Below are 576,716 nucleotides of genomic sequence, written 5' to 3' on the forward strand. Positions count from 1 at the left end.
GGAAGAAAAAGGCAGCTGAGAGGAGGACTGAGCCCATGATACCCGATCCTCACTTTACTGATCAGGCCTCACACCCGCCCTCAGGGACAGAATGAAGACAAGAATGCAAATGTCAGACTTACAAGAGGAGACATTATCCACAGGAAAATTCAGATAAAAGAAATTTTAAATGGAATTAATTTAAAAATGAATATTTAACTCTCAAAGCTATTTCAGCAGAATTTGAAAGCTTAACCTCCTTTGTTTGCTTGATGAGGAGTCACTGGCTTCAACCACCAAAGCCTCTCTGTCTTGTCCACGAAGTTTGTTTTCATCAGTTCGTTTTTAAAGGTCATCAGAGGAATCGGAGAAATAGTCCTGTGAAAGACATTTCTTCTCCTGAAGGAAAGTTTTCGGGACATCCGACAGAGGCCGCCACTCCAGGCCGCGAGAGGACTTCTACAGGACAGCAAGAGGCTTTTCACAAGAGACTTGCTTCCTTCTGTCTTCACTCCACCCCAAGGGAAACATCGCAGGCTGTACAGTGTCCTTGGTCTAAGGGTATTGAAAACGTGCCAGCTGATGACGGGTGGCATAACTGGCATTATGGACGATGCGAGCTTTGCATGCACTGGACTCGGCTACCTGCCTTCTAAACACTGTGAGCTTTGCATGCACTGGACTCGGGTACCTGCCTTCTAAACACTGGAGAGGAGGGAAGATCAGAGCAAATGTTCATTGCTTGCAAGAAATCATTTGCTGCTGATTTCTGAGTATTTTCCCTTCTGGTGCTCGCTACCCTGTTCCTGTTTCACATCCACGTGGCTGGTGAACTCAGGTCGGAAGTGAGGGTCTCTGGGTAGCCTTATCACCGCAGATGTCCAAACGCTGGACCAACAGCAGGCTGAGGACGAAGGTGAGTCTGCCATGACAGGTTTACATCTCAGTGTATACAAGACATGCATGTTGGTGCATTAGTCACTTGGGGAGGGGAGCTCGGGTAGAGTAAAGCTGGGAGAGAATCCACCCTGAGGTAGCACGGCAATGGAGGAGCTGCAGCAGAAGAGCAAGAAAGTAGAGAAAAGCAGAGACAAAAAAAAAAAAAAAGAGTGCGGGGTGAGGGTGCACAGTCGGCTGGGCTGCAGGTATGAGCAGGAGGGTGCATCCCCATCTACATCCTTGGGTGAGCGAGGATGTGGGTGCAGAGGGCGGGCCGTTAGTGCCACTGTTGTTCTGTCTTCTCGTGCGCATGTCACGATTGCCTTGCCACCCCTCCCCCTGCCTCCCGTCACACCCGGCCTGTTGTTTCACAACCAGAAATCACCATTCTGCGTCGGGTGCTTCTGGGGGGGCGGAGCTTTTTGCATTTTTCTCTGGATTTTTGCCGTCCGGGTACTTGGCATTCCAGGGGAGGCATTGGGTGGATTATCCTGACTACAGGTGATTTCAATGTCACGGAGCTAGGAGCACCCGACTTGCAGCCACTGCTCCGCGGCTTGTACCCGGACTGTCGGCATTTGTTGTCTGCTGGCGTTTCTCTCGGGGCTAACAGCTTCAAGGGGTGTCCTCCTCCTGCAGCAGCTGGACGCCCCATGACACATGTGAGTCGGGCTCAAGACTGTCAGGGACTTGCTGGGAAAGTCGACCTTTAACTCCCCGGGGGGCAAAACGGAAGTGACGCATGGCGTGGGTCGCCAGAGGATGGCCACATGGAGCGTTGCAAACGGTCAGTAGCTCAGGCCTTGCTGTAGCTGTGTAGCTGTGTGACCGTGTAGGTGTGTAGGTGTGTATCTGTGTGACCGTGCAGCTGTGTAACCGTGTAGCTGTGTGACCGTGCAGCTGTGTAACCGTGTAGCTGTGTATCTGTGTGACCGTGCAGCTGTGTAGTTGTGTATCTGTGTGACCGTGCAGCTGTGTATCTGTGTGACCGTACAGCTGTGTAGCTGTGTATCTGTGTGACCGTGCAGCTGTGTATCTGTGTGACCGTACAGCTGTGTAGCTGTGTATCTGTGTGACCGTGCAGCTGTGTAACCGTGCAGCTGTGTAGTTGTGTATCTGTGTGACCGTACAGCTGTGTAACCGTGTAGCTGTGGGACCGTGCAGCTGTGTATCTGTGTGACCATACAGCTGTGTAGTTGTGTATCTGTGTGACCGTGCAGCTGTGTACCTGTGACCATGCAGCTGTGTATCTGTGACCGTGCAGCTGTGTACATGCCGCGTGTGGTCTGCACTAGGCCGCAGTGCAAAGTTCACCTTTTCTGAACTGCGGTGTTTACAGGTGAGAAAGACGAGTGCAGCAGGGTTACACGTGCACTTGATGAGTTTTGTGTTGAGCCATTCACATCCGATAAACATGTCCTCTTCCTGTCAGTCTCTGTGTTGAGCTAGCTCACTCAATTCCTCAGGCACTTACAAGCAAATTTGAATAAACCCATCAGGCACTTCAACATGTACGGGTGGATGCTACCTACAGTCGTGTGCATGCTCTTTCCAGTTGAACATGTGGGCCAATAGTTGATTACAAGGCTCTCTCTGTTGCTCAGGTTTTTACAGTAATTTATTATTTGTAAGAGGATGTGCAATAGTTGATTACAAGGCTCTCTCTCTCTCACTCAGGTTTTTACAGTAATTTATTATTTGTAAGAGGATGTGCAATAGTTGATTACAAGGCTCTCTCTCTCTCACTCAGGTTTTTACAGTAATTTATTATTTGTAAGAGGATGTGCAATAGTTGATTACAAGGCTCTCTCTCTCTCACTCAGGTTTTTACAGTAATTTATTATTAGTAAGAGGATGTGCAATAGTTGATTACAAGGCTCTCTCTCTGTTGCTCAGGCTTTTACAGTAATTTATTATTTGTAAGAGGATGTGCAATAGTTGATCACAAGGCTCTCTCTCTCACTCAGGTTATTACAGTAATTTATTATTTGTAAGAGGATGTGCAATAGTTGATCACAAGGCTCTCCCTCTCTCACTCAGGCACCTACAGTAAATTATTATTATACTTATTTGTAAGAGGGTGTTAACTACACACGCCATAGCTGTTGTTATGTGTGGCAACATATCCACGATCGTTGTATACAAGCGGCCACTTGTAGATGTCAGCAGAAGACAGACAGAGTGAGGATGTGGCTCCCAGTTGACAGAAGATTGCAGGTGACAATGACAGTTGATTGCAGTTAACCTCAACTAGTGTAAAGAGTTCTAAGGACATGCAATGTGGTTTTGAAATAAAAGCAAATAACAGCACCCACCACCAGCACGACAGGATAGCGGTACTTGTTCAGTCCTCGTGTTGTGTGAGTTGTGTGGAGATATAAAATATTTAATATTTAAATAATTATTTGTCTCCTGTTTACACGGCTCTTCTCTCTTCCATCTCCACCCGCCTCTTACAGTCGGCAGATCCTCTTTTTCTTTTTCAGGCCCCACAGTTTGGAATCATTTTCCCCTTTCTCATCGAAATGTGTCCACGTTCAAATCCCGCCTGATCCTGTCGTTGAGAAACATGTTGATAATCAGAATATTAATGAATATTAACAATTGTCAGCCTCCATCACTCATCGCTGGTGTCGTCTGTTTGCCGACACTTGAGTTGCTTGGACACCCTGTTGCTAGGCTTTTGTGTACAGCGCATGACACGCACGCCCACACGGGGAATGCGCTGCACGAATGTAATAAAAGTAATAACAACAATAATACTTTGCCGTCAGAGGTCACGGCTCCCTGGGGTCACCGCCACTTGCTCATGCGCATGCGTGAATAGTTGGAGGTTGTCTTCCGGTTTCATCATCGTCTGCAGCTCGTGTGGCGGCCGGTCTGTGACTTGACATTCTATTGATTTCCTGCAGCCCCAGCCTCCACCGGCGAAGATCACTTTCTTGTTGAGCTCCTCAGCCTGGTTATTTCCAACTCTTGCCTCAGTGCTCGTCCTCGACCTCGCAGTAGGTTGACACGGGGTCAAGTTGTCGTCTGCTGGTGTCGGCGGCTTGCAGTGGAAGCGACTTGCACCGCGAACTCTAGACGTCCGCGACTTGGACGATGCTACTCGAGTAAGGACTCGCTGATACCCACAGACATCAGCTTTTCTAGTTAGATTCAATTTCTTCTCGCGTATGCTTGATGTCGCCATGCATTGATCGTGTGAGCGCCATTATCATCAGCAATGACATCATAATATTATCGGCTTCGTCCTCGTTAGCTAGCTAACATCGGGATTGTCATCGTTAATGGTGGAAACGAATGGGGTGGTGGGGGAATAGCAGATTACAGAACCTTCCTGGCCATTTCAGTCCATCTGTTTGAGCTAACAGCGAACAAAGCAGCGGAAAGCCCAGTGCCGCATGGGATCACGGCGCGTGCCATCGTCGGTGCCAGAGCCGCAGGCGAGTACAGGCGCAGCGGACAGCAGTCGCAGTCGCAGTCGCAATGCTATAAAAACTGCAGCAATCACCACAGGAGCAGTCACCACAGGAGCAGTCACCACAGCATATTTACAACAGACCTGTAGGGGAATGTTCAGTTCAGATGGATGGTTAAGGACACTTTCAAGCGGTGGAAGTCATAGCCATGCACAACATCAGCTGAGACAGGAACCTGGATGTTAATTAGGTGTCTGATCCCATTTAGATAAAAATGTGTGGGATTAGTGCTGCATGTACCATGCTTTTAAGAAGGTGGTATTTCATCAGCGCACAGTTTTCAGATACATGTGGTACAAAGCATCATATGAGAATGTATAATCAGTTGAATATTTTTAAATTGTTACTATCTTCACTAAGTCAGCACATGGCTTTTCATTGTTGCAGGTGTCTGTCAAGCGTTTTGGGAAAGACTACATCAGTTTGGGCCATGTGTATTATTAAATTTTCACACAAGACATATTTTCTGCTTTGGAGCATGTCAGATATTCTTCGCCAGCTTTTGCCGGACTGTATAGCTGTCGGCCTGATAGTCTGAACTTTTATATAACTACAGCATTGGTATCAAGCAGTGCTGGTATAAAGCCAGAAGTTTTATGATTTTACCATTCCTGGCAATGACTGATCTACTGTAAGCAGTAACGCAAAGTGAATTACAGTTCATAGCATGGCAGTGTCTGATCTACTGTAAGCAGTGACACAAAGTGAATACAGTGCATATCCATAGCAAGACGCAGGTGCCGACTTTGAACTTTATCTTCCAGAACAACAACAGCAAGTTGTAGTCATCTAAACAGGTGACATTGAAAGGTAAGAAACTGCCTTCCTTACTTTAGAATTTATTTTCTAATTTTATTTCATTTGGGTGAGATTGATAATTTATTATTTGAAATCTGACACTGAAAGATAACACCTTGTTTCTTACAGTGTTCAGAAAATCTCATTCTCAGTCCATTTGTGTCTTATTTGATTACCCACTGGTCTACATTGCATGCTTCTGTGTCTTCTTGTGTATTGTTTTGGTAACACCATATGCTGGAATTATTATGCCAGACATAAATGAACAGGCAGTATTGATAATGATATTATTATATACAACATCTAGGTAACTGGATTCTTGTTAGGAAATAAAAGGGGAAATAAATTTGCTGAAACTATATGAAAAGTGAGAATTTTAGTTCCGTCCTTATTTATTTTTATATAAATCTGATTTCCCTTAAGAAGTTTTGTGGAATCATAAAGTTGTTATGAAGTTGTTATAAATTGTGAGAATGGTAGAGTTGTCGGAAGTTATCAGCATCGATTTCTGTGTTGTTCTTATCTTCTGTTGAAGGGAAGAAGAATTTAAGTTTTCAAGCTTTGGGCATAAGTTATATGTCAAACTATAGATAAAGAAATCTACAGGAGAAACTATATTTTAATTTAATAAACTAATAAACCATTAGGTGAGAAACCTAGAGTGGACTGTGAACTGGTCTGTACTGGAGTGAACTGTGAACTGATCTGTATGGGAAGCATTTAATTAAGATTAAAATGTTAAAGGAATATTAAATAGTATTCTATATATTATCAAAAATACAGAGATGCTTCAGGTTTGGTTTTCTATTTTTTGGCTTGTTGGTTTTAAAGGTTGGGGTATATACTTTATGTGCATCAACATACCATATGATACATGTTTTCAGCACTCACTTGTCACATTTTGAAGACTTTATTATTTGTGGAAACAGCCATCAGTTCTAATCAGACCAGGGTTACAATGATGCAGATATTTCATATTGTCCCATCGTCGGTAGCCTTTCCTACTCTGACTGCCCACCCACCAAATCGCATCAAGTTTTGACCAGGTTGTGTGTCCAGACAAGAACGTTCATTACTGCCTATCATGACACAGTCATTAGTAGCAAGTAGTCTTTCTTAGTGCTGCTACAAGTCAGTCTGGATGTGTAGCTCATACTGACTTCATTTCCATCATTAACTATTATTTTTCTTGCATCTCAAAGTTAGGAAAATAATATTCACTATCCGTCACCTTAAAGTGAAAATACAAGTAAGTTCTAACCAATTTCCATCTCTCTCTCTGCTGCAACTCAGTGCTCAAAATGTACTGTGTAGTACTACTTTTATCTTTCTTTTGTAAAACCACATGCTTAGTAAATGCTTAGAAAGCCAGGCTGTTTCACAGATGGTTTTGACTTGATGTATTGTGAGACCTTAAATCAGGTGAGTGTTTGCCTAGTGTTGTAAGATAAACCCCAATTTTTATCTGTGGTGTTGTTTTTGGCTTAAAGTGCTGTAAGGCAGGCCAGGAAAAGCGCATGGTGGTGCTAGCTGATGATATTGATGCATGTCAGCTCCAGAGCAAGATGTGATGCGAACTCAGTCAACCTGACAGTACGTTATAAAACAAGGATCCCTCAGAGGATTAATCACACCCACTGGGCATTGTCAAGACCTTGAGAGTGACTCCAGCACACCACTTCCTATCTTTTCAGCAGTTAGACTTACATTCTAGTAGAGACTGTGAACACACAACTTTCTTCCTAGTCAGTATCTTTGCCTTCCTGTAATGGATGCTCTGGTAAGATCAGTCTTGAGCATAAAAACTGCACCTGGAAGTAGATAAGACTCCAGTGTGCTTGACTGCTAGGTCTTTGCTAGGGGTCCCAGCTAGACCACTGCATTGCTAAGACTTAAAAAGGTCCTAGCTACACCACTGCACTGTGACACTGTCAGAGCAGCCCCAGGGTACATTGACAGTCCCAGGCCCTGTACTTACATCCTGCTGCATGTGTTTTTTTAGTTTTGTTTTAGAATGTACATCATTATAGCTGATAGGGGTAGAAGGACAACTGCAGATTTCATCAGTGAGTTTTTTCTTGGCAAGACTAAGACTATATGACAACTGAATTTGCGGTGTTTTCCGATTTTTAATGTCTTCCTTATCATGGCATCAGCATTCATTTTATGAATGGAAAAAAAATGAATTACATCTTAGCTTGAGCCCCATTGAAACCTCCATTTATAACCGCTGAAATGTGTGTTGTGGCAGTGAGCTGGGAATAGGGGATCATCATTGGCCAGACTGCTTCAGGATACTTGTCAAGCAGAGTGAGAGCAAGGGACTAGGCCTGTAAAAACACTGGCATTTAGTGGTCCTCCTTGTCAAGCAAATAGCTGTGGCTAGAGGACTGGCATTCCTAACTCAGAGGCACACGGCTTGATACCTTGATGCAGTGAGATTCTCTTTCCCTTCCCTCCCCTCTCCTGCCCCCACGTGTCCGGTGGATCCAGTTGTTGGGAATGGGTACCTGACTCGATAGAGGATTAGGGAAGGTAAGGCAGGGAGGTAGAGAAGATGGACATCTCCCTCCCTCACAAAAATCGCTGCCCCACTGCCCCCTGGAAAGAAAGTGTGGTCTCTGAGCTTGATCTCTCCCCTCCAACAACCTCAGAAAAGGTTAGGAGAGAACTTTTACCTTACCCTGGAGTCATTGATTTTCTGGTCCCTTTGCGCTATTTGAGTCATGGAGGGGATGTTCCTTGCCAACTTTATTCGTTATTCCATCCCAAATTTACGAAGATGATGGGAGGATATGCAGGATAGTGCTGAGAGTTAGACTTCCAAATTGTCCTGGCATAGCAAAATAGCCAGATGGTAATGAGGCTACTCGTGGGAAATGCCTTTTGACCAGACAAGCTTTTTTATTCAATCGGTTAAGTATAAATCTCAAAAGTTGCATGTATCTTATTTTTGTTGTGCACTATATTCAGTTTTAAGATTCGGTTTTATGCCCAAGGACTGCTCTGGGTTTTATCGGGAAAAAGCAATTCTGTCACTTTTGTCTTTTGTTTTTTGTTGTTTTTTGGGTGATGGTGATAGTGGGTGGGTGGGTGTAATATCTATCTGAGATAGCAGTCATACGTGAAGGTCCTTTTTGCTACAGAAAATCTAGTCGTTTGGAGAATTCATTTTACCTGCAGTTTCACGAGGAAGTCCTAGGCTACTTTCTCAAATGCTCTTTCAATCCGCTCCCCCAGCAGTCCCCACCCTCCCTGCGCCCGCTTGACTACTGTTGGACGCAGGCTGCTCCCTATCGTTGGCGCTGACCTCACTGGAGGGGCATCCAAGGTCCATTGGCTGATTGGGACATTCAATGGTGACAGCTTATAAAACATTTCAGTGATGCAGGTTCACATGCACAAAACATAATTCATGGACATCAGATGCCAGGCTGACAAGTGCACTGACTGTTGCTGCTCGTCAGTAAAAGCTCCAGCGTCTACTCGCAGATCTCAACAACAATTTTACCTGAGGATGTGCAAGTCCCAGGTGATGGCTGGGAGGCACTGCACACGTCACACACACCGTCAGCACACGTCACACACACCGTCAGCACACCGTCACACGCACCGTCAGCACACCGTCACACACACCGTCACACACACCGTCAGCACACCATCACACACACCGTCACACACACAGCACACCGTCACACGCACCGTCAGCACACCATCACACACCGTCACCGTCACACACACCGTCAGCACACCGTCACACACACCGTCACACACACCGTCAGCACACCGTCACACGCACCGTCAGCACACCGTCACACACACCGTCAGCACACCGTCACACACACACGTCAGCACACCGTCACACGCACCGTCAGCACACACACCATCAGCACACCGTCACACACACCGTCAGCACACCGTCACACACACCGTCACACGCACCATCAGCACACCGTCACACACACCGTCAGCACACCGTCACACACACCGTCAGCACACCGTCACACACACCGTCAGCACACCGTCATACACACCGTCAGCACACCGTCACACACACCGTCAGCACACCGTCACACACACCGTCAGCACACCGTCACACACACCGTCAGCACACCGTCACACACACCGTCAGCACACGTCACACGCACCGTCATACGCACCGTCAGCACACCGTCACACACACCGTCACACATACCGTCAGCACACCGTCACACACACCGTCACACACACCATCAGCACACCAGTGGGCGGCTGGGACGAGGACAATCGATAACATTGATGGCTCTGCCCTCTCCTGGGTGTGAACACTCCAACCACCCGCGCTCCTGGGGCAGAGGCAAGACATCTCAACCCTGACCCTCCCGATAGCAGTTTGGGCAAAACTGATGTCCTCCCGCTCGCCGTCACCAAGCTTACTTCCCTCCTGCCTGCTCCAGAGACGAGGTGGAAGGACAACAACATTCAGTGGACTGTTGTCAGCACTGCTTATTTCACGTGCACTGACCCCACACTGACCCTTGCAGACAGACCATGTCCCCTCCGCCTCGTGACGTGCACATGTCGAGTGTTAGGAACGTAAAAAGTGATTGATGTACAGTGTTGATAACGAGTTCATGATTATTATACAAATAGAGGGTGTGTGGGGGAGGAGGAAACCTTTCCTATAGGTCAGAAAGAGGCTGGCAGTGTGCCAGACTGTTGAAGTCGTCGTCGGTCACAGCTGTGGTGGCACTTGACCGCCTAGTGGCGTAGTTGGTCTTGTATTTTGCCGTGGGTCACACCCTCACACTACCTACTCCCCAGTGCTTGGGAGGAGCTTTTGTTATTATTGTTGTTGTTGTTTTTGTTGGTTAGGCAGGATATGCTTTGTGTATATACACAGCCAGTCGCAAAGGATCCTGTGAGAACCTGTCCCACGGCCATGTAGACAGTAGAACTGTTGGGGTGGAGGACGAGAGAGTCGCTTGTGCATATTGTTCACGCCAATGGCCGTGTGAAGTCCGCTGCCGTGTGTCTGTAGAACACGCACACACACACGTGTGGTGGAGTCTTATTGCACAAAGCCACGTGTGTGCTACCTGCACGCCACCTGTATACTCGCGTGACGTGGCTTGTTGTCGCGGTTGTTGTCGTGTGCTGACCTGCTGCAATGTACCTTGCTATTGTCGGGCAGAACTGGTGGCTATGTCGTGACGTCAGGGGCTACTATGCCTTCCAGTCCAACAGTCTCGAGTCTAGAGAGTGGGGTGGGGAGACAGCTCCCCTAGCAGGACCCCAGCATGTACAGCTTGTTTACCTACAGCCGAGGGCCGCTACTCTCCCTGCTGCACACTCTCGTACACCCCGGGTGCAGCAAGATGCAGCGGAGGATGCAAGTACATATGTGTTGCACATCGTGGCTGTGGGTGAACTGGTGGAGGTAGGGGGTAGGGGTAGGGTGGGTGGCGCAGCGGCTGAGAGTATTTGGTGGTGCCAGCGTGTCGTTCTCGTGCCGGTGTTGACTTGTGGCGCTGACGGCCGGCATTGGATCCCACCCCACCCCACCGCGGTGGCCAGTTGTAAGGCGCTGCCAGACTGGGTGAGACGTCACGTGCAGTGGTCCGTTAGGTGACGTCAGAACCTGCCTAGTGCTTTGTGCATGCTGTTAGTGTGCGTGTGCCATGTGTGCGTGTTGTGAGTGTTGTGTGCAAGTTTTCACACACTGGGACAAGAAGCTACCCTTCCTCGACCTCATAGCCGCCGCCTCCTCCTCTGACACGAGTCCTCACTGACGTCACCCAGTCTTCGTGTGCGGACAGAAAGCCTCGTGAAGCTGTGCGTCTCACCACAACAAACTCTTTTTTCTCTCTTTTTTGATTGTGGACCGAATGTTCCGTCAAAGCCTGGACACACGCTAGGCTTGCACGCTTGTGGTCTTCCTGACACACCTACCCTGACACACCTACCCTGACACACCTACCCTGACACACCCACCCTGGTGTTCTCCACAAGGTGCACCCTTTGTCGCCTGTCGACCTTTGACGGAGGGAAGCGGGTTAGCAGACGGCACGCACGCTTGTATTTCGGGTGCAGCTGACATCGCAACATAAACTGGGATGGTTAGCTGACCAGTGCTGCTGACGGATCCCTCGCCACCCCAGTGACATCAGCAGGAGTGAGTGGAGGGACAGTGGGTGGCTGGTTGTCTTCATTTCTGTAGCCTCATAGACAGCTCAAGTGACTGTGGCGCGGGTCGTGTGGCCAAGTAGGCGCCCAGTGACTCCAGCAGCTGTGCAGTTTCCCTGTGGGTCTAAATGTAGCTGTTCTTCTCTTGTGTTCTTGTACATTGTTCTAAACATTTATTATTATTTATTTATATAACGTCGAAAGCCTAATACCGTTGGCAGACTGCACGTGTAGAGTGGTCCAGTGGGCAAGACACGTGTCTTAGGTTGCACAGAGCGAGCATGGCGAGATCGTGTGTATGTTGAGCCTTTTGTGTGATGTTTATGTACTGGTGTGTATGTACGTGTGTGGTGTAGCCTGTGATGTTTATGTACTGGTGTGTATGTACGTGTGTGGTGTAGCCTGTGATGTTTATGTACTGGTGTGTATGTACGTGTGTGGTGTAGCCTGTGATGTTTATGTACTGGTGTGTATGTACGTGTGTGGTGTAGCCTGTGGTGTGTATGTACGTGTGTGGTGTAGCCTGTGATGTGTATGTACGTGTGTGGTGTAGCCTGTGATGTGTATGTACGTGTGTGGTGTAGCCTGTGGTGTGTATGTACGTGTGTGCTGTAGCCTGTGGTGTGTATGTACGTGTGTGGTGTAGCCTGTGATGTGTATGTACGTGTGTGGTGTAGCCTGTGATGTGTATGTACGTGTGTGGTGTAGCCTGTGGTGTGTATGTACGTGTGTGCTGTAGCCTGTGCCCCCAAGTCCGCTCCCCCTTTCACAGGAACCTGTTGGTTTTTATCGAGGACTTTGATCTCGTCTTTAGACGACGGCACGGGGTGGGGCGGGTGGTGTGGGGAGGGCACCCTGCACATCCTGTAACTGTCACAGTGCGTGTGTGAGGGGGGAGGTGGAGGCGGCGAGGTGTCACCTACAGTAGCAGCAGGACTCGGTGCACGCCTGGTTATCTCCCCACCCCCACCCCCCACTGTCGTCACACCTCCCACGTCGCCAAACGCTGGCCTCGCTGCTCTTATCTCCCCTGACCTCTCGTCACACGTGCCACTCGCCGTGCACTGGCCTGGCTTATCTGCCCCTGTAGGACCTCTCGTCACGCCTCCCGCCTTGTGGTGTGCGTGTGTCGCCCCATGTGCACCGCGGCCACCACAACCGCCAGCGATGACGCGCTGGTGTGACGGCCGTAGACCACATACCGGGCTCCGAGACTGACGTCAACGTGCTCCGGCTACTCAACAAGCTCGCCGATCTGCGGCGTCCACTGTGATGGATGCGCTTGACACACACACACCCAGCAACAGTAACCATGGCACAGTATGGGTCTGTAGTCTCTGACACTCAGTGCCACCTGCACTCGGGAACTGAGCAACTCCTCCCACACACACACACTCCTACTTTCCTTCCCGACGTCTAACTGTCACAACAAGATGGTTCCATGTGCTTGGATGCAGTGATACTCGGCATGCAAGTCTGAGAGACTGATTGGCACAGCAGAAGCCTGTCTTGGTGCCCACGGCATGACCGTGAAGTACAGTCGGTCTGGACATGCCTCACGTGTTTACCCAGGAGGAGAACTCGGGGTTAGAGGGGTGGGGCTGGAGGACGTCCACAACAGGTGGATGGGTGTTTGACGTATTTTGGGAACACCTTACAGATGCCCCTCCACCATCTTGTTTGTCGGTGGAGCGCTAACATGCCGAGCACACGAGAGAAAAAATAGCAAAGGCTCATTTAAAGCCAGAAGCACGGTCTTCATTTACGTCACGGTTAGGGCTGATACAGGTGTGAAGCAGGCAACTGGTGAAGGATATCTTTGAAACATTATGGTAAGGATCAAGTTACCCACTGCAGCACTATATCAGTTGACAGGCTGATTAACGCAACAAAACAGTGGGTGTAAAAGAGGAAGACAGCACGGCTGTTAATCTGTAGCCACAAGCCACACCGCTGCCCTCCGTCACAGCAAGGGCCAGACGCAACGGGCAGGGCCCCCCACCCACCTCCCCAACCGCTTGCCGGTCCCTGCAAACCTGTGCACTCGCCAAAGGTGCGCTTGGTCAGGGAGAGCGGGGCGTCCTCTGTGCCCTTGAGACCTGCCGTGGCCGTTGTTACCTGACGTCGTCACTGACTCACACAGACGACCTGACACCACGACGCCGCCGCTCACACGCCAAACACCAACAAGGCTGGGATTCGGGGAGACAGACTGCTTGCCCGTCAATAAGTCTTCAGCATGAATAGGTATTCCCTGATTGGTGAGTCGCCCGACTTTTCTGCTTGTCGACAGCTCTGTCATATCGTCTGTGTTCTTGAAACCTGTCCTGACAACCCTCCCTCAACACTCGCACACATGCACCAGGTACACAGAAGGTCCACCCTCATTGCATCATCTGTCAACTTGCCTGCTTCTCGCTGACTGCATCCACCATCACATTACAGGGATCGTGGCTGGCAGTTGATCTGGTAGAAGTTGACAGAGGCAGAACACTAGCAAGATGACCAGTGATGTGTCTTTCTTGTTGAGGTGTGGGTTTATTATTGATATTTGTTGCAACTACCCATGATGGCCTCCATGCTACATGTACATCGAGTCTTGTCAGCCCACCTATCTCCATTCCTACTACCGCCCACTTTTGATCTTGGCAAACATCTGCATACTTATCAAAGGAACCTAACGAATAAATGATGTTTCAACAAAACGCAAATCTTGAAAGCAAAGAGAGAGGGAACACTTGATAGCGATGTTAACAGCAAGCACATATTCTGCCAGTAGCATGAGTTACATAGAAGTGAAGTTACATTTTTAAATGCCTACCAGGTAAACAGTCGTCTGTTTGCCATCAAATTCAGTAACAAAAACACACAAGTACCCTTCTGTGTGAAAAGAAGAGTATGTTAGCGTGCACTGTGTGCAGGCCCATTAGCTCCCAAGGCATGGGGTATGTGCAGGGCCCTCGATGCCACAATTTTAATCAAAAGCATGGGGCAGATTCCTCGTCTGCCTGCCCCTAGGCACATCCCTGTTTACCCATATGTTGGAGAAACCTTTATTTGAGTTGCACATATAAATGTTGTGTCAGTGTTAAGAAATGATAATAGGGACTCTGCATTTATCTGTAGTAGAAGAACACATTTCCAGATTTGTCCAGCTCATTTTTCAGGAGCAAATCTTTGTCCTAATTCTAGTGATTATTTCCTGTACTGGCATAGAGTGTGTTGCAGACTGCATGACAGGGTCACTTATTGCAAGAATAGGAGTAGAGTGAACATATTCTTTCAGATTTCTTCCAAAACCTCAAAGCATCTGTTATAACCGGAAATGACATTTCTGCGACTGTACTTTGTCTTTGTGGTGTTTAGTAATGTTCTGTAGTTAATTTTTTTATTTATCTTATAAATAAAGCAGTGTGTGTGTGTGTTGTCTGTGGTTGGATGTGTATACAGAACCAGAAAGTCCAGTCCTGACCCCCAGGATGGCTCCCCATCAGCTGCCAAATGGCTACTCTGCACCACTAGCCATGGACAGTGCCTCTGGCAGTCCTGTGGTGGTTGAAGAGTCAAAGACAGTGCAGATGAAGAAGCGGCTGGGATTGATGGGTGGAACTGCGTTAATTGTGGGCACCATGATCGGTAAGGTCATTTTCTGTTTCTTTGCTTATTAAAATACTTGTTAAATAAACATCTTTATCATGCCTAATAGCTGGTCTTATTTAAAAAAAAACCAAAGAAATTCATTTTAGTGCAGCCTCCAACATTGTGCACTTAAGACATTCTTGCTTAACCTCTAGTTTAAAAATCTGTCCATGCAAATTGAAGCTTCATAAAGATCTTAGAAAAATCTTTTCCACCTACTAGGGGTTACCTGGTTTGCATACTAGGAGTTACACCTTGTCCACATGCTAGGTGTTACACTGTGCTAGTTCTTCTGATTCTGTCTTCTCTAACAGATTTTACAGGTAGAAGAAGCAGACTGTAGGTGATCTCCTGATCATGCCATTTTCTCTCTGTAAACAAAGTGAGATGCTGATATTCCTTTGGAGGACATCCAAACTGAATATCACATCCTACAGAGATATAGATATAGTTGCTTTGTTTCCTTGAATGTGGTGATGGCTGTTACTATTGGCAGCAATGACTTACTTGCTGTCACTGTTGTAGCATATGTCCTAAAGGGTTGGTGCTTACTCTGTGTAGGGTCAGGCATCTTCGTGTCTCCAAAGGGAGTGCTGGCAGGATGTGGATCCATTGGACTCAGTCTGGTCATTTGGGTTAGCTGCGGAGTCATCTCCTTGTTTGGTAAGGGAGACAACTTCATCTGTCATCAACAGATAAAGTTCTCTCCTCATCATTGTGAATAGCTTTTTTAACCATGAGCATTCTCTCATTTACTTATATGCATAAATGCATTATTTTATATGTGTGATGTATTTGTGTGCGTGCATGTTTGTTTGTGTGTGTGTGTGTGTGCATATGCGCGAGTGTGTGTGTGCATATGCGCGAGTGTGTGTGTATTTTAATGAGTACATATAGGGATCTTGGTGGGACAAAAACTGTTTGTGGTTGGTGTGTGATCAAGCTGATTGTAGTGAGATGTAGACATGTTTGTACATGGCATCATATCCTTTAGCAAGAGTCCGAGTGAGCAACAGGCTGTCCAACTGAAAACTGTTTTATTTCACTTTGCAGAAATGACTGTGCAGGACATGATGTCACAATATTTGCATGAAGCCTTTACTTCTTTTTCTTCACCTACCTGTAATCAGCCTGCTCTTGAACCTTCTCAGTTAATTTAGTCTAAATATTGTGAATACTTTGGTCAAATGAAGCTGCTCACTGAAGTCGTCAAAGATTTTCCTCTTTTGAGGAGATGAACCTGGACTAAGAATGACACAGAACAATTCATAAGTGAATAAGATTGCATTCTTGCTGCAGTACATGTCAGGAGCTGGCTGGTTATTTGGCTTTGTGCATGTACCTAATATTTATAATGTTGTTATGTTGGGATGGGACTCCCTAGGGGTCCTGTCCATTTAATCCACATGTTTTGCCTCTTTCTGTGCTATTCAGGTGGTACCACCTGTCTTGTGGGGTGTGTGCTCATTCCACCTGTTTCATGAAAGGCCTCCACCTGGCGCATCGTTGTTGTCTCTTGCTGCTGCCACACGCTGGTGATGTGACAGTATGTCAGTGTGACACTGGCAGGGGCCTGGTGACGGTCTGTGGCTCGTCCAACCTCAGACCTAAGCCCTGGCCTCATGCAAGGTGCACCAATGTAAGTACACGCCCAGTGCTGGCCCATCTCTCCTTCAGGTTTATCTCCCAGCAGGCTCACCCTAGTCCTCACCTGCTCACCCATCCACTCACCTGTTTGATGGCTGGGAAGGGGGGGCAGGGGTGTGTGTATGTAGTAATAAGACAGAGAGTGCCCCCCCCCTCTGAGTTGAGAGCAGTCTGAGACACCAGGCACACTTCTGTGCTCAGTCACTTGGCTTTGATGACTTCAAAAGTGAGTTTAGAGTAACTCTGGGTCTCTGTGTTAGTGGTGACAGGTGTGTGTAACCCTGGTGAACACAGGCTGGAGGGAGGGGGGAGATTTTCCATATTGTGTCTTTTGTGGATGTCTCTCATGTTAGTGATTTTTCTCCATTTCAAAACTTACAACTTATTTTGCAAGACAGTATGTACATCACCACAGTATGCTACATTTTTAGCATTTAGCTGATAGCAGCAGTTTCACAACTTGAACTGTCATGGGGTGATTAAACAAAGTCAGCTTTAATCACTTGCAATCAAAAGTATGTAAGTGAAGGGGCAGGCCAGCAAGACAGTTTTTGTGGAAAGGAATCAAGAACTTGTGCCCAGAGCTCTCAGAATCTGTGGGTGCTAAACATGGCTATATACCTTGCGCTAGCGAGATGCCTCATTCAAGCCATGGGCAGGAAAGATTTTTGTGCATTATCTTGCTGGGAATAGTCCTGTATAGTGCTGAACACAGCTTTATTCACTATGCAGAGTGGACGTACACTTTCTCCTGTACTTGTGCAGAGATTAAAGCAGCTGCAAGATAATATGATTGCAATTTACAGCAAGTTAAGAGGGTTGGCATTCAGATGGCGGCATCATGTTACAATGCAAGTGAAATTTTTAGCCTTTGTTTTCTTGACATTACCTGTGTTCACCAGGTGTTTATGGGTTGTTTTCCACAATGTGAGATGTTGGTAGTTAAGCTTCTCTCCACACTTGCCCTGCCATGGTAACAAGAGGGCTCTTCCATTTACAGCATGTTTTTCTGCTTGTTAGTAAGCAGGCACAGGGCATGGTAGGTGTGAATATTTTTAATGCAGGGCCTAATTAATGGTCATCAGATGGGGATAACAGAAGCAAAGCAACTTGTCTTGACACTGCATTCGCATGATGGATATCATCTGATTTCATTCATTCCAGTGGAATAAGTATTTCACAGCCAGACAGTACACTGCTATTGTACTCAGTGCTATGTGTAGTCCTATACTAGTATAATACTACCACTGATGTGTCATTTCAAAGCATTAACTTGTATGTACATCAGCTTTCATAATACCGTTTAGATAATAAGCTTGTATGTAGAAACTGGTGCAGCTTATAAATCACTCTGCGGAAGTGAATTAACACCCATACTTTTTTTTTAAGGGATTGAGTTTAGTTCCTTATCAGATTCTTATTTTCAAAATCTGACTGAAAAATCTCATTTCACTTGGGCAATACCCACCTTCAAATGTTATTTTCATCTTATGTTACTGATAAGCCCATTGGCATTGTCATCTAGACACAAAATATTACAAATAGACTTTATACACCTGCTGTCTAGCATTGAGAGAAGTATTTTGTATTTACAGCTTAGAAATCTCAGCATGATTATATGACATTCGGTACATGCTGCTCTTCCAGTGTTTGCATCTTGTCAGTAAATGGTCATTGCTTGCTTACATTTTTGGGAATTGCAATCTTGTAATGAATTCACCTCACTTTTTGAGAAAAATATTCACATTATTTGCTCTTCAAGAGCAGAAAAGCAAATAGAGATTGCATGAAGGGGTGTGGTAGAATGGCGGTATGTATGGTTAAAGCCAGGGGCAGTGTGGAGAGAATCTTCCTAGCATCCACAGGTTCTGTGATGAGTCCTTCACCATTCTCTGCAACACTTGTCATATTGACTGATGGTTTCTCCACCCTACTTCATGATTGACAAGAAAGTAGGATCAGGATTTCACTTGCTGAGGTTAAAATGATCAGTTTAGTAAGATCAGCATGTTCTTTGACTTTAGATCCCCTGACAAGTTCCTTTGCATGAAAACAATGGCAAATATTGGACTAGAAGTTTGTGTATGTAGACAGAACAATATGGCAAATTTTGGACTAGAACTTTATTCATGCAGACATCAAACATCTCAGAATATCTAAGGCTGTTCAGGTGGTACTGATAACTTTTTTCTGTAGAGTTATAAATGTGGAGAATTTGAAAAGTAAAAAAGAATGTGAAGAAGTCTTAATATGCTAGTGCTGTGGTAATGTGTGCTGTGAAATTAAGAACCTTAGGCTCACCAGGATTGTTGATCCTTGTCAGTGCAAGGTTTTTACCTGATAAAGTTTTAGAAGACAATTCTGTGTATGCACAATGCTGTGAATGTGCAGATTTCATGTTGGCATCATATGTGTTGTGTGATATACTTTTTGTGCAGCTATTGATACAGTTGTTTTCAGCAGACTAACAGTCATGTTTTGCTTTCTCTACAGATCCCCGATTATTGTGTGTTTTATTCATGCCATATTGCTGCTGACTTTGCAGTTGTTCATACATTGCTCGGTAGTTTACCTAAATTTAGTGTAGTTTGTTGAAATATTCAGGTTAGAAAACATTTTTATTAATTAGAGTTGGCCAAGTACTTCTTGATCTCATGTCCAAAAACTGGTCATGAGATGAACTAGTACCTATGAAACATCAAGGATGCAGAAATAGTAAGGCATGTGTTCAGGATTTTCTGGAACCAGAATTTGGTCTCGCCTTCGTGTGAATTCAGCACAGCATATTAGGGCTTACAAGTATGTAGTCTAGTTTATATCACTCCCACACACAGAATAACTAACATTTTTTCACTATGAGGAGAATTTAAAGTGTAGTAAGCTAAATGTGTGTGCCTGAACAAAGTGCATTATTTAAAAATGGTTGAGGCTAGGGTTGAAGCTTACATTGTTCATATGACATTTGTGTCAGTCAGGGAAAAATCTCTAGAAGCGTTTTTTGAGGCATTGTCTATACAATCTTATAAAAAATAATAAATGAAAAAAGTCTTTCTTAAAAAAAACAGGGCTAAAAGAGGAGTGAAAACCTGGACACATCCTACTAAATAGTAAATAGTTAGTAAACAGTTTATTCAGCTGCAAACATTCGTGAAGCAAGTTTAAAGACAAATGTATATTGCTTCCACAGGAGCCCTGACATACGCAGAGCTAGGTACGCTCATCACTAAGTCTGGAGCTGAGTACGTGTATCTCCTGGAAGCAGGCCAAGTGCTACCAAACCAGTTTGCACCAATCCCTGCATTTCTATTTGCCTGGGTCTCAATCTTCATCCTCAAGCCTGCCCTGTTTGGTGTCATTGCTCTCAGCTTTGGCATCTATGCTGTGGAGCCTTTCTTTGGTGATTGTGAGGTGCCGGACGTGCTCGTGAAGCTGGTTGCAATCTTGTGCATATGTAAGTGCCTTCTGGGTCTTTAAGCTGTGTATATGTCAGTACCTTCTGGCTTGCTGGGGGGTTGTGTCTGTGTTTGTTATATGTTTTGGTCGATGTATGTGTGCTATATTTAGTTTTTAGTGTGTTTGTATATTTGTGTTTTATGTTTTTTTTATTTCTGTACAGCCCATTGAACCTACTTTATAATGGGGAAAGTGTACTGTACAAATCTACTTATTATTATTTTTCTTCTCTTTATTATTATACTGGATGATTTCAGACACCCTTGGGTAGTTGCACTTTTTTCTAAAACTCAAAACTGTTCTAAAGAAGCAAATGTAGAAATTTTTGTTAATCACTCTTGTGTCATTGAGATGCTCATACAAAAAAATGTGCTAATGAGTTAAGCAGTTTTATCTTATTTAAAACAATTTTAGTTTTAAAATGTTCTAAAATGGTGTTGTGCACCATGTTGCTATAAAACTATGTGAATACATTGAAGGCCTAGAAGTATTTAAAATTAGAAATATGCAACTGGTCCTGAAAAAGTGGAAAAAATCAAGGGCTAGCAGTGAGACTAGTTGATTAGCTTCTTAGCTGGCCTTTGATTTTAGCAGTTACTGTTTTATTCTGGCCACAAGTTAATAAGTTTTGTGGGCAGGTATTAAGCTCTTATCATATGTGATAATTGGGGGTCATGGATTCAGATCTTGTCTCAGGCACACTGTTATTTTTTTGCTCAGCATAAAAACACCATTGCCCACCCAGTAGCCAGTCTGTGCACTTTGTCACCTGTTAACAGTGAAAATGGTGGTTGCAGGTATTGTGTCCTTTGTCAACTGCTACAGTGTGAAGCTGGCCAACAAGGTGCAGATTGTCTTCACAGTGGCTAAGCTTCTGGCCATCGGCGTGATTGTGGTGGGTGGCTTTATCATGCTGGCACAAGGTATGTCAATCGTGTGTGCTGAGTTTATCTTCAAAACCTGGTAACATGAGTGCTGCAATGAGTCCATGCAGTGTCTCTGGTGGGAAGTCATGCTGAATATACACTGTGTGTTACAAAATGCTTTGTGCTCAGAAAAATACAGTATGCAGTTTCTAAACTGACTTGTGTAAAGTGTTCAGTGATTCTTGATGTTGACTACTCCAGGTAACAATGAATACCTCATGGAGGGCTTTCAAGATACAACACATGACTTGTCGAGCATTGCCCTTGCCTTCTATGATGGTCTGTGGGCATATGATGGCTGGTCAGTTTTCTTTGTCTACATTATATGGACGACTGTGTGTCAGACTATATATACAACTGTATCTCAAATTGAGTGTAAGGCTGTGTGATTGTGTATAAGACTGTGTCAGACTGATTAAGACTGTCAGACTATCTGTGTATGTGTCAGATAATGTATAAGATTGCACGTCAGACTATGACTGTGTGTCATACTAAGTATAAGATTTTGTGTCGGATTATGTATAAAACTGTGTGTCAGACTATATAAGATTGTGTGTGTCAGACTATGTATAAAACTGTATCAAATTATTATAAGATAGTGTCAGATTATGTATAAGACTTGTCAGGCTATGTATAAGATTGTGTGTGTGTTAGATTGTGTATAAAACTGTCTCAGACTATGCAATCGTGTGTCAGATTATGTATGACTTGTCAGACTATGCATAAGACTGTGCATGTCAGATTGTTATAAGATTGTCAGACTGTGTAAGATTGTGTATGTCAGATTATGTATGAGACTATGTCAGACTGCGTCCGACTACATATAAGATTTGTGTGTGTGCCAGATTATGTATAAGACTGTATGCCCAACTACTTATAAGATTTTTATGCCTGTCAGATTATTATAAGATGGTGTGTCAGATTATTGTGTGTCAGACTATGTATAAGACTGTCAGATTATGTATAAGACTATCATACTGTTTAAGACTGTCAGATTATTATAAAACTGTATCAGATTGTGTAGACAATTTGTGTCGGATCATATGTGACTGTCTGTCAGGCTGTATATAAGTAAGATTGTGTGTGTCAGATTATTTATAGACTTGTCACAATATAAGATTATGTATAAGACTTTGTCAGACTATGTTTAAGACTATGCCTGTCTGTGTCAGAAAGAAAGGGTGCATATATGTATGTTATAGTTGGTTTATTGAAGTAATATTTTAAATGCAAATAAATTATTGAAGCTAAAACCTTTCTTGTTGAAGGAACAACTTGAACTATGCAACAGAGGAGCTGCAGAATCCTTTTGTGTGAGTATCTGATAATTTTATTTGAGTATCTGACAATCTCATATGAGTATTTGATAATCTTGTATGAGTATATGATAATCTTGAATATCTAACAATCTCATATATGTGATAATCTTGTGTAAACATCTGATAATCTTACAGTCATAGAGTTCTGAAGATATGTGATCCAGGGAGACTTTTTATTGTCTTATTAACAAATTTTATTTTAGAAGAATGCTCTAACAAGATGTCACAATGAGAAGGAAAGAGCATGGCTTGTTTAGCTTGAATGTTTAACCTGCCACATGTACTTGGAGTTGTTTTTAAGGGTTGAGAGCTTCTTTCAGAAACTTACCCCGGGCCATCATGATTGGTATACCCCTGGTGACTGTATGCTATCTGCTGACTAACATCTCGTACCTGACTGTCATGTCCAAAGAAACCCTGCTGCAGTCTCCCGCTGTGGCAGCTGTGAGTTGCTGTTATCCCTCAGATGATTGCATCATCCATCATGAAGATGAAGCCAATACACCGCTCTCCTTTAACATACCTAGCAGTTCAATGACACTCCACACTTTTGATATTGGACTTTCCATCATGTAGTCTGAGCCTCAGAGATGTTTCTTGTTGTAGTGAAAAACACTTTCTTGCATAAATAAATGTCCATATTTTTTATTTTAAAAATATTGAGTTCAGTTATGTTGACTGTCAATTATTATTTAAATTGTATATTCCTGTGAGCAGGGAAGTGTTTGGAGGTAGTTTAATGTTTTGAAGGTAAGTTGAATGTTGAATGGCAAAAAAACCAAACTCTGCTTACCTTGTCCCTCACTTGCATTCAGACTTGGGGTTCTCGAGTTCTTGGCCCTGCTTCCCTGATTATCCCCCTGGCTGTGGCCCTCTCTACTTTTGGAGCAGCAAATGGTTCCTGCTTTACAGGCTGCAGGTACTTGTTTTCATACAATCATGATGAGGCTTGTGAGAGTTGAATAACTAGATAGTGCTTTAAAGTTCCACTCTTACATTCGGAACAGTGGTATTCTTTAAATGAGTAAACGCATTCATCACATGGATTTTAATGAATTCTTGATTATTGTTGATCAGGAGATGCTTTAATTTGTGTTGTGTGTGTACATGTGCGCAGACTTGCTTATGTAGCTGCTCGTGAACATCACTTACCTGAGGTTCTGTCCTATGTTCAAATCAACAACTTCACTCCTCTGCCCAGTGTCATATTTTCTGTAAGTTATCAGTCTTTTCTGCTTTTTTTCAGGTATCATAAGTTTTCAAACATTCTGTTTTATTCTGATTTATCATCAGTTAAAAAGTGTTCCACAGAAAACATAATGATTATTATGCAATTTTGTTTACTACATAAAATGTTATTGTAATTGTTATGGAAATGTTACTAAAGGGTGATTCATAAAGTACAGTTTTAGAAAGTGCGATAAATCAGCCAAAATGAAAGCAAAATTCAAAATTCTTATTTAATTTCATTCAACATATACAGTGATTTAATAATGAAAAAAGATATCGAGCATATGTCCATCTCCACTTTCTCTGCAGGCAGTCATTCGATCATTGAAATTAACGATAACTCTTTTGCATCCCTGTCAACTTTGCTGATCACCCATTGAATTTCCTACACAGTTCGGCGATCATTTGAGGTTTGTACTCATAAACTTGTGACTTCACATATCCCTATACAAGGAAGTCACAAGGTGTGAGGTCACATGATCTCGGAGGCCATTCCTGGTTGCCTCCATAAAGCGACATCAGTCTCTGCATAGCACTCCCTGTTATTGTTATGAGTTTTTGAAATAAAAATGCATTGCTCGATATTGAATGACTCTTTGTCTACAAAATGGAAAACTGACAAATGTTCTTCTAATCAAAGTGAAAATAGATCATTTAAATAATAGGAACAGTACTAACAGTCTTCAAGTTAAAAAATCCCACAAAATCAAAACACTTTTGACTATATGATGATGATGATGTAGTTTTATAGCGCGCTAGTATCCGCATCACAAAGATGCGCTCAATGCGCGGTGATCCCAGCATATGAAACATATATGAAACACCCTTTATAATCATTTTCAAATCCTGTATGCTGCAGGCAATGTTCTTGCATGCTGCTTGCTGACCTTGTGTTCTTTCCTGCAGACAACTGCAACTATCCACATGATCACTATTTTCTTGGGAGTATCCTCATTATCACTGATTCTTTGTTCTTTCATGCAGACAATAGTGACTATCCTCATGATTATTCCTGGCAACATCTTCAGTCTCATTGACTTCTTTAGTTTCACTGCCTGGCTGTTCTATGGTGCGACTATGGCCTGTGTTCTCATCCTGCGTCACACACGTCCACATGAACCTCGCCCATACAGGGTAAGTCCCAGGGATCGTGCAGTCATCTTGTCATTGCGCTTGGAAAACATGCAAAAAAACCAGCAGATGATGCTTTATCACAAAAAGAGTTTTATTCCTGAAATCGCTTACAATGCATCAAAGTAAATTATTTATTTTTTAGGTCTGTCAGGAAAAAAATAAGAAAAGAAAATTCCATTTACAGTGTGACCAATAAGTCTACTGGCAATTAAAAGAATCTGCATTAACATACTGCCATGCTAGAATTTGATGATTACATCAAAAACAAGGTAAGTCTGATAAACATTGCTAAGATATTGAGTAGCCTTACTTCTTGTCATGGTGAGGAATGATGGGACCAGCAAATGCCACAATGTAGTTTAATAGAACTCAGTAAATATGTCAGATGCTGTTCAGTTAGGTGCTTACAAAAAAGAACAGCACAGGAGAGATCTACAGATTTTTACCTGGTGCTTGGATTAAAACTGTTCAGTAATCAGGATAGTACATTACTTGAGTGGTGGTTGCCAGATTCTTTGATCACTTTCTTTGTTTTGATGGACAGGTACCAACAGCTATCCCAGTTGTGATGTTGATCATCTCTGTGTACTTGGTGGTTGCCCCAATTGCTCACAATCCTCGCATTGAGTTTCTGTATGCAACACTTTTTGTTCTCAGTGGCATGATCTTCTACATCCCATTCATTGCCTGCAAAGTTCGCCTCACCTTCCTTAGTAAGTATCTGGAGTCATGTGTAGGTGCAGTAGATGATGGTAACCATCACTCAGCAGGTATGTTAACTCAAGTTAAACCAGTCAAGTACACTTGTTAATCTCTCAACATCATGTTGAGTGTGTGCTGGTAATCCACTGGTGACAGCAATACAATGTTGGTCATGTTTTGTGTTTTCAGATCCACTGGTGACAGCAATACAATGTGCGCTGCAGGTTGCCCCTAGCGCCTACCTCCCACCTGAATAAAATGGTTCCCATCTCTCATGGTGGGTTGCACATTACAGTGATCGCAGGTACTGTGAAGAGAGAGAGAGAGAAGTTCTGCAGTCAAGAGCAGCAGATGTTATTACCTTGTCTGTCATCTGCTTATATCATCTTCATCATTTTTATCTTTTGTAGAAGAGAAAGTTAGGGTTATGTCATCCTGCATTGCAAGTGCTGCAGAAGTGATGCTGGCTGAAGAGCTAGTGGCATGTTTTGGTTCTGCCAGAAAGACTTGTGACGGGCTTTGGTGGAGGATCAGGGGCTTTATGCGGAGTACTAAGCTGTTCCATTCAAGTATAGGAATGGTCTAAGTTTTTAGAATATCGTCTTGGTACTTTATACTGTTTTACATCAGCCTGTTTAAACCCAATAAAAAATAATGATATAGCTTGTAGTCATATGCCAGGATCTGTCCAGCCAGATGATGAATACACCTTTCTTTTATTAGGTATTTGAATATTGTACTTAGCAAAGACATTCTTGCTATTAGAATCTCCTACAGACAGGGCCTTTTTGATCTATCCTTCACACACAAGATTTTATTCTACAGAGAAACCTCTTTCAGACAGCTATTTTTAAACCTTGGGAGTGTAAATACCATTATCATCAAACCTTGTTGAGAAATGTGTTCATGCCAGCTGATTACAAGCAGGTGCTAATGCATATGTAGCACCCACTAATGCAGCACAAGAGAAAAATCATATTGACATCCATTCCTGCAATTTATCTCTTTCCATGCAAGTTGGCCAAAGAATAATATGATTTCAGCTTTATCGTATTGCTGTTTGCACATGAAAGGTTGCATCTGCATGTTGTTATGTGAGAGGTAACTGCTGATAGGTTAGGGTTGCCATGACACCTATGAAACTGATCATTGCCTCAGTTTCATACAAGTGGTCAAAATTCACAACTCCTATTGGCAGCAGAGATTCTCTTATTTTTCACAAGGTATTTGCAATATTTGATACATCATACCCTTTCCTGTTTGTTTACATGCACACGCACACACGAGGAATACATGCACAGATTATTTTATCGAGAACAGTCAGGGTCTTGCCTTACAAAGACCTGTTTCAATAAGGCTAGACAGGGTTTGCTGTATGTGGCAGCAAATCACAGTATTAACTAAGCAAGCATGCATTTAGGTGGCTTGGATGTGTGTCTGCATTTGCACATCTGGGCTTTAATAAAAGCTGCGAGAGGAGAATGTGTGTGAAAAAGAAAGAGATGATGAAAGAGAATTAAAATTAATTTATTTGTTAGTAAATTGCGTGACCTAAATAAATTTTTTTATTATTGTCACAGAAATTTGTTGCTACAATTTAAACTATCAGGTGATTATAGGGTTATGCAGGTGTTGTAAATGTATAACAATAGGTTTTCATAAATGTTGTGGATATTTTTGGATATGGTAACAGTATTTTTGAAAATAGCAACATTTTTTTGTAAATCTATTGTACAGTTGTCTGCTCACTACGTACATTATTCTGAATGGATTTTGTACATAAAATGTCCCATATGTACAGTTGGTAACAAATGAGTGCCATCTGTTTCATTCTTGTACACAGTAACTGTATAATGACTGGGTGACAAAAACAAAAGGAATAGCTTTCATGAGAATAAAGCTGAGTCTTTGTTGTTATTCATAAGGATGTTTGCAAAACACAGAATCTCATCATGTGGCCAGGCTGTCCTTCAGAGACTGGTTACCTGGGTATTATCTGCAGGAAGGAGCAAACTAAAACAACACCCCAGTGTCACATGATTACTATGAGTCAAGGTCACAGATGTTACAGAAAAAACGTTCATAACTTGCTGGGTACTGTCCCTGTCATTGGCCTTCATGTCATCTTGTTTTCCCACAGAAATTTCTCAACAGTTTGTATATATAGACATATGAAGTTACCTGTTATTATTCGATGTAAAATAACAGGCATTAAAATATTGTTAATGTAATTTTTGCTACTGGCTGTTGAACTCCTGCAGATTACACCCAGCTGTGATAACGTGCAGGTACCGGTGCTTAATAATGCAGAAGTGGTGTTAGGGAGAGCTTGAGGCTAGCTTGTTGAACAGCTTTGTACTTACTGTTTAAGTAATTATTTATATAGCATGTGTGTGTTGAGAGCAATATATATTTCTGTCAACTACATTTTCTGAAGTTACCTACCAGATGGTTGTGTGGAAATTTGGGAGGAAAAAGTCTTGATATATTTTCTTGGAGGATTGCATTGATCTTACGTGCAGTTTTCAAGCACAGACATGCAAAATATAGGATCTAGTCTTTGTCTGATGCTTGTTAAGATTCATTTTGTTTTGAGAATTGCAGCATTTCTGCCATCTAATCCTTTCTAACAGTAAACTATGCAGAGTTTGGAAAAGGTTTGGGGAAACCAGTTATGTGCCACTGTGCTTTCACCGCTAATGTTTGATTTTGTAAAGTGTTTAGCAGTCCACAACTTTGTATAAGTCAGTCATTTTTGTGATATTTTCCATTGAGAGTGTGGCATATTCTGTTGCTTCTTTTCAGTTACTGACATTGACAGAAGCTGGCAGAAATGCAGTGTAACTATTTTTATTCAAAAGCCATTTGAGGGTTTAAAACAGCCGCTAGACCCAAACAGCCTTAGATTTAGACACTAGTGCTGTAGCACAGAGTTTATTTTCTTATGTATAGCTGGTAGGAATACACACATGCAGTTAAAAAAGGGAGGAAAAATTACAATGTTTGTATATATATATACACATGATGAACAGCAGGTAGAGAGAAGTGAGTACATTAAAAGAGATGTCTGTTACAATCATTTGGGTTGACTGCAGATAATTATGTGTGTAGATGTTATGGTTCTGGAGGCAACAGTCTTGGAAGTAAATCTATTTCCACTTGATAGCAAATAAAGCTGTACATGGAGAAAAAAGAAAAAGCAGTCCTATTACTAATAGATTTCTGCAACCTGAAATATTTGCACTGACTCTACTATTCTTTGGTTATCAGCTGCTTAAGAATGTGAAACTAAATCGATTTTATTTGTGCTTATTTATTTTGTGGCTTATATGTGGAGGGTGCATTAATGGTTTTGATGTGTGCTTATTTACACTTACAAGTATGGAAATGTGTGCCAATGAGTTTGATGAGAAGGAATTTCTCACTGTGTGGTTTTGTTTTCTTCTTGTTCTTGTATTATTGATCGTAGCATGGAGACATGCAAAATATTGACAATAAGAAAACAGTACTATTATAGTATCAGCTGATGTGGATTAAAGCTGTTTCCTGTGTTTGAAAGTTGAGGCTACTGAATGCATTGACAAAGACGTAATATGGACAAATCCACGCAGTTCAGCTGTAACTACGATGTTCACATCTGTGGGTGCAAACTGCATAGCAAGAGTTTGAAGTGTAGTGTTTTATGATTAGGATTGCTGGTAGTACAAGGCTTTCTGTTTGTGGCTGTGCATGTTTCCACCCCTGCTGTGAAGTGCTGTGGCCTGTTCTGTCTTTACCCCAAGATGTAACGTCTCATTGCTCATGTTCAACTCCAAACCACTGTATATAATAGATCAACATGGTCTAGTGGAAGCTAAGTGTTAATATTCACTTGTTTTATGGTAATAGGATATGGACAGTGTTGTTTTCTTTAGAAATGCACCATTATTTATGAAACTTTATATTTCTTTTCACATTATTTTGAAACCTTTTTTTGGAAATTGCAAGACTCAACATGCATTCCAAATAAAAGAATTTTTATTTTTGTCTGAATAGCAAGTGTACTTTTCATTGGAACCCTTTATTGACAGCCTAGTTCTTAATGAAAACTGCACAGCAGTAATTAGTAAAATGTTTCATCTTGCTATCACTGTCACTAATGTGTTGTATACGCCCCACCACCGCCACCCAACAGCCTGCTTCACCTCTTCCCTATGATGTCCATAAAACTGGCCAAACCTGTACCCAAGTGTAGGTGCTCATCTGCTTCATTGCTTGTATTTAGCCACTACAACAGCAACACCACTCTCACAGATTCTATGCTCAAGTATGTATTGAAAAGCTTTCACCAGGAACTGTTTCACAGCCCACTAAACATTTAAGGGAACTTGGCCAGCAATGAAGGAAGAGTTGCATCTTTAGATTGCTGTCTTCACTCTTTCCATCCTATGGTTCCTTTCAGATGTAAAGATCATTACAAATGATGTATCCCAAATACAGCAGCTTTTAGATGCATGATTGCAAAGCCTGTCATTGAATAAACTATAAAAATGGTGAATTGTCTCTTTGTTATCTTTCTTTTTGCATTTTTGAAAAAAATTACACTTGTTGAGGAACAAAGCAAAAATAAATACTTCAATGTAGACAGATCCTAATAGGACGTCTGCTTTAGGAAAGGGATGGGTTCCTTAGAGGTGGTCTGGTTGCATTGTAGTAAATACTCCAGTCCTTTGTGATTAGTCACTCTAGTGAGGACAAGAATATTCTCATCGTTGGTATATGCACTTCTTTTTCTCAACTATGTTGACCATATTTGGCAAATGGCAACTCTGTATAGAACTAAGGTGACCAGACGTCCCTCATTTGGCGGGACAGTCCCGCTTTTGACCTCGTGTCCCGCCTGAATATCGGGCGGGACGCCCAATGTCCCGCTTTCTGGCTTTCTGGCAAGTCCATCAAATGTCCCGGTTGTCTTTAAAAATCACTTTTTTCGGCGTTCTTTGACGGTGACGACACCATCATCGGCACGTGTCCGCTTTCGCCCCCGAAACGTCTGGTCACCTTAATAGAACCCAACTCTGTCCAGATTTGGTCAATAATAATTTGGGTGTGCATATCTTTTTCTTCAAGTTTCTTTTTCGATGTAGCATTTAAATAGTACGATTACTAGCATTAATCTGAGAGAAAGTGCACGGCGCAAATACGATGCCATGGTGTTGCAGTGTTTTCTGCAATCTCTTTCCTATGGATCTGCCTCAGCCACTCTCGTCGCTGATTGGAAATAAAATTTCTCTCTTCCTCGTTTGGTACAACTGGGATATGAACAATTAAGTCTTACACTTCTGTCTCGGTTGCTGCGATGACCGCAGCCAACAATACACAATGTTTGTAGGTTTCAAACGTGTAGCAAGATGACTCGTTGAAGCGAGGTGTGCTCATGCGTAGAAAATATGGATCTTCTAGTGTTGCTGAATGGATTAGCAGACATTTTCGTGGTATTTTTCTAAATCAAAACCAATAATAAAGCGTGAGTTTTATGTGTTTAGCTTTTTCATGTTATTTTTATTTAAATTTGACGTGTAGTTACTGTTTAGCAGACGATCAAACACCCACTCGCGCAGGGATATCAAACAAAAATAGTCCACTATCCACATCACTTGCAAGCTATAATAATTTGAACCTAAAAGTTTCATTTGTTTCTCAACTGTTAAATTTAACTTTGTAGTATTTTATTTCTTGTAAGGTTCGGTACATTCTCTTCGCATGCCTCGCTTCAACGAGTCATCTTGCTCAACGAGTCATCTTGCCTAATACATGTAGTCGCATGCAAAAGATTTACACGTACCGCAAGACAATATCTCCGGAAATTACCGTCGGTGTAATGGTAATAAGTGAAATTCACCAAAATAGTTTTAAACACATGTGCATACAATACCGGCGTCAAGAGTTGGTTTCGAGCACAAATATTTAATACACGTCCATAGTTTCGAGACCAAAGCTGACTGCAAGGGAGAGAACTGCTATACCCGTGGTCATGAGTAGTCGCTGCTAGAAACTCTTCTGCGCTGGAAATTAATAGAAAGCCACTCTCTACAATGGCCGACAAGTTCGAGGCTCTCGAACAGCAGTTGGAGTTGTTTATAGAAAACACACGACAGATTGGTATTGTTGTGAGCGATTTTCAGCCTCAGGGACAGAATGTACTTAATCAAAAATTGTAAGTGATATAGTATTTAAAAGAATCTAAGACTTGTAGCTGTTTGTTTGCTTTTTTTAATTTTTATAGAAACATTGGTCAACGCTTTTGCGTGCACGTTCGGTGGTAAATCATTCTACCCCCGTTATTTGCTACGTCATAAACGTGAATATCATTTTAGAGCGAAGTATTCTTTTAACTTAATGAATTACTAACTTACTGCAAGTTATTTGTATAAGCAGCGTTATTATTAACTTATTAATAAATTCAGCATATTTATTAATGAAAGTTATTTTCATATGTTGGATTTAAAGTGTTGTTTTTTTTTTTTGCTAAGCTAGGATAACAAAATTTTAAGCATTTGGTAGCTTATTGTGTAATGTCACCACTTTTTTGTGCAGCATTTAGAAACTAAATTTGTTATTAAAGATCAACACTGCCTTATTTCTTCGATCTCAGAAATACCATGGTGGTGGAGATGCAGGAACTGGATAAGCTTCGCACTCAGCTTCAGGATGTTCATGTCCCACTAGAGGTTTTTGAGTACGTTATGTTGGCTTAATCACTAGATACACTTGTACAGCTGTACCCAAAAGAAACTTGCAACTGGGGATTGCAACTGCAATTATTTCACAGTAAGATTTTGCAATAAATTTTGTACAGTAAGAAATGCAACTTTGTTTACAATAATCATTGTATGCCTGCAGAAAAAAATTGTCATTTACACATGTTAACGTTGAGGGGATCTAATGTTACAGTTACATTGACCAAGGTCGGAATCCAAACCTGTACACAAGAGACTGTCTTGAAAAAGCATTGGCTAAGAATGAGCTTGTCAAGGGCAAGGTGGATAACCTAAAGGTAAGAGTGTATTTCTGCAAGGATGTTAACCCTCTTAGTATGGCAAAGAAGTAAACTTATGTACTTAACAATGGCAAATAAGATCTGTATTGTGTGCGTGTGTGGTTTTTTTTATTTTTTATCTGATGACTTTCTCATGTTGGACTTGTGACTGTGTATATTTTAGATGGCCTGCCATTGTGCATACAGGCTGACTTCAGACCATGTAGAACAGGGGTGGGCAATTAATTTTCCCAAGGGGCCGGATGAGAAACTGGAATGGTTCTAGAGGGCCGGACTAATATAGTTAACTCAGTTTTACCCAATACTGTATATATAGTATATTTACTGGTGGGCGGCCAGCGGGCGGGCCGGTCAGAGACAGGAGGCGGGCCGGATCCGGCCCGCGGGCCGGCGTTTGCCCAGGTCTGATGTAGAAGCACAGCTGAGCAGATCTTTCACTGTCGCATCCTTGTACAAAACCATCTTCAGCACCAGCAGAACCTTTACTATAATTTCACCGACTTTAAAGAGGCATTTGATAGAGTCTGGTACGTGGGGCATGTGATGCAAAAATTCAATACTGGAGAAGGCCTCATTCAAGTCATTGAAGCACTGTATGATAGCTCAACAAGTACAGTACTGCTGAATAACCAAATAGGAGCTTACTTTTGCACGACAGTAGATGTATGTCAAGGATATCCCCTGTATGTTAGTTAATATCTTCTTAGAGAACATCCTGCTGGAAGCTTTCCAAACCATCATACTTCCATCTCAGTTGGTGAAAGACCAATCTGCAAACTATGCTTTGCAGACGATGGAGATCTGTTAGCAGGCACTAACAAAGAACTACAAGACCTCACCAACAGACTGACAGCTCAAATGCATATGAAATGGAGACCAGCACTGGAAAGATCCAAGTTATGATCAATGGCAGCGGCAAAGCAGAGATCTCTTTGAACGGGGTACAGCTCCAAGAGGTCAGCAGCTTAAAATACTTGTGAGCACCCTCTCCGAGGACGGCAGTTCCACGCCAGATATCCACATCAGAATTGTGACAGCAACAGTGGCAATGACTAGGCTGAACAGGATCTGACATCCATAAGGTTCACTACCAACTACAAGTTGTACAAATCCCTGGTAGTGCCAATCCTGCTCTATGGATGTGACGTGGACTCTGCTCGCTGAAATGGAAAGGAGAATCCAGGCATTAGAGTACAAGTGCCTGAGGAGGTTGCCCCAGATCTTGTACAGAGAACATAGAACCAATGACTTTGTAGGAAACAAGATGGCCACACTCGCATGACACCAGGAACCTGTACTTTCAACAGTCAAGCGACGTAAGCTGGTCTTCTTTGGCCATGTGACCTGGCACAACACCTTGTCGAAAACTGTCCTTCAAGGCACCTTGGAGGGTAGATGATGGTGCGGTGGTCAGAGAAAGAACTGGCTTATGGACATCAAAGACTGGACTGGTCGTCTCATACAGGACCTGCAGACCATCGCCCACAATAGACAAGCCCTGTCAGCTGCTGCATCTATCCATAACATCATTTCAGACCAAACACACCCTCTCCATCCCAAATTTTAGCTGTTGTCCTCGGGCAGGCGCTACAAAGTGCCACAGGCATAAAAAGCTACCTACCAGAGGTCCTTTGTGCCAGCAGCCATCACCATCTTAAATAAGAGGCACAAGGACTTGTAGGGTTGTCATACCACCTGGCATCCTCCTTAGGAGGTTTCACATGTGAGAGGTGTTGGTGTGCATGTGTGTTGAACGTCTTGTATAGGTATGTCTGGCAATTATGTTGAGTTATGCTCATATTATGATTGCATATGTGGTTGTGCTTGTGAGCAAAAGAAAAATTTCTGTCTTGGACTTCCTCAGACAGACAGTGAAGTTTGATTTGATCCATTTGCTCCCCCTGGCTGGTGCCAGTGAAGGGACAACTGAATGACCTGTTTCATTGATTTTGTTGTTTTTACTCTCGTTTACTACAGATATTTCCAGTGGAAAGCAGCAGCATGGTTATAAATTAAATTGGAGAGAGGTGTAATTCATAAAAATGTTCAATTATAGAAATGTAAAGCATTTTTAAAGGTTTTTTTTTATATTGCCTTCAAATCCTAGTTGTCTGTGCTTTGCTTGTTATTCACCATCTTTTGTTGTACTTGGCCTGTCCCCCATCCAACATTCTCTTCCTCCCCCCCCCCCTTTTTTTTTAAATCTCAGCTTCCCATTACCAAGGGCTGTGGGCTGTGCCATAGTTGCTGGCTCAGCATAAAATACCAATTTCTCCTCCCATTACCAGTGTTGACTTTTTTTTTTTTTTTTTGTGGCAAAATATCATTACTGTGCAATTTACGTCATGTGTGTGCCCTTTTTTTTCAGAAATTCAAGGCTTTGCTGATGGTAGAACTGAACAAAGTGTTCCCCAATGAGATGAACATGTACCGAGCACTAAAAGGCAATGACAGATCTACGTAGCACAGCCCGTACAGTTGGATCAAGTCCTGTAACAGCATTCTGATCGGTTGTGTGAGATAAAGCCTCTAGTCAAAAACGACATTAAGGGCAGAGTTAAGCAACCACAGAGGAAGGAAGTGACAGTTGTTCAAGGCAAGGAGTGAAAAGTGTTATTAAAAAAACTTGTTCCAGTTTCCTTGTCTTAGCACAGCCAGCTGGTGCAGCAAAAGCACTGCACGCCATGGTTTGCTAATTGTCTTCCACTGCAATAGTTTATGCCAGTGTAAGCATTTCTGGAACTAGCCACTTTGAAACAAATCAATGCTGTAAAATCATTCTTTGGATTTTTTTCACATTTTATTTTAATTTATACATGTTCCATTTGTAATTGTTCCAATCTTGATGCTCACAAGTTAGTTGTAGATGAAGAGGCAAATCTAAGCTTGTGATGTTGTAGAGTGCAAGAAAGTTTAGGCCAATCATGTTTCACAGCAGAAGATTGCTTTACTTCTGTGTCCATCCTGCAGGTGTTTTTCTTTCTCCCCATTCACTTCTGATGGTTTAATAGTGCAGCAACTACACCCTTGTCACCAAGACGTTTATTCAGAATTTTATTATGCATTCAGATCTCCTCTCCAAGTGCTAAGTGTTTGAGTCTAAGTTTTAGTTGCAGGCTGCAGTGACCAGTGGTGCACTCTCTGTTTAGCTCTAATCTGTTTTTTCTGATAATTTTTTCCAGACTTCTTTTCTTTTTGATAACAAAACTGTGCAAACAAAAAAACAATGATAACTCTTACAAATGTTAAGCTCTGAGCAGCTTGAAAAGAATCTTTTCTTGATGGTTATTTTGTGCCATCTTATGAGCTGGAAACATTGAGCTGTACACGTGATAAGGTACAGTATTAACTTTCTTCATCATAACAAGGAACTGGCAGTTCATAGAGCCTAACAGTGCCATTCTGCTAACAAAAAAGAAAAGTTTGATAAACATTCTACTTCTAATGTGCCATGATCATGTAGCAGAAACCTCTACATGTATCCAACAGCATGTACATGTTTTGTTTTATTGTTTTTCTTTAACATTGGTTCTTCAGACATTTAGATGGGTCATTAAAAAGTTCGGGAAGCTTGATGTTATTCAAGTATAACTATTGCATTACAGTGATAACTTAAGTTCTAATAAAAACAAATGTGAAAAGATGCTCATATGTTGTTAGGTTCTGCATATAATGGACACATACTCCCATTATTACCAAACAATCCACAGAGCAAGAAGGGGTTTATGCTAATTGCTTTGAATGTACAGAATAGCCCTGCGTGTTGGAAATAGTGTGGAGCATATCACTCTCATAAGAAACATGCACTTTTACAGGCGTGTTTCATGCTTATTGTGTAACTATACAGTCATGCACCATACAATATTGTTTAATAACAGACCACTTATATGATTTTTTTTTGGGGGGGGGGGGCCTCATAAGATTAAAGAATCATGCACTGTACAACATTTCAGGCAACAAGAATGTATATTCTATGACTGAATTCCCTGCGCTCGGAGATCCAATTTCTTCTAGTCTAAATGTTTCATTGTTCTTTAAGATATTTTTATCACCCAATACTTCTTCACCAAATGTTATGCCAATGCATTTTTGGGATCCATGTCATGTTAAGTGTAACATACTTTTGGTGTAAGAGAACAACTTAAAATTTCAAATGGAAAGTTCCTTACTTTCTCCTTGTAATTTAAAAAATCAGAAAACATACGATGGTTTGCTGTCAAAACACATCAAACTTCACGGCGTATAGTGTCATACAATTCATTTGAAAGTTGATAACGAATATTTTTCCATGTGAAATGAGTTGGTGGTAAAGTCTCTCCATTTAGAAAATCAAACTCTTTGCTGAGTTCATTGGCTAGACTGGACCTGACCAACCCAACACCCCCTGCCTTCTCTGGAGCTGGGTGGTAGACTCGGCCAGTCTCGGGTAGCATGCACACTTTCTCTGGCTCGAACTTCACTGTCAGTTTATCTCCAGCCCAAGCATATGAAAACCTGTCAGTTTCAGCAGCATCAGCAGCATAGATGATGTGTGTAAAAACAATTGGTCTATCCTCACAACGCACATAATTTCTCTCGCGTCCACATAATGATATATAAGGGAAATCAGTCCTATACCGCTCTGTGTCATTCTTTTTAAGATGTTGAAAGAAGAAAACAAGAAATTCTTTTTCTGCAAAAGATGTAAACATATAGATGACAAGAGCTAAAGCAATCAATGTGACTGGAATTAAAACACAATAACTTACAGAGCATTGTTCCCTAAAAGCTCACAGTGCTTTACAAAAAATAACACACTAAATGTAACAAGATTTTGTAATGCAAAAAAACGGCATAAGTTTTTGCATAATATAAACAACCCAGCACAAATTAACTGTCAAAAGTATAAAAGAACACGAGTCTTCATCTGCTGCTATAAATGATGATGCACATCGCAGCTGAAAGGGTGGAATTCTAGACATGACAATGAAGGCAAATATACACCCACCAAAGACCAAAAGTTAATCCTAAGGATAGCAGCTTTTCTCAAGAAAAACAGCCATTTAGAAGATTGGTGGACATAATACATGATTAACACATGATTCAATGTAAAATTATAAAGGTCAATGCAGATAACACCATCCACCATAGTGGATACCTAGGGTTAAAATGTTGATCTAACACAGGGATGCACAACCTACGGCCCACGGGCCATATCCGGCCCGTGACGCGGTGCCATCCGGCCCACGAAACTTCTGCCCACAGTGCAGGAAATCGGCATGTTAGTAATAAAAGAAGACCTTAAAAAAACGAAAAAAAAGGAAGAAGTATTTATCCCCACGTAGTGGCGTTTCTCAATCTTTTTTTCGATGGACGAACATTTCGATTCAGTGCTCCGACTTGGTGTCTCTACGATGAGGCCGGACATTCAGAAGTTGGTTTCGGGAAAACAACTTCAAATCCCACTAATTACTACATAATTAATGGTAAGTACAACTTGTTTCTAATAAAAAATGGTATCTGCTCTATTTTTTTGCGGCAAAGTGGCCCGCGACACGGCTGTCCTAAATGGATATGGCCCGCGACACGGCTGTCCGAAATGGATATGGCCCGCAGGCCGAAAAAGGTTGTGCATCACTGATCTAACAGAACACTTGGTATTAATGTGACTAGCTGCTGGACACCCGCGCTCCTGAAAAACCTTTTGTCCACAGTGCAGCTAGCAGGCTGCTTAAATTTAGAAAGTCGGTAAGCTAGTAAAATGGTTCCAGGAAAATTCCATGACTGTGCATGCATTATATTCCTTGTATTGTCACTCTTCCCAATTCTACTGATGGCCCAGTTAGAAGACTGAGGAGAGACTACTGCATTCAATGTAATATGGATGTGTATGATGAAGTGCTGTGTTTTGAAATATTTTTGACAATTTATACTGACTAGTCAATTCACTAGATAAAGTTTTATCTTCCCCTGAAACTTTTATTCTTCTTCAGTTTTGCGCAAGTGCTCTACCCTCACACACCCACGCGACTTTTTTTTTTTTTAAATGTGATTGAAACATAAGCTAACAACAAATGTAGAAACTTGTCACTAAAGAGTATTTGACAAGTATACCTTTAAAGCATGATGTGAAGTTTTTCATCTTAGCATCATCTAGGAAAAGCTGCAAAATAAAACCATCCAAACATTCCTCCTACGTATATTTTCATTAAAAAGAAAAATTCAGATTTCCAAAATATGATTAAAGGACTGCAGAATTTTTAATTTGAAATGATAAATATTCAGGAAAAAACTCGGCAAATGTTAGCTTCGTATTTTTTTATGGTCGATAAGCTCAATGCCTGAACAGTCTTAAATAATGCTTACATAATATATGTGGTCAAAGTAATTTAAGTTTGATCCGTGTTTTCCCAACTCTACGGGCTTACTTGTCCTTGGTGATCGATATAGTAAAAGTATTCCCGTATTTTTGGTTCTGGCGACTGTCCTTGAACGTAGTGCAATAATCGCTTTAGCGCTACAAAGCATTTCTTCCCCGAGTATAGGTTTACTTTCTGACTGAGCGCGGAGGACATGACTTCTATGATCTCTGTAAGTCTGCGGACATGACAATTTGTGTACACAGGAAGTCACACCCTGAACATGCGCACAAAGGAACTTCCGATGGCTGTTTAATAGCGAAAACGGGATTGGTCACAATTTTGTAGCAAAGCCAATCACAGACGATGACACTGTGGTTAGTTACTCCATAATTGCCAGTGCCTTGACTCACGCAAGCTAGAAGTTAGCCAAAGAAGGGGTGTTCGCAAGAAATAAAAATAAAAAGTGTTTTCATAATGATATTCTGTGTAATGCGAGATTTTGTTGCTGTAATGTGAAAAACATCAAAACAAGATCGTCGTGTGTGTATTTACAAAAATGGCAAACCCAAAGCGCGCATGGAAACTTCGTAAGTTTTGTGTGACGAGGCCAGTTTCTTGTCTCTTCTCTGGTCCTGGAAGTGAATTAACCAGTCCTTCGCCAAAGTTAGCTAGGCCTCATACTGTGTTATATTGTCAGTCCTCGTATGCCTGATACTATCGTTCACATTTGATAATTGTGCAAACTGCTGATGACGAATCATAAATGTTTCAGACTAATGTGTACAACTTTTAAGCCTTAAATATAAGTTCTACGGGTTCCATCACGTACTGCTTGAATCTGTTGGTTATACTTAAAAGGTGTGCGTTATGTATTTGCTGTTGGGGTGTAAGGTGTTGTACTATCAGTTTATCACTTCTATAAAGAAGAATTTTGAATTGATACTTAACCTTACAAATGTTTATCATAATGTGAAGCTGTAGTTATTTGAATCAATGTTAGCTAAATATAATGTAAATAAACCTCTATAGTATTTTATAACATCTTAAGTATAAAAGCACTAAAAAAAAATAATGAGTGAGAAAAGCTGTAACATACATCTTATCATACTAAATATATGTTTAAGCAACAAATTAACCTCTACTCCTAGAAAGTGTTTTTGAACTTAAGGAGGTCATTTATTTCAACTTTGAAAAAAAATCCTAAGTAATGTGAAGTCTATTACACTTTATTTATGAGTTGTTTGTTATTTGTTATGTTTGTTGTAAAATATATGTCAGTTGTGCAAATATTCATTGAGTTAAAGGATTAGATGTAATCCATAGTAAATTCTTTTACAAGATTGAAAGGGCATATATTCATTTCTTAGTTAAAGGATTAGATACAATCCATAGCTAATTCTCCTACAAGATCTAAAGCAATTATCAAACATAATCTCTAGCCACAGATGTGGAAAAGGTGTCATTGTTCAGGCAAAGTATTTTGCTGTTATGACTATTTTATGTATTTATTATGATTTTATTTAATGAGGACATTTATTCAGGTATCAAAATATTAGAAATAGCTTGGGAAGAGGATCTAAATGCACAGTTGTTCGACTCAAAAGAATTTTTACTGTTTGGAATAATTTTTGTTGTCGATAGACTAGGAATAAGAGTGATATGAAACTGAATATTAATTTTTTTTTACTTTCAACAGAAGAATTTACGGCTCATGGTGCTGATGTCAAGTGTGTAGGATTGGGCCATAAGTCTGGGCGTGTCATGGTGACTGGTGGGGATGATCGCAAAGTCAACTTGTGGTCGGTGGGCAAACCACACTGTATAATGGTCAGTATAGCTGCAGATCATGCCCACTTGTGATTATGATTTCTAGTTTTATTCTGTAAATGCTGAAATCTTTGATAAAAAAATAAAAAAAATGTATGTTATCTGGAAGTTGTACATTACCAAAGGTACCAGAATATTGTTCGAATTGTGTTTGTTGGTCACAGAGTCTGACAGGCCACACAACCAGCATTGAGGCAGTTCGCTTTGGCCACGCTGAAGAGATGGTAATTGCTGGGTCCCTTTCAGGAGCACTGAAGGTGTGGGATTTGGAGCAGGCCAAAAGTAAGTTGACAGTGTAATGTGCAATGTCTGCATGAACCACAATCTGCTTGACAAGGTCACACTTAAAGCTGTACATGATTGGTGGGAAAGTAGGCTGATAGTGCTTTATATAAAATCGCAGAAGTACACACAATCAATAGACAGCAAATGTATCTAACAGATTCATTCACCTCATTCAAATGATAACACTCTTTTTCTTTGTTTTACACACACTCTCTCTCCCGTGTGCGGACGTTTTGCCGACGGACGTTTCGCCGCCGGACGTTTCGGAGCCGGACGTTTTGTCGACTGGACGTTTCGCCGCCGGACGTTTCGGAGTCGGACGTTTTGCCGACCGGCGTTTCGCCGCCGGACGTTTCGTCGCATTATGTCAGAGAGAGAGAGAGCTTACTTACTTCTCAAAGAATGAAAGTAACTACTAGATTACACAATAATTCTTTATTTCAAACAAATTTGACACACAGACTTCACAGACAGTTCACTTTGATTGTCACAGATTATGCGCAACAGCTTTGAGAAAAAACATTGATACAATGGCGAGAGAAATGTGTGAGCTAACGGTTCACATGAGGAGGGATAGTGAGAGAGAGTTCACTGATACATTGATACAATGGCGAGAGAAATGTGTGAGCGAAGGGGTGTCCCACACTTGACTTCGGCTAAAGGTCCCGCGTGAAATGCCGAAATGAAGTGCCCCGCGCCGAAACGTCCGGCGGCGAAACGCCGGTCGGCAAATGGTCCGACTCCGAAACGTCCGGTGGCGAAACGTCCGGTCGGCAAAACGTCCGGTTCCGAAACGTCCGGCGGCAAAACGTCCGTCGGCGAAAAGTCCGTGTACCCTCTCTCCCACACACACACACTCTCTCACACACATATTCTCTCATACATTGTACAGGTTGACGATTTAACTATTAGTCAACATTTTTTATTACATTTAGTTATTTTTTAAGAGGTATGAAAATCAAAATTAATGGATGAAAATTATTGCCTTGCAGATTTTACATGATTAAATAGACTAAGGTTCTGATTGTATGATTTTTTTAATTCGTAAGACAGAAGATGATACAACTTTATCACTATTCAAGCTCTTCAGACTAGTTTATGCTACCCTGGATCTTGTGATTAACCAGTAGGGAGGGATTGCTATGGATCTAAATGTTTTTGCATTATAATTTATATTTGCACTCAAGAATTTTTTGTAGGAATCTCAAGTTAGTGTACTGTTTGTTTGTCAGTTTTGCGCACACTAACTGGCCATAAAGCTGGTATCAAGAGCCTTGATTTTCATCCCTATGGTGACTATGCAGCATCTGGCTCCATGGACTGTAATGTCAAGGTCTGACTTGCCATATTTTATTTTCCCTCTGTAAGATTTCTTGGTTAATAAATAACGACAATTTTTCCTTAAAAGGAGTTGAAAAGTTGTGTGGTAGATGTGACACCTTGGATATAGTTGTGAATGTACATGGAGAGTTTGTCACTCATCAGTGACATATCTCAACACCTATGCTAGCACATGAGCACCTATAAATCTTACCTCTACCCTTGCTAAAGTTGTATTAGTGTGTTGTTTGGGAATAAAGTGGATGTACCCACACACACACAACCTACTAACTACTTTGGTAAGAAAAGAAAGACAGTAGACTGCTGTAGCTATTCTCCCTTTGTTTTAGTAACATGATTTGCTGTTTAGTCTTAATAACAGGCTTTGCTGTTCAATTTTAGTAACATGCTTTGGTGTTTTGTTTCAGCTGTGGGATATACGAAGAAAAGGTTGTATTTACACATATAAGGTAAGTGCATGCGTACTTAGGGAAATTGTTGCACAGATGTTAAATCTTCTAAAAGTGGAGTCATGCAGTCTGTCCTTCACTCAGTTCTGCTTAGCTAGGTGTTGTTTGTCAAGTATGTATTTCATAAGCTGAGTCATGCAGTGAGTCTTGTCCTTTATGTATTCCATAGGTAGAGTCATGCAGTCAGTCTTGTCCTTTAGTGTATATATTCTGTAAGTTGAATCATGCAGTCATTCTTTGAGAGTGTGTTCTCATCTTTACATTTTGAGACAGTAACATGCTACTTACTACATGCTAAATTTGGTGATTTTGAGATGGTACCATGTTCTTTACCTGTGTGTGTGTAGCAATGTCTGCTTGAAGTAACAGGTGTCTGTTTGATGTTGCAGTCCGTGTAATGTGTGTGGGGTGTGGGGTAGGCAGTCCTTGTAATATGTCTTGGGTATGAGGTGGATAGAGCTTCATGTGCCATGGTACACAAAGATTTTGACAGTATTGCATTTTTCCAATCTCTTGCTTCATAGAGGTCAGCTTATAGGGCTAGGGGAAAAGGAAGAACAGCATTTTACTTGATTATAAAGATCGTGTTTCTTCTTCTGCTCGGTGACAAATAACATTTGTTTACAAGGCTGGCTGCCTTGCCCTGATATAGCCTTAGTTGCTGGCTCTGCATTAAGCACTAATTCCTCTCCTCCAGTGACAAATGAAAATTTAAGTCTGTGAAATGTCATGTTTTAAGCATTCAGTATTATGTTGTATGGTGCAGTCAGACTGTGGTTGTACTGTTTGTGGTATTGACCTTGTAATCTATAGATAGATCAGTAGTTTACGACAGCGCTGTAATTTGGGCCTTTTTTGGTCTCTTTGAAGTAGTTTTCAGAGTTTAGCCTTCATGGTTCAAGCCATAATTTTTATAACTTAATACCGGCTGGCACATTTTTAATACTTTAAAAGTCATCTGCTCTGTACTCTGCTGGGATTTCTGTGGTGGAATGTTATTGCAGTTCAAATATTTTTTGGGTAATTTTATTTCTCTTGGTTCTGCATTGCTATAAGACTATCTTACAAAATGTATTTGTAAACACAACCTATCAGCCTTTAAAAACATTAAATGCTATTTAACTTGCGTGCAGAGTCATACAGGCTGTGTCAACTGTTTGCGATTTAGTCCTGATGGCCGCTGGATCGCATCGGCAGGCGAGGATGATGTCGTTAAGGTAAGAAATGTGATTTAGTAAAAGCTAGAGACCTCAGTGTGGTTGCCGATGTTGTTGTGCTTTAGTTGATGCTAATTGGTGATCTTTCCTTTAATAGAGTTGATTCTGAACATATCCTCCTGACATTGTGCTATGTTTGGCTTCTGTCCTTAGCTATGGGACCTGACAGCTGGCAAGCTGTTGACAGACCTAAAATTGCACAAGGGACCTGTCAATGTGGTTGAGTTCCATCCTCATGAGCTTTTGTTGGCATCTGGCAGCAGTGACAGGTATTCCTGTTGTCTCTCTAGACCAGACCTGGGCAAAGGCCGGCCCGCCTCCTGTCTCTGACCGGCCCGCCCGCTAGCCCGCCCACCAATATATATACTATATATACAGTATTGGGTAAAACTGAGTTAACTATATTAGTCCGGCCCTCTAAAATCATCCCAGTTTCTCATGTGGCCCCTTGGGAAAATTAATTGCCCACCCCTGCTCTAGACTATTGTTTGACAGCTGCTTTAGTTGTGAAGAATTTGTGCATCTCTCATCTGTCAACATCCATCACCTTGCTTCACAAGCAAATGTGTACTATGCAAAGTAAAACTAAAACTGTATGAATACTGCAAAAAATGCATTGGTTTCTACGAAGAACAGGGTCACAGTCCCTGTATATCAACAGAAAGATGAACACTTTCATTATCGGCTTTTTTTATCGTGTCATGGTGACTGATGGATATTTTCTAAGCATCTGACAATGTGCTGTCTATATAATAATTCAGATTTATTGAACAGTTTATTTAACAGATCTTGCCACCGTTAGGATTTTTGTGGATAATATAAACTGGGTAATGTGTTTAAAGCTCTCTTTAGAATGTTTAATTCAATTTCACACAAAACTGCGGGTTCACATCAAATGACCAGTCCACACCTTAGTTTCTTGACTGTACCCTTAATTTTATCAGTTATAACATCACTTATTTGAGGACAGAGTTGTGGATTTGATAGTGATAATGCTTCCACTAGCATCATTGGGTCGGGTGTTAAAATGTGAGGAAACAAGAATACCAGGGCAGCCTCTTTGCTCTACCATTGACCTGACATGGGAAAAAATATTACATATAGATAAAAAATATGCTGAGACAAGCTGTTAACATGGTGTGGTCGTCCAAAATTTGATGATGGGTGCTGTACTGCTGCCCTAGCAGTCAGGTCATCCTATGCTATGGGTGCTGTACTGCTGCCCTAGCAGTCAGATCATCCTGTGCTATGGGTGCTGTACTGCTGCCCTAGCAGTCAGGTCATCCTGTGTGATTGGGACGGTATTGCTGCCCTAACAATCAGGCCACTTTGTGTGGTGGGAGGAGATTGTACACAGCAGACTTAGAGTGAGACGCAGCTTTACCATATATTCCCACCTTTTATAAGGCGAACACCCAACAGTTTGTCCCTAATGTCAGGGTCACTTAACTGTTTTACATATTTACTGCCAGCAGTTTTTTTTTTACAGCAGGCTCATTGCTTTCTTTATTAGATCCATCTCACTGGCAGCTATTTTTTATTTTTAAAGATTGTAGTACTTAACCATCAAATTTAAGTTTAGAGCTTTACCAACAGATGAATTTGATTTTTTTATATTCTGGCTTGACGTTGGCCTTTTTGATCTTAAAACCCTTCTTAACATATTGCTTACCCTTTTATATTATTCTTTTTCCTGTTGTTGATTTACATTATTAGTGGTGATGTTATTGTATCACCTGGGGGTCTTTGTTTTTTTGCTCATTCAACAGGGTGTAACCTTTTCTCGCAGTGATATAGCTTTAGTTGCTGGCATGGTGTATGCCTAAAAACCTCAGCCCTATCAGACCACCTTTAAGAAATGTCTTGAGAAATAACAGTATTTGTCAACCCACTGTAGTTCTCGTGTATTCAGTAAGCTAACTTTATAAAGTGACGACTCGCTTTTATTGTCAGTCCTGTTTATGATTGACTTCTGATTTTAAAAAAATATTTTAAACCTGAGTGCAGAACCATCAAGTTTTGGGATTTGGAAACATTCCAACTTGTTAGCAGCACAGAAGGAGATTCCACAGGAATTAGGTAAGTATAGATTCTGTGTCAAAAGGTTGTCATGGTTTTGGGGCAAGTGAAGTGGAAAACAAAGCTTTCTGTGTGGACTAAATGTTGATGTCTGTTGAGGTCTTGCCTGAAGTGTTTCAGATTTTGTGAAAGATTCAGATTTTTTTTTTTTGGTCACTGACTCACTTGTCATTACTTCATGCATCGTGGTTTAATGTTGTGACAACATAGTTTCAAATTATTCCCTTTTGTTTGTTGCTAAGAACTGTCACTGTACAAGTGACAACGAAATGTCAGGAAAAACAGTACAAACGATGGTTCGACAGTTTAATAAAAATATCTTTGGCGGTACAAGCAGCAGCAGTTCTTCTTGGTGCTACACAATCTAAGAAGTAGACTGTTAAAAGATCTTATGGAAGTTCAGATCAGACTCCAGCAAGACTGACTAAAGAATATTAAGTTGTTTTTTCCATGGTATCATAACTTACTGCACAGTACAGTAATGGCTGCAAATGTTATTCAGCTTTTCTGAGGTAACTTGCATGAGGTCTTCATTATATCTTACTTTCTTCCTTACTGCATGGGAACTTTTCTTGATGGCGTTTGATTGCGGGCACCATGTAAGGGAAAGGAGAAGGGGGTCAGTAAGTGTGGTTTAGATAGCAAATGACATTTATACAGATGTTACGCTGTGTGTGTGTTAGATTTTCTCATTGCTACTTTTGCAGGTCCATCGCTTTCCATCCAGACGGCATGTGCCTGTACAGTGGAAGCCATGACATGTTGAAAGTCTATGGCTGGGAGCCAGTGCATTGCTTTGATGCAGTTTCCATAGGATGGAGCGATGTTTGTGATATGAGCATCTCTAATACACAGATGGTCAGTGGTTGTCATTCTTCTGTCGTAGAAAGGTTATGAGGAAACTTCTGTTGGTATGACATGTCTGTAGTAGATAGCTATAAGGGAAACATCTATTGGTGCTACATTGCTGTAGTAGATTGGTGTTGGGGAAGTTTCTGTTGGTATCACTCTTCCGCTTACAATTGCTAGGTCTGCAGTGGCTGTGCTGTCCTAATCATATGATAACCTGTCTTTGGAAGTTTACAATATTTTTATAGATTAGTTGAGCTGTGAAGTATGAATAATTGTATTAGGCTATACAGTGGAACCTCGGTTAGCGAACGCCTCGGATAGCGAATATTTCGGTTAACGAACAAAAATTTCGTAAAAAATTTGTCTCGGATAGCGAACAAAATTTCGGATAACGAACAGCCACGTGAACCACACGTGACCGACCAGCATGTCATCATTCACGCTCGAGACACAGTTACGATCAGTCGTTCCTTATCTGTGTGCATCCTTCTTATTTAGTGATTGTTGTGCTTTATTTTAATAAGATAATCCTCAATCATGGCTCCAAAGAAGATTAAGAGCAATAGTAGTGAGGTAATGACAAGGAAGCGGCCAACAAATGAATTGAAAAAGGAAATGATTTCAAAGTATGAAGGTGGCATGCGTCTGTCAGATATGTGATGTCGTATTACCGAAGAGTTTTACAAAAAAGACAGAAGCAACAGACACTGGACAGGTTTTGTCCTTTAACCTCAAAGCTACAGAAAAGGGAAGTCTCCACCGATTTTATAATGTCACGTGTGCTCATGGAGGGGGAATCCAAGCAGTAATTCCACCCCTTCCTCCCCACACCTGCTTCCAACCACGCCGTCAAAAAGGAAAGTTTTCTGATGTGTAAATGCTTTCGTTAATGTTTTTATGTTTATTTAACTCCATTCATATTGCATTATAACTGTTCTCATTAAAACAAATACCTATATAGCCTGTAACTTTTAAATATTAGCGAGTCAACAGGGGCTGGGAACCAATTAAATCTATTTCCTTTATTTCTTATGGAAAAAATTGTTTCGGATAACGAACATTTCGGATAACGAACAGCTTTCCAGAACGGATTAAGTTCGTTAACCGAGGTTCCACTGTATATTTGACTGAGTAATCATTGGCATTGTAGTTTACTCAAATGTGACCCAAAAATGATGTGTTGCAGATTGGAGCATCTTTCTACAAAACGAATGTGTCTTCATTTGTGGTAAACCTGGAGGTAATTCCTTGAGTTTTAAATGTACATATACCTGAGCAACTTGGTCATGTGTCAGCATGCAAGCATGGGAGAGCAGATGAATGTGTTTGTACACTTGTGTGTGTGTGGGGGGGTGTGTGTTTGTGCACGTGAATGAGATAGAATGTGTGTGTTTGGGGTGGGGGGAAGGGTGTGTTTATGCACGAGTGTGTGTGTGTGCATAAAAAGAAATGTAACCTTAGTACACTTGCAGAGTGTCCGGCCTCTTGGTGGCAGTCAGGCAACAAACAGTAATCGACGGGAATCATCCGGCTTGTCCAAGTAAGCATTACTTCTTGAAAATAAACTTATATTGTACCAAGCAGATATGTGCATTTGATGCCAACATCTCACATATGTACTCATTGCTTTTGTACTTAGATGATGAAGATGAATATTCTTACTTTCACATTCTGGGATCTATTTTGAAAGGTGCCATGCAGGCTGGGAACAGGATATTGGCCTTTTACTTGTTCATGACTTCTGTGAATGGTCTAACAGTTGAACCAGTGTGTTTTTTAAAGAACAAAGATTAATTTCATTTACAATAAAAATGCTCTTGTTTGTGCTAACAGCAGCCGCAAAATATTTGTGACAGAACGTCCACCAACACAGTCAACAAAACAGGCCAGGTAAACATTGTCAGTCTTTGTAAACTTAGTCTGATGATGGTCATGACTGGGTGCTTTTGCTAGATCATCCTAAACTCTATATCATTGTATGTTCATGTCAGCCCAAGTATTTTGCTACTTCGTGTTTTTGTATTGTGATTTGTTCTAGGCAACCCAAATATCTGAGTTATTTCTCTTGTTCATGTTCCCATACTGTGATGTTCTAGTGAATGTCATTTGCTGTTTCATGTTCCTACAGTGTGATATGTTCTAATCCGTGCAAGTACCTAACCCATTTCACTTGTTCATGGTTCTGTATGCCACATATATGCTTGCTAGTGTCCATGAGAGTGATGTCTCCTTGCCTAACAGAAGTGGAGCAGCTCTGTGGGGTTTTTTTTGTTGTTGTTTTGTTGTTGTTTTTTTTTGGTTTTTTTTTTTTTGTTCTTTTTTTTTACGATCTGTTCTGGTTTCATAGTCATCAATTTGGGGATCTACATATTCTGCATACTAGATTGTCTGTGGCTTTCTTTTTTGTTTTCCTTTTTGAATGAACAGATGAGATCAATGTTTTTGTTGACTAACGGTCTCCATATCCTACCACTTCCTTCACAGTCCATTTGTAGCATTCACTTCAACAATTGTTATGTATCCAAAAAGTGGTTTGTAAACACTTGCTTCAGTGATGCGATTCTCCAGTCTTGCTTTAACTTCTTTGCTGAAAGAATTGAACATTAAACATTAGATTTCAATCTGAAGTCTGTTATCATTGACTGGAGGGAATCTCCCTTTTGCTAACTGGTTGAAAATGACACTTGTACATCTTATTCTTCACGCTAATCTTCACCTAGCTTGATGTCCTTACTGCATTCTTCCTAAGAAACTGGCCATTGCCTCATTGTGTGTTGTTGTTTTGTGTTTCTTTATTGGACTGTGACTTGATATTCCTGTGTTCATCTTCTTGACAGGAAAGTGCATTATAGAAGTGCACTCTTATTGTAAAGGACTTTGAGTCCAGCTGATGCTGGAGAAATGTGCTTCTTCTTCTTATTATTGTTATAATCATCATCTATATTTTTCCAGTGAGCCCAAGCAGTCTGATGAACCTGCAGAAAAGACAGAGGAAGGTGAAGATGCATCAGCAGCAGATATCCAAAACCCTGCTGAGTACCGAGAGCTGTTCCAGGGAAACATACGGCAAGGTAAACATTTCATCTGGGTATAGTGTTCTCCACTGCTAACACCTTATCTGGGCATAGTGTTCTTCATTCAGAACATCTTAGGCAGAGTTCATGGTAATGCATCAGGGACCATGATTATGAGGGTAAGTCGGGAGATGAAGGTCAAATGTCTACATTATTCTAAAGCTATGTTTGCACCCTGTGAAGAAGTCTACCCATTTGCATCTTTGCCACAACTACATCTTCAGGGATAAAACAATATCTATGGGAGTTTGACACCACTCTGTAACTAAGAGGACAAGGTGCTTGCCATTATGTTCCCTCGTGTTTGCCTGGGCAACAACTTGTCCGGGCTTCATAATTACAGCCTCTGCTGAAGTTGCTGTGTGTGTGCAGTGCTTGTGTTGCATGTTTAAGCTCTCTTCTACCAACCCAGCCACCATTGATTGGGTAGAAGTAAGTGATTGTGTGTGTGTGTGTGGGTGTGTTTTATTATTTGGGGAATTGAGAGTAAGGGTAAACCATGCCTTCTGTAAAGCAGCACACAAGTCATCCTACCTCAGACACTTTATGTCATTTGTTGGATATTTTTTCCTTTTCATTCCTTTTATTTATTTGAGCAGCTTTTGTGAGTTAGAACCTCCTGATGTGCCAACCTTTGCTCACTAAGCTGGTGGTAGTCAATAACAGTTTTAGATGTCATTGAGATGGGACATCCAATGTGTGCAGGTACTTAGACCATCATGTTGTCCCAGTAGGAAATTGCAGCAATCTGGCTGCAGGATTCATTGACCACGTATGCAATAGTCAGCTGTCATGCACATAAACCTTTATTAAACCTGAATAATATTGAATAATATTGTAATAGAAATTGTATGCATCTTTATGAGAGGAAAATTGCAGTGAACTTGTTGGTTACAGCAGCCATTGAAAGAGAAATGAGACTAGGATACATCATTGCATAGTCTGTCTATGTTTAATCATTAAGAATATGTAAAAATACTAACAATAGTTTGGCAAACATAATAACTTTAACATTGTAAACATAGTAACATTGAAACATTCTATATCAAAGCTACTCTCTGTGGAACCAGACTTTAGAAATAGACATAAACCATGTTTAAGTGGATGTGGAGCAAAGAATGCTAGGTTGTAGTGAAATTTGAATGTTGATATGTTGTCTGGGTTAATGGCTGTGTCAGGCTGAGTTGAGCTATTTTGAGCATGTTGATTTGGCTGCTGAAGGCCTGCAGGATGTTTTGGTGTACAGCTTTGCTAACTGCATGACCTGTTGCAGCTCATGTAAACCCACCCAGAGTGGAGCCATTCCGGCCTCCAGCAGATGACTGTAAGTTAACCTCTTGGCTCCTTTTCTTCCTTAAATTATCTTATGCCTCTCTATGTTCTCTGTGCCCTTTTTTACCCTTTGTTTTTTTTTTTATTGAATTGTTTTCTTTGGCTTTCATCACATTGTCATTCATCCACTTGAATGTGGAACGCCTGATGCTGGCCCAATCAAGATGCATGTTGAGTTTTATTTTGTGGGTGTGTGCATGCAGGTAGACATAAACATGGGCATATGCGTCTACTGCACCCACTGTCTGCTTAGGCCACTGTGTGGTCTTAAAGGTGTAGGCAGAACAAGACAGTGATCAGCAGTTGTCATTTCTTGACAGGCAGGTGAACCACCCATGGCCTTCAGGAGATGCATGTGTTTTGTTTTCATTTTTTGCATGCACCCATTAAGGCATATGAAAAGTTGTATTGTATGGCAGCTTGTTCTGTTACATTGCAGGGTGTAGGTTTCTTCCAAGTAAGAGGAATGTATGGCTTCAGCAGCTGGAATAAAGTGAACATTTGTATTATTCACCTGCTTGTAGGGGCAGGAAGAAGTTCTTTGGTTGCATATGTCATCCTGTCAGTGATCTACATGCATATCCTTGACAGGCAGTAGACATCATCCTGGAACAAGATTGCCAGCTCCCTTGAATAGCCATGCTTCTGTTATGTTTTTGTTTTTTTTTAATCATTCTTATTCTTTGTGTTTAAACATTGGCTTCTACCTTTCTGTCAGCATCTCTACAAGCTACATTTATGAGCATGGATGGTTGGAAATAGTCTAAGGAGGGGGTGGGGGATAAAGTCTAGGTAGTAAGTTGACCCTCAGTAGGATCAAGTTTTTTAGAATCTTATTTGTATTTCTTTCAAATGTCATAATAAATATAATTTCAACATCAGATGGGAAATGGAACTCTCTTATACAGTTTACATGACTAACAGTGTCTGTGTTCACCATTGCTTTTTAGCAGCAGCAGATGCGGAGCCTGTCAGACAGCGATCAGCTGACAAAAATGAGCGAGGTGCTCAGAATATCAAGCCCTCCCGGCCAGTGGAAAGGTCACCGCCCCCACAGAAACGATCCCCCCGCCAGGCCAATGACATCAGTGCTGAAGATTTCATGCCTGTGAGTAAAGTCCATCAACAATATTTTCATGTAATATCAAATATGCTCTCTTTCCAGCAATTGTTGGCTGGTAGAATACAGTCTTGGCCTTACTACTGCAGCTTTTCTGTTTCTTTCAATTCACAGTAGTCAGATTGTTAAAATGATGCCAGAGCTTGTGTTGCCTGCCTCTGGCAGTTGGGTAAGGGAATTCACCTGTTAAAGTTTTTAGTTCACCATCTATTTTCTCTCACCAAGCGTACCACTGTACTATTTTTAATTTTTTTTTGACATTCTCTTTCCAGCAAAGTGTGTAGATGATTGTCGGAAATCTAAATAAGACTTTATTTCCAGAAACAGCCAGAGCAAGTCACAGGCACCCTGTCAGAGAATGAAGTGCTTGACTTCATCGCCAACGGTCATAATGCCATGATGACAGTCATGTCTAACCGCAGCAGAAATCTGCAGATTGTGCGAGCCATGTGGACGTCTGGTAATCTCAAGGTTGGTGTGACAAGCAGGCAATGTTCTTGCTGGTTGGTGTGACAAAGTAATGAGCAGGTGATAATGTACTTGCCAGTTCAGTGCAAAGTTGGTTGGCAAACAGGTAGTAGACTTTGCCTAGGCTAGAACATTCATGCAATGTCAAACCATAAATGTCAGCATCATACAGTGCATGGTGGAAGACCAAAAAAGCAGTGCTTACCGTGATGCTTGATCATGGGATATATTTTTCGGTGTAGTTCCCTGGAAGATTTTTACTTTAGAGAATCGAACTTGAAGGCATCTGTCAACAATCATGCACACCCATTTGCACTACCTTCATGGTGATGTTTTTTCTATGGCTAGCGATAATTTCAGGGATGTTGCCGACATAGTATTGTGTACATGTGTGACAGGGAGGTTGGAGGGGACTCAGGTGGGAGCCATGGTATATATGTTTTACCTTATGTTTGTGCAGACAGCCATTGACTCAGCCATCAGCATGAATGATCCTGCTGTTCTGGTGGATGTAGTGAACATTCTTAACTTGAAAACGTGAGGCAGAGAAAGTATTGTCACTATTAGCTGTTGATTTGTCAGAGAAAATGCAGCAACTTATGGGGTGGGCGTGGGTGGGTGTCAAGTTTGTCAATCTCAAGTTCTCACATATGGATCTTTTAGTTTGTGAGTCTAAAGTTTTCATGTGCTGGTCTTTTGTTAAAAAGCTTTGATTGATGTTTAATGCAGCACCAGAAGTTATACCATTAAATGCATTTCTAAAAATTGTGTGTGCATGTGTAATTCACTACAGATAAGAATAGAACATGTAGAATGAGACAGTGACTGCAGTTTGTTGTTGTTGCTAGATCTCTTTGGAACCTGGACCTGTGTACTATTCTGCTGCCCAAACTGAAAGAGCTGATGTCTAGCAAGTATGAGTGGTGAGTAGTCAACAGTCAGGCTTCTTCCATCCTAACTTTCATTTTTGAATCTAAAATTGTCATTCATGTTTTGTTTTGTTTTTTGTTTGGTAGCTATGTGGTGACAGCTGGTCAGGCAATTAAGCTGGTCATACGGAACATGGGGCAGACCATCAAGACCAACCTGACAGCACCACCTGGCATAGGAGTGGACATTTCCAGAGAAGAAAGGTATGAGCCGGTTTAGTAAGGGTAGTGCACGCACACTCACACACATGCACTACTTGAGGTTTGTTTTGCAGTATTTACTACATTTTTAGAGGTACACATACACGTATCTGCTACAATATTTTATCAAAATGACTGCTAGTGGATTGTGGAATCTTGCTCTGTTGCAGAAATAAAAAGTGTTCTCGATGTCACACAGCTCTGATGGACATTCGCAGCATGATTGAGAAACGCCGTGATGCTGCTGGCAAACTGGCCAGCCTGTACAAAGAGATCTTACTGCTGATGAGCACACTGGACTGAACACCCTGCTTCCTTGTCTCTCTCTCTGGATTTCCTGTCCCACAAGCCCTGACCGAACACTGCACATTGGCATCTGTGTGTGTGAGCAAGGCAAAGCTGCAGAACTGGAAGAAGATAGTGTATTAGTAAATGTTCTGGTTGTTACTTCTGGAAAGCCATTGGACTGACCATGGCTATGTCCAGTGTGATCGTGTTTAGTGTCATATGACAAGTAGCATGTAATCTTTATGGTGAGAAGCACCAAGCAAACATATGGTTTTATCTCACTGTAATACGTCCACTTTGTTTCGCAGATGCCTGGCACAGAATTGAACTTTGAAAAGGATAGTCACCATCTTTTCATTTTACTCCAAAGACTATTTTCTTAAGGAAGATGATGGGCTTGACATAGTGAAACTTGTGCCACGTTACACAGTCTGTGGTATGTTCAGCTGAGGTAGGATAGAAAATTCAATTTTGCAGCATATTTCCCATCGTTTGTGTTCTAAATGATGCGTTGCTCCTTGCTGTGTGCGTGAACAAAGAGGTGACAAATAGCCAGGCAGTGTGAGTGTTAATATTTATGGAGGCTGATAGCTCTCAGATGCATGACCTTTCATTCCACAGTGTCAAGTGTGTCGTGTCATTCAATGTCAGGATGTAGGTCAGCATTTCTGTGATAGACTGAAGCTGCTGCAGGCACTGTCATGTGTCTTACCCTTGCTGAAACAACACATGTTTCAGGTGCGTTGCATAGGCATGCACACAAACACAAACTCCCATTTGTTCAGCAGCTGGTGCTCTGAACAGTAGAGTGCTGAGAAACATTTGCTGTGCATTGTGAGTTATTTTGGCCATATCTGGTGTATGCCACTTCAGAATGCTGTGCAGATGGACCAAGTCAAAACTGCAAACAGCTTTTTGTTGGTATATTATGCACTGTGGCAGCCAGCCCACTGGGAACAATTTTTCAGCACCATGTCACTAAGAGATATGTTTTCAGTTTAATGACAATTGTACAAAGGTACTAGTGTTGAAGTGTTGGGCTGTCATTCATTGTGATCTCCAAGTATATGTGTTTACCTGTTTACCTGTTTCACTGTGTGTCCTGTGTGGTTGCATGAAAACAAGATATGAAAACTACAAGAAATAATGTTGCTCTTTCTGCAGACATGCGCTCTTCAGTCCATAGGCTTGATATGGTGTGTTGAAATGTGGAGTTTGGGCCTAGCATGAGTAACTTAGAGTTTGTGCTGAATAGGGCAATGTTCCATGCTTCAAACACTGAGCACCTTCACTGCAAAGCTACAAAAACTGTCGCCACAAGCATAAGACTCTGCACAAAGAAACAACTGTCAGAAAATGTCATTATCTTTGGTGAACAAATGGGCATGCTGGACATTGCAAATATAATGAAATCAATGTTCACATTAATTCTAAAGACCAGCATTAAAACCAATTTTTATTTTCTTATTTTCACATCTCTTAAATAAATTTTCAACAGAAGTTTCTCAAATGAAAAAATTGCTTCGTCTCCTAGTTGTTTGCCTTATTTGGACTGCATCATTAACGTTGGCGTGCTCTTCAGCTACAGGAATTCTCACAGCCTGGCTTAGCCATTCAGAGGACAGACATCAGAGGTCTGTTGAGAGTGCGGGTGAGAGATTATGTGGGAGACACGCAAACTTCATTGTGCATTTCTTGGTGAATGTGTAGTAGAACCCGTAAGATCCTGTGGGACATGGAGCAGTCCCTTGTACAGCATGGTGTCCTTATTGTTTGGCACAGGGACATTTAGAGTTTTCCTGCACAAAAGTGTCAGCCACTGAATGGCTCAACCCACGCTGGTAAAAATTTCTCCCTTCTGTTTGACATAGGTACATTTCTGACCATGGTGACGTCTGATGGTTGTTGAATTGAGGAATACAGTCTAGTTTTCAAAGATAAAGGCTAACTTTTGTACATTTTTTTGTTCATGCTTGAAATAGGTCCTAGTCTTGCAGAAACTGTTAGATGTAGAGAAGATGAAAACTGAATCCTTTTGAGTGTGGTGTTCATTATTTATTATATATCATCAGTTATCATAAATTGTTGAAGAAAATTGTGAATGGGACAGGCATCTAACAATTGATTACTCCGCTGATGTTCATTTGTTGAGAGTACTTTGGGGTGGGGCCGATTAGAAGGTCATTAGTTAATAGAATGGATCTGACAGTCAGCATGTGGAGAGTATGGTGGTCGGAATGAAACTTGGGGAAAGTTTTCTGGTGTCTCTTAATTTTGTGTCTGGTGCCATCAACACCATGTGTACCGCTCTACTTTGATCATGTTTAGAACTCAAAGCTTTTGTGACAACTTGCTGCTAGGTAACATCTTGGGCTGGAATTCATGTCTGGTGACCACTTGTTGCCAGATAACATCTGGGACTGGAATTGAAGCTTTTCATATCACAACCACACTGGTCAAGCTCATCTCTACTGTCCTGACGGTGAAGTGCTGTGTGGTCCTCGCACCCATTGTGAGGTGTCTGTGTAAATGTACTACAGGCTACAGATCACTTCCAGCCTTGACCTTCACATTCTGAATGGTTGTGTGGAACTGAAGGCCAGTGTTCAATATCACTTCTGTGTATAGATATCCTTTGCCATTCCAGAAGATTTTACAGCAAACCACATCTTCCTTAAAGCAATAAGGTGCTTTTCATGAATATTGTCTTTATTCCTGTGTCAGTCTGGTGCTTCATTTGCTTTATTTATCTGCCTTCATGTCCGCGTGTCTGAAAACTTTGGCTTTATCTGTGTCGATCTCAGGTAAAGCAGAGGATGGTATTGCTGCCAGGGCTAGGAAGTTTTTCTTATTGTCCTTTGATGGCAGTTACCTCACTACAGTAGCGTCTCTGATGACAGTTACATTACTACAGTAGCGTCTCTGATGACAGTTACATTACTACAGTAGTGTCTGTGATGGCAGTTACCTCACTACAGTAGCATCTCTGATGACAGTTACATTACTACAGTAGCGTCTCTGATGACAGTTACATTACTACAGTAGTGTCTGTGATGGCAGTTACATTACTACAGTAGCGACTGTGATGACAGTTACATTACTACAGTAGCGTCTGTGATGGCAGTTACATTACTACAGTAGCGACTGTGATGACAGTTACAGGACTGCAGTAGCATCTCTGATGACAGTGTCATTACTACAGTAGCGTCTCTGATGACAGTTACATTACTACAGTAGTGACTGTGATGACAGTTACATTACTACAGTAGTGACTGTGATGACAGTTACATTACTACAGTAGTGACTGTGATGACAGTTACATTACTACAGTAGTGTCTCTGATGACAGTTACATTACTACAGTAGTGACTGTGATGACAGTTACATTACTACAGTAGTGACTGTGATGACAGTTACATTACTACAGTAGTGTCTGTGATGGCAGTTACATTACTACAGTAGCGACTCTAATGACAGTTACAGGACTGCAGTAGCATCTCTGATGACAGTGTCATTACTACAGTAGCATCTGTGATGACAGTGTCTGGAATTTTTTTTTTTTAGGCCCTTCGCCCCTCCTAGGGTTAGGGTTAGCAAGGATTTGTTTTTTACGGGGTGGGGGTGCTGGCCCCACGCCCAACCCTCCTCCTTTTTCAGCCGGGCTTGGGACCGTCCTTGGCGGAGGGCAGCCAGCCCTGTAAACAGATGCCACGTGCAGAGAAAGAACAGTATGCCCGAGACGAGAAATGAACTCAGGGCAGCCAACCTTCACTGTATTGGTGACAGGCGCTAACCGTTGCGCCACCGGACCGCTAGTGTCTGGAATGACTTGCTCCAATCACTTAGTACAATGACCATCTGCGAAGCTTTTAGTGAGGGATAGAAGGCAGAGGTCGTTGAAGAAAACCTCCTGGGGTTAGTTGTCTCGCCCTTTACCACCAAACATCTTACCCTCCATTTGTTTGTGTTGTTTGCAAACTGTGCTACTGCCTTTGTTTACTATGCTACTGCCTTTGTTTACGGCGTTACTGTCATTGTTTCTTCTGCTGCTCTTTTGTGCAAGCGCATTGAGCCCACTGCCTAGCAGGGAAACGTACTGTTTAAGTGTTTATTTGAAAACGAAGAAGCATGACCCTCGGGGTGAGACGGAAGGTTGTGATCCTGTAAACATGTGACTGTCACGACTTGGCAGGCTGACGTCACAGCACGAGAACTACTCCTTGGTAAAGTGATTGTTGTTATGGTTGTAGGTAAACAGGAATGTTGTGCTTGTGCCGATGCCCGCAAAGACGTGTTCACGGAAATGCGCGTTGACAAAACGAGAAAACAAAAAGTCTTTCGCTTGATGGACTTTTCTCTTTGTTGCTGCCTCAGGGCTCCGCCAGTAAGTTGCAGGCCCTCATAAATATAATGGTTGTTCTCGGTTGTCGCTAGTCGAGGGTCTGGGGACATCTGGTGAAACATTTTGTTTAATTTACCTGAATTTGTCCTTTGCTTGTTTGACTAGGTGACAAAGCTCGAGCTGCAAAGTGTGTTGTAGTACAGCGGAGGCATTCAACGCACAGGGTAGCGCTGTCATCGTCGTTCTCCGACTACTCAAGTTAGCTTCCTTATAAGTTTTTGTTTTTGCTCTCTTCCGTCATTCTTGGGAAACTTGACCTTTTTTTAGGCTCAACATCTTGGACACCTTGCACCTTGCCCAGCATCTAAGCTACAAATAAGTCAAAGGCGACTTAGACCATCACTTAGACGGACGTGTGGAGTTTTGTCACCGACAGTCTCTGGCTTCATCTGTGAATGACTGCTATGAAAATAAAGGTGTGACGATCGCTCAGCCTGGTGTCGCTGTTCCTTGTTGAGACCTTGTGTGTGCCACTCTTGTCAGTACGTGTCACTGCTCCTTTGTTTGTCGTTGTTGATATGTGTTAAACATGAAATATTGCGTACGTATCCTGACAGAAGTCCTCCAAACAACTACCTGCCGACTTGCAATGTGTGTGGCCAGTACACACGACCTAGCAGGCTAGCACCATGCCCTGGCAGGTCCAGATCGTGACGTCATGTTTGTACACAGAAGGCTTATTAACATAAGATATGCTGCAGCTCTCCCATGCTGAGTACAAACGTGACGTCTATGTAGTCAGCCGTTCTATGTTGTATCCTGGTGTTTGTACACGTCAATCTGCAGTTTGAGGAATAGCATCTTGTACTGTACTAATCATTCCACACCACTAGGCCTTGAATGGTGTTGCACAAATCGCAGGCAGCATACGGGACAACTGTCCAGAAAAGTCGAGTACAGCACACAAAACCAAAAAAGTGGGTTTCTTCACTTCAGGTCAAGCTGCTGTAGCACAATAACAAACGCTAACCCTTTTGGTGTGAATCATGGGTTCGTTTTTCATGGCAGTCATTGTTTTTAAATGAAATATTGGGGAGTTGTTGTTGTGGATATCATGTGTGTGTTATTTGTCGCCCGTAAGATGGGGAATGTGTACCTCTACTACATAAGTGAGGACTGGGGGTAGAGCTGGAGACTTACTGCCTAGAGAAAATAATGGTGTACGTCAGGCAACAGTCCTGAAAGTAACGGGTGTAACAAGACAACAGTCACAGATAACAAAGAAAATAAAATCACCCTGACAATGATTTTAGTTCTAAAGCAAGTACTTCCCTTGCAGAAAGGCCAGACTACACAGACCAGCGTGTGCTTATGACAGGTGTTCTCAGCCTTCTTGAGGCATGGCCATCCTTTAATCTCCTTCATTTCCACTTGACAGCAATGTTATTACATCACAACGTAGACCGTTTACAAAAATATATCTACAAAAGTCTCTCATTCACGACATCAGTTTCAATGTATCGCTTGTATACAATCACACGCAGTATTTTGACTAGAAGTGACCTGGTCAGGGCGTATTGCACATTGCAGCCATCATCCTTGTGCTGTAGTCAATGTTGTACATGCTGCCTTAGCTTGCACTCACCTCCCGCACACAGCACGTCAGCTTGCACTGCACGCTCCACTGTACGTCTCGCTAAACACTTGTCCAAGCTAACCCTCGACTGGACCGCCCATAAACAACAAATGCAAACACCAATAAACATGTCATGACTTAACAAACAACAAACACACTGATCACAATGATCAAACGTGGGTCAGGACGCTTTGCCATTCAAGTTCAGAACACTTTCTCCATCCCCTGTGCGCGCTCCTAATGCTTCCCCCTCCCACCAGTGCCCCTCCCATCCCAAGCTAGAAGTGATCCCAGGCCCCCCACAGTTTGTTCGCTTCGCAAAAGTCCTGACTCCATGTTGAAACCTCGAGAGGCCGGCAGGCGACAAGCTTGAGTTCCTCGTGCGCCCTCTCTCTCGTCTTGCCATGCGCGCCCTTGGAGCCTAACATCCCGGGTGGCAGCGCCGTGTACGCGCTGGACTCTGGCAGGAACAAGAAGCTTGCAGGTTGTCCTGGAGACGGTGATGACGCGGCTTATGTACATCAATATAAGTAAACGGGGCGCGGTGCCTTTGTGAGGTCAAGGTCAGTCGGCGTGTGAACGTCCTTCACCAGGGCTGGGGTGCGGACTTCGCTGAGAGGAGCCCTGCAACAGAGAGCAACACATGTTGCTGTTACTTGTACTGAGAGGAACATGCAACAGAGAGCAACACATGTAGCTGTTACTTGTACTGGGAGGAGCCCTGCAACAGAGAGCAACACATGTAGCTGTTACTTGTACTGAGAGGAACCTGCAACAGAGAGCAACACATGTTGCTGTTACTTGTACTGAGAGGAACCTGCAACAGAGAGCAACACATGTTGCTGTTACTTGTACTGGGAGGAACCTTGTCACTGTGACAAATGTCAAGACGAAACAGTTGATGAAAGCCACAATTGATTCACAGGGTCCGGTCTGTAGTCAGTCTGCCCACCCTAAGCCATTTCAGCTGCTCGTTCACTTTTATCTCTGCTCATGAAGTTATTGGCATCAGTGTGGAGAAGGAGTGGGGACACATAAAAAAGATGGTCTTCACTCGACAACGATCCACGGAGGGAGACGTGCTCTCCAATACCTGTGTTCAGCTCATTACAAGGTCTCGTGTACTCTGACACTTTGATCACCTCTATCTCCAGGCCATTTCTTCTCTCAGTTCTAGCGTCTTGTAATGAAGTAAGCCCACCCGATCACATTCACTGCCAGGGGTCTTGAAGCCCCACTGTTGCTGACCCTGATTGTTTCCCGGACTGAGGATTTAAAGCTTGATGGGCAAAGAGAAAAATACTACTAACAGCCGAGGTGCACGATAATGACCCACAGAAAGTGCAGGAGGATCATCTACAGAGAGTGAAACATTCTCATTGAGAAAGGACGGGAGGAGTTAGCGAAACCTTTGATCCACCCGACTTATTAATGCGGGTAGATCTAAGTTGTGTATGAGATAGGTGCCGACAGGTCCTTCTGTCTTGTTTCCCAGGCAGGCGTGCAGTTGTTATTAGGTGGTGCCGACCCTCGGCAAGAGAGACAGCGCGCGACGTTCACCTTTCCTTGTTATCGACTTTCCTTCCACCCTTTGCACCCGCTGACATCGCTGTCCGACTCGGTGGGCGACAGCACACACGCACACCACCACTGGCTTTGATGCCGCACTCGTTCTCTCACCTACTCGGGCCACCTGGGATGCAATCGTTGTTGATGGCCGAGCGTCAGCTACTAATCTCGCCAAACTACATTAGCCACGCTTGGCTGCTCCCGCCCCTCGTTATGCTCCACGCATCACCCCCTCCCCTACCTCGCCCTGCAAGAGTCGTTACACCAGGAGGGCGGGTGCGACGTGTCCACCCCAGTCAGTGATGTCTGCAAGCTGATCATGTGACCACCACCTCACGACTTCCGGTCTGCAGTTGTGAACACGAGTCAGGCGCTTGTATATATGTATATACGCCAGCCCTAGGTGTGAAAACACAGACACAGACACATACACAGACACATACATACACAGACACATGCACAGACACATACACAGACACATACATACACAGACACATGCACAGACACATGCACATACACAGACACAGACACAGACACATACACAGACACATACATACACAGACACAGACACATACACAGACACATACATACACAGACACATACACAGACACATGCACAGACACATACATACACAGACACAGACACATACACATACACAGACACATACATACACAGACACATACACAGACACATGCACAGACACATACATACACAGACACAGACACAGACACATACACAGACACATACATACACAGACACATACACAGACACATGCACAGACACATACATACACAGACACATACATACACAGACACAGACACATACACAGACACATACACAGACACATACACATGCACAGACACATACACATACACAGACACAGACACATGCACAGACACAGACACATACATAATCTCACTCACTCACCGGGGACCTCAAGCACGGCCTGTCCCCAGTCTTCAATGCGATAAGAGATACAATAGATACTACAGTATAGATACTACAGTGTAGGTACTACAGTACAGGTACTACAGTATAGATACTACAGTGTAGGTACTACAGTACAGGTACTACAGTATAGATACTACAGTGTAGGTACTACAGTACAGGTACTACAGTATAGATACTACAGTGTAGGTACTACAGTACAGGTACTACAGTATAGATACTACAGTGTAGGTACTACAGTACAGGTACTACAGTATAGATACTACAGTGTAGGTACTACAGTACAGGTACTACAGTATAGATACTACAGTGTAGGTACTACAGTACAGGTACTACAGTATAGATACTACAGTGTAGGTACTACACTACAGGTACTACAGTGTAGATACTACAGTACAGGTACTACAGTGTAGGTACTACAGTGTAGATACTACACTACAGGTAATCTCTACTGTCCGCTATGAGGGTGAGTACAGCTAAGACAGAATGTAGTGAAAAGAGCTCAGTGTCAGCTGGAGCAGGACTGACATCTGTTGTATAGATACTACATATCGTAGTGTATAGGTACTACAGTACAGGTACTACAGTGTAGGTACTACAGTACAGGTACTACAGTGTAGGTACTACAGTACAGGTACTACAGTGTAGGTACTACACTACAGGTAATCTCTACTGTCCGCTATGAGGGTGAGTACAGCTAAGACAGAATGTAGTGAAAAGAGCTCAGTGTCAGCTGGAGCAGGACTGACATCTGTTGTATAGATACTACATATCGTAGTGTATAGGTACTACAGTACAGGTACTACAGTATAGATACTACAGTGTAGGTACTACAGTACAGGTACTACAGTATAGATACTACAGTGTAGGTACTACACTACAGGTACTACAGTGTAGATACTACAGTACAGGTACTACAGTGTAGGTACTACAGTGTAGATACTACACTACAGGTAATCTCTACTGTCCGCTATGAGGGTGAGTACAGCTAAGACAGAATGTAGTGAAAAGAGCTCAGTGTCAGCTGGAGCAGGACTGACATCTGTTGTATAGATACTACATATCGTAGTGTATAGGTACTACAGTACAGGTACTACAGTATAGATACTACAGTGTAGGTACTACACTACAGGTACTACAGTGTAGATACTACAGTACAGGTACTACAGTGTAGGTACTACAGTGTAGATACTACACTACAGGTAATCTCTACTGTCCGCTATGAGGGTGAGTACAGCTAAGACAGAATGTAGTGAAAAGAGCTCAGTGTCAGCTGGAGCAGGACTGACATCTGTTGTATAGATACTACATATCGTAGTGTATAGGTACTACAGTACAGGTACTACAGTATGTAGATACTAAAGTATAGATTCTACAGTACAGGTACTACAGTGTAGGTAATCTCTACTGTCCGCTATGAGGGTGAGTACAGCTAAGACAGAATGTAGTGAAAGGAGCTCAGTGTCAGCTGGAGAAGGACTGACATCTGTTGTATAGATACTACATATCGTAGTGTATAGGTACTACAGTACAGGTACTACAGTGTAGGTACTACAGTACAGGTACTACAGTGTAGATACTACACTACAGGTAATCTCTACTGTCCGCTATGAGGGTGAGTACAGCTAAGACAGAATGTAGTGAAAGGAGCTCAGTGTCAGCTGGAGCAGGACTGACATCTGTTTTCAAAGTGGCGCTAATGGTGGGGTGACCTCATTGCCACTTCTCGGATCTTGCCCCCCCCCCCAATCCCCAAAGATGGCCGCGTATCCCAGAAGTATGTGAGAGGGTGGGGGGCTGACATGACCCCTTCCCCCAACAAGAAACAAAAAGCAGGCGTGGTCTGGAAGACACTGCGGCACTGTGGCGGTTCCAGGCGGCTGCGCCAGTCTGCACCAGACGCAAGGTCGGGTAGGCGGGTGGTGAGGGACCCGAGTTGACAGGCAGTGGAGGACGCGAGCCTGGGTGGGCGGGCAGTGTGGGAGGCAAAGTGTGGTGTACACTGAGTAGACATCTGGACGTAGCTGTCCTACTCACCATCCCACACACACACCCACGCACACAAGGAACAACCGTCGGACGTCTGCTACACGCGAGGTTTTCCTGCTGTCACCCACTGTCACATCTTGTCACTCACTCTGGGTGTCACGTCACTCAGGTGACAGGAGTTTCTGTTGACTAGGATGCTGCTAGGTCGCATTTTGAGACTCGTTGTAAATACTATTATTTCACTTAACTTGCTTTATTTTTACTTTGTGGAGGAAGGACAGGTCTGTTGTTTGCTTCTTACAGAGAAACAGATGGTGACATCCTCATCCACATCCACAGTCAGAAGACAAAGGTCGTGACACGCAGATACACACCATGATACGTTGATACCCTTTCTCTTATCTTATAATTTATAAATAAAATGTATACCAACAGAATTCCTGCGCTAGTTATCCTATGTAGCTATAGAGACAAATATACAAACTCCTGTCTTAATGCGTCAGACCTCTTCTCTAGGCGGCGCACCTGACAGACGACATCAGACACGGGAGGGTGGGACACGTGACAGAGGTGCCTGCACGGCGTAAAACACAAGCAAAACAAACCTGACACACGGCACGAGGTGCGGGAAGGTCGGGTGAGATCAGGAAGGATGTGACGACGGAAAGGAAGTTTGATCGTTGCACCACCCGCCCTGCCGGTGACTGATGGTGCGTCAGGTGCTGGTGGACACCGCCATTACGTACTCGCTTGCCGCATGGCGAGACCAGCTCCGCCCACACGTTGCCCACGGACACGCAGCTGGCCCGCCCTCCACCGTCGTCAGTCGTACCTCGTCACGCACTCTACTCTTGGCGCATGTCCGGAACCAAAGCACTCCTGCCGCAGTCTCCGTGCCGTCTGAGAGCATCTGATGTCAAGGTTACTCTGTGAACGTTCCTCCTCCTCCTCCTCCTCACCCCCAACAGCTGCATGCGTTGTCAGTCTTGTCACTGCTCCACACACACAAGAAGAAAACACTTCTCTCTCGTTTCCATGGTGACAATGCCCTGGAAGGGTCAAAACAAGCTGACGCTTTTGGTGGCTGGCTATAAAGATAAATAAGTGTGGTGATGTAGACAAGTCACCAGACAACAAATGTCTTCTCTCTCTCCACTCACACAGGAGCAGCGTGTCCAGTGTTTATCAGTCAGGTCCATGACAGCATGGCCACAGCCAGAGAGGGCGTGGTGGCAGCTAAGGTCACGTCGTCACGAGACGCTACGTGATCCGCGCGGCGCCGTGCCGCCACTGACACGTGAAACGTTGTGGAAATGAAGGCTTGAGAGACACGTGTGCTTCCTGCCTTACAACTCCACGTGTCATGGTGGGGCCGAGCCCGGCAGTCAGGGCCACGTGTACAGACTAATTGTACAGGCGCTACATTTCCTCCGCGTCGTGTTGAGGCCAGGCCAGGGAGTCAGAGTCACGTGTGGAGACTAGTGTTACAGGTGTTACAAGTCAGGGTGGGAGGAGGAGGGGGCAATAGTAGCGGGACGGCGCTCTCGTGTAGGCACCCAATACACGGCTGGAGGGTCACGTGATGCTGGGTGGGAGGAGTGTGGCAGCTGTGGGTGGGTGTTGTCTGCCTGTCCACACTCACCTAGTGCTACAGCTAGGGCATAAGTGGTCACTCCGGGGGGCAACATAGTGACTAGCAGCCACTAAGCCCCAGGCGACCAACCGTGTCGGCCCGTTGCCAATGGTCGCTGACCGACCTTCACATTACTTCACCCCAACAACGCGAGGACCGACAGCCTTCTCCAACTGATCGTGGAACTCCTCCACTTTGTCGTCCCCGTGGATAGAGTGGACGCCTACACTTGGATGAGGGCGACATTGTGGGGGTGGGGGCTGGACAAGGGAGATTAGGCTGGTAGTAGTATTGTCACCTAGATGAGCTCGACGTCACACACACACACGTGACCGGCTCGCTCAGTTTCCCCCTGCCGACACATGGCGCTCGCCCCTTGCCTGTGTGCTGGGGCCCAGTGAAAGCGTTTAGGCAAATGAACTGTGTTCTCTCGCTCACTTTCAAGCAACTGCCCGCCATTCAGGGTTGCGCCGAGAGCCTCCAGGAGCCGCGCGCAGGGTCTGTGAGGATGATGTCAGGCCTGACAAGCACGAAGGCCACCAAAAGCCACGGGACGCCCGACGCAGGACACACGCCAACCTCACCACCCACACGCTGACGACACCACCGCCGCTACAACAGCTACCGGCCACGTGCGTAGTGGGGGTGGGGCTTGTACGGCGACACAGGGCCACGCACACCGGCATCACTTAGTCACGCGCGCACGCACACAGGCACGCGCACGCACGCAGGTAATGTACGGCACTAGACACATGATTAGTAAGGACAGAAGTAAACCAGTGTAATGGTGAGAACCTAGCAAGGCTTAATAAGGATAGTAAGGTGCAACAAGCACAGCCCTCAGCAACAAGCCTGACAAGGGCTGTAATGAACCAAGATGGCGGGCACGAAGGCTGGCAAGGGCTGGCACAGACCTGTTGTAGCACGGGGCCATGGTCAGCGTGTGTCGCCACCAAACAAGCGCTGGGTGCAGATGAATACGCAGCTGTAGGCTGTAGGCTGTAGGCTGGTCATGACACTCGCTGCCTGCACGGGCCGCTCAGTGATAACACAGACAGCACACTGTACACGACAAGCTGTCGTTGGCCACTTGGTGGCGCTGCTAAACACACGCGTGGCGTCACCAGTGTGTGTGTCAGTTGACGTCACACCACAAGGCGATAGTCGCATGGATGCGCACGCAACAGGAAGACAGGTAGCGGCAGGCAAGTCAAGGGTGTCAGGTGTTTGTGTTTCTAAACACACTCCAGGTGTTCAGGGTTCAGGGTTAAAGGTTGAGACAGGACAGACAACTGAGAATATGCCTACGTCACTTTACAGGCCGTTAAATCTGTCTGTCCGCCAGTCGTGACGTCAGACCAAACGTCTCACTCGTTGCCTGTTTGAAAAGCTAAACTGTTACGTTCTTCACGTCTCTTGTCAAAGGGACAAAGCCTTCCGATTCCAAAGCAGGAAAAAGCCCACAACCTTTAAAACCTACATGCAGGTGAATTTCTTTGATGAATAAGGTAAAAATAATTCATGGATTGACCAAGAAAGAAAAAAACCAACCAACCAAACAAACGAAAAACCGCAAATAAAAGCGTCCTTGAAAAGAGTGTAGACAATAGGCATCTGTGTCACGCAGCCCTCATTCTGCTCCAAACATCGTGAGTTAACAGGGACCTGCCTAAGGTTCGGCAAGACACAGGGAGTCGGGGGTGACGTAAGGTCTCCCAGACACGTGGACGTGGTAGGTATGGAGGGAGGACAACAGGACCTGCTGATCTGCAGTCAGCGGCCGCTGCAGGCCTTGCTTGACGCGCTGTCCGTAGCACCTTGTCGTCGCCGGCACGTGCCACCCGTGTACAGGCCACGTCCCGGGTGTCAGGGTCAACGAACCGCGAAATGAAGCAATGAATCAGTCGTTCACCTGCCCTTTGTTCTGCTGGGTGTACGAACACACACACACACGTACGCAAACAGTGGCGCTAAGATGATGATGGGGGTGGAGGGGGAGGGATGCTTTACGCCGAGTCAGCAACTACGACTACAACACGCTACGACTACATCACGCAACATCACGCCCTGTAAAGAGATGCCACGTGCAGAACAGTGTGCCGGAGACGAGATCTGAACCCAGGACAGCCAACCCTCACTGTAGTGGTGACAGGCGCCACCGGACCGCCCTCTGCGATGAGAGAGACAGAGAAGAGGGTGAGCTGTATGTGTGACAGTGAGACAAAGAAAGATAAACAAGATTCTCCACGTCCTCAACAACTCGATTCTGTCCTTAGAAACAAAATAAGTCAGTCCGCTTTGATTTCACTCACTCACATGTTTCTCGGCTGACACTTGTCTTCCAGCAACTGTCCTCTGTCATTTGGAGACACAGTCTGATCATTTGTGTTCTCTCTCACCAGTGTCATCACTGCTGTCTGCTGTCATGTGGCCCACAGTGTCATCACTGCTGTCTGCTGTCATGTGGCCCACAGTGTGATCACTGCTGTCATGTGGGCCCACAGTGTGATCACTGCTGTCATGTGGCCCACAGTGTCATCACTGCTGTCATGTGGGCCCACAGTGTGATCACTGCTGTCTGCTGCCATGTGGGCCCACAGTGTGATCACTGCTGTCTGCTGTCATGTAGGCCCACAGTGTGATCACTGCTGTCTGCTGCCATGTGGGCCCACAGTGTGATCACTGCTGTCTGCTGCCATGTGGGCCCATAGTGTCATCACTGCTGTCTCCTGGAGTGTCATTTAGTCGTGGTGTATTATGTAGCAGCCACTCGCTGACTCACTGCTGCTTGCAGTCTCTCCGGGTTCAAGCACAGCTCCAGTCCCAAAGGAAAACGGATGGCCGAGCGGCTAAGCGTTTGCGTGCGAACTGAGGCGCGCTGGTTCGATACCTGAATCGCGCAGCAAAACTTAATTTTACCGGTCGACCCAGCTGTCGGGAATTGGTACCTGACTCCATAGACTCTATGGCATAGAGAGTTGCGGAAGGTAAGGCAGCAAGGTGGGAGGATGGTTGGTTGTGTTTTACACCGTGCCACCAACTAAGACTATATCACGGCGAGAAACGAGGGAGAAGCTGACCCCGACAAAAGTGAGGTCTCTAACACCTCACTAACAGTACAGGTCTCTAACACCTCACTAACAGTACAGGTCTCTAACACCTCACTAACAGTACAGGTCTCTAACACCTCACTAACAGTACAGGTCTCTAACACCTCACTAACAGTACAGGTCTCTAACACCTCACTAACAGTACAGGTCTCTAACACCTCACTCCCGAACGACCGTAAAAGATTAGGGGACGACCTTACAAACTCCAGTTCCGTCGACAGAACACCTAACCCTGAAGTACTCTTAGTTTTGTTACACCTGACCCCCAAGAACCACCATCAGGCTTCGCTGGACTGTTTAGAGAAGCTTCTCACTCCATCGCGTCGCTACAAAGACGACAGCCAGTGAAGTCTGCTTGCCCACGTGGCCCCGGAGGAGCTTAGGTTTGAGGGCGGGGTGGGGCGAGGCGACTGCTCAGGCAAATCCGGGTCCCGTCGCGTGGAACACGAGGAGCCGACATTGCTCGCCGGCGGAGCGCGAGGCCATCCTGCTGAGGGCAACAGTGGCATGCGCACCGCCTCACCTCCGCTGTCTGTCATGTCATTTCAGGCTTCGTCTCGCGCCACTAGTCACGTGCCTCTACGTCACCATTACGGCTTCTTAATGCGTCAGCTGTACCAACGACCGCGTCACGACTGTACTAACGACCACGTGATACCCACGTCATACACTAATTCACAGCCAAAAGCACATCAACAGAGTGTCAACAGCCACGTGCGACTGTTTGAACGAGAAAAAGGCGAAAGTCACAAGCAAAGAACACGTGACACTGAGCCAATGATAACGTCTAACGACTGAGCCAAAGAACATGCCACAAACGTATCGACGATTACGTCACGCCGGTCCCGACTACATCGTCACAAATGTACCAAAGCACGCGTCACCGCTGTACGAAGGATCGCTACAGCCTCGATGTGGCTGCAAGTAGCTGTTTCTCTCTGCCCAGCCCCTCTCCCTCCTACCCCCAGTCTGCCACTGTAGGGCGCATCTCTGGCGGCGAGAGGAGGCCAGTTCCATTCCGCTGACAATTGGCACTTGCTGCAGTCAACTCGGTCTGCGCACTCGGGAGTCTTACCTCCCCCACAGTTTGCTTCCTGACGACTGGCTGCTTCCCCAGAGCATTAACGTCAAGCAACAGGCAGGGGGGGAGCCATTGTTGTCGACCTCTCGACGGGCAGACCACTCGGGTAATCGTCCGGAGGACAAAAGGGACGCAATCAAGCTTCTGCGCAAGTTAATGGTCCTTCATATTTTTCCCTTTTCGCTTCCTCCTTGGGGGTAGGACAACAAAGCAGACGTGACCTGAATGGAAAACTGTTACCAACTTCAGCGCAGTTCCAAAACAGAAAGATGTTTTTAACATTTCCTGGGCTGCCGCCATATTGGCATCAAAAAAGGGGGAATAAATCTTGTGACTAATTAAGTCCATAATCACACAAGTTCATAACCTCCCACCCTGCAGACCCCTTCTTTCCTCTTTAGCGCAGAACAACTCGCACCCGCCAGTCTCCAGTCTCCCTCTCTCCCCCTTGTGAGTGTCTTGCTGTCCAACTTCCAGCTCTCGCTCCGCCTAGCGGTCCGGTGGCGCAACGGTTAGCGCTGTTAGCGCCTGTCACCAATACAGTGAAGGTTGGCCGCCCTGAGTTCATTTCTCGTCTCGGGCACGCTGATCTTTCTCTGCACGTGGCATCTGTTTACAGGGCTGGCTGCTTGCCGTAATATAGCCTTAGCTGCTGACACGGCGTAAAACACCAATTCCCTCCCTCGCTCCGCCGCACGGACCCTCGTGATCACGTGGGCTGACCCGTGACCGTTCATGTGTTTTACAAGCTTCTCTACACGGGATTTCTGGTTTCCAGTGGCAGTGAAGGTGCTGAAGATAAAGACCGCTGAGGCGGGCTGGCCGGTCCGGAGGAGTAGGTGAGCTACACTGCCCTGACCCTGACGTGTGACCACAGAAGCAGCGCCTCCTGTCGCCGGGGGTGTGCGTGCGTTGGGGGGAACACATCATCCAAAGACAGCCACACGTTGGTGCCAGATGAACAGTCCTGGCAGCGATGAGTGCGACTCGTCGACTGCTGATGGATTGGAAAGCAAGGTGGTGTAAAACCACTGAGAATGTTGTGGGCCCGCTGTGGAGGCTGCCAAACCTCGTAGTCGCTGCTGGCCGCTATCCGGGGTAGGCGAGGTCCAGGTGCCACCTTACTTTCCCCACCGAGCCGGGCGAGGACTGCGCGCGCCGCCTTGTATTTCGTTGTTCTGTGCTTCACGTGGTCAGCCTGAAATCCTAACCCCACTACTTCCAACTAACCAAACCCTAACCCAACGTTGACTCAAGAGGGAACACTTCTCTGTCTAACGAGCAAAGCAAAACACTAATAAATAAACAAACATATGCAAACATGCAAACAAACAAAACATAATTTAGACGATCTATAACAAAATAACCGACTCCAGTCGAAGAGAAAACCACTGCTGGTGCCTTTTGTCACGGCGCTACAGTCGCTCAACGGATGAAAACATCAGGTAACGTGCGGCACCCGACTGTAAAGGAAGGTGGTAGGTAGTGGGGCAGGGCCAGAGCGGGTGGATGCTACCTCTCTGACCGCCGATTACAAATGGCGAGTGTGATGCTGGTGTCTGCGTGTCTTCATGAATTGACAGACTCTAGGCTGACACTGCCTCTGTCATCGGCTTCATAGCATGTCACGACAGACAGATCATCGCACTCTTGTCACGACATGTCACATTATAGAAATGGTGACAAGTTTATTATGTCGTCCCAGCAGGACAAGCAAGGTCACACGTCATGTTACTGAGGTCACGCAGGTCACGCGCTTGGTTGCTGAAGTCACGGTGGGTCGTCACGCTGTTTCACTTAGCTTTGGTCGTGACAAGTTACCAAGGCCAGCTCCTGTCACATTCCTGTATGATGGTGTCAGCCTGTAGACGTCAATACAGTTTGTCAGGACGGTTAGTCAGGTGTCAGCCTGTAGATGTCAATACAGTTTGTCAGGACGGTTAGTCAGGTGTCAGCCTGTAGATGTTTGTCAATAGTCAGTTTGTCAGGACGGTTAGTCAGGTGTCAGCCTGTAGATGTCAATACAGTTTGTCAGGACGGTTAGTCAGGTGTCAGCCTGTAGATGTCAATACAGTTTGTCAGGATGGTTAGTCAGGTGTCAGCCTCTAGATGTCAATACAGTTTGTCAGGACGGTTAGTCAGGTCAGGTCAGTGTCAATACAGTTTGTCAGGACGGTTAGTCAGGTGTCAGCCTGTAGATGTCAATACAGTTTGTCAGGATGGTTAGTCAGGTGTCAGCCTGTAGATGTCAATACAGTTTGTCAGGATGGTTAGTCAGGTGTCAGCCTGTAGATGTCAATACAGTTTGTCAGGACGGTTAGTCAGGTGTCAGCCTGTAGATGTCAATACAGTTTGTCAGGACGGTTAGTCAGGTGTCAGCCTGTAGATGTCAATACAGTTTGTCAGGACGGTTAGTCAGGTGTCAGCCTGTAGATGTCAATACAGTTTGTCAGGACGGTTAGTCAGGTGTCAGCCTGTAGATGTCAATACAGTTTGTCAGGATGGTTAGTCAGGTGTCAGCCTGTAGATGTCAATACAGTTTGTCAGGACGGTTAGTCAGGTGTCAGCCTGTAGATGTCAATACAGTTTGTGTCAGATGGTTAGTCAGGTGTCAGCCTGTAGATGTCAATACAGTTTGTCAGGATGGTTAGTCAGGTGTCAGCCTGTAGATGTCAATACAGTTTGTCAGGACGGTTAGTCAGGTGTCAGCCTGTAGACGTCAATACAGTTTGTCAGGACGGTTAGTCAGGTGTCAGGCCGTAGACCCGCTGCAGTGGTATTAATAACGTTTAATGTGTGACAGCGCACAAACTAAAAGGTGCTGGCGTCCTACCCATGTGCAGAGCAGATTTGCATGGCGATGTGTAAGGCAGTGCCTCTCCATGTGTTTACAAAGCACCACGTAAGTCGGCTAGCCATGTTGTCATCAGTGTTCCAAGTGTCCCGACGTTGTATACACCACGCTGTCACGTTGTCACGTTGTCTCGTGGTCACGTTGTCACGTTGTCTTCTCTACCAGATGACCGTTATTCTGGTGACTAAGTGGCGGTCCTGTGGCACAACGGTTAGCGCTTGTCAGTGCGCTTGTCAGTACAGTGAAGACTGGCTGTCCTGGGTTCGGATCGTGTCTCAGGCTGTTTACAGCGCCGAGTGCTTTGCCGTGAAATAGTCTCAGCTGCTCGCTCAACTGGCTTCCATTCATGGTATCTAACTTGCACGTGACCTCCAACAGCAGTATTCGCTGTAGAGAGAAAACCTAAGCTGTCCAGATCTTACACCACTAGAACATTGTTTCGTAAGTGCACCTTCAAGAAGTTTGGAAAAGACACCCACATGCAATCTGTTGTTAATAATCTAGCACCATGGAACTAAATACTGTGTCATTGCCTTAACTATCATTTGAAGCCGGAGCTTGGAGCATTGGAAACCATCCTAGTGACATGGCGAAACATCACAGCTGTCCATCTCTTTTTCTCACTCACTCGGTGTGTGTGCGTGTATGCGTGTTTTCCATTTTCGTCTGTGAAAGAAACAGAAACACTGTCCTACCTGAAGCAACAGGCATTAAATGTCCGTCACCACGACATGCAATAGATTATATGTACCTAATGCCCATTACCTCTATGAGTTATATACTACATTACATAATGACCACTGCCACTACAGGTAACATACTACATGTACCTGGTGTCCATTTATTCTATGAGTTATATACTACATTACATAATGACCACTGCCACTACAGGTAACATACTACATGTACCTGGTGTCCATTTATTCTATGAGTTATATACTACATTACATAATGACCACTGCCACTACAGGTAACATACTACATGTACCTGGTGTCCATTTATTCTATGAGTTATATACTACATTACATAATGACCACTGCCACTACAGGTAACATACTACATGTACCTGGTGTCCATTTATTCTATGAGTTATATACTACATTACATAATGACCACTGCCACTACAGGTAACATACTACATGTACCTGGTGTCCATTTATTCTATGAGTTATATACTACATTACATAATGACCACTGCCACTACAGGTAACATACTACATGTACCTGTGTCCATTTATTCTATGAGTTATATACTACATTACATAATGACCACTGCCACTACAGGTAACATACTACATGTACCTGGTGTCCATTTATTCTATGAGTTATATACTACATTACATAATGACCACTGCCACTACAGGTAACATACTACATGTACCTGGTGTCCATTTATTCTATGAGTTATATACTACATTACATAATGACACTGCCACTACAGGTAACATACTACATGTACCTGGTGTCCATTTATTCTATGAGTTATATACTACATTACATAATGACCACTGCCACTACAGGTAACATACTACATGTACCTGGTGTCCATTTATTCTATGAGTTATATACTACATTACATAATGACCACTGCCACTACAGGTAACATACTACATGTACCTGGTGTCCATTTATTCTATGAGTTATATACTACATTACATAATGACCACTGCCACTACAGGTTACATACTACATGCACCTCGTGCCCATTACCACTATAGCCAATGTACCTCATGACCACTACTACTATACGTAATACACTATATGTACCTGATGACCACTACCACTATAAGTAATATACTATATGTACCTCATGACCCCTACTACTATATGTAATACACTGTATGTATTGATCAAAAAGCACCGGTTACATCTCGGTACCTGCTGGAAGAAGTTGGCTTAACACCTACACGACCTGCTGGAGACCCTGCCTTCTATAGATATCCTCTAATTTCGAGCATCACTTGAATTTTCCGGCTACCTGCTGACATCACGATATCTGGCTGCTGACAACAACGGGTACAATTCTCTCTTTAAAGCGTTTTCTTCTCAAAGGTTGTTCTTCCTCTGTGGTTCTCTGTGATTCGATGTTATTTCTGTTTGATGAATGCTGTGCTGTCGTTAACAAGGACAAATAAACTTTAAAAGACAGCATTTCCTAATTGTGCCTTGGAGCTGAGGGTCAAAGCATTGCAGGGAGCCTGATGTTAAAATAAAGTGGAGGTCTGGTTCATGGTGCGGAATGAGACATGACAGATGAGAAACATGGACGGCGATGAGCTGCCTGGGAAGACAGGTATAAGTGGCATCATTCATTGCTACACTACTGCAAGAGCAGGCAGGAAAGCGAGTGGAAAAGAGGCTTACTTCATGACAGACAGGTGAGGCCGGGTGACGGGTGTGCCGAAAGAGCCCGCCATGAGAGGAGGACAAAATGGCTCATCACCTGGCGAGGAGGCGGGTGCCACGCCCATGTCTGCACTGCGCAATGCGTGAACCAGCCTCTGTGAACACACAGATACACAGACACTGGCTTTCACACAAGCCTCTGTGAACACATACATATACACAGATACACTCTGTGAACACAGAATAACGGACATTGGGCTCATACAAATCTCTAGAAACTCACGGACACTGAGTGGCACACAAGCCTCTACGCACAGACACACGGACAATGGTGTTACACAAGCATCTGTGAACACACAAGAGACTAGCAGTCACACAGGTCTCTGAGAACATACCCCTTCCCTCCTCCCCCCACTACACACGCGAGGGCGATGCTCTCGTCTGGTGACGTCACGCAAGCGACCACACAAACACGTGACGTGACGTGACGTGACGCCGGCTAGAGGACCTGTGGGACCAGCAAGGTAGGGCACTGGATGTAGCAAATGAAGTGTGTCAGACATGAGCAGGCATCAAAGGTACGTGACCAGATGTCAGGCTTGGTGCTGCGGTCTGTCGTACAAAAAAAAAAAAAAAAAAATCAGTTCGATAAACAAGAAGCCTGCTATGGGAAGCAGATTCAACTCAGCGTATTTTCTACATTTTCAGCAGCAGTTGAGAGCTGTGGATCTCGTAGTTCCCCTGATAAAGTTCCACCAAGGCTTAAGATCCTTCAGATGGAACACGGTCACTGGTAACTTGCAATCTTTCTCTGAGCTGCGTGTCAAGGGAGCGAGAGACCTCATCGTCGTTGTATTGGGCCAAATAAAACCCTGGAACCCTGACTTTTCCTTGTCCCTGGACAGTGAGAATAAACAATAACGGCAGTGTCTGGTCCCTATGGTCCAGCCGCCTGGAGAAGTCATCCAATGCATCCACTCTTCCACTAAGTTGAATGAAACTAGTCGTCAAAAAATTACGGAAGCAAAAATGTCACGTGATTATTTAATTTGGACATAATCAGGTCGGATAACCGTCACCAATAGTCCCTCCCCCTTTCCCCAGCAAACCCCTTCGTTACTCGGAGAAGGGTGCAACAAATCCTTCCACTAAACTTCAGCGAATTTTGTTGTTGTTGTTGTTGTTGTTGTTGTTGTTGTTGTTGTTGTTGTTGTTGTTGTTGTAGACGACTGCCTGTTTGATCCGACCAATCGAAGCAAGTGACGCCTGTATCAGCATCATAACTGTACAAGTAGATTAGGCTAATGACCGCCGGTATCACTGATTTCTGAGTTAGCAGTGCAACAATGTGTCACGATGTTGACATGGTAACAGGTTTGACACAGTTTACTCGGCTGTACTAGTCGCTGTATGAATGTGAGGTGACCTTTGCACACTGGTGCTACAGGTAAACCGATTTCTTTTAATAATAATAATAATGTGAACTTATAGCGCGCAGCATCACGACAAAGACAGATCGCACTCTATACACACAGACCAATAATGATAAATAAAAGGTAACAGCCAGTGGACAATGAGGTACAGTAGACACACTGAACAACATCAAGATGAGGTACAAGAGTATAAGGTACAGCAACGATGAAGGTATGAAGGGATGTAGACACTATAAACAGTGTCAGATGGAGTCGTCACATGACGGTTAGCATGACAGACAGTGTTGCCAGGGAGTTAAGATAGTAATTCAGGGATAGTACTTAGTGAACAGACATGTGTTCACAGAGCGTGTGAATGTAGCTGTGTAGTCCGAGTGGTGAATGTGATGAGGAAGAGAGTTCCACTGCTTACAGCACAGAGGGAGGACGTCCGTTGTCATGTGACTGTCTGTGGGAGGGAGGACAGAATGCGGGAGTCTGATGAGAAGCAAAATTTGTGGCAGGAGTGTGGACAGACAAGATTTCAGTAAAGTAGTGGGGTGGGGTGGGAGGAGCCTTCAACGAATCCATAGCATACAGCTGAGAGCTTGTAGTCTATTGTCACTGTAACAGGTAACTAATGAAGAGAGTGAAGAAGTGGTGGGACATGTTCACATTTGCGAGTCCCGAAAACAAGAGGAACAGCTGAGTTGTGCACTCTGAAGCTTATCAATGAGGTACTGTGAACAGCCAGCAAGAAGAGAGTTGCAGTAGATGAGAATTTTGATGGTTGAGATGGACGGAGTATAATGAATGCAGCTGATCTTCCCTAGCTCATAGTATGCCGAACGACAGATGTGAGAAGCATGCTTATCAAGAGACATGTCAGCAGACATTATGTAACCTAAGTTTAACAGGTGTGAACTTTAGTGTACACATGGTCGTGCAGTGCAAAACCACAAGAGACGTTCAGATGTAGGGCCTCTTTAAACCACATAAATGCACACCTTTAATTTTCTTTCATCTTCCTTAATGTACATAGGAAGCTTGTCCAAAGAGTCATCTAGACAGCTGTCGCATCTACAGCAGGTGGCATGGGGAAGAAGGGTGACGCTGCCTGACGTGACGTGACGTGACGTGATAGCTGCAGTGCCATGTGTAGAGCTGGGGTAGATGTGCGACAGGTGTAGTCTGGGTACTTACCTCGCGTGTTCTACCGCTAATTGTATTAGGCTATCAGTTATACGACTCCAAGTTTCAATGCTAGCTTTCACAAATACCTTTCCACCATGTAATTTGCAGATTGTGGAACGATCGCCTCTCGTCGTTGGATGACACGACTGTCCACTTACACAGAACAGGAGGCGCTGAGAGGGAGAGAGCTGTGCTACAGGGAATGTACCCAGCTTACCACACAGATACAGAAATACCACAGTTAGCAAACAGGTAAGGCTACAGGACAATGTCAACGTTGTATAGATGTTAGACTTCTATATAATGTCTAGTGTCCACACGGACAGTCTTTGCGCTACTTACACGGCCATGAACAGACTGTCCGAGCATGGACATGTTACAACTTAGTTACACCACCATCACGGTTGCTCGGCTTTATCTTTCTCTCAAAGATACAGTGGCACCAAGCTCTGCTTCCTGGTGAAATGAAATCCTTTGTTGACGCTGCATTGACACCGCTAGTCTTATCAGTCACAGCTGGTGCGAGGTGCGAGTGGTGGCAGCCATTGCCGCCACGACTGCAAGAGATGGCGAGGCCAGCAACGCACACAGACGGCAGGCAGCCACGACACCACAAGGCAACATGGGGAAAACATTTTTTGGTGGAATTTGCATGTAAACTTCGTATGTTAAACAAGACTTTGAATGTGGCGCTGGCCGACAGGAACTCAGCAGAGGGCAATGTCACGCTGAAGCGTCCACTGGTTACGCAGACGACACTTTTCGGACATCATCCACACACACACACAAACATTCTGAGTTACATGCAGTAACAAGTCACCCAGCAAACGGACTGTAGCCAAGTAGTAGAAAATGCTGCAAAGGTTTCAGTGAGTTTAGAAGAGAAAAGTGGGCTCACAGCGCAGGTCCCAGGAGAATGTCAGGAGCGAGGTGAGGCAGACGACCGGCAGGGGAAGTCACTCTCAGCCCCGCCTATCGATTGCAGGCGACACGAGCAACAAGCGGCTGCAGGCACGAGGACGACAAGTGTGGAGACAGGCCAGCACACCACCCAGTGCAGCAGTGCAGCACACCCACACAAGCCAACAACAACTTGATGCTGCTGTGCACCCCGTCATCTCTCTCTCACACCATGCCTGGGTCTCCAGGCTCGCTGCCACTCCGACCCGTGGCTCAGGTCGGTATTGTTTCCCTACTACAGTCCTCACAGTCCCCATGGATCTCTTTTACACACAAAAATGCAGAGCTCCTAAAATATATTGATAAATAAAAAGACAACACAAAAGCACCACCCAACCCATTGTTTCCCTTAAAGCGACAGTTGAAGTTTTCATGCAAAAGAAGACATGCAGTGAAAGACCACAAAGAAGAGGATCATGCAAAACAAAACACCATTTGAATAGTGCTTTTTCACTTTAATAATGACAGACTGGAGCACTTGAAATACAAGCAGAACAGAAGACCAGAAGTCAAGCCATAGTTTGCAACAATATCACAACTGAACGCAAAATAAAACTGCTATAATAAAATGTAAAATTTGAACATTAAAACTTTGAGAATAATTCAATTTCACATCTTAACGTGATTAGAAAACTGAAATCGCTTGATTGAGCAGCATGTGAATGCATCCAAGTGATTGACTAGAATTATAGCTGGCTGTGCCATGCAGTATTTTTATACTGTATACATTTCTTAACTGGTAATCATTCAGTTCACAAGATTTTGCTGTGTTGATCTTCTATGCTCTTGTTTAACATTCAAAATGATATTTAATAATTCAAAGTAGATTCAACTCATAAAGATAGATGGTGAGAAAATGAGAAATAAGGATTTGAATTCAGACCAAGAAAAGCATGCATTTTGCAACTGTCTCCACACAGGATCCAGTACAATGCTATGAAGCATATCTCATTTCCCAAAGGCAGCCTATAATACAGACATGACAACAGAGATCAAGACTTTAAAATGCAAAAACAAAAACAATTTTTTCAACAAGATATTTTAAGAATCTGTACAGGCATTTGTTGGAAACAAGAAAGCATTATAAGGCATTCACTCCCAATTATAAGGGATGTTAGGTGCCTTGAGAAAGATGAAACAAGCAAAGCCAATATTTGCATTCATCATGTTTAAGTGGTGGAAAAAGGTGTAGACATGTACTTTGAACATGCAGTTTGACATGATGCATTAAATATGCTCACACCTGTGAATGTGTGCATGTGCTGAGGTTTGCATTTTGCACCTTTCTCAGTTTCCAGTTCTACTCTCATCTTCCCAGTTGTTGCCAGTAGTCCTATTAATCATTGATAGATCTGTATGCTTTTCACACTCTCTACATTTTCTTACAAAAAGAAGTGATTGCAAAAATAGGCATAACTAGTATGAGGTGACTCACCAGCTTATGGACACTGGGGGTTGAAGTTTGTGCTTCATGTTTGCAGCTTTACTACTTGCAAGCCTTCATTAAAGAGGCACTTTCAGTAAGATGAGCTTCACATATGGTAGCACACATCACATTTTGGGAAAAAAAGTTTTTCCAACAACAGAAAGATTTTGTGAACTATGTTAATGTGTGGTGGATCAGGGAGGTGGTTGAGTGAGCGGGTGTGAGGGGGGTTCTGCAATTCTTAACAAAGCCTGCACTACCTCTGCCTCTGACTCGGCTTGGCGCTCCTGTTCTTGTCGGTACTGTCGCTGTCGCTCCTCAAACTCTCTCAGCCGTCTGTTGTATTCTTCAATCTGTTCTCGTAGCAAGGCATCTTCAGCCTGTGGAAAGAACAGACGCCCACGTGAGTTCTACTTCAATTCAATATTATTCATTTTGAAGCATGCAATATGCCAGTTGTTTTTCATGCTGCAAGCATAAATCATGGTGTCAGGTTTAATCTGGGAAACTTTTTGTTCACTAGGAAGAGGCGATTGTTTGGAGGAGGATGGCCAGGTCCAGGTGCAGCAAGTGCAGGCCAGCGCGGGGCATGCGGGGCACGCGGCCTATTACTGTGGCAAGTGGCGCTAGAGAACGTAACAAAAGCTTCGGGCCATTTCTCAGAAGTCTGGGAGAACCCCTTCCAACATCTTGGAAGAAAAGGGCTTCCATCACCTGTTGTGTTGTATGTAATTAAACAAATGAGAAGGCTGTTGATGATTAGACGGCCTGCGATTACAAGAGGGCGTAGGGTAGGGCAGCTGAGAGACCAGAGGAGACCCACACTACTACAAAGGCCATGCAGGCCTCGTGCAAGAAGAAAGGAAGCAGAATTAGAAAAAAATATCATCAGCTGCCTAGCTAAGAAAGCTAACAAAGCAGCTTTTAATTGGTTTGGCCATTGTAATGAACCCACGGTGCCCATAGCCCAGATGCATATGTCTCCTATGGCAGCAGTTGTTGGAAGTAGGGGGAGATTACAGGACCTGCCTAATAAAGGTGGCAGAAAGAGTAGACAGCTGAGCAACAGCTAGGTTCCCACTTGCCTATTGATTTTTTCTTTGTCTTTTTGTTCCCATTGTCTGCTAAAAGTTTAATTTTCTTGTTTTGCCAGCCTCCAGTTATGAATTTTATGAGCTGTGTTTGCCTGGCAGGCCATCTGACAGGGCCTGTTGGTAAACATGTGCTGCACACCCACTGGGGTGGGGGAAGGTGGGCAGCCCCCCAATCTCTCCCAAGACTTTTTCTCCTGCCTTCTCACTCCTTTGTTCCCATTGTCTTAGACACTTTCTTGCCAAGGAAGTGGCAGATGGAAGGAACAAGAGAGGCAGGCTAGTGGGACCCTCCAGAAAAATGGAAGAGAAAATGGGGAAGCTGCAGCTCTTAGACTAGTGTGAGGGTCGAGATGGAGCCATGCAAGCACCCTGACAACTTGAGGATAAAGATGAGAGGGTTTTTACCAACCCTTCCCCCAAACACAAAAAGCCTAGACATGACCAGACTGAGTGCTACGTGGGTACAGCTCCTCACCCAGAGAACCCTGCCTGCAGAGAAGCAGAGGCCAGGCTTACAGCGTTTATCTCCCTTGTTCTGGCTGCAGTACACTGGGCTAAGACGGGTAGGCCGCCAGGTTAGAGGAGGTCTGAGCAGGGAGCCTTTCTCTCATCCCCCTGCACCTTCTGCTTCATCCCCCACACCCGTTCACACCATAGTCTGTGGTCTGGAAGATTGTTTCTGAATAAATTAGCCATTGCTTGTGTTTCTGGCAGGCTCTTTCATGATCTGGCAAGATGATGATAAAGGAAGAAGCTTCTGGGATGTGCTGGGGAGGGACTTGTCACCAGAGTGCCCCCAGATGTTGTGGCCTATCATTCACTGGGCAGTGCTCACAACTTCTTTCCTCTCATCCCTCCCTGTCTTGGCTTCATCTGCCACCTTCTTAGGCCAGACACCTCACAAAGGAGAAGAAAGACTTAAAGAGTGATGACTAATATGATTAAGTGACTAAGAAAAGCTACTTGCTCACCATTCCCTCCACCCACTCCCTTCTGAAAGAGAGAGAACATCCCCACAGATTGGCTCTCTCTCTCTCACTTCCAAATTGATGATAATCATGATTGATCACAAAATTAACAATACAATAGGACAAAGAAGAGGAAAACAGCCAAAAAGCATTAAGATGCAAGGGGAGGCAAGTTTATTTACTGAGGCCAAGTTTAACCACATCTGTGGTGGCAATAACATTTTTGTGGAAAATTGTGAATCATGCAGCCATATGCCCTGTGGTTTCACACATTTCAACAACTTGCCGCAGCATCACATTGTGGGTTTCTCTGGAAGGGGGGTTGGGGGTTTTTGAGGGGAAGGGCAAGAAAAGGGGATGCTGTCTGATCTGCCTCATGCATAACTTAGTAACTGTACTCAAGTGAAGTATGTTTCATTATCAGTATTTAGCCACAGTCTACCACTACATTAGTATTCATGTGCTTTTAGAGCATGTCAAGAAACCTGACGACAAAGTGAGAGAGGGTAGGGTGTGATTTGTGAGTGCCATATTGACGCTCTTGTCTGTGGAGTTCTGTTTGCATCATAAATAAGCCAGTGATAAAATTCTATTGCCTGGCACAGAGAACAGCTGCCACAGACAAAATGCACATTATTTGTGCTTGCCTAATTGCAAATCAATATTAACAACAGAGTAAGTGGACAGAATTCCTCAGCAATTCCACCTGTCACCACCCACTTGCTACTTTGCCAAACATCTTCAAACATGGCTTTCATAAGAAAGTAAAAGGATTCTTACAAGATTGTGTATAGTTTGTCAGACTTGCTTATCCTTGAAGGAATTTGTGTCATACAGAAGTGTCTATCTGCTAAAATTGGTCCACAAACAAATTCCATTTATCGTCAGTTATCCCTGTGAAAGTCTGCTATGTTATTAGTGTGTGTGTAGAGAGAACAAGCAACATGAATGGTTTTTAATGACTGGTATTGCAGCAAACATCTTTATTTTCTTAACATATTTTTGGCAGGTTGGGGGGGGGGGGGTCTACTCAAGCCAATACGGTTTTTGGGAAATGTGGAAAGACTGAGAAACTTGAATTTTAAACTGCTGTCTCTATGTTATCTCTTTGATGTCCGAATTCACCTTCCTGTATTTCCTTTGTTGCCTCTCTTGATGTTTGTGTGCAGAAGTGCCTGACAGGTAAGGTCTGCATCAAGCAATTTGGCAAGCTCATTCTCTGCATGATGTGGTTGGTCACACACTATTACTCCTGAATGTATCGTCTGATATGTTAACGCTCTTCCTAAGAAGTCCTCACCTCACACCGTCAGCGTCAATATTTGTGTTGATTGATCATGTTAATGGCACTAATAACTGATAACAGTTTGAAAACAAAGATATTTCTGCCAAACTGTGGGTTAGTTTTCATCATTGGCAGGGAGAAGAAGAAAGGAGGAATGTGGGTAACTGCTGCTCTGCTGTTTGAACATTCTGAATACTGTTGTCCTTTTTTTCACTTGTCTTTAATGAGCTGTTTATAGACTCCAGTAGGATCACAATAGTTTCTAGTTTCATTTATATGATTGCCATTTTTGCAAACACATAGCTGTGTTTAACCTGGGTTACATAGGCTGTAACTGGGTAATTAAGTGCTGTAAGGTTTTCCTGCAGATGTCATTTTCATTGCCAGTCAAATGCTGCACCTATTGTTATCATTGCCAGTTGGATGCTGCAAGTAGAAACTCCGTTTGTTTTCATGCGTCCTGGTTTGCTTGCACTTTCACAGATGACTGCTTGTGGTGCTAGGAGCTTGCTGCCTTTTCATTTTGTAGTCCTATATGAAAATTGTGTCACCAAAGCAACTCATTTCGAAAAATGATTTGAACATTACTAAATGAACTTGCAGGGCAGTGGGTGATTCTGACTGCTATTGCATTAATGTGCAATGAGTAAAGGCTATGTGATGACTATTGTCACGCACAAGGCAGACTGCATTAATCCTCAAAATTTTTTTTTTTTATCATTTCAGGAGATTTGCATCAGTTGGTGTATGTGATGAAAGATCCCAGTTGGGGATTCTTATTTTATACTTTTCCCTTTCTTTGGCATCTCTGGTAGAGCCGTGACTTTGGACCCTTTGTCCTTGTCCTGGAAAGAAAAACTCTTGCAAACTGCTAAGATAAAAATAAGGCCTTGAACTATTGATCACTATAACAGCCAAAACAGCTATAAAAGTTGTGATATTGTTCTGAGACATCATTAACAAGATTCCTTGTCAAGTATTATTTAGTAGGTTTTAGAAAAGCTAAAACAACTTAGGAGATATATAAGGATGTCTTTTTAAGGTTAACTGAAAATTAACGAGATGAGACTGGTTGGTGAACAAAGTTACCATCTGAAATATCATCTGAAATATCAGCCTTTCAGGTGGAGAACTGGAGATTATGAAAGTCTTGATTAAAAAAAATGTTGACATGATGTGCCTCCAGGTGTTCTCTTCTTTTGGGTGGACACTGTTGAGAAGCAATGTATTGTTGGTTCATCTTGGCAAGGCCAGCAAGATTTCAAAATTTAGTTTGGAGGTCAGCACTTGACAGTGACAGCAGACAGAAGGTGTAGGGTTAGCTGGATCTCAAGTATTGAGAATGAGGGCACATGACAACACATTATCAAAGCCATCCACCTGGCGCACACTACAAGTATTTACAGAATGCTGCTTATCTGCTGGCCAAAACTTTCTCAAACCAATAATGGATATTGGACAGCCTTAGCAAGCACATATTCTAAAATAGGAAATAGTTCGGTAAAGCTTATTGGGATTTTTTTTTTTTTTGCTTGAGTTTGCAATTGGCAAGATATATTCTTGACTGTACCATGAAACACTTAAACGTAGTGAAAATGCATACCTCTGCTCTCTCATCATCAAACTCAAGACATCCAATGCCATCTAAGCGAACGAGGTCTATCCATCCCCTCCAAACCACACAAACACCGTTCAGAATAAACTGGGATTTCAAGTGGACCTGCAACAGATAAAATTTGGTGTTTAACTAAAATTTGCCAATAAAGTTTAGGTTCTGTACAATGACCAAAATGACACTTGATTCAAATCAAGTATCTGGACGAATAATATGGCCACAACTGAACACATCTTGATATGGAAGCAACATCATTCAGACTTAAGACGGTTTTTAAGTGAAGTGCTTGAGTTTGGGCATTTTGCTTCTGTGGTATGCATGATACATTCATTTATTCTTGGACTATTTCAGCTGGGCAATCTACCCTGTCATGCTAGGCAGAATGTCTTAGGTACAGGTTAAGGTCCCAGAGTCTGCTCTTGTGACAGACAATTCAAGTTGCTCACCCAGTGTAAGACATGATGATAAATCAGTAAAGCTTTCTCTGGTTTAGGGAATGATGATAAATCAGGTGCTGCTCACTAGTGGACAGCATTTCAAAATACCTTTCAGAAGTCTGGCCACTGATCTAAAGCACACATAGTAGTCTAACTGGTGTGTATTCTGCTGCTGTCTTACTTTAAACCAGTGGTAAACATAACCATAAACATTCCATTTCCATTACCTTTTAGAGTGACACAAAATTTTATTCAGACAATACACTTTTCTAGTGAGAAAAAAATACATGCATATAGCGCTATAGCAAAGTATTTGTGCATTCATTCAGGCATCAAGTAACATCCTGTTTGTTGTTTGTACTGGATGTGTGCTTACTTTGCACATGAACGTGGCAAGATTAGGATAATAGAACTGTGAAGATGTAGCATCAAACAAGACACTTGTCTATTTTATTTCACCTTCCCAAACCTGCTCCACATTTATCAGCTTACTCTCAAGAGAACTGTGTCAGTCACAGTGTTCTGTCAAGCCTTTCATGGACGAGTTCATCAAGCCAGCAGTCACCTGCCTTTGTATCTATTCTCTTCTTTTCTGGTTCTTGCAGATGCACTTGCACTTGCTAAGGTGACCAGTAAGCCAAAGACTAAACTGCCATGCACCTATAACCCTCAGACAGGCTGGGTCTCTCTACAGGGGAAATGCCTACAGCTGCGACAGGAGGCAGAGGAACGCCCAGGTGGTTCCCAGGGCAAGCTGGGAAAGGAAGAGAGCTTGATGACATTGATGACTAGCAGCTCCGGTGCTCTTCTTATTGTTAGCCGGTTTCTGAATACCTACAGGAAGAATGTCAGGTGACCGGCAAGGACGTAAAGCACTACTGCCATAGAGACTGAATATCATGTTGGTCCCTGCTACAGCTCGAGCGCTATCACTGGTGAATGAAACAGCCCTCACAGCAAAGAAGTGATCTCAGATACATCATACATCACACCACGGACATGTGTAGGTGGACTGCTGTCTGTCTGCCGAGACCAACACTTAGCCTCTTGCGAAGTTCTCCGCTGTTAGTCTCGGCGAGCCGTAACAAAGAACGTGACTAAACCGGAAGCTTTCTTGTATCATGCCTCGTTTTAGCAGTTAGCTGGAAAAATATCGTCTGCCAGCTGTCCAGGGATATTAGTTTGTGATCACACTTATCTGTTCTGTTTCTCGCTCTCTCTCACGCACATAGAATGTTGAAAGAACTGTGGTGGACATATAACTGCGCCTTTTTCATGGAGCTACATTGAAACTGATGCACAGATAGTAAAGGCAGCGAGATTAGTGCAGTGCACCTGTGGTACAGGAAGTCGCGCAGGCCCACTTCCTCTGCAAGGCATCCACAGAGTGCCATTCCCTGCTGCTGTGAGGGTAGCCTGGCAGAGAGCTGAGATGGCGGTGACCACTGTACGCCTGGTGTCACCTGCCCAGACTCCGGCAGTCTGACTGCGTCCACTGCGAGTCTTAATTACTTCTTTCGCCCTCCCCCCTTCCTCCCAAGGCAACATGGCGTCACCACCAGCAGGCGGGCAGGTTGTTTCCGCAGTCTTGTCTTCCTGTTGGCTGCCGGGTGCCTCCCTCACCCACTTTTGAGGCCAAGTAGCGGGTCGGGAAGGGTCGCGACCTAATTTCAGGCGAAAGCGTAAGTAAGGTTACAGGAGTGTTTCCTCCCTTTCTACTGATGGCAGGTCAGGGCTGCCGTAGGGAGGGGGACACCTTCTTGGCTGCAAGCGTTTGGTCGGAGACACGGGGAAAGCCCTCGCTAACGTCCTTGTCTCTTGTTGCGCCCTTACAGCTCCGTGTCCAGCTTCTGGCGGTGACGTGTTGGCCCCATAGCTCGTCCCCTTTGCCGGGACGGATGTCAAACGACACGCGCCGCCAAGTGGTCCTCCTCCCAGGTGGGGACGTCAAGGTCAGTAGCCGGAAGGGTCGGCACGTGACTAGCGGTGCCAATCACTGTCCTCACTTACTGTTAACCCTCCTGCCCATACACCAAGGGGAGACTCGAAGAGTTGGGAAAAGCTGGCTACGCGAAGTAACCATGAAGTAACCAGGTGAGTGGACAGCAAAGGAGGTGGCTCCAGTAGCGTGCGGCATGGCAGTCACACCGCGGACTTCCGCTGACCACTGGCCCCCTGGTCTCCTTGTGTCACTTACGAAACAAACAGTACCTCACGGGTGAAACGCTGGAGCTGCAAACATGCTACAATCACCTCGGTTCCCACGGTACTTCAGTACCCAAGTGCTCCCAAGATGCTGAATACCTCAGTCCAATCCCTAAAGTGCTTCAGTATTGCAGATCTCACACAGCAAAAGAATGTGGCTGACTGTCTTGTGTCTCATGGTAACATAAGCGTCCTGTCTTCCTGTCATACAATATGGTTAAAGCTACTACTACTTCTTGGCTGCTGCAGCTTCCTTTCCTTTGGTGTAGTAACTAACCGTGGTTTGTGTGATGCTTCACAGGGCGGCGGACTGGTTCAGCTGCTTCATTCGGCTGATGCAAGCAGTACTCCTCCATAGGATGACCTAGTTAATGAGACAGAAATCGTTGACCGACCTTTGTAACTGCATGTTGAGAGCTTTGTCCAGACTGACCCACATCTGTGGTGCTGGTAGACACACGACTGACCCACATGTGTGCTGCTGGTAGACACACGACTGACCCACATAACTCTGTGGCCCTCAGTCCATACAAAGAAGCTCGGGCAGCAAGTGTCTGGCCTACAAAAACTCGTCTCTCAATGAATGCTGACATCTCAGGCTTCCTTCCCCTTTCTTGTGACCTGGCCCCATAACCTCGTGGGTAAAGTGCACGAGCCTAGACACGAACAGTGGCGTCGTCAAGCTCCTCCATCCCTCCACCAACCCTTGACCGATGTCACCGATGTCTGTCGCCGACTCTTCCCAAGGGGACTGTGACCTCCAGTTATTGACTGGGGCAGCGGGTAACCCCCAGCTGCCTTCTGGGGCACGTTGGTGATGCTCCCACGGTCTGCAACACGCTCCTCTTCAACAGCCTGACCTCTTGGACGGGTCGTCAGACATCGTCACAGCCCGCGAGCTGCTCAGTGGGGACACGATAGGCGGCCATAGCCTGCGACCTGCTGTGCTGTCAACATTGAGCGGACACTGTCTCGGTGCTGACCGTTGACAGCAGAGCTGGATGTAGGGCTGTGCGTGTGTCTGTAGGGACCACAGGGTCCGGTGTGAGGTGGCCTGAGGCCAGCAACTAAACTATCAGCTGCGTCATCGTGAGCTGCTGTACTGTGTCGTGTTTTCATCCCACAGATGTTGTAGTCACACACGTAGGCTGTTCACAGACAGGTGACATTCTACACTAGCCCCTTAGTCTCTAAATGGTCACCAGTGCCCTCTCCTCGTGTCACAGTCACGTCACGTGACTTGTTGCAGTTGTTCATGTTGGTCGCAGCAACAGCTCTTTGCTGTGGGTGTAAGAAAGCTCCAGACCTCCAGCTGTCAACTGACACTCAGTGTCTATATCTGTAGTCTGTGTCTGTTGTCTAGGCTGAGTGCATCATCAGCGTGTGTCTGTGACACACCAGGAGCGCGGGAGGTGAGAGGAGAAGGGTGGAGTGACCTCGCCTGCTAGCATACAGATGTCACCAATGACCAGCAGTCTCCGGAAGGGCGGGGGGAATAGTGTTTTACGCCGTGCCAGCAACAGGCTATATCACGGCAAGCAGCCAGCCCTGTAAACAGATGTCAAGTGCAGAGAAAGAACAGCGTGCCCGAGACGGGAAATGAACTCAGGGCAGCCAACCTTCACTGTATTGGTGACAGGCGCTAACCGTTGCGCTACCGGACCGCTCGTCTCCGGAGGGAGCCGAAGGGCTGTCGGTCAGATGCTTGACAGCAGTCTTGGTCTGTCCTTAGTTACTGCCTCTCCAGTCTTTGTCTCTGCTCTGGGGGAGGGGGTTGTTTGGTCGAGAAGAGGGGATGGTGACATGCGTAGCAAAAAATGTGGTGTACCGAGAGTGTGTCGGCGGGTACGGACAGCTGTCGGTCGTGAGGTCAGCATCACACCCAGGCCTCACTGGACTCGCATGCACACTCCAAGTAGAAACTTCGTGTCTGGTCAAAGGCGTTCTCTCCCTCTCATTCTCTCCTCTCCCCCTCCCCACCCAGGGACCCCCGACCTCAACATCAACCCTGTCAGATAAAGGAGAGTTGTAATGGCTCAGACGAGGATATACACACATTGTTGTTGTTACAAAGTCCGTCATGGTCAAACATTATTTAGTTCATAGACACACACACTACACTACACACTACACACCAGTCTCCTGTACACACACACACTGTTGATGTTACAAAGTCCTGATGGTCAAACATTATTTAGTTCATAGACACACACACACACTACACACACACTACACACCAGTCTCCTGTACACACACACACACTGTTGATGTTACAAAGTCCTGATGGTCAAACATTATTTAGTTCATAGACACACACACACACTACACACACACTACACACCAGTCTCCTGTACACACACACACACACTGTTGATGTTACAAAGTCCTGATGGTCAAACATTATTTAGTTCACACTACACTACAACACGCCATCTCTGAAAACAATTACGTGTAAATACTGAACCTTACTATTCACGTGAACACAGAAGGTTACAATCACACCAATACAGCAAATCACTAGTGACGTGAACACAGGAGGTTACAATCACACCAATACAGCAAATCACTAGTGACGTGAACACAGGAGGTTACAATCACACCAATACAGCAAATCACTAGTGACGTGAACACAGGTTACAATCACACCAATACAGCAAATCACTAGTGACGTGAACACAGGAGGTTACAATCACACCAATACAGCAAATCACTAGTGACGTGAACACAGACACTTGCTATTCACGTCACTACCAAAAGTCACTATTCATCTCAAAGACAGTTTTTATTGTTTGCGAGTTGTTTCCGGGTGTTTGCTTGTAATAAGTGTGCGTGAATGTGGCTACAAATATTACAATAATGATATATTTAGGCTTAGCTACCTTTTGTGAAATGAGACTTGAAGTAACGTGACCATATCTGTTGAGCTTGACTTGGCAGCTTCACTACAGTAAACACTCTCCTCCCACAGCCAACGCTACCACAGCCATCGTTTAGCCCTCGGTGTGTACGACAAAAACATAAGTTAATTGTTGAAGATGCATCCACCTCTCGTGACACAGATATCAAGCTATGGTTAGGCCAAGCAGTCAACTACAGGACCTTTGTCAGACTAGCCGTGCAACTAGCCACCAAACCTCTCGCTGCCTGTCAGACTAGCCGTACAACTAGCCACCAGACCTCTCGCTGCCTGTCAGACTAGCCGTATAACCAGTGCCTGACGACTATCTGTATCACTGTCCCCTGACGAGTAGGGAGGCAAATACTAGTGGCTCATCCCTTTGCGGCTCCTGTACATTTCACGAAAGCAGTGTGTGTGTAGGGGTGGGTCGGGTGGGGTGGTTACAGAGTGGATCTGGGCAGTGGCAGTTGGGGCGGTGGAGGCGGCAATGAGAGACAAGAGCCTGTTAGGACACCAGCGCTACTTCATGCCTAGCAAGTCTGCGGACTTGTGGCCAGCGTTTTCTGGACCGTCTGTGCTGCCGTCCTCCAGTTCCTGTCTGGCCTCTTGTCGTCAACACGTGTCTGCGGGATGCTTTGCCTTCCTGCTCTTGTTTTTGCAGGCGGTCTTATTCCCCCACCCCACCCCATAGGTTGTCCTCTTAGCTCTCCACCACCCCTCCACTCCCATCCCCTACAGTTGCCGTCGCCGCTGACGTCTTTTGTGTCGGGCTGTGTGGCTGGATGGCGGGCCTGCCTGGTGATGGGTCACTGAGGAGGCTGCGCAAGGTGCGAGGCCACTGTGGCGTAACTGTAGAGAAGTTTAAACACTCTCTTCATCCCCAAGATCCAGACGATAAGTAAGCTTTCGATTGCCATGTTTGAACAAGTCTTTTCCACCTTTGCAGGCTTATGCGATTTGGCTATTACACGCAAGGCTGAATAAATAATGTGGAATAATGCAGGAATTGTGCCCTGCTCTTGCCTTCTTTCCGTCCCTGGCCCTAGGGGTTTCCCGGACTCTTTTTGCATCTTTATCTCAACATCAGCCCAAGCAGCCGCCCTGGTCTCGCAGCACCAGCAGCATCAGGTCGCAGAAAGGCGAAATCCTTGCTGACTGCGTTGGGCAAGAGACTAGTGCCAGCGACTGGTCCGCCATTGTGAGCGTGGTGAGTGGTAGTCAGTACGGTCCTGGTGTCAGGTGGGTACTAATCCTCCGGACAGCACTCCCACGGTCCCACCCCTCACCCCACACTGCAAGTCTTGCCTACCTGCCCGCGTACACCGCTCAACTTCTCATAAGCGAGACGATCTCTTGGTTACCATGGCGACGGGTCGATGTTATAGTCGGGGTCAGAAGGGGTTTGCGCGCTGTTGTCTGCTGACCACAGCCAGGTTATCTGTGGGTGTCGTCGTCAATGTATGGACAGAGAGAGAGAGAGCTGGGGCCATCCGGTGGGTAAGTCATGGCTTGTCACCTGTGAGGAGTTTCCCACTCTCAGACACAATTATTGGTGGGAGGGGCAGGGAGGGACTTATTGACCGGCGACAGCGAGAAGTGCACGTCAAACATCATCTACATCCCTCGTGCTGCACAGCTGTGAACTATGAGCTCCGTGATACGTATCGGTATTAATGATAGTGGATAACACATAGCACTGATAACGGTAATAACAATTCTGTTGCCATGGGTTTGAGCTCACGCATGCAGTCAGGAGAGTCCAGCCTGTCTCCCGTGATGTGACCTCTGACCTACACTCCTCTACCTTTTCCCATCCCTTTGGCAAATTGTCTTGTGATGATTCGGATTTGTGTGAGGTTTGTACCGCTGGTTGGATGCACTTTACTTTGCTGCGAAATCTACTCACACACATCGGATACTCTTTCCGACCTGCGCGGCTTTGAGGTCGTCAAGATGGCGGTGGCTAGAGTTGCTGCTGCTGCTCGCTGTCCGTCCCCACAGCGGTCACGTGTCGCGCTGCCGTTGGTGACCTGACGCAACCTCTGTGCTGTGCAGGGCGGACACGCTTCCTAACGACGAGTAAAGGTGCAGCCGTCCATCCCGCACTCTAACGTGGGGTGGGGGTGAAAGGTCAGCCTGACCTGTGGCCAGTAGCCCCGCCCACTAACGGGTCTTTGTGACGACGCTCACCTGTGGCACGCGGGAGAGCGCTAGGAATGCTGGGATATTTATTTTCTGCGGAAATAACGTGCTGTTGACGACGTGTGCACCGTGCAGCACACCTGTTACACCTCCTCCTCTACACCTCCCCGCATCTCTCCGTTTCTCTGCACCAGGCAGGGCCGCCGAGAGCCAGCCCGGGCCCCGGGACAGACGACCTCTCCGGGCCCCTTGTACTTGAAATCGTAAATTATTTTCCCAGTATATAATGTAAAGGAGAAGAAGAAAAAAAAAATCCACTGACCAAGGCCGGGCCCCCTTGACAGCCGCGGGCCCGGGTACACCAGACCCCCCTGTCCCCCCCCCCCTCTCGTCAGGCCTGGCACCAGGCAAGACAATAAAATAAGAGAAGGAAGCTTAGGGGGGAGGGGATGATCGTACTCACGAGCAGGGCCGCCGAGCGCCTTCACGGGCCTCCGGGCCCCTTGTAATTGTGACGGTAAATTATTGTCCCACAATATAATAATATGATTACAGTTGCATGGTCATACATTAGGACACGTGCACTAGCATATGCGTGACTGCATCACAACACAGACGTGTTTGCACGTGAGTGTTGGTAAGTGAGGAAAAGCGACATCACAGGAGCAGACGTGCAGCACCCTGCTCATAGGAAAATGCCCACAGTCAGGAATGCTACGTCAGCCTCTCTTTACAACAACAGGGGAATGCACTGACCCTTCACAGCGCCACCTCTCGTCAGTCGTACCTCGGCTACATGAGTAAAGTTTACCGCTTGTAAGCAGCACTCGCACCAGGCCACGTGCAGAGAGACAGACAAGAGAAAGCAGCAGCAGCGTGGTCTAGACGGGATGCGAACAGCCCACCCTGACTTTCACTGGCGAGTGTTGCGCGCCCGACCTCAGGCTACAGTGAGTGACGCGTAGCTGCCAGCTCGTGACGTGTTGCCAGGTGTGGTGGGGCGCGTGCTGCCTGTCACACATGCAATAATCCGCGGAGACACTACAGGATAGGAAACAAATCCCTATTTTGTTGTCCGCACAGTTGTTTGCTTTTGTTTTGCTTTTCTTCCTGATTAGGAGGTCAGCAATCTTCCTCTAACATCACACCGTACATGGAGGTTAGCGCCAGGCTGTGACGCTACTGTCAGGTGTAGAAAGTCAGGTGAGCCAGGCTGTGACACTACTGTCATGTGAGCCAGGCTACGGCACTACTGTCAGGTGTAGAAGGTCAGGTGAGCCAGGCTACGGCACTACTGTCAGGTGTAGAAGGTCAGGTGAGCCAGGCTGTGACACTACTGTCAGGTGAGCCAGGCTGTGACACTACTGTCAGGTGAGCCAGGCTGTGACACTACTGTCAGGTGAGCCAGGCTGTGACACTACTGTCAGGTGAGCCAGGCTGTGACACTACGGTCAGGTGAGCCAGGCTGTGACACTACGGTCAGGTGAGCCAGGCTGTGACGTCACAGTTGTGTAACGCTTGCACCTCGGTGCACCACGTGTCAGTCTGCACGTGCAGCACACAACATGCACAACGTAGGTGTGTCGTGCAGCCAAGTGCAGTGCTGCTGACACCGGTGTTTAAAGGGATGTCGGATTGTGATGTAGGGGTCAGGACCCTCACTGCCACCAGCGCGGGCAATGGAGTGGCTGTAATACCGCGAATATCAGAGACAGAGATGTGGTCAGTCCACACAGTCCTCCATGTCCCTCCCCAGTCCCAGCAGCTTCACATGTTCCGCGCATGCCCAGTGCTGATGTCGGACACGAGACCTGACGCGCTCAATTTTTATGTAATTATTTGGAAAAAAGAGATTGACCTGACAGCTCCGAGCATAACGGGCGGTGAATCCTGCAAAATGAGACAGAAACAAGGAGTGCAGAGCGCTTTCTACTTTAAAAAACTTGCAGTTTATTTATTTTGTGTCAAATTCAGCTCGTCGTGTGCACTAACATGAACAACTGACAAGAAGAGGCGACCTGACACATCGCAGCCAACGGCCAGGAAAGGAGAAGACACGGTCCACAGAAGGCGCTAAGTCACCTGCTCCTCCAATGTAACGGCTGTGTAACCTATCGGAGGAGGAGGGAGATGGAGTACGTGTGAGTGGGGGGAGGGGGATCGTCCCCTTACTGACTGGTGACGACTGCTAAAAAGGGGAGGAGATGAAGAAGCAGCGCCACTGAAGGAAGAGAGGGGTGGGGAAGTGGAGGGGAGTTGGGGGGAGGAGCGCGCGCCCCCTTGTCAACAGTTACTCCGGAACATAAAGGGAGGAAGACTAAGGAGCGGCCGCCAGCCTCCTGACAAGATGCCGCTGTTTGCTGCTGACGTCTGCTGCTCACAGGCGGCTTGTGGAGGGCAGGGCGAGTGCGACTAGCAGTTGTACACACTAATGATGATACAGGCCGCCAGCCGCGCTAATCCTTGCGGCACAGCACGACAGCAGTACAGTAGTACGGCACGACAGCATGACAGCAGTACAGCATGATAACAGTACAGTAGTACGGCAGGACAGCAGTACAGTATGATAACAGTACAGTAGTACGGCACGACAGCAGCACTGCACGACAGCACAGCACGACAGCAGTACAGTAGTACGGCATGACAGCAGTACAACATGATAACAGTACAGTAGTACGGCACGACAGCAGCACTGCACGACAGCACAGCACGACAGCAGTACAGCATGATAACAGTACAGTAGTACGGCACGACAGCAGTACAGTAGTACAGCATGACAGCAGTACAACATGATAACAGTACAGTAGTACGGCATGACAGCAGCACTGCACGACAGCAGTACAGTAGTACGGCATGACAGCAGTACAACATGATAACAGTACAGTAGTACGGCATGACAGCAGCACTGCACGACAGCACAGCACGACAGCAGTACAGTAGTACGGCATGACAGCAGTACAGCATGATAACAGTACAGCAGTACAGCATGATAACAGTACAGTAGTACGGCACGACAGCAGCACAGTATGATGACAGCACAGCACGACAGCAGCACAGTATGATGACAGCACAGCACGACAGAAGCACAGCATGATAACGCACGCACGCACACACACTGAGAGAAGATGAGGGAAGTATCGTTCACGCGCATGTCAAGCCTGCCCGCTGCTGTCCAGTGATGTTCGCCATTTGTGTGAGGAGGGAGTGCAGCAACATGACTGTTCATGTGTTTGTATATGGCACTTAACGTAGGTCTAGAGCTGTGTAGCTACAAACACAAGTGAAAGCTTATGTAGTGTATGCTAACACAAAATAATAATAGAAAGTCTGCGCATGCGTTACACGTCACCCCTGCGCATGCGCACTGTGTGAAGCACGATCTCATCTCCGCAGATTTCGGATGGCTACAGCAGCAGACAAGCGCCTCAAGCAAAGGCTGGGGTGGTGAAGGGGTGGCTGGTAAGCCCGTTATCTCTCGTACCCACTAGCCACCACCCCCCAACCCCACAAGGCTACAAATGCAGCGAGACAGAGACAGACACACACAAACATGAAGACGCACCTTGCCCGGCTCTCTGTCGAAGTTGACGAACTCCCGGGTAGATACCCGATCTTCTGCACGGTCAGACCAGGCGTTGGCGGCGAACTGCAGCTGGAGGTTGGTGCCAGTCGCCACGAAGGCCTGTGGACAGAAGACACGTGACATGAACGACAGACTGTGGACACACGTGTCACATGAACCACGGACTGTGGACACACGTGTGACATGAACGACGGACTGTGGACACAAGACACGTGACATGAACAACGGACTGTGGACACACGTGTGACATGAACGACGGACTGTGGACACACGTGTGACATGAACAACGGACTGTGGACACACGTGTGACATGAACAACGGACTGTGGACACTAGACACGTGTGACTGACCGCTGTACGCGTGCTGCTGCTGACTACAGTAACAAGCACAGAGCTACATTACAGGATGTAACAGTCTGTGATAACAATAGTCACTACACTCACTCACACCTTCTCTCTCTCCCACCAGTGGCGTAGGACCTGGGGGGGGTATAGGGCTGTCCCCCCCTCACAAAAGATTGCGAGGAGATTGTGGACAAAGTAGGGAAAGGGGAGAGGGAGCGAGAGACAAACGTGTGTATGTAGGAGGTGACAGGATAAACAAACATGGTTTCCCCGTGTAGCGCGCGACGTCAGGGACAAGCAGCTACTGGACAACTTGAAGACAACAACAACACAAACACAAACACAAACACAAACATTCACTACAGACGACAGGTGGGTGGGGGGAGGGGCACTGACAGGCAAGCCTTGCCAGTAAGTCATGTGACTGTAAATGTTGGTGGTGTTGTCACCATTACATCATTCTCTGTGCTTGTGACAGCAGTCAGCCATGGTAATGAGTCTTACTTCCTGCTAGGTGTCGCTCTGTCGCCGGACACTGACGGCAGCGTGCATGGGGATGCTCCGACCCTGTGTGTGAGTACAGCGTCGTGACCTACATTGCAGCCTTCATACAGCACCGTGACCTACATTCGCACAGCGCCGTGACCTACATTGCAGCCTTCACGCAGCACCGTGACTAAGGTGACCAGACGTCCCGCTTTTGACCTCGTGTCCCGCCTGCTAATCGGGCAGGACGCCCAATGTCCGCTTTCTGGCTTTCTGGCAAGTCCATCAAATGTCCTGGTTGTCTTTAAAAATCACTTTTTTCGGCGTTTTTAGACGGTGACGACACCATCATCGGCACGTGTCCCGCTTTGGCCCCCGAAACGTCTGGTCACCTTAACCGTGACCTACATTGCAGACTACTTCACACACACACAAACAGCACCGTGAGTAAGATTGTTAGTGAGTTAGTGCAGTGGTTCTTAACCTGGGTTCTATCGAACCCTAGGGGCGGAGCCTCCACCACGGAGGTCAAGACACACCCGCAATTCGTGATGACACTAAAGAAGGGTTCGGTGACTGTGCAGATGAAACTTGTGGGTTCGGCACCTCAAACAAGGTTAAGAACCACTGGTCTAGATGCTGCCATTCTGTAGTCACGCCCTCTGTCCCTGTCTGACTGAAGCTGTAGACTAGTGTAGACATTCACACACTCCAACACAAGCAGACATTCACACACATGGACAATTCACACACACAGAGACACACGCACTGACAGAAACACATTCACACTCACACAAAGTACGAGGGAGGAAGACAGCGACTGACAGATGCCGAGATGAGCGGCGGGGAGAATGTTTCCCTGAATAAGTTGGTTTGTCAGGAAAGGCAACTGAGGTCACGGTGTGACCCCGGAAGTGAGAGAGTGCACGTATATGAAAGTGATCAGCGAGATGGGATGAGAGTGTGGGAGTAGAGGGGGTAGGATGTCCTCGCTCTTACTGTCACCTGCTACGTCGGCTGCTGCCTGCTCCTCATTCCATCAGCAGTCGTGTGAACATCCCCTCCCTTCACACTTCATTGTTCTCTCTCTCTGTCTGCCCGTGTAGCAAGATAGAACTTTGAGCAAGATAGAACGTTGAAGCGAGGCATGCGAAGAGAATGTACCGAACCTTACAAGAAATAAAATACTACAAAGTTACATTTAACAGTTGATAAACAAATGAAACTTTTAGATTCAAATTATTATAGCTTGCAAGTGATGTGGATAGCGGACTATTTTTGTTTGATATCACTGCGCGAGTGGGTGTTTGATCGTCTGCTAAACAGTAACTACACGTCAAATTTAAATAAAAATAACATGAAAAAGCTAAACACATAAAACTCACGATTTATTATTGGTTTTGATTTAGAAAAATACCACGAAAATGTCTGCTAATCCATTCAACAACACTAGTAGATCCATAGTTTCTACGCATGAGCACACCTGCCTCAACGTCGAATCTTGCTACACGTTCTATCTTGCACCCTGACCCAGCACTACGTCACTGCGAGTTGCCATTCCCATTGGCCATCAGTTACCCACCTACTGCTCTACCTCCCTCAATGAGTCGTTGTTCCTTTCCCTCTTCCTTCCTTTTTATTCCGGGTCTTCATTTCATTACTTCGTCTCCTTTTCTCTGTCACTCAATGTCAGATGTGTTGGACTGATGTGTTTGTCTGAAGTGTTGGAGTACGTTTGTGTTTGTCTATGTGTCTGATGTGTTGGAGTACGTATGTGTTTGTCTGAAGTGCTGGAGTACGTATGTGTTTGTCTATGTGTCTGATGTGTTGGACTGATGTGTTTGTCTGAAGTGTTGGAGTACGTATGTGTTTGTCTATGTGTCTGATGTGTTTGTCTGAAGTGTTGGAGTACGTATGTGTTTGTCTATGTGTCTGATGTGTTTGTCTGATGTGTTGGAGTACGTATGTGTTTGTCTGAAGTGCTGGAGTACGTATGTGTTTGTCTATGTGTCTGATGTGTTGGAGTACGTATGTGTTTGTCTATGTGTCTGATGTTTTGGACTGATGTGTTTGTCTGAAGTGTTGGAGTACGTATGTGTTTGTCTATGTGTCTGATGTGTTTGTCTGATGTGTTGGAGTACGTATGTGTTTGTCTATGTGTCTGATGTGTTTGTCTGATGTCTTGGAGTACGTATGTGTTTGTCTGTCACAGGTAACACACCCGTAGTAGACCGTCCTGACGACGACAGGTATCACAAAAGTAAGATCACAATCTCACCCGACAACAGGTAGCACACAGGTGACGCACTGTAACGTGTAGTCTGACGACAGGCGCCACACAGATGGCAACCCACAGTATCCTGACACTCCGACAGGTAAGACACAGGTGACAGACCGTGAGACCTCGTCTGACGACACACGGGTACTACACAGGTCACATACCTGAGCACCTCGCCTACAGACAGGTTCAATAACAGGCCGTAGTGGTTACCTAGCAATCTGGCATCATGTTCTCTACCCATGTTCTTCCTTGTTATTCTACCCGAACTCAGCAGATGGGATAGCCAAGGACAGCAGCCTAAAACCCGGTGTTCACGCACCCGCGACATGTCCACCCGAACTGTTTTACCAGCCGTTATTATATAGTTGTTACGCTTTCCATAACTTCACACACACATCGTAGATGCAGCGGAGTTCCACAGCGGCTAAATATAGCGGAGTTCCACAGCGGCTAAATATAGCGGAGTTCCACAGCGGCTAAATATAGCGGAGTTCCACAGCGGCTAAATATAGCGGAGTTCCACAGCGGCTAAATATAGCGGAGTTCCACAGCGGCTAAATATAGCGGAGTTCCACAGCGGCTAAATATAGCGGAGTTCCACAGCGGCTAAATATAGCGGAGTTCCACAGCGGCTAAATATAGCGGAGTTCCACAGCGGCTACATATAGCGGAGTTCTACAGCGGCTAAATATAGCAGAGTTCCACAGCGGCTAAATATAGCGGAGTTCCACAGCGGGCACCAAGACCCTGTCCCCTGTCCGTGGATGTGAACCACACGCGATCAGAAGGTCCCGACACTCCAGGTGACACACAAATATCTGTTGCCTGCTTTCCTAGAAACCAATGTTTTCTAAAAACCACAAACAAAACCGACCTTGACACCTCAAACCACCCGAGACATCAGCCTGACGACTCCCACAGTAAAGCTGGGACAGCAATGTTACAACGGTCAATTGATGGTCTGGCATTGCGTCCTAATTAACATCCTTTACACCTGTTTCAATGAACACACACTTAGCACCTCTTGAGAGGAGTGTAGAGCTTGGTGACAGTTGTTGGGACAGCCACGTCACACCTGACGACTACACCTGTGTGCGCCACCCGGCCGCAACTTTTGTCTTCTCACCAACTGGGCAAAGTCTGACCCCCCCCCCTCCCAAGTCGTGTATTTGGTCTTGGTTGTTGTGACCAGACCCTAGCCCTCACCCCAGCCCTCACCCTAGCCCTCACCCCAGCCCTCACCCAGCCCTCACCCCAGCCCTAACATCCACTAATAACAAAACCCTCTATTTATCTTTCTCGACATAACGAGCAAAAATAATTCCTATTGAAGTCGAGATCAAAATACCAAAACAAGAAAGGAAGCAGACCACACTTTGTTGTTTTTTAAATAGTGACTAAGATGGAAATCGAACCGATGACAAGGTGTCTCGTTCGTGCCACGATGCTCCCGTGACGTCATGGTGACAGTGTAAGTGTATCATTGTGACGTGATCCTCCAGCCGCCAGGACAGTGGTCACCACAACAGCCTGGGGTCACGACCTCTGTGTGGCCCTGCTTTGTCTGCACTTTGCACTTGACCTTTTTTGAAGGGAGGGGGTAGGGGGAGAGGTATCGAAGTCGGTCGTTTCAAACATTAACAAAGTACCCGACTTCGCTTTATTCATCCACCCGGAAAAAGAGAAATTTGTTTGGTGCTCCTGCTGAATGGTGCTGAGCAGTGAGCATGGTGTGCAGTCGGCCTCGTCACAAGTCATTAATATCGCAGTTATTGTGAGTATCATTACTCTCCTTCACTGAACAGTTTTATATTTCCTTGTATTTATTGTGTAAGTGTTCTCTGTGTCCGTGTGTTCAAGCTTGTCTGGGTGACGTGTTGATTGTGTACAGTTACAATTTCTCGTGGAGTCAATAAATCAACAAAATGTCAAATTATAATTTGTTTGCTAAAGTTCTTGCTCTGGGTGGCACCGGGTGCACGGGACACGGCTGGCTCTGTGGAGAGCGGCTGGTGACTGTCACGTGACTGGTGTCGTCGTGTGCACCACACCTACATGTACAATGATACAATGTCGGCATTCGCTACACGTCTCGCCCCTGGTCAGCTCTCGTCTCGCGACATTTTCCGCCGCTGTCGCCATCTGGCGGGCGTGTGGGCTCTGCTGAGTGAAGCCCCCTTGCGCCAGGCGGGAAAGAAGCCCCACATGGGGGGGGGGGAGCATGACACGAAGTCGTCTAACGACTGGCGGACACCACGACATCTGTCACCTCACCTCGCACTCTGCTGGCTGCATGTGACGTCACAGCGGACTTTGGGAGCGTCACATCTGTGTGCCCCGGTGCACACTGGGCTACTACAGCCCGCACACGTGACTGCATCACAGCCAACAAGTCCCGAGTGTCACGTCCACTTGCTGCAGCGCCATTACCGTTACACACTTCCTCTGTCACGCACGGTCAAGCGTGTCGCGCTCCCTCACAGTCACTGCAGCTTCACTGACGCACTGCATGCCGTGTGAGGTCACCCGATGTATGACATCACCACACGTGACACACTTGTCGCTTGCTGACCGCTAGACTCCCGGGGTTGGAGGAGGGCCCCTCGTGGTACAACTCGCTCCGGTCCTCAGTAAGCCCCTCGCTTTGACACTTGCGGCCTCTTACCGAGGGCGTCACGCCACGCACACCTAAGGCACGTAACAGACATGCGCACAGACGGAGACTGAGGGAGACAATCCGATCTTGCTCCTGATGTCTGAAACAGAGAGGCCAAGCTTTTGCGACGATCCACGTGACGGCCACTTCAGGGCGGCCCTGCAGTCACGAGACTGAGGTCAAGTCACGACACTGCTGACGTCATGGTGTGCATTTTAGTACTGAAGGTCAAGGTATGTAAACGGGTACCTGACTTCACGGTGGGGGATGGGTACAGCAGCGAGAGGGAGAGGAGGGCACACCCTCCCCCCGCACCTTCACAAAGAAAAGCTGTCCTTGAGAAACGTCGGGGTTTCGAACCCCTCAGTGCACAGCCACCGACAGACGGAAGCGACCTCTACCTGTATGAACCGTGGGTGGAGCAGCCGTGGGAAGTGAGGGCTGGGGGAGGAGGAAGCGAGATACATTCCTACACTTGCAAAGGTGGCGCTGCGACAGGACAAACCACTTGGTAGCAACAGCTGTTCTCCCCTCCCTCGCCACCTACACACGTCACCCACACACGTCACCCACACACCCCGCTACTGCTCACTTAACGCCCCCCCCCCTCCTCCTTCCCGTAACACCTTCCCCGGGCCAGCGCGGTGCATTGTACGCGGCTTATTTCTGGCACTGAGGTCATCGTGCGTCACGCGCGCTCTAGCGCCCCATTGGCTGTCAGTGCTAATGACTGGGCACTGGGGGTCAGGGGTCTGCTGGTAAGCACTGCACGTCACTGGCGATACACTGACTAGTGGGTACTGTGTGCAATACAGTGTGCAATACAGTGTGCAATACTGTGTGCTACACAGAGAGAGAGAAGCAGCTGCTTACATGTGTGAGAATAGTGTGTAGAGATATTGGAGCTGTATATATATCTGTTGGAATGTGTAGAGAGATTGGAGCTGTATGTATATATATCTGTCAGAGTAGTGTGTAGAGACAGTGGACTATATATATATATGTCAGAGTAGTGTGTAGAGACAGTGGAGCTGTATATAATCTGTTGGAATGTGTCGAGATATTGGAGGCGTATAGAGGCCCCGCCTACATCTACTCCGCACTATCGTATACCTCCCACTCCTTTGCCCCTTGACCCAGTAAAGCTGTGACTTGAAAAAGAGGGAAGGGATCTGGGGAAAACCCAAGGTGACCAAGAAAAAAAATTCTAATTACAAATCATTTAGAGCAGGGATGCACAACCTACGGCCCGCGGGCCATATCCGGCCCGCGACGCGGTGCCATCCGGCCCGCGAAACTTCGGCCCCCAGTGCAGGAAATCGGCATGTTAGTAATAAAAGAAGACCTAAAAAAACGAAAAAAAAGGAAGAAAAAGTATTTATCCCCACGTAGGGGCGTCTCTCAATCTTTTTTTCGATGGACGAACATTTCGATTCAGTGCTCCGACTTGGTGTCTCTACGATGAGGCCGGATATTCAGAAGTTGGTTTCGGGAAAACAACTTCAAATATCCCACTAATTACTACATAATTAATGGTAAGTACAACTTGTTTCTAATAAAACATGTTATCTGCTCTATTTTTTTTCTTTTTTGTATTTTTGCGGCGAAGTGGCCCGCGACAAGGCTGTCCGAAATGGATATGGCCCGCAGGCCGAAAAAGGTTGGGCATCACTGTGTTAGAGCACACACTTCATTGTTCCCCCCACACACTGTTCCCCACCCCCCGCTACACACTGCCCCCCCCCACAGTGCCCCCCACACTATCTGTCAGTGTGAATGTCCCCACTGCTGCACCACTGAGTTCAGACGACAATGGTGAAGACGTTGTAGATGTCTAGTGTAGTAGACTGAGTGCTCACAATGCTGGTGGCCATGTGTCATACAGTACAGCTGTACTCGGGGTAGTTAGCCACACACAGCAGTACAGCTGTACTCGGGGTACTTAGCCACACACAGCAGTACAGTACAGCTGTACTCGGGTTTGTACCCACACTTTCCCTCTACACCCACACCTCCACGCGCTCATTCTCGCCTTCTTTCCTTCCTTCTTGATTTTTTCACGCCTTGTCTTCTACCTGCAACTATTTGACGTTATTTCTCTTCTTCCGCGTCTCTCTTACTGCGCGCACACACACACACGTACACACACTCACACACACGTACACACTCACACACACGTACACATACACACACTCACACACACACGTACACACACTCACACACATGTACACACTCACACACACGTGCACACTCACACATACACACACACACTCACACACACATGTACACTCACACACACGTACACACACTCACACTCACGTACACTCACACACACACACACATACACACTCACACACACGTACACACACTCACACACACGTACACACACACTCACACACACGTACACTCACACATACACACTCACACACACATGTACACACACTCACACACACGTACACTCACACACAACACACTCACACACACGTACACACACTCACACACACGTGCACACTCACACATACACACACACACTCACACACACGTACATACTCACACACACACACACACTCACACATACACACTCACACACACATGTACACTCACACACAGTACACACACACACACACACACACACACACACACACGTACACACACTCACACACACGTACATACTCACACACACACACACACTCACACACACACGTACACTCACACATACGTACACACACTCACACACACACGTACATAGATACACACACACGTACATACTCACACACATACACACACACGCTCTCTCGCCCTCACGACACAGGCTGTTGAGTGTTAGCGTGCAGAAAGAGAATTGAAGAAAGAAGAAAACAAAGAAGACTGACGGAGACAGTATAAAGGGAGGCAATAAGACAGCAGACATTCTTGTGGCCCGTCTTGGAGAGAAGACCAATAATCAATTGGGAGCACAGACAGACAGACAGGTAGACAGACAAGCAGGTAGACAGATGGGCAGGTAGACAGGCAGGTAGACAGACAGGCAGGTAGACAGGCGGGCAGGTAGACACACGGGTAGACAGACGGGCAGACAGGTAGACAGACGGGCAGACAGACAGACGGGCAGGTAGACAGACGGGCAGACAGACAGGCAGGTAGACAGGAAGACAGACAAACAGACAGGCAGACACAAGAAGTAGGCAGTGGGGATGGGATGAAATAAAAGGTGGCTGCTGAGGATGTGAGCGGAGACGAGAATCGTCGCCTGAAACAAAAAGGAAGAAAAGCGAAGAAGAAGACAGGCCTGGGTGTGGAGGCGGACAAACTGCAACAGGACGGACAACATCGCTCACCACAACAACAACAGTCACAAGCAGGGAGCACAACATCTATAATCAATCATTGCCTCAGACAAACACAGCAGAAATGTGATAGAAAGACAGCGTGTAGGAGTGAACAAAATAATAGCATGAGCGGCACCCATGCAAGTCTGCCAACCGTCAAAGGACGAAGAACACGACAGCCGCGTAAAGGACAGACAGAGAAAAGTGATGGGTGATGGGTAATGAGTGAAGGGGTGATGAGTGATGAGTGAAGGGGTGATGAGTGAAGGGTGATGAGTGAACGGGTGATGGATGATGAGTGAAGGGGTGATGAGGGATGAGTGAAGGGGTGATGGGTAATGAGTGAAGGGGTGATGGGTAATGAGTGAAGGGGTGATGGGTAATGAGTGAAGGGGTGATGAGTGAAGGGGTGATGAGTAATGAGTGAATGGGTGATGAGTGATGGGTGATGAGTGACCGGTGAAACAAACAGCGCATCCCAACAAGGGGCTGGACAGCTGTCAACAAAGGGCACGTGACACAAACAGTTCCCAGGACCTGGCTGAACATGAAGATGTCAGTGTAGCCCCCACACAGTGTAGCCCCCTCCTGGTCACTCACACCCCGCCATCTCTCTTTCTTTTTCATTCTCTTCCTTTCTTATACTTTTTCATCCACACACTTTCATTCTCTGGTTTTTCTGTTATTTTCTCTCTTACTGTCATTCTCTCACTTTATTTATCGCTCTCTCTCTCTCTCGTGACACGGGTGTTCACGTGGACTGTGTGACAGGTCCAGCTTGCACCCGTACTTGGGAAATGTCACTGTGTGGATGAGAACCTGCCACGTGACAAGGGGAGATCCCCAGGGTGAGGCTCTGATCGTCCATGAGTTTCTTGGTTGGCTGGGTGCTCGGGGGCGTGTGTCTGTGTGTGTGTGTGTGGTGGGGGGGCTTTGAGGTGAGAGGTGATTTGTCTGTGTACTGTAAGTAATGCAAGCTGCTGCCCTCTACACGCCAGTCGTCATCCAACCTGTCAGACACTTCAGTCGCAAACCTCCAGCAGCACTCCGCCAGCAGCCATGACTGCAGTGTCAGGTCGCCTCCCCCGTCTCTCCCCCTCCCTCCCAGCACAGACTTATTATTTGTCAACACACACACACGCACACACACGCTCACACATACACACAGAAGAAAAAGACTTTAAAAACCAAGAAAGCTTACGCGCCCCCTACAAACTTATTACAGAGGAAGGGGACAGAACTCAGCACTGATGACAGTCACGACTACAGTAATGACCACAGCACTGATGATAGTCACGACTACAGCACTGATGACAGTCACGACTACAGTACTGATGACAGTAATGATGACAGTCACGACTACAGTAATGACCACAGCACTGATGACAGTCACGACTACAGTACTGATGACAGTCACGACTACAGTAATGACCACAGCACTGATGATAGTCACGACTACAGTAATGACCACAGCACTGATGACAGTCACGACTACAGTAATGACCACAGCACTGATGATAGTCACGACTACAGCACTGATGACAGTCACGACTACAGTACTGATGACAGTAATGATGACAGTCACGACTACAGTAATGACCACAGCACTGATGACAGTCACGACTACAGTACTGATGACAGTCACGACTACAGTAATGACCACAGCACTGATGACAGTCACGACTACAGTAATGACCACAGCACTGATGACAGTCACGACTACAGTACTGATGACAGTCACGACTACAGTAATGACCACAGTAATGATGACAGTCACGACTACAGTAATGACCACAGTACTGATGACAGTCACGACTACACTTCTAACGACGCGCTATACTCTCCCAGTGTATGACGGTGTGTATAACTCAAGACTGCTGTTTGTTTATTTTTACAGAGATGATAATCGCAGTGAGTATGACGAGTTCCTCAGGCGCGTGACTGGGTTCCCCAGGAGTTGAGTACAGTGTAGGTGGTGTTCACAGACGACACTGTAGTCACGTCTGTCAGTTGCTGCTGTAGGTGGTGTTCAGTTGTAGTTGTAGTCGGTGCACAGCAGTAGTTGCGGTAGACTTTGTACAGAGTACGGATCTTTTGTTTATTGTTTACATTGTTTGTTGCTGGCTGGCCGTCAGCCTGCTCTGTGGTCCGCCTCATTGATTACAACGTTGTTCGTTGTTCACACGATGGCCAGACAGCGGGCGTTCAGTGTTCAGTGTTCAGTTGTCAGTGTTCAGTTGTCAGTGTTCAGTTGTCAGTGCTCAGTGCTCAGTTGTCAGTCGTGACAGTCCAGCGTTTCCCATGTCACTCGCTGTGCCACTTTGTGACTTCCGCCCACCGGCCCTCACGTGAGCGGGAGTGGGGCGCACAGTGGCGCTCGTCACCAAACACTTCCTGTAGTTCTTTCCTGCATTATCTGTCTTCTTCCTCGTCTTGTCCTCGCCACAGTTTCTCTTCTGCATTCTCTACCGCATCTACTTCCCTACCTTGCCGACATACTTCCTGCTCTCTCACCCGCCGATACCCCCGTGGTATCTGTTACACGCGGACACACTGCAGGCTGTGTCACATGTCTCTGTGCTGTCTGACATTCTGACATCAGCCTACTGTCACTCTTACATGGCATGTGTTCTACTTACACGTCACGTGTTCTACCACACGTCATGTCTTCTACTTGTACGTCACGTGTTCTACTTACACGTCACGTGTTCTACCACACGTCATGTGTTCTACCACACGTCACGTGTTCTACTTACACTTCATGTGTTCTACCCACACGTCACGTGTTCTACCCACACGTCATGTGTTCTACCCACATTGTGCCCACACGATGGTGCTGCAGGGTCTGACTTCACAGTGTGTCTGTACCCTGAAGGTTTTCGTTTGTTACTGTCGACGTGTACGGGGGGGGGGGTTTGGTAGGAGAGGTGGTAGGAGAGGTGTTTCTACATTCTGTCTGCTAATCATCCTCCCTGTTGGTGTTCCAGCCTGGTGCACATCATGGCAGTCCAGTGTCTGTGTACCTTGCTGTCCTCCACAGTGCAGCCTGCTGACAGTGCCCACAACAGTGCAGCCTGCTGACAGTGCCCACAACAGTGCAGTCTGCTGACAGTGCCCACAACAGTGCAGCCTGCTGACAGTGCCCACAACAGTGCAGCCTGCTGACAGTGCCCACAACAGTGCAGCCTGCTGACAGTGCCCACAACAGTGCAGTCTGCTGACAGTGCCCACAACAGTGCAGCCTGCTGACAGTGCCCACAACAGTGCAGCCTGCTGACAGTGCCCACAACAGTGCAGTCTGCTGACAGTGCCCACAACAGTGCAGCCTGCTGGCAGTGCCCACAACAGTGCAGCCTGCTGGCAGTGCCCACAACAGTGCAGCCTGCTGACAGTGCCCACAACAGTACAGCCTGCTGACAGTGCCCACAACAGTGCAGCCTGCTGGCAGTGCCCACAACAGTGCAGTCTGCTGACAGTGCCCACAACAGTGCAGCCTGCTGACAGTGCCCACAACAGTGCAGCCTGCTGGCAGTGCCCACAACAGTGCAGACTGCACCTGCACCTGTGAGCTCGACTGTGCGCGCTGCTAGTTTCTACATCCTCCCCCATCTGCTTCTTGATGGTCTGCCAGAGCTGGAGCTGACCTCTGTAGTCTATATGTAGTCTGTATTTCTCTACATCAGCCTGCGCTGGCCTCCAGCATCTCCCAGTTCGCTCCCCTTGTAATTCTGTCCCCTTTGTGGTAAACTTGAGATGACAGCTACTTTCCTTACATTTTTACCATCGGATTTTTCTTTCGTCTTTTTTTTTTCTAATGTTTGTGTCTGCGTGTGTGTGTCTGTGTGTGTAGGAGTGTGTGTGTGTGCATGCGCGCACTACTTTCTGCTGTCGGTGAGCGCATGTCGCCTGCAGCATCAGCAGCAAGTGATGCAAGATGACGATGGCGCACACCTGGCGCACTCTAGCATCCTCCTCGTGCCCGACATCTTGTCTCCCTTGATCTTCCTCCCACCACCCGCGCGCTTTGTGACCCCCGCCGCCCGCCTCTCTGCTGCTCTCAATATATTTCATTTCAGTGATTAGCGCGGCTTTGACACCCGAGGTTTTACCTGAGTAATGAGCGCGTTTTTACCTGATAAGCGGCGAGTCTTTCTTCTTCTTACCTCGGGTGTACGTCAGCTCACAGTATCGCGTGTCTCTCACGAGACTTCGCTCTCAGCACATTAACAAAATAATCATTACCTGTCGTCCACCTTGCAATATCCGGGCTGACAACACTCAGTACTGGCTTGTGTACCCGGTCTGAGTACTTGTCTAATTCTGTGCTAATTACCATCTTGACTACTTGTCATATTGAGTACTAATTACCGGTCTGACTAGTTGTCATATTGTGTGCTAATTATCAGCCTGTACACTTGTCACATTGAGTGCTAATTACCAGCCTGAACACTTGTCACATCCAGTACTAATTACCAGTCTATACACTTGTCACATCCAGTACTAATTATCAGCATGTACACTTGTCACATTGAGTGCTAATTATCTGTCTGTACACTTGTCACATCCGGTACTAATTACCAGTCTGTACACTTGTCACATTGAGTGCTAATTACCAGCCTGAACACTTGTCACATCAGTACTAATTACCAGTCTGTACACTTGTCACATCCAGTACTAATTATCAGCATGTACACTTGTCACATCCAGTACTAATTATCAGTCTGTACACTTGTCACATCTGGTACTAATTACCGGTTTGTACACTTGTCACATCCAGTGCTAATTACCAGTCTATACACTTGTCACATCCAGTACTAATTATCAGCATGTACACTTGTCACATCAGTACTAATTACCAGTCTGTACACTTGTCACATCCAGTACTAATTATCAGCATGTACACTTGTCACATCAGTACTAATTACCAGTCTATACACTTGTCACATCCAGTACTAATTATCAGCATGTACACTTGTCACATCCAGTACTAATTATCAGTCTGTACACTTGTCACATCTGGTACTAATTACCGGTTTGTACACTTGTCACATCCAGTACTAATTATCAGTCTGTACACTTGTCACATCTGGTACTAATTACCGGTTTGTACACTTGTCACATCCAGTGCTAATTACCAGTCTATACATTTGTCACATCCAGTACTAATTATCAGCATGTACACTTGTCACATCAGTACTAATTACCAGTCTGTACACTTGTCACATCCAGTACTAATTATCAGCATGTACACTTGTCACATCAGTACTAATTACCAGTCTATACACTTGTCACATCCAGTACTAATTATCAGCATGTACACTTGTCACATCCAGTACTAATTATCAGTCTGTACACTTGTCACATCTGGTACTAATTACCGGTTTGTACACTTGTCACATCCAGTGCTAATTACCGGCCTGTACACTTGTCATATCGTGCGAGTATCACCAATGTTTATGTCAGTAGGCACCTCTACAGACACCACCACTAGACATTTACCCTACCCCCATGCACTACCCTCCAAGCCCTGTGCTCTCCCTTGTGTTCTACCTTTGTAATCATTGATCATCAGTTTGTTTGCAAAATACTCGTCGGTAGAGCGGTCTTTGTGTTACACGCTCACCTGGTCCATGAGTCCAAACCTCTGTGAGTAAAATCACACCATTACCTTCTAACCCACAACTCAGATTTCCTGGTCCAACATACTGCCACGTGGTCCAACATAATCTGATAACCTGGGCCCACGTGGTCCAACATAATCTGATAACCTGGGCCCACGTGGTCCAACATAATCTGATAACCTGGGCCCACGTGGTCCAGTGTAATGACAGGAGCTGACCCCAGACTGCCCAACATGCATCACATGACCTGTGCCCACATGTACAGCTGTAGCATCTCAGAGATGAGGTTTTGTGGGTGAGGTCAGCGGGTACACACGGTGTGTGGACCTGTGGACTGTTTGGACTGACAAACAAGTGAACACCTGTCAGGCTGCCAGACTCCACAGTGGCAAGGTGTGACATGGCAATGAGCAGAAGGTTGTTCACCTCAACAGCGCCGCGCCTCCATGTCACAGACAGAGACAGAGAGCATGTCATTGACTGGCACTGCCAGTAGCTGCCAAGTGTTGTCACACTTTCTTCCTGTGCTTCTCTAAAGCAGCAGTGAAATGTGATTCTAAGCTGACAAACACTGTGACTAGCCTCTCATCCCACAACATGTTTGTGATGGCGGACGTTTCTAAGCCCCCAGACCCCTGGGGGGACATTGCAAGTGCACCACAGGCACCAAGCGACACCTGGTGCACAATACCATTGTCTTCCAAATAAATTTGACTTTTGTTGTCTGCATCGTTAAGAGATTAACGTGTTGACAAACAGATGATGACTGGCCATGAGTTACCTCCTACACGTCACATGTAAACATCATGTCATCTACACGTCACATGTATCTCACACACACACAGTCCGACACGTCAGCAAAAGCAACATCACGGCTGCTGTTGACTGCCGGGATAGATGATGATGATGATGATGATGAGTGCAATGTAAGTCTTGACCGTCTCTAGACGATTGGCCCACGAGGCCTAGAAATGTGCACTAGGGCTTGTCGACCGATTCCAGACCATCTCGGGAGCAGCCAGGGGCTAGTCACACCTGAGCGAGCGCCATCAGCGGCTTGCGCAACCTGTCCCCCGTCACGACCCGCTTGCTGTGGGCGGCAGTGAGCGTGACCGTCACACCTACTGGCTACACAGTGGTCAAGCCAGCAGCCGACCTTTGCCCCTCAGTGGCTGTGGCTACAGTCTGGCTGCTAGCTGTTCACTGCAATGTTCACTTGTCGGTTCCTGGTGACGTGCCGTGCCAGCATCAGTGACGTGAGCACATCACAGGTGTGTCATCAGTGACGTGAGCACATCGCAGGTGTGTCATCAGTGACGTGAGCACATAACAGGTGTGTCAGATAACGTCACCGGCATGGCGAGGGGGGCCTAGCAAAGTGACAGAGACGGGAGAGGGGGGCGTTGATCTGGTTCCTGCCACAAGACCGTTACATTGCGCTCATTGTGTCCGACGTTGCACACCCGGGGTGCTCACGTGCAGCTTACGTGTTTGTATATGTAGGGTGGGGGCTGAGGTATGCGTTACCCTACCCTACACTACCCTACCCTGTGGGCTTGTCAGCTTCTCGCCACTCTGACAGGATTGCCGAGCACAGGGACTACTTGCCTGGTGCCTGACAGTATTGTCGGCTGACACAGTCCCTCACTGTCGGCGTGTTTTGTACAGCACGGGAGGAAACAGGATTGTAAAGTATTCAACAAATTATTGCAAGACGCATACCAGAGAGAAATACTCTACTGTACTACCCTTCATTGGTGCAGACAACCCTGTTTGCCGTCAAGCACAGACAGCTGCCTCGGTCAAGCCGACAAAACAATTCACAATCTCGGTTTATACAACAAAATGAAGGCTAATTACGGTTTATACAACAAAATGGCTGACGAAGCCGTCATCACACAAAACTTTCCAAACGAAGCAGACAAGTTGGCAAACGGTGGTCGGCCAGCAGGCCTGCGTGTGTGTGTGTGTGAGTGTGTGAGTGTGTGAGTGAAGATGTGATGAATATTGCCGTCGGAATGCTGGGAGGAGGGCGTGGGTGATGGGATGGAGGGAGGGGCTGGCCCCGGTGATCAAGCAGTCTTGCAGCACGGACGTTACTGCGCCATTTTGGGGGGAGAGAGACAGCAGGAGAGGTAGGAACACGTTGTGGCGGGTACATGGGGTGGCTACAGGTACAGCAAAAGAAAATCAGCGTACTCACCAGGTCTGCGTGACCCTCCCGACACTCTGTCTGGAATCGTAATTGTCTCTCATCCAGGGGTCGGTCTCGGAACCCCGTGTACCTCACCTGCAAGCAGAGACACAAAAGGTCCCCGCTGAGCTGACGAAGCTTGGGTAGGGTGGGTGGTGCTACCTAGCTTAGCCACAACATCACCTCCGCACATGACAACAGCTCGGGGAGGCAGACAATCTACACACCAGGCCCCGACACACGACACACTACACGGTAGATGCTCTGTACACACGCGTGACACGTCATCCAGCATGGCTCTGACATGGGCGAGATGTGTCAGCCTGTTCCGCTGGCCGGATGTGCTTCCTGTAGACAGCAGGCAGCTGGTCTGGAACTGAGGGAGTGGCGAAGGAAGTGTCCCAGCGACGGCATGTGTGCAAATGATGAACAAACCGCTTTGCCAGCGCGTGAGGCTTACTCCAGGGTTTGTTAGTGTCCACTCGCAGCTTCCTCCTCAACATGGGTGCAGTGATGTTCACAGAGAGTTGTGCCGCCTCCACTCTCAGCTCCACTACCCCCTCCCACTGCTAATCCACACTCCCCCCCCCCCCCTACAAAAGTTGGGTGGGAAACGAACTTACCTCGCATTCTCGACTGAGTTTTCTAAAAATTTCGTCGTTTTCAAACTTCGCCCTTTGGTTGGACACGACTCTTGGCATTGTCAATCTTGTCTTTGGCCTTCAGTTCACAACACAACGTGCGTGTTTCGACTGCTCGCATGCTTCCGTGAACAACTTCATTCATTCGAACTACACAACAATCAACGTGACTGGACGGAGCAACTCCCGGCTCTTCTCATTGGCTGGCCGTCACCAGCTTCGTGAATCTTCCGAGGGCGCAGCGCAAACGATTTCTTCCATATAAGGAGATTTGCGTGAATCGATCGCGCGACGTCATAGCTTCGTGTTTACGAAGTCGGCCGGCGCTGAGGTCGCTGTCGTAGCGGGTGTGTTGCTCCCTCCCCCGTGTGGAGACGATTCCGGCGATGCTGCTGAATTATTCATGATGACGAGCGGCGGCGAGTGGCCCAGTTTCCACACCACTCAGGGGAGGGTAGGGGAGGGTGAGGGCGGGTGGCGGCGGCGCGCGCTGTGCGTGCGTACTACGACTACTACGACGTTTACACGCGGCGCGGCGGCAGCCAGCAGACGACAGGCGCTCGCAGCCAGTCCACGAGACCACGTGGGGCGTGTCTACAAGTCACGTGACCTCAGCAGACGATCGAACCGTTACTTCTTTCTCCTTCCTTCCCTCGCGGAAAGTCGACCGATGGCCACGTCAAAGTAGCGGCATCGTGTTGGGGGGCTGAGGTGGGGGAGCATGTACTCGCCATGTACTGGGAATGGAGGAAGGTTATCGCTGGTAAGAAAGAGAGAGACGAGCAGCAGGGTTCACCTCTCACCGGTTCACTCGTTCACTGTCTCCGTCTGTCCATCATTCCCCTCCTTTAGTTGTTTTGGTAGCCACAGGTCTCAGGTCCTTCGCCAAAAGTGACTATGAGGTGATGCTGGATGTTTTCAATCAACGCTTTTGACTTGTTAATTTCGCTATTGAATGATTTGGTGTTCATTTCCTGGTCAACGGTCGCCGTGTACAGCCAGTGAACACCGAGAGAGAAACATTGTGACGTGGAGAAAGTCTTCCTGTCTGCAACCTGACCTATGGCAGAGCGTTGATGGCGCAAGAAGGAAGGAAGGGAACAGAAGAAGACAGCAGTTTTTATGTTCTGCTCTATTATTTGTTGTTGTTTTGTTGCTTTATGTGTCCCCGCCCCCAGTCTCTAGCTTCAGTCATTTGTTGGTCAACATCTCGCGCCACATGTTCCTGCAATCAGTCAACAAGTGAACGAGCACAACAACACAAGTAGGCTCATCGAATTGTCTTTCCTGTCTCCTGGGATTTCTCTTCTTATTTCTCTTTCCGTCTTTTCTTTCTTGGTAGCGTAGGCATGGTATCGATCAGTAGACGGCCATTAGCAAGAACAAACAAACAAAAGCCGAGCGGACACGAGGGTCGCTGATGTCAGTACTCCAGGCCACGCCCCCATGGTGAGCAATCCACTTGCTGAGTGGAGGACACGTCAGGCCACGCCTCGGGTCTTGGGTGTCAGCTCAGGCCACGCCCCTCCACTTTGAGCGACGCACAGTGGACAGTCCTCCTCCCGTCTCCTTCGTCCTATTGGAGGATGGCAAGGGTGGAGGCTGAGTGCCAGTCACGAGGTGGGGATGTCGGAGGGTAGAACAGGTAGCGAGCTGTCTTATGTGACATGTGTCTTGTGTGACAGTCTCTTGTGTGACAGTCTCTTGTGTGACAGTGATGATGAGGCGAACTCTGTAATGACACAGTGGTGGCTCGTGTCGTCACTTGCTGTTAGGATTATGATGACTGACCTGTGACCTGTAGCTGTTCCCGTGTTGTGGTGTGTGATGACAACAGTAAATAACAGATGTGTACAGCGCGCGCTCACACGTCACGACCTCTCATCACAAGGAGACACGGACAGCATCGGATGGACGGAAGGATAAACAACAGTACTGACGACTAGTGGAAGACAAGTGTAGAAAACATAAAGAGGAACTAAAAAGACTGAGAGTATCATGAGTTAACAAAAGGAAGAGGAGCGAGGAATTAGCAATAAACTGTAATGGGGGGTGGGAGGTGTGACAAAGGACGAGCATTATGGGATAGGTCGTTAGCAGTCACGTTGACGCAAGCAGGGCCGCCGAGAGCCAGCCCGGGCCCCGGGACAGACGACCTCTCCGGGCCTTGTACTTGTAATCGTAAATTATTTTCCCAGTATATAATGTAAAAAAAAATCCACTGACCAAGGCCGGGCCCCCTTGACAGCCGCGGGCCCGGGTACACCAGACCCCCTGTCCCCCCCTCTCGTCAGGCCTGGACGCAAGAGGTGCGTGTTCAGTGCACGTGTAAAGCATTTATACAATACATCACCCGCATGCACTGCATTGTGACAGTTTAGAAGTCCGTTGAAGATGTCCACAGACGGCAGCCCGCCCTCTGGCCTTGCTTGCCGCTCTAAAGACGTACCCCCACCCCTCTGTCTTCTCTTCCAGATGCGAGGATGTGGGCCGGCCACTGGCCACGAAAGCTCCTGCTCGAAGATTCCTGCTCTAGGTGTTCAGTCGAAAGCCTTTCCGCATATATATCTGACCATCGGACTAATCCTAAGATTCGTCAAAAATCTAATGTTGATCTTACACAAATCCATACAACGGGAAACGAGTACGCGCTACAAGCGTCGCGACCCGGCAATCACGAACGTTAACCTAACAAAGTACACATCTTGCAATTAAACATCGGACTATGGCTTTGAACATAAAAGGATTCTCTCACTTGCACCTCCACCGCCACCCAAAGGCCCTTACAGACTAGAATGGTGTGGAACCCGACAGAATGCATCTCTACTCACCCAAAACGGCTTGTGGCAGATCGGTCGACACAAAATGGAAAACTCTGACTGTCATGGCCACGGTCCAGCACCGTCTGTTACTTGATGACGACTACCCATGACGTCAAAAAAAGAAAAAGTAAAATGACGCATCAAGGAAGCTGTGCGCGCGCGCGCAAGACGTAAGACAAAGAGGGGACAAAAGCGTGAAGACAACACCTAACGATGGGCGAGATCAGTATGGGAGGCATACAAGGATGACAGCACGATCGCTGACACGCGACAGCGGGTATGGACAGAGGTCCATGTCTACAGGAACCTACGGCGTAGGTAGTCGGCCTCACCGTTGTCCGTCTCCATGTATTTCACGTAGGGAGGGCAGGCCTGAGGGACACGTGACCACCTCGTTAGTCTCTGATTAGAATGTTGGGCTTGGGCCACGTCAGCGTGCTGTCTGTCCCGTCTTTGTAGCACAAATCTCGCCCCTAGAGGAACTGACTACATTTGTGACTGCCAACAATGACAGCCAGTCACGTGACATGCAGCATGCGCTGTGTCAGCCTCACTCAGCTCCCTACTAGTGGACATTACTGCATGTCAGGGGCCACCACATCCCTGTAGTCGCTCAGCCCTGGCATCTGTTGGTAGGTAGAACTGTCTAGAAGGGTCGGGTAGGTACTCAGCTCCCTACTTGTCGACACTACTGCATGTCAGGGGCCACCACATCCCTGCAGTAGCGGGGGACAGCGCCACCGTCTCCTTTATCCTCCTTGGGGAGTGGACTTAACGAGATGTAGCGCACGCCCAGAATGAGTGGGTGTGTTACATGTTACATATTACACCATGTTACACCCTGTTACACCATCTACACACGCCGCCTTCATCCACCCTTGGACACACTAAAAAGTCCACGCCCGCCATACTGTGGACACACTTTCACAAGTCGTGCTCGCCAACTGTGTTGTCATCCGTTTATCCGCTTGTCACCCGTTTATCAGCTTGTCACCCGTTTATCCGCTTGTCACCCGTTTATCTCAAAGATCTTGTCGCTGACCAGACATCTGTGCTCTATTGGCAAGTAGTTGCACCCGGCGTCAGGGTAGATGACAACCTCTACCATTCACCTGCACGGCGGCCACGTTTCCACCCCCCCGTGTCTCGGCCTGGCATCACTTTTGTTGTTGTGCTTTGAGATGTTCCCTTCTGTGGACAGTTACGTCACTACTTCCTTCACTGTTTCTCCCCGCACACTGTCGTCATCAGCGGGGGAACACTGGCCATCCCCATCCAGTGGTGAGTGTCGTGGCGGAGCCGCTGGTGGTGTTGGTGATTGTGTCACCAAGTCGTCTGGGTGCCTACAGAAATCACAGTCGCTAGTGTCTGCGGTGAAGTAGCCATTGCGTTCAAAGCTTCCTTCGCACGATCGTGAAGACGTCCGGACAACTGGACGGCCCAGCTATCACGTGACACACCACACGACCTGCCGGACCTTCCAACAGCGCGAGATGCCGCTGTGCGTCCTTCTCTCTCTCTCTGTCCACTTCCGTCCTTTGTGTCTTGTTTACCAGACTGTACCTTGTAAACAAGACTGAACCCTGTCAACAGTGTGTTTGACCAGCAGTCACCGAGGACTCCTCATGACACGTTTCCGCTGACCCCACGGCGCCATATTGTACTGGGGTCTTTGTCTGGGGTCATCAACACCCTGCCACAGTTCACTGTCAACATGCGCTACAACAGCACCAGGTGGCGCCAGGTAGCTACCCTAACCACGTGACAGTGTCGTCATCACTTCCGCTATTCAGCGCGAACACCGCCAACTACTGACGGTGAAGATGCAAGCAGTTGTCGCTCTTGTCAGTGAGCAGTAGTCGCACGTGCAACCTGTCGCGTGCGTGTGTGTGGAGTGTGGTCAGCAGCCTACTGACCACGTGAGTCAGCACTTTGAGTGGCTTACTGTGACAAGGGTACGGCATGTGTACGGCGGAGCCTAACCTCTTTCATTCCCTGTTTACCTTTGCTTGATAATCCGGGTACTGACGTGTAGGATGCACACGTGGCTGACGCTACCCGACACCGGCCCACAGTGCTGACGGCCTGCGATACCCGCTTGTGTCTGTAGCGGATGAGTCGTCGTCACCATCTGTCGCGAACTCCTGGGGAAGAGCCCGTGTAGATGGTAGAGGTTGTGATTCCGTCCTTCGGTCTATCACACTCTCGATACCTCTTCCAAATCACGTCGACATTTACCGCGTGCTCTCACACTAAATTGCTATCAATTAACACTTTTAATTAGCTCGAGCCCCCAGCACGCATACCCCAATGAACAACTCAAGGCAATTTAGTGTATAAAAGAAAGTTATTAATCATCGAGAGGATTATACAAATTACATCAAATGATACAGTTTCAAATATATACTGTCGTTATCTAGGTTGTCCCGTTATCCTAATCCCTAGTCTAGGTAACATGAGCCACGATTCACTAATCTTAATCAACTACACACTGCACACACCACTCGCCACTTATCTTTACACACAAGTCTCTAGTCACTTGAGGGGCCCCTCCGATGTTGGCGTCCGAGAATCCGTTGATGATGCTCCGTCGATCGTAGCTGACTCCCTCGCAAGCGCTGAGACTCTGGCACCACCGCGTGCCACCACGTGTCTGTCTCACGTCCCTAGGCCGGACTGCTGTCTCAAGCTTAACAGCGCCTACAGGACCAACACTTATCTACCAGCCTCCCTCTACTGTTTGCGGACTAACAGATGCTGGAGATGAAGCGTCGTACACTCTGCGACAGAGCGGGTCTTCCACACCTCTGAGTCGGTTGTGCTGCAGTTGTCACGATTCCCAGACAAACTCACAGCAGAGAATCTGAACAGCCTTGAACAGATTTCGGCTACAACCTTCCTCCTCGAGTGCTGGTGCGAAAGACCACGAGTCTTGACCGATCACCCTACTAAATCCTCATCTGCGAGGATCATCCTCTCTCGCGATTGGTCAACATACTTCAGTCTTACCTTCAACCATTCCGCTACCTAGCTACAACCAATCATACATAGCCAACACATGATAGACAGGTGGTCACTTTGGCTTATTCCAGCCCCAAACTACACCCCCTCTTTACCCCCTCCCACACTAGCGACGCGATCTGTGACTACGGCGCCGTCCAGTCTGGCTTCCTATTCACTACCTGTGTCCAGCGAGTGACACTACAGGTACCACTATTGTCCTGCTTCAGGTGTACCGCGGACTTCTATAATTAACGGGCATAGGCTGACAATGCTCTCCCTTCCTCTGAGAGATCCCCTGTACCGACACTACCATCCCGCATTCCAATCTGACCGTGGTCTATGTCCGTCATGATGTAAGCGGTCCGCGGTCACGGCCTACTTATTCCAGGGGAGAATGGTGAGACTTCCTGGCCCTTTGTCCACCCGACGGTCCAGTGCCTCCAAAGGCCGGCTATTCGTCTCGACATACCCCACCGCAACACACCCCACAATTACCCGTTCGACCTTCTGACAGTCTGCTTACCAGCGCGTCCACCTGTTTCGTGGAGGGGACAGAAGTGAGACACCAACACTATAGCCCTATACTAGTTATCACATGACACCATCATCTGCATGCTGCCACTGGCAGACGACGGGTGCTCCAGTGCCGACACCCGGTTTAACAGGGGCTAGCAGCAACTCTTGTCAGCGTCCTCCCTAGCGCGTGCATTACCTCCCCTGTTACTGTCGCTTCTGCCGACACCAGTGTCCTTGTCTCCACCCCACCATCGTATTCACACCCCCACTTCCATCCCATCCTTTACACCTTCATCAGCGCTGGCTGTCTGAGGAGAGATGGGTTGGAGTATGGGTGAGTGACGTGTGCTTCGTCGTTTGTACCCTGACGTACCCGGTCACGTGAGTGTCCATTGACCCCAACAAGTGTTTACAACCGTTAGTACACAAGCGTCCATCCTGCTATTCAGTCCTTGTACCCGCTTCCTGCACCTTGTCTTGGCAAACACCTCCCCGCTCCACTTGTGCAAGGGAGACCAGCGCTGATGCAACGTTGGCAAGCCAAGATAACTGACCAGAGCACCCACGTACACACAGCAACTGGCACTGGGGGGCCATGCAGCTCGGGGGCCTCCATTCAATCGGCAGGGGTCATGTCAGGGGTCATTTAGATGTTTACAAACATAAGCCGCTGACCACACAGACACAGAAGGATGGACTTCAAAAGTACTCCCCCCTCTTGTTCGTCTTGTACTCCTCCCTCTGGTTGTACTGTCTGTCCCGTCATGTCCCCCCTTCTTGTTGTACTGTCTACAGTACTGCCATTATGTACTCCCCCTCTCGTGCTGTCTGTCCCGTCATGTCCCCCCTTCTCGTTGTACTGTCTACAGTACTGCCATCATGTACTCCCCCCTCTCGTGCTGTCTGTCCCGTCATGTCCCCCCTTCTCGTTGTACTGTCTACAGTACTGCCATTATGTACTCCCCCCTCTCGTGCTGTCTGTCCCGTCATGTCCCCCCTTCTTGTTGTACTGTCTACAGTACTGCCATTATGTACTCCCCCTCTCGTGCTGTCTGTCCCGTCATGTCCCCCCTTCTCGTTGTACTGTCTACAGTACTGCCATCATGTACTCCCCCTCTCGTGCTGTCTGTCCCGTCATGTCCTTCTCGTTGTACTGTCTACAGTACTGCCATCATGTACTCCCCCCTCTCGTGCTGTCTGTCCCGTCATGTCCCCCTTCTCGTTGTACTGTCTACAGTACTGCCATCATGTACTCCCCCTCTCGTGCTGTCTGTCGTCATGTACCCCTCTGGTTATACTGTCCGTCCCGTCTTGCTTTACCGTAATGAACATGCCCCCCTCTCACTGCACTTTAATGAATACCCCCCTCTCACTGCACTTTAATGAACGTGCCCCCCCCTCTCACTGCACTTTAATGAACGTGTCCCCTCTCACTGCACTTTAATGAACGTGTCCCCTCTCACTGCACTTTAATGAAGTACCCCCCTCTCACTGCACTTTAATGAACATGCCCCCTCTCACTGCACTTTAATGAAGTACCCCCCTCTCACTGCACTTTAATGAACGTGCCCCCCCTCTCACTGCACTTTAATGAACGTGTCCCCTCTCACTGCACTTTAATGAAGTACCCCCCTCTCACTGCACTTTAATGAACATGCCCCCCTCTCACTGCACTGCATGAGTAGGGTTCACTCCACGACCGGAGTGGCTGGCGGTGTTTTCAGTGACGGTAGACGCAGACGATGTAAGCCGTAAACACCAGCCTCCCACACCCAGCCGTTAATTCATTATCCGCTAGCGAGGTACGCCATTCGCACCTGCCATCAACGAGCGCCGTTAACAAGTGTAGCACGTCACGCTGAGTGTATCACGTGACGCTGAGTGTAGCGCGTCACGCGAGCTGTGGACTACGTCACGTTGGTACACCATGCACACCACTGCCAGCCCTACACTGCTATCGGCGCTCATTGCTGGCAGGTGCGAGTCGAGACGGCTAATTAATTAGCGGGTGTGTGGAGGCGGGTGGTGACATGAGTTGTGTGTCGCCTGCCTCTACTGCGTCTACTGCTGTGTGAACACAACTCACGCACACTGTTCACACTGGACTGTACAGGGAATTCTCCTACCTAGCTTCATTCAACTCCCACACCCACCTGCGGCTGCCTTGACCCAGTGTTGTGGCGGGCCGGACGTACACCCCGGGTGTACAGGGAGACGACTGCACCACGTGGTAGGGATGCCTCAAGCCCGCTGCTCACAGGAATGTGCGAGGACCACACAGAAATGAGGAGAAGACAAAGAAATGGGAGGGGCAGGGGCAGGGACAGGGAGGACAGAGTGGCTAGCATGCGGGAAGCTTGTTGTCTTGTTTAGACCCGTGTCAGCACGCGGCACCTCGCGGCTGTCCTGCTGCGGTGGGGCGCGAGCCGTGACGTCACGCCATCTCTGGCCAGGCGAGGTGCAGGCTCCTGTCATCAACCTGCACGTGCATCGCGTGATGACGCGCCCTGACGACCTGTGACCCTCCCCTTCAGCTCGCTGCTGCAGGTCCCTTCGGCGATTTCCCCTCCTGTCGCGTACGATGCACGTTCACCTCGGCGCGGAGACAGCAAACCGCCAGGTTTGCACGGCTGTCCGTCCATTCCCTCACTCACTCACGCTTACACCATCTATCTCTCACACACACACACCCTCACTCTCACTCACACACTCACTCTCACGCTGACACCATCACTCACGCACACCCTCACTCTCACTCATTCACCCACTGTCACTCACACTCACTCACTGACTCGCTCACTCAGTCCAGTGAGGTGTGGCAGGACTTTGTGATGTCACTCGCAGTCAACATTAAGAGCAGCGCAGCTCGTCTGACCTCTGTGAAGGGTCAACGCAATTTCCATCTAAATAAATTGTATTTATTCTAAAAATAGAGAATCGCAACTAACCTACAGTATCGTCACGTACCCAGCACGTCACTGAGTGGCTAATGTGACTGGTACTTGTTGTGAGTGTACTGTTGTACTGTATCGTGAGTGTACATCATTGTATCGTATTGTGACTGTACACTATTGTACTGTATCGTTAGAGTACATCATTGTACTGTATCGTGACTGTACACTATTGTACTGTATCGTGACTGTACACTATTGTACTGTATCGTTAGTGTACATCATTGTATCGTATTGTGACTGTACACTATTGTACTGTATCGTGACTGTACACTATTGTACTGTATCGTTAGTGTACATCATTGTACTGTATATTTAGAGTACATCATTGTACTGTATCGTGACTGTACACTATTGCACTGTATCGTGACTGTCCACTATTGTACTGTATCGTTAGAGTACATCATTGTACTGTATCGTGACTGTACACTATTGTACTGTATCGTGACTGTACACTATTGCACTGTATCGTGACTGTCCACTATTGTACTGTATCGTGATTGTACACTATTGTACTGTATCGTTAGTGTACATCATTGTATCGTATTGTGACTGTACACTATTGTACTGTATCGTTAGAGTACATCATTGTACTGTATCGTGACTGTACACTATTGTACTGTATCGTGACTGTACACTATTGCACTGTATCGTGACTGTCCACTATTGTACTGTATCGTGACTGTACACTATTGTACTGTATCGTTAGTGTACATCATTGTACTGTATATTTAGAGTACATCATTGTACTGTATCGTGACTGTACACTATTGTACTGTATCGTTAGAGTACATTATTGTACTGTATCGTGTTTACATCACTGTACTGTATACTGAGTGTACATGACGATGTCCTGTGACGTCACACACCTTGTGAGAGAAGTCCTTGTGTCGATGGCAGGATGCTGAACTTCCCTAAGGCCTAGCGAGGGGGTTGGATGGGAAGAAGGGGGGTGGGGTGAGTCAGGGTAGAGCTCGGCCTGTGCCATGGCGTCCTTGCAACATACCCGAGATCTCTGAGTATCTATACCCCACCCACCCCCCAACACCCAGTTGCTCGGGTGGCTGGGAGGGACCAGGTGCTGGAGGGGTCGGCGCGTGCTCATGCTGCCGTACCCCTCCCCGGTGCTCATCCCCCTTTTTGCTTGCCAGCAAGGATGTGGGGTGGCATGTCGGGTAGGAAGGTGGGGTGGGGGTTGTACAGGGTGGGGGTGGTGATGGTGAGGGCTTTAATCCGTGCAGTGCGTCTTGTCCTAATCCCTCCCTTGCCGCACGCGCTAGGTGGCGCCCTGACGCGCTCCGTATGAGGGCCTCCGTGTCGCTGTCGGCCTGCACGTGCTGCCAGGTCCCATAACTCGCACCCTCCGCGGGGTCCTCCTGCTGGCGGCCCGCATCGGTCCCTCCCTGTCCTCCTTTTAAGTCTTCAAACACAAGGAGGGTAAACTGCATTAGTTGAGGAGACCTAATGTAAGTGCTGCTCGTCTTTGTCTCGGCCTCACTGACTGCTGATGGGGCTCCACGCGTCACGTGTCCACATCGCGTCACGGTGGCCGCTGACAGCCGGCGTCAACTGCTCTTTGATCTCCACCAGGGCAGGCGTCAACTGCCCTTTGATCTCCGTGATGGCAGGCGTCAACTGCCCTTTGATCTCCGGGTGGAGAGTGAGCGCCGCAAACACGCTGAACTCGCTATGCAGCGGACAGACGTACAGTCACACTGACAGACGTACAGTCACACTGACACAGACATACAGTCACACTGACACAGACATGACAGACGTACAGTCACACTGACACAGACGTACAGTCACACTGACAGACATACAGTCACACTGGCACAGTCGCTATGCAGAGGACAGACGTACAGTCACATTGGTGGCATCTCCACGGAGCATCGGGCAGTGTCCCGGGTACATTATGGAGTAATATCGTGAAAGGGTGGAGTCGGGTGGAAAGCGCCAGTCGTGCGAGTAGCCGGTTGTTGCCCGTGTCCCTCACAACATCAGTCACTGGCACTGACGTGAGTGTCAGTCTGTCAGTCTGTCAGTCTGTCAGTGTCAGTCCTCACACATGACATCCACGAAACTACTAACCCTGAATTCTTGTTGCTGTTGCCGTAGTCGATGTTTGTGATGTGGTGCAGGGTGGCCGAGACAGGACAGCAAGCACCCCTAGTGTCACCTGGTGGGGGTGGGGGACAGCACGAGTGTAGGGGTAAGGGGGTTAGAGTGTGTAGGGGGACAGCACGAGGTGTAGGGTGGTAAGGGGGTTAGGGTGTGTAGGGGGGACAGCACGAGGTGTAGGGTGGTAAGGGGGGTTAGAGTGGGGGGGGGGCTGACGTAGGCCTGCATGAGGGTAATGAGACTAATCTGGTATCGCTGACAGCACGTGACCAAAGCACGCGCCCTGTGCTTGACTCAGGCCACGGCTCATGCGCGGACGTGCGCTGCAGGCGGACAAGTGCCGGTCCTCTAATGTCCGGCACGGGCCAGCATCACAGCGCCGCCTGTAGGCAGTAAATCTGACCGTGGCAACGAGAGTGAGTGCTGTCCACTGCTCTCCACTTTTTGTCAGACCCACTCTCGCGGAGGGAAATGTTTATCTTGGGGGACGTGGTCCTGCCTGGCCAGCACAGGGCCGGCTTAGGGCGCCCGTGTCCACCTCACACCCTCTCAGATGCTGTGTAGCCCCTCGCAGATGTCCACCCAGCGGCTAAAACTGGGGTGGGGGAGACAGCGGGTGTTGTTGTCGTAGCAGTGCCAGCTGCGGGGTGAAATGTCTTCTTGCTTTCTTCTTCCACCCCCCTCTCCTCTTCTTCACAGCATCAGCACTCATATCTAGCCCCCACCTTCGCATGGCCTTTTGCTTTCTGTCTCGCGTGAGTAAGGTCAGCACGAGCACAGGCCCTTACAGACCTACCCGACGTGTCCAAGTTATAAATAGATTTTGGCGGGTACAGATAATACAAACATATTCTCTAAATTTCAGCGTATAAAACACACTGGTTTATTTATTATTTCAATTTCAAAGATGGCAATCTGCACCTGTACTAAACAACTCTTGCAAAATCTCGCTCCCGCGCGCGAATAACGTGTGACGTCACAACCGGTGGCGTCCATGCTGTGTCTCGGTAAACATGTGATGGTCAGAAGGCGAAGAGGTTCATCAGGTTCATCAGACGATCGACATTTATCGTGCTGTAGTTGTGAAGACCAATGCGAAACGCTGCTCTCTAGCCTTGGAAGTATTAAACCTTCCACGTTGTACAAAACCTATTTTCTACTGTCAGTCTAGGTATATTTAGACCACCAACGGTCCAAAGGCAAAGACGGCAAGAACATAACAAGTGATGCAGGACAAAGAGACCGCTGGATGAAACACTTGGAAGAGATCCTGAACCGACCTCGTCCACCATCTTTACCTGACATACCACCAGCAACTAAACAACTCCACATCAACATCAGCCCTCCCACTAAGACAGAAATCATCAAAGCTATCAAAAGCATGAAAAGTGGCAAAGCAGCAGGTCCGGATGGCATACCCCAGAAGCACTAAAGGCAGACCCAGAAACAACAGCAGCAATTTTACATCCCCTCCTACACAAGATCTGGGAACAAGAGTTAGTGCCAACAGACTGAAAACTAGGCCACCTGGTCAAGTTCTTCAAAGAAAGGAGACCTCTCCTAGTGCAACAACTGGCAGGGGTTCATGCTGCTGTCCATTCCCAGCAAAGTCCTGACAAGGGTAATTCAAGAGAGACTAGACAAGAAGGCACTAGACAAGAGACTGAGACCAGAACAAGCATGATTTCACCAGGATAGGTCATGCACTGACCACATTGCCACCCTCCGTATCATCATTGAGCAGTCTATTGAGTGACAGTCCTCGCTCTATTTAACTTTTGTGGACTTCGAGAAGGCATTTAACAGTGTAGACAGGGATGTCATCTGGAGGTTGATGATCTACTATGACATTCCACCTAAGGTCATAAACATTATCCAGGGGTTGTACGAAGACTCGTCCTGCCAAGTTATCCACAAAGGCAAACTCAGTAAACCTTTTGTAATTAAGACCGGCGTAAGACAGGGTTAAATATTTTCACCAACAATCTTCCTGATGGTCATAGACTGGATTATGGGCAAGACAACAACATCGGTATCCAGTGGACCTTCAGCAAACAGCTAGAGGACTTTGCAGATGACGTTAGTCTCATATCTCATCGGCAGCAACATGCACAAAGCAAGCTGAGTAAGCTAACAGAGGAAGCAGAGAAGACTGGATTCATGGTCAACAGACAGAAGACGGAAGAAGAATATCCTGGAAACAGATCGCTTTGTGCATCTGGGTTTACATAATGGCAGCAACGACAGTGGAGCGGACGATGACACCAACAAGGCCAGACAAGCTTTCAACAGCCTTTGTCCCGTCTGCAACTCGCGAGCGTTTTCATTCATTCCGACACTATGTCTCGCCACAACCTGTGTATCATCTCCACATAACCCCTAGGGGCCTAATCCATGACCCTCCCAACCCCCAAACACAGACACACACACACACTCACACATCATCACCTTGTGCCATGTGAAGTGCTGGCCTAAACTAACGGCTAATTAATCACTCGCTCTCTCACATTCCACACCTTGCTCTCCCATCCCACTCACAAGCACACGCACGCGCAGGCACACACACACACACATAGTTTGCTCTGTCTTTCTCTGCCAGAAGGTGTGTCCACCCTAGGGCTGTAGTATGACGTGAGTACATCGTTGTCGTGGGGCCACGTGCGGGAGTCAAGGTCAAGGGTTATAATGTCCAGCGCTGCGGTGCACAGGGGCCTTCAGTCCTCGTCTTAATATGACCTTATCTCGTGTGTGGTCTTAATTCCTGCTGCATGAGGGTGTCTACCCCCTGCCTACCCACCTGTATACCCACCTGTATACCCACCTGCCTACCCACCTGCTTACCCACGTGCCTACCCACCTGACTACTTGAGAAATAGGTTAGGTTTCCACAAAACTGTCAGCGATATAAATAAATTGTTCCAGGGATCGCCCGAAGCTTTCCTTGGCAAGAATTTATTCAACCAATGAAAACTGCGCTACATCGTTGTTGCCATGCCAACCACCTTGTCTTGAAACCATGAAATTTACGCTAGCGCGATGACTGAACGAAAAAGGAGAGATGAGGCAAATGTGTTGGTGCTCATCAAATCATATTTTTCAAACGCATTTGATCGACCCCTGAACATCTTGTCTCTTCTCAGGGCAAATCAGTAAACACCAGGGGCAAAAGTTCTTTCCCCAGGGCAAGATGGAGAAGTGAAGGTAAGACGACCTATGCAACCCAGCCAGGTGTCCAGACCCCCAGATGTTGTCTTCCTCCCCAACCCCCCCCCCCCCCCCGATCCATGAGCTTGAAGCGGCGATGAGGGCTGGGAGGGTACAGACACAGGGTGTGCACGCTGACAGCTTGGCAAACAAGTCGCTGGTCCTTCACTTCCCCACGTTGCCAGGGGAAACAACTTCCGCTTGCTGACCACGACCCTAGAAGACGTGGGGGGCGTCTTGACATGCAATGTGCACGCATCGTGAGCGTCCCTAGCAACAGGCGCCGACACAGAGCCCCAGGGGAGGGACCTGCGGCTGCCATACCCGCGGTTACAAGCTGACCTTTGTCACGTGCTCATGTACTGTAGGTCAGCACGTTCTCTGAGCATACGTCGACATCATCGTTGTCGCCAAGAGCAATGGCGTCGTCGGCCCGCCAGCAGGCAACCCACAGATCCCTACAAGGCCATCTGGAAGATCAACATAGAAGGTCAGGGTGTCACACTATCAGCGTGTCATAGTTCACGGTCACCTGACAGTCAAACACTAACCAGCCGGCAAGTCTATCCACGCGCCATGCACACGGCCCCATCTGTGACAACTGAGGGCACCTTGTGATGACAACATCAAGCGGAGACGTTCGCGCGCATCCTTATTCCCTCCCTCCCACTGTCCTCCCTACCCGCCCTCAATCCCCAGATCCATTTCCTGCACCCGTATCGTCGTGTGATGCTGCGCACGGCCCGCAAAACTGACTTCCCGCCATAACGGCACTAAAGCTCTTGCTGCTGACAGTCGGCGACCATTAGTCGAGGGCCAACATCTTCCTTCTTATTTCAGTGCCACGGTCTTACCTGCCATCATTCGCTCGTCCACGCTGGCGGCAGTGGAAGGCTCCGGAAGGGAAGAAGGAAGTGTGTGAGCCTGAGCCTGAGCCTGGGAGGGAAAGACGGTAATTGTACCTGCTTGTCCTGACGGTGCCACGCCCACGGTAATGCCCCATCAAAGGCCGCCATTCCCTTCCAAGCCTTCAGGGCCGCCTGTAGGGCCGCCAGCGCAGGTCTGCGAGACGGTGGTGCTAATGGCCCATCTTTCCTCCCTCCCTCTCGTCTTCTTCTTTCTCCTTCCACACTTCCATCTTCTCGCTTGTTTCTTGGCGTGAAAACTCGGCTGTCGTGAGACTTAGGGCGCCTGCATGGTGCCCGGATGGAGATGTGACTACAGGAGGGGGAGGCGGCGCGGGCAGGAGCGGGTGAGCGCGTGACGCGCACTAATTATCGCTGAAGGTAATTGAAGACGTCAGCCGAGCGCCGCCGTGTGGGGATCGAAGGTGAAGCCAGCTACCTGCACGTGACTAATGGCGCCAGCGCCGCGGCGGGCAGCGTGAAAAAATACAAAAATGTACACGTAAATACAGATCATAAAAATGTCGCAGGAGGAGATGACACATTAGGGAGGCTGCAGACAGGACGCCTGATATTCCAGAGCCATTTGACTTCTGCCAGAGCAAATTAAGAGCTCATTACACAGAGCATGCGCAAGTAGCTCCCTCTGTCGGTGAGCTCAGAGCATCCACACCGGAAGTACAGAGGTACAAAGCAGTCTGAAGCTAGTCTCTGCGGGGAAACACGTAACATATACACTGTAAGATGCTGGACATGACACTGTAAGATGTTCACATGACACTGTAAGTGTCAATACACTGTAAGATACTGGACATGACACTGTAAGTGTCAATACACTGTAAGATGCTGGACATGACACTGTAAGTGTCTATACACTGTAAGATGTTGGAGCTGACACTGTAAGTGTCAATACACTGTAAGATGTTGGACATGACACTGTAAGTGTCTATACACTGTAAGATGTTGGAGCTGACACTGTAAGTGTCTATACACTGTAAGATGTTGGACATGACACTGTAAGTGTCTATACACTGTAAGATGTTGGAGCTGACACTGTAAGTGTCAATACACTGTAAGATGTTGGACATGACACTGTAAGATGTTGACATGACACTGTAAGTGTCAATACACTGTAAGATGTTGGAGCTGACACTGTAAGTGTCAATACACTGTAAGATGTTGGACATGACACTGTAAGTGTCTATACACTGTAAGATGTTGGAGCTGACACTGTAAGTGTCTATACACTGTAAGATGTTGGACATGACACTGTAAGTGTCTATACAGTGTAAGATGTTGGAGCTGACACTGTAAGTGTCTATACACTGTAAGATGTTGGACATGACACTGTAAGTGTCTATACACTGTAAGATGTTGGACATGACACTGTAAGTGTCTATACAGTGTAAGATGTTGGAGCTGACACTGTAAGTGTCTATACACTGTAAGATGTTGGACATGACACTGTAAGTGTCTATACACTGTAAGATGTTGGAGCTGACACTGTGTCTATACACTGTAAGTGTCAATACACTGTAAGAGTACTTAGTGTCGACATGTTTATCACACCATGCCATGTCGGTCACAAACAACCTAGGGTGGATACAGGTACTGGAGCAGAGTGACTGTTGCGACACCAGGCCTGCATCACCAGCATCTGGCAGCTTCTACATGAGAAAGTGTCTTTGATGTTGTGGTGACCGTCCACCGACAGCTGTCGTGACTAAGTGTCGGCTAACACCTGTTACAAACATACTCACACAATCTGAGCACAACATGTCGACAATATTGAAAACTGTTGGTATGGTGGGGCTGGCAGCTCGGGGCCGTACCTCATATCGCCGACAGATTAATGAGTCAGGGTGAGCCTGACCTTTAACCCGCCTCCTCTCGTCCTGAGGCTCAGCTAACAGTCGGCAGACGTCATGCGATGGCCGCTGACTTTTATGACCTCCTCAGCATCCTACTGCCTCCTCCTCCCTCTCCTCCTCCCTCTCCCCACCCGTCTCGGGCAAGTGACTCGACTTACATCTGTCGTGCAGGCTGGCGGCGACTAGAATGCATGGGAGGCACGATGGCGGGGACTTGATTGTCTGCAGCACACGGCGCACCAAGCGAGGAAACAAACGAGGTGGAGCTGTCGTGGCAGACCGTTGTAAACAACAGGCGGGCGAGGGGAAGGTCTGTGTTACGACCCCATAATGTCGCACAGCTAAACACGTAAACACGTGGACCGTGACGTGGGTGTTTACCCAGGGTGGAGAGGAGGAGGACGAGGGCTGCTCCGTGCATGCCAAGTGTTCTGTCGGGAAACGGGAGGAGCGAGAGATGTCGTGTGCGTCCTCGGGATGCTGCCAAAGGTTGTGTAACACCAACAAAAACCGTTTTGTACAAGTCTTTGTCAGGACCACACTTTTCTAAAACGCAAGGAAAAAATAGTTCTGAAAACAGTTCCGAAACATCCCCCCCTTAACCTCCAGATTCTCCGTCTGCCATGTGATGTGGACGAAGTTTGTGATGGACAACTGCGCCATCTCGTGTCTCGGCCTGCAACATCAGCGAGCAGCCTGGCGATGACAAGGCCAATGTTGTCCTCTGACACACGAGTGCTTGATGAGCTTGCACTGGAAGTGAAGGAATGATTATGTGTTCACGAGTTGCTGTCTACATGGCCACTGACTTGACCGACATTATTTTATTTTATTGCAAGACTTGGGCGCTCGGGTGTCCTGCAGCTCTGCACGGTGAGCAAGCATTTCACTCAAACACTTTCACTTTGACACCACTCGGGTAGCCATTGCATTACAGGAAAACGTTCTCTCAATAGAACCTGTGGTCAAACAAACAAAAATCTCGGAGTTTGCCAAACAGGTTTGTCAGAGGGCAAAGTGGATAAACGAAACAATTTGAACTTTTGGCCTCAGGACACACCAGCAGTTCTTTTATCTCACCTTCACCTTGTTTATAGCCTCGAGACAGCAACCTGCAGCAACGACAACTGAACTGTTCTTTCCACGCCTCATGTCATGTCCACACCTTAGACTAACTCCGTGTCATGTCCATGTCCACACCTTAGACTAACTCCGTGTCATGTCATATCCACACCTTAGACTAACTCCGTGTCATGTCATATCCACACCTTAGACTAACTCCATGTCATGTCCTGTCCACACCTTAGACTAACTCCGTGTCATGTCATGTCCACACCTTAGACTAACTCCGTGTCATGTCATATCACACCTTAGACTAACTCGTGTCATGTCATGTCATGTCCCACACCTTAGACTAACTCCGTGTCATGCCCACACCTTAGACTAACTCCGTGTCATGTCCACACCTTAGACTAACTCCGTGTCATGTCACACCTTACACTAACTCCGTGTCATGCCCACACCTTAGACTAACTCCGTGTCCATGTCATGTCACACCTTAGACTAACTCCGTGTCATGTCAATGTCATGTCCACACCTTAGACTAACTCCATGTCATGTCATTACACACACCTTAGACTAACTCCGTGTCATGTCATGTCATGTCCACACCTTAGACACCCGTGACTAACTCCGTGTCCAACTCCCATGTTGTCATGTCCATGTCACCTTAGACTAACTCCGTGTCCATGTCATGTCATGTCCACCCACCTTAGACTAACTCCGTGTCATGTCCACACTTAGACTAACTCCGTGTCATGTCCACACCTTAGACTAACTCGTGTCATGTCCACACCTTAGACTAACTCCGTGTCATGTCATGTCCACACCTTAGACTAACTCGTGTCATGTCATGTCACACCTTAGACTAACTCCGTGTCATGTCCATGTCATCTTAGACTAACTCCCGTGTCATGTCATGTCCACACCTTAGACTAACTCCGTGTCATGTCGACTAACTCCGTGTTCAGTGTCATGTCCACACCTTAGACTAACTCCGTGTCATGTCATGTCCACACCTTAGACTAACTCCGTGTCATGTCCACACCTTAGACTAACTCCGTGTCATGTCCACACCTTAGACTAACTCCGTGTCATGTCCATCACCCTTAGACTAACTCCGGTCATGTCATGTCATGTCCACACCTTAGACTAACTCCGTGTCATGTCATGTCCACACCTTAGACTAACTCCGTGTCATGTCCACACCTTAGACTAACTCCGTGTCATGTCCATGTCACACTAGACTAACTCCGTGTCATGTCCCACACCTTAGACTAACTCCGTGTCATGTCATGTCATGTCACACCTTAGACTAACTCCGTGTCATGTCCACACCTTAGACTAACTCCGTGTCATGTCATGTCCACACCTTAGACTAACTCCGTGTCATGTCATGTCCACACCTTAGACTAACTCCGTGTCATGTCATGTCATGTCCACACCTTAGACTAACTCCGTGTCATGTCATGTCCACACCTTAGACTAACTCCGTGTCATGTCATGTCCACACCTTAGACTAACTCCGTGTCATGTCCACACCTTAGACTAACTCTCGTGTCATGTCATGTCATGTCCACACCTTAGACTAACTCCGTGTCATGTCCACACCTTAGACTAACTCCGTGTCATGTCCCACACTTAGACTAACTCCGTCATGTCATGTCCACACCTTAGACTAACTCCGTGTCATGTCCACACCTTAGACTAACTCCGTGTCATGTCCACACCTTAGACTAACTCCGTGTCATGTCATGTCCACACCTTAGACTAACTCCGTGTCATGTCCACACCTTAGACTAACTCCGTGTCATGTCACACTTAGACTAACTCCGTGTCGTGTCATGTCCACACCTTAGACTAACTCCCATGTCATGTCACACCTTAGACTAACTCCGTGTCATGTCCACCACCTTACCTTAGACTAACTCCGTGTCATGTCATGTCATGTCCACACCTTAGACTATCCATGTCATGTCCACACCTTAGATAACTCCGTGTCATGTCCACACCTTAGACTAACTCATGTCATGTCACCACACCTTAGACTAACTCCATGTCATGTCCACACCTTAGACTAACTCCGTGTCATGTCCACACCTTAGACTAACTCCGTGTCATGTCCACACCTTAGACTAACTCCGTGTCATGTCCACACCTTAGACTAACTCCGTGTCATGTCATGTCATGTCCACACCTTAGACTAACTCCGTGTCATGTCATGTCCACACCTTAGACTAACTCCGTGTCATGTCATGTCCACACCTTAGACTAACTCCGTGTCATGTCACACACCTTAGACTAACTCCATGTCATGTCATGTCCACACCTTAGACTATCCATGTCATGTACACCTAGACTACTCCGTGTCATGTCCACACCTTGACTAACTCCGTGTCATGTCCACACCTTAGACTAACTCGTGTCATGTCCAACACTTAGACTAACTCCGTGTATGTCCCTTTAACATGTTTCACCTTAGACTCTCCGTGTCATGTCATGTCCACACCTTAGACTAACTCCGTGTCATGTCTTAGACTAACTCCATGTCATGTCATGTCCACACCTTAGACTAACTCCGTGTCATGTCATGTCATGTCACACTTAGACTAACTCGTGTCATGTCATCACTTAGACTAACTCCATGTCATGTCATGGTCCACACCTTAGACTAACTCCGTGTCATGTCCACACCTTAGACTAACTCCGTGTCATGTCCACACCTTAGACTAACTCCATGTCATGTCACACCTTAGACTAACTCCGTGTCATGTCACACTTAGACTAACTCCGTGTCATGTCCATTAGACTAACTCCGTGTCATGTCCACACCTTAGACTAACTCCGTGTCATGTCCACCTTAGACTAACTCCGTGTCATGTCATGTCCACACCTTAGACTAACTCCGTGTCATGTCATGTCCACCACACCTTAGACTAACTCCGTGTCATGTCATTCACACCTTAGACTAACTCCGTGTCATGTCCATGTCACCTTAGACTAACTCCGTGTCATGTCATGTCATGTCACACCTTAGACTAACTCCATGTCATGTCCACACCTTAGACTAACTCATGTCATGTCCACACTTAGACTAATCCGTGTCATGTCCACACCTTAGACTAACTCCGTGTCATGTCCACACCTTAGACTAACTCCGTGTCATGTCCACACCTTAGACTAACTCCGTTCATGTCATGTTCCACACCTTAGACTAACTCCGTGTCCATGTCATGTCCACACCTTAGACTAACTCCGTGTCATGTGTCACACACCTTAGACTAACTCCGTCATGTCCACACCTTAGACTAACTCCGTGTCATGTCATGTCATGTCCACACTTAGACTAACTCCATGTCATGTCCACACCTTAGACTAACTCCATGTCATGTCACACCTTAGACTAACTCGTCCGTGTCATGTCCACACCTTAGACTAACTCCGTGTCATGTCATGTCACCTTAGATGACTAACTCCGTGTCATGTCATGTCACACCTTAGACTAACTCCATGTCATGTCATGTCCACACCTTAGACTAACTCCGTGTCATGTCATGTCCACACCTTAGACTAACTCCGTGTCATGTCATGTCATGTCCACCTTAGACTAACTCCATGTCATGTCATGTCACACCTTAGACTAACTCCGTGTCATGTCATGTCACACCTTAGACTAACTCCGTGTCATGTCATGTCACACCTTAGACTAACTCCATGTCATGTCATGTCCACACCTTAGACTAACTCCGTGTCATGTCATTAAATGTCCACACCTTAGACTAACTCCGTGTCATTGTCATGTCCACACCTTAGACTGTCATGTCATGTCCCACACCTTAGACTAACTCCGTGTCATGTCATGTCACACACTTAGACTAACTCCGTGTCAGTCATGTCCACACCTTAGACTAACTCCATGTCATGTCATGTCCACACCTTAGACTAACTCCATGTCATGTCATGTCCACACCTTAGACTAACTCCGTGTCATGTCATGTCCACACCTTAGACTAACTCCGTGTCATGTCATGTCCACACCTTAGACTAACTCCATGTCATGTCATGTCCACACCTTAGACTAACTCCGTGTCATGTCATGTCCACACCTTAGACTAACTCCATGTCATGTCCACGCCTGAGACAGACGGACATCGCTTGAATGTTTGCGTGTGAAGGGAGGAGAAGGGTGGCAATGGAGTGAACCGTGCAGACTGTGGGAGGTCGTTTGACGTGGTTGTTGCCGTTGTCGTCAGCAGTCGGTCTCGTGACGCTAAGGTCACGACTGTAGTACACAGGTGTAGTGTGGTCAGAAGGGGTTCACTTGTAGACTGAGTTGACAATGTTTATAGAAGTTTTCTGTAGCTGACAACTGTGAGGACGACAATGGCAGCCAACATCTACGCTGTAGACAGAGTAGGTCATGATGCCATGCTACAGGTCCGACACTGGGTTAGGCCGACATAAATACTTTTGACAAGAACCCCAATGATAACTTAATGTCCCACTCGTCACACCATCCTCCCTGTCTCCTATTGTGGTAGGACAGACAATCAAGAATAAAATTTCTGTGCTGACTGTAGCCAGCTGCAGCGCATCACTGACATGTCCACCTACAACAACAGCAAAGGCACACAAAATGATTTCATGGAGAAGTTTTCTCGTGCTTTCTGAATAATATACACTATCTACACCTCAACAAAAATGGCTTGCATCGTCATCATCATTATTATCGTCGTCACTGCTGCTGCTGCTGCTGCTGTGCTGCTGTAGGCGGTTGTTGGTGGAGTCAGTCATTATTTAATTGTGACTCGCACCATCACCGGTACCTTCATTTACTTACAGAGAGATGTATGGATACTTGTACATGTAGTCTGTACGTCCTGTGGTGCAATGTCCGTGACCGCTGAGGTGTAAAGTCGGTCAGGATGTAACCACGTCGATGATGTAACCGATGTAACGACGATTCTGTCGACGACGTCTCGTAGCAGACGATGTCAAGGGAGGCAAAAGCAGCTGGCGATCCTGTACAGACATTTTCCATAAAATCTAAGTAGCAGTGACTGACACCTATTTTTGAAGACGTTGATAGCGTGACCTGTAGACGGGTAAGCAGGTGACAGCGTGTAACAGGTGTGTAAATAAATAAACACACGTGTCAATGTCCGATCCCACTTTTGACACAGCCGCTCACTGCGCATGCGCACCAAAACACAACAAAAATGGCGGCGACATTGGACTGTGTATGTCCGCTGGTCACCACACCGCGCACCATGTAAAGTCTGCGTCCGGCTTCAGCTACACTAACCTGTATGGTATACACACCAACATCACAGCCATGCTCGATCTGGAAGTCGTGCCTGAAAGGTCGCTGGGAAACGAGCAATGGGAGTTCGTCTTGGGTAAGTTGTGACCCACTTGTGGCGGAGTTCTATTTGTGCGCATCACGTCATGCGATCAGCTGTGAGCAGGTCTGGACACACAGCAGTCCCTCGCACTGCGGCCAGCTGCCTTCCCTTAATAGCAAACTACTATGAAAACCTGGTGAAAACTTGCTGGTGACGTCGCGAAATCGGTTCGTTGTCACAGCTAAAATGTGAGATCGATAATGCTACTGTGTCGACAGACTGTCAAGACGAGCGATACATGACCTGACGTAGATGGAAGAATGTTTACCTTTGTAAGCCAGGATGCATAAAAGAAAAAGTATATATAGAGTTAAAAGTTACAAACAGGACACAAACTTTCAATATGAATGCAAGACCCTATATGGCAAATTGTAGGATATCAGCAGATCTGTAATTCCTATACTATTTTGTTAACAACAAACACACATTTGTAGTGTAAAAGGGTAATTATTTAAAAGTAGATAATGCAGATGCTGTCATCATAACAACCAGACACCAATATTAGTTTAGTAGTTTATTCCTTGTTGCTCCCTTGAGGAGCATAGGGCCGCAACAACACATCTCCAGTGGACCCAGTTTTGGGCAGCCACCCTTCAGTTGGGCCCATGTGGTTCCGACGTCCTTTGACTCATTTTCTGCTGTTCTTTTCCAAGTCTGCTTTCGTCTCCCAACTCTTCTCTCTCCCTGAGGGTTCCAGTCGTGCCTGCCTGGCCATGGTTTGCGCAGGGTATGTCCTATCCAGCCCCATTTCCTCTTTTTGATGTCTTGGCTAATGGCATTTTGACACTAATATAATGTTTATGAATACTACAATATCACAACAATCCAAGACGAATTTGAGCTCTTCTCTATAAGTGAAAATTTGAAGTATTCGCAACAGTAATGTCTTCTTAGTGAAAATCTGCAGAGTTAATATCCAGAAAAGATTGGTAAGAAAGAAGGGTGTGGAGGGAAAAATAAGAGCATGCATAATTTTATTGCCCTCTATCACAACAACTAGATACAGTCTCAACTTGTTATTTTGCCATCCATTTTCTTGCCACACTACCTATAGCCTCACTTTAATAACAGATTAGAGTTACCCCCACTTTATGAACAGATTTTCCCTAAAGCCTATCTAGTTAAAGATTATATACTATATTTATGTCACCACGTTTGTCTCTCACTCACCATTTAGACTGATAGTGGTGAGATATTGTTTAACATGTATCTGAGAGAAGGCTTTGATTTACTGAAATTTTAAGGGCAATCAATAAACACCTATCAATCACAGTATGGCATTTGTAAGGAGAAAGTTTTATTTGAAGCTTAATAATCATTCAGACTTTCATTTCAAGAGCTACTCATTCGCAAATACTAGTTGATTCAACTTTATTTTGCTCTTTTGTAATGATCTGCTGAGGAAATGTTCAAATCTGACTTGTATTTTTGTCTACTTTTCTCCAAGGATATGACCTTATTCTGCTTACATTCATACTTACACCAATAATGTGTGAATAGTGTTTATTCAGATGCTTTTGTCCTAAGACATGGTGTCCTGCAGGGATCTGTATTGGGTCTAATACTTTTTGTTATGTACCTCCCCTCTGATGTTATGTGTGAGTTATACTGATGATACATGAATTCATCAGTCAGCTCCAATTACTGAACTCTCTGGACTACTGACATGGACAGAAAAATGCATCGTCATCATCATCATTGTCATCATAAAGTCCTATCTGCAGAATTGCTTACCTTGAACTTCATAGGATCAGTACCGTTTGCATCTCCCCACTGATGCAACTAAAACTGTAATCTGTGCCTTTATGCTATCAAGGATGGACTTTTGTAATTCTCTTTTAGGTGTAATTCACAAGTATCTTCTTGACAGACTTCAAAGGATCCAGAATAACGCTACTTACCTCATGTGCAGACCATCTCGATATGAACATATATCACCTATCATGCGCTCTCTTCACTGGTTGTCAGCTGTCGACCATATTGCCTACAAACTTTCCACTTTGACTTACTCTTCTGTTTCTGGCACTAGCCCTCGGTACATGTCTGAACTCACTCCCATCTATACACCCACGTGACTTCTTCACTCATCTTTTTGCTTACGCGAGTCCCACTAAGACAGAGATGTATGGACAGAGGTTTTTCTCCTACCAAGCCCTGTCAACTTAGAACGGATTACCAATCAGCCTTCGACACTCATTCTTTTACTACTAAGTCCAAACTTAAGATGCATCTTTTCCTAACAACAACCTCACGTGACCCTGTCCTGACCATGAGTGTGTGTAATGTGTGTCTGTAATGTGCTTTGTGTATGAGTGAGTGTATGTTGTAGAAATTTGCAAGAATATGGTGCATGGTTATTGATTATTTAGTCTATGTATGATTTATGTAAAGCGCTCTGAATACATTTTTGGAAAGGTGCTATATAAATCCTCATTATTATTACTTATATTCAGGAGGAGTCCTGATAATCCACTGTGAAAGAAATACATTTTGCACAAGGTGATGTACGAACCTAGGATCTTATGAACCTCACCGGCAAAATGTTTTACAGAACTTCCCTTGTCAGAGATGAGTGTAAAAGATGTCATTTTGAAGCAAGAGCAGATGGCTGGTGTTATGAAGACAAAAGCCATTTGGATGTTTCCAACACCGCATGTTGTAAGACACCTGTCATCTCTGGTCTGGTTGTAGGAGTATCAGACTGCAATATCAGTTTGAGAATTGAGCACAAGCTACAACAAACCTACATCAATGCAGGTTTGGTTTTCAGTGACATATCAAGCTGAGCTGGCAGGAAATGAGATGTTTCACAAATGGCAATATGTTGTTTGGTGAATTTATAGCATTGTTCACTGTTCCCACATTGCTGCTATAATTATTTGGGAGCAATATCCTCCACCTAAAACACAGCCAGTCACATCTTGTACAGAAAATGTACTCTGTAACTTATTGACTATTTGTAAAAGGCAATCCACCAGTTCAAACTACACAGGAAGCAGTAAAAGAAAGCTCCTGTCATATAGGCTAGAGTATGGACTGGAAAGCATATTCAGGCATAACACATTGCTATGGAGAACATGAGGGACAGTAGCAGAAGAGACTGTGACTGCTGCATATGAGATATACCAGTTATGAGAGAAACTGCAGAACAGTCCATAAAATTACAGGCGAATTGGTAGGTTTGTGTAGTAAAGCAGTGCATGATACTGCAAGGTGTTTAGTAGGTTGGTGTGGTGAAAGAGTCCGTGATACTACAGGGTGTTTAGTATGTTTTTGTGATACTACTGGGTGTTAGTATATTTGTGTGATACTACAGGGTGTTAGTATATTTGTGTGATACTACAGGGTGTTAGTATATTTGTGTGATACTACAAGGTGTTAGTATATTTGTGTGATACTACAAGGTGTTAGTATGTTTGTGTGATACTACAAGGTGTTAGTATATTTGTGTGATACTACAGGGTGTTAGTATATTTGTGTGATACTACAGGGTGTTAGAATATTTGTGTGATACTACAGGGTGTTAGTATATTTGTGTGGTGAAAGAGTCCGTGAGACGACAGGGTGTTAGTATGTTTGCGTGGTGAAAGACTTCATGATACTACAAGGTGTTAGTATATTTGTGTGGTGAAAAAGTCCTTGAGACGATAGGGTGTTAGTATATTTGTGTGGGGAAAGCACATTAATAACATGTATTTCACATTAAAAAAAACAAGCTTAAAAAACCTGGGTGACTTATTATAGCCAAAGCAAAAAAGTTATTTTATTTTAGGATGGAAATAGATATGTGATTGATGCATTATTTAGCATTATTTTGATACCCCCACCTCACTAACAGTATACTTTACAATCTGATAATTTGCCAGTGTGAGAGCCCCAAAGAGTACAGCATATTTTTAAAAAATGCTTAAATCAGTTATGGTTAGAAGTGCATGAACAAGTGTGAGCTGATACATGGTAAAATGCTCTTATGCACACCCACGCACACAGGCACACACATATCCAGGGGAGATTGGAACATTTCAAACATAAGTATTTTTGGAATTGATCAGGCAAGGTTTTTCGTCCTTTGCTTGCCAGGAATGCCCTTTTACCAGGCAGTGAACATTCTGCGTCGGCAAGACCGCATTATCAAAGGTGTGCAGGTGTGGTACAGTGACCAGGTAAGCGTTACCATGAAGAGGTGAAGGTTCTTTGTGCATGTTCATAGTGATGCGTGTGTTTATACGAGCCTTCAATCCACAGTTTGGCCAGAAGCCAGGCTGTAGAAATCTCCGTTATACTATCTTCGTGCATCCTTTTTTATTTTTGGCCAAGTTGGGTGTATGTTAAACATCAGCATCCCATGGCTGTTGTTTGACAGCAAGGAGGTCTGGATGTGACAATATCTTTTAAAAAAAGTTGCTTTAAGAACATGGTGACTCCCTGGCTCACTCTGATCAGCTTGTGAATACCTCTTGGGGCTGTAGTCATAAAGTGAGGGCAAGTCTTTGCTCCCAGGCAGATAAGGATAATCAGCAGCAAGTGTTTTGTCAAGACCTCATGACTGCTGCTTTATGGTGCTTTACCCCAGGGAGTCTTTGCCACGGCTTTATCAGTAGTAGGATGGCCACAGGGGTAAAGCAACATCCCCAGGGTCTGGACACCATGACATAATTATGGAGACCAGACACTAGTCCTTGTTTTCCCCATTTTGACCCAGGGCAATGCTCCATAACCTTAAACTCTGTGAGTGCCATTCTTATTCTTGCTGTGGCCCAGTGTCTGCAGTACCTTGTCCTATCACTCTGGACAGTGATCACCATTGAAGCTTTCAAAACTGTCTGTATCAGAATTTAAAGGTGGTCTCACCTGCTGTTCTTACTAAACCAGACATTCAGCATGGAGCACAGGAATAACATCAGTGGTTAGTGATGGCATGCAGCCAGCGAGGTATTTATTTATTGTGTAACATCCACATGGTGCACAGATGCATTGACTAAACTGAGAAAATGCCAGTAAGAGGTGGTGTGATCCAGGTGCAGCAGCACTATCAATCTGTTTAGCCTGTAATAAAGCAGGTGTCATTGATGATGATGTTCACTCTCCATACGCTTGTGAGTCATAAAAATCTATTCATAAAAATATAGTTTTCTGCAAATATCTGACACAAGAGCGTAGAAGAGGTTTTGACACTAAACAATAAGGATCATTTTATCTCTTTAGCAAGATATGTAATTGAAACAAGTAAAATTAGGGTAAAATCACAGACTGTACACGATTGTGCATTCATTTAGGGTTGAAGAGAATGTACCTGCAGTTACAGTATAAATGCACGATGATTATACATTATTGTTTGCTCCTGAAGGTCATAGATGGAGCAGGTTAGTGGATTTCCTAGGTTTGTTCGTTTTTATATGTTGTTGTTTTTCATTGTTCTTTTCTTTGTTACCATTACGCCTGAATCTCCTCCATATCATTGAGGTGTCAGTGTCTCCCCAGTTGCATCATGAAAACCCATACAGCAAGGTGCCATATTGGACTGTGCCATTGATTTCAGTGTGCAGGAGGAAGATAAGGTGTAGAAATATGTTTACATTAGAAGGAGGAGCTTAGCATTGATGTTTCCTCCAGACTGCTATCATCCAAAGACCGATCTAAGACAGCTGGATGGACCCTTCACCTTCCTACCCCCGCTGTCATGCTGACGCCATCTTGCCGCTCCTAATTACCTCCAAACCAGCAGAAACATGAAGCGACCGACCCTTTCTTTTCAGGGTTTGAAATGCAAAAAGTCGAGTATGACAAGAAAACAAAGAGAAGGCTGCATTGACAGCGCAGAACACACTGACAGGACAGCCCCATGTTAAGTGCCGACAATACCACGTGACCAGTACCTACATGGGGACTAGTGGGCGTGAAGTAGAGTCAGCCTGTGTCTGTCCCTGGTTTCGGGCTTGAATTGTGAGATAGGGAGGAAAACAAGGCAAGTTGTGGTGTTGTGGTGGAGGGACAAGCCGTGACATATCGATCATGTCCCCTGTGAGCTGAGGAGGACTGTCCTACCCTCACCTTACAACGCTGCCCTCGCCGCCAGATGTCGCAGTGGTTGTACATTGGAACGTTGATGATAGCGTCTTAAAGCATTGCCATCCGCCTACAGGTGTGAAGTGTAGGCAAGATTGATGGCTAAGTGTAAGCATGCTGCAGCACAGCAGGTGGAAATGAATTCCTTGTCTAAATGCGTGACATCTAGTGTCGGGAGAGAGGGTGCCATTGTGTTTAGTCCATTGCCAGCATGCACAGCACTCGTACGTTACATAGATCGAACCTCGTCACGTGAAGATGTGAAGCTAAAATGTCTCTCGTTTCTTTGCCAGGCGCCTCTTCAGATGGACCAGGTGCTGAACCTGTCGCAGGACGGAATTCGCCTCATCTTCGATCCCGTGTCACAGCGCCTCAAGGTGAGCCTTCGCTTCTGCACGTGAGGTCACGCAGGTCACTGACTGTGGCAGTGTCACACACGTCACACCTTCCATGACTGTAACGCTACTTGTAGGTGACGTGGACATGGTGCAGGCTACGATGTCGTCTGTCTTGATATAATTGGGGAAATATTTTTCCTTGTTTATAAATTGTGTGTGTATTATTCATGGCTTCTGCTAAGGCTAAATTCTTTGGGGTCCCAGGGACTCCTACTTCAGATTTCTAAGGGGTCCCTGGCTAACTCTAAGGGTCCCTTTACAATGTGAAAAAAAACCCCCAACAAATCAACTACTTTGTTCAACTGCCTTTCAGGCACACAAAGCACTGTAATGTCTAGTCAGAAACGGCGAGATTTCTGTGCCGTGAAGTCTGTGCAAGCATCTGTGATGAGCTTATGCTCACTGTACTTGGGGTGCTCACTTTCTTTCCGTTTGTGAGACGATGATTTTAACCAGACTGTCAACGACATCTTGGAAATAGGTTAAAAGGGAAAAAACTCAGCGCAAGGGAAGTGACTCTCACCTTGTAGCAGACGACAACAGTAGACTGGGCTACGATGTCAGACACTACACTAACCCTATTTTGTATCTGTTCTTTGCCCAAATTTGAAGGGGTCCCAGCCATTGAAGAAAATTGAAGGGGTCCTCCGAACTTTTAATGCGTACTGTACGTAATGTTTTGCGTAAGCAGAAGCCCTGAATTATGATTATTGTTGCTGTTATTACTAACGTCATAGGTCTGTGTCAGCCATCTTGTGATGAGCCTGGGTTGCCAGTCGTGTATGTGTGTGGTTCTCATGGTGTGAACATTGTGGGCCCACAAATAGTATAGGACACTGTATACAGTATTTTTAGTTGTCTCTAATGATGTACATAATTATGACCGCCATGAATATCTAATCAGTTGACGTAGTATGGAGCTGCCTACAGTTGCCACGTCCACAAATCTTTTTGCCCCGAGTGTGTTCCATGTCGGCATCATCACAGTCTCTACCCTCTTCCTGTCTGCCATCACGGTGTCTACCCTCTTCCTGTCTGCCATCACGGTGTCTACCCTCTTCCTGTCTGCCATCACGGTGTCTACCCTCTTCCTGTCTGCCATCACGGTGTCTACCCTCTTCCTGTCTGCCATCACGGTGTCTACCCTCTTCCTGTCCCGATCATGACGGTTCCCACCCGCTAACTGTTGTTGTGATTACGTGATAGTAAGTGTGTAGGTCAGAGTGGTAGCAGTGTGTGTGTGGGTGTGTGTGGGTGGCGTATGTGCTGTGGCGACTGTGTATATGTCGGTAACTCCTTGTTGCTCATGAATTAGAAAGTTTGCTGGACAGAAAAGGGCAAGCGATGGCTAGAAGGTGCTGTCCACTTGCTGATGACGGGCCCTTTGTGTCGGGCGTCCCCCCACTGTCCGTGTTGATTGCTGCACAGCTTCACGCCTGCTGCAGTAAAGCAGCTGCTGGCTTCACGCTTGGTTGGCGACGAGAGAGCTGAATGGCCGTGGTCCTCTCGCCCTCCCTGTCGCCATTAAGCTGTGAGTGGCCCAAATCAGGCGCCCCACACCCGGTCAAGTCAGGCCGGGCCCCGGGGCCACACCCTTATCAACTGCAGCCACTCTTTCCATCTCGACCCCCCGCCGATATCGGCGAGTAGTCTCTTTCTCCCTTCTCACCCCTTTCCCCCCACAAATCTCTGATTACACTTTATGCTCCCCCCACCCTCTACTATCCGTCGTCTGTGGAAGAATGGCGGCGGTGTTGCCGTTAGTGGGGACCCCACAGAGGGTGAATAATTTTCATGCTCATTTGCTCACTTGAGATGGTCCCTCCACCTTCTCCGTCCGGCTGACAGGCGGAAGGAAATCCCCCTCCCCCGCGGCCAGTGGAGGCGTGGTGGTGGTGGTGGTGGTGGTGGTGGGGTGTGTATTTAAGCGGACTGTGGGTGAGCGATAACTTATCAGCCAGAGGTGTTCCCACTTTGTTTATTATCGTGTTTGCAAAAGCGAGTTGACAGAATGTTTGTGAATATTGAAACACATGGAGGAAGTGACGTGGCGACTACAGTTTGCTGGTCAGGCACCTCCCTCCACACACGCCGTTGACTGACGATCGCAAGTTTGAGGTGCAGACTGGTAACTGCCCCTCCACCTCCTCCCACACACTCTCGCCCCTCTCTTCCTGTCACTTCTCGTGCTTCTCACTTCTTGTATCTCTTCCTTCTTTCCTTCGCTCCCTTAAAATCCTCTATCGCTCATTTTCTCTCCCTTTGTATCACCCTCCCACTGTTAGTTTCTGTATCCTCCCCATCTACGTCTCCGATATTCTTGTAGTCTACTCGCCCTAGACAAGTCTGGTCTGCCTCTCCACCTCATGGTCTTTCTGCCAAAGATCCGAGATGTTTGGGCGAGTGGTTCTTTTTGTGTGCTTTCACAAAACTTACACAAGTTCTGTCCCATTGAATCTGTCAGATTACCTCCATCCAAAATGTCAACAAACAACTCTCCTCCCTCCTCACTCACACTCACACAACGAAGACTGATTTGTTTTGTAAATCTTTTGGACTGTGATTTACTTGTCTGCTCTTTGCTGCTGCGGGTGGAGTTTGAGGTGACACTTGTCATCCGTTGACTGGCTTTTGTGCTTGAAGGGTGTCTCTCTCTCGTGTTGGGGAAATACTTTACTTCTTACTTACATGCGTTGAGTCTTTGTAATCCCATAGTGACAGAATGGCAGCTTCTTGGTCTGTTCAGTGTTCAGTTCCCCATATTCCTCCGTGTTCAGTGTTTCATTGTGTGTCTTTACATGTTCAACGTTGGCGACATGCGCTTTGCTGCTATTTGAGCTTTCCCTTAGGGACAGGTAGTCTCCTGTGTGTGCTGTGCGACCTGTCCACTCCACAGATGCTGCCGTTAGGGACGTCGTCGTTGTTGCTGTTGTTGTCGTTGTTGTTGTTATCGGTGTCTCTGTGTTGCTGGTGAGAGAGAGAGGTGCAGTGTCTCGTGTTTATTGTGTGTTCACAAATGCATCTTGGTACAGAAGGTCAGACACTGACCTCGTGCTACGGGGGAGGCGGCTTGGTCACTGGAGCCTGTCGTTAGCGTGACGTAGTGTCCACTGGCCACATGGCGTACAGGCCCACACCAGTTTTCTCCATTGATTTTTCCCTCCCGGTTCCCCCCCCCCTCCTCTTTTCAATTTTGTCATTTGTCGGGTGCCCATCCCCCACTGTCCCATCTGTGGCCGCACGGCAGGACTGTACAGGCCAGGGGGGGGCCGCACAATGGCGGAATGGCCTCCTTGTGCACCCCAAGGAAAACACAAACGGTTGTTTTTTTGTTTTTTGTTTTTTGAGGGGGTGGGTGCGAAGAAATACGAGTGGCTGTCTGTACCATGCTTTCTGGAACCTGATAGAACCTCCTCCCACCTTCCTCTCTCCCGCTTTGTTTTGGACCCGTGGTGCGGACAGATGGCAGCACTGACCAGTGGTTGTCAGCCTGTCCCCCTCCACCACCATAAAAAAGTAGTGGTGTGGCCACTTCAGCCACCCATCAACGGCTGGGCGGTACTCAGGCCGGCCACCCCGCTTTTGGTCAATCACCTGAAGATGAGCAATGACCTCCTTGTTTTCTTTTCCCTTTTCCTCTCACGACCTCTCTTCACTCCGCCAGAGTGAGGGAGCAAGTCCTTCAGCGACTAAAAAAAGGGGAATAAGAATATCAGCTGTACCACCTGTCAGGGTAGCAGGAGCCACTTGCAGAGGAAGCCGTTGACGGGTGGACAGTGGGTACTCACGTTTACACGTCTTTGTCTCAGCACTGGCGGTGGGTCCGGGTAGCGCCTGGCACCAGCAGTAGGCGCCACAGCAAGTAGTCCAAAGCTTGAGCAGCGCTCACCACACACACTTTCATTGAACATCTTCAGTCCACCCCGGCAAGGATCGGGGGTGTGGGGCTGGGGTGGATAATCATGCTCAATGGCAGGTGGCGCTGTAGACGCTGGCGGAAGGAGACGACAAGAAACACGAGACAAGTTGCTGGCAAGGGAGGAATAGTAGCCAGTAACTGAGTGCAACTGAGTGTAACAGGCCTTGGTGACCGGTGATTTGTTGACCTCTCCACAGTTCATGGTGTGCACTCGCTTCATTGTCCGGCCTGACGCTCGTTCATCTTGTTTGTGTGTAGAGAACAGACCACTCGTGGTGCCAGTCTTTTCCGTGCAACACTCGGCGCGATACGTTCTTCGCTCCTTTTGTCTAAACAACAAATACATTGGCCACCAGTGTGTAATCGTTTAAGTTTGAACCTCTCATCATTCATCAATTTCTTTAATCCGAAATTGGGAGCAGTAGCCTGAGCTCAGACTTCTTGACTGTCTGCGGGTGTGGCCAGAGAGGGTAGATATATGTAACGTCTGTCTCAGGTCAGGCGAGGGCAGCACACTGACAGCGATACAAGCGGTGAGAAGCCAGGGAGGGGGAGACGGGAGGGTATCCGTGAAGTTTACTTGTTGTATTACTCAGCCAGTGTTAATTGGATTGCAGTTTAATTTATCAAGTACAGCAGAGTTGTGAAGAGCAGTCTGTAACATTCATACACTGGGATGTAGCTCTGCTCATAGAGATGCTCAACGGGAGGAGACTGAGTCGGGCTTGGCCATGAGTTTGTTTACACAGTATTTATTATTATTATTTTACTGTTGAGTGCTCGCCCTTGTGTCGGGGTACATTCACGGCTTGCGGAGAGTGCGCTCAACGTGCGGACGCCTGCCAGAGTCTTACGGGTACAAGCAGCACGCAGCAGCTGGGTGGCGCGTCGCTCCGACACACGGTGATGGCGGGTATTCAGTCGGTCACGGTCCACTTGGCTTTTTGTTTTTGGTTTTTGGTGGAGCGCTCAAGCAAGGCGTGGATGTGTTCGTCCGCTCGTCTCGCTCGCCGTTGACGACGTCAGTCGTTACGTGCTCACGTGTGGACGACGGCTGCCTCGGCCTTGTGACGTTGGTGCGTGTTGACCCTTGTGACGTGCGACCGCTCGGCTGAGTTCAGCACACGACGCAGGAAACTGCGAGGTCACCAGCTCCACCCCGGCTTGGGGTCACAGTTTGCAGTCACTGACAGGACGGAAAAAGCACAAGCCATCCATCTGGATTGGGGCCGGGGTGGGGTGTGTGGGTGGGTGTGTGGGTAGGGGTGTAGGGACAAAAGAAAAGACATTTGTCTCGCAAAGCGCCGTGTGAAATGATAACGACTCTACGGCCAACCGGCGGAACAAGCCAGTAGGCAACTCCGGAGTCACGTGTGACGTGAGACTTCGGGTTCGGGTGTTATGTCACGTGGTGCGTGTGCGCGCACATTAGTTAGTATGCGTGAACGGTCACTTTTACCCTGCAGTACCCTCTGAAAGTTATATTGACCCTACTAGTTACAGTCAAGTCATTGACCCTACTAGCTACACTACCCTCTGTAAACTCATTGACCCTACTAGCTACAGTACCCTCCGAATCACATTGACCCTACTAGCTACAGTACCCTCCGAATCACATTGACCCTACTAGCTACAGTACCCTCCGAGTCACATTGACCCTACTAGTTACAGTACCCTCCGAGTCACATTGACCCTACTAGCTACAGTACCCTCCGAGTCACATTGACCCTACTAGTTACAGTAGAGTCACATTGACCCTACTCTAGCTACAGTACCCTCTGAGTCACATTGACCCTACTAGTTACAGTACCCTCCGAGTCACATTGACCCTACTCTAGCTACAGTACCCTCCGAAAGTTATATTGACTACTAGTTACAGTACCCTCCGAGTCACATTTACCCTACTAGCTACAGTACCCTCCGAGTCACATTGACCCTACTCTAGCTACAGTACCCTCTGAGTCACATTGACCCTACTAGTTACAGTACCCTCCGAGTCACATTGACCCTACTAGTTACAGTACCCTCCGAGTCACATTGACCCTACTAGCTACAGTACCTCCGAGTCACATTGACCCTACTCTAGCTACAGTACCCTCCGAGTCACATTGACCCTACTAGTTACAGTACCCTCCGAGTCACATTTACCCTACTCTAGCTATAGTACCCTCCGAAAGTTATATTGACTACTAGTTACAGTACCCTCCGAGTCACATTGACCCTACTAGCTACAGTACCCTCCGAGTCACATTGACCCTACTCTAGCTACAGTACCCTCCGAGTCACATTGACCCTACTAGTTACAGTACCCTCCGAGTCACATTGACCCTACTAGTTACAGTACCCTCCGAGTCACATTGACCCTACTAGCTACAGTACCCTCCGAGTCACATTGACCCTACTCTAGCTACAGTACCCTCCGAGTCACATTGACCCTACTAGTTACAGTACCCTCCGAGTCACATTTACCCTACTCTAGCTATAGTACCCTCCGAAAGTTATATTGACTACTAGTTACAGTACCCTCCGAGTCACATTTACCCTACTAGCTACAGTACCCTCCGAAAGTTATATTGACCCTACTAGTTACAGTACCCTCCGAGTCACATTTACCCTACTCTAGCTATAGTACCCTCCGAAAGTCACTTTATCCTACTCTTATCGGCAGCACTCCCTGACCTCCCCCTGCGATACGGTTGCCCCACTGTCCCCCTCCCTGCAGCACCTGCTGGCTGCTGTCGGCACCGAGAGAGGACTAGAGAGGCCGTGGATAGTGAGAGCAAGAGCTGCTGATGGCGCCAGGTGGGGCTCTCAGCCCGTGTCCTGTGTGGTGTGGCCGCCACTGGGCTGAGGTGCGCAGGGCAAGACTGGGAGCCCACACAGCACCTAGTGCCAGCCGACAATGCGCCTAGCGCCAGCCCACACAGCACCTACTGCCAGCCCACACAGCACCTAGTGCCAGCCCACACAGCACCTAGTGCCAACCCACACAGCACACCCACACAGCACCTAGTGCCAGCCCACACAGCACCTAGTGCCAACCCACACAGCACCTAGTGCCAGCCCACAATGCACCTAGTGCCAGCCCACACAGCACCTAGTGCCAGCCCACACGGCGCCCTCACAAGGCGGCATCCATCAGCAGGGAGACACCGCCGTGACTAGCAGACAACACAGCAGGCGGCGTGTGCAGTCTTGTTGGCGGACAGGTAGCAAACAGGCGCGCAGCACTCAACCACGGGTACGGCAAGTGACTGAGGACATGTCGCTACCCGCCTGGGCTAGTGTCATCAGGGTGGTCTGGGTGTGTGTGTGGGGGGAGACTTGTCATTCTTACCTTGAGATTTGCTAGTTCGTCCGCTTGCATGTCGGCCACCCGGACGCAGGTCGCTGGGAGGGATGGCTCACTCGGGGGAAGTGGTCTCTGTCTTGTTATTTGGTTTGTCGGCTGCTTCTTTCAACCCCATTGCTATTTTTTTAATTAACTAGATTTCACAAACTGCAATGATGTGAGAAAACTTCAGAATGTTATCTGTGACACAAGTGAATATTTCCCGATAGAATAGTTTGTGATTTGGGCATTTCGTGTTTCGTCATCATAGATTCTTCCCGGCCTCTTCCTCTAACCGCTGGCTGTTGTGACCTGTAACACAGCAGTTTCAATTGTCCGGCCACAATAAAGATGTCTTCTCCTTCCTGGGACAGAAAGAGAGAGAGAGCTAGTGATTGTGAAATTCTGAGGCTGTCTACATCCTCCTCTTATTTTGCATTTTCTATCCCCTTGGCCCTCTCCTGACCAATTTCACTGTGTGTAGTGTGTACCTACGCTCCCTCACTGTCAGTATTGGCTGAACTGGGTTCAGTTCTTGCCTCCAGCACTTTGTTCTTTCTCTCCATGTGGCGCATGTTGACAGGGCTAGCAACCTTGCCGTGACTTAGTCTTAGGTGCTGGCTTCCTAGCTGTAATATAGCCTTAGTCGCTGGCTACCTAGCTGTAATATAGCTTTAGTCGCTGGCTACCTAGCTGTGATATAGCTTTAGTCGCTGGCTACCTAGCTGTAATATAGCTTTAGTCGCTGGCTACCTAGCTGTAATATAGCTTTAGTCACTGGCTACCTAGCTGTGATATAGCTTTAGTCGCTGGCTACCTAGCTGTGATATAGCCTTAGTCGCTGGCTACCTAGCTGTAATATAGCTTTAGTCGCTGGCTACCTAGCCGTGACATAGCCTTACTTGCCGTGATGTAGCCTTTGCTCCGGGTAAGACATTAGTATCCCCCCACTCACCATCAGCTGATGTATTCCCCATCCCTAGTGTGCTCTTGGTGTTTGCCGATTTTTTTTTTTTTAAGTTTTCGTTCTTTCGGTGAATTGGCGTGTGCGGATGGGACTGATGGGTATTTAGGTGGATGGATGTGTGTGTGAGAGAGAAAAGATTTTATGACTACAGTGTAAGCAAGTGAGTGGATGTATGTGATGCTTGACACTACTCTTTCCGCTATTTTCTGTTTGCAGATTATCGAAGTCAACAACATGAGCAAAGTCAAGTTAAAGTACTGGTGAGTGTCTCTACCTTTTTGCTGTCAACAAGTGCACTCAGGCTTTTGCCACACCACGTGATTGAATTGATTGTGAGAGAGAGATATCAATTACCGTGCGGCACAGTATAGTCAAAGATGGCCAGTAACATGTCTCTGGCTGAAATCGCTGAAAGCTCATCAGACAAGCGGTGAGCTCCGCACTTGACAGCAGTTAGATACGGGTGCATTGAAGAGGGCAAGCAGATGAAGTCACTTGTGTAAGAAGATACGGGTGGAAGGGAGCTGCGTGTTGTCGCGGGTCATTGTTCATTTCACGGTTCGCAAGATTTGTCCAGTTGACCATATCGGACTTATCCCCCTAAAAGCGGAACATGACATGGTGGCCTCACTTGCTACCTTAGGTGTGCGTGTCTTCACACCTGCGGGGAAAGGCAGCTGAGGTGAAACTTAGATTTCACTGAAAGAACCGGCTGACCATCGGTCACTTGCGCGTACACTCTCCAAACATGGAATCAGAAAACGCAGGAACAGTCGCCGCAGTTTCAAACACCGGGCCGCGTTCTTGTCGTTGATGTGTAGCGATGTCTGCTGTGGAGGAAGAGGCCTGGTGTGATGACACTAACTTGCTGTTGACTTTTGTTTTCAGCGGAGTGCCCTTCAACACCCCCCAGGTGCGCCCTACCATCGAGCAGATCGACCAGTCGTTCGGGGCCACACACCCAGGCGGTAAGTCGGTGTATCGTACATGGAGGACGGGTCACCGCCACATCAGCTATTCCCATGTGGTGATGAAGGGTGTCTGGCATTCAGGCAGCAACATTTACTTACAGTCGAATGATTGACCTTTGCTCTTGCCCTTCATGCCAGCTTGTCAGTATGTGGGTAGCGAGGACTTGCTTCGTACATCAACGATGACGATCATTGTGGTGGTGCAACAGGCATGGTGGCCTGTCTCCTCCCACTTCTGCACCTGGCGTCACTTCCGTCTGTGTAAACGTGATAGACAGCGGCATTGGTTTCAGTGATAATAAATGATCATCACTGTTTCCCAGCTTCTTACACTTTAGTTTAAAGGGAGAGGTCTGTTATGAGTACAGCTGACAAACACAAGCCCCTTTATTTCTATTTTGTTTACCACCAGCATCACCATCTCTGTTGTCTTCCTCTTCATTATCGAGCGGTCCGGTGGTGCAACGGTTAGCGCCTGTCACCAATACAGTGAAGGTTGGCTGCCCAGAGTTCATTTCTCGTCTCGGGCACGCTGTTCTTTCTCTGCACGTGGCATCTGTTTACAGGGCTGGCTGCTTGCCGTAATATTGCCTTAGTTGCTGACACGGCGTAAAACACTAATTCCCCCCCCCCTCCTCTTCATTATCACCATAACCATCATCAAAGACTGTCAGTGACTGGAGCAGATGCTTGGCTTCTTGGAAACCAGACCGATAGAGAAATTGCATAAATTATTTATAGAGTAGTGCGGTTTTGTAGAATAATGTTTCCATTATTTGTCCAGTTTTAGAAGGCTGAAAGCAGTGTTTGTGAGAAAGTGGCAAAGTTGACAATGGTAAGAACAGAGCCTGTTGCTGAGTGTTGGTGTGTGCATGTTGCTGCCTGTTGCTGAGTGTTACTGTGTGCATGTTGCTGAGTGTTACTGTGTGCATGTTGCTGAGTATTGGTGTGTGCATGTTGCTGAGTGTTACTGTGTGCATGTTGCTGCCTGGTGCTGAGTGTTGGTGTGTGCACACTGCCGCTCAAGCAAGCAGCCAGGTGTCGGGACCCTAACCTGCTATGCGTTCTCATGTACTTGCAGTGTATATAACAGAGAAGCAGCTCTTTGTGCTCAACTTCAGGGGGCTGTCCTTTGAATTTCCTATTGACTCCAAATTTGAGGTGAGGCCCCAGAAAGTGTTCTCCAGCCCACTACATTTGATTTTTATTATTTGCTATTTTCATCAGTGTGATTGTGACATCATTATTTTTCCATTACCAAGAGACGGTAAAGCTTATGTTACACTTATGTTGGCTTCTGTGTCCTCCACTTAGCAGTAAGTATCATCCATTTTCTATGCATGGCTTCTGTACACAGCCTTGTTGCCTGAGGTAGGTCAGTTTCTGTGTACACGAGACATTTAGAAAGTCTTGAACCGTAATCTTTCTCAGAGTTTCTTGGTGTTTATATTGATAATCCTCTAGATCACCATCATTCTGGAGTTTACAAAAAATGAAAAGAGGTTGCTTCCATTTGCCTCTCTTTAAGTCTTTTCTCCACCATGACAATGCGTTAGTTGACACTGCTGCCCTGACGATGGTCGCCATTCAGCAGTCTCTTGTTGAGTTGATATAGTTTACCTAGCATTTACAGATGTTGGTTGTTTTCCCAAATCAAAGAACCTCTGAAATTCATAATGAGATCATTGAAGCTGTGAATGGGGAGTTGACTGAAGAGGACTTTGTGTTGACCACAGGATTAAGCACTAGAAAATATGCATTGATTGATTACATTAGAAAGTCTTGAATAAATTAGACTTTGGTGCTTGAAAAAAAAATTGTCTTCTCAAATTACTTTCCCTTTGAAAGGCTCAAGACTTTCTGAATGCCTCTCCTGAGCACATCAGCTGTAGGTCTGTAAAGCAGAATACATTCCACATAAAGTTTTGGAGGATGTATGTGATATTGAAATCAACTTTATTTCATCAGAGGTCTTTGTATAACAATATGTGAAATATAAATATACAGTTAAGATCAACATTGTCACTGCTGATAGCACATCACACACATTGGTCACGCTGGCGTGCAGTACCTTTGTAGTGGCCTGCAACTGTCAAGAGAAACTGGCGTTTTACTAACATTTCTAGTATTCCCGGCACCTTATTCCAGTGGTTCTCAAAGTATTTCGCACCGCAGACCGCACTTTGAGAACTACTGCCTTAGTCACACAAACATTAATTTTCAAAGGGAGATAGTGTATGAACAGCACAAGCATGACATGGATAACTTCTGTCCTTTTTTTAATATTGGACTTACAGAAGGTGCTTCAATTTTTATCCAAGGACTTGTGACTTTTATGAATTTTTTATTTAATATTGGTTTCAAGAAACTTCTCAAAGCTTCAGGGCTAAGACTGCATTGACTTTTAGTGAGGTGCATCTAGTAGAGAACTTTGTCTAGCTTAGAAGGCTGGCAATCCTTGGCTGATGGCAGAATAAAGCAAGGGTGAGATTGTTACTGTCAGCCTGGCTATGTGATACTAGGAATTCTGCAGACTAGCGATAATAATCTGCAGAAATACTTCAGCTACATTTTCAGCTGAGACCTTGTGTGTCCTGCAGCCTAAATATGCGCACGGCCTGGGGTCACTGCAGTTCCCCAATGGAGCTTCCCCAGTGGTGGCTCGCATGTGCATCTATGCTGGCAGCAGTCTGACAGATTGCAGGTGACTGATATTTATTTGCATTTACATGTGACCTCGTTTACTTATATTGGTCAGGTTGTAGTCTGTTGTATGCTGCTTGTTTATATACCAAACCTGGATGAACTGTTACATTTATCATACTTTGCAAGAACCAGTAGTCATGTCTGAAACTCTTGTGAAGTATAATCAAGAGGTGCCATTCTTGACACTTTGAAAGATGGTGTACAGTAAAATCTCTTTATTAAGACCTTACTAATTATAACTCTCTCTTAGTTACCATCCCAACATTTTTCAGGGCGAATTTCTCTACATAAACGTCATCTCTAGTACGACTACCCCCTTGTCCTGACTTACAACCAACAGTTGTTATGACTTTTTTTGGCTAAAAGTTGCATGTTGAAAAAAATGAAGTACGCTTTAAAATAGACTGCTTTAAAATAGGCCGCCTACCCTGTATTATGATTTTCAGCAGAAATTATGTAAAAATAAAGTAAGTACATTTTGAAAGAGACTACTTGTTCTGTGGGTCACCTTTCATTTCGACCCAAACCATGTTGCTCCAGTCATAGCTACCATATTTTCCCAGTACTGAAAGTCAAGTCCATCCAGACTCAAAAGACGAATTGATCTCCAGTGACATGAGTAGGTGTTAACATAAAATATCATCAAACGAGAGATGTGTTGTTGGAACAGCTACCGTCGTGCTAAACAATAAAGGCTGCTCTGTAATGCACACTAGGAGAACAAACCCACAATGGCACATAATGGGATTTTCTTTTGAATCAGCTTTTTTTAAAAAGACTTTGTCTCATTCTTCAGCTTGAAGATTTGTAGTAAATGTATCTGTAGACATCTGGTTAAAATCTCACAATGACATATAAACATTATTTTCTCTTAAATCAATTTTTAAATAACCTTATTCATCATTGCTCTTTAGTTTGAAGGTTCTTATTAAGCGTGTATGCATGAATTCGTTTAATATAAAATGGATGTTATTCCTTGAGCATGCATTTAGCCCATGCCTGAATGATTCGGCTTTTGGTGTTGGGATGATATGGTCATGGAGGAGTCCACTTGACTCAGGCAGGAAGTCCATATAGCTGAGGTGATATGATGTTTGGTTCAAATGACACCCAACATGTTGCCTCTCTACCACCGCACATCACTTGATCGTGCTTCATCAATGATCTTTTGCTAAACTCACATGAGAGATGCTTGTTTGAATGTTGTTTCTTTTCTTGTTGCAGGGCACCTTCTCTGCCTGTCACATGTTTCCATGGAAACTGCTTTTTGGAGTGTCTTGAAGTTTTAAGGGAGCACAATGTAACACAAGGGCTTAAGTTTCTGCTTGCTACTGAAGGTATCTAGTAAAGAGTGTCAACATCAGTGTGTGTTCAGAGAGAGAGAAAAAGGGAGAATCTCCTGGAGTTTTACTTTTTTGTTTTAGATCAGTGTACTGCTGAATTTCTGATGTCTTTAACCAAAGGCATTGTGGTCACTTCTCTGAGTACTCTTCCCAAGAATTTTCATTTTATCGATACATTCACTTCTGCTGTAATATTGTTTTGTGTTGTCTTTTTTAATGACTTTTTAATAACAGGTTTTATGTTTGTAAGATTTTGTTGACTTGGAACATTTTTGTTGACGTAAAACTTTGATGTGCCTGATAGACATACAGTGCTAATAATAGTACGTGATGATATTGCCTTTTATTAGGAGGTTTGCTGATAATGTTTCTTGTTAGCAGGTTTGTTGGTAATCATGTCTCTTGTACTACTGAGAGATTTCACAGAGCATTTTGTGAACTTGTGACAGGCAATGGGCAGGGCAAACTTCTAGATCCCAGGAAAAAGTCAGTGGAGCGCATCATACACTTTGGGGACTCGTGCCAGGTGGATGACGCTTATATCATTGTAGCATTGTGTATGCTGTGCATTGTGTATACAGTCCACTTGATTATGCTCTGAATTTTTGGAGACTTGTTGCATAGGCACTGATTATACTGTACTTGTGCATAATCTATTTTAGCCCTTTACTGACCTATCTTGTAAAGAATATGTAAACACCCTTAATGTATCACTTTTATAAGGTTAGCCACGGTTGTTTTCATAGGGGCTATGCTGAGACAAACTGCTAATGAGTGTGATTATTGTCAGATGATTTCATTTTTTTTTTAGTGCAATCTATCACTTTAAGCACTTAAGCCTAATAAGTAGAAATTTCCAGCTCTGTGGATTTTTTAAAAGTAGTTCATCAGTTATTGACTTTATTGCTGTGGCAAGTTTTCTTTGTTCATGGCTACATGTGATTACAGCTGAGCTTGCCTTAGTATGAACAACAACAAATGAGTCTCAGGACAAAAAGTGTGATTACACATACAAGCACTTTGGGTGTCTAGTGTGTTGTGTTAGTCGTTCCAGTTTGGTGAGCCTGACATTGACACATCTGTGTTTCTTAACCAGGATGTGGTTAGTGCACTGGGCTGCCCCAGTAAAGTCTTCTTCAAACTGGAAGATAAGATGAAAATCCATATGCCTGAAGCACATAAACGAATCAGGTCTCGCAACTCGGATTACTTCTTCAATTATTTTACTATGGGTGTGGTAAGTTGTCTTCATGCATGATGTAGGAGCTGACAGTTGCTTGACTGTGCTTATTATCAGTGCTTAGCAGTCTCTCTGCTCAGTACCTATAGCCTCTTAGAAAGCCCCTACCTGTGGATATTCACAAGCCCTGTAAACTTTAAGTGGGCATGTCTATACGTTAGGAATGTATTTTTAGAGAGGACAGTGGTGTCTGTTACCAGCTGTTTAACTTGGAAAATCAAACATTGTGAACATATGTTCATTTCAAACATCTTACAGATTATTTTGGTACTTTCTTTGTTTGTTTTTTTTACTTCAGTGTATATAATATGGCCTGAACTGGCATGTTCATATGTTTTATCATCATCATCATTATAATTTACTAATGGTCCAGGATTTGTTTCAGGATGTGCTCTTTGATGCAAGTACACATCTAGCAAAAAAGTTTATCCTGCACACCAACTATCCTGGCCATTATAATTTCAACATGTGAGTAGACATTGAGGCTACCATCACTTGCAGGTACCATGGCTTGATGTATGGGTACTGAGATGTGGGCACTTCATGCACGCTCCTTGTTGGGCTTAATAATAATAATATGTTTATTTATATAGAGCCTTTCCCCACCAGTAAAGGTGGGCTCAAAGCACTTCACTAAAATTTAAAAAAAAAAAAAAACCCACACACAAACATAATAATAACAGATGCTGGTCTCAAAAACAATCACTCAAAAATAGCCAGATTCTAGCAGTAAGATCATTAGGTTAGTTTTACAATCATCAAGAAATGGCCAGATTCTGTTCAAGAATTTCTGGTCTGAAATACTGGAGGCAACCATCAGCATGTTGGAATAGTCATAGACTGTTCACGAGCGCTGGCCTCCTACGACTGTGGGGAGAGAGAGAGAGGTGTGTGGAGGCCAGTCAGATATACCTCTCCACTAGCTGATATTAAAACATTACTACGTCTCTGTAAAGTCAGTATAAAGAGATGATTTCTGCTAGCCTGACTGGATCATTCCTTTTTGTAGAGTCAACATATAAATAGTTCATTGATACTGTCCTTAGTGTGAATCACTCCTCTGTAGAGTAAATAAGATTACATAGTAAAATCACAGTGGAGCTACATCTTGATGTGACAGGTACTACCTCTGTAGAGTCAATAAGATTACATAGTAGTCTTCTCAACTTTATCTGATGCATGTGGCATCTGTTTACAGGGTTGGCTTCCTTGCTGTGTTATAGCCATAGATGCTGGCTCCGTGTAAAACACCAGTTCCTTCCCCACCCCCCATTCTTTTTATCTGTCAGGTACTGCTTCTGTAAATAGGAAGAGCATCTAGTAGTCATCTCTCCTTTATCTGACAGGTACTGCCGCTGTGAGTTCAAGCTGCCAGTGGTGCTGGAGAAGGTCAAAGTGCATGGTGGCCAGGGGGATGAGGACCCACTAATTATTACCGCTTACTCTAGGGTGAGTTACTACACTTCATACTTATTCTCACATAATGTATTTCTAAGTGCTGTTGTTCGAGGAATATGTTTGAATGATGACCACAACAGTCACCAGTTGCACACTCAATACTTAATATTGGATATGAATATCGCTGCTAAGTGACATTGCACAAGGAACACGTCTTAATGATGGCCACCACGTTCTGGACAATCACCAGCAATCACACTTGCACTTGCCACTACATGCACTGTTATATGTACACCTTTATAAACTAAATTCCTGTCTACATCTGCATGCACATGGACATACTCTGCAATATACATTATTAACTGTACACTTGCCAAACATTTAAATCAAGTTAAATTTAACATTGTATAAAACTAAATTATAAACCCGTCTATGGACCAGGTGGTGTCTGGCTAATGCCAATAAATACTGCATGTACCATTTAGTCTTTAGGTGATGCCAATACGTAATTTATGGAGTGGTCAGTCTTTAGCTAACTACTAGCAAGATTATTGCTTGTTGAGGTTTGTGATTATTGGGGATTGACAGAGCTTTTGGTCACAGAGTAGGACAGGCAAAGATTAATCCACTATTGTAGTAGTGCGAGGAATGTCAAGTTGAGCTGTTCGTTATCTTTTAATCTGCATATTGGATAGAGATTACTCCAGTAGCTGTACTGTAGTGCCACAATGTCAAGTTGAGCTGTTTGTTATCTCATAATCTACATATTGGATAGAGATTACTCCAGTAGCTGTACTGTAGTGCCACAATGTCAAGTTGAGCTGTTTGTTATCTCATAATCTACATATTGGATAGAGATTACTCCAATAGCTGTACTGTAATATCACAATGTCAAGTTGAGCTGTTCGTTATCTTTTAATCTTCATATTGGATAGAGATTACTCCAGTAGCTGTACTGTAGTGCCACAATGTCAAGTTGAGCTGTTCGTTATCTCATAATCTACATATTGGATAGAGATTACTCCAGTAGCTGTACTGTAGTGCCACAATGTCAAGTTGAGCTGTTCGTTATCTCATAATCTACATATTGGATAGAGATTACTCCAGTAGCTGTACTGTAGTGCCACAATGTCAAGTTGAGCTGTTCGTTATCTCATAATCTACATATTGGATAGAGATTACTCCAGTAGCTGTACTGTAATATCACAATGTCAAGTTGAGCTGTTTGTTATCTTGTAATCTGCAGTGGAGTGAAATTCAGGCTTTGCTTCTACGACCTGAACAGCGCCCAGTCATTCTGAATCGGGCATCCTCCCTGAACACCAGCAATCCTTTTGGCTCAACCTTCTGCTATGGCGTTCAAGACATTATCTTTGAGGTCAGTTACTGAAGCACCAGGTTTCTGCAATGGCAGAGGGTGTTAACAAATGGTTTCTCATTATTTGAATGCCATCCTGGAGAAGTACATTAAATTAAATTCCCAGCAGGTCAAAGGATAAATAACTTCTTCTTGTGATCCAGATAGTGCCTTAATATGGGGTTTTCGTGTAAGTCACATTAGAGGGATCAAGTATTATGTGTTGCTGAACTATGTGTGTTTTCTGCTGTTCATGTTGTAGCGCTATGAAGAGCTTTGGTCTCCCTTCAAAGCCAGTAGTCAATAGCAGTAGTTTTGTCTAGTGTTTACATCAGCAAGTAGATAGCAAGGTTTTGTTTTACGAGGTAGCAGGTTGTGGGAGAGAAATTTCAGTACTTTTCTTATTATTTTTAAATATTTTGAGAAGAGTTGTGGCTGTTATAGCTATCAGTGCAAATTGCAATCATTTTGTTGTGATCGTCAATGTCCAGGTGATGCAGAACCAACACATCGCCTCCGTCACCTTATACCAGCCACATCTGCCCTCCTGATGTCCTTTAGGGCTGCTGGAGCCCGTTGACAGCCACACCTGGCCTGCTTGATGGGAGTGCTGAGATTTCCATCTTGTGCCTGCAAGCAGTCAGTGGCAGCACTGGTGTATGGTGGGCCAGCTAGGAACCAGACTAGGCACCAAAGAGCACAGAGTAACACCTCTGTGCTGTGTAGGCATTCAGACATTCTTTGTTGCGTAAGAACTACTACACTGTGGCAACTTGGTTTGTAGACTACAGCTCCTTGAAATTTGTTGACCTGTGCTTTTCTTTTCCCAGTAATTGCACAGTTGCAATTAAAATATGCCATCGTTGACTTTGACATTGAACAAGGCAACAGATTTGGGGGTTACAGCTTATAGAAAACTGTTGCTAATGGAGGAGACTGCTGGCAAATACTGTGGTTGCAATATTGTTCCGTCTGTATTGATGAAATTGATCAAAATGAAGTCCGCTATCTGTTGTGTTCTCAGTTTTGGGCATTCCATGTCACGTTTTGATCATTTCATTGTACTTTACCTTCCGTGTGGATATTTTGGACTTTCCACAACCCCAGCTCTTCATTGTGCTTGTAATCATGGCTTCAGAACATGCATCTCTGGGGTCACGAGGAAAAGCAGGAAGTGTGCAATTAAGGGAAAGGCAAGTGATGAATATCTTTGAGAAACTTTTGCACTCAGTTTGTTCTTTTTTTTTCAAGCAGGGTATTGTAGAGATGTGTCTCAAACATAAGTCTGTTTCATTTTTGAGCTGTGAAGGTGTGTGCGCACAGCATAAAGCACAAGGTAAACACGAACAAACTGCTTCATTTGAGTTGCACATTGTCTGTTGAAGGTTGGGGATTGAAGTACAGCAAATATCATCCACTAACTCGCTTTGATTTGCTGTTTGTCTGTGTTTTTAAATTGTGCTGCAGATGGAAGTGTGGATTCTGGTCATTTCTTTTAAAGAAGTACAAACTGACAATTATGCACTGCTTATGGCTGATTGATGTCGTGCATGTGAGTGCTGACTGAGCTTGAACGAATGTTAACACTGCATCTAAGTTACTTCATGAGTGTCCTGAATAATAAGATCATTTTCTTGTTTTTCTGTAATTTAAAAAAAAAATTAATCTGCAAGGAAAGCTTTATTAAGAGGAGGGAGGGAGAATTGGTGTTTTACACCAAGCCAGCAACTAAGGCTACATCACGGCAAGGCAGCCAGTTCTGTAAACAGATGCTACATGCACAAAAAGAACAGCGTGCCCGAGACGAGAGCTGAACCCAGGACAGCCCACCTCACTGTATTGGTGACAGGTGCTAACTATTGCTCTTATTTAGAGGAAGTGGAGAAGGTAATTGTTCACTTTTCAACTCATCTGTTGACAGCTGTTGAATCTGTGAGGCTGAACCTTCTGTAAATTGCAGCTTTAGTCAATGGCTTTCATATCTGTGATGGTTACATGCACATGATTATGGAAGACTGTTTAAATTGAATTAAATACCTGGATGGATTTTTTTCATTCTGTCCTCTTACCCCTGTGCAGCAATTGTGGCATGTGGCACTTCCATGTCACAGTCATGTGGCACACTATATTCTGGTGCCAGTGATCTTGTCATCAGGTAGGAAATGATGATTGCTGTGCTGTGTGTGTTGACCGTGTGTAATCTTTTTACCTTACTAAAAGACTAGAAGATTTGGATCTCAGCACCATGGCACAGAGGTTAGTCACAAGCACCGTATGTGGTAGCACGGAGTCTAGTTTTATCAGCAGATGCTAACATATTTTTTCTGTGAGATCTGAGATTTGCTTTTGAACATTTTTGTGCATTAGATTATCCACAGGTATGGGAAAGCATTGTCATCATAATGGCCAGTCTACAGCTATCATGGGCAACAGTGCTGGATGCAGGAACAACAGCTACTAGTATGTTGTTACAGACCAACACAGTGACAAGTTTTTATTCTTTCTTGCATGCCGAAATGACCTAGGAATTAATATGCAGGTACCTACAGGATGTGTTTAAAGTGCACTTTTTCTGTAACTGTGGTGTTAAATTGTATTATTAAAGTTTTCTGCATCAGACATTTGTTGCCGCACTGACAGTTTTTGAATGAGATTTGATTTGAGGACTTTCCTCTTGTGCTTTAATGGTATCATGTAATGTTTGTGTCAAAGGTTTCACCTAGCTGTGAAAGTGTGAAACTTAATTTCTTCAAATGTTATAGATGACAGTCTTTTGGATTTTTGGATACTTAGTCAAGTGTGTTGTGGAAGAGCTGAAGTCTTTCAGCTAAGATGTTTACAAATGCATTTCCTTACTGGATGAAAGTTGTCATTAAGTTTTCATATTGTTGTTCATGTTTTAAATTGATTCATTTATCTCTAGCGCATCCAAGTCATGGCTGAAATATCATGATCTAAGGTAAAATTGTTACTTGTAAGGTAAGGCCTGTAAGTGAGTTGGTGGGTAAAATAACAGTCAACTGCAGCTTTACACAATTCTCTTGACAGATGTTGAACGTTAAGGGTGTTTAGATGCAGGAAGGCAACTGAGCATGACTGGCAGTCTGAACTACAGCTAGGCGCTACGTGGGGCATGTCCACCAATATTTATGACCCTGGGCCATGTGTCCACCACTGTTTTTAACACGGGCATGTGTCCACTAGTGGTTGTGACAATAGGACATGTGCCCTCTTAAGTGTTCCTGTCATGTTAGAGAGCTTCTGTCATACATGAGCACTTAGGGTGTCAGGGTGTTGTCAGTGTAGCGTTCCCATGTCATGGGACCACACTCTGGGTTACGTGTCTACCAGAATGTTCATACCACAAAAACATAGTCACATCAGGTGCTCAGGTGGTTTTTCTTTGCCAGTCTTTCAGCATACAAGGCAAGAGTAGCTACAAAAGATACTGATTTCATTTTACAGTTTTTTTCTCATTTAAGACTAATATTCATGCTCAAGCTTATCTCACATTTGTATGTTTTCAGAGTGTGTGCTTGCATGTAGGTGTAAGAGTGCATTACATTTATTTGCTTCCATGTGTGACAGAGAAATATTTTTAGAGTAGCATCGGATAAATTGTTTTAGACTGACAACCAAGATTAAGAGAATTAGAGAGATGAGTTCTAAGTCTTAGAGAAAGACTGGTAAGTCACAAGTAGACTACATGCAAGCTGAATACATGTACATTAAGTACAGAGAGCAGGGTACTAGTACATTGTGTGCAGAGAGCATAGTATATGTACACTGAATACAGAATACATGTAGCTTGTGTGCAGGAAGGATTATGAGTACATTAAGTGCAAGACTCGTAGTACAAGTTCATTGTATGTGCATACAGTGCGTGTAGCATGCTGCTTGTATAGCATTGGTGTAGAAACTCTACATGGACACAAAGTTCGGGAAAAAAGAGAGCTGTTAAGACCACATTTGTTTCTCTCCCACTTGTATGAGGTCCTCATCAGTAGAGGCCTGCAGGTATCGGCTTCACGCAGGTGTATCCAGGACAGCAAAGTCAGTTTCCCTGTTGAAGGGAGACAAGCCAGGAGAAAGAGATGCTGGATCATGTCAGACCCTTGCCACACTGGAGATTTTGATTGGATATTCTCAGGTTATTCATAGCTCATTTTCCTTGTGATTATATGCCTTCGGGCTGCTGTGCAAAAAAAAAAACACCTTAGATTGTAACAAAGCATTCCCTCTTTCTTCTCGACCGCATTTCTTACCATGAATGGGCATACATACCTTTTAATGATGAATTAATGAATTAAAGATGACTTTCTGATCTCTAGCATTTCTTCCCCTGTGTAGTTTGTTGGCATTTCAGAATGGTGGTATAGACTGAGTGTAGTTTCAGCACCAACAAAGTCAAAAAAAAAGCCGAACCTGAAAGAGGCAGACTGCAGTGAACAATAAACCAAGTAGTCTCTATGAGAGCTTACGATCTCATTCTCAATCCATGTGTGAGATTTCAGCCATCAGCAGTTTCACTTGAGCACAGAAACCGTTTGAAAATGTTTCATACCTGCAATGGTACACGGACTTTTCGCCGACGGACGTTTCGCCGCCGGACGTTTCGGAGCCGGACGTTTTGCCGACCGGACGTTTTGCCACCGGACGTTTCGGAGTCGGACCTTTTGCCGACCGGCGTTTCGCCGCCGGACGTTTCGGCGCGGGGCACTTCATTTCGGCATTTCACGCGGGACCTTTAGCCAAAGTCAAGTGTGTGACGCCCCTTAGCTCACACATTTCTCTCGCCATTGTATCAATGTATCAGTGAACTCTCTCTCACTATCCCTCCTCATGTGAACCGTTAGCTCACACATTTCTCTCGCCATTGTATCAATGTTTTTTCTCAAAGCTGTTGCGCATAATCTGTGACAATCAAAGTGAACTGTCTGTGAAGTCTGTGTGTAAAATTTGTTTGAAATAAAGAATTATTGTTTAATCTAGTAGTTACTTTCATTCTTTGAGAAGTAAGTAAGCTCTCTCTCTCTGACATAATGCGGCGAAACGTCCGGCGGCGAAACGCCGGTCGGCAAAACGTCCGACTCCGAAACGTCCAGCGGCGAAACGTCCAGTCGACAAAACGTCCGGCTCCGAATCGTCCGGCGGCGAAACGTCCGTCGGCGAAAAGTCCGCACACGACCTGCAATAAATCAAAATGGCTTCATCGAGTGAGCTTTAACAACATGACGGTAAATGTTCTTTTGTTTTTAAGTGACGGAATCACAAAAGTCCAATGATTATTGGAAAGAAATGTAGCTAAAAATTATGGATGCTTCATTCTGTGGCAGATACAGGTGTTGAACATTTCTTTTTATCCACGTTAAAAATAACTTAGCCGGATAATAAATAGCCGGACGTTTTGTCGACTGGACGTTTCGCCGCTGGACGTTTCGGAGTCGGACGTTTTGCCGACTGGCTTTTCGCCGCCGGACGTTTCGCCGCATTATGTCAGAGAGAGAGAGAGAGCTTACTTACTTCTCAAAGAATGAAAGTAACTACTAGATTACACAATAATTCTTTATTTCAAACAAATTTTACACACAGACTTCACAGGCAGTTCACTTTGATTGTCACAGATTATGAGCAACAGCTTTGAGAAAAAACATTGATACAATGGCGAGAAAAATGTGTGAGCTAACGGTCCACATGAGGAGGGACAGTGAGAGAGAGTTCACTGATACATTGATACAATGGCGAGAGAAATGTGTGAGCTAAGGGGCGTCACACACTTGACTTCGGCTAAAGGTCCCGCGTGAAATGCCGAAATGAAGTGCCCCGCGCCGAAACGTCCGGCGGCGAAACGCCGGTCAGCAAAAGGTCCGGCTCCGAAACGTCCAGCGGCGAAACGTCCAGTCGACAAAACGTCCGGCTCCGAAACGTCCGGCGGCGAAACGTCCGTCGGCGAAAAGTCCGTGTACCGATGTTAGCACGTCAGCATCCTTAAGTTCAAATTATAAAATTAAAGGGTTAGGGTTATTACAAATTACAGAACCTTTGGGTACCCCACAGATTCAGTTTAGAATAAAATTATCAGTGACTCTCCTCAAAGTTTAGAAACGGCTTATAATCAGAATTGAACTATTATCAAGGTGAGAAGCAAGCCTTTATCGTATAAATGAAGCAGAGTGTGTTGATGTATGTGTAGATCATATTCACAGTCTGATCCCCACCAAACTGGGCAGGAATATTCAGTTCTGTTAACACAGGTGTACACTGCTACCAATAACACCAATTATTTTCATTCTTAGATGATACTTGTGGCTCCAGTGCTGTGTAGTTGCACCATGCATCTTATATGTTGAACACTGCCATTTGTCCTATGAGAGCAAAAGAGAGGACTATGTTATGATGTCTATCAGTTTCAGTTTAGCCTAATAGTGATAATTGTATAAGTTTTACACAGATTCACGCATAGCAGAAGTGAATATTAGACTTAAGTGTTTCATCTGGGTTGTGTGGACACATGGATGCTATTAAAAACATTTCAATAATGCAACATTTTGAAAATATTGTACATTGTATGCTGCATACCCACAGTCATACATGTGATATCACGTGACAGGCTTATCTTCATTTGTTAGTAATAGGATATCTGGAGTTAAAAACAGCAGCACAGGAAGAATTTAAACATTAGCTATCAACCAGCTTCGGTATGCAGGAGTCACAAGCAGAACCTGCTGTTGCAGGAGTAAAGGAACCTCGGCCTGTAATGCTTAAAATAGGATGCCTCACCACTATCTTCACAAACATTCACTTCAGTGTTAAGCTGCACCTAGTCAGCATGGCCACCAACAGGGCACCAGACGATAGGTTTGTTGCTGGTTCAGTCAACACAAAGAAGGAGGAACTCTAATTCCTGTGTTACTGTTACTCTTTACAATCAGATTCCTGTGTTGCTATTTACAATCCTTACCCTTATCAAGAAATTTTACTGAAAAATAAACTCTACATTTTAATCCATATGGCACAGAAGTTAATTAAAAGTTGTAGATTGCGGAACATAGATTCTTTTTTCTCAGATATTATTTTATGGTCTGTCAGGGCTTCTGCTAAGGCTAAATTCTTTGGGGTCCCAGGGATCCCTTCTTCAGATTTTTAAGGGGTCCCTGTTCTTCGTCCAAATTTGAAGGGATCCCATTGACGAAAATTGAAGGGGTCCTCCGAACTTTTAATGCGTACTGTACGCAATTTTTTGCGTAAGTAGAAGCCCTGGTCTGTGTACATATGTGCACATGCACACACCTCTGCCAGTACTCTCTCATACATTCGCTGTTTCTGCATCAAAAACGTTTTCTAAGGACAAGGGTTATCCATCCTTTCACTAAAAAACATTTTAATATCTTTTGTCTCAAAACATCTGTTACGGGACATCAATTTACAAAGCATTTCTGTCATGTTATATAAGGTGAGCTCAGCAAACAGGAGAAAGTAATGGACTGCAGTACATGTACCACGTGCTGTATGATACACATAAGATCACTGCATTCTTCTTTGACTTTGGTTCAAATTACTGTTTATCTTTGTCGTCATATCAATTCTTTGATATACCTCCACAGAAACAGTGGAGTATTCAAAATAATCAACAAGCTCCATGAATTTATAGGTTGCCAAGTTAGCTCGTTGTCACTGAAACCTAAACAAGAACATGTTTGATGACCCACAGTGTTCATTGTCAGGATAAATTTAATGACCCACAGCCTTTACTGAAATCAAAGAACGTGTCTGATGACACACAGGGTTTGCTGATATCAAAGAACATGTCTGACAACACACCGTGTTTGCTGACATCAATGAACACTGATGGTATATTGTGTTTGTGGACATCAAAGTGCAAGCTTAATGACCACTAGCATTCAGTCAAAAACCCAGATGACCCAGTATTCACTAACAGCAAGGCAACTCCAGTAGCTCACTATGCCAACAGCACATTGATTATGCAAATACATGTATAGTGTTAACTGGCAGCTGTTCAGATTAATGTTTGAGAAGTGTTGGTGTCCATGCATATTTAGACACACCATGCACAAATGTCCCAGCTACAAAACACTTGCACAGACAGAAAGGCCTGCCTCTCAACATACCACTTACCAGTCTACACAAGTACTGCCTTAGATGTGCATGTACAAATGACAAAAAATAGCCTGAAGCTTAATATAACTATGAAGTTTGCCATCAATCTTGGCCACAATAATCAAATGTGTAAGCGAATTCAACATAAATCTCCCCAAACAACACACACATGCACTCTTTCTCTCTCTCACTCAGAGCTAGTTCTTCAATGTTCATGTTCATCGGTCAAGGCATTAGTAGACTGATTTGTACATGCTAGCAAACAAATTTATGTCACTAAATATGCAAGAAAACTATAAAACCTGAGTAAATTTCAAACACAACCAAATTTCTTCTTCAAGAAGCTGCATTTAGAAACACATTAAAAAAAGAGGAAGTAATTTTAAAGAAAACATAAAAAAATTGCAGTGAACAGCACCTTGGTGATCACTGTATCCAGTCATCCTTGGCACCTGCTCTCTAGCAGCTTCAGGCTTACTTGTAAACATCTCTCTCCTACATCTTCAGGTTTACAGGCAACAGAAAGCACTTCCACAGCTTAACGACACAAAAGTCAATCTTTTCCTCTGGGATCCCCTCCACCCTACCAAAAAACCCCTCAAGCAATACACAAACTAGAAAGCAAGGCTAGCAGAATTTAAGACAATGTGAATTTTGAAAAAACCTATAACCATACAGCATAATATTAAATACGTAAACATTTGGCTGTTGGATAATGAAATCAGAATGACAAGCAAGTGCAGGGTGCAGCTAGTCAAACAAATCTGACATATCTGGATCATGCTGGCAGGAAGTACCAAGCAGCATCAACAGGCCTGTTTATCTGACTGTTAGTTATAAAGCGAAGGTAGTCGTTGCCGTGGGAAAACATGAGGACCTTAAGAACAACAACTATGTTTCCTAGGTTATCAAGTGGTGACAGACTAAATTTTCTTTTACCTCAGGAGCTATAGTTATAAAGTGGTGGCAAAGATGCCCTCAGGGTCAAGAAACATGAAATATTGTCTGCAGGGTTTGGGCATCACATTGTGACTATGAAAACAAGATGTTTTTTCTTGAGTTCCCGATTTTGCCTTTGGAAAACAATTTATTCTCACTTCATAACAACAGTCCCTTGCACTGTTGCACGATTGCTGCCGGCTGTGACTGTTGGAGCATCCAATACACAAGACAAAACTCACTGTCAGGGTTTACATCCTTAAGAGTTGAGACAGCCGTACATATATGTGAACTCAAGACCGCAATGTGACATGCACCTCAGTCTGCTAGCCATTCATCTTGCCTAGCTTGTAACTAGGTGATTAATGGACCAGCACAAGGCACTTTACAGATATCTCCATAAAACTTGGTAGATCTTTATTGACTGCAAGTGATTAATAGGTGCTGATATGGTGGATAGTCTGTTTTGACAAACACAGTCTGCTTTCTGGCTGTAGGCAATAAACTTAGGACGTATACTTGTGATTTACATTGCTCTGAGCTGACAAAATATTTACTTATGACACCACAAGATAAAATGGTGAAAGAAAAGTAAAATTAACACTGCAACAGAGATGCTGCCCTTAAGTTTACATCTTGGTCTTGAAAAAAACTAGACGTCACAGGAAAGTCTTCCTCATCACTTCTTTTCATAAAGACTTATTTTCAGAGATATGCCAACGTAGAGCATGGAGTCAGCTCCAGCAGGACTGAAGTAGGCTCACTCTTATTTTGCTTCATTCTTGGGACAGATATGTTAATAATCACAGCAACATCACAGATTCTTCCAGAGCCCAGTCCTGTTGGTCAGTCATGTTGATCCAAAATCATCATAGGCAAAGACCTGGGTGCAACCTGGCTTCATCCATGACAAGCCCAAATCACATGGATTAGCTGAAGGCTCCCTGCTATGACATTCCTGCAAACAAAAGTCAAATGTTTTTGACAAATCAAAGTAAGCAGGTGACATTAAAAAAATGAGTAATCAAATTTCAAAGACTAATGCCTGATTGAGATTTAGTTTTTAATAGAATAACAAATGATGCATTATTTTCTAGAAGTGCAGTGCTGAAGCATTATCACAGATAAAAGATCTGCATGAAGAATCTGAACTGCTTGTTTATTACTTCAAAGTGCATGGACAAGACTTGCTAAGTACAGAAAATAATTATAGGAATGAGGAGTTAGTGATGACTGAGCAAGTGGCTGTATAATCATCTCTGTCATCATTTGCATGGATTCTGATCCTCACATGGTGTGTTTATCCGGCATTCTGATAAACATTCTGACACAATTTAATATGATTATTTCAAGTTTCTTAGGCTCATAGTTATTTATCTGAACTGTTGCTTTGTTCTAAATAGGATTTGATGTTAAAAGCCTAAAGTGTGTCCATCCAGCCTGATGACATTAAATGAAAAAGTCATGCTAAAATTAGTTTAACCATCTAGTGTGGTGCTTACACACTGTGGAAGAATTTGGACAGACATTTTATAGCAGATAATGTAAAGAAGTTTTTGACAACAACTATTTTTTTACCATTTGTCTTTCAACTTAAGCCAATCCATGTGAAACCAGCTGTACACAAGTCTTTTAGATGTGACTATAAGGCATTTTGCACTAGTGAAACATCAGTGAGAAGCCCATATAATAATACATAACATACACACCTAGTAGTGAATAACATACAGACATCATTAACAGCAGTGATTTGAACAAGTCAGATATCTGAGAGAAAACTGTTTTATAATTAGCTTGTTAATGACTATAATTATATTAAGCTATGTGTCTCCTATAAAAGGCTTTCCTTTTTGACTTGTACAGAAAAAGTTTATTTTTAATATTTCTCTCCTTAGCCAGAAGCTTTTTCTTTTGACTTTGCAGATGCACATTAAAAAAAAATGACCCAAAACATGAAATATACAGATTTTCACATAAGAAATAAAGAAAAAACTATGAAAGCTATGGCATGACTAAGACAGAGGATCAAAAACACAATCTGTCCCCAAATATAATAGTTCCCAGAGAGATGGCATACATATGAAACTATCATGTGGACTATGTTCAGGCACATTTCAGGCAGTGGCAAACAGCTACGAGTCTACAGTTTGGATGGAAAACTGTTAAAAAAAATCTCTGCAGAAAACTACAACACATGCTTGTGTATATTATGCCAACAAGCTGTCCGACAATAAAGCTATGAAAACTACTACACATGCCTGTGTAGACTAAGCCAACAAGCCATCCAACGAGAAAGCTGTGAAAGTATGGAAGACATGCAACTAAAATGGAGATAAACATGTCAAATTATTTATCTGCAGGTAAAAGGAAGCAGGAAAAATGTGATCCTACTTACTGAGCTGTTGTGTACACATTTGTTTTTAACATCTGTCTGACAAGGCAAAGGCAAGCTGAGTATATGTTACAAGCAAACAATGAGGAGTGGTTAGTATATCTCATACCAGCTTGACAGCCTTTCTGCTGTTTAAGGTCTACCAATAAAGCAGAAAGTATGGACTTTCCTCTTATATAAATGATCTGTTAAGGTGACCGTTGCTGCTAGCCACTGTCACAAAACCTCTCTCCCAGTTCTGCTCACAAGACTGGCCTAAGGTTTGAATAAGTGTTTCTCATTTAAACTGGAAATTAAGAGCTTGAACTGAAAGCCCTTAAATGGAAACATCAAGAATAACATTTTAAGTTGAAGACTTCATTCTTTATTTCCATAAGAAAGGAGAGACTTGCAGTTGAATACATTTTCTGTAACTAGGGGAGTCCCAACATAGTTTACCTGCAATGTTTCTCACAGATATTTGACATCTGTTCCTTCTGGAACATTTCACTTATCTTTAAGGTGGGTGTTAGGCAGTACACAACTGAAAGTGATTTCTTCTTTGAGGTGGTGTCTGTAAAAGATGTCAATATTAAACTCTGAACCCATCACAGTTGAAACTGTCACAGTTAAGGTAGATCCAAAAGTGGTGAAAGAGAAACAACTCTAGTAAGCATGCCAACACCCCAATTTACCTGCATGCTTATGTACCTTTGACTTGAGCATTTCTTGACGTGCCTCACCGTGTACTGGCTGTGTCCAAGGACTAAACCTGTTTCAGAAAAGTCAAAAACTTGTGAAGCTTCACAGGTAAACTGACAAGAAGCTGTCAGCAGTGCCACAATGAATAATGACCTTTCTAGACACAGCCAAAAGGCAGTCACTCCCAAATGCACTATATGACTTTGCTAATTTACAAGGGCAATTACAGAATTTTTAAGGTTTGTTTTTTGTTTCTTATTAACAATTCACTATGTGTATGTTATTGACTAGGATGTGTGAACGTGAATTCAAGATCTCCACTTCTTACTACTGTCAGAATAGTATTCTGCTGTCCATTTATTTGCACGACACTTAGTTTGTCTGTGTATTGATTAATGAGATAGGTACGTGTGTGTGAGTGTGAGAGAGAGAGAGAGAAAAAAAAAAAAACCAGTGCAAGAAGGTGCATATGTACAGGAAATTGCAACCCCCTTTACACATACTTACAGACTCTTCAGTCATAACTCCTCTGCTAGACTCACCTGAGGGCAAAAGGATCATCTGAACTTGGCGACTGCATGAGACGTTGCTTGGCAGCCTTGATGGAGTCATTCACATGCTGTTTGAACTTGTCAAGATTCTGTTCATACCTGCACATCATTCAACATCTTGTCTAAAGCTACCCTCAGCACACAGCTACTCTCAGAATACGTTTGACAACCTTAAAATGTAGTTCTGATGCTATTTCTTTAAATAGACAATGATTATTATCTCTTGCAATTTCTCTGTTTTGGGAAATTCTCTTTTTTTATTTTAGTCTGTTATTCTGAAATCAGTCTTATTGCATGTTACATGAACATTCTACATAGAATTTAGATCACAGCTTCCATTACAAATGTTACTTATTAAAAAGTTTGAAAACATGACTTGGTAACTGTCTGAACAATAATTATATTGCATATAAAACATTGGAATTAACTGAACATTAATGGAATCACACTACCCATAGAGAATGTTTACTGAAAATGTTTTGTTGTAAATCTTTCATTCTTTCATTGTCTAACATCACACTTACAATGTTGCTGCTTCAATATTGAGTGGTGCTTTTGTCTCAATCTTGTAGAAAATTTTTCTTGCATACATCAGCACTTGCCAAAGGTGATCTACATTTCGCCTGCAAGATCACAAGACTACAGCATAAATAGTGAAGTGGATTACAAGGGCTGGATGGAACAGCAGACCAATCTCACTTGCCTCTTCCTCAAGCAGTCAGCATTTCCAAAAATAAAAAAATAAAAATAAGGGAAGAGAACTGGCGTTTTATGCTAATGAGCACTAAGGTGATATGGTAAAGCAGATGACTCTGTAATAGGTGACACATATGTGACCAAAGACATTATTGCGTATAAAGATGTGGAAATGAATAAAGACAATAATAATTATTTTCACAAAAGTAAGTTAACTAGTATCTCAAACAAAAGGCAAGTTTATTGCAAGAACAGGATGGTAAAAGGTGTAGAATGAATCACAATGCATGGACTCACTATGTTCCGGCAGTAAATGGCAATCACTGCAGATATAATTGTGACAACTCTAGAAAACAAGGATTAGTGACATCGGGAGCAGATTGAGACTATGTTGTGAAATCTTGAGAATATGAAGAAAATAGTATACATAAAGATGTGGACATGAATAATGACAACACTATGTATAAAGATATTGCCATGAATAAAAACAATACTGTGAATAAAGATGTGGACACATATTTTAACAAAGTTAACAAGTGGTTACCTCACAAGTGCTGGCAACTTCTCTCCTCTATTAGTGTGCTAACATAATTCCTGCTCCTCAATCACTCACCTCCATTTTGGAAATGCCCGCTTGACATCAACTCGTCCAGTAATTGGATCAACTAATGGATGGAAGATGGGAAATTCAAACACGAAATCCTGCAAAAAAAAATGTGTCAACACATTCTTGTGAACTAGACACTGCTTCTTTCATATTACTCTATGATTCAACTTTACGGGTTTGACAATATGCTCAAGAAAACTTCCCACCAGAAATATGATAGCTCACCGGACAATCACCATCAGGATAGTTGTCTGGAATAGTCATGGTAAACCTCAAGGCTCCTCCAGCATAAAGTTTTTCTCGAAGAAATAGTACACCATTCCACAGGAAACGGTATTTAGCAGAAGGCATGACATACATGCCTGGCAGTTTCTGTTTAAGCAGCTGATTGCTAGAAATTAACAAGTTCAGCAATCAAACAAAGAATATGCGTGTATTTTTCATAAAACAAATTACTGTCTGATTCACTTCACCCATTTATCTCCCCATACACAAACACACTGTTACCATCAATGTTTCAATTAAGTATTTTAAAAATTGTTGCTATTACTTACTACTCTGCCATCATTGAGTACTCCTGTAGAAAAGGCCCATATCCACATGTGCCTCGAATGGGAGGAACTTGTTTGCTTGAAGGTTTGACAGCTGCATCCATGTTGTTTGTGAGTCTGTTGGGATTAGGTATGCTGGGAAGCTGGCGACCTTCACCTCCAGAAACCCCACTGCTTGACAAGAGAGGAGATGGCGAGGTGGACAGAGCATCGGATGACTAAAAAGAATAAAAAATATATTGCAAGACCAGCCTCGGTGGTGACTGTTGTCAGCTGATGCATCTATCCAGTTGTTTTTCACACCTCCCAATGACCAGTACTGCTTGTCAGTTGATACCAGACAAGGAATTAATCAGTGAGTGGCTCTAACAAAACCAAGGGTATCAATAAAACTGGAGAACTGAGAAGTTTCATATTATATATTTATTCATTTTCATAAAATCCTTTTACATTTTGAGTCCACAGTGATTTGCATAACCAATTAATAAATTTAAAATATCTTCAAAATAAATTAAACCATTGTAAATATGGGGTTCCTTCACTTACCCATAGCCAAAACTATAACCAAACACAAGGTAGGGTTATAATAAATAAAGTCAAATCTAAACCCCTAAAAAAAAACCTATACACAACTGTAAAGATGGTGGTACACCATACAAATGTCAGATTTATAAAGATAAAAACAATATTAACAGGAAAAATTATAACAGACTGAAAGTCCTTTCAGTAATGACAAATATATTACCTAAAACTAAAAAGAAGCCTAGACTAGTGCAACATAAGGGAAGTGACAACCAGTGCAGTATTGTGCAGCATCACCATGACAGAATTAGCAGGACTCCTGGACGCCAAGAGCAAGAGACCATAACAAGACATGAGGACACCAGCAACAGTGAACAAACCTGTGGCATCAAGGTGCAACGACCCTTCTCCCACACCTATCCTAACCCTTTCCCCTCCCATCCTCCACACTCCCTCAAATCCCCCCACCCCACCCCCACATAGTTCGAAATCGCCTTTAGGTGGAATAACTGCTCCCTCCCAAAATCAACAAGTACTACTCTTACAATAGTTACAACTGAGCATCACGTGCCTCTGATGACGAGTCTTGAAGGGTGTTCATGTTAACCCGTGTTCTTCTTGAAGGATCCCTTTCTTCGATGATCGTTTTCCGTGTGTTGTGTGATCACAATTGAACCAATGCTGACATCGTTCCCCTAGAAAGTGATTTAACTGGAGCTGCAAAGTAAATTCAATGTTGATGTATTTAGCAAAAGTAATATTTGTTCATTTCATCCTAATCCTCATCTTCAACTGAAAGTTTGTAAACATCGAGAGAAAATGTGCTCTAAACACAAACGTATTCCTCGTTCACAAGACCTAACGCTCCTGGAAGACAAGTTGACAAATACATGATCCGCCCCTTGGCGATGACAAAGATCTGACCAACTGCTACTCACTTACAGCATATCAAACATACAGTAATCAATTTAACAATTTAAAGTACGTAATGATGCAGTTTTAGTCTGATTTAGGTAAAAAGCAATGACTATGCCTACTTGGAAGGCACTAGCACGACGAACCACTCCAAGTAAGGGGCCGCTACTAGTGTTTCCGCAAACCCAGCGGGGAGGTAACTCACCCAGCGCGTTACAAAATGGCGGACGCGGGTGACAGTGCTGTAGAACTACTGTTTTTCGACACATTTTCTCATGAAAATACTGAGGTTTGTGAATTAGGACTTAAAGGATGAACGAGATTAATTCATAATGACTTATTAAAAGTTTAATTGACCTAATTTAAAAAATATAATTGTGAAAAAAAACGATGTGTGTGTACATTCATTATTTTCTCGGTTTCGTTTTGTTTACGTAAATATAAATGTTAAATGTGTGTGTCAGTATAACAGCGGTTGCTGAGTATGTTTAGTATGCAAGCAAGCGTTAAGTGCTTTCATTTCTAATGTTATCATCTTGTCTTTGCTTTTCCTTGCTGTTTCCTTGCCTTGCATATATATAACTTTTTGTTTTCATGGACAGGAGCTAAATCTTGACCTGGTACAGTTTCCATGTCCAGTGATTATCTATGAAGTGCGTATTATTCCTCTACGAGCACAGGTGCAAGCAAACTTAGCAGGAGGGGTTCGACTTGGGTAAGAATGCTGTATAGTATAATGTATATATATGATATATATATAGTATAATGCTGTATATTATAGCGTTGTTGACTGTTAGTCATGCTGGGAACTTTCACTTTGGGGCTGTGGTAAACAGTAGAATCTGTTAGTTTTGTTCTCACTTGTCTTCCACACCCTCTTTTTCCTCTGTTATCTGATATTATCTATTAGTGTCCACACTGCTACTCCCACAACAATTGTAGAAACTTAAAATTCTCTTTTTAATTCACCTTTATAGTAATAAATTTAATAAAGAATTTTGAAATGATGGCGGTAATTTAAAAAGATAAGGAGTTTGATCAATTTTATTTGAGGATAGTAACCTTGTTGTGTGCTCATTAATAATTCATATTTAGTATTACTGTCAGTGACCATTGACCCTGCCATCAAAAAATGTTTTGGGTTTTCATTTGAATGATTTTTGCTATTATTTTAGTGCTACCAACCCTTCAGCCTTCAAACTTGAGCTGTTTGTCAACAACTTGACCCGCCCCAATTCAGCAACATTTGAAAAGCTTGGCCTGTATGTAACTGAATCTGTAAATAGTGCATGTGTTAATAAGTTAGCTTTGGTGCAGGTGTATGTTTCTACGTGTGCAGTTGCCCTTGTATATATGAGTACAAGAGAAAAACATGACATTTGATATAAGTAGACAAGGCAGATATGATATTTATGATATTTAATACATTATGTTTAATATAAGTACAAGAGAAAGACATGATTTTGAACATGATGTTGGATATGAATATAGGAGAAAGAAACAATATATAGTTATGGTTTTGCTCATTTTATTCATTATGCCTGTTTATTCATTAATATTTGTGGTTTAAATGGTCTAAATGGTCATTTATCTTGTGTAGACTGGATTATAAAGAAAACACCAACATTCAACTCAAGCCAGAAGCTGAGGTAAGTGTGCAGTCAGTGTATGTCTAGATTTGCCTAAGTAGGGATGATGACTATGTAGGGAATACTGTCTCTGTGTGGATGAATCTACTTGCATGGAGATGATTGTGCTTCCTTGGAGAGATGTGTGTCCGTATCTTAGTTAATTTTATGCTAGTTGTCAGACTACAAGCAGAACTGTAGTAGCATTGTTAGTGTTGCTTTTGTGTAGATATACCTGTTGAATCACTAGAAGGAAATGGTTGTACAATTGAGCTGTTCCCCTGCTGCAATGGTGAGGAAACTTTCCCCAGCTACAGGAAATGTAGCTACCTGTATAAAACAACAACCACTTTGATTAATTTTTATACTATTAGAAAGATGGCAACACACATTACTGCAGACTCTACACGCCCTCTCCAACCCAGCTCTCAGCACTACAAACATGCGCATGTGTGTGTTTGTTCATGTTATTGGGATGTGCTGATTTTTTTTGTTACTTTTTAATATGTAATAATAATTAGTATTTATATGGTATTGTATGAAAGGGGGAGCTGGTCGATTCAACCACAACCCATAGTCAATTCAGTTTTATCATCCATGCGATAACTCAGCCGCAAAATAAGCAAATTTTGATATAGTCTCCTTTATTGCAGTTGGTTGACCTGCATGTCTTGAGCTTGGTCTTGCTTTCATCATTTCTGTGTTAGAGTGTGTGTGTGCATATGTTTGTCCATTTGCATGTATGCCCAGGAGTTGCGGCCCTATGCTCCACTGGGGGTGATTAGGAACAAGAATATGCCCAGGATTTTTTTTTAATTGCATGACACTTAGTCAGAAAGTATCTAAAGACATATTTTCATGCATGACAGTGAAATCAGTGAGATATTTGGTGTAAACTAGTCTACAGCGGAATCCTGTAAGTTTAACAACATTAGCTGGTCTGTGCTTCTTCCTCTGTTTTTAACTGCTGTGAGCATGACTTATTTTGTGATAATATGTGATCCTTCACGACAAAATGAGTCTCAAGTCACTCGGAGCAGTTGTGAGCTCGAGGCCCCGAAAGGTGATGGGTCAATTTTGTGCAGTTTGACTTTTCTTTAAAAATGGATTCCTTGGTTATTAAACTATCAGGAAAATACACTGCTATGTTAAAATAAAAGTTAGAAATTGACTTTAAATATGTTCTAATCGAGGTCCCCTACTGGGTCCGTATCGATTTCACACGAAATTCAAATGCTGTTTCGATACTGTCTCCCTGTTATAGCCCCATCATGTTGTACCTTGCCAGAAAGCCCGGAGTCTCTATGTTCAACTTCTTTAAAGAAAGATTCAAATATTAACCGATCAAAAGATTTGTCTGCAAAAGTTTAGGAGTAAGCAAACCTGGTTGGCCATCGTGACGCTAATCTTTGACCCCGCTTTTCTGGAAATGGCCGCCACCGTACTTTCACACTTCAAACGTTTATAACTCACTCAGTGTCAGGACTAGAGGAACAACTTTTGTATCAAAAGAAAGTTCAGAACCTGTACTTTTTAAAAATATGCAATTTGGCAAATCTCAAATTTCCGACTTAAGACTCATTTCGCTGTGGAGGGTCACATATACACGTGACCTTCTTCATCTTATTGTGTGCATGCGTACGTACAACCTTCTCCGTGCCTACCAAAATATTTAGCAAGTTTGTCGTGTGCATTCATGCCCCTGTATGGTAAAACTATACTGAGGGCAGTGGTTGAATCAATGCAGGGATATTGTCTGATTATCTTTGGGTTGTGGCCAAATCGATTATGGGCTGTGATCAAATCAAAGTGGTAAGTGGTTAAATTGAGCAACAACCTTGTATGAGGGCACTAGATACTTTTCAATCTTTCAGATACAGTGCAGAGAGATCAAATTTAAACCTTTGTATTATTGCAAAGTAAAACATGTTACTGTCTTAAAGATGTTCAGCTATCAATAGCACTGAAGAGAACCCTGTAAAAGCTTGGAGATGTTGTGTGCTGGGAAATGTGCAGGTGCCAACTGATGGGCTGGTGTTGAAGGGCTGGTACAACACAGTGACTGTGGCTGTCTATGGCTGCCTCACAACAATCAAGCCTGTCAAGGCGTCGCCTCCTCCTCCACCTCCACCCATCCAGAGGAAGGCAGCAGGTAGTAACACAGCAATACTCCAGATGGCAGTAGTAGTAACAGCCTTACACCTTATGACAGCAGTAGTAACACAGTGATCTTAGTGCAGAAGGTAGTAACACAATAATATTATCTTACACTGGATGGCAGCAATAGTAACAGTGATCATAGTGCAGAAGATAGTTATCCAGTAATTTTAAATTGGATGACAGCAATAGTAACAGCAATCATAGTGCAGAAGGTAGTTATACAGTAATCTTAATCTTACACCAGATGGCAGCAGGAGGGATAAGAGATCTTGGTGCAGAAGACGGGCTATTTTTCATTTTAATTGGAATACATTTGAGACTGGAATGGCAATCTATGGAATCAAAAGTGTGCTTATATTGACCAACTCTTTCTATTTGCATTGCTCCTTCAGCAGCAAATGTCTTCACAGCTAAAGAGTGTTTTGCACTGGGTAGCATCACAAAACAAATCATTCTGTGCATAAATAAACAGGGAAGAAACTGTTGGCTTCTTCATGTTATTGTTTTACTTTGAATTACTTACTTTAAGGAGCTAACATAGTCAACCAATATTGCTATATTTTGAAAGTAGCCAATGAGTCGGTTGGTCAGAGCCATGTCTGAGACAGTTGCTCAATCCAACATGGATTTGTACTTCAACAGAAAAATGTGACAATATAATAGTCGGTAATATTTGAAGTCTAGTGTATATTTTAATAAAATATTTTATTGTTTGTTGCTTTATGTTTGTATATATTGTGTAAATAATTCTTTTTTAATTTGTGCCTCGTAACATACTTTCATGATAGGAGCTCTCCATTCAATACAGCTCCTGTCTCTCATTTGAATTTACTTCAAGAAAACAAAAACTATGTTTCCTTCACATCCTGTCGCTTAAATGTTTAAAATTGCTCTTTAAAACTGCCAAAGCTGTAATTCCAGAGCCTCGCCATGAGCCTTCAATCTCCGAGGAAGAACTGTGCAAATCAGCACCAGGCACCCAGCATCCTTTGGACTACATTCAACAGCAGCTGAAACAGCTGCAGCATCACTATTCTCCAAGTCTGGCAGCACCTACTCTCCTTTCTGCCTCTCAGCCGGTGCTTCCAGCTCCCCCCACCTCCCAGCCACCATCTTCTCGGGACATTTTCAAGCCATTTGAACAGATTCTTCAGCTGCCAGTGAGAGTGGCTGAGCCTCAAGACCAGAGAGAGACCCGAGAACAAAAACGTGACTTTACCTTCCCCCCAGAGCCTAAAGAACCTTATGAGACTCAAGACCGTGATCGTGAACCAGGCAGAGATCTGCATGATGAGAGTCGTTCGCGGGACTCAAGGGACCGAGATGATTGGGAATATCGTAGGGATTCACGGAACAGACGAGGCTCTCGAGACAGTGACAGCCGGGATGGTCGAGACTACATGGGGTCACGAGAGGGCTCCCATGAATCAAGGGATGTCCGGGAGAGGGAGAGAGAAAGGACTAGATACAGAGAGAGAGAAGAGTATGAACTGGAACGAGAACGGGAACAGAGAGAGCAGCGAGAAAGAGAGAGGGAGAAAGAGCGAGAGAAAGAGCGAGAAAGAGAGAGAGATCGTGAGATTTGGGAGAGGGAGAGGGAACGAGAGAGCTGGGAACAAGAGGATAAGGCACGTGAACAGAGGGAGGCGCCCCGTGAACAGAGGGAGGCACCTCGTGAACAGGTGCAACCACGCACTCCTCCTATTCCGCAGATCACCACTCCACCAGAGCGGTCTGTCTCAAGGTCCCCTTCAAGGTCACAATCACCTGTTGTGCATTCAGCCTGGCCTCCAGAACCACCCATGCCACCAGAAGAGGAAATGGAAACCAATGAACCAGGTGAGAGACCAGTTTGTGGAAAGTTTTGTTGAGGCTTGTTTGTTGGAGATGCTACACGTTGATCATGCAGTTTGCAGTCTTCCTGTGGGTGAGATTGTTATAGTGAACAGTTTCAGACATTGCATCAAGTAGCTCAATGTCACGAAATGTTGCTCAAAGTTTGAATTGCATTTTGGTAAGGTGTTTCATTCCTTGAAAGTTTTGTGCTTTTTATCATGTTATTAAACTCTAATTTATATTGCACATTATTATCAGTAACTACAGCAGGCAGCAAGCTTAATTGTTGTGTTAGCTCCAAGTGATAACTGATCAGTGAATGCAGGTGGTAACTGCTGTTAGTGAGTGAATGTCATAATGGCTGGAGTAGGTGAATGCTGGTAACAGAGTCTGAATGTTGGTAACAGCTGGAATCTGACTGAACCCAGGTGATAACCGAAGTCTGGTGTTATGGGCCTTAGACAGGCCTTAGTAATTGCTTCAGTTTTCATCTCTTTTTAAAATTGTTATCTGGAAAAGGGAATGGTCCATCTGTTCTTCCAAGTTTTCTGTGTCTTGCACAATTTTTGATTTACTATAAATCTGTTTTGACTGTAGAATCTATTTAGTGTTTCACTTTACAACTTTCACATTTTTATGTCTTTATATATATACACACCCCCTCAGAATATGTGTGTGTACTTGTGTTTTTCTGTATGTATATACATATGTCAATCGGTATGTGTGCATTTTTGTAACGTGCATACAGCCTGTAGTGAAATCAGATCATGTGTGCTACATAAATCCATTGACTGTTATTATTTCCTCCACCTTGATAATGTTAAATGACAAAAGCATTGTCACTACCTTGTGACTCTGATAGCAGCTGTTGAGGAAGGGGAAGAGGACGTAGAGATGTACGAGAACCTGTCTCCAGATGATAACTCACAACCTGCTGAAGGCTTCACTGACGCAGAACCTCAGGTGGGCTGTTCTTCAACTGTATGCATGATAGAATGCTGTAATCATAATGCTATACAGTAGGACCTCTACATACGAGTTAAATTCATTCCACAACTGAACTTGCGTGTCAAGAAACTCACATACTAAAACTATTCTTCCATATTAAATAAAGAAAAATAGTATTAATGTGTTCCAACTCTCCCACAACACAATTTATATGTAAATAGATATGTAAATGTGGTATAGTAAGTACTGTGTAGTAAATGTTCATGGCACGATAATATAAAAAATAAAGAATATGTTATATTAATCTTACCTTGGAGGAGATGAAGACTCAATAACAGAGGTAGTCAGATAGCGGGAGGAGGGAGAGAGCTGGAGAGAAGATGGGTGCTGAAGGAATCAGCTGATGAGACAGCACTACACTGTAACTTGAAGCATTTACATTTTCACTAAGACTACATTTTTTTTGTTTATTTTATTATTATTATTTTTTTTTAATAACTTACCCTGAACTTCAATACTATGACTATATTCATCTCTTGTTTTTGTCTGTCTTGGCTCGCACGGTCTGCACTATCATAGCACGGTTCTGAGGTGTCAGGTCTGTGTACTGACATCAGTGTTATTGAGAGTCCACTTATTTTCAATGAAACATTTCTCGAATGCTGTCACAAGAACTCCAAATGGAATGATTTATAGTGAATGTGGTAGATACCCATTGTATGTGATGTTTACGTGAGATGTATTGCATGCTGGCTGAAAGTTGTAAACCTGCCCCCTAGTAGATTTCCAAAAAAAGTGTTAAATATGTTGTTAAATATGCCAGTAATAACAAGGCCACTTGGGTTAACATCATTGTAGCACTTTATCAATATAGGTTAGGATTTGTTTGAGAATATCAGGGGGTGGGCGTTGTTAAGCAGTTTTTAAGAGACTTCAAGCTTAGACTTGTAGACTGTTTGGAGCAAAAGTGACAAAGCAAAATATCTAGTAGTGATTGATAATTATCCTTTTCAGTCTCATTTATCCATTTTATTTGCAAGTAACTGTCTAAAATTAATCCGAAATGTTGACGACTTTCTTTATAAAACACTACATTTTAGGGAGAACAAATAATTTGCAAATTACTGGTGTTGTTAATAAATTAATGTAACTATATTTATGTATGATGAAAGATCACTGTATTTATGTATTTTGTACTTGATTCCCCCAACATCGGTTATGGGCACAAGCCTACCTGATAAAGAATTATCATTGTTGTTGTTGTCATTGCACTATCAGAACAAGAGTTACCAAGCGCTTTACACTACGACATATACATGACTCGAGTTCGTATAGTGAATTTCCGCTTGTAAGTACGAACAAAATTTTCATAAATCTTTGGCTCATATCTTGAATTACTCGTATATTGGTTCGCTCGTGTGTAGAGGTCTTACTGTAGTAGTAACAGGAGTGCAGGAAAACATCAAATGCTAGGGTCAGCTAGTACTGTGCTAGTAATAGAAGTGAGCAAGAACATTATCACTTAACACGTTTGATGCAAAGATTAGGGTCAGGTATACATTTCTTTTGTCTGGTAATGGAAATGGTAGCACACAGTTAGCATTTGCACTGTGACCAGTCAGGAACTTTCACTGTGGTGACAACTAGTGGCTTTAGAATGTGCTGGAAGAGCGTCAAATGTCAGAGGATGGAGTCCATTTCGAAATTGCAATGACTAACTTACAAATCACTAACACGATTACTTAGTAAAATTGTCTTCTTTTTTTTTTCTCTCATGAATGTTTTGTTTACAGGAAGAGGATGGTTATGAGGATATATCCTCAGATGATGAGCTCAATGATGCAGAGGAATCTGAAATGGTGCAGGTGAGTTGTTGCTGTTTGAAATGTTAGTGGGTTGACAGAGGATGACCAGCAGGATGGACAAGAGGGCATTGGACAAGGAAAGGGGAACCATAAACTTTTAATTTATTTTAAATATCAATATTTTTCTCTGTGTGTAGACAAACATTTCTTTCTTTTTCTAAGCTTATTCAGAAGGGATTAAGGCATATGTTAAGAGAGAATATTGCGGTATTTTGCAATATGGTTCTTGGAAGCGGGAAAAAAGATTGTGCAGAGAAGAGTATTGTAGATTGGCTTAGAAGGGCGTGACAGTTGGACAGTTGGTGTGAGATCCTGGGGGTAATATTTGAGGATGGTTGCTTGACAGTTCGTCTTAGATGTGTGTTGCAATGTTTTAGACTGTAGCTTGACTGTGTGTGATAATAGTTAAGTTCTGACTGGCACTGTTTATATAGAATGTTGGGGTAATGTACTGTTTTTATAGAATGTGGAATTTGAAGAAGACCTGGGAGAAGAATCGTGGACCTTCTCTACGTCCATGTTTAACCCTCTGCAGTGTTACCTCGCACCACTTGGGGTCAGTTTGGATATTGCTTTCCCTTGCACTCTGCTACTGGAAATATTGAATTTCATTTGTTCGTGTGCATATTGTGTGTGCATGAGGGAGAGACAAGAAAGGGGAAACAAACCAAGGGGAAATAAAACGTGATTGACCAGAAGACTTGAGTTGCAGTGATTCTGACATTATCTTGTTTTGGTAATGCAGATGTTCCGTGACCCTTCTCTTTCACCTTATGAGCTAGAGGTGAGCAGCTTCTCCCATCAGAATGAAACAGAAGCTCAGCAACCTCCAGAAGCTCAGAGCTTGCTTGATGTAACTGAGCAGCTGAAAGATGCAAGTCACACAGAAAGGTCCTTGTGGTCTAAATTTCTTGTCTTTCTCTTCCTTTTACCTATGTTAGTGCATGTACTTGTGTGTGTGTGTGATGGCATCATATATAGGGATCTGTAGTTTTATGGGTGCAAGGATTTGCCTACACGTGGGTTCTTGTTTCTTCGTGTGATTATGTGATGACCGTATTCTGGTAAGAGGAGAGAGTCGTGTGTTTTGCTGTGCTGTATGTTATATCTTTGTATTATAGTTCTTTGTCATTCTGAGTGAATATTCCAGGCAGTATATGACATCCAGTTCTCTGTCAGCTTAGCATCATTTCCTTTCCCCTGACACTCCCAGGGGGATATATATTTCTTTTTTCAAAGACTTCAGTGGGTTTTACATCAGTTTTATTACAGTTTAGTGGCATCATTTTTGTCTGTCATGCACATTGCTGTCTTTTAATATTTGATCTGGCTTTTAGTTTTACTCTTCAGCTATGTTTTTAGTTAATTAATTAGCTAATTAATATTGTTTATATTTTCTATTAATGTTCCAAGTTTTCACTGTACATTTCCTGACTTGTTTAATTTAAAAACTTTGACTAGTTGGATTTCATCAATCCTCTGCAATGGCTGTCTGTACACAAAATCTTAACCTAGCTGGTTGTATTGACAGATGGGTCAGTCTCCTGGACACGGTGCCTCCACTTCTGACCAAAGGCCTTTCATATCTGGTCCATGTGAAAAGAAAAAAAAGTGAGTAGCATTTTTGTCTTCTGCTCTTTCGCATGTGAGTGGGTCATGGGCTTTGACTAGATCTATCACACTGATCAGCTGAAGCTGTTACCTCCAGTAATACACAGCAAGGACATGCATGACCTACATAAAAAGTTCTTCCTTTCTCACACACTCACACATATGTATATATACTGACATGCATATTACACAAACTGAATAAGTTGATTGGTATACTGTCACAGACTTCTATACATGATCATATTCTGTACAAGGCTAGAATATTTGAGGTATTTAGTGCTTAAAATTTACAGTGCCGGTAGAACTTTGCCTTAAGGCTTGTCTGATGTTGGGTATTGTAAATAGTTGCACAGAAGACTGTATGTGTGCATTACATATTGATAACTGAAAGAACTCTTGAGAAAACATGAAGAAAAGTACATGACGAGCTGTATTTTACAATACTTTCAGGTAGAGGCTACAGATATGGATAAGAGTGCAGGACATAATGCTGTTAGGCAGTTACTTTCATACTCTGTACAGATATACTTAAGATGCTGGTCAAGTAGACTAAAGATGTCTATAACAGTGCGTGACATAATGTGCAGATATACTAGAGACGCTGGTTTCCTGGACCATGGAAGGTCTTGATGAGAATGCAGCAATGAAGCAACCTGAGGCAGCCTTCAAGGTGCGACACCTCAAAATGGGCATCAGCCTGTCTACCGCCCTCCTTCAGTGTGACTCAACTGTGGCCATGATGCTGCTGGTGAGTTGTTTTCACTGACTGCTCTGTAGAAGCAAAGAAGGCATGAGCACAACACATTTGAATGCTAGCTCCGAGATGTAATACATTAATTGGTTGACTTCTGTACAACTTGGCAGAAGACCAAGTGTTTACATCTTGCTTCCACTTGAAGACACACACCAAAGTGCTATAGATGTCTGTAAAAAGGGAGATGATGCAGGAAGATTTGAAAGATGGCCAAGTTTTAAAGGATAACATTTTTTTAGAGGTAATCATACCATAACACCAGTGCTCCTAAAGCATCTAGAGCAGGGATGCACAACCTACGGCCCGCGAAACTTCTGCCCACAGTGCAGGAAATCGGCATGTTAGTAATAAAAGAAGACCTTGAAAAAAAGGAAGAAGAAGTATTTATCCCATGGCAGCAATGCCCAGTAAGAGTTTACAAAATAAGTTTGGATCATAGTTTTTCTACTGCTTGCTGTATTGCTCTCTCTATATATATTAGTTTATTTGTATTTCTTTGTTCTTTATTCAGCAGTTTTATTGACCGTGGGTGCAAATGAGTGTAATGTTTGTGTTGTAATGTCCTGCGTGAAAAATAATATCATTGCTCAACAGGTGTGTTACACTTAGCAGTCAGGCTTAAAAGAAATGTGCATGGTAAGACCTCTCCTCATTTTATGCATTTTCACTGAAGGAAGGCAAACAACATGCTGATCTCTTTTAGTTTAAAGGTTTCAGAAAACACAAGTTATATTTCTATCATTGCTGAGGGAGTTATCAAACCTTAAAATTTAATAGTCTGTGTTGCCCCTCCCCCCCTCCCTCTTCTGAAAAAAAATAATCCTAACAAGACCAAACAAACAAAATATGTGTTGGTAATGTTACCAGATACGTAACGTTCAGCACTGTCTGCTGGATCTCTTGGAGAATCCCTGCATGGCCTTCAGCATCCGACTGTTGATCCTACGTGCGCTGGATGCATCCCTGAGGTTCCCAGATGGTGTGTCCTGGTTTCTAGGCCTTCATTCAAAACAGGATGTCAACAAGAGAGCTGATGGAGTTTCATGTTACCAGCGCCTGGTGCAGCTGATGAACAAAAAGCAGGTAAAAACCTCGAAATCAGCGTCTTGCTGTTTGTTCACATGTTTGATATGAAGACCCCAACCACAGCTGACCTGGCAGCATAAAGGCTCAGGACTGTCAGGTACAGAGTAGCAAAAGTGGAGTCAGTGCTGCCTCATTGCTTAATTTAGCAGACTCACAAGTCTAGTGTACAGCATAACATTTGTCGTGCAGGTCAGTGGAATTAATCAGCACTGTAGTAATCAGTGCTTTGGCTATAGAAAGCGTGGGAATGGAGAGACTACGCAAAGTGTGAATCTTTATTTATGGCAGAGATAGTTAATTGTTTTCATGCATTAAAGTACTTCACTCAGTGCCCGTAAGTTTGTTGTAATAGTAAGATGTAAACAAATTTGTTATTGTTCTGTTGTTCTGTCAATGTAGTAGTACATGACAAGCTAAGGCTAGAACTGAGTTTGTCGTTTAGGCATGAGCTATAGACAGCGATGAGTAGGCTCGCTTGTATGAGGTCTGTTTACTCTCAGCATCTTATTCATGTTGCAGGTGGCACAGGTGATGATGGGCTACAGAGCATTAGTACGCAAGGCTAACGCATATGATACATTCATGAAACTGAGAGCTGCTATTGACCAGTAAGTTTACCATACTACACAGCGTTAGTGTGTAAGGGGAACACATTCATGAAACTGAGGGCAGCTTACATGCTTGCCGTAAACAGTCATTCTAATAGCATCCCGTGTTTACTGAAACAGGGCTGTTATGAAGGTAACTGGTGTTTGAGACAACATAGGCTTTTCTCATAGCAGCCTGTAGTCACTACTAATAGTGCTGTTCTAATAATAAATCATGTTCACCACAAACAGGATTATGTAACAGTGACATGCTTGCCACATTTGAGCATTGTAATGGTAATCATCTGTAATATGCTAGTGTTCTGGAGTCCCTGCCATCTGTAGAAGAAGATGATCCACCTCACAAGACTGGAAGTGGCGAGGAGGAAGAAGAGATGGAACATCCTGAGAGTAATCTCCCTTTAGAAGAGGAAGACGTGGATAAGATTGTGGGTTGTCTGGAAGAAATTTATCGTCTTCTTGACTGTCCTCAGATGTTGATTGTAAGTGATTTCAGTTTCTGCCTTATTTATGTGCTTGATTATATGGAAAGATGCATGAGTGAAAATTGGAGGACAGAATACTTGTTTTAGCTCTTTAACTTTGTCACAACCAGAATCTCCATTCCAGATTGTTAGAATGAGTCTAAAAATTGCTTTTGATGGTTCTTCCTTTATCTGTTATTCTTCTTTGGCTTTCCAGTCTATAAAATGCATGCCATTTTGTGATTTCAACAACAGATTTCTGCTGCCGAAAATGGCCAACTTACACCAAAAACAGAATTTTGTCCCAACAAATGATGAAAGAAAAAGTTAAACATTGCTTTGAGTCAAAATTAGGACTGGAGCTTGTTGTCAAGTGTTGTACATGTGGCTAACTGGCAGCTTTATTAGTCTCTGGTCAGCATTTACAGAATATATAATTTAATAGGGTGTTATTGTATTTCGCAGGGCTTTTTTTAAAATATTGCCTTGAAAGAAGTGTTCAACAGTACAGCTTAAAGAGAAGGCATAAGAGGGAAAATAGTTGTTTACATAGTTTTGTGCTTATTGTTCTTCTTGGTTGTAATACAAACTGGTATAAACCACTCATGAAAGAATTTCTGACTGTCCAGTGCCAGCCCACAAGCCTGTTGCCAGTGAAAACACAGATGGAGAAGATGGCAAGGCGAACTGATCTGTACCCTGCTCTCTTCAGGCTTGCTTACCACAGGTAAGTTTCCTAACAGTGTTATCTCATTGTCTCACTCATTATAGGTAATCTTGCTGACCACAGGTTCATAACAGTGCCATTTCATTATCTCACTCATTATACTCAGTCTTGCCTTGCTCACCACAGGTTCATTACAGTGTCATCTTGTTATCTCACTTATTATACTCAGACCCATCCCACTGTAAACTGCTGACCACTGTTATATCACCTTCTGGACACACCCAGTCCTCTCTTGTGTTCTCACTCATTCCGTGTCTGGCACCAACATTGACAAGGTAAATCTGTGGTCATTTGGAGAAAAACAGGTTCCAAGTTTGTCAGCAGTCCTGTAAGTTTAGCAACAGCAATTTCTATTTGTTCATGTTGTACTGATTTTGCATGATGATAAAACAAATTAAACTACATCATTTCAAATTGCAAAAATTGCATGACATTGAATATTTGTAAGTTTTTAGTACCTTATCCTGTTAGTAAATCAAACAACAGTGGAAGAAAAGTTAGTAAAATTCCAGTCAGCATGCACACCTACAGAAAAAAACAACAGAATAACCCAAAAATTCATTTCTCCTGTCACATGAAAAATAAATAAATAAGTGGTTCATCAACATCTTCATCAGTGTGATCACTGTTCTCTAAAAAGTGTTCATGTGTTCCTGTGTTCCTCACACTCAGATTCGCCAAAGTGACTCATGAACTCATCTGCAGTGTCCTCTTTCCTGAAATATTCTGTTTTATCTTCCTAACCCTCACCATCAGCCATTTGGTCAGTATTTTTTTTGGTTAAAAAGGACAATTCAGTATCTGATTCTCCCATTGGATAGCGTTAGGATCAACAACCAGATTTGTTTACTCCAAAATTTTTGCATACAAATCTCTTGTTTGGTTAATATTTGAATTAGCAATTACAGAGATTGAAAATATAGACTCCAGGTTCTCCAGTAAGGTATAATATCATGGGGTTCTGACAGGGATATGGTTCCAAAATAAAAATGGGACTCGTTTGCCATGTGGTATCTGAAAATGTGTTTTAAGGCCATCACTCATTTCTATTCTAACCTTTGAGTTTAATGACCAAGGAATACATTTTCATAAAAATGTGAAACTGCACAAAGTTGACCTTAATCACCTTTCTGGACCTTCTACTTTTGTTTGTGCGAGTTGGGAATTATTTTGGTGGCAGGTATTTTACAATAAGCTGCTTATGGAACTTCTTGCCTTAATATTTTTGCATTGTTGCCCTGTCATGCTAGGAATCCCAGTTGATAGGTTGATCAGCTGTATTGTTCATGTGAGATGTGGGGCAGGAGCCAATGGACAGGTCTTAATATTCAAGTGGAAGAAGTTTAGTTAGCCAATATGTTGTCAGAACTTTGTCTCCCATTGATAGCTGCAAAATGACAGCAGTATGTGCTTTTTCAGGCTGGATGTTTTCTTAATGTATTATTATAGTCAGATGTCATGACTGTCATGCAAGATACTATTGCTTATCACAATATTGTATCTTTCTAAAACTGTTAGACGTCATAGTTTTAAGGCCTTGAGCCTTTATTGTCCAGCACATCAGCAGGGACAGTTAACATAGAGCTACAAGTTTTGAGTCTTTGTGTTGATGTCTTTTGTGACTCACAGTCGGCTGCTGGAATGCCTGTTCGTGCTGCTATCTACGCCTGCCACTGCTTCACAGTCGGCCATTTTTGTGGCTGTGCGTTCTATAATCCGCACGCTGCTACACACCCAGGAAGGACTACTTTTCCTCAGTACTCGTCCTGACACAACCAATGGCATCATTCGCTCACTTGTTCAAATGACTGTAAGTACTTTTGTATCAGCTATCTTTTGTTTACCATCACAGTCTCTTGCTCTCATCTCTTATTGTCATCGTCATCATCATCACTGTATCACCATTATCGCTAACATTAGCACTGCTAGTGGCCTGGTGGGACTAATGCTTGACTGAAAGAATCTGTTGGTCTGAGCTTATCAAATGGAGGCCTTTACGTGACGGCCATTGACTATATTATGATTGTGACAGATATTCAGAGTGACAGGGAAGGGGGATGTCACATAATGGCCAATGTGTTAGATGGCATATTGTGATCATATGACACTGGGAAGTTACATGATCTCATGGTGTGGCGCCATACAGCTTGGCATGATGTGATGGTGTATGATGATAGTATGTGCCACAGGATGAGGCTTGTGAAGAAGCCGGTGTGGACATGGTGGCACGGCAGCTGGGGCTGGAGATGGTCTATCACCTACAGACACTGCAGTATGTTGACCAGCTCTTTGAGTATCAGAAGAAAGGTGAGTGTGTAAACCAGAAAGTGAACTTGTACAAGATTTAAATGAACTGTTCTAATCTGAAACTCTATTAGTACCAGAAAGTGAACTTGTACAAGCTTGATGTCAATTATTCTAACCTGAAACTCTATTAGTACAAAACATCGCATTGTGGAGATGCCCCATTAGATGCTGTTATCTTGGTGCTTTATTTAGTCTGCTTGTGTTGAGTGACACACAGCTGTTTCATTCTGTCAGTTGGTGAAGAGATCAACATCGATGCCTCAGAGCCACTGGGAATTCTTCACAGCCTGTACTCAATGACCTTCACACCAGGCTTGCGAGACTGTGTCATGGGCCGTCGCACCATCGCTCATGTTTTGGGCTTGGCAAACAACCTTAGTGTTTTGCTGCCATTTATCCAGCCCACTGGAGATGAGGCTCGCGATGCTGCCCTACGTAAATCAGTCTGCTGGGGATACACCAGCCAGCTCATCTCCATGATAGTTGTGTACTCAGAGGGGACACAATTAATAGAGAAGTTTGGCAGCAAGCTCCTGGCCATCAGTGAGTCTTGTGAGTATACCCTAAGTTCACATTCGGTATTTGGTGAGTAATATGTAAATCATGGTTGAATATTCTGCTTGCTACATGAATATGTCATGCCAATACAGTCTTCGGGGCAAGCAGGGGGTTCATTTTTCTTTTCTTTTTTTTTTTTTTTTTCTTTTTTTTTGTGAATTTAAGTTGTTTATTATAAAGAGCAGCTGCTGCTGGGAATAAGCTTCTGTGATGAGCTGATGAAGTGATAGAACCTGTCTGTATTGGTGTAGGTGGCAGCAACAGCAAGCTGGCAGGTCTACAAGAGTGGCTGGCACCACTCAAGAAATTGGAGGCTGCAGCGCCAGAGAAGGTGGGTGCTCTCACCGCTCTCCTCAAGACGTATGCAGAAGACGTCGGCAGCCTGCTGCCGGGATTGATCACCACATTGCGCTTTCTGCATGCACTGGCCATTCCAGCTAGCTCCTGTGGAGATGGTAGGGCTCTGTCATGTTATTTAAAGTGCTAGCTATCACACAAACTGTATTACTGTTCCTTCTGAAGCTGCTTTGATTCTTAGTACTGTCCAGTTACTCATGACTATTTTTACTCTTAGTATATTGTCTAGAGTCACGACTGTTTTCACTCTATTTTCATTCCTTCAAATGTCTACTTTCATTTCTGCAAGTATCAACATTCTTTCCTGTAAATGTCTGGGTTCACTCCTGTCACAGCGTTCATTCTAGTGATGGGCCATATTTCACATTATTATTTACTTCACTAATGTCTTATTAAAATTGACCGTTTTCATGCCAGTGAATGCCTATTTTCCATGGTAACATTCACCTATTGCATGACTTTACATCAGTATTTATATATTTTCACTCCAGTAATCATTTTGATAGTAACATTTACTTTTGTTAGAGATTTTTTTAGGCTTCTGTTGACTGCTCTTATTCTAATGTTTGAAGACGAAATAAAACAAGAAATACTACAGTTACAAAGGTCATTACAATCCAAGTTTAGCATTGTGCACCGTCTAATTTGTATATTGACATGTCAACATTTCTAATTGGTTAGAGTACACGATATTGTGGTTGGTAACCATTTTGAATGTAATTTCTGTTTCATCTTATTTATTCCTCATTTGTATTGACAACATGTTAAAGCACTGGAGGTTAGAGTTTAAAACAAGAAAGCTAACAGTGGTGTTGACAACATGAACATCTTCAGTTACTTTTGCTGTCTAGCCCCACTTTGTGCTAGAAGACAATGTTTTTTTCCTCATATATATTTTGGTCCTGTCTGTTAAATCTTTGGTGTTGTTTTGTTTTCCTCCACTGGGGCCATAATAGGAAAGAACACAAAATGCAGATGTTTATCGTAGTGCAGATGTGGGCTGCTGTTCCTGGGCTTGTTGTACTAACCCCTTTAAATAAACTTTTAAAAGAAGCTCTGTGTCTTAACTTTATCAGTAATAAAATGTTACATTTGCTTTCTTTGTTTCTGGTATCCTTTGCTCATGATTGTCAACAACTAAAGAATTAAGTTCTGGTAGTACTTCAAGAATCTTGGCAATTCTGTAAGTTGTTAATCGAGAGAATCTCTCATTCTTTTGGGTACTACTATTTGAAGAGCACTTGATGACCTAGTCCCAAGGGTCCCCTTTTCCCAGGTTTTCAAGCAGGCTGACTTGTTTTTGCAAAGTGCAGTACAACTTTGTAAAAGTAATCTCCCGTCTGTCTTGTTGCAGGCTCTTCTCTCCCCTTACACAACAAGCAAGTTCTGCTTGAACTGTTCAGTGCAGACTGCTTTCCTGTGTTTGTCAGCATCCTTCAGGTGAGATAGTGGTTTTACAAGCAAAACAGTCGTCCATCAGAAAAGTGGTAGAAAAGAATGGAATGGGCCTTTCTCTATTTTTACTTCTATTTGTGAATATTGCTTTTTTTAGAAGATCTAGTTTTAGAGGCTGTCATTTTTATTTGCCTTGGTTTGTCTCATAAGTGGACATATTTTGTTTAAATGAGAGGACTCACAGCCAAGCCTTTTTGTTATTGATTTATGTTTGTTATTTATTTATTTCTGTTTGTTATTTGCAAAAGAAACTGAGTGAAATACAACTGAAGCCCTGGCAGTTAGGGGCACCTCAGTCACTGGACCGCTGGACTGTCTTCTTTGCTGCTGTCACTCCTGCGCTGGCCATTGTACGCACCACACTCTCTCTGATTATTCAGGCTCGTGGATCAGAGGTTTGTTTTACCTGGATCAGCTGCCCACATTGTCATGATGATGCAGTTCTTTCCCATCTATTTTGACCACACAATAACTCATTCTTGCATGTTAGTGACTGGTTTAGTATTTGACCCTATGTCCAGCATTTATACAGTGATGCAGCATTATCTGCTCCTCCTTTACATAGTAAAGAAGCTTGACCACGATTGTGATCATAAAGATCAACAGTTTAAAGTTATCAGCAAACAAACAAACAAACAAACAAACAAACAAACAAAAAAAAGGTAGTGAGCAAGGAAACAGCTTCACACGAGGACTGGGAGACCGGCAACAAGTGAAGCTCAAATAATAGGCACAGTAAAAAGAGATCAACATAAAGGCAAACAAATGCAGACAGCTTTCCTTCTCAAGCTGGTAGTGCAAAGGAACATCATTCTTAATTTCAAATGTTTTCTTTTCTACTCCTTTATTAATGATGACAATAGCTGGTCAAGGTAAACAAAAGAACATAGTGGTAAACAACAGTCGCCACCCCCAAAGTCTACAACCCCAGGATACAAATGCAGTTTTCTTTATGTAGGTTTTGTTGGTTTTTTAACATGTTGGTTTTTTGCTGCTTGTTTCAGTTCAAAGACCTCACCGTTCTGTCTACGCTGCTTGAGCTTCACACTGTGGTGTGTGCTGTGCCCAGTTCTTCACTGTACAGCAACCATATCCTGCAGGTCAGTCACTCTATGTCTGTCTTTCTCTCTCTTTCACACACACACATGCACTTGTATAAGCACATGTGCCTGCACACGGCATCTGTTATGGGTTAGTACAGAAAAAAATTGCTTTTTATATACATAACATTTTTTAGTAAAGGCTTGCCTATGATATGTATAAACTGGTCACATCAGTATTTGAAATCTATCCATGATACATGTAAAATGATCAAACATTAGTTGGAACTACATTATTTTGAAGCTGTCCAGGTAAAGGGCTATTACATGAAAGCCACACTAGCATGTGGTGAAAACGTGCATTGACTGTGACCTTCAGTCATATCACAAGTTGCAGTCTTCACCAGTCATGTGCCATTTTCACCATTTTCATATTTTCACAATGCTTTTCACAGGGAACTAAACAGCAGTGCACATAGTACTTCAGTAATAAACTAAAGACAGTGCTGACATCTTGTAGCAAGCACTTGTGAGCTTTGAGCTTCAGTTGATGTTTGACAGGTTTGCCTTTAAGACTTGTGACTAATGGCTTGTGAACGTCTCAAGAAAACTTTGAGTGTATTGGTTAGTTATTCTGGTACATTTGTGTGGCAGATCCAGAGAGACATTGTAGATGCACTGATGGCCTTTACCCAGCCAAGCTTCAGCACCCAGGGAGAGGAAGGTAGACATCATTTTGTTGTCTTGTCTATTCGTTCCTGTCACATTGGTAATTTTTGTTTGTTGTTGAGCGCATTTGTTGTCTGTTGCATCTCTTGCAGCCCTCAGCAGCAGTCTGTGGACACTGATGATGAAGGAACTGCTGCGCTACCCTCTCAAGTCCCCGTATGTCTACATGAGTGGTCTTCTTCTGCTGTCAGAGTTAGTTCCCCTACCATTTCCTCTTCTCACAAAAGAGGTAGGAGGTGTTTAATTGAGAAGTAAATATCTACAACTGTTTCGGCGTATCAACAAGTGCATGTGCTGTACTGAAATCTTGCTTTAAAGTTTCTAACCACCATATAACAGTCTTAAAGGCTGAATGTTTAGCTTATGAGGGAAAGAATTGTTCAGCCTGAGAGAAAGATGAGGAACATCGGCTACCCTAGTAGCTTAGCTAATTGCTGCCATCCGGCCAGACAAGTACCCTCTCCTCCCTCCACCAGGTTAAATCCATTCTTTCTTGCCAGCCTTTAACCCAATGGCTTCATGACTTTGAACGTCATGGGAATTTTAAGAATCTTCAAAACAAATGATGAAAAAGAAATTTGATGGGAAGATAAATAAAAACTATAAATTAAGAGTAAGCAGAAATAAACTGTTCCTTCAAATCAACATCTTCATGCTCCATGTAACACCATTCTAAAAATAGTTCACTTAGTTAAATGATTGTTTTTTTAAAAGTGTTGTTTTGATTGAAGTATTGCATATACATGATCAGCACAGTGCGTTTAGCTGCTGAAGGCACTGTACATATTTATAAACTGTGATGAGAATGTGCTAATCAGGAAATATTATAGAATTGATAGTTACCTACGTCAGTAAATTGTTTTTCATAAAGGTTTTTCCTTTAGATATTAGTACTTAGCAGGTACATGTGATAATCTGCCTTTTTCCTTTTGAAAGTAGTGTATTTATGTGATGCTTTCTGTTCCTGTAAGTATATCTTCAGCCCACAGTATCTAGTGTTGCTTCTTGTAACAGTGTAATGGCACAACGGTTAGTGTCTGTCACCAGTACAGTGAGGGTTGGCTGTCCTGGGTTCAGCTCTCGTCTCGGGCACGCTGTTCTTTCTCTGCATGTGTTTACAGGGCTGACTGCCTTGCCATGATATAGTCTTAGCTGCTTACAGCATAAAACACCAATTCCCCCCACACACACACACACTCCCCCTGTAACAGTGTGAGTACATTTTCAGCCCACAGTATCTAGTGTTTGTATGGAATAATCTAAATCTCGCACTGTGTTTCTGTCAGCCTTTGTCAGAGGACGAGGTGGCACTAGCAGTCAACACACGCAAACTGTGGAGTGCACACCTGCATCCTCTCATGCCTGATGTCCACAATCTTATTGGCCTACTGGCAGGTGAGTGTCTTACAAAGTGGTGTTTGATAGAGAGGCTAATTTGATGTGTTACAATCTTGTGTACATTTTGTCACCTGCATGTCAGGGACATAGTAGACCTGGGCCAGACTGCATCTTGTACAGTCTCGCAAGCTTTGTGGCAGTGGCTTCTGATGTAGAAGTAAGAATGTGATCTCCGCAGCTTTTATGTCATCAATTAGTTATCATGGGCTGGGAGATGTCTGAAGTATGAGTAGTGGCCATGTAGTGCCTTGTGTCAGATGTGTGTGCATTCTGTTGCCTCATACAAGAATTACTATTCATAACTCTTTACTGAGCATCTCGTCCACCCATCATGATGCATGATGAATGATTTATGATAAACACACCATGCAAGATACTGGCAGTCCTCAATAGGCTGACATTTAATTAGTCCAGTGATTAGCTCATAAGTAATGTATATAGTGAGGTATCTTTGATAATCCAGCACTGTGAAGTTTGTGATGATAGGAGATGCACGCTGATATTATATCAGTGGCTGTTGTGTTGTTTATATTTTGGATTGCACTGATATCTGAATGTAACAGGAACTGGTTGTCAGCCCTTATTGTGTCTACTGAGACGAGTGTGCTGGCAGATTGCAGATTTAGCTGCCCCTTCAGCTACAATGATTGCCAGGTAAGTGGCTATCACTGACTGCAGACCATGTAGCTGTGTCTTCTAAATAAAGACGAAAATTTTAATTAATATTAATTTACATTTATGTCAAAGTACATTAACCCTCTGTGCATGACCCAAAAGTATAAGTACTAAAGACCGGCTAATAACTGAAGACTGTGAAGACAACAGTGGGTGAAGTTTATTTTTATTATTGCTGCTCTCAGGTAAACATTAGTAAAACTTACTGCTACTTCCAACTCAACTCTTTCTGTGGAGGCTTAAAGCAGACGACTTCTTGAATACATTTTCACTAGCAGCATGTGAAACCCTTTGTTTAACGATTGACAAAGTCCTTTTTATAAATGTACAACTTTTTAAATGTTGCCTCAGATGTTTGCTGGACATCTACCTGGATCAACGAACAAATGACGGAACGGAGGAAGAGAAGAAAGAAGGAGAGAAAGACGGTCCTGGCAGGGATGACAGTGACACACAGTTGCCGTTGACAACCAAAATTCTTGGCCTAATCTCATACCTGCTTTCACAACCAGGCATCAAGTCAGCAATGCTTGAACTGATAGGCAGTGGGTGAGGATACTTCAGGGTTTGTTTCTTTTCTTTGAAAGCCATCTATGGTTGGTTGGCTTTGAATGGCTTAGGTGATAAAGAGATCCATAGTTGGCTTTGACATTTTCACTGATAACATGCTAGAAGAATGATGACTTCAAAAAGCTCAGCTTCTGCTTGCCTTGAAATTTATCACAGATGCATTTGCATTGTCAAAGCCTTTGTTTTGGTGTTTTAATTTAACCTCACCTGGCTGTACAGTCATATTTCTGTGCATGTACTAGGTCAGCAGAAGACAAGTACAGGAGTGTGCTGCCATCTGTGGTGCAGACAATGAACACCGTGTCCTCCCGGCTCCAGCATGTGCAAGCACAGGAAGCGTGTGTTGTGGGTTGTCTTGTGCTCTTGACCAACTTTTTGTGAATATATGGATCTGTGAATCCGACTAACTTTGTGTGCATGATATGTGGGGCTCTGTTTTTGACCAATATGACTCGTGCAGTTCTGTGCTATAATTGCTACTGATGATGCTAGCAAACACGCTGGGTTAGCCACATTTGGCAAAGATTAAAGATTTGGAAAACAAACATAATTAATGTGTGAGAACAATATTACAAATATCATAGCAAATTGTGTGTATTTGCAGTCAGTGCTACAGAGTCTTTGTGATCAGGAGATCACGCTGGTGGCCAGTGACAGTAACATGCCCTTACTGGAACAGGTGAGAAATGTGTCGTTGAACAATCGGCTGTCTTACATATTTCTGTGATGTGCTTACAGGATGCCTACTATGTAACTTGCTGTGCATCAACTGTCAGAGTGATTGAGGCAATGAGGAAGCAATAAATCATTGTAATAGCTTAATAATTTCAGTGAAAGATCATAGAATGTAATATTCTGGGATGTATGAGTATCAGGAGAGCAGGAAATGTCAAATATGTGCATCAAGGAACAAGAGAGATAAGCTTTGCTGTTTGTGTGACAGCTGGCCTGCACTCTTCCTGAGAAGGAGCTGATGGTACCGATTGTTACGGCACTGCTGGAGCACATCAGCAACCCCAGTCACAGCTACGCTTCCCTGCTGCCTTGTGTACGCACTCTGGTCATGTTGACTGAACATGACTATGGCTTTTACCATCTCAAGATGTCAGTATTTATCATCTTGTCTGCTGATGGATATGCTTGAAAGTGTTTGTGTGTGTGTGTCTGCCCACTTATGTACGGGATTGCGTGCGCTGTTGGATGAATGCATAAACATATATGCATTGAGATACCTACAGCAGGAATGGGTTGTATGGTAGTGGACCTTCATTGTCATTTAATGTAGTTATATATCACTCGACCACTACATTAAGTTCATGCTTTGAGTTCTGTTTTAGTTTTGAATACGAATGTTTTGCTCTGGTACTATTCCATAATTTTTTGTGATTGTCATGAATGTATCATATGACAATGAGCTGAGCGATTAAGTGAGCACATTCACTCAATATTCATACAGTGTTGGTGAACGTATCAATTTGAAATGAGTCGATATAGCTTGTGTCACAGTATCCTTTTGTACTTGTGACTAGGGGCTTGGAGGCCAATCCTAGTGCTGTACAGTGTGTGCTGAGACGTATCAATAACACCTTCAGCAAGGACAGCTCCGACTGCCTGTCCACGCTGTCAGCCATGTTGGAGCTGCTGCGTCTGCTGGTGACAGTAGAGAACACAGATGAAGGTTTGAGCATGACACGAACACGAGTGTTGTCTAAACAGCAGCTGTGTACCATCCTTGACTGGGGGCCTGGCCGTCAGCACTCTCTTCATGATCTGCAGGTCAGTGGACCATGTGAGAATGAACAGTCAGGGTTATGTCTGGCATTGGTTACATTCAGTTAACAGCTTGTACACACTGCATCTTTCTTGCTTACAGGTTGTGGGAGAGTGAAAGGAACTTGTTAATGAGTGTATGTGGACCTACCTACTAAAATGACTTCATGTATTCCACCTCATGTGCCCACCTGAAATTAGCCGTGTTTGAAGGCTTGCACTTTAGGAACGTGGGTCATTCGTCATTTTGGGAACTGATATTTTTATTGAATAGTTTAATAAACCCAATCATTTCAGATAAAGTGCACTCCGGTAAATGCTGATAGCTCTTTCTGAAACATGTAATCCATTTTTAATGAGGCAGCAAAGACATCTTTCTGAAGTGGTATTCTTAACAAGGTCAAGACTAAATGTACAGTATAACAACAGCAATGAAAAATGGGCTGAAGAAGGGACGTTGAATAAATGTACAGAAAGAGAATGTGATGGCAGAACCATATGATGCAACAAATGTGAGGGCGAGATTTTCTTAAACAATTTTCATTTGAGACAGTGAAAAACACCTAAACATTTAGAAACACAATAAACATACAGCATATAAATGCTGAAATATAAGGTCCAGGAAGAAGGCCCTGACTTAAAAACGCATGTAAGATTATATATTTTATGTCTTATAGATCTTAAAGCATGCATGGTTGATGGTATACATATATCATTATATAGATTGTTTTTACCGCTCATTAAAATGTTGATCTGAAGAATAGAAGACTTTAGCAATGAGTAGATCTGAACAAGGAGTATCTTTTTTTTTTGGGGGGGGGGGGGGCTGTAAAACATTGATTTTCTATCACACTGGTTTATATTTCTTATTCCAAAAATAGATACTTTCAGGATTCACTCTGACTTGTCCTATTGACCATCATTTCACAGATGTTTATGTTGAGAAAATGGAAAAGAACAGTGTACACAAATACATTTGGTACATAGACATGAATAACATTGTAACCGAAACTAGTTTGTAATGGATGTGACAGCAGAAACTTGCATGATGTATATGATGATGGCAGGAATCTGTATGATGTATGTGATGGCAGGAAATGTCAAAAGAAGACGAGACCCTGGAGAGCCTTTCAGAGAGCATTACCTCCCTGGTGGCACTACTTAAGGAAGGGGAGGCAAGTGCGGGAACAGGTAAATACAGGGTTAAGTAGGAGTGCTCCTATAGTGCACAAAGCCACCAATGACCCCTACACCCAAAACAAAACTTGAGCAAGAGGGCACCTGTTACTGAAGTTTAAATGGCCAGTCTAAAATCAGTGTTAGTCTTCACTACTGTAGCCAGTCACTGAAGCAGGAAATGACAGCTCTAAATGTTTTTTCTGTCATCTTGTAGTCGCCGAGTCATGGGAAGTAACTCTACCACCATGCCGATCCCTACTGGAGTTGTTCAGCCAGCGGAGTGTTTACTCACTAACAGACACTGATGATGATCGACTGAGCGTCAACTGCTGGCTGGCTAACCCAGCATTGGATGAACCTGACGCTGAGCCAGAAGTCATCAAGTGCGACCTGTTGGCATGGTGCCAGCGTTACCTATCAGACTTTGACCTTCAGGAAGAGCTGAAAAAGGATGCCGAGGAGCGACAAGAAGACATTGTGAGGCCTAAGCGACCCAGGTTTGCCAGTGTTTTGATCCTGAGCCTTATAAAGTTGAAGGGAAAACTGACATCAAATAATAACATGGAAAGCAATAGCTTGAATGCACACTTATCTTGATAAATAGAACTAAACCGTTGCTTAGAGCTTTTACAAAACCCCATTTTTTTTCTTCCCAATTTTTAGAGATCGCCGCAAGTCACAAGAAGTGATAAACATTAATAGAGGACGTCCTGGAAAGAAGCCATTTGGTAAGCAGTTTTTGAATGTTTTAAGTGTTATTATGTTTGCTGTTTACCACCTTGGCAGGAATTGTTATTTGTGTGGACAGTTACTGGAAACAAATCAGCATATTGCAGTGGTTGCATCATTTTGAAATATTCATGCAGAGCACATTCTTGCATTTCTTTTTTCTACTGTCCCAAATAACATGACTATATGGAGCTGTCCTGACTAGCTACAGTCAGACCTCGATAAGTCGACCTTCCCTAAGTCGAAAACCTCCCTATATTGAATTAATTGTTAGTTCCCGGCCAAATTCTTTAAGAATAAGACCAATGTATTGTACATCTCCTTAACTCGAAGATTTTTTTTGGCTTTCAACCTCCGCTAGTCTAATTTTGAGTCATCACCAGACAGACGCAACTATGTCTCAAACTGTTCCAAACTATGTTCCAAACTGTCTCAAGAAAGACGCTTTTACCCCATTTTCCTTTCATCTTTGTCAGTCTCTTATCGGGACGAGCACTGAATAGAGCTCGTGTCGGTGTGGTTGTTCCCGTGCGGTACGTGCCGCGGAAATGGCAAGTGGTGAGCGTCAGCTGAAAACGTTGTCAATCGCAGAAAAAGTTAGTCATTGGAGCCGTCGAAAAGGGCAACAAGAAGAAAGTGGAAATTGCGAAGCAATTCGGCATCCCACAAGTACGCTGCCCACTTTTATGAAAGAGAAGATTTTGAAACTCTACAGTGAGAAGTCATGTGGCCATCAGAAAATGATGAGAGAGTGTGAGTATCCCGACATTGAACAATGCGTTTTGAAGTGGTTAGTGCACGTGATAGATAGGAACGTTCCTACTGACGGAAAGCTTTTGCAAGCAAAAGCAGAAGAATTTGCAAAATGGTGGGCCATTTTGAATATAAAGCCAGCAATGGTTGTTTGGACAAATTCAAGTAAAGACACGGAATTGTGTTTAAAACGCTATGCGGCGAAAGTGCGCAAGTGCCAGAAGATTGCAGTCACTGGAAACAGACACTGCCAGAAATTGTTGAAGGTTACAGTCCTGATGACATCTTCAGTGCAGACGAAACCAGTTTATTCTTCAAATACACTCCTGACAAAACAATGACTTTTAAAGTAGAATCTTGCCACGGCGGGGGAAAAAAGTAAGGAGCGCGTGACTCTTCTTTTGGGTGCAAACATGAGTGAGTCAGAGAAGTTGCCCGCATTGTTGATTGGGAAATCAATGAAACCCAGATGCTTCAAAAGTGTGAAAACCTTACCCATGCATTACGAGGCCAATAAGAAAGTTTGGATGACATCAGAGCTTTTCTGCAAGTGGCTGAAGAAAGTGGATGCAGCAATAGTCCGGAAGAAAGGAAGAATCATCCTTTTCATCGACAGTTGCACAGCACATGACCAGATCCCTATCATGAAAGCTATGACAAGTTTTTGCCTCCGAACACGACATCTAAGCTTCAACCTTTCGACCAGGGCATCATTATTATCAAGTTGCGATACCGCAAACTCATCGTCAGAAAATTGCCGCGGGATACCGAAGACAAACGCCCACTTGGAATTGACTTGCTAGAAGCTATGTATATGGCCCGGAAAGCTTGGGATGAAGTTCAAAAAGAAACAACCAAAAACTACTTCAAAAAAGTCGGTTTTGGACAGCAAACCGTTGATGATTCAGGGGGCTTTGAGGGAATGCAAATGAAAACAGACGACGCACTTGCAAGCCCCAAAGAATGGTCTACGGTTCTCACAGCTACAGGCGCCAATAAGGAAGTGTCCTTTCAAGACTTTCTCCAAGTTGACAGTGCGGTGAATGTTTGTGGAGAACTAACGGACGCTGACATTGCTGAGGTGGCAAACGAGGAGGGGGGGGGGATTGTGTTTTACGCCGTGCCAGCAGCTAAGGCTATATTACGCAAGCAGCCAGCCCTGTAAACAGATGCCACGTGCAGAGAAAGAACAGCGTGCCCGAGACGAGAAATGAACTCTGGGCAGCCAACCTTCACTGTATTGGTGACAGGCGCTAACCGTTGCGCCACTGGACCGCTGTGGCAAACGAGGAACAAAAGGAAGATGAGAGTGGAGATGAGGAAGACGACAAGGATGGTGATACACATCCTGCCCACAGCGGAAAAGAAGCGAGGCAGGCTATTGAGACACTGCGCAGATCCTTGGAATCTACGCCGAATCCCGAGGACAATGTGTTCCGGTCCACTGACGAGATTGAGAAGATTTTAGAGCGAGATGCGTCGGCAGATCGACGCCAAACAAAGTTAACAGACTTTTTTCTTTAAAGGTAAGCTGTTTGATTGTACTATTCGATAGTACAGTACTACATTAATCTGTATAAAATAATATAATATAATAAACGGTTATAATACAGTAATTAATCCGGGAAAACATTGTCCTTCATTAACCTGCGTCTATTATGCTATTTTCCCTAACTCGAAAACTCCGTAAGTCATTTTTTTCTGGTCCCTTTGAGTTCGACTTATCGAGGTCTGACCGTAGCACAATTCCAGCTATCCGCTTGCTTGGTCAAACCTGACCAATAAATAGGGAGAACAAAAATTTCACAAACCCCCTTCCCAGTCAGTGAGCTTTCTTGCACCAATTTTTCGACTGGCTTCTTGCCGTAAAGACGTGTTTCTGTGATCTCGTGACAAGCCATGTGAAGTCTCCTGCTATCCAATATGTTCACTGTAATGAATGCATGTTCTGTTCTGAAATTTACCTTGTGAAGTTTGCTGTGCTGAAATTGAGGTGGTTAGGATAGCTCTCCATATAGTCATGTCATCTTGTAAGTACTCAAAGAAAAAAATTTTACCATAAAAAATGGTATTTGCACGTAAAGCTATCCAGTCCAATGCTAGTCAACTGCAGTTTAGGCAAGAACTAGAAAAAACGTTTTAGATAAGTGATTATTAGACTAGAGTGATGTGCTTAGTGATATGATTTAAATCTGATCAACAGTTGCCCCTATGCGTGGGCGAGGCATTATGACACAAGGAATGGTGTCAGGGCGTGGGCACGACCTTTTCCGATCTCGTCCTCCCAACACCAGTCGTCCTCCATCCATGCACGTTGACGACTTTGTCAAACTAGAAAATCGCCACACAATACAGATGCAGCAGCCACCTTTACAACTGCCTGTTTGCGTCCCTCCACCAATGCATCGTGATAAGGTGAGAAATGTGTAATGCTTGGAGCTATTCCTTACCCAATGAAACAGTAATAAGCAGCCGTCACATTTTAAAGTTAAGTGACAGTTGGAGATGTGAAAAATTGCTGCATGAGATAACACCATGTTACTACTATTTAGGATTTCTGCTATCCCAAAATACCAGCATATCAGTCGTGTGATCTTTAGGATGTTTCAAGAGGCCGTGGTCAGGGTGGTATGGACAGAGGCCGAGGAGCTTTCTCACCCAGGGGCCGGTTTTTCACTCCACCTGCAAACTACCCACGCAGAGAAGAAAATCCTCATGGAGGGCACAGTCCCCAGATATTTGCAAGTATGTAATGTCTGCAACAGGCCAGCATGGACAAAGAATGTGTCTGAGGATATAGTGCTAGAAATGTTAAATGTACTGTAGTCATGGATCATTGCAGTAGCTTGTCTTTAGAAAGGTGTGGATGAGGATGCTAATGCTATAGGTACTTAGTTGCATCAGCCTGCAGCTTTCTTCCCTCTCTTTCAGCTCCACACATTATCATATCACATCGACCAAAACCTACTTTTGCAATTCCAGCACAGTTCAGCCGTGGAGGGTAAGTATTTTTTAATATTTCTCTCAAAGCTGTTGATGAAAATCTTGTGCAAAGTATGTGCAATAGTACATTTTTCAATTCATGCATAGAATGTAAGGTTAAAGGGATTCTAAAGGCAAAATAAAACTGCTTAGAATTGCGTAGAGTAGGATAAATTTGAATCTCATCTATTTATATGTGTGTTCATGTGGACAACGTTGAAGGTTTTTAGTAGAATGTTGTGTTTAATGAGAGAAATGACACGGGACTCTTTGTTTGCTTCCACGAAGTCTCGTTCTCCGTCACGTGACCCTATGACGTGTGGTTTCCATAGTGAGAACCATGCCTCGAGAATGTGCTGCACCCGATTGCCATGAAAAGATGGGAAAAGATTCAAAATTTTCTTTTTATCAGTTTCCGAAAGACAGAGCCTTACAAGCCTTACACAAACCACAAACACTTCCTGTCAGAGACTGACGTCACAACAAGACTCTGACATGACAAGACTCCTCCTCTGCTCAATCATCTCGGGAAGCTATCGTGGTTACTTGGCGGAAGGACACAAGGGTCGATTTCACTGGATTTTTTCAGTTTTTATAAACATCGGCAACCGAAATAGTGCTAATGAGTGGTAATTAAGTGAGAAACGAATCCTTTATTTCTCCTGTGTTGCTCTCGTGCTCTGTAATTGTAACTAAATATAGTTTTGAAACGTTTGACCGTCGCCACAGCCTTATCACAAGCCTTGAGTATCCCTTTAAAGCATGTTCCTCCATGTACTATAATAGCGATACAAATATTGTCAGTGTTTAGATGATGCAGTTTAGTCCATGGGCTTAATGATAACATGAGGGTGTTACAATGCATTATGTACTGAACACCACCCCAGGTCTTTCATGTCTAGGCAGGAGAACCTGCAAGGCATGATGATGGAGAGACGTGCACGGGACATGCCTTTTTCTGGGCGAGGGCGAACGCACTGGTTTGGAGGACAAGGCAAAGAGATGGATCCTGGGTAAAATGAGCGCAAGTGAAATGAAGCGGTTTTTTTGTGTGTGTGGGTTGTAGGATGGACGAAAGAGTCTAAGATCTGGTTGTCTGCTTTCAGATTCTTGCGAGGAGGAGGAGGAGGAGCCTTTCAGGGAAGAGATGGTGGACGACACATGCGATCATTCACAAAGTAAACAACAGTTTTATTTGCAACAAACATTTAAACGAAACTGGTTATTGACACAGAATAGTGGATGGACGCAACTTTTTCTTCATGGCAAGATCTTGGCGTCGCCTTTCCAAATCAACCACCTGCAAGGGAAAAAGATTTGGCCTAATGTGAAAGACTTAATTGCTAGTTATTTTTCACTCCAAAGAATTAAAGTATTAGAACAAAAATACAAGGTGTTGTCTTACCTGCTCAACCTGTTTAAGTGCAATGTTCCTCATTTCATTCTTTAAATTCTTGGAGTTGGGCAGTTGCTGCAACAGACAGCACTTAATATTGACTACTTGAGTGATGGTGGGGTCCCCATGCATCACCTGCATCTCACGTCTTTGCCCGATTCCATCCAACATAAATTGTAGCAAATAAGTTTATCATGAATAATTCAAAGAAGTGTAAACTGTTAAATTATTATACCCTAAATGTGATGTCAGAACATTGCAAATGAGTGTATTCCTCAAAATGAAGCTTAAAAGGCAAGATTTCCATCTACCCTAGGGATGTTTTTTTCACTAAAATACACTGCCAGACTATGGCAGCTACCCCCACTCACAATGAAAATTACCTTGACATAAAATTTTGTAACTTGGCAAAGCTTTTGGAAACATGAAGAGTAGATGAGGTCGCTAGAAGAAACACCAGCTTCTTGCAGCACTCTGGTCAAAACTTCCTCCAGCTTCTACAAATGAAAAGCATCAGTCAGTGGAATATATTCTGAAAATAGACTGTTTTCATAGTTCTATAGTTAATTGCATCAATACACCCTTATGGAAACAAGTGGTTGTGCTTCATGCTTAAGGCAAAATGAGCCCAGCAAGACTTACTCGCTGATGTCTCTGTGATCGAAGCTCTTGCCGCCCAGAGTTCTCCTGTCCCTCCCTGATGTCCCCACTGCTATGAAGTATCTTTGGCGTGGTGAAAATGTTGACATCTTCTGTTGTCCGAGGCACTTTCCTCAGAGAGGATGGAGCAAAAATATTGACAGCATCTTCTGCCTGTGACCTTTTCCTTTTCAGTGGTGGCAGAGAGGATGGAGGGAAAACATGGACAGTTTCCGACATCTGAGATGTTTTCGTCACAGAGGATGGAATGAAAATGTTGACAGTATCTGGCGCTTCTCTTGGTTGTGGGACAGAGGAAGAAATTTGATGGTGTTCCTGGTGCATTAAGTGCCTTGTACCTTTAGCAGGTTGTAGCCACAAGGACGAAGTTGATATCCTGTTAGAAGACAGCAGTGCCGACTTGCTTCTTGTTCTGTGGAGATGGTGTATGCCACTGGTCCCTATCACATTGTCTTTACTGTCTCCATCAACATTTGTACAAGGTTTTCTCTCCTCCATTAGTTCTGCCTTTCTGTGCATCCTGGGTCTGGCCACAAAAGATCGTGCTGATGCTGCACGACGTCTTACAGCAGGAATATGTGGATGGTTATCAAAGGAGCTGTGAAATTCCTCCATCATGATGACATCACGAAACTTCTTGAAGAAGTGTTCTTGTTTCTCTGTGTGCTTGTCATGTTCATAACTGTAATACGTCAAACATTGTAAGATCACTTATCATTAAAAGCAAAACTGTCATACAAGTACGGTCAAAACTGCCAACACATTCCACGTACAATACAGATTAGCCCAATTCAAACAGTAGATTCGCACTTGTGCATCTATAAAATACAATGCAGATTATCCCGATTTTACAAAAACTTGTTAACAACACATAAACTGTTTTACAGAATTTGCGCAAATAATTCAAATAGTGTGGGCAGGTTAAAAAACAGAATAATTTCTGTTTTAGAGTTTTTGTATTTTCATTTTGGTCACCATCACTCTCTACTTTTGTCTTCATTTCTGTTCTGATGAATGAAATGCACAGAGTTGTCAAACTTCAGCACACTAAAAAAAATCTATTCACAAATTCTGAGTATACAGAATGCTTGGGTCTTGCTGTATGCAAGCTCAACAAAGTACACAACAGCAGCCTGTTTGATTACTCACAAAACATCATGGTAATGAACGTCCTTGCATTCTGGCCATGGAAGAGTTGTTGCCTCCTTGCTGGACAGTTTTCGCTGAGTGCCAAGAGCCTGTCAAGACAAATCAAAGTTTTAGTATCTAGGCTAGGCCTTGTCCATTATACTTGGCTATACAAGAATTCCCTTTCTATTTATAACAAACCATCTAAGGCAGATGATGCATAATAATGATTGTTATTGCACCTATGAACAGGCTGCATATCAAATATATTTCATAAAAAATCTACAGAAACAAACTTTGTTTCCTCTCTCCATTGAGAGCGTGCGTGAAAGAATGTTAAGATATATCAGACTTAAGTTGGTCACAACTTGCAGCTTTTGCAAGTCAAAGCTAATGCCAAAACTAGATTTCACCCCTGCACAAACACTCATGACAAGACTAGTCTCTCAGACCTATATATATATATCATACACAATTCATGGCTCCATTATTTTTTTCTTTTTTCAGGCACTTTTCTTGGGGCTCCTAGCCCACCATGGATGTTCACATTGCATCCAGTCCATCATTCACTTTATAGCCACTGCAGCAAGCTCAATATGCATTCTGTCTCCATACAAGTGGAGCAGTTTAAGAAGCAGATAAAATCCTATGCCACACTGTCATAATATTCCATTACCTCAAAATAGCAAATTACTATTTTTGTCAAAATTCCAAGCTGTCCCAGCTTTAAGTACATCAATCACAAAAATGTGTAATTATAGATATTAACACAAGATATAAAGTAATCGTCACTTGTAGGACAGTCATGTTAAGTCATTTGTAGGACAGTCATGATAAGTCACCTGTAACAGTCAAGTCACTTGTAAAACAATTGGGGAATGGAGGGGGTGAAGGTGACAAGATAAACCAGCCACCTTAACAGGTGAGAATGTGTCGCAAATTGCACTGCCATCTGGTCTGAACCAGCGCGGCATGTCCTTAGCATCCACTGAAGCTGCACAAGAAAAAGATATCTCATTTAAATATTTCATTCTGCAAAAAGAGGATGGCCATGTTATGTTCACAGCTCTTAATGGCTAACCTGACAGCAACAATTACTTTTATAGAAGGGGGGTTTATTTTTCATAAAATGCTTATTTCCGATGTATGTACTAAGCGAAAAATAAACGTAAATTTTCTTTCTTCAAGACCTACCAGATGACATGACAGGAGGAGATAATAGCCTACATTTGTTCTTTGACCATTGGAAGTTGACTCTGACAGTGTGCTAGCACATGCCTGGTGCTCTCCTGGTCAAGCAAGACAGACCTCAGACAGCTATAAAGACAAGAGGTAACATCTGCTTTCTCCCACACCAGTCATCGGCAGTTGAATTTCTGGCAGAAGTTTTGTCAGGTCATCAAAGGTAACTCCCTGTGTTTATGAATCAAAGCACACGCTAATGACTGTTGAGAAGCAGGATACAAAAGCTGAAAGTGGTGCACAGATAGGCAACAAGCAAAGTGTGTCACTTGTAAGCAGAAGCAAACTGCATGGAGAATGCCATTGTAACCAGCAAACTGCTTATCAGCTATGCTATCACCTTTGTAGCTGCCCAAGGGTTGTCACCTGTCATGTGGTAACCTTGGAGGGGAAGTAACAATCACCCCAATTAGGGTCTAGCTATTGACAAGTCAACGACCCCTTGCACAAGAAAGTGACAAAGTAGAGATGTTGTATGGAGTAGATAGCCTTAAGTGGTTACAGCAGCTAAGCACAACCAGCTGGCTGACAGAGGCATCAATGTCTAGGGAAAGAGGGACACCTCAGGGATCTCCCACACCTGTCTGCCTGTTCCTAGTAGACTGACAAAGGGAGGGGGGTTAATCACCTGTCCCCCCATGACACCTGTAGGCTAGGGAGAGTGTCAGTAGGTTGGTCTCCCTCTTGTCAGTGTTGGCTACTTAATGATTGGATGGTGAGTTGAATAATGGCATCCCTTGTTGTAAATGTCAGGGTGAATGTGCAAAGAAAAATAGGAAAACGAGAACCTTTCAAGACACTTCTCAGCACGATGTCAACATGAACAGAGCAAACAGTCAGCAGTCAAAACGACATCGACATGTGATTATTGTATGTATGGTTCCCCTGCAAGATTATGTTGATGTGGGTAAACAAAAAAAAAATCCTTCGTTTAGCTATTTGGAGCATGAGCACACACACCCATTACCCTCTCCTCCAGCCTCCACATTGGCACACAGACAATCAGTTTCCTGAGTGGGTGTGGCCCAGCTGATGTCAATCATCTTGTCAGATAATGGAGAAAGTTTATGAAGCTTACACTCATCCACAAACAGCGGTGATGAGGATGTGGTCATGCTGTCACTGGACTGGTAACGACTCAAAACTTTGGTCTTTGTCTCGTCCTGCATCAGCCTGGCTCGTTCTGGCCACTTGCTGGGCTCGCAGATCATGTCTGTAACAGTATCAATGTTTTCCATTAATCCCCATCAACACCTACCAGTACAAATGCACTGCATGGGTGCCTGGTGCAACATGTTAAGGTTCTTGAACAGAGGAATCAGGTTCAGGTGCCATCCCATTGAACACAAGAGATCCAGTGCAACCCCACTGAACAGAAGGGCGTGGAATTATTAAGCAGACTGAAGAGAGACAACTACTATAAATCTGTGTTCATTTTTAAGAAAGACTAGATAAGCATCATGCATGCATATTCTTTATTGGAAAGCTCAATTACTTATCATACTACAAACTGTTTGATTATTCTTTATAAGAAAGCTCAGTAACTTCTCACACTACAAACTACTGGCTCATTCTTTGCTGAAAATCTCAATGACTTTTACCTAAGCCTTTTTTTTTTTGCATGGCATGCTTGACCATGATACTTTGTGAATGAAAGTCTGCATAACCCAGTCAGGACAATTTGATTACTCACCACAGTACACATGGGACTGGGATAAACTGGCATCACTGTGTGAAGTGTCTTTCCACATCTGTGTAGCCTTCTTCAAGAGAATATCCTGGGCCAGTTGTATAATGTGCCTCAGTTCAGTGGTATTCACCTTTGCTTCTAATGCACATAAACATAAAATGTCGCCAGCTTCTTATCTGAAAGGCTACAGTTGTTCATAACCTCTACAGACACAAAGGCTGTCATCTTACTGTTTTACAGACACATGTCCTGGTGTGGCTGACTTCTGTGACTTAAAACACAGATGTAACTCATGCCAACATATCACTCTAAACCCTCTATTCTGCAGAAAATGTTCTTGATAAAAAGCAATGAGGGTTTTACTGCCTTGCGTCCACACCACCACTCTGACATTCCAAATGAATATGCAAGGTTTGATCAACAATTGGACCACACATCAACCACTCAAAAGATGTTGGCTCCAACACCCAAACACAATATGCTGGTTCTATCATCCAAACACAAAAATCTCCACCGAGGACCCAAGCATACACATCTTCACCAAAAGTTTCCACTAGAATCACATTCAAAAGATCGTACAAAAAACACCTAGCAGCATACCCCCAAGATCCATTTTCATCCAAATGTTGTCAACATCTTTGAAGAGATCAGCACTGATGGCAGGCAGGTTATCAAGGAATGTGTGAATCTGAGGCTCCACCTCTTCCCTTGTGTCTGTACTTGCCTAGTCACATAACATATCATCACAGCATCACACATCACATTATCACTGTATCATACATCATGCATCACTATCACATCACACATCATCCAATCATACATTTTTAAACCTCTTGCTTGCTGTTTAGGCTATAATAAATTAAGTTTTGCTGACTTTGCATATCCTCCAAATTGGTGGCAGCATGCGATGACCTAGGTTTCTAAAAGAACATGCCATGTAATATCAGTATATCAACACTGCATAATGGACGAGTGAGTCTAAAAACTGGCGTCAATGTACATCTGTGATCAAGTTCAATCAATACACATTAATAATCAGATGTGAGATCTTGAGAAACATCAATTTCATGCACTAATTGGTCATCAGGTCGATGCATGACCAATCTAAGATGTGATTTCTTTTATGAGTGGACTGCAAAACAAACTGGACAAGATGAAAAGTGTGCAACAATTCTGACATTTTTACTGTGTCAGGTTGAGACTTGTTGTCAAAATGGACATTAACATCTTCAAGAAGCACTGCAGGTCCAGTGAGTCACTGCTATAGTCCAGCATATCATGACATTCAGAGAAAAAGGTAGAGGCTGAGTTTGTTCTTGGCACTCGGAGGGGGTCTATAGATGCAGAACAGGTGCACTGAGCAATAGGAAGCCCAAAAAGAGACGTACACATTCAAAAGATGTATGTGGGAACGATAAAGCAGTAGTAAAAGGTACTTGGCAAGTGATGATTTGTAGATAATAGCAATGCCGCCTCCACGTGAGGTGAGGGAATGATTTCAGACAGTAGCCCACTGGAGTGAGATGGACAAACACACTGTCATCGCCTTGCTGTTTAAGCCACGTGTCAGTGATGATGAAAATATGGAGGTGGCGATCTGTTACTAACTCTACAATGTCAACACTTCAGTGACTAATGTGCTGACGATATAGACTGGGCGTTGAAAAGCTCAACATGTTCTCATACAACCATGTTGAATTGGTCGGTCGTGTTTCCAGCTGGTGCTACAGGTGATGACATTAACTGGTTCACTTTGATCGCAACGATGCTGGTCTTGATGATGACAAGCCAGAGAATCTTAACAATGGCTGTGAATTAGTACTACCCACGTTTCAGAAGGGAGTGTTCAAATGACATGTGGAGGAAACAAGATCCAGCAGAGAGATGACAGCACACAGCGAAGATTTGGCAGAAGCAGAATCTGTCACAACTTGGTGACGTGGGACATGCAGCAGAATAATGACAAGCAGCAGGATTTTTTCAAAGTTGAAGGATTTATTAACCAAACAATTTTTAGGAATAGACATGCATTCAATGAGTAAAGTTTGACTGTAATTATAGAAATGCTATGTTAGAGGTATGAAATGAAAGCAATTGATTCTGCTTCAATTCTGCTAACCTTTTCAATTTTGCTGCGGAAATAGGCTAAAAGGTGCAAATCTTCAAAGAGTTTTGCACTGATCTCAGAAGGTGAGCGAAGGGTAAGGCCTGTGTAGTGGTCTGCCTCCCTCCACCTGCCCCTTACAATCAGAAATAGATGGTGTTTGCTCAAAATCTTCTCTCTCTCTGAAATTAAATAAAATAGTTGTAATAACAAGAACCATACCTCTAAATCAGCACTGCAAAAATGCATTATTTTGACCAGAAAAAATATTTCTCAAAAATAAAAATCAGTTGGTTTTATTACAGTTGCCAGATGACATGACCGTAGGATATGAAGGGTTACAGTAGCTCTTTAACTGGTGAAAATTGTCTCCCTGACACTTGACAGTGACCTAGCACTACCTGGCACGCAAAGCGCGCCACTAGTCAGGTAAGCAACTGCCCTCCAATATCTACAAAGCAAACCCAAGGCCAATGCATAAATTCTCTTTCTTTGAGCTCACCTGACCAGTAGTGCCAACATGCTAGCTTGCTACCAGGCACACAACTTTCAATGGTTAAAAAAGCTCGTGTAACCCTTTATTTCCTTTGTCATCTGGTACAGTTAAAGAGCTTTGTTTTATCAGCAAGCATATCGCAAGTTTGTTTTGCCCCAGCTATCACGAAAGCTCAGACATACCTGTCTTGTAAGACCCACTACTAGCAGCCTCTTTCCAGGCCATAGTAGACAGGCCTTGAGCTGCAGCTGGTGGGACAGAGGACACGTCAAAAACACCCAGCTTGACAACCACACCCTCCTGCACATAGAAAGGCACACACACAAACACTATCTGGTATATCTGGCCAGGACAGTGACTTTTCATACTCTAGTAAGTCCAAGCTGAAAAAAGGTATTTTAGGAACACTTTTAATTTTCCCTTAAAAATAGGGAGGACATAGGAAATTGTAAATAGACATTTGCTCACCCTGTAAGACAGAGATCTGCATAATATATATTTACTCACTGGGTAAGACAGAACTGTGTAAGACAAGGAATCAAGTACATAGATATTTAATACCTATGTAATTACTCATTGTGTAAGACAAACCTGAGTACATAGGTATTTACTCACCATATAAGACAGTGAACTGAGTATGTGGCTATTTACTCACTGTAAGACAAGGAACTAATTACAGGTAGTCCTCGACTTACGACGGGGATCCGTTCTTAACGCGGCGTCGTAAACCGAATTTCGACGTAAGTCAGATGATACGTTCATACAGTACTGTATCATAATAACAGTACAGTACTGCAAACACTAAGCCTATCCAAACACCTATCCTAACACAGTACCCTACATAATTATCAATAAACATAAGTACAGTACAATATTGTGCAGTACACTACGCTTTGTTATCACTGTCGCTGTCATAGGAGCAGATCCTGTCACGTGTTCAAGGATGCGGTCTTTATCCTTGATAATCGTCGCGACAGTCGAACGACTAAGTCCTAATGACCTGCTAATTTCTGTTGTTGTTTCCCCCTTCTCAGATTGCCTTATGATATCCATTTTCACCTCCATGGTGATGGCCTTCCTTTTCTTTGATGCACTGACCTCGTAAGTCGGAATGAGCGTCGTAACCACGAAACGACGTAACTCGAGACCGTCGTAACCCGAGGACTACCCGTACTTTGGTATTTACTTACCATATAAGATAGTGAACTGAATACATCGGTATTTATTCACCATATAAAACAGATTTGAGTTCATAGGTATTTGTTCACTATGTAAGGCAGGGAACGGAGCAAACAGATATTTACTCACTGCGTAAGACAAGGAACTGAGTAAGGCTCCAAAAGGGCTGTTTTCTTTCACATGACTGCAGATAAAGTTAAGGAACTAGACAGTTTGAGAGTAAATGTATCTCTTGGTCTATGGTCTACTTTCAATTACATACTTTATCCACAGTACCTCACTTTCCGTGTACTACTCATCTACTTCTCAGCTGTTATTCACTCCCCATTAACTACATATGTACCTTGCATTTACAGTCACAACAATAACGAATAAAGATATTAAAGAATAAAGCACGACAAAAAGTGCGCATTATTCCTTAGTGTGGTGCTTAATGCAGAAACAAACATGAAGGAAGATGTTTGAGGAGGAAACATACCAAAAAGTGAGAATTGTTGTAAGTACAGACAAATATTAACAGTAAAAATAAACTTATTACTTTTAATCAATGAAAAAGAAAATGTCTGGGGAAAAAAGACGAAACTTGTCATAATAAGTAATATTTAATTCGCTGTTTAGTTTCCTACGAAAGTTAAACCACATTTTTCAAAAGATTTTAGATGACAAGCTAAATGGCACAGTAAAGACAACCCCAAATGATAGTGCATCACCTTGCTGTTTACACATTTTTCAAAACAACAGTCATACATTACCAAAATGTCAGAAACCCTGCTTTAAGTCATGCTTCCAAGCTGCTATGCATATTTCTGTAATTCTCATCAAGCAGTAACTCTGAAGCACTCCACTGAATAACACGAATATTGATAATAAAGCTTGTAAATAAATCATAAACTGAATAACCCAGGACTACAAAAGTACTGATAATAAAACTTGTAAATAAATCACAAAAGCCTAAACCAAGTAATTATAAATATCCTATGATGCTGTTGTCTCCAATATTTTATAGAAATCCTTTTCATGTCCCTTCATAATCAATACTTCAAGTCCACAAAATCTGACAAAGTTGGCATTTCCTAAGTTTTAATTTACAGACACTGTGGTTAAACTTGGCAACTGATTTTTGTCTCTAACAACAAAATCACTTTTGTGTTTCAAAATGATGTTATTTTAGCCTTGGGCAGACTAAACAAAGACATGGCAAGGTTCAACGGAACGATATTTTTTTTTGTAGCAAAGGATGCACACGAAGAGTCAAGGAATCCAGCAGATAGAGAGGCACAGTATCAAGGCTGACACATGCCAGCATTTCCAGTGTTGGCCCAAGTACCAGCGTACAACCAGCTTCTCCCCCATCTCCATTCTGTTAAAAGAAACGCAACTGCATTGTTCTCCCTATCTCCACCCTGTTATAAGAAACACAACTCTGTACTGTTCATTAAAACACAAACTTGTATTTAAGGACTGCTTGCAGACAATTTTTTCAGTTAATACTACAGCAAGGCACAAAGCTTCTGGTTTAGTCACATTCATGGCTTAAGCTCCCAGAGACTAACAGCAGAGAAAATTGCAAGAGGCTAAGCATTGGTCTCGGCAGACAGTCATCAGTCCACCTACATACATCCATGAATAAAAGCAATGTTCTTCAAATGAAATTGAGAAACACCTCATATAGAAATACTGCAGAATACTTTCACACCCAGTTGATTAACTCATTTAAAACACCAGGTTCTGCATACTGATTGTTAACTCTGCCTATCTTCATAGCTATAGCTCAATTGCATCATTACGTCCATATTGAGTGGGGAAAAAAAGATTGCTGCACCTACACCCACCTCAGTCAGGAAATTCTTTTCAAGTGCCAAGAGACTGTTCATTTTTCTTTTCATCTGCTTGAGGTCAAGACACTCCAGAGAAACCTCTGACTGCATGACACTTTTTATATCCTGAAACCAAGTGGTTGATACAGTGAACGTTTCCTTTAGCAGCAATATGAATACTAAATAAATGCAAAATTTGAAAAGCACATACTCACCTATCTAAGGAGCATGCTCTTAGTGCTTAAGAACAAGAACAACACATGGACAGGATACGAGTGACAGGAAAACAAACAAATAACATGTGAACTATAAAAGAATAAACAACCGTACTAAATGAAAAATCAAATCAAATACAGAAAACACAAAGAGGAGCCAAACAACAAGACCAAGAGCCGAAAGTAACATGATATTGCAAAAGGAATGGTGTGACAAAGGACTAGCATTATGGGATAGGTTGTTAGGAGTAATGTTTACAGAAGAGGTGTGTGTTTTCTGTGCACGTGTAAAGGATTCGATAGTGGGTAGGTGGTGGATATGGAAAGGGAGAGAATAAACAGAAATAACATCATAATATCATTCCATCTATTGCTACTAGCCCATCGCTAGCCAGATAGCAGATGCATAACTGCTGCAAATCACGTTAATTCAAATCAGGGTCTGTACTTTTCTGACAGAAACTAAGACCATTCATCTGTATCAAAGTCACGAAACAAATTCCTTACTTTCCTAGACACTTTCAGCACCAGTTTCCAGTTTTCCACCCAACACAAGCTGAGTATGATCACATTTCTAATCTTCCAATACAAAAATGGAACATATAATGCACTACATGGTAAGTTGTTTCGCATAAAGAACTATCCAGTTAAATAATACATAATGCACAAAGTTTTGTCCATAGTGTTCACTTTCCCCAGAGGTTGGGGAATTTCCACATTTCTTGACCTGTGTAGATGAAAACAAAACTCAAACAAGACAGCACCCTATATGTATGCACAAGAAAACTAGACCATACCAACACTGGCCCTTATCTATAATAAAGCATGCATAACACACATGTGCACGTAATGCAGTTATTTGTGACACCTGAATTGAGATGGTGCCTCGCCAGACTGGTATCTTCAATGAAATACGCTCCTCTGTGTTTTGGATGTCTGCATGCAGAACTGTCTTCCATAGCTGACATGTGTCATTCTCTTCATCCTTGCGTGCCACAAGAAGGGTCACTTGTGCGCCATGCCACTTATTCAGCCGCAAGCAAGCACCTAGCACCATCACACTCATCTCCCTGTAGACACCAGCCACCACAAAAAATATAAAATGAAAACTATTACAGCATTATAACAACAATAAAACAATAAAAACTGCATAAGATTTCTGCACTAAATCAGCCTGTTCTGGATCTGTAATCATAAGCATATTCAGTTCAGTTCACAATGACTGCTACTGAGACTATTGTAAGGTGATTGCTATTCACATCACAACAGTCCTGGTGACAATGTATAGGGCTCACTCTTAGTTAAAATCAACAATTAGTGCCGTAACTTGCGATAAACATCACAGTTAGTTAAAGCCACAGCTTGTGATAACCATCACAGTTAGTGCCACAGTTTTTGTAGCATGCTGCAGCTGAAAACCAGCTAACTGCAGTTCTGCTCCCCACCTGCTTGTGTTGAATGGTTGTACAAAGATCACATCCACCAGGCAACCTGCACAAGATCATCAAAAAAGTTTGATTAAAAATAAAGTGTGTGCGTGTGATATAAGATTAACAACCCATGACAAATCACATTTTAAGAGAGAGAGAGTGTGTGCATGCATGTATACACATGGTTATGTGTTAGAGACAGCATCATAATATAAATAATAATAATTTTGTCAAGCGCATGTCCCTGTCTGGATGCAAGCTCAAAAGACTGCACATGAAAAACTTCAAACGAAACAACAACCATGTATGAAACAAAAGCATCAGTAAAAAACATTTTTCTGAAGGCAAAATATATTTTGTACATGACAATGATAAAAATGAGCATAGCTCATTCCCATAAGCATACACACATGAAGGTAGCACACATGAACTGAACACACACGAACATATGTGAAGAACTGATCACGCACACACATGCATGCATGAAATGAAAGCACACATGGAGAACTGAGCATATGCAAGAAACAAATAATCCGACACATTAAGAAGTGAACACTGGATGTTGAATAATTAATGCAGCAATGAGCACGCAGATAAACACATACCAATCTATTTTCTACCCATACCATATTTACTGGACGCATCATTTTCACTACAAATGAAATAAAGTTTACACTTGTGACTTCATTGGCTGACTGCAAGACACAGACATGGCTTTCAACAGGATCAGTCACACATTGTCTAACCTGAACTACAAGGCTGCAAATGATAAAGCCTCTTCGTGTACACTTCTTATGTGAAACTTGCTAAAACATCAAGTAAACAAAACCTTCTCACTTACCAGCACAGGGCAACCCATCAGCCAAGTTATGAAGATGATCTGCCAGTAAAGTAGGCCCAAACTTAGCACTGTTTCAGAAAAATTTCAAATTAAATTTGTTTGAACCTTCACTATTGCTTCATACTTTATCTGAAATCTTAAAACAGTATATTTGCCAAGCAGTTTAAGATCATTGAAAATGTGATGACAAGTCATTTTAAAGACAATTTTCAATGCAGGTTCTCTGTCATGCGATTCAAACTGCAACAGCCCCCATCTTCACCAGAGGTCTATAATGAGACATTAGAAACACTCATAGAATTTGTATTTAGGATCCACTTTCCACCTCCTGTCCAAAACACAAAGGAGTTTTAACTAACTTTTTGCTGAATCTGGAAGTTTATTTTTTCAATTTCTCAAAATGGAATTAAATTGTTTAGTAAGAGGTTGAACTGCAGTAATAAAACATCACACTACTAGATAAAAACTTTGAACTAGGTTGTCTTCCAAGTTTTTGACCACCCATTGTATATATTTCTCATGTCAACATACTTGTTAGCCTCAGAAGTTTGCTGCACGCTGGCGAAATCCTTGTCTACATCTACAGTGTGTAAATGCTGCCAATCTTTGTCGGAATTATGTAGTACATGCTGCACAAAAATGAAAAGGCCAGTTTTAAATTTTACAGAAATGATCCACAAAACAAATTAAAAATTTTCTTCCTCTCTTTTTTAGCCAGAGTCCTTTTTGTTTGCCAAGCAGCCAGCCATTATGAAAATATTCAAAGATTTTACATAACATATTAATAATTACAATTACATATGCTTTACTTGTTCTTAAAATATACACTAATATAGATTAACTGAATTATATCTGTTAGTATATTTTGCTGCAGCTACCCAAGCATGATTGTTTATCACTTAGCCTCTTAGTACCATGGTGGTACAGAAGGCATCCTCTAGAGACCTCCATATTTGTTTGTCAGCTAAAATTCTACCCTTGTTGTTCCAGGATAGTTTCTGGTCCGTAAGTTTTCTCTCTCTACTGACTTTTGCCATGTTTCTTGTGGCCGACCATGTTGCCTCTTGCCATTAGCTGTCCAATAATTAAAAGCCAATTTTGGGTGGTGCCTCTGGTTTTATTCTGCACACATGCCCTAGACATTTCTATATTCTTTTCTGAATTACATTTGTCATATTTGTGCAGCTGACTCCTGTAAGGATTTCTTCATGAGTAATCATGTTAGGCCAGAATATCTTGAAAATTGACATCAGACATTTGGTTTGGAAGGTCTCTAGTTTCTGCCTGATTTTTGCTGATATCTTCCAGCATTCACTTCCACAGAGTAAATCCAAAAGGACATTCTGTAGATTCTTAATTTTGTATTCCTCTTTAGAGCTTCGGACTTCCAAACTTCATGAACAAACCATACAATTTTCAACACTGTGATTTTAATAATAGTTTATTGTTTTGGTAAGCCTGTGTAAGTGTATTCCATTTAAATAATAGCATAACATTTCTCACCTCAAAGTTTTCATCAACCCAGCAAATATGAACAAATATCTCCAGCACTCTATAGTCAGAGCTTTCAAAGTCTGCCAGAAGACTTTTGGTAGCTGTCTTCACAACCTCTCCACTTGCTTGACCTGTTAAGTGTCAGCAAGAAACAGATGATCATGTTTTCTACAACTGAAAGTGAAGGAACCCTATGTCTTAGCATAACATACACACCCCATGCTGACATCTTTGGAATTCTGTAAGTGAAACTTGTATTACTTGATGCTACATGAAGGTGTTCCTGTTTTATCACTATGGCACACACTACACCACAACCTGAAATATCTCCACTAGGCTTTCTAAAAGAAATATATATATACATTTTTTTCAACTTGTCTTTTTTCTCTGAAATTATAACCTCAAGAGTGTGCTTCTCTCTATTACATTTAATTTCCTGGTGCAGTGATCTAAAACCTTGGTGGTGTTTGAACTGTCACTGTCTTAAAGTATCAGTGTGCCCTGCTAGTTTATTGTCCACAATGCCAAGGAATTAGCAACATCTCTTGCCTCTGTGAGAACAGTCTCCAGCCTGCAGGTGGCCTATCGAGAGCCTGAAACCTTCCCTTTATCTTCCTCATAGCCGCCCACACCGCGTGGTGGAAGTGGTGTGGGAGCACAATGAGGACACAAACCTCTGCCATGCAACTTTCCTTGCCTGTTTAAAAATATAACAAGCTTACTGCTGGCATGTAGTGTTTCTGACTGGTGAAGAAGGAAGCTTGGACTATGATGCTTTTGTGGTTTGAGATGCTTGTGATGATTGGGTGCCACCACAGCCTGTAAAAGGAGGAGGAGGTATAGCCTGATGGACTGGGACAGGGTCCTCAGAAGAGACCCATGTCATGTCCATCTGGATGGATACAGAGGTTGATGGTTGTCTTGAAACAATTGCCGAGCAGGAACTGCCTGTTCCTTCCACTTAGGCAGTCTCTAGAAGAAACAACTTGAGACCTGTCAGTTAGCACATTTGGCATTTGACCCCATGACCACAATGCTGAGAGGTGAAGCAGCACAATGGTGAAGTTATAATAAGAGACTTTTCTCAATGGTCAGGTATTTTGGGCAAGAGTCAGGAAAAATGTGTTTGTGGTGATAGATTTCCTGTCCTTTAGGATGCCACTTGGCACTGCTGAGACCACTTGGGATACCACTTCTCCTTTGATGTCAAGCTCTGACATCCTGGAAAAGGTGGGGCATCGAATGACCCCCTTTGAAGAATTTAAAGATTGGTGCATTGTTACTTTTATAGTACTTGACGAGCTGTCCCATCGGCACAGTCCTTCACTTGCCTTTTGATCTGCGCACTGGACAAGGACCTGTCCAGAGTGCAGACGTTTAATAGTGAAACATGTTGAGAGAAATGTTCTTAAACCCTTTTTGCTATTGCGAAAGGGGAGAGGAAGGAGAGCAGCTGGGCTGGCTCTGCACCCTCCACTACAAAAAAACGGGGCCAGGCCCCCTCAACATTCTCTCTCATTTCATCCCCATTATCCAAAATCCATCCTATCTTACTGCTTTCCCACGGTTTTTTTGTGCCATAATGGAAAGAATATGATTCGTTCCTTATGCTTCCCACCTACCACGAAGTCCAACAAGGGGATGCGACTGAACGGTACCATTTAGAGCATTTCCAACAGGGTCACACCAGGGATGCATAATGATGAAGTATGAAGACCAGATTGACCCCAGCCGCAGCCTTCTAGCAAAGCTAGGTCAATACGCTAACAGCCGGTTGATTGTTGTGGGCCACAGCAACCTCCCATCTAGGAGACATCTGGGCCAAAGAGGTGTGTTGGTATGATGGGTTGCATCAGGGACCTCAACCTTCAGGATCCCATCATCCATAGGCCGCCCTGCATGGCAGTGGGCCTAAAGGAGGCCACAGAGAAAAACCGTGTCAAAAGAAAGGCATGATAAGAAAAAGAAAGCAGAGAGACCAGTGAAGACAGAATATGGGAGAGATAAAACAATAGTGTAACATGGAGATGTTGATGTGTAGAAAAAGAATATAGATGAAAGGTAAGGGAGAAAAGGAAAAGCATAAGAGAAAGGGGTGGGCCAGTTTAGTTACCCAGCCAAAGAGAGGCTGGGTGTTCAACCCCAGCACGAGAAGCCGGGCCCACAGTTTCCCAGGGATCAGGGATCCGGATGGTGCCAAGTAAGGACCTTTTATGCATTTGTAAAGACCTAAGTGACAGTCATCAATGCTTAAGTTTTTCTCATGTACTGTCGGAAAGAGGTATTATTTATGAATCTTAGGTCTTGTCTATGTTCTGAAATACATGTATTACTATTCTAGTAATAAATAATCAAAGAGTTAACTTTGATGCCTATCTGCCATATTTAGATAACTTAAAAAGTCTCTTTAGCGCGCTGATAACATACACCGTTAATGTTAATGTTCCAAGTTTTCTAGAAATCTAAATAATAATAATTGCAAGACCTGAAAGCCATTCTTTGGTGTAATACAAAAGTCAGTTCATGTCTCTTTCTCACACACACTCAAAAGGAGGGAGAGAGAGAAATAGAGCTATGTACAGTACTAGAAGATCAAGGCTCTGGTTCAAGAAAGAGATAAGTTTCTAAAGACCTTTTGAAAGAAGAGTGTTTTTTTGCAAATACAGAGGGGCAACTATGTAGTACAGATGTGTAGACCAAAAGTTTTTTTTTAGTTAAGGTGACTACAAGGTATGCAAAGGCTTAGAGGATCAGAAGAGGAATGAAAAGGCTTGGGAGTAATCTGTAATCTAAGTAATACGAAAGTAATCTGTAACACAAATCCAGAAATACTTTCATGTGCTTCTTTTGTCTATCAGTAAGCATGTGCTTCTTCAAAACACTTTCACCCATTGACGAAAGATTCCCAGATATTCCGCAGGCAGCACATCGTGCACAATGTTTATCTTCAGAGTCTTTTATTATCAATCAGTCTTTACATTTTTTCTCCTTTTAGCCAGTTCTCCTGAAAAGATCACTTCCCCAGCATTTTTTGAATCGTCAAGAAAACAAAGAAATGTGGTCACTCGTCAAGACTAAATTCTTGCGAAACATCAGTTCTCGTCGCTAACAAGACTTGGCAGTCATGTGATTAAAACAGCGGCGAGGCAAAGAATTGTCTGTATTCTGCGCCAAAGTTGACTCCGAAATAAATTTGTGGATTTATAAGAGGCATGAAAAATAAATCTGTGGTAATATTTTATCGATATAAGGACTTGTAAGGGTCACAGAGAAAATGTAAGGACGTATGTGAGGAATTGTAAGGACCGCATGGCAAATATAGTGACCTAAAGGCCTTACGGTGGAAATTCTCTAGGTAAGGACTTGTAAGGATAGGTAAGGACCCTGCGAACCCTGTAGGAGGAAATGATTACTGGCCAATGCTTTTTACCATCGCAAGAAGCATGGCACCAAAACAACCCCAGTTTGCAAGATGTAATTACAAGAAGGCACAATGGGGACTCCAGTATGCACACTAACGAACTCACAGGGGCACTTACAGTGGAAGAAAGAAACCCTAACAATGCTGTCAAAGATTTTAACAGCAGAATCATCAAGACAGCCAAAGACACGTACCAATCATAGAGATGTGACAAAGTACTACACACCAGTCTGGACAAGCGAACTACAAACTGCACACAATGAGTTCAGCAAAGCAAGAGAGGTGGAGCCCAATCCTATCCAAGAAAGAAACATAAAGCTGTAGGAAAAGAAAGCAGTTTCTGAGAATTAAACTGAAACTGGAGAGATAAGATCACATGCCTTGACATGGAGAGAGATATCACCAGGTTATGAAAACTTGATTAAATTATCACTGACAGGGGAAATGGCTACTGAAGCATGTGCCAAAGAAAGTTACGTAACCGTCCCTCATGCAAAAAGAAATCAGAAGAGAAGAAAAATAACAAACAGCAAACATAGTGGCACAAGATTCCATGATAAAAGACATCGCTGAGCAGGAACTGAAGAATGTCATCAATAAGAAAGACATTTTTAATGGCTGGAGCAGACGACGTGATTTCAAGCGATGTGCAGAACCATAGCCGCTTTGTGTTTGATAACTTGTGAAAAGGTCCGAGTACGATAACTGATGTGCTTTTGTGAACATCGTGTCCCGTGTCGAGTAGGCCACCTCTCTCTTTCTACCACGACTTCTTCTTACGCTACTGTATACTCCAACTATTGAAAAAACGATACTTACTATGCTGCGCAATAAATATTATTCGTCGGGTATACATCCTCAAATCTTGTTGGGCTTACTTCAGGTTTGTCTACTGGCACCAACACAAGCTTCCCGCCATGATGATCGGTAACAGTAAAATGTGGGATTATGAATTATAGCTTTGTAATCGGCGCACTCAGTGACAGACAACAGTATGTGCTACTTGCCTTATTTATTAAATTACAGATAAATAGAAACACATAAATAAATTGTCGCATGTTGTAGGTAAGCCACTAACTAATACGTGTTATTGTGGACAAAATGCAAAATACGACTGCTTCAATTTGATTGGCCGTACCGTTGTCAATGACAACTGAATGGTTTCATATGGCGGACGAAAACTATTTCTATCTTGAAGACTGTATGGCACTTTCACATTGACTTGGAAAAATAATTAATCACAACTTTTCCTATTTAAGAAGCAAAAAATCTAATGCAAGGTGAATGAGTTCGAGTGATTGAGCCTCTTCCAAAAGCATTCTGTTATAGATCATCGTGCGTAGTTGTAGTGCTCTTAACCATGACATCAGGATGGGGCAAGCGAGCCGCCTCTCGGATCGACCGAACTCAGTTCGGTAATGATGAGCTGCTTAAGACCCTCGGACAGCAATTTAATCTCGACTTTGCCAGCTATGACCAGTGGGAGCGGAAAAAGCCATCTCGCCCGCCTCCACCGCCAAAAGCAAAAGGTTGTATTCCAAAGAACATTTTCTCCCTGTACCCGACATAAGACGTGCTCCTCTGTGTGTGTGTGTGACAGAGAGATTCTTTCTACAATGACAAATATAAATGTCTCTATATATATTTAAGTCTGTATATTAAGAAGTACACAATAATTTTTGCGTTGTGAAATGAATTCTCTCAGAGCAGACCCTGACTTTCATAGCCTCCTCATGTGAAAAATCAGAAGAAGCTCGAAAGACAGGATTAAGCTTTCGGGAGAAGAAATTAGCTGTCAAACAACAGGAGGAAGAGAAAAGACACTTGGAAAGGATAACAATTTTGGAGGTGAATGAACGTTTACTCTTAACTATTGCTTTAGGTACGAAAATCTGATCAATCGAGCAAAAGCATTTGAAAGAAGTGCTTAAAAGCAAGGTAGCAAATGTACTACTGCATGGGGCTTATAATTAGTATCAAAATTTGGTAACAAAAATTTGAAAATGTGATACTGTCAATACATCCGACATTACATTTTGCAGTTAAGGATTCAAACAAGATCCAAAACATTGCAGCAGTATAAAAAGAGATGGCAAGAACTGTATCCTTTGTTACAGCATTTCACAACTTTCTTGACTAAGATAAAATCACACTTTCAATTATTCCACTGGTGCTCATACATACCTGTCACTAATATTTAATACTTACATTTCATCCTATATATATTTTCAGAATTATGTTATTTATGGATGGAAGTTACCCAAGAAATATCTGTGTATGATGCAGACACATGCAAATCTATGGGGTTTTATTCTGTTAGTAGCCTTAACTCCCCTTTGTATAGCCTGGAAGAAAACATACAGCTGAAAAATGAGATAGAGGGGAATGAAGCCAATACACATGATGGTGTCAAGAATCTTCTCAGGAAATATGAGAGATACAGAGTAAGTGGATCGTTATGTGAAAATGACCACAGCCACTATATCAAACAAAGTTGTATCAAACATAGTTTATGGAACAAGCTAGTATCAGATGAAGCCATTACATATGCTGCAGTAAATCAATGCAAATCCCAGAGTGATAAATCAAGATATTTGCTCAACATTAAGATAATTTAAGATAGCTGTATACTTTCAACAGTTTTGAAAAGGACAAATAGCAAATTATTCTGTATTTTCATACTGACAGGGCGGCATAGCCTCTCTGAATGCCAACTTTTTTAAGGAGCAAGATGAAGCACAGAGGAACCTACAGAGCACAAAATTAAGGGTTCAGAATCAGATAAAAGGTAAATGTAATACTTGTCAATACTACATAGACATATAAACACATAGACTTCAAATGCATCCTGCCTAAACTTTTTGTTTTGTTATATCATTATATTGTACCTATGCAGCACTGGAGCAGCAGGTGAAGGACGTGGATGAACGTTTGCAAATGAAACAAGATGAACTCCAAGTCCTTTTAAGCTACAAGGTCAGTTCAACTATGCTGTTAAGTGTAGGTGTTGATCATCATGAAATATTATGACCTAAATTTTGCCTTAATAGGTTTCCTGTTCATTACAAGGATGGGCCAATAATGTAACTAAATATAACCCTGGAGTTTAAGAAGGTGAAAGCTAAAGAAGCATGCATAAAACATAATAGAATCTTATCACAACTGTTCAAGAAGAAAAAACCCAGTTGGCTTAACAAATTCTTCTGTCAAGTTTATTTGAATGTGTATGTGTGTGTAGGACAAAGAGTACCCAGTGAAAGCCATGCTGATCACAAAGCTGCAGAAGGAGATTGAAGTTCTTCAGAGTAGTAATCAGGTAAATAAATACACATTTCTGAACCCTGTAATATTTTCCAATGACCTTCACACTATGCAATAGTATCAGTAGAATGTCTATTGAAGGAATGCTTGTGGCATGCTTATAGTGTTTAGAAGCAAGGTACAGCTAATGTCCTGTGTATTGTTACCTGTGATGTCATCGTCATCATCAGTGATATAAATGTGGTCTTTGTAGGAGGTACAAAGATCCTCTAGTAAGTGTGCTGTCAGGGGCCCAGTCTTGGATACATAAATATAGGAAGATAGTAAAGACCATACAGTGCTTAAGCATTTTTTAAAATTTAATTTTAGCTGTTTATGTTTGACTGTTGTTATCATCATCATCATTCCTTGCTACTCCTCGAGGAGCATAGGGCCGCAACAACATCTCGCCAGCGAACCCGGTTTTGGGCAGCCCCCCTCAGTTGGGCCCATGTGGTTCCGGCAGCCTTTGCCTCGCTCTCTACTGATCTTCTCCAAGTCTGTTTTGGCCTCCCAACTTTCCTCTTCCCCTGAGGGTTCCAGTCAAGTGCCTGCTGGCAATGTGTCAGCTGGTTTGCGCAGGGTGTGTTCTATCCAGCCCCACTTGCGCTTTTTGATGTCTTGACTAGTGGCATTCTGGTTAGTTCTTTTCCACAGGCTGCTGTTGGAGATCCTCTCAGGCCATCTTATTCTCAAAATATGGCGAAGGCATCGGTTGGTGAAGGTCTGGAGCTTGTTGTTGATGGTGTTTGTCACTCTCCAAGTTTCAGAGCCATACAGTAGGACTGCCTTCACATTGGTGTTAAATATGCGGGTCTTGCTGCGAAGGATAATGCTCGGGAGTTCCAGATGGGGCGCAGACTGTTGAAAGCATGCCTGGCCTTGTTTATGCGGCTTCTGATGTCTTCGTCCGCTCCACCATCCTTGCTGACAATGCTCCCCAGATATGTGAAGCGGTCTGTTTCTAGGACGTTCTCTCCTTGAAGTTGTATTGGAAGTTCCTGCTTGTTGTTGAATTTCATCACTTCGGTCTTCTTTTTGTTGATCTTTAAGCCGTCTTTTCTGCTCTCTCTGCTAGCTTGCTCAGTTTGTTTGTGCATGTTGCTGCCGATGAGATAGGAGACTAATTTCATCTGCAAAGTCCAGGTCTTCTAGCTGTTTAGTGAAGGTCCACTGGATACCGGTGTTGTTGTCTTGGTCGTCTTACGCATAATCCAGTCTATGACCATCAGGAAGATTGTTGGTGATAAATATGCAACCCTGTCTTACACCAGTCTTCATTACAAAAGGTTTAGTGAGTTTGCCATTATGGATAACTTGGCAGGATGAGTCTTCATACAATCCCTGGACGATGTTTATGAATTTAGGTGGAATACCATAGTGGTTCATCAGTCTCCAGATGACGTCCCTGTCTACACTGTCGAAGGCCTTCTCTAAGTCCACAAAGGTTATATAAAGGGAGGATTGCCATTCGATGGACTGTTCTATGATGATACGAAGGGTTGCAATGTGGTCAATGCATGATTTGTCCTGGCGAAGCCCTGCTTGTTCTGGTCTCATTCTCATGTCTAGTGCCTTCTTCAGTCTCTCTAGTATTATCCTTGTCAGGACTTTGCTGGGGATGGACAGCAGCATGATTCCCCGCCAGTTGTTGCACTGGGAGAGGTCTCCTTTCTTCGGTAACTTGACCAGGTGGCCTAATTTCCAGTCTGCTGGGACTAGCTCTTGTTCCCAGATCTTGTGTAGGAGGGGATGTAAAATTGTTGCTGTTGTTTCTGGGTCTGCCTTTAATGCTTCGGGAGGTATGCCATCCGGGCCTGCTGCTTTGCCATTTTTCATGCTTTTGATAGCTTTGATGATTTCTGTCTTAGTGGGAGGGCTGATGTTGATGTGGAGTTGTTTAGTTGCTGGTGGTATGTCAGGTAAGGATGGTGGATGAGGTCTATTCAGCATCTCTTCGAAGTACTCCATCCAGCGGTCTCTTAGTTCTGCATCATTTGTTATGGTCTTGCCGTTTTTGTCTTTCACCAGCTTGTTTGAGTTTACGCTCTTGCCTGACTGAGTTTGTGTTATTTCATATAATCTCTTCATGTTTCCCTGTGTGACTGTTGTTATACCTAATCTAAATCTTATGCATGAATCTCTCACACCAGTATGTTTCAGATGTACAAGATATTTGTTCAACATTAAGATGATTTAAATGAACTTTAAAATAAATACATGTCACTATATAAATATATGCATCTGCTACCAACTATTTTACTATGCCCATCTTGCTTAAAGCAGTCAACAGGAGACATGACTATAGATGAAACTAATGAGACACATTTACAGTGGAAACATAAAACTAACAACATATTATTACAGGAAGAAGTGGAGGAGCTTCAACATATCATCAGCACAGCTCTGGGGAAATATGAAAAGGAGAGGATCAGAGTAGACAACGACATCACAAGAAATGTGACAGAGGTCAGAAAGACTTTTCATTGCTGATTAACAATCCTGCAAGAAATGCTTTGTTAAGGTAAAACTGTTCTTAGACTTAAGGGTAATGTTTGTAGGTTGGTGGTGATATTAGGATCCACAACAACTCCTTTCACAGATACTTTTTATGGCAGTCTGTGTAAACTTTCATCCATTATGACAGGCCTTTCAAGAGCTTGTTGGTTATCACATCAAACTCTTTGTTAAACATGCAGTTAATGATCCTGAATGTGTAGGACAGACTGGCTGTGATTAATCTTTCTTTAAATTTGTACTTTTTCTGGCTTTTCAAAGGAAGCTGTGGGTCTCATGCACCCTAGTCTGAAGGACATGGCATTGCAGAATATGGTCATGAAAAAGGTCAGTGACATCTGAGGTGGGGGAAAAGGTCAGTCATCCCCTAACCTTTTCAGATGGTTGGGGGTGATCGAGGTGTTAAAGACCTCACTTTTCTTTGGGTCAGCTTTATGTGAGGGTGGTGCCCATCCCATCTCCCTAGCTTTTTTACCTTCCCCGACCCTCTGTGAAGTACCCATTCTTTTCAGCTGGGCCGTCTGCACTAATACGGCATTGAACCAGTGTGCTCTCAGTTTGGATGCCAGTGCTCTAACCATGTGGTTATCTGCTTACCCATGGTGGGAACCCCCTTTCAAATATTTGTATGTCCCATTCTTTGTGAACAACCTGCTTTGTGGTTCACTCACTGCTTCATTCCACTGTGCAGCAAAGTCTAACATTCTTTGTATATTTTCCACAGAGCAATAGCAGTCCCAGGCTTTCTTGCTGATATATCCCTGATGATATCTCTGCTGATGATATATCTGTCTGTAGGAAATAGACTTTCACAGAAAACAGCAAGTCTTTCTACAGGACAGGAACATGGAGCTGCAACAGGAAGTGGAAAACATGCTTCGCAACCCACTGACCAACACTCGTCTTCAGATGTTTCCTGAGTTTTTCCCAAGCAAAATAAAGTATGAAAGGACTTCTTTAAGACCTTATTTTCAGGCCCCAGCCTGTCATAAAGCATCTGGTACTATAAAAAGTAAATGAAGATTATTTATCTTGTATAACAGTCCTATTAAAAATACCTTCTGGTAAAAGCACACTGAATACATCTACAATGATGATTTCAATTTCAGATGTACTCCAGATATGGACATGGTGCTAGATATCCCCATTCAGCAATGGCTCCCAATTTGACCACACTCAATGAAAACCAGTGACACTGGCATATCAGGTCGCATCAAAGGTGTAACCAAGAAATGCTATGACCATGGCAAGTCCAACTGTACAGCTGTTTCATGTTTCACCAAGCAATGCAACTTGGACTGTACAGCTGTGTAGCCAAGAAATGCCATGAGTCTGGCATGTCATAATGGGAGCAGAGTCCATCACAGCTAACCCCTGTACTGTCCAAACTGTGGCAACTTCTACCAATCAGCATTAAACTGTTCTACACTCAAGGTCCAGCTGTCCATGGGTTGACGTTATACAATAAAGGAAGAGATCACTGTTGACTTTGCCCCTTTGCAATATATTGTGCTTTATTGCACACAAACAGCAAAGCTCACGGTGTGGCACAGAATGACAAGTGGTTTTTGTATACTTTTTGAAATAGACCATGGGTCATGACTGATTCTTTTAAATTTAACCATTTATTTTTGTTTATCAAAGACCACAGGTATCATGGTTTAGGAAATTGTTGAGGTTTTTGCTGCTTTAAACCTACTGTGAAATGTAAGCTATGCAACTCTACAGAGCTCACTATTTGTGATGTGATTATGAATGACATGATGATGAATGAAGTTTTAATGAAGAATGTAAAGACAAATGAGAACTAATAAAACCAACGCAAAAATGTCAGCAAATAAAAGCTTAGCATCCAAAATGATGTTGAAAGTCAAGACTTTGTAAAGAGAAGTGTGCTGCTGAACTGAACATTCCAACGTCCATTCAACATTTTGTTTATACTAATTACTTTCTCAACTCTTTATTCTCATGCAAACCACATGGCCCATTAATCAAGTAGCAAAATATTTGATAATTTTCATCAACATCTTCAAGAAATTCTTTGCGAGTTCCTACTGTTAGGGTGGCTCTGTTTGGTTGCTAGGACACAGTTTTGACAAATTTGTTGTACATATTGACTGGTATGCTTTATGCACATTAACTGTTTTGTAAATTCCTAGACACTCAGCATACTAATATCCCACACTGAATGTTTTGGGGGACAGCTTCAAAACTCTTTGCCCCGTTCTTCATCCATCATCCTTGCACACACTCATAATCCAAACAATAAATATTTCAAAATTCAGAATGTAACCAAACAACAAAACTTACATAGCCGTTATCAGCTTTCACTCTCGCAAGAAATATGTATTGCCATGTAAATCTCTAAAGAACAAGAACTGGAAAAGCTAGACATCAGCTTGTCAACCATAGCAAGTACTTCCCTTAAAGAAACTGCAAGACAAAGCCCCAAAAGTAGGGCCAACATTCAACAATCACCTTTCAGAGGTTGTTATAAGCTACCTCACAGAACTGAAACTTCCCATATCATGTCTACAACTGAATTACACTCAAGTCCACTCTCTTTGTATAAAATGTTGTCTCATTTATTATCATTTTGGTTTTTATTCACTCTCCTCAATCATGCAGACATGCACACATACACTCATGCATATGTGGAAGCACACACATACACACACACTTTTACTCACTAATCTGACATTGCATGTAAAATATATTTCCCCCTTAGCATTTTAGAAAATGGTTGTGAATGCTGATGTTGAGATCTTGGCAAAAATATTTGACATTTGTAGGTATGAGTCATAAGAAGCATCATGCAGGTCACAAAAGACATGAAAAAACAATGCCCCCCCCCCCCAAAAAAAAAAAAACCAACAAAAACTCAAAAAACTTGTCCAAGTTTCATAATTAAATTCACCAACAAGACTGAACTGTTCATTCAAAAACAAGTCCATTGTACAAGAAGCAAAAGTTTTGTTATATATGAAAAGCCATACCTCTAACTTGTCTATCTGTTAACTGTTGAACTGTATTAACATAATCTAGTTTGGAGCATGTACTCTGTGTATTTATGTTAAGTGTTGCCAGGTGTGTTTGCACATGTGCACACAAATGTTTTATTTATATTTATTTGTTGTTTATAGATTTTGATGTAATTTACTCACATATTGTACCTGAAATGTGGAATGTTATGTATTATGGTAAGGTGACCAGACGTCCCGCTGGACAGTCCCGCTTTTGACCTCGCGTCCCACCTGCTCATCGGGCGGGACGCCCAATGTCCCGCTTTCTGGCAAGTCCATCAAATGTCCCGGTTGTCTTTAATACTGTACGCTGATTCGGCGTTCTTTGACGGTGACGACACGTGTCCCGCTTTCGCCCCCGAAACATCTGGTCACCTTAATTATGGGAAACTTAGAGAAGTGGCATTAACAAGAAAACTGTGGGTGCACAATTAAACAGAAGTGAAATAATGACTGTAATTTGCACATCCAATCATGTGAACCCTAGATAAGCTCTCTCTGGTAGAAACCGATGGGTGCTCACACTCTCTCACTTGTTCAGTTCCCAGTTTGTAATGTTAGTATCAGTGACAACAACATATCTAAGGTTGACCTAAATGTACAAAAGACATATATATCTCATTACCATAGAATTGTAGAGATCCCATGCTTGTTTCTAAACATCTACTCATGAACTTGAGAGCAAGACAGATTTCACCTCAACCAACAGCATGATCCCCAAAATTATTGTCATTCTACTGCAAACTACTCCCTTACTCAGAATTATGTAGTTCTCACTGCAAACTACGGGACAAGTGCCAGAACAACTGCCGTTGTGCTAATCTACAATAGAACTGCAATTATTTTTTGTCTGTGAGCTTAGAATAATTTTCTTTCTTGTTGCCAGATAAAAATTAAAGGTGCACATCCTTTAAGACAATGAGATAAGAATATGATGTTAACTCCCTGGGCCACAATATTGTCATAAAGTACATGTCTTGTGCACTTTTACAATCTCATATGTTGCATGAAATGCTGTAAAACAATGGGCAAAATAAGTTATGTGCTGAACAGATTCAAACACGACTTTGATGACCAGCTAAAATAATGCTCCACATTTAATGGAAACAAAGACCTTCTCTCTGAAATTCATAAGCTCTTTCAAGTGTTCTCTGCTTCTGAAATTTGTCATGATATTCTGTACAATACACAAGGGCTTCAGCCAGCATCAACACAACTTCCAACAAGAAAGGACAAGTATCTGCTCCTTCATTTATCCATGCGGTCAGTCTTCTGAAAGCTGATTATAGATACAGATGAGTAAAGTTGGAAGGTGATCTGTGAAAGATCACTTTGGAAGTACACAACTCTGTTTCCTCCTCTCTCATACACGCCCTCCACCCCTAACACTGTCTCACCAGAAGAGTGGGACTTTATACACAGGTACAAATGTCAAGTCAGAACAGCACACAGTTAGAGAAATGTTGTGCAGTGGTCTGTTCTAGTCCTTCACATTACAATTTGCTTTAATATATAAATGGATGGGCTGGATATGACACACCTAGCACAAACCAGCTGACACCCTTACCAGGCAGGCACTTGACTGGAACCCTCGGGGGGGGGGGAATTGGTGTTTTACGCCGTGTCAGCAGCTAAGGCTATATCACGGTAAGCAGCCAGCCCTGTAAACAGATGCCACGTGCAGAGAAAGAACAGCGTGCCCGAGACGAGAAATGAACTCGGGGCAGCCAACCTTCACTGTATTGGTGACAGGCGCTAACAGCGCTAACCGTTGCGCCACCGGACCGCTGGAACCCTCAGGGGAAGAGGAGAGTTGGGAGACCAAAGCAGACTTGGAAAAGAACAGTAGAGAGCAAGGCAAAAGACGAGGGAACCACACGGGCCCAACTGAGGTGGGTCTGCAAAACTGGGTCTGCTGGAGAGGTGTTGTTGCGGCCCTAGGCTCCTCGAGGAGTAACGAGGAATAAACTGAACTATGAATGGACTTTTCATATGGACTGGAGTACTAGCATTTAACATATTTTTGTTTTTCAGATAAACATGAATGGATCTCTTATTAATACATGCAAGCACTTCACAATGTATTCTGTTTTTATACAAACATGCTTGGATCTCTTAATTATTCCATTCTTTTTTATCTGGTATCCACAGCACCCATGTACTTCCAAGCATCTACCTACACAATCATGATAAACCATCACCATGGTAAACCATCACCATGGTAACATTTCAACTTAATAACTAATGTCTCCTGTGGAAGTGTAACAATCTTTCCTCAAAAAGCAATAAGTGTTTCCTGCTCGTCTATTTCTGCTATTTTTCTGTTTTTCTCTAACAATCTTCCTTTTCCTGTTTGTCTTCATTTCAAATCTGCGCTGAGCACCAAGGGCATGGTTAAGAAATGGACTTGGACTGTCTGCTAATTCCATTTTCTCATCCATCACATGCTGCAAGAACCAACAAAAAGGGAATGGTTGTTTCCCTTATCACAGGTCCACTTTCTGACCCATCAATGGAATGGCTTTCATTTCTGAACGCATACATAGAAACTCGCCCAGGATGGTCATGAGTCCCACACAGATACCATTGGTCATCCACCACCAGAAGGTCTGGGGAACATATCCATTTACTACCCAGCAACCAATAAAATGGCCCAGATGAACAGTGGCTGCAAAGTCCAGACACTGTTTAGTGCGCCCAACTACATACCACATAATGAAGGCACTGCAAAAGCAAAACATTTCATTAGTCAATATTTTCTAATTTAACTGATCAAATCACCACAAGACCCATATTTTCCACCTAAATTTTCTGGCTAGAATAATTTGTATGCATTATATATTTGATAAACAACTCAACTATCTTATATTTAGCAAATAATAATATAGATTTCTGCTGTTCTCTCTAAAACACAAAGTATGCCAGTGTTTGTCTCAACAGACTCAAGAAGACAGAGTGAAAGTACATTTTACCAGGTTAAACTGTTCAGTGAATAAGCAATGATGTTTGTTCGCCCAGAATCTTCATAAAGACCCAAATCCTGTAATAAAAAGATGTTATTCTTCATTTTTTTTTTTAAAATGTAGACAAAATTGTAACTGATAAATGCAAAAATATTGCATGATTTCTCACCTCCTGTAGATATAAGCAGCTTATTACTAAATTTGCAATTTCTCTTCATGCATGAAATAAACATAGAATGTCTGTACTAGTTACTTAACACAATCCCCTGCATCCCATATGCTGTTATGAATTCTGCATTCATCTTGTCAAGCATTTCATATGATAACTAACATCAATGCAAAATTTTTTAGTACCATTCTAATACTAAGACTGTCTACCATCAAAACTCATCGCTATTATTTACTCTTTACAATTCACTCAAATGTATAGTGTTGAAAAACCACAGTTACTTGCCACATGAACAAGATATTTCAAACTGTAAAAAGCCAAGAAAGTTCTAAATTCTAGAAACTCTACAATAATTTAGTCATATCACAGGATGTTCCAGTATCATATTATTCTATTTATAAATGCTAAGCCTTTCACGGCTTGCTACATCACAAAATCCACATACACTTTGGGTGAACATTTGATCCAAAGACAGGTCAAATCTGCCAATGACATCCAAGAAAAAGATCCATATTCCTAGACAGAAATAGAAGGCAGCTTGCATGGTACAGATCTGTGCCACAATCAAAACTGGATCCCACAGATTGCTGCGGAAATGCCCTCCTGCCATGCTTGATGTGCTGGTCCGGTTTCGACCCCACATTCGCTCACGATTAAAGAGCTTCAACATTTGACCAATAGTTTACATTGATGATTACATTTGTATTCTGTGAAAGTATTTGTCCTCACTTGAACAGCACACTTGTGGTGAACCTAGTTGGCAAAGCTTTTCACAAAGAAACCTTGGCAATTTTACCAAATGTAACCTTCCCTGAAACAAACTGAAGAACACATAAAAAAAATTATTGTACAACAAACAAGAATTACTAGAAAACTTTTTATAGAAAATTATAGAAATAATAGGTCTCAGAGAAAGAAACAGCACCCACTCTCTCCCCACAAAAAACATGAGAAAATATTTTTCATATATTGTTTAGTCAGATAAAATGACTACCAGGATATGCAATGATGATCTTTTGGCCATGCCCCTAATAAATTGCTGATGTCCAAGGTATGGTTCCATGTATTGCTGATGTGGTTAAAAAAAAAATTCAAAAGGGTCAACTTTCTTTCTGATACCATGAGTCACATTCACTAATTACTACATTGTTCTTGTATGCGTTAATGATATCTTACAGAATTTTGTTTCTAAATGAATGGCTCAGTTTAAAAGCACATGACATGTTCGTAAGACCTTTAGCAGCTCAGTCTCTGTTTTCTCAACATATTACTGCCTCTTGAAACATGGCAAAACTTTTCAATTTTCTAAACCGGGCCTAATGATGTTTCTAACACGAGAAACCCAAATATCTATCCCTATCATCTGAATCATTAAAATTTATCATTGAATTTGTTAATCTTGTGATAAATAAATACTACAGAGACGTAATCATTCACTGTACATTCATCTATATCAATTATAACTATCGTGACTAGAGTGACAGTTCGCTGTATAATAATACACAATACTATCCGTGTAATATCAGTAGCGTACAATAAATTCCACCACTCTTTTATACGAAATTTTATGATGACTGCATCTCTCCACTATTATTTAAATATTAAATGGCAAACATTTGGAAGAGAAGACAAACCTAGAGAATAATTGACAGTACCAACCTCCGTGATATTGTTCGCCATGTCACTGATCTCGGGCCCCACGAGACTCGCCGAGACCATGCGTGATGCCCTCTGACCTCTCGCCATTGCTCTAACTCCAGTGGGCAGGTAAACGTGCTAAGGTTTCATGTACCTAAAGCTAACGCATGTATGATTCTATTTAAATGGCAGAAATGGTTGTGATGGTTATTTGAACTGTAACATTTCATAAATACACAGTTTAGTGAAGTGTTTGCCGTACAGTGTGTTAAGAAGGACCACGCAGTATTAACACTAAGAGAGCCGGTCAAAACAAGGTCATTCATAGAATCATACCAACACTAAGATACAAGGAACTAAAACAGTTTATGAAAGAATCCATCGTTTATTGTCTTTTCAGATACAGGAACTTGTTAGCCTTAAGAATGTTACTGTATATAGATTTAAGCGAAAATAATTAATTCTGGCATTGAATTTTTACACCGTTGTACCAGTGCAGTAAAATAGACATAAAAGCTGTATTTACTCATAAAGCATACACATTGTGAAAACGCAAGTAGGTATATATAAAAGAAATAATTGCATACACAGAAACAATCATAGACTAGTACTAGTAGTCACCGATTCTGTAGATAATGTGGATAGCCATTACTGTTTAAACTCATTGTTCTTGGCTGTGGAAAGAAAGCTTATTGTTAATGCTCTCAAAGTTTAAGCATTCAGGAGAGAACACATTATGAATGTTAACATATTCACTTTTGTCCTGAACAGATCTTCAAGAATTTAGTTCTTTTATGTGACTTCAAAATGGTACAACAGTATTGTGTCAAGGGCACTTCAGTTAGTAGTGTTAAAAATCAATTTAAATTGTCACAGTTTATATGCAAAAGTTACATTTTTCTAGAAGTGCCTAGCACTTATGGCATTTCCAATAACCTTTTCTGTGATACATCACTTCTTGAGATAATTATGTAATTACGACAAAATTTTCTGTGTAGTAGATCATAGCTGTTAAATGTAAGCCCATAAAATTGTTTTGGACTCGTGTATTATTTTTTCCAGAATGAGTGGGCTACTAATTCGTTCATTATCACGTGGACAGCAGATGTCCATGCGTTTGCTGTCAACATCAGCTCCACGTAGAACAGAAGTTTCACTGGACCAATCTGCCAGAGATAGGATCCACCCTAAACTTGGTCAGTAGATGGCAGTATTTCTTCAATGATCGTCAGAGTTTTTCAGCTTCATTTCTTAAAACTCAGACTTTCTGTACAAGCTCCAGAAAATGAATAGGCTTATGTTCTAAGAAAGGCTTATAAAAAGTTATTCCTACCTTATGCATAGACAAAGATTACGAAGATGATAAATTTTATGTTCATTTCTGTTGAAAGTGCTTCTTTTTTTTAAACAGTCTTATAGAGGACATTTGAGTGTGAAATGTGCTTACAGGAAACCGTGATATTGTTGGATGGGGATTTAATGGAACTGCAAGCTATGCTGATCGTGAAGAGTTTCCCTGCCCAGCTGTGCGCTTTAAGGAGAACACACCTGATGTCATGGCCCTTCGGGAAAAAGAAAAAGGAGACTGGAAAAAACTTACTCTTGATGAAAAGAAGGCATGTAAGTAATGCATGTGAGATTATAATGAAGGCACTCTTTGTTGCCATTACATGTCCTCCAAAGAACATGCAGTCATTTAGTAAAATTTGAAGGTTAAAATGTTGTAGTTTAGTGGAAAAGCTTTAGTTCTGTTTCTCTTTTCATAACTAATATCTACCAGTCCTGAGAAGGTGAATGAGGTCAATGGCTAGTAAAAGTTGTTAAAAATGTTTTTGTTTCAGTGTACCGTGCTAGTTTCTGCCAGACTTTTGCAGAGATGAAAGCACCAACTGGCGAATGGAAATCCATCCTGGCAGGAGTCCTGTTTGCTTTGGGTTTTAGCGGGTGGATCGTTATTTACATAAAGAAGTTTGGTAAGTTGAAATTTTAAAATATGATCATTACAAGGCTGAGGAATTGACATGAATTTTTACAATAAAAGCCACCTAGGTGATGCAGTGACAGTCACAGATTTCATGTTCTGGCTCTGGGATACCAGAGATGTTGAAAATTCAGTTACTGTGCTGTACATGTGCATTGCCTTATATCTGATAAGATACAAATTGGAGCCTCTCCTTTTCCTTCTGTGGTCGTAGTGTCTGAAATGCACAGCCTCCTGTTGCTTTATACAGTGACCACCTTTGAGGCTGTCAGCACTGGCCTCTTTCCTGACCACCCAGAAGCTGGGTGTCTCCTTTCACCACCATCTCCTCCTCCATTTGTTTCTGCTGTTGAAGCTCACTTCACAGAAGTGCAGTGTACATATGATCTTTATTATCTATCATTTTGTATGTTTGACTATATTTAGATAGTTCATACATGTCTCTTGCTATTTTTCAATGGTATATCTTTTTTCTTCAGTATATGGTGAAATGCCACACACCATCACACGTGAATGGCAGGAAGCCCAGTTGAACCGCATGTTGGCACAAGGCCAAGGACGCATTACTGGGATCTCTTCTAAGTATGACTTTGAGAAGGGAGATTGGAAATAAGCTGCCTTTCGTATCACCACCAACCAGTCCATGACCACAGCTAACTTTAAAACTTTGATGAACATTTTGTAAGAGGATTGTTAACCACTTGGGGTGTCATATTTTGCAGCTGTCTGTACCGTCAGCCTGTGCCATCGAGAACATTCCCTGTCTTGGGATTGATAGTTGTATGGAGATATAGCTGTAATTTGAATGGCTGTTTGGTGTTAGGAAAACTGTTTAGTTGTATTGAAGTTGATTCCATGATGTGTATGAGTGAAAAAGCAAGAAAATACACATCCATTAAATGCAGAATTAAACAGCTTTGTTTTTGTTGAATGTCAAAAGAATGCCAGATTGACTGACAAGAAAATCCCAACATGTAACTGGATCAGCATGTCTTTACAAAATAAAATGGATGCTACAATTGTAATGATGTTAGTTCAAAGGGAAGTTTTTGTTATGTCCACTAATGGTAGGTCCTCTAATCTTGCTGCATAGAATCAGTTCGATACTGTTACACTTGCATCACAGTATAATTCAGAGCATTGAATCAAATGCACATCTTTATGACTACTACACTTCTCACATTTCTGAAATCATTTAATTTAAGCGCTACCTTAACATGCCGTTTGACAAAGTCACTGATGCCTGCACACTTCATTCACAAATAAATACAAGGTCAACATGCGCTACTAACAGACAGGTGATTCAACATCAAACTTCAGAAGTTCCAACTCATTCACAGGAACAAGATCAGCAAAGTACTGGGTAAACGTTAGGGATAGAGATGAAAGCCTTATAATGAGGAAATATACATCAGGGTTAGAACAAGACAATACTTTTTACCTCCTTTTTTTAACTGTGCTACAAGCATGGATGCCACGCTGAAAATGCATCATGTTCTCTCAAATATACACAGCAATAGGACACAAAAATATTCTACATGAAACTGTAAATGATTATGTGTTCTTTTGGTATCATTGATGTTCTGATCAGCTACAAAGTTTCAAACTACCACACATTAGAGTCTGCACTGAAGTTGCACTCCAAAATAAGGACTAGTCTGAGGGTACTTGGCATGCAGAAAAACTGGTCTTCCATGGCTAACACCGAAAAGATACTTTCTTTCTCATGACACTGCCTGGTAAAGGAATGTGTGTATCAAATAGAACAGCTACTATTGCACTCATTCATATCTTTTTTATTATAAAGGATATATAAGCAATTTTCATTGGGCATCAGATGAAAAAAAAAATCCTCATTTGGTGAGGTCATTTTAACAGAAAATACAAACAGCTACTAAGAAAACACTTCCGAAAAACTTTTGCTTTCTTAAAGTGTTGCTTTGGAAAAAGCCATGGCTATATTTAAATCAAAGTAAATTTGTGACATGAAGGAGGATATGTGTAACTATTTAAATGCTTATCTCAGCTGAAATACAAGTGATTAATACGACAGAGACAAATGTCACATTGCAACAAAGATTAATGGTAGTGATTCTGTCCCTCTCTGTCTCAACAGTTCCCACTGAGTTTACAGTGAAACCTGCGAGTCAACTTGCAACTTGATCATGTTCATTTTGTTTCTCCTAAACATGCACAGTTTACAACACAAGTCCTTCATAAGATACAGTTGAATCTGGAGCTTCCATTTTCAGCTGTAGGTGCTCTAAAGTGTTTTTGAAGTGCTTATTGATCTGCTCTGTCTCTTCATTTGCTTCCAAATTGGGCAACAGTTCTCGCACCCGTGCAATAATCTGGTTCAGCACCTGCACTGATATCTGATTGGAAATAAAACAACCCAAAAATGGTGAGTTAAGAAAGAAGATAGAAAAATTAATGAGCATCTTACTGTCCTCAAAATTTATTGAAATAAAAGGCAGCAATGAAAGAAATTAATGATAAGTAATATCATTCTTTTCCTTTAGGGTCACATGCACCCAAGAGGGACAGACAACTGCATGTAGAAGGGCGGGTGGTAGCCTGATTTATATTTAGGCTGCTGGTGCACACTGATGCCAAAAAGTGTGCTCAGCAGTGATTGATATGGGTTAATGGTGCTAATTGGAATGGGCCTATGGGAGCATCACAAGCATTTGCAGGGTGTATAGAAAGGCAGACCCAAGATGGAATGAAGACATGCTAGACAGATGATCAGCAACATGACAGAACCAGGGCAGACACCTGCAGAGTTTTATTGCTGGTCAACACTTGATGCTGAATCTTGCTGTAGAGGGATGTAGCCATGACATTTTATTAAACCCATTCAATAAAGGATAATACATCCGCCAGCTCTCTTCCTGCATCTTTCTGAGCGTGCGAGAGAAAGTATAGTTACTCACACCACATCTCCAACGCATGTAGAAGAATTTTTTTAAACTTCAGTTATTATTATACTGTAATTGCTGAGGGTAGATGGGTGGAATTTAGATCCAGTTGTCTGAAAGAATTGCTGCTACCAACATAGTCACTGACTGTCATTCAGAGAAATGTTGATAAATGTGAGTGTAAATTCACCCACACACTCACCTGCTCACATCCCTTCTCATAGAAGTAGATGTAGTGGTTAAGCACTTCCACAAACAGCTGCACTTGTACAGAGCTGTCCATGCACTGGTTGGCTATCTTGACCCCCTTCTTGAGGCAGTCTGTTGTTCGCTTTGCATCATGAAGCTAGCAGACAGCAAGTTTCAAAGATGTGGTTCATTTATGTGAGACAGTAACATACTTAGCATCATGAAATTTGCAGAAACATTAAAACAAATTCAAAGCTGTTATTAGTGTACACAATGTACAGCAAAACATCCCAATTAAAACTTGCTAAAATCCACCAAAATCAGGTTGTAACTGAGAGGGGTCATAGTAGGGAGATCCACCCATCCAGTCTGTTTTCACTTCAGGTACCATGACCTAAAAAGTTCATTTATGTAAATGTTGAAATAGAGATATTAAAAACCATATCATAATGTCTTTCTTTGTTGTTTTCACCTTGTCAGGCTTATTCTACCATCGTTGGGCTTGACTGAAGATTTATGGGGGAACTAACTCTCCAGGGAACAGCAAACCATAAAAGTAGGTCCTGTGCTCTCTTAAGTGCACTATTTATAGTTTTGAACATGATTTCTGCAAAACATGGCAATAAACACAGTTGGTCACCGGAATTTTATTTTTTTAAAACCCCCAAGGATTTCTGAGAAAATCGTGTTATGTGCCATTGTGTGATCTGTCCTCTGTGTATCGTCAAGCATCCATTTTTGTTTAGTAAGATAGTGTCTATTTGCTGAAAGTCATCAATGTCTGCAGCAAAGTGAAACAAGCAGTTGTAAGCAATTGAGCTTTAAGTACAATCAACATTTCCTCACCTCTCCATCTACGGCTGCTGTTTTACCAGACCAGAATAGATGGGAACACACAGCAACTCCACGGCACTGGTCAGGTTTTTTAAGAAGTTTTGAAGCAGCGAGAGCACACTGCGTCTTCAGTGGCTCATGATTCTCCTCCCCAAAACAAGCCATCTGCTCCAGTGTGCCAATGATGAGGGTGATGGCTGCTAGCTGAGCTTTGCTGTCACTAATCTCATCCTCATAGAGTGAAAAGGCCTGATAAAAACAATCAACCCTATAGCTACAAACTGAAATGAGTTGTCAATAATAAAAACTTCCCCCATGGTGTTAAAAAGCTTGATCAAAACAACAGTATAATTATACAAATGAGGTGAACTGTCACTGGCCAATTCATCCTTGTAATGCCATGACATAATCAATTAACTCAAACTAGCTAAAATAGTTGAGGTCATTCTGATAAAGGGAGAAGCCTGGTGAAAACAATCAACTTTTTAGCTAAACAACATGTGGTAAAAAAATATTGTCAGGCTACTTTTATTTTATGGATAATTTTTTATACAGATATTCAAGAAAACAAATAAATCAATAACTTGACATAAGCAAGTATAAAAACATGTATGTCTAGAAGCATGTTTAAATGCCTCTTTAGCGAGTATGATCCAAACCACCACGCACCTGTGAAAAAAACTCATAAGCTACAGTTTCTGAGTTCTCAAAGTGAATCTGCCCTGCTGCCAGAGCTCCCTGGAGGAAGAGGCGCAGGGGAATGTCTGCCTGCTCTGCCTTGATCAGTGCACCGATCGTTTGATGGCAGAACTGGAAAATCTTCTGGCACTTCTTCTCCCAGTTTTCATCCTAAAAAAATGAAAAAAATTTGAAGCCATTTAGATGCCCCCTCATTTAACAGCTGAAGATCTTCTGGCACTTATACTTCCAGTTCTCATTTTGAGAAGTGCAAAAAAAACCCCCCACAATACTATTCATTAGGAGAAAACTCTTTTCTTCAGATTAGCTTGAAAAAGCATGGCATGTCCTTATTCTCAGATTTACTGTGTGTTATGGCTTGCAGAAAATCACTAGCACTGGTTGCTTACACACTGGTGCTGTGTGCTGCTGATTGTGGATAGAGTTTAAGATAAAGGTACATGTAGTGACTTAATACTTACATCCTCCTTTAGCTGACTGTAGCGGAAAGCTAATCTGTAAGCAGCAAACACAATGGGTGGTAGTGTGTAGCGAATACGTTGATCGCCACCATTGCCAAAGTGTTTTCTGGCTGCATTGAGGATCTGTCATAACAAAGACAGTACAGTCTCCTTGCTAAATCCCCTTGGCTTAAGTGACCAGAAATGTAAAAATTATTGAGACACAAAAGGGATGATGTAAAAGGCTTGTCTACACATACTAGGGTAATCATCTAGCTGAAAGTTTTATAGACTCATGCTAGGATAATCAGCTAGCCAGAGATTTGTATACTGGTGCTAGGATAATTAGACAGAGGCTTGTACATTCATACTGCAATAATCAGCTAGCTATAGGTTTGTATAGTCATGCTAGTATACTATGCTGTACAAACGATTTTTACAGTCTTTTTACTGCATGTCTACTCGATCATGTTTTCTACTCTGATTAACTTTGCAAATATTACTATTGCTCACCAGAAATTGCTGATTGGGGTCTTCTGAATGTAACAGATGAATAAATCTTCCCATGAGTCCCTGCTCTTCAGCAAAGTCTTCTGGATCATCAGGTTCTTCTGGCTGGTCATTCTGGTCTTGTACCAGGCAGTTAACAATGTTCAGGATAGCATCCACCTGAAGAACAAAAGCACATCCAACACTATCTGTAACATTTTCCTAATAGAATGATAGTAATGCTCACAATAAAAATCCCATTATTTTTAATTCATCATTGTTATGAACGCTGATTTGTGAATACTTAATTATTGTTCGAATAACACTTTACCAATACACCTAACATTCATAATGCAAACTCCTAATGGAAGGGCTCTTACATTCTCCTGTGACAGAATGTGGGTTTCATTTTCAAGAGCATTGCTGATGATGTGGCAGCTCATGAGTTTTCGCCCCTTATAGTCAAAATAATCAAAGAGTGGACCAAAATGTTGTAAAGACAGCAATGTCAGCACATTGTTGTAAGTATCCACAGGAATTTTCATCAGCCGCATCAGCTCTTTGGAAACCATGCTGCCATGTTCCAGACTACAGCAAACAAATAAAAATATTAAAGGTTTATGCATTTAAAATAAAGAGCAACGTGATCAACACTGTACTCACTTTTGAAACAAAAAAATATGTCAGCTTCTACTGAAAGGCTAAATCATAAACTCAAATGAAATAATCATAAAAACATTTTAAAGCATACTTAAGCAGTATGGGCTACTGTTTTATTATCCGAAGAGGTGTTCGCTGATTTATGTTAGTTTGCTAGCACATTAGCTGTGAAAGTTGTCATCCCAAACTGCATCTTGTTCCTTGTTGCTTTATCAACATCTTTACAACAGTCTCACTTCCAATATTGCATCTCACATTAAAATGCATACATTTTATGACAAACATAGTTTTAAGCACTGTGACAATTAAAACTTTATCTTGTATTGGGCATTTCTTGAATAACATTAATCAAGCAATTAATAGTGAAAGTGTTCATCTTGGCAATAAGTATGACAAGTTCATATGACAAGAAGCCATCCCAAGAACAACTGATTCCACACTCTTCATGTTCTTACTGGTCCAGGTTAAGACGATTGAATATGTCCTCAGTAGTTTCCAGAACCTTGTCCACATAGTCCACCTGTGTTGGGTAGCACTTTAGTGCCAGGTTAATGAGTGCCACCTGCAAGGACACGATGTCTTCGGGTGGCATGTCTGGACGGTTCTGCACACAGCACACACAATTAAATCACATGTACAGTTCAAATTATCTGAATATAATTTTTGAAAGTAAAACTGCACATTAAATGACATGGAAATCCCCTAATGGAAGAGTATCATGTCAAATTGGCCACATTATCATAAATGGCAACTGGAGACACACACTTCAAGATGTCAGAGTTAAAAGGGAAACATATGGTAAATGGAAATGTGACCAATAAAAGAAACCTGGAAAAGATAAATTGAAGGGGCAGAAACAGACATGGAACAACACTACTAAATATGCTGCTGAAAGACAAAAATGGAGGTCTCTAGAGGAAGCTTTACACATCAGCTAGGGATGAAGTGGACTAAATAAGTAAGAGATCTTTGTTACATTTCTTAGTCACTACATTAGACAGGTCTCAAGAAATAGGAAATTAGCAACACCACAATTCTTACCTGAATAACCTGTGATATTTGCTGAGAAAAAATATCAAATAGCTGGATTTCAGATGGGATGCCTGAGCCCTCCTCATTCTGAGCAAATGCTGCCAGCCTGCACACAATATGACATGACTAACCAGCCTGTGACTGACATGACATGACCAGTCCACACAAGACATTTTATGACTGACCACCCAGCATGAAACATAATTCAAACAAATGGCCATACCTTAATTAAGACTTTCTATAAAACTGACAAGGTGAAGTATAAGCATGATGTTCATATTTAGCAACCCAGACCTTGACAAATCCAATTTCTCAAAAGCACACTGTGTAATTTGCACTGTACAGGCAGCTGTGATTACATTGCCCTTCATCTTGTCACATACACCATCATATGACACTTCTTACTGTCATTGTAGTATACACAATGCTCAATACCTGTCTATAAGAGCAATGATGATGTTCTTCACATTGACGCTGGCATGCAACTCTGCACATGCCCGCAAAAAAGGACTCAAGGTCTGAAGATGAAATTCATCTGGAAATACCTGCACAGACATGTAAGTCAACATAAGCCCACACATATATAATCACTTTATCTGGACCACAATGAAATATGATTTATATTTTAGGGAGTAAGGAACCTGTTTGAATCTTTATGTCTTGTTGAAGTATGGTCATGTATCTTTATCTTATTAGAACTGCAAGGCCTGGCAGAAGTGCTCATGTCAAGAAGGCCAACCTCCTAACCACAACAGATCTGCAGACCCAGCACCTTGCCAGAGAGAAGGCTGGAGCACACCAGACAGGTGATAGTATCCTGCAGTACCAGGTGTGCCAACTAATTGCTTTGATAGCTGACCATAAACAAATGACTGACCTGGAAAGTAATGGCAATAAAGTTTTGGTCTGCTTTCATTTATGAAAAATCCAAAGACCATGTTCATGCCTACACATACATTGTTCCATGTAGACACAAGCCATCAAATGGTCAAACAGACATGGGTACAAATATTATTGACACTGACCTGAATGACACACTCCATAAGGTACTCCTGTGCTATTGGGTCCTTGCAATTGACAACTTGCTCCAGCACTCCTGGGAGTACAGACTACACAAAGTGGACACAATAAGCAAGTGCAATTTAAAAAGCAAGAGTAATAAATGTTTCACATTCATTACTCTGATAATCTTTTAGTTAAGCAAAACCTTCACCTTAAGCTTTTACCCATGGCAGTTGTGCACATGCCCACATGTAATCTACATGCTGAACATGCTACTTTCTGATGAATACTTTGGTTATTGTGTTAATATTTAAACCCACTCCATGCTCTTTAAAATAAATGAGTCAGTGTCACATAGCTTATAAATTTCTTCCCTGATTGACCAGACAACATGACTGTAGGAGATACATAGCTACCATTGCTCTTTAACCATGTAAAACTTTTCCCCCTCATTGCAAATCCTTTCTGGATCGACTCATACTGTTCCAACAGCTTCCTATGTGAGGCATATGTATCACTGCCACTGTTACAATGACCTTTAAAACAGACTTATAGTCTTGCAAAAATAACAAAATGAAAAAAAAAAAAAAACCCACCCGCTTGTACTTAATCTTCACTTTCCTCTAATTACCCAAACAAAATTTTATAAATCTTAAGGCAGAGGAGGCCACGATGAACAAGGCAGGTAATAAATAATGCAAAATTTATAAAGCACATATTCACACTCCTAAGGAGCATGCTCTTAGTACCTAAAAACAGGAACGAGACACACACACCATACAAGGGACAGGAAAACAAACGAATAACATATGAACTAAGAATAAACAACAGTACTAATAATGAATAAAACAAATGCAGAAAACACAAAGAGGAACCAAATAACAAGAACTGAGAGTATCATGATATTGCAAAACAAAGATGAGTAGGAAACTGTGTGAAAAAGGACTAGCACTGGGTACAAATTCAGCCAGTGCTCGTCCCTACCCAGTGCTCGTCCCCTTATATTCAGTGTTTTGTGGTTCCTCTACATATTGTAATACAAACACTATGAAATACAAAAACATTATGTAAAATTTTACATTCAATTGAGAAAATGACCTCATAAATTTTTGAACCCGTAGAAGAAGCATTTGAAATGAGCGAGGAGAATAAAAAACTAAAAACTGAAGTTGAGTACCAGCAACATAAACCCTGAGCGCAGAAGTCAAATATTGAGTCTATAATGTAGCCATCCACGGATGCCAAATACAGAACCTCTAATGTAGCCACCCATCAATGTCAAATGTCTCTAATGTAGCTATCCATGGATGCCAAATGTCAAGTTTCTAATAAAACCATCTGTTGCTGTCAAATATTGAGCCTCTAATGTGGCCACTTATAAAAAACTAAAAAGGCAAGAGAAACAATCCATCTCAATGACTAAATACTAAAATATTTTATTGACTGGAGATAGCTGAGATATGGTCAGGAGCATTGCACAGACATGTCTATTTGGTCTTATATGCAAATTGGATGACATATTAGTTTAAATTTATAGTCATTTTAGTTTCTAAGCAAAATATTACATTAATATCCTTTGTAATTACACTGGGGGAGGGAGAAACCTGCCCATATTAAATCTGACTCACTTTTATGGATACTGGGAATTTTGTTGAAACATGACTCACTTTCTTATAGCGTTCCATGTCGATGCACTCCAGTTGGGACAAACGTACCAAGTTGGTGCCCACCAAGATGCGCAGCTCTCGTCTCTCCTGCTCCCTCCGCTCACGATCACGCGAGTGACCCTGGTGCTGCATGCGTACCCACAGTTTGTTCATTTCCGCAAAATTAAGCTGAATGAAGTCAACGGAGTCCATGACAGTTCCAGAATCAGTGCCCCTGCAGTTTAACCTTGAAGGTTATCTTAGACAGTGACATGTTATTAGTCTGTTTCAAACATTCACCCCAAAGAGATATACATCTTGTAAAAATCTTGCTTCCTCAAACTTCTATCCCCAAAAAACTATACATTTTATATCACTTTAACGGCAGACATTTAATTTAATAAATTTTGATTGATTCAGACAGGAGAAATCGCCTGTGGGCCAAACCTTTGACAAAAGATGGTTTTATCCTCAGTATTCTTTCCACAAACCTTATTCCCCCTTTCTAATTCAAACAATACATAATACAACTAAAGGAAAAAAACTCATACAGCTATATCTTAACAAACATGCACAGACATACGCGCTGTCTTCTTCACTGTCAGGAAGAACATTTTTGGTACATTGCAGAAGGTAGTTGCGTAAGAACAGACCCCGCAGTGGATGCTGTACACCACGACACATCTCCACAAGGTCCTTCAAAATGTCTTTACGTGACAGTTCATTTGACTTGATGTACACTGTGCCAACTGTTATCAAAAGGTACCTAACATACACACAAATAACCCATTATTAATCCATATTAAATCATCATACATTTTCATATATCTATGGTTAATCCCACAGCATTGTTTAAGAAGACCAGCAGTTGACATGACATTTAACCAATGTGCCACATCAAAACTGAGTGGAGCTTCAAATTTAGTTACATGATTTTACAAACACAGGTCATTTTAACAGGTTTAAAAAAAAACAACTAAAATATCCTTATCATGCTGTTTATTAAAGGCACACAGAATCCGTGCCCCACTTCCTCTGGTCAATCAACCCATCTCCACTACTATCTGTTCAATGCTATTATACCCACTAATTTTGTTTAAGCACATAATAAAACAAATCTGACATAACAAAAATTCCTATTACAACCAATACATATATGCAAAATATATGCAAATAACTCATCCACTCCATCCACTCAAAGACAATATGATGCAGAACATCCACAAATTTGCATAATTTATCATCACCCCCTCACATTTGTCAACTACTTTTAATCCCAAACTCCAAAAATACTTCAGAAAGCTTCTAATATAGGGAATGATCTTGTAGCATTTTAATCTAAAAATACATCCTTCTGGAGGATACACAAATTGCAAACAATTCTTTTTTATCCTTCTCCTACACAACAACACTTTCTATCAGCTCTGTCAACCTCCAAAACAGTAGATGACTGGTGACTAGTGGATAAATCTAAAATATAGGAAATGTGATGTAACTTCCCCAATACAAAGGTCAATATATTCATTTCCATATCCCTGTCTAAATAAAATGCCCTCTGCTGCTGGCTGGGTCATTCTGGGTTAAAGATTAAATGATTGCTTTTAGCACCTGCTTTAGATACAATAAAAAGCGTTGACGAGTTGAGCTAGTCTCAAAAGATATTACGCAAGTTGGAAATATTATGGTTAACATACATTATAGCTAGTGACAAGCCCCTGTAACTTACAGGCGAGGCACAATGTTTCCAGCATATTGCACCAGCTCATACAGGTCTGCAACTTTTCGACCTTTCTGGAATTCATCAACAAGATACATCTCTAAGTGCCGCAGTTCATCTGAAATGGCCATATCTGATGTAGGTTAAGGTCAAGAACAATATCAGAAGAGTTACAGTCAACATTCGAATTTCAGTTTGTGAAGAATTTAGTTAAAGAATTTGCATGGCCACAGCTAATACGTAAATAATCAGATATATCTGTACTTTCTTAGTCAAACCTCTCATACCCATACAAACAAATGCACATTCACAAACAGAAGTGCACACCCACCAACATACACGTGCAAATGAAAGATGCTTGTCAGCCAAAAACAGGTAATATCCTTTGAAAATAACAATTCTTTCCTTGTTCACATGATAGAAAAAAAAATGTCTTCTAAAAAATTAAATGCTTCTGATAAGCAAATCTTTAAAGGACTTGAATTGATGCATCAATAACTATTTACCAGTTTACCTATGCTGTCTCTAATCTACATGTGAAAAATATATCTATTTCTGTAACCTGTGTCCTTCTACGGCCTTATAGTGCTAGTGTTATATTCCAGTTTTCCAAAAGAATTACAACTATCCATAAGCACAAAAGCTATTTAAAAGCATTCCACCTCTCTGTATGGGTACTCTGTTTAAAAATCATTAAAAGTGAATTGCATCTCTTAATATTTAACACAATTTTAAAAACCATCTGACATGCTTGTACCTACCCAAAATCAGTTCTGTATATGTCCATGATAAATAATACTAATGATACTATGATCAGTCAACTGTGATAAGGATACAGCATTCATAATAACTCTTTGGTGACAACATAGATGTACGTAGCTCTCCCAGCATAGTTGAAGCATGTTTAAGTCCATCCATCAAACGCCCTTTGTCCTGCAAACACACCCAAAGAGATTTACACTTAAACATAATACTTGTGTTAAGTTTTATAATATGAATACAATTCTGTTTAAAATGTTATAATTTTAATAGTTATGTTACACGAACTATTTGTGTTATGTATTTAATGAGGGAATCAAGAGATTCATGTACAAACTATTGGTTGTACCAGGCATCTTTTCATCTGAAAGGCTTGGTTCTTCACAACATTTAGAGCCTCTTCCAGCAGCTTTTCCTGCTCCTCCTGTGGTGAGAGTTGAGGAGTCGACGGCTGAAACATACAAAATAGCTGTTACAGACATGCTATAATTTTATAGGACTTTTAAGTTTTACTTAACATATTCATCAGGTGCAGGGCCGTGCTTAGGGGCAGGCGGACGAGGCATCTGCCTAGGGCCCCGCGCTTCAAGGGGCCCCGCGCTTTTTATTGATATGGTAACTAGGCCTATGGAACTTGTAATGTGTATGCAGCGTGCTGTCAATGATAAAAGACGAGATATCCCTGAGGAAAAAAGTGACTTTAGATCCCAACTAAAACCGTGTGATCGTGGCGTGAGGGCCCCGCACATGCCCTTTGCCTCGGGCCCCGGGGGGGCTAAGAACGGGCCTGATCAGGTGTGTGTCCAGAAAATCAAAAGCAGTTTTATAGCTTATATGTTCAAGTTGTATTGATAGCTATAACCTGTTCAATATCTATTTGGTAAACGACAAGCTGATAATAAAGACTGCAGAATACAGCTGTTTGTTGTGTTCTGTGAATGTCGTGCGTCGTCTGCGAAAAGCAATTGAAGGGAATTGCTGAACTTGAAAAAAAAAGAAGACGAAGGATAGCCTTGTTAATAGTTTGTCTTAAAATAAATAGTTGTTAAAATGTTAGAAAAATTGTAATTTACCATTTTTTAAACAACGGCAAAAGGCTGCTTCTGATTGTAATGATTGTTTCCAAATCATAAATATCCACCCACCATGTTGATAGCATGTGACACTCAACTTCCGGGTGGAATAAATCAAAACGTATATTAAAGTTTTAATTGTAAGTAAAGATGAAGATAAATATATCAAGGTTTATACATTTTAGATTCATTTTTGTATTTAGTAATACTTTGAGAATATTTCCCATGAATCAAGGGCAGAGCGCGCGAGCCGTGACGTTTACAACAAGCAGTGAGGTTGTGAGAGTTGAACCAGAGAGTTGGAGCCTGCTCCAAGCTACTGAATAGTGTTAACTATCTTTACCTTGCTTGCGAATCACCGCATTACCATCATCATCATCGTATCTTTCTGTCGACCGAGATTATTCCATGGCTGAGTCAGGGATGTATAGAAACCTTGGCAAGAAGATAGGCATAATGAACGACAAAACATTGCTGTAAGTATCACACTTTTATTTGGTCAAACTCATTCACTCGTCGTCACACGATTTAAGTTTTAGCTGTGATTTTTTTATCAGCAATGTAGGGAATGTGATGTAGCCTAGTTGTTTTGTTGTTTTAAACAGTGCATAACTTTTTTATCACTGTGTCGGTCAGTCGTCCCTTGACCGCCACCTGTGGTTAGGGGGGATGACATGGGTAGGTAGACATGCCAGCTGACAGGCCGCCACTCTTGCCTGTTGTGGGCGATAGTCAGCAGGTCCTGTACATAAGCCAGTTCTTCCTCTGGACACCGCGGTGTCGGCCACCCTCCAAGGTGCCTTGAAGAACAGTCTTCGACTAGGTGTCGTGCCGGGTCACGTGGCCAAAGAAGACCATCTTTTGTCGCTTACCTGTTGAAAGTAGAGGTTCCTGTTGTCCTATGAGTGTGGCCATCATGTTTCTTACAAAGTCGTTGTTTCTCCTCAGGTACTTGTTGTCAAATGCCTGGATTCTCCTGTCCGTGTCGGCGAGCAGAGTCCACTTGTCATATCCACAGAGCAAGATCGGCACTACCAGGGATTTGTACAGCTTATACCTGGTAGTGAACCTTATCTTATGGCTATGCCAGGTCTTATCTAGTCAAGCCATTGCCACTGTTGCTGTAGTGATCCTGATACAGATATATCGTGTGGAGCTGCCGTCCTTGGAGAGGGTGGCTCCCAAGTACTTGAAGCTGCTAAGCTCTTGGAACTGTACCCTGTTCATAGAGATTTCTGCTTTGGTGCTGCCATTGATCATCTTTTTGCTGTTGTCAGTGCTGGTCTCCATTTCATATGCATTTGAGCTGTCTGCCAGTCTCTCAGGACGTCATGACAAGTTTTCACAAACTAGGTCTAACCCTAAATTCTTTACAATACTTTGCAAATCCTAGGCCCCTTTTTCAGTTTGAGGTTGTCCATAACCCGTCATGGCATCATGAGCTATCCCAAATGAAAGCTATTCTTGTAAATAGGTTTTATAGTCTGGTTTAGTGCATGTGACCTAATAGCAGAAAATTCTGTTTTAAGGCCTGCTTGTGACTGGAAAAGTCCAGCTGCCATTCAGCAGCAGCTTAACATAAATAGATAGGGAAGGTAAAGGCAACAGAAATAGAGGGGTTTTCTCTGTCTTCCAGATGCCATACCCCAGAGATCGCGAACCACATACAGTCACTGCCTTTATATCCGCCAGGCTGTGAAACTGTTACCCATCTCTTATTCTCAGGAATATCTGCTTTTATTTTTATTTCTACTTCATTTGCATAGACTAGGTATGGACATCAGCGGCTTAAATTGATAATATGATGTGCATCATGTTGAAATGCTTTATTAATTTTTTTGGGGGAGGGGTAAAAATGCACAAACATGTTCTTGAGTGAAATCATAATCAGTTGTCTGATTGGAGTGACTTTTCTCTACAGGAAAGCAGCAGAACTGAAGAGTTTGCTGAATGTTCGAGGAGGAACTATGTCCGTGGCAGCTTTGCGTCTGACTGATACTGCAGTCATTTTGCTATGTTTGGACATGGCAGCTACTTATTTGTCACAGCCATTTGACAAGGTACGAAACAGGATTTGAAATATTGAAGAACATAATTTCTGTTGTCTTATGTTTGCATAAGCTGAATTGCAGGTGCGTGCGTGTACTGTTTGTCTTTAATTTTATGCACTTTTAGAGTTTGCTAGTTTATATTGGCTTATTGAGTCATTTATCCCTTGACTGGTACTGGTCGTCATGGGGAATAACTGGATACAGCAGCTGACAAGGCTTGTCACTTGTGCATGTCTTGAGTGGTGGTGAGCAGATCCTGTATGGAATAATTAGTTCACTCCTTCAGCTATGCAAGCTGGTTCTTTCTCTGTCTGCTTTTGTATTAATTTCCCTTGCAACATCGTGTCTTAACAGCTTGCACTGCTTGATTTTTGTGATGAGTTCCTGATGTCTGACAAGGGTAGCAACTATATGGTCATAGGTTTTGAATTCTATAGATAATCTTTGGATTAGACAAGCTGTCAACATTGTTGTTTGATAGGCATGTTTCACTGAAAAATTGCACTGGAAGTTTTAAAGTTCATAGTAAATTCAACATACAAGATCAGTTTTGGTCACTGCTTCACTTTAATGTCATAATGTGCATTGGGAGCAGGGTGCAGAAATGTTTGATACCTCATGCTTCTGGAATGTGGACTGTTTTTGTAACAAGGGACATTATTTGATTGGTATTCTTGGCTCTTCGTTGCCATTTGGCAGAGTGAAGGAAGAAATGTGTTCAAATCTGCATGCTTGACACCTTCAAATTGTATAGTTTATGGTCTGCTGGAATCTTTCTTTTTTCAGAATAAATGATATGCAGCAAAAAAAAAAAAAAAAAAAAAATTGACATGGTCTAATATAGAAAAAAGAGACTAGTTTTGGTCATGCAAGCTGTTGTATGTATTAGCCGGTGTGTTGCAGGTTCAGTCAATAAAATTATCAGGACTGAAAAAGAGTGCTTATCTAACATCACTGAAAACTTTGGAGAGCATTCTGGACCTTTGTCCTAAAACCAGTATGAGAGACATGGCTGTGCAGTTTGGCTGCCTGGAGGCCCTTGATTTGGCATCAAAGGTATTAGACAGGTATGTGAGAATGTACTCTGCACAGAGTCAGCTAAATTAGATAACATCCTTGTTTGTGTAACAAAGGTAATAGATACTTGCATCAGTTTTCCAGTTTCATTTTGGTTTGTGATATCGCTACTGATCATTTTGTCTTATGATATTATGGTAAAATCTCCCTCACTAAAATCCATCAAAATCAGGTCGTAACTTAGAGAAGTCATAGGAAGATCAAGCAGCCTGCTTTCATTTCATGAGCCATGACATTAAACACCTATAAATTAAAGTTAATTTAGAAATAGTGCTCTTAAAAACCATAGTTTATTTTTTGTTTTTGTCTTTTTTCACTTTTACTTGGTCATGCTTATTCTGCTATTGTTAACCTGTACTGAAGATTTAAAGGGGAACTAAATCTCCAGGTAAGAGCAATTGATCAGTATGTGTGTAACCTGGCAGACAAAAACCCTCTCTTAAAATGCACCATTTTTTAACACAATTTGTGCAAAAGATACATATGACTTCTGCAAAGGATCACTAATGAATCCCAGTTGATTGATGTGTGTTAAGAGATAACAATGTCAAACGTACCTGAAAACTGAAGAATAGTGATGACAAAGGCTTCTATTTTTTAAAGAAAAAATGAATTTAAAGAAAATGGCGTCAGGCGTCATTGTGTGACTTGCAATATGCCCTGTTAACTTTGGACTGGTCTGTGAATGTATGCTAATTGTAATATTTCTAGCTGATTTTTTTAAAAAAAGTCTAGGACTGTATGATGATTATAGAATGTCCTTCAAAAAAGGTCAAGTGTCATGAGGAAGTTCTTACAGAAAGTTTGTCATAATAATAAACATCTGGATTTGTACAGTTTAAAACTACCACAGTACTGGAGTTATACAAGCTCTAAATGCTGAAAAACAATATTGGAGTTATGTGTGCTCTTGAGTGTTGGCAACCAATATCGCCATTATATGGTGTGTTCACTTTAGGTACCAGCAAGTGCAGTGTTGCGATGTTGAAACAAACACAACCTTGTTTCGTGCGGCTTCTCTCATTAGTGCATGCAGGTGAGAGAGTAGTCTTAACAGAAATATTATTCATCTTTTATTTCATTGATACTTTATCAAGATCTTCCAACTTTTAAAGACATTAGCAGAATGTTACCAAATTGTATAATAAAATGTATAGCCTATACTTGGTGCTGTTGCATTTTTAATATAAAAATTATAATTTAGAGCTTTGAAGTTGATATTGTGATTCTTGGGCAAGGTGAGCCCAGGCAAGGCTTTCATCTGTTGTTAGTGGCAGTTAATTATTAAGTGTAATTATTTTGTGCATTAATTAGTCATGGTAGATGTCCTATGAACACAGCAAGTGGATTTTGCAGATACCTGAAGGTGCGTATTGACCAAGTGCGCTTGAAAGAGATTTCTGGTGTGAAGCGAAGTACCATGGACAAACTTCTGACTCAGATGGGAAAAATAGTTTTGACCATGCAAGGTGATCATTCCCAGTTAATAAAATTCCATCAAGATTTTTGCATTCAGGTTACTCTTCCATTTGAGAATGCAGCACTTATATTTATGAACCTTTAATTTAAAGCTATAATAAGCATTAGCACTACAGCTCAGCCAATATTTCAATGTTTTGAAAGTGTGCTGCAATGCTAAAGCATGGACACTGTGACCTAAAGATATGCCATGTTGGTATAGAGCCTGGCTCAGAATTCTTGTCTGTTTAGGTGGCACTGCAGTCCACCATCTTGAAGCTCTACAAGTACACTGTTCTTCAGAATCATAGTAAACATATGACAGATGACATTGCTTGCTTTCTTTCAACGATGGTTTGTTTTTTTTCATCAATAGAGGAAACAAACCAGAGATCACCAACACTAAAGCGAAGTTTGCTTGAAGTTGTGGAAGATGCTGTGAATGGTGAGTCAGTTTATAATTATTTATTGCAACATTTTTACAGATGTCTGAAAGGAAGTCAACTACTCTGTTCTCTTTAGGCAACTCTTACAGAACTTTCATTGGTGTTTGGACATTTAATATATATCAGTTTATTTACTTTTCTCTCATGGCCTGATGTGTAAATGAGCTACAGAAAGATTTTAAACTTGAAACTGGTTGTACTTTAGTTGTGCCTTTGAATGTGGTCTCATGTTTTGGTTGGTTGCTCTTATTCATTTGTTTTCCCCCACCACTTTTTTCCAGACGCCATAGACATGCCTTCACCCAAGTGTCGAAAGACAGAAAAGGACCTGAACTATTATAAACAGGTGGATTTTGACCAGTGGAAGGCAAATCTGCTGAATAAAGCAGGCTCTTCTAATATTTGTTTAACATAGCACAGATACAGGAATTGAAGTCTCAAATGGGAACTGAATGACAGGTGTGAATGAGATCAGTTATGAAAAGCAAACATGCACCAGTTGATTGTGAACTATGCTTATAAATGACTTGTGGCATGGACGTTGCATTGTTTGAATGTTTACTATGTTTACAATGCCACTTCTAAATGAAATGCATTTTGGCTGCATGTTATTTTGCACTCAGAGTACTTCATATCAACTTTCATTCTCATGACTGACCAACTTGAACTGAGCATGTTACCAAAATCTATTGCAAGTGAGTGCTTTTAGTAAATGGTAAATCATTGCTTTCCCCACACCCATTCTGAGTTCAGTTCAGACATGAGATGTTAGCAATGACAAGCGATTGAGGAACATGATGTTAGTAATGACGAAGTTATTCAGACAGATGAGGAATGCGCGTTAGCAATGACAAGCGATTGAGGAACATGATGTTAGTAATGACGAAGTTATTCAGACAGATGAGAAATGCGCGTTAGCAATGACAAGCGATTGAGGAACATGATGTTAGTAATGACGAAGTTATTCAGACAGATGAGAAATGCACGTTAGCAAAGACAAGCGATTCAGACAGATCTTTGTCAGAGAAATGAAAGAGTAGGCACTCTGGGCAGTGATTTATGCCAAACACTTCTTGAGATAGAAACCAATCCCCATTGAAATTGATAATGAAGACATTAGTGAACAGTTTTCAGCAGCTGTGAAAGTACATGAGATAACTTTCAGATTTTTCATTGTCTTTCTGTGCTGTTGGGTAGATCAATTAACTAAAAATAATCATATTCATTTTTCACTTTTATTTTTTTTTTCTGTTTTATCTTGACACAATAAACATTGAATCTTACACTTGGTTGTCAATGGTTTTGGTGGCACATTATAGATTAAAACACCACTTGAATAAAACACTTAAAAAATTGTTTCTTAAAAGTTAAACAAATTTTATCACTTCTTTGACTGTTAATTGTATTCTTCAGTGTACAATCTTTAAAAAATGTAGACAAAACTGACAAGTTTCTGTAAAACAATGATGCTACAGAACAGGTTTAAAATGTAAGCTGCGTATTATAAAAAAAATCTGAAAGTCCCACTGAAATTCCTTTAGATTCTGATGGAGGCATGTTCCATGATAAATGTCATATTGTAGGCTGTCTGCTGCTTGACCTTTGTCACGAGTCTCTCTCAACCATTAAACTCTCCACATCACTATGCTAGCATGGATGGCACAACTTGTTTACGCAAACCCGTCTTCATTTTACCAGCTGTATGAGGAGGCAAATACAGTGAAAATAGTCACCTGGCTCAGATGACCATGAGCAGACGAACCTCCTTGCTGTCCATTTTGTGCACCACATTTGTGAGTCTCACCAGCTGTACCTCTCTAGTGCCAGCATTAAAAACTCGATAAATATGATAGCGTTCACCATTTTCTGAAGCACATCTGACCTCATTTGCTGAAATCTCGAAAACCTCTTTTGAACTGGTCCGTGTTGCTTTAACCTTAAGACAAAAAAAGTGTTTAAATGTTACCAAGAGGAACTGGGTAATACTACAAATGTTGATCTAAACATACATTATGCACTTCACTATACACAAGCTGATAATAAATTTGTTATGAAATAGAAAGAAGCATTTACTCAGTCACCGACAACATGCCGTTTTCCTTACCTCGATGTACAGTGAGAAAGCTTCATCTTCCCTTGTGCAGATAATTTCAAAGTCATAGGGTTTGCCAGATTCTGCCTGCTCGTTTGCCCAAATGACATCATAAATATCACTGTTTACTTGCTTCTGCTGCAGCAAATAGTCATAGACCAAAAACTCTCCCCAACGTCCTACTGAAGAGCGATCCGATGTGTCAGACAGCTCTATGGTCTCGGGGATCCTGAGGTCTTTACCACGAGCAAGTTCCTCGTACTCTGTCTCACAGGCCAGCTGTGTCCATATAGGCATCTCTGTCATGATAAGATAAAGACATAAACATAATCTGTCATACTGTGATTTAGACAACAACAGCTGCTAACACACTCATTTGTCAGCCTTTTGTGTCACTATGACTTGGTTAAACAAAGACAATGCAGACTTAACAACCTCAGTGTGATCAGGCCAGGAAGTGAGATGGTGTCAAAGGTTTTGCTGCAGTGACAAAAGACATGACAACTGTAAATGGAAGAAGCAATGGGAAATTCTGCCTCCATATTTTCTACTACTGACTGGTGGCTCACACAGCTTCACAGATAATTTACCCTTGTTTTCAGTTGAAAACAAAAATCTGAAAACTTTTTCAACCATACATGCCAACAACACTCAATTCCCTTGAAGTGGCTTTTAATCCTCTAAGAACTGCATAAAAGTAGAAGTATTACAAAGACTGGCTAATAACTGAAGACTGTGAAAATGACAGTGGGTGAAATCTTTTTTTATTATTGCTGCTCTCAGGTAAACATTAGACCACAAACTTATACATTTTTGGAACGGAGAAAGTTCAAACTTTACAATAAAAAACGAAAATCAACTTCCCCGTGCTTCTCCAGCAAAGCCACTATCACGGCCTATAGTGTCCTAAGGGTTAAATGATAATTTAAAGCAATCTTATAAGAAACGCTGTCAAACCACCAACTTTTCCAGAATAGACCACTCATAAGCCAAAGAAAAAAATGCTATATCTGCAAAAGATTTACTTACGTAGCTGGTCTGGCCGTGGCTTGAAAGGTGGATAGCGATGTTGACCGGCAACCTGCAATCTTAGCCTTGGTTCTCTTTTTAGCTCTATCTCCATGGGAACATTTCCTGTGTTACTGCTATGGCCAGCCTGGTGACTGTGTTGACCTTCATGCTCTTTAGCCCCTGAGGAACTGGTGCCTTCCTCCTGGTCTCCTGTTGGCGCTGAAGTTTCATCTCCCACCCTCTCAATGGGCACTGGTCGTTTACTTTCAGACATCTCCCCATCTATCTCATGACTCTTTCTCTTGCCTGCAACATGTAAGTTGATGATAACTGTTTTCTCTACAATATATCATGATAAAATAATTTTTTGTTAATCCAATCACTTGTTACATTAGTTGCTTAATTCCAGCAAAGTGCCTGTGAAGAACTATTGCATGCTGGCATAAAACTACATATGTATAGACAAAAAGCAATAACAAGACAATCAGACCTGCCAATAATTGCACATTTACGATATTTACAGCAAACTTGACAGTGATGGAGTCTGGTCGCCACTGAATTCAATCCGAAATCTTTGATGTTCGATATTTAACAAAACAGAATAGCTTGTGTGACTGAACTTCTACTCTAAGAGAAGAATGGTATGATTCAGGGGAGGGAGATTGAGGTACTTCAGGCCAGCAGAACCAATTAGTAAGGCTAGGGAAAGCATAATCACTAGGGTAATCAGCAGCACAGATGTTCCTCCAGAGGCTGACACTTGCCTGCCCAAGAATAAGAGTTCAGCATTAAAAGAAAAAAGTAAGGTTCCTATAGCTCCAGTAGTTGTAGCACCATGAACTTTAAGTGGTAACTGTAAAGGGCAAGACATTTGAGGCCTTTAATGTAAAGACAGGCTTTGTAAGCTGGAACATCTATTTAGTTGTTTCCCCTAGCGACCAGTCTAACCACTTGTCAGTTGGAGCCAGTCACAGGATGTATGTACACACTGCCTACATAGCTATGGAAGCCTTCATATATTATTATCATAAACATTATCATAAAAAAGTCAATTTTTATACAAACAATATCTGGATAGATATAGCGATGTTCTTATGGCATTGACCAGAAAAAAAAGTAAAGTCTTGCTCTTCCTGAAAGCAGGGTAATAAAAATAAGCTATTATTTTACAGGCACAAAACAACTGGCTTTTAAGCATATCCCACACTACTGCAGCACACATGCTAAGATGAAGACTACAAGCACGCATCTGCTGATCCTAAATTAGAATTTCTTCAAGTAAATTAGAGAGTTAACCTGTGCAGCACAAGCCACAACCATGGCTTTGCCAGGGAAGAACATAGCCAACTTTCATTACTTATATTGCAAAGTTCAAGCTTTCTCCTTTTCAAATCTGTATAGGCTTCTTGGTCTAATGTTTACATGACAGCAGCAATAATAAAACCAAACATCACCCACTGTCAGGCTTCACAGTCTTATAAGTTATAAGCTTTGTCTTTATGCATACTTACATGCAGTGCCAAAAGGGTTAACCATAAAAGCTTATCTTTTAATATTCTCCAGCCTGCTGATTCTCCCAGCTGCTTGCAATACTTCAAAATATGGTCAAAGAGGTGAGATTGGGAAGAAAATATCAAGTGGACCAAAGCCAGTAACTGCCATTTCAGGTCTTATGTAACAAAATAACAATTTTCATGCTAAGAATACTTGAATCATGTCCCCCTTAACACAATGAAGGCATTGCACTGTACCAGTGGAAATAGCATGAGTTTTGTAAATACTTATGTGGACCATATCCAAGTGGCTTCTCTCTCCAACGTTTTATAAATATTTGTGGACCACACTTGAGCCAATTCTCTTCATTGTTTTGATGCACTCATTTTTACAGTAGTTTACATCTCTACATTTGTTTTTTTTTTCAAAAGCTTCTGTCATAGCAACTAACAGAAATGTGATGAATAAATAAGGATAATGGCTGTCAAGTTCTTCATGCACACAAGTCTATGAATGTGTGTCAATATAAACATGCACAGGAATATCCAAACATAAGCATTACTTAACACAAAACTGATAAAATGAAAAAAAAAACCAACAGTGTCCTTATGCAGATTAACACAAACTACAAGAAGTCAGAAAGTAAACATAGATTAACAAATAAAATGCAAGAAGTCAGCAAGTAACAAAACAAAGCAAGAACAAGACATCTGAAAACTCAGCAAGGTGACAGCAGCAGCTTGCAAGAGAAATGACAAGCAGATGAAGACACCTACATCGATCACCTGCAAAAGTTGGGTCTGGACGTCTGGCCTCTGGTGCCTGATCCTCCCTTACCAACTGTGCTCTTTGCTGCGTGGCTGCCCCTCCATGGGCTACACTTACGCTGCTCAACTCACCCCGAGTCTGTGTGCTGCCATCTTCTCTCGCTGCTTGTTTGTCTTCAGCTGCGCTGCCATCTGATGCAGAAGCCATGTGCAAGTTGGATGGCAAGTTGCTGGTGAGTTTTGTTCCCTCAGGAGGTTTTGGTGGAGGCCACACACCAGTAGCCACAGATGTTCGACCTTCTGATGCTATTTGGATGGGCATGCACACACACATACACAGCTGATTAGTGATGTAACAGAGTTAAAGCTAATAAGGAGCTAGCGATGAGCATATTGTACTGAGTATTAGAGATGAACTTACTGTACTGTTTATTAATAAGAACATACATACTGTGTATCACAGATATACATACTGTACTGTGTATTGTATTTTTTTTTTTTTTAGGCCCTTCGACCCTCCTGGGGCATAGGCCATCGACGACTGTCTTAACTGTTGTCGATGTTTTGGTAGCAAGGATTTGTTTTTACGGGGTGGGGGTGCTGGCCCCACGCCCAACCCTCCTCCTTTTTCAGCCGGGCTTGGGACCGTCCTTGGCGGAGGGCAGCCAGCCCTGTAAACAGATGCCACGTGCAGAGAAAGAACAGCATGCCCGAGACGAGAAATGAACTCAGGGCAGCCAACCTTCACTGTATTGGTGACAGGCGCTAACAGCGCTAACCGTTGCGCCACCGGGCCGCTACTGTGTATTGTATAGTCACATGCATTCACCATGATCTTCTCTATCTCAGTTAGACAACATCATCTTTCCCACCGCTGGTACACAAGCCTGATCACTGGAAGACTAGATCACTGGAAGACTTGTATGCAGACATGATTTTTTTTTCACCAAAGGTCTATTAGCTTCTCACCTGCTTTCTTCACACCTCGGCCTTTGTCACTCTCTTCACCAGGAGCAGGTGGAGGCCATGATTTCAGCACAGATCTGTTACCCTCCTCATTCACTGACTCTGAGGAAGGCTGCTCGCCTTTGGAAAATTGTTCCACAGGTACCGCTGAGCACAAGAACAAGACACTAATCTTTCACAAAGTATATCATCATGCAGATAACATGTTCCAGGCTGTAATAAAACAGTTATTAAATAAAGACTATACAAGTCTGTCTAAATGGGCATGCATACCTGCTGTTGCATGCCCAACCCAACCACAAGTGCAGACATGAAAACGAAGTTCACCCACCCTGTGCAACAGCCGCTGCCTTGGATGAGGGTTCTGGTAGAAAAGGAGCTGGAACTTCCCATGGCTCAAATCCCTCAGGTAGTGGACCAACATTGTGTGTGCTGAGCACCTGTGCAATTTCCTCTGGGGACCCCTTATGTACCAGAGGTTGTAGGTCTGTCAGGAAGATCCTAATAATAAAATATGCAAAATTTATCTATGGCATACAAACACTCCTAAGAATCATACTCTTAGCGCTTAAAAACAATGAGACATGGGCAACATACATGGGACAGAAAAACAAACAACATATGAACGAATGAAGGATAAACAACAGTACTAATGATGAATAAAAGACAAATATTAAAAAATCCCTAAAGAGGAATCAAGAAACAACTGAGAGCATCATGATTTAGCAAAAGGAAGAAGAGCAAGGAAGTAGCAATAAGCGGAAAAGGAGAGAAGTGTGTGAAAAAAAGACGAGCATCACGAAGACTGTTGTTAGGAGTAATGCTCAAGGAAGAGGTGCCTGTTCAGTGAAGGATTCCATAGTGGGTAGGTGGCGGATATGGATAGGGAGAGAATTCCATTGTTTTGCTGCACAGTAACTAAAAATCATGTGATCATATGACAGAAATAGCAGACGGTCATCACTCGAGGAGTGGAGTAGTCTGGCTGGAAAGTAGGGCAAGAGCAGTTCAGAGAAATAATCAGGACAGATGCCTGCAAAGAAATTAAGGCCTGATATGGTCTGAAAAAAAAAGTACGTTTTACATGACATCACTAATTTTTTTTATATCAACTATTTTGCCCTTGAATGGAAGTTAAAAAAAAAAAAAAAAAGCTTTTATTGCATGCCACGCAAACGGTTGCCATGGAAACGATCCAAAATGGCGCCAAAACATTTTAAAACCTTAATTTTGTGAGTAGACTTTTTGAAATGTTTACTTAAGGCAAGATCTACAATCCTATGATGGAAAATTAGCAAAATCAACTTTTATAAACTTTTTTGCAAAACAGTGCTAAAATTTAAGAAACTTTGATTTAAAGGAGTAGCTACTAAACTACTAAACAGTTTTTAAACAGCCCTCATAGAAATGTTTAGATGTGTCTAAAGAAAAACTCAACCAAATTTCAGGTCTGTATTGCATGTCAATATAAAGTCATAAGGTTTTGAAGTAAACCAACTGTAACAAAAACAAGACACAGAGAAAGCAAATAAAAGAACAGATGAAAGCTTAGTAATGCTGTTTTATCTAAGCCCCAAACCAATTACTTATTCAATTTATGTGTTTAATAGAAAATTGAACCACCTTTTAATGTTTTCTTACATTATATATAACTTTAACACAACCAATAAAATTAATTATTTATTTCACTTTTCTAAAAGTCAACATGGATGCTGTTGTGTGTCCAAACGTTGACAAAGAAGGAGGCAAAGAAATACATAGTAATAATAAAAAAAGGTGTTTGCCAACATTGAGCTACACAGTTATAGGTTTAGTTAGTTACATAAAGGTTCAGTGTCAACTAGCTTCATAGGTTTTGCAACCTCTGGTCTCTTGCTATCTAACAGTGATGCTGTCTCATACATTCCTTACAATTATGTATACGAGCATCTAATAAGCTAGCAGCATTAGTAGGAAATACTCTGTGCTCTTCTTAGCCAGCAGTTGAGGCTGATGGGATGAACATCAACATATAATTCTTTCATTAAGGAAATTAGTTCAAAAGCTTCCTTATTAAAGACACAAACTGAGGGAACTGAACCCTCCAGAAAAAAGTCTTTGAGGAGTATAACCTAGTCATGGAATCTAGACATACACCACTGAGTGCAGCAGAATTTGAGCATCTCCTCATATTCTGTTCTTTTGTATGCTAGGAATGTTTTATGGATTACTTCTGTAGTCAGATTAAAGACGTATGATTTTTGTGGCTACGTGGCTCCTTATTTTCTGTCAAAAATTTCTGGGAATAGCATCAGCCTTTTAGGGCTGACAGTGTTGTGCTCTCTAGACACTGAATGCTACAAACTTGACTAGATAGCATTCATTTTATTTGTTAGGAATATTAAACACAATTGCCAGTCTGCAATGCCAGTCACATTCTGTTTATTACATATAGTCTGAGTAAGACACCCACAAACCTTTGTTCCTTAGTCTGCTTGTCTAGGACTGTGGCCAGAGATATGTGTGGGTGTGCGCATGACAGTCTACTTTTTCTTTTTCTTGTTGACAGTCAGGGCAATGGTTTGACTTAACTTAAAATTTCTATGAGGTATCATGAGCCCATCTGTACAGGCCACAGAGACAGGCTCCATATGAGGCATCAAGAATCCACTGGTATGGGGCATCTTAACTTCTTTTTGAATTCGATGAGCTTTCAATCCATAATAAAAAGTTGATTTGTAGCACCAACTTTTAATATCAAGTACAGTTTGTTAAAGGAGGTGAAAAAAGAAGGAAGGCATGCACTTACTGATAGAGTTTAAAGTGCTAGCAGTCCATTTCAGTTTCCCTTAACATCACTGTCACACTACAACACTTACCTGAGGTCTCTGAAGCAGTCCTTGTCACCATTGCTAAAGTAGCGGGCCACTTCTCTGTTGACCTCCACCAAAGATTCCACATGCTTCTCATTGAAATAGAAATGACTTCCGGATATGACACACTTCTCGGGTTTAATTTCGTACACGTCTGTCAATGTCTTCAGAGAATACTTGACCTCCAGCTTTTTGTCCTGTCACACAACATACAGAAATATGTACTACATACAGATCTTGATGAGCTTCACAAACTGTACAAGGAAACGACCATCTGCTACTGAGCTATGTGTTTGAGAGGAAATGTTGAACGTGAAGAAATTTTGGACTGTGAAACAAAATTTTTAACACTCACAGCAAGAAACAAGAGGTTGTGTAAACGGTCAGTTATGTTGTCCTTTTCATGAGCGTCGTACACTGCAGGGTAGAGCGACACCAAGAACTGCTGCAGGTAAGGCACAATGGTTCGAAGGTGTAACTGCCCCTGTGGGCAGGGTTTAAACATGCTCACAATAACTTCCTTCACAACTTCTTCACTCAGCTGAGGCAAACCAAAGAGGGCATAGAAGTCCAAAATGTCATCCACTCGTGACAGGTTGTCTGGACATAAATATGCAAAATGTCATCCACCTGTGACAGGCTGTTTGTGCAACAAGGCAAAACATAAATATCCAAATAATAAAATATTATATTGTCATACACAATCCTAATAAAACCAAGTACCCGAGATGCATCAATCATCAATCCTGTATTTCGCAGGACTCCATTAAATTGGTTACAAACAATTACTGTGACACAAAGATGTAAAAATATTCCAACACCTATTACAAGTCTGTGAGACCTCATTAATATGCTAAATCCAAGCCCATGAAATCTCATGATGTGCTTGATCCAAGCCTGTGAGATCTTATGATATTATCACGCTAAATCCAAAATTTTTATTAATTATTATTATTACTTATTCTGTTCTATCATGTGATAAGATCACTTCTCAAATGCAGACTCTCTCACCTCTGCCCAAAGGTTTTCGCGTCCCTTGCCTTCTTGGTAGTTCTGTGATCACAAAATGGACACCTGGTTTTCCAGAAAACATCTTCTCCATATCAGGACTGTCAGCCAGCATGGGTTTGTCATTCACAGAAACCCATGTATGATCTTTGGTGACCAAAACCTTTGCAGTCTTCAGTATGTCCGTGATCTTCTGGACTTGTTCCTGGTGTTGTAAGAACTCTATAGAATCTGTAGAGACCAAGGTTAGGCAGGATGAATGAATCAATGTAAATGGAAGTGTACATATTTTTTAGGCATGCTCTTGCTGCCACTTGAGTCAATACATGTCCACAGCAACGTATGACTCAAGACATGCTAACTTCATGTTGAGCTAGAACCAGAGATGCTAAAAAAGTCTATGCTAAATAATTATGAAGTATCATTGAAGGTGAGCTCTTCCTATATATTTCACAATAAATCAAATCTATCATGATGACCCACCGCTTCTCCTCACAAACTTACTTGGTGGAATCTGCATAGCGAGATCATGGCCGATCTTGGTGTAAATAGCAAGGACATCATCCAATACCCCATCATCCCGTAATGAAAGGGAAGCAGACATGAGTGACAAAAGCTCTGCATAGTCCACCAGAAGAGGCTCCAACTGCAGTCTAGCTGTGCGTGGCAGAGTGTCAGACATTTCTCTGCATGACAAGAAGTGATTTTTTTTTTACAGTAAACACATGAATGTCAATCTTCACGTAAACAGTCAAGAGTTTAGACAAACATAACACTGCTTAGAGTAATCCCAATATTCAAGTTCCATCTTGCATATAAATGGAGTGGGTAGATGGAAGAAAGGTAAAAGGTTAGCTCAGAAAACTACAGGATCTTGTGGCATTGGATTTGTGCTCTAAACCTATTGGTGTTGCACGACCTAAAGCCCCAAACTCACCTTATCTGTGAAAAGGAACCAGGTAAATGAAAAGACAGACATCAGTTTTAAGAAACTCACAAAGTAAAACAAATAAAAATTAAGACATTCAAGAAACACAGTGACAGTCTGTAATCTTGACTGGAGTCTGAAAAGTTACACTATTTCATGCCGGGCTATAACGTGATAAGCAGCATGAGTTTATCTGCTGTCAATGTTTATTTGTTATCATGGATGCTGACTCATGTTACAACAATCTGTGTATTTGTATTTGCATATGCACAATGCTGCATTAGAAGGTAACAGACCTGTACAGCTGGTTGAGTGAACGCCGTTTAGCCAAAAGGGAGCAAAACTCGACCAACACTCTGTGATATTTGCTGAAAAGTCCACTGGGGTCTTGCCACCAGACCTCATCGCGCCCCAGCATGTGGCCTTTGGTCAAGTCATTCCCTTCAACACAAGCCACTGGCACAAAAATGACTGGGTGAAGGTGGAACAGATCTTGCGCCTCCTGTTAACCATAAAGAGGTTAAAAAACATTCTGTTCATAACTGTTTATACAGATGTTATATGCATCAGGGCTTCTGCTTACGCAAAAAATTGCGTACAGTACGCATTCAAATTTCGGAGGACCCCTTCAATTTTCGTCAATGGGGTCCCATTCAAATTTGGGTGAAGAACAGGGACCCCTTAAAAATCTGAAGAAGGGGTCCCTGGGACCCCAAAGAATTTAGCCTTAGCAGAAGCCCTGTGCATGCATAATAAATTTGATCATGTATGCTTACACAGGATAAGGCAGCCCCAGATCACTATTTTGTTCCACTCCTTCCCAATCCTTCAAACCTACTACTTGTCAAATATCATGGCATGATAGACTTTCTCACTGTCATGTGAGAACTAGTATAGGGCTATGATGTTGGTGTCCCACTTCTGTTCCCTCCACGAAACAGGCGGGCGCGCTGGTAAGCAGACTGTCAGAAGGTGAAATGGGTAACTGTGGGGATGGGTTAGCGGTGAGATATGTCGAGGAGAGGGTAGGTGGCCTTTGGCGGCGCTGGACTGTCGGGTGGACAAAGGGCCAAGACGTCTCACCACCGTTTATCTCCCCTGGAATGAGTGGGCCTTACCAATACTGGTTAGGGTTAGGGTTATATATTGGTTAGACCGCTTATGTCACGACGGACAATAGCACAGTCAGGTTGGAATGCTAGATAGTAGTTGTCGCTGCAGGTGATCTCTAAGAGAAGGAGAGAGCAGCAGTCAGACTACGCCTGTTAATTATAGAAGTCTGTGGTACACCAGAAACAGAACAACGGCGCTACCTTTTATTGCCATCCGCTGGACACAGGTAGTGAATAGGAAGCCAGGTGGGATGGCGGTGCAGTCACAGAGTGCGCTACTAGTGAGAGGGGGTAAAGAGGGGGTGTAGTTGTGGGATGGAATAAATCAAAGTGACCACCTGTCCATCATGTGTTAGCTATGGGGTGATTGGATGTAGCTAGGTAGCAGAATGGTTGAAAGTAAGTCTGAAGTATGTTTGATCAATCGTGAGATGATCCTCGCAGATGAGGATTTAGTATTGTGATCGGTCAAGACTTGTGGTCTTTCGTACCGGGTTCTCGAGGAGTAAAGTTGTAGCAGAGGTTTGTTCAAGGCTGTTCAGATTCTCCGCTGCGAGTTGTCTTAGAATCGTGGCAGCTCTAGCACAACTGGCTCAATAGGTGCGTTACGACCCACTCTAGCACAGAGTGCGCAACACTTCATCACCAGTAACTGTTTGGTCGCAAACAGTAGAGGGAGGCTGGTAGATAAGCGTTGGTCCTGTAGGCGCTGTTAAGCTTGAGACAGCAGTCCGGCCTAGGGACGAGACAGACCCCTGGTGGTGCCAGAGTCTCAGCGCTTGTGAAGGAGTGAGCTACAATCGATGAAGCATCATCAACGGATGACAAGAGACTTTTGTGTGGAAAGATAAGTGGCGAGTGTGTTACACGAGTGCTTGTGTTTTGTGTATTGGTTAAGCTAATTAGTGGCTCAGTTACCTAGACTAGGGATAGATAAATAACGGGACACCCTAGATAATGGCCATATTTTGAGATTGTATCATCTTGTAAATTGTCGAAAATACTCTTGATTATTAATAACTTCCTTTAATACACTAAATGGTCTTGTGTTGTTTATTGGGGAGGTACGCTGGGGGCTCTGAGTCAATTAAAGTGTAATTAGCAATTTAGTGTAAGTGTGCGCGTACATGTTATGTCGGCGTGAGTTGGTAGAGGTGTCGAGAGTGTGATTTGCATGAGGCAGTGGCATCACAACCTTTGACCATCTTTACATGCTCATTCCCCTGGGATCACGACACTCACTCACATGTCATTTTCCACTCAAAACAGTGCATCTCTACATGAATAATGGCAAACTTCCATGCAAAGACAAGAAACAACCATCATCACAAAAATGTCTCTGGAAGTTGACCTCTAGGATGACCTTAACCCACTCTCATAACAAAGACAATAACCACAATGACATGCGGTCCAGTGACATTTGAACTTGACACACCTTAGGAGTGAGATTGTCACAGAGGTATCCATATACGTTTTTCAGATGCTGCAGAGAAGAGACAAAAGTGGCTGGCTCGTCGGGTGTCTTGGGTGTTCGTTTGCCCCATGAGACAAGTGCATTTCGCAAAACCTGCACCTCAACCTCAGCCTTTATGTTAAGAAAACGTGCGAAGGTGCTGTCTGATGAAATCGGGTTGGACAGGTAATTCACTGTGTGAGCCAGAAGGTTTCGGATTCTAGCCTCTGAAATACAAACAAACCAAACACATGATTTACACAGATCCAGAAGACCAAATAAACAACACAAAACAGTGTGCATACATCCAGCAAGACACACAAGAGTAAATTAATATTTATTGCTTGCTTAAGCTTTTACAACTATCCAGACTGAGACAATTCACAAGACGAAAGAGTACACTTTTACCAAACGCATTCTTGGTTAAGTTCACCACTCATACAAATAAAAAATTTTAGTGCTCCTTTATCTGACAGTCCTCTAAAATAAGCTGCCAAAAAGTAAGTGAAGACCTGACAATCAAAACACCAGCCAATCAATTAAGCACAAACATCTTTTCTATTTGTATTGCTAAAACTGCAGTAAAACTGTGTGTCAGATGTACCTGTGCATTCTATTATAAATGAAAAAGGAGTAAAAGTACCTGGAAGGTATGCAGCAGATGGTGGCAACAGCACCTGTCTTTGCTCCATTTGGACTTGGCTTTTCATCATTGTGACAACCATCTCCTCACATGGGACCCAATGCTCGTTTTGTATGGCAATAGCAAAGGATGATGGGATTTGGTCTTTCAGCAATGTTCCTGAACTGGAGTACAGCTGTACAACAAAAAAAAAAATCTGTTACAACTGTGTAGCAAGTTTTGTCATCAAGGGTTAAATTCTGACATGCTGTGATATGAAAGTGCATAAATTTAGTCAAAATTTAATTTAAAAGAAATAGATTTCTCAAATGATCATTTACTGCCACACATGCATTCTAATCAGCTCTAAATAAATGCGCATGCATAAAGAGTACATGCCGAATGTTTCTAGATAACTTTTGTGCATTGTATATATAAGCAGTGAGAATGAGTGTTAAAGGAGTCACAGTGAAACAGTAGAGTGTGACAGAAGCTACTGTGGGCGTGTCGCCGCATAGTTGGTCATGTTAGGCATGTGTCGCCTTTAGTCAGTGAGTGTTGCTGTGGCCAGAGTTGTGAAGAGCATTGCTGTTGAAGTAGCAGGAGTCACCGCTAGAGTAGTCTTCAGTGTGCATAATTGATAATTGTGGCATATGTCACCAATTTGCCAGTGGACAACCCATCTGGCAGCACATTCCACACTGTGTGGCTCTGTTTCAATCTGCCTTTAGACCATTATAATCTTACCAAAGTTTAGTGAATTTCAGCAATTAAATGTTTAAAGCTGGCTGGTCTCATTTGTTAAAAATGTAATTCTGTGAAAGTACTGCACTGTCTTCACAACAACACATTCTCCATATCTTAATACGAATTCTCAAAACACTGTGCAAACCAGTATTGCAGACTGAGAGGCACTAAAGTCATTGCTACACTACATTAGGAGTGCTATAAAGTGATGAAGACAAGTGAGGGATGTCTAACTGCAGGCTACTCTATGCTTCACTTCTTTTAGCGAGTCAGAAATTCACACACTGACTTCCATTTCTGAGTGCTTACCTGTGTGTTGGCAAACTTTTGGTACTGAGTGTCCCAAGCTTTGTCCAAAAGAGAAAACAGTAGTGCCATCTGGTTGGTGCGAGTCTTCTCTGCAGAGTTATTGGATACCAGCTGCTGGAACTCTTCACAAACAAAATCTTCAATGGTATAGCCATCTTGTGAAGCAGGCCACATGTCCTTCAATGTATCCCAGGGTGTGTTTGCCTGAGAAAGATGGGAGAAAATAAGGGGACTTCTGCGCACAAGTTGAGATGATGACCTACAGCCCCCAAACTCTTGTGTTTAGTTGTGAATAATCAAGACATTAGTCAGTGTATCAAGATCTGTGTTTAGTTAAAAATAATCAACACATCAGTCTATCAAGCTCTGTGTTTAGTTGGGAATTATCAATTATTAGCCAATCTATCAAACCCTGGAACTATGATTTAAATTAAATGTTATTGACAGCCATCTTCAGATGTTTTCTAATGTTATCATCACAACTTCATGCATGCAAATGTTCAAATTGTCCTTTTGCAGTCAGCAGGTACTTTACAATAAAATATTAAAAAAACATTTCAGCAGGAAAAACTGCTACAACTGATTTACAGACAGGAATCTATAGGTGTCTCCAGTATAGGAGATAGACGAGTAAACTCTTACCAGCTGGTCTGCAGTGAAAGTAACCTTGCGAGGCTGCACAACCAGAAATACAGTGACACCAAGCTGTGCCAAAAACTCCTGCCACCCCAGCACTTCAGCACGTGTTGGTTTTGATGGCAAGTACTGGCTGTCGACAATCACCCAGTCATAGCCTGTGGCATAAGGCATGTGCATAAGCAAGAGCAGAACAATGGTAATGAATAATTAAGATGACACAAGATGCACAATTAGCATACACACTCTTCCCCCATAACAACCCCACACATACACACTATCTACCCCCTCACAACAACCCTCCCTAACACATACTCTTTCCCCATCCCCTCACCACAATCCTTCCCAACCCTCAGATCCCTTCCTGACCTGGCAGCTCTTTCTGTAGGTCAAGCTGTGTGCCGAATGCTGGAGAAAAGTGAACAGGTTCAGTTGCTGGGTTTTTGATCCCTTGGTTTGTCAAGACTCTGGCGACAGTCCTGAGTGTGTTCATGTTGACAAGGGACCGATCCCTGTGGTACTGTTGCTTGAGGTACATCAAATAGCTGACCAGCACATCACGACTCTTAGTCTGGAAGAAAGACCGTGCACAATGTACTGTAGCTTCTAATGCTCACTTTCACATGCGCTTATCTAGTTAAATGTATTAACATCAAATGGAATTAAAAAAGAGAAAAAAAATAATAGGATGCAGAAATACAGAGAATACCTTGTCGTCCTGTTTAATCAAGTGTGCCATCAGTTCCTAGCTGTTTCAACAGCAATTGCAAATGAGAATACATGACATTTAAAAAGCAAGGTCAAAGTTCTTGAGGACTAGCTCTAAGTCAGCTACAATGGCAGCCACATCACTAACCTGCCATCGATCAGACTGAAGTATGGGCAGGATGTGATGATGAATGATGTCGTTAGGTGACAGCTGCTTAACACCCAGCCTCATCAGCAGCTTAAACACCTGGGAGTTGATCTCTGCATCAGGAGTCATCACTAGCCCACTGTGCAACACTTGTAAGTCTTGCTGGAGTACATACAGCGCATCTGCAGGTAATAATACTCCATCAGAAAAAAATCAAAAATGCAAATTGTAGTGTGTCTCCATACTCACCACCACCACCACCACCACCACAAGCACCAACAACAAAATGCCTCGTATAATATTGTTTTGTTGGTTTTTGGTTTCATCCCTTTACTAATTGTTTGTGTGGCTTTTAGTGAAATAACATTTTCAGTAGTAAAAGTTCTTTCCTACCAGATGACATGATGTGCAAACAAATCATCCTAACTCAATTCCAGCAGTCCACTAAATAGCGAGCACACAGATTCAACTAACTCCCATCCCGAACCTTCTAAGCAGTGAGTTCACCCCTCCTGTTTTTCGTTCGAGCTGAGAAAAGACCCACAGCAGGAGGAAAAAGGAAAGTAGCATGTCATCTGATGATGACTCGAAGAAAGAAACTTTACTACCAAAACTGGTATTTCTTTTCCGTAATGTACCACCTAAGTGAAAAATAAATAACATGTGGGGTGTGGCAGTCAAAAAGGGAAAGGAGGCTACTGCCTTAGAAGAAGAAAATCTTAGGACATAGATCAATAACAGCCAGGCTATAGACTCGGAGACCACTGCATGCTGACCTAAGGAGCAGTGAAGATAGGGTGAATGCGTCAATCTGTGGGTGATATGCTGAGCTACCAAGACACTGAACTGCGTGCAGAGAATCAATAAGATGCAAAGTTTCTCAGGCAACGAACACAGAATTGGAATCCCAGCCTTTTGTCTTAGTGCCATCTTGAAGGACCACATTATATGAAGACTAGACGAGCACAATCTTATGTGTTTCAGCTTGTACAAGGGATACAGTGCAAGAGAAAAGATAACATATGCCATCCTAACGACTGCTTTTATCCAGGCTACTACCAGATCAGAGCTCCAAGAATGACTGGTTAAGTGGGTGGGGGAGGAAGGGAAGGGCAGAATGAGATTGATGTTGACTTCCTTGGAGGAAACGAATAAGCACTGAGACCCTCCCTTTGTATTGACAAGGCATTCCCCACCCAAGCTGATGTGTTCAGAACTGGAGACATAAAAGTCAGGAACTTGTTGTATCAGTACGTGATGAATAGATCCACGACAATGCTGACTATCTTTAGCCTTAATACTAAACCAGAAAGGATGCTGTAAACTGGTCGAATGTCTGAAGACCATTTTGAAAATTTTAGCTGTCAGGCAGATGCCCTCAGTCCCTTTTCAAGCCCTAACAACAACTCACTTCAGTGAAGGACAAAGTGTTTCTATCTTTATCTATAAGCTCGTACTCACTTCAATATGCTGGAGTGGGACAAAGCATTTCTAGCTGTCTAACCTTACCTCTCACCTCATCAAAGATAAGTTGGGGCATTTTGAAACTGGACGAGGTGTCAATCTTCAAACTTCAGTTTTCCCCTTACAACCCACACCTAGATGTGCTTGAGCCATGAGTGGCAAACATCACGTAGCGAATGAAAACAGCATGGATGGAATTTAAGACAGCAAACAAAAAGAAAATCGGCTTTACAATAGACACATAAGATTTTTTCATGTAGCCACAAAACCAGCCTACAGTGTATGTGGTAGCAAAAGCACGCCTTACCCGGCCAAAGCCTGGAAAAAAACTGGAGACATGAACTCACTGGCGAAAAGGGGAAAACTGGTTTTGTATGCTCCCTGTTCATTGGTCAACTTTGACCAATTGGGAGTGGACAGTTGGAACTAAGGTAGCTAACAGGGAGAACTTGACATAGTCATTTCATCTGGTACAGTACAAAGTAGAAATTTGCAAGTTTGAGTAAATGCAACATGTTGCAACATGTAGGTGTTATGCTAGCTAGCCTGTCTCATTTTTGTCACACATGTTATGCAATAATCTGCCTTTTTGTTTTTGTTATTCTAAAACCTGCCTCGTTTTCCTGAAAATGTGCCTTCTTCTTGACCACTTTCATGCATGAGAAATACAGTTGTTTGGCACAGTGACACCAGCTTGCCAGTAGACAGGGGAATAACGTTCATGCTCTGTAAAATGTTTATCAGAGTGGCATTTTCCTGAAGGTCATCGAGACTGCGGTAGATGCAAGCCAGCCACTTAGAAATCTGAATCACTTCCTCTGAAATACAAAAGAATATTTCAAAAAATGAATGATGAGTCAACACATTTCCTATTTCTAAGCAAGACATGACAACATTTTATTATGTCATCATATGTATAAACAAATTCTTTTTGTGGAGTATATCTTTGGTGCTCTAAAAGGAAAGCTCACAAAACAAAAACTCATTACCATCACTCAGTTATACACATATCATATTGTATTTACTCACAGACAGTTGAAATAATTTTTAGAATTATCCCTTTTTTTCTTGTACTAGTTCCAAAAAAATCTTAACATTCAAATGAGGATTAAAAATGCTGGCACTGAAATAAGGTAAGATCGAGGAATGTACCTTGGTCAACCTGCTGACCCCAACTTAAGGCCAGTGACTTGCCCATCTGCACAAGATGGTCCGAGGTTAAACTTTCGACACCAAGACTACGTGCAAGTTCTGGACTCATCATGTCAACAGCTTCTTTGTGTACATAGTACAAGCCTAAGTGGCGCTCTAGCAGATCAGGGGAGATCACCTCCCGTACGAGACTATCTTTCACCATGACAGTTTGGGATGGAAGTTTCCACTGCACCAGGTCTGGAAACAGAGTTTTACTGAGTTCACAGGGTATTACATGTGATCAACTATCTAACTAATCTTTAGACCATGACAATAACAATTGACAGCATGCTACGTGTGGTATATACAGAAAATCATGTTGCACAAATCAAACTTCAAATGAAAAAAGATAAAGTATGTGGATCTTAGGCAAAAGGACATTAACTGATAACTGTGGTAAGCAGAATTTTACCGAACATCAAAAACATTTTGTGGATCTGCATGCATGTCACTCAATAATTCTAGTCCTACGACCATCGATAAAGTTATTAAACTGTTTATTATTGTTTATTACATTAACTATTACTGTTCAGCATTATCAGGCAATAATTCTAGTCCTATGGACATGAGTACAAGTTTTTATAATAATGTTCAGCATTTTCGGTTCCCTTATTTCTTTATTTCAATGAATGTAGCGTAAGTTTAAGGTTGACAAAGAAAGCAAATAACATCACCACAAAAACTCTTTTTCACCTTTTTTTGAAGATTGTGACAGTGAGATGGGTATGCAAGAGGTGGCACGCAGCTGCTGGAGGATGCGGGCAGCTACTGGTCGAAAAAAGTCTAAAATCTCATCTTCCAGGGGAACAAAGCGAAGGTATGCCCAAAGTGATTCCAGTCCTTCAAACTCTGGATGTGACTGTCACATGATTAAAAAAAAACAAACAAAAAAAAACCCAAAAAACACAAATCAATAAAGATTTAGATACAAAATAATAAAATAATATCACATTTCTTGTTTATGCTAACATAAACAACCTCATAAAAACAAATTTCATAAGATCATACATGTTAATTTTAAGACTACAAGTCAAAGCCTTTAGAGATTTTAAGTTACATTAAAAAAACACACTAAATCTAAGTATATTGGAAAATGTTAGGAAATTCCGAAGGAACTACACCTTATGATGATAATGTCAATCAATTTATGTATGCTGCATACTGAAGGTGACGTTGAGACGGTTGCACTTTATAGCAAACCCTCTACTGATATTATGTAATGATCATAAATGTCAATACCCTGAAGACATCCAAAGCTTCGACAAACAATGTGTGAATCTCATCCCGTAACCACTGGTTCCAGGAACTGTCACGATCAACATCCTCTCGACTGGATGGCACATCAAAGTCACCTTCACAAAAGAAAACAAACTAAAGATCAGTTTCTTCAAAACTTGCCAGAAGATAGCTGAAACTTTATCAAATAGAATGTGTCTGTGACTGATAACAAGGTGGTGGTGGTGGGTGGGGGGTTGTTGTTTTACGCCAAGTCAGCAACTAAAGTTATATAATGCCAAAGCAGTCAGCTCTGTAAACAGATGCCCCATACAAAGAAAGGACAGCGTGCCCGAGACAAGATCTGAACCTAGGACAGATAATTCTTAATTTATTATTAGTGACAATGAATATTGGGAAAAGGTCAGTTAACAATATCACTTCAAGCATGGCCGACCATTCAACTGCCTCCACTACCCTAGAATGCAGCAAGGTCATTGAAATTTAAAGATTATTTTGCAATAATCACGTAAAAAAACATCTGTAATAGTAGCGGATGAGGTCTAGTGAGAAGCTTAACACCATTCACAGCACACACACACAAAACACACAAACAACACACACACAACACACGCACAACACACACCACAAATACACATAATGCACAATCATGCACACACACAAAACACACACACAGACGTACAAGTATGCACATGAAAGCAGTCAATACACTGATGTTACAGATTTTAAAAAATGTAGGTACTTTTAAATGACATTTGGCAATCACAAGTTACATGCAGTGTACAAATCATGCTACATTGCATACCTTGAACAATGAATCGGAAGCCATAACTGCGAAGAGGTAGGTAGGCAAAAACTGGCTGCTTTGCAGGGGCCTGCAACAAACAGCAGCATCCTCAGCTTTACATCGATTAGTCAAGTTAAAAGCAAAATAGCATCATAAAAAACAGAAAGGGTGCTTTTTAAGTCGTGATGACTAAGCAAGACAGGATCTGACATAGCCATAAAATAAGCTTCACTACCAAGTACAAGCTGTACAAATTTCTGGTCCATTTCTACAGATGTGACACATGGACTCTGCTTGCCGAAATGGAAAGATGAATCCAGAGAACAAGTGCCTGAGGAGTACAGCAATGACAAGACATTGCATCCTGTCTAGCCAGCTACCATATTGAATTTACAATGCAAATGCAAAGATTTTCGCTCTCTTTATTAATTAAAAACTATGGCTGAAGCCTTTTTTAAAGTCTAGATGAAATGAAACTCTCACAAAAAAACACCTTTGCTTTAACAATGTGTAACTGGCTTGACACAAACACTACCTACCTGTGAATGAAAGCGCTGGGTTTTACTGGCTAGTGGGAAGGCTAGAGCAATTTCTGTTGATTCCACTTCTACTCCTGACTTTGCCTGTACAGGAGAAACACACATCTTTAAGTGCTGAAAATCACATCTTTTCAGACACAGCACCCACACCCATGCACCAAGAAAACAACAAGCATTCAAATACATTTCAGCAACTAACTGTAAAATCCACAACATGAAAATGAAGAAGCCTGTGGCTAATGCTTAGTGGCTATTATTAATGCTATACAACCAGTAACAGTAGGATGCTAACAGATAAACAGCACACTAATAATACAGGCGGACCTCGCTAAGTTAAAAACCTCCATATGTCAAATAACTTGTTAGTCCCTGGCCAAATCCCCATAAGACCATTGTATTTTACATCTCAACTCAAAAGACTTTTCAGCTCCCAACCTCCATTCATCAAATTTTCTAAGGCATTTGGCTTATCATTCTGGAGTTACATTTCAGAAAAGGTGTTCCTGAAAACAAGAAAACAGATGAAAATTCTTATTTTAATGTGTTTCACATGGGATTATGCTACTCTCTGCAGGTAGGATGTGTATTCTGAGAAAAAAATGATCTGGATTAAAAAAAAAAGAGAGAGAGAAGCTGGAAGAAGGGGAACTACTTTAGCTCTGAGTCATAATCAACCGGGATGGGGGGACTGATTGGTGTTTTATGCCGAGCCAGCAACAAAGGCTTTATCCCAGCATTGCAGCCAGCCCTGTAAACAGATGCTACTTGCAGAGAAAGAACAGCGTGCCCGAGACAAGCGCTGAAACCAGGACACCCAACCTTCACTGTAGTGGTGACAGGCGTTAACCGTTACATCACCAGACCACCCAGTCATAACCAACTGTGTGGCATCTGGCATTTCCAAATTGTCTCAAAAAAGACCCTTCACCATTGACAATCTCTTATCAGGAGAAGTGCTGAATAGTGTTTGTATCGGTGTGTTTTTCCAAAGTCTCCCCTACAGTACGTGCTGCGAAAATGGAGAGAGGTAAGCGTAAGAGCCTTTAAAATGGGTAACAAGAAAAAAGCAGAAATTGCAAAGCAATTGGGAATTCCCAAAACTACACTTTCCACTTTTTCTGAAAGAGAAGATTTTGAAACTCTACAGTGAGAAGCCATGTGTCCATCAGAAGAGGATGAGGGAATATAAGTCTCCCGTTACTGAACAGTGCATTTTGAAGTGGTTTATGCAAGCGAAGGATAGAAAAGTTCATATTCACTGGAAGCTTTTGCAAGCAAAAGCAGAAAAATTTGCCAAAGAGTTGGGCCATTCAGAATTGAAAGCCAGCAATGGTTGGCTGGACAAATTCAAAGAAAGACATAGAATTGTGAATAATAGGCTATGTGGCAAAAGTGTGCCAAATTCAGATTGCAGTCATTGGGTACAAATACTGCCAGAAATTGTTTAAGATTAAAGTCCTGATGACGCCTTCAATGCAGATGAAACTGGTTTATTCTTCAAATGCACTCCTGTCAAAACAATGACTTTCAAAGGCGAACATTCCCATGGCAGAAAGGAAAGTAAAGAGCACATGACTCTTCTTTTGGGAGCAAACATGAGTGGGTTAAAAAATTGCCAGCACTGTTGATTGGGAAATCATTTAAACCCAGATGCTTCAAAAATGTGAAAATGCTTCTTCTTCTTGGTTCTATTCACCCCGAGTGGAGAATCGGGCCGCAACCACACCCTGCCATCGGACCCGGCTCTGGGCGTCCCTTTCCAGGTGGGTGAAATTGCTACCTATGCATTATGATGCCAATAAAAAAGCTTGGATAACATCAAAGTTTTTCTCCAAGTGGATGATGTAGTGATAGTCGAAAGAAGAGTCATTCTTTTCATCGACATCTGCACAGCACACAGCCATATCCCTGTCATGAAAGCTGTGACAATCAAGTTTTTGTCACAGAAAATGTCATCTAAGCATCAACCTCTTGATCAGGGCATCATCAACAATTTCAAGTTGCGATACTGCAAACTCTTTGTGACAAAATTGATGTGGGATATTAAAGAGAAATGCTCTCTTGGAAGTGACCTGCTAGAAGCAATGTGAATGGCCCAGAGAGCTTGCGATGAAGTTCCAGAGGAAAAAATCAAGAATATCTTTAAAAAAAAGCAGGTTTTGGACATCAAACCACCAATGATTCAGAGGAGCATCTGGAGGGAATGCGAATGGAGACAGACCACACACTTACAAGTCCCGAAGAATGGTCCTTGGTTCTGACAGCTCCTGTCCCCAATAAGGAAAAGTCCTTTCAAGACTTTCTCGAAGAACAAAAGGAAAATGAGAGTGGGCATGAGGAAGAAGATGGCAACAATGCCAATACTCAGCCTGTCCCCAGCTAACAAGAAGCAAGGTGGGCTGTTGATATCCTGCACAGATTTCTGGAATCAACGTCGGATCTTAAGATGCTTCTGTCAATTGATGACGCTGAGGTGACTGTCAAGCAAGATGCATCAGCACATCGCCACCAAATAAAGTTAACAGACTTTTTTCTCTAAAGGTAAGATGTTTCATTGAACTGTTCGATAGTAATATTGTAGACACTTACACTGGTACGCAGCCTATAATTATGTAGAAAATGACAATATAATGCTTTTCTTATAATAATTAAGCCGGGAAAACATTGTCTGGCAGCCAGAAACCCAGCTTCACACATTTTTGTTTCTTTTAAAGAAAGCACAATCTTTGTCATAAATCTGTGTCTATTATGCCGTTTTTCCTAACTCGAAAACTCTGTAAGTTGAATTTTTTTGGGGCCTCTCTGAGTTTGACTTAGTGAGGTCCGACTGTATCATACTAATAGTACTGGGCTTCTTGTGAAATACCGTAAAACCTCCCTACCAACCTTTCATTTCAGGAACTGTGACTACAAGCACTAATTTAAGTTTATTTATTTAAATGTTGAAATAAAGCTCTTAAAAACCAGATCATAATGCTTTTCTTTGTCATTTCCACTTGGTCCTGTTTATTCTGCCCTTGTTGCATAAGACTGAAGATTTATAGGGTAACTAATTCTCCAGGTAGGAGCAATCGAATGGTACATATGCATGATGGTAGACAAAAACGCTCTCATATATTTTTTTAATTATTTATCCTGATTTCTGAAAACGTCTCAATACACCACAAACAGCCGGTAAAAAGAATTTTGAGAAAAAGGTTGTTAATGAAAAACAATCAACTGAGGGTAAAAAGATAACAATAAACAGGGGGTCCGTCACCCAAAACCTATATTGCCCCAGCTGTACTGACCTCCTGCGTGAGTCAAAGCAACCCACCATGAACATACCATCCTACTTAAGACCCCATTGTCCCAACACCAAAAGTCGAATTGACCTAGCTCCAGGCTAAATGAATGATTGACACCTACTTCACATTAACTGAATGTCTGCATATATATTTAATAACAAACTTTAAACTAAAGAATAATGACAAATTCTGAGTTGTAACAAAAAGTTGTAAAAATATCTTAATAACAATTTATTGTACTTTACTGTACCACCCAAACTGTACACCCTACATCAGCCCACCATCCAAAGACGCAATTACAATCATTAAAAAACAAAACAAAACAAAAACACAGTCGCTACCTCTAACTTTCACACACCTGTAGGGATATAGCTGATGCATCCAGCTGCTTCCTGACAACCAGCCAGTGGTGCATCTCCTTATCCCCGTGTTCAATCTGCACCACACTGTCCCCCAAGTCCTGACGTCGCATCCAAGTACTAGTGTGTTCCACCTGAATAATATGTATTTATAGACCATAAATGTTCGCTCTTTGGGAAGACATTAAGGTATCTGTTCTGTTATAACAAGTCTAAAGAATCTGTTTGAGTTCGTTTCTAATTATTAAGGCTTTTCAAAGAGAAAGTACCTTTCCCTTCACATACAACAGAAAAATTCAAACATGTTCTCTGAGTGGTGTCCCTTCGCCTAGCAGGTTTGAGGGAGAGCTTTTTTGTGCCCATTGTGTAGACCTGTGCTTTATTTTTTTCTTTGTTGTGTCGTTGCTGTGCAGGACTGTTTAACTTTTGTTTTCTTCTACGACTTTCGGATTTTTTGTTGGCTTTCCGACCTGTTAGATCTGAACTCAGGGCGCTCACAGCTAGCATGGGCCTTGGCGTAGATTACTTGCTAAAACAAGTAGCTGGTAAAGTTCATAGATTCAAGAGTGACAAGAGGCTAAAGACAGAAAAAAGTTTATGTCAGACAAATCAGTCACAAAACCTTGTGCTTATTCCGAATCTCAGCTGTTTGATTGTCCACAAGCAAGTCAGCCTTACAACATCACCTTCCCACCATTGGCAGAAAACAAAGTGATGGTCACTCTTAACATCCATGAGTCATCGTCATTAGACATGGTCATCATGCAGTTTGATAGTATGGCTTGTGTCTATCTGTCTCAGCTATATACAGGAATAGAAAAAGGTCACAAAGATACAACCACAGTGCATCTAGCTCAGCACTTGCCAACAGGACTGCAGGTAGCTGTTAACAGATTGATGTAGAAAAGTTACGAGTTGTCTTAAGCACAGAAAGAAGTTGTATTAAACAGTCAGTTACAACAAGAGACTGTTCTCACACATGACTGTAGCTTCGTGCATCGCCATAAACTGTAGTCAGTCATGCCTCGCACTTTGGGCCCACCTTTAACGATGGGGAAAGTGCTATGCAAATTAACATATTATTATTAAAGGACACCTCTTGTTACAGGAGAATCTTATCTCTGTGTTACAGCAAATAAGAAATAATTTAATTTTAAGGACTTTTATTTGTCAGTCACTTTGGTGAACTCTTCCTTTTAAGAATCTATGGTGACACAGCCACCTTTATTTATTCATATCATGCACACTTATTGGATTAACTAATTATATTACTTCATGACATGCATTTAAATGTTTATTCTTTATTGTCTCAAGTGGTGAGCATGCTCTGATATGAATGTGGCTCTGTACTCATGTTATTAATGTTCTTGTTTACAATAGCTTCTTGTGCATTCATGACACAAGCCCAGGTAGAGATTTATCATCAACCAACAACTTTGTAGGCAGAATCAATTAAGGTTAAAAGTTTGGGATGTTCATAATCTTTGGGAATAAATTCCAAAAACAGACAGCACAGACCTTGTTATCAATGTGAATGTATCGCAGACGATGGAGGAAGAGGAGCAGTGATGGGTGAATGTCATTAAAGCGGGCAGCCAGAGATCCAGCTTCACACATTTTTGTTTCTTTTAAAGGAAGCACAATCTTTGTCATCCACCTGCAACAAGATGCATTTCTATGGCAATTTATTCCTTTCTGTCACTTTTGTGTGAAAAGTTTACACTGAGGATAAGCTTGCCTGCCATAATGATTTATACATCATAAAGCTTGACCTTTTGAGAAATACACACAAACAAGATGCCCTCTACTTACTCAGAGGACGGTTCAAGGTCTTCACACCAGTGAGGCAAAATGTATCCCATGGGACCACTGTTGATGTCAAAACACAGATGGAAGCCATTTGAGTGGACTTCAGGACGATTGGTCACCCGAAACACGGACTTAAAGCCAATTCCTTTCTGCCCTGTAAATATAAGTCAGCCACATAAATAGTATCAAAACTAAATTCTGTTTCACACAAAAATGTGATATTATCTTGGATTTACTTTTCTTCTCAGAGTGTAGCAGCTACAGGACCACATGGTCCTCTTTACTACATTTCATTACCAGATTTCATGAACATTTGAAGTGTTTGTAATTAACTCTGCACTGTTTAGTTTAGTTTATTCCTTGTTACTCCTTGAGGGGCATAGGGCCCCAGCAACACCTCACCAGCAAACTGGGTTTATGGCAGGTCCCCCCCACCTTCTCAGATGGGCCCATGTGGTTCCGATGTCCTTTATCTTGCTCTCTACTGTTCTTTTCTCTCTCGGCAGCCAACAGACCAATACATAATTTGGGCTATTAGAAGATATTTTGGCTACGCCAACAACCAACAGACTCACCAACATATAATTTAGTTTACTACCAGGAGATGTTTATCTGCACAAGTGACTGACAGACTCACCAATATATCCATACTTGTGTTTGCCCTTGGTGCTGCGGCCAACATCGCACAAAGCACGCACATTTGTTTCTTCAAAGCCACACTCATTGTTGAGGACTTTCACACAGTCTGCTTCAATCACAAACTTAACTGAAGGGCAGTTTTTGTTTGGGCCAGTAGGTCTGGTTGTTGGTGCATCAGATGCCTGAGTGAGAGATTCTGGGTAAGTGTTATCATCAGCATTCTGCACAAGTTCCAATACAAAGTGGGTGTCTTTAGTGTACAGGTCACGTGACAGGCGATCCAAACTTCGACCCAAACGCTCTTGCTGAACCTGCAAGTATAGCAATGATTCAGAGTTCAGATTTCACAGAACAAGATGACAATAAAATTTAGAGATGTGATGTCTTGTATAAGTATTAATATGTAAATGACCTTGACAGCACTGTCACAATCAGCATTAACTTTTGACAGTAAAAGTGAATAAGTATGGCCAAAAAATCAAATAAATAGGAAACCAAGAACTGTAAAGAATTAAGGATTAATTAATATTAGTAAAACTTATCAGAAATGCAAACTGGTACATAGCAATAAAGATCAACATTCTGCAAGAAAGCAATAGCTAATTATACAAGCCTCTGCAGCTTCTTTCATGCAGGAAATATTGAGACATTACAATGATGGTGCACTGGCACTAACCTTCATGAGGCGCTGTCCATCTTCACTGAGCTCAATGCCCACACCAAACTCATCACGTCGAATTTGTTCTATCACTCGGCGGCACAGATCCTCTTGTGTCGTCTTTTCTGAATCAAGAACTCCATCTTGATTTTTGGAAGCCTCTTCTTCAGTATCTTGCTTGCTTTCTGCTGACATCAGAATGTGGAAGGTGAATAGTTACATGTAACATAATGTACAGCAACTCAGATGGTTCATGTATTTTTATATGGCCACTGGCTTTCTGTTGACCTCAGATGAAGCACATAATGTATAAAAGAGAAGATAAGCACCGAAAAGCCAATTGCAACATTTCAGTCTACGAAGCATCACAAAGTCACTGCTGGGCTGGTCTGCTGACACAGCTTAGAAAAAGCAGAAGAACATCAGACACATAGTTTTGGGCCAAAAGCAAAAACACATTTGACTTTTTTGTTCCATTTTCTGCTGATGACAATAATTCTAGATGTTGATGACAACAACTCTAACTCTTGATGACAATAATTCTGTTTATGATAACAGCAAACAAAAATCATTGGACTTGCCTGTACTCTCTTCTTTGTTCTCTTCTTCTTCCTCGTCCTCGTTGTTGTCAGCACTATCGTCATCATCATCATCATAATCACTTTCACCTGTCTCTTCTTCACTGGAGGTCTCTTCTGATACCTGTTTTTCTGCTATATCATCTTTTGTGCCAAGATCTGGTTGTACATCAGGAACATCATCCTGATCATCGGACAGGAATGATGCTGAATCAGATACTTCATCAGTCTCGGATTCATCCTTAAAAAAAAAAAAAAAAGACCAGGTAGCATGCAATTTGACAATTATTACATAGTTCCATACTCTAGAAGTTTTTGTCTCAGATTAAAAGGAAAAACATCAATAGTTGGAAGAACACAGTTCCAGGAGAATGGAAGGCAGCATGAGCTGAGCTGCACAAGCCCTCACATTTTACTTCTGCACACCCCCTGTTGGATCACCACCTTGCCGCGGTCGGGGGGCTTGCGTGTCTCGATGACCCTAAGAGCTATGCCGACAGGAGCATCAGCTCCTAGCAGGGTCACCCAAGTCGGACAGGTCGAAGGGTAGAGACCAGACAAAGAGTGGTCCATGAGTGCTGAAGTCGGAGGTGGTGGGCCGCAAGGCGCACCCTGAAATAACCACACCACCACGCAAAACTGCCTATGCCACTTGAAGACAGTATTGATAGAAATGGTGCTCGCCCTGTGAAGATCCGCCAGGCAGGTGCAGTGCCGGGCTCCGTGCCTCAAAGGAGCCCACCCTCAGCTACTGGAGGTCCCTTCAACTCGTCTCGTGGAGCCAGGGGACGAGGAAGGAAAGCGACTGGCCAGAGTACCACCAAAACCAAGGACAACCCCATCAACATCATACATTGGAACGCAGAAGGGGTTGCCAACAAGAAGATAGAACTGGAACAGTTCCTGTACCAGAACAGCATTAACATCTGCTGTATACAGGAAACCCATTTACAAAAAGAAAAGCCCTTCAAGATCAGAGGGTACCAGACCTTCAGGAGTGATCGTCAGGGGAGAAAGAAAGGTGGAGTGTTGACCTTAGTCAGAAACAACATGAATGCAAGCGAAACGAAAAGATACATGGACGAGGCAGAATACATAGAAGTCAAGGTCACCACCACAAACAGCGTCCTCCATGTCATCAACTACTACTGCCCCAGTGACAAGATGCTGTCCCTTGACACTATCCAGGTTCCAGACAGCGGCTTCCTCATCGCCGGAGACTTTAACAGCCAGTCCCAGAGTTGGGGATACAACATCCTTGACAAGCGAGGAGAAGATATCGAAACCTGGCAAGACGAGAACCATCTAATCCTTGTCAACGACCCACAGATCACCAACCTTCTACTCGCGCCGCTGGCACACAACAACAAAACCAGACCTGGCTCTCTGCACAGACGACATCCACAAGAATTTGAGCAGAACAGTCTTAGACCAGCTGGGAGGAAGTGACCATCGCCCAGTACTCCTTACCATCACAGGAAGTACGACACCTGAACCCCGCAGCACGCCAGATGGAATCATAAGAAGGCACAGTGGGGGCTGTTCAGAATACGAACAAATGAGCTCACGAAAGACATCAAGGTGGAAGGACTAAACATCAACAACGTCGTCAAAGATTTCAATGCCAGTATCATCAAGGCAGCCAAAGAAACTATCCCACGAGGGGTGCGAAAGGACTACACTCCGTACTGGACAGCAGAACTTCAGAGAGCTCACGATGACCTGACAAAAGCCAGAGAAGAAGCAGAAACCAACCCCAATCAAGAAAACAACATCAAGCTGCAAGAAACAAATGCAAACTGCTAAGAACAAAAGTAGAGTGCAAGAGAAGAAGCTGGAGAGAAAAGACAGCAGGGCTGAATATGGAGAGAGACACCACCAAGCTGTGGAGGCTGACCAAGGCACTAAATGATGAGGGTAGCAAGGGACAGAAGATCACCCTTGAAGAAGATGGACAGACACTGACAGATAAGGCAGCAGCAAATGCATTTGCGCAAGCATATGCAAAGGAGAGCAGCATCACCATCCCACCGCATCTGCAAAAAGAATTCAGAAAAGAAGAGAAAGAAAGGAAAACAAATGGGGATGTCCATGAGTCGATGCAGCAAGATATCACCATCCAAGAACTGAAGAATGCCATCAAACAGCTGAAGAAGAAAAAATCTCCAGGTCCAGACAACATAACGAATGAGATGCTACAACACCTTGGCAGCACAGCCCTCACTAAACTGCTGGACATTTTCAACCTTAGCTGGAGAGAAGGCCAGGTACCTCAGTGCTGGAAGGAAGCCAGGATGATCCCTGTTCTGAAAAAAGGGAAGAACAAGTCACGAATCTTGAGCTACCGCCCCATCAGCCTGATAAGCTGCGTCTGTAAAACCATAGAGCGCATCATCAATCAGCGCCTGCAGTGGTACCTGGAATCTGAAAGCATCATCATCCCAGAACAAGCAGGCTTCAGAAGATACAGAAGCACCGAAGATCAGACAACGCACCTAGCGCAGGTCATAGAGGATGCTTTCCAAGCCCAGAAGGTCACCCTAGCGGTCTTCATTGATATGCAGAAGGCTTTCGACAAGGTCTGGAAGGATGGACTCCTGGTCAAGCTCCAGCGAAGCAACATCAGCGGCAACATGTACCGGTGGATCAAGTCCTACTTGCACAACCGAAGAGCCAGGGTGCTTGTAGACGGACACTGTGGCCGTAAGGTGCTGCTACGACACGGAGTACCACAAGGGGGAGTACTCTCGCCGACCTTGTTCATACTCTTCATCAACGACCTGGTACCAGAGCTTCCAAGGGGAGTCCAAGCAGCACTGTATGCAGATGACCTGGTCATATGGTGCTCAGAAGAGTATGCAACAACAGCAACCTACAGGATGCAGCTTGCACTAGACAAAGTGGCAGCCTGGGCAGATAACTGGTGCGTTACCATCAACCGTGACAAGACAACAGCCACTCTTTTCTCTCTCTCCACCAAAGCGCAAGCTGGCAGACTAAAGTTGGGAGACACTCCACTGACACTTGAAGACCAGCAGACGTACCTGGGAGTCACTTTTGACAAAAGATTGACATGGAAGCAACACATCCTAAACGCAGAAGCAAAAGCCAGAAGAAAGCTGAACATCATGAGAAAGCTGGCAGGAACACACTGGGGCGCCAACGAAAAGATCCTGAAGACCGTGTACCAAGGTACTGTAAGACCACACCTTGAGTACGGATCAAGCACCTGGATGACAGCAGCCAAGTCACACCTTCAGACTTTGGACAAGGTGCAGAACCAAGCACTGAGAGTAATAACAGGCGCCATGAGATCTACGCCAATAGACAAGATGGAGCAGATAACAGGCATACACCCATTAAACAAGAGAAGGGAATGCAAAGCACTCGTGCAGGCCACCAAGTACAGGCACAGTGAAGACCACCTGATGAGTGCCAGACAGAAACAGCTGTCCTCGGGAAGGCTGAAAAGATCCAGCTTTGCGCGAGAGACGCAGGCACTACACAGAAAATACCAAACAAAGCTTCCTGCACAGGTCCAGGTACCGACTCTCTACCTCGATCCTCCTCCTTGGAAAGACAGAACAGGGAACATTACCCTGTGCACCACAGTTCCTCACCTCACAACAAAGGATGAGCATAGCGACGTGAGCAAGAGAGCCCTGACGCTAGCCATGCTAGAAGAAAGGTACCCCCAGGAATCATGGATAAGGGCCTACACAGACGGGTCAGCCACAGACGCTATCCAGAGGGGAGGGGCCGGCGTGTACATCCAGTTCCCAAATGGACAGTGGCAGGCAGCAGCAATACCAACTGGCCTCCACTGTACAAACTATAGAGCAGAAGTAGAAGCCCTGGTCCACGCAGCAAACATCATCAGCAGCAGAGCAGACCATGACAGCCAGGTCGTCTTCCTGACCGATGCTCTGTCGGTGCTGCAGGCAGTCAACAATAACAAACTGCCAAACCTGGAAGCCGCGCTGCTAAACATCAAGTGCCTCAGAACGGCTCTGCAGTGGATCCCATCACACTGCGGGATAGATGGGAATGAGGAAGCTGACAGGATGGCTAAGTTGGGTGCAGAGGACGAGCAAGAAGACAATGCAGTCAACATGTCAGAGATGAAAACCATCATTAAGTCTCTGTACAGGCCACAGCAACCACTGGACAGTTACCATCAGCTGTCCAGATCGGACCAGGTCGCTATCTTCCGCCTCAGGACTGGGCACAACAGGCTGCTTCACCACCTACACAGGAAGTTGCACCTAGTGCCGTCCCCGAGATGCTCTTGTGGAGAGGCAGACCAGACTGTAGAACACATCCTACAGGACTGTAGGAATCTCCGTACCCTGAGGAAAGAGACGTGGCCACAGTCGGAGACCCTGCACAACAAGCTGTACGGGCCGGTGGAGTCTCTGCAGAAGACCACCGATTTCATATCAAGAGCTGGTCTCCAAGTGTGAAAGAGGCGAACGACAAAAAAAAAACAAAAAACTTCTGCACAAACACCCCAAAAGGTAAAAAGGACTCACAAACGCCTATAATTTACATTCACAACCCAATATTCAGCCATGAGATTAGCAAAAATGTGAGCAACTGAAAACAGAGACAAAAGTCTTGAGGAAGAACAGATACAGGACACACCCTGCAGTAAAATGGTGACAGGCATAAGCTTGAATACACACCTATAAACACATCTCTCCCCTACACACACACATAGACAGTAACCACTACCACCGCCTGCTCCCCAATAATTTAGCTAGTTACCTCCATTTCTTCTTCTATGTCATCGCCTTCCTGTAGCTCATCTCGAAATTCTGGCTGCCGTGGCCTTGTCACGGTCACAATTTCTGCTGGAAATATAAATGACTCTGTCAGAGGAACAATCCATTCCTGAACACCCAACAAGCATCCAAGTCTTGCCAGTTGTCTGGCACTTGCCCATGGTGATGCATTTGACAGGCCACCCGTGAAACCAGGAGCACGTAGACAAGCTTCAAGAAGAAGACTCTTGGAGCGGCTTGAACCCACTACCTGACCCAGGGGCTCCAGGAACAACTAAACAAACAACAGAATGAATGATTAGCATCAAAGAAGCATCTTGCTGAACCATTCTCCTTACACACTGCAGTCAATGTCAGTTCTAGCTTAACCATTCTCTTCACACACTGCTGTCAGCATGTCAGTTTGCATCTATGTAATGACAACCATCAGGTTTACAACAAAGTCATCATATTATCATGAAATTGTCAGTATGTGGTACTGACAGAACACTTATTGACACTGCCTCTATCTTTCTGGAACTGTAGATATTAGTAAAGTGAACACTACACTACAGATTGTCACAAAATTGTCTTTGTGTGTACTGTCAGTACAGAGTACTTGATTTAATTGGGGATGTGGCTATCATGTGCACAGATGTGCAGGCACGCAGGTGACAGCAATGTGTACATGATGCCACTAGCCCTTGACAATATGACTGATGCATGACATCAAGGTCTCCTGGTGCTGTACATATTGGGTATTTTTCCAGATGATGATGTGCTTGGTATTATCATTTGTGAAGCATCATCAAGTATGGATACCTAGCAAGGCTATAATTGGAAGAAGTTTGATGTCATCAAAGATGGTGTTTATCATGGTTAAAACTTGTAGAAACATGATCACACTTGATGCATCAAGTATGGTATTTAGCATGTCTAAAGCTGGTAAAGGCATCATGTCATCAAGTATGAGTATTTATTTAGTATGGCTAAAACTGGAAGATGCATGACATCATCAAGCATGGGCATCTTGCACTGTCAATAATGGTAGAGAGTTTCTTATCACCCCAGGTATCAAACCCTATGTTGGACCTTTTCTGATCCCTGTTCTGCAAAAGGAGGATGCACCACTTGCCTGATCAGCAACAGCAGCGCACAGGCGCAAGGGCAGCAGGAGCAGACAAGCCAGGACAAATTGCACAGCAGGGTCATCATGTGCAGGTCCTTGGTGTGGTCCCCCTGAAATAAATTGTATGATAACGTACTCTTGCTTCAATGTTTTAACCACTTTTCAATGTTTATTTGAGGAAAAACCACAACAATACAGATAATTGCTGTATTTTATCAAAATTTATCTGAATAAATGTCGCACACAATTACTGCAGTTTCACCAGGTCTATTGGCCACACCTCTCTTCTACTCCTAGTCATCAAATCAAAAAAGGAGAAAATAGCAGTATCCACACTACATGGGCATGGCTGCTATTCTGAGGTTAATAGGAGTGGGGTTTTTTTTTGCAACCAGTTTTTCTTGCAGTATGTTGTTTCTACTCTGTAATCTAAGATTTTAGGAGTCAGCTGTTTATTGTTAAAGACAGATGAAACTGCTCGCATGCTTCAACTTAAACATTTAAGGCAAGATTTCTGCAGGCCTTGAAACAGATGCCAAAACATGTGCACAGCAAGCATTTCTTATACATTTTCTAATTTTGGAAAACAAAACTTATTCAACAGTGAACTATCCCACTGTTCATTTGACCTTCTTCTAGACTCTGAACAGCTGGGTGCTTCCTTGCTCCACAGTAAACATAAACACAGTTTACTGAGATATTGCAAAGGTTCACACTCGTTTACAACTGTACAAGACTAAATATAAATATTTTTACAACACTGGGAGATACAACACTAAGACACTGCAAAGAAAGGTCTACACTTTCCTTTACAGCTGTACAAGACTAGATATAAATAATTATTTTTACAACACTGGGAGACTGGATGCAAATAATTCTTTGTACATGCAAAGAATGGACACCAGTCTATGACCCATTAGGCAACCCAATGTAAGCAGCCTGCAACATGCACACGGTAAGTCCAATAACGTAAAATATGTTCAACTAAGAACTGATTTATTAAACACTTGTCTGGACCAATACAGTTGTGGCCTACACCAGTGGTTCTCAAAGTGTGGTCCAATAGTACAGACTGATTTTGAGGCCTTGGTGGTCCGCCATATTTTTTACTTAAGTACAGTGGTCCGCGGTCCGAAGTACTTTGAGAACCACTGGCCTACACCATTACAGCATGAAACCTGACAAACCTGGGACTGCGGAAGTGCTGGCATTTGCATGCATGGCATACAGCGCAGCGCGTGTGTGGTTTGCTAGTAGCGTGAGCGGCAGGTGTTGTGTGCCTCGGTTGGCCATAAGAAGGGAGGCCAGGTGACCACAGGCTGCTCTGGCGTCTTGCTGGCTGACTGACTCCTGGTAAAGTGTTGGTGATGTGTTGGTGACCAGGCGGAGCAAGCATCCTTGTCTTGTTTCCAAGGCAACTATGTCCGTGGTGACTATCTTCTGTCCACCTGTGTGAGGTTGTCAGACCAGAATAAGATCAAGAGTTTCACATACCACTCAAAATGTCACAATGTGCATACTAATAAAACCTGGGTACATCAATATTCCTGGTCCTACTGCTACCAGAGAAACAAATTCATTTAAATTTTATGATAATCCTGCCAAATCCTAGAACAGTCTCTGGTTTTTATTTTCAGCATGGCTACACAATGATTCAATACCCCTGTTTTACAGCTTGTTTCTTTGCCACAAAGAGTACCTCTTAAATGTGGTTTGTCATTGTGCGTACATGTCACATTTTATAAATCACAGTTCACACCATGTCAAACACCTTCCTGTAGAAGAAGAGTCCGTACTCAATCAAATCAAATTTTATTGTCTGTCTGAGGAAGTCCTAGACAGATTTTATGTGGACTGTATGTCACGTTCTATAAATCACACTTCACACCCAGTGTCAAACATCAGGATAAGTCTTCTCCATCTCTCCTCCCCCTTCCTTTTTTTAAAATCAAAATCTTCAACTCACCTTCTAGGTGTAATGTATGTATGCCACCATATTTCTGTAGAAAATCTCGCAAACGGCCATGCTGGGGCTCAAATACCAGTGACCAGTGGCTCCAATTTTCCAAATCTTCAAGGAGTGGACAACTTTGCAGGCATGCCAGAGCAGCTTCCTTGGTCTGACTTCCAAGAATTCCCACCTCCCGCTTGCCACAGACTGACCCACTGAATGTTCACAAATGTTGTGTACTAAGCTAAGTGATTCTAAAATCTCTGAATATTGAACAATTAGTATGTACAAAACATCTGTAACAGATGACAACACAAGACTACCTAAAATCATAACAAAAAAGAGCATACAAAATGACAACAAAAAAATCATTAAAAAAAAAAAAGATAAAAAATGTACATCTTGTTTTTTTTCACTCCTTTTTCTGCGTCTACTTCATTACAAAATCCATTCATGTTGGCAATTCATAGACATGACTACCACTACTACTAAATCAAATGTTTGGATATGAACTAAATAATAACTATATTAAACTTTAAAAAAAAATCCCTACAGGCTAATCTCCACCAAATTCCCTAGTACAGTACCTGGATTTGCCACACAAGGCAGCTTCGAAAAGCACATGGTAGCCTTTGCTATGATGTTTGCCAGGTTTCTCTGCGGATGCTGTAAGACGTGTGATATTGCCATACCCCAGTTGCCGTGTCTCTCTCACTTGAAACTGGTGACACATTGCCCTTTCCACCTCCTCTTCCTATAAAAAGATCCATTGATAACATAATGAAATTTAGACCAAACAATGGTGTGTACATTGTGCTATATTCCTCATCTGACAATAGAATATAAAATTCAAAAACAGATCCAACTAGCCAAAGATGACAATGTATGATTCATTTCATGTCCTTCTGTGGTTCATGTTCAGCTTTTAGAACATTATGCCATCTGCTTAAAGTGGAGAATTTATTTAAATTCATTTCAAATGTTCTACAATGTGCTGCTAAATCAGGTGTGATTAATATCACCAGCTCAAGATTGCAGCTAAAGCTTTTGTGTAATTGTTTAGCACCTTAAAATGATTCTAATCTAAGATAATTTGACAGACCTGTGTCATGCCTGCTGCCTGGCACTGTCGAATGAACTCCAACACTTCTATCAGGTGAGGAACTAATCCAGAGTCAGAACTGTGACTACTTGATGTAGTGCCCAAAGCTATCCCTCCACATTCCTCCAGAAGCTGCAGTTGAGAAATGATGAAGATGAAAAGAAAAGCCAAAAATGGCTAGATGTAAAAACATTAGACATATTTCTGAATTTAAAAAAGCATGAAAATTAATAAAAAGATATATCAATCAATCTTTATTGTCTGTACCAGGAATAATCCAGGACAGAAAATTCTTTTGCTTACAATAATTTTAACCATAACATAAAGTGTGTGTATATATATATAAAAACATACACACCCATATAACGACATCTACCACATACAAACACAAGAACTTCATCCAATTCATCAAAGTCTCTCTCATCTCCAGATACAATCCAATTGAGGAGTAATGAGGCACTGTTGATTTTCAAATATGTGAGTGGTAATGTAAGGTGACCAGACGTTTCGGGGGTGAAAGCGGAACACATGCCGATGATGGTGTCGTCACCGTCAAAGAACACCAAAAAAAGTGATTTTTAAAGACAACCGGGACATTTGATGGACTTGCCAGAAAGCCAGAAAGCGGGACATTGGGCGTTCCGCCCGATATTCAGGCGGGACACGAGGTCAAAAGCGGGACTGTCCCGCCTAAAGCAGGACGTCTGGTCACCTTAGGTAATGAAAGTGAAAAAATATCATATTGGAGAAATGATTCCCATCCTTGCAACAGCTTTGTCAGCAGTGGTAGGGGAGGTAATAAAAAGCGTGACATTGTTGACAAAGAGTTGGACAGTCACATACAGTCATCTCACTGCAGGCCCATCAAATCACCATGCTACTAAACAAGCAACATCTGGAAAATTATGACAGGCTTCAACAGTACAGCCGTCAAAAGTCAGTGAGAATTTTTATGCATTTCTCAAGATGGGAGTTTCTTTCAACCTGAAGATGAAAACCCTGTAATCAGTCAACAGATAGAGGCCAGCCCAGTGAGACGTAATTCTCTGTTTCTTCAAACCCTGCAGACTGGTGTGCCCTACAGTCATTTTCCAAACAGCAGGTGGTGCCAAAAGATATAATACTGCAGTTTTTGGACTGATGCCACTGAATGTTGAACAACTGACCAACAAGCCCTTCACAAAGGTGTTTGGGCCAATGCAATTGTTCCTCACATGCTTGAGTTGTGAACAGCTTTGGCTGGCAAGTGCAAGGTTGTGTGTTTGCGTGCATGAATGTCTCTTTTGCCTACACTAATCTATGTCAGAAAGGTTTAGATCAATGTACTTTTGTGCATGTTTTCCACTTTGAACTGCTTGTGCTTAGCACTCTGATTTCTCTTCAACTACACTGCACCTACTTATAAAGATACTGCATGAGGACAAAATTTCCAAAAAAAAAATTTAATCTCCTGCTCCTTCCATATGCTTTTTCTTTCTCTGCCTTTACTGGTTTTTCTGATGCTGAATCTTGTGGGATGGCATCAGGATTCCCCCATCTTCTCAGACTTCATGTCGTCCTGTGATACAGGCAGGCAGAAGGGCCAGCGCTGGACCAGTGGCCAGAACCGGGAGGGAGCAAAGGAGAAAAGACTGTGACAGTTCTCCCCCTCACGGGTTATTCCCCAATTAAAGGTCTCATTAGAAAAAAATGTTTCCCTTTGTTCAAGGCCAAAGTGTGTATTATTGTCAGTCAAATGGCAGACAGCAAGGTCATTCAAATGTGCATATGAAATAAATGACTTCATATAAATATCAGATAAATAATTTTGTATCATTGATGGGAAGGTAGAGAAGGAAAAAAAAAATTTGCAGCAAAAAGTGCAGTACAAATAAAGTATGATTACAATATGACACAATGATCTGTAGCTTGTGTATGCTTGGAAACACATACTGTGATATGACACAATGATCCATAGCTTATGTACGCTTACAAACACTTACTGCTCTTGGTGCTGGATCCTGCACAAAAAAATTTAAGAATCTCCCAAAGCCCATGGCCACAAAAGTTGGGAATCCAAAGTCTTCCAGAAGTTTCTCTTCAATTCGATCCAAGTGGGACAGAGAGAGTGGCCCTTGTGCCAGACATCTCTCGACATAAATCCTGAGCTTGCCCATTAAGGCTTCTGCAATAACAAAAGTCGGATTACAAAAATGATGCCCCAAACTTTCTAATGCACAACACAGCTAAGTTCACAGGACAGTCAAACCAAAAACCAAAAAAAGCAGTGTCAGTGTTTCTCATCCATTTAAACAGGAAGCTGTGATTAAAATTATTGGGAGATTTTATGAACTAATCATAGGTTAAAAGAAAATAAAAGTACACATCAATGTATATACCAATATTATCATGATCATCATAATCATCCTTCTGGTCAAGAAACTGCTTGAATTATTGATGCCATATTCTTGTACATATAAAACGGTATCACTGACATTTGGTAAGAAGTAATGGCAAAATTCATATCAACTTTGTTATGTCTGGTTTATTATAAAATAAAAACTCTGTGACCTAAACTTGGTTTTAGGCTTATTATTCTTGGCAATTTTCTTCATCTGATTATAATTTCTCTTATATGCAGTACTATATGATGGAAAACAGTGTTTGTGCCCTCATACATGACTTTAATCTGTGATGCTGGATTTACAATGGACTCAGTTTTTAGCACTGGTCTGCCACAGTTATTCTATGATTACTTGATGGTCATGTCATGTGATCCAGCTTCTTGCAGCCATGTGTCATACTCTATCAAAGTATGGAGACAATGATTAAGGTGCACTAGAAGAAGCAGAGTTGTGATCATGCTATGGTTTGTGCCTAAATGCAGAAAGTCTTTCACTAATGGGAGTCTGACCTTTAGATGGCGGTTGCCGGGGCTTGGGCTGCTCTGTGTTGTTTTGATCTTCTGTGCCTTTTGCACTGTGACCTGGTCCAGCCAGAAGTTCCATAGCAGACTCTTGGAGGTCCAGAACGCCAATACAAACTGCGAGATGAAGCAGCATCCGGCCTAGGGGTTCCCCAGTCAACATCTGACCAAAAAAATCAAACTCATGGTCTAAATTTGTATAAGTACATGTACCAAGTCGTATCTATCTATCCCTCTTTGTGCATCAGGTTGCACATAAGGCAGCGGTTCTCAACCTTTTACTTGTGACGCCCCCCTGACGAACAAAGGTACGTCCGCGCGCCCCCCTTAGCCAGCAATGTAAGCTAATTTCACTAATACCAGTATAAGAAACTTTAAAAAAATGACCACCTTCGCGACCCCCTTGTAAACACGTCACGCCTCCCCCAGGGGGGCGCGCCCCACAGGTTGAGAACCGCTGACATAAGGCATCAACCAGAATCCGCCACTGATGTCGATCGGCTGAAACCCGCTCCAGGTGACCCCATGTCCAGCCCTTTCCTTTCATCTCCCTTTCCACTGTTCTTCTCCAAGTTTCTTTTGTACCAAAACCAGCACAAAAATATGTAAAAATATTCAAAAAATATATACAGAAAAACTGGATCAGTGACCTGCATATGGTCATGCCATGGATATTCCAGTTTCAAAAGTGATTCATTGTCTTCAGTAACTACATGCAGTTGTGTTTTATTATCACATTGAAAAGCAAGACACAGTAACACAACCATCCTCTCATCTGCTATTTACACCAACTGGCACTCAGATCTAAAATTTGACACAGCTGACAAAGAATACTAGTGTATTTGGACACAGACAGGGACAATACACATTGAGAAAGTGACCCAGCTAACACAGGCTGGCTATATGTTGGGTACATAGTGGTTATACGTTTGGTACATACATTGAGAAACTGGGTGACAGCTGCAGTCAACTGGTCATGGTGCTTGCGCTCAGCACGACTATCAGGTGTAAACAATGACATCAGAAGACGAAATTTCTGCATCAGTTCAACAATGACTGCTTCTGCAGGTATACGAGCATAGTGCTTCCGTATTTCTACACTGCCTTCTGAGGTCTCCTGCAGAATGGTGGCCTTAACCTTCCTAAATGCCTCAGCCACTTCCTTTTCAACAAGGTCTTTGAAACGCTGCACAACCAAGCGACGAGTGGCAGCAGAATCTCGATGTGACTTTTTTAAAACCTACAACAAGAACAGCCCCAAGAAGGTTTACTTAGATGAAAAAAGAACAGAGATATTAAACATGTAATCTCCAGAGGCAAACCCAAACCAATCTACAATACACATCTGCTCCTGCACCCAGCCACAGTGACCTCTTGATCTACTTGATCTCTTCTGACTACAAACCTACTAGTGATTATAATCAGGTAATTAATAAAGTGATTATTAGGTAAAAAAATTTTTAGGTTTAATATACGGAAGCCATTGAAGACAGAAGTAACAAGACATGACTAGATTATTTGTTCACTTGCTGCTTTGTTCCTAATTTTGCTCTGAGGGGAAACAGTTTTTTCAGTATACTGCCAAAAAATTCAAGATAGAAATCCCACCCTTTCGTAAGCCTCCCTCTTAAATCACTTTTGTATAATTATTAACTGGCAGTAAATACCATTCAACATGTTTAGGGTACTAAACTGGCAATAAACACCTTTCAACATGTTTAGGGTACTCAGCTGAAGACTCCAGCTCATTTTGCTCACAAAGTACTTGAATGGCAATTCTAGGTTAATAGTGAATAGTGTACTTGAGTGAAAAATCCACCTTACTTGTGTCACCAATGGAAGGCTGCGGATTCTGATACCAAGAGAGTAAGCTGAGGAGACATTGTAATGCTTCATGAAGTGCATCATCACATCCTCCATTTCCAGTTTATTTGTCCATTTATTCTTCTGTGTCAGATAATCTGACAAGACCTGCAGCAGTCATTAGACCAGTCACCAGTTTTATAACAGCAACATAAGCCTTAAGATTAAAAAACTTTCAAGGTAGTATGGTTTTATGTGATGTTCAAAGCTATGTCCATGTACATTTCAGCAGTGCCTACTGTATCATACAATAAAAACCCAAATTCTGCAAATTACAATAACAAAAAAGTTCCAGATACAACAGTAGGAACACTATAAATAGTAATAACAAAAACAATAAAAACCAAATTAAAAAACAAGGTTTTGGCATTTTACTTCTTCCTTTCATATACTTTTCAGATCCTGCTGTACTGATAATGACTTTTTTAAAGTGCATACCTCAAGCACATCAGCACTTGTAATCTCAGGTATATTTTCATCTGGGGGAAATTTGAACATTCTGTACACCTCTGGCAAGCATTGAAGGGGTCCTAACTTCAGGGTCTCAAACTTTCCTTTGTCCAGCACAAAATCTTCTAGACTCTCACCAAGCTCAAACAGGGTACACAGAGATCGGGACTTGCTAAATGCTTCAATGCTTGCATTCACCTGGAAAACACATCCCATGCGACTTTCATCCCATCAGTTAATGAAATTTCTTTTCTTGTACACTAGATTTAACATTAAAATAATCCAGCTATCTTCAAAAAAGACTCTTTCATTAGCTTTAGTAAAGAAGATTACTTAATCCACTTTTTAAAAAAAGCATTCTTTTGAAAAGTGCTGTCATGAATAGTTAGACATGATCTACATCAACAGGAAAAAAAAAATCTGAGAAATGACAGATCTAGTTGTTACCTTGCACAGCATTCGCTCATGCTGGTTGATACACTCGATTTGGTAGGGAAACTGAATGCCTGGCACCTGAAGATCTCGAAGATTACGTACTTGGAATCGATCCAGCAGTAATCGAAAAACACGATCAGGGGAGACAAAATCACCTGTTTCTGCCAAAATGTCAATACAATCCTGAGCAACTCCCTCCAACTGTATGAGAAAAGGAAATAAAATTTTCCATAGATAGGTCATGCGACAAAATGGGCATCAACTGTATTATAACTATTCACTCACTTTTAACAGGTCACTTCTATGGTATGTTTCATGAGCAACCATTTTTCTTGCTTCTCCTTAAAAACAAAAAGCACTTCCTAATAAGTTAAACGCATGTTTATTTTAAATGTACAAAAAATGATCAAATATTTTAAATATTTTTGGAAATATTTTATAATATAGTAATGTTTTATTTCATGTTTCTAAGAGTGCCTCTCACACTTTTATACTTTAAGTTCTATGTAGTAAAGAAAACCACAAGATCTATGGAAAAAATTATTTAACCCATTATAATACATTTTAAATAAAATCGTCTTCACAAAAAAAAATTTTTCTTATCATATTTTGCATCTTTTAGTCTTTTTGAATTTTGTTATTGTTTTGTTGTCCTTCATGACTTTACTCCCTTCTCAAAGGTCGAATTAAGGGAGATAACAATAGCTTACTACCCCTACAGTGGCTGTTGTTTATCTCCCATAACTCGGCCATGAAGTTCTCATGCTTATGGAGGACTGCTGGAAATGATTTAATACTGCATTGTTCATGGAAATGTGTAGCTGGAGAAAATTTCAGACCTCTAAGATGATGGGAAGTGGGTGAAAAATAGACGACAAAATTCCAATTAGATACAGAGTTAAATAGAAGTGTGTAACAAGACAGCTGTCTTTTCAGTGTATCTTTACATCACAACTGAATTCTGGCAGGAAGGAGATTTTCGCATCTTTCTCAAGCAGTTTATGCTTAATAAAAAAAAAAAAAAGAAAAGCAAGTAAAACAGCTTGTAAATACCTGTGCTTTTGTGACACGTCCACGAGTGTAGGATACAGGTCTCCATGAAACATTTTTCCTCTCCCTAGGGACACCAGGTGGTGTGCCCAGTCTGGATGATGAGGGAGGCCATGTGGGTTCTTGTGGAGGTAAGGGATGAGGTGGCAGGCTGGGTTTGTCTGGAGCACTGGGTGGAATACTCTCCCTTGATTGCAGATGACTTGACATAGGTGTGTCATCAGATTGAGCATGGCTCTGATTGTTTCGAGCCTGATCCTGTGAACCATGCTGGGGCTGGGGTTGGGGCTGGAGTGATGGGGTGTCTTGTTGGTTAGCATCCTTATCAGCAACTGCAAAGAGGCAGCACAAAAGAAATAAAATTCTTGGTTCACAATATAAAAAAAACCAATAAAACATGGAAATAACAGCACCAAAAATACTTCTACTTCTGGTCACACATAGCACAAAAATACTATTACAAACTGGCTAGTCATGAAGCAAAATAAACAACACAACTTAAAAAAAAAAGGAAAAATATCTCACAATGCAAGAAAAAATCGAAACAATAGTAAGAGAAAAAATACTTGTGGTTCAAGTAAAAGAACATGCTGATTGTTAACCATGGAAAAGTGAAAGATGAGGATGCACAAGACCCAGGTGCTTTATGTTGTCATCAATAGCTCGTTAGTCTTTGAACCTGTGTCAGTCTCTTCGATTATTTACAGTATGCACATGAAATGATTCTGAAGGACAAAGCAGCAGACAAAAGCTCATAAAAGCAACATTGTCTTTACACAAGCAGTGACACACTAAAGACAACACATGCCTGATCTTTTTTAATGTAGTGGCAAATAACCATTATGGCATCCCTGGCCAGAAAATTTAATGCACAACACTCAGTAACCTAAACTTTGATCTGCAAACAACAATTTAAATAAAAATATCAAATAATGTTATTAAAACACAGTAACATACTTTGCTTCAATATATTAATAAACACAATAAAAATACAGAAACTGAAATTTCAACAAGAAAAGATCTCAATAGTAACACTAATATCAATGATTGTTTTTAAAACAAGTGAATCTAACAATCTGAGTAAAGCTTAAAATGGACAGGAAATTTAACAACCAGCACCTCAGTTTATGATAGTCTAAAAATAACATTTTTCAAGTTTCAAGTTTTCATATATCCTTTATAATCACTTAAATGTCTTTAAAAAGAGGTTGGAGGGAAGATGAAAATGATATCAAAGAGCCTGAAAATCTGTAAAACCAATAACCATGTTTCCCAAAGCCTTAAAGACCATGACCAAAGATGTCATCATGTGCAAGTTAAAAAAAGCAGTTACTACAAAAACTTTTTATGTTGCTAAGGAAGCCTTAGCATAAAGTACACAGCCCTAGTGTTTCAGGAGGTCTGCGAGTATCAATTGTGCCAACAAAGCCACTGATATGAGTCAGTTCATTTACTACTCATAAAACATACATACCTAATGCTTTAGAAGGGTCTGTGTCAATAAAGCCACTGGTGTAAATATGTTTATTTATGACTCAAAAGCATTTTATCAACAATTTTTTTTTTACATTTTTGCAACTGCAGTTTTTTAATAAGGAACAAGGCAACCAGAACCAGAGACTCAGTGTGTAAAGCGCTAAATATGTTGTTGACTGCATGAAAATAATAGCATCTTAAATTTGACAGGAGAAAAAAGGTAAAGATGCTACCTGATGGTCACCACTACCATGGTCACCACTCCTAATCATCTTAACTGACTTAAAAGGTTAAAATGAAGCGCTTAAGCATTATTTGTTCATTAACTTTCCATTGCACCAAACACATACTGTTTGCTGATGCATAAGTGCTAGATGCTTAAAATTAAATATTAAATGCTAGTTTCTATGTCGTTTGCATGTGCATATCAGCAGTAAGCACAATTAACTTGACAATTTCTTTTTTGCAAGCTTTCATAGTTTCATACTTACTTCCACATCTTTGATTCAGGAAAAAGACTGAAAGTGCCCACAAATAAAGAATGAGTTATTTATTACTTTTATTAATTGTTACTTCTATTAATAACCTTACTTTTTACCACGGACTACATCATTTGGGTAAAGGATGTCCCTTACTACCCCTTCCTCACCCCCCCGGGTACTGTTGGAAGCCATTCAACCAGCATGTGCTGCACTGCAGTAAGGTTGGGTGATGCCTAAAAGAAAATGTATTTCAAAAATGGATACATGCAGAGTTGAAGGCATTTTCTTCAAGTGCTGTGTATTTGGAAGTTAGAATTTGAAGTGACTGGGAAATTATGTATAAAACTGTGTGAACATTGTGCAAGAAGGCTAACTAGCTTGTTCCACCACCACATCTAATCTCACAATCCACTCCCACTTTCCAGTATTTTTGCTTTGTTTCTTTACTGTACTTGCATGAAAAGTGGAGGAAAACAGTAACTCTCAGTAGTTACCATGGAGGTAAGGTCATTACAGTAAAAAAAAAAAACTTGTTTGTGATAGCTGCTGAGATTTATCAATAAATTATTGCAGTCTCAAACTCGCATACATTATCATGGGCGATATGTAAGAAAAAAAGTTGACAGTGCAAGATCACTTTAGCTTCCAACATTTAACTGGATGTTGACATAATTAACTGCCTGAATGTGTGCTGCAGACCAGCTGCTGGACTTATTTATTTTTGAAAGTTTTCTACTCTTAAGCTCTCTGTTGTTCTAGGAAAGAAAGTGCTGCATTTAAAAGTGGAATAAAAGTTTTCTACTCTTAAGCTCTCTGTTGTTCTAGGAAAGAAAGTGCTGCATTTAAAAGTGGAATAAATTCTCTACATTATTACATACCTTAAAATTTATTTCTTATATCCTGTCACAATTAAATTTGCAATAATACTGAAAATTCTACCAAAAAACTTGACAAATATCACACCTTAGTCAGTAGATAATAGCTAGTGCAAGGAAAAGACCACATGAAAGAACAGAAATGTTTGCTTTTATATATCAATCAAGAGTGGAAAAATATGTAAGGCCTACCACTCTGAATCCCTGGCTGCAGTAGTCCACTAGGTGTCAACACTGGTAATCTCTGAACTGGCACAAGTGGCACAAGTGGAAGAGGAATACTGGTTTGCAGCTGAGGACTGTGTGATGCAGCTGCTATCGGGTGATTTGCACCTGTGGCGAATCGGTATGTGGAAGCAAACCCAGACTGCTGCTGCTGCTGTAGTTGCTGCATATGAAGCGGTTGGTAATTTAACAGATGTTGCCATGCAGGCGGTAGCTGTTTTTCCTCCTGCTTCTTATTGGCGAAAACCATGGTCTGCTGAATTCTCAGGTTTTGTTCACTGTTTGGTACATCCAGGGACAGAAAACCTGAAGAATCTGTCAACGAACTTACTTTGACAGGACTTTGGTGCTGAGATACAGTAAGCACTGTTTGGTGAGAAGGGTTGGCATCACTTTGCATGTAACTTGGTTTCACCACACGTGTTATCTTAACATCATCAGAGTTAGAGTCTGAGTCAGTGTCGGAGTTGCTGGTAGACAAGCTTATGGGGCTTTGAGCTGTTGTTTGGTATTCTGTTGAGGTAAATCTTCCACGGTGCTTGAGTAGCTCAGTGCCTAAAGTATGTTTTGAATTTAATGTCACAGTTTCACCTTTGACAATAAAGTCATCAAACAAATCAAAGACAACATCTAGACGCTTAATGCCCAAGTCTTTCAGACAGAAAGGCCGTCTGTATGTCTTATTTAAATGAAGGCCGATTTTAGATTTCTTTACAGAGCCCAACTGCTTTAACACTTCCACGCAACAGTCTCGCAGCTCTGCCAGCTGTTGCTTTTGTTCCTGTGTCAGATGTGCAGTCCCTATCTTTGAGCTGCTGTCGCTGTGTTTTCCACCAAGTGGTGCAGTGGTCACAGATGACTGTCTTCCTGGTGCCCAGTCCTCAGAGTCACTCTCACCAGTGCCTCGGCTTTGTTTCTCATCACTTCTGTCCCTAAGCATGCTTCTGTGATAACCAGCAGTGTTTAAAATGACCAAGGGCTTATCTCCTGAGGTGTCTATGTGGATCACATCCCTCATGTAATCAAAAATCTCTTCCATCCTTTCAAAGCCAAATTCTTGTTTGCTGGGTCTTCTCCCCTTACCATAGATAAACCAGACTCGGTTCCACAGCTCATGTTTTGGAAAGGATCCACCTGCCTCATTCAGCAACTGCAAAATCACATGCTTCAAATGCTCTCTGTTCTTCTCCTCTGCCATCTCTTGTTTCTGCATCAATTTATTAAAACAAAAATAATGAGAAGCAAATCACATTGCAGTCACTTTTTAAATCTGAAATATAGGGTGCATCTTTTGGCTGATAAATAAGAAATAAATACTTCACAGATTTATATGCCTTAAACAGACATACAAAAATACTTGTAAAAATGCTTAGTGTGCTAAGGCAAGACTCAGATCTCAGCTTTACTACAATTGAAACATTAAAGGACCAATATTCTAGTAAATTTTACATTAACAATGATGATTTTTTAAAAGGGAGAACAAGGAAATCTTTGGGAAAAGAATTTTTCATTAAAATTTAAAAGCGTCACTTGGAATGTGAGTGGTCAATGGTCAGTCAGCAATACAACAGTTGTTCCCTCGGTGCTATATGACAAACATTATTTTCTAAGACATGCACAATCTCCAACACCAGTGACAGATTTTAATTTTTTTACATTGTCATGAACCATCCTGGTTCAAGGCCAGAACAACAGGGCCCAAGCAGGTAGATAATTATAGGTGGGCATCGGTCAGTGAAAGCCGACAGTAAATGACGCCTTTCTGTCCGTTTTTACTACCCGACAGGTCACCTTGACTGATGAAGGCGATCGAAGCCCAGGGTTTGGGGGTAAGATGTGGCAGTTTAGGGGTATAGCTTGGTGGGCAGTAGTTCCCTTAGTGTTAGAGCGATAGCATCAGGGCCGGATAGATTTTATGCAGGGGGGGTCAAGTGGTCTAATAGTATATAGTTTAGGGAAGATGTTTAGTCGGGGCCTTTTTCCCAACACACCAGCAAGGACTACCGTCTCTAAGCATGGTACTAGCTGTAGGCAGCAAGTCTAATGGAGGCCCGTTCTATGTGAATGCATAGCGCTACTTGCTGGCATTTGCAGTCTGGTATCATGGAAAGTGAGAAAGGGGTCTCTGCCCTTGTAGACAACAAGAAGGGGATACACCAACGAACTGGCAACAACAACTCTGCCACTTGTTGCCTGGGGCAACCGCCAGGGGTAGTGACTACTGTGCTTGTGTATCCCTGGGGTCTTGGTCTGCAGCCGGTGCCGGACCGCTATGACCTTAGATCGGCACCACAGCTGTTGTCTGTTCCCTGGGGCAACCAGAGGAGCAGAAATGCCAGTGGACTAGGGACAGTGCTACGACTCACTTCCAACCCCGTCGCCATTATTGCCTGCCTAGGGCAACCGTGTGCCACCTATGATCTCTGCCAGTAGTGGACAGTCGCAGAATTGCCTTGGCACACTACTGCCACTGCAATTCTGTGACTGTCCACTACTGGTTGTCGAGGGGCAGCCTGTCACGAGGACACTGCCGAGTTCCCAGCTGTGTCCAAGACTGGCAAAGTGTACACTTCCGGGGGAGTGTTCGTCGGATGCGGACTCAAAGTGCTAGAAGGAAAGTGTGTTTATTTCTTGCTTTGTCTAACTTTAAGTGACCTGATGACAGATTGCGTATTCAGAGACCCATATTGTGTCTCATATTATTCAACCTTGCTTTTCTTGTGATTATAATTTGTTTGTTGAACAACTGTCTTGTTGGTTGTGTTTGCAAATGCAGGTGAAAGTGTTTACCAGAGCTGGACGAAACAAGTCAGTCACTCTTACAGATTCCGAAGGAGGTCAGCGAAATGCATGCAAATGGGAAGCAGTGTCGTGAAATGCAGAACCATATGCAAAAGCTGGGGAAGGAGATGGGGAAATGCAACAAGAGGAATGAACTGGCCAAGGCTTTGTCAGCATCATACGAGGGAGTACAGGGACTCCACAAAGGCTCAGCAGAGGTGCATGAACTCTTGAGTAAAGATAAGATCAGTATGAAGATACACTGACTGACATACAGCAACAACTAGAACTGAGAAAACAGGAACTACAGCAGTTGCAGCAGCGCTCTGCAGAGCAGGTAGGAGAACTCCAGAACATCGCTGAATGGCAGTTCAGGCGAGCTAATGCTTTGACAGGGAAGCAAGGCAAATATAGACAAGAGGTCACTAGGACGAAAACACAGATGGAAAACCAAGCAGCTTAGTGATTATATGTGCATGGCCGAAGTGTGGACAGTAAGTCAGTGAATTGAGGATGGAGTGCTGTCGACCGCCAAAGCACGGCCAAACCTGTGTGGAATTGTCGGTGGACTGTTGGCCAGGCACCAGAATTCAAGTTGTCGTGAGGATGGATTGTGTGATCACCAGGCTGCAGGGCAATAGGCAAGGGTGTTACGCAGTCACTGAGCCGTAGTGACGTAAGCTTTGCGTTGCATCAGGCAGTGGCCTGGGAGATGGATAACCTTTGTTGTTGTAGTGAACACGCGGTGTTGCGCCGGACCATGCAGACACCATTAGTTTGTTTGGGGGGTTGGGTGTGTCTAAATGTTTGTGTATGTTCGGTAATGTTTTCTTATCGGTGGAGGGGCTCAACTCTATTTGCTTTACTTTGTATTTTAACATAATAATTGTTTTCTTTTCCTTTCCTTTTGAGTTGGTGTGTTGCTTTTGTGACTGCCAATAAACTTACGTGTTGTACTGTCCCTTTGTGTGAGTGTTTTGTGTCCACTGAGGAGTGATTGGCTTTGTTGCTCGCGTCGGCCACGTGAAAATCTGTCTGTGTCATTGCGAGTGTGTGAGAGCAAGTCCAGTGATGCCCGACTGCATTACACACCAATGCTTATACAGAAACAAAAGCCAAAACTTAATATGGTCATTTAGACATTGTCTCCAAAAAGTAAAATAACTGAATAAAGGTTACCCCACCCTTACCCTCATACCATAGAGGAATTAATGATGTAAAACAGAATGAAAACAATTGAATGATATAAACAGAATGGGCGAGTGCGAAAGGAGCAAGAGGAACATAAAAAAATAAATGCAGGAATTAAAATGAAACACCATGACTACTGAAGACAGCACCACACAAGTTAAGAAAGCAGTAATCACTTGTTAAAGCTGCAGGCATAAAAAAATACAATGACATGCATAGAATATAAACAGTTGAAAAATGTCCCCAAACCATAGCATAAAAAGCCTGCTAACCAAAACAACAAACACGATTCAGATATAAAGAACGTTTTTATACTAACCTAATGAAAATAAAGGAGTAAAAGGCAACTTACAGTGATGGCCTTTTGTCTTCAGATTTTAAAAAAATATTTGGTCTAATTTTCAGATCAAATGCACCATCAAACAATAAATCCAACATTACTACTGAAAAGTAGGTTTTGTCTTATATGACTCCTAGGATTTGTTCCATGAAAGTGAGATAGAAACTGAAAGTGCTATGCAATGAAAGGATATGAATGCAAAGCCAAAATGAAAGTTGCTCACTTCTGGTATTTTGCCAATACCTTGCTATTTGTGCCTTGTTTTCTTCTGATAGTGTTTAAGTCGATTCATTCTTTTATAAAAAAAATTTGATAATGTGAGTTGCCACATGCTGCTTATCTAAGTATGATTTTGTATCTTGATTACCTGAAGGCCATAGTGATTGACTCATGCAGTGGGACCCTTTCTATTTTTCGACCTTATCCTATATGACACCAGGAAAATCAGCAGATACTGTTACTAATCATTCTCAGTCTTTTCTACGGCCTAACAGTGGAAAAGATTACAATGCAAAGACACTACATCAGTCTTAATAAATCACTGAGGTTATCTACCTCAGCATGTTTTCAAGTTCTGATCTACACCTATATCATATCTGAAATTAGACTATAATAAAGAAAAATGTCAGATTTTGTAAGCTTTTCCATGGGGCAGCTTTTTTGTAGTCTACTTTTCCTATATATTTGGATCAAGGTCGAGTTTGGGGTTAGTGGCAGTCTGGATTATGGCTTAAGTCAGATATTTTGCCATTGATAGCTACTGCAGTATAAGATTGCTAAATGTCATATCGGTTCTATTTTTTAATCTGTTTACCCACAACGGGGTATTAAAACTTTACACTTATCATCAATGACCCTGCCACAGAATGAAGAAAGAGATAAATCAAAATACGCAATGATAAAACGAAACATGATGCGAAGCTTTCAGTTTCGGTTTCAAAAAAAAAAAAAAAAAAAACACAACGAAAGGGTCTCAACGTACTCCAATTGTCTGTATGGGTTCTTACCTCGAAAATGGTTCTGTATCCCCTTTGCTTTGACCATGAGCACTGTCAATACATAAAAATGTATGAGCAACACGCTGATGTTACTTGAAATCACTTATTCCAGATTCTCGGAACACCCGCCATTTTCTTAAGGGGAGCCTACTCTACAGACGGTGTGCTTATCGCCCGCACGTGGTGGGGGGCCCACACCTACAGTCATTTCGTCCCTCGCGTGGACCATCTCGTCCCAAGACCCAAAAGTCAAATCGTTCCAAATCCAAAAGGCGAATTGATCACCGATGGAACAAGTAGCTATTAATAGCCAAATATTACTAAACGAGTCATACCTTGTTCGAACAAGACAGATACGCAAGCTGAACTCCCTATTTCAACAAAACCATGCGATTTTGTTTGCAGATACATGTATAGCTGATCCTCACCTGCCAATAAGAAACGTTGAATTCCATGTGATGTTACGTAAATCATGAGATGAAGCGGGAAGGTGTTTGAAACCGTGCAAATAAATTAAATGAATTTCAGTTGCAAACTTTATTTTGTTGTTATTACTGTTGCTCTTTTGCCCTCTGTGAATCGTTTTCGTTGGGTTGTCCAAAAGGAAACAAAGCACACCAGAGCCACACTAACAGCGGTGTATATACAAGCTCTGCCCTCTTATTTCCAGCCTCGGATGTAATTGCACATTTACAGATCACTTCCCAAAAGTGTATGATGAGTAGCTGTGAAGGATGTGCAGAGTGTGGTAAGAAAATGGTGTAGTAGAAAGGACATCGAATTCTTGAGATGGACACGACTATCCTTTGTGTAAGAAACAAAGTATACATAACAACTGGAAAATAAACTAATAACAATACTATACAGTGTGAACACTAGCTTACATGCACGTCGCAATCAAAACTTGGGTGGGATGCACACATAGACCGTACATGTAAGGTCGGATTACAAGCAGAATATTGATATCCCCGCTTATAAGGAACGAAAGATAAGAGATATAGAGAAAGACAAGCAATTAAAGTTTAAAAATTCAGTTGTCTTTATGTTTGTGTCATTTGCGCTGTGCAATCTACAGTTGTGCGGCAATGTCCATCTTTGTTGTGTTCTTTTACGACTAGCCCACCCCTACTTACCCATCAGGGACTGACGTGTTGTGTGACCCGCGCATTGAGCGCATCTTTGTGATGCGGATACTGGCGCGCTATAAAACTACATCATCATCATCATCATCATGACCACTACAGGAGATGGTGTAACCTCCTCACCTGCTGTGAACCTCCCAGTCAATGTGATTTTCTTTTCATCTTTACCTGCTAGTTTGCTACTCAAAGTAAGGGTTACTTACCCAAGGATAAATTCACGATGGCCATGAAATAAGCTCAGATGATTGATAACTCTAACCCTTTCTTCCACCAACCTTGTCATCAGTTTTTTTGTTCCCCCTTCGCTTACCTGCATGTGTGCATTCACCTCATTAGTCAGCTACAGGTGCAATCAGACTTGGAAAAGAACAGTGGAGAGCGAGGCAAAAGACATTGGAACCAGTACATGTGTCCAGGTGGTTCCAATGTCCTTTCCTCAAAGGAGCAATAAGGAATAAACTAAACTAAACACGTGCAATATGACTGCTAAAGGAATTCTTTAACATGGTAAACCTGCCGCATACTATGCGATGAATGTGTCAGCTGGGAATGCCACACATTGGCTGTACAATCCAGGTTTGGGGAGGTTGTCATGACTATTCCTTTCTCACAATGCTAGTTTGAATGGGCCCTCCCATCAAGGTTGCTTGTCTGGCATTTACATAGCTGGCCACAGTTTCTCTGGGACCCCTATATAGTGGTTTGACTATTGGCTGCGCTAAATAACATTATTATATGACCATAATCAGTTACAGATACTTTTCATTCTTACTGACACCTATGAACATTAACAATTTGTAAGATATCCACATCTTTTGAAAGAAACTTTCCCTCACAACTAAAGACTCAAGAGTATGACAGAAAACGTAACCATTTTTCTTCTCTAGGGTTGGTTTCACCTTAAAAAAAATTTTTTAAGTTAAGCTTCACTTAAAATAGTTTTGTACCCATGGTATAGTTTGTTTGGAACATATAGCTATTTCTGTTTGTTAGAGTAAGTTTATCACAGATACAGTAGTTTACTAGCTTAGAGTAGCTAAACTACTAACTGTAATGAACTAAGAGAAAAACAAATTGTTAAAGTCAGGATACTCATAATTATGTTATTTTGACATTCCACAGCATTAACTAAATTCTGACATTTAGAAGTGCCAGTTTCAGAAAGGTTTACAGTCAGTTGAAATTTTGTTTTCAGCTCAAGAACTACTGATCACTCGTTAAAAGAACTGTTGCTTTGAAAAATGGAGTCAATTCTCTTGAGTTACAGTCCTTGAAATCTATTTCTGTAGAGCATGAGTTTGATCCCTTATATTATTCAAAGAATGTAGTTTAAGAATATCTAAGTTCTCTTATCATTCATGAAAAGCAAATAAAATGACTTTATGTACAACTCACTGTAATCTTTTAGTCAAAAACTTGGTAATGCTAACTTATGTCGCCAATGTTTAAGATGAGCTGGCAGCAAATGTGATGTTGACCATGTAAACGTTCATTTCTTCACACTATTTTAAAGAACATATTACACAAAGCTAATTCATTTTTACAGCACTTACAAAAACACAAATCTTCCAAGTCTAATATTTCAGCTCCTACTTTTATTGTCTCTGGAACAAATTTGAATTTCTGTGACTGCAGTTTCAAATAATAATAATACTAAAAAAAACTGGAAGCAGATATGATAGTGAACAGGTGATAAGAAGGACAATCAGGGCGATAACCTTGAACGACTATAGTGAGTCGCCAATGAAATTTATGCACACGTAAGTACATTTTCAGCTTCTGGATTCCTGAAGAAAAAGCATCGGCATAATACAATATTTCCTATTAAGGTTAATGCTTGAGAAAATAATTTTCCACATCAAAGACTTTATTACATTATAATTTTTCCATTTTCATCATGTTATTAAATGCAGTTTTATTTTTGTTCTGCAAAACATTTTGATGACAAAAACAGATCAGAAAGAGGTCCTATAAGATTTCAAGAGTGGATATTCAAAACAACTCCATGACTGTACTGATATTCCAAATAGTATTCAAGATTTATGAAACAACTTTACGTCAGCAACAAACGACATCGATATATAAACCTGACTGCTGTAAAGAGGGGTGTCTGTTTGCATGTATGTGTGCATATTTTAATAATAATACTAAAAAAAAAAAACCACAGAAATTATTTGCACAGGTATAAATGCATACTAAAATGAATTGTAAAATTTTAATTTACATGACTTGTCAATCCTTCCTGTAAACTCCCCTGCCCCCTCCCCCCACCAAAAAAAAAAATAAACAAAAACAAACAACAAAAATCTGATTTGACAATTTTCAACACACAATCGAGCTTTTAAAAGCTTGAATATCACCATCATTCATGTGGTGTGCTATAACAGGCACACTGAAGACTCAGCAGAGGAAATAACAAGAGTTACATTGGTAAACAGATTGTTTGATGTGACCAGGAGTCATTTCCCTTGTGCTATGTGTCCATACAGACAAGTTTAGAAACTTACTATACATCTTTTTCCATCTAACTGAAATGAACGTCACCAGCAAAAACATATATTTCCTTCCTCTGGAACAAACTTGAAGTCAAAGTCCAAAGTGTCTCCAGGCTCCAGTGCATGTGGCTGATGAAAGAGATGCACAGCCTGACGTGTGTAATAGTCCCACACTACTTTGCCTCCCACTACAGGTGTTTGCTGAGGTCCAGTGCTAATGGTCAAACCATCCCCAAAATCAAATACACACCACATGGCCACTCCATTCACTGTACCTTCTCTGGAATAAATGACAAACATTTTAGAAGTGACATTCTTTTTTTCCCTAGTTTTGCTGCTCATTGAAATACAGTTTCACATGGCATATAATAATGCAACCAACATGTTTAATGTATTAAACATACTTGTATCTAAAACATTTCAGATATATGACATAAATATTGCAGAAAATTGTGTACATTAAATAAACATGACTGTATAACAAAAAACAGTGATAGACTCATCAGGAAGAATCTAAACTGAAAAGAAAAAGTTTTCAACTATCTTAGGCTCCATGTCTCTAGTCATAAAACTGATCTATTGCTATCTACCTTTCTTTCATCTTATTAAATGAGCACAATTCAAGAAATGAGTAATGCTAGCTTCTTAAACACCAATATGCTGAAAAGGATGAAACAGGGTTCCCAGGGATAAGGGATGGTACCAAGTAAGGACCTTTCATGCATTTGTAAGGACCTAAGTGACAGTCATCAATGCTTAAGTTTTTCTCGTGTGCGGTTGGAAAGATGTATTATTTATGAATCTTTGGTCTTCTCTATGTTCTAATATACATGTATTACTATTCTAGTAATAAATAATCAAAGAGTTAATTTTGATGCCTATCTGCTATATTTAGATAACTTAAAAAGTCTCTTTAGCATGCTGATAACATACACCGTTAATGTTTCTCATGGACCAGTCCACATGCCTCCTGTGTTTTTCGGAAGGTTTAACCTTTTGATGGCTCATTGACCAAGAGTAAGTTGAATGCATGAAAATATTAGATGGGAAAGGGGTTAACTGTAACAGAAAGTGTTTAGTGAACACTGTTCATCGGTAGGTTTTAGTCGGAAAGTGTTGTGAAATTTTACTCAGGCCCAAGATACCTAGAGAGCAAGATGTGCCTGAGTCACGAGTGTACATCTCCCGAGTAAGATGTTTGTGTAATAGAGGCATCCTTTTATGTATTACTTCTGGAATTGTATTTGAACTTACGTAAGTTGTAAGCATATGAGAGAAACATATGTGAATTGAAGAATATAGTTTAGACAAGGTAGTACAGTGTACAGAGTTACAGGTTTTAAGTGCATGGACTGAAAGAGTTGGAACTGTACTGGATAACGAAGAATCGCCTCCCAGGACCATTCCGGGATCAACGTGGTTTGGTTCTGCACCCAGCAGCACATGGGCTAGAAGCCCCGTGATGTCACCGCGGATGACCTCCCCTGTGACCCCGGGAACCGCCTGACCCACACGGCCAGTGTGTATGGCTAGTGTGTGTGCTATTCGTGTCTTGGATTATAGCTGGCGGGACATGTGGAGAGACTGTGAACGACCCTAGGAGGGACAAGAAACTGTAAGTAAAGTACTCAACAATTGCTGGTGCGGTTATGAACTAGTTAATGGAATTGGAACTTTTTGTTGAGGAATAGAACTGTGTGAGGTGTGTGATTTACATGCATGGATTGTAAGATTGGATGAAGTCGAGATTGATCGGGAAGGCCTCGGATTGTAAACATTGTATGTGTATGGTTAGCTGTGTGTCTTATAATCTGTAAAGTCCTGAGCCATTCGACAACTTGATAACATGATTTGGGCAGCCTCAGGCAATCATTTTGTTGTGTTTTGAAAGAACTTGTATTTGTCTGGTGCGAGTGTGTTGTAGAGCCACCCGAGCCATGACAATGTTAATGTTCCAAGTTGTCTAGAAATCTAAGTAATAATAATTGCAAGACCTGAAACCCATTCTTTGGTGTAATACAAAAGTCAGTTCATGTCTCTCTCTCACACACACACAGACTCAAAAGGAGGGAGAGAGAGAAAAAGAGCTATGTACAGTACTAGAAGATCAAGGCTCTGGTTCAAGAAAGAGATAAGTTTCTGAAGACCTTTTGAAAGAAGAGTGGTTTTTTGCGAATACGGAGGGGCAACTAGTGTAGTATAGATGTGTTAATCCATAACATAAATGCGTGCATCTTCCAGAAATACTTTCATGCGCTTTTTGTGTCTATCAGTAATAATGTGCTTCTTCAAAAAAACTTTCGCCCATTGACGAAAGATTCAAGGATATTCCGCAGGCAGTACATCGTGCACAATGTTTATCTTTATCAACCAGTTCTCCTGAAAAGAACACTTCTCAGGCATTATTTGAATCATCAAGAAGACTAAGAAATGTGGTCATCTGTCAAGACTAAAATCTTGCGAAACATAAGTTTTCGCCGCGAACGAGACTTGGCAGTCATGTGATTAAAATAGCGGCGAGGCAAAGAATCGTCTGTATTTTGAGCCAAAGTCGACTCCGAAAATAAATTTCTGGATTTATAAGAGGCACGAAAAATTAATCTGTGGTAATATTTATCGATATAAGGACTTGTAAGGGTCACAGAGAAAATGTAAGGACGTGTGTGAGAAATTGTAAGGACCGCATGGCAAATATAAGGACTTATAAAGCCTTACAGCAAAAATTCTCTACATAAGGACTTGTAAGGATAGGTAAGGACCCTGTGAAAGTAGCAAAACTGACTTACTCTTCGCAGATAAGTGTGATGGTCTTATCTACTGCATGGCAACAGGTGATTGGTTTGGTGAAGTTAAGGCTGAGTAATTGGGTGGCTTGGGACAATGCTACACCAGGATATTCCCACAGTGGCTGAGGTTCAACTTCTTCATCGACTATGTCTGCTGATGTCTGTAAGTGAAGAAAATGCAATAAAAAGTACGCCTGACAAAAAAAATTTACTATTTTTTTCCTTGAAACTAAACTAATAATATTGTAGCGACAATGATTTGCATCTTAACAACCCATTTTTCAGAGAATTTAAATTGGTGGTAGAGGAGAAGGGGAAGTTGCAGTAGAATGAATAAGACTGTCAAATTAATTAATCAGTCAAATTAATCCATTAAACAATTGTATACTAGTTTGTTTTAAAATCTATGTATGAACATAAGCACCTATAAGTACTACAGTCAGGATTAAAATAATTACCTTGATCATATTGTCAAAGATGTTAAGTAGAAAGCCCTCACAAAGTCCTACAGGTGCACGGATCTTCCACAGATCCTTAAACTGCATTGCAATGGCATGAATGGACACAGACTCTGGCAAAATGCGTGTAGTTGATGATAAGAAAGGTTGCAGGGTATTTACAGCATACCAGAAATACAGATTATCCCAAGGTAGCACGTGTGCCTGGAAACTTGGCTCTCCAATCACAATATCAATCTGTGAAACATTGCAAAATGATTTGAGGAAAAACACAGTTACATGAAAATCAGAGGAACATCCAAAATTTGTGTACAGATTTGGGATTAAGACAAAGACCAAATGATAACAAAATAATTGGAAAGGGACACTAAGATGCCAACATGTGAAATGAGAATACAGACACAGTAGTCAGCTAGAAAGTGGATGAACTTTGACCTACATTCATGCCCTGAAAATCCTCCCCTGTGATGTCTACTGGCAGCTTTTCTATGACTGTAACTTTGTCCTCCAGCTTATTTTCCTTGATAAGCATGTGCATGAGGCGAGCACACATTGCATTACTTTCTATGGTGAACACCTGTAAGGACATTTTGAAAAACAGGAAGTTTTCACCTGTGACACTGAAAACTAGGAAACCATTTGAATATAACACAAAAAATTTTCACAACAAAGATGAGAAGCCCTGAATGACTGGTGTCAGCGAGTGAATGCATGAATAGTACTTAATATCCTAGAACTTTTTTCAGGTACTGTATATAAACATTGTGAAAGAGAAGTAGTCAGAGAGTGCATAGAGATTTGGCTTTGTCACCTTTTGTCACCACGTGTCACTAAAGCAGCTTGGTATTTGCCGTTGTTTTTTTGAGCTAGCATGTGTCTGTGCTCAAGGATCATTTTATGTACAAACTGTAAATAAACATGCTTGTAATTCAACAGAGATGTTTGCACTTGGTTTAACAGAGAGACTGGCACTGCAGGACCCATGTCATTGACTGAAACAATGAAGCCTGGGTCTTCTGCATCATTAATTCCCATCTTCCACATTTCATTGTAACACGTAGCTGCTGAACTCATACTCCATTTTACTGCTAGTCCATGCATTTTTTCCCTAGTCTAGCATACTCTACTTTACCCAGCTTTTCACCACTGTATTCTGGTTGGAACTTGTAAGGCATTATCACCAGATGGATGGTCTAACAAGATTGAAAGTGTAGTCTTGGCTGACTTGAAGTACTGATATAAATTCACAACAAAACATGGCAGCCCCCACAAAGCATCCTTGAGAGGTGATAAGTAAACTATTCAAAATTTGAATGAAAATAATTCAGAATACCCAATATTTTACATAACTTGTATTTTGACTTGTGTTGCCCTTCAAGAGCATTAAAGATAAACAGAAGTTTGTAAATCCATCTTCCTGCCTATTTAACATTAAGATAGAATTGTGTGCTAACGATTTTCATATTCTGATCTGCTCTGCCATACTTTGAAACTGAACAGCAGAAGATATAAAACAAAGGCAAAATGTAGGCTCACTTTTTCAGCCCCAAGCTTGGCCGCCATCAAAGGCAGCAAACTTCCATCACTGATGCATAGACAAACTGAAGCATTTCCAATGTACTGGTCATGAAAAAAAGCCAAAAGACATGTTCTTTCTAAATGCTTTTACGGCAACTGAAAACATAATTAAAATACTCTGTTTTATCTACACCTCAACAGCATAAGCATAAGCCTCTTATTCTGGCTGCAGTTTTTAATGTCTGAAGATAGAATTAAAGAAAAATCCACCCATTATCCACCTTCACCCATAGCAAAACAAACAAAATCACACGCATTTTTCTGAAAATTTAATGACGGCATCATGTTTGTTCAACCTGTTGGCAACTTTGAGCTAAATTTTTGGCTTGTCTTGGTTAGCCTTTAAACTCATAAAGACATGCAGTGCATGAAGTCCACTTGCCTTCCTAAGAACTCTGAGGTAGAGATCGTTGCGATTAGAATCACTCAGCATGGCCAGGCGTGAGCGACTGTAAGTCAGATGCAAACCACAAGTGCACACAGGACGTTCAGGAATCTTTGTTTCCCTTGCATGGACAAAGAAATTCTCAGCTGAGAGATATCTAAAATGTTTGTATATGGTCCTTCTTAGTTCATAAGAATCCAAAAGCATAAAAATATTTTTTTCCTCCTTGTGTAAAAGATGAAGAAAGAGTGTGTGTATGTAGGAAAAGGAAAGAGGGATTAAAAGAAAAAAAAAAAGAGAAAAAATTAAATTAAAAAGTAAGAAATATTTTATCATATATCGATTTGGTGGGAGGTATTATCTGCAAAGTTTGCAAAACTATGAAAATGCACTTGCACATGCCTGTGCACAAGTATGTGTGCACACACACTCTCTCTCTTGCTTACTGGTTAAGAAGTGCTGCCTCAAACCAGAGGCTGTATTCATCATGATGACTGACAATGCTGAAATCTTCATCTTTCTTCACATGCAATGACTGTGTTGTGTAGAAAATGGCCTGCATCCAGTGATCCCTCCACTGTTAATCATAAAGGTGATTATAATTATTTTCAGAATGCTACCACTGCGATCCGTATAAATATGAAATGAGATTACAAAGTGAAAAGAGACCATTCTCTTGATTGGTTGTACTGGACCTCCTCTTAAATACATTTTTTATTTTTATTTTCCATTTTTTTAATAGCTATATTAAATGAGCTGTTAATTAGAAGAAAACAAGTAAATGTAAACTAGCTTTATGGAAATAAACAGCTAATGCTGTTGCTTCAACTTGTTGACTAAACTGTGATGTGGTTATACATTTAGTTACGAAAATTCTCTTCTAAAATGTGCAAGCAGCATCAACCGTGAGACGACCCTCAGACACTGATGTTATAAAACAAGCAACTCACTGGCAGTGACTTGCCATCTGGGTGTGCCCAGCTTGGAGCACAACTAAGGCGAATCTCTTTTCCAGGGTCCATCTCAAGGTCCCACCACATGAACACAGCATCAACTGTCCCGTCTCTATCAGGCTTCACCACGGAGTGAATACTGTCCCAGGTTTTAAGAGCACCTCGCCTGCTGAAGTCAAATCTGCACACAGAATAAGCTGAACATTTTGCTTCTTTGTCTTCTTTATTATGAAATGGTTACTCAAAACATCATTTATCTTTGTTTATAACATTCATTTCACTTCTAAGCTACTACAGCACCTCTCTATCTGTATAATGATTGAGCATTTTCGTACAGGTATAAAGTCTGCTTAATTTTTGTAAGTTTTTCATGAAAAGAAAAAGGAAGAACTTAAAACAATTTGACCATGGACAAAACCGCAATGTACAAATCACTTATTGTAAAACTAACTTTAAAGAAAATGACTGATTGGAATGTTGCTATGATCATAACTCAATATTAATATAACTTCAAAAATTTGACTTTAAGAAGAAAATGCAAAGAGTGAAGTGAAATCTCAAGAAACCGAGCAGCCATATAGTTTGGTCTAGTACTCAGTTCCCTAAGATGTACTAACATTTTTAAGCATTTCTCAAATGAAGTGATAAATAAATTGCTTTCAAACCTGAACACTTTGACTGGTGGGCTTAGTGGAGAAAAGAGATTTTCATCCACTTGGTCCAACTGCAAGTCATGTAGGGAAGGAGCACCAGCACAGGCCATGAACTCAACTGGGAAAGTGATGTGATCACCTGGTGACACCTCAATCTGCTGAGGAGTGTTCCAGCGACGAATAAAGCTTGAGGTAACAGGCTGCACATACATGTTGGCTGCACCCGGAACCACAAGGCAGTCCTCCTGATCAAATGACAATTGCTCTCAACACAACCATCAGCCCACAATCTTGTAACATTTCACAACTCAAATATTTTAGCGTTGAAGTTATTTCTTAAGATTTGGAGGAAGTTTATTTTTTATTATTTAGTCTGCAGTCACAATAAATCTCTTGACTGATGTAGTGGATGCATGACCAAGTGAATCATTATGATTGATGTACTGGAAGTATGACCAAGTGAATGATTTTGACTGAAGTGCTAGAGGCATGACCAAGTGAATGATGATGACTGATTTAGGCAACAACCAACTCTTAACTTCTAGTCCTTTGAACTATTGGGCGCTTCACTACTTTAGCTTCTATGCAATCATATTACCAGATGGGTTATTATCTAGACCCTGGGTTGACAAAGAAAACAGGATTTTAAGATGATTAAACCTTAAAAGTGACTTAAAGATACCTCAAAATATCTGTAAAGAACACTTAGAAAAAAAAACTTACTAAAGTTTAGCTTCAAGTGTAGATACTTTAATCAAATATAAGTATCAACTCCCTGTGTGTAAATATCTGTGGTGTGAATCTATTTTTGCATGCACATGAAGCTACAAATAAGAAGTTGAAAGGTATAAAGGAGCAACACAGAAAAAAAAAAAGACTTTTTTCAATGACCGAACCAGCATGAAGTAGTACTGGTGAACTGTGCTTAATTTTTCATTTGTGAAAAATGGCAACATTAAAAACGGGGAAACTAACTTCCAGGAGATACTGATGTGCATGGTTGTAGGTCCTGATGGCTCCTTCCCCAATAAGTTCAGTGTCAAACACTTCTGTTACCAGCAAGTTAGCACGACAGGGCATGTCACAACCTTCCAGACAATAAAGCACAAGATATGCGATGTAAAAAAAAAACCAACAAAACACCTTAGACTGTTAACATTAGTCATATAATTTTGTATGTTAAAAAAAAAAAAAAATTTAAAGCTAAGATAGAATAATGCCACATTCTTTAGGAACACTTATAATATGTGCACATAAAATAAGGATGGGATTGTTCTCTCTCTCTCACACACACAAAGAATGGATTATGCAACACACAAATAATTCAGTAGAAGGTAAAGTTGGAGCATAGGGCCGACATTCTAACAATAAGTAATCCACAGGCCCGCTTTTGAAAAGATATGATGATGGCTGTCTATAAATTCAAAAAAACATGGCTTCATATGGAATCTCTGAGCTTTGTGTAGACTGAATGCAGCTTTGACAAAAAGAAAATTGAAACCAAAGTTCATATAAAGCCCTTTTTAGCTTTTATCATTACCTGGCCCAACAGTAACTTCTGTTGATCGTTTAGGAATCAGGTTAATTTTGTCGGCAAAACCATTGGCTTCGATCACTGACAATGCACATTCAGCCATGGGTTGAAAAGCCTGTACATAATGATATATTTCTCTGCACTTTATTCTCTCATCATGCAATAATTTTAACAGCAGGTTTATGTTGGTACATTTTGTGAAATGAAAACGTTTCTGATTGACTATGGTCTACAGAAAAACACCTGTAAATTTCTCTACCATCTTTTTATACCCTTTTTTCTAACTATTGGTACTTTGTTCAAGAGTCGTAATCTTTTACCTCATTTCCTGGAAGGTATGAAATTATAAAACTCAATGCATTTATCAAGTAATGCAATGAAGTAAATGAACACTTAGGCACTGCAAGTAAATGATGTAATAAATGCTGCTACTGTTGATTGTTATCAAAAATAAAAGAAGCACAGATCTTCTGGTTTGATACCTCACATGCAGTCACTGTGTCAGCACCAGCAGTGGCAGCCATCATGGACAACAGACCGGTGCCAGTCCCAATATCCAACACACGAACCTCACACCCCCTTGCCCGTAACACTTGCACTGCTTTGATTATGGCGGCATAGTACTTCTGGTTCTATTTAAAAAAAAAAAATAATGAATAAAAAAAAAGGGGGGCAGATAAAACCTTTTCATAAACCAGTTGAAGATACTGCTGACTTAACACTCAATACTCTACTCTCAATATTTCTATCTAGATTATCACAGCCAAAACAACTTTAAAACGAATAAATAGCCAAAACAACTTTAAAATGAATAAATAATAGTTCCTGTTTACAAGAAATTTAAAAAGCGAACTGCATCCAAAAACTGAAACAGTAAAAAAATAAACACAATACATACTTTTGGTGTCTTTATATTTTAACAAAACTTGTCATAATTTATTTCATTATTCATTATTTTCAAAGGTCAGAACTAACACACGATAAATAAAAAGTTTCAAAGCAAACCACATCATCAAAAATAAACAAGCAACAGAATATTGTTTGGTGTTTGCCTTAAGTAAATATGGGAACAATATAGATCTAGTCAAATCAATACACTGTCACAAATCCAATATTTCTAGGTTCACACTTTCTCTGTAATTTCTGAAACAAATTTGTTAATGTTTAGCAAAGCACCAAAAAGGGAATTTGGGTGCCTTTAAGTTTCGGAAAAAATGGTCGAAAGATATATGACTGAAAAATGTGTATGATTTAAGACAAACACAAGCACCTTGCCTCCAATCTATAGAAACCAATAGTATCCTAAGAAGTCAAACAGATAAAAAAAAGAAGGTACAGATATATATATATACATCAACTCACTCTCTCTGTATCATGTAACATGTCTGCATATGCTGATCTGAAAGAAAAATAAAAGAACTAATGTTTTGCATCAAATAATGAATATTTCACCTAATTTAGGTTTATATAAGTGTGTGTAAAATATACAATTAAAAATATGTATGAGGGTGAATGAACTCTCATTTTTGAAAAAAAAAAAAACACATGAGAGATTACATGACTGGAAAGTGAACATAAGGAGAGAGAGCTCTACAATGCCCACCGTGGATTGTTAAGACTGTAAATAAACTAATTTTCTGACTAATCATTCTATTCAGTCAACTATTAAACACAAAACAATTGTATTCCACAAACATTGTAGAATGTAGTCATTGTTTGGCATCAGTCTCACTGTAGTTTACCAAATGAATACAAAATGAAGATATAAAATAGGAAAATTAGGATATGATCTCTTTGTGGAGTGAAAAGACAATGAATGCCCATAGTTCTTCTCTTCTGCCTTATGTCACTTTTTCGAAATTTAAGATTTCAGAAATAGTTCAGATCTCTATTCCATGAAAGTAATGTCATCTGGTAGTGACAAATTAAGTGTACATTTTAGCAGACTCTAAGTGTTCACATATAAATTACACTTTTAGTTTTCGTGTCAAAACCATTGAAAGCTACCACCACCCTTGCTGCACTTTCACAAAAATGACTTAATGACTTAGTCACTTAATGACTTCTGTTCTAAAATATGCTCTTTTGATATCCATCTTCACATGAATCCCAATAAACACAAAGTGCACTGGCACTTTATGCTAAATGATCTGCCAATAAGAATTAGCACAATAGGTGAATGATTTGACAATTTTGTGGTGTTGCAAGGAACAGTACAGATCTTTAGGACCAGTACAACATTGTATGTGCCATCTATTGATCCTGAGATAAAATGCTAGGCGATGTCTACTGGTCATTATACTAGTGACCCTTGATGTAATTGGAATAAGGATGGCTGTCAACACTAGTGCTTTACACCATGCCAGCAACATTTGCTGTATTTCGACGAGATGGATGTTAAACTGAAAAAAAAACAAAAACAAACAACAAAAACCCAAGAAACCTCTTCAGTATCTAGCTCAACACATGTATTTATAAATCTAATTATCATCATAGCTTCCAAATGATTTCTATAGTGTAGTGTACTACATTCCCTTTTCCACTGCACACACAAAATAAAGAAGCACACTCAAGATTCGCGCGCATCGGGGACTCATATAGAAGCTTTACCTTGCAATTTCTTGATGATAATCATAGTCCGCAGCTTGCATGATCCACTCCGTTTTGCCTGTGACGGGATTAGCGCGTGCTACAAAGCACTTAGTCCCGCCGTCCGGCGGTCTGCCTACGCCATCCACACCTCTATTTATCTCAGTGTTATAATCGCTCATTTTGAAGGCGCTGCGTAAATTTGTTGTCCAGCGCTTATGCTTTGTGTGAAATGTGACAATCGAAAAGACTGTCTGAAAAATTCTTCTCATACCATCAGAAAAGACTGATCAATTATTTCCTACAATGCAAGGCAAATGCACATCATGTAAAATGTTTGGAAACAGTCATGCGGAGTCCAGAACGCAGCCATTTTGTGCAGGGGAGGCTACTCGCATTGATTATTTGAAGGCGTGGGACGAACGGCGTCTATTCACTTCAACACCTTGGGCTTAATTTGCTTTATTTTTCGGATCTTAGCACTTGTAATTTAAAGCTCGGATAATTTTTGTTTTGTATAAACCTATCAGTCATTCTTGCTTGGTTTTCTATTTTACTCTAAACAAATATTTGTCATAATTTATTAGTTGGCTGATTCTTTATTTTCCACCACGCACCCTTTTTGTTTCGAATGCTTTAACATTTTCATCGTTTTATTTTTCAATTACATATCTATTTTTTTCAAACAGTACTCATTGTAAGTGCACTGGATGTAAATGGGTATGCATGCCGTGAATAGAAGTATTAGGTACGAACAGAGCGGGACGTCCGAGAATGTGCAAGATACATCTAGGCATGAATAGTTATGTACACACACAGCTCACGCGACTCCTACGAGTTTCAGCCCCTAAAATACCTATTCAAATGATACTATACCTTGTATATTTGTAGTTACTTTAGAAAGGTACATAATATAGAATAAATGGGGTGGAAACTAGTAGTAGTAGGGACTGGTTATCATTTTATTTGTTGTCCTCTCTTAATTTCAAATAGTTATTGTGTGGCCCTTATTACAGTATAGTTTAAAATCATCAAAACTGTAATATAATTCTACAAATTTCGGACTGTTATCTAAAGAATTCTTGAAGCCATTCAAATTAGGTGCATATTAGAAGTTAGTCAACAGTGAGTTTCAATTAGCAGCATCTCTTCATGAAAAGTAACATTTATGTTTAGTAGTAGAAAAATATCTTAATACTTCTCCATCTGAATTTCTTGTGATGTTTGTGCTGGTGAGAAAAATATGTGCATATCGATATCGTTACATCCAGGAAAAATCTTGAACATTCAAATGTGAAAACTGAGCAGACTGATTCAATGTGCAGACAATGTCAGGTACAGGGCTTGTAACAGTTCAGCCGAAAGAAGGAAATCTGATCAGGCATGTGCAATATATTATCTCGAAAAAACTGGTCATCTATACAGACTGTTTTTCTCCTTAATAAAGTGAAATCTTCCTTTCTTACTTCTAATCTCCACCAGAAATCTTAAATTATATTTAAAGGTAAATTTGCTAGCTTATTATTAGATTTTTGGTTCACTTTCATTCCAGTCTTGTTTGACTAACCAATCCATTTCTGAAATTCATTTTGAAATATTTTTACTTTTATTGAGTTCTAATGGGTGAGTGATTTATGTTTCAGCCTCTTTTGTATTTATCATTTTTTCACTGTTAGACTGTTAAGATTGTATTCTGTTCTTGTAGAGATCAAGCAAAGTTACAGTAAATATTTTCATTAAAACATTATGTATTCTGTTGTTTTAGACATCAAAGTTACAGTTCATCTTGTCCATCTGCAAATCATCTTTTTAGGGTTTTTGCAGTAGCCATATCATACTATGCAGAAAAAGCATTTACAAAAACAAAAAGCAGCAGCAGCAGCAGTGATGAGCACTTTATTTTATAATTATTGAAAGACCACAAGACCAACTGGGTTAAACAAAGCAAACATTTTGAAGAGCATAGATACTGTTATGATCTGTAGTCCTGTTAATTCTATTTTATGAAACAAACTGTTGATCCTGTTATCATATATCGCCCTAAGAAACCTACCAAATCTTTCCCCTCTGTCTCCCCTCAAAAATGACTTATTGACTGGTTAGGCTTTGTGTAATGTATCCAAATGTTTATATGAACTGCCAGAGGCTATGTACTAGTAAATTAAAGTTAGCAACTGTAAACACAGTTTGGCATTTCCTGAAAACAAAATGTGTATACATTGCTTAAAAGGTGTTCAGCTGGAACAAGCAAGAATAATGAAAACATCAGAAGTAAGCAAGTGTAATAATAAATTTACTGAATCACATGTTAACATCTGCCGAATAGCATACTGAATTATGTTCAGAATAATTTATTGTTATCTAAAAACTCTTGCAGCAAAAGGGCTATTCATGTAGAACCAAAACTTCAAACTTTCTTGATTGTGATGTAATTTCCACATTAATACCATGATGAATTGCAATACTATAAAATAATGGAGAGATGGCTGTGTAGATAAGTCATTTCTGGATCATCATCTCAGTCTGACATGAGATTGTCTGTCTGTAAAGTTGGAGGGTAGATGTTATGGGCTACTGACCTGAAAAGCAGAGAACTTATAAAGTCATACTACACATCACTGCACTAAAATGAAATTGTACACAGTGATATTAAAGAATAATCTTATAGAAAGAAGAATATCTTCAGTCCTATGACCATCTCTACTTCAGCATTCAAAACAATAAAAAGGTCAACGAAATACTGAGGGGTTCTATGCTATGAAATAGTGTTGCTGGAGGACCTTCCAACTGTTCCTGTTCACAAAGCATTATTGAATACTTACTGAGGGGTTCTGTGCAATGAAATAGTGTTGCTGGAGGACCCTCCAACTGTTCCTGTTAACAAAGCATTATTGATCTTTTACCAACATCGCCAATCATATCTCAGGAAATAGACTGCTATGTTGAATTATAGAAGATTGAATTGAAAATTTAGTCAATCTGAATCAAATCATCTGGGGAGTGTCCTGCTGCCAAGATGTTTGAAATCCAGCATCAAGAGGGCTAAAACAAGGGCACCTCCAGACTCGGATATAGGCAGCAACCAAAACTTCGTCTTACCAAAAATGAAATTGAAGGTGAAACAATGCAATCTAACCCCTAATGTGTATTGACTTGGAGAAGCTGAGATATCCAAACAGTGCAGAAAGTTTTCAGGCCCGAGTTAGAAGCAAATTTTCTGCCCTTAACATAGTTGGATGTGATGTAGACACCCTTGGAAACATGAAAGAGGTGCTAGGGATGCAAAGGAAGAACTGACCCTTGGTCCCAAATAATGCTCTTGATCTCTGTTACCAAAGAAAGAGAGGAAAAGCAGCTCCAAAGCAGCTACCAAGTATAGGAAAGTAGCTTAGGAACACTAGATTAAATAAAGAACAATGCTGTAAGGCAAGTGAAGAAATGGCATTGGGTGACACCAAAAAGGCACTTAAGATCTTACCAAAATAGGTCAGGAGAAAACTTCAGCTATCAAAGACAACATCATGGTCACCTTCTCACAGAAAACAAGGCTGTACTAAACTGGTAAACTGAATATTACAATGACCTATTCAACTCTAAAATGAAAACACCCCAACACTGTCCAAAGTAGAAAGAGTAAGAACTGGATGGAATACTTGAAGGAATGGACAGGTGACAGCAGGTGAGACCATCCCAAATGGCACGCTTTGTCAGCTGCTGTGTCTAGTCATGTGCCCCCAATGACTAGCAGTGGTAGGCCAGCTTACCTGGTGATCAGCTGATACCAGTGAAGGAAGGGATGGATTATGATGATGAAGAATTTAAAATAATACTAAAGCGAACTTCTACAGCACCATATCCCAGTCCTATGGGCAGGCTTATGGTGTTTTACAGAAGAAAAAAAAGATACGGACATACACAACAAATACAGAATGCCCTATAAGATGAAAGTTATATAGCCAAAAGCTGCTCCCAGTGTTCACAGTTGATTTGAAAAACCATAATCCAGGATGCAAATGCCCTTTTCCACACCACAGGCCCACTCATAGAATGGATATACTAGAACAGGGTTCCCAGGGATCAGGGATGGTGCCAAAAAAGGACCTTAAAAGGACCTTTCATGCATTCGTAAGGACCTAAGTGACAGTCATCAATGCTTAAGTTTTTCTCTTGTGTGGTCGGAAAGATGTATTATTTATGAATCTGTGGTCTTCTCTATGTTCTCAAATACATGTATTTCTAGTAATAAATAATCAAACAGTTAATTTTGATGCCTGTCTGCCATATTTAGATTAGATAACTTAAAAGTGTCCTTAGCACGCTGATAACATACACGTTAATGTTCCAAGTTTTCTAGAAATCTAAGTAATAATAATTGCAAAACCTGAAAGCCATTCTTTGGTGTAATACAAAAGTCAGTTCACGTGTCTCTCTCTCGCACACACACTCTAACGGGAAAAGAGAGAGAAATAGAGCTATGCACAGTAGTACTAGAAGATCAAGGTTCAAGAAAGAGAAAGTTTCTAAAGACCTTTTGAAAAAATAGTGTTTTTTGCGAATACGGAAGGGCAACTAGTGTTGTACAGATGTGTAGACCAAACATGCGGCGATAAATCGTCGGTATTTTGCGCCAAAGTCGAATCCGGAAATAAATTTGTGGTAATATTTTATTGATAAAAGGACTTAAAAGGGTCACAGAGAAAATGTAAGGACCTGTGTGAGAATTTGAAAGGACCGCATGGCAAATAAAAGGACTTAAAAGGCCTTTCGGCGAAAATTCAATATAAAAGGACTTAAAAGGACCTTGCAAGGACCTGGGAACCCTGTAGAAGCATTTTTTTCTGTTGCTCATTGGGTTGCCCACAGAATGCCTATTTGAACACCCAAAATTAGTTCACAAGCTGTTGGAGGAGAAGCAGGGCAAATCCAGCCAAGTAGTTTCAAGGTGTTCAACTGTTTGTCATCCTTCATCAGTCACAAAACCAAACACTTTAGTTTCAGTGAAAAAGATTGTCAAAATACTGCTATAATCTTTAGCAAAAATGATATAATGGTAGATGTCTACTGTGTGTATGCAAGATCACCAAATCAATTAAATGACAGTCACAAATGTCAAAGTCCATGGATTAAGATGTGTAAGAGTTATTGATCTACAGCTCTTACTTCTACAAAGTCATACGTAATCTGTCACAAAATCACACCGATATAAAAGTGGAAATAGTTCTTGTCCAGAGATCAGATCATAGTAGATCGCTAAGATCTTTATACTCATGAAGTAGAGAGGATAAAACACACGATGACTGTGTGACCTCACTAGTGAACTGCACAAAGAAACCGTTATGGTGAGTAAAAGGAGGCAGGCAGTCGATGGTGGGAAGTAGTTGTGAGGTGGTGTGTAAATGAAAACAGTTAGGTGCAGACAAAGTAGAAATAATCAAGATAAATGGTAAATCTTCACAAAAGAAGCACAGATCAAGAGGAGACCCATGAACAAGATAAAAGTGAGAGATCAGACTCCTAAAGCCTGTTGGGCAAAGGGACATCACTTTCTCATAAACCTATAAGAGCATGTCCATATGTGAACATCAATAATCTGATACTTGTTATACCAATAAGCATGCACTTGCATCCTAAAACACACATTTATTCATGCATTACCCATTCTGCCTCCTGATGGTGGTGTCCTAGCAATCAGTCGACCTGGAGTGATGCTGGCAGTCAGCTACAGTGAAAGTGGAGTTTGCATGAATATATAATGGTCAAATCTTGTAGGTAAAAAAACTGCAAACATGTGGGAGCAAGTCAATGGATTTTTAAGAAAACACAATTGCATGTAAATTTACCATTGGAAACCCCAAAATTAGACTTAAGAACTAAATCACATTAAGTCTGCCACATCACACTTGTAATGCACAAACTGATATGGCTACCACATTAATATTAACACTTAAATTCAAGAATGGACCAGGTGGATGTGCAAAAACAATAAACCAAATGTTGGGAGATAAACATTACTTTTTATGCTAATGTTTAAAATTTTAAATATCGGTGTACAAAAAAAAAGTGTAAAATAATATACCTGTATTGATGATGGTTGGTTAGTGGACTGAAGCCTGCCCAGAAGAATCAAATCAAAGTTTACTGTCTGTCCAAAGAAGTCAAGACAGCAATGTTTCTCTTGCTCACAAACCAAGCCACACAAACATAATATGAGCATATATATATATACACAACATAATGGCAGACATACCCATACAAGACATTCAACATACGCACACCGACACCTCATACATAGGGTGTCCAGTCACTTAATCCCCAGACACTTCATCCCCAGACACTTCATCCCCAATGCTTCATCCTTAAAATGAAATTTTAATTATAAAAATTATGAAGCCAGCGAAAAATTTAATTGAAATTCAAATAATTATCTTCAGATAAACATCACAATAAGTTTTACAATTAAAATACTTTAACTAATGTTGTAGAGGTTCAAATGACGTTGAAGTTAATAGCATGATTTGAATATTATTAATGTATTTCAATATTTATTTTAATTGTAAAACTTATTGTGATGTTTATATGAAGATAATTATTTGAATTTCAATTAAATTTTTCGCTGGCTTCATAACTTTCATAGTTAAAATTTCATTTTAAGGATGAAGCGTTGGGGATGAAGTGTCTGGGGATGAAGTGTCTGGGGATTAAGTGACTGGGAACCTCATACATAGGAACCTCCTAAGGAGGATGCCAAGTAATATGGCAGCCCTACAAGTCGTTGTGCTTTTTAATGTCAAAAATAATAAAGAAGGCCTTGCATAACTTTCTTACAGCTATAATTTTAATGTGAATTTAAAAAAAGTGTATGATATAACTGTAGGAATGGATATTATCTAGTATATGAACATGATGGTCAGTTCTTTAAGATGTTATGACTGTCCAGATACAAAGCAATCCAATATACTCATGAAATGGTTTCACACAATTTTGTAATTTTCATTTATGTTATTTCAGGCAAATTTATTTTTACATATGTTCTCACTGGTAGCTTGAATTGCAGTGACTGTAGGGGGAATTTATGGTATAGTTACTGGCTCGCGTCACACTAGGAGAATCTGTAAAAACGGAAATGCAATATTGCTATAACATCTACATGCACACAACATGGTCAGATCTGTGATGCAAACTTAAAACATGTTTATGTCACCATGGCCATAGCCAATGCATATGTTAATTAAGTATATCTATGTTATCATGTCATAGGTCTTCTGTGCACACATATACCCTGACGTTTGAAAACTTATAATTTAGGAGAAGATCTTAAATTCCTTATAGCATCATTGTCTTACTATCTAAGCACTCATGACTGTAACCCAACAAAAAGAGCTAAAGAAAATTGTGTATCTTTACTTCTGAATCCTGTCGGTGATGAAAGTGCCCGTGGTAAAGGCCTGAAATGAGAGCAAGAAATGATAAAAAAGAACAAAACTGAAAGCCATGAACCTGTTTCAGTTTTGTCTGATAGAAAAAAAAAACCAAAAAACAAGTGTCAACAATTTCAGAAAAGTAAATAATACAGGAACCAAACTTCCAAGAACAAAAAAGAAAGCATAAGAAATAGGTATTATTTCAGAAAATATTTAACATCACTATATACGAGGGTCATTCAAAAAGTTCTAAGCCCCACCCAGAAAGAAGAGCCATAGCTGAACACTTTTGTTGTGGTAACACACTACCTGCTGCGGCCCTATGCTCCTCGAGGAGTAACAAGGACTAAACTAACACACTACCACTTCTTATAACACTAGAAAAACTAATACTGATTTCTGTTTTAATTTGTGTGCGGGTGAGGCCCATACAAAGGTGAAAGGTCATGCGACAAATCTGAAAGTGGACAAAACGGAGGCCCAAGTAGTCATAAAGTATCTGCTAAAGAAAGGTATGACACCCAAGGAAATCCATGAGGACATGGTACAGGTTCTAGCTGAGGACTCTTCTTCTTATGAAACTGCAAAGTAGTGGGATCCAGAATTCTAGTGGGGCAGGGTCAGCACAGATGACCCTTGGTCAGGTCGTCCGAAACCTCAACCACTGATGATCAAGTTGATGGCATTCACCGTATGGTTTTGGATGACGGACATCTTACTATCCAACAGATAGCTAACTCTATAGCCATTAGTTCTGGTTCAGCCCACACTGTTTTAACTGATATCTTGGGGATGAGCAGTCTGCAAGATGGGTCCCAAGAATGCAGAAGCTGCAAAGGGTTGACAATTCCAGGACACTTCTGACCCCCTTTCAGACTCATCTTGAGAATTTCTTCTGCAGATTAGTAACTCAAAATGAAACCTGGGTTCATCACTTCGAACCTGAATCAAAGATTCAAAGCAAGCAGTGGACACACTTTGGTTCTCCATCCCCAATGTTATTCAAGCAGGCAGCGTCTGTTGGCAAGGTGATGGCTTCTGTTTTTTGATATTCTCAAAGGATAATCATGATAAACTAGAAAAGGGAAAAACTATTAATGGACAGTACTTTGCATCAGCCACCACCAGTTGGTGCAACTTACCTTGTAGTGCTGTGGTGGCTTGTGCGCCTTGTCGATCCATAGAGCTTTGTCAGCAGGAGCCTTGTGCTCCAGGCAGGTCTAACCAAGCCTAACAGGTCAGACTAAAATGTTGCATCCTGGCCATCCAGGTTGGGGGTTTTGCTTTGGGCTAACAACCCATTCATGTAAAAACAAAAATCGTTAAAGAAACTGCAACAATATCACGACAAGGGCCTGGTCAGGAAGATTCCTCTCTGGAAGAGATTATGACGCATGCTATGAAAGCCTTAGGGAAGCCAGCTTGCTGACTCATCTTCTGACGACCAAGGCAAGATCCAGGATAGGGACCTGGAACATCAGAACCCTCTATGAAAGTGGCAAGTCAGCTCAAGCGGCAAGAGAAATGGAAAAATACATCAGGGTTCTGGGGTTATGTGAAACCAGATGGAATGGAAGTGGCCAGACCAGACTAACATCAGGAGAAAGCATTACTTACTCTGGCCACAAAGACCAGGACCACAATCACACCCAGGGAGTAGCACTGCTGATGTCAACAGGGGCAACAAAGGCACTGATGGCCTGGGAACCAGTCTCACCATGGCTCATGTCAGCAACATTCAATGCTAAAGGAAGGAAAATCACCATCATTCAATGCTATGCCCCAACAAATGCAGCAGAGGAAGAGGAAAAAGAAGACCTACAGTTCCCTGCAGTCTCTGCTTGGGGGGGGGGAGGAAATTGTGTTTTACGCCGTGTCAGCAACTAAGGCTATATTACGACAAGCAGCCAGCCCTGTAAACAGATGCCACGTGCAGAGAAAGAACAGCGTGCCCGAGATGAGAAATGAACTCTGGGCAGCCAACCTTCACATATTGGTGACAGGCGCTAACCGTTGCGCCACCGGACCGCTCCAGTCTCTGCTTGACCGCACACCAATAAGAGATCTAACGATCATTATGGGAGACCTAAATGCCAAAGTGGGAGATGATAACACCAACAGGGAACTCACCATGGGAAGACATGGCGTCGACACCTGCAACAAAAACTGGGAGCTCTTCAGAGACTTCTGCGCTTTCAATGACCATGTCATATGTGGCACTGTGTTCCCACACAAGAATATACACAAGACAACTTGGACTTCCCCTGATGGTCAGACAGAAAGCCAGACTGACCATATAACAGTTGCTCAAAAGTGGAGGAGTCTTCAAGATGTCCGAGTGAGGAGAGGTGCAGTTGTTGCTTCAGACCACCAGCTCCTAGCGGCAGTCTTCAAGATTAAGCTGAAGTCCTTCATTGATCCAGCAAGCAGACCACACCACAAGTTCCATACTCAATACCTCAAGAACAAGGAGACAAGGGAAATTTATAACTGTGAAATCAAGAATAAGTATGAGGCCCTTTCAGGACTGACAGAAGAATCAGTGGAAGAACACTGGTCAACACTCAAGAACATATGGAACATATGGACGACAACCTGTACAGATGTTCTAGGGAAGAGGGAAAGAAAACACAAAGAATGGATGACCCCAGAGACCTGGGCAAAGATTGAATCAAGAAAGGAACTAAAACAGAAGCTCAACCAGTGTCAAGATCAACAAGAGAAGGAAGATCTCAGAGCTGAATATTGGGAAGCCAACCGTCAAGTGAAGAGGTCTGTCAGAGAGGACAAGAAACGCTTCACCCATGAACTGACAGGAAGTAGAGACAGCAGCTGTACAGGGAAACATGAAGCAACTATAGGAAATAACACAAACTCTGTCAGGCAGGAACATCAATCCAAACAAGCAAGTGAAAGACAAAGACAGCAAAACCATAACAACCGATGCAGAACAAAGAGACTGCTGGATGTAACACTTTGACCGTTTGACGAGATCCTGAATCGACCTCGTCCATCATCTTTACCTGACATACCACCAGCAACTGAACAACTTCATGTCAACACCAGCCCTCCCACTAAGACAGAGATCATCAAAGCTATCAAAACCATGAAAAGTGGCAAAACAGCAGGTCCGGATGGCATACCCCAGAAGCATTAAAGGCAGACCCAGAAAAACCAGCAACAATTTTACATCCCCTTCTACACAAGATCTGGGAACAAGAGTTAGTATTAACAGACTGGAAACTAGGCCACCTGGTCAAGTTACCGAAGAAAGGAGACCTCTCTCAGTGCAAAAATTGGCAGGGGATCATGCTGCTGTCCATCCCCAGTAAAGTCCTATCGAGGATAATTCTAGAGAGACTGAAAGCACTAGACAAGACTGAGACCAGAACAAGCAGGGTTTCACCAGGATAGGTCATGCACTGACCACATTGCCACACTCCGTATCATTATTGAGCAGTCTATTGAGTGACAGTCCTCCCTCTATATAACCTTTGTGGACTTCAAGAAGGCATTTGACAGTGTAGACAGGGAAGTCATCTGGAAGCTAATGATCCACTACGGCATTCCACCTAAGCTCATAAACATCATCTGAGGGTTATACGAAGACTCGCCCTGCCAAGTTATTCACAATGGCAAACTCACTGTGAAGACTGGCGTAAGGCAGGTTTGTATATTATCAACAACAACCTTCCTGATGGTCATTGACTGGATTATGCGCAAGACAACCCATGACAACAATACTGGTATCCAGTGGACCTTCACCAAACAGCTAGAGGACCTGGACTTTGCAGATGACATTGGTCTTCTATCTCATCGACAACAACATGCACAAACCAAACTAAGCTAGCAGAGGAAGCAGAGAAGACTGGCTTAAAGGTCAACAGAAAGAAGACCGAAGTGATGAGAATCAACAACTAACAGGAACTCCCAATCAAACTTCAAGGAGAGAACATCCTAGAAACAGACCGCTTCACTTATCTGAGGACCATTGTCAACTAGGACGGTGGAGCAGATGACGATATCAAAAGCTGCATCAACAAAGCCAGGCATGCTTTAAACAGCCTACGCCCCATCTGGAACTTCCGAGCATTATCCTTCTGCAGTAAGACCCGCATCTTCAACACCAATGTGAAACCAGTCCTACTGTATAGTTCTGAAACCCGATGAGTGACAAATACCATCAACAGCAAGCTCCAGACCTTTACCAACCGATGCCTACGCCATATCCTGGGAATAAGATGGCCTGAAAAGATCTCCAACAGCTGCCTGTGGAAAAGAACCAACCAGAATGCCACTAGCCAAGACATCAAAATGCCCAAATGGGGCTGGATAGGACACACCCTACGCAAAGCAGCTGACACCACTGCCAAGCAGGTACTTGACTGGAACCTTTGAGTTGGGAGACCAAAGCAGACTTGGAAAAAAACAGTAGAGAGCAAGGCAAAGGACATCGGAACCACCTGGGCCCAACCGAAGGGGGCTGCCCAAAACCTGGTCCGTTGGCGAGGTGTTGTTGCAGCCCTATGCTTTTAGAGGAGCAACAAGAAACAAACAAAACACTATGCATCAGAATTAACACAACTGAAAGAAGCATTCAAGTGAAAACGCAGAGGAAGCTGATGGCAGATGTGCTCTTGCTCCATGATAACATGCCTGCTCCCTCTGCTCAGGATGCAGTAGCTGAAACCACCAACTGTAAGCTCCCTTACTCACCAGACCAAGCTCCATATGACTTCTGCCTAAACTCAAATCCCGTCTATGTGGTTGCCATTTTGGAAACAATGTTGAGGTCCTTTGTGCTGTAGAGGAGTTTTTAACGGTCCAGGATGCTACCTTCTTCTGTGATGGGATTGCAATTCTTGAGCATCATTGGACCAAGTGCATTGATGACAAGGGGGACTATAGAAAAACTGTCTTGTTTCTGCAACTCCCTCTGTGTGAGGCTTAGAACTTTTTGAACAACCCTTGTAAAAACAGTAGCAATTAAGTTACAAGTGCCTGAAATGATCTTTCTAAAATCTGGTAAAATTAACAATTTCAAAAATAAAGAAAAATAAAAATGTGTTTACAAAATATCTTGAATTTAAAAATGTTGAACTATATGCAATCACCTTGAGGTGCTTCCAAATCCCTGTTAAAAAAGATGATTTTTTTTTCTTACTCGGGAAAAGAATATATTTAATTGTGAAGAGTAGATAGATCACATAAGACAATTCAATCACAGCCTGCAGGGCTAACCCTAACAGTTCTTGAAGTAATTCTGATATTTACATATTAATAAATATGTTTATAGATAGTATTTAACTGCAATGGTCATTTACTTCACTATACATATGCTGATATGACTAGATAATCAGTAAAAGAAAAAAAAACAGTTGTCAAACATAAGGTTATTCTTAAATTTAAAAGAAGCCCATATTTAATCTTCTATCATCACCTTGTCCTGTAAAAGCTTTTTTAGGTAGATATTTTCCTCTCTGAGTTTTATCACCTCTCTGAAATGCAATACAAAAGGTGCTAGAAACAAAATGCTAATTTCATTAAAAAGAAGGACTAACAGAGAATGCAAATACTATAAAAAAGTTTTTTTTGTGCAACAAAAACTACACCCCTTGTCAACAGTTCCTGAGAATCATGTATTAGGACTGACTGAGTTGCAGTGGAGATGGAAACTGAGACAGACACTGTATATAAGTTTGTAGATGATTATTAAGTCTGTATAGTACAGAAAGCATTCAAAATGAATGGAACATTTCCGATCATCCTTCTATATTATAACTAAGGACTTCGATAATTAGATTTAACTTTGGTCCAGCCAGGTATTCTGCTGATCATAAACAAACAACTGTGATTAAACCTCAAAGTGTTAACATACTGTATATGCCAGACTCACTCACTTTTCAAGGGACTGCATCTTTGATACCACTTTGGTTGCTTCCAACACCATTTTATTCAGCTCCAGTACCTAAAAAATAACAAGTACAATCCTAATCATAGTCAGTCATAGCTCTACAACTGAAACTTACAGATTCCTATAGCATATTTCCCTACTTTACACTAGAAGTAATGTACACACAACAGGTAAAAACACACAAAATGAACAAGTCATACATTTAGAAAGACCAGATATATCAGCATATAACATAGAGCTATTAACAGCCATACACACTAGGTGGAAAAAGCAAATTTTGTATCTAGGTGCTAAATCTATAATAGTAACTAAATTTATAAAGATCATTTACTTGTGTGGGTGCGACAAGACTACAAATGCAAATGAAGTGACAGTCAAAAAGCAAATAGATGACAACAACATGAAAATGCATGAATGAAACAATGAGTAGAACAGTACTCTTTGATTACGCAAGATACTTCTTAAAGAGATGGGTTTTTAGGCCAGATCTGAAGGTTTGAAATGTATAGTGTGAAGAGAAAAAAGGGAAGAGAATTGCAAATAGTGGGGTCTGAGAAAGTAAAGGAGAATCTGCCGAATGGCTCCTGTCTGACAAGGGGCACTGAGAGGAGACATAGACTGCAGAGACCGACTACAGTGGCAAGGCATCAGTAGCTCAGACAGGTATAATGGGGCAAGGTCGTGATGACGGTGGTGGCACAGTATAGCAATTTTATAAATCAGGACAAGCTTGTACTGGCAATCAGCAAAGCTTACAGATGAGGGGTGTAGCATTGTCTGCTTTTTGCCTACAGAAAACAGCATGAGTGGCATTGATCAACGAACTGGGAGTTGCCGATGGCACATTTCAAAGAGGCTACTGAAGAGATGTCAGTTTTATTGTCATTCATTTTCAATTTGTTGATTGACAACCAGACTTTCGTGGAGTCTTAATTCTGTGTGCTGTGTTGTGGTGAAGACCTGCTAGAGAAGGAAAGTGAGGTCAGATGCTACCAATAGTGTATCATCATGTTATGCTGCAGGCACAAGTGGTTGGATTTTCATAACTAATGCTTTGTATTTTTTTGGGAAGGAATGCTTATAGCGTGATCACCATGAAAGAAGACAAGTTAATGTGAAATAATATGAATTTCACAAAATGAACAGTGTATAATATTCCTCAGATTGATCTATAAACTAAAAAAATGATTGCAAACAGTTAAAATCAAAGCTAAAAATGGTGCTGAGAAAACTGAATGTGAATGTATTTGTATACAGTATGTGTGTATCTATATATTTGACAGATAAAAATACCTTAGCTGACATGTGGGAAAATAACCTCCTCCTGTGATTGCGTTGAAATTCCCATGTCTGTGAAAAATTAAATTATGACTACAAAACTACAATCTGGGTGCTTAAATAATTGTCAGATACTGAAATAAGCTAAAACATTTAAGTCAGTAAATTATCTGACTACCTGAATACCAACTTGTCACACTCAAACTTTCATTTAATGAAACATAACTCAGAGAATGATAAACTTTTGTTTACTCAAATAGTTAATTTTATTTGCAGTCAGTCAATCTCTTGACTGGGATAGATGCAGCAGCAGACAAGGCCTGCTAATCCTGCCTGTTTTGAGTGAAAATAAGCAGGTCCTGCACAGGACAACCAATTCACTCTTTGATGTCTGTAAGCCAGTTATTCCTCTGGCCATTGCATCATCAACCACCCTCCAAGGTACCTTGAAGGACAGTCTTGGACAAGGTACTGTTCCATAATGAAGTCGACTTATTGCGCAGGGTGAACATGAATCTTATTTTCTATAGCGTAGTCACAAAAGCCCAGACAGTAAACTACTGATACCTGATATGATGCCTCTGATAAGTTTTATGCAAACTATTAAATAAAACATTCTTAAATGCCTAAAAGCAGCCATGTGTCTAGCTTTGCTTATGAGACTGCTCATTTAAGTAGTCAAGTAAAAGAAGCTATATTTTAAATGTTAAAACCAACATTTATAGCTTAAGATCTACAAATGAAACAGGCCTAAAAACAACTAAACATATAAATAGCACCTGCACAAATTTTTTGAATGCTTTGTTCAGCACATCCACTGGATCCAAAAAGAAACTCTCAACATCTGGCTTCATCTGAAGTGAGAAAGTGATAGTAACAATTGTTCATGTTCATGCATTTGAATGTACTTCTATGCATAGGTCCATATGTGGGTATCTAAACATGTTTGTGCTTATGTATGTGTGTGTGAGCAGGTGTTTGTATATGCATAAGAAAGTAAACATAAAAAGGGATAGAAAGTCAATATGCATCTGCATATGCATGCATATATGTGCCTGTGTATATGTGTGAGTGTGTGTGAATGCATCTTTATGTAAATACCATCACTTCCATGGTAAAGCAACAATTAAAAAATGACAGGAAAAGAACATCCTAAAAGACTTTCAACACTATCAGACAAATGATTCTAAAATTTGCTATAATAAAATGATGTCGATAGCAGTGCATGCCCAGTTTACATAAAGTGGTCACAGAAAAACCAAGCATTATCATCAGTCTACTCACTTTACCACTCAGCTCCAGGGTTGAACATTTACTTGCACACATGCTACAGCTTACTTTTGAACCTGCAGCAGAACATTCAGTTATATTTTTGCTGCAGTTTTCTGCCACAGCACAAACTGCACTCATTTGTACAGTCTACTTTTACAAAGGTCCTTAGTTGTGACAATCGTAGTTGTCTTGTTATCTTTAATATTTCTGTTGTTCACAGAACTGAGTTAACCTTATCATATATACCTTTTTCAACACAGCCATCACAGTAAATATGCCCACAGCTGGTTATGTGAAATGGAGTGCCATCTCCTGGCTGCAGGAAGCAAAGATTACAGTGTAGCCAATCTGCCATCAGTAGTTCGGTGGGTATTTTAGGTGCAGAAAACCTATGGCAGTTAACAACCTGTGAAGATTAACCCCAAACATCAAAACAAAAAATATGGATGTTTTTCACCTGTCATTGGTGGCAACTAAAACATCTTAATAAAATAATAAGAAGAATGAAAACTATTTTTTTAAAGACTCAAAGATCAACTAGCATTGATTATGGTAAGTAAACTTTCATGCATGTATAAATGTATAATTTTGAATCATGCTTGACAAACTGCATGCAGATAAAAATGTTGATATAGACATAACCCACATAACAAGAGCATTCTGTTGGAGTAAAAGAAGGCATGCAGGCGTATGTTTATGTATGTAAAACAAAGATTGAATGCATAAAAAATGAAATAAAGTATAAGAAATGGAGATGCGCTGGTTTGTCTTGATGAAAACGATCAATCCTTAGGACAACGTTACAACTGAGGAATGAAAGGAAATCGATCACAATGTCATCTTTATGAAACAATATTAAAACTGTTAACAACATAATGACCAAAGAGAAAAATCAATATATTTGCGGCTGAGTTTCACAGTGCATTATTTTAAATCGTTTTGTTTAATAATGTATTATAATTTGTATTTCTCGATTGTTATACCCTACTATAGACGACAAACGGTCGGTGCATCATATCACTAATAAAATTATAATAAAATAGAGACAGAAATAATTAATGAGACATACATGAAGAATAGTAAATTCGAGAACAACGTAGCATGCTATGAACTAAATGTTGTATACCATGGCCTCAAGACATCGGGTTTCAGTTATTATGAGAGTGTTCAAATCTGAGGACGCAGAGTACTGTCGTCTGCTCGAGAAACGTTATTGAGAGTAAGCTCCCTCCTTCGTTCTAGTGACGGAAGTTGAGTCAAAATATAGTAGACCGATTTAAGAGAGAAAAAAGTGTGGCTAGACATACAACACAAACAAATAAAAAATATATATTAACAGCATCGTTTTTTTTTAAATTGTGTTCTTCTGGAATTAAAAATATTTAAATAAAATAGTTTAGTTACACTTTAATATATAACATGAAGTTCTTAACAGACACAGTCACCATGATAGTGACACTGATGAATGTAACAACTTAGTCAGAATTATCTAAAGATACATAAATATCGAAATAATAATTCAGCAACAAGGCACATGTATGTAAAATGTTTGCGGAGTTTAATCACTTTATCTGATGATTTTGTTCTCTGAAAAAGTGTTATTTTCCGATCCAGCGTTTAATTGTAGTAAAATGGCGGAGGCCAGTCTCCTGGTTTACATCAACTATTACAAATTATGACAACATTTCGAGAAATCTGCGTGCTTGTAAGCACCAGAAATGATATATTAAATTGATTTTAGCAGGCTTGGTGAGTATTTTATGCATTAATTATATTTTTAGTGAAATATTTCATATTTCTTGTTTTAGCACGAAAAGGAGTTGTCTGAAACTTGGGTGGAAATGTCGATGCATTACTGTAAACACTAGAGATTCGGAACATATCTTTATAAACAAGGAAAGACTCCCAACGCCTATAGTCAATACATTTACGTCTCCTAATGAAATTGTAAAGCAGTATATATTAAAGTATATACTTACACCCTAGCTAACGATACGTTGTGTTTCTTTTGTAAGAATCACATCAAAGTTTCAAGACCAATGGACACGAATGAAGTAAACATCAACAGTGGACATAGAACGTTAAATGTGGCAATGTATTGTTAGTTTAAATACTAGAGATAGCAATAAATCTGTCATCAGTTTTTCAAGTGTATTTGTCACTCTATTTGTGGGTTTTAAGATGCGACTCAAAGTGTCTGATGGGTTCTAATGGGTAGAGCTGTCAAAAAAGATAAAGTATGTGTTCAACATGGCCCAAAACCGTGGAAACAAATGGCATCCACTTGTTAATATATAAATCCTTATAGAAATTTTGATGGTGATATACTGGTTAAGAAAAATAGTTGAAATGACTTTGTGCTCAGGGAAGAAAATTGTGTGTTTATCTGATCAGAATAGTAGTAGTTTGGAAATTAGAGGGTAAGGGATGGTTAAGGACATATTTTTAGCAATTCTTATGTTTGTTTTTGTTCCATTTGCATAGTGGTCATGCAAATTATCATTATATTTATAGTAAGATTAATAATAATATAGCTTGCATGGTGTGGTTCCACAATAGCTCACAATGTTTTAAAAAAATACACCAACACATTTTAAGGTCATACAGACACAAACAGCTTTACAAAATTCTTCATTATCACAGATTCAGGCACATGAGCACACACAATCAAAACAGCATTGGAAAGGTGAGTCTTCAGCCGCTCTTTAATGATGATGCATTTCTCATCTGAGATGGGAGTTCCAAGCAGTGAAGACAAATGTACGCTCACCAAACGATTTGTGTGCTATCCCAGGAACAGTCACATGTTTTCTCTAGAGGATCTGAGTGATTGAGAAGGAATGTTGGTGGACAGAATTGCAGAGAAATACTCTGGAGGTGTCTAACAACTGCAGTTGCCAATTACTGTATATGAGTATACTGTGTACTGTATACAAAACTTCACTGACATTCTGTGAAGTTCTTTGAGCAAAGATGTAATTTGTAAAGTTGATCAGATAGTCCATATCATAGCTCATGAAAGGACCACATTGTGACTTGTAGATTTGTTCCTGCTTTGAGAATTTTTGTTACATGCTGGTTGTGACAGAAATTAGCTTGAAATAAAGCAAACAATTTACCTGCATGATTTCCAAACATATCAAGACAATGTATCAAAGCAAAATTTGATTAACTTTCCTCTTCTTTTGCCTGCATCATGCAAAGAAGATATGCAGTCATCTTGTATGTGTAAATTTTATTATTTTTCATTTCCTTGCCTGATATGGACAACAACTTCATTGTGCTTTGATAGAAGAGCAAAATCAATAAGCTAAATATTGGGCTAACACAGCTTAAAAATACTAAACATTGGACCAGGAAGAGGTAGAGAATTCAGATTTAACAGATGGGCTAACACAGCTTACAAATACCAAACATTGGGTCGGGGAGAAGTAAAAATAAGGGTTAAACAAAATTACCACCAGCTACTGGAGTTGCTCCCAAAAGAGCTAGTCTTGAGGCCAGCACTTATTTTAAGATTTGGAGGATTATCTATATATACAGTCTCATATATTGAAAATTGAGTCTGGACATCTGTTTGTTTCAGAAAAATGGCAAATCAATCTGAAGGAGGAATGAAAGCAGAGGGTCAGGATTTTTCTCCAGCAGCTGCAGCAAGCAAATCAAGGCCATCATCAGGTAATCTGCCCGTTCCCAATGGGCAGCAGTCAACTGGGGCCAAAGACGATGGTCCCCATCATGAGGTTCCAGTGATTCGAAATGGGGCTTCTGGTCACCATTTGGCTGTTTCTTATGAAACAACACACCAGCTGCAATTGTGCCCAAGTGTTTCTAGACACAGAGCAGAGCATAATCATGGATTTCATTCCAGGGAACTTCGATGCCTTCCTGATGGGGTTCAAACTGTTTATGCAAATGGGATCAGCTCAAGCCATAGCAATTGGAGTCTGGATGATGATGAGGTTAGACAAAGTGCCCTTAATGGAGAAGCTTGTGTTCGACCTAAAGAAAGATGTGAAAAAACTGTCAAAGCTAAAAAGAGCAAGAGACGCTGGTGGAAGGAGGAGAAGCAAGATCTGGGGTCAAGTGTTGCTCAGAAATTGAGTCTTGCAGACAGTGGGGGAAATGAGTGCATCAGAAGTACTCCTAGCAAAGCAGAATGCACTTGTAATGATGACAGTGACAAGACAGATATTATCAGGAGCAATGTCCTGACAAGTCCAGCCCCTTGCAGATGTCAACAAACACCATGCGGTGGGTTAGCTCACAGCTCTGAACAGGTTTTGCTGCACAAAACAGCTGCCAGTTCCAGAATCAGTCCATGTTATCACTGTGATCATAGGTCCGATCATGACTCTCCAGCCATCCCACGAAGAGAGGATGGTAGTGATCTCTTGGACTTGGTGGATGAGGGTGCAGTCTGTGATTTTGATAAAAATGTTCCAGTAGAAGAGAATTCTTTCTTTCCATTTTTAGAGGACACTAGTATCCCGCCAAATTCATCAGAAACTAATAATGATAGTTACTATCAGAATGGTCATGTCTTAAATAGGAATACTAATGACAGGGGACAGCTACACCAATTGCGAAGAGCTGAGCAGTATTTCCCAGTTCATCATCAGTATGGCTCATCTAGTGATGCTGAGAGTGATGGTGATCATGAATCAGTTCTTAATGTAGTAGAGGGTGTTGTTGGGCGGTGGGCAGAGCGAAGACAGCAGCTAGACACAAGCGAAGATAATGGAGATTTTATTGATGCTGACCTGCCTGCCATATCTAGTCGCTTGCTGTCCAGTTCTGCTGGCTCAGCCTCTTTGTCTTCAAGCAATGGGGATGCTTTGGAATCCCAAGGTGCATGTTCAGGATTTTCTGTAGGTGAAATGTCTTCCAGACATGAGAACAATTTATCAGGAGGCTCAGACAAGGAGCTTAACCACCAAAATGATTCACCTGTTGTCTTTGCCATGGGCAGCACAACCACCTTCCCAAGTACAAGCCAGGACACAGATTTCGATGCAATCACTGATAACGTTTTGACTCCCAAAACAGAATCTTCAGATGGAGTATTTGGAAACAGCAGTGAGAGTGAGAATGAGGAGGAGCTCAGTGACATACCTGTTGTCCAGGGACATAATCGGGGGCAGGCAGCACTGGAAGGAGCTGGGGTGGCCGAAGCCCAGATGTGTCCTCATTCGCGTCAGCTTGTTTTGGAGCAGCTGTCGCTTGGTGCAGAGGGTGTAGATTTGTTTTTTGATCGACATTGCTGCCTGCAAGGTAACGCTTGGCATCCAGGCCATGTTGCCAGCAGCCTGCCACCTTCATGTCTTGCTGGGCAAAGTGCTGCACGCCATGGCTCCTGTCCCAACCTGCATGAACTGCCGGAAGAGGTGGAGGCAGGCGGGGCTTGTGCACCCCCAGTCAATAATCTCAGTCGCCTTCACCCTTGCAGCACAGGGTCGCGAGGGATGGAGCCAGTGGCAAATGGTTTTGATGATGTAGCCCCATCTAATTTTATCAATGACCAGAGTAATCAACAGCAAAAAGTGTTTGTGAAATTTCCAATTGTTCAGGAGGGCCATGACCTTGAATGTGGGTCTGGTGCAGGTCAAGTGGAGATCAAATGTGAGAATGACAACATTCTGTATCCTTGTCCTATTCCACCTGTATTAAGTCACAGACATAACACAGGTGAGAAGGGAGATGAACTGGACCCAGCTGTTGGGCAGGTGTGTCTAGGGCCCAACCTAGAATCTTTTGAAATGTTCTTGCACGATCATGACTCTACAAAAGAAGAACCATGGCAGGCCAACTCGGAGTAAGTCAAAATTTTCTGAGTATAGAATATAGGTAAATCTAGTTTTGTCAGATTATAGTAGTGTTACAACAGGGCTTTATAACTTAGCTTGTAATTTTTTTTAAAATATATGTGGAACTACTAATTTCATTTTATTCTGGTATATTTAGTTCTTTCAGAAATGCTTTTCAGCTATGCATTCCCTGAAATTCTAAAAAAATGTTAGTTCATTATTGGCAAGGTTAGTTTCAGTCTTTTAACCTACATGTTGTAAGGAGGACATGAAAGATGAAGCAGCTGACAGGCTGTTAGTAGTCATCACTTCTTCCTTTCTTCCATCTTACCTTCCTTCTAACTTTTGACACATTTTCACGAGTATCAACCTGTCTAATGCAGGTCAGGGGTGTCAGAACCAATCTATGAAGAGATTTGCGAGTACCCTTGCCATGGTCGTGACTGTTCTGTCCCCTGCATCCATAATACCTTCAAGTTCAGTATGGTTAAAAAAGGCGGAAAAGATGTGAGAAAGGTAATTTTCATACTTGTAGTTGTTAATTGTAGTTTGAGTAATCTGAGAGTCTCCTAAGAAGTATTTAGTAAACATTCAGCTTCAGTGAGTCTGCACCTTTCCTGATTTGGGAGGCTTAGAGCATAACATCAAAGGATATTTATTACATTTCTTATTAAGTTAATAATAAAACCTTTCGTGGTATGAACATTTGTTTAGTGCTTTTCAGTCTTTTGTGAATGGCAAATGCATCTTCATCATTATTATTAGATATATTCCTTATTTGTTTCATGGATTGATCTTATTGGAACTTTTTTCCCCACAGTTTATGAAAGAGACAAACATTTCATCTTCATTCATTAAGCATTAACAGGGAATTGGACTTGTTTTCAGCTATTATCATTGTGGTGTGTCTTTGCAGAAAAAAATTGTATGTCGACCAATCGAAAATGGATCAGATGTAACAACTGTGGACAGAATAATGATCTGGAATGAGTATGAAGCATACCTGTTGCAGGTCAAGCAGATTGGAATGTCTGCCTGCGGTCAGACAGCTGTGCTTAACCTCCTGGTCAGTTTCACCTTATTTCAGGATTTAAGGTTTACAAATTATTGTCTGTGGTGTCTTTGAACATGAGGCTCTCTCTTTCTGTATATGTGTCTTTGAATACGAGCCTCTCTGTTTCTGTATGTTTGTCTGTGGTGTCTGTGAAGGTGAGCCTCTCTCTTTCTGCATGTATGTCCATGGTGTCTGTGAATATGAGCTTCTCTCTTTCTCTCTGTGCATGAATGAAGGTACTTGAGAGAGAGAAAGAGCTGATACCCTGATTGTGTTAGATGATTACTGATAGAGACTTCGGTTGCTTTTTTCTTCTCATCTTCATGTTTTGTGTGCTGGGAAATGCTTTTCTGATAATCCTTTTCTTAATTTTTTTTTATTTGTAGACCACAGTGTAGGAAGTACTGGTGATAACTTAATGTGAATTTTTCTTGCATTTACTGTTTCCTGTATTGTTTTTCAGAAAGCATTTGACCTGCCAGCCGAAAAAGATGATGTGTGTCGGGAAATCCATGTCAACCTAAGAAAAGAGAAAGCGTCAATAGCCGAGTATCTGGCATCTCGTGCTGTTGCAGGTGAGACACAGGTTTTACAAATAGATAAGACATTAATTGTACAAACAGATGAGAGACATTATACAAATAGATTACACACCAATTATGCATATGGGAGATATCAAATTATACAAATAGTTGAGACAGATTTGTACAAGTAGATACTGTGCACCTTTACCACATGGAACATCCTCCTCCTCACAGATAAGAGCTTTAAGGAGGAATTTAAAAACCAAAATTAAAAATCATCCATCGTCCACCCACCATCCATTTATCACAACCACCAACAGTCTATTATCCACAATCCATCACAAGCATTAAGGGTCGGTCGCTCACTATCCACCACAACTATCAATCATCCACTATCACACCCATCAATGATTTTCCACCATTCAATACTACCATCAACAATCACCAACTAATCATTACTCATTGGTCATCCCCATTATCATCTTGAGTATTTTAAATGCAAGCAGCTGCATCCTTTATATAAGATGATACATGCATGGGGAGGAGAGGTAATGTGATAGCTATAATGATACATTGTCATGTATTGCAGTCAACTTTCATCATATCTGCTGTGTTTGTGCATTTTGTTCAACGTGTCTGGCATGTTTATCTACACAGCAATATCTGGCATATTTTGTTCCATGGAAAAAGCAGAGGTACACATTAAAATAAAGTATCCCCTTGGTTAGTGGTTGTAGGGGCAGAGAATGGCAAGTGTTTGCCAATCCTATGTCTAGGGCACAACACATTTTTCTCTTTCTGCATCCTTTAACCATCAGTGAACCCAGCCTTTTCTTTATGTGTCCTTTGACCATCAGTGAAGGATCAGGTACTCATTGACTGGTGAGTGGACTGAGGGAGTTTTCCCATTACTGGCTAATGTGAACCTTAAACACTTTAAAGTCCAGTGCATTAGCTATAGTCAAAAAGATTCCTTCATGGAAAGTCTATTATACGTAGCATTTTTTTCTGCAATTAGCATAATTTTTACATTACGCGCATGATGGGTTCATTTCATATTTTGGCTGGAGTAAAGTTTATGGTATATGTCATGAGACTGAAATAATTCTTTACCCACAGGCACCACAGCAGAGGATCTTTTGTCAGGAGTGGAGAGATTAACAAAAGGAGAAGTCCGTGGGCGTTTCTTTCATTTCTGGCCTCCAAGACATGTGCAGTTGTTGTCTTGGCTTTCTCACTGGATGAAGAAGGGTGAGATATTTTATCTTGCTGATAATAGAAATTTTTTGCATATTTTTGTTTGTGTAATTTATGTAGTAATTTAAGGAATCTTGTGTTGTTATTTCCCTGTCATGACATAAAAGGTGGTTGTTTTCAGGAGCTGTACCTATTGCTACTCTTAACCTTCAGCTGGGTGTAACTTGGCAACAGATTCCTGATGCCTGGCATCACCAAATGGTCTATGGGGTGGGATCACGAGGTGAGATACATTTGAAACTGTCAAACCTGGCCTCAAAAACCCATCTCATTAAGAAATATTTTGCATAATCAAGTGCCCTACTCTGCTCACTCCTTAATTCTCTGTCTTGATCCATGTCCTTAGTTCATGTTTACAATGGTGTCAGATATCTGTTTCTTGTATTGTTGATTGTCAGTTTGTTTGTTTGTCTTTTGTGTTCAGCTTAATTATGGTTGCATTCACGTGGAAAAATGTGCATTACCAATAAAATTCTTATTATTACTACATGATAAATTTGGTTAGCTTCGTTATTGTCAAAGATACATTTAATAATAATAATAATAAATGCAAAATTTGTAAAGCGCATACTCACACTCCTATGGATCATGCTCTTAGCACTTAAGAACAAGAACGAGACATGGGCAACATACAAGGGACAGAAGAACAAACAAATAATATGAACGATGGAAGGATAACAGTACTGATGACGAATAAAGTTCTTAGCAGTTCCTTTGATATGGAATGAAAATGGCTTACCAATTGTTTTGCCCTACTTTGAATACATATACACATTTTTTCTGAGAAATATATATGTTTATATGGAAGTAAATTTTGATAAGGACATAATTTTGCTCACAGGATTTACTTATCTGCAGCTAGGATAATTTTCGGAAAGGCAATTTTTAATCAGAAAAATATTGATAAGTGTTTGATCAAGTTTGGATTTGTTGCTGTCTAATGGTTGTGTAACTTGTAAAGAAACTGGCCAAACCTGCTCAAATATTTATCCACATTTGTTCTGTTAAGAGCAGTCTTAACTGCACTCCCCCACCCACCCCCGCTGTACTTTGTGACTGCCTGCTTACATTCATGATGTTGGACCAATCAGGACCTCGTGCTAAGTGTATCAATTTGGATCATATTTTATGCAGTATTGCTGTATTTTCTTGATCATCATTAATCCTCACTCCTATCTGTGATTTATGTAATTTAGCATGATGTTTTTATCTTATTTAGTTCTGTAATTTATTTTTTCTGTTAATAATTTTTTTTAAAGAGTACAAATTGATTCATTTTTAGGTGTTCACCTGTTCTGCTTTGGGTACCTAAGCCTGTTATGGAGACAGTTGTATTTTTAGGTGGGTTCCTGCTCAGCCTTACCTTCTGCTTCTGCTCGCCCCAAGTACTGGCATTTGATAATTTTAGATTTGCTATCATGGCAACTCTGCTCTTTCTAGGTGTGTACCTCACCAACCCCTTGGAGATAGTCTGTGAAGACACTTTAATGGAGCAGCTGACCAGTGACTCAGTGCTCCTGGTGCGTCGACAGGATGTTGTCAGCCGTTTTCAGCCGTCAGTCAGTCTTGCACCACTCATAGCTCATGCTGATCCCCGTTGGTGCACCATGAATGTTCTAGGTTAGTGTCTTTAGCATGAGTACAACAGTGTTGGCTTTTGATGATTAAATGCAGGCTCTCTTTGTGTTTATAACAGTTTTATGTGAATTTCAGAAACCTATATCTTTGTTTCTATGTTTACTGTTAGTAAATTTTTAAGCAAATAGTAAATCTATATGAAAGAGCATAAACAGATAAATAAAATAAGGAGGACAAATAGGCCGGGTTGAGTAAATCAAAAAGAGTCTTGGCAAAAAAATGAGCAGGAGGCACAGGATTTGTTAATTTTCAAAATAATTCTCTTTTAGAGGCATAGTGTGGAAGCCCTTGATAATTGAATAAGTCGGTTCCCAGTCACTTAATCCCCAGACACTTCATCCCCGACACTTCATCCCCGACACTTCATCCCCTAGACTTTTAATCCCTAGACACTTCATCCCCAGACACTTAATCCCTAAACTAAATCCTTAACTATAAAAATTATGAAGTCAGCAAAAAATTTAATTGAAATTCAAATTCAAATCATGTTATTAACTTCAACGTCATTTGAACATCAACAACATTAGTTAAAGTTCATATAAGCTAGTAAATTTAATGTTCTTCAACAATATGATATGAAAATTGTTCTTGAGTGTTGGGGATGAAGTGTCGGGGATTAAGTGTCTGGGGATGAAGTGTCTGGGGATTAAAAGTCTAGGGGATGAAGTGTCGGGGATGAAGTGTCTGGGGATTAAAAGTCTAGGGGAGGAAGTGTCGGGGATGAAGTGTCGGGGATGAAGTGTCTGGGGATTAAGTGACTGGACACCGAATAAGTCAATTGCCAGTGTGGAATGCCTTGTAGTACTTTGAGAAGTTGCTGTCAGATATTAATATATTGGAAATCGGTGGCCTCTGATTTGGCTCCCATCTTTTGCTCTGGAGACTTTTCATCACTGTATAAGTGGCAAGTTTACTTAAGATAGTTTAACTGTTTATTTTAAATTTTCTTTTCTTGTCAGATGCTGAAACCAACCTTCATTTTGCCAGAGCAAATAAGTATGCACTTAAACAGAGCTTCTGTTTAGTAACTTTTTGGGTAGTTTTTTTCAGATGCTTATTTAATTTTTCAGGTGTTTGTTGACTCTTAAAGCATGGATATATTCATTTGTTTGTAGGTCAAGTGGTCAATGTTCTTCGAGAACACAATATGCCAAGTGTACCTGGCTATCGTGCCCAACTAACGTCTCACATTCGCATCCCAGCAGTATATCGAGCAGGCATTACCCTTTATGTGCGCCATAACTCCAGTGCCTGGAAAGCTCTGAGAGATGCTTGTGATCTGCCTCTCAAGACCACTAGCCAAGACGCTGAGCACTGAACCCCTGCTGGCATCACTGCAAGTGAAGTAGATGCACAGAAGGCAACAGATCAGATGATACTTGCAGGTATCTCTGAATCAAAATCTCTCTGACGAAAACTGGCAATCTCACCATAGGTGTGCTGACCTGCTAATGTATATGTGTGTAAATACATGCACGTGTGTGTGCGTGTGCGCATACAAAAGGAAAACCAACAGATTGAGATTTTTATCCAGTTTTGACTTGTTTCTGTGGATGGTAGCATGCGGTTGATTTTGATACTAGCATTACATGTCACAGTACTCAGAGCTGGTCAGGTTTTGATAAAGGCTCACGTCTGATTTTGTTGAAAATCCAGTTATCGGTACAGATATTTCACTGGATGTTTTTATGTGCACATGTACAATTTTTAGAGCAAATTTGCATAATGTGTGTGCGTGCATGTCTGTGTGTACATGCATGTGTTCCTTCTTGCACACAAATGCATGGTGTAAATGTGTGCTTACATATGTGTGTATTTATACAAATACATGCAGTTTGTTCAGTGGAAACCTACGTGTAACAGATTTGGGTTTGTTCTCCCGTACCCATACAACATGCCTTCTTGTGAGTGAAAAGCAATTTTTTTTTTAAAGGTAATGCTAAAACCTATCGGCAGATTTGAAGATGGCATTTCTAGAGTATTCTCTAGATAGATGTACGTGTTAAGAAAAGTAGATGTCTGAACAGTGAGTCAGATCATTGGTTCAGTGGGTTTTAAAAAAACTTTTATGGTTGTATGAATTGTATTTGTGGTGTCCATTACTGAAGAACTATGAAAAGGCAGGTATGGTGGCTTTGTCATGATTCTTTGGCAGTTTGCTTCTTGGTTTTCCAGAGATGCTTATTGCACAAGCATTAAATTTTTATTCCAAAAACATAAATTTCTTGACATCCATTCCTAAAAATTGGCATGAAAATTACATTTGTAAAAGACTTTTTCACTAGTATTTTTATTTCTTAGAGAACCCCTAATTTTATTGTTGTCTAAATATATCTCATAAATTTCATCATACTTATTGTTTTGCAAGTCCCTTTAGATCAGTGATGCCCAACCTTTTTCGGCCTGCGGGCCATATCCATTTCGGACAGCCGTGTCGCGGGCCACTTCACCGCAAAAATACAAAAAAGAAAAAAAAAAAGAACAGATACCATTTTTATTAGAAGCAAGTTGTACTTACCATTAATTATTTAGTAATTAGTGGGATATTTGAAGTCGTCTTGTTAAAATAAAAGTTAGAAATTGTCTTAAAATACATTTTAATCGAGGTACCCCAAGGGGATCCGTCCTGATTTCCATAGGAAAATGAAATTCAAACGCTGTTTCGGTATTGCTTACTTATCAGAACCCCGTTGTTTTATACCTTGCTAGAAAGCCCGGAGTCTGTATTTTCAATCTCTTTAACGACTGATGCAAAACCAATCAAAAGATCACTAATCCCCTGTAGAATGCGGCGTCCCTCGTTCTCAAACACTGGTTTCCTCCCAAGACGAAAATCAAGAATGAAATCCATCGAAAGATTGAGAGACGCCCTACGTAGGGATAAATACTTCTTCCATTTTTTTCATTTATTTTTTTTTTTCTTAGCTTTTCTTTATTACTAACATGCCGACTTCCTTTACTGTGGGCAGAAGCTTCGCGGGCCGGATGGCACCGTGTCGCGGGCCGGATATGGCCCGCGGGCCGTAGGTTGGGCATCCCTGCTTTAGATAGTCTGAAATACATCTTAATCATTAACAGACATTTACATTCTTGTTGAGATGTTTCTGGAGAACTGCTGCTTGTCTTCAATGTGTAGTCATGCAAAAATGTCAGAAAATTATTTTCACAGCAGACAGCAGCATGCTTGAAACTTGGCTTACTAAGGGTAGGGGGAATCAAATGTCTGAATGTTGAAACATCACCAACCACTCTGTCACATTTGGGTTTCTAGTGTTAGTATCAGAATAAATAGATTTATTTTATTAGATTGAAGTTAGTGTTTTTTGTAGCATTACCTGGCTTTTGAATTTCAAAATCTGCCAGTCAGTTTTTGGGTGCCCACTGAAACTCTTATCTGTCCACCATATTATAGAACAGGGATTCTGGTGAAACTCTCCCACACTGCCTGACATAGAGCTGATGGGCTGTGTGTTGAAACTTTCTCTAGAGGTGCAGAGCCCAGCATAAAGGAGCTGGGATGTCACTTGAAGGTCACCCATGTGTCCCCATGGATGTCCAATGAAGGGCTGCCTCACTGACCCACAGTATTTTTAGGTTAACCGTTGATGCATGTTAGTGGCCATTAGTAATGTTAGGGCACCATTTTGATGAATTAGTTACTTGAATCTTCTCATCTGTTCTTTGTAAGATGACTGCTGACAAAAAGTGCCAGTGTAATTCTGGTAAGAACTTGGTATGATTGCTGATAAAACAGGATTTGCCATCATGTTTGCTACTTATATACTAGCTAGGCCAGTTCTTGGGCCAGCTTAGCTGCCTTTATCTTGTTTCTTGATTCATTGGATGCTGTTGTCGGGGCTGGCAGTCATGCTATGCATGTGCCTTATCTGTCCTGCACACGCTGCGCAACACCATCTTGAGGTTGCACTTATTACTGTCAGCTCAGCCTGCTAGCTTAGCAAATGTCTTGACACTGTCACGTTTGTCAGTCAGTGAAACATGAAAACAAAACCTCATCTGATGGCAGTTAAAGCCAACATAAAGGTGTTATTTGTTACAAAAAATGTGTGGTCAATTTTTAATTAATTTTTTTCTTCAAAAGTTCACATAGAAAATCTCATATTTGCCCTCACTGAAGGCTGGTGCTAATTTTAGCTTTTGCTCACGTGATATTCTCCAGTCAGTAAACCTTGGTGACTTTGAGGTCTGTTTGCTCAGATTTGCACTTTCAGTATCTTCTAATGAATTAAACACATGGATTCAAAAGTAATTTTGCCATCACATAGCCTTTAAGAATACAAAGAAGTTCTTAATGTATTTTCTTGTTTGTAAACTGGCTCATGTCAAAGACTTATCCACCACAGTTGTCCAGGTGTCCTTCCCTCACCCCACTTCCCCAGCCCCATCTCACTGATAGCTGACACAACTTTTCTGGCTTCAGTTTAGATGCATGGTTGTCTTTTTAGAATCTAAAGTATTTCAGCACACATGCCATTTACTGTCATTGCTGTCTTTGTGTTCTGACCTCTCTTCCAATCTCTTTTTTTTCTTGCCAGGCATGAGATGAAATGATACTTTTTTTCAGTAGTCAACATAAACACATACAGAATTATTAAAGAGAAAGAGAGATCATGGGTAAAATGACAATATTAGATATTTAGTGAAGTTGTTGCAGGATGTTTTTAGTTCTTGGGTAACAAACATAATTATTGGTGTGGCCTCATTTGATCCAAAACATTAGCTTGATAAACAATGGGGTCAGATAAGGTTGTAAATGTTTCTAGAATTTGTTTCAGGAACTCTCAATTATCAGGCATTGAATTCTAGAATGTTACTACCAGAGGGATTGACAGATCTACAAGTGTGAACAAATAATTATGATGGGAAAATTTCATTTTTTTTATAGTTCACAGTACAAATAGTCTGTGACTATTTCAGGGCATTTTTTCTTGATAAAGACAGGTTAAGGAATCACAAAAAGATACGATGCTTAAGGCTGAGGAGAATTTGAAATCATCTGTTTGTAAATTTGAGTAAACTTACACGTTGCTAAAGTTCTTCAGACATGTGTCAAAACCTTGTATTTAATAGACAACCAGAGACATTTAGCGACTGTCTTGTGAATAGAAGCTGTACACAGGACAGGAGGTCTGTTGTGACCAGTAAACTCACAGCTGCCTTAATCGGCGAGTTTTGAGGAAGAAGGTTAACTTTTAAGTGCCGTATGTGTAACAAGAAGATAGAGAGTGGGTGGATGTTCATTTGTGTAAGAGAACAGATTTTGTGTGTGTGTGTGTGCGTGCGCCAATTCCTAAGCATGATACTGGTAATGACTTAATGCCTGATGCAAGTTCACCTCTACCCTGGCACATGCAGAGAAATACAGTTTGTTTATATTTTCTTTAATTTTGCATAAAAGAATAGACTTGTCATGTTTATTCATTAATAGTAAAAGATGGAAAGTGGTCTGTGACAAGTTTTTCCAAGCATATCTGATAAAGGTAATGGCAAAATCCTCAAGTATGGTCTACACTGGGATGTTTTGCATTAAGACGTTTGTTTATACATTAAATAACAAAGTTGTTTGCTGGAGCTTGTTTCTAGGAAACAGGTTGCAGACATATTTTAATGCTCTGTACCTGATGGTCCATGTCTGCATTACATGTGCAATATGACAATATGAATGTGATAGAGGTGTCTATGCCCAGACTGTATCACTGAACACAGCATTTAGTGCATGTTCTTGATGCTGTATCAGTCGTGTTTATTTGCCCGAGCCACAAGGTGATATTACAGTCTGCTGAGGACAAGTAGAATCTATATATATGCTAGTGAATGCCTATGAAAATACAGCCAAGACACTAAAGATGGCCTAAAGAGTAAATGTTCACTGTCAAGCTGGTCAAGATAAGAAAGCACTTTCCAGTTCCTATCAAGTTTTGGGATGGGAAGCAAATATGAAGATCTTTAGAATTTCAGTAGTCATAGCAGAAATCAAGCACACCTAAAGAAAGATGGATTTTTTCCATACTTTTTGCAGGTTGGCATTGCTTTTGTGTTAATGCCATAAAGATGGTATGACCAGTAAACAGGGCTGAGAAACAAAATGGTTATTTACAGCAGGCCATTAAGTTGCAACATGTTGTAATAGAATGTCCAAGTTTTATAAACAGTGCTGCTTTACACGGATTTTTTTGTATGAAGTTAAGTAAAGCTTGTTAAGATCACAGTGAGCCTAGAGTTAAAAAAGGTATGAAGACGCAGATCAAGCATAATCTTCTCCAACTTTCTTCCCGTGATCAAATAGCTATAAAGGCTAAACCTGTTTTTAATCAGTGAAGGGGAAATAAAAACCTATACAGTCGACCTTTTTGAAGCATGCGACTACCTAATGTTTATCACAGATTTATGCAGTCCAGTGGTCATATATATCTGGTTGCCAAATGTATCATGTATATTTATGCATCCCAGATTTACACTAAGCATTCTGAGAAGAGCGAAGTTTTAATTTATATGTGTTTTGCATCAAGCAGACAAGAAAATTGCACTCATGCCTCACCTTCATTCATGCTCATACTTGCATACACCAGTCTCTATTCCCTCCACCATTTACAGAAGTTTTCTGTGTAAGCTTCGAGTACAATGATGCTTAATTCAAATAAATTCAACACATTAAGATAAAATGGTGTGGTTGATTTATTGAGGTGAAAATCATTTAAGATACACAACTTGCTCAAGACAAATGCATGACACATGAAAGAAAAGAATTATGCTAAGAAACTGCAATGTGATTGGCTCTACTTGTGGCAAGGGGACTTGCTGGGAGTACAATATGAAGTTTGAAAGTTTTGTCAAAGCTGCTGATAGCATTGTTAAACCATGGAGGAATGTGTCCTGCTTTCAAGCAGAAAGCATGTATATTAATGTACACAAAAGTGCTGGCAATATGGTCACACTGTTGGACCTATTACATCTAGTGCTGAAAATGACTGTGTAAAGTTTGTGGTGTAGTGTGTTACGGTGACTGTAATAACCATCATACTACTTCTCATGCACCTTGCATGCCACTTGGTGAAAAAAAACCATCATTTGTCTAAGCCAGCCAACATTACACTGTGGGGTAAGTCTAGTCAGTAGTGCTCTACAAGGTCTACAGAACACACAACTACTGCAGAAGAATCACTTCTGTTTGCTAGTTCCTATGTCCACAAGGTCAGAGTGGTGTCCGAGAGTACGCAGCAGGAGTCTCTAGAGATCAGTGTCAACTTTCATATGAGAAAACACAACAATGTGATGGTTGTGCACATTTCAACATGTACAAACTCACAGTCACTTGATGCAAGGTACATTGTACTGATTGTTGTAGTATAATGAATGTTGATTCCACATCTTGTCTTGGTACCATAAATTTTCAGAAAAATGGTTAAGTCCAAGTTGTTCTCTTAAATAACGCCTTATTAGATGTGCAGAATCCAATGTTCCAAAGTGATATAAGTGGAGGTATATGGAACATTAATATTTTTAAGCAATATATTATTTGACAGACTATACCATTTATTTTTTCTTGGTACCTTCCATTTAACAAAAATATCTTAATTTTGATAAAAATGTTTAGAAAAGTCACCATTAAATGGAAATTACAGGATTAAGCCAGAACCAGTGAAGCTATATGTTTCAGAGTGATTTTCAGAGTTAAATTGACCTGGGTAATATTTTCTTGTGGATGATGGAATTGATTATATCATACATCTTGAATTTCAATTTTGGATCAATTATTTGGAATAATCATGCTGCAAAAGCTTTGTGATGTTAATGTTTTGATCAACTGTACCAGCACAAGGAAAAGATTTAATTCTAGAACTGATTGCTGTATAATTGTTTTGAAAATTAAGTGTGAATTTGCTTCATAAAAATTTATCAAGAGGGCTAAAACATGATCAATTTCAATACTTTGTGAGTTGGGGGTGGGAGGAGAGAGACTTGGTGTTTCACGTCGACCCAGCAACTAAGACTATATATTATCACGGCAAGGTAGCCAGCCCTGTAAATAAATGCCTCATGCAGAGAAAGAAGAACGTGCCTGAGGCGAGGTCTGAACCTAGGACTGCCAGTCTTCACTGTATTGGTGACAGGCACCAACCGTTACGCCAGCGGACTGCCTGACTGTGAATGGGTACACGGTGGGAAGATTAGGAAAATAACACAAAGCATGCACAATGTGTTACATCTGTTAGTCTGTTTCAAGGCCAACAAAAACATGAAAGGGAAAAGCTATGTTGCTGAAATCTTGTGTAGCCTTAGTCGTGCAGATCACCACCTCTGCATGCATGACTTTCTCTGATAATTTTGAATGGCTGGATCAAGGTAAATATTTGTGCTGCCAGCTGAGGTTCCTGGGTAGGATCCACTTCTTGCTGAAGTTAGATGTACATACTTTCTACTTGCTACAAAATTCTGCAGGGACATAGGTGAGGGAAAATGGTCGGTGGATGAGAATTATGGTAGGATGTCAGGAGCTGGATGCAACACTGTCCAACTTGCTTGAAGTGCATTCATGGAGCATGTGAGGAAAGGTGTTGGAAGTAGGTAGATGTTAATTGGTGCTGCCCGTCGAAGTACATGGGAGCTCACCTGGAGTTCCGAAATCTAATCAATACTCAGCACCACGTTTGTCAAGAGAAAAAGTAGATTATAGCTTGCTGGCCACATATCTGCAAACCTGAACGCCATCAGTGTACAGCAAACTAAAAGCACATGTATGTAAAAAAGATCTGTGAAATAAACTTGCACTCTCATTTAAAGGAGATCCAACATACCAGTAATTCACAATCTTCCCCTCTGACCCCGCTGGTCTTGGCCATCCTGTCAAGACTGCACGTGTTAATCTGGCCGCCCTGTGGTTTGTCACCAGTAAGTGTGTGTCCTAGCTGCACTGTGGACCCTGACCTATGGTATGTCCTGCTACCATGTGGACCTTTATTTATGTGTCCTGACTTTCTACCCCATTTTATTACCCTTACCATTGTGGGCCATTACCCATTGATATGTGCTCTGCATGTCAGTTGCGTGACCTGAAGAAGCAGATCCAAGCTACAAAGTACCAAGAGCCATGGAAGACAATGGTGTGATAGGAAGTGACAACGTCTGCAATGTTGCTGGTAGCAACCACGACAGGTGAGATTCAAGATTTACAAGTAGACTTAAGATGTATAGACAAAGTCAACAATGATAATCCTCAAAACAAAAGACTTGCCAGGATGCACAGATCGAAATATTGTTTGAAGTAAAGTCAAATGGACCAAAAGCCCCAGTATCACTTTTACATACTTGTACTGCATGAAACAGATTTGAACTCAGGTGCTAGTAACTGCCATAAAATATAAACAGCACTTAGCTAGTGACTTGATGTCATGCAAGCAATCATGTTTATGATTTTTAAATAATATTTGGAAGTGGCTCGGTCAGGGTTGCATTCTTGTAAAGCTAAAGCAAAAGAGACCTGAGTTTTTCATTAGTATTTTTGTGAGACATAAATAGTTAATGTTGGTTTCCTTCCTGAGACAGGCTAGTAGAGTTTAGTTTTCTTGCCAAGAGTGGCGAATAGTTCACAGTGGTATTTTGGTTAAGAGAAGCTAATACTGTAGAGTGAAACTGCCAGGAGAGGCCAAGGGGAGCTAAGATCTCTTTGCTATGAGAGGCTGTCTTGCTAAGGGGCTGAAGTGAGTAACGAGTGTCCTTTGTTAAGACAGGCTGACAGTTCACAAGACTTTCTGTGCACAAAGGCCAGTAACTGACAAGAAGATGGCATGCTAGCTACTACACCCAGTCAACTCGGTCAGCACGGCCGACTCTCTGCCTGCTGTCGTGGCCAGGTGTCGCCACTACAGGCGGGTTTCCAAGCGACTGAGGTCTCCGCTGTGTCCGCTGTCGCCGTCCGTGTCGCGCTCTCGGGTCGGGACCTCGTGTTCCATCAGGAAGGACGGTCCCTCTAAGTGGTCGTCGGTCCAAGGATCGTTGAGCAGGCGGTCGGGGCCGAGTTCGCGCAGGCTGTGGACAGACTCCGTCTCCGGGAAGAAGATCCCTGGACCACGGGGACTTGCGGCGTGGCTGTCCGGCCATTTGGGGCTCAGCATGCCAGAACTGGGGTCACGGGTAGGGACTTCTCGCCGACCCACGGCCAGACCCATAAGGTCAGGGTCGCTGCCGTGGCGGGAGCGAGACTGCGAAGGGCTGCGCGTGCCGTCGTAACGCACGGGGCTCAGAGATCTGACGTAAACGTCCTCGGGGTCATAGCGCGAGGGGCTGTGACCCCGGAAGGGAAGCTCTCGGTCGCTGAGGTCGTAGCGCGAAGGACTGCCAGTCCTGAGCGTGCGCTGACGTTCCAAGATGGAGGCTCGCTCATGGCGGGGCTGGCGGTGGAAGACGGACAGAGGGCCGGAGCCCAGGTCGCCGCTAGGTCGGCGGTCACTCAGGCTGGGACGGCGGCTGTAATGGTCGGAGTAGCCAAGACGACCGCTGAAGTCGGACATAGATGGCCTAGCGCCGATCTCACCCAGCATGCTGCGCTGCGCCATCTGGTCCGCAAGCGTGCGATCGGACAGGCTGGGTCTCCTCGTGCCTTCGCCATAAACTGCCATGCGAGCTGAGACAAGAAACAAGCACGTGACCATGTTAGCGCCGCACGCGGTCCAAGTCAGTACTCAGGCTTCTTACTTTGGAACTACATCATTTACTGAGGACGAATTAGAAAAGCACCAGGAAAGACATTATTTATAACAGGGTTACCAAATCATTTGAATCCTTTCAGCGAAGCAGCAGACGAGACCGTGCAAGCCATTTACCTCAACATCGATCACATGCACGTGCAGACTGTAGGTCGCACGTTTGGGCTCGGATGTTCAGATGCGCACGCGTGTTTAAAGATATATATAAAAGGAATTTTGCCCGTAAAAATAAATTATACAATCAAACAACAATACTGGCTTTCAACATCATTGTAAAAAAAGGATGTTTTGACAATTACTGTGTAGTATCTAACTGAGCATTTAAGGAGGACGCTTTAAGAAGCTGCAAGCGAGAAGGCGTGCATTTGTGTGACCTGGCCATCTTCCCTCAGACTACAGTCCGCTCACCACCAGTGTCTCGCATGGTGTAGTCGCCAATACTGGGGCGTCTTGCTGCCAGCCCCGAGGGTAGCGGGCTGAGTGGCAGCCTCGCCCTGTCGCGCTCTTCTTCTTGTGGCGCTACTTGGTCCGCGTCCATCAGCGCTGCCGGAAGTCGGGTCCGGCGGCGGAAGCTTCCTAGTCGATGTTTCTGCTCCCACAGTTTCTGACGCATGCGCTCTTCATGTCTCTTCTTCTCTAGCTCCTGCAATTGAGCATCATAGAAGGATGGTCAGGAGCACAATGGCGGGACACGACCTTTCAGCGTGAAAGTTCAGGCGTCAAGGGGAGTTCAGCTTTGTACAGTAAGCATGCTTTGTATCTACACCATACCATTTTTTTCTTTATCGACCTAGCATGGCAGAAAATGCTGGTTCACCAGATGGTATTTTTACTCTGACCTTTCGCAACGCCCCACAAATCATTGAGATGCACAAGAGCACATAAAATCATAAAGGCAGAACCATGTACGTCCACGTGGCCACACTTACAACAAGGAAGACAATGACGAATAAAAGAAAGAAAAGACCTCCGTCCCCGAATCCTTATCTATCTTAAAACGAAATATAGACCAAAAGCAACTAGGGATAAGAGAACAAACTGCTGGGAACAAGGACGATACCTCCATCCGCTGCTTCTCCACGATGGACGTGACCTGACTCAAAAGGTCGTCCAGCTTGGTTTCCGTTGAGTCCTTGCCCATCGCCGCCAGCGACAGTGCCCGGTCCAGTGGGAAGAAGTCGTAATTTTCTTTTTTCAGCTATTACACACATGCACGATTGCAAACACACACATGTCGGCGAATACAGGGTGAAAGCGGGAAAAGTATGAAATATTAAATGGCCATATCACAAGCACTTGTTACAACCATTATGTTTACAACTAAATGAGTCTGACTCATGTTTACAATGTTATCTGGCTTCACATGGATGATTCTTCAGGTGGTTTAGGTATTTTGTTTTGGCAACAATCAATGCTTTTATTTATGTCGCGTTTCCTATCTCCTAGTCACGAGGACCTACATGGTGTGCTGATTGTGGACAGGAGCAGACACATTGATCAACTTCACAGTTTTGTCATCGCCACTTATTGTTTGTGTTTCACACCGTGCCAGCAGCTAAGGCCAGATCACAGCCAGAAAGAGTGATATGACATTAAAAGATTGAGTTGCCAACAGCCCAGGTTATACAATAACATTCTTAGTAACAAAAACCCAACACAAGGAAGCAAAATTATAAAACGGTAGGTAATGTGTCAGAAAAAGGGCATTGGGGCCTAAAGGCCACCAACAAACCAGAAACTAAAAACAAGAACTAGCGGAATATTAAAAAATCCCTTAAATCTTATAAACCCCATCTTATTTAAAAACGCAAAAATAGCCGTCGATGGGATGAATGTAAACATGCTGACCACAAAGTCTGCGATAATAAATTTCTGTCGGGTACTCTGGAGACCAAGATATTTTATACAACTTCTGCAACACAGGGACAGCCTGGTGGGGGTTCGCCTCGTGAAAGGTGCGATTGCGGGGCATAGGTGTGTCCTACCTGTTGTCACAACTACCTCCTGGCGCCGCACACAACGGCAGGAAGGCAGGTGTTGTGAAAGACAGGGACAGGTAGAAATAACTTACTTTGGCCCAGAGTGTCATAGGCCGAGAAGACAGTCTTACAGTCCAACGACACCAGTGTGTCACTGAGACACTGGCATGCACCTGGCGACCTGGTCCCCTGGAACATTGCCGGGGTTCCCAGCCAAGATGTCAACAATGTCTTTTCTTCGTCGGAGAAGAGCTGCATGAATGGCATGAATCTGGACCACGAGAGGGTGGACATAACCACCGGAAAAACATAGCTTGGAGGGCAGAAACGGAGTCTGAAATCAAAAAGTTGTGCTCCGAAGAGCGATGAACATGGTGCAAGGCCAGCAAGATGTGAAGCTGGCAGAGAAGACAGAGCAGCCACCCGCCAGTCGGGCTGAATAAACCTGTTGTGTTTGGCAGGACGGAAGTATTGCCGCAGCTGCAGGACCCCCGTCTGGAACTTTAGACACTCTGTGAAGATGACAGAAACAAGAAGGCAAGAACGAGAAAGGTCAGCGAAGACAGAAGATAGGAAGGTAAAACTGTAGCATGACAGGGAGATGGTTGGTTTGAAAGAAGTATAGGTGAAAAGGCCGGTGAGGGAGAAAGAATAGCATTAGGGAGAGAGGTGGGCCAGCTTACTCACCCGGCCACAGAAAGGCTGGGTGTTCACCCCAGCACGAGAAGACGGGCCCACGGGGGCAAGCAGAACTGTGTGACCCAGCACTGTGTGATTGGCTGTGTGATCTAGCACTGTGTGATATGTAGTGTGACCCAGCACTGTGTGATATGCAGTGTGATCTAGCACTGTGTGAAGCAGCATTGTGATACGCAGTGATCTAGTACTGTGTGAAGCATGACTGTGATATGCAGTGTGATGTAGCAATGTGTGATACACAGCACTGTATTATCTGTGTGACGCTGTGCTTCTCATTCTTCACATCAACGTCGTCAGCAATGGCACAAGACGATGAAACTTGTGATGAATTGGGCGACATGAAGCTAAGGGCCGTGTTGCACGATGTGACTAGGGGCTGGGGAGTGCGCTGGACAGCAAGTCCAGGGGTGGATGGTTTCTGGGTAACAAGCTCCACCTGCCCACCCAGCAGCTACTCTGTAGACCGGGAAGGACGACGGAAGAAGAGGGTTGGGGTCCGTTCATGGTTTCTAGGGTCTCTAAGCTAGGGGTCCGTTCACTGGACCTTTCCAGATGTTTGTTGACCAGTAGCAGCGGCACACTCACCAACTTGAAGACAAACATCTCCAGCGCAGTGTAGTCGTTCACCTTGGTGCCGTTGAGATGGATGAAGAAGAAAATGTAGGCCCACATGTTGTGCTCGAACCGCACGTGATGGTCGAACCCCTGGAGGACACCAACACCATCATCCCAGTACAGTCATGGTGGTCAGAACAAGTACAAACAGCAGTCATACAAACAATCGTGGTGATAATCACAATTAGGATAACTTGCAATCAATAGTACACTACTGGCACTCATCCATGTCATCCATGTTACTGTACACTTTGTTATGACAAATAATGAAGCACGCAAAAACATTATTTCAAGTCAGACGATAAGCGAAAAGAAAGCATGCGAAGGAGAGATAAACGTAAACACTCACTTTAAGTAAAACAAAAATGAGACAGACAGACAGACAGACAGACAGACAGACAGACAGACAGACAGACAGACAGACAGACAGACAGACAGACAGACAGACAGACAGACAGAGACAGAGGAAGTGAGAGAAAGAGGCCGTGTGTGTGTGTGTGATATAGATATATTCCGAGGCTCGGCCTACCTTGCCGTGGTGCTCGAAGTCGTAGCTGTTGCGGCTGCAGATGAAGCACGTGTCTCGCATGTCCGACTCCGCTGTCCACTGCACGCACCCACAACCACACATACAAAACACACACGCACGACCATACACACAGTATGCATCACTCATGTATGGGCGTAAACAAATGCACAGAAATTCCTGTATGCACATTATATATACACACACATGCACAAATACGTCCACAGTCTCACAGAAAACACAGCAGCTAATAACAACAAATATTTACGCTACAAAACTCCAGCTTCAAGTGAAAGTATAAGGATCGCAAGAATGGCAAACAATCACCTACATTCAGTTTTATCAGATAAATAAGGAACACGAAGACGGTCCTCAAGCACACCGTGACTAGTGAGGCAGAAGACAGTCTGTGCGGGGGGCAAGTGGGGTAAAGTATGTTGTGACACTGCCCCACGTCTGCTGCCACTCACCTTCAGGTCTCTTAGCTCCGAGAACGTGTCCACGATGATGCCGAAGATGATGTTGAGGCCGATGGTGGAGATAAAAATGAAAAACGACACGTGGTACAACACCACAATGCCGAATTTCTCGAAGGTTTTTTCGTTATCGTGCGGTTTCATCACCTGCGTGCATACACACATGAGCACGCACACACGCACACACACACACACACACACACACACACACACACACATGAGCACGCACACACGCACACACATACACCCATACACACATGAGCACACACACACGCGCACACACACACACACACACATGAGCACGCACACACGCACACACATACACCCATACACACATGAGCACACACACACGCGCACACACACACGCGCACACACACACACACACATGAGCACGCACACACACACACACAGAAGAGGTATACAGCAGGCAAGGTGAGTTCAGTCAACAAGACCACAGGACAGGTGTCTCACACGGAGTACAGTGTGCGGCCAGTAAGCTGCGGTCCAGTAATCCGCGAATTCGCTGAAGTCGTTCAAATTCTTGTTGACACCATAGATCGTAGGGACCTCGACATGGCCTCAAACGCCAGGTGTTGACAGGTGTTGACAGGTGTTGACAGGTGTTGACAAGTGCTGACAGTGTTATTTTGGCATTTCTAATGTTCGTGATTGACTTGAAAAGATGTGAAATAAAATGTTTTAAATGTATTAGATACGTTTTGTTATTCTCAAATACTAATTTATTATTACTGTCAATACCATCAATCACGATTCAATATGCAGCACATATCACCATGGTGACAGGACGGCGCTACCTGTAACATGGCGACTCGCGGGTCAACACGTGACAAAGGACTGTAGTAAAAACATTTATCTTTTTGTTATTTACTGTAATTTATGCATTATCAAAATTATTTAAGCTGCGGGTAAGCAGTTTGGACCCAATCACCGCGGCTCGATGGCCCTACACTGTACTCAGTTCTGTCCCACGATAATACCTGAGTCACTACACCTGTGAACATTAGCAGCCTTTAGCATACAGTACTGTAGCGGGAACTGTAGTGTTGTACTCATGTACTGTTGTACACCATCTAATGTCAACTCAGGTATGATTTGACATACACTTGTAGGGTGAGCACACAATATGCAAGGTAGCCCTCAATATTATTTAGTGTACTCGTCTGTAGGCAAGCTTAAGTATTACCTAGCACACCATACACTACATGAGGTGAGCTTAAATACTACTGAGCATGCCTCGTGTACTCGTCAGTGGAGAGAGCAGAGCGCACGTGACCCGGTGACTGACCTCGAAGAGATCGCCGATGAGTCCGTAGCGGATGACGGTGATGGTGCACTGCCACAAGCTGCTGCAGTACAGGAAGTCGTTAGGGTCGAACATGCTGCGCATCAGGGCAAAGCCGATGATACCGTAGAGGTAGAACACAACCAGCCCCAGCACCGCAACCCACAGCAAGGATTTGCCTGCAAGCACACAGCGCACCGCGTCCTGTCATCATCTGCTGCTTCATCTCTTGTAGAGGGGTCGACTGCCACCGCTAACATTGATGGCAGTAAATGAAGTCAGATTCCATTACATGGCCCGACACACAAAAAACAACTAAGAACTTTTCATTTGTGGTTGACTGAATGCTGTTTACCACATCTCACCATTTTGTGTAACGGCTTTGATGACGCCTGACAGCAGCTGGTTGTTGTTGACGATGTTCAGCATGTGGAAGGCGAAGAAATGGGCGTTGAAGAAAGTTCCGATGATGGACAAAGCCAGGAACATCTGCGGGCAATCCGACACAATAAGTCCGCTGGTGCTAAAGTTAGCTGTTGCCATGGACACCACAAGACACGACAGCTGCTTACAGTAACAACCACTCCCCCACCATCACCAGCACCCACCTCAACCATCAAATAAACAGCGTACACATCACTTCTCTTTTCATATCGCCGTTGCGTACGAGTTAGGGAATCGTTTGGATCAGAGTTAATATTTTTTTTAAAAATCGATGCTGCTATAAGTATTCCTAGTTATCCTTCATTCGTTTCAAGATTTTTCCCCGAGTAGGGTTCAAAACACACCAGTCTCATCCGCAACTAGTCAGTAACCCACGTCTTGGGGGGGGGGGGGAGGGGTTACTGGTGTCTTACACCGAGCCAGCAACTAAGACTATATCGTGGCAAGGCAGCCAGCCCTGTCAACAGATGCCACATGCACAGAAAGAACAACGTGCCCGAGATGAGAGGTGAACCCAGGACAGCCAACCCTCACTGTCGGTGACAGGTGCTAACATGGCGCCACCGGGCAGCCCAGCAACCTGCGTAGCACTGAGGCACGAAGAACTAAAAGTAAGACAGGAAGGGAAGGACAACAAGCAAGCTGACCATGTAGTAGAAGGTGGTGAAGCTGAAGAAGCGAGCATCCAGCTTAGACACGTGCTTCTTCTTCCTCTGGTCGTCCTCGTCATCGTCGTGACCCTTGCGCCAGGGCAGCTTCCTGTTTCGAGTAAGATGAGATCAGAGTCAGAAGGACAAACACATTTTCGTCAGTTCAACAGCATAACACCACCGAGGTTTGTTTCTTTCTGCCTCTGTGTGTGACTGAGTGCGTGAGTGCGTGAGTGCGAGAGTCACGTGGCTATCTAGTGACGTGTGTCCACTTTCTCCCCTTGTCCAACTATTTTTGTACCTACCTTCCCTCCAACAAGCACCCTCTAAAAACGTTATCAACCATTGTCTGTGAAGTTTAACCCGAAACTGAAGCCCGTCTTTGTCAGCAAATCAGCAAACTGAGCAAAAGTGACTGAACTGTCGGCGACCCCAGGGGCAGGCCTCACCCACCTGCACACGTGCAGCACGAGGCGCGGGTCCGGCAGGCGCGGGTGGTTGCACACGAAGTAGCTGATGAAGACGAGGAGACACGCCACGTTGTGTGCACCGCCCATGATGCGCATGGTGATCGCATAATCGTCTTCTGCCATGTTGTTTATCACGGGATTCGGACTGCGGCAAAACACAGCAACAAACAACACTGCTGCATGAGCGGTCAACCGTAAAAACACTTTGTGGTCAGCAAGCAGCTACACCAACAAAGTCAATACACAGAGCGTGGGGACGCACACATCCCTCCTTCCGCAAACACACACACACACACACTCACACGCACGCACGCACAAACACACACACACAAACAAACAAACACACGCACAAACACACACATGCAAACACACACACAAACACACACACATTAGGTGTGACTGTGCGCCCGTGGTGGACTTACTCGAGGAGAGCGGGGGGAATGCCCGTGGTGTTGAGGATGATTCCAGGTGTCGACAATGATGCCTTGGCCTCCCACGTGACCAGCATAAAAATGTTGATGGCAAAGCTGAGAACGGTGACCAGGTGGTTCCAGAGAAGCCTGAACAAAGATATGTCACGCCCACATTTCGACATATATACAACTGTACTTATCATCGTCTCCACCGAAAGTGAAGTGTTTGTTTACTCACAGGTAGTCTGACTGTCACACAGCAAACAATGGCCACACAGCACTGAGCACAGTGACATGACATGACATGAGATGAGATGACTATTTATTGTGTCATCACAGGTAGTCTGACTGTCACACAGCAAACAATGGCCACACAGCACTGAGCACAGTGACATGACATGACATGACATGACTATTTATTGTGTCATCACAGGTAGTCTGACTGTCACACAGCAAACAATGGCCACACAGCACTGAGCACAGTGACATGACATGACATGACATGACTATTTATTGTGTCATCACAGGTAGTTTGACTGTCACACAGCAAACAATGGCCACACAGCACTGAGCACAGTGACATGACATGACATGACTATTTATTGTGTCATCACAGGTAGTCTGACTGTCACACAGCAAACAATGGCCACACAGCACTGAGCACAGTGACATGACATGACATGACTATTTATTGTCATAACAAGCGGACAAGAGGACTGCTTGGTCTCTTACCATCCTTTGGTGAGCAGAATGGCGAGAAGGTTGCTCAGAATCTTCTGCTGGTAGGCGATGTCCTTCATAATGTCCCGAGTCCAGTCCATGAGGTCCCGAATCTTGTTGCTAGGAGACGAGCGGTCGACGTTCCACTTGAGCTTCTCTTTCACCTCCTCGCGCAGCACCCGCTGCAGACCACGTGACAACACAGCTTGACAGTTTGATACCTGCGGTGTGACTTGCACTTAGGGCAGTGCTGTGTAATGCTGTGTAATGCTGTGTAATGTGATGCTGTTTGATGCAGCACGGCACTGGTGAGCTCTCTGATTCTCTGCCATCAGCATGGAATAGCTAGCCATTAGCTGACAATTACATAATTAAGCCACGAGGCCATTCACATGAGTTTTGACTTGTGTTCACTGGCCAGCGCCACTAACAACACAAAACACGATTTCTGTAACAAATATTTGAAACACTCGGCGACTCAGTGTTTCCGCCCTTTGAACTACAGTAGACAGCTGCTTCCACAGGTACTAGCCAAAGGTAATAGTTTCTACAAATGAATGATGTGATTGAAAGGTAATGATGTTAAGACAATTAACAGTGTGTATAATTATCTATAGATATACCTGTCTATCTGTGAAAGCTGACTGTAGGCTTGGAATGTACACCAACAATGTTTTATTTATGAAAGCACAAGTCAGTGACATACCATCAGGTGTTTACACATAAGTGACTAACCTTGTTTTTCACCCGGAAGTTGACTTTCTGCAGAACGTCATCTTTGACGAGCTCAATGGACAGAGAGTTCTTCTTGTAGAAGTTGAAGGCTTTTTGTTGCAGGGGGGTCATTCTCACTGGAGGCACAGAGACAGGAGGATAGGGTAAAGGTCACAAGTTCACTTCACTCTACATTCGGAAATAACCACACGACCCTTGTACTCGTGTACCTGTAACCTGTACACGTGCACTGAACACACTCCTGTTCTGTAAACATGACTCTAACAACCTATCCCATAATGCTAGTCCTTTGTCCCACCTTCCTTTTGTAATATCATGTTACTCTCAGCTCTTGTTCTTGGTGTTGGGTTCCTCTTAGTATTTTCTGTATTTGATTTTATTCTTCGTTTAGTACGGTTGTTTATTTTTATAGTTCATATGTTATTTGTTTGTTTTCCTGTCCCTCGTATGCTGTCCATGTTTGGTTCTTGGTCTTAAGCGGTAATAGCATGTCCCTTAGTAGTGTGAGTATGTGCTGTACAAATTTTGTATCATCATCATCATCATCATCATCAATCCTCCTCCTGTTGGAATGTGCTCGCGCAAGTGTGTAAGTGTGCGTGCGCGTGTGCGTGTGCGTGCATGTGTGGCTGAGCGCATGGTGATCAATGTAGAAGTAACAGGTCCTACCAACAATAAACACACACCAGGTCAGAGGACTACCCCTCAGTGTCGCCAACAAGAGAGTGCGCGTGTCATCAATATATATATAATTACAAGACCTTGTTACAAGTGTAGGTAAGAGAAGTGAGTAGTCGTATGCCTCACTGTCAATGTGTAAGTGCGTGCGTGCATACGTGTGATCAGTCCTACACATCTTGTGACACCAGTGCTGATTGGCGGGTGGCAGGTGGTACTCTTACTCACGGTAGTCCAGCAGCTTGGGGTCGATGTCACACATGCGCGCCAGGATGAGGTAGAGACTGAAGCCCACGTCCATGTAGACTTCTGCATGCTCGCACTTCTCTTTAGACTGCGCCATCAAGAAAATGTCGCTCTCACTTACATTAATAACAGTTCATAACAGAACACCAGCACCTTCTGAACTAAAACAATTGCCGGCACTAACAGTGTGTGTCGACAATAACAGAAACTTGTACAGCTTTGTTATCAACTGCCATCAAATGAAGACAACATCAGACTAGACACCCTGCAGACATTGGTCTCTTATTTTTAGAGATGTTAGCTGCTATATTCCACAACATGTAAGGAAGATGCAGAATTCACTGTGCTGCTTAACAACTACCGATGCATTTTAGTCTAAACTTGTTTATGTGTTTCAAACAGCCGTTACCATGACACCAGCCAGCAGACTGCCTCCAGCCTGAGCGAAGGAGCGGGCCGTGGCCAGCGCCGACTGGGAGCCTGACGGGGCCGGGGGAGCGCCAGGGAGGGAGGTCTCGGCACTGGCCTTCAGCTCCTCGATCTTAGTCTTGTCTTGCTGGTGCATCTCGTAGCACTCCTCCATCAGCCTCAGCAGAACCTTCTTGTCCAGAGTGTCTTTCACTTCCTGCAACGATGCGCGCGCAGTCAACGACAGTGCCGGAAGACTGATTGCGGCTAAGCGGCAGAATGTAGGACAAGCACGAAAAAGAAGCTGCAGTGAACTCACAGCACTAAATTACTACAAGGAGTACATTTCATGTTTAAAGCACACTTTCCCACCAGTAATGGCGGGCTCAAAGCATTCAACACACCTGTCTGTCAAAGCGCTCAGGCACACCTGTTTGCTTGGCATCACATGCACGAGCGCGCACACACAGTGAGGACACTAGAGTACCCAGCAAAAGCGCGCCAACAATGTTCAGAGACAGAGAGGGTGAGTGTTGGCGACATTTGCTACCAAATGAACAAACCAATCAGGATTGATATTGGCGCTGAGATCATCATCATCATCATCAATCATCAATTATCATCATCATCAATCATCAATCATCCATCATCATCATCATCATCATCATCATCATCAAAAGCGACCTGGCCACTCACCATGGCAACCTCAGTCGCCCCCGGCCCGTTCTCTTCAATCAAGGACATGATGAGGTTGGCGATGCTCATTCGCAGCTCCAGGATCTGATTGCGATTACACAAAGTTTGTCATTTCAATATTTGCTTCAGCAGTGCTGATCAGTGAGAGGACAATTCAAAACCAACGAACACTTTTAAGTTTATTGCTTGGCAATGATAAGACAAGTATCTAGTCCACGTCTATAAATGTCAAGGAATTCTTTCGATTACTTTTAGAAACCAGAGATTCATGTTTATGTTTATGTTTATAATAAAACACTGAGAATTTTGAACTCGTTTGTAGTCCAGTACAGAAAATCTAGTTACATAAGCTTTTTTTCACGACACTCAGGCCAGAAAGAAAGTTGAAAGACCCTGATTACAATAAGCTGCAGTTTTCAGCTAGAACCACTGATCGTTCGGATCATTGTCATGACGAAAGACAAACTCAGAGAGCAAGCGAGCAAGGGAAAGAACGAAAGAGAGAAAGAGAGAAGGCGAGAGAAGCAAATGTGTGAACTGTGCTCAGTACACCCATCGTTACCTTCTCTGTACAGCAGTTTGCAAAGTCACCTGCCCGCATGATAAAATTGATGTAGTCGATGATTTTGTTATCGTAGATGACTATGCGGTTGTCCTGATTTCCCTGAAAAAGAGAAGAGCAAGCTGAATGCAGGGTTCCCAGGGATCAGGGATGGTGCCAAGTAAGGACCTTATAAGGACCTTTCATGCATTCGTAAGGACCTAAGTGACAGTCATCAATGCTTAAGTTTTTCTCTTGTATGGTCGGAAAGATGTATTATTTATGAATCTGTGGTCTTCTCTATGTTCTCAAATACATGTATTTCTAGTAATAAATAATCAAAGAGTTAATTTTGATGCCTGTCTGCCATATTTAGATTAGATAACTTAAAAAGTGTCCTTAGCGCGCTGATAACATACACCGTTAATGTTCCAAGTTTTCTAGAAATCTAAGTAATAATAATTGCAAAACCTGAAAGCATTCTTTGGTGTAATACAAAAGTCAGTTCACGTGTCTCTCTCTCGCACACACACTCTAACGGGAAGAGAGAGAGAAACAGAGCTATGCACAGTAGTACTAGAAGATCAAGGTTCAAGAAAGAGTAAGTTTCTAAAGACCTTTTGAAAAAAGTTTTTTGTGAATACAGAAGGGAAACTAGTGTTGTACAGATGTGTAGACCAAACATTTTCTTGTGACTACAAGGAATGCCAAGGCTTGGAGGATCAGATGAGGAATGAAAAGAGTGTGATCCTAATGCTAAACCAAAGATGGAATGAGTCGAAACTGTCCAGCATTACAACCCATTTATTTTTGTTAACCTTGAGATATTATTTAAGCATTCTTATTATACATACATGTAACACATGCAACCATATACTTATACATAAACAGCATGATACACTAACACACATAAGATTAAGATTACAAAATGACACATACACAATAAATACAAACAGACCCCGGCGACCGCACTGATCCTCTGACAACAGGAGGACAAGGCTTGGCGTCTGCATGCAAACCAAGTACCGGACACTGGACCAACCCTTCATGCTTGCAGACAGTGTCATCCACAAACACAAACACAAACACAAACACACCCTGACACACGATGGGTTGTCGCGAGCAGCATTACTCACTGCCGTGAACTCGTTCATCGTCTCAAAGAGCTGGATGACCAGGTCGATGTTCTTGCCGTTGATGTTGGAGTAGACGACGTTGAGGAAGCGTGTGACCTCGGCGATGATGTCGAAGGACTTGACGTTGTCTGGCTGCTCACGCAGGTAATCCTGCACAACAACATCAACAAGTCAAGGTGGCTTCTCTGCTCTCCTCTCCACCTCTGTCATCATCCGGCCATCATCCATTCTCTAGCCTACATCTTCCCATGAGTATTATCTATCGTCCCATGGAGACCTCCCCGAATGCGCGCTGGGCAGCAAGGCAGTAAAACTCAGAAGCACGGATAGATACAACGAACAGTGTTCTGACATTGTTGGCTGGCGTTGTTTGAAAGTTTGTATTGTGAATTACTGACATGTAGCGTAGCGAGACACACCTCTTGCCCCCCTTGTCAACATCCAGCTCACTGTGTCCCCAGGTGACAGCGGGAATGACACCGAGCGTGTATGCGTGTAGGTACGTGCGTGCGCGTGGCTACTCACCTGCAGCAGTTTGTTCTGCCCGTCACACATCCTGGCCATGACCTTTAGCACCAGCTCGATGTAGCCGTCGTTGCGGTACTCGAAGGCCGCCGTGTCTGACGCCAGCAGGTCCGACTCCGGCTCCTGCCGCCAAACAGGCACAAGTCTTACCACGTGACCTTAGTCCCGTTAACTATCTGTACAACATTCTGCCTTCCTAGACATTTCAGCAGAAAGTTAAGTTACAAATTACAACCGTAGAGAAAAAATCTTTAAGACAAAGTACAGCAGCTCCGTGTCCTTTCGGTCGTTGAACACGTGAGGTATTCAAGCCCTCACTCTTCTCACGACCACACTGTGGTGAGGTCTGTGCTCACGTCTTCTCCATCACTACTTGTCCCTCTGCGAGTACATTCAGCTGGGTCAGTAGGGGGTGACTACATTTAACAGCTGGGTCAGTAGGGGGTGACTACATTTAACAGCTGGGTCAGTAGGGGGTGAGTATATTTAACAGCTGGGTCAGTAGGGGGTGAGTATATTTAACAGCTGGGTCAGTAGGGGGCGACTACATTTAACAGCTGGGTCAGTAGGGGGTGAGTATATTTAACAGCTGGGTCAGTAGGGGGTGAGTATATTTAACAGCTGGGTCAGTAGGGGGTGAGTATATTTAACAGCTGGGTCAGTAGGGGGCGAGTACATTTAACAGCTGGGTCAGTAGGGGGTGAGTATATTTAACAGCTGGGTCAGTAGGGGGTGAGTATATTTAACAGCTGGGTCAGTAGGGGGCGACTACATTTAACAGCTGGGTCAGTAGGGGGTGAGTATATTTAACAGCTGGGTCAGTAGGGGGTGAGTATATTTAACAGCTGGGTCAGTAGGGGGCGAGTACATTTAACAGCTGGGTCAGTAGGGGCCAGCACGCTGCTCTTCATGTGGGGACTCGGACCACTCTCCTCATCTACAAAGATGAAGCTCAAGCAGATATTTCTGCTAGTTGGTGAGGTGTCGACGGCAGGAGGGGGAAGTATTTAATCAAGCATCGAACCCCAGACATGCTCTTAAGTGGAGTGAATTATCCACCAATCTACAAAACCTTCAAAATTATTTCCTAGGCACCAGAACTTCCTCTTTACATAATCATGATTTCTTGTTTACTTGTTTACAACTGTATAATTTTAATCTACATGTCTTCAGTCTCAAGACCGGTTTTATACTAGTATTCTTGAGTTGCTTTTCTTGATGCTAAAATATCAATTGTCATCAGAAAGACTGCTAGTGAAAGAATATTTACTGACAAATATGTTATCACAAGGACACTTGTAGAAGGAAGGCTTGGCCGAATATTGTCAGTTCCAAAAATATCAAAATATTTGTTGTAAGTTTACTTCAGGCACCACATTCTAGCAAATAGCTTCAACGACTGGGCACCACGAGCAGAGGGCAAAGACTAATATATGGAGGAATAAAATGTGATCAGTGTTTTGAGCGATTGAACAAGAGCACCAGAGGAAGAGCTTGTTGTCCTGACCTCCAGCTTGACGGCGATGTCCACGTCCTGCAACTCCTGTGCGTCCATCAGCGCGATGTCCTCCTTCATCTGCGGGTTGGCGAAGTGAACTTCCTTCTTTGCAGCACCATTGGCGTGCTGCTCCTTGTCCTTCACCTTCTTGCTGGCCTTCGTTTTCTTGCCGTCCTTGAACCCGACCTTGCCGTCCTTGGCGTCTAGAACACCGACTGCCATGTCCATCAGCTTCTTTTCTGGCGCCTTGGATTTGGTCTTTTTGGTGGAGGCAGGCTTGACACAGCCCTCCACCTGTCTCCGTGTCTGGCCAACAAACAAACCGAGAGTTCCAACAACGCTGACCAGGACAGTTGTGTTTACTGCATACAACCGGCGTATACAGATTCCAAATAAAGAAAACCCTCGTACAACTCACACATTCCCCAAAGTCCCGATACGATGTAAAAATACCATTCTACATCCATTTTCCCTGGCTTGCTTTGTACACCCACCTGACTACGAATTCCATCAGGTCTCCAGCAACATACCTCCACATCTACACCACAGCGTCCACAGCCTCCTACAATACTAACTATACTACCCGCTTTGCCATGACCACCCTAACACCTTAGAGGATGCCACTCGTTCTTTTAAATACAAAAGCCAGAACTAACTGTCAAGTAAGAACACGTGAGAGCGAGAAGAACTTGACACACAGCAAGAAGAGCAAAAGTAAGAACTTACCCAACCACTCAGTCGCTGCTGCCGCATGGCATTTTCATAGGCTTGTATTTGCTGCAAACAACAGGAAGTCATTCGATGTGATGAAAGTGGTTACACAATGAATCACAGAGTGAGGGCAGCTATGAGCAATGTGATTGGTGTATCACGACCTACAGTACACGTCCAGAAGGTAAAACTGCTGGTGGCTACCTTCCATCTATCTTGTTACTCTTCTGAACTCTGACAACTATGCCGCCATATGTTAGAACACAGTGCTCTCACCCAGGCCCGGTGTACCCGAAGCCAGTCTCCCAACTCTCACCTTGAGCGCCATGAGGGTGACGATGAAGGTGCTGTGGCACTTCTTGGTGGACGACGAGTCCTTCAGCTTTGCCTCCCGCTGCACCTGTAGGGACCGCCTGCACACACCCGCCACGTGCACTGAGGACTTCTATACGCTTATCACGTGACTCATGTCAAATCATTTTGTAGGCACCCATCACATGACATTGGTTGTGTTCTAGATAACAAATAAGTGACACGTCCCCATTTCCGATAAAAGAAGTTTGTCATCTTTTGTTCATTACACGGATGAAATGTTCAGTCCTCGTCACACGTGTCTTGAACTGGCAAGTGAGTGACGATGTGATGGCAGTGATGATATGGTGGTAATATGGTCATGAGACACTTACTTCTCTTTGATGGAGTTTGTAGACAAGGCCATGCGGTCCCTGACGGCCATGAAGAAGACCTCCTCTCGCGTGGAGAAAAAGTAGGTCAGCATGGATTGCTGCCATGAGCAACATAGTAAACATAGTAAACATTGGTCAACACCTGCTCCATGTTAATGTAATGAGGACTTACTCTCTGAGAGAACAAACAAATTCATTTAAATGTTGACAGTGGACCTTCAGCAAGCAGCTAGAGGACTTTGCAGATGACATTAGTCTCATATCTCATCGGCAGCAACATGCACAAAGCAAACTGAGTAAGCTAACAGAGGAAGCAGAGAAGACTGGATTAACAACAGAAAGAAGACCCAAGTGATGAGAATCAACAAGCAGGAACTCCCAATCCAACTTCAAGGAGAGAACATCCTGGAAACAGATCACTTTGTGTATCTGAGGACCATTGTCAACAAGGACGGTGGAGCAGACGATGACATCAAAAGCCACATCAACAAGGCCAGACATGCTTTCACCAGCCTACGCCCCATCTGGAACTTCCGAGCATTATCCTTCCGCAGTAAGACCCGTATCTTCAACACCAATGTGAAGGCTGTCCTGCTGTATGGTTGTGAAACCTGGAGAGTGACAAACACCATCAACAGCAAGCTCCAGACCTTTACCAACCGATGCCTTCGCCATATTCTGGGAATAAGATGGCCTGAAAAGATCTCCAACAGCAGCCTGTGGTAAAGAACTAACCAGAGTGCCACTAGCCAAGACACCAAAAAGCACAAATAAGGCTGGACAGGACACACCCTGCGCAAACCAGCTGACAGCATTGCCAGACAGGCACTTGACTGGAATCCTCAGGGGAAGAGGAGAGTTGGGAGACCAAAGCAGACTTGGAAAAGAACAGAAGAGAGCGAGGCACAGGACATGGGAACCACATGGGCCAACTCAGGGGGGATGCCATATACAGGGTCCGCTGGCGAGGTGTTGTTACGGATATGCTCCTCGAGGAGTAACAAGGAACAAACTAAACTAAATGTTGACAGACGTGCGCTCCCTGTAGTCAGGAGGTAATCAAGGGGTGTAGACTGTTTGTTTAAACAACTAAAGGGCACATCTGGACATAGGTACTTGAAGCAGGAGTGTGAAGTCTGTATAGTCTCCTACCTGCACCTGGGTGTTGGCGTTGAAGAGCATGATACACAGGAAGGCCAGCACCTCCTTGGCGATCTCGTCGTTGCGCGAGGCCAGGTGCGGGAGAGATTTCTTCATGGCTCCACACCGATCAAACATATTCTGCACCTCGCCGATCTGTTTCAGGACCCTGGACACACACGGTCTCCATTAGCAGCCTCTGCTGGCGGGCCTGGGGTCGGTCACACACGTTGGGATTTCGCCAAAGTACACAGACTCAAACAGCTGCAGAACCATGTTCATAACTAAAAGACTTTCTTAACAAACATCAGCATTTCACCACAGCCACATACACTAGAAATATTTTTGTAAATTTTGTCGGCTAGACACAACAATCTGCTGACATGAAATATTTTGTTGAAATCCCTCAGGCCTTCATCCTCCATACCAATGGCAGGCACTGCGCGCCTTGTGTTAGAAACCCTCGTCAAGAGGTTAAAGGTCGTCAGAGTGGTTATCTGATCACAGTCTGGCGACAAATGATAACAGCGGCAAAAGTCACGTGGACACACTCACTTGGTGATCTTGGGCTCGGTTGTGCGCGTGGCCCAGTCCTCCGGCAGGCGGCGCTCCTCGTTGTGAACTAGCGCGCGCAGCACTTGGAAGCACTTGACGTTGAGCTCATCCATCTCCATGCGCGCGCCTTCAGACATGCGCTTGCACTCCATGGAAATCCTGCAAGCACCACATTGTTCTGTGCAAACTGCATCGAGGCAGACATGTCTGTCCCTTTGGCTCAAATTAAAAATAAAGGGAAAAGGTAGAGTCCGAGAAGAGAAGTGGTTTACCGTGTCTAGCCAATGGGAAACCAATCTTTGTCCTGTGCTTTGAGCTTACAGACCAAGTTTGTATTTCGGGTGGACAGCTGCGGAGTGAGAGAGGGGAAAAGAGTTTTCAAGCTACGGGTCCACACGACCTGCTGCTCACAGGTAGAGTACAACAGGCGACTGCGTCCTCGTCGCTAAGACAGGAACTCAAAGATCCGATGATGGACGCTGAAGATAATAAGCTATCAACACCTCACAAGCCTATTATCTGTCAAAAGTGCTACGGGACTATTGCGCTAAAGTGCATGAGAATATTTGTATACTCCTGCAGGTTCCTGGCAGAGCTAAGGGTCAGGCATGCGTATACACACATATATACAGGTTTGGCAGCTTACGCCAGTTGGTCCAGGAGCTTGGCGGCCGGCCCGTACCGCTTGTCCACCTTCTTGTCGTGCGTGTCGATGAAGCAGCGCACCAGGCTCTGAAACTCCTCCCCCAAGGGAAGCTCCTCGTCGGAACCGATGATGGTATAGGCTGCAAGGGCAGCACATGGGGTACATGCGTTAACACAATTATGTGTAGTATTTCTACAGCCTGACCACGCACACACACACGCACGCACACATACACACACGCACACACACACATTCATTCTCTTGTCATGTCTGTGCCATCCCTTCTCCCTCTGGCTCGCCGTGCACCGCTCTCCTCCATGTCTGAGTCTCCCAAGCCTTTAGGAATCACTGAGACCTTGTTATACCTATCTACGGTGTATTTACGTTATGTCTACTGTCTGATCACGTCTCACCCCTCTTGGACTTGAGTCGCAGCTGGGCAGTGACAGTGTTGTGACCGGCGAAGACGACAGCACAATTCTTGGCGAACACCCGGAACTTGGCGTTGAGCTCCACCTCGCTTGAGTAGTACTCGATGTTTCCCTGTCATCCGGACAAGCAAACGGCTTCTACGTTAGCGTCAGTCGCCAGACAATAACATCAACAGAATAATGAATGGACACCTTGTTCTCCCCCTCCCACTGGTGTACACGAAAACACGCAACCTCTATTTTCTGATTTCTTCAGCAGATGCCTGGTGTGGAAGACTTTGACGACAGTCCTGGGGTCCTGGGGTCCTGGACACCGTTACAAACATTTCACTGTCGCAATGCACTGCTACGACTGTCAGGACACAAACACGAGGGACTGGTGACTCTGGCTGGAACTAAAGCTAACGACCTGTCTCTAGACACACGTGGCCTTCCCACCCGGGGTCAAGACTCTCACACCACGGGACAACACTGTCGTTCAAGGGACGTAACACACAGTCCAAGGGAGAGCACGCACCCGTCTGATGGCGCTGGATGTGTCCTCCACGGTGATGCCGGACGCGAAGCGCTCCATGATGTGCTCCAGGTTCTGGTGGACAGACACAGCACACGGTCAACATGGTGTAAACCAGTCATTACTTGTTACTGATACTCGTACAGCTGAGTGCAATAGGTCATGTCATGTCACATAGTGACCTGTGTCGTGTCATACAGGCGTAACAAGGTGTGTCATGTCACATAGTGACCTGTGTCGTGTCATACAGGTGTAACAAGGTGTGTCATGTCATGTCAGTGCACATCTGTGCATGTATGTACTATACACCTTGTCGTCAACATCAAGTGTACAGTTAGAATGCAAACAAGTCTTTGTATAACCACTCCAACCGTATTTTATAAGCAAGTGCAGAGTGTACCTGTCGCTGGTGTAGGTCTCACAAAGCATGTGGCACTCACCGAGTTGGGCATGTTGGAGACGGGAACAACGACCGACAGGCAGTTGACCATGTTCTTCATGTGATTAGGTTTGAAAAGTAACGGCCCCACGATCTCGCTGAACATCTGTGGGACAGAACATGTCATGTACACCAGACAGACATCGATGACACTCATCTGCAGGACACACAGAGATGAACGACAGACCGAAACATTTGTCAGACAGAGAGAAAGAAGGGCTCGAGAGTTTGTTGTGCCTTACTCGTGGTCGTGGCTGCAGACTGCTACACGTGGCCAGACAAACAAACAACAAACAACAAGTGTAAGCTGTGGTCAGCCAGGACATTCACTAACATAGGAACAAGACGGTTGACTTTCATGACCACGACACTGAAGTGAGTGTGAAAGACAGGGTCAAAGACACTTATCACTGAGTCATTCAGTAGGTAGGCCAAGGTACCAGGGAGGCAAAGGATGCCGCCCCTCGTGCTGCTGCTGGTCAGGCAGGCCACTCACCACACACGCCTTGGCCAGGTGGTCCGTCTCGTCCATCTCCTGACCGTACTGCTGCTGGTCGGGGAAGTAGAAGTCCCTGTAGAAGGTCTCCAGAAACGGGAAGACGCCCTCCAGGATGTACAGCACGGTTCCGTACGCAGAAGATTCGAAGTCTGGCGCATGTGCAGAGCCGCTGAAAACACGTGCATAGTTCTATAAATAGACTGTGGCATGGTCTCCTCAGGTCCCCTAACTCCTTCTCTTCCTCATCAACCCTCATGCAAAACAGATTTTACCTGCTGACCACCACACCTCTGACAATAAAACATCTCACGTCGTCACCACGTACAACGTGTCTCACGTCGTCAGTTGTAGTCCGTACTCCGCCACGTCTCACTTCCTGACAGTAATGGAGGCTTTCTGCAACTTCCTGTCTTCACTTGCTTCACTTCTGACCCCTGGTGTTCATTGTGCCTCGGGTGTGGGGTCTGTTAGTTTCTGTTTGTGGTTGGGTCTGTAAGTTTCTGTCTGTGGTGGGGTCTGTAAGTTTCTGTCTGTGGTGGGGTCTGTAAGTTTCTGTCTGTGGTGGGGGTCTGTTAGTTTCTGTTTGTGGTGGGGTCTGTTAGTTTCTGTTTGTGGTGGGGGTCTGTTAGTTTCTGTTTGTGGTGGGGTCTGTTAGTTTCTGTTTGTGGTGGGGTCTGTAAGTTTCTGTTTGTGGTGGGGTCTGTAAGTTTCTGTCTGTGGTGGGGTCTGTTAGTTTCTGTTTGTGGTGGGGTCTGTTAGTTTCTGTTTGTGGTGGGGGTCTGTTAGTTTCTGTTTGTGGTGGGGTCTGTTAGTTTCTGTTTGTGGTGGGGGTCTGTTAGTTTCTGTTTGTGGTGGGGGTCTGTTAGTTTCTGTTTGTGGTGGGTCTGTTAGTTTCTGTTTGTGGTGGGGTCTGTTAGTTTCTGTTTGTGGTGGGGTCTGTTAGTTTCTGTTTGTGGTGGGGTCTGTTAGTTTCTGTTTGTGGTGGGGTCTGTTAGTTTCTGTCTGTGGTGGGGTCTGTCTGTTTCTGTTTGTGGTGGGGTCTGTTAGTTTCTACAATCTACCAATCGTGCACGTCCAGTATGAGAACTGCTTGTCGTCGGCCAAGGTGTAGGTGTAAATACATTTTCTTTCACCGCCGACTGATGAAGAAAATCCCACTGAGTGTGTTTCCTACAGACTGAGTGGGCTGTAGAGAGGAGGAGGGATCAGACAGTTGGGGGAGGGGGGCAGTTCCGTGGGCGTTTTCTTGCTGAATGATGAATGGGAGCCTCCCGTGTAGGCGCGGCGGTCTGCTTCAAGCTTTGAAGTACAAGACCTTAGAATCCGACATTCACTTGATGGTAGCCATAGTGATATTCGGCAAACAATATTCCTTTAAAGCCCAGTTCTGTCCACGTGGTCAAAGATCAGGAGGGAGGGAGCAGAGAGTCCCGGCCCATTCAACCAGTGCACCCAACCCTTCTTTCTGCTCTCCTACTCATGCCTTTTGTTCCCATGTACAAAGATATTACGGGATATTCCTCCCCCATGTCACACCCCGACCCTGGGGGACATCCAGGAAAAGTCACGCGTGCGCATGCGCAAACCAAGTTAACCAACCTGTAGTACACGCGCGGGTTTTCCCCAGGAAACGTTGTGGGAGTGTTGGCAGGTAGTGATGAGCCACAGAGCGGGCAGAGAGCTTCATGACACTGGAATGGCAGTTATGGAAGCCGGACATGGCTGTTACCCATCATGCTATAGATGTCCCTCCACACAGCTGCATGTAGTCAGCAACAATGCCACACACACAGACACGCAGACATTGAAGCCCTCTATTCACTGACTGTTTGTAAGCGTGAGGTTGTTAGTCTAATGCACTAGTCATTTGTGTTGAACACTTTAAACAGTTCTGTCCTCACTTTCTCGCCCAGCCAACAGGCCGGAGGACACCGGCATGACCAACAGAGGCTGGAAGGTTGTGTGGAGCTGAGAACGAGAGCCGTGTCTCACCTGTCAGCAGCCTCCCATCCGCTCACCTTTTCTCTGGCGCTGTTTTGAGGTGAATGCCGATTTTCTCTGGATCCTCTCGAATGCTGTCTGTTAGACGATTCATCTCGATGGACAATGACGCCAGGTAGTCCCACAGCTCGCTGCAACATACTCGCCATTGGGTCAGCATGTCTGGAGCATTCGCACGGCATAAGAAATTAAAGCAGCTTAGCCATTCTACATTTGGATGAAGCTAAGTCATTTGCCCTATGGTAAATTTATTGTCCATGCTTCCAACTAACTTTGCTGGGAAGTTCTAATGAAGCAACAAATTTAACATTTTAGTGCAAAAAAGTTGAAAGTCCTGTCATGAGACACTACTGGCCAGTCATTCCAAAGCATCTTCTTGGTGTCAAACGGCGACACGATGCGGCGAAAAGGAAACATTCACTTTATGAGTGTGACAGAAAAAGGTGATGGGAACAAATTTACATATTACTTGTCTTTTATCGTCAAAACTGAAAATGGACACAAAAGTCTAAAAAGTGAGGGTGTACTTGAGATGAGGCTACTTAGAAGCCATGTTGGCTGACAGCGTCCACAGCAACGTCTTCAGTCGCTACAACTACGAACAAGAAACACTAACTGTCATTTAATGGTGTCCTATCTCAACTCTGTACTTCTGAAGGCAAAGAACGTTGAACCGCACACAACAACTCACAGATCACGTGACGTAAACAACTACAGTTGGAAGTACATGCTGCCTCTAGCATCCTGCAGCCACGTGTAGCTAGCATGCCTGACGACGCCATGACACAAGAGCACCTGACTACAGATGAACGTGGACAAAGGCCGACAACTGCAAGCAGCCACGAGACCACAGTCTAGCAGGGTTGTCCTCCCGCTACAAGCTCAGTAAGTCTTCACAGTAAGCTGTCATTCCCTCCTACAGAAAGCCACAGAGCCACAGAGGACGACACTCCTGTCAAAGGTCTGACCGTGCACTAACCTCTCACCTCTCACCTCTCACCTCAGCGACTGGACAAAGACGAAAGACAACAAGGTAGAATAAATAACACAGTGTACAGGTGTTGGCCACCTCGCCATGTTTGCTAGCAGGTTTCTCTATGGACCTTTGCCGATTGCCGAGGGTGTACTTCACTAGAGAAAACTGCGATCACGTGTTGAGGTGCCGCACTCTGGAGCCAGCGGAGCCATGGCGACGTGTACTTGGTCACGTGGACAACAGGGACAGCGGGGACAAGTCGTCTCACCGTTCCATCCAACATGGAGTGCCACTGAGAACTGACCTCAACACAAGATAACCACTGGAGTGGTTCAAATAGTCAAGGTGCTAAATACTATTCTCTGGAGCCTGCTGAGCGCCATCTTCTGTCAACCGAGACAACGAGTGGAGCGAACACAACGTCAACTTCTATAAACTCGCAAACATCCGAAAACAAACAAGATTATTCATGTGCATCCTTTTCACCGATGTCCTCCGCTAAACCACAGGCGGCCCACTGATTGTGTGTAAATTAATAACTACACAGATGACTAGATAATTACTCTTTAGATGATTATAAATAACATTCAGACAGCACCGCTCACTCTCCATAATTTGGCAAGCTAGGTGAAACTTCAAGGCGGGGAGAGAGGTGTGTGGGGGCGGGGAGAGAGGTGTATGGGGGCGGGGAGAGAGAGGTGTGTGGGGGCGGGGAGAGAAGTGTGTGGGGCGGGGAGAGAGGTGAGTGGGGGCGGGGAGAGAGAGAGGTGTATGGGGGCGGGGAGAGAAGTGTGTGGGGGCGGGAGAGAGGTGAGTGGGGGCGGGAGAGAGAGAGGTGTATGGGGGCGGGGAGAGAGAGGTGTATGGGGGCGGGAGAGAGAGGTGTGTGGGGGCGGGGAGAGAGGTGAGTGGGGGGGGAGAGAGAGAGGTGTATGGGGGCGGGGAGAGAGAGGTGTATGGGGGCGGGGAGAGAGAGGTGTGTGGGGGCGGGGAGAGAAGTGTGTGGGGGCGGGGAGAGAGGTGAGTGGGGGCGGGAGAGAGAGAGGTGTATGGGGGCGGGGAGAGAGAGTGTGTGGGGGCGGGGAGAGAAGTGTGTGGGGGCGGGGAGAGAGGTGAGTGGGGGCGGGGAGAGAGAGAGGTGTATGGGGCGGGAGAGAGATGTGTAGGGGCGTGGAGAGAGGCGTGTGGGGGCGGGGAGAGAGGTGTGTGGGGCGGGGAGAGAAGTGTGTGGGGGCGGGGAGAGAGGTGAGTGGGGGCGGGGAGAGAGAGAGGTGTATTGGGGCGGGGAGAGAGATGTGTAGGGCGTGGAGAGAGGCGTGTGGGGGCGTGGAGAGAGGCGTGTGGGGGAGGGGAAAGAAAGAGGGAGGTGAAGTTCTGTTGCTGACGATGTGTCTTTCTTGTACTCCGTGACAGACTAGCCTACACACAAACACACTCGCAAATTAGTTTCAGTTCTTTTCTGTCCCGAAATTCAATGAGCATGAGTCCGCCTCGAGTTTTCATTTGAAGAGAAGAAATATGTAGTCAGAAAATGATCTCTGTATGTGACATCATTGTATCATACAGCTAGAGGGAAAACAAAATGTTGACAGCAGACGGCAGTATGGCGTACAACGAGTACAACCACAGGCTGAGTGATACTACTCACAGCAGACCTGGTGAGTACATGTACAAAGAGTACAACCACAGGATGAGTGGTACTACTCACAGCAGACCTCGTGAGTACATGTACAACGAGTACAACAGGCTGAGTCCCACTACTCGCAGCAGAGTATGGACTCACTAGGTGAAAGGTCAATAGGCAAAGGTCCACAGCCTACAACTGCTCTAGGAAGCTGCCACTAACAACCTTCCTCTACCATGCAAACCACCGGAGGATGCAGATTCACGCAACTGTCGGCGTTTCCTTCAGTGAAAAAGTTGCACTAAGTGACCTTGCTCATCGCCTGACAGTAAATGATAACAATGTACATGTATAGTGTTTATATATATATATACAATATACAACAGTGGGAGCAAACTGACTGTGAAATGATCTAACATAAAAACATGTTGTCACGTGAGTAAAACAACCTACCTTTGATGATATGTTACAATGTTTGAAGCACTGCAAATATAATTTAATGTCACTGATGACACTGACCGCGAGTCCTCATGCTAACCTGTATAACTGTGGCTACAATAATATAACAACAATATTTGTCATCAACTATTATTTACAGAAACTGAGTCGCTGACAGCTGACATCCACAAACACACAGCATGCTTGACAATGGCGGACTGAGTGACATGACAGTGGCACAGCGATGCACGAGGGCAACACAAACTGCAGTGGCAGGGCTGGACACGAGTCACGTGACTGACAACACCTACACCACTGGCTGCGTACAGACCAGGCCATAACAACGCATGTCAACTAAGCTGCACGTGCACATGCGTTTGCACGGTTGCACCTGGAGGCCAGCAGACGGCACGCACGCGCGTTCACTCACTCACACACGCACGCACGCACACAACCACAAACATCCTGTCTTCTCTGCTTCGGTGCTGGCGTGACCTGGGAGAAAAACAACTTGACCTGGGGCTATGTTTGACTGTGGCATTGTGCAATACATAAACAGGAATCATATGTTGTTTACACGTGACAACACTGTCACATTGCCATTCCCTTCCTGTCACAATGTTCCACAGATCGCATGTCTGAAACTGAGGTTGGCATCATGATATTTCTCGAGGTACTATTTTCCTGATTATTTTAGTTTTTGGAACCCATTTTTGTGGGCAAAGTAAATATGATAATAAAGTTTTCAAAGTCCTGTGCTGAGTCCACTGTGAATGAGTAGTGCTTGGGGAGCACTGAGCATCCCACAGCGAGGCTGGGCTAGCGACTGGGGGCACCCGGGGTCACGCCAGCACCCAAGACCACGGTGCCGGACCTGCTCGCAGCATGCAGCAAGATGGCGAGGGTGTGAGAGAAAAAGTGGGGAACATGTGAGGCAGTGAGAAAGGAGGGTTACCCGCGATACACGTCATGGACAGGCCGCTCCAGCTGAATGCTGTACGCATGCGCAACATAAACGTCTCAGTTAGACACGTGTGTACTCAAGTAAAAAGGAAACAACACGTATTTTACTTACTTGTTCAACTATGAAAGAAAATGTCTATTTCGAAAATTATAGATGAGAAGCAGAGTGCTCTCACACTTTAGACCTTCCTACATTTTCACTTTCATCTCATGACGATGTCATAGAGGACTGGTGCAATGAACTGTTCGGTTCAATGATTCATGTTCTGGGCGGATAGCGCCAAGCAATACCTGCCTTCTTCAAATGACCAGACCTTTACTGTCTACTGGCAGCAAACTCCATGCAGCATGTCTAAGGCCGCTGTGGCAGCCAAATACTGGAAATGAGACTACACTAGGTTGTCAAGTCTTTAACCCCACTTCCCTTCTGTCCCCTGTCTTTGTCATGTTACTACTGTGGTTAGTGTCCCCTGTCTTTGTTCCACCCTCTCCAAGTTACTTTCTAGCTCAATTTTAAACTTTTCTTATTTTTCAAAATATTTAAAAACCTCATTTATTGGTAACAAGGGAGAGGTTAACAAAGAGCTATTACCATTCCTGTCTCCTGCACTGCAGACATCAGTATCCCCCGCTGGGGTCTTCATTCATTTGGTATGAATAAAAGCAACACTTCTGTTTCTATGTGTATGTGTGTCATTTTGTGACATACAGCTGCCTACATGTAAGAGTCTCCGCGGTCTGAACTACATGTCAACATGGCTGCCTTACTTCTTTCCTTGCTTCTTCATCTAACACAAGGAATGTCAGCTCGAGCGAGCGGCGTGGGTAGAGGTGATGAGAAAACAACAAAGTGATTAAGGACAGACCAGAGACTGACTTACAACGACCTACCAGCAACAACGGTTTGCTCCACTGAGGACAGACATTATTTTGCTGACAGACCAAGGATGTCACAAACCTTGTGAGAGACTCGACCTTCTCCAGGAGGATGTGATGGTTTTGACAAGCAGACACAAAATGTGACTGCGGCTGTGCTAACAGCAGTGATGTGAGGCCATGTGAGACAAGAACGTGAGACAGGGGCGTGAGACAAGAACGTGAGACAAGAATGGGAGACAAGAACGTGAGACAAGAATGTGAGACAAAAATGTGAGACAAGAATGGGAGACAAGAACGTGAGACAAGAACGTGAGACAAAAATGTGAGACAAGAATGGGAGACAGGAACGTGAGACAGGGGCGTGAGACAAGAACGTGAGACAGGAACGTGAGACAGGGGCGTGAGACAAGAATGTGAGACAGGAACGTGAGACAGGGGCGTGAGACAAGAATGTGAGACAAGAACGTGAGACAGGGGCGTGAGACAAGAATGTGAGACAGGAACGTGAGACAGGGGCGTGAGACAAGAATGTAAGACAGGGGCGTGAAACAAGAATGTGAGACAGGAACGTGAGACAGGGGCGTGAGACAAGAACGTGAGACAGGAACGTGAGACAGGGGCGTGAGACAAGAATGTGAGACAAGAACGTGAGACAGGGGCGTGAGACAAGAATGTAAGACAGGGGCGTGAGACAAGAATGTGAGACAGGAACGTGAGACAGGGCGTGAGACAAGAACGTGAGACAGGGGCGTGAGACAAGAATGTGAGACAGGAACGTGAGACAGGGGCGTGAGACAAGAACGTGAGACAGGGCATGTGAAGCAAGAACGTGAGACAGGGGCGTGAGACAAGAATGCGAGACAGGGGCGTGAAACAAGAATGTGAGACAGGAACGTGAGACAGGGGCGTGAGACAAGAATGTGAGACAGGAACGTGAGACAGGGGCGTGAGACAAGAACGTGAGACAGGGCACGTGAAGCAAGAACGTGAGACAGGACACGTAAGACAAAAACGTGTGAAGCACAAACGCGAGTGACAAGGGCACGTGATTAGAGCAGGTGAGACTGGAAAGTGCGACAGAAGGATAGGTGAGAGGACAATGTGGGACACAGGCAACTAAAAAGAAAAAAACGGAATGGTGATTGATATAAGCTATAAACACACAGAGGCAAACCGTGGAGGATGACCAAGCGTGTACAGGTGCCACACCACGCTTGAACAGACACACTGACTGTGAGAAAACGATCGTCATGACAACGAGAATACAATACAAGCTGCATTCCAATGCAAGGTGGCCCAGCGACACACCTGAGGTGACCACGAGAGGTAGCAGCAGCCTTGCAGGCAACAGGTGACGGGGCCAGAGGTCACGAATGCCAATAAGAAAGTGTGGAAGTATTTCACATACCAGAGATGCCGAGACCAAGGTAGGTGGCGGTGTATATCACATACCAAACAATGCAGAAAACACAGTGTGTGAATGTAAGTTTATACCAAACAATGCCAAGAGCAGACGTGTTGATGTAAACAACATACAAACAAATGCAAGAAGAGGTTGTGTTGAGTTGTTTACACACCAAACATCGGCAAGAAAATGAGGGGCAGATGCACGTCACATGTCAAACGGCCCAATCATTAAGAAAAGTTGACAGGAGTGGGAGAGGTCTTCACGGAAACACAGGAGGAGGGGTGGATGGGCTGCAGCAGCAGGGTAGAAAAGACGACCCGCATCTTACCACTGGAACTCTAAGACAAGGTGCAGTATTCCACTGCGCGGCGAGATTCTCTTACGGTCTTTGGTAAATCGCATTGTGGGTGGGCTACACAGGGACAGGCACAGACATGAACATGTTAGACACAGTTAGACAGAGTGTTAGACACAGCGTTAGACACAGTGTTAGACAGTGTTAGACACAGCGTTAGACAGAGTATTAGACAGCGTTAGACAGAGTATTAGACAGTGTTAGACAGAGTGTTAGACACAGTGTTAGAGTATTAGACACAGTATTAGACACAGCGTTAGACACAGCATGAGACAGAGTATTAGACACAGCATTAGACACAGCATTAACCAGAGTGATAGACACAGCGTTAGACACAGCATTAGACAGAGTATTAGACACAGCATTAGACACAGCATTAGACAGAGTGCTAGACACAGCGTTAGACACAGTATTAGACACAGTGTTAGACACAGTTAGACAGCATTAGACACAGTATTAGACACAGTATTAGACACAGTGTTAGACACAGTTAGACACAGTGTTAGACAGTGTTAGACAGTGTTAGACACAGTTAGCCGGGTGGCCAGCCCAGGTCAGTCAATGACTGTCTCACCCCTAGCTGCACACAGGCCAGGGCGCGCTAGCCTTATGACAATGCTTTCTACTCGCAACAAGTCTTCCTACTCAGAGTTATTGTAAACATAACAGTGAACACCTGAACTGAACAAGAGCGATGAGGTTCACACACATTAGGAGTGAATCCTGTGAAATAAAGTGTGTTTTTGAAGACAAGTGATGGTGTAAAGAAACTGTGTGATGCACAACTAAACTTTATTATAATTGTTTACAAGGAATGTCCGAATGTGCTACAAAGTAGTTCGCTAGAAATGGAAGACTGCGATTCACCGATGATTAAAATCTTGGTGATGGCGACAGCATTTATTAAGGCCCTACACAGGGAAGCCTGGAAACAACCACGAGAATGCTTGACTGATTTGGATACAAGTTACACTCTGAACACTTATTGCAATGCTTGTTTATGCTGACATAAACACCAAACTTTGACATCTGTTAAGCTGTAATATTGTTTGAGATTCGACCAACAAAAAGTATGCACAGAAGTCTTTCATACAATACTGAGACACAATATGCAGAGACCTGGCAAACAAGGTCTGAAGCTCTACATGTCAGTCCAAGTGATGGCACTATCAGTGCTACTCTAAGATACAGTATAGCCAGACTCAGCAAACCTGGCGGAAGGGTTTGTAAACAAGTTCCAAGAACAGTTACAAGTTATGGTCCTTCTGCATCCAAGAGCGTAACGGTACAAAAAAAAAAAAAAAAAGACAAAGCACTAAGAAACTCAGCGAATAGAAACAGGTTTTATACGAGTTGCACCTGTCAAATCATCGTTACATGAACACCTGCCCACCTGTCGTGAGGAATTTCTGAAGTCTGCATGTCCACCACAGAGCCGTTGCTCTTCATGTACACGTGGTGCAGACACCGCAGGAAGGGCTTCTTCAGCACATTGTCGATGGCTGGGTTGTTGAGCATGGCCAGCAGGTCGTCCATGGGCAGGATGGTCTGACACAGCGACTCGATGAACATGTTCTCGCCCTGTGCACACAGTCACACACACAATAGAAACAAGTTCTGTCATGTCCAGACAGTCATACAGACACTATATGACAATATTCTCGCCCTGCCCACACACACAGAGGTTATATGAGCTAACTCCTGACCTGACCTGAGCAGACATATACTATGACCCTATTGGTACCCTGGCCTGAAAACCACACAGGAACTATAAGAAAATAGTTTTGTCCTGACTAGAAAGTCCCACAGGGACTGTTGGTGGTGAATGCTTCCTAGCATGTCTTTATAATCAGTTAACTAACTTGCAGATTGTCAAACTGCCACAAGCATTCAATTCTGACATCAAGCGTTCACATACATTGTCTTCAGCAAAACATAAATTCAATCAGAATTCACCGGAAGTCACTTGTAGCTGCAACAAGTCATTAAAAGTTGTGAAAGAACAGAGGGCTAGCTGTGTCAGGCATGACATGCACTACATCAACACAAACACATCAATAAGTCCATGCCAAGAGGACTGGCATACAGCAGCCTCCACATCTCAGTCACCACCTGGCTGTAGAACCCAGGAGAGGGTGGCGGAGGAGACCTGGCTGTCTCAGGTAGCAAGTCCAGGTGCTGGTGTTGTACATGCATGCTAGACAGCACTTCTAGCAAAGTAGCTCAAAGAAAGAGAAGTGCGGTAAAACAACACTTACACCTGGAGGCCCACTGTTCTGCAAGCGTGGAGAAGACTTCACACAGTAAATCACTTTTATCACACTGTCAATCACAAACACACCTGTCCTGTCAACATCCATGTCTTGGTCTACAACTAAATCATTCTTCCTGTCACACGGTCGTGATGCTGCGCGTTATAACTTCCCATTATTATTATTCAAACCAGAATAACATTATGTTTCTCAGTGGGTGGGGCATATCAAATATTAAGCTGATATCACACATTGTGCACGTTGAAAGTGTGACAGACACAGTACAGGTTGATGGCGACAATGGCGGCCTTGTGCTGTACCAACTGTGCGGGCCGCCAAATCCCTGGGGCCGCCACACCAATATACAGTGAATATAAAACAGAAAAAGAAAAGAAGGAACAGCTGACGGCAATGTAGCAGAAAACATTGTTTGTTGTGAATTAGCACGCTGTGTTTACTCATGCTGCTAGAGTGGGAGCAGTTTACAGTATATGTAGTGTGATCACGTGCTGCTGTCATGACGACATCAGGGGCCGCCACTTGCTTGTATTGACAAGGGCGGGCGAAGGGCCAGCGATTCTTTGTCTGCCCAGGGCCGCCACGAGCCTAGAGCCTCCCCGGATGGTGATGACATGCACGGACAGTAACACGTGACCAAATGGTGAATGAGGCTGTGGCTGTGTAGGGAATGTGTTCACCTACCACTGTGTAGGGAATGTGCTCACCCACGACTGTGTAGGGAATGTGCTCGCCTTCCACTGTGTAGGGAATGTGCTCACCCACGACTGTGTAGGGAATGTGCTCGCCTACCACTGTGTAGGGAATGTGCTCACCCACGACTGTGTAGGGAATGTGCTCACCCACGACTGTGTAGGGAATGTGGAGCAAGAACAGCAAGGAGGGCTGAGTGTGGAGTAATGATACGACAGTCAGCAGGTGCAGAGACAAGATGGCGAAAGCTCTGTAAAGGGGAGTGGGCAAAATACAAGAGAAAGAGATTAGAGGAGAGCAATCAGATAAAGCAAGGAAGAGAGTGTAAAGGAGAGAGAGAGAGATTGAGAGTACATATACAAAGGAGAGAATGAAAGGTGACGGAGAGTGTATATAGAAAAAAAAGAGAGTAGGGGAGTGGAGGAGCTGAATAATCCGGACGATGACTGAAGCTCACCTCTGCACAGGCGGCCAGCAGGTCGAGCAGACTGATGTAGTAGCGAAGTGTGGACATTTTGGCCGGACTGGTCAGGATCTTCTCCCTGTCCATCACAGAAACAAGCCACGAGTCGTCATCGTGATCATTGCAGTGTACAAACGTGAGCTGTGTACATACCACTGTGTACACTAGTAGTACTCTACTGTACAGAGGTGACACTGTATGACAGCTGTGTACATACCACTGTGTACACTAGTAGTACTCTACTGCACAGAGGTGACACTGTATGACAGCTGTGTACACTAGTAGTACTCTACTGTACTGACAGTTGTGTACGGCTATACTACAGTGTACAGAAGTGAACAATACTGCTAGTCTGATAGACTATACACCAGCTCACGTGCATGTTAAGCCTGACTAACCAGCACACAAGTCAGTCACCAAGTACAGAACGTGCACACGGTCGTGGAGTAGAAGGAGGCAAGAACTGAGCATTTCTAAGACAGATGATTTCCCCTCAGTTGCACGGAGGCGGGTGCTGACCTTTCTTCTCGCGCGAGGTCGAGGACGAAGGCGAGCTTCTTGTAGTTCTGCATGATGTACTTCATGACGTAGGCCTGGTTGCGCTTGAGCGTCAGCCCGGTGCCCGCCACCTTGACGATCATCGACAGCAGGTCCAGGAACTCGGGCGCTCGGTCCTGCAGCTCGGCCGCGCGGTTGACGATCTTCTGGATCTGACGAGGGTTGATCTTCAAACAAGTGTTTTGGTTCCCGTAGAAGACCTGCCAGAAAGACATCGGCAGACATTGCTAGCACCACACTACAGCCATCAGCAGTTTATTACATGTTACAAGGCTTCACTGTTGCACGAAACCACGGTTGTGTATAAAGCTGGAGAAAAGTGTGCGACATTTATTTACTATACTTGTATTCCATGCTTACACTTCCCAAAACTCCTTTGCCAACAAGCCAATATCTGGCTCTCATGCAGTGGGTGTGCAGCAGCCTCCACCTGCAATGCCTTGGCTGCGCCTGGTGGACAGCACGGGGCTAGGGGCTAGGGCCTAGCTGCATGCTAACGGCAAGTGGCTATCGAGCTGTCTAGTGGACAGGTACCCTGCCTACGACTGGCTACTGTTGTTCACAGGACGGCGGGCACTAGTTACAAGACCTGCGCATGCGTGATGTTACCGTTAAGTCCTCAGGATTGCGAGAAGTCAAAGAGACAGAGAGAGAGAGAGAATGTATGGTGTTATCAAGATGGAGACGAACACCAACCTCCCTGAGGGCCATGGCCAGGTCACTCTCCACCACCCTGACCTCCAGCAGAATATCCAGTCTCTCGAAGATGTGATGCTGCACAGCGTCATTTTCTCTCGCCAACAGCCGCAACAGGTAAAGTGTTTTCTTGAAGATGTCCGTCATGCCTGCGTACTGCTCCTGGTACAAGCAGCACAGGTCGGCTAGTCAGGTGACAGCAGCTACACTAGGCAGAGTTCTAACTGTGCAGTCACAGCTTGTACTACTTACTGCGCTGCTGGCAGGCGAGGTTTTACAATTAACTACTAAAATGAGGCAGGTGTATACACAGCTTCCGGTCTAGTCATATTCATTGTTCAGGCTCGCCGAGACTAACAGCAGTGAACGGCAAGACAAGCGTTAGTCTCGGCAGACAGACAGCAGTCCACCTATACACGTCCCTGGTGGAGTGCCATCGTGTGCATACCTGGATATACCTATGTGCCAATGACTTGTGCACGTGGCTCAATATGGATTAATACCTGCAGTTATGGTTGCAGTAATGAAAGACAATCCTAAAACTCTGTTAAAGCAAACACTTTAAACAGCGTGTCATGAGGAGACAAATGTAGTTAGTGTGACAGACTAGTGTGACTGTGTAACAGACTAGTGTGACAGACTAGTGTAACAGACTAGTGTGACTGTGTAACAGACTAGTGTGACTGTGTAACAGACTAGTATAACACACTAGTGTAACAGACTAGTGTGACAGGCTAGTGTAACTGTGTAACAGACTAGTGTAACAGACTAGTGTAACTGTGTAACAGACTAGTGTGACTGTGTAACAGACTAGTGTAACAGACTAGTGTGACTGTGACAGACTAGTGTAACAGGCTAGTGTGACAGACTAGTACAGTATAACACACTAGTGTAACCATGTTCCTGTGGTTGAGCCTCATGCTGGCTTCACTCCACCAAGCACCTGTAACGTTCCCTCCTCACCACTGTGACATACCAAGTGCTCCCATCCCCACCTGACATGCCCCGCACTGTATCTGTGTGCTGATGTGACACCTGTGCTCCCCTGCACGCACTAGAGTAAAGGTGTGTCGTCATCAGTCGAGCTCGACTTACCAGAAGCTTGAAGTCGATCTCTTGCACCAAGATGTCAAAGAGAATGATGAGTATTCCTGAAATGAAAGCGTCACCATTGGCTGTTTATCTCATGGTTAGAGCTAGCTCGTGTTTATTTATGGTCGTCACGAATAAACAATGATCTCAATGGAATGAGCAACTATCGTAAGATCAGACAGAGGCAGAAAAGCAGTTTTAAAATAAATGAAAATGAGGTTGACGATGCAGGCAAAGAAAATCTCTCGTCAAACATTTGAAAGCATCGCTCTCTAAACCCCTCAACGGATATGACCTCTCCAACTGCAGCCTGTGTCATGACACAAGACATGAGAGCCTCAACAACACTACAAATAAATAACCTCGCCTAACTACAAAGGACATCTTCTACGAGAAAAACGTTGACAAAATATTTTACTTCTTTAAACACGTTAAGGGAAACGTTTATTTCTAATTCTTGGAAGGACACACAATTCTATTCCTTCAACGCTCGTATTTTGTTTAACATAAGAAAGAGTGACACATGCAAGCGGACAGACACCATGTCTGAAGCCCTAAAGACATTCCTTGGAAATCTGAGGACAACCTGACACTGATCCGCTGGAAGAGGAGAAAATGTTCTTACTACAGATGACAGGAAGAGTCAAGCAGTCGGCTTGAGTTCAGCAGCAGACAGTTTGTGAAACACTCACGGGACGTAAAGACCGGCCTGAGTGGTTGGCGTCTTGCAGACGTGTTTACAGGTGAGTACAGACGACATGAAGCTCACCTGTAAATATCAGCCTCCTAAACACTTCTGTTGATTAATTATCCGCTACCGAAGTACGCGATTCGCACCTTCGATCAACGAGAGCCGCTAACAGTGCACTACGTCACGTAGATACACATATACAGTGTAATACGTCACGTATATACACATGTACAGTGTACTACGTCACGTATACACATATTCAGTGTACTACGTCACATATACAGTGTACTACGTCACGCTAGCAGTGTACTACGTCACGTATATACATTTATAGACAGTGCACTACGTCACGTATATACACATATAGTGTACTACGTCACGTATATACACATATACAATGTACCACGTCACGTATATACACATATTCAGTGTACTACGTCACATACACAGTGCACTACGTAACGCTAACAGTGTACTACGTCACGTTGGTACACCATTCACAACTGCTGGTAATGTTGTGAATACCAGCGTGACGTAGTAGCGCTCGTTGATCACAGGTGCGACAACTAGTGGATAATTAATGAACGGATGGGTTCTGGAGGCTGCAATGTTCAGGTGAGTTTTACATCGCACATACCTACTGATAGCCGCAACAATCGCAAACCAGTCAGGTCGGTCCTTGATGCCGTCCCTGAAACAGCCAGTCTCACCGTTGCTAATGAGGATGTTTTGGTTCATGGGATGCGGCTCGTCCGGTGTCATGGGCAGGTGGCAGAACCTGCAGACATTGATCATGCCAGGTAAGTGGAACGCACAGGAAAACGCCATCAACAACACAAAGATTGGGAGACACCGACATGCAGGAGACAAGGAGACTCACTCAGCCAGGTCGTCGAGGATGTCACTCATGAGCTTCACCTGCTGGGCGTCCAGCTTGGCGCGCGCCAGTCTCCGCAGCAGCGGCATGTTCTTCAGCACCTCGCGATGCACGCGCGACGAGTCTTGCGTCAACAGCACCTGCACGTGAAGACGTGACAAAGGTCATCTCCATCTCCACGCTAACGACATCACAACATGGAGAGATGGACAGAACAAGCAACGTCTGCTACAGTCTGCAGGAAAGTAGGGGAAGACACTGGTGCTGCTGTCAACAAGACGGCTGTCAGTAAGACAACATCGCATGATGTACATACATCAGCCGAGTGTCGTTAACCTGTTAACGATTGTTTTTATTTATTGTAAACACTTTTATGTCCTTGTACTATAGAGCAGGCCACGTTCTAGCACGTCTTGACCATCAGACAGATTAACTCAATAACGAAATAACAAACATTAGGGAAAAAGCACCAAGTAAACAAGATGAGGTAAATAGCATCCAGTAAACAAGATGATGTAAATAACATCCAGTAAAAGCCTCTCATCAAGTGAAAGGCGCGGCCATGGTGACTAGACCAGACATGTGTGCTGAGTGCAAAACGCTGTGCATGACGGGAGTGTGTTTAAACACAAGCAACTCCCTGTTTTCAAACTCTCCTGACATTTCACTCGACTCCCTCGTGCTCCTCGCAAGTCTTTGTCTCCAGGCTACATGCGGCCTGTCGAAAGGCATCTTCAGGGAGGAATACCTGAGCAGGCGGAGGGGGAGAGAGTGATCATGTCCGGGCAGCTGGCCATGTTTTCAAGTACCGTTCAGAAATGAAAACGAGAAGTCGACAGTGGATCCGGACAGAATCAATCTACTGACATGCTTCATTCTGTTTCTGCTTCGTCGTTGGTCTCTAAGAATGGACGATGTTTGTTGTCACTCGTTGATGTATTGAGATAACAATGACAATCCACATTGATCTCCTCCAAGTCACAGTGACCTTCCAGCATTGGCGATAATCATAAAGCCAGTTCCTCCACTGAATCTTTCCTCCCCTCCCCCTGTGTGTGTCTCTCTCTCCTGTCAGACTTTGCTTTTTTACCTGCCTGTCTAGCACGTGACTTGCACGAGCGAGTGAGTTTTAATTTAGCGATGCGCGGCGAGTTATGGACAGCACCCAGGCTGCTGATGGGGGCCACCCTACCGGTGCGAGTTATGGACAGCACCCAGGCTGCTGATGGGCGCCACCCTACCGGTGAGTGAGCAGACGGGTGCATGCTGTCCGGCAGCGGCCACCTGGAGCAGTTGTCTACAGATTGTCTGTCAGAATGTGTTCATGGATGGCGGGTAGCAGCCCAGAAGGCAGGCTAACTAGGGGTGGCCTGGACAGTCCGTCCTTGCGTGCTTAGCCAGTGGAGCAAGTAACTGCTAGTCTGACGTCACCAGAAGTCATCATGTCACTTGCTGACGCGACAAATGTCTGACGTCATGTGCAGGGTAGATGGACGGCACGCGAGACGTCAGTGCACCGCCTACAGAGAACAGTTTGCTTACAAGGCGTTGGTTTATTGTACCACTTGTGAGGTACAATGAACCACTTCTCGCTCCCTACCGCCCCTCCCCCCATGTCGTCATCGAGTACCGCCCTCCCACCATGTGGAAGCTGCAGGTGGAGCCGTGTTTGTAGTGTGTCGACAATGGGGCATCAAGCGATGTTCTCACTAAAGTTTGAATGGCAATCTGTGATGTAACAAGCCACAAACACAGGTACACAGGTACACAGGTGCACAGGTACACAGCAGCACTAACGTCAGGTATGCAATGCCCTTTGTCTTACCTCACAAGACAAGGAAATAAACTTACTTTTCCAATGCACTCAGCTGAAGGACTAAAGATGTAAACTGTTGCCATGGAAATACTCAACTCACCGATCTGCCTCTACCTTCTTAGCCTCAATCAATGATGCCTCACCTGTTACTAAGCTAGACAGGTATCTTCACCCTGTTTCAAACCACGCGAGACTGTGTTAGGGACGCGTTCACTTCTCAATGTCACACATCACTCGCACTCACTGTGTCCACACGTCCCCACACCTGTTCTTTCGCTCACATTTCACAGAGATTTGACGTGGGCAGCGACATTTTTATAACTCAACATTAAACACACACACACACACATTATTGCGAATCGCCTACAGAATAAATGTCTTTCACGCGGCGTCATTCAATTTAAACTGGTCGACTGTTTGTTTCTGAATAGTTCTCTAAATTCCTACTTACAGTTTTGCTTCTGTCCCGGGAGATTCACACTTACACACATCCACACTTCCCGGAGTAATCGTCTGAGAATACACTTTCTGGAATAATCCACCCTTTCCCGGTACAGAAGTTGAAGGTGCTGTCACCAGGCTGACGTCATTGAGTAATTCTTCTGGAACACCACACTCGCTCCAGAGCAAACCTCCGCGCACCGCGTCCGCCGCTAGTCCTCCCTCAGTCGTCTGCCCTCTTCCAAATTCTTTTTCTCCTACGTAGAATCTAAACTTGCGTCACAATATGACGTCAGGTTCTGACGCCAAACCACGACGCAGCGAACACTCTCACGCGGGTAAGGGCGATAACCTGAATACCTATTGCTAGCAGAGTGTCAGGAGCGACAGCAACAGTTGTTGTTGTCTTTGGATTAATTGTTTGTGTCAACTTATCTTACTGTGTACCTCTTATATTCCACTATTTGCATCCTCAAGTTGTGTGAGCTGCGCTCGCTCCCCGAGTTGATGAGGCCTCATGGTGTAAACAAGAAATTTCGTTCGTTCTTTTGTTCGACCTGTGAGCCACGTGTCACTCAGCAGGATGTCGACATGATTGTCACCGATGAGCTCTATGATGTCTCTTCTCCTCTGTGTTTGTTGGTTGGAGGAGACAGACCGGGCATCAACAAGAGCGGAGAGGACGGAGAAGAGCGTTTCCCGCCGCTGAGAGTCGATGACTGCAGGTGAGGAGACTACCATGACTTCTTTGTATACAAACATCACAAACACAAATATCAAAATAGTCCTTTCATCAGACACCATCACACTCAACATGCCGCCACTGAACTTGCCTGGGCTTTCTCTGACAGCTTGAACATGTTGGTTTTGGAGGAGTAGACTTTGTTGAGAATGTTGAGGGCCTTGGTGATGAGCTTGTTGTACTTGTACTGAGACAGATCCTGACAACAGAGAGATGACAGTGCCACGTGAGGTGACAGGTAGCAGTTCACACCTAGGTCATTATCTTCATCTCTGCTAACACACAAGCAATGTCGTCTGGCCTAGGACACACCCACTACGTGACAAACACAAGCAGTAAACAAAGACCACAGTCACTTTATAAAGTCTGCGATGGCAAGCGGCGGGGGAACTGTCTCTGCCTCCTTGCACCTCCGTTGTCAAGGAATTAATTACACTAAAACAACGTATGTGCATGTTTATTTTCTACGTGAAGGTTTATTATCAATAGACTACAACATTCTTAATGTTTGCATGTAGGGGGCAAATTTCAGCCGATGTCAGTTTACTTTCGTTCTGAGGTCAAAGTTCCCGCTGAACAGGTGAGTTGTGCAGGTGCTGCAGCAACAGTAGTACACCCTGACACCCTGACATCTCAAAGCCCAGGCTCGTGAAAGGATGCTTTGCGTTGTACGACCTGCAAACCTTTCGCTTCTCCTCCTGGCTGCTCAAACGTCAACGTCGATGTCGGGGCCGGAAGCTGGGCAATGTCAAGGCCGAGGTAAGACTGTAGGCATGCTACCTGTCACCATCAAGGTTACAAAGTATTCGGTTTCAAACTATTCAAACGGTGCAGACTCCGGGCTCACTGACAAAAAGGGAATTTCGTATCTCCAAACCAACATCCAGTGTAGGCAAGGTGATGGTAAGTAAGATTAGGATACCTGTAGAGAAGGACGAAGGTTCAAAGAATACAATTAGACCTTAATTGCTCAAACACCTGGACAAGCACGAGCACGCAACCCACGAGGGCAGTTGGCTCGCCAAGCACGCGCATCCCGCTAGAACATTATAAAACAGCCTCAGTCCCAGTGTCTAGGACAGGTGAGGCATGTCGTTATTTGACAGGTGTATTGTGTGGGAAGATACTAGCGCTCCATCATGCATTTGAGCTGATTAGCCACTTTCATTTCATTTCACACAAAAAGACTTTTGCACTTGATGCAGTGGGAGTCGCGTGCGTGGTGTGTTGCGTGCGTCACGATGCGCGCGCACCTGACACCATCAAGGGGGGAGGCGGGCGAGTGATGGATGGAGGCGGGACTGCTGATGATGCTGGCAGCGAGGAGGCAGGGCGACTACAAGGAGGGACCGCTATCAACAATGACGTCGCGTGCAGATGATGACCTGCACGCGGGAGACGGACGTCATTAGAAAGTGGATACACACGCACGCGCACGCACAAGCCTTTCATGCCGATGTTGACTGATGTCGTACCCGGGGGACGCTCATGATACACTTCTGTGGTCAAATCGAGAGCAATGGCGATGAAAGGCTGAGGGCTAACGACCAACGTCTACGTTGTCTTCTCTCGTCTAAAGGCTACCTGTAGTCGTCTAACCACTGCCTGTAGTCGTCGTCTAACCACCGCCTGTAGTCGTCTAACCACTGACTGTAGTCGTCGTCTAACCACCACCTGTAGTCGTCGTGTAACCACCGCCTGTAGTCGTCTAACCACTGCCTGTAGTCGTCGTCTAACCACCGCCTGTAGTCGTCTAACCACTGACTGTAGTCGTCGTCTAACCACCACCTGTAGTCGTCGTGTAACCACCGCCTGTAGTCGTCTAACCACTGACTGTAGTCGTCGTGTAACCACCACCTGTAGTCGTCGTGTAACCACCGCCTGTAGTCGTGTAACCACTGCCTGTAGTCGTCGTGTAACCACCGCCTGTAGTCGTCTAACCACTGACTGTAGTCGTCGTCTAACCACCACCTGTAGTCGTCGTGTAACCACCGCCTGTAGTCGTGTAACCACTGCCTGTAGTCGTCGTAACCACCACCTGTAGTCGTCTAACCACTGTCTGTAGTCGTCGTCTAACCACCACCTGTAGTCGTCGTGTAACCACCCTGTAGTCGTCGTCTAACCACTGCCTGTAGTCGTCGTCTAACTACCTGTAGTCGTCGTCTAACCACTACCTGTAGTCGTCGTCTAACCACTGCCTGTAGTCGTCGTCTAAAGGCTACCTGTAGTCGTCGTCTAACCACCACCTGTAGTCGTCGTCTAACCACCACCTGTAGTCGTCGTCTAACCACTGCCTGTAGTCGTCGTCTAACTACCTGTAGTCGTCGTCTAACCACTACCTGTAGTCGTCGTCTAAAGGCTACCTGTAGTCGTCGTCTAACCACCACCTGTAGTCGTCGTCTAACCACCACCTGTAGTCGTCGTCTAACCACTGCCTGTAGTCGTCGTCTAACTACCTGTAGTCGTCGTCTAACCACTACCTGTAGTCGTCGTCTAACCACTGCCTGTAGTCGTCGTCTAAAGGCTACCTGTAGTCGTCGTCTAACCACCACCTGTAGTCGTCGTCTAACCACCACCTGTAGTCGTCGTCTAACCACTGCCTGTAGTCGTCGTCTAACCACCACCTGTAGTCGTCGTCTAACCACCACCTGTAGTCGTCGTCTAACCACTGCCTGTAGTCGTCGTCTAACTACCTGTAGTCGTCGTCTAACCACTACCTGTAGTCGTCGTCTAACCACTGCCTGTAGTCGTCGTCTAACTACCTGTAGTCGTCGTCTAACCACTACCTGTAGTCGTCGTCTAACCACTGCCTGTAGTCGTCGTCTAAAGGCTACCTGTAGTCGTCGTCTAACCACCACCTGTAGTCGTCGTCTAACCACCACCTGTAGTCGTCGTCTAACCACCACCTGTAGTCGTCGTCTAACCACCTGTAGTCGTCGTCTAACCACTACCTGTAGTCGTCGTCTAACCACCACCTGTAGTCGTCGTCTAACCACTGCCTGTAGTCGTCGTCTAACCACCACTGTAGTCGTCGTCTAACCACTACCTGTAGTCGTCGTCTAACCACTGCCTGTAGTCGTCGTCTAACTACCTGTAGTCGTCGTCTAACCACCACCTGTAGTCGTCGTCTAACCACCGCCTGTAGTCGTCGTCTAACCACCACCTGTAGTCGTCGTCTAACCACCACCTGTAGTCGTCGTCTAACCACCGCCTGTAGTCGTCTAACCACTGCCTGTAGTCGTCGTCTAACCACCACCTGTAGTCGTCGTGTAACCACTGCCTGTAGTCGTCGTCTAACTACCTGTAGTCGTCGTCTAACCACCACCTGTAGTCGTCGTCTAACCACTGCCTGTAGTCGTCGTCTAACTACCTGTAGTCGTCGTCTAACCACCACCTGTAGTCGTCGTCTAACCACTGCCTGTAGTCGTCGTCTAACCACTGCCTGTAGTCGTCGTCTAACCACTACCTGTAGTCGTCGTCTAACCACTGCCTGTAGTCGTCGTCTAACCACCACCTGTAGTCGTCGTGTAACCACTGCCTGTAGTCGTCGTCTAACTACCTGTAGTCGTCGTCTAACTACCTGTAGTCGTCGTCTAACCACCACCTGTAGTCGTCGTCTAACCACTGCCTGTAGTCGTCGTCTAACCACCACCTGTAGTCGTCGTCTAACCACTGCCTGTAGTCGTCGTCTAACCACTGCCTGTAGTCGTCGTCTAACCACTACCTGTAGTCGTCGTCTAACCACTGCCTGTAGTCGTCGTCTAAAGGCTACCTGTAGTCGTCGTCTAACCACTACCTGTAGTCGTCGTCTAACTACCTGTAGTCGTCGTCTAACCACCACCTGTAGTCGTCGTCTAACCACTGCCTGTAGTCGTCGTCTAACCACTGCCTGTAGTCGTCGTCTAAAGGCTACCTGTAGTCGTCGTCTAACCACTACCTGTAGTCGTCGTCTAACTACCTGTAGTCGTCGTCTAACCACCACCTGTAGTCGTCGTCTAACCACTGCCTGTAGTCGTCGTCTAACCACTACCTGTAGTCGTCGTCTAACCACCACCTGTAGTCGTCGTCTAACCACTGCCTGTAGTCGTCGTCTAACTACCTGTAGTCGTCGTCTAACCACTGCCTGTAGTCGTCGTCTAACCACTGCCTGTAGTCGTCGTCTAACCACTGCCTGTAGTCGTCGTCTAACCACTACCTGTAGTCGTCGTCTAACCACCACCTGTAGTCGTCGTCTAACCACTGCCTGTAGTCGTCGTCTAACCACTGCCTGTAGTCGTCGTCTAACCACCACCTGTAGTCGTCGTGTAACCACTGCCTGTAGTCGTCGTCTAACTACCTGTAGTCGTCGTCTAACCACTACCTGTAGTCGTCGTCTAACCACTGCCTGTAGTCGTCGTCTAAAGGCTACCTGTAGTCGTCGTCTAACCACCACCTGTAGTCGTCGTCTAACCACTGCCTGTAGTCGTCGTCTAACTACTGCCTGTAGTCGTCGGCGTGGTGTTGGCTACAGGCGACAGTCTGTAGCTCACCACTCCAGGCTACCCGACTTTAATGGCAGCAAGAAAGGTGCCAGAACGGACTGAGAAGTGTCAGCAGGCAGCCGATGCTTGGTCCTGTGTTCACTGTCACCAAGATGTCACCACAGTTGTGGAAAGTAGTGTACGACCTCGCTACCACAGGTCAACAGGTTACAGGGTTAACGAGGACCACAGTGTTTGGGTATGACTGGGGGGTGGACAGATGGGTACCTACTGGTGTGTCGGTGCTGGCACCTGTACAGCCTCTAGCAATATCATCTACATGTGTATGTTTTATACATGTGTATATACTTGTTATATTGTGTATTGTATACATGTGTATACTCTTGTGATATTGTATATTGTATACATGTGTATTGTATTGTTATAAACCCTTTTCTAAGCGTCTGTAGTATTTAAATTTGTGCATATTAATGAGTGTACACTACTGTCTCTACTGTGTAGATGCTGCACTAAGACTTTAATTGTGTGTATGTTATCTTTAATGTCTTGTCAGTCATGTCATCCCCGGCCACTGCGTGTGTGTGTGTGTGTGTAGGAAGTGTGCGTGCGTGTGAATGAGAGCGAGAGACAGTGTTTGTGATAGCACGTAGCAGGAGGGAGGGATGTGTAGACAAGGAGGGGGTGTCACAGAAATAATAAAGGGAGAGAACCATTGCGGAAGGTGCTGAAGCTATTTGGCTTGAGTTCTCAGAGAAGTCCAATGTTTCCCTTTGTCGCCAGACGGAGCCACTTGTCCTGCTACTAACTGAACTCGTCATCAAGTTATGAGCTCAACTCTACAGCTCGCGTGAAGCACGTGCGGGTTGTAGCGGCCGTCCTACATCTTGACCAGAACAACACTGGACACTTGCTGTTGCCGCAGGCGCCTGTTGCTGTCAAAGATGCTCGTGACAACATCATCACTCTGGCAGTTTAATCAGCCATCTTGCATGCCGGCAAATTAGCGGTCCTTTGAAGTCGGACAGAGATGTGCCAACAAGGCATCAAACCCTCCGCCAGCTTTGAAGACTGCGGCTCTCCATTCTCCTCCCGCTGAGAGGATGCGGTTCACCTCTCGCCACAAACGACCAGTGATGGGGGGATACCCGGAGCAGCAGACCCCGTGACAGGGAGCTGCACACCCAGCGACAGATGCCGAGAGAAACCACTGACTGGCACTGACTGACAGACCATCTGCTGAATGCTGGCAGCAGTGATGTCACAGGCCATCACACCTCAGCGACAAGACAGACCTGGTCACGTGACCAGATGACCAACACAAACAAGTCCTCGTCTAACTTCGCGAGTTCACAACTGTGCAGCTCCAGGCCGGCAGGTCAACACTGAGTTGTGAGAGGCAAGACCATTGACAGCTGCCTCCAGCACCAGCCACAGACTGACAGACACACAGACTGACAGACACACAGACTGACAGACACACAGACACACAGACTGACAGACACACAGACACACCAGGCACGATGGTGTCAACACTACATGTGTAGCATTCTCATTATTATCGTGTTATTCACCGAATGTCACAACACTAGCTACCCACCCACTCGCACGACAACAATGAGCGGCGATCCTTACATCGCTGGAAAAGCGCAGCACGAGTTTGGTGGAGACGAGACAAGATGTGGATGTTGTGACAGCTGTGGCGAGGCTGACAGGTGTGGGACAGTGGTGACAATAGCATCACAAAGCTTGAGACAAGACAGTTGCAAGAGGCTGTCACTGTCACACCCAACTGACAGTTTGTGACAGCCAGTGGCGGTGACCGCTTCCTCCTCCACACACTTACTCCCTCCTCATGAAGGCAAGCTTACTCAGCGGCAGACAGTTGGTAGTAAGGAGGGGATGGGGTAGACCCCTGACACGGTGTTTGCTGCCTGCCACCCGACCTGCCACTTGCTGCAATCGATGGGCGCTGAGGGCGGGGGCCTCTGTAGATAAGTGTTTGATCCTCCACTGCAGCAGGGGCCTTGCGAGACACCATCAGTCACATCGTTATCCGGGCATCAAGGAGCATCCCAACCCCTCCTCCTCCTCCCCCTGCACCTCTCCTCTCCTGCTACATCACAATATCACTGTGGTATCCTCCTCACCCCTGACTGGCTCTCTAACACACCGCACACCCCACTCCTGCCGCCACCACACCCCCTCTCCTAGTGCACCTCCCACCCCGCTGTCAGCAGTCAAGCCAGTCTACGTGGTGCCAGAGACGTGACGAAGCCAGTCTACATGGTGCCAGAGACGTGACAAAGCCAGTCTACGTGGTGCCAGAGACATGACGAAGCCAGTCTACGTGGTGCCAGAGACATGACGAAGCCAGTCTACGTGGTGCCAGAGACATGACGAAGCCAGTCTACGTGGTGCCAGAGACATGACGAAGCCAGTCTACGTGGTGCCAGAGACATGACGAAGCCAGTCTACGTGGTGCCAGAGACGTGACGAAGCCAGTCTACGTGGTGCCAGAGACGTGACGAAGCCAGTCTACGTGGTGCCAGAGACGTGACGAAAGCCCAGTCTACGTGGTGCCAGAGACGTGACGAAGCCAGTCTACGTGGTGCCAGAGACGTGACAAAGCCAGTCTACGTGGTGCCAGAGACGTGACAAAGCCAGTCTACGTGGTGCCAGAGACGTGACAAAGCCAGTCTACGTGGTGCCAGAGACGTGACAAAGCCAGTCTACGTGGTGCCAGAGACGTGACAAAGCCAGTCTACGTGGTGCCAGAGACGTGACGAAGCCAGTGGGGAACTGACCAATGGTTTGCACATTCCGAGTGAGAAATGGTGTGTGACCCAGTGCACACCTGACTTGCTGCCCTTGTCATCCTTGTGACGAAGTGTTTCTGTTCCGCGTGGCTGGCTCCTCCTCCTTGTGAAGAAATATCGCTTCTCAATGGCGTGTTGAATGAAGGGGGGATAGCTAGGTGCCCACAGCCTGCTGTGCTTCAGGCACAACTGCCGGGGCTTACATTCAAGCAGTTGTGGATGACAGCTTCTGAGTGTAACCTCCAATGACAGAAGCACCATAGACAGACACTAGACAGACACTAGACAGACACTAGACACAGACATAGACATAGACACAGTCATATAGTCAAGTAGCAAACATTGCCTCTCGTGCAGCTCAGCTAGCGGCTGCTCAACAACTGTCTACAGATGCGTTCGTAAGTCTTTTTCCATTCGTAAGTTTCGCTAAGGCCAGTGAAGCATTCAGAAACATTCAGTAGCCTAACACTGCCACACAGGGCAGTACGGACAGTTGGTGTTTTACACCGAGTCAGCAGCTAGGGCTACATGTACATCACGGCACAAGCAGTCAGCCCTGTAAACAGACGCCACATGTAGACAAAAAACAGCGTGTCCGTCACGAGGTCTGAACCTAGGACAGCCAACCCTCGCTGGTGACAGGCGCTAACCACTGCGCCACCGGGCCGCCCATTGCTACAGACAGAGAGTAGTCGAGAGTAGTTCGTCACGTGACTAGCCGAGCACGTGACCAGCCGAGACGATTTACAGGGACAGCACACGTGACTAGTGGAGACGTATTACAGCGATGACAGCACACGTGACTAGCCGTGACGTATTACAGGGACAGCACACGTGACTAGCCGAGACTTACCAGGAGGATTCTGGTCAGCAGCTCGACGTCAAAGATGGCCGACACGTTGAACATGTCCCGCAATTCCTTCACCACGCTCTTCTGCTTCTTGAGGGCCCTCCTGCAAGCAGGGAGAAGGATGAGGAGTCAGCCTGCAACAAGGACTCAGCACCCTACAGTCAGTGGACACCCTGCTGACCGCACACAGAAGTCGGGTACTCGGCGCAAGGTTAAAGCACCGACGGGTTGATGCAGTGAAGGGTGGGTGGGGACAGAGGAGGTGTTTGTGACTGACCTCACGTGAAAAAGCAAGAAGCAAACAAGTGTGTAAACAGTGAGATCATACAGGTAGACAGCATAACGGCAACTACTCACACAAGGCCTGACTACTACTCACCATCCAGGCAGCACTCACTGGGAAGATTGTGTTAAGTCAGCACCTGCTCAGTCGCACATACAATCAATACAATCAATACAACAATCACAAATGAACAGGGAGCTGGCGGAGAGTGGAATTGAGAGAGTGGACTTATTTTATTGGTGATTTGAAGACAAGGTGAATGTTGAATCACAGCCGGCGCTAGGGGCCAGCAGGTGGCCAGGGGCAACAAGTGCACCGCGGGGTGAGACAGTTGTCATTTGTTGTTGCCTTGCTGCCATGTTTGTGCCGGCTTCCGGAGGCCACGCACCCCCCCCCCCTAGCCGGCTCTGAACGAACGACAGCCTCTCAAGAAGATTTGCTGACAAACAAAAATGTCATTTTACAGAGGACAGACCGAGCCAGAGAACAGAAGACAAGAGAGAAGACATGAGGGAGTCTGTGTGACAGCATCAAATGAATGAACAGGACAAGAGAATATTACATGACACCCGTTTGAGACACAGGACGGGAAGGAAGGACGGTGTAGACAGACACATGTTGATGGGGGTACGAGGAGGGTTAGATGAGAGCAAGAACAGGTCACGTGTCAGATTTGCAAACAAAGCTGGAAAGGTTTGGGACGCCCGGACTGCCATGAGGAGCAGCAACTAGCGGATGTTGTGGAGGTGGTGGAGATGAGAGGCCCTCCACTCCCAGTGTCTGTCTACCCTGCCCGTGATGATGGTCACTTACTTGCTTTGATCATGAGGGTTGTAGGTGTCGTAGATCAGGGGCGACAACACATTCTGCGACTTCCGCGCTGTAGAGGTTGTCTCCGCCATCTTGAACTTTCCCATAAAACTCTGAATATTCACGTAGAACATCAAAATACACTTTGGTGTAGAGGATGCTTTCAGATTTTGTGTTTGAGAAACGGGTGTGGCTCTACAGTGTATCGATACAATACTTAGTTTGCATTCAATGTGAATGAGAGAGATATATAGATACATGTAGATACATATATGTAGAGAGATGTAGATATGTACATGTAGATATATCATTTACATCATTTATCATTTATGTACATGTAGATACATCATTCTTAATGCGTGGCTGCTATGACTGTCGTTCTATCTTGCTACATGCTTGATGTGACACGAAACTCACCCGTGGTCAACATTTTATCTCAAGATGTCTACACACACAGATCTTACCTGCAGCCTCAGGTTTCGCTGGTAGGTTAGCAGGAGATCCAGCACCTCCAGAGCTCTGAATAATAATAATAATAATTCATCAGCAACATCATCATCGCTGTCACCACCACCACGACCACAGCAAACCGACACAACGTGAAATTCCACGTCACGTGAGATCCCCAGTAAAAAGATGACAAACCCACTACAGCTGTAAACACGGAGCGAACTAAGATGTCAACCAAAGGAAACAGTGACACAGATGTTTCACAAACTGTAACAGTGACACGGGCTGTGACATGGACTGTTTCACAGTGACACTCTCACAGACACCAGGACTACTCACTGGTACTTGGCGTTGACGATGGCGGCTGTTTCCGGTCCCTTGTCGTAGCGGTCCTGCTGCTGGTACTGCTGAACCTGTTTCATGGCTTCTTTGCTGTAGCCTGCAGCACAAAAAGCTTGTTACCGGAAGGCCCACAGCTCGCAAGAATTCCTCAGTTCTCAGAATGGCATAAGGTGTCGATGTAACATCTACAGTTTCTACACTATCCGACACTCGGGAGATGAGCGCGAGCTCGACATACACCAAGGACAGCTGGAAGGGTTCGCGGGGTCATTGGTGTTTTACACCGAGTCAACAACTAAGGCTACACCAGGGCCAGGTAGCCAGCCCTGGACACAGATGTCACATGCAGAGAAAGAAGAGCGTGCCCGAGACGAGATCTGAACCCAGGACAGCCAACCTTCACTGTGTCGGTGACAGGCGCTGGCCACTGCGCTACTGGACAGCTCAGCGCGAGGTGTGTGTGTGTGTGGGGGGACAATCAAGAAAGGTTACTACCTGTGCCACAAACAGTCAGCTGGAACTCAAAGCTGACACAAAGAATTTTACCTTCTGCACAATCACCAACCTTTATCTTTGTCCTTGGGGAAGGGGAAGTCCTTGCGGCCGTCCAGCAGGCTCAGCATGGGGGGCAGCAACTGCTGCACGTCCTCCCAGTCTTGGTAGTAGCCGAACTTGACCAGGTGGTACAGCAAGCGCAAGACCTGCGGACATGTCGAGCAGACTGCCCCTCCACACTTACAGAAACACCGGCTGATGTCTACAAAGTTTATTTTTGTTTCATTTCTGTTGAAGCTCTTTAAAACTTTAAAGCAAACAGACAACTTCACGCGTGGTTTCAAAACTAAAAGCAAACCAGAAAAATGTGCAAATACACTGATTTGCTTCTCCTTCTACACCGATAGACATGTCAACATTCTGGCATAGTTCCCTGAGCACATGAACTCAGAGGTGGCCCCACACCACAGTACCTGCTCGATCAGCATGTTGTGGCCAACTTCAGACGCCACCATGTTGTTGTTGTTTTGCAGAAACTCTGCAATCCAGTCCCTCAGCACGGGAAAGATGGCCACCAGCTCTTTCACCACCTGCATGCAGACAACACATGGATGTCACTTTGCTGTCTACATGTACTGGGTTATCAAAGATCTCAAGTGGACATCCATTTATTTCATCGATGAATTTCACAAAATGAGCAGCGACTACAGGACCTTGTAAAGACAGGACCAAGCAAAGTAAATGGAGAGAGACGGAGAGGAGGGTAGCCAGCATGGGAGTAGCTCGTCATTCCATGTCTAGTGTACACCATCCCACAGAATAACTGCCACTCACTAACTAAAGCTACAGTTTGAACAAGGGAGGAGCAGCTGAGGACTTACGAAGTCCGCCTGCGACTTCTCCTCGTCTTTGGACCCCACGTAGTCGTAGACGAAGCAGATGTTAGGGTGGTCCAGCACCGAGTAGTTGTTGCCCACATCCACAAAGAGACCTGTGCATGTACAGACGATACGAATGCAAGCATCCACGTGCACACACACACAAACACACACACACACAAACACACACAAAGGCTTTGCAGACTGAGGTAAGGATTGAGAAGGGATTGGGTGACATCACTTTATTGGGTGACATCACTTTGCTGCTAAGTATGCTTGGGAAGAATGTAGAATATGAAGGAGGAATTCCGATTGCGTAGGTCTAGTGTGTAAATGAACAAAACCGATTGAAGAAGTTCAACTCATTCATTTGTCATCTATTGTCATCGTCGTCTGTTGCTAACGATGCCATGACGGGGACCGTCCTCGTGTCCTGCTGATGGTGAGGTGGTGATGGCCACCTTCCTCGTGCCACGCGGCAGTCCTCACCCAGTCCTCACCCAGTCCTCACTCAGTTCACAGTGGCTGCGACTGGTGTGAATGTTTGTTGTAAGTCGTGACGGAAACGTGTTTGCTGACTCAGGAGGACACGCATCCTTGAGCACACTCTCAGAACACTGAGGTGAGCGGGGACAGGAGTGGTGGGGAGACAGAGAGGGGGAGAGACAGAGAGCACACAACAGCTTTGTGAGAACCATGCAGTCTTCCATGACAGCGCCCATAGTCTGGCATCCACCTTAGCTTGGTGCTAGCAGCAGCTGGCTGTGAGAGGGAGCGACAGCAATCAACAATCAACAATCAACATCAACAATCAACATCAACAATCACATTGCGTGCCACTAGTCAGTCAGCAGACAGCACCATGCCAGTCTGGCATGGCCAGCCACATCAATGCCAGGAGAATGTGGCGAGGGGCAGGGGGTGTAACAGCAAGAAGAAAGCATTTTGAAGGCCAGCACGCGCAACTAATGGCGGCCCGGGTGGAGGCAGCTGCACACCCGCATCCACACACCCGCTCAATGGCCGCACGGCTTGTGTCCACGCCACCAATAGTCGTCACAATGTTCCCCCTGCATGTCTGCCTCAAACACACATTTCCCATTTCTGACAGCCCAGCACCCTGGTCCCCTACCTCCCCTACCTCCTCTACCTCCTCCCCTACCTCCCCCATCGTGTGCCTATGATAATCGCATGGAAAATCACAGACAAGCCCGTCCTGCCAAGATGATGATTATGACGGGGTAGCACGATGTGACCGTGCGGGGTGGGACAGCACGCGGACTAGCCACAGTCCAGCACCACCCTGCATGTGTCCTGGCGAGGGTTGAATGGCATCCTTGAGGAATGAGGGCCCTTTAGGGTTGACATCGCATTTCTATAGCCATCGAATGGAAGAAAGTCTTAGAAAGATGAACAATCCACTTCTGTGAATGGTTAGAACGTCCAGCAAACATTCTGATGTCATCATAATGATTAGCAAAAGCCAAGACAGAATTTAGAAGTGACAATCCGGTTAAAGCTTTATTGCAAGCGTTAGACAAGACCGCAGGCAAACAGATTCTATCAAAGATGTTGTTCCCTCAGGTGAAGCAGGTTTTCATGTTCAGAACGCATGGCTCCACGTGCGTCGTGCCCGGGGTCGGACCCTAAATGCTGTGGATGCAGTCGATGAAATTCTGGTGTGTGGGTAGTTCTAAAGACTGGCAGGATATCCTGTTTATTTGACGGTCCACCGAGCGGAATGAACGGCTTGAAAAGTGCGAGAGGTCTCTGCACATGCGCCCTCGCTTGAGGCCTCACGCGATGATGACGTTGATAACCTTTTCGATGCTCGCCAAAGGATGGTTAAATGGACTTTCTCCGCCACTGAAATGGCAAGTGGACACGAACAGCAGGGAGTGAGTTCTCATACACGATGTGTGGGACACGTGAGTGCGTGAGTGAGAGTGAGAGTGAGAGTTAGTAAAGCTCACTGCTGTTCTCCAAGCTCTTGGTGACTGGATGTGAGGGCGGTGTGGATGCCAGGTGATGAATGGCTTGACAATGTTTTGTTGTGGGAGGACTGATGCTGTTGTTATTGTTCAAAGTGTGAGGAAAGGACCAGTCACACGACACACCACGTGCTGTGTGTGTATGCTGGTGGCGGGGTATCGATGGCTCACTGCAGTTCCCGGGGAGGGTCTCGACCCGAGCCCAGTCGCCCTGCAGTGACTGGCTACAGCAATGTCGGTGGAGAGTCGAGTCCGGCCGACAGCTGCCGACAAGCAAGAAGCCAGGTAATCACATTAGCACCGCCACAGACAGGCCACTAACACGATTGCACGACCCTGGGGCAGGGCAGTGAATGAAGGGGGAACAAAGTCAGTGGCACCCCCGCACTCCGGGAGGACACAGCTCGCCGGCGCTTGAGGCCATCAAAGTGTGACGGACACAGGCAGGCAGGTAATTGTGTTGCCACACCCACTAACTTCATTGTCTCCTGTCATTAACAGGCTCCATCGCTCGTCAAGCCAGGTCCAGACCACGGATGGCAGAGAGAAGCGACTGCAAGCCCCGATAGAGGGCGCCTGCAGGGTTCTGGTCATTAGACTTCCTTATTACGCCCCTTTGCCGCGCTCTCTAGCGTACAGGCAGGCAGTGACGTCACTACATGGCACTGCTACGTGGCTTCCGGTTCAATCAATCGCGAGATGCACTGCAAGGAAGGCTGTGGTCCACAGCAGTGGGGAGGCTCACATCCCCCGTGTCCCACTACACCCGCGACATCTAGCGGTCCGCTCGCCTGTCAGGCTGTGACATCTCTCTTTTGTAACTTGAAATATCAAACTCTGAACGACAGTCGCAGAACTGTGTGAGATCGAGGTCCTTGCTCACAGAAATGCTTGTCTACCTGCCACACCTCACCTCAGACAATAAAGTGACAGAAGGGTTAGTGGAAAGCTCTGTGACCGGGTGTGTGCGGGCGTCAGGAAGCCAGTGGTTAAGGAATGTGTGGCAGATGACTAGTGTCGGCGGACCACACCACACATTTCTCACAACTGGCGGCCAGTCGCCCCACAGGGACCTGCACTGGCGCTGACATCAACCCTCATCAAGTCAATGAACTCCCAGCACGCAGTGCTACCCCCACCCGCAGTTCCCCCCACACAAGACACCACCACGAGACTTCGCTGGACTCTTCACTTTGGCATCGCCGCTAGATGAGCACGTGCACCTCCAGGGCAACTATAACATACACATTATCGTCCTCTCACCACACCAGCAGGAAGGGGCAACACGTTTCCCAGGAGTCAGCGGATCATCAGCTGGCAAAGCACGCGCATATTAAACTGAAATACTTGACAGTACAGTCGCTGTTTGTTGTCGAGAGAGGGAGAGAAAAAAGCACGGGGTGGTGGGGAGAGTAGAAGTAGATGAGAGAGAGAATAAAAGCAGATGGGAGAGAGAGAGGCTGGCAATGAGTGAGCGAAGCAGGAGCCAGAAAGCATCGACACTAAGTGTTATTTAGCGTAGACGGAAACGCAAAAGCAAATGTTCACAACACAAAAAGGTGTGAGAGAGACAGAGAGGGAGAGAGACAGAGACAGTAATGAAGATTGCCCAAGATTGCCCCGCCATCTCCTGTGCTGGGGGAGCGGTTCTTTAAACTGTTTTTGAAGGGAGAGCCATTTGGAGGCTGAGGCTGGTGTGGCTCAGTGGCCAGGGCTGCGCACCTCCGTCTTTTCACACTCGTACAAGCGCGGTGGGCGGCAGATGACTGAGCACAAATTAATTTGTTCGCTCACCAAAACATCTTTGCGAGGCCGTCAATGCCGGGTGTTGAGGGGGGAGGCGTGTGTAGAAGAGGAGGGTAAGGGGAACTGGCGGAGGCCGTTAGAGGCTGGCAGTGACGTCACACAGGAGGTGTGCGCATGTGTGAATGTCAACAAGACACGAGGAGAGACTTGACAGTCACACTGACATGACAAGAGTTCCCTGTCTTTCCTACTGTCACTGGCCAACACTGTAGCCAGTCACTGTTAGTGTCATGTCATGTAGTTGGTGCTCAGCGCTGTCACTAACACGCACAGTGACTATCCAGTCACATTCAGTGTTGATCACATGTGATTATTTGTGTGTAACGGTCACTCGATACAATGACAGGTAGTCAATGACAACAAGAAGTGGAGTGAGCAGGTGAGACTACACAACTACACAGCACACTGCCGACACTGTCTGTAGACTGTGGTGTGGTCAGTGTGGTCAGTGTGGTCAGTGTGGTCAGTGTGGTCAGTGAGTCAGTGTGGTCAGTGTGGTCAGTGTGGTCAGTGTGGTCAGTGTGGTCAGTGAGTCAGTGTGGTCAGTGAGTCAGTGTGGTCAGTGAGGTCAGTGAGTCAGTGTGGTCAGTGTGGTCAGTGTGGTCAGTGTGGTCAGTGTGGTCAGTGTGGTCAGTGAGTCAGTGTGGTCAGTGAGTGTCAGTGTGGTCAGTGAGGTCATTGAGGTCAGTGTGGTCAGTCAGTCAGTGTCAGTGAGTCAGTGAGGTCAGTGTGTGTCAGTCAGTGTGTCAGTCAGTGTCAGTGGCACAGTCGTCTGCTCTAAGCTTCTCAATACAAGTCAGCCTCCAGTTTAGCCTCAACACCTTCACAAGGGAGGACGGACATGTTCCTCCTGATATTAGTGGACGCTGGCGATACTACACTGTCACAGGAGGCAGGATGGAAGGAAGAAGATATTAGACTGATATTAACACTTGTCATCTTCTCTGTCTGCCACACAAGGAACTGTCCCGGAATGGTTGAAACAGAGACAGATATATTATGGGATATATATATTATGGGGTATATCAGAGCTTGGAATACAGACATACACGTCATATTAAATGCATCAAAGGCAGACAGACAGACAGACAGACAGATGGTTCTCCAACGTACTGGTCGTCAGGTCGCAGTACTTGGCTCGGATGGCGTCTGGGAGGATGTCTGATCGGAGGGACAGAAAGGTTTCCTCCCACGTCAGGTAACGTAATTCCTTCGTGATGACGTTGATAGAATAGTCGTTACGACCCTGAAAGCCAGTGATGATGATGACGACAATAATAATAATAATAACAACAATAGTAATAATAAAGTGGTATGTATAGTGATGCTCGTGAAAACTCACTGTGATTCACACAAACACAGCAACACACACAAGAGTTAAATCCATGAGGAGTAAGGTTTGAGGCGGCCATAGTTGGTGAAGCAGTTTTTATAAATAACAAACAACTCCACCATCTCCGACAACACCTGGCGAGGACAGAGCAGCACTGGCTACAACAGTTAGTCCTCCAGTGCCATCGTCCATGATTTCTGCTGACCATCGCTTGTGAGGGGCTTGAGTAGGGCAAAGCTTCACACTGTCGCCCCAGTCCGTCATCTACTTCCGGTTTCCCTGGCTACCTTCCTCCATTTCCTGCTATCGCTATTGACTGGGATACCCGGCAGCTGCTGCAGGTCTGGTCTTTCTTTCTCTCTTTACGGCCTGCCAGTGGTCACAGAGGCCGCCAACCTCCTCCTTACCAACGGCTGTCTTTGTCTGGTTGCCCTTAATGATTCCCAGGTACTTCTGGTCGCGGTGCAGACGACCCCTGTCTGACTGGCTTATACCCCTGCAGACCCCAAGAGGACGGGGTCACGTGGTGGAGGGTCTCTCGCGGTCCGTGCGATTAAGGTGCTCAGAAGGTAGCCATGCACTCGTGGATCTCCTTTGCGAGGGATTAATGTAACTCAAATGGGGGTCACTCTGGGGGTCAACTGTGAGCTTTTTAATCGCAACAACTTTAATGTACGCTCTTCAGATGGAATTACCGCGCCTGTTGGCATCAGACTTTTCATCCAACAGTTTAAAGTGTGTTCACTCCAATTACAGAGGCTGAAAAGATTTCTGTGTTGTTATTGCTCGTCACCATGGATACTATCACGCACACAAAGTGTGAACAACAGTCCTGCCAGTAGCAATGGCATTGACCTTTTACCTCATGGCTGGCGAACAGGTGTTCATCATCATACAACTACAACTGACATGCTTAGAAAGGTGGGAGGCAACTCACAAAGCACAGGGCCTTGTACAGGTCGAGCTGGTGCTGAAGAAAGTCGTGCTGATCCTTGTCGTAGTCAGGGTTGGTTTCCTGTGAAAACAGCAATTTGAGTGTCAGAAAGTGAGACTTGAACTCTGAACTCTGAACACACAGTTCTAGTTCAGTGCCATGCTTTCTAGTGAATTAGCGAGGCTAATGTAAGGTACTATGTCCCCCAGTGTAAGTATCCCCTTCCTTTGGCACTCAGCTTACAAACATCATCATGTACACAACACAGATGTCGGGGTTGTTGTAATGTGGAAATGTTCACACTGGTAACGGTTTAGCTAATGAGGGAGAGGCCAGCCACACGGATCTGCTCACCACACAGACGCCATGAGTTTGACTGTGCACGATGTATCTCAAGAACAGCAAGACAAAACAACACAAAACAACACAAAACAAGACAAAACAACACAAAACAACACAAAACAATACAAAACAACACAAAACAACACAAAACAAGACAAAACAACACAAAACAACAAATGTTGTGTTACGGTTGCGAGGGACCGTTGGTCAGGCCAATGCTTACATCGACAAACTCGTGGAGGGCCATCCACGAGGCGCCGTTGGTGGTGGAGATGTAGAGAATGTTGGGCTGACGGTTGATGTCCTGGCCACGTGCGGTCAGGTACACTCCTTTCTGTTAACAGTGATGTCTGGTGAACTTACAACCTCCTCACACGTCCACACACGACTACTTACACACAATCGTACTCTGTGTACACAGCCACCCCTACAGCTGCACGCGCCAAATAACGAGCGCTGCCATGTTTAACTTAAATAAACTGCTGATATATCTTGCGAAACTCAGGAAGTCATAGCTTATGAACAGTGTTGCAGACAGTTGGATATTGCGACAACGACATGCAGGCTTTGTCAACAAAGTCAGCGATTGTGTGAAGAACAAACAAACACTACACCTACGTGTTCTCGATGAAGCCATCGCTGCACGATGTAGGACTGGTTGTTGGGGATGGCCACGTCATCGCACACGCACAGCACGTGCAGGAGGTCCAGGAAGCGGTAATTCTGAAATCAGAGGTGGTGTGCATCGCATGAACTACTCATCTCCACACTTTCTATCCAGATAGTTAAAGTGACTAACAAACACACTGATCCATATGTGAATATGTCAATGATGGCATTGTCGATGTTGTCACAGGTGGTGTGGGAGGTAGTGTAGCAGACTGCTCCACTGGGGATGTGTTTGGTAGATGCCTGCAGTGCCGTGAGGGCGGACAGGTGTGGCACACCTACCTGCGTCACCTGTAGCAGGCCCACGAACTCGTCGATCTGTTGGTGAGTGATTCGGTCCACGATCTTGCGCTTGTCACGGATCAGCTCCACGATCATCTGTGCCACGTTGATGCCAATGCCACCCTGCACAGACAGGATACCTCACTCGTACAGGCAATGTATACCACTACCACCCTGCACAGACAGGATACCTCACTAGTACAGGCAATGTATACCACTACCACCCTGCACAGACAGGATACCTCACTACTACAGGCAATGTATGCCACTACCACCCTATGCAGTGTGTACCTCACACCACAATCACAAGACTATACAACCATCCTCTACACAGACTAACGGGACACGTGCTGGACAAGCGGCGACAGTGGGTCCATCAGCGAGTCTGTCCGCAAGTCTGTCCGCAAGTCTGTCCGCATGCGAAGCGATGTTCTACAAACATTGCTGGGGAGAAAGTAGGATTAAATACAAAGGACAATGAGGGAGGTTAATAAGAATGAACTTCATACCCACATTTTTTTGAGTGGATAATTAGCGCCACCTTACCTCACCGTTGCCTAGTAACAGCTGGGAGCATGTTTTCTAATGATTGGGTAAAGCTTGGTGTCAGCGGGTACGGTGCCAGACACCTCACTTTTCTGGGGACAAGTTTATCTGAGGGCGGCGATCATCTCAACCATCTGTGGAGTCAAGTATCCCTTACCGACATCTCAGTCAAGTGTGGGAAGCTTGCTGCGGGTGGAATGCTACAGCAGTTCCTACAGCCGTTCCTACGGCCGTTCCTACAGCAGTTCCTACAGCCGTTCTCTGACCACTTGGCTGTCAGCTTCTCCAGAGTTCAAATGTCTGTCAGTGTCGTCTTGAGTTGACTGTTGAACTCAGCCAAGCATGCTGCCCACGTTTGTCATCAGCAGTGGACCTTGTGCACTTGAGGCTCACACCCTTTAGTCAACTTCGTCAGCCTTTGATGCCGTCACGCGCCTGGTGCGTGTCGACTGGCACTCGTCACGCCCTGGTCACGTCTGATTGCACGCGACCAGTCAAGCGTCAGCTTCGCGCACGCGCTGTCACTAGTCACACCTCTGCTCACCGCCTTCTAACCGCCTAAAAACGCTTAAAAACAAATTCCAGAAAGATTTTATTAAACCACTTAAGACAGCGCTATTTTTTACTCAGAAGTGCCTTTGCACTGGTTCCCTCACACCTCCCTCAGCCCCCAGCCCTCGCCAGACATAATTAATTAAGCCACCGACCTTCTGTGTGAACTGCGTCTGGAAGAAGTCGATGTACTTGGCGAAGTAGAGAGGCGTTTTTGCGGGACCTGCCAATCATGTAGGTGTAGAGGATCTCGTATGCCTCCTTGAACACCTGCACCAGGTTGACCTCGTCGTGCACACCTGCTAGCGGGCTCTGCAGGATCCGCACCAACAGGTCGATGACCTGCACGACAAAGACAGTCACACGAAGGTACAAAGTGAGGACAGTCTGCGGCAGGGTCATGGTCAGGTCAGGTAGTGGTCATGGAGTACATGTACAGACATAAAACAGAAACACTGCAGTAATTTAAAACAGCAAACGGCACACAAGCAGTAAATTAAGTTGAACTGTAAATCACCAATTAATACAACACCAAAGCGAGACTAAAATAACTGCAATAAAAGCTGTGAGATGAAACCAAAGCAGTTATTGAAAGCTGCTGCACGAGCATTAAAATCTCGTTGACCATTAACTGGACACTGAGAGCTCGTGCTGATGTTCTGTCTTAGTCACGTGCTGCTAGCCTCTCAGCCTAGTCACCTGCAATGAACAACCCTCCCCCCAAACAAAATCCGTAAGACTACCTACCACCTGAAATGTTTTTCCATCATGGGAAAGTTATGTTTGTATTTTGCCTTTTGTAATCTTAGCTTACACAAAGTTTCTCTCTCCTTGTCATATATGCAACACACACGCAAACACACAGACACACATGTGAAATGCATATTCAACATAAATAAACACGCACCCGGAGGTTTCTCATCAGTTTCTGTCTGTTTTTAACTGGCGATCCCATGTGCAGAAGAAATTTTCGCAATTCCTCCATTGCCTAGAACACGAAGCACAAATGTAAGATTGCAAAATGACAAAACAACTATCAAACTATTTAGTCAACATCATGAGACTACACACATTGTCAAGAGACTGTGGAGAGGAAGGAGGTGGACAACGAGTGCCCGGTACCGGCGGGCAGCTTAACTGGCGATCATCTAGTATCAGTCAACAGATGGATGAATGGATGGAAGGATGATGATGATGACGACACAATGTAGATCAAGATACGAAGAGTGAGGTGTCTGTATTTTGTACACCTGCTCACAAAGTTGTTTGTTTACCTGTGCGAGCAGCTCTGACTTACTCACCGTCAAGGTGGTGTGTGTTTTCTTGGCGTTCAGGTAAATTCCTTCGTCGCGCTGCAAGTAAACAAAATTCGTTCAGACTAAACTTGGTGGAGAGTTCGGCCTGCATCCATCTTCAGCCCAACAAAGACCGCGAGTGACTTTCAGACATGACACGTGGACAAGACTTGTTGTGACCAAGTCATCTGACCATCGCTTACATCACTGATAACTGACTGGCCTCGTCAAGAGACAAACACATGCTAGGTAAAGATGTCCGCTCATGAACACCTGACAACCAGGACTCCACCACAAGCAAGGTGCGCCCCAAGGGCAGCTACTCACGTCCTTGATGAGGTTGAGGAGGAAGGGCACCATGCCGCCGACGTAGTTGAAGTCGTCCACGTACTGCTTCTCCACGTGCTGGATGGTGAAGGCGTCGTCGTACATGCTCTCTCCACTGGCTGCCACCTGCACGCAGCACGCACGTGCTGTCACTAATGTCACGTGCTGTCACTACATGCCACGTGCTGTCACTACATGCCACGTGGCTGTCACTACATGTCACGTGACTGTCACTACATGTCACGTGGCTGTCACTACATGTCACGTGCTGTCACTACATGCCACGTGCTGTCACTACATGTCACGTGGCTGTCACTACATGTCACGTGGCACTGATGGCCGTGACACAACTCGCCATTGCACTGTCTCGCAATGAAAGATGTGAGGACACTGAGGGGCGGTCACACACAAAGCACACACTTCTGTCATCCACTCGCAAACATTACAACCATCCACGGGTTCACAGGGGTCACGTGTGAGTCCCCATCAACTGAATGCTACTCAGATAGGTAAGGTAAGTGTACATTGGTCATATGGCACTTATACCCTGACTGTGACAGTGGAAGTGCGCATGTCTGCTGACAGTGTCCTGTACATCAGTGACAGTCAGTGGTGTCAACAAACAGACTCACAACACAAACAGTCCCGCGACTAAAACCACCAACACCGTTCTGGTGCTTATTTCTCACCTGTCTCACCTGGGCGCTGTCCCACCTGAGGCCCCTCATGCTTTGATCATGTGTCTCATCCAAGGAACGAAACTGTTTCCTGATGTAGTCTTCGTCTGTAAGCGATGACAAGTGACTGATGAGTCAGTTTAGAAAACAGAAAAATGTATTGCACTTTGCGACAAACAAGAGGGACTGGAACATGTTTCCACCCTGTACACAGCTAACGATGCACCAGGTACCCACCACACGTGCACAGCGGCAGGCACCTGCAGGTGCTGGGGACAGTGGGTACAAGTCTCGGGTACTGGGTACCTGACACAAACCATGGACAGGACCGACACCTTCAAAAACAAAGCTCACCTTTCAAAGCGTGGAGCCAGAAACCAGTCAACACGTGTTCGATTCTCGCGTAGCTTTCGAAATGTATTTCGTCCCTCTCCTGCACGCACACACACACACGTGTATATATACATATAAAACTGTTGTTAACATAATAGCTGTTATATCAACAGCTCACACTTATGGCCCTAGCTTATTCAAAAACAAACATCCGCACACACTCAAACACACTCAAACACACATGAATAAGCACGCACGGAAAGACAGAACACACAGACAGACTGACATTAACATGCAAACATCTCTACGTAGCGTGTAAAATCATCAAACTGTATCAGAAGTCATCAAACTGTGCCAGGCGTCCAACTGTGACCAGAAGTCATCAAACTGTGACCAGAAGTCATCAAACTGTGACCAGAAGTCATCAAACTGTGACTAGAAGTAGTAAAAATGTGACTAGAAGTCGTCACAACTCATCTTACACTCAGCACCGAGTGCAGGCGGAAGACAGTCTTGGGATCCTCGTTATCGTCTGTCAACATGATATCGTGCTTCTCGTCGATGCTCAGGTACTTGCGAGTGGTCATGTGACGCAGCCGCACCTGCTGCTCCCAGCGAATGATATCACCTGTCAACAGAGAGCAAACTCTTTGTCCCGACCAAGAGCGTCCGTCCGTCTGTCTTTGGGCACATGTTTCTGTCCCTTGTAGTCTGTCGACGAAATGGACTCGTCGTGGGGCCTGGTATTACTTTTACATAAATCTAGCATTTGGATTTTGTTGCCATAATATTCACGGTTTCTGTCTCCTGGGTTTACAGTTTAGTTTATTGCTATCCTACTTTATCTATCTCACACACTTATTTCTCATCAATGTAATTAGCAAACACACGGAAACAAAGTTCCTCTGGGTTCCCTCCCCTATTGGAGTAAAAGCAATGAAATGCGGAGGCTGATGAACAAGACGAGTACAGCCGTCAAGCCAGCATGCTAACTTGCACAAAGAATGTGTCTGGCGGAAAACTGTTTTTGTGCAGAAGTTGTGTCTTTGCATACTACAGACTACAGACTACAGACTACAGACCTCGAGACACAGGAGGCTTCTTCATTCAAGTTCTCCGCCATTTTATGGGCAGGACCCTTACAGCCACGTGTAGTTCCTTGCCCTAGGGAAATCTCTTGTACAAAGGACTCTGTGACTTGGATAATGCCTGCCATCAGTCCGTGAGTGGTGTTAACAGAATAGCTTGTCTACCAGGAGCTAGCACTGGGGCCAGTAGACACAGGCACTGGGAGGAAGTGCTGGTCACACCAAGTCCTTGTACATCCGGGAACTGAGCGACGGCGCGCCCCGACCAACCGTCAGTAATGGCCGCTGGTATGTGTGCAAATCAATGATTGCCCAGTAAAGCAGCAAGCAAAGCAATCAACCAGAAATCATCTCCTACAGGAGATGTCTGGTACTTGGTGGCGAGAAGAAAGATGTGCAGGGTCCTAGGATAGAATGAGCCTCCATCAGCGGTCCATCGTAACCACACAGGATACAAGGATACAGCAGGAGCAGGGTGCGGTCACTGTTACATGCCATGCCATCTTGCTATCATCACGAGCTTTGACCGTATTGAGGAGAAGGGTTTGCTAGAGAGGAACTGGAAGACAGAAAGGACAGATACAAGCAAGTGTGGGGCATCGACAAGAAAACATCGGTGACGACCGCCACAACACTGCTGGGCTCAGCCACGATCAGGACTTTGCAAAAACTCACAGAAGGCCAAGACGAACCAGCTTTTTAAAGGAATCATACATGCTTTTAAGGGAACAGAATGAAGGGGCAATACTGTTTGTCGTGGGTGTTTTTACAGAGTTTGACACAACAACAAGTGTGTCGCCAAGCACCACAAGCTGGTCTTCAAGAGACGCAGGCCGCGGGACGAGCTCGTGCTACTGACTACAGTAAACTAGACATTGGACTTGTCAGTCAGTAAACATTTTGCTACAGATAGCCAGGATCTTGATTGCTAGAAACCGCAAGTAAACATCTGGTGACTTCTGGTGGTAGCACCACTCTAATTAAATAGATTAATTAACAAAGTGGTTTTTGAAAAAGGGAGGGAGAACGAAGTAGGAGGAGGGAGAGACACGCAGACACAGAGACACGAGAAGAGACAGAGATAGCCAGCTTAATAATTGGGTGGGAAGGAGATAAAAGATTACATTTTTTATTCATTGCTTTATTGGAAAATGGTGTTGTCTTTGATGTTGTAAAAGTTCAAAGTAACATTTTTATGAGGCCAAAGAAAAAGAGCGAGAAAGAGTGATGGAGTGATAAAGAACCACACACACACTCAGAGAGAGAGAGAGAGAGAGAGAGCAGTGGAGGAGTGATTGATACTCATACCATACAGAATGCCATTTTCAGCTTCGATTTGCCAGAAAGTGTTGCCTGAAGATGGCGGCGACAGGGTGCGCGGCTTGTGCTGGTCCATCACGCGGATCCGGAAGTGAACTGAAACACAAGAAGGTCATCAGAACCGAACAAAATGTACAGTTGTACAGTTCTTGATGCAAAACACCGGGATGGTCACTTTAAAACACACTATCACGAGAACAGATGAGAGGTCAACCAAAGTTCACAAAGAGATTTCTCGTTAGTTGTCCCCTCCAGCACCAGTGACAGACAGACAAGCTCCCCTCGACAGACAAGTTCCTCTCAGCGAGTGAGTGGACACAAAACAAGAAGAAATAAGAGAAAGAGCTGGCAAGGTAGTTCACCGAGTTCTTTGCGAGGAAAGTATGCAGTGGGAACATTTTCTGTCGACTTTGATGAATACAAGAACGATCATCAAACTGAGTAGGAACTGGTGAAAAGGAAAAAAACACTTTTTGGAGGAGGGATGTTAGCTGTTAACATCATATCTTGTTCTAGCACAACTCCGCCTGCAAACCACTCGGGGAACCTGCCGGTCCAAGCACGGATGAAGGAGGAGGACAGGGTGAGGGGCTAGCAACCCCTCCTGTAAACAACTAGACCTACACAAACAACAGTGCCGCCCTCTGCTCCTCACAGGACCAACAAGCAATAAACTAACTCGTGCCAGCATTGTGATGAATTATGTTACTACCGCTGGATACAGTTTTATTCTGTCACATGCTTTTAAAATATTTCCTTTAATTAATTATTTTCAACCCAAGGTTCAGAATCTGATATTTAGAAAAGCACATGAAAGTAAAACATAGATTTCCCAGCATACAATAATTTCACTCAAAACTGATGGAAACCATGAAAAAATGTCAGAGAGAAACAATAATGAACTGTCAAACAAAGAAACACGGCGATGAGCCATCACAATGTGCAACAGGATGACAAACATCACAAACTAACATGTTTGACTATTACTGAATGGATCAGGTGATCGTGCACACCTCAAGTAGACATCTGTCTCCCATTACAAAATATCTCATTTCTGTGAAGATTATCCAACTGTTTTGACAATTTTGTTCACTGAAAGCAAAGCGTTTGGCTTTGTGATCACGAACGATGAGGAACAGAGGACAAATCTTTAGAAAGTGAGAGATCAGAAAAGACATGAAACAGATGTTTAAAACTGATAAACAGGCAGACACAAACAAGATGAGAACACTGCAGCACGAGGACTATTCCGACTGTCTCATGAATGTAGAAAGTAAAACCAGTTTCTGTGTCCATGTTGTAGGTAAGGATGTTGTCACATGGACAAAGAGCCGGGGGAGGCGAGAAAAGCTTCCAGTGCCAGGTGGAGACAGGCACACAAGGTATGTCTGGGCCACTAACACCTCCATCTTTGCTGGCCTTCATGTCCGTTTGTCACCCATCATGACCCCTGACCACAATGACAAGTGCGGCAGCCACAACACAACAAGATTCAGAAGGAAGGAAAGGACGGGTTCAGCGAGTGCAAATGGTGGAGGGCGGCACGAGGCGATGTCCAGTGTGACAACTATGAGAACTCTAGCGGAGGAGGAGGAGGCAAAGATTTCAATGGGATGAAGGGGGGAAAGTTTGTGTCGAGATGTGTAGTCAGAGCTGTCATCAAGCGACAGACAGGGTTGTCATGCTGACTACTCAGTGCTGAACAGGACATGTCCTCTGAGCTGTGCAGCTGACGGAGACAAAGATGGAAGACAGGTCAACGGGCAACTTTACATTTACACAGCTCAGAGACAGACCTGTTGAACACATCCCGCAATTCGGAAAAGTTATTTTTCATTCCTCACATTCCATCTATAACCGTCAATTTATGACCTTCGTGGGTGAACTCAGTTTACGACCTTCACCTATGACCTGGCAATCCTGCAGCAAGTAAAGAGAGGAAGCCTAAATCACACCCAGTCACTTTTTTCTTCTTCCGGAAGACGTGTTGCAAGCTTGTTATCAAATCCACTTTGGCAGGGAAATAGGCATTTCCGATGGCGATGAAAGCCGCGCTCTCCTCCTGCGTACCGCTCACGTGACTGAAGCAGCCAACCCGCAGGCGCCAGCGACCACCGAGCCTCGCCACAGGGGACCAACGGTTTGAACCTCCACGCCGGCAAAATGGCGCAATTTGGCTTTTGATCCCCTGTTGCTACAGTGATTTATCTTCTGTCCTCTCCACCTTCCACTGACATGAGGATATTGTTTATCGTCAGCGTATCTATCCGTCCATTCATCCATTCATTCATTCACAACAACAAATAAAGGAGTCAAATGCTTCTTACCATCTTCTGTAACTTCTTCATCGAAGAGTCCCTCTGCCACCATGTACGCCTCCAGCTCCTTGTGGAACAAGCGAATGACGCTGCCACCCTTGGGGAAGAAAAATCAAGAGTACCCGTCACCACCCGTCACCACCCGTCCAAGTGAGAGGTCGTCAGGCCCCGCAACAAATGTCAGGGCTAGATAGGGGCTAGCTCTTGGGTATCAACAACACTAGGCACCTACCTGACAACAATTAAATGTCTGGTAACATCCCTTCTCTTCTGTGGTGAGAATCAAAGCTGCCACCCTGCCACCCTGCCACCCTTCCACCCTGCTATTATTCTGGTGTTTGTAACTGACCTACAAGCCATGAAGTACCCAGCAGACTTTACTGTAGCCATCTTTGTCTTTATCTTTGAATGATACAAATCATTATTCAGGAAAGTTTACTCATTTATTTATCATAACATACAATTTTCTTCATTAACTAAAGGTTGAGGCGACAGCAGTATGACTGGAAGCCGCATCACGTGACAGCGCAGTGGAGTTGTCATGTCCGCCACACCACATGCTTGTCACAGGTCCACTCACAGACACACACACACACTGTGAGTGACACGTGTCCTCACACAGGGACTGACTGGTGTCACACAGTGCACTGGACACACACTGAGGACCGCTGACTGGACACACGGCACGTAAAGACCAGTGCCCAAGACTCGGGTACATCGGGTACAGCAGGTACTGCAGCTACACGTATCCGTGACGGCTCAATGCGCATGCGCAAACCTGACAGTGAAGGTAGTTCACTGCCATTGTAAGCAGCAAATTCAAAAAATAATAATAATAAAGCAATCTGTGAGACAAAGGCTTGAATATTGTAAGAACATTGTGAGCAAATGACAAGACCACACTGTGTACACCTCAAAACGAATTATTTCTGTGGCGACTTGGCCTTGCTGCTGGAGGACATGCCAGTCTACACCGCCTACACGTCAGCCATCTTGGCTTCTTGATGTGTGGAGAGGCAGGGCAAGCCTGGGTCCTAAGAGAGGTCAACCTGCCATGCATGGTTCCAAGCCCAGCCTAGTACAGACACCAGTGTTTACACAAAGCTTGTCCTTGTCCTCCATGGCAAGCTGCAGGGCGGGGGAGCATGGACATGTCACAGCTTCAGGAGACTTTGGTCCCGAGAACAATTCTTCAAATAAAGGGTTTGCTTGGGACACAAGGCAAGGCAAAAGGTCTGGGAGGGGTGGGAAAGAAAACATCGCAAGGACGCCTGGGAACTCAAGTCTCGTGAGAATGGAGGGTGTCAGTGGGAGGGAGGGGAGGGCAACACGAGTACCACGTTCCAAACAACACGAGTGAAGACAAATCGGAGACAGACAGATCGAAGATGGGAGAAGAACAGAAGGAGGTAGAGAAAGAGTGAAAGAGAAGAGGCAAAATGAAGGGTGGACGGCAGGAGACAGAGACAGAGACAGAGCTGTTAGGAAGTAGGACTGGCAGGCACAAGGGAGAGAATTAAATGAAGAGTTAACCGCGAAAGAAGCAGACGGAAAGGCAAATATGAAAGAACCAAGGGTCCACAAGACAAAGCCGTTAGTGCCATAGGTGGAGCCAAAGCACACGAAGGCAGACACAGTTGGAACACTTGTATATGTAGATATAGACACGTGGAATACATATGTATACATAGTACAACACTGTCTCAGCCAGGATAGGTATACACATACATCTACCTTTACGTATTTGGGAAAAACACTTATTCCTCTCTGAAATGAAGAAAATCAAACAGAACCGTTAAGTGCAAAAGATGTTAAAGGCTATAATGACTATAATACTTACACAACAAAACCAACTTCATAAACGTTTAAATGAATAGAAAATCAGAAACAAATTCATAGAGAAATGTACAACATTTACAATGTATTTCCTTCCCTCACAGACTGATAATAAGAACAGAGCTAGATCATCAAGTTACAGGACAGCTGAAAATGGATCTTGTACCTCAGACATAAACACTGACTTTCGTAACTTACTTTGCGAAACTCTCTCACTTCAATCAGAAATGAAAGTTTTAAACGCATCAGGACATTAAGATGCTTTACTGTCACTGCTAGCATTGTTTATTCACTATCAAAGACAACAGACAAGAGGAATAAATCTGACAGGCGTGGTCGTGTTCAGTGTGTTCACTGAGAGGGCACAGGGGTCAAAGAGGAGGCAGGTGAATGGTGGGAGTTATGTCAGATGAACATGTCAATGTTTATATGTCAATGTTTATACACAGATCACACAGCCTGCCAAAAGTGGATTTCACCATGTCATGACATGCCAACGGTTAGTAGTGGCTGTGTTGAGCCCCGTGGTCTGTAGTGGACATTGTCTGTACAGCAATGAAGACACATCTAGGATGTGTGATGGTGTGTAGTGGACATTGTCTGTACAGCAATCAAGACACATCTAGGTCTCTAGGATGTGTGATGGTCTGGTCATTGACAGGAATCCACTTTTGTGATAATGTGATGGTAGAAGATACATCATATAATGAAAGAAAGGAAGAGAACATACAACAGGACCTGAACCTAAACGTGTAAAATGTGAAAAAGAAAACAACACACAGAGTTGTCTGCTCACCTTGACCAGAAGATCCAGCTCAGGATTCTCTTTGCAGAAACGCACAAGAGTGAACCCTGACCTTTCCACTCCAAGGTTCAGCTCGGACCTGTGGTCAAGTTCAGAACTCATCAGCGGGTTGACATTACCGGCAACAATCAATGTAGTCAACATAAAGCTAGTTGATAGCAGGGTGTGCTAACCTCACCACGTGGTTCACTGTCACATGCTAATGTCACTGTGTGTGTCACGTGATAGCCACGTGACTGACGTCACAGTTACGTTCCTTCAGCTCGTGCTCTCGTGGCGCCTAGTGTCGCCAGAAGCAAGCAGCGCTAAGGACACATCCCATTGGTCTACAATATCAGCCAACACTTCCTTCACAATTATTTGTAAAACAAAGGACAAGGAAAGCGTAGAGCAGAGCATATAAGTAGTTTCAAAACAGGAAGTCAGTTAAGAAGCTGTGACGAGCTTCCGGTTGCCAGGTGATGTCTACATGCCATGCCCTCGCAAGCAGCCTCACTGCCAAGCCAAGACTTGTGGTGTGATGCTTCTAGTCTAGTCAGGGTTAGCATTAGTGGGCAAACTGTACTAGTCTAGAAATACAGGAAATACACTAAACTAGTGATACAGCTGTGATAAATACACTAAACTAGTGTAAATACAGCTGTGATAAATACACTAGTCTAGTGATACAGCTGTGATAAATACACTAAACTAGTGACACAGCTGTGATAAATACACTAAACTAGTGTAAATACAGCTGTGATAAATACACTAGTCTAGTGATACAGCTGTGATAAATACACTAAACTAGTGATACAGCTGTGATAAATACACTAAACTAGTGTAAATACAGCTGTGATAAATACACTAAACTAGTGATACAGCTGTGATAAATACACTAAACTAGTGATAATACAGCTGTGATAAATACACTAAACTAGTGATACAGCTGTGATAAATACACTAAACTAGTGATACAGCTGTGATAAATACACTAAACTAGTCTAGAAATACACTCATCTATACATATGCTTGTAATCAAGTATCTACACTACAGCTGTGGTAGACTACTCTAGATACATGTCATGCTGTCACAGTACCTCTCATGGTATACTTTCAATATTCCACTCCACCACGTAAAGACCCCATTCCTGGTGTTTGTGTCCAGTTACAGTATCACAATATCATCAGTAGGCCAACAGTATCCAAGCAAAGTACACAATACGATATTTCAAAATACTACACACTCATCTGAACAATTCTCAAGATGAAGCACTCAAAAGTTACAAAAACAGCTGTGCGTGTAGAATACTCTCATGTCCACAAATACATGTATACGTGTAAAATACTCTGTGTACAAATACATGTATACGTGTAAAATGTATACGTGTAAAATAGTCTGTGTACAAATACATGTATACGTGTAAAATAGTCTGAATCAAATACACTTCGTCTGTAAACACCTTTGTACATGTAAAAAACTCACAAAGTATTAGAAAAACATTTGTGCATACAAAATACCTTCAGCACATTACAAAACACATTTACATATGTAAAATGCCCTCAAGACATGTACAGACACTTGTGCATGTGACACACTCCGAGCACATGTACAGCGACACTTGAGTACATAATATATAATATACTCTCTAAACATGCACAGAGAGACATTTGTGCACGCAGTACTATCAGGACAGAATACTATACAGTACTATACAGAAACATTTGTGATTGTGAAAATATTCTCTCAGCACATGTACACACACTGAGGTGTCAGGTACTCTCACACGTACAGACAGGCACTTGTACACACTGTACGTGTACTGTACTCTCAGCACATGTACAAACGGTCACCAGTCAACTCGACCATTTACCGATTCGACCAAGTCGATTGGACGACGATCGACTCCACCGACAACTGGCACAAGTGAACTAAAAAATGAAGGATGTTCGGAGAGGAGAAGTAGGAGGAGGTGGTAGTAATAATAGTATTCATAATGCCAGCGCCCCCACCAAGGCAGACCGAAATCACTGTGTAGACCAGTGAAGATAAACGAACAGACACTGGACGGTGACAGATGCACAGACACAGAAGGTAAAGGAATGGATGAAGGTATGAAGGGATGTAGATGCTATAAACAGTGTCAGATGGAGTCGTCACATGACGGTTAGCATGACAGACAGTGTTGCCAGGGAGTTAAGATAGTAATTCAGGGATAGTACTTAGTGAACAGCTATGTGTTCACAGAGCGTGTGAATGTAGCCGTGTAGTCCGAGTGGTGAATGTGATGAGAAAGAGAGTTCCACTGCTTACAGCACAGAGGGAGGACGTCCGTTGTCATGTGACTGTCTGTGGGAGGGAGGACAGAATGCGGGAGTCTGATGAGAAGCCAAGGGTTGGGGCAGGAGTGTGGACAGACAAGATTTCTGTAAAGTAGTGGGGTGGGGTGGAGGAGCCTTTAGAGTCCATAGCATAGAGTAGAGAGCTTGTTCACACGGTGATGTCAACGGCAGGGTTCTAGCAGCGGTCTGACTAAGGCTGTGGTGAAGGCAGCTGGGAAATGCCAGAGGACAAGCCAGCATTTACTATTTCTGTGAGGACAGGGAGTAGGATGTCGAGATGGTCTACCAGTAGTGGGGTGGGAACTGGGTCACGTGGACAAGTTGTGGGCTTCGACTGGAGCATGATGGGCCTCACATCACTTTCAGACATCGGCTTGAACACTTTGGTCTTGACCGACGTCATTGTTATAGTTCAGTCTCTACTCCGTCATGCGGTGATGTCATCAGTGACGACATTGTATAGTTCGGTCTCTACTCCGTCATGCGGTGATGTCATCAGTGACGACATTGTATAGTTCAGTCTCTACTCCGTCATGCGGTGATGTCATCAGTGACGTCATTGTTATAGTTCAGTCTCTACTCCGTCATGCGGTGATGTCATCAGTGACGACATTGTATATAGTCCGTCATGCGGTGATGTCATCAGTGACGACACTGTATAGTTCAGTCTCTACTCCGTCATGCGGTGATGTCATTAGTGACGACATTGGATGGAAGGATCGTCACACCCAAACGTTGGCAGCCAGCACGCCTGAAATTGACAGTTGACAACAAAGTCCAGAGAAACAACAACAACACATCAGGCGACACCGAAGACACAGTAGGTTCCACTCGCCCGCCATCTTTTCTCCATGATCAAAGCCCTGTGTATGAGCATCCCTGCCCTCTGACCCCAACATTCCTTGCTTAGTGTCACGTGCAACAATCAGCCCTCGGCATGGTGACACCCCGGGCTGCTTAGTGCGACTTGGTTTGTAAAACTACACAACATACCTGTTAGTCCAGTCAACCCCAGTGACGTTTGTGGGGACTGAGAGGTCAGTAGCTAGTCCACTGGGACGTGTCAAGTATGTCAAACAATTCTGGGCGACTGATGAAAATAGAAGTTGCACTTCAATATATTGTTTAACCCAAAAATACTTTTAAGCAGCGTCACGCACACGCGCACCGATGACATTTGAACCATTTATTTATTGGCTGTAACCCTGGCGACAAAGCAGGATCGGCGCCGGTCAAGTGAGGACGAGAAAGGAGAGGACATCAAACATCACTGATGTCGTGGCCGAACTATCGCATATATAAAGATGTGGTCGACTTAGGGCTGTGGTCATGGTCGAATCGACTTGTGCCGTGGACGAATTTGTAGATGGTGGAATCGACTGTATACAAATATTTGTGTATGCAAAATACCTTGACGACATGTACACAAACACATTTGTTTATGCACAACACTCTCAGGACAACAAATGAACATTTGTGCATGCAAAATGCTCTCGTGTAACAAAGTCCGCAACACTGTAGTCTCTTTATGGACAGAACGTGTTTCCAGACGTCTTGCACACGACTGGTTGTAGGGCTAACAAAAACAGAAGCAACAACAACAACAACAACAACAACAAAGCACGAGACAGGAGCAAAGCCAGAGTACAAAGCCCTACCCGAAAATGAAGTGGTCCACCTGGAAAGGCTGGCTGGCGTGGAAGAAGTGGCCCGGCGACTTGATGCTTTCAAACACGATCTGGTCGTAGATTTGCACCTGCACCACACAGCGAGCATAGTCTACCTGTTATACTATGTTATATCATTGTTAGCACCTGTTATATCATTGCTAGCACCTGTTATATCATTGTTAGCACCTGCCGCAGGTACTCGTGGATAAAAACATCCTCTAGTTACAAGTCATGGTCCCGGGATAGCACAAAGCTAACAAGGATATCGTTATTAGAGTATTATTGCGCCACCTGGCGGTGTGATAACATGCAAATGATGCTTGCTCCACTTTACAGGCAGTCTCGTTTCCGTGACTACATTCTGAAGGGTTAAATACATGTCTAGGTAAACAAATGTGAGTGATGCTCACCACTTCGCCCTCAGACTTGACCTTGTACTGAGGCAGGATGCGGAACTGCGCGTTCTTGGCGTTGAAGTCCTGCAGCATGATCTGCAGCACAGAGACAGCAGGTGACAGCAGGTAATGCCAGCCCAGTGCCAAGATGTCAGCAAACATTTGTGTTCTTGTCAAAAGTGAAATGTATGGGTGCCGCATGTTGGGACTACCTCGTGTACCGGACTCCTACTCCTCTCCTGCCAGGTGGATCTTGTCACTGGGTTCACAGCTGGCTTCCCCAACAGTTTCTTTGCACATTGCATTGTACATAACACAATAGACCAAGTAACCAGACTAAGTAATAAATGAAAACGATGAACCTCTCAGCGACTGGCTGTGGTCTGTAGAGCTGCATTACAGCCTGAATAATATCACATCATGTTGTGTCTAACTAGTATTTGTGACACTCCGCCATGAATTGAGTTTTAACTCGGACATTAGAGATTTGCCAGATTGCATATTTTTAAAAAGCAGAGGTTCTGAACTTTCTGTTGATACAAAAGTTGTTCCTCTAGTCCTAAAACGGAGTTACAGTTTGAAGTGTGAAAGTACTGTGGCGGCCATTTCCAGAAAAGCGGGTTCAAAGGTTAGCGTCAAGATGGCCGACCGGATTTGTTTACTCCAAAACTTTTGCAGACAAATCTTTTGATCGGTTAATATTTGAATCGTTCTTTGAAGAAGTTAAACATAGAGACTCCGGGCTGTGTGTCAAGGTACAACACGATGAGTTGTGATAGGAGACAGTAGAGACACAGCCTTTGAACTGCGTGTGAAATCGGTACTGATGGCAGTGGGGTACCTCGAGTAAAACGTATTTAAAGTCCATTTCTAACTTTTATTTTAACATAGCAGTGTATTTTCCTGATAGTTTAATAAACAAGGAGTCAATTTTTAAAGAAAAGTCAAACTACACAAACTGACCCTGTCACCTGTCGGGGCCTCGAGCTCAACTGCTCCGCGCGACTTGAGACTCAGTTCGTCGCGGAGGGTCACACTGAGCAACAATGTCAAGTGGGTAATAGTAAAGCCATGTGCAGAATGCTGCAGAATCTTCCAGACTAATGCATGCTAACAGTAACATAATGCGGACTACCTTAGCAAAGTTAAGTTGGTAATGGACCAAGCAGACATCGACCTTTTGGCCTTTTGGCCGCCTCAGATGATTGATGTTCAAAATTCAATTTATATTATATCCTGGATTTACTCTTAAAATATACCATGCATATCTGGACGAATTGAATTATATATCTTAGCGGTGAGTGTGGCTATAAAATATTGCAGCATAATATTTAATATTTTTGATGATTCAATGATTGCCCTGCAGACACTGTGTAGCATCACATGAGAGATGGTGGTCCGGCCAACTCTCCACAAGCGAACACAAGTGTGGCAATCTCATTTTTAATTTAATCAGTATTTTCGGTCAGGACGGGACTGCGATTGCTGACTGATCTTGTCGGAATCGATCCGGGGCGTACGGGACGGTGAAGCACACCCAGCAATCTCGGCTCGCCCCGCCTGCAGAGGGCGCGAGTGGCGCTGATGTGGATGGCGAAAGTGGAATTAGTTTAGCTTAAGCGCCGCCACAAACGGCCGGCAATTACAGCCTTTATTAGCTACACACCCCTCCACCCACCCCACACCATCGATAGGCGGCACAGAGAGGAAATCAATGACATCTACTACAGCCTGCTCCCCCGGACCACGTGACCACTCAGTAATAGCCAGCCAGGGAGGTGGGGGCGGGGAACGGGGCTTGCGTGAGATCGTCTGCTACGCCCCTCATCTTTAGCTACAGTGTCCGCAAAGTATTTGTTGTAACGAGGCTGACACGACTGCTGGTTCTCTAAGGTTTGGACCACCCAGCCACTGAAGCAGTGGAGTGCAGGCCGGAAGTGGCAGTCTCCACACATAAGTGCGCGCGTCTGGGTGCGCGCAGCGGCGTGAATGGGGTGTGCACCCAGGCGTCAAATACCCGCGAGGAGCACAATAATAGTCGGGTGACAAAGCTAATTATCGGCAGGATCACCCTCACTGTTAACGAGGGAATCTCGGTGACCACTGCTCACTCCGCTAGCAGGCGGTGACGTCACGCCCTCGTGTTCCTGTCTGTCAGCCTGGTCTCAACGGTTGTAGTCTCTCGCTTTGAATACGAGTGTAAACATTGCATTCTAAACATCAAGAAATAATTGAAGCTGCTATGGTGTTGGTACGACATGCTGTGCTGGTGCTGGTGTTGGTGCTGGTGCTGCCAGCCAATCAAAGACTAGCTGCTGCCTGTTGCCACAAGTCTGAGGCGGGCCCAGCGGTCGGTGGAGAGTCCTAGAAATGTTGATGGCAGGAGTGGCCACACGGCGCAAGGCCTTCGTGATTGATGATGCTCATGGATAGGATAGCTCTGGCTATCCATCACTAAGCGCCCCCTATCAGCGAGGAGTGCTGTCCACTTGGTCCGCTGAGGCGGGTGGCAGCGGGTACTCACCATCATGTTGTTCTTGTCGCGCTGGCTCGTCTGGGAGGTACACATGTGCACGTACTTGTTGGTGAACGAGTGCCGCAGCTGCAACAAAGCATGTCCAGTCTACGTCACGGTCTGTGACAATCACAATGTAACCAACATAGCACAGCTAAAGCGTTTCAGTGCAGGACACAGGGAACAAAGTGGTTCACTGTATCTAACTGTCATTCAATACATGCAGAAGCCGGAGCCCAACCCTGTCCTTTCGCCTCATAAATATATCATATATATATCATATATCTGATAAATCAGCAATCCATTGCTGAGAGACAGAGGCAGTGTTCCTGAGGACTGCTTAGCTACACCCTCTCGCCCCCCCCCCCATTGTATTTTACATATATATGCAGGGCTTCTGCTAAGGCTAAATTCTTTGGGGTCCCAAGGACCCCTTCTTCAGATTTTTAAGGGGTCCCTGTTCTTCGCCCAAATTTGAATGGGACCCCATTGACGAAAATTGAAGGGGTCCTCCGAACTTTTAATGCGTACTGTACGCAATTTTTTGTGTAAGCAGAAGCCCTGATATGAATATATAAAGCAAGAAACACAAACACAGCAAGTAAAAGTGGGGAAGATGGAGGGGGAGAGAGTGCGAGACGATGAGAGAGAAAGTGCGAGAGGCTGTGTTGCCGCCAGTGACGTCACCAGGACGTTACCTGCACGATCTCGCCGTAACGCACGCGCTTTCCCAGCTGCCGCTTCTGTTCCGCTGCATTGTCCGCATTCTCTGCTTCTGCAGCCAGCTGTGAACACCAGTCACGTGTTGTGTTAACAGTATTTACAGTGTCAGACAGCTGTGAACACCAGTCAGCTGTTAACACCAGTCACGAGTTGTAGTAACAGTACTTACAGTGTCAGCCAGCTGTGAACACCAGTCACGAGTTGTAGTAACAGTACTTACAGTGTCAGCCAGCTGTTAACACCAGTCACGTGTTGTAGTAACAGTACTTACAGTGTCAGACAGCTGTGAACACCAGTCACGTGTTGTAGTAACAGTGCTTAGAGTGTCAGACAGCTGTGAACACCAGTCAGCTGTTAACACCAGTCACGAGTTGTAGTAACAGTACTTACAGTGTCACACAGCTGTGAACACCAGTCACGTGTTGTAGTAACAGCACTTACAGTGTCAGACAGCTGTGAACACCAGTCACGAGTTGTAGTAACAGTGCTTACAGTGTCAGACAGCTGTGAACACCAGTCACGTGTTGTAGTAACAGTGCTTACAGTGTCAGACAGCTGTGAACACCAGTCACGTGTTGTAGTAACAGTACTTACAGTGTCAGACAGCTGTGAACACCAGTCACGAGTTGTAGTAACAGTACTTACAGTGTCAGCCAGCTGTTAACACCAGTCACGTGTTGTAGTAACAGTACTTACAGTGTCAGACAGCTGTGAACACCAGTCACGTGTTGTAGTAACAGTGCTTAGAGTGTCAGACAGCTGTGAACACCAGTCAGCTGTTAACACCAGTCACGAGTTGTAGTAACAGTACTTACAGTGTCACACAGCTGTGAACACCAGTCACGTGTTGTAGTAACAGCACTTACAGTGTCAGACAGCTGTGAACACCAGTCACGAGTTGTAGTAACAGTGCTTACAGTGTCAGACAGCTGTGAACACCAGTCACGTGTTGTAGTAACAGTGCTTACAGTGTCAGACAGCTGTGAACACCAGTCACGTGTTGTAGTAACAGTACTTACAGTGTCAGACAGCTGTGAACACCAGTCACGTGTTGTAGTAACAGTACTTACAGTATCAGACAGCTGTGAACACCAGTCACGTGTTGTAGTAACAGTACTTACAGTGTCAGACAGCTGTGAACACCAGTCAGCTGTGAACACCAGTCACGTGTTGTAGTAACAGCACTTACAGTGTCACACAGCTGTGAACACCAGTCACGTGTTGTAGTAACAGTGCTTACAGTGTCACACAGCTGTGAACACCAGTCACGTGTTGTAGTAACAGCACTTACAGTGTCACACAGCTGTGAACACCAGTCACGTGTTGTAGTAACAGTGCTTACAGTGTCAGACAGCTGTGAACACCAGTCACGTGTTGTAGTAACAGTACTTACAGTATCAGACAGCTGTGAACACCAGTCACGTGTTGTAGTAACAGTACTTACAGTGTCAGACAGCTGTGAACACCAGTCAGCTGTGAACACCAGTCACGTGTTGTAGTAACAGCACTTACAGTGTCACACAGCTGTGAACACCAGTCACGTGTTGTAGTAACAGTACTTACAGTGTCAGACAGTTTCTACACCAGTCACGTGTTGTAGTAACAGTGCTTACAGTGTCAGACAGCTGTGAACACCAGTCACGTGTTGTAGTAACAGCACTTACAGTGTCACACAGCTGTGAACACCAGTCACGTGTTGTAGTAACAGTACTTACAGTGTCACACAGCTGTGAACACCAGTCACGAGTTGTAGTAACAGTACTTACAGTGTCAGACAGCTGTGAACACCAGTCACGTGTTGTAGTAACAGTGCTTACAGTGTCAGACAGCTGTGAACACCAGTCACGAGTTGTAGTAACAGTGCTTACAGTGTCAGACAGCTGTGAACACCAGTCACGTGTTGTAGTAACAGTACTTACAGTGTCAGACAGTTTCTACACCAGTCACGTGTTGTAGTAACAGTGCTTACAGTATCAGACAGCTGTGAACACCAGTCATGTGTTGTAGTAACAGTACTTACAGTACAGTGTCAGACAGTTTCTACACCAGCCAGTAGAGCTGTCTGTAGTAGAAGTCAAGGCAGTCAACATGCCAGCAATAGTATTCACAACAGTTGGTAGTGAGTGTTGTCTGTAAAAGTGTTCATAAAATTATGTGAACATCTGAAACCGTTCACAGCAGTCAAGAAATCAATATTAGTGGCTCTGACAGTGAAGTGATAAACAGACGTCGTGTAGAGAAACACGAGATAAACAAATAAACAGCCAAAAACAAGTACAGACACTCAAATCTTTGATAAGACACACTCATCCCCAGGACATAGTTGAAGTGTAGAGTTCTGAGACCTGTTCTATACAACTTGCAGTCATAAAGCACAGGCCCGCATCCTATATCCTATATCCTATACACATCCTGTACCCTATACACATCCATGCAGTTATTAAGTGCTGCACTTGCTGGTCACTGTGGTACACACACCCTGTATCCTATACACATCCTGTATCCTATACACATCCTGTATCCTATACACATCCTGTATCCTATACACATCCTGTATCCTATACACATCCTGTATCCTATACACATCCTGTATCCTATACACATCCATGCAGCTACACTCTCTGGTCACCTGTGGCACACCTGGACCAGTCACCACTCTTCACCCCCACAGACTAACCCATTAAGTGTATAAAATATTGTATGATTTAGATGATGAAGGTAACATGAACTGAGTTTCTAATGTAATAAAAATAAAATTATTTTCTCTTGGATTTGGTTTTGTTTGGTTAAACCCAGGTGTTGAAGTATAAGTAGATTTACTGAGAAAGATTAATTGTGTATAAGTGGCAGGAGTGAAATACTCATATTAACAGTGGTGATAGATTTTCCTTTGACTGTACAGATGTTTTTTTACAAAGAGTTAAAACATATTTATCAATGAACTTAAATTTTCATTTGCAAAATAGCATGGCAAAATGTAGAATAGGTTTATCAAATATTACTACTTATTACTTCCACTACTGGCATCCTTGTGTCCAAGATTTAATTTGTCCTTCATGTGAAGCAGCTGAAGAAGATGAAGTTCATTTTGTATTATGCTGTGAAGCTGATCTGCATCTTAGAGTTAGAGATATTCACAGACAGTTTTATACTTTTCCAGACTTCTTTCATCTTAGTATCTTGTTGTCATTAGTAGATACAATTATAGTAAAGTCTTTGTCATTGTATTTTTATACACAGAAAGTTAGAAATAGGATTGTTGGCATAAACTGACAATATTTGGTAGGATGCCTCTTTTTATTTTCTCCTGCCTTAAAGTTTATTGATAGCTTGAACTGTAATATTGTCATATTATTTGTTATCTCCCTTCCCATAGGGCACATTCCCCTGGAACAACTCATTGAATCTTGAATGTTGACTCCGGTGCACAGAGTACACAGCTATTAGGTGGCACCCTGTGGTCAGCTGTAGTGCACAGAGCTAGATACACACCTACACAGCTATCAAGTGGCACACCCTGTGGTCAGCTGTAGTCCACAGAGCTAGATCACACCTACACAGCTATCAAGTGGCACTCTGTGGTCAGCTGCAGTGCACAGAGCTAGATGTACAGCTATTAGGTGTCACACCCTGTGGTCAGCTGCAGTCCACAGAGCTAGATCACACCTACACCATCATCACAACGACTGAGTGCATGACTGGCTGACACTATCACTGCCACTGATAGCTACACATGGGAGCTCGGTAGGGCAGGAGATACCTTACATCCGGGCACTAAACAAAGAGATGGCAATCAATATGAGGCATTAAGTTAAAGTCTCTCGACTGTCGTAAAGGATGAGTGGAGAGTGATGGGGGAACCTTCTCATACCTTCGCCTGATGCATCATCCCCTTGTCGTTGACCGCCTCGGTGGCCGTGGTCGTCTGAGACAGCCATTTGCGGTGTTTTTTGTTGAGCTTGTAGCGGTTTTGTATGCACACCTGAAAGGTTACAGCTGCAACACAAGGACAGGAATCACATCAGGAAACATACAGAACTTTTCACTCTTCTCTTATATGAATATTGTCTATACTGGACTATCATCGTGTCCACCAATGCTTCCACCCGCCAGAAATTGATAGGCGTGCTCTGCCCTCAACTGTTTCCTCTAGATGTTGATGAAAAATACTTTTTCTAATCAGACATTCAAATTAGTCTTTACTCACCAAGCCTTGACTGAGTGTTTGCTCCTACACTTTCATGCTGTCGTGTCTGTATTTTTGTTTGCTAATTTGTTTTGGTCTGTGTTTATATACTATGCTCAAATTTCAGCCAATATTTGTATATTTGTGCATTTTTCTCTTTGTGAGTGTAAAACGAACTGCGCCTACTTCACAGTAGCAAAACCTGTTATGTAATTCTAGTGACAACCCTCGGTCCTCACTCGCCCTCGTGCAGTGTACAGGGGCTGGTTCAGTATTGTGAGAGATTCACTAAATTCTTTGTCAAAAACCATGAAAATGTTTCTGAACCTGCACCAGAATAACAAAGTAATCTGCTTGATGTATGTAATGTACATCAGCTAGGATTTGATGTTGTGTGGGAGAAGCAAAAAGTGATGAAAACTGAGTTCTGATAGCATTATGACTGACAGACTGACAGACAGACTGACTGACTGACTGACTGACTGACTGACTGACTGACTGACTGACTGACAAGCACCGACTGTAAACTAAGAGCAGTGAACGCTTGTCTAAAGGCAATAAAGTGAGCAGTGCTCAGCAGCAACACATCAGCTTAAGGACAATGCCAATCAATAAAGACTGCAATTAAATTTAAGTTGCAGACGACAAACTTTAACTGCCACTTTGCTGCTCTATCGAAAACAATCCCTAAAATTTTAATTTTGTCTCAGTGATGAAAATAAACTGCGCTGCATTTACTGTAAATAAATAACGAACTAAACATGTGACTTGCCTCAGGAGTATTTAGCTAAAGTGCTGTAAATACTTGATCACTCTAGACTAGACTATCAGTACTCATGGCCTGCAGTCGTTATTTCCACAATCACTAGACTATCAGTACTCATGGCCTGCAGTCGTTATTTCCACAATCACTAGACTATCAGTACTCATGGCCTGCAGTCGTTATTTCCACAATCACACAATCACAATCACACTGACCACAGACACAAACTTTACTGTGCACACTTTGTGTATGTGGTGGATATGGTATATGGCATCCAAAACTCACTCCCCGTGTAAGTACCCAGGCCCAGGCCCAGGCCCACTCGATAAACGAGTTTGTTGGCTGTCTTTCTTCATCTCTCGCGTCCCGCCATGCAACACAAGATGGAGGCTGGTGGGGCGACCGTTAATAAACTCGCGCACGTGGGCGTCCGTTGGGGAAAGTAGAGCTGTTCATAACCTGTAATGTCTATTTGCTCCATTTATTTCTCAGGCTGATTGCCGCTAATGCTTATATATGAGATGCACAGGATGTAAACCCACACCACTCGCCACTCAGCCATGTCGAGACTTGTGATTGAACTCCACCACCGACGCCCTCGCTTTGGCCTCCACGTGGCCTGCACGTGACTTGCCTTTGACCTTTACGTGTGGCGGTAAGACCAGCATCGGACTGCGGGAGCACTGTTCAATACCAGAGCATCTAAACATAATAATAGAATTGACGAACCAACACGGATTCTGGTTTCCTTTTTTCCAATGGCACATGGGGTTATCATCGCTCTCTGCTGTGTGAGGCTGAGTGTTTCTCACATCGCACATCTACACCACTGAGACATAAGGAATCCAGCTGGAGGACAGGACAATAAAGATGTTTGTCATTATCAGTCCCTTCACCTTAATTAACCGTACAATACTATCATCCATACAGCTCTCTCACTTCTTTTTGTGGGGTGTAGCCAGTGGGAGGCCAGCCTGGGTCTGGAGGCTGTCGGCCATTTGTAGTTGTTGTCCCCGTCGTCGTCAACAGCCATGTTTTCTTGCCTGCAGGGTCATCTTGGCAAGCTGTGATGACCTCGAGATGCACCCAAGTCACTTTATACTGCGGTGGTTCATTGTGGTTCATTGTTCATTGTGTCTATCTCGCAGTTCCTCATCGCTGATGACTGTGACAGACAGGAAGGCATCCTGTGGCATCTCATGTGTACGGTCAGTGTTCTGTCCGGACAGTCCGCGGTGGTCAAGCCTCGTATTCACAGAGCAGGACACGTGCAGGGCAGACATTAACCTGGTTGTGGTGTGAAGACAAATGTTGTGATTCCAGCTGTGCCCCCGTTTGTCTGTATCTCTAGACAACACGTGTAGATGTCAGCCTTCATGTCCGACAACTCAGTATTGGAAACTGCGGCCATGTCCGAGTTATTGCCCTTGACTTGAATGTTGATGTTTGTGCTGTTAGTGTTGGCGGTCAGTCTACTGCATCCTCCATGATTCAGTCCAAGAAGATGTTGGCCAGTATAGGAAGGACCACAGAGTCGTGGGGACCGGGTTCGTACTCACGGACGTCGGCCATTCACAATTCACAATTCACAATTTACAATTTACAAAGACTAAAACTGTTTTCACTCGGGCAGGCAATCAGCTGCTTGTCACTCCTACAGACAAACTAACTCTTGCTTCTCAAGTCACGGGGGAAGGGAAGTCACATGACCGACCTGCACAGCGGCCATGCCAGACAAAATGTCTTCCACACCTGAGTCTTGGAAGTCAAAAGGTCAGCCGTGGAGGAAGCAACATTTTTTTAAATGGAGAAAGCAAGCAAGGAGTTAGGGAAAGTTGAGTTCATTCATTTGTCACAAACTGTGTTTGTCGGCCAAGTGTTAGATGACAATAATATTAACATGTTTCGTTAACAACAAATGACCAGTGGGCCCACAATGTTAGCTGCAAAGTTCACTTTCGTGTTTTGTGGCGGCTGCTGATCTTAAGAACTCAAAGAAAACGTTTACTTCAAAGTCCCGAGACATTTTATGTATGTAGTATACTTCCTACGACAACTCAGAGTTGGCTACGGCTGAGCTAACTCATTGAGTCTTTACAATGTTACTAACTCATTGAGTCTTTACAATGTTACTAACTCATTCAGTTTCTACAATAGTCACCCTAAGACACCCTAGACGGGTACAGGTATGTGGGTGGGCCTAGTGGGGTGTGAGCCGCTGGTTACGACTGGACAACACTAGAGATGCTCACAGTGGACTGTCGTCACAGTCGTTGGCAGCCAATCAGAATGTCTCTTTCTCAAGACTAAAGGAAAGGGGTAAAGAACAGATGTTTGTTTGTTTTTTTGGTGTTTTATGCCATGCCAGCAACTAAGGCTATATCATGGCAAGGTAGAGAACAGAAGAAAACAAAAAGCACACATAGTGTCGAGTAAGTGATAATGCATCTTTAGTGCAAAGATTTGAACCTGTGCAGCCTGGTGTACACAAGATGTGGATAAGTAAAGCACGGACAGTCCGACATCCGGGTTATATCGATCAATTGATGTAGACAGTTCACATCACAGGGAGGGATAGAGTATTAGCTGCAGGGCTCTGGCTCAAGATGAACGACAGTTTTACTTTCATTGCTGGTGTAAGTATGTCCACAATGTACAATGGCCCTCAAACATGCAAAGGGGGGAGAAAGGCGCAGTTTCACAGTTTCACAGTTTCACAGTCTCACAGTTTCACCAACTGTCGTGCAGCAGGCCACCCCAGGCACTACAAGACAACACAGTCTCGGCAGTTTTCACTCTGTCGTCTGCCTTGCTCGCGGAAGGGTGGCAGGTTGCTGCACCCAGTAAACCCGAGCTGCCTCGCTCCGTTGCTAATCCAAGAGCCACCGAGCGAGACGAGCCTACAGACCTGCCGAGGGACTCGGTAGGCAGAAGACGACACCTGGCGGTGAGCCTGATCCCCGAGGGCGTGTCGATGGCCTCCAGTCTCGTGGAACCCTGAACGAGTCCCTGCTGATGGTAAAGATGTTCGTGCGTCCCACAGGAGGGCCGCCCAGGCCCACTTCTCACGCTTGTCAAACTCTCGCTGCGTGCCCACGCACCCCACTGACCCCTGACCACAGCGAGGCGCAGTGCTGCAGACCAGCTGCGCGTGCGGACACATGCGTCTCCGGCAGACGGGGTGACACCTGAGAGGTGGGCGTGCGTGGAGGGCATGCAGCCAGTCGTGTGCCGGGAGGGCCAGACGGTCGACAGGAGTGGTCTGGGTTTGGCCTCGTCTCCCACGTGACTGGAATTGGTACCCGGCCATGACTGCCGTCTGCTCCGTGGCATTTACACAGACTGCTGCCACCGCCATTTGCACAGTCTCCTGTCTTCTGGCTATCAACCCGCAGAGACAGTGACAGAGACAGTGACACACTGACATTTGCTTGGAGTGACATGCTGAGAAGAAGGAGAATAGGAAGACGAGTATACACATGTACATGACTACAGAAATAATATCGCAATCCTCTGTCACATGGACAGCTTGGTGCAGCTTGTGAAGTAAGAGGTCCTTGACACAGGTGCTTCAGGTTTTTCTTTTTGCGCGTTGAGTTTATTCTGCAGTTGAAAAATGCCTATATAGATGATGATGATGATGATGATGATGATGATGATGATGATGATGATGATTCATCTAGTTTACAGAACTCTGTGTCGCCATAATCAAGACATCTTTGATCTCCTGACCATGGCACCCTTGTGAGGGTGATCACGATATCCTTCATACCCAGACACGGACATCCTCACTATTTTCTAAGCCCCTACTCGCTACAGCCAATGGCGCACGTCCGGTCTGTCACGTGTGTCACGTGTGCCCTGGTGTCAGAGACTGTCCTTCAAGGGGCGTGGACTGAGCTGCACGCGCGGTGGTCACAGGAAGATCTGTCTTACGAAGGTGAATGAGTGGACTGGTCGTCCCCTGCAGGACCTGCTCATAATTATTTAGGGATGGCCTCAGTTGCTGGCCTTTTTAGCTGTCGTGCCAACGGTCAGTATCAGCAAAGCGAGACGAATGAATGAACATTCGAATACCCGGCCAGACAGACCTCGAGTACCTGCACCATGGCATCCTTCTTGCGATACCAAGACATCCTTCACACCCAGGACATCTTTGCTATCCTCAACCCATCAATCATGACAAGCAGGTCACCTCCTGGTCAGATGTGCAAACAACCGATTTAATCATTTCTTCCCCTTCTTGCACAGAATAATCTTCACCATTCCAGCAGCAGCCAGACACACATCCTGCCAATGCACCAACACACCGAGTACACGACTGGAAGCCATGTTGGAACTATGAGTGAACCCACAGAAACTGTCCGCCAACTCAGCCAATAAGTAGGTTTGGCAGCAAACTGTCCACTACATTAACCACTCACCATAAAGTAGCTCACAACGGACAGACCGCTAAATTAACCCTTCACCAGTCCCTGCTCGCCACCGCAGCAGCAGCTTGCAGAAAGGAATGAAGTGTGTGTACGAGGGGTTAAATAATATTGGTGGCAACTTCTGAATGGCAAAGATTACTTCCGGTATTGAAGAGAGAACACCGCCACTGCCTGTCAAGAGCGGAAGCAATGTATCATTTGATGTCCTCCCTCTCTACCACCAAAACTCATCGCCAGCTCATCGACTGGGCGCGGCGCTGCGATCTGGTTGCACACGTCACTCACAGCTCGCGGGTCTGATGGCAGCACCGCTGGCAGCCCTTTCACAGAATGTGTTTACAGGACCCAGAGTCGTCTTGATGCCAGACTACAACTAGTCTGTCCGGCCTGTGGCCTGCCTGCCACTTCCTCTACTGACATGCTACCCACTTCCTCTACTGACATGCTACCCACTACCCGCTACTCACTACCCACTACCCTCTACCCGCTACCCTCTACCCGCTACTCACTACCCACTACCTGCCTTCCTCTCATTTCTTGTAATATTACACAATGAAGTGTTCTCAGAATCCAAACACTCTGGCACAACTTACTCCTGACTATCTCTGACACTACAAGACTGAGTAGCCGACAGGGTGCACGCTAGTCTCGTCAGTTCCTGTGCATGTCACAACAATACAGGCTGCAGTGTGTAATAATAATAGTAATGATAATAGTAATAACAGTAATGATAATAGTAATGATAACAGTAATGATAACAGTAATGATAATGCGGGCCCCGTGTTGATGCCATTCTTGTTTGTGTGGCTGTGGATGTTGTTTACTGACAATAACTGAGGTCTGTAGCACTACAACACTTCTTGTAGTCACTGTTTCCGTGGACGATGTCTGTCATCACAGCTAGTAGCAGGTTGTGTGGTCACGTGACGACTGCGCCTACAGCCTGCATGGAATGGTTGTCTGTCTGTAATGATGATCGGCACCAGTGTGTCAAGCTAGATACCCAGCCATGTGTGTCATCAGACATCATCAGACCCAGCAATGTGTCTTATCGTCTCATTATCTGTACCCACTACACGTGTCACCAACATTCATGTCACGTGTCTGTGTGTCATGGTGTCACCAATATTCATGTCACGTGTCTCTGTGTCATGGTGTCACCAACATTCATGTCACGTGTCTGTGTGTCATGGTGTCACCAATATTCATGTCACGTGTCTGTGTGTCATGGTGTCACCAACATTCATGTCACGTGTCTGTGTGTCATGGTGTCACTAATATTCATGTCACGTGTCTCTGTGTCATAGTGTCACTAATATTCATGTCACGTGTCTGTGTGTCATGGTGTCACCAACATTCCAGCTCTGCCAACTTTGATGAGACGAGTCAAGGTATCAGCACTGAGCACAAAACCTCGAGTGACAAAGGCGCCGACACTTGATGATCCCACAGACTGCACGCAATGCTGTCCTCGTGACTGCGACACCTGGCGACACCTGGCGAAAGAGCCACCCACATACCAGCTTGCTTCGTAGGTTGGTAGCTTTTGTTGGGTTAGTTGGCTGGCTGGTTGGCATATTGGTTCGTTGGTAGGTTGATCGGCTGGCTGGTTGACCGGTTGGTTGGTTGGCTGGTTGGCTGGCTGGCTGGCTGGCTGGCTGTCTGTTTTACGCCGTGCCAGCAACACCAGGGTGAAGCACAGAGCAAACGTGGCCGAGATTCCGTGCACCGCACGTGCATGCGTGGGCCAGTCCCCTGGGATGTCCCTCCGCTGCCAGCACCAAGACGGAAGTGATGATTCCCCCTTGCAGGTAGCGCTGCCAACAGGCGGACAAATGGCTTATTCGTGTACCGCCAGGCGGCAGCACCCACTCAATGGCCCGTGACGACTGCTCCATTCCGCGCGCGCCTGGCGTCGGACAATTTCCCGTAATGATCATTGCCGAGTGCCAAACACTCACAGGTGACAACAACACACCTGTCGTGTGACTGAAGACGTCACGGCCAACCACTCCGACTCCAGTGACGTAGTAAGCTGCGGGTTTGGCGCGTCACGGCCACGTCACACTTTCTACAGGCGATGTCTACAGTCGCGGTCATGTGATGTCGAAGCATTGTGGGTATTCCACTGCTGATGCTGTCTAAGTAAATCACGTGACATCTTGTGCAGTTGGTGCGTACTACAGGTACATCGTGCAGCTCACCTGTCTTCTTGAAATGAATAGACCTGAGCTAATGAGAAACTCCACTTTGAACAAACAATTACCTACAAGGTAACTAAGTGTCGATATAACTGCTAAGTGTCCTATTTATTATTGTTATTTATTTTATACTTGCCGCCATTACCATGGATATTGGTGTGGCTGCCTTTACACGACATGGAAACACAAAGCTTGAGCAGTTGGAATGAAACATTTTGATTTATTGCTTGCTTGCCTGCTTGCTTTCCTCATTGATTGCACGACTGATGGATGGATGGATGGATGGATTGATTGATCAGTGAGAAGACTGATTGGTTGCTAGCAGCACAACTCAAACTGTGGATTTTATAACATGATGATTACGATGGTCGACATCAGCTAAGACATCATCATCATCATCATCATCATCATCATCATCATTTAGTGGCATACTCAGCAGAATCACTTGCCATTAATTTGAAGGAAACTGTTTTGGAGAGAACAGGTCAGCCACCACTGATGTCAACCTCTTAGTTTGACGGTTAGTGTGATCCCCCCACAGTTGTGTGTTAAACCAGCAAATTAACCTCTCGGTACTCAAAGTCTCATCAACTTTAATCCGGAAGTGGAAATCCAAACATGTGACGTAGACTTTGTAATCAAGAATGTTAGTAAATCCTGTTTATTAATTATCATATACACGACACACATCCTGACTCTGTCATTGTACGTGTGAATGGTGTGTACGTGGAGTGACATGACTGACATGAGTGACATGAGTGACATGACAGTTGTCAGTGAACACGACAAGGACGAGCTTACCTTGAGGGTTGGGTACCCTGCTGGGCTTGTCGCGATCCTGCCCACGGTAGATGAAGATACCACTGTGGCTGGTGCTGTAGGCAAAGCACATACATCATCGTTAGCACCACCTTCATCGTCACCATCATCATCATTGTCATCATCGTTGTCGCAGTTTTTGTTATCATCCCCACCACAGTTATTACCCGTATAGTCCTCAACACATTTTTCTTGTCATCTTAGAGTTTTCTTGTCATCGAGTTTGAAGGGAGCGAAAACTTTTTTGTTGTTTCCTTGGTTACCAAGCAAGGTCAAGTCGTGACCCTAGGAACAGTCAGGAAGCCAAGTGCCCTCCCTTGTGTCCGTGGTTAGACAGTGGTGTCCATACATGCAGAGCTTAATATGAGGGCAATAAATACTAACATCCACAGTTGTTACTCACATTGAGGTCTGTCAATGTGTAAATGTGTAAATATGTAAATGTATAAATGTGTAAATGTGTAAATATGTCAATGTGTAAATGTGACTATTCTAACACCTCCCTGACATTAGAGTAAATGTGTAAATGTATAAATGTGTAAATGTGTAAATTTGACTATTCTAACACCTCCCTGACATTAGAGTAAATATGTAAATATGTAAATGTGTAAATATGTAAATGTGACTATTCTAACACCTCCCTGACATTAGAGTAAATGTGTAAATGTATAAATGTGTAAATGTGTAAATGTGCCTATTCTAACACCTCCCTGACATTAGAGTAAATGTGTAAATGTATAAATGTGTAAATGTGTAAATGTGCCTATTCTAACACCTCCCTGACATTACAGTGCACTAGCACAGCTCCACACACTGTACTAACAGCTGCCTACCAAACTGTCACATGTCATGTAGACAAAGTAAGTGAGGAATACCACTTGTTGACAGCAGAGGTTGGCTGAAGTGTTGAGGGCAACATAAACATGACATCAACACTTGTGTGCCAGTAGGTCTGTAAGTCTCTTACTTTCCCTAAGCTTTCACAGTTGCTGGTGTCCAGAAGCTTGTCAGTCCATCCTCATTTGTCTGTTCATACTAGTTTTGCCTGCACTTGTACATTTTATTTACATTTTGAAATGTTGACATGCAGGGAGAGAGGAGAGAGAGAAAATGTTTGTTGTTTAAGTGAGTATATTTAGTATCCTATATAGATATATGTTAGTTTATATCTCTGAAATGTTTAAAATGAATACAACTTTCAACTGTGGACTGAGCTAGAGCTGATGACAAGGTGTCGTCCATCACGAGTATCACCAACACAACTGTCCCTCATTGTCACCGCTGCTGTCGTGTACTGACATGACCGAGCAGACAACTCTGCCAACGATGGTAGAGACTAACCGTCAGCTACCTTGCTTACACCTGGCAGGTCGTCTGACTGCTGCTAGGACAGCAAGAACACAAGACATTCACTTCTTGTCGCAGTCTTCCATTTCTTGACACGGAAGTCAACACATCGTCTGCTCACAGGGTGACGTCACTTCCGCTTACAGTCAACTCTTCATTTCTGTTACACTGTTGCCGTTATGTGTGGGCGTGGCCTGTAGGATACGACATGTAAATAGTAGTGATTGTTTTGTAATTTTACAAGTGTTAGCGAGGGGCTCAACTTTTGAAAACTCGTTAACTCGGATGTTGAAGTCGAGCAGACGACTACTGGCTCCTTGCTCCGCGAAGCGACACCCTGGCAACGTCAGTAAGCGCTTTACGAGGTTTGCGGCGTTGTTGTTGTTGTTGTTGTTGTTGTTACGCTACTGTAGGACAGCTGTATCCCCATCTGACACACAGTCACTCAGACCACAGGTGAGCGAATGTTCAGCATGCAGCAGGTGAGAATGATGTAAAGACAGAGATGCAGGTGTCGTCGTGTCGCCAGGGGAGGAGGTGACAGTCGGAGGCAGTGGCTTTGTTTGTATGTTGACAATGGCTGGCACGTGACAGCTGTTGACAAACACACGTCCACACAAACACAGCTCCATGCCCGCTGTAGGGGAGGTTATCCTTCGCCATTACAGTTGGCTATCGTTGGGTAGAAGGGCAGAGGTCAAGACATCGACCCCTTACCTACCCTGGCTAATAAGGTGTTGACCTTTGCAGGTGACAATAGAGTAGTTGGGCGTTTGACAAAGGTGACAGCAGTGACAGTGCCACTTACAGACAGTGAGCTGTCAGTGACTGTGACACAGGCTGGTAGTGCCAACACCTGTTGGTGTGGCTGTTGTTACTGACACCATCAACACCACTGCTCTTGTTACTGCCGTTAACACTACCGCTACTACAGGGCACCGTGGTGTCGTCATGACAACAGTTGCAGGTAGTACCTCCACCAACATTTGTTGTCCCCGCCACCCAGGGTGCAAACATAAGTAGCGGGGGACTGGCTGAGGCAGAACAACACTGGCAATCATGAACCTCCCCGAGGCTAGGACATGGATGCCACATCAGGATGCGAACCCTTTCTTCCCCACTCTCAATCTTTCTTGTCCGACAATTCGCTGTGGAAGCGGAAAGCGGACAGGAGTGGTAAACTACACTTCCGGTGGCTACTAGCAAAGACTTTGACTTTCCCTCCGTGTGGAGGGCAGCACGTGGTCACGTGCCCGCACACACTGCTAACCTTGAGCTAGTTCCTGGTTCCAGATGATCTATTCCCTTTGTCGGCTGCCACGTTTCCAATCTCCTACCCACTGCTAGGCCCGGATGTGCCTCAGCCGTCACGTCGCAAGAGGGCGCTGCAATCGAAGTGCATTACTGCGCCTCTTTGGCCGCGGCACGTTGCGACTTGAGGATCCTGTTTCTCGTGACTACGACTCAGCCGCCGGGCTCCGTCGGTGGGCGTGAGGCGCTGGTCATGTGACGTCTGATGGCGCCAGCGTCCTCGCCATCGCTCGGCATAGAGTTGTGACAAGCTGTTGGTGGGCGACAGGGAGGAGCGAGTCAGTCCTTCCTTGCTCTCTCACCCGCCATTGGGTGAGCACACCAGTGTCCGAGGTGCACACTTCACAACACCTCAGGTGTGGTCAATGTACACGAAAAGTCACAGTGTAGCGAAAACACTGTGAACGGCAGACGACAACAGCCATTTAGAGTTCCCCAGGAGAATGTGTGAGTGTGTGAGAGAGGAATAAACAAGCAATAAAATGTTGTATGTTCACCGATTGCACACAATGAACATTAAGCAGCAACATTAGTATTCAGCATCTAATGGCTGGCAGGTCTGTCTGCCTGTTTGTTTGCTCATCAGTTAATCGTTACATGCATTATATTGCACAAACAGTTAGATAACAGTTAGATGACAGTTAGATGACAAACAGTTACATGACAAGCAGTTGGATGACAAACGGTTAGATGACAAACAGTTAGACGACAAGCAGCTGTGTTTGTCACAAGATAAATAAATAGCAGTCACAAACAAAACACTAATCTGTTCTGTATGGAAACGACACAACTTCTCATGGATTATTTTTAAAAAAACTATGTTTTGATAAGTTTTGTAAAATGTTATTGTGGGAGGATAAAACATGTCTACAGAGCTTAGTGCACGTGCCTTCCACACAGACACACACACACAGACACACAAACAGACACACACACACACAGACACACACACAGACACACACACAGACACACACACACAGACACACAAACACACACAAACAGACACACACACACACACACAACAGACACACACACAGACACACACACACAGAGACACACACACAGACACACACACTCAGAATATATGTTCTCTCATTACTGTCATCTTTGCCAACTACCGGACACCACAAATCTTATTTTCTAGTCCAAAAGCTGTCAAACGCAGACCACCAACAGCCAAATATTTTGAGACAGCAGCGAGCGTTGACCGAGTGTGGGAGGGCGAGGGTGGTGCGGACAGGTAAACACAGGTAAACACAGGTAAACACAGGTAGACGCGCCGTCAGACGCTGTGTCTGTCAGTACAACTACCTGAGGGCAGGTGTGCAGCCTCATACACGGGCCTCGCTAAGTGGTAAACCTTGCTGTCCACCCGCCTACACTACACCCCCGCCACACCCATCTGCATCCGGGCTGCTTAAGGAGCAAGAACGACAACCCAGCAGGAGACTAGAGTTATCCCCAATCAAGTCAGCGATTGTTCATGTCACATCTGCAGGAGAGGCATCCAGAGTATTGCGATTTACAGGCTGTGAATTAATGGACTGTCTGTGTCTGTGGACAGGGAGCATCACTGAAAATATTGATAACTGACTTCATGGGGTGGTGACGTCAGTGCACCTCCTTCTCTCCACCCGGAAGTGTCCCCAGGGTCCATCATCCCCGAAATTTATGTGCACTTTAATGTATGGGATGGATACAACATGCAGGCAATCTATCATAAGTTTGCCAACGGCCAAAAGAAGAAAATAGTGAGAGAAAATCACAATTTTGAGAAAAATGGCGAGGATGGACCGAAGGGATAAGACAAAGAAATAAAGTTTAAACGAGGGAAGGAGGAAAAGAAAAATAAGCCACAGTCATGCCCTGGTCTTTGGCGATGGTTGCCAGCCACCATTGGCCTGTGTGCTAACCATCTATTGTACTCTTCTTTGTTGTTTTTCTTCACTCTCGTCGTCCTGTACTTTTCCAACACACAGTGCGGTGCTCGCGCGTCGGTGGCGCCATGGCCGTCGGTGTGCAAGTGTCGAGGGACAGAGTTGGCGAGCTACATTAGCAGCCCAGCGTGTGTGCAGACAATCATCGATGCGAGCGGCTGCTACAGTCTGTGTGGCGGTTGTTGTTGTGGACAGTGTTTTTGTAGCAGACCACACCACAGCTCGCTGCCACCCTCCGGCCTCCCTCCTTCCTGTCGCTTCTCACAGACTGAGTGCACCCGTGCTTCGCCCACCCGCTCCGTCTGCCTGCACTGACAGCCTGGACTTGCACACACCTGGACACCCGACCTGGTCATCTGGGTAGACGTCACCTGGTAGAGGGTCACCTGGGTAGAGCGTCACCTGGCACTCCTCAGTTCAACTCTCCCCATGCTTGCGTGCGTATGTGTGTTGGTGCGTGTGTGCGTGCGGTGGCCCCCTCGTTCCTTGCGCTCGCATGTGTGTGTGTGTGCGCGCGCGCTTCAACTGGCTGGTGTGGAGGAATAATGTCTACAGTCACAAGGGAGGGTAACATTATAAAGGTTAAGAGAGAGGAAGAGAAAGAGAGAAAAAAGGAGTGTATATATTTGAATGTCACTTATCCACATCTACAGGATATGTCATCGTCCTCGTATCGCTCCTTTATCACTAGCATGCCCCCCGGCCCCCCTACCACCCACACACCCTCCCTGTCGAGGCCACAATGGCTTCAGCACTGGCGAGCAGAGCTGAGGTACGACACCATCACACTCGAGATCAACTCATCCAGGCAGGAAATTGCTCTCAGATTAGACTGCTTTCCCGATGAACCGTCGCTGCGTGTGGTGACGTGGCCTTACAACAGGGTGGATGCTTTCCAGACACCTCACACATGGCCTCCACGTCTTCCCCTGACTCATCTCTACATCGTCGGCGCCTGCTGTGCACGTGCAGGGCAAGGGGGGGGGGGGCAAGGCAGGGGGCAGACGAACTGACCCTAGCAATTCCTTCCCCTCCTCGCCCTCGCTACAGCCCCAGTGAGCGGGTGTGGGGTGACCCTCACCTTGATACCCACATCTCCAATATAGAATATCCTTGACCTTTTGTACTTATCTGTCACTCGGATATATTGTCTCTGTGTACCCAGACTTACATCAGCAACCACGCATATCATGTCCAGCTGCATGCAGTCAGAGAGAGACTCAGCTGCTGACCTTTGTGGGTCAACATCCTTGTGGGCGTGCTGACCTCTCGCTTACGTGGAGAGTGAGAAGGAGGCTGCGTGACACAGCTGTGTCTTCATGCAGGTGGTTGTAAGTGCAGCTGATGTGCATTGTGTGTCTGTGTGCTGCCACTGTCTCAGCCTCAGTCTCTGCTGAGTTGTTGTCACCGACACAGGACTCGCGCACTTTTATTCCTCCACAATGTTTCGGGGGTTGCCAGTGTCGGCCATTGTTTTCTCACCTTAGACATCATTTTAGGGATCTCTAGACAACAATTGTACCTGTTATGCTGCGTGTCTGTCTGTCTGCCTGCCTGCCTGTCTGCCTGTCTGTCTGTCTGCTGTAAAGTGCCATGGGCGTGTCCATGAGACCAGGATACGTCACCATGTAAGTTCACTGAAGTATTACTTATGTGTTACTAACATCAAGACCGGAAGTCACAACTCTACTTTCTTGTTTGTTCAGACACTCACCTGAAAGGTGAACCTAATGTTATTTCATGAGTTGACGAAGACGACTGCTCACCTGGACTCGATGCTGAAGACATAGCCCTCGGTGTCCACGGAGTAGAGACAGATGTAGTCGCCGATACACAGGTAGTCCCCCGCCCCCGGTGACGTCATCATCCTGACCTCCTCACTGCTGGACTGGCATCCCTGGCGACACAGAGACACGCGGGGTCAGTCTACTCGTCGCCACATACAACATGCACGCGCATTCACCTGCAAGGTGTGGGTACCTGTCAGGTAAGCCGGTTACCACCTGAGACTAAAGACACAAAGACACAGGTATCTGTACCTGAAAGTCACTCCACACACGCACACACACAGGCTGGGAGGACAATGGTCGTACCACGGACAGACAAGGAGGATGTAAAGTTGCTGCCAGAGATGTTTGCTAAAGAAGAAAGTCTCACACGCGCCGTTAACTCCAGGACGAGGCTGAGTGGTTGACAGGAAATGGCGGCGAGTTGTAATGTTGGGTCCAGAGTGACAGAAGGATCGCTCGCCAACCGTTGGGAACGGACTGCAGGCAGGTAGACGGTGAGCACGTGACATACGGAGGCTGAGGCCGTGACGTCACAGCCGTTGGCACCTACAGCGAAGAGGCGGGGCATGATGACGAGAGCGAGGCTACGGCGGAACTGCCATCTCTCTGTAGTTTGTAGGTCACGTGATGTGGACAGGCAGCGACAGGAGAGTTGATGATCGTGTTCATAAACAACTAACGGACAAGCCGGCACCGTTGTGTGTGAACGCTCAGGTGTGACGTCATGCGACTGATGTGACCAATAGCTGCATACCCCGACAACAAGCGTGAGTGTGGTTGTCAAGGAGACACGGCATTGTGCAGGATGTCGGACAGACGATGAGGAGGACACTGTCTTCACTGTCATGGAGGATGGTGCGCGAGACGACTTGATGACAACGACGAGGACGAACACGCAGAACTTTTATTTCATTTAATTTTAGTTTGGTGCATGTCACCCGAGACTCGACATCTGGGTATAGGTAGTACCCTGTCACTAGTCTTGTCAACTGACAGTGTGACGTGGCATACAGCTGTGTCATCAGCAAATGACTGATTAGACTCGGTCTGACTGTCACTGGGGCAACTACGCAACTGCCACTGACAAAGTGTCAGTCAACTGTCTACCTGCCTACTGTCACTGACAAAGTGTCAGTCAACTCTCTACCTGCCTACTGTCACTGACAAAGTGTCAGTCAACTCTCTACCTGCCTACTGTCACTGACAAAGTGTCAGTCAACTCTCTACCTGCCTACTGTCACTGACAAAGTGTCAGTCAACTGTCTACCTGCCTACTGTCACTGACAAAGTGTCAGTCAACTCTCTACCTGCCTACTGTCACTGACAAAGTGTCAGTCAACTCTCTACCTGCCTACTGTCACTGACACTGACACTGTCTCTACTCAGAGTGCACTACTACGGGTGCTCGCGTGCCGAAAGAGAGGGCGCTAATGATTATGAGGTGCACAGTGGGGTGTCGGCAGGTAACCAGAGGCGATACGGGCGCGCGGCCGCTTCACAGGACAATCGATGACAAAAAAACTGTTTCACTGTAACACCTCAATACTCCAGTGACGTCATCACACCGTCAGTGGGGGTCGAGTCCACAGAGTTCAAACTCTTCCGTTGATCAAAGCCAGTTGAAAATCACGCAATTAAAGCCAGGTAGCAATCTAGTGGTCAGCACCAGCTGACAATCAAGAGGTCAACACCAGCTGACAATCAAGAGGTCAACACCAGCTGACAATCAAGAGGTCAACACCAGCTGACAATCAAGAGGTCAACAGCAGCTGACAATCGGGAGGTCAACACCAGTTAACAATAGGCGATCAAAACTCCGAGAACAATGGAGTGTTAAAACTCAGGTGAGAGTAGAGTCAGTAGAGTGACTAACGCCAGTAAACAATCAAGAGGTCAAATCCAGGTAACAATCAAGTGACAGGTAGGTCAGGTGTTGTTTTCTGCCTTCACCTCCAACTGCTCCAAACTGCCTTCTGGGAAATAAAATGCTATCTTATGTTAAAACAGCCTCAGCAATGGAGACCCCGATATGTGGGTTGTGGGGGTCAAAGGTGAGGCGAGGCAGGCTGAGAGCTCCAAGCTGTGTCCATCACTCAGGCCGCAAGCGGCTGATGTAGAGGTCAAGGAGTGAGACGAAGCGGACACAAGGACCACGTGACAATGGACCACCAGCCTCGCATCACATCGCACTTCTCGCCGTCCTCATCCTGTGCCACGGGGCTTGTGTGACTGTCTCAGCCACGTGACACCAATGATGTCAGGCACTCGTCAGTGACAGCCTCTGGTGCTGCCAGGGTTCTGGGAGGGTGAATGGCAGTGGACAGTGTGAGGATGTCACAAAGCACGACGACAATCCCCAGTGTGGCCTCAGCCGCTGGACGATTCACTAACCGTGGCTGCCAGACTCCAGCAGAAGCTTGCTTGTTTGTGTTTTACGCCGTGTCAGCAGCTCGGGTACGTCACGGCTACCCACAGGAAGCTTGTAGTGAGGTCAGAGTGCGTCTTGTAGTCAACAGACTTTCAACGATTGAACCGCCATCTGTTGATTGCTGCTAACAGCCCGTAGTTCGTAGCCGAATCCTCTATTGGCTCATTAAATGAGTAGGTGTGTGTGTGGGTGTGTGTGTGGGTGTGTGTGTGTATATATGTGTGTGTGTGTGTGTCTTAGGAACAGAGTGTGTAGAAGGGTGGAAGACTGTCGGGTACGGCGAGTGCAATGTGCTGCAGGTGGCGACCGACAAACACCGGGTGTTCACCTCCAGACCTCGGGTAGCTGTCGTCACGTGGAGGACAGAACTCACTTCACTCACTCTGCTTCAAACCTACGTCCGCCAGGACTAAGAGGATGAGAGCCACGTGACTACAGACGGGAGGGCGCCACCTGAAGGGAAGAAGCAACTGAGTGACGTCACTAGAGGGCATTAACAGAGTGCAGCACGTGTCTTTACTTGTGTCAGTGGTCAGTGGTCAGTGCACGGACATTCACCAGTTTCACACACACACACACACACGGCATTTCACCGACTCGGACAGGTTTTCTCGGCAGCAAATCTCCGGATGTTCCGCGTGCAGCTGTGGACAGCGGCAAATGGCGGCACGCGAACAAGTGATGTGTCGCACACGATGCCATCTCGCCATCTCACCCTCTCATCATCTCATCCTCTCATCATCTCATCATCTCATCATCTCACCATCTCACAGAACACACCACCCGCGGACACACTGCCTGCCTCGCGCCGAAAGAAGAGCAAGATGAAATAAAACGGAGGAAACCAGACGGACACTGGAGTAGGGGGATCCTCATGATAAGTCCGGTAGTTACCTCCACACGCTAGAGTGGCTAGACAGTTGAGCGAAGGGAGAGCACCGTGGGGGGGGGGAGGGGTGCATCTTGTCCCTTCAGGGTTGTTCTACCCCAGGTGTTGCGGGTGGCTGTGGTCAAAACCTCATTCAGCGGCTACTCTGGGGGTAAGAGAGTAAAGTACAGGAGACATGATACAAGACATTTTATGTCAGTGAGGTGATTGTGTCTGAGTTGGTATCTCGAGTGTGAGTGACAGTTGGTAGAGTGAGTGACAGTTGGTAGAGTGAGTGACAGTTGGTAGAATGAGTGACAGTTGGTAGAGTGAGTGACAGTTGGTAGAATGAGTGACAGTTGGTAGAATGAGTGACAGTTGGTAGAGTGAGTGACAGTTGGTAGTGTGACAGTTGGTAGTGTGACAAATGGTAGAGTGAGTGACAGTTGGTAGTCTGACAAATGGTAGTGAGTGACAGTTAGTAGTGTGTGTGACAGTTGGTAGTGTGAGTGACAGTTGGTAGTGTGACAAATGGTAGAGTGAGTGACAGTTGGTAGTGTGAGTGACAGTTGGTAGTGTGACAGTTGGTAGTGTGAGTGACAGTTGGTACAGTTGGTGAGTGTGGACAGTTTGGTAGTGTGACAAATGGTAGAGTGAGTGACAGTTGGTAGTGTGACAAATGGTAGAGTGAGTGACAGTTGGTAGTGTGTGTGACAAAGTGGTAGAGTGAGTGACAGTTGGTAGTGTGACAAATGTAGAGTGAGTGACAGTTGGTAGTGTGACAGTTGGTAGTGTGACAGTTGGTAGTGTGACAGTTGGTAGTGTGAGTGACAGTTGGTAGAATGAAGTGACAGTTGGTAGAGTGAGTGAGTTGACAGTTGGTAGTGTGACAAATGGTAGAGTGAGTGACAGTTGGTAGTGTGACAGTTGGTAGTGTGACAGTGGTAGTGTGACAGTTGGTAGTGTGACAATGGTAGAGTGAGTGACAGTTGGTAGTGTGACAGTTGGTAGTTGAGTGACAGTTGGTAGTGGTGACAGTTGTAGTGTGACAAATGGTAGAGTGAGTGACAGTTGGTAGTGTGACAAATGGTAAGTGAGTGACAGTTGGTAGTGTGTGTGACAGTGGTAGTGTGAGTGACAGTTGGTAGTGTGACACGTGACAAATGGTAGAGTGAGTGACAGTTGGTAGTGTGAGTGACAGTTGGTAGTGAGTGACAGTTGGTAGTGTTGTGTGTGAGTGATGACAGTTGGTAGAGTGAGTGACAGTTGGTAGTGGTGACAGTTGTAGTGTGACAAATGGTAGAGTGAGTGACAGTTGGTAGTCTGATGAGTGAGTGACAGTTGTAGTGTGTGACAGTTGGTAGTGTGAGTGACAGTTGGTAGTCGTGAACAAATGGTAGAGTGAGTGACAGTTGGTAGTGTGACAAATGTGACAGTTGGTAGTGTGACAGTTGGTAGTGTGAGTGACAGTTGGTGTGTGACAGTGGTAGTGAGTGAGTTGGTTAGAGTGAGTGACAGTTGGTAGTGAAAATGACAGTGAGTGTAGTGTGTGTGACAAATGGTAGAGTGAGTGACAGTTGGTAGTGTGTGTGACAAATGGTAGAGTGAGTGACAGTTGGTAGTGTGACAGTTGGTAGTGTGAGTGACAGTTGGTAGTGTGACAGTTGGTAGTGTGAGTGACAGTTGGTAGAATGAGTGACAGTTGGTAGAGCGAGTCAGGCACCTACAGGACTGTGGCCATGGCAACCCGTGTGTGCTTGTTTACTACAAGTGTTTACAACTTCATACAAACACTTACAAAGGTAAATACGTGTTTGACAGCAGAGCAGCAACATCAACAACAAGGACAACATTGGAGGCCTGCTAGGCGACAGTTGTTGTTGTTGTTGTCATGTTTTATACAGGATGTTTACAGACAGGCAGAGAGGAACACAAACAGTCCACGTGTTGGTTGTCATCACAGAGTTTGTGTCATGGAGATAATTATTGTGTATCACAGATGTTTGTTGTTGTGTACAGTGCCAGATGTTGTTGTGTACACAACACAAGGAGCTGTCTGTAGCGGCCAAGATGGCGGCGGAGTGTGTCCGTCACTGCCGTGACGTCATGGTAGTGTAACATTGCAGGCAACACGAGTTCAGCTCAGTTTATATTTCATCTTCACTTTCTTCCCTTCAACAATTTCATGTTCTTCGCTCCTTCAAACTGTCACCTGATCCTCCTGGCTACCAGCTTGTGTTTCCTTGGAGAGGAGAGCATGGCTGTCGGCTGGCTACTGTGACGTGATGAGCACGTGCACCGGCCGCCCGCTGTGACGTCACTTGACGACTGGTGCTCTTGTGACTAACATCAAGTCCGGCAACAGCCGTCTGTCGACACTTGTAGCAAGTACTGGCAAGTAACACTACGAAGTCAGGAGTGTGATTAATGAGGTATACACTAACTGTGTACAGCAGCGCTAACATACACTAACATACATTAGCACGCACCTGCTAACTCCGGAAACCGTTGATGATCAGATAACAGCTGGCGGTTAATTTGACAAACAACTCATTACTACTGAGCACTGAGCTGTTCAGTCTGTTGACAAACAAACACCTCATTACTACTGAACATTCAGTCTGTTGACAAACAAAATATCATTACCACTTAACACTGAGCTGTTCAGTCTGTTGACAAGTGACTAAGCTGTGACTGTCTCAGTCTCGCTCATTGTCAGTCAGACGATCGTGTGACATGTCACATGACAGAGCACTTGGCGGTTTCCTGGAAACACCTTGGAGCGCCCATCAAAAGCCAGGTTTGAGGTGAGGGCGACGCATTAAGCAGAGAACAGAAGGCAGACATGCAGGGTGCAGTGGTTGCTAGGGGATACCAGAGAACTCTGTGACGTCAGCCCTCGCTCCTGGTACTGACAGAGGGAGGAGAGAGGGAGGAGAGGCTTAACATGCAGTTTGGTATCCCGATATGCATTGCGAGAGGCAGGCGCTGCTGGGCTACGTTGATTGACGTCATCAACTGCTCAGCCTCGCTTTGAGGAGGACAACTGAGTCCCACTCAGTGCTTGTCACAGCGACCGCGTGTCACGTGATCTTTACTTCTCAAACCATTCTTGTCCGCGATGACAAGTCTTTCTCTGCTCCTGGAGGAGGAGGTACATCTATCAGAGGGTCACCAGAGACCGGAGGGTTCAGCCCCCAACCGTCCGCCACACGTAGTCGGCGCTGCTCCACGTGAAGCACGACAGGGGCCGGTACTGCGTGGACGGAACTGTCACGAGTTGTCTCCCTTGACAGCGGAGAGAAAGGTGGGAGGAAGTCCAGTAGGAATTTGTCCTCGTCAAGTCAGTCTCCTCCCCTCACCGCCATTGCACATTCATGTCGTGCCTCCCTCCCCTTCCTCCTACATTCGTGATAAGGTGCCGGACACCGTTCCCTTGGCAACGCCAGCCACTGTCCCCACAAGAAGTATGGAGTCAGTCAGTCCAGTCCTACCCGCCCCCAGCAAAGCAGTGTAGACAATAAAAGATGAAACGAAGGACAAAAGTGAGACTGAGACTGCTTGTGGGAGTCGTTGAGAGACTGACAACAACGTAGGAAGACTGAGAGACAAACACATCGCAAGGAATAAACAGGGTTCACGAGTGACGTAGTGCACATTGGCCTGGGTGTCTGGTGTCTCGTATAGTTAGTGTGTAGTTACATCAGGTCACTGTCTAGTGTCTCGTCACAGGTTACAGCACGTCACTGTCTAGTGTTTCGTCACAGGTTACATCACGTCACTGTCTAGTGTCTCGTATAGTCAATCACAGGTTACATCACTTCAGTGTCTACAGGAAATGTGTGTAAATCTCAAGTTGGTCACGTTTTGGAGTCCAGTGGTTACGGGGACGAAGGTGACAAAACGTTGTGACGACGACGTCACCGTACGTTACACATCAACGGCTTTATGACGTCGGTAGCCTTGAGTAGCCAACTAAGATAAAAAAACATGAACCATCATCAAGCACCACCACAACATCCGCAGGTGAGCGGACGACAGAATGAACGTGTACAGGAGCACGTGTACACCATGTACAGCAGTCGACATGTCACGACACACCTGAGTGTCACAAACACTGACTGCACAAACAAACATCCGGTCAGTCAGCAAACATACGAACTGATAGTGATGAGCGTTTGACATGAGTAGACACGAGAGCAGCCACATCCTTGGTGTCATGACATGAAAGCCTCACAAACCTGACACGAGGGTGTCATGAGCCTGACATGAGTGTCACGAATGTGACATAAGGTGTCATCAACGTATCACACGAGTGTCATCAACGTGCCCCTAAAAGGAGAACGTCACGATCCCGACTTTGACATTGTGCGTGACTGTCACCAACAGCTCAGACGATGTGAAGCACCAGCCGGTTGAGGTCGCTGGGTGGCTTGGCGGGGAAGGAAGTGACGTCAGTGTTAAGGTCACGTGTTTCAGTTCCGCAATAACACGAGAGAGGATCAAATAGTCCAGACTGGAAATAACTGAAATCGTATTCTGTTTCTTAACCTCTGACCTCTAACGCTGCCGGGTGTTCACACAAAGGGAGTAACACCTGTGAGCACGTCACGATCCACCCTCCGTACAGTTTTGGTGACAGTGGAATGGCTGATAGTGGCTCCCCCTGCTGGCCATCTTGGAAATAAAGCAGCGTGCCGTGTATCTGTGTGTGAGTGTGTTTGTGAGTGTGTGTATCTGTGTGTGAGTGTGTTGGGGAGGGGAGGACAGCTGTCTACAAGTGGACCCTCACCAGCTGAGCCGGGGGAACATTGTGTTTTGTCGATGGCGCAGTGAGGGGCCGGCGGGCCGGCTGCTTGGTGTAGGTTGCTCCTCACCTAGCTTAGTTTTACTCATTCCCCTCTTCCCCCCCCCCCATAGCTAATATTGCAGATGACCCCTCCCTCACATAACAAAACTACTGTGGTAACATGAGTGTCAACCTGTCAGGCTAGGGAAGGGACAACAACCTACCATTGTTACATACTTGGCTACATTGACCCGCGCGTGAGTAAACTCGACTCAAAGCGCGATAACATGGACGCGCAGCTTGCTGCGTCTGCCACAGAGGCGCTACACTCGCTGAAAGACAACAGCTGGCAACAAGAATAACATGGAATATGTTTGAATAAAATAGTTGGCTTGGCCAGGTGAAAACACAAACTTTGGGAGGTAGCGTGTACGCATGCGTGAACGTGCGCTGGTGCGTGTAGCGGGTGCCGTGGTGGGCGTTCACCTTGTGAGAGATGGTGAGATGGATGTTTGGCGTGAGTGTGTGTGAGTGTGTGTGAGTGAGTGAGTGAGTGTGAGTAAGTACGGTCCGTGTGTGTGAGAGAGAAGGAGAAAGTGACGGAATGTCAGTGTGTCACTCCTGGAAGCCACTGTGTCAGACAGTTATGACGTCACAGTTCTGGAAACCTGTGGGCCGGTGCTCTTACACCTGCGGCCGCCAGGTGTTGGTCTGTGCCGGGCGGCACCAGGCGCACGCAGACACTGGCGGTCGTGGCGTCACGTGTGATTAAAGATTTTGCAGAGCCGCCTGGTGACGTCTGTTGGCACAGATGATCAAAACCACTGGCTTCCTGCAATCAATAGCCGACACTGGGACTCAAACCCTCACCTCCAGCAATCAGGTGTTGTTGATGTCACATGAAAGTACGGACTGCAGTTTGTTTACGTGTCATGACAGTACGACACTTGTTTACACCTGGGAACAATCGGCTTTGTGTTCACACTGGGCTAGTGTTTGTGTTTGTGTTGACACCAGATTTAACCAGTGTTTGTGTTGACACCAGGTAGTGTTTTGTGTTGACACCAGCTCTTGTGTTTGTGTTGTGTGTTGACACCAGACTTGTGTTTGTGTTGACACCAGACTAGTGTTGTGTTGACATGTGTTTGTGACACCAGACTAGTGTTTGTGTTGACACAGGCAAGTGTTTTGTGTACCCAGGGCACACGTGACACCAGATTTAGTGTTGTGTTGACACCAGATTAGTGTTGTGTTGACACCAGGCAAGTTTGTTTGTGTTGACACAGACCAGGCAGTGTTTGTGTTTGACACCAGGCTGTTTGTGTTTGTGTTGACACCAGGCTAGTGTTTTGTTGTTGACACCAGGCTAGTGTGTTTGTGTTGACACCAGATAGTGTTTGTGTTGTGTGACACCAGCATGTTTGTGTTGACACCAATTGTTGTGTTTGTGTTGACACCAGGCTAGTGTTTGTGTTGACACCAGATTAGTGTTTGTGTTGACACCAGGCTAGTGTTTGTGTTGACACCAGATTAGTGTTTGTGTTTGTGTGACACCAGACTAGTGTTTGTGTTTGTGTGACACCAGGCTGTGTTTGTTTGACACCAGGCAGTGTTTGTGTTGTGTGTTGAACCAGATTAGTGTTTGTGTTTGTGTTGACACCAGACTAGTGTTTTGGACACCAGGCAAGTGTTGTGTTTGTGTTGACACCAGGTAGTGTTTGTTTGTGTTGACACAGACTTGTGTTTGCGACCTGTTTGTTTGTTTTTGACACCAGGCAGTGTTGTTTGTGTGACACCAGGCTGGTGTTTGTGTCAACTCACAACATCGTGCATGTCTGTCTGTCTCTCTGGCAGGACGAGCGCAAAGAAACTGATCTGGTGTCAAGAACGAAGAAAGTTTTCTCCTGGAAACCATGGCGACCTTTTGACACGTTAAACTGTTGTTGACAACTTGCCGACATTAACAGATGTTGGGGAGAACTGTGATAAACACAGTCACAACTGACCTCACAGCAAAGAACTCTATGCTAAACTATGTCAACAACTACACAAACAACTCTGTCAACATCAACAACAGCTACACTACCATCTGTATCCCGCAGTCAACATCAAGTTTACAAAGTTTTGCTCAGACTGACTCCCGGGTTGACAGAACTTTGCTGAAGGAAGCAGCGCGACACCAGACAGACATCCCACGACAGCGACTTGTGTCACGTGTCTCGTGTCACGTGTCTTGTGTCTTGTGTCTCGTGTCTCGTGTCTTGTGTCTCGTGTCTTGTGTCTCGTGTCTCGTATCTTGTGTCTCGTGTCACGTGTCTGGTGTCTCGTGTCTCGTGTCGTGTGTCACGTGTCTTGCCACACACGCGGACATTTGTATGGTTGATTTCCCTGAGGACATCATCTTGCCAATGTATCAGCGCAGCCTCCAGTGCAGTGAACTTCTCTGTGAGCGTGTCAAGCATCTATCAAGGTAAACAACTGCTGCTGTGTCAGTGGTCAGTCAGTCAGTGTGTCAGTCAGTCAGCTGTCAGTGTCAGTGTCAGTGCAGTCCAGTGTGTCAGTCAGTGTGTCAGTCTCAGTCAGTCAGTGCTGTCAGTCAGTCAGTGCTGTCAGTTCAGTGTGTGCTGTCAGTGGTGTCAGTCAGTCAGTAGTCAGTCAGTGTTGTCAGTGGTGTCAGTGAGTGCTCAGTCAGTGGTGTCAGTGCAGTCAGTCGTCAGTGGTGTCAGTTTCAGTCAGTGCAGTCAGTGTGCCGTCAGTGTCAGTGTCAGTGTCATGTCTGCAGTCTGTCAGTGTCAGTGCAGTCAGTGCTGTCAGTGGTGTCAGTGCCGTCAGTCAGTGCTGTCAGTGCTGTCAGTGCTGTATTCAGTGCTGTCCAGTGCTGTCCAGTGGTGTCAGTAAGTCAGTGCTGTTCAGTGCAGTCAGTCATTGTGATGCTGTCATGCTGTCACAGTGTCAGTTAATTGCAGTGGTGTCAGTAGTCATATGATTCATTAATAAGTAAGTGACACACGCTTTGCTTGGTGACTTGAATAATGTCTTGATGTAATGTTTAACTGATTGTAATGTTGATTGTAGTTTGGTATGTAATGTTTGATTGTAGTCAAGTTCTTTATTGTAAGTCTGACACATGTCTTGACTTAATACAGTGATGACGTTCCTACTTGCTGCAGCGTTTGTCGCTTGATTCCAGAAGTAGACACCAGCTGAACGAACCACTTGTGTGACATGACAGTGACGTAGGCGCAGATGTCACACACTGGTTAGTGCACAAAGGTCATGGGTGTCGACAAGTGACAGTGAACTGCTTCATTACTTCTCTCCACATTGTCAGCAACATTGAATATTAGACTCGTGCAACGATGTGTGTGGCTTGTCTTGTACCTGGCACTTTTATTTGTTTACTTCAGTCTCACTTGTGTGCACACACACACACACGCACACACAGCATACACACACACACACACACACGCACACGCATGTACACGCATACACACACACATATACACGCATACACACACACATATATACACGCACGCACTGTCCACCCAATTAAAAAGAAGAATGGAATGAGTGTTGCGGAGAAGAAGATAATGGAAGTGGCGCTGCACGGACATAGTCCACCTCCCGTGACCCCCTAATTCATCACAACCCAGGGTTCGGCTGGTGCACGGGTGGCAGGAGACAGCCTCCCAGGACACCAAGGGCAGTAGGAGAAAGAGCAACACCCGCCATCTCCTATTTACCTCCACCCGCCGCACATGAAGCCACCAACACCAACATGGGAGTGCCAGACATGGCCGCCGTCGTCTGTGGACACCCAGCCTGGGAGCCAGCCGCCCACCCGACAAACACCAGCCTCCACCCGACAACAGCTGACACAACTACAGTGTAACACCTATGGTCACCCTCACATCTCGGGTACTCACACTACGTCACACATCAGCTACTAACAGGGCTGTGTCGTCAGAACCACAGCTGCCAGTACAGCTGCCAGTACAGCTGGCCAGCACAAAACTTCTTGCTGCTGCTGCTGCTGCTGTTGTTGTTGTTGTTGTTGACCCCAGCTAGTGTGTTTTGACACTTGAGCTCAACATCTCTGTGAGAGCTGTGGGACTTGGCCAAAACTGAGGGTTTGTGTTGAAACCGATTCTGCTGTTGGCGCATGCGTACAACAGATCGTTCGCCCAACCCATGCCAACAAAAAAACAAACAAACAAGAAGTTCGGTCCATCTACAAATACTCAGAGGATGAGTGGTCAACACGAACTCCTCTCATATGTACAGTGCTAACAGTAATCAGTGTCCAACATCTGTCCCGTCATGCACCGGGCAGTCACATCAGCTGACCCCTAGTGACGTCACAGGTACAGTCCGCCAGTCAGCGTGTCATCACATTGCTGACATGACAACAGGTCAGCATGTAAGTCCACCGTCAGCTGACTGTAGGTGTTGACTGCAGGACTGAGGGAGGAACAGGTGTCGTGTCTTACAAGTTGTTACACCTGGCGCCGCCATGTAGACAGAGACAGAGACAGAGAGACAGAGACAGGTGAGAATTGATTCCCGACTGTCGGTTGTTACAATCACATGTCACGCGTGGCTACACACAGTTCTCTACACCTAACGGCTACAACAGTTACTAGGAGGTGACAGGTGTGTCACACACTGTGGTCAGCAGCATGGCGACAGATGACAGCCGCCACAGGACAACTGACACACGGGGAGGGAGGTATCGATGGCCGAGGACTGCGGGAGGTAGCGGGGTGAGGACACAGAGCGCGGACACCGTGACTGACACTGTGACACTGTGACACTGACACTGTGACACTGTGAGGCTCATTACGACCACCACTAATGAGCTGCTCCACACTAATTAGTGCTTTTGTCTACAAGTCACAATCAGATGACGTCTGTACTTCCGCACGCGCATGTGTGTAGGAGGGTATGAGGTGGGAGTTTAACGGTCACTATTGTCAATATTAATTAAAAGCTAATTAACTGTGGCACAAAGTGAGTTCCACTGTTCCTCCCTCACTCCTCACCCTCCCGCCGCAACATGGCGGCACAGCATCAACAGCATCAAGATGGCGGGATGATGATGATGATGTCTATTTGTAATGCGCAGGTATCCATTCAGAACAATGCTCATTGCGCAGCGAAAAAAACAAAATAATAATAATAATAAAAAACATCAACATGGTGGGACATCAACATGTCGGCACAACATCAACACGGCGGGACATCAACATCAGCTGACAGTTGACAGAATGACACTCTTGTCTCTAACGGTCTTCAGTTCATTAGCAAGAGAACACTTAGTGTCTTCACAGCCCACTGGCAGCTGGAGAGAAAGGCCAGCAGCTGTGTGTCTGGCTCCGTGTCCGGACAGATGGACGACTGCTACAACTAACTTGTGGTCCTGGGTGCAGGACATGATGTCTGCGACAGTCGCTACAGTAGTCACAGACATGACAGTCTCACCTGACAGGACAGTTGTCAACTGCTGTGAGGACACGATACCAACGTCATACCAACATCATTCCAACATCATACCTACATCATAACAACATCATACCAACGTCATAACAACATCATACCAACGTCATACCAACATCATACCAACGTCATACCAACGTCATAACAACATCATTCCAACATCATAACTACATCATACCAACATCATACCAACGTCATAACAACATCATACCTACATCATACCAACATCATACCAACATCATACCAGCATCATAACTACATCCTAACGGCTGTGACAAACAATTGGTCAAACCCCACCAAAGTCAGTAATGAGTGATTAGTCACACGCCATGTAGAGCAATTAATACATCCCATAATGAAACATTGCCAATACTGTCTGCGGGACAATCATCACGAAATAATTGGTAATAATCAACACGAGACAATCCATAATTACTCATTGTAATACCGCACGTGACACAGTTCCTAATTAATCGTAATTATGAAACTGAGACAACCTGAGACAGTCCAAGACACCCAGAGACAACCTGAGACACCATGAGACAACCTGGGACCACATGAGGCACCCTGAGATACCATGAGACGTTCTGAGACATCCTGAGATACCCTGAGATACCCTGAGATACTCAGAGATACCCTGAGATACTCAGAGATACCCAGAGACAACCCGAGACACTGTGAGACAAGTACGGACTACGGGTATGTAGGGTACACCAGCCACCCGACAGCAGGTTGTGGCAGCCCCATGTTGAAGTGAGAAGGGTGACTTACCCTGAAGTGAGGTTGTCGCCGCCTCCAGTATCCACACCACAGTGCACAGGCTCGGGAGGCACCAGCAGAGGGCGCAGCTCCACAAGTTACAGTGCAATCGAAGGCTCCATCAGGGGGCGTGCGCGTGAGGCTCACAGCGACGTCACACAGAAGGTGATGCGCGCGCAGCTTCCGTCCAGCGCGGGACGGCCTGCATGCGCCAGGGGTGCACACAGCACGTGGGCCTCCCCCCGACGGGTAGTTGGCCGCTTGCAGCTGCAGCCACTACAATGACGACACCAGCCAATCAAAAGGCCGGCAGTCAGCGCCACCACTGCTACAGGCAGCAAGGGGAGTGAATGCTGTTTTCTCGTCGGATTGTCGGCCTTGCATGCTTCCTGCTGCCTCGTCCGTGCATGCTGGGAAGGCGGCTAACGACTTTCCGTTCTTACAGAAGAACAGTTCCTGTCGTTTGTTGTAGCAGTCGGTGATGACGTAGGAGCAGCTTTCAGCGGCCACCTGGCGGTGTACTGTGACGTCACAACACAGTCAGCGAGGGACTCGAGTACTGCAATCACATTCACATTCAATCACATCACACGTTATGGTGTGTACAGGCCTCCTCCACACAGTCACTGCACACAGACAGTGTAATACACAGAATATATACATACATTACATACATGTGTAGTACACATGTCTACATATACATACATCATATATATATATAAGCATAATAATATACACATACACACACAACGCGCAAGCATACACAACCATACACAGCATTCAACACACACACACACACGCCTCACCCTCTCTCTCTCACACAAGATGTAATTACAGTCCATGCCGAGGCACAGAAATATCTTTCAAAAGGATCGACAGTTGCAGCAAATGGCGCCTCGTCTTGACCCCCCGCCAGCCCCGCCAGCCCCGCACTGAAGTGACAGACTGCAGCCGAGCGATGTGGAATGATTGACAAAATCATTCTTTGGGATAAATTTTTGTGTTCTTGTGATTTCGCTCAAAACACAGAGCCTCCCTCCTTCTGTGCGCCGGCACTGGAGAGACACGAGACAGAGCGAGATACATTATCTCCCCTTCCTGTGAGTTGTCTGTCGGGAAGAAGTCCCCATTAGGCGCAGTGATACCAATCTAGTCCCACCATCTTTTTGTTTTTCAAAATTTGCATAGAGTGGTGCGGTACATGTCGCAAGGCGATGTCAGACTGTAGGGGTGCACTGGGTGGCTTTCTGTGTAGGAGGGAATAAAGGTCAAAGGTCAATACAAGACACACAATTCGTAGCAGGTCAGCAGGCACAGAGGTCAACAGGAAGAGGTCAGGATGATGTCTGAAGACGTTGAGATTGTCAGGTATCAACAGCCGCCATTGTTTGCAGCAAAGGGGAGTAAACAGCGCTTTCTTTGGGTTGTCGGCCTTGGCCACTGGAAGGGGGTGTGGTCATTGGGCGTGTCGGGTGGGGTAGGGGGTCCTGTACCTTACACAAGTCTCCTAAGCGTCACTGACTTACCTGCCTGTGACGTCACCGTGCATGCGGAGGTACCCAAGCGTGTGTCCCGACAGCGGGTGGACCACTCACACTTTGACAGGAAACACGTACCCCACTTGACTTATGGCACAGGTGTGTCTGTAGCAACGGTTATTCTCACACGGCAGACAACACGTTTGCTTGCTTGCTTGCTTGGTGTGATGTTGGTGCCACAGTGTTTGAGGGGATTTCGCGCTCGGAGGCCAGAAGGAGGGGAAGGCACACTGAGAAAATTCCAGACGGCCAGCGCCGTGAACAGGTGTCACAAACAGCGTCCCGAGACGAGATGCGAACTCAGTGCTTCTCACTGCAGTGGACAGTGAGTGTTGAGCCACAACACTACCGGGCGACACTCACAGCAAGTCAACGGTTACATGACGATGATTCCGTTTTTGTCAGTCTCATCGGCATTATATGCAAACATGTGTGTGTGTGTCAGTGTGTGTGTTTTTTGTGCGGGTATGTGTATGTGTGTGTGTTTGTGTGTTTGTGTGTGTGTGTGTGTGTTTGTGTGTGTGTGTGTGAGAGAGGACAACAGCGACCCTGTTCTCACTTTCCACTAAATCACAGGCCGCCATGGAAACATGAAAGCAACGCCAATAGGAAGAATGAACCGAGCAACTGCAGTTCCACTCCTGAGCATCAGCAGAGAGAGCAGGGCCCGGGTACCGGCCGCTCACTACACCACACCACACACCACCTGATGTGTGCCAGACCACGACAAGCAGCTTCAGCTCAAAGGTGAGACTTGCTGAAAGAGACACAAGCACCACAGAGACAACACCACAAACAACTGCCTGCAGAAGTAGAGAACCAGGTCCCCCCTACTGATCCTCCTCCATGGCAAGAGAGAGAATCACCTTACCATCTGCATCACAATTTCACAGTTCACAGTCAAGAACCAACACAGGGATATAATCTACAAAACACCGACACCCGCCCTCCTAGACAGAAAGTACCCCAAGAAGCATGGATACCAGCTGACACAGGTCAGCGACAGACGCCACCCGACATACAGGAACTGGGGTATGTACATCCACTTCCCTGGCGGACGGTAGTTATACTAACTGCAGCAACCGACTGTACAGTGAACAGTGAACAGTGAACAGCGTCAGAAGTAAGGACAGTACAGACTCGGAAGTGGTGTTGTGACAGACGCCCTGTCTGTCCTCCAACAGCTGACAACAACCAGCTGACAGCAGCACTGACAAATACCAACGGCCTAAAAATACAGCGTTGCGGTGGGTACCCTCACACTGTGGTATTGACGGCAATGAACAGGCTGACAGGATGGTAAAATTAGGAGTGCGTGTGTGAGTGTGTGTGCGCGCGCGTGCAAGCACGTGCTCATTTAGGTGCGGACGACACAAAGCATTTGTTGACGTGTGGGTCTGTGTACCCGAATCCTTTTACCCGGAGTGCGTGTTATTTATGGGAGACAGGCGCGGGGATCGACTAACTCGTGTTTACACTATTTCCATGTTGCAAAGAACGGCAATTGTATCGCCGAAAGGAAATTACTCCACAGAGCCCATGTTCCGTGCAAAAGGCCCGCCATGCGCTGGGTGAGAACACGTGGCACGTCACATGGCGTGCGGCACGCGCTGGAGCTGCTGGCGGCAACAGGCCCGCGTTCTGGTTAGAACACAATAGTGGGCTGCGTGCCACGTGAATTACAGAACATGTGTGTGTGAGTGTGTGTGCGCGCACGTGTGTGTGTGTGTGTGTAGGGGGGGGGGGAGCCCAAAGCAAACACACGCTTGGTTGGCGACACGCTTCAATGGCGGCCGAGCTCGTGGCGAGGGGCAAGTGGGATGCCTCCGCACTTCGCGCACCATGTGACGGGGGAGACAAAGCAAGTGACTATTATCACCTGGCCAGGATACCTGACAACAGCAGCAGGTAGGGTAGCTTTGGCGGGTGTGGGTAAATAGCAGGTGATGGGCTGGTGATTTTTAACAGGCAGCAGCTCTGGCGTGTTTACGGGACACACGCTCACAGAATGGCCGGAATGGCACACAGTGAAATTATGGGACTTGGGAATGTCAGAAGGTAAACAGCCAGTGAAATAAGCGGAAAGAAAAATAGTCAGGCAAGTACGCGGTTACAGATTTGTTAATGTCACTACCATACGTCACCTTGTGATGTTACAGACTGTTACAGACCTCCACAACAACATTGTGACGACTACCGACTGCAAGACACCCACAGTCCTACACACCACAGCAACCACAGCGGCACTGGTCACAGTGGACACAGTGGACACAGTGTGGTGAACGTCGTCACACGTGGACTGTACACAGTCACACAGACCAGGATGTCAGACACCCACAGCCCCACAGTCCCCACACTATCCACAGTCACCCCACAGTGCCCACTCCCACAGTCCACCCCACAGTCCCCACTCCACAGTCCCCACAGCCCCCACAGTCCCCACTCCCACAGTTCCCACTCCCACAGTTCCACAGTCCCCACCCACAGTCCCACTCCCACAGTCCCCACCCACACAGTCCCACTCCCACAGTGCCCACTCCCACAGTCCCCACCCCACAGCCCCCACAGTCCCCACCCACACAGTCCCCACTCCCACAGTCCCCACTCCCACAGTCCCCACTCCCACAGTGCCCACTCCCACAGTGCCCACTCCCACAGTGCCCACCCCCCACAGGGAGGCCAGTAGCAGGGACTGTGGAGTGCCTTCCGGGTACCTTGGCGGGAAGCCGACCCGAGGTGGACAGAGGAAAGAGGTGGTTGGGAAGCGTGACGTGGATTGGTCTTCCGTGCAGGACTTGCTGACCACGTGCACACCACGTGCCGACCATCGCTCAAGACAGGTGTAAGTGGCCAACCATGTCAAGCGCTGCAGTGTGTGTATGACGAGGTGAATACACTACCCTCACCACTCACCGTCCGTTGTACAAGTCATAGAACTTGTCATAGAACTTGTCTCACATTAATCTTAAAATCATCTTTGTGTTTGCTGTTGTTGTGTTTGGCCACAGGACCGGTAAACACGATGTTGTGGTGACCTCTGACCTCACCGTCACTGTAAGAACCGTTTGTCAAGTCCTCTGGTCTAGCGCCACCCTCATTTCGCCCTCCTGCTGACATCTGAGGAATTGGCAATGAGCTGTGGATGGCTTTATCAAGAACATCAGTATGGATGGTACACCCACACCTTACTAATTACCATAACACAACAAGAGACAGGAAGTGCAAATGATGGCGCTTCACCTCTTTAATCTCCATCCACCTCACCTGCTGGCGGAGCACACCTGTATTAATCTTACAAGGTCGCCCAGTGTTGACACGCAGCTGGCCGGTGATGTGTCCAGTGGGGGGACCACCTGCATTATTCAGGACAGAGTGGCGCACACACGCCTTGGTGCTGCAGGTCGCACCCAGGTGGCGCTCTTCTACATTAGTTCTCTCGCGTGAGACGCTCCTGCAATTAATTAGCAGGCAAAACCGTGTCCGTGAGGCTACCTCTACAGGGGGTGCACGGGGAGTGGGGTGCATGGAGGCTGAGTGGTCTGTTGTGTGGCAAAGCAGGCAGCAGGCTAAGTGTGAGTGGGTGGCAACAGGTTACATGTGGAGGGTGAACAACAGGTTACATGTGGAGGGTGAACAACAGGTTACATGTGGAGGGTGAACAACAGGTTACATGTGGAGGGTGAACAACAGGTTACATGTGGAGGGTGAACAACAGGTTACATGTGGAGGGTGATTGCCAGGCAACAGGTTACGTGTAGGAGGGTGAGCAGTAGGCAACATGTTGAACTATATTTGCTGATAAGCTGACGAGAGGTGAGATCTTGTGGACGATCAGCAAGTCAGATGTGGTCAGCACGGTGTGTATCCTGTAAATGGGGGATCAGAAGGCAGCAGGCTAAATGTAGATGGAGGATCAGTAGGTAACAGGTGAGATGATGCGTGTGATCAGTCATCTGACCACAGGCGAGGTCAAAGGGCACGAAAGGGATGCAGATGGGCCGAGACATGAAAGTGATGATCCCATGCATCCTGGTTGCTTAGCTGCCAGACACCAGACTTCCACAAAAGATTTCACAGGTTCATCGTCCCTAGAGGCTTCCAGGCGCCGCACGTCCACAAAGATTTGAGCAGTCAGCTCTCCCTCTCGACAACCGCCATCCTGGAGAAGAAGAGACAGAGAGATGGGAGAAGAAGGGTTGCATGTAAGAAAAGGCAAAAGCAAAGAGAAACAACCTCCATCGTGCACATACAGGAGTCATGGAGACAGACAGACAGACAGACAGACAGACAGACAGACAGACAGACAGACAGACGCGGTGGAATGTACCCGTCACTTCGACATTGGAATGTCACTGGCCTGTAAGGTGTCCTCCCTCAGTTGCATTCGCCGTCAGTTACGGGAGGTATCTGGGCAGGAGACAGGCGCAGGGCCGGGTATCCTCCTCATCTTGCATGTGCTGCCGCCCTCTGACCTCATGTCTCCCCACTCGGTCTGTGATAGACGGACACGGCAGCAGGCGGGACAGTCTGTCTCCATGCTCACAGACATGGCGGCGCTTCAAGAAAACTCAACTCACGGCGAACAAGATGATGGCCGCTGTGAGCAGGTGGCTGAAGGCCATGTTTGTGTCTTATCCTGTACCCTGCCGGTGACCCGAGTTGCAGACAGTCGTGTACCAACACTGAGGGCGAACCCTGTGGTACTGGACTGCTTGTTGTTATCCTGTGTTGTGGGGCTGTTTGTTGTTATCCTGTGGTACTTGGCTGCTTGTTGTTATCCTGTGTTGTTATCCTGTGTTGTGGACCCTGATGTTATCTCGAAGTTGAGATGCGGTTAGAGCAAGAAGGATAAGTGTTGCAAGCAGAGATGACCCTAGCAAGATTAGCAAGACATGTCCACACATTCGGATGAAGCACACGTTGATGTCACATGGACTTGATCCTTGTGAAGCCTGTGGACCTCGCCCACTACATGTAACACACTATGTAACACACCATGTAACACACCATGTAATACATTGTAACAACAACTCAAGCTGTACAATATAGATACAAGCTCAGTTCAGTGCACATGAACGACTACAAACAAACCGACAGTCAGACACACGAACCATGCATCAGCAAACAGATGAAAGAATACTGAACATGAACAAAGTTTATAGATGACGAGGAAGACGTGAGAAGTGGACAGAGCAGCGCCATGATCACACAAGACATTTTTTTTAAAGAGGTTAGGGTTAGTTTGAGGCCAGAGTGGAAAACTTCGACAGAAGACAGTTTGAAGAGAAGGGAAGAGATTTTCGCTTGGTGAGAAATGCAGAGCATTATTGCTGTGCGCTGTTGGAACCGACAGGAGGACAAGACAATCACACCACAGACAGGAAGACAAGACAATCACACACAGACAGAAAGACAAGACAATCACACCACAGACAGGAGGACAAGACAGTCACACCACAGACAGGAGGACAAGACAATCACACCACAGACAGGAAGACAAGACAATCACACCACAGACAGAAAGACAAGACAATCACACCACAGACAGGAGGACAAGACAGTCACACCACAGACAGGAGGACTAGACAATCACACCACAGACAGGAGGACAAGACAGTCACACCACAGACAGGAAGACAAGACAATGACACCACAGACAGGAGGACAAGACATTCACACCACAGGCAGGAGGACCAGACAATCACACCAGACACCGACGGCCTACCACAGACCACAGACAGCTCGAGGCGCAACACTGTCAGCCCTTTAAGGTCCGTCCTGTGGGCGGTTATAACAATACCCGGGGTGTGACAGAGGGAGAGAGGTTTATCCTCAAGAAAGTAAATAGTACAGGATATCATACAGCTCCGTGATGATGATGATGATGTCCCACTGCTCCATACTGTCCTCAGCAGTGTGACTGGATTGCTAGCTTGGTGTCCAGGCCGCTTTACTTCTGGCGATTTTTGCCGATCGTCTAGCCATCGTCTAGCTTGTCTATCACAGACCTTGTCTACACAGATAAATCCAGCATGGTGCCGCCGGGAATAGTCATCTTGAAGTAATATGACAGTAACAAGTAGAGCATGACAGTCAAACTGGAGTCTGTGAGTTTCTGTTTCCTCGAGCTGACATTGGAACTTGCTGATACGAGCGAGAAGAGGCGACACCTCCAGCCACTGTAACTCTAGCTCGCGATGTACATCTATGGTCCCACCTCCTCTTGCCAATGGGGTCAGAGTTCACAGCATGTGCGCTGAGAGAAGCTTTAAGTGGAGGGGACGTGGCTGTGGAATTGGATTAGCCGAGCTGTGGGCCTTGTTTCTCGGTGTAATGGCAATCAATAGAGTGAGTCCGGTGCTGGGGCCAGTCACTCAGCTGATGCCATCACCGGGGCGGGGGAGTGGGAGGGAACCTGGGAGGGTAGGAGGGGCTGGGGTGCAGTCCTGGCTACAAAGACAAAACAGAAAAAGAAACAGCGGGTATGGTCTGGTGGCTTCCACAGACACTAATCCATTATTGTGGTGTGTGGCACAGACCCCAGGTTATTTTCATCAGCGTTACATACACTCGCCTTGTGTGATCATTTCACTGCTGACTTCACGCTCCAGTGCAGCCACACATCCTCCCAGCACCCGGCACCACACAAGTAAACAGACCGTGCACTTTCATTAAACTGCCTTCTAATTACACAAACTTCATCAAACAGTCAGCTGAGATTTGAACACCTCTGTCAGGCTGGTCTGGAAGCTGTTAATTAGGTGAAGAATAGACACACAAACACACAAACACACAGACACACAAACACATAGACATACAAACATATAGACACACAAACATACAGACACACAGACACACAAACACATAGACACACAGACATACAGACACACAAACATACAGACACACAAACACATAGACACACAAACACATAGACACACAGACACACAAACACACAGACACACAAACACATAGACACACACAGACACACAACACATACACACAGACACACAGACACACAGACACACAAACACATAGACACACAGACATACAGACACACAGACACACAAACACATAGACACAGACATACAGACACACAGACACACAAACACATAGACACACAGACACACAACACACATATACACACAGACATACAGACACAGACACAAACACATAGACACACACACACACATAGACACAGACACAAACATAGACACACAAACACATAGACACAGACACACAAACACATAGACAACAGACACACAAACACATAGACACAGACACACAAACACATAGACACAGACACAAACATATAGACACACAAACACACAGACATACAGACACAGACACACAAACACATAGACACAAACACACAGACACAAACACATAGACACAGACACAAACACATAGACACACAGACACACAAACACATAGACACACAGACACTCAAATACACAGACACACAGACATACAAACACATAGACACACAGACACACAAACACACAGACACACAGACACACAAACACATAGACACACAGACACACAGACACACAAACACATAGACACACAGACATACGGACACAGACACACAAACACATAGACATAGAGACAGACACAAGGATGGGTACCTGAGGTCTGCCCTGTCATCTACCCGTCTGTGTCCTGTCTGTCCTATAACAGACGTTCCTTGCTTGTCCCTCAAAATTTACCTTGTTATTACTTAATCATATACATTATTTTGCTATGAAAAAAGCTCATAGATTTACAGAATTCTGCTGATTGCCTAGGCGGGCCGGACGTCCAGCACCCTGCCAGAGGGGCAGAGCAGTGAGTTGAGGCCCCTCGTGTCATGGCTGCGAGTCTTGCTACAAGGATACTGCAGGTGACTGAGGTGTGCAGTCAGCAGACATTGTGATTGTTTAAATGGCTTCCTCTCCCTGTCTGCACAGCGTGCCGTGCGCTGCTGAAGTATAACAATCCTTGGAACGAGTGATGGGGGGGAGGGGTGAGTAGGAAAGTGGGGGAATGAAATCTAAGAGTTTGGTCTAAGGGAGAAAACCTACCTTTCTGTCTCACTGGTCTGTTACGCAGTAGTGTCCCTTACAGTACAAGCTTTTGTAAATGTTGATGTAATGGTGTCACGGAGGGGCTCCACCCGTATAAACGTTGAAGATTATGAGTGTCAGAGGTTTTTGTTGCCTTATGTGTGTGTCACACAAGTCTTAAGGTTGTTTGTGAAGAGTGAACCATCCTGCCTCAGGATGATATAAGCATATCCTGCACACCATTCGTTCCTGATTATGCAGAGTGTGCAACACGAGCTACATCCTGGTCCGTGTCTTCTCGTGTCCAGTGTTCTCAGCCTCATCTTCCTGTATGTTAATCACCTCTACCTGGCAAGCACCAGCCGTCTCGCCAGCCTTTTCGTCTTGGATGTGCAGAAGATGTGAGCAGCATAATTATTTCATTATTCGTCCGGTAACAAATCCATTCTAACGACATAACAAGAAACAATTTGTGGGCAAGTCCGCAATGCCACAAGATGAATTCTACATGATGATTGACTTTGCATTCAATATTACAATCGTCCACAGGTAGTGTATCGTGCTGGAGCCATATTCAGGGTAAGTCGTGGTCCCGGGTAACTCAAGGCTAAGCGTCTTGGGTCGGGTGTCCAGACTCTCAGACATCACTGTAGGCCTGGGACCCCAGAAACCAGAGCAAAGATGCTCTGGAGCTAAAGTAACAAAAGTATCTGCGGGCTTTAGACAGTTTGTCGTAACTACAGAGACGAGAAGTTTATTTTCTTCATTTCTCCATTAACAACTTATCTTTATCACATGACCCTTGACATCCTGCGTTGTTCCTTTTCATGAACACCTTGAAGGTTGCCAAACAACAGAACACACTGGACACTGGTCAACATTGCGGTATCTTGTCTTGAACAGACCCAGTCATTGTTCACCATGTTTCTCTTTCTCCCTCTGTCTTTTCATCTAATCATGAAGATCATTTCCCTGTGTTCTCAAGTCGGTGTTCGCCTGTCAACGTTCATGTCTTTCGTGAGACTGTGGACTGGTGTGTGAGTATATGAGTCTGGTTTCTGGAGCATCTGTGAATAGATGTCTGGTGTGAGTATACGCATATGGCGGGGTTAATATCAGTGTGTGGTCACTGGTGTGTGTGTGAGAGAGAGAGAGAGAGAGAGAGAGAGAGTTGTCTAAATTCCCAAACTCTGTTCCTTTAATTGAAATGGGTTGAACCTGTAGTCAGTGGTGTGTGGTCAGTCAGTTGGTGTGTGTGGTCAGTGGCGTGGTCAGTCATGGTAGTTTATTCTCCTTAACTCCACTAATTCTCCTAAAGCAGGTTGGGCAAACTTTTCTGTTTTCAGCCCGGCCTCAAAATTCTAAGCTGCGCGGCGAGGCGGTAAAAAACACAAAGTAAACCCCAAACCCCAGGCCACGTGACACACAACACACCTCGTGATAATGGAATGGACAACAAATGAGTACATAAAGGTGTTTATTGTGTAAAGTACAGCTGTTTGAATTCACTCACAATAAAACTTTTGTACTTTGTCTGGACTTGCCGCTGTGGTCCACTTGTGGTGTAAAACCTTTACCTCAGATACAGGTTATTTGTCGTCAAACAGGAGAGAAAACAACAACAATCAAGATAACTGTAGCAGTCACACGATGTGAGCAGTACAACAGTGTTCTGTAACAGCTTTACTGCACGCGCTAGTCAGCCTTGACCTACTCAGTTGAACCGGAACTTTCTCACCACCTGGCCGTTATGACTGCGCACCTCCAGTGTTGGTCTTCCACTGGAACTTCCGTTACGGACGGTAACTCTGTGGTTTCCGATCGTACCAGTCTGACCGCTGATCCTGCCGGACTGGAAGGACCGCACGTTGTTGGGACGAAGATTCTGGAAGTGACGGACAGCGTCGCCGTAGTTGCCCCGCCCGTTGTAGTGACGTGTCACACGTGCGCCGCTCCTCGTGACGCCGCTGCGAGCGAAGCTCCGGAAGAGGGCGCGCGCTCCTATCAGTGCTGCACGTGCAACGAGTGGGGCTATGCGCTTACGTCGAGACAGCGCCCCAGGGGCTCCCAGGGAGCTACCGCGGTTGACCTTTCTGTCCTCGAGCAGCATTTTCTTGGTCACGTGTTCACCTGTTGAAAAGCAAGAAATACAAGAAATACTGACAGTCACGCGCCAAAGGTCAACCGAAAAAGCATCTGAGTATTTAACAACCTCCCGCTAGAATGGAGTTTATAAATTCAGATGTATGTAGCCCTGTCAATGTAGCCCTGTCAATGTAGCCCTGTCAATGTAGCCCTGTTTCTGTGTAGCCCTATCGTGCAGTGACACGATGGCACTAGTGTGTTCAGCGCTGCTTCCCTGTAGTTTAGACATCTTCCATTTCATATTTTGTCTGTAGCTCCTGTGTTACTGTCTAGTAAACATCCCTGACATTGGAAGGAATGTCATGAAGTGACACAAGGAGGATATGGAAGGTACTGAGTTCTGATACTGAAGACGGACAGCAGGACTTGGCGCCCCCTTGAAAAAAAAAACCACACACGACCCCCTCTACCAGATCCACAATGGAAAAAACAGGTTTGTAATCTTGGACACGCCCACTCACCTGCTTGGTCATAGAAGATTTCGTCGTCAATGTCCAGGAGCGCCTGCAGTCCGTCGTCGTCCAGATCATCTAGAGGAAAGCCAGCCAGCACGTCGTGTTCGTCTCTCACTGCTTCATCATCTTCTTCTTCTTCACTGTCGTCACTAATGTCTTCCTGAGGCAGGCCTCTGCGTTCACGGATGCCATTGTTTGCCACATCAGACAAATCGCTTGGCGGGTGTTCTCTGCCACCAGCAGAAGTCGGGTTATTCACGGCAGCAACATTTGCAGGTTCGCATCCAACTATGGGGGTCCATGTCAGCAAGACAAGGGCGACCAGAGACAGACAGAGTGGTCTGGCAATCATTTTGGCTGTTGGAGAAGAGGCTAGGAGATGCAGTCGAGGTCTGCGAGTCAACCTAGGGCTTCTCTTTTAAATGGCTGTTGGTGTCGTTCATGTCCGACACTTATAATAATCCTCTTAAATTTTGGAAGCAATCACGTGACCATAATAGTCCATCCCGGAATTACTACATTATGTTGATTGATTCATAGGGCATCCTGGTCAGTGCCTTCTACGTCCACAGCCATTCTGTTTCCGGAATGCTAATGACCACTAGCAGGGTCATCCGCCTTATCCGCCTTTTGGTATTGAGGTGCAGACGATGTTGCCACACCCGCCATCCTCGCCTGACCTTGCGCCCTCACACTTCCACCTTTCGCTTTCCTCCAGATTCCTTGTCGTGGGGCTGTGTGCCGTTAATGACCTGCGTTTAATGGACCTCGTGATGGGGGTGTTCTAGGTTTACACAGCACTGCTGTCGGGTGTGGAGCAGACGACGGCGGGCGACGGAGGTCAAGTGACGTCATCGTTTGTTTGGTAGCGCCATCTGTTATGGCCGTCGCAAGTTATTCTATAGAAAAGTAGTCAATCTGGAAATGCCAGATGTAACCAGGTTGGTTATGGGACCCTTCTTTCGTCCACTCCTTGTTGTCCAGATGAGTGTTGGTCTCCGAACACACGGCCTACCTGCAGAGAGCCGCTGAGTGCCGTGTGCAGATCATGAAGATAAGTCTTTGTGTCCGCTTTCTTGTCTACCGGAACGCGTGTTCTGAAATGTGGCCCCAGACTAATAACCCAAAGGCCTTAGAAAATTCGACTAACGGAGGTTAGGATCCGAAAAGTCTCCGAAATTGAGGAGATGTATAATGCAGTGGTCTTATGGGGATTCGGGCAGAGACTAACGAGTTATCTGACATAAGGACACAACGACACAAGGAAGGTCGACTTAGCGAGGTCCGACTGTATATACAATATATTATGTTGAGCTAGTATGGGAGCTACCGCGCTTGACCCTTCTGTCCTCAAGCAGCAGTTTCTTGGTCACATGTTCACCTATTGGGAAACAAAAAGGATGACAAATTAGAGAAATATCACGGAGGATGAAGAATAGAAATTTCCAATCGACCCCAACTCCTCCAAACTCTTCCCGCAACTCACCAGCATACGTTACGAAAGGTCGTGAGCACCAGCTCACCTACTCACCAGCACCACAAGCTACGAGTAACAATTAAAACAAGTCACCAGCATAACAGTAGTGACTCTTGTTAACCTCTTGTGTTCTGTGTTCTGTGGATGAGATCCGGAGCTTCAGCCTCTTCAGCCACTTGTTCTCTGGATTCTCCTGTCCATCTCGGCGAGCAGAGTCCACGTGTCACATCCGTAGAGTAGGATGGACACTACCAGGGGTTTGTACAGCTTGTACTTGGTAGTCAACCTTATCTCATGGCTATGCCAGATCCTATCTAGTCTAGCCTTATCTCAAGGGAGACCATTCGTTCAGCTTCCATTGACAGTCGCGCACAGATACACAGCTGCTGGCTGAGCAGACGTCAGTTAATTTATTCTGACAATTAATGCAGACAAGCATTTCTTACTAGGCTGTCACCTTGTAATTACTACAAAAACATGTCTGGTGTCAACACTTCGCCCATGTTTTGGCAAGTCCCCGCCCCTTCCCGCCTGCTAGGGGAGACAACAGCGACGTCAGGACCACATGCAGGAGTTGCTTCCCATTGACTGTCAACTGCGCGGCACAGCGGGTCGAGTGCGCGGTGTCTGCGAGAGGCTGACAATGACAATGACAATGACAATTCTTTACGAGGGGTAAAATAAGCAACAGGGCGCTTTTTTCCATTTAACCCTCGCCTTTACAGGGAAGGAAAATAGCTACATAAAAGAAGTAATTAATCATTATATAAGAAAAATTGTAGTAAACATAAAGCAGGGTGGATATTTACAAGGTGATGGTTAAGAATATATATTTACAAGGTCACCTGGAGTTGGGAGGAGTCTCTAGATGCCTAATCTATATGTCTTGGTGAGGTGAGGCTGAGGTGAGGCAAGCACGGGGAACGGGGCTATTTGACCACTCGCTTTACTGATGATGATATGACATCATGCACCGAAGATCATAAAATGGTTAAAGACCTTCCTCCTCATCATCAAAGAATTTCCATGCACACAGCAAACAGAAAACAAAGACAACACTTGATTGTCTAACTGATGCTATTTTCAAAGCGTTTGAATAAAAAGAACATTGACAGAGGTTTCAACGAGAAGAATACTTTGAGACAGCGGCGGCGTTAGGGGGTGGCAAATGGGGCGGCCGCCCCAGGCCCCGCGCTTCCGCCCCGAGGTAAGGTCACCAGACGCTTTTGACCTCGTGTCCCGCCTGCTCATAGAATGTCCCAATGTCTCGCTTTCTGACAAGTCCATCAATGTCCCGCTTGTCTTTCAAAATACCGTACACTGATTCGCATCCGCGCCTTTGGTTTTGTCTTTTGCCTTTTGGCCTTGTCTTGTTGATCCCTATTTCTTGTTCGTCGCTCTGCGGGCTCCGGTGTTTGACCCCTGACGACAATGACCTGCCGGTGTAACGGGATGAAACTTCCTAGCAGGACTAAACTTCTCAGTATAGTCTGCGCATGCGCATGAAGCGAAACTTCACTTCGTTATCGTTGCTCTAACTGCATAGCCATTATTTTTTTCTTTTCTTCGCCGATTTACTATAATATTTTTACTTTTACTATTTTACTTGTTAACTCTAACCACATATTTTCTTGTACGTCTCGGTATCTGCTTTCATTAAGCTTGACAAAGTGTATAATAACTGCCCGCCAGTATATAGTATATATACCAGACCTGGGCAAAGGCCGGCCCGCCTCCTGTCTCTGACCGGCCCGCCCGCTGGCCCGCCGCCAGTATATATACTATATATACAGTATTGGGTAAAATTAGTCCGGCCCTCTAAAGTCTAAAACCATCCCAATTTCTCATGCGGCCCCTTGGGAAAATTAATTGCCCGCCCCTGATGTAGACCATTAAAAACACAAAACCTATGCTTGCATAGTGATCATGAAATCATAGAGGGAGACAAAATATACTGGTAAAATTCACTGAGCCAGACCTACAGTCAGTGTGATCTGCAATTAAAGATTGTTATAATTAGTTCTTTTTGTAAATCATGTAAAATAAAATGAAAATGGCATGCAGCATTTTATGAGAATAGAAAATATGTGATCACATATGTGATTGTTAGAAAAATGACAGACTTTGACAAAGTTCATTGCATAGCTTTGGATTTCATACATTTTGTTTTAATTTCAAAGTGTATAAGTACAAAAATAAAATTCTTTCTTTTGCTTTGGATTAATTTTCCAAAACTTTAGTTGTTCAGAAAGCAATGTATGTTGGACTCTGGAGGGACAGGAGATACCTGGATAGAAAAACCGCTTTGGCAGAAGGTGAATGTGTGCTGTGCCACAGGCTGAAGTGATGTCCACTTGCGTCGTGCACAAAGTACGAACACTGTACACAAACCCAGATGCAGTGTCGTATGTCGGTCACCAATGGGAATTAAAAAAACAACTAAACGAGACGAATAAAAACTAAGTTTAAAAATTCCATTGCCTTTTTGTTTGTGTTATTTGGGTTGTTTGCCTTTGTCTCCTTTCCTGTCCTCTCTCTCACAAGGGAGAACACACAAACAAAAGCACGGGTGCTGAACTGGTCCTTGATTGGTTTTGATTGTGCAGGTCTTCTCCGCGTCCAGTTCTCGGTTTTGTCGACTCAGGAAGACACAAGCACCGATGACCTCCTCCCGGCATCATTGTCGGGTAAGATAAGCGAAGAAAGACCGTGGGGGGCACTATGTTGCAGTCGTGAATTGTTGGCCGTTTGTAAAAGTACGAACATTGTACTCAAACCAAGGTGTACTTTAGGTCAGTCATTAGGAGGAATGGACTGAAAATATTAAAAATTATTATCCCCTCTTATGAGTAAAGAAAGATGGAGAGAAAGATGAAGAGATGACAAACAAAATATTAATTGTTTTTAAATTCAGTTATCTGTATGAGTGTCTTATTTCAGCTGTTAATCCGTCTCAATTTTATCTTTCTTTATTTCATGGAGAAAACATTTATTTGGCAGTCCTAACCACGACAGTATGTTCAGATAGAAGCCGTTTCGCCTCACCTTTCTCACGACCCTACAGCAAGTACTAGTGGGCTGACAGACGTTTTGTTGCCATGGCAGTCGGCGGTGTTTGCTTACCTCTACCCGCCCACCTGTCAACTGACCCCTGGCTGTCGGCAAAGCGTGTACACAAACAAACAAAACTAGAATAGACAAAGGAGAGAAGAATTCACAGCGCAAATGACACGAACAACTGAATTTTCAAACTTTATTTTTATTGCTCTTTTGTCTTTCTCTCTATCTCATCTTTCTCTCCTCATTAGCGGGGATATCAATATTTGGCTTGTAGTCGGTGCTGACATGTATGGTCTATGCATTCCACCCAAGTTTTGAGAGCGACGAGCATGAAGGCTAGTGTCCATACTGTAGTATTATTATTTTATTTTCCAGTTGTTATGTATACTTTGTTTTTAAATCCAGTTGTCTTTGTGTTTGTGTCATTTCCGCTGTTCATTTTTTTCTCATTTTTTAAAATTTTATGGAGAATACATTCAATTGTCGGCCCTAATCCTGAGAGTATGTTCAGTTCCACCCCTTTTCCCTTCAGCTTTTAACCGCCAACACCAAGTACTCGGCTGAGAAAGACGTTGTCTTGCTCGGTTTATCGCCTGTGGTCTCCACCCTGCCTCGGGGCCAGGGTAGCAGTTAGGCCTTATACTATATACACAGTATTGGGTAAAACTGAGTTAAGTCCGGACATCTAAAACCATCCCAATTTCTCATGCGGCCCCTTGGAAAAATTAATTGCCCACCCTGCTCTAGACGGTTCATGCGCGATAAATCCTGGGTGTCCAGCGGCCCTCTGACACCTGGCCCGCTACCCCGACGGCCCCGCCTACCTTCGGCCTGGAAATTGTATACTGCAGACTTGAACCTTGACATCTGCAGGTGTAATGCTTAGGTGTTCCTTCTTCAGACCAGAAAAAGAAGATGGAAAACAAGATAAGGTAGGAATATTTATATTTAAAATTTAAAAAAAGGTTTTTCTTTTTAAAATGGAATACTGTAGTGGCGTGGACAGATCTGCAGTTAAAAGCATCACTACTCGGCAGTCAGAGGAAAGGTTCCCCCACCACCACCACCACCCCCTCCTCCTTTTTCGGCGTTGTTTGTCGGTGACGACACCATCATCGGCACGCATCCCGCTTTAGCTCCCCAACGTCTGGTCACCTTACCTCCTCTCACCCTTTACTCTCTCTCCAATCACACCTCTCTTTGTTTTTCTTTTTTTTTTCTTTTTAAACATCTAACTGACACGCATTCCGGAAACGTCCATCATTCACACCCTTTCGCCCTCGCACGTGTTCAGTCCTGTAGTACTTGGTGTAGGTCTCTGACACACTCATGGCTGTTAGTATGTCTGTACTTCTCTACTGACATGCTTGGTCTGTGTACCAATGTGCTTTATGCATTTTTGTAGTTGAATATCTTTTTGTTTATATATATCGCACTGAGCTTACTGTAACTTTGGGAAAATGTGCTTTAAAAATTATTTTTTGTTATTATTATTATTTACAGACCTTCACACGCAGGGACTATAAACACTAAATTATAATAAAGAAAGATTTCACGAGCTGACCAACATGGTGTGACGAGTTGTCGGTTGCCAGATGTCAGGTGGAAGACAATAAACCTCATCTTGTCATTGCCCCCAAACATGTGGATACAGCGACTGGTGTGTTTATACACCTGGAATTTGTGGTACAAACCCTCGCCACACAAACACACATACTCTTTATAAACTCAAACTCACACACTTATTCGTTGCTACTCTTCACACACACACACAAACACACCCAAACGCCATCTACAGTAGGACATGCTTGTCCTTTATATGAAACAATACTTGTACTAACAAGTAGTTAGCATTTTCTTATCTTTCTTTTGTTTTTACAAAAGTGTTGAAAGATCTGTTAGCGTCTTTTCATTTCACAGATCCCGCAGGCCTGTATAGAAATACTTCTGGATTGTGATTTGTTATGACACCCACACACCCGCTACAAACAGCGTCTAAAAAGCGCGAAACATTTTCGAAAAAAAAAGCAGTTAGGTACGCCTGCCTCCTTCTCACAGCCAGAGATGTGAAAACCAGCGGGAACTACTGCAAGCATCCTTCTTATGGATTGGTCCATTTTTTGATGACGTCACACGGTTTGCTGCGCTTTCCCCGAGAGCTCCGCCATTGTCCCCATTGCACGCTGAGCAGCGACAGAGAAAGGTTCAAAGAGCAAAGGCATTAGAGAAAGATAACTATTTTATGCATACAAACCGAAGAGAATAAAAGATTTGTGCATCAGGACTTTACAAAAATTCCATGAAGATGAGTAACCAGCTGCCAATCAAGGTCTGTGAAGAAGCCTTCCTCCGCTGTGCGCCGTGGACACCAGTTACCTTCAGACTGCAACGAAACAGGATACTACAACACAGACGAGGCGAGAGAAGACAATATATTGAAGCTATAAAGTGTTTGGAGGCTTTTGGTGTTCGCAGTGACATTGACTCTGTGTGCGCACATCTGACAACTTTTAAAGATTCTGAAATCGCCAAGAGAGTGTTCTGTAATATTCGTGAACGGCCACAACGAGAGCCTTGGAGCTTACCTGATGCTGTCGACCTTTCTGTTGCCGTGAAGGTAAGAGAGAGCAAGGCGTACCGAGCTAGAAAGCTCTTTAAGGACTTCCTGCGTGTCTTCCTTAGTCTCTGCCAGAACCTCATTGACGATAATCAGTCTCTTGAGCAGAGGCTGAAAGGCGCTTTCATTGATGTTTTCGAAGGACTGACAGATTCTAACTTCAGTCTTGAGCCTCACTGGAACGAAAAACGTATACACAAGCAAAGCTGTATTTGTTATGCAATACATCTCGTCCATCGCTCCCACATAGAATTTCCAGAGTATTACCAAACGATGATCAATGACCTGGCCATCCTTGCTCCTAAATATTGGGGAATGTACCAGCGAGGAAATAGGTATACAGGAGTCTACACAAATTGGTGTATACCTGAAACATTTAGCGGATTTGAATTGGACACTGAATCTGACACATCAAGGGACTGGGATGCCATGCAGAGAGAAAGGATAGCTGATGCTGAGAGGTCTACATTACTGTCTGCTGAAAAACGTACAAGACTGGCGGGTTCGTCGTGTCTGGAGGAAGAAGGATCGTCCTTACCTAAGATGAGTCGCACAGAGCGCTCATACTTGACATTGCGACAGTTTACACCACCTGACATTGTCGATGAAACTCCTTCCTACTCTTCAGTGACATCACCATTAGAGGAGGAAGAGTTTAATTATGAAGGACTTGACAGAGAAAGTGGCAATACCGAGGACGAGGTGGTGACGAGAAATGCAGCAAACATGGACACGGCGAGAGCGATGATCTGTATTCTTCAGCCTTCTACCTCTCGTGAAGAGGAACAACCGTCGACTTCTAGACAAGCAGACGTCAGGGCCGTGGACACAAATGATATAACCGTTTACTCTGGTTCTACTAATGGAGGCACCAGACAAGCATCTTGTGCAGTCGATACTGTTGGTGTTTCTTCTGGTTCTTCTACAGCAGGCATCAGACAACCATCTTGTGCAGTGGATACTGTTGGTGTTTCTTCTGGTTCTTCTAAAGAAGACATCGGACAACCTTCTTGTGCAGTGGATACTGCTGGCGTTTCTTCTGGTTCTTCTAATGGAGGCACCAGACAACCATCTTGTGCAGTGGATACTGTTGGCGTTTCTTCTGGTTCTTCTACAGCAGGCATCAGACAACCATCTTGTGCAGTGGATACTGTTGGCGTTTCTTCTGGTTCTTCTACAGCAGACATCAGACAAGCATCTTTTGGAATGGATAAAGTTATACTATTGAACAAAGTATCAAAGAGGCCTGAAGTTGCCCGGTTTGTGGATGAATGTCTTGAAGAACTGATTCTTCAGAAATGCAATAATTTGCTAGGGAATAATGGCCTAACTAACGATTTCACAGAATGACTTTAACAAAGTTTATATTGACACTGATGGCTTTGTCAGAAGTGCAGTGTCAGAAAATCATTTTGTGAACACAGCTACAGCTCGGGCAAATGTATTTTTACTCTCTTACACAAATGTAAACTTTATTCATTTGACATTTTTTGTGTAATTCAAAACTTGTAGAGGCCGTTTTTACTTACACCTTTTGTCTTCTTCATATATTTGGTACTGTTGTGGCTATTTCACAACTTTCAATCATTTTTCCTAATATTCGATCTTGTTCAATAGTCTCTTGCATTAATCTCTCGTAAGCACTGATTTGTGTTCTGATCTTTCATTCTTTCTCTGCCTGTGTTTATTATGTGCCTCTAACCTTGACATATTTATCATATGCTTTTGTTGTTTTTTCCTTCTAAAATGAGGGTTCAAGTAACGGACCAAAGCACATTATAGCATCTCTTTAAAATGTGTATTCTTCTCTCATTCCGTTTTCTCACTCACACACACACACATACATAGTTTCCTGCAAAAGGAACCGGTTAGCACAATTCTAATGTATAACTTACAATATTTTGCTATTTTTCTCTATTTTGCTACTTTGTATACGTGTAAAGGTATTGACAAAATGCGTGAAGCTTTCCTGTTTGTTGATCACAAATAGAAGCTCAATCCACCATTTCAGTTGCTTGCAATGAGGTTTTCTTAATAACACAAAAATTACCCATTGGGCAACCCACAATTATGATCAAATATGACTCAGACAGTATAAGCTACCTCTGAAGCACATATTACCAATATTACCAGTTGATTTGTTTTATCTTTTAATCTACATGTCGTTTCGATTCACCTATCTTGGTCTGTTTAATACTTTAAGCTTTCTTCATTTTGATTACAATAAGAACAATTATCTACATGTTCAACAGCTGTTACCTAACAACCGTGTCTTTATTTAATCAGTTTCTCTAAATAGATTTTTCATGTTGTTAGCAATATTTTTGTTTTTCACTTAAAATCCACTATTTACTATTTTTCTACTTCAACTTACTTCAAGTGTCTTAGTAATTCGTCCTGCCAGGGAGAACTACTGTGGAGGATGTAATGCCGAGTTGCATGATGCCAGCGGTAAACGCATCCTTGACTGTTAATGATGTCTGATGATCTTGTGATGTTTTGAAAGTCCGATAAATAAAACCATGTCTCTCTTGTTTGAAGGCGTCTGTTGAAGCTTAAGTTGAAAGTAATTTGTTTTAATTGACACATTAAAAATACTACATACCACAAAGAGATCAAAACGTTTCATTTGTGTGTGAGTTGGGGGGAGGAGGAGGAGAAGAAGAAGGAATGTCGGTGACAGTGGGGGTGTTTAACAGTGCTGATGCTGTGAGAAATGATTTAAATAGTGATGTAAATATTCTTGACGAGGTTTTCATCCTGCGTGTATTAAATGCACCTTTGTGGGCACGCTGTACATACCTGGTCCAGCCCATCGCAGGTGCAGGAGGAGGGAAGGCTTCATACTTCAGCGAAAGCTTGGAGATGAAGATGAATCGTCTGAACATTCTGGCATTGCCGACAAGAAGATCACATCGACAAGTCCAACAATGAACTCTGTGTGTGTGTGTGTGTGCTTTCTTTCACTCAGACATAAAAGAGGAAGATGAGATGTTATTGTTATTGAGATGTTTCGGGCTATTCACGCCCAAGAAAACACTGAAGGATATAATCTTCACTGACCAAAAAGTACACGTGTGTGTCTATCGATAAACACATAACACTGGAAACACTCAAAATAACAAAGGGATATAAATGCAGAGACGCATTCACATTTTACAAAGTCTGACTTGGTTGCACACTATGAACACCAGTTGCTTTCACACGGCAATGAACAACGATGACAAGCTGAAAAGAAGTGAACAGCTTTATTTGTATCGCTGAATGTTCACAGTAATACTCTGTGTTGCTCATCCGTGAACCTTCAAAGGTTTATAAATCTCTTTGAAATCTTCGTGATTGACGAGAATATGAACTTTCAAACTTGTTGACCTTGCAGCCCTGAGACTAAACAAACAAAGAAAGTAAACCAACAACAGCTGTGAGTCTGTGACTACCGGTCAGAAAAATATTGATGCATGGCAAATATGGGGCACCAAGAGGGATTTAAAAATAATATTTCCCATCATCTTTCTCCATCTAGACAACTCATTCTACAGTTAGACAACTCTTTTCATAGCCAAACAATTCATTTCATCACGGACGTATTCGTAACTACAGAATACATTCTATAGCTAAACAATTTATTATAGAATTTATTTTTTAATGAAAATCCTCTTATGGGCCCCACAATAGTGTATTTTTAGCAGGTGGGTCATTCTTCGTGAGGACAGTGCCGTGTGCACAAGATAATTAGCTGGACTATACATGTATATATATATCTGCAACTGTCAGCCGATACTTACTTACTCCAGTGTCTAGTGTCTAGTGTCACACCAGCAGCCATCTTGAAGATTGTTGAAGATTGTGCTCTGTTTTGTCTTATCGGCGTCTGCTCGTGCGCTCTCCTGCGTGCAGCAGGTAAGCAGAATGCAGACAGGAAAGATGAAAAAAAAATCTCTTTGATGTTGTTGTAACGACCAAGAAGGTCCAGTCGCGGGCTGCGAATTTGCTTTTCCCCAATAATTGTTGTCTGGCGACCATATCCGAGCCTTCAGACTGCCGCTAGGTCACGTGACTTACTCTCTAACCCATACAGTTGTACACATACACACATCATGGACGTGCCACTAGGTCACGTGACTTACTCTCTAACCCATACAGTTGTACACATACACACATCATGGACGTGCCACTAGCTCACGTGACTTACTCTCTCAGTCTCACCCAGCGGTTCTCAACCTGTGGGGCGACGTGCTTACAAGGGGGGGCGCGAAGGTGGTCATTTTTAAAAGTTTCTTATACCGGTATTAGTGAAATTAGCTTACATTAATTGCTGGCTAAGGGGGACGCGCGGACGTAGCTTTGTTCGTCAGGGGGGCATCACAAGTAAAAGGTCGAGAACCGCTGGTCTAACCTATACAGTGTAGCAGACTTGGCTGGGAACGGCGGGGGACTCAGGCGGTGGCCTGGAAGGGGGGAATAACCTTTTGAACTGCGGTGACAGTTGTGGTTCGCGTGGGACCACGCGAGCGCCATTAGCTAGAGGGGCGGGTGTACACGGGTGTGTGTCTGATTTGTTTTGTTTTGTGCGTGCGTGTTATGGTGGGGCTCTCCCTTATTTGTTTTGTTTGGCCACCTGAAAATTATGAAAGGGGTTTTGTTTTCTTTTTCTTTCCGTTCTTCAAATTTTTTTTTTTTTGAGCTGGCGGTCGTATAGTGCGACCGCCAATAAACTTTAGTTTTGTGTTGTCGGTTCGTGTGCGCGTTTTGTCTTCACTGAGGAGTGACTGGCTTGATTGCTCGCGTCGGGTGCGCTGAGGTTTGTCTGTGTGATTGCGAGTGTGTCTGTGAGAGAGCGAGTCCCACAGCCCCGATCGCGTTACGCGACAACCTCTGGCGCTGCAGTCAACACACACACCCGCGCGCATGCGCATCTTGTTGTAGTCCGGTGAGCTAGTGTTGTTGTACCAGTGCCACAATATTCAGATGATTCATCTCTATCAACCTGTCATTTTACGGAACTCTGCAGCTTTCCTTCCTGCAATCGCGATGGGCCTACAGAGGGGCTGTGAAGATTGATAATAAATAAATAAAAACACATGTAATACATCCAGTATGCAGAGAATTTAAAGAATAGTTACATCACCCTTTACAACAATTCTGGAAACACCATCATTGCCACCGTCCAAACCACCCACAGAACGAACACTTTAATTTCATTGCAGTACCTAGAACTTTATTGTGTCCTTACAAATGAATTTCTGAGATTTTCAGGGCATGGTTTTCAACAAGAGATGAACGGTTTCGTCTTATCAGACCTCCAATACGTCGCAAGAAGAAAAGCAAGTATTAACAGTTCAAGATGCGATTACCGCTGGCATCGTAGAACTCGGCATTACACCCTCCACAGAAGTCATTCCTGGCAGGAAGAGGTACCAAGACAATTTTAAGCAGAAAAATCGTAGATATAAGAATTCTAACATCTACTTAGAGGAAATAGTTTGCTTGGAGATAAATGTTAAAGTAACTTGTGGATTACATAACTTGACCTGTACATAACACTTCTGATTGTAATCAGTTTGACAGAACTTACAGAATTAAATAGACTCAGACAAAGAAAAAAATGTAGGTTAAAGGGACACACAAGCAAACTGTTAAGCTGGGCTTAAACGACAGATACATATATTCTAAAATCTAAACGGTTCATGCGCAATAAATCCTGGGTGTCCAGCGGCCCTCTGACACCTGGCCCACTACCCCGACGGCCCCGCCTACCTTAGGTCTGGAAATGGTATACTGCAGACTTGAACCTTGACATCTGCAAGTGTAATGCTTGGGTGTTCCTTCTTCAGACCTTTCTGTAAGAGAAAAGGAAAAGAAGAAGGAAAACAATCCACTGACCAACGCCGTGCCCCTTCACAACCGCGGGTCCGGGTACATCATATACCCTGCCATCTCATCAAGCCTACGTCAGCACGTTTCCCCTCACCTCTCGGCATTTCGTCCTCCCGCGTGTTTTCCGCTGCCCGGCATTTTATTCGCTTCCAGTAATCGTTTTCTGTGAGTACGGATCAGTGACTAAACTTATGTCGGGGACGATACGAACATCGCCAGTGAAAAGACAGTTAAAGGTGGAAACACTGAAAGGACTTTTAATTGTGAAGTGCAACTTTGACAGCGAAAATTCACGAAATCCTTGTGAAAAAATGTATGACACAATCTTGCAATGACCGAAACTTTACAAGGAGATTCACGGTGTATGAAGTACGGCTTGGGGGCAGCACAGCAACAGCCTCGCAAGATGACAAAGGTGCCGGACCATCGTCGGCACGATAATTTACATCGCCTCACCTGCACGTGTAGCCAGACAAAACGTTCCAACCCACAATCTCGTTCCAGCGAGGTGTGCGTCTTGTTGTCAGGACAGAACCGAGCTCTCAGCGAGAACCAATGGTCTGTGCATACTACACAATTAAATTTAACAGTAGAGAAACACGTAAAACTTTTAGGTTCAAATTACTCTTGCAAAGAGATGTGGATAGTGGGACTATTTTCTTTTGATATCACTGCGCGAGTGGGTGTTTGATCGTCTGCTAAAGAGTAACCACAAGTAACTACATGTACAAGTAAAATTTAAATAAAAATAACATGAAAAAGCTAAACACATACAGCTATATATTTATTTTTGGTTATGATATAAAAAAAATACCACAAAAATGTCTGCTAAATCATTCAGCAACACTAGAAAACCCAGCGTCTGCATTCCTCACTTGGAATAAGATTCTTGGTTGGAAAAGTTGTCTCGCTACACACGTCCGCAAAGTTGGCTGAGGTAGGAATATTTTAATTTAAATTTTAAACGCCGGTTTTCTATTTAAAATAGAATACTGTAATGGCGTGGACAGATCTGCCGTTGAAAGCACCACTACTCGGCAAAGTCAGAGGAAAGGCCCCCCACAGCATCCCCCCCCACCCCCATTTATCGGCGTTCTTTGTCGGTGACGTCACCATCATCGGCACGTGTTCATTCAACTGACTTTATTTTTTATCCAAAAACTGATGTAATAACTGCAAGCAAAGCGCGTGAGAATCGGTCACAAGTACTCATTTCGACCGCGCGCCGATCACTGAATTTATAGTCACACGCTCGCACAAGCAAATAGTAATAAGATCATATCACCCTACAAACTTCTTTTGATATCGGGTTCATACGAGACAGAGTGGTGCAGACCATCCAAAGGTGCCACGAATATCTTGAATTAGGATTCACATCCAAGAAGATATATATATATATAGGTGTCATACTGCGCTTTGTACCTGTCACTTTCTGGTCATACAAAAACAAAAAATACACTCTCAAAATTAGCATGGATCTTTATGGCAAATTTTTTTAAATCCCGACGCGCGATCTGGAGATCACAGTCACAACCACTGGAATTCTTCCTGTGGTGTTCATATTTACTACTGTAAAAGTGATGCAAACAGAATGTGTTATATTAAGTTTGTATTTATATGTATTGATAATACTTGATTAGCCAAATGCTATAAAATTACAGACAAAATTCTTATCTCATTATTTTAAATTTTCCAGGAAATTTTACCACTTGGGTACAGGTATAAAGTGACATCATTTCAACCATTTAAGTCGATCTCTACTCACGCTAACGTGCCGGACCTGGTCACATCATGAACATTTATTTTGTTATCATCTTCCAGAAGATTAATGGCTACTTGAAGTTATTTTTTGAGACTTAAACATCACAAGATAGAGATAAAATTAATTGAGAAAAGATGCATTAGAGAAAAATAAACATTCAAAATGCACGAACCAAGTGAAGAATGGATGATTCTAAATAAATAAACATTTTAAATCATAACAACATGCTGGGTTTGCATGCGGAGACTTCAAACTGATTTTGACACTGTTGTTGTTGTTGTACAGGTCTGGACATATTTTGCTCACACGATTTTAATGTACCACAGTGTTTGTGAACGGATGACTTTCTACCCCTCGCTCTCTCTGAAATCCTATGTACTGTAGGTTAAGCGCCAGGTCAGTGTATGTAGGGTGTGGCGCCTGTACAATCATCGTTTTATCTCGTTCATCAAATTTTAGAATAAAACTTATGTTGGAGTCGGAAGTTCACAGAAGACATCTCAAGCTGTAAGAGGCGCGCTCGCATGTGCGTGTTCACACCTGCCTCAGTCAACCGTGTGTTAGTCACAGAGCTCGCAAATAAAATAATTAGATGTGATATTCTCTCACCCCAACGATCAGGTGCAAAGTCACGTGAAATAAAACTTCCAGTAAGTACAAAGTAGAAGGTACTGAAAGGCAATGTTTCTGTGGGAGGACCGGGGTGGAGAGAGGTTGCGTGGGTGTGTTTTCGCAAATAAAACTATTTACAGCACTTTCCAATTCCCAGTTCTTGCTCCTTGTGGTTATTTTGTTCCAAATCTTAATATCAGGGCGCAATATCTCTCGTTCTTAGCTAGGAAAACTAGACACTTGGACGCCCTTGTGGCGAGCTGCTGTAGGACGTCCTCGTGGTTGTGTCGCTGGAGGACGTCCTCGTCGTCGTCTCGCTGGAGGACGTCCTCGTGCTTGTGTCGCTGGAGGACGTCCTCGTGCTTGTGTCGCTGGAGGACGTCCTCGTGCTTGTGTCACTGGAGGACGTCCTCGTGCTTGTGTCGCTGGAGGACGTCCTCGTGCTTGTGTCGCTGGAGGACGTCCTCGTGCTTGTGTCACTGGAGGACGTCCTCGTCGTCGTCTCGCTGGAGGACGTCCTCGTGGTAGAGGTGCTTGTTGATGTGAGCAGTGAGCCTCATCCTCGCTGCTACCACCCCGTCTCGCCTTTCGCTGCAAATAATTTATTAATAAATATTCATTAATTATTAATTAATATTTATTATTTAATATTAAATATTTATGAAATATTACAGCCTCATGACTAATAACATCTCAGTGAAGAGACAGTTAACTCATTTTTTCATGTAAAATTGATATTGTGTGGTAAAGCAGTGCATGCCATTATTCACAATGTATTTTATAACTTCAAAAAGACACCCTTTCTTGCATATGATGTGTGGCATACTTGTGACAGCTAGATACGTTTCCTGTCTTCTAATGATTTGCAGATCCAAAGAAATGTCAATTCATATTATACAAAAATACACACTTAGATCAGCACCTCTCTTTTTTGGTTAAAGTATGTGTAAAAAATATATATCTATAGCGTTAATAATAATATATGTAAACATATGGTGGGTGGGTCACTTTTCGCGGTCTTATGCATCGGCACTATTCTCGCATGCATCAGCAGGGCTGATATACAAGCTCGCCTAGTATGCTTACGAGGGACCGCCAATACTTTCAACTTCTACAGAAGATCGGCTCCTGCCGAGATGTTGCTAGCTCCACAGTTTAAATTTATTTTTAGCTCTTGTCAGAATTGTGCTTCTATGGGTGATACTAACTTAAAAATAGAAAACAGAAAGACATGGGGAACAAGCAGAAGCACCATAGAACGGAAACGATATGTATAGTGTAAGACTTTGTAGACCTTTAATCTCAAAATCCCAATTTTCCCATTTTGTTATCTGCAGAAGCTGTACAGAAGCTTTATCATAAATGGTCACCATTTGTTGTACATGTAAGATTAATTATGATGTAAATGTTTCCTGGGTTTATGCTCAATGACATTAAATATGTATTAATGAAAAGAAATGAAAATCTGTGTATGTCATTGTTGCCATGTTTGAAGTGAAACTCCAGAGAGTATGCGTGGTTTAAAATTTAACATTATGAAAGGTTTTTGCTTAAACCTTTGTAAAACATTGATAAAAAACCTACTATTAAACTTTAAAACTCTGCTAAGCAGAGTAGAAAATAAGACTAACATAATAAAACTGTCACAAAGAAGTAAAAAAAAGCAACATTAAATGCTTTTTTGAGCAAACATCAAAGTAAATACAAGCATGGAAAGTAAACACAGCCGTCAGGTTTTATTTCTTTTTCCCCCAGGCTGTACATAAAACCAGAAACGAGGGACGTACCTTCCTCTGGGAAGCTTCGGGTCTTTGGCTCATGTTTCCTATCAAGAAAAAAGTCATTTCAAAATTATAAAATATTACATTGGAAACATTTAAGAATTTTTAAGGCAGCCAAAGGACCACCTATGCATTAAACCAAACACAGTGACTACATTTATGTATTTCTATACATTCTGTGGAGTCGTTACCGTTAAACGTGCAGTGATCACCCTTTAAGGACGGAATGCATTGAGTCTTCGCATTGTTACATTTCTACATCTGTGTGACTATTTCATGATATTGTTCACCGCAGTGCGTGTGCCTTTGGCTGAGATTTTCGCTATATTTCTCACATTATTATTAAGGCCACAGGAAAACAATGGTTTGAGGCGATTGTTCGGAACATTCGAGAACTTTGGTCAATGCCAGTACAATGGCGGCTTTGGGGCATATCGGAGAGTTTGACGCTTCATGACTTTGCCCGGTTACTGAAATGTGCTTTTGTCATTAACAGTCCTTAAAAACTTTGAAAGCACCATTTGTAGATAATACATAAGAGCGTGGCATACTTACCAACTACTTGAGAAGATATTCAGGAACCAATAAATTGTGTTTTGATATTGATTTGACTGCAGTTTTCCAGTTCGAATTATGTGGTTTTAGATCTATGGAAGTCATGTGACCATGTGACGCCTCTTATGAACTGCATCACGTCATGACGCGCAAAGGAATTTGACAGCCATCAGCCCGCGACCTCCTGAATTTGTGTAAAGGGAAATAAGTGATATAAAATACGAGTGCTCTCCCATTCGAATCTCTCGTCGCGGGACAATGTCGTATGCCAGTCAGTTATCATCATCATTATCATCATCATCTCATCTATTGTTCAGTTAATATAAATTAGCTTGATTAAATGGGAATTAATTCTCGGCCCTTTATGTAAAAAAAGGAGCCTTTAATAATAATAATTAAATAATAATATTAAATAATAATGATAAATAATAATAATTAATAATACGTCCTCTACAATTACAGTCTTTCAGTTGACTTTACTACAAGACAACAAAACGTCTGTTTGCTAAAACTTACACCACGTAAATGTATTTTAAATTATCTTTAAATCGGAGCATCACAGATAGTTGTTTTTATTATAGGTTAGTAAATATAAATTTAAAAAAAAAAAAAAATACCGGTCGAAGTCTCATTCGTGAGTACGAGTGAGTCAAACCACCAACTAATATCCCATGGTCAAACTGCCTCTAGCCTAAATGTCCTCAAAGAGCATAATTTGTGAATTTCTATGGACAAGAACAATGTGTGTACATTTCTTCTTGGTTTTTAAACATCAAACTCTGATTCCTAAAAGTCTAACCTCTTGTTAGATGACATAGCCTGTGTAAACATGTGCCTGAAAAAACTTCTTAAAATCTTCACTTCATATACCCGATTCTGTATAGATTACAATAAAAGTGAGTTCTCAAGCAAGTTTTAAGTAAGACTGTTCTTTTTCTACATTTTGATCTATCATTATCAGTTTGAATTAGTCTTCTAACGCTTTTAGTTTTTTATAATTCTAGCCTAGACGGCTTCAATGAGTTCAACTTTTAAAAAAAAGATGCTGCTATAGGGATAGAATCACATATCAAACAATTGAAGAAAATATGTTTTAAATTAAGAACAAAATCCTACTAGTACAAATTTTTAAAAAAATGTTACTCACTTCTCAACCACTTCAGTTGAACTTGCACATCCAGAGACGCTATGCTCGGGGCTTACAGCTTGTCTCCCAGGGGCTGTAACCAATAGCCAGCGCCCACGATACTCAAGCCACGCCCAATCGCCTGAATGCTTTGAATGCTTTTCACGCCTAAACCGTTGACATGGAAGGGCCCAGAATTCTGTGCCAGCTCTAGATCCAGCAAGCAGCAAAACGCACTCAAGCACACCTCACGTGACGACGTGACGTAGCAAGAGCATGACGTCAGGCGCTGCTACCGTCAGCGGTAAAAGGCCTTGACTTTTCCGCGAACCGAGAAAAAAAAAAAACAAAACAAAAACAAACCTGAAACCGTCGTTTGGTGCGAGTTACCTTTCTAATATAGGAGCATCCCCAAGCGCTTAGAGACAGGCAGGCCTAGAACAAAAGTATGAAAACGTTTTGCCCTTTTTACACCTTAATAATGATAGCAATCGAGATGAAGCTTGTTCTTTTGTCTGCCTGTTTAATAGAGAAAATGGCTCCAAGACATGTGTCAAAGACATATATATGTAGCAAACACATACACTGCATCACATGTGCTCTTTCCAACTACTAAAAACAAAGATCTGCGTCTGAGTTTCCCAACATTTTATGCTTTTTATTTTCTCATCTCTGTTCAAAATAAATTTTCATAAACTGGCTGGTTTTAACAAAACATCACATGCGTAATCTCTCTTAATACTTTTCAATATATTTATTTCTAATCAACACCTCTATATACTTCTCCACATAAGACTGGGCAGCTGATGGCAAGAGGAAATGTGGTTGGCCAAAACAAACATGATGATCAGTAGCAAGAGAACTAAATGACCAGAAAGTGACCAGACATTAATAATAAGAAATACAAAATTTGTGAAGCACATACTCACACTCCTAAGGATCTAAGAACAAGAATGAGCTGTGGACACCATACAAGAGCCAGAAAAACAAACGAATAACACAGCAACTAAAAAAGAATAAGCAACAGTATTAATGATGAAGAAAAACAAGTACAAAAAATGCGAATGTAACAGGGTAGGATTCGGGCTTTTCCCCAATCTCTCCTCAACAACACAAAAGACAACGCTTTCTCCTCGTACGGATTCTAGATTAATACAATGCCAGTCGATGCTGCTGGCTCTGGCGAACCTCGATCAAACCCACTTTCTGACCTCACACCAACTGCACCCCACACCTCTGCTCTGTCTCCTTATATTTGTAACCAAGTGGTGCGTGGTGAGGGGAGTCGAACAGTGACCACAACAGTCCAGCACTCAAATCAGAAAGGCAGGAACCTGTCAGCAGTTGCACAACTCTCTAATGCAGGCTAGATCCACAGTCACAGGCTACGTCACTTGTCTTGCGCTTTCACTTCGCAGTTTTCTCCCCTGTCCTTGCGTCTCAGCTCTGCCCTCTATACCTATACCTCTATACCTATATCTCTATACCTATACGCGGGTCACGGCAGGTGGGTCACTTTTCGCGGTCTTCTGCATCAGCACTATTTCCCACATGCATCAGCAGATCTATTTTCGCGGTCTTTCACAATCGTACCTTTACTTACTGGCATACATCAGCATTTTCTGCCTAACAAGCGCTGGACTACCGGCCTTCTATCGCGGTCGGCCAAGGTCGCTGACGTCACGCTTCCAAGGCTTCCGAAGTTTTTCCCTTCACTGGGACGTTTAGGAAAAAAAAAATCAGCGTCCCGCTTTCGCCCCCGAAACATCTGGTCACCTTACCCGAGGTCATCTTTATAACCTATTGCTAGCTGTGGTAAACAAGTTGTGACAAAAAAAAAAAAAAAAAAAAAAAAAAAAGATTGACGTTCAGTAAAACACTTCTAAGTTCTGCTGAAGCAAATTATTGAACCCATGTCTTCACATTAAGCCCTCAATAACAACAAGCAGTTTATTCAGTCACCATATTATTTCGCTTTAAGAAACAACCGCTACTGTCACAAACGGTTACAAACAATTAAAACACTAAATTCGTGCCTTATTCCGCGAAATGGATCCAGCCTATCTAACTGTATATAAATCAGTGTTTCCGGCCTCATATCAATAGGGATGTTGATACACGTCCTCCATGACCCCGGCCCCGCGTGTTCCTAACGTTAAAAGCAGAAGTGCTTTTACAGGTTTACATGAGGCAATAGTAGTAAAAAAAAACTGCCAGATGTTTAGATGACAAGAATACTGGCAGAGGTTTACATGACAAGAATACTGGCAGAGGTTTACATGACAAGAATACTGTCAGAGGTTTACATGACAAGAATACTGGCAGAGGTTTACATGACAAGAATATTACCAGAGGTTTACATACGTAAAAACCACTGTCAGATGTTTACACAGGAAGACTCATATATCCTACCCATATCGATAACCGTTGTGCAGGTATAAAAAGTTCTAGGCCAACATGTTTACACATACTTTCAAAGCTTCTGTGACGAAAGACCCGTCTGTGGCATATAATAAGCTTATTCGTTAGCTCTATAAACAACATATCTATTCTGTAGACATTCACTTGGTGTTATAATAATAATAGAGTTGATATCTAGCACTTGACATGACCGGAGGCTCAAAGTGCTTTACAAAAATGAAAGAAAGGAAAATACAGAGACATATTAATAAGGAACGTTCATCTAAAAACAAAACAAAACCAAAAACAAAACAAACAAAAACAATAAGATTATTGGATGTCGTTGTAGTGTTAAATATCGCCATCAGTACATTGCCGGTCTGTATCCTTGCCATGACATCTTCCCTCCATTGTTTCAGACACGTTTCCTGGCGTCTTACCTGACGTGTGTTGTGCTCGTATTTTAAAACTTGTGAAAAACAGTTAAAAGGCAACTTAAAGTTCAGTTCCACATAGTCAGTCTCCACCTACTCATTGTAGCGGAACTTTCTCACCACCTGGCCGTTATGACTGCGCACCTCCAGTGTTGGTCTCCCACTGGAACTTCCGTCACGAACGGTAACTCTGTGGTTACCAACCGTGCCAGTCTGGCCGCTGATCCTGCCGGACTGGAAGGACCGCACGTTGTCGGGACGAAGATTCTGGAAGTGACGGACAGCGTCGCCGTAGTTGCCCTGCCCATCGTACTGACGTGTCACACGTGCGCCGCTCCTCGTGGTGCCGCTGCGAGAAAAGCTCCGGAAGAGGGCGCGCGCTCCTGTCAGTGCTGCACGTGCAACGAGTGGGGCTATGCGCTTACGTCGAGACAGCGCCCCAGGGGCTCCCAGGGAGCTACCGCGGTTGACCTTTCTGTCCTCAAGCAGCAGTCTCTTGGTCACGTGTTCACCTATTGCAAAACAAAAAGGACGACAAATCAGAGAAATATCACGGAGGATGAAGAATAGCAAACTCGACAGCATGCGTTACAAAAGGTCATGAGCACCAGCTCACCACAAGCTACGTGTAACAAACAACTCACCTGCTTGACCGAAGAAGGTGTCGTCATCGATGTCCATGAGCGCCTGCAGTCCGTCATCGTCCAGATCATCAAGAGGAAAGCCTGTCAGCACGTCATGTTTATCTCTCACTGCTTCATCTTTGTCATCTACGATAACAGCTTCCGTGTGCAGGTCGTCGTTACTCTTAGTGATGAAGCTGCTGGTGTCGTCACCAAGCCCAACAGGTCCCGGGCTACCCACAGCTGCAGTGTTCGCAGCCTTGCAGTCAACAAAAGGAGTGCATGCCAACAGGACAAGACCGACCAGAGACAGACAGAGTGTTGTCGCCGACATGTTGGCTACTGGACAAGAGGCAGGGAAACACCGCGATGCTGCCAAGAGCTTGAGCGTTGCCAAAGGGTACAGCAGTCGACTGGCCCAGCTTGAGGCCTTTATACCTCCCTTTGTCTCTCACAGTCTCAAGGCCCAGATGCTTCTACCGGATGTGCGACACGTCTCGACATCCTTTCTTTAAGAGTACACTTGACCTTCGGGTGAAACAATTGTAGAGCTTACTCGCTCGGTCTCGCCATTCTCCAGACAGCCTTCATTTGATTGGATGATGAAAGGGTCAGGTATCCCGGATGCAGTCTTCACTGTCTTCCCGGACTTCCTAGGCACCAGTCGAGCAGCGGTGACCGTTACAAGGAGGAAGCTGGGAACCCCCGAGTCTCAAAATAGACACTTCCTGTTCCACGCTGACCGTCGTCTGCTCGCGTTCTGTTGTTTAGATTCTTGTAAATCTGACCTTGTCAGCAGCCCTTCACAAACAGGATTGTTTTCTTGCACGCTCCACTACCGGCAGACAAGTGATGCTTGTTTCCAGACATTACAACCATGATCACGTGACCACTAACAACGAGAAACGGGGTCTGAGAACTCTGTCGCCAGAAGGGCACAGACCCGGACTTTGGACTACAAACAGGAATTTACCTTAGTAAACATGCACATGCACGCACGCATACATATAAGCCCCGTGAGAGCAGATTTGTTACCTTCCATGTGTACATTGTCTGCACAAAAATGTCTTCTTTCCTTTTTTGTGATAGAATTAAAGTCCACTATGTGCCGCTGCCCCGGGCCATTAAATAAATACTGCCTTCACTTTCCACGTCTGCTCTCCAATCTTTTTAACAATACAACATACAGTTTTAAATTAAAAACATATTTTGATCGAGCTCGCGAGAACGAAGTGAGAAACAGTCGTTGTAATATAGTCTGTCTTAATGACCTTAATTAATGCAAGTAGTCGCCATGGCAGACTGTCGCAGCCAGCTTCCACTCCCCAACCCCCAGTCAACCCAGCTTTTGTGGGTGAATCACCGCACATGACCCACAAACAATGTAGAAATCTGGGGCATGACCCCTGACACTCCTAAGAAGGACGGGGAAGGAAACACGTTCATTCTTTCTTCTTGGGCCGAAAGAAAATATAATGCGCTCGGAATTTTTTTTCATAAAGAGAATTACAAGCCCTGATAATGTCAGCGATAATATGATTTGAAATGCGCCCTATAATTCACAGTGACAAATAACAGATCAGAAAAAATACATGATGTGAAACAGCGAATGAATACGATGTATATATGTTAAGGTGACCAGACGTTTCGAGAGCGAAAGCAGGACACGTGCCGATGATGTTGTCGTCACCGTCACAGAACGCCGAAAAAAGTGATTTTTAAAGACAACCGGGACATTTGATGGACTTGCCAGAAAGCCAGAAAGCGGGACATTGGGCGTCCTGCCCGATTAGCAGGCGGGACACGAGGTCAAAAGCGGGACGTCTGGTCACCTTATATGTAGAACTACAGGCCACAGCACCAGAACTAGAACTACAGTCTACAGGCCACACAGTACAAGAACTAGAACTACATGCCACAGCACCAGAACAAGAACTACAGGCCGCAGCACCAGAACTAGAACTACAGGCCACACAGTACAAGAACTAGAACTACAGGCCACACAGTACAAGAACTACAGGCCGCAGCACAAATTCACTTTCATCAAGGAAACAAGCAGACCATGGATGTGTATACAAGAATACTATGTAATACAAGTTCGTGAGCAGACGATGCGAGCTCTATGGTCTGTTGTGTTTTCAGGTTCTAAATCGTGGGAAGTGGAGACCGAGGACATTTGCCAAAAAGAAAGAAATAAAAAGTAGTTGAGTAACAAATTTATTGTAAGTCTGTTCTTGACTTTCACAAATTTATTGCGGCTCTGGATATTAAACTGCGAACCGTGACAGACCCAGTTGGTCTAGGAAAACAGCCAACAGTCCAGAGATATACATGTCCGTAATTATGTAACTTTTGATTCATCCATTCTCTCTCTCTCTCTCACACACACGTACACACGCACACTGCACTGATCCACAAACACGCTAGCCTTTCGTTTGCCTGAAAGATCTCGGCAGCAAAGCTTATTCCACGAACTACATTTCTACAGAACGTCGATCATCACCACAGACATCATACACGTCTGCTGTCATCACCACAGACATCATGGACGTCTGCTGTCATCACCACAGACATCATACACGTCTGCTGTCATCACCACAGACATTATACACGTCTGCTGTCATCACCACAGACATTATACACGTCTGCTGTCATCACCACAGACATCATGGACGTCTGCTGTCATCACCACAGACATCATACACGTCTGCTGTCATCACCACAGACATTATATTCATACACGTCTGCTGTCATCACCCAGTCGCGGCTCTGTCGTCTGCTGTCATCACCCAGTCGCGGCTCTGTCGTCTGCTGTCGTAGCTGAGAGTGCTGTCCCTTATAACATTGTCGACATGGCGGCGAATACGAGTAAAAATTTGAGTCAAGCAGTTAAATCAGGGCTTAGAGTTCCAGTCGGACACATCATAGTCAGTGGACGATGGCGAAGTACAGAACTTGTGGCGGATTTACAGAGTAAGAACTACAGCGCCATATTAAAAGAAATTGTAGATGAGTAAAGAGTAATTTGCCATCCGATATTATCATTGTTCCTCAATCCTCACTAGCACCCAACTGTTGCGCATCCCCGCGTCTCATAGTAGATATATATTTTTTTTCCATTCATGATTCTACACATATACCACTTATCTCGAGTGTTATAGTAACTAGTATGTGTACTCCAGTCATGATCAATTCTACACATGAACCATCTCATTCACAAGTATCATGGTAATGATGGGTATTCTAGTCATGAATCTACACGTCTACCAATCCATCTCATCCTTGAGTATCATAACTATATGTATTTCACTAAAGATTCTACACATAGCTTCTCATGCACCACTAACAGTAGAGTACATTCAGTTCCATTTGTACATCATTCCAACCACGCAAACTCAAAGTATATAAGTCTTGTGCTTATGACGACAACAATGAATATGCATACACAAACATTGATTATTATTAGCAGCTGTTATTAGTATGTTAAGCTGTTTCTCCTCCCACCTTTTGACCAGAGATAAAATTTAGGCAATATTGATCATCACTTAATTGGTTTCATTTTTCTGTGTTAAAAAAGTCATGAAATCAATATGAGTAGTGATCATTATTACAGTGTTTCATTCAGTCAACATAAGCTGATAAAGTGAGATGTAAACTAATGCTGATGCTTCATTTGCTTCTTATATATAATATGTATAAGTATAAAGACAAGATGAAAGCTGCCTGCAACAACACTATTGAAGCAGTTACCTTTTTCACAAAAATTATAAAGCTTGACATGAAATACACATATTGAACATATGCATATCCAACCCATCTATCCACACAACATAACTACAGACAGTCCACACGATGCAAATGTCACTGGGAAACAATCCAATCCATGACATGGTTTGCTGAATGTGAATAATAACATTTATATATTCGTCTGTTATATTCAAAGAAAGCATTCAAGTTCACTATGAAGACAGTCTCGGAGTAGTAGATTTTCATCCTTCCTCCAGCATTGGAGTGATTTATGTATCAGAGGCAGATGCAGTGTGTGGCACTGGCTACCGTCAGAAGTGTGTGAAGCTTCACATGGTAAGTATACAGTAGCTGTCAGTGTGTGAAGCTATGTATGGTAAGAATATCGTAGTTGACAGTGTGTAAAGCTTCAGCGTATAGTGATCAAAAATGTTACTTCTACTATAAACTTTTTTTCACCCTCTGATCTCCAATACTTAAATCATCAAATTAGTGAACATTCTACCCTCGTGGTTAAAACAAACAGAGCAAAACAGAATTAAAAAACTATATATACTTGTGACTAGTCTCTTACAAATATGCAATGGGTGTAGTAAAAGTTTAACACTTAAAAGATTTGTTTATATTTCAGGCAAACAGAATTCGTGGGATTGTTATAGTAGAGAGGACACCAGCAAGTGACCAGTACTTTAAAGATGTGCAGATATTCTGTGGGCTAGAAATTGGCCTTAGTGTTGTACCTGTCTCTGGTCCAATTGAGGCAGCTGGCTTCTTAAAGCAGTTAGTAAGGAAAATGAAAAACTGTACCCATTTAGCATTTTAATTCTTTTTCTTTCAAACATAATATCTGATAGTATAATGTCATATGAGTTACCTACTATAAGTGTATTAACTGCTGTAACGTCAAAGTCATGGTTTTCATAATTCTGTTGGAAGTTGCCAGATGACATACAAAACCTTCTTTAAGTCTTCCAAGTATAGCTTGTCTAATCTTAAAGAAACTGCTCATTTACTGAAACCTACATTAATATGAAAAAATTGTAAACAGACTTTTACTTTCCTATGTGATTTGATATTAGCTAATGCATTTATGACATATTCCTTTAAGGTACATGCTGAGGGAAAACAAAGTGTAAATGTTTTCAAGAAACCAGCACCACAACCAAACGTAGATAGTGCTGTTCTGGCCACTCTCAGGACAGTGCCAACACTCGGAGAAGTCAAAGCTCGCCAGCTTCTGGCCAAGTTCAAAAGTAAGACATTTCCCCTACAAGAACAGTTGCTAGTAGCTGTATCTGGAGATTTCTCAAAGAGTATTGGCATTCCTTATGCAAGATCCAAATTTTGTTTTGATTACTTGTATAAAAATATTTTTATGTTAAAATCAAGATATTTTATATTTTTTATGCACGATAAATTATTGTTTCAAGGTTTTCAGTACACTTAGTTCCTGGAAATTTTTTTCTTCAATTTTACTTCATTCTTTTGTAATTGGTCAAAATAGCTATTTGAAAATCTTGTCAATGCTTGATATTCCACCAAATTAATTTGCTTGAAATTAAAACTTTTCCCACTACTTTTAAAACTCGATAATTTGTTCATGTTACATGTATAGCATCTTATGTACCTTAGGTATACATGGCATTGGCTGTGCAAGTTTTCAGGCAAGTACATGTAGTGATTAAACTATATTCTTCTTTTATCTCTTTACAATATCATCAAGATCAATCTTCTCATTCTTTATGAAAGTGCTAGGATCTTAGAAGTAAACTAAGTTTATGTGTGACAATATGTTAAAAAGGCATTTATGAAAATGTCAAGATCATGCAGCTAGTTGATGGTAAGATCATGAAGTTAGATCATGGTGCTTACTTATGGAACTTTTGTGATGCGAGCATCCCCAGGTGAAGATAGCATTGGGTGTGAACACCAAATAAGAAATCGTGACCAGTCTGTGAGCTCTGCAGTGCAGTTTCATGCACAAAGTCTATGCTTGTCATTAAATTTTTCTTTTAATTTTTCTCGTCAAAGATGCATCTAGATCATAAAATCGTCAAATTGTTTTGTTACAAAAATTGCTGCACCGATAAAGCTGAATTTGCCTTCAATTAAGCAATTTGACCTATGTTTAATGTCTCCTATGTTTAATGGCTATGTGTTTGTTGGTAAATCTTTTCTATCATCGCATTAGTTGGCCAGGGCAATACTTCCAACATATACAGTTATGACCTCATGGATAAGAGAATTTTGAGTTCTCTCCCATCCTTTCTCTCTTCAGTTTTACTGTCTTGTCATTCATTGCATGCACTGATATGCATATGTACATATACATATATGTATATATGTTTAAAAAATGTATCATAAAAAAAATGGACAATATATTTCAAATTTTCATAGGACTTGTCTGCTGTTGTTGGACATGCAGCTGCTCAAAATGTCAGACAATTCTTTCATGGTAAACCTCTGTTTTTATCAAAATAATACGAGTATTTAAACATTTTATTCATATTAATATAGAACCATATTGTCATTTAAATATTTTGTTTATATCAATATATTTGAAATGTATGGTTTATTATTATACCATCAGTAGTTAAATATGTTTATATAATGTAAGAATTTATTTCAAGTTTTCATCTAGGTAGGATTTCTATTGCATCATTCCATGTTTATATCAATAACAGTATTTAACAACTCCATATTTAAGTCAGTACTAGCATTTAAATATTCGATTTTTACTACAATTTCAGTATTGAAGTATTCTGTGTTTATCTGTTTTATGCTTGTATCAGCATTAAAAAAATTCTACTTTAATATCAGGATTTAAGTGTTCTATATTTATGTCAGTATAATACTACTCAGTGATGTAGCCCAATCCATGCTGTGTGATTCTATCTCTTTCAGTGACTAGCACTTAAGCACCAGTGTTGAAATATGGATTTTATGTTTTAAAAAATGCTTTTCTTACAGAATATTTACCTTTTCTATGATCATAATATTTGTGAACCATAAACAGTTTTCAAGAGAATATAATTCACCATTTCCAATGAATCTAAAAATTTTAAAACCATTAATTGCAACTAAAAGGAAATTAATATTATGTAATACACCTGCTTCTAGGCAGTTCACTCCATGGAATGCTAATCAAGCAGCAGCTGTGTATAAATTATGTATTGTTTATATGCATGCTCTAGTATTACAGATGCAGACAGTAGACTTAGGGTGACCATATTTTATTTAAAATTTTCAGGAATATAGACACAAGGCAGAGAATACAGAGCTGGGAAAAAAAAATTATGGTTAATGAAAGAGATGAAGACTGCCAGGAAATGTGTGTTGATCTTAGGTACACTTCCAAATACAAATGGGAAGAATTTCTTAACATGTGTAATGGTGTATGTGAACTTGTAAACAAATACTTTTGTGAAAATAGTTACAGTTGCTCAGTCTTGATGCTTGTGCTGTAGGTGACAGGATCTCATTTATACACTTTACTTAAAACATTTCCAAGTTACTAAGGTGTGTAGAGTTCTTGCTTAATATATATGTAATGTTGCATTGTGCTGTTAAAGTGAATTTAGCCTTGCTGCATTAATTCTGGGATGACTGTCCATTTTGTATTTATTTATAAAAAAATTGGAAAACTTGATTTTTCTTGTTATAAAAATAACTTGAATCTGTGTTATTGCATTTTATTAAAAAGGCAATTATCTCTCTAGCAAATGACAGTGTCTCTTAAACAATGAAATAATTTCACTCGTGCTTATCACACTGGGGATTGTGCACCCTTTTTACCTAAATATTAAAAGTATTCAGGGTGTTTTAAATGTATCAGATTACTATTAGAATCAGTTTTCACTAAAATAAACCCACTGACATTTTACTTACAGCAGACAGGTTAAAAAAGAGAGAAAATTGCCTTCAGTAAAGTCTATCAGGATGAAAATTGACTTTCTGTTGGTGCTCATTTGCATCTTTCCAGTTTTCTTATTTTAGCCAATGACAACTGCTTCTGTCAGGACTTTTATAGGTTTAGCTGAGACATTTGTTGATTCACATTAGCCCTTAGTTTCCTGCAAACTAGAGTTTAAAATAAAATGCAGTCTATAAGTATTGCTCTCACTGTCACAACACATGGCACATGGTGGGTTATGTTCGTTATGTTAAGCAGTCAAACAACAGAAATGATTGGGTGTCAGTGCCACTACAGTTGCCCTAATGTATTAAGAACAGCTTTGAGTTCACAACAGTTTATCTTGTAGGCTCCCCCCTCCCCTTGCTCCTACCATCTGTTACCGACATCCTCAGTCACACAATTTGCATTATGCCCACCAACACTTAACATGGTCTCACCTGCAGACCTCATTAAAAACTGTCCCATCCCTTGTCTGTGAACTCGAGCAATACTTGAAGATCATGGGTGACAGATGGACTGCGCTTGATTTTATCATCGTAAATACTGGCATATTTGCAACATTCTAGTAATTCCTTGACTTCAAAAGTACATTTAAAACCTTAAAGAAACAAATTATTTGGACCGGCAAAGAACAATACCGAGGGTGCTCTTCTTTTTTTTTTTTCGGCAGAATTTTCTTTTTGTCTATGTGTCATCTAAATGGTACAAACATATGATTATCATAGACAATCGAAACAATACTATTAACAGCGAGTATCAAATGTCAGATCACAAACAAGACGTACTCGATCGATCCTTCATCGATCATCACATATTTCAAACTGGCTTTCCTCGTCATTCTGCTCAAGCTATTCTATTTTTAGGAATTTATTTCTCGTTGTACTTCTGTGAATGAAAGTTCATCTTTGTTTTCCCCAACGTAGACAGCAAACCAAAAAGATCGTCAGCTTGTGTGTTTGTGTGATTACTGAGCTAACAACGGCCGAGGTCAGCTGAGGTCAGGAAGGGGGACAACTTGAGGAAAGTCGCCGTGTGACAAGCGACAGCGGAAGTGGACCACAGGCCGCTTATGTCGCGAGGTGCCGCATAATCATGGATCTACGCACGGGATAATACAGTAGACAAGTAACAGGGGCACCAAAGCGCCAGAAGATGGCGACGAGGAGTCTGACGGAGGTGTTCATCTTAATGAGGAATAATGCGCTTCAAAGCCGCCACATTTTTTCGGAACAGGTAAAGGCTGGATGTCGGGCCCTCCCAGTGCCACACCAGCATCGCTGCCGTCTCTCTTCTTGGCATAAATAATCACACTCTAGTTCACCATTGCCATAAGGCAGCTTTCCATATAATATTAAATGAGAAGTAAACAGTTCTTGGTACGCTGCGTTTTTCCATTCTAATTAATTCAAGATTACCAAGTTTTCCTTTGCAATATGTATCAATGTCAGCGCAGAATGAGCAAAACAATCTAAGAGATGTTCTTTGACATGATTGATTTCTTTATAAAAAGTGTTATTCATCAACCCTACAAAAAATATTGGCAGTCAGACGTGAAACTACATAGGATTCTTGATATTTCATACCAATATTACTCAAAAACTGTTACAGTTATGAGATAATTATATTGCCAGCAGTAAAGTTGTTCTCAAATTTGCTATTTAATATTTTTGACAAATTTAAGCCCACAGATTTAAAAAAAAATGAAACGATCTTTCTAAACTTGATGCACACAGTCATAGACGAGAAAATATATCCATAGGTTGATTCTTAACAGGACTTGAAAAATTAAATCCATAAAATCAAATTACTATTCATGATTTTGTCGTTCTGAAACCCAAGTTTTAGTAACGACACATATTTGTCCCATAAAAATGAACATATAATCATCGATTTTCTAATAAAGAGAGTCTTTTCATAAAACAAAGTGAGTTCATATTTATTATTCTAGGTTCATACATTGATACAAATGTTTTAATGAGCCTGTTTTCACTGTTCAGACAGCTGATGATCGTACGTCTTTAATGGCCAGTGCTCATGTTGATCCAGAACTTGGTCTAGCTTCAGCACGATCAGCATCTCTTCCTCCAGACTGGATTGATAAGGTCACTGAAATTCAGTATGATTTTACAAAGATCAAAGAAAAAAGTAAGTTAATAAAATGATACTTAAGGATTTGTGTGCCTTCTCTCTTATTTCAGACAAGTTTAGTCCACTTAAACTAAGCATTTTATTTAGTGCAGTTGTTTTGTAAAAGCTGAAGTAGCGTATGATAATAATAAAGGTTTTGTGTTATAATACATATGTCAGAATATGTTGTTTTACCCTGGCTGAAATAAGCTACAAAAATTGAAAGCATACATAACAGAAAATTGTTTTAACTCCTTTGGAACATTTATGCCTTGAGTTTCTTTATTTTTTTTCATAATATATTTATCCACAAATTAATGTTTATTTTATTTTGGTCATGACGTCTGTAAAGTTCATGCTTGTCATCTTGATTTAGAGATGATGTGTTTAACTCAGTATTGTCAGGTGCATGTGTTGGGTGACTTGCTTCCCATGTGTAGAACAACAGGATAGTTGCATGCTCTGTGTTTCAAACTGGAGGACATTCTCAAAAAATAAATGAAACCCTTTATTTTAAGCTATCCTTTATACTAATCTCTATTACCTTTTTACATAGAGATGCATTATAATGGTGAGAGACACTAAATCTTTCCTTGGCTAGTTCTATATTACTATGGAATATATATATATAAATAAAATATGTATATATGTACACATTTTATTTACATTCTCTGTGGAAAGTATATCAGGCTTGTAGTTTACTGGCAAGGAGATGCTATTTAAATTGCTATTATTGTTATGAAGATTAATGAAAGGTGAGAGGCTAGAGGCAGTGATGTGAGGTTTATCTTGTGTGTGCTGACTGACAGTGAAAGAGTTGTCAGCTCTACATGACAAGCACCTCAACCGCCCCACACTGGATGACAGTGTGGATGAGGAGCATGCTATTGAGATTCACACCCAGCAAATCACACAGGTAAACATAGTGCATGTGTGACAAGGAGACAGTGTGTTGCACAAGCTAGTGTATAACATTAATAGGGTCTTCTACTTTAGTGCCACATTCCCTTGATACCCAACCCCAGCTCTTGAGTTTTCTGAACACTGAAAGCATGCCATTGGGTCAATAGTTTTTGTGAGGTTTCTCAAATCTGTAGTAACATTAATGAATATAAAAAAAGAAGCATGACTGAGATTAATTTTTCAAAATATAAATTAAGGCATCATAAAATAGTTTTAGGGACAAAGTTTTTTCCTGTCCTGTGGTGCATTATTTTGTCAGTGAGTGTAAATAAACAAATTTTAAGTGTTCCGTTTACTTCATCAAAAAAACAAGTCTTGGAGCCTAAAAATCTCAAAACTATTGACACCTAACAAACCCATGTAATAAATATTTTATATGGTTATATTTGCTGTGGGTCTTTTTTCCTCCGATATTATGCTGAACTTTGTAAAATTTATAAACTGAAGAAGCAAACTGACACAGGATCTCAAGAAAAGCACACCATTACGAATTTGTCTAGAATTTGTATTGACCCTAAATCATCTAAAGGAAGTGCTGCTTTCTCCCAATCGAATCTGACTGCAGAAATACATACTTGGTCTGCAGTCATTGGTACTGGCAATGTTGCCTGAGAACTCTGTTTAATTACTGAACACATATTTTGAAAAATGTTATATTCTGTAATTACATTGTTTATCAATAAAATGCTTTTTACTTTTTATTTTGACTTACAGATGTTTTCCCACTGTCAGCGACTGGTACAACAGATTCGATCACGAAGTGTACATGGAAAACAGATGGAGCAGAAATTAGCTCAGAACATAGTTGCATCTCTAGCACGCTCACTGCAGGAAATGTCTATCAACTTTCGGCGCAGTCAGTCAGCCTATTTAAAAAGTGAGGATCATTATTATACCATACCAAAATAGTTTTTTAAGGGCAGAGTTTTGATGAGAAGAAATATGCAAGTTTAGTTTCAAGTTTTTCGCCTTGAATTACTTTGCTTTTATCTCAAGATAAATTACCAAAACTGAAATAGAACTTGTGTTAATTTTAAAACAATGAAATCTTTAAATGGCAGAACTGAAGAGCCGAGAAGAAAGGTCCCAACAGTATTTTGGCACACACCTGGGCCCAGACACTGGAATACTGGTTGATGGGATTTCTGGTGATGACTTTGTGTATGACAAGGTCAGATTTTATATATGTGCTGTGATGCATGCTTCATCAAAATTTCCAGTTTGCCATCAGGCCTTTTATTTACAAGAACCCAGTGTCATATATACATATGCACACATACAGCTCTTACTCTCAGCCTTTTTATACTTAAGATTAACTACCATAGAATATACCATTGATTAAACTAGTTGATGTGTGAGTGGATGCATGCTTAGTTTAGTTTGAGAGCATTGCATTCAGATTTGTGGTATTTACAGAGGTAGGCATGTTTTTGGAGGGCAAACAATATATATCTTTTGGTTAAGCTTTCTAGGTACCTGACCATTTTCTGATGCTGAAAGGACAAACATGCTTATAGTTTGCATACTTGAAAAGCTATAAGTCTTTAAATGTGCAGGGATTCACTTCAGCTCAAATGCAGATGGTAGAGGACAACACAGCAATTGTGCATCATCGTGAACAAGAAATTGCAAAGATTGTACGCTCCATCCAAGATTTGAACGACATTTTCAAAGATGTATCTTCCATGATTGTTGATCAGGTAGGTATCTCTTGGAGAAGGGGTAGGGTGTAAGAGACAGAGAGAGAGTATATGTACACTTTATGCTTAAAATATTTTATGTAATTATTAATATCCAATATACTAAGAACTTAATTATTTTAGACTGTTATTCCTATGGTGGAAGTGAAAAAAGTGGTTTGTACATCATCTCGCTGAAATATTTTGTACAGGGCACCATCCTGGACCGCATTGACTATAACCTGGAGCATGCCTCAGTTCAAGTAGAAAAGGGACTGCAACAACTCCAGAAAGCAGAGAAATACCAGAAAAAAAACCGCAAGATGCTTATCATCATGATTCTTGCACTCGTCATCATCATTCTTATCATTGTGTTGGTTGCCATCAAGAGCTAGCACAGGCTTCATATTATAGTCATCTGAGTGAAATGTTAATGCAGTTACTGAGCATTGTGAAAGAGGCCGCAGACTGGAGGCTGAAGGTTGCATGGCTATGTTAGGAGCATGGAGTGGCCTGCAATGTGAAGAGAACTGTAGCAATAGTGTTAATATAGCAGGCGATGGTAAACTGCTGTCAACTTGTTCTGATTTACAGAACTGTAAGGTGCCCTGATGAATGGCTGTCTATAATACTAGAGGATCGTGAAGAAACCCAGGTTGAGGGTTTTGTTTTGTGTTTTTGTCATTAAGACAGCATGAATTCTGTTAAATGCATTTGGATTGTATGCAAGCATCCTTATCAACCAGACACTTTCAAAATTCAGCTTTGTGGTATAGATTTGTTTTTGACTCTTTCAGAGAAAAATAACTAGCTCTATCTTTATGTTGTTACTGCCTTGTAGTAGTAATGACAAGGCATGGGCTCTTTCTGACTCAAGTTTTAGGTTTCTGAGGGGAACAATGCATGAAGGATGATGAGGTGCTCACATAGGAAGTAGACAAGATTACATATTTTAGGGTCCAAATGTGCAGGCTGGAGGTGGAAATTGGTTAGGATGCCACATTAACTGATGCTGATATCAGTCTTGGCAAATTATTAGCTAAAATTTAGAAGTTTGAAAATATAGATCCATTGTAATTTTACCACTGATGAAGACCAGGAGATGCCTGTAGTCTGCTCATAAGTCACACAATACTAGTTTACAGCAAATTGTTTTGTGGCCATAACAAGAGAAGACTGGTTTACTGATACAGCGAAGCGTATCAGGCAAAACTCCCCTTTTAAGTGTATTTGACTTTATATGTGTTTGCTTCAGTCTTTCTCTCCTCCAGTAGGTGCTGTGCCCACGATTGCCGGACTTAAGAAGTGATGTATCCACCTTTGTTTACAAACAGAGTATCCATGTCTAAAGCAAGTTCAAGATTTGGAATACAGATCTAAATCAGGAAGAAGTGGTGAACTGATGAAATTCCAGATCTGTGCTTATGGCTGAAACACTAGGTTAGCAGAGAGTTTTGGTGGAATTAGGAGTTGATTCCTTTAAACTCACTAACCCTTACTATGAGAAAAAGAGCCACACAGTGTCCATTACACAGTGGTCAAGCTCTGGCTCTGTGATGGTGGCAGGGTCGCACTGTTGCAGGTGATAAAGATGACATAGCATGTCGTGCATAATTTTATTTAGACACTTTGTAGACACTGGCTGCCAAAACAATTTGCTTGAGGTGGAGCGAGGAGTTACAATCAGAATGTGTATATAATGTTGTATGATTAACACATGAGATAACCATGTAAAATTGATTCTTGTGATATTTTATGAGATTTAACTTTGAAGAGAACAAATGCTTCAGGTGTTTTAGATGCATTTGTTCTGTGTACAAGTCATTAACATGAGACAACATGCTAGCGCTCAAAAGCGCTTTACTCATTCAATATGGATGACTTGATGCATTTGAGCTTTAGCTATGAAGATGTTCACATCTGTGGGTGAGAACTGTATAGCAAGAGTTAAAGACTTAAGAGATGTAAGGAAATTTCCATAAAAATTACTTTTTCTGGGCTGTAATTAGTTTTCCAAGTGTTTGCTCTTAAGGCAAATGCAGCTGAAGGCAGTCCACGTTTATGTGACAGTGATCGGTAGATGGTAAACCTAGATTAAGAACTGATGTGTGCTAACTTCAAGAGTTAGAGAAAATGAAATGCAAGTCACAACAAAAATTGTATTGCAGCAACTTAGTGTATTCTTTCTGTGGCTTGCTGTCCCCATTTTTACATCTGTGATTACAAAATTTGTCACTTCAAAACACATGTATTGTGTTTATAAGTGTAGAGGAAAAGGTAATGTGCAAGTGAGTATTGTCTAATGACAGAGATAGTTCAAACATAGCCCATCTGATTTAGGACACCCCTCACCCCTTTATTGTCCTTGATTATATGTATGCTTGGGAGCATGTAAGGGAGATGATGGCGAGGGAAATCATTGTCATGTTTCTGATTCTTTGAAAGAACTGTTGATTGTTCAAATGTTCATGTACAAGTCTCACAATGGTAAATTTTGTTTTTCTTTTTAGCAATAGTTTTAACTCTTTTGAGTCTGTATCAACTTGTAGTCTCCAGCAACTATTAAGTCCTGGCTGTCTGCCCTTGTCCATTATATTCAATAATTGTTACTACAAAACTAAGTTAACAAAATGAAACAAAATCCAGTCAGGTGAATCACATTTGGAAAAAAAGTTACATCCTTTAACACAGGTACAGAAAGATGCTAAATTACAGATTTTAATTTTTATGGTTGTACCTTTCAAAACTGTTGGCGACATGAGTGCCCATGCAAAGTTGCCAGCAAATTTTTCGTTTTCGAGCTTATTTATGACACTAGAGTTGTTCTGCATCTTCGTAAGTTATGTTTCTTCATTTCTACCTGGTGTGTAACCATTAAAATCCACTGAATATTGGACTCAACATCAGAGTGATCATCGATTAAGTGTGTGTGCACGCGTGTCAAAATTTCGGAAATGCAATTTGATATAATTAAATTTCCTTTGGATTTACCAGAAAGTGCAATTTCATTATAAGTAAAGGTAGGAACAGTTTTTGTTTCTTAACTTTAATTTTAATTGTGATTCATCTTTCTAATGTTTAGTTTATTTTCTATAAATTTTTTTTAATACTTCAAATTCATCAGAGATAAAGGTCAAGACCTGTGTTACAACAGCCTCTATCGATAAAATCGTGGAATAATTTTTTTTTTAAAGTGTAATGCTTTCCGATGATTTGTATAAGCAGAGGCAGTTCGTGTGCAATATTCCTGTTCGTTTCGGGTGGTAAAAGTGTGGACAGTTAATTCCCTGTCATAAGGTATATGGGGAGTTCAGAAGTTTGCATGTGTTGGCACAACCTTTATGTAACCTATGTTTTTAATGACTGCTTCATTCAACCACAGTGTTCACCATCAGAAATTACCTTCAAGATATAGAAAGACTCACAAGAAAGATCTGTGCTGCATATTTAATGCATTTTCCTGTATTATTACATGTGCCACATTCCTGCAGATCATTACCCATCCTTGTGTTGACATTTAAATGTTCTTTCAATATTAATTTGAAATATTGTTTCCCATATCCCAGATATCTTACAATGTGGACCTGTACTGTATGATATCTGTTGTTACCCATATAAATGGGTTTTATGTTGTATGCTTATCTCTGAACCTACTTCTGTATTCTGTAGCATCTCTTTCCTTCCCCAAGCATTAGGGAAGAAGTCTTTATCATTACAATAACATCACACTTGGTTTCTGGAATGTTCTGCTCTTTGGTTGCAATCAAGTATTCATAATCACGAGATTAGATGTTGAATGGGTAGAGCATGAATAAACACGTCATAGGGAATCGGTTAATCATTTATGCTATATGTAAACACTGGTAATATTTATAAATTAAAATGTTTGCAGATGACTCAGAATAAAGACATCTGAGTATTATCTACCGTATTGAAATCAAACTGTGATATCTATACTTAATATGTCCTTAGAATGTGTTAAATTATTTGTTTTGTTTTACGTCAAGAGAAATCTCTGGTTTGTAGGAAATCTCAGAAAATGGTTGCAAAACATGTACTAATTATGTGTATCAAGTAGCTGGTAACACGCTAAACAAACGAATTTAAGTTTTAAGAAATCAAGCCTATAGCAGTTTCATTTTTAAAATTTTCTTTTATCCTTTGGGGAGAGAAGCAATGGTTTACTGACCCTGCTGCACAGAAAATCCTACAACATAATGTCATGTGCAAGAAGGCAGGGATAGTCATTGTATTTCTCCTGGCTGTGTTTTGAACTTTTTAAATGAGACTTGAAACTATTCCATTTTTAAGACACCTGCTGCAGAATATGTATCATAATACATGATATGTATACATATCAGCATATGTGTTATATCCATAAAAGTGATGTAAAACAAGAAAATTATTGGAGTGTTACAAAGTCACTGAATAACATGCTTTGTGGGGCTGCAGCAAAATGAAACAATGCAGAGCCATCAGTCAGAGCAACTGAAAAAAAAAGGCAGTTGTGTCAGATTAAGATTTCTTGATGATGAAAATACTGATATGCCATAACTGGTGTGACATGGTTTTGTGCCTGTTGCTCTGTGCAGAGCTTTTCCAGTTTTTTGGGGGGGAAAAAATGGGTTAGGGTGTGTACTTAACACTACTGTGAATTCTATTGTGTTGGCTTGTGAGAAGTGATCACTGAAGCAACAGTTGTGGGCTAAGTGCACATAAGTGTACAACTCTTTCTGCATCTGCTACAACTAACATCAGTGCTACACATGTCTGGTGCATACATTGAATAATTGTGATGAAGCTTGGTAAATCTGACAGCAACAATATAACTTGGGACATGGAGTTGGGGAACCTGTTGTAGACTGTTTGAAACTGTGTCAGTATGCAGTAGAGGAGGAAAGAGATCTGACCATGTTGGTCCAGATTGTTTCTGCGGGTATTGTTCTTGGACATTTAGACAATATTGGAAAACAGTTATCAGGGCTAATTTTTAGATTATATTTAACACAATGGTGGCAAACCTAGTTGGTTATGTTGGATTCAACAATAAAGTCTCAGATGTCGCTACCCGGGCTTCACTTCCAATCAGGATGTCTGCATCGGAGGTGCTGCCTGTAAATATGTGTGTGAAAGCAACATGAGGATTAAGTATAAACAGCCATCTGCTTATTGTTTACTCAGCTTGTGTTCTTATGACTGATCTTGATGCTTAGACACCTTGAAATGTGTACATCCAAGAACATTGCAACCTGACTAGATTAAGAAACAAAAGGTAGTTTTATCAAGGTATGTTCAAGTACCTGGCAGGAGCTTTAAAACCTTCAACCTTTTTTACCTCTGCTGCACACTGACAATGGGCAGCAGTCCCAATACTTCAAGGCAACCATCCTAGGGTCAGCATGCAAAGACCCTGTAGACCTCTGACAAGCCTGTTGGTACCATGGTGATGGTGTCCATGTGGCCTTACCAGGCTTAATGTTGGACATGGGCAGCAGACTGGGATGCTTTCAGGTTATACTGCAAAATGCATCAAGGTATCTCAGCTTGGTGCCACCTGACCATTGTTCGAACAGAAAATATTGTTTACTATCCATTTCTGTGCTAACAGACTGAGGTTTAAGCCATGTATGTGTTAGAACAGTCACACTTGGATGCAAGACATCTAGCTGATGGTGTGAATTAACTATGTCGGAGCCGATCTTGGGCCCCATTGAGTAGGTCTCCTGACAGCCGGTCCACTGATGCTAGCCAGCGAGGGTTTCGTTTGCCTGTTCCGCTGACCTTCTCTATCCACATACCCCTGGAGGACATGGGTAGAGAGTGGATGTCATTTGCTTGAAACATGGTTAGCCTGGTTTCTCCCAATCTGACTCGTGTTCACAGCGAAGACAAAGATCGTTTGGTGCTGTGCTAGCAACAGTCTAAATATTCTGGAGTTTCTGCTTCTTGGCTGTAAAATGTTAATCTGGTGTTGGCGATAGTTGGGTGTGTAACTCAAGATGGTGCAGGCAGGACACCAATCATGGACGTTGAGCATGATGGGATGTTTGTGTTGGTGGTGTGCCACGTTAACAGGTGAATGAACACGTGTACAGCCCTGCATACCTTTCCTTCCTCCCCCTCCAGGCGTTCACACCAACGCGAAATTCTAGGAGCGCACGAAAATGCCTTTACTTTCCTGTCAAAACACAGCACCAGAACAGCCAGGAGATTTACAGAATCATCTGATAAATACTAAGATGCCAACAAACCACGGGAACATAGAATGAACATTATGTAACCCTGATGTGTTCGCGAAAACATCCGTTGCATCTCAAAAGGAGTGAAAACTGTGTAGCCCTCATAAATCGTAAAGATATCTGGTACTTCTCCAAGGAAGTGGAGTTCTCGGCTCTAATTTTATTGTGTAAAAAGGATTCGAAATTGATAAAGATGAAGTATGTCGGACAGTTCGACTCTTTGAACCTACGGTAACATTTGGATGTATCTTGACATTAAAATGATCTTTCTTAACAGAGAAGTTAGCATGGCCTACTTGTATATTCAGGAAACATCTGGACCGGTCTGTGCAGGGGATGGAACACTGCCTGAGTGGCCTTTGCTGAAAGAATGGGGTACACTTCATGAAAACAACTGGTCGCTGTTATGGAATGTGTATTTCGGACAGGTCAGTCGTTATAAACTGCTAAGGATATTTTGTACGTGTACCTGCTAGAAACACGTTCGCTATTTTACTTATCAATTAGTTGCAGCACATCATCGTAGGTTGGGTCTTCGTTACACGATTATTCTAGAATGTTTTTACCTGCAAAACACTTTCTGTTGCTATGGATCTTGTGGTGACGTGTAGCCGAGACTGCCAGAGTAAATGCTTTATGGTTGTACGCCAGGGAGGCTACTTTGCTTACCTGATTATGAGCGAGTGTTAATTACGAGCGTTCTTACATACGCCATCAAAAGATAATAGTATACAATAATAAATAGCTTGTGTGAGAGCGCCTACAAGGTTGCTGTAAACTGTCACAGATGGGTGCTTAGCGCGGGGCCGGGGTGTGTGACAAGGCGACGATGTGACATCCGCCACGTTGTCTGTGAGGTGAGCGGGTGGTGTAGTGGTTGTAGCGGTGGTGTAGGGGTAGTAGCGGTTGTAGCGGTGGTGTAGAAAACGTCTTCTTCAAAGAGACATGCACAACTAGTCTGTAAAAGGATCTAGAAAAACTGTAAAATATGTGATCGACGCATTGAACGTTTGACGAGCCTGAATTTTCGAAACACCATTCCAAAAAAAAAAAAAATTAATAAAAAATCTGCTGATGGCCGCGATGACAAAGTGTAAGCCGATGCTGCATGGACATCAGTCCACACACAAAAAGCACAAGGAGCTGTGTCGGTGGCCGGACACCTGTGCGGAGGTCGCTGTCGCAGGTGTCGTGACTAAAAGAAGGGTTTGTAGCAGGTCCTGTCGGTGCGGTCCGAGGCCCGCATGGCCCGGTACACGGCCATGAAGAGAGCAGGGAATCGCGCCTGGAAGTACTTGCAGGGGTCGTCCAGAACCTCCTTGCCCACAGGGGACCTGCCACACAGCCAGCCATGATGTCATCAAACATGATTGAGTGGACATTACGGTTGGGTAGGTGGGCTGACGGTACAGGGCGGACTGCTAGCTCCCTATGGGATTCTGCGCGCCAGACAGAGAGAGGTCTCTTCTTAGGACAGGGGTGGGCCAACTACGGCCCGCGGATGTCTTTGGGCCGGCTAGTCTGTCAAAATGTGCTCCACTTGTTTACATACTTTTATTCAGCCGGTGTTAATTAGATTTAAAAGGGCATTAATTCACAGCGAAGCAATTCCTAAAGGTTCTAGTAGTTGCCTCCCTTATTTATTCATTTACGCATGTTTTATGATGCTACCCCTACTTGTGAGCGGGTAGTAAACGGCGCTACGATCCTCCTGCTATGAGCTGCGAGGGATGTACACAGTAACAGTGAGAGATACAGTAACAATGAGAGAGAGAGATAGACACAATGACATAAGAGATACAAGAAGAGTAAAAGCAAGACAGCAGCAGTCTCAGTAAGAAAGGGAGACACATTAAGACTTGAGATCGCCACTTTCACTTGCATGTACTCAGTCTTCTTTCTTTCTCTCTCTCTCTATTTTCCCTCTCTTTCCGTCTCTCTCGTTCACTCTTTAATTCCTCGTGACGTCAGGGCTAAAAACAGGAAAACGGAAATGCAAGGTGATCTGTGCACAGATGCGTTAGTCTCGTCTGCCTGTCCCGTCTAGCAAGCTCAAGTACTCGTTAGTCCCGTCTAGCAAGCGCAGATTTCAAGCCCTTCTATATTATCATCATACACTGTAGCCCTATGGTTATGTGACATATGTGACATACATGACATACGTGACATACGCGACATACGTGACATACGTGACATACATGACATACGCGACATACGTGACATACGTGACTCACATGACATACGTGACTCACATCTTGTCGAAGTGCAGGCAGCAGTTGTAGACAAACAGCACCAGCTCGGAGAGAGTGTTCTTGTATTGACGGAACGCCCTCATCTCCTTCACCAGCACACCGTCTACCTCACTCAGCTGCACACACAGACTCATACACACAACAAACACACACACGCATACACACATACGCACACACATGCACACACACACACACACGTGCACATACATGCAATCGCCCACGCACCACACACATGCCCACTCATACACACAAGCGCGCGCAAGCATAAAACCACTCAAACGTATACAGATACACACAGGTTGACACACATGTGTATTCACATAAGTATATACGTGTGTACATATACGCACTCGAACACAGGGGTAAACTAGATGAAGTCTAGCATTCTGCTTGTATCAGATATAAGGGTGAGAATACCCTGACCAGAGCAAGCAGGGTTTCACCAGGATAGGTCATGCACTGACCACATTGCCACACTCCGTATCATCATTGAGCAGTCTATTGAGTGACAGTCCTCGCTTTATTTAACTTTTGTGGACTTCGAGAAGGCATTTGACAGTGTAGACAGGGACGTCATCTGGAGGCTGATGATCCACTATGACATTCCACCTAAGGTCATAAACATTATCCAGGGGTTGTACGAAGACTCGTCCTGCCAAGTTATCCACAAAGGCAAACTCAGTAAACCTTTCGTAATGAAGACCGGCGTAAGACAGGGTTAAATATTTTCACCAACAATCTTCCTGATGGTCATAGACTGGATTATGGACAAGAAAGTCCCGAGCATTATCCTATCGCAGTAAGACCCCTATCTTCAACACCAATGAGAAGGCCGTCCTACTGTATGGTTGTGAAACCTGGAGAGTGACAAACACCATCAACAACAAGCTCCAGACCTTTACCAACCGATGCCTACACCATATTCTGAGAATAAGATGGCCTGAAAAGATCTCCAACAGCTGCCTGTGGAAAAGAACCAACCACAATGCCACTAGCCAAGACATCAAAAAGCGCAAATGGGGCTGGATAGGACACAACCCTGCGCAAACCAGCTGACACCATGGCCAGGCAGGCACTTGACTGGAATCCTCAGTGGAAGAGGAGAGTTGGGAGACCGAAGCAGACTTGGAGAAGAACAGTAGAGAGCGAGGCAAAGGACATCGGAACCACATGGGCCCAACTGAGGAGGTTCAAACCGGATCCATCCGAAGAGTAGCAGGGCATAAATAAAACTAAACTCACACCCTGTTGGTGGAGAATCTAGGGCTGGGTAATCTGCTGGGGGAATATAGGGGTGGGACAAAGGAGACTGGCACGTACCCAGTTATCGCTGACGGCGCTGATGTGCACGATGTTGAGAATGTCTATCATAGAAGTCGAACCAGGGCCGGTCAGCGGCACACTGCCAATAATAATAATAACAATAATAATAACAATAACAATAATAACAATGCTCATAATACTCATAATACTCATAATCACAATACTCATCATAATACTCATAATAATACTCATACTAATCATCATCATCATCATAATCATCATCATCAACAACAACAACAACAACTCCGCCACCAACCCAGCAAAAAACTCAGTACTCTGTGGCGGGCTAACGAGGCTATGAGGACGTCACACGACCATGTGCACACAAGTGCGCTAGCAGCAGGCTGAGTGACGTTTACACGACCATCAGGCTGCAGTGGCCAAGTGCCAGCTACACTTTGTGTCATGTCCGCCAGTCACTTACCCTGTCTTCATCTCCGTCAAGATGTCCGACCCCACGATGAGTACCAGTCGGAAGCGCTTCTCTCCGGACCAGAAGAACGGGTGTCTGCGGCACCACGACAACAGCTTAGCGGCCCACACAGCCGTGACGTCACGAACATGCATCGGTCAACAACTACTACTACTGCTGCTACTGCTACTACTACACCGCCTTCCCTACAATCAACGACGGGCTGAAGACGGGCTTTACCTACCCACACTCAGTACGAACAGACGTGTCTTCCAGGGTCATTCGCCATCATTCACATCATCTCTCTCTCCTCTCTCTCTCTCTGTCTCTCTCTCGCAAACACCAACATAAACATTCGCCCAGTGGACATTGGTGTAGGCGGAGAAAACCATGGATGGTCAGCTCCGTCAACAAGTATCATCACATCCTGAGACAGGTGTACGTCGGAGTCGACAAAGCAACTAACGGCACTCGATTGTCACTGTGGTGTTGACAAGAGCTTTAACCCTACACAGGTGACGTGACAAATGCTACAGAGAGCGGGTGACTACAGAAGGCCGTGTGGTCATCGCCCTGTTTCTGGGAATGACGTGTCACGTGACAGCACACTCTTCTTCTCTCTTCCACGAGCACTGTTATTTATTTGTTCATTAGGTTTTCTGTCCTAAATGGACAGCGGCAGTCAGAAGCGTTCTGTGCAAGCATGGACGGTAACGTGACAGCAGGCGAGAGACGTCACATTCGCTTCAGACAAACCGACGCCACACTCACGTGAGACAAACGTCCGCAGACGCCACACACTTGAGAGAAACGTTCACAGACGTCACACACTTGAGACAAACGTCCGCAGACGTCACACACTTGAGACAAACGTCCACACACGTAACACTCACTTGAGACAAACGTCCACACACGTAACACTCACTTGAGACAAACGTCCACAGACGGCCTGGCGTCTGCATCAGAGGTCAGCATGCTGGACACGAGGTGGTCGGCCTCATGGCTCACACGGGAGGGGCGGGGTGCACCCCTTCGGAGGTTGTTCTCCACTTCCGTAGCCGTGTCTCCGAACGGGTGACGGCCACCTGTCAGGATGTAGTACAGCAACATACCCGCCACCTGTACAAGGGAGAACACGTCACCATCAGCAACACTCTGTCCACCTCTGACAGCAACACGAGTACTTAGTACATGTAGCTACTGTAGCAGGTGTATCAACCTCAGTGTATGCAGGTGTATCAACCTCTCACAGTGTGGAGTGGCACTGGACTGACCTCTGACCCTGACATTCCTTCTCTCTACTTCAAACCTGGCCGGCCCGCCTCCTGTCTCTGACCGGCCCGCCCGCTGGCCCGCCCGCCAGTATATATACTATATATACAGTATTGGGTAAAACTGAGTTAACTATATTAGTCCGGCCCTCTAAAACCATCCCAGTTTCTCATGCGGCCCCTTGGGAAAATTAATTGCCCTCCCCTGCTCCTTTCCATGTCTGTCGCCCTCTGGCGTCTCTAATCCAAAGACACACACACACGCTCTCTCTCTCTATATATATATAGATATTATTCTAACCCTGAAGTGTGAGGAAGAGAAACTTTTCACCTGAATGTCTGCTTTGAAGGTGGGTTCTAGCGCCAGGCCAGTCACGTGGTCTGTAGACTTCCAGAATCTTGCGTCGCCGGCTGCAGTGACAGAGAAAGCGAGGAGGATGAATATAAATACATACACAGACACACGTACACATTCATGCACATACACATACACATACAGACACATACACATACACATACACATACAGATACACACACAGACACACACATACACACAGACACACGTACACATTCATACACAGACACAGACACATACACACACATACACACACACACACATACACATACACACACACACATACACACATACACATACACACACAGACACACACATACACACAGACACACGTACACATTCATACACAGACACATACACACACATACACATACACATACAGACACACACATACACAGACACCCGTTACAACATAAGTTATCAAGCTGACTGGTGCATCTGACAACACTACGAGTCACTGACGGCAGACACAGGGTGGCGTACCCAGGGTACTTGCTTTGTCCAGCCAGTCCCTGCCCAGCGCCGCACTTGACGCACTCACGTCCCGCAGACCGTAGCCCGCCAGCCTCAGGCGCCCGTCACAGTCCACGAAAATCCAGCCGGGCTGTACGTCACACACTTTAGTGTACAGCACATAGTAGCCTTCTATACACACATACATTAGTGTACAACACATAGTAACCTTCTGTACATGACACACTTTAGTGTACAACACATAGTAACCTTCTATACACACATACATTAGTGTACAACACATTGTAACCGTCTATACACACATACATTAGTGTACAACACATAGTAGCCTTCTATACACACATACATTAGTGTACAACACATTGTAACCTTCTGTACGTCACACACTTTAGTGTACAACACATTGTAACCTTCTGTACGTCACACACTTTAGTGTACAACACATTGTAACCTTCTATACACACGTACATTAGTGTACAACACACAGTAACGTGCTGTACGTCACACACTTTAGTGTACAACACAACCAGTTTTACATAGTTAATAGTGTACAACATCTCGTAGCAAACATTATGATAACATAGTTATAGTATATTGCAGAGTTTAAACAGTCTTTAGCACACAGCACATGCTGTCGCTAGGATACAGGACACTGTAATGACAGTCGCTAGGATACAGGACATTGTAATGACAGTCGTCAGGATACAGGACACCAAGGTGACAGTCCCCCGGCTGACCACTCACCATGAGACTGCCGTGCGGCACGGCGAAGTTGGCGTGTAGGTACTTGAGTCCCTTCAGCATCTGCCAGGCCAGGCGGTTGGCGGACAGCGGGTCCTGGCGGTGGTCCAGGCGCACGATAGACACGTACTCGTCTAGTGTGTAGTCACACAGCTCCATGGCCAGGTACACACGCCCCGCACTCTCCCACACAGCCTGCACACGGCATTATATAGTGTCTACATACATAGACACACAGCCTGCACACGGCACTATATAGTGTCTACATACATAGACACACAGCCTGCACACGGCACTATAGTGTCTACATACATAGACACACAGCCTGCACACGGCACTATAGTGTCTACACATACACAGCCTGCACACGGCACTATAGTGTCTACACATACACAGCCTGCACACGGCACTATAGTGTCTACACACTCACAGCCCCTCTCCAGACACTCACCTAGACTACTCTCACTGACCCTGACCTGGTGTCGTAGTGAGGCGACAGTTTCTAAGCGTTGAAGCGCCCTGGAGGTAAGCTGACCCCGAAGGTAGAGCTGACTGGCTGTTGTGCTCCACGTTGGTGATGGAGTAACGACACTGGCGCTCACCTAGCCCCCGCCATGCAATTCGAAACATTACGTCACAGGCATTCAGGCGTGAGCACTGAGCACTGAGCTGCCGCGTCCACCCATGTGTCCCCCGTGTCCCCCGCCCCCTCCCCCTGAAGTGACCAGCAAACGGACGAGAGACTAAGTGACGCCACGCGCCGCTATCTGCTGACGGTGTCACCAGTCACATGTTGCAGCTGCCACCTGCACTCACTCACCTTGTACCGCAGCACGAAGTGCACGTCCGGCTCGCTGTCGGCAGCCACGGTGGCCATCAGGCGCGTGTCCAGCGCGTGACGCGTGCGGTCCAAGGCCAGTACTCCAACCTCCGTGCCGTCCGTCAGGAAGCCCAGAATGAGGGGGTAGCTGCCCCTGTGGTCAGTCCAACCATAACACCAAGGTCTACATGACTCACCCACACAAACTGATGACGACGATGACGATGACGACGATGACGTGACCTACACAATGTAGGAACGAAACCTGACGAGAATGTTATGGGGTCGGTGGGGTAGCGACTCACGTGCGACTGATGTTGTACTCCATGGAGCGTGCCGGCAGGACGATCTTCCCGTGTTGCCGCCGCATGGTCCACGGCATGTTGAGGATCTGTCGTAGCCAGGCCCTCCACCGCCGGCTGCCGCCCCCGCCCTGATCCCACGCCGTGTCCTCCTGGCTGTCGGTGGCGCTGACGATGTGTGGGAGGGGCACCTTGACGGAATGCCAGGGCCAGTTGGCCGCGTCCTGCCCTTCCTCCCCATCGTCGGCGTCCTCGCCTAACAAGGCGTCTCCGTCGGTCCCTGTCTCTGCCCGACGTCCCAGCTCCCTCACCACAACCTTCCACTCGGGCACCCCATCCTCCCTCTCGCGTTTGCGCGCTGCGCGCTGGCTGGCGGCCATCTTTTTGGCTGCGGGGTCCTCGTGGGGACCCAATACATCGCGCAGTCTCACGCCGTACACGGAGGCGAAGTAGTCGAGATCGTGGTGCAGTACGGACCGATCCAGCAGATCCACTCCACCCAGCGAGCGCAGGCGCCGACGGATCTGGTCGATGGCGATCTGCTCCAGGAAGTAGCTGTTGGAGAAGACGTCCTGGAAGAGGTCCCTCTCGCTCATGTCGTGAATGGACGGGAACACGTCGGTAGCGCTGGGCTGGCTCGCCTCCTCGTCGTCCCGCAGGCTCTCTGGGAACAGAACCTCATCCCTCAGACTGGTGTCGACACACACGAGCTGACCGGACGCGTAGCCTGTGTGGGTCAATGGCTTGTCTGGAACATGCGAAGGAGGAACATAGTCTGTGCCTATGAGTGTCGTCCAGTCGAAGAAGGGTGGTTCTCCGTCTTTGTCTTCAGGCAGCGGCTCGCCTGCGCACCTCGTCTTTAGTGGTCGGCCATGACCAACGACACGAGACCACGTGGGTTGTGGGCTGACAGGCGTCTCGGGGACTTCTTTTTCCGGTATCATGGACAGGTCTGGGTAGAGACTCTCGGCAGCGTCACCCGGGGTGGTGGTCGGCTGGCTCTCGCCCATCTGCAGGAGCCCCACGTTGCCGTAGATGTTATGAAACAGGGTAGCGCCGTCGTCCGCGTCCTTGCAGCTCTCCAAGGATCGGGTCTGAGACTCACCCGACGCCGCCCTGAGAAAGCCAGGGGCTAAACACTCGTGTATGCCGACACTGGAAGAGCTTCTCGAGTGGCTTGGGCTGGATCTGGCCAGGCTGTCCACGTGACTCATGCTGGAACTGGAGGGCATGGGCGTGGGGGAGGGTCGTCTACAAGAATGAGTTTCGCTCAGCTTCTCGTTGGGTGAAGTCTGCGCTGAGTCAGAGTCCGATAGCCTGGGAATAGATACCATCATACACCTGCCGTCACGTAGAACTTCCGGCTGCTTGCAGTCAAAATATTCCAGCGCAGTCTGGTTGCTATGGTAATCTGACTGGAATTCTGAATCTGCTTTTCCCCAAGCGTCTTTAGTACCAACTTTAATCCCCCCACCAGGCTTGGAATTTTGCTTGAAGAAGACATCGAGGTATGATCTCAGCTCAGCTGCTCTGACTTCTGACAAGAACTCGGAGCTGTGGGAAGCTGTGATGGAGGAAGAGCTCGTTGACCGCGTCTCTCGTGGTTTTGTCGTCTTTTGAGGAAGAAGGTGAGTAGCATCACTTGCACTCAGCTCGGGTCGACAGAGGAGGTCAGGACAAAGCAGCGGACACGGCCACCCGCTCTCCTCTCTGTGCAAGACATGCATCTGACAGCTGGCTATATCACATCTGCGGGCGTGATTGGCAGCTGCACTTAGTTTACGACCACAACCGTCATTCGGTTCGAGGCTGAAGGGAGACTGGTGACTGGAGCCGGATATTGACTTGGGCCACAGGTATTCGCAGCTGTCCACGTGGTCCATGTCCATCCTACATGTTAATCCAGCACCCGAAACCTTCAGGCCCTGCCCTTCGCACGGTTGATACCATGGACCAGCCTTTTCTCCTGGGTGTGACGTGTGTTGCTTGAGAGAGGTGGACGCTGACCTCTTGTCTCTACCAGACGATCCCTCATCCCTCGAGGTCTTGCTGACGGGGGCCACACATGATTCCTGTTCCATCCACGCAGGGCGAAAGCCACAGGTCGCCGCAAAGCTTTTCTCTTCCGGTTTGAATCTTAAGGCTTTGTGCTGAGATAAGGCGGCTACTGAACTGTCAAGTGGCCACTTCTCCTGCTGACAACCATTCCCAGGCTCTCCCTGTTTACCTCCCTTCTTGTCGTCGCCACCAAGTTTAGAGTCGCCCTGATGTAAACTTTGAGGCGCATGAGCAAAGGAAACCTTCTCCCCCGAGGCAGGCGTCGCCTTTGTTTTGTTGAGGCCTAACGGATCATGTGACAGTTGCTGCTGCACAGAGGCGAAGGCTTCTTGGGACTTGACGGGCCTCAGAAGCCACTGGGAGAGCTTTTCATAGAGAAGCTTGGGGTCGATGCAGCCAGAACCTTGTTTGGAAATGGATGCCAGCAAATGGGACAAACCTTCAGGAGTGAATGGCAGGTCGGTCGGTCTCTCGGCGCCGTATTTCTGCTCATCACCTGGTTGCGCACCTGCACACTGTTCTGACCACGTGGTCCTTGAGGAATTTTGAGGAATTTGTTGCAGCGACTGAACGCAGTCCTCTGTCGCCCCTCTGTGGGCATAGCAGTGCCCTTTATCGATGTCGTCCTGAATCTCTTTGCCGAGTGTGGGAAACTCTTCCTGCAGTTCTTTCCCAAGTGTGGGAAACTCTTCTTTGCTCAGCTCTCGGCGAGAACAGGTCAGAGGGCGGTCTCCCGGGTTTGCGGACGGGACCGGCGACAACTTGGCGGGGTCAAGGTTGAAGGATGTGCTCCCCAAACGAGCCACATCCGCCCATCGCACGAAGCCCCGCCCACAGCTCCTGACGTCAGCAGAACAGCCCTCGTTGACATCGGTGTGCTCCTCTGGCGGCTTCGGTCTGAAGAGGTCACGTGACTGGCTGGTTCCGGACTCGGAACTGGTGTGTAGATGGCGCCCTAGCGACGTTTCCTTGTTGGAGTCGCCTCCCACCTCGCCCGCAAGGTGGCGCAGACGTACTGGGTAGGAGCGTTTTCCTCCCACCATCATCCACTCCTCCTCCACCTGAAAGTCTTGGTGGGTAGGGGTCAGGATGGTGGCTGCAGCTGCGGCGTATGCTGGGATATCCCGCCGTCCGTCCGGTCCAACGGTTAGCGGGATATCGTCCAGCTCGTCCAGGGAAGTAACTCTGGTGATGGTGTCGCTGTCGCCCTTGCTCGCCTCCTGACCTCCGACCTCGCTGTCAGCCTCCCCCGCGCGCGCTTTGATCTTCTGCTTGAGGCGCTGTTGTCGCTTCTTCTCGCGCTTGCGTTCCTTCCGCGTCTTGTCGCGCTCCTCCTGCTCCAGCAGCTGTCGCATCTTGTCCTCGCTGTCCCGCCTCTCCGAGAACACCTTCTCCGCTCGGCGCTGCACAGGTAGAGAAAGGTGACGAAACTCAGGTGAGAACAGAGGCTACCTGTCAACCTCTCTGTGTAGAAAACTTACAGAGCAGACCTCTCGGGGCAGTCAGATCACAGGTGTGCTTCCTGTGAAGGATCTATCATCAGGCCTACGCCAGTTGACGTCAACAACGAGCAAAAGTAAACAAGGTCAGGTGTGGTCAAGTTTACCTGACAGAAAGAAAGTCTGTTCTCAGGGGGGAGTCTCGCCAGCAACAACTGAGCCAGTCGCTCCTGCCCATAGCGCATTGCCACACAGATACAGGTATCGTTATCCTGCACACACACACACACACACACAGGTAGGTGACAGAAGCACTGCAGTCGCTGCTACAGACACAACTGACACTGGCACTGACACTGGCACTGACACGGACACTGACACTGGCACTGGCACTGACACCTGCACACACACACACACACAGGTAGGTGACAGAAGCACTGCAGTCGCTGCTACAGACACAACTGACACTGGCACTGACACTGACACTGGCACTGGCACTGACACGGACACTGACACCTGTACACACACAGGTAGGTGACAGAAGCACTGCAGTCGCTGCTACAGACACAACTGACACTGACACTGACACTGACACTGACACTGGCACTGACACGGACACTGACACCTGTACACACACACAGGTAGGTGACAGAAGCACTGCAGTCGCTGCTACAGACACACTGACACTGACACTGACACTTGCACTGACACTGGCACTGGCACTGGCACTGACACGGACATGGACACTGACACTGACACTGACACGGACACTGGCACTGGCACTGGCACTGGCACTGACACGGACACGGACATGGACACTGACACTGACACTGACACGACACGGACACTGGCACTGGCACTGGCACTGACACGGACACGGACATGGACATGGACACTGACACTGACACGGACACTAACACTGGCACTGGCACGGACACGGACACGGACACGGACACGGACACTGACACTGACACTGACACGGACACGGACACCGACACTGACAGACACACGACCTGGACCCCCTACACCGCCCAGACAAATGTCAGACGAGACATGAGAAGCACGGACAGTGTCGCCAGATGTCTGTAGGACTGCAGACAGTCACGCACCTTGTCCTCTATCAGCATGTTGGCCCCGGCGTCCAGGAGACACTCTGCTGTCGACTTGTCACCCTTGATGGCCGCCAGGTGCAAAGCTGTTTGTCCCAACTGCAACACACCGACTGACGGTCAGGGACAGCAGCGAGTCGCTTGGATTCTTTCTTATGGAATGAACAATTGCTTACAGTCACACCATCCCATGATGACCCCATGACCCCGAGTCACAAACATTGCCATGCCTAGCCCAGCCAATCAGGGGAGGGGGTGTGTAAAGGGGTGTTACAGATGACTGGTCATGGTCTGGTGGTTCACGCTGGCGCCGAGGTGCATCAGGAAGCCGACACGCCCTCAGCACAGGAGCCAGGTGTAGGTACCCGACCCCAGATGTGAGGGAAAGCTGGCATCACGTGTACCCTGGGTACATACACAGCGAGATGTCACACTAGCGGACAGGCTACAAGCTACCCGACATAACATCCACCTCCTCAAGAGCAGCGACCCTGACCCTGACTGACCTTGTTGGTGTGGTTAATGTCAAGGTCGTGAGCGTGTGTCCACAGGGAGCTGACCACTGACATGTCACCTTGCTTCATGGCCAGCATCAGGCTGTTGTTGCCATCCTGTAGTCGTGACAAAGACCTTGTTAGTGTCAGAGTACACCAGGGACACCTTCAACCCAACATTTAGCCTCAACCCGGTTGTCAAACGGTTGATGTGCGCTGTGCTTCCTGCTTCATGCGAGTCAGTGTTAGTGTGTAGGTAGAGGAACTGAGTGTAGGTAGTGTTTTCATTATACCACACTCCTACTTGGTACTTAGCAACACCACCAGTACAGTCTGTTGCCGTCTATTGCCGTCTGTTGCCGTCTGTTGCCATCTATTGCCGTCTATTGCCGTCTATTGCCGGCAAGCAGCAAAGAACAGCCAGACTGAGGACTGTCGGGGTCAACCAGCGTGGACTGACTAGTCGTTGACCAGCTAGCCACTCACTCACGCCTTACGAACATATCTCGGGTTAGTCACTCACTCGGTTAACGGCTGCTACACTACGTACGTACGTTGTCGGCTGTGCTGACGCTGGCGCCATGTTGCAGCAGGAGGTCCAGCACGTGGGGGTGGCGACACTGTATCGCGTTCATCAGGGCCGTAGTTCCATCCTTCCCGTGTTGCACCACGCGACACATGCGCACAGAGAGGATGAGGTGACAGTGGAGTGACCACACATGAATGTTCATGAGTTGTTGACACAATGTCACGTGACCAGTGGTTTCTACACAGTCTAACACGTGACCAGAGTTGTTTGCATTGAATGACACACAAGCCTGTGTTGTGTTTGCTTTCTGCCTCCCACTCTTCTCACCCCAGTTTGTGATGTGATCGTCATCTAGTCATCTAGCATCTACACTCAGCTCACATTACCCTAGAGTCACGTGGCCCTCACCCAAATGTCGTCTCCCTCACCGCTGACGTCACTGAGGCTCACGTGACAAGTGCCCGGCAGTGGATGTGAACACACAGCCTCCTGCTTGATGCTGCATGGAGTGTACCAGTCCACCAGCGCACACCCCACCCGTAACTACGACTACCACCACCTTAGTCACCAGGCGTGTGACGTCGTCAAGATCTCGTCTCGTGACGTCATACTTACGTTTGATTGGTCATCCACACGCGCTCCCGCTTCCAGCAACCTCTTGACCCCGTCTAAGTGTCCTAGGGCGGCGGCCATGCATAGCGGAGTTAAACCGAACTGGACAAGTCAACAACAATATTGTGTTGTGTACAAATAACAACAACGGCCACACACACACACGTGACTTCAACGTTATTTAGTAAAGCACTTGAGCCTGTCTTTGATGATAGTGTAGCAGGTTGTATAAATTAACTACAATAACAACTACAACAACATCAACAACAACTACCACAGCAACTACAACAACTACAACAGCAACTACTACAACAACGACAACTACTACTACAACTCGTTTGATCAGCGGCAATGTGTCCAGTGACTGTGACAGCCGACTGCATGCGTCAGACTTTCAAACTTTTAGTCAACGCGACTAGAATGTAGAAATGTCTGACTACGACTGACATGGCATGACATGTTGATGTTAGTGTTTGACACCTTCATAGCAGACACGAAGACGGCAACTACAGGCTAGGACACGCATACTTCCACGCATACTGGCCGCTATGGTTGTAAAAATAATGCTTGAGTTGGCAAACAACAATGTTTTTTTTTATAACAACAGATTTTGTATGCACACTAAAATATTGTACAGGGTTGGTGGCAATGTCTGCCTCCGTGGCTTTCATCTGGTTAAATTATAGAGGGCTGTATAGGTGTTGTTACTATGTATTCTCTGGGTCAGGGTATAGAGGGGTGTATAGGAGTTGTTACTATGTAGTACCTAGGTCAAGGCATAGAGGGGTGTATAGAGGTTGTGACTCACCATTTCTACCCTAGGTCAGGGCTAGAGGGGTGTATAGGAGTTACTACTCACCATTTCTACCCTAGGTCAAGGTATAGAGGGGTGTACAGTAGTTACTACTCACCATTTCCTCCCTAGGTCCCAGCTTCACCACTTCAGTCACACTCTTCTCCTTGAAGAGATGGTCGAGTATCTTGAAGGTGAGGTCCTCGGTGAGCGAGTAGCGAGTCTCTTTCCCCGACCACTTCTCTCCCTTTTTCTTGTCTTTGTCTTCGTCCGGTTCCCGGTTCTGTCTGTCCTCAGACTGAAGAGCCACGGTGAGGGTGAAGCCCTGCAGTTTCTCTCTCCATCTGTTTGTCTTCTTGCGCGCAGACCTCATGCTGCGTGATCCCCGGGGTGGAGAGCGGACGCACCCGATCCGACAAGAGGCTCACGTCCAGTACGCACCCCGGTGGGTGCAGGTTACACTGGTCATGTGGGGTGACAGGTAGAAACACCCGGCGTGTGGGTGAGCTGGTGATGTCGGGTGGCTTGTGTTACAAACAGTACGCACCCCGGTGGGTGCAGGCTAGACTAGTCATGTGGGGTGGTTCAGGTAGAAACACCCGGCGTGTGGGTGAGCAGGAGATGTCGGGTGGCTTGTGCTAGAAACACCCGGCGTGTGGGTGAGCAGGAGATGTCGGGTGGCTTGTGCTAGAAACACCCGGCGTGTGGGTGAGCAGGAGATGTCGGGTGGCTTGTGCTAGAAACACCCGGCGTGTGGGTGAGCAGGAGATGTCGGGTGGCTTGTGCTAGAAACACCCGGCGTGTGCTACAAACATTACCAAGCGAGCGGCTGCTTCCTTCCGTCAAGCTGTGTGTGTATGACGTCAAGTTGTGCGTGGATGACGTCAACTGAGAAATTTGCGTCAGTCGAGACGCTAACCAGATATTGCGTGACACACGACGTCATGTCAAACTTTGTCGTCACCTCCGGGCGGATGGTGCATTTCTGGTGCACACGGATGACTGCAGGTCGCCATTGTTGGTGATATTTTAAAACCTTGTTGACATGCATGAACGAATAAACGAAGGGTGACGTCAGCTCATTGTTATTCATGTCCATTTAAAGCCACGACAGATTTTATTATTATTATTATTATTATGTTATCTTAAGTTGTAAATCAGTCTTCTTTGTTTTAACTAAATATTTGATTTTGTGTTACTTTGTTTTATTGCAACTGTTTGCCTCTCCGTTTTCACCTGTTCGCAGCGTGAAAGAATAACCTACAGAAAGAATACAAGTGTATGTATGATAAGATAAATCATCTTGGCTCTGCAACTGCAATAACGTTGCTGAAGCAGAACTCGGTGTTAGGAAGAGGTAGGCCGGATTGTTGCCCTTACCAGTGCCTGAGTGTGCTTGCTACCTCGTGGTTCCGCGTCAGAACCTGACGTCATATTGTGACGCAAGTTTAGATTGTACGTAGAGGGAAAAGATTTTGGAAGAGAGCAGACGACTGAGAGAAGAGACTAGCGGCGGTCAGCCAGGTGTCTGCCGAGACAGCCCCTACCATTACAAGGACTGCAACTTGTGAGTTGTTCCCTAAAGAATTGATTGGTGGACATCAGCCATTATCGCTGGCCATTACATCTCATTAGTACAATGCAAGAAATAAAGTTTGAAATCTTGTACTTAGCAGTCAGTGTCTTTATTGCCGTACACTTCATTTTCTTCCTTGATGACAGTGCAGGGTCAAGAGAGAATACTCTTACATGACATTCAGTGAAACTATTTCACAAGGTACCTGATACTGTAGACTAAGATACATTTTATATTTCTTGCTGAGACCTTTTGTGAATTTGTATTGATACAAAATGTTTACCAAAATGCTGTGCCAATGCTGGTTGGTGTCTTCTCCAAGTTAACTCCTGGTACCATCTAATGTGTGTTTTTGCACCCGATCCCACCCCGACTGAGTCGTAAAAGTTATTACAGACACTTATATTTTATAAGATATTGTAACACAGTTCTGGACCGAGGCGATGCTCAGTTCACGCAACAAGCAACCGTTGCCGCTACACCCACTCAGGAGGATCGTATCACGAATGACTATATATTTAGAAGATGATAGAAAAGGCCGAATTTAAGATAGAACGACAGTTAAACACGAGTTTAACATGCTTTTTCTAAAGTAAAGAGATGTATTACAAAAGTAGAAGGAATAGGAGAGAAAATTAGGGAAACACGATGGAATTGTGACCATGAACTTGGTTATTGTACATTACCGAAGGGTCAACATCACAGGCTCTAGCATCGAGAAAATCTTTTATTTTTGTAAAGAATGAAAAGGAAAATGTGCACACAGAGCTTTTGTGGATTTGTTGGTATGGAAAGGTTGCTCAGATGACGATATATCGTCTAGCGACTGCTAGTCACGGCGTCATTTCCTGTGTGTCCATTGGGTTTCCTTTTGGAAAACGCGACTAGAAAAGGTCGGTTAGTCCTGTTGTCAGAAGAAGGTCGGTTAGTCCTGTTGTCAGAAGAAGGTCGAGTTAGTCCTGTTGTCAGAAAAAGGTCGGTTAGTCCTGTTGTCAGAAGAAGGTCGGTTAGTACTGTTGTCAGAAAAGGTCGAGTTAGTCCTGTTGTCAGAAAAAGGTCGGTTAGTCCTGTTGTCAGAAAAGGTCGAGTTAGTCCTGTTGTCAGAAAAGGTCGAGTTAGTACTGTTGTCAGAAAAGGTCGAGTTAGTCCTGTTGTCAGAAAGGTCGAGTTAGTACTGTTGTCAGAAAAGGTCGAGTTAGTCCTGTTGTCAGAAAAGGTCGAGTTAGTCCTGTTGTCAGAAAAGGTCGAGTTAGTCCTGTTGTCAGAAAAGGTCGAGTTAGTCCTGTTGTCAGAAAAGGTCGAGTTAGTACTGTTGTCAGAAAAAGGTCGAGTTAGTCCTGTTGTCAGAAAAGGTCGAGTTAGTCCTGTTGTCAGAAAAGGTCGGTTAGTACTGTTGTCAGTACCTGTGCACAGTGTCAGGAGATGCAAGCACACCTGCTACCTGCTTTGAAATTAAGATGCACTTAAGACAATATTATCTCTGTCTGTTACTGCACAGCTCATCTTTGGTTGGTTTTAGGAGCCTATGAGCCTGCCACAGAGGTTCATGGAGTCATCGGGTGTTGGCAAGCCTATTCGCGATCATCGCATGCATTCTCTGACAGTCGACGACCGTGAAGATTCTCACACCAGGTAAACATAAAGCATTTGTCATCTGGTCATCATTTTTTCTTTCATTTTACCGACAATAGGAGTTTAAGGGCTACAACAGTTTTTAAACCAAACAAATTCTTGCCCCTGGACAGTAGGTGGATATAAGTTATAAGGATATAACTAGAATGCTGTCCTGTACTCCCAGTGCTGCCATCAGATGACTAGTAAAAAAACTTCCATGTGGGTTCAGTAGTTTTTTTCCCAAACAACACAAACACAGTTGGGCACATCAGTGCATGCATAGTCCTTATTGATAAACACAATTTCACACATAAGTACAAGGATGTAAGTACTTGGATGCTGTTTATTTTCTCTTATTATATGTTATGCATGCTTGCTGAAACTGTGAAATTTGAAACTCTCTCTGTTTTAAGCCATCGAATGGAGGAGGCGGCGACATGGTGTTGACACTGAAGACTTTGAAATGCCAGAAGAATTCAGACACCCTCGGGATCTGACTCTGTCCATTGCTGTATGGAAAAGCCGAGGCTACAGCACACTGTCGGCTGTGTAACCTTCTCACCGGCAACTGCAAAAAGAAACCGTTGTGGCGAGATCAAGGAGGCAGACAGTCCATGGTGGGAAGTCGCTGTGAGGGCAAAATGAAAACAGCCAGATGCATACAAGAAAATAACGATCCAGATGAGTAGTAAATACACATGAATAATACAATAATAATTGGATAAAAGATGTTAAAACCTATTGTCAGGGACGCGTTCGCTTCACAATTTCACACACCACTCGAACCCACTGTGTCCACACGTCCCCACACCTGTTCTTTCCTTCATAAATCAGAGATTTGACGTGGGCAACGACATCGTTATAATTCAACATTCAACACACAATTACTACCAATTATATATACCAACTACCAGTCTGAATGTCTTTCACGCGGCAGCATTTAAATGGAATTGTACGATTGTTTTTGAATAGTTCTCTAAATTCCTACTTACACAACAACACTGTCGGGAGTAATCGTCTGAGAACAAAGAAACGTCCTGGTAAAATCCTCCCTTTCCCCGTCCAGAAATTAAAAGTGCAGTCTCGGCAACACCTGCTGATGTCCACGAATCAATTCTTTAGGGAACAACTCACAAGTTCCAGTCCTTATAATGGTAGGTGCTGTCTCGGCAGACACCTGGGTGACGACCACGAATATATTTTCTTGGCAACAACACACAAGCTCCAAAGCAAACACTCCGCACACTGCGTCCGCCGCTAGTCCCTTCTCTCAGCCGTCTGCTCTCTTCCAAAATATCTTCACTCTAAATGCAGATAGTCCAATGGAAACTGTGAAAGCAGTCCTACAGAAAGAGTTCTGAGAGGAGATTTATTGCTTTCCTGTGCTGTAATCCTTCTTCTCTGAGCTTGCTATTCTGCATTGAATTTGGACATGTTTGGAATTAATAAATAAATAAATAGTATAGTTTACTTGAGAGTATGTCTAAGTTATAAAAACGTTCTGTATTGCACGTACTGTACTGCTCAAGCAAAAGTACGTACGTACGTACACACTAAATGCTTCTAGTCGTACGGCGCACGTACACGGCCACGTTGCCGCCGCCATTTTCAAATTGTAGTTTCCGTCGTACGCCATTGGCTACAAGTAGTTGCTATTATTAGCAGTTGAGGCAGGACTGAATGCCCTTAAGTTTTGGATATGATCCTTCTCTGGCTATAAGCTCAATCACTTTTTTTTCTGGGTGCACCTGAGACAGGTGAGTTGCTCTTGTTAGACTAGTCCAGTAGCTGTGGAGCAGTGTCTGCGTGAACTGTCACAGTGGGTCACACGTCTAGGTCACAATTTTGCTGGGTCACAATTTTTTTATGTTTCCTAGCGTCCTGCCTTATTACGAACAGAATACACACTCCAAGACAACGGTTATGTTTACTTAGAATACTCAGACTCACACACCAGAGAGTGAGTCAAGGGGCGTAACTAAGATATTGTAACAAATTTCTAACAAATCGATGTTGCTAGAGGGAGAGAATCAAATATCAAACGCCAAACCACGACGCAGCAAACACTCACACACTGGTAAGGGCAATAATCCTGGTGTCGCAAACCTGGGGCGAGGTCCGTAGATTTGGTAGGTGGTACGATTTCTATCACCAGTCCAACACACCGTCTATACAAACACCAAATCCACGTCGACACTTACCGCGTGCTACCACACTAAATTGCTTATTAATTACCCACTCTAATCAGCTCGAGCCCCCAAGCACGCATACCCCAATGGAAACACGAGGCAATTTAGTGTATTAAAAGAACGTTAATTATTATTTCCAGAAGTTCGTACAAACCAGAAAATGTTACAATTACAAAGTATGAACCACTGGTCGTTGTCTAGACCGTCCCGTTACCTAATTGTCTCCCCTACTTCTAATATGTCCAGATAACTGAGAGCCAGATGTAACCTTCTAGGTTGATGTCCTTTTCTCTCAGTAGTTCTTTCGTCTGAAGTTTGGTGAAGGACAATTGCAAAGGAAGACTTGAGATATCAAGATCACTGTCTTCTCCCTAGAGGTATAACGTAAAGCCAGCTTGTCGTCAGATCTTTCTTTTTCAGTCCAAACGCTCAGCCTGCATCTCTAGATCTTTTAGTCCAGTAACCGTCTTGTTGGCCAGTCATGCCACCTGACACACCACAACCAATCACGTCTCACAGCCACCACGAGCCTGAGCTCCCACCCGCACCCGCGTATAGAGAGAAACTACGTCATATCTAGAGTAAAACAGATGTGTAAACACACTACAGCCCTACCCCACTCTTTACGACACCCGGCCTACGTCTTCCTAACACCGAGTTCTGCTTCAGAACGTTAGTGCAGTTGCAGAGCAAAGAGGATTTATCTTGTCATACATACACTTGTATTCTTTCTGTAGGTGGGAATTCCTTGTCACATCGCACATCCGTGTGAACAATTCTTGTGTATCAATGTATGCAGTACAGGAGACAAAGCACTGTGTGTAATGTGTAATGTGTACTGTGTACTGTGTAATGTGTAATGTAACTTTGGCTTGCCCAGAGAGCTACATCCTGATACAAATCGTTTTGTGACATGCACTGGCTATTGCGTAATACTTCAGTGTCGCTGTCTGATTCACTTTCATCTTCTTGATCTCAATAATCCAGAAAAGAATTCCATTCCATCTGTTTACTTGAGAGTATCTACAAGTGATGTAAACGTTGTGTATTGTACGTACTGTACTGTACACCAGCTAAAGGGAGATGACGTCAACGGTCGCTGTGTTGTGTACGTACAACGTTGACTAAAACCGTGCAATGGTCGACTTTGGTTTGTTTGGTCATGTTGCCGCCCGCCATGTTTACGTTTTCGTGTTTAGTTTAGTGTTGTGACATGCTACGTAGCACCCGATGATACAATACAATACTGAGTAGACATTAGACATACCTCGTCACGTGGTGACTGAACTGGACACCAAAACTGGCACAAATACAGGTCGACATTACAATTGGTCACGTGTCCATAGCCACAGATGGCTTGTGTACGCTTCTAGAGAATTGCTTAGGTTGGTTAGGTTGGTTAGGTTGGTTTGGTTAGTTTGGTTGGTTGGTTGGTTGGTTATGATCCCAGTTGTTTCACGAAACTGTTACCTTGCTGTAGTTTTCAAGCAGGTACTTGGCTAGTGAGGAATAAGTTGAAATGTAAATATTTCAAACAGAAAATAATTTATTTTTGAAATAAAAAAGTAATTGAGAAACTAACGAACCATTCTCTGAGCAATACTGCACCGATGTTTTTTTTTTTCTTTGTAAATAATTAAAAAAATAAATAATGCGTAATGCTCATAAAGCTAACGGGAACCAATCGGAACACACCACACATGTCTTCACAAAGTGCTTAAGCAGGTGAATAGGTAATACTGAAGAAGGAAAAAAATAAATAAAAAGAAGAAAGTATAAAATTGACGACGACTGCATTCAGTGCGAGGCCTGCTGGCTGTGAACACACAGAACGTGACGAACCCTCCGTCCTGTCGTCTGCCTTCACGGCCTTCAGCACGACCACGCGCCACGTGGCCACCACGCACACTTCTGCGCATGCGTTGACGCTCATGGAAAGCTTCCGTCTGTCGTCAGGCGATTCTCTAGCGATAAGAAAGGGAACGTTGTGAGTTGAAAAGACAACAAATGCCGGCGACCAGGACGATGATGTTCCGTCAGCCGACTGTAGTGCCGTAAGCGGCTGGTGTCATCCACTTGACAAGTCAGCGTGTGGATGCTGACCGGTGACGTCATCTGTGGCCATGACACAGCCACACACAGGCGCCGTGCGGTGTCATTGTGTCTCCGTGGTGCTGAGACAGTTATAAAGTGTCGCCGCCGTCTCTCCACGTGTGAATTGTTCCTGTGGTCGCCAGCCGACGGCTTTTGCTGCAACTCACCTACCGACACTCGAGGACAACTGTAAGTTTTTATCTCCACTTTATTTCTTCAGGCTGTTACTGCATGCACAGGAAGGTCAAAGGTAGCGGAAAAAAGACCTGAACTCTGTTGTCCTCGTGATAGTTTGTAGGCACGGTGAACCACTCACAGTCATTAATCCATTGACACAGTAAACCACAAACAGCAACTAGTATACAGGATCTGCACCTTCATCGTCAACTACTTCCAAGAAATAGATTTCACAGTAAAATTTAGAATTACGGGAAGAATAAAGTGGACAGCTAGCTGATTGTCGGCGCTGAATACTGCTGTTGTGTCGTCACAATGTTTACCTAAAGACAGTTACGAGAAGGCTACGTTGTTTGTCTGTTTGTTGTGTGCCAGACCGACCTGACCGCCATGGCCATGCTCGTGGTGATCTCAGCGCTGATTGGCTGCCTGACGACGGTCAAAGGTCAGATAGCTCCAGCGCAGCAGCCCTTACAGCCTGGTCAGCCAGCACAGCCACTCCAGCCACTGCAACCACTGCAGCCTCTGCAACCTCTTCAGCCCCTGCAGGGAGTGCAGCAGCCTCAACCAGCGCAGCAGCCGCTGCAGCCACTGGCACAGTTCGGACAACTGCCGCCTGTCGTGCCCGTCATCAACCAGGCGGCGCAGTTCGTGCCGCAGCCCGAGTTCTTCTGTCAGGTGACCCCAGTCATCCCCACGGCGCGCACACAAGCCCAGTGCCTGCGGTCCTTCTTCGCGCAGAACATCCAGCAGTTCTGCACCTCCCTCGGTAAGACCGCCAACAGGCGCGCACACACACATACACACGCACACACACACACGCAAACACACACACACAGCTTTGGCATCCCTTGCATACACCTAACCCTTTTCTTTTTCGATGTACTCGGTCTCAACTGAGGAGCATTATCGCTGTAGTCGCTCTCATCTAACGAGCGATATCGCTGTAGTCACTCTCATCTAACGAGCGTTATCGCTGTAGTCACTCTCATCTAACGAGCGATATCGCTGTAGTCACTCTCATCTAACGAGCGTTATCGCTGTAGTCACTCTCATCTAACGAGCGATATCGCTGTAGTCACTCTCATCTAACGAGCGTTATCGCTGTAGTCGCTCTCATCTAACGAGCGTTATCGCTGTAGTCGCTCTCATCTAACGAGCGATATCGCTGTAGTCACTCTCATCTGACGAGCGTTATCGCTGTAGTCACTCTCATCTAACGAGCGTTATCGCTGTAGTCGCTCTCATCGGACGTAACTTCTTGCTGCCTTTGGTTTCCTCTGCTGTAGTCGCGTCCCTCACCTAAGGCACCAAAGTCTACCTTTGCTTCATCTATCGTTGTCGTTTCCAGCTTATCGACGAAGACAACATTGTTGTGTCGTTGCTTGACCTCATGCCCCGAGAAAGCCTAGTCTGTTAGTACGACAGGTTACTTAATGACCCCGAGGTCACAGAAGTGAGTCCTTGCTACGTCACTGCCATCTGGTGGCGACAGGCATGACACGACTGGCTTCATCCAAACTGTGGCGCTGAATGACGAGAGAGAGAGAGACGAAGCCTGTTGTCAGGTGTTTGCTCCACTACCCGGGGTACACGACATCTTGTGCTGATGATGTATCTCCCTTGGACTGATTTCAGCCACCTTCTGCACCCAGAACTTCCTGGCGCTGTGTCCCAGCCAGGGTACCTTCGTGGCCTGCCAGACGTGCATCCCCATGTTCCAGCAGTTCTGCCAGCAGCAGCAGCCACAACAGCCACAGCCACAGCAGAGACTACCACTTCGTGGCTAACCTTGTCGGTGTCATCATGTAACATGTCATCTCCACATCGTGTAACATGTCATCTCCACATCATGTAACATGTCATCTCCACATCGTGTCTCAGACAGTTGCAACACTTGAGAATTAGTGAAAAGTTAGGAAAACAATAATCTCACAATGTGCAGGAGTAAGGTCTTGTGTTAGTGACCGTTGTCTGCGCACTGACAGCCGGGTAACTGCTTGATGCTGTAGGGTAAGTGGCTCCAACAGGGTAGACGACAGGGTACACACGGGTATGAAGAGAAACAAACACTCACACGGTCTTGTAAGGGTTGTATTGATGTCATTTGTTTGTCTGTAGTGAGAGAGTGTTGTCAGTGTCCAAAGACTGAACACAACGCCATGCTTGACAATATTTAGCATTATGGGATGCCATGACTGTGATAATTAACATCAAACAAAGTAATGTAGGATGTAATGAACAGGGCGGCCTGACGTCTGCCTTCAAACATCAAGTTGGAAATGTTGGAAATGAAGTTTTAAGAATTGTGTTAAGAGGTGTGCAGCAAGTAGAGCTCGTCAACACCAGGAGCGTGCTGGGTCATCTGCACTGTGTCACGTGTCTGTCGTCCTGTGAAGACGTGGTCAGAGGACAGGTGCTGCAGGCACAGCACGTGAGAAGTACGTGCTGGAGGCCACGCTCACGTCCTCACAGAGGACACGAACACAGTCCGCCACGTGATGTGCACCATGATGACGTCACGTCTCCAACGACTGTGTCTGTTATACACAATGAGCTTTGACGTTGATGTACTTGATTATCTATATTGCGTGACATGTTGTTTGTCAACTAACATTATTACTTAATTAACGAGGTGAAACAAAGTTATCATGACCTGCAGACAGAAGAAGACCCCCCCCCCCGGACCGTTTGACCACGTAAATGTAAAATACAGGAGACAGCAACACACAGGAGACAACAACACACAGGAGACAACAACACACAGGATACAGCAACACAAAGCGCCACTCACAGCTGCCACACGAGGACGGAGATGGAAATAAAACGATTCAAATAAACAAACAAGTGAATTGATGTGTGAAGTGATGTTGTCTGTGCGAGTCAACAGCTTATTAGACTTGTTGGAGGCGTACATGTGTATATGTTGTACAACAGATACACGAGCTGCACGAGCCGCACTAGACAGTAGGTGTACACGTCACTGACCGCCATGACTAGCACTGACACACCTGCCAACGCACGTGTAAATCACAACAAAACATTAGCATAATTCATTCCCTTTATTCCAAAAGTTGAAAGTTGCTGCAACTCGTCACGTGTGCAGGAAAGAAGCCGCTACAGTAGAGAAACACGGAGACGAGTGGTCTGAGCGCATGTCGCTACTGACCGCCCTAAAGTCACGTGACACGTGACTACAAGGTTTTAGCCGACATTTTTGTTTGCCGTTTGGTGGACAAGATGGCCGCCGCAACAACCACTCTCCATGGCAAGAGGGTCTGGTCACTAGGGGCTATCCCTTGCCTTGGACAGGGCTTGATGGGTGTTCCTGCGGCTGTCATCCACTCATCAGCGGCAGCAACAAAACAAACACAAAATCTGCAGAAACGGGTATGCAACAAAAATTTAAAAATAAAAACCGACAAGAAAAACGTAGCCAGTGTAACGCTGCCCTTCACCCGTCTGTCAGGTTAGGTCAGGTAGGCGTGACTAGCAGTGTGGGCGTGGCTATCTATGTGTGGGCGTGGCCATCGAGGTGTGGGCGTGGCCACTGTGGCTCTAGGCGCTGCAGCTCACAGAGATTGGCAGGCGTTAGAGTTGTAGATGCAGGTGTCAATCCAGCTCTTGTAACGATCGATGTTGGTGATGACGATGGGCTGCGACTCCACGAAGCAGTTGTCCTGCGCGATGACCCCGCGCAGCAGCCATTCGCCGTTCTTGAGACACGCGGTCATGCCGCCCCAGTCAAACTGCAGGAGAGGGGCAAGCAGTTCATTAACCCTCAGCTAATTGTTAGCGGCAAGCAGTTCATTAACCCTCAGCTAATTGTTAGCGGCAAGCAGTTCATTAACCCTCAGCTAATTGTTAGCGGCAAGCAGTTCATTAACCCCCAGCTAATTGCTAGCCGATCTTTTTTCAGCCAATTTTTCAGACAATCGCCAATCAGTTTCTAGCACATGGCTAGCCAATCCCCTGCCAATATCCAGCCAATCTACAGCCACTCTACAGCCACTCTACAGCCAATCTACAGCCACTCTACAGCCAATCTACAGCCACTCTACAGCCAATCTACAGCCACTCTACAGTTAATCGCCAGTAAATCTCCAGAGGGGAAAATAAACTATTTTCTATTACAATACCAGCTGTTCACCAACCATCCACATATCAGGTTAAAGGTTAAAGGTTAAAGTCACTCACGACGCAGGCTTTGACGAAGTTGTTGTTGGGCAGCGCGAACAGGGCGCCCTCTGGCGCCGATCTCTGGAACACGGACCGTGCAGTCAGGCGGGTCACCACCTCGTCCAACACTTTGACGTCTCCAGAGTTGGGCCACAGACTGTTGGAGTAGACGTTGTTCTCTGGACACACACACACACGCACACAACACACACACACACACGCACACACACGCACACAACACACACACACACGCACACAACACACACACACACACACACACACACACACACACACGCACACAACACACACACACACACGCACACACACACACACACACACGCACACAACACACACACACACACACACACACACACACACACACACGCACACAACACACACACACACACACACACACACACACACACACACACACACACACACACACACGCACACAACACACACACACACACACACGCACACACACACACACACACACACCCGATTTCAGCTCAGTTTTCATCGTAGCTGGAGGTGAACCTTTACCTAACCTTGCTAATTAGAGGTAGAGTAACCATCTTTGTTGTAGGTCGAAGGTCAGACTCCTCCCCCCAGTGACGTCACCGCTCCCATACAGGGGACGTAACCCAAGTCACTGACTCTTTTCGCTCAGCCTTTAGAAAGTTTAGAGGCTGGTGCTGCTTCTGGACCGCACTTTACTTTGTTTACAGGGTTTTCTCCCCTTCCCTGTGCTGTTTGTGGAGTGGTTAGCGAGACTAGCGGCGAGCGAGCGAGCGTGAGCACTACTCACCATCCCAGGGGCCCCAGCCAGTGATGACGCAGTCGGAGATGGCGGTGTAGCACGCGGTCTCGGTGTAGCGACGTAGAGGCTGCACGCAGTTGCTGAGCGTTGCCGGGTACTGCAGGCGGATGAGGGCAAGGTCGTTACCTGCGCAGGTCAAAGGTGAAAGTTATAGAGACTGATCTACTGGCGGCGAGTGCAGTTTGACAGTGGATGTAATTGAGGAACATTAGTCACGAGGAAGACGATGATGTGACTGAGGTTGACGACGATGAAACATGCAGAACCCTTCGCTTACTTCCGGTGGAGGAGTTGAATCGCGGGTGGATGTAGAAGTTGGCCACCCCGATCGTCTGCTCGTCCTGGTCCGGCGCTGACACCACCTTGTCGCCAATAACTACTGCCAGGTCGGTGGAGGCAAACGTCACGAACCTGTCACAAGACATGTCACGAGACCATGACACAACATGACACAGCATGACACAGCGCACCCACACACAACACGCACTCACAACACGGGTACATCCATGCGTGAGACAACGAAGTGACACTGCCTCCCTCCATTTCATTCTGCTGCAGTCTCGCAAAGCAGGGCAAGTGAGGAGAGAGAGAGAGAGAAATGATGAGGATGTAGGTGATGTTGAAATGATGAGGATGTAGGTGATGTTGAGATGATGTGGATGCAGGTGAGGACGATGGAGGGACTCACGGGAAGACACAGAGGGCGGCAGTGACGAGCCACTGTGACGTCAGCATGACGGCCCCGCAGTAGGTGCGGCTGTTGGTCTGGTCACTCATCTGGATCTTCAGGGCCACCATGGCGTTGAATGGCGCCTGGCACCGGTCACCCACCCGCTGACCCCCCAGGATGCGAGGCTGGGGAACGACGGGCGGCGTCTTGTTGTCGTCTTCGTCGTCGTCGTCAGTAAGTCTCGTCGGACTGAATAAACAGAAATGGCGGTGATCACCACAGGCAGCCATGTTGGAGACCAGACACGAGGTTTGTCTAACAGCTCACCTACAATATTTCTCTGCCAATGTCTGTGACACTGACTTCCGGTGCGACATGTAGCGAGACACACGTTAGACTGAACTCTAGGAGTGAAGTTTGAAGTTTTAAAGTGCAAACACTAGCAATACAAACTTGTTGACTACACGTAACTTTGAGTAAACAACAACAAGTGAAGTGTGGCTGTTTACTGATGACATGTCGATGATGTATGAGGACGAGGACGACGTGGCGACAGTGACTAACCTTTGTCCAAGAGGACGTTGGCGGCGCCTGTCTGCTGCTGGCTGACACACACCAACACCAACACCACCACAACAGCCACACCTGTGCAACTCATCGTCATGGCTTCCGACACTTCAGGTTCTCCTGAAAACATAGCAACCATCAGTCTCCTCTCTGCTTGTTGACAAACATCACACGATCGGATGTAAATATTCAACAGGGAGCAGACGAGGGACTTCAGGCGCTGGGGGCAGACATACAGCAAAGCTGTGGTTACTGTCAAGTCAATAAACAAATAAACAAATAAAGGTGATGTTGATGCTGACAACAGTCGACTCCTTGTTGTATGCCACCCGAGTCCGTGTTTCCACCGATCCTGTCGGGCCTGAGTGTAGGTGCGACAAGACCCCGTTGGTCACCGACAGGTGGGTGAGCGGAGTGACTGCAAAACGTCAGCGTTTCCGTCGTTACAAGATGGAGGAGCGCGTGCAGCGTGGGGAGGATGAACAAAACTGAAAGAAGGAGGTACATCGTGCGATAGCAGATGAATGGGTACATCACAGTAGATTACAGATGTCTGCGCGTCAGGGCTCAGCTACCCATCAACAGCCGGGTACTGACTCCAACATAATTGAAAGACGCGTCTAACCTATCTGATGATGTCAGTGAGGCACTGTAGACAGTCCAACCTATCTGATGATGTCAGTGAGGTACTGTAGACAGTCCAACCTATCTGATGATGTCAGTGAGGTACTGTATTCAGTCCAACCTATCTGATGATGTCAGTGAGGCACTGTAGTCAGTCCAACCTGTCTGATGATGTCAGTGAGGCACTGTAGTCAGTCCAACCTATCTGATGTCAGTGAGGTACTGTAGTCAGTCCAACCTGTCTGATGATGTCAGTGAGGTACTGTAGACAGTCCAACCTATCTGATGATGTCAGTGAGGCACTGTAGACAGTCCAACCTATCTGATGATGTCAGTGAGGCACTGTAGACAGTCCAACCTATCTGATGATGTCAGTGAGGCACTGTAGACAGTCCAACCTATCTGATGATGTCAGTGAGGTACTGTAGACAGTCCAACCTATCTGATGATGTCAGTGAGGCACTGTAGTCAGTCCAACCTATCTGATGATGTCAGCGAGGTACTGTAGACAGTCCAACCTGTCTGATGATGTCAGTGAGGTACTGTAGACAGTCCAACCTATCTGATGATGTCAGTGAGGCACTGTAGTCAGTCCAACCTATCTGATGATGTCAGCGAGGTACTGTAGACAGTCCAACCTATCTGATGATGTCAGTGAGGCACTGTAGACAGTCCAACCTATCTGATGATGTCAGTGAGGTACTGTATTCAGTCCAACCTATCTGATGATGTCAGTGAGGCACTGTAGACAGTCCAACCTATCTGATGATGTCAGTGAGGTACTGTAGACAGTCCAACCTATCTGATGATGTCAGTGAGGTACTGTATTCAGTCCAACCTATCTGATGATGTCAGTGAGGCACTGTAGTCAGTCCAACCTGTCTGATGATGTCAGTGAGGCACTGTAGTCAGTCCAACCTATCTGATGTCAGTGAGGTACTGTAGTCAGTCCAACCTGTCTGATGATGTCAGTGAGGTACTGTAGTCAGTCCAACCTGTCTGATGATGTCAGTGAGGTACTGTAGTCAGTCCAACCTATCTGATGATGTCAGTGAGTACTGTAGACAGTCCAACCTATCTGATGATGTCAGTGAGGTACTGTAGACAGTCCAACCTATCTGATGATGTCAGTGAGGCACTGTAGACAGTCCAACCTATCTGATGATGTCAGTGAGGTACTGTAGTCAGTCCAACCTGTCTGATGATGTCAGTGAGGTACTGTAGTCAGTCCAACCTATCTGATGATGTCAGTGAGTACTGTAGACAGTCCAACCTATCTGATGATGTCAGTGAGGTACTGTAGACAGTCCAACCTATCTGATGATGTCAGTGAGGTACTGTATTCAGTCCAACCTATCTGATGATGTCAGTGAGGCACTGTAGTCAGTCCAACCTATCTGATGTCAGTGAGGTACTGTAGTCAGTCCAACCTATCTGATGATGTCAGTGAGGTACTGTAGACAGTCCAACCTATCTGATGTCAGTGAGGTACTGTAGTCAGTCCAACCTATCTGATGATGTCAGTGAGGTACTGTAGACAGTCCAACCTATCTGATGATGTCAGTGAGGTACTGTAGACAGTCCAACCTATCTGATGATGTCAGTGAGGTACTGTAGTCAGTCCAACCTGTCAAAGACATTACTAGACTCACAAGCTTTGTGCGTGTGAGGTATCAAGGAAGTGGTGAAAGGTTGGTCCTACTACATGTATACTATACACGGGTCACGTGACACTCACAACTTACTGTACGGTATCAGTACAACACTGTATGAACGACACCTAACTGCGGTGTTACAGCAGTGACGTAGCAGTCGTATCTTACTGTAGTGTGTGACGTCACAGAAGTGATAGTTAAAAATTACTGCAAACACTACAGAGAAGAGAAGTAATGCTAGTAATTAGACAAAGTAATGTTAGTCTCCAATACTTAGTGCATACTCACTGTACTTAGTGTCAGAGAGTAATGTTACAGTCACAGCTTACTGCTAGGTGTCAGGTAAGTAATGTAACAGCCACTACTTACTACTTACTGTACTGAGGTGTAGGCAATGTAACAGCCACAACTCACTGTACTGCTAAGTGTCAGACAAGCAATGTAACCCTCACAACTCACTGTACCGAGGTGTAAGCTATGTAACAGCCACCACTTACTGTAACACGGAGGAGCAGGAGAGAAGAAAGCGAGGCAACTCTGTGTGGCGTGCGACTGCACGTGAGTGTTCACAGCCAGTGAGCAGCGCGGGATGCAGGCAGAGTGGCCTCCCTGCCAAAGCTAATGATCCTGGAGCTTGAGGTGACAAACACAAGGACCACCCCTTGTACCCGCCTTCTTTCTTTCCGCCTCCTGACCGGTGTCGCCACAGTTTGATTCCCTTCCATAGAATCCTGCCTCCCCTCCCCTCAGCCCCGGACGAACCGCTACAGGACGCGCGATGGAGGGCCCTCCTCATTGGCTGTAGGCAGGACGTCACGTGACCTAGGGGTCACTGTCGCGGACACTTTTGTCCTCCCCCATGTGACGTGCTCTAGCACCCACCATCCCGCCATCACAAGGCAACACCTGTTGACCCATCCACCCGTCATGCATTAGTGTTGACGTCTACGTGCTTGTCATCACGTTCTTTAAACGCAACATCCGGTGTGACACAGTCACGTGTAATTCATTAGTTGTAGTGGACTGCAGTCATCAGTGGTGTGACAACGACCCCTTGCGGTCCACACTAGACGAGACCCGCCTCTGGCAAACACCACGTCACCTGCGGCCCTCAGTCGCCGGGAGGAAAACTATCCTCTCACCACAAAAGCGACAAATGTAGCAGAAGGGATGGGGAGCGGGGGATGGCGGGGAGGAGGTATAGATGAGGCCAGGACAGGGAGGTGGGGTTCGTGAGGTGTAGGGTTTCCGTGACAAGCAGGCTGGCCCCCAGTTCGTCACGTGACTGTCTCGGAAAAGACCGGCGATGGCTAGCCGAGACCACTGGATACTTAATGCTGCCAATGAAACACTCAGGCACTTCTTGTGGAGCTGTCACAGAGGTGACGTACTACATCTGTAGAACTCTTACGGAGGTGACGTACGACTTCAGTAGAAGTCTTACGGAGGTGACGTAGACGTCTGTAGAAGTCTCTGGCTGGAGTGACGTAGTACAGGCCGACAGGCAGCAGGTCACGTGCCCCAATTCCAGTTTACTTTCCCTACTTGAAACGTCACGTACTCACCTGTGTCCTGTCTGTCCTGTCACGTACTCACCTGTGTCCTGTCTGTCCTGTCACGTACTCACCTGTGTCCTGTCCTGTTATTCCTTGAGATGGTTTAGTGTTTTATGTCCTCAAATAGTCTGTTCATTTCTGTACGTTGCTGAATTAAATCATGTTTTAGCGTTTGTTAGTGTGTGTTAGTGTTGACCTCGTGTCATCAAATAGCATGTGTTAGTGTGTTAGTGTGTGTTAGTGTGTGTTAGTGCTGACCTCGTGTCATCAAATAGCATGTTAGTGTGTGTTAGCGTGTGTTAGTGTTGACCTCGTGTCACCAAATGGTATGTTAGTGTGTGTTAGTGTTGACCTCGTGTCACCAAATAGCATGTTAGTGTGTGTTAGTGTGTGTTAGTGTTGACCTCGTGTCACCAAATAGCATGTTAGTGTGTGTTAGTGTGTGTTATTGTTGACCTCGTGTCATCAAATAGCATGTTAGTGTGTGTTAGTGTGTGTTAGTGTGTGTTAGTGCTGTAGTGCTGTCTTCATGTTCTCAAACAGTTTGTCAAGATGTTTCAATGAAGTCTTTGCTTCTTAACTGGAATGTGTGTGTGTGTCATACAGTCTTGCCAGCAACAAACATTAAACTAAACATAAACGTCACACTTGTTGTCGTGTTTTGTTACAAGCCAGCGACTGACTAGGACAGATCCGAGTCCTGCTGTCTGTGTTGCTAGAGAAACAAGAAAATAAAATGTTTGTCTTAGTTACTTAGTAGGAGCAAAGCATCGAGAGGAAGATGAGTGACAGAAGTTACAAGCAACAAACAACGGACAACAAAAGACAGACACGGTGTTGCTATGGACACACAATACTGTTGCTATTAACACACAACACTGTTGCTATGAACACATATGAACACAACACTGTGTTGCTATGGACACACAATACTGTTGCTATGGACACATAGACACTGTGTTGCTATGGACACATATGAACACAACACTGTGTTGCTATGGACACACCATACTGTGTTGCTATGGACACACCATATTGTTGCTATGGACACACCATCACCCCAGTAAGAAAGGACTGAGTCACAGTGTGCGTTGCTGAGATCAAAGGACCAATGAAGTAAGGAAGATGTGAGTCACGTGTCCTGTGATGCTGGCAGCAAACAATTAGTGTGGACTGTAGACTGTAGACTGTAGACTAAGGACCAGTGACGGAGGGTTAGCGTGGACAATGAAGGGAGGTAATCTCAAGGCGACGTGTACAAACAAAGCTTTGCTCCCAGTGAGGACGACTGTCGGGTCTTGTAGAAACAGCGGACTGCACTGTCTTGGCGCCGGGTACACAGCGCGGGTGTGGCGCCAGTGTTTGCCGCCCAGCACCAGCCGCACCACCAGCACCAGCAGCACCACCAGCAGCACCACCACCAGCAGCACCAGCGTCCACACGTGCCACAAGACGCCGGCTGCAGTTGAAAGCAAAGTCCTCCTAGTGTACACGGCCACTACTTCAATCCGGGTACTTTCTTGTCAACCCACCCCAGTTTTCTCAGCAAACAGATCCGCGCGACTTGGGAGCAAGGCCTGGAGCAGTACCCGGATGTTGGTGACAAAAGACTTGGCGCTTGTCGTCTGAAGCACGTAGTCGCGATGGGACTCCTCTCTCAGATAACCAACACGATGCAAATTACAGGTCAAAGGTCGTGAGGAGGAATGTCGGGACGGACAGGGTGATGGAGACGATGTTGGAGAAGAATAATGAGGAGACAAAATCTCCTTCAAAACGAGTCCTTGTCACTCGTGCTGACGACACCATCCTTAGGATGCTCTCCCCTTGTTGTTTGCCAACTCTCTCATTGCAACACAGTGCTGTCACTGCTGTCAGTGGTGTCAGTGGTGTCAGTGCTGTCAGTGGTGTCAGGGCTGTCAGTGCTGTCACTGCTGTCAGTGCAGTCAATGCTGTCAGTGCTGTCAGTGGTGTCAGGGCTGTCAGTGCTGTCACTGCTGTCACTGCTGTCAGTGCAGTCAATGCTGTCAGTGCTGTCAGTGCTGTCAGTGGTGTCAGTGCTGTCAGTAAGTCAGTGCAGTCAGTGCTGTCAGTGCTGTCAGTGCTGTCAGTGGTTTCAGTGCTGTCAGTGCAGTCTGTCAGTCAGTGCTGTCAGTGCAGTCTGTCAGTCAGTGCTGTTTGTTGTACAAATGAGTCTGTTATCTGTGAATGTGACATGGTTGTTAATGACGTAGTTTGTGTATCATTACTGTAAAGTGCTCTGAGCTCTTCTTTGTGAAGGCGCTATACTATAATTGTAAATTATTATTATTATTACAATGTATTATTATTACAATGTATTATTACACTGTATTATTATTATTTACTGAGGCAGCATTTTATTCCAATCGTGGTATTTCAAAAGAATGTTGCAGCCTCGTGGACGTTTAAGTGTGATGGCTCAGGGTGCAAGCGAACCTGTTGACACCTGTGTCATGTGTCACTGCCATGTGGACTCAGTGGCAAGACATCGGGGTGTGCAAGACGGGTGGGTGGATAGACGGGGTGGCGGGTGGGGACACGTTGACAGGAAGCAAATATTAATGAAGAAGGGTGTTTCATGTGAGTGAAAGTTGTCTTCCTTGTCATTGAAGACAGACAGACAGGCAGACAGACAGACAGGCAGGCAGGCAGACAAACAGACAGACAGGCAGGCAGGCAGACAGACAGACAGACAGACAGCAGGCAGGCAGGCAGGCACAGGCACAGACAGGCAGACATACAGACAGGCAGGCAGGCAGGCAGGCAGGCAGGCAGGCAGGCAGGCAGACAGACAGACAGACAGACAGACAGACATGGTATAAAGAAGAGGTCAGGCAGACAGAACTCTTTACTCGAGATAAACAACTCAGCTGGAGTGAAAATAAGTTTACTTTCTCAGAAACAGTTCTAAGGGAGTTTACATTAGTGTACAGCTGTGTTTGTAGTGGTGTACAGCTGTGTCTACATTAGTGTACAGCTGTGTCTATATTAGTATACAGCTGTGGTTGTGGGTGTGTAAGCTGTGTCTATATTAGTGTGCAGCTGTTTGTAGTGGTGTACAGCTGTGTCTATATTAGTTTGCAGCTGTGTCTATATCAGTGTACAGCTGTGTCTATATTAGTGTACAGCTGTTTGTAGTGGTGTAAGCTGTGTCTATGTCAGTGTACAGCTGTGTCTATATTAGTTACAGCTGTGTCTATATTAGTGTACAGCTGTTTGTAGTGGTGTAAGCTGTGTCTACATTAGTGTACAGCTGTTTGTAGTGGTGTAAGCTGTGTCTACATTAGTGTACAGCTGTGTCTATATCAGTGTACAGCTGTGTTTGTAGTGGTATACAGCTGTGTCTATATTGGTGTGCAGCTGTGTCTATATTAGTGTGCAGCTGTTTGTAGTGGTACAGCTGTGTTTAGGTGACATTGTCAGCAGTATGTATCTAATTTTAGCTCCGTGTATATTTGTGTACAGCTAGTATGACATCAACAGCAGTATTTCTATGTGCGTCACTAACCCGCTCCCATGACAACAATGTTATGTCAGCCTGTGCTCACAAACTTTCTCGTGTCGCGTATGACTGCGTCACAGCATTCAGTGGTAGTGACGTCATGACACACACTGACAGCTGACAGCGTGGGTAGCAGTGACGTCATGACACACACTGACAGCTGACTGGTGGACAGATTTTCTTGTTTTCCATGGTCTTGACTTCCACTTGTCTCCCTTTCGACGTTAACGCGGCGTAAAGCTAAAACAGAGTTATGTCCCTTGCTTCACGCAGTCGTCAGTGTGCGGACAGGTGTGAACAGACAGACTTCACAGACACTTTCAGGTGAAATAGTTGTACACACTGCACAGTGTTGAGACCACGGACTGACAGAACTGACTTGTTGCTGTACGCATGACATCACTGACATCACTGACATCACTGACATCATGACATCACTGACACTGTACTGTACACACTCGGTACATCGTGCTAACGACTAGCCGCTGGCGGTACAGTGTGCTTGGCCACGTGACCAATCGTTGTGTCCGGCAGTAAATTTGAAATGTTTTGAGGTACAGTGTTCTCGGCGCGTGTGCTACTCGCTAGGATAACAGAGTTGTTACACTAAGTTGTTACACTAAGTTGTTACACTAAGTGTGGACTAATCGCTTGGAGGCTAACGGTCTTCAGTAGATCAGTAAACTGCTAATGACCTGGCTAACGACGCAAGTGTCAACACTTGAAATACACCAACAGCTAACTTCCATCACAAGTGTCATGCGCTACCGGAAGTGTGACGAGCTAACTGACAGGAACTATCCACAGCTAACACCCGGCAGCTGTCAGCAGCTGGAGCTAATGGCGGGCGGTTCGTCTCCTGGCCTCACAGAGGTCGGCTGACCACGTCACGAATCCAGGGCAGGAAGGCCGACAGCTGTGTGTACACAGCCACTGTACCCAGCCGCCCACAGCCGTCGCCGTACGAGATGATCCCCACCAGCTGCATCTGTGGGCCCAGGCCCTCCGGGCACATGAGGGGCCCACCCGAGTCGCCCTGCACACACAACGTTGGTGTCACGATCCTGACGGTCACTTCACTACCAATGACACTGGCTACAGCTGACTAGCACTGGTTATAGCTAACAGTGGCTAAAGATAACTAACAATAGCTACAGCTGACTAGCAGTGGTTATAGCTAACAGTGGCTAAAGATAACTAACAATAGCTACAGCTGACTAGCAGTGGTTATAGCTAACAGTGGCTAAAGGTAACTAACAATGGCTACAGCTAACAGTGGCTAAAGGTAACTAACAATGGCTGCAGCTAACAGTGGCTAAAGGTAACTAACAATAGCTACAGCTGACTAGCAGTGGTTATAGCTAACAGTGGCTAAAGGTAACTAACAATGGCTACAGCTAACAGTGGCTAAAGGTTACTAACAATGACTACAGCTAACAGTGGCTACAGCTAACAGTGAATAGCTACAGCTGACTACCATTGGCTATAGCTATTGGCTACAGCTAACTACCAGTGACTACAGCTAGAATTGACTACAGGGACTAAATCAGTGACTAAATCTGACTACCAGTGACTAGTGGCTATAGCCATTGGGTACAGCTAACTACCAGTGGCTACAACTGACTCACAAAGCAGGAGTCGTGGGAGGTGCGCAGGTCGCCGGCGCACATCTCGATGGCGCTGTTGTAGTCGTTGTAGCGCGCGGCACACAGCGCGTCCTCCAGCACCGACACGTTGGTCGCCTTCAGCACCGCCGGCATGTCGTAGGAGGTCTCACCTGCTCACACGGCCAGCCAGCCGGTCAGTCGTCCAGCCATCCCACACTCGCTACTTGCCACGTGTCACAACAACCTGTCCATCTAACACTGTCACGTGTCACAACAACCTGTCCATCTAACACTGTCACGTGTCACACTACTGTCACAGGTCCGTGTAATAACAGTCTTCATATTCTACACTGTGCTCCACCTGTACATGAACTACAATCTTATGGTGGTGTTATACTGTTGATGATGATGATAATAACAACAACAATAAAGTGAGCTACATAGCTCCACCATTAAACACTAGCTCAAGTGTTTCACTGACAACAAATCAGACAGCCACATAACGAGTAATAATAACTGTAGTCAGTGTAGTGTTATTGAGCACGTGATGTTACGCCCACCAATGACATGACGACGCTGACGATGTGAAATGTGGAGGTGGGGAGGTGGGGGGTGGGCTGGGGTACGACGTACTCAGGCTGCTCACTTCACTCCCTTACCTTCCTGTCCCCACCCGGCCACCTTGCACTGGGTGTTCACCGGGGTCACCTGGTTCTGCGAGGTCGGCAGGCAGATGGGCTGGATGCAGGTGAAGCGGCTGAAGTCTATGGGCGTGGTCAGCCTCACGATGGCCAGGTCATTCACTGTGACGTCACACAGGTGAGTGCGTGAGAGGGAGACAGGTGTAGCACAAAACCCGACAATATAGATATATATTATGGATGATGATGATGATGCGCGTACGACAGACTTGGTCTCTCGTTGCCGATGCAGTCATCTCCCCTTTTGTCTGCTCCTGACATCTACAATTTTCTCTTTGACATCACACTCGTGTGTCAGCAGGTGCTCACAACTAGCGAGCTACAGCCACGCGCACACAGATACACACGTCACGCATGCGCCCGTATGTCCACACAATCACATACACACATCACACACTACACACGCACAAACGACTACACACACACACGACCACACAAACAAGCAGACACACAGACACACACACACACACGCACACGCGCGCGCGCCATCTGTAGGTGAAGCGAAGCAGTACAAACATTGTCCAAACATCAGACGGTTTCACATTTCACGGAGACTTCAATCCACGTGCTCTGCATGCAGCGCCCCCGTGTGGCAAGTACACTACACAGACCCGGTGTTACACAACCACTTGGCGCCGGTTAGAGTGGCTCAGCGACTCCACTACAGGGGAGACAAGCTGACAACGCATGCGTAGTGCAGGCTGCTATGCTCTGTGTATCCGTGTCTACTGCTAACTCTGGTTGTCATGATAAACATGTTTATACAGCTAACATTGATTATCATGATAAACATGTTTATACTGCTAGCATTGATTATCGTAATAAACATGTTTATACAGCTAGCATTGATTATCGTAATAAACATGTTTATACTGCTAATTCTGGTTATCATGATAAACATGTTTATACTGCTAGCATTGATTATCATAATAAACATGTTTATACTGCTAGCATTGATTATCATAATAAACATGTTTATACAGCTAGCATTGATTATCATAACTAATACTGATTATAATAATACACATATCTATACTGATGATAATGATGATGATGATGATGACATTAGTGGCCTCTAGTCCAGTCACGTGACCATCTCAGAGGCCAATAAGCAGAAAGCATTGCCTACCCAGGTGTTGGCTATTGAAAGCCGGATGGACGATGACTCGATACTCAATGGTGGCGAACTTCTCCCGGGGTCGGCCTGTCTCATTCCTGTTGTACTCGCCCACCACGATCTCGGGCGCGGCGCTGGTGACTGAGCTGCAAATGATTACAGGACTGATTACAGGTGGTGACAGGCTGACACATACGGCGTCAGGACTGATTACAGGTGGTGACAGGCTGACAGACACGTGGTCAGTATTTCTATTCGCGCGCCACCACCAGACGGCCGACAATTTGTTTGTGGAAAGCTCCATCACGATGTGAACGCATGCGAGCTACAGTCGGTCTGTTCAACATCGCGTTCACGTGACCGTTGGAGCGAGTGAGGAATTTGCACTAGTTGATAGAAAGCAGCAAACAATTCGTTGTTAATACTACAGTAGGCTTTGTACAGCGCACAACCCTAGTCATCGGTTGTCGGCGCTTGGCATTCTCATTGAGGGTGGCCTGAACTTTGACCCTAGACACTGAATAGTTATTCATTGCTGCAAGTTTCTGGACTCAATGACAGGGGACAGCAGTTGATGCTGATACTGATTGATATACACGTGTGACGTCATCATGTTCTCTCACATTACTCCTACTAGCTGTGACCTCCCATAACCTGTATGCGTGACCTCCTCTACTTATCGCAAAGGTCAGCGGCAATGTCGCGGTGGTCAGCGTCGTGCGGTGACGTCAGAAGAACACGCGTACCTGAAGCAGTGGGCGGCAGTGATGATGTGTCTGTCGTCGATGAGGCTCCCCCCACAGCGGTTGCTGCCGCCTTCACTGAGGTTGATGTAGACGAGCCAGGGGAACTCGCACCTCAGCGCCTCCTGGCCGTGCACGATGCGGCTAGCCAGACTGCTTCCCACACCACACGTGGCTAGGGCACAGCAACAACACGTCACAACACCTCACACCGTCCTCACAAACACGGGGCGGACCGTCCTCACAACACGTCAAAACGTCCTCACAACACGTCACAGCATGTCACAACATCGTCACAACACGTCACAGACCATCCTAACAGCATGTCACAACGTCTTCACTGCACGTCACAACACGTCACACCGTCCTCACAACACGTCACAGCGTCCTCGCTACACATCACAACGTCCTCACAACACGTCATAACTTCCTCACAAACACTGGGCTGACCGTCCTCACTACACGTCTCATCGTCACAACGTCCTCGCTACACATCACAACGTCCTCACAGCACGTCACAACATGTCACAACGTCCTCACTACACGTCACAACGTCCTCACAGCACGTCACAACACGTCACAACACAGGAAGTTGGGGGAAGTGTCGGCGCGAGAAGACAGGTGAGGTCGTACCTGGCCTGGTGGCGGTGGAGACACGGGAGCAGCACTTGGTGCCCACAGTGCTGCCGGCGCACAGGTAGTCGGCGCTGTAGTAGGTCTCCCCCTCCTGGCACGTCGTCCTGCACACACCTTGCAGCACCATGCAGTCTGCACCACGACACAACACAGCTGCTGACACCTGGTAGTGAGTGTGTGTGTTTGTGTGTCTGTGTGTTTGTGTGTTTGTGTGTGTGTCTGTGTGTTTGTGGTATGACAACAACATACAGCTACTTATATCTGTTCGACAGTTGTTTGTCACTCACTCCATCGTCGTATACACATGAGTGAGAACAATAAACACACGTGACCATGCGTGCACTCAGCAACTCACATGTAGACATGTATATTGTATCTACGTATATATGTAGCTATGTACAGACACATATATATGTAGCTATGTATCTATGTACAGACACGTACACACGTACGACACACACACACACACACACAGATGTCTTACACAAGAAGCTGCCGCGAAGGTTGGCCCAGCAGACGGCTATTCCCGCCGACAGCAGCAGAGGTAGAAGTACCCTGGTTGTCACACGCATGTTGTCACTACACACCTGTCCTCACCTGTCCTCACCTGTCCTCACCTGTCCTCACCTGTCTGTGGATGATGTGAACCTTGTGAAGCTGTGATTGTGACACTGACCTACTGCTCACACGTGTAGCTGTGAACACACACACCATGGTCTGTGCCAACAGCGCCTCCACACACAACATTCATACCCGCGGCCGCCATACCCGAGGGCAGGTATGAGTGTATGCACAGCCACCCGGCAGGGAGGAGAAAGGGAGGCTAATGATGTCCCTCATTGTGCATTCTAGTCGCATCTGACCTCAGCGCCAGCCTGTGTGCTCCCCCTGTCCCCCCCGTTAGCGCGGTCAAGACTGTCACGTGACAGTGACACTACTCAGGCACTCCCTTCCTCTGCTCCTCTTTCTCTCTCACCAACTTCCCTCCATCTCTCTCTCACTCTGTGTGTGTGTCCACGATGGGCGCCGTCACAGCTTCCTCTCTTCCACTCTTACAATCTGTGGCTGTGGGTTCGAATCTCGTTCCCGCTACATGCGCTTTCTTTGTGGATATGTTCCTCCAGCAGAATCAAGCAGCCAAACACCACGAGGGATGTAACGGGTGGCTGGGGTGGGTGGGGTGGGTGCTATTGCAGTGCTTGCTGTGTGAGCCACCAGGGCAGACCACCAGATAGTCCACGCGTGCACGCATGTACACACACACAGAGAGAAACATAATTAGTCAAAGTGTTGTTGGTCACGTTGTCTCGACACACACGTTAGTGCTACACACGTCTTAGTCCATACACACGTCACTACTAGTGTCGGTGCTACACACGTCTGTAGTCCCTACTCACACTTTAGTGTCCTTAGTCACTACACACCACTACTAGTCCATACACACGTCACTACTAGTCTCTACACACCACTACTAGTCTCTACACATGTCACTACTAGTCTCTACACACCACTACTAGTCTCTACACATGTCACTACTAGTCTCTACACACCACTACTAGTCCATACACACGTCACTACTAGTCTCTACACACCACTACTAGTGCCACACACTGTGTCGGTGCTACACAAACGAGCGCTACACGCAGTCACACACACAAATAACAACAATAACACGAGGAGCACAATTCTCAAGTTTAATGCAGCTCTACCAGTGCCATCTTGCCTGACATGTGTTTTGAAAGCTCGGTCAATGACCATCGTCCTCTAGCAGCCCCACCATGTTGCTATGGCAACCGATACACGGCCTCCTGGGTACGCCAGGCCCTAACACACCCTGAACTGAAGGACCCGAAAGTTAACAACCCTGAAGTTAGTGACCCTGAAGAAAATGACCCTGACGACAGTGACCCGGAAGTTAGTAGCTGACCTTTCAGACAGGACCGACAGTTTAGCGAAACAAAAGTTCCCTGAGATGCTGTTGTGACACACACAGAAATGTGGCGTCGTGTGGGACGACAGGAGAGTGAGAGAGAGAGTGAGTAGAGAGCAGAGAGAGGTTTACTGACTGAGTGAGAGAGTGAGTGAGTAGAGAGAGGTTTACTTACTGAGTGAGTGAGAGAGAGTAGAGAGAGGTTTACTGACTGAGTGAGTGAGAGAGAGAGTAGAGAGAGGTTTACTGACTGAGAGTGAGTGAGAGCAGAGAGAGGTTTACTGACTGAGAGAGAGAGAGAGTAGAGAGAGGTTTACTGACTGAGAGTGAGAGAGAGAGTAGAGAGAGGTTTACTGACTGAGAGTGAGAGTGAGAGCAGAGAGAGGTTTACTGACTGAGTGAGAGAGAGTAGAGAGAGGTTTACTGACTGAGTGAGAGAGTAGAGAGAGGTTTACTGACTGAGAGAGAGAGTAGAGAGAGGTTTACTGACTGAGTGAGAGAGAGAGTGAGTGAGAGCAGAGAGAGGTTTACTGACTGAGTGAGAGAGAGAGAGTAGAGAGAGGTTTACTGACTGAGTGAGAGAGAGAGAGTAGAGAGAGGTTTACTGACTGAGTGAGAGAGAGAGAGTAGAGAGAGGTTTACTGACTGAGTGAGAGAGAGAGAGTAGAGAGAGGTTTACTGACTGAGTGAGAGAGAGAGAGTAGAGAGAGGTTTACTGACTGAGAGTGAGAGAGAGAGAGAGTGAGAGCAGAGAGAGGTTTACTGACTGAGTGAGAGAGAGAGTAGAGAGAGGTTACTGACTGAGTGAGAGAGAGAGTAGAGAGAGGTTTACTGACTGAGTGAGAGAGAGAGAGTAGAGAGAGGTTTACTGACTGAGTGAGAGAGAGAGAGTAGAGAGAGGCTTACTGACTGAGTGAGAGAGAGAGTAGAGAGAGTTTACTGACTGAGTGAGAGAGAGAGTAGAGAGAGGTTTACTGACTGATGAGAGAGAGAGTAGAGAGAGGTTTACTGACTGAGAGTGAGAGAGTGAGTGAGAGCAGAGAGAGGTTTACTGACTGAGTGAGAGAGAGAGTAGAGAGAGGTTTACTGACTGAGTGAGAGAGAGAGAGTAGAGAGAGGTTTACTGACTGAGTGAGAGAGAGAGAGTAGAGAGAGGTTTACTCAGTGAGTGAGAGAGAGAGAGTAGAGAGAGGTTTACTGACTGAGAGTGAGAGAGAGAGTGAGTGAGAGCAGAGAGAGGTTTACTGACTGAGTGAGAGAGAGAGTAGAGAGAGGTTTACTGACTGAGTGAGAGAGAGAGTAGAGAGAGGTTTACTCAGTGAGTGAGAGAGAGAGAGTAGAGAGAGGTTTACTGACTGAGAGTGAGAGAGAGAGTGAGTGAGAGCAGAGAGAGGTTTACTGACTGAGTGAGAGAGAGAGAGTAGAGAGAGGTTTACTGACTGAGTGAGAGAGAGAGAGTAGAGAGAGGTTTACTCAGTGAGTGAGAGAGAGAGAGTGAGGGTAGAAAGAGAAAGGCCGTGACAGCTGCTACCCACCCTCCCTACCCGCAGACAGCACGGTATGAGCGGTCCCCCATGTAAGCTAATCACACACCGCGTTCTGTATTAATTAATATTATGCACTGAGGAGGTCACGGAGGTCGGCGCGCGGCCTAGCTCTGCCCTCTGACCTCGTTGATCCAGGTGAGGAAGGAGGTGACTTGGGTGTAGATGGCCGGGGTGTTGAGCCGAGCGCACCCTCCGCCCACGGAGATGACCCCCGCCATGTAATACTGCTCCCCCGAGCTGCCTCTGCACATGAGGGGGCCACCCGAGTCCCCCTGCCATGGAAACCACAAGTTGTTACGTATGGTGAGTAATTGTTTGTCGTTGTGGGCTTCACCTGTCTGTCTGCCAGCTTTGTCTGTCTTATTATGTATTTATATTATTTAGTGTCATGAGCTGCTACATAGCAGAGATGTGTGGTGTAGTGAGTGACATAGCAAGCACGCACGTTGTGACGTTACTTACAGAGCAAATGTATAAAGTGTGATGTTACTTACATAGCAGGAATACATGGTGTAGTGAGTTCTAGAGAAATCATACACAGTGTGATATTACATACATAACAACAGCACATGGTGTAATGTATTACATCGCATGAACACGTGGTGTAATGCGTTACATCGCTTGACTACGTGGTGTAATGCGTTACATCGCATGAACCATCGCTGCTATAGGCTAGTCACACATCAAGCCTGTGGTTACAAGAATCCATGAAGCTGCCAGAGTCCATGGACCTATGAATGTCACGTGACAGCAGTCCAGTCCATGCTACTACTGGCTACTGACTAACCCTGGAGGTACTCACAAAGCAGGAGTCCCTCTGGCCCTGGAGGTCGCCGGCGCAGATCTCGTGGCTGGCGTTGTAGTAGTCGCGGAAATGCTCGACACACAGAGCGTCACTCACCAGCGACACCGACACACTCCTCAACACCGTGGGCAGCACACTGGGGTCCACTGCAACAGGCACACAGGTGGCGACAGTTGGATGGACGGACAGACAGGACTGTGGGCAACGGTGAGTGCGATGGACGGACAGACAGGACTGTGGGCAACGGTGAGTGCGATGGACGGACAGACACAGTAGACGAGTACACTTTGTATTCAGCAACAGCAGATCTGTGCTACGACAGCGGGTTGGAAATGTTGAGAACACGTGACTTGTACTGCCCGCCAGCCGGCAGCGACACCTAGAGGGTGAAAGGTCAAACTGTAATAATCAACAAGAGCAGGTCATCTAGACAGCAAAAGGTCACTGCATGTACTGCATGTACTCCACAAAGCCAACAGATGAATGCGCTACAAGTACAGCGCCATGGACGACAACTACCACTGCTGGCGACTACATTTATAGTTCAAGGGTCAGACAAACACTCAACATGACAGACTGTGACACACTGTCTACCAGGCTACACCATGACACACAACTGTCAACTGCCGGTGGCGACTGCAGTCGTACCCAGGCTTTTGATGTTGTCGTCCTCCCTGATGACGCCCCACCCGGCCACCTGGCACCGGGAGTCGAGAGGAAAGTCCTGGTCTCTGGGGGGCAGGCAGAGGGGGCGGACACACGTGTAGCGGCTGAAGTCGATGGGGGTGGACAGCTTGAGGATGGCCAGGTCATTGACTGCAACACACAGCACCTGTCGGTCACACAGCGTGATGGGAGGGACAGGGGGAGGTGTAACGGGATGAAACTTCCTAGCAGGACTAAACTTCTCAGTATAGTCTGCGCATGCGCATGAAGCGAAAGTTCACTTCGTTATCGTTGCGTAGCCATTTTTTTCTTTTCTTTTCTTCGCCGATTTACTATAACATTGTTACTTTTACTATTTTACTTATTAACTCGGCGAAGAAAAGAAAAAAAATGGCTATGCAGTGATAACGAAGTGAACTTTCGCTTCATGCGCATGCGCAGACTATACTGAGAAGTTTAGTCCTGCTAGGAAGTTTCATCCCGTTACAGGGGCACTCACTAGGGCAGGTCAGCAGCTGACAGGGAGACAAGTGATCGTTGTGACGGTTCAGACGATAGACAGGCAGAGGTGACTGAAGACACTGATGAAGGAAAGATGGTTGAGTTGGGAGGAGAGATGAAGGGTTTGGCAGTGACAAGGTAGAGGAGGTTGGTGTCGTGTGCAACATCGGAAAGACAACTGAAGCCGTGACGGGTGGCAGGTGACTCACAAAAGCGGACCCTGTCGTAGTCCGGGTGGATGATGATCTGGTAGTTGGTGGTCGTGTACTTGTCCTCGGGTGCTGCTTGCGACAGGTTGTACTCGCCAATAGTGATGGGTGGGTTGCCGTTGACGTAGGGTCTGCAAGTGTAACAAGGGTCTGTAGCCAAGCAACAAACAACAACAACAGCAACAGCAGCAACAACACACTAAAGAACTGAGCCTGCGCCGTGCTTTCCTGGCAGCTTCTGACGGAAACCGATGAAACATCGCCTCTTGGGGGGAGTGGCAGCAACAGTTGTTATCAGAGGTTAGTGATGTAGTGATGTAGTCACGTGACATCTGACTGCAATTGTGTTGTGTATCTGCGTGTGCGTCTGCGTGTGTGTGCAGAAATCGTCCGTGGTACTGTTTCTTACTTCTTCTACAGTGCTAGTAGAAATGTTGTCTTGACACTAAGAGTAGCTGCTACACTGACCTCTAGTGTCAGCCACGTGCAGTCAAACAGGGACAGTGGGTACTAACTGTAAGGTGTGGGAATTGTGTTGTGAACAGTGTGAC

General features: G+C 44.1%; 27 protein-coding genes and 3 long non-coding RNA genes across 59 annotated transcripts in view; 13 read left to right on the forward strand and 17 right to left on the reverse strand.

Moving 5' to 3' along the window:
* The first annotated feature begins 1,091 nt into the window (after positions 1–1,091).
* LOC112576777 (b(0,+)-type amino acid transporter 1-like) lies at positions 1,092–29,950 on the forward strand. 4 transcript variants are annotated; one of them, XM_025259488.1, is made up of 14 exons: positions 1,092–1,705; positions 4,788–5,210; positions 14,814–14,999; positions 15,564–15,665; positions 19,837–20,100; positions 20,900–21,025; positions 21,230–21,329; positions 22,297–22,341; positions 22,668–22,791; positions 23,163–23,266; positions 23,465–23,561; positions 24,562–24,711; positions 25,256–25,424; positions 25,603–29,950. In XM_025259488.1, the coding sequence occupies exons 3-14, from the start codon at positions 14,843–14,845 to the stop codon at positions 25,668–25,670; spliced, it is 1,506 nt and encodes a 501-aa protein (XP_025115273.1). In that variant the 5' UTR covers positions 1,092–1,705; positions 4,788–5,210; positions 14,814–14,842; the 3' UTR covers positions 25,671–29,950. The 4 variants fall into 4 exon arrangements, with proteins under 4 accessions (XP_025115273.1, XP_025115270.1, XP_025115272.1 ...); XM_025259485.1 differs by lacking the exon at positions 1,092–1,705 and adding an exon at positions 3,736–4,031; XM_025259487.1 differs by lacking the exon at positions 1,092–1,705 and adding an exon at positions 4,388–4,590.
* A 1,501-nt stretch (positions 29,951–31,451) lies between these two features.
* LOC112576459 (mediator of RNA polymerase II transcription subunit 10-like) lies at positions 31,452–36,097 on the forward strand. The gene is made up of 4 exons (XM_025258893.1): positions 31,452–31,609; positions 32,048–32,131; positions 32,347–32,449; positions 34,821–36,097. The coding sequence occupies exons 1-4, from the start codon at positions 31,488–31,490 to the stop codon at positions 34,914–34,916; spliced, it is 405 nt and encodes a 134-aa protein (XP_025114678.1). The 5' UTR covers positions 31,452–31,487; the 3' UTR covers positions 34,917–36,097.
* A 253-nt stretch (positions 36,098–36,350) lies between these two features.
* Positions 36,351–39,137, reverse strand: LOC112576457 (UPF0598 protein CG30010-like). 2 transcript variants are annotated; one of them, XM_025258892.1, is made up of 3 exons: positions 38,860–39,137; positions 38,546–38,594; positions 36,351–37,124 (listed from the first exon to the last, which is right to left on the reverse strand). In XM_025258892.1, the coding sequence occupies exons 1-3, from the start codon at positions 39,004–39,006 to the stop codon at positions 36,679–36,681; spliced, it is 642 nt and encodes a 213-aa protein (XP_025114677.1). In that variant the 5' UTR covers positions 39,007–39,137; the 3' UTR covers positions 36,351–36,678. The 2 variants fall into 2 exon arrangements, with proteins under 2 accessions (XP_025114677.1, XP_025114676.1); XM_025258891.1 differs by having other exon boundaries at positions 38,798–39,095.
* Positions 39,138–39,188: 51 nt separating this feature from the next.
* LOC112576456 (katanin p80 WD40 repeat-containing subunit B1-like) lies at positions 39,189–55,722 on the forward strand. Of its 2 annotated transcripts, none has more exons than XM_025258889.1 (20): positions 39,189–39,380; positions 40,490–40,620; positions 40,785–40,902; positions 42,138–42,238; positions 42,654–42,695; positions 43,829–43,912; positions 44,066–44,181; positions 45,920–45,991; positions 46,699–46,849; positions 48,030–48,083; positions 48,316–48,383; positions 48,677–48,733; positions 49,796–49,914; positions 51,191–51,241; positions 52,200–52,357; positions 52,691–52,840; positions 53,298–53,374; positions 53,686–53,760; positions 53,854–53,970; positions 54,138–55,722. In XM_025258889.1, the coding sequence occupies exons 1-20, from the start codon at positions 39,350–39,352 to the stop codon at positions 54,268–54,270; spliced, it is 1,905 nt and encodes a 634-aa protein (XP_025114674.1). In that variant the 5' UTR covers positions 39,189–39,349; the 3' UTR covers positions 54,271–55,722. The 2 variants fall into 2 exon arrangements, with proteins under 2 accessions (XP_025114674.1, XP_025114675.1); XM_025258890.1 differs by having other exon boundaries at positions 52,203–52,357.
* Positions 55,723–59,962: 4,240 nt separating this feature from the next.
* Positions 59,963–115,476, reverse strand: LOC112576460 (core-binding factor subunit beta-like). Of its 4 annotated transcripts, none has more exons than XM_025258894.1 (7): positions 114,518–115,474; positions 113,904–113,990; positions 96,963–97,082; positions 85,706–85,822; positions 81,016–81,135; positions 75,782–75,918; positions 59,963–60,856 (listed from the first exon to the last, which is right to left on the reverse strand). In XM_025258894.1, exons 1-7 carry the CDS (start codon positions 114,593–114,595, stop codon positions 60,754–60,756), a joined length of 762 nt encoding a protein of 253 aa, XP_025114679.1. In that variant the 5' UTR covers positions 114,596–115,474; the 3' UTR covers positions 59,963–60,753. The 4 variants fall into 4 exon arrangements, with proteins under 4 accessions (XP_025114679.1, XP_025114681.1, XP_025114683.1 ...); XM_025258896.1 differs by lacking the exon at positions 114,518–115,474 and adding an exon at positions 114,169–114,388; XM_025258898.1 differs by lacking the exon at positions 75,782–75,918 and having other exon boundaries at positions 114,518–115,476.
* A 22,655-nt stretch (positions 115,477–138,131) lies between these two features.
* LOC112576924 (UPF0183 protein C16orf70 homolog) lies at positions 138,132–166,418 on the forward strand. Its single transcript, XM_025259803.1, has 14 exons — positions 138,132–138,386; positions 142,473–142,555; positions 144,752–144,835; positions 153,290–153,333; positions 153,962–154,041; positions 155,126–155,205; positions 156,645–156,748; positions 157,975–158,087; positions 158,543–158,619; positions 159,190–159,330; positions 159,719–159,801; positions 160,680–160,782; positions 161,978–162,109; positions 162,580–166,418. Exons 1-14 carry the CDS (start codon positions 138,146–138,148, stop codon positions 162,637–162,639), a joined length of 1,425 nt encoding a protein of 474 aa, XP_025115588.1. The 5' UTR covers positions 138,132–138,145; the 3' UTR covers positions 162,640–166,418.
* Positions 166,419–169,425: 3,007 nt separating this feature from the next.
* Positions 169,426–178,239, reverse strand: LOC112576483 (AKT-interacting protein-like). 2 transcript variants are annotated; one of them, XM_025258945.1, is made up of 9 exons: positions 178,183–178,239; positions 177,717–177,862; positions 176,627–176,841; positions 176,298–176,463; positions 176,079–176,167; positions 175,294–175,392; positions 174,761–174,868; positions 174,228–174,288; positions 169,426–172,103 (listed from the first exon to the last, which is right to left on the reverse strand). In XM_025258945.1, exons 2-9 carry the CDS (start codon positions 177,744–177,746, stop codon positions 171,996–171,998), a joined length of 876 nt encoding a protein of 291 aa, XP_025114730.1. In that variant the 5' UTR covers positions 177,747–177,862; positions 178,183–178,239; the 3' UTR covers positions 169,426–171,995. The 2 variants fall into 2 exon arrangements, with proteins under 2 accessions (XP_025114730.1, XP_025114731.1); XM_025258946.1 differs by having other exon boundaries at positions 174,212–174,288.
* Positions 178,240–178,255: 16 nt separating this feature from the next.
* On the forward strand, positions 178,256–209,636 carry LOC112576484 (protein virilizer homolog). 3 transcript variants are annotated; one of them, XM_025258947.1, is made up of 40 exons: positions 178,256–178,349; positions 178,663–178,775; positions 179,236–179,322; positions 179,661–179,709; positions 181,705–181,840; positions 182,770–183,687; positions 184,547–184,647; positions 186,426–186,497; positions 186,961–187,053; positions 187,243–187,388; positions 188,029–188,108; positions 188,696–188,856; positions 189,730–189,945; positions 190,468–190,556; positions 190,855–191,038; positions 191,650–191,747; positions 193,377–193,557; positions 193,925–194,054; positions 194,289–194,606; positions 194,864–195,067; positions 196,324–196,409; positions 196,673–196,819; positions 197,429–197,524; positions 198,119–198,188; positions 198,286–198,422; positions 199,480–199,588; positions 200,155–200,245; positions 200,618–200,815; positions 201,079–201,181; positions 201,441–201,515; positions 201,780–201,940; positions 202,366–202,612; positions 203,701–203,797; positions 204,000–204,282; positions 204,449–204,513; positions 207,471–207,682; positions 207,868–208,012; positions 208,199–208,268; positions 209,152–209,262; positions 209,356–209,636. In XM_025258947.1, the coding sequence occupies exons 1-40, from the start codon at positions 178,281–178,283 to the stop codon at positions 209,429–209,431; spliced, it is 6,024 nt and encodes a 2,007-aa protein (XP_025114732.1). In that variant the 5' UTR covers positions 178,256–178,280; the 3' UTR covers positions 209,432–209,636. The 3 variants fall into 3 exon arrangements, with proteins under 3 accessions (XP_025114732.1, XP_025114734.1, XP_025114733.1); XM_025258949.1 differs by having other exon boundaries at positions 193,937–194,054; XM_025258948.1 differs by having other exon boundaries at positions 184,550–184,647.
* On the reverse strand, positions 209,420–228,327 carry LOC112576485 (mdm2-binding protein-like). The gene is made up of 20 exons (XM_025258950.1): positions 228,182–228,327; positions 223,951–224,072; positions 222,979–223,076; positions 222,448–222,515; positions 221,622–221,667; positions 221,045–221,246; positions 219,977–220,087; positions 219,386–219,504; positions 218,274–218,328; positions 217,148–217,265; positions 216,485–216,651; positions 214,966–215,089; positions 214,369–214,503; positions 213,754–213,888; positions 212,348–212,427; positions 211,455–211,543; positions 210,288–210,987; positions 210,029–210,142; positions 209,655–209,720; positions 209,420–209,549 (listed from the first exon to the last, which is right to left on the reverse strand). The coding sequence occupies exons 1-20, from the start codon at positions 228,216–228,218 to the stop codon at positions 209,472–209,474; spliced, it is 2,664 nt and encodes an 887-aa protein (XP_025114735.1). The 5' UTR covers positions 228,219–228,327; the 3' UTR covers positions 209,420–209,471.
* A 186-nt stretch (positions 228,328–228,513) lies between these two features.
* Positions 228,514–236,022, forward strand: LOC112576486 (uncharacterized protein C20orf96-like). Of its 3 annotated transcripts, none has more exons than XM_025258952.1 (11): positions 228,514–228,891; positions 229,089–229,210; positions 229,405–229,463; positions 229,707–229,806; positions 230,051–230,150; positions 230,259–230,338; positions 230,601–230,678; positions 233,030–233,131; positions 233,441–233,506; positions 233,978–234,120; positions 234,289–236,022. In XM_025258952.1, the coding sequence occupies exons 1-11, from the start codon at positions 228,723–228,725 to the stop codon at positions 234,347–234,349; spliced, it is 1,080 nt and encodes a 359-aa protein (XP_025114737.1). In that variant the 5' UTR covers positions 228,514–228,722; the 3' UTR covers positions 234,350–236,022. The 3 variants fall into 3 exon arrangements, with proteins under 3 accessions (XP_025114737.1, XP_025114738.1, XP_025114736.1); XM_025258951.1 differs by having other exon boundaries at positions 228,516–228,891; positions 229,068–229,210; XM_025258953.1 differs by lacking the exon at positions 233,441–233,506 and having other exon boundaries at positions 229,068–229,210.
* Positions 236,023–237,937: 1,915 nt separating this feature from the next.
* Positions 237,938–241,060, reverse strand: LOC112553344 (protein SYS1 homolog). Of its 2 annotated transcripts, none has more exons than XM_025220494.1 (4): positions 240,994–241,060; positions 239,780–240,155; positions 239,175–239,242; positions 237,938–238,926 (listed from the first exon to the last, which is right to left on the reverse strand). In XM_025220494.1, exons 2-4 carry the CDS (start codon positions 240,002–240,004, stop codon positions 238,689–238,691), a joined length of 531 nt encoding a protein of 176 aa, XP_025076279.1. In that variant the 5' UTR covers positions 240,005–240,155; positions 240,994–241,060; the 3' UTR covers positions 237,938–238,688. The 2 variants fall into 2 exon arrangements, with proteins under 2 accessions (XP_025076279.1, XP_025076278.1); XM_025220493.1 differs by having other exon boundaries at positions 240,969–241,034.
* LOC112553343 lies at positions 240,980–243,867 on the forward strand. 2 transcript variants are annotated; one of them, XM_025220491.1, is made up of 5 exons: positions 240,980–241,101; positions 242,035–242,168; positions 242,422–242,592; positions 242,814–242,945; positions 243,433–243,867. In XM_025220491.1, exons 2-5 carry the CDS (start codon positions 242,036–242,038, stop codon positions 243,564–243,566), a joined length of 570 nt encoding a protein of 189 aa, XP_025076276.1. In that variant the 5' UTR covers positions 240,980–241,101; position 242,035; the 3' UTR covers positions 243,567–243,867. The 2 variants fall into 2 exon arrangements, with proteins under 2 accessions (XP_025076276.1, XP_025076277.1); XM_025220492.1 differs by lacking the exon at positions 240,980–241,101 and adding an exon at positions 241,118–241,141.
* A 231-nt stretch (positions 243,868–244,098) lies between these two features.
* Positions 244,099–256,527, reverse strand: LOC112553341 (vacuolar protein sorting-associated protein 35-like). The gene is made up of 17 exons (XM_025220487.1): positions 256,415–256,527; positions 255,691–255,792; positions 255,419–255,515; positions 254,592–254,715; positions 253,449–253,631; positions 252,887–253,100; positions 251,243–251,326; positions 250,653–250,762; positions 250,227–250,323; positions 249,641–249,789; positions 248,906–249,113; positions 248,550–248,705; positions 248,058–248,180; positions 247,567–247,746; positions 246,910–247,146; positions 246,077–246,220; positions 244,099–245,328 (listed from the first exon to the last, which is right to left on the reverse strand). Exons 1-17 carry the CDS (start codon positions 256,415–256,417, stop codon positions 245,152–245,154), a joined length of 2,388 nt encoding a protein of 795 aa, XP_025076272.1. The 5' UTR covers positions 256,418–256,527; the 3' UTR covers positions 244,099–245,151.
* LOC112553342 (origin recognition complex subunit 6-like) lies at positions 256,074–262,729 on the forward strand. Of its 2 annotated transcripts, XM_025220488.1 has the most exons (9): positions 256,074–256,136; positions 256,650–256,890; positions 257,363–257,474; positions 258,336–258,474; positions 259,369–259,532; positions 260,501–260,578; positions 260,899–261,011; positions 261,377–261,445; positions 261,728–262,729. In XM_025220488.1, the coding sequence occupies exons 3-9, from the start codon at positions 257,377–257,379 to the stop codon at positions 261,859–261,861; spliced, it is 795 nt and encodes a 264-aa protein (XP_025076273.1). In that variant the 5' UTR covers positions 256,074–256,136; positions 256,650–256,890; positions 257,363–257,376; the 3' UTR covers positions 261,862–262,729. The 2 variants fall into 2 exon arrangements, with proteins under 2 accessions (XP_025076273.1, XP_025076274.1); XM_025220489.1 differs by lacking the exons at positions 256,074–256,136; positions 257,363–257,474 and having other exon boundaries at positions 256,669–256,890.
* On the reverse strand, positions 262,672–315,032 carry LOC112553340. 7 transcript variants are annotated; one of them, XM_025220481.1, is made up of 46 exons: positions 314,875–315,026; positions 313,285–313,433; positions 309,523–310,762; positions 308,465–308,491; positions 306,501–306,829; positions 305,460–305,648; positions 305,001–305,210; positions 304,524–304,670; positions 303,640–303,939; positions 302,688–302,862; positions 301,777–301,958; positions 299,795–299,926; positions 299,280–299,446; positions 298,708–298,907; positions 297,929–298,189; positions 296,748–296,851; positions 295,617–295,907; positions 290,853–291,090; positions 290,290–290,456; positions 289,612–289,924; positions 288,978–289,128; positions 288,684–288,822; positions 287,165–287,299; positions 283,520–283,603; positions 282,999–283,068; positions 282,197–282,309; positions 281,651–281,816; positions 280,916–281,155; positions 280,378–280,581; positions 278,300–278,481; positions 277,813–278,014; positions 277,450–277,601; positions 276,808–277,011; positions 275,773–275,947; positions 275,112–275,356; positions 272,861–273,066; positions 272,141–272,322; positions 271,640–271,867; positions 270,984–271,228; positions 270,635–270,825; positions 268,108–268,277; positions 267,780–267,923; positions 266,829–267,116; positions 264,568–264,855; positions 263,551–263,837; positions 262,672–263,382 (listed from the first exon to the last, which is right to left on the reverse strand). In XM_025220481.1, exons 1-46 carry the CDS (start codon positions 314,909–314,911, stop codon positions 263,185–263,187), a joined length of 9,747 nt encoding a protein of 3,248 aa, XP_025076266.1. In that variant the 5' UTR covers positions 314,912–315,026; the 3' UTR covers positions 262,672–263,184. The 7 variants fall into 7 exon arrangements, with proteins under 7 accessions (XP_025076266.1, XP_025076268.1, XP_025076264.1 ...); XM_025220483.1 differs by having other exon boundaries at positions 266,943–267,116; positions 290,290–290,459; XM_025220479.1 differs by having other exon boundaries at positions 290,290–290,459.
* Positions 315,033–317,582: 2,550 nt separating this feature from the next.
* On the reverse strand, positions 317,583–329,842 carry LOC112577130 (protein arginine N-methyltransferase 7-like). The gene is made up of 14 exons (XM_025260101.1): positions 329,460–329,842; positions 328,212–328,248; positions 327,332–327,481; positions 326,856–326,964; positions 326,291–326,403; positions 325,328–325,560; positions 324,660–324,843; positions 324,156–324,286; positions 323,707–323,830; positions 323,283–323,366; positions 322,186–322,323; positions 321,747–321,983; positions 321,289–321,449; positions 317,583–318,782 (listed from the first exon to the last, which is right to left on the reverse strand). The coding sequence occupies exons 1-14, from the start codon at positions 329,708–329,710 to the stop codon at positions 318,548–318,550; spliced, it is 2,187 nt and encodes a 728-aa protein (XP_025115886.1). The 5' UTR covers positions 329,711–329,842; the 3' UTR covers positions 317,583–318,547.
* Positions 329,843–331,283: 1,441 nt separating this feature from the next.
* LOC112577131 (probable E3 SUMO-protein ligase RNF212) lies at positions 331,284–346,562 on the reverse strand. 3 transcript variants are annotated; one of them, XM_025260104.1, is made up of 14 exons: positions 346,450–346,549; positions 345,570–345,712; positions 345,336–345,397; positions 344,831–344,905; positions 344,067–344,123; positions 342,760–342,827; positions 342,300–342,357; positions 341,974–341,993; positions 336,843–336,883; positions 336,475–336,547; positions 335,515–335,548; positions 335,094–335,157; positions 332,261–332,312; positions 331,284–332,017 (listed from the first exon to the last, which is right to left on the reverse strand). In XM_025260104.1, exons 2-14 carry the CDS (start codon positions 345,676–345,678, stop codon positions 331,957–331,959), a joined length of 774 nt encoding a protein of 257 aa, XP_025115889.1. In that variant the 5' UTR covers positions 345,679–345,712; positions 346,450–346,549; the 3' UTR covers positions 331,284–331,956. The 3 variants fall into 3 exon arrangements, with proteins under 3 accessions (XP_025115889.1, XP_025115888.1, XP_025115887.1); XM_025260103.1 differs by having other exon boundaries at positions 345,570–345,729; positions 346,393–346,533; XM_025260102.1 differs by having other exon boundaries at positions 331,290–332,017; positions 345,570–345,729; positions 346,450–346,562.
* A 255-nt stretch (positions 346,563–346,817) lies between these two features.
* Positions 346,818–358,102, forward strand: LOC112553153. Of its 4 annotated transcripts, none has more exons than XM_025220184.1 (9): positions 346,818–347,072; positions 348,910–351,138; positions 351,514–351,646; positions 352,143–352,196; positions 352,648–352,759; positions 353,828–353,959; positions 354,087–354,188; positions 355,406–355,585; positions 356,719–358,102. In XM_025220184.1, exons 2-9 carry the CDS (start codon positions 348,914–348,916, stop codon positions 356,919–356,921), a joined length of 3,141 nt encoding a protein of 1,046 aa, XP_025075969.1. In that variant the 5' UTR covers positions 346,818–347,072; positions 348,910–348,913; the 3' UTR covers positions 356,922–358,102. The 4 variants fall into 4 exon arrangements, with proteins under 4 accessions (XP_025075969.1, XP_025075968.1, XP_025075970.1 ...); XM_025220183.1 differs by having other exon boundaries at positions 351,514–351,637; positions 352,047–352,196; XM_025220185.1 differs by having other exon boundaries at positions 351,514–351,637.
* Positions 358,103–360,014: 1,912 nt separating this feature from the next.
* LOC112576818 (inositol 1,4,5-trisphosphate receptor type 3-like) lies at positions 360,015–476,441 on the reverse strand. Its single transcript, XM_025259575.1, is given in 73 exon segments — positions 360,015–365,093; positions 365,449–366,245; positions 366,736–366,970; positions 367,388–367,525; positions 369,591–369,710; positions 370,150–370,227; positions 370,617–370,769; positions 371,929–372,104; positions 372,291–372,414; positions 373,017–373,128; positions 373,473–373,634; positions 373,912–374,049; positions 374,635–374,804; positions 375,358–375,473; positions 376,264–376,369; positions 376,691–376,906; positions 377,386–377,469; positions 377,948–378,049; positions 379,063–379,212; positions 379,588–379,710; positions 381,095–381,391; positions 381,812–381,862; positions 382,113–382,209; positions 382,483–382,580; positions 383,635–383,791; positions 384,178–384,336; positions 384,824–384,962; positions 385,237–385,366; positions 385,772–385,843; positions 386,209–386,313; positions 386,704–386,875; positions 388,725–388,838; positions 392,701–392,739; positions 396,744–396,931; positions 398,771–398,855; positions 399,296–399,534; positions 400,031–400,192; positions 401,126–401,181; positions 402,524–402,591; positions 402,694–402,830; positions 405,781–405,888; positions 413,840–413,939; positions 414,933–415,042; positions 415,394–415,448; positions 415,719–415,818; positions 416,287–416,422; positions 416,690–416,806; positions 417,098–417,207; positions 422,005–422,137; positions 423,162–423,239; positions 423,724–423,834; positions 424,119–424,223; positions 424,452–424,574; positions 425,705–425,755; positions 425,757–425,891; positions 426,457–426,537; positions 426,851–426,901; positions 427,172–427,297; positions 427,861–427,955; positions 428,203–428,281; positions 428,664–428,809; positions 430,578–430,685; positions 432,917–433,004; positions 434,642–434,674; positions 435,540–435,627; positions 439,529–439,626; positions 439,951–440,031; positions 442,460–442,537; positions 443,149–443,235; positions 447,045–447,169; positions 455,558–455,631; positions 461,937–462,067; positions 476,313–476,441. Coding segments are annotated over 71 exon segments (8,940 nt in total). The 5' UTR covers positions 462,038–462,067; positions 476,313–476,441; the 3' UTR covers positions 360,015–365,093; positions 365,449–365,484.
* Positions 476,442–487,340: 10,899 nt separating this feature from the next.
* On the reverse strand, positions 487,341–488,908 carry LOC112553335. The gene is made up of 2 exons (XM_025220475.1): positions 488,487–488,908; positions 487,341–488,010 (listed from the first exon to the last, which is right to left on the reverse strand). The coding sequence occupies exons 1-2, from the start codon at positions 488,830–488,832 to the stop codon at positions 487,595–487,597; spliced, it is 762 nt and encodes a 253-aa protein (XP_025076260.1). The 5' UTR covers positions 488,833–488,908; the 3' UTR covers positions 487,341–487,594.
* Positions 488,909–498,867: 9,959 nt separating this feature from the next.
* Positions 498,868–499,705, reverse strand: LOC112577113. The gene is made up of 2 exons (XR_003102004.1): positions 499,420–499,705; positions 498,868–499,021 (listed from the first exon to the last, which is right to left on the reverse strand). It is a non-coding gene; the product is annotated as an uncharacterized LOC112577113 (long non-coding RNA).
* Positions 499,706–502,683: 2,978 nt separating this feature from the next.
* LOC112577114 lies at positions 502,684–508,493 on the reverse strand. Of its 2 annotated transcripts, XR_003102006.1 has the most exons (4): positions 507,369–508,493; positions 506,222–506,405; positions 505,673–505,710; positions 502,684–504,476 (listed from the first exon to the last, which is right to left on the reverse strand). It is a non-coding gene; the product is annotated as an uncharacterized LOC112577114 (long non-coding RNA). The 2 variants fall into 2 exon arrangements; XR_003102005.1 differs by lacking the exon at positions 507,369–508,493 and having other exon boundaries at positions 506,222–506,711.
* A 1,245-nt stretch (positions 508,494–509,738) lies between these two features.
* On the reverse strand, positions 509,739–511,265 carry LOC112577112. Its single transcript, XM_025260069.1, has 2 exons — positions 510,826–511,265; positions 509,739–510,693 (listed from the first exon to the last, which is right to left on the reverse strand). Exons 1-2 carry the CDS (start codon positions 511,136–511,138, stop codon positions 510,275–510,277), a joined length of 732 nt encoding a protein of 243 aa, XP_025115854.1. The 5' UTR covers positions 511,139–511,265; the 3' UTR covers positions 509,739–510,274.
* A 2,356-nt stretch (positions 511,266–513,621) lies between these two features.
* LOC112576845 (Fanconi anemia core complex-associated protein 24-like) lies at positions 513,622–518,227 on the forward strand. Its single transcript, XM_025259636.1, has 7 exons — positions 513,622–513,777; positions 514,748–514,887; positions 515,183–515,335; positions 515,660–515,804; positions 516,184–516,215; positions 516,949–517,006; positions 517,802–518,227. The coding sequence occupies exons 1-7, from the start codon at positions 513,657–513,659 to the stop codon at positions 517,807–517,809; spliced, it is 657 nt and encodes a 218-aa protein (XP_025115421.1). The 5' UTR covers positions 513,622–513,656; the 3' UTR covers positions 517,810–518,227.
* Positions 518,228–519,487: 1,260 nt separating this feature from the next.
* Positions 519,488–528,299, forward strand: LOC112576844 (syntaxin-16-like). Its single transcript, XM_025259635.1, has 7 exons — positions 519,488–519,700; positions 520,465–520,612; positions 521,404–521,510; positions 522,272–522,434; positions 522,619–522,728; positions 523,114–523,257; positions 523,449–528,299. The coding sequence occupies exons 1-7, from the start codon at positions 519,620–519,622 to the stop codon at positions 523,629–523,631; spliced, it is 936 nt and encodes a 311-aa protein (XP_025115420.1). The 5' UTR covers positions 519,488–519,619; the 3' UTR covers positions 523,632–528,299.
* Positions 528,300–529,193: 894 nt separating this feature from the next.
* Positions 529,194–545,107, reverse strand: LOC112576847. 2 transcript variants are annotated; one of them, XM_025259637.1, is made up of 16 exons: positions 544,578–545,107; positions 543,670–543,768; positions 543,080–543,178; positions 542,538–542,642; positions 542,032–542,130; positions 541,090–541,194; positions 537,429–540,886; positions 537,124–537,277; positions 536,307–536,498; positions 535,572–535,692; positions 535,065–535,144; positions 534,388–534,581; positions 533,475–533,558; positions 533,048–533,129; positions 531,728–531,843; positions 529,194–530,809 (listed from the first exon to the last, which is right to left on the reverse strand). In XM_025259637.1, the coding sequence occupies exons 1-16, from the start codon at positions 544,830–544,832 to the stop codon at positions 530,671–530,673; spliced, it is 5,382 nt and encodes a 1,793-aa protein (XP_025115422.1). In that variant the 5' UTR covers positions 544,833–545,107; the 3' UTR covers positions 529,194–530,670. The 2 variants fall into 2 exon arrangements, with proteins under 2 accessions (XP_025115422.1, XP_025115423.1); XM_025259638.1 differs by lacking the exon at positions 541,090–541,194 and having other exon boundaries at positions 529,195–530,809.
* An 813-nt stretch (positions 545,108–545,920) lies between these two features.
* LOC112577286 lies at positions 545,921–548,522 on the forward strand. The gene is made up of 3 exons (XR_003102034.1): positions 545,921–546,026; positions 547,555–547,667; positions 548,063–548,522. It is a non-coding gene; the product is annotated as an uncharacterized LOC112577286 (long non-coding RNA).
* Positions 548,523–551,323: 2,801 nt separating this feature from the next.
* On the forward strand, positions 551,324–554,944 carry LOC112577073 (gamma-gliadin-like). Its single transcript, XM_025259994.1, has 3 exons — positions 551,324–552,121; positions 552,485–552,878; positions 553,748–554,944. The coding sequence occupies exons 2-3, from the start codon at positions 552,500–552,502 to the stop codon at positions 553,897–553,899; spliced, it is 531 nt and encodes a 176-aa protein (XP_025115779.1). The 5' UTR covers positions 551,324–552,121; positions 552,485–552,499; the 3' UTR covers positions 553,900–554,944.
* Positions 554,945–555,152: 208 nt separating this feature from the next.
* LOC112553455 (chymotrypsin-like elastase family member 1) lies at positions 555,153–561,307 on the reverse strand. The gene is made up of 7 exons (XM_025220675.1): positions 561,122–561,307; positions 558,343–558,465; positions 557,797–558,027; positions 557,386–557,519; positions 557,097–557,234; positions 556,307–556,467; positions 555,153–555,858 (listed from the first exon to the last, which is right to left on the reverse strand). The coding sequence occupies exons 3-7, from the start codon at positions 557,904–557,906 to the stop codon at positions 555,682–555,684; spliced, it is 720 nt and encodes a 239-aa protein (XP_025076460.1). The 5' UTR covers positions 557,907–558,027; positions 558,343–558,465; positions 561,122–561,307; the 3' UTR covers positions 555,153–555,681.
* Positions 561,308–565,074: 3,767 nt separating this feature from the next.
* LOC112577289 (transmembrane protease serine 9-like) overlaps positions 565,075–576,716 on the reverse strand; it is a 15,518-nt gene continuing 3,876 nt past the window's right edge. The window contains exons 4-14 of the mRNA XM_025260340.1: positions 576,166–576,296; positions 575,438–575,605; positions 574,787–574,935; positions 574,094–574,256; positions 570,992–571,027; positions 570,505–570,639; positions 569,875–570,046; positions 569,141–569,274; positions 567,970–568,113; positions 567,332–567,480; positions 565,075–566,739 (exon numbers count right to left, since the gene is read on the reverse strand). Of these exons, the coding sequence (XP_025116125.1) occupies positions 566,569–566,739; positions 567,332–567,480; positions 567,970–568,113; positions 569,141–569,274; positions 569,875–570,046; positions 570,505–570,639; positions 570,992–571,027; positions 574,094–574,256; positions 574,787–574,935; positions 575,438–575,605; positions 576,166–576,296 (1,552 nt within the window). The 3' untranslated portion in view covers positions 565,075–566,568. The remainder of the gene's footprint in view (positions 566,740–567,331; positions 567,481–567,969; positions 568,114–569,140; positions 569,275–569,874; positions 570,047–570,504; positions 570,640–570,991; positions 571,028–574,093; positions 574,257–574,786; positions 574,936–575,437; positions 575,606–576,165; positions 576,297–576,716) is intronic.

This window comes from Pomacea canaliculata, linkage group LG12 (assembly GCF_003073045.1).
Source record: "Pomacea canaliculata isolate SZHN2017 linkage group LG12, ASM307304v1, whole genome shotgun sequence".
NCBI lineage: Eukaryota > Metazoa > Mollusca > Gastropoda > Architaenioglossa > Ampullariidae > Pomacea > Pomacea canaliculata.

What these genes read in the sequence shown, in the direction of transcription:
- LOC112576777 (XM_025259484.1), top strand. Translation starts at nt 13,603, where the DNA reads ATGAATAGGTATTCCCTGATTG. An exon ending in AATTGTGGGCACCATGATCG is followed by an intron (nt 15,000 to 15,563) that starts GTAAGGTCATTT and finishes TACTCTGTGTAG; the next exon opens with GGTCAGGCATCTTCGTGTCT. An exon ending in TCCTGCTTTACAGGCTGCAG is followed by an intron (nt 23,267 to 23,464) that starts GTACTTGTTTTC and finishes ACATGTGCGCAG; the next exon opens with ACTTGCTTATGTAGCTGCTC.
- LOC112576459 (XM_025258893.1), top strand. Translation starts at nt 31,488, where the DNA reads ATGGCCGACAAGTTCGAGGCTCTCGAACAGCAGTTGGAGTTGTTTATA. An exon ending in AATGTACTTAATCAAAAATT is followed by an intron (nt 31,610 to 32,047) that starts GTAAGTGATATA and finishes CTTCGATCTCAG; the next exon opens with AAATACCATGGTGGTGGAGA. An exon ending in GTCCCACTAGAGGTTTTTGA is followed by an intron (nt 32,132 to 32,346) that starts GTACGTTATGTT and finishes CTAATGTTACAG; the next exon opens with TTACATTGACCAAGGTCGGA.
- LOC112576457 (XM_025258891.1), bottom strand. Translation starts at nt 38,959, where the DNA reads ATGCTTTGTAGCGCTAAAGCGATTATTGCACTACGTTCAAGGACAGTC. An exon ending in ACTTTGACCACATATATTAT is followed by an intron (nt 38,595 to 38,797) that starts GTAAGCATTATT and finishes TTTATTTTGCAG; the next exon opens with CTTTTCCTAGATGATGCTAA. An exon ending in CTTCACATCATGCTTTAAAG is followed by an intron (nt 37,125 to 38,545) that starts GTATACTTGTCA and finishes CATCTTTTGCAG; the next exon opens with AAAAAGAATTTCTTGTTTTC.
- LOC112576456 (XM_025258889.1), top strand. Translation starts at nt 39,350, where the DNA reads ATGGCAAACCCAAAGCGCGCATGGAAACTTC. An exon ending in CCATGGACTGTAATGTCAAG is followed by an intron (nt 42,239 to 42,653) that starts GTCTGACTTGCC and finishes GTTTTGTTTCAG; the next exon opens with CTGTGGGATATACGAAGAAA. An exon ending in GACATTTCCAGAGAAGAAAG is followed by an intron (nt 53,971 to 54,137) that starts GTATGAGCCGGT and finishes GCTCTGTTGCAG; the next exon opens with AAATAAAAAGTGTTCTCGAT.
- LOC112576460 (XM_025258894.1), bottom strand. Translation starts at nt 114,595, where the DNA reads ATGCCAAGAGTCGTGTCCAACCAAAGGGCGAAGTTTGAAAACGACGAA. An exon ending in AACTCAGTCGAGAATGCGAG is followed by an intron (nt 113,991 to 114,517) that starts GTAAGTTCGTTT and finishes CTCTGCTTGCAG; the next exon opens with GTGAGGTACACGGGGTTCCG. An exon ending in AAGCCGAGTCAGAGGCAGAG is followed by an intron (nt 75,919 to 81,015) that starts GTAGTGCAGGCT and finishes GTGTGTTCACAG; the next exon opens with AGGCTGGTTCACGCATTGCG.
- LOC112576924 (XM_025259803.1), top strand. Translation starts at nt 138,146, where the DNA reads ATGTCCGATCCCACTTTTGACACAGCCGCTCACTGCGCATGCGCACCA. An exon ending in AAAGTCAAGTTAAAGTACTG is followed by an intron (nt 153,334 to 153,961) that starts GTGAGTGTCTCT and finishes TTTTGTTTTCAG; the next exon opens with CGGAGTGCCCTTCAACACCC. An exon ending in GTTTCTGCTTGCTACTGAAG is followed by an intron (nt 158,088 to 158,542) that starts GTATCTAGTAAA and finishes AACTTGTGACAG; the next exon opens with GCAATGGGCAGGGCAAACTT.
- LOC112576483 (XM_025258945.1), bottom strand. Translation starts at nt 177,746, where the DNA reads ATGAACACCCTTCAAGACTCGTCATCAGAG. An exon ending in TACTCAATGATGGCAGAGTA is followed by an intron (nt 176,464 to 176,626) that starts GTAAGTAATAGC and finishes GTTAATTTCTAG; the next exon opens with CAATCAGCTGCTTAAACAGA. An exon ending in CGGGCATTTCCAAAATGGAG is followed by an intron (nt 175,393 to 176,078) that starts GTGAGTGATTGA and finishes GTGATCTTGCAG; the next exon opens with GCGAAATGTAGATCACCTTT.
- LOC112576484 (XM_025258947.1), top strand. Translation starts at nt 178,281, where the DNA reads ATGGCGGACGCGGGTGACAGTGCTGTAGAACTACTGTTTTTCGACACA. An exon ending in CCATGTGAAAAGAAAAAAAA is followed by an intron (nt 188,109 to 188,695) that starts GTGAGTAGCATT and finishes CATAATGTGCAG; the next exon opens with ATATACTAGAGACGCTGGTT. An exon ending in ACAGCAACCATATCCTGCAG is followed by an intron (nt 197,525 to 198,118) that starts GTCAGTCACTCT and finishes TTTGTGTGGCAG; the next exon opens with ATCCAGAGAGACATTGTAGA.
- LOC112576485 (XM_025258950.1), bottom strand. Translation starts at nt 228,218, where the DNA reads ATGTATACCCGACGAATAATATTTATTGCGCAGCATA. An exon ending in AATATTTATTGCGCAGCATA is followed by an intron (nt 224,073 to 228,181) that starts GTAAGTATCGTT and finishes GACACTTAACAG; the next exon opens with GTCAAGCAAGTGGAGAGGTT. An exon ending in ACCGCTGTTTGTGGATGAGT is followed by an intron (nt 212,428 to 213,753) that starts GTAAGCTTCATA and finishes TTTCTTGTGCAG; the next exon opens with CTTCAGTGGATGCTAAGGAC.
- LOC112576486 (XM_025258951.1), top strand. Translation starts at nt 228,723, where the DNA reads ATGACATCAGGATGGGGCAAGCGAGCCGCCTCTCGGATCGACCGAACT. An exon ending in AAAGGATAACAATTTTGGAG is followed by an intron (nt 229,211 to 229,404) that starts GTGAATGAACGT and finishes TACATTTTGCAG; the next exon opens with TTAAGGATTCAAACAAGATC. An exon ending in TTCTTCAGAGTAGTAATCAG is followed by an intron (nt 230,679 to 233,029) that starts GTAAATAAATAC and finishes ATATTATTACAG; the next exon opens with GAAGAAGTGGAGGAGCTTCA.
- LOC112553344 (XM_025220494.1), bottom strand. Translation starts at nt 240,004, where the DNA reads ATGTTGAAGCTCTTTAATCGTGAGCGAATGTGGGGTCGAAACCGGACC. An exon ending in ATCAAATGTTCACCCAAAGT is followed by an intron (nt 239,243 to 239,779) that starts GTATGTGGATTT and finishes TTTTTATTACAG; the next exon opens with GATTTGGGTCTTTATGAAGA. An exon ending in TCACTGAACAGTTTAACCTG is followed by an intron (nt 238,927 to 239,174) that starts GTAAAATGTACT and finishes TTGCTTTTGCAG; the next exon opens with TGCCTTCATTATGTGGTATG.
- LOC112553343 (XM_025220491.1), top strand. Translation starts at nt 242,036, where the DNA reads ATGAGTGGGCTACTAATTCGTTCATTATCACGTGGACAGCAGATGTCC. An exon ending in TCTTGATGAAAAGAAGGCAT is followed by an intron (nt 242,593 to 242,813) that starts GTAAGTAATGCA and finishes TTTTTGTTTCAG; the next exon opens with TGTACCGTGCTAGTTTCTGC. An exon ending in TATTTACATAAAGAAGTTTG is followed by an intron (nt 242,946 to 243,432) that starts GTAAGTTGAAAT and finishes TTTTTTCTTCAG; the next exon opens with TATATGGTGAAATGCCACAC.
- LOC112553341 (XM_025220487.1), bottom strand. An exon ending in AATCGTCTTAACCTGGACCA is followed by an intron (nt 249,114 to 249,640) that starts GTAAGAACATGA and finishes TGTTTGCTGTAG; the next exon opens with TCTGGAACATGGCAGCATGG. An exon ending in ACCCCAATCAGCAATTTCTG is followed by an intron (nt 248,181 to 248,549) that starts GTGAGCAATAGT and finishes TTGTTATGACAG; the next exon opens with ATCCTCAATGCAGCCAGAAA.
- LOC112553342 (XM_025220488.1), top strand. Translation starts at nt 257,377, where the DNA reads ATGCCTGGATTCTCCTGTCCGTGTCGGCGAGCAGAGTCCACTTGTCAT. An exon ending in ATTTGTACAGCTTATACCTG is followed by an intron (nt 257,475 to 258,335) that starts GTAGTGAACCTT and finishes TTTTCTCTACAG; the next exon opens with GAAAGCAGCAGAACTGAAGA. An exon ending in TGTCACAGCCATTTGACAAG is followed by an intron (nt 258,475 to 259,368) that starts GTACGAAACAGG and finishes GGTGTGTTGCAG; the next exon opens with GTTCAGTCAATAAAATTATC.
- LOC112553340 (XM_025220479.1), bottom strand. Translation starts at nt 314,911, where the DNA reads ATGGTCAAAGCAAAGGGGATACAGAACCATTTTCGAG. An exon ending in ATGAGCGAATGCTGTGCAAG is followed by an intron (nt 305,211 to 305,459) that starts GTAACAACTAGA and finishes TGTGTTTTCCAG; the next exon opens with GTGAATGCAAGCATTGAAGC. An exon ending in CACATTTTCAGGAAAACGAG is followed by an intron (nt 278,482 to 280,377) that starts GCAGGTTTTAGA and finishes TATTACCTGCAG; the next exon opens with ATGCGCTGTATGTACTCCAG.
- LOC112577130 (XM_025260101.1), bottom strand. Translation starts at nt 329,710, where the DNA reads ATGAGAAGAATTTTTCAGACAGTCTTTTCGATTGTCACATTTCACACA. An exon ending in AGGATTTTCAGGGCATGAAT is followed by an intron (nt 321,984 to 322,185) that starts GTAGGTCAAAGT and finishes AATGTTTCACAG; the next exon opens with ATTGATATTGTGATTGGAGA. An exon ending in ATCACACTTATCTGCGAAGA is followed by an intron (nt 318,783 to 321,288) that starts GTAAGTCAGTTT and finishes CATTTATTCCAG; the next exon opens with AGAAGGTACAGTGAATGGAG.
- LOC112577131 (XM_025260102.1), bottom strand. An exon ending in AAGATGCAGTCCCTTGAAAA is followed by an intron (nt 342,358 to 342,759) that starts GTGAGTGAGTCT and finishes ATTGCATTTCAG; the next exon opens with AGAGGTGATAAAACTCAGAG. An exon ending in GGATTTGGAAGCACCTCAAG is followed by an intron (nt 336,884 to 341,973) that starts GTGATTGCATAT and finishes CTCTCATTTCAG; the next exon opens with GCCTTTACCACGGGCACTTT.
- LOC112553153 (XM_025220182.1), top strand. Translation starts at nt 348,914, where the DNA reads ATGGCAAATCAATCTGAAGGAGGAATGAAAGCAGAGGGTCAGGATTTT. An exon ending in CCATGGCAGGCCAACTCGGA is followed by an intron (nt 351,139 to 351,513) that starts GTAAGTCAAAAT and finishes TGTCTAATGCAG; the next exon opens with GTCAGGGGTGTCAGAACCAA. An exon ending in CAGCTGTGCTTAACCTCCTG is followed by an intron (nt 352,197 to 352,647) that starts GTCAGTTTCACC and finishes ATTGTTTTTCAG; the next exon opens with AAAGCATTTGACCTGCCAGC.
- LOC112553335 (XM_025220475.1), bottom strand. Translation starts at nt 488,832, where the DNA reads ATGATTGCCAGACCACTCTGTCTGTCTCTGGTCGCCCTTGTCTTGCTG. An exon ending in AATCTTCTATGACCAAGCAG is followed by an intron (nt 488,011 to 488,486) that starts GTGAGTGGGCGT and finishes GCTTTTCAACAG; the next exon opens with GTGAACACGTGACCAAGAAA.
- LOC112577112 (XM_025260069.1), bottom strand. Translation starts at nt 511,138, where the DNA reads ATGTCGGCGACAACACTCTGTCTGTCTCTGGTCGGTCTTGTCCTGTTG. An exon ending in CACCTTCTTCGGTCAAGCAG is followed by an intron (nt 510,694 to 510,825) that starts GTGAGTTGTTTG and finishes GTTTTGCAATAG; the next exon opens with GTGAACACGTGACCAAGAGA.
- LOC112576845 (XM_025259636.1), top strand. Translation starts at nt 513,657, where the DNA reads ATGGCGGCGAATACGAGTAAAAATTTGAGTCAAGCAGTTAAATCAGGG. An exon ending in ACTTGTGGCGGATTTACAGA is followed by an intron (nt 513,778 to 514,747) that starts GTAAGAACTACA and finishes TTATATTCAAAG; the next exon opens with AAAGCATTCAAGTTCACTAT. An exon ending in AGTGTGTGAAGCTTCACATG is followed by an intron (nt 514,888 to 515,182) that starts GTAAGTATACAG and finishes TTTATATTTCAG; the next exon opens with GCAAACAGAATTCGTGGGAT.
- LOC112576844 (XM_025259635.1), top strand. Translation starts at nt 519,620, where the DNA reads ATGGCGACGAGGAGTCTGACGGAGGTGTTCATCTTAATGAGGAATAAT. An exon ending in GCCACATTTTTTCGGAACAG is followed by an intron (nt 519,701 to 520,464) that starts GTAAAGGCTGGA and finishes TTCACTGTTCAG; the next exon opens with ACAGCTGATGATCGTACGTC. An exon ending in ACACCCAGCAAATCACACAG is followed by an intron (nt 521,511 to 522,271) that starts GTAAACATAGTG and finishes TTTGACTTACAG; the next exon opens with ATGTTTTCCCACTGTCAGCG.
- LOC112576847 (XM_025259637.1), bottom strand. Translation starts at nt 544,832, where the DNA reads ATGAGGTCTGCGCGCAAGAAGACAAACAGATGGAGAGAGAAACTGCAG. An exon ending in ACATGCTGATAGAGGACAAG is followed by an intron (nt 541,195 to 542,031) that starts GTGCGTGACTGT and finishes GTGTGTGTGCAG; the next exon opens with GATAACGATACCTGTATCTG. An exon ending in TCTGTGGACGTTTGTCTCAA is followed by an intron (nt 533,559 to 534,387) that starts GTGAGTGTTACG and finishes GTGGTGCCGCAG; the next exon opens with ACACCCGTTCTTCTGGTCCG.
- LOC112577073 (XM_025259994.1), top strand. Translation starts at nt 552,500, where the DNA reads ATGGCCATGCTCGTGGTGATCTCAGCGCTGATTGGCTGCCTGACGACG. An exon ending in GCAGTTCTGCACCTCCCTCG is followed by an intron (nt 552,879 to 553,747) that starts GTAAGACCGCCA and finishes GACTGATTTCAG; the next exon opens with CCACCTTCTGCACCCAGAAC.
- LOC112553455 (XM_025220675.1), bottom strand. Translation starts at nt 557,906, where the DNA reads ATGGTGGCCCTGAAGATCCAGATGAGTGACCAGACCAACAGCCGCACC. An exon ending in GCCGCCCTCTGTGTCTTCCC is followed by an intron (nt 557,520 to 557,796) that starts GTGAGTCCCTCC and finishes GTCTTGTGACAG; the next exon opens with GTTCGTGACGTTTGCCTCCA. An exon ending in TGGCTGGGGCCCCTGGGATG is followed by an intron (nt 556,468 to 557,096) that starts GTGAGTAGTGCT and finishes GTGTGTGTCCAG; the next exon opens with AGAACAACGTCTACTCCAAC.